The sequence below is a fragment of the Tamandua tetradactyla genome, chromosome 6, assembly GCF_023851605.1.
Source record: "Tamandua tetradactyla isolate mTamTet1 chromosome 6, mTamTet1.pri, whole genome shotgun sequence".
NCBI classification, from domain to species: domain Eukaryota; kingdom Metazoa; phylum Chordata; class Mammalia; order Pilosa; family Myrmecophagidae; genus Tamandua; species Tamandua tetradactyla.
The window spans coordinates 98,627,800-99,204,515 of record NC_135332.1 but is presented as its reverse complement, the minus strand read 5'-3'; the positions used below and the strand labels follow the sequence as shown (position 1 = coordinate 99,204,515).

Sequence of the window (576,716 nt, the reverse complement as noted above, 5' to 3'; positions counted from 1 at the left end):
TAAGTAATCCAGCTCACCAAGGGCAGAAGTAAAAGCCACTGAAATAATAGTGATATCTAATATTCTATGAGCTTAATAAATGCCTGCCACTGTTGTAAGTGGCCATTTTATCTTCATAAAAAAATTTCTATAGGGTGGGTACTAGTGTCCTCATTTTACAAATGAGGAAGTGAGATACTGAGATGTTTTGAAATTTGCCTAATATTACACACTCCTAAATGTCTGCAGTTGATCAAACTTGGCCTTTCTGCCAATGCACTGACCTGCCTGCTGGGTAGAGCTACTAATCTTGTTCAGAAGAAGCTTTATAATTCTTTCCTTGATTTCGTTAATAAGACTATTTCCCAATCTTCTGTAATTTTATTCTTCCTTTAGTCTTTCCTTTCCTTTCCTCTCTTCCCCCTTCCCTTTCTCTTTCCCTCCTCCCTGCCTCCTTCTCTTCTGTCTTTCTCCTCCCTTCCTTCCTTCCATCCTTCTTCCCTTCCTTCCACCCTTCCTTCTTTCCTCTGTCTCTCCCTCTTCTGTATATACCTTATGGATGTTTATGAATATATCATTATACTTAATATAGAATTATAGAAAAAAATTTAATGACTAGATTATTTTACTTCAATCACATTGAAAATATTTGTTGGAAAAAGTAGCACAGGGATAAATCTGGGGGAAATGTTACTGAGATTTCCACCCTGAAGCTAATATTATGTAAAAAACTTTTTAGCACTTTCCTCCATAGCTTAGCTTGAGTGGTCAATTTGATTCCATCCTCTGGCTCTATGTTCTCTAAATACAACCAGTAAGATTGAGGCATGAAGAAGGTAGAATGGGAGATTCTCATTGCTCTTTAAGAATCTTGAAACTAAGCCTTAAGTTCTTTAATATATTTATTTTATTTGTCAATAAATTGTGGCAAAATCAAACTGAATTTATTAGTTCTGTAATCAGGGAAATTGTAAACCATTTCCCTCCAAAATTTTGGCTTGGCAATGACTGTGTGTTAGCTTGAAATAAAATAAACAGTAGATGAAGAAAACAAAGCCTCAAACTGATCTGGCTATGAGGTGTCACATGAAATAGAATTTGGAAGAGGCCATCACTGATTATATTTTAAATCTACTCCTTCCCCTAAACTCAAATATAATAAAATTCTGTATGAAAGGGTCAAAGTTTAAGCATCAAAAATGAGATGGATGGTGCCATGGTGAAAAAAGAAACCTGTTTATGAATTTCATAATGAAATTGAAAAAGCCTAAATGTTATATTGATGATCTGGAGATGTACTTGCCCTAATTTTATAACCCAGGGACAAAATATCCTAAATTTTGCAGACACCTCCTTTATGTGGTCTAATAATGCTTCCTCATTAATACAGTTAATCAGAACCTAAAATTAATTACAGCATCTGACAAATACTTCCTGCTTCCCCAACTCCTTATGGTCTATTATAATTGATGGCCAGTTCATTTATTCATAACTTTATTGGAGCATCCTTTCTGGATGGACTCAGCATGATTTATCTAGAGATATTTAAAACTTTTACAAGAAAAATTATTTTTCTAGATGAATTCTTACCTGGAAGAATGCCTGTGATGTCTTGGTTCAAGTGTCAATTTGGCCAGGTGATGGCACCCACTTGTTTGGTCAGGCAAACATTGGCTTAATGTTACTGCAAGGATATTTCATGACTGGTTAAATCTTTAGTCAGTTGATTGTAACTGTGTATAATTACATCTACAATCAAGCAAGATACATCTTCCACAGGAGATAATCCAATCAGATGGATTTAATCCAATCTGTTGAGGACTCATAAATAATTTTCACTTCTTTTTTAGCCAGCCAGCCTCTCCAGTGGAACTCACTGAGGACCTGCATTGGAGTTGTAAGCCTCACAGCCTGCCCTATGGATTTTGGCCTCTTGCATCTCCATGTTTGTGTGAGACACTGTATAAATCACATATTTACAGATATCTTCTGTTTGTTCTGATTCTCTATGGAACCATGACTAATTCAGCTTGGTACCAGAAATGGGGTTGTTATTGAGGAACATAATCTTAAAAATAGATTTTACAATTGGTTTTCTGCTCTGACTAGATTTAAAGGCACTGATTCTATTTCCAATAAAGATGGCATTGACAGTCCATGGAGTAAACTGGCAATACAGATATGCAAAACATCATCATTTGATTCTCCTAATCATATTCTTATGTTAGGCAAGGTTCTGGGTGGCAATGTTTTTGACACCTTAACAGAATTTTCTGGAGTTAAGAGGTCTAATGATGTCAGCTGATGTTCCTCAATACACTGGATGCTATGAGAGAAAGGGATGAGCTTCAAATTTGCAACTTAAATACTGTATGAAAGATGTAAAAGTTTCTAAGTTTTCAAAAGAAAATCTTACCTGTGGTCACAGACTTGAGTCTCTGAAAACCAGACCCAGAGTCACATTGCGTGAGTAGCAGATTTACAATGTAAACTAAAATCTCAATCTTGCAGGGTGTCTATTGTTAAAGTAAGGGCTTTGATTAAAAAAGAATAGGATCCTGAAACTTGGAATAGAGACATGTGGTTGATAATGGTGGTGATGTGAACATGGAAACCTTGGATTCTGTTGATTCTTTGCGAGATAGACATATAATGGTCTGTCCTGAGGAAACAGCCACCCAATCTTCAGCCTGCCCAGAGGAGAGGGCTACATGACCTCCAGCCTGTCCTTCAAAAAAAGGGTTCCTGACTTCCAGCCTGCCTTGAGGAAACACCTTCCTGGCCTCCAGTCTGCCTTGAGGTGTCTGCCATCCAACCTCCACCTGAAGAGATTAACCCTTCAGTGCCTGCTGAACCTGTAACCACTTCCCCTGGGGAAAGAGTCCCCATTCTTTTATCTGGAAAGATTAATCCTGTTTCCCCAGATGAAACAGCAATGGAATGCCCTGAGGCAACTTGTTTGAGAGTCACTTCTAATTATTTTCATGACCCATCTTCACTAACCCTTTTTTTTTTTTCAAGACCTATAACTAGACTAAATTACCAACAGGCCCCTTAAACATGAGGTACAAAGTGTGACCCATAAGGAGTGATGCTATACTACAAAAGAATTGCAAGAGTTTTCTAGTTTATATAGACAAATCATGGAAATATGTGTAGGAATGGAAATTAAGGGTGGGAAACAATGGTGGAAAGAATACAAAGCTGGATCAGGCTGATTTTGTTGATATGGGCCCACTAAGCAGAGATTCTGCATTCAGTGTAGCTCAAGGGCTTAGAAAGGGTGTTAACAATTTGTTTGGATGGTTGGCTGAAACAGGGATCAAAAGGTGACTGACATTACCTGAGGTCAAAATGCCACAATTGCCTTGGTATAATGTAAATGAGGAGATCAAGGCATAGTGAGATTGGAATGTTAGAATGGATTTATCATGGAAGACCTGTTCAGACACCCCAGGAATGTCCAGAGAACACACCTTTTACCAGAACTCTGAGGAATACATTTGTGAGACTAACTCCATCATCCTTGAATAGCTCTGTAGTCGCCCATCTCTGTAGGTCATATTACTGTGGGACCTGCTGTTGCTGAGCAGAAATTGGCAACAATTAATCATCATAGACAAGGTGGGTGTGGCCACCATAATACACAGCAGACTCAAAGCAGAAGTCAAAATAATCTGACTCATAGTGACTTATGGCATTGGCTAGTAGATCAATGGGTACCTAGAAGTAAAATAAACAGGCAGTCTACCAAATTCTTGTTTTAGCTGTATAAGCAGAAGAGTTCTAGGTCAAATCAACAGAAGTCTAACTTGAATTACAAAAACAGAAATTAATTCTGTTAATTAATTCCCAGGCCTGAGACAGTTTATAGACCCAGAGCCCATTGAATAAGGGAAGGCCAGGTACCCTTGGGCAAGGACGCTTTTACATTGCCCAAAATTTATATTGTTAACCTTCCCCAAAGAGACTGCTGGTTTGAAAGGATGTATGTCCCCTAGAAAAGCCATGTTTTAATCAAAATCCCATTTCATAAAGGCAGAATAATCCCTGTTCAATTCTGTATGTTTTAAACTGTAATCAGATCATCTCCCTGGAGATGTGATTTAATCAAGAGTGATTGTTAAGCTGGGTTAGGTGATGACATGTCTCCACCCACTTGGGTGGGTCTTGATAAGTTTCTGGAGTCCTATAAAAGAGGAAACATTTTGGAGAATGAAGAAGATTCAGAGAGAGCAGAGTAGAATGACATAGCCATGAGAAGCAGAGTCCACTAGCCAGTGACCTTTGGAGATGAAGAAGGAAAATGTCTCCTGGGGGAGCTTCATGAAACTGGAAACTAGGAGAGGAAGCTAGCAGATGATGCCATGTTGGCCACGTGCCCTTCCAGATGAGAGAGAAACTCTGACTGTGTTCATGATGTGCTCTTCCACTTGAGAGAGAAACACTGAACTTCATTGACCTTCTTGAACCGAGGTATCTTTTCCTGGATGACTTTGAATGGACATTTCTATATACTTGTTTTAACTGGGACATTTTCTCAGTCTTAGAACTGTAAACTAGCAACTTATTAAATTACCCTTTTTAAAAGCCATTCTGTTTCTGATACATTGCATTCTGACAGTTAGCAAACTAGAACAGAGACCTATAGCCTTTTACCAGGATAACTGTGCATTGGGGAGAGGAAAATAATAATGTATTTTATAGATTACTAGACACTAGCTCAGATGTGACACTAATTCTACCTAGAGCCAAACCATCACTCTGGTTCACCAGAGTAGAGGCTTATGGAGGTCAGGTGATCAATAGAGTTTTAGCTCATGCCCCTCTCATAGTGATTATTTTCTCAGTTATGGAATGCATAGTTGGAATTGGCATTCTCAGCAACTGGCAGAATCCCTACCTTGACTCCTTGACTCATGGAGTGAGGGCTATTATGGCAGTATTTCAGTTCACTAATGCTGCCGGAATGCAATATGCCAGAAATGGGTTGGCTCTTTTAAAGGGGATTTATTAAGCTACAAATTTACAGTTCTAAGGCCATAAAAATGTCCAAACTAAGGCATCAAGAAAAAGATGACTTGACTCAAGAAAGGCTGATGTCCTTCACATGGGAAGGCACATGGATGGCATCTGCTGGACCTTGCTTCTGGTCCTGTTTTTTCCAGCTCCTGATTCCAGTGGCTTTCTCTGTAAGCATCTATGGACCTTCACTTAGCTTCTCTGGGGAAAAACTTTGGGTTCTGGCTTGCTTAGCATCTCAAGGGAAGGCACATGTTGCTATCTGCTGGGCTCTACATTTCCAAACATCTGTGTCTAGGTGTTTGCTCTCACTTTCTGCACTCCAGTCATCTCCAAATGTCTGTCTATGTCAGCTATGAAGCAACTCCAAAATGTTTCCCGTTTAAAAGGACTCCAGTAAACTAATCAAGACCCATCTTGAATGAGCAAAGTCACATCTCCATCTGATCAAAAGGCCACACCCACAATTTGGTGTGCCACATCTCCATGGGACTAATATAATCAAAGGATCACATCCACAACTGAGTGGATCAATCTCCATGGAAATAATCTGATCAAAGGTTTCCACCCTAAACAATAGGTCTGGTCCCATATGATTGGATCAGGATTGAAAGAAAATGGCTTTTATGGGGTGCATAAAAGTTTCAAACAAGCACAGGTAGGAAAGGCTAAGTGGAAGCCACTAGAACTGCTCCTACCTAGCAAGATAGTAAATCCGAAGCAACACCAGATTCCTAGAGGGTTGCAGAAATTAATGCCATTATTAAAGACTTAAGAGATACAGTGGTGGTGAATCCCACCACATCTCCAACTTTCCTATGCAGAAAATGGGTGGGTCTTAGAGAATGATAGTAAATTATTGTAAACTTAACCAGGTGGTGACTTTAACTGCAGCTGCTTTTCCAGATGTGATATCATTGCTTGAGCAAATAAATTCATCCTCTTGTACCTGGTATGCAACTATTGATCTGGCAAATGCTTTTTTCCTACTAGCTGTTGGCAAGGACCACCAGAAGTTGTTTGCTTTTAAGTGACAAGGCCAGCAATATACCTTCACGATCCTACCTCAGTGGAATGTCATCTCTCCAGCCTGATGTCATAATCTTGTTCACTAGGAACTTGATCTTTTCTGCCTCCCACAAAACCTCACACTGGTTCATTATATTGATATCATGTTGAATGGACTTAGTGAGCAAGAGGTAACAATTCATGTAGACTTATTGGTAAGGCATTTGTGTGTCAGGAGATGGGAGATCCAACAAAATTACAAGGCCTTCGATCTCAGTGAAATTTTTAGGTATCTAGTGGTATGGAGCATGTCAAGATATCCCTTCTAAGGTGAGGAATAAGCTGCTGCATCTGGCCTTTCCTACAACCAAAAACAAAGAAAAAGGGCTTTGGAAACAACATATTCCTCATTTGGGTGTGCTACTCTGAACCTTTTACCATGTGACCAGAAAAGCTGCTAGTTTTAAGTGGGGACCTGAACAAGAGGAGGACCTGTGACAGGCCCAGGCTGCTGTGCAAGCTGCTCTGCCACTTGGACCCCATATGATCCAGCAGAACTAATGGTGCTGAAAGTGTCAGTAGCAAATGAAAATGCTGTCTGGAGCATCAGTGCTCAGTGAAATGGGTCTCCTGATTACTGTCTATTGCATAGGCACTCTGTAGAGGGCACTTACCCTTTCCAGATAGCATATGGTGGATCTTTGGTTAGCTTTACTCACTGGAAAAGGTAACTGAAGTCCTATGACAGTATCTACTACAGTGAATAAATACCTCATGCCTTTTAATGGCAGAAGAGGGCCTGTGTAATCCACTTGCCACTGGGTCACTGACATTTTTGACTGGCCAGTGTATCCCATCAGCTGTGGTTGCTTATGTGGTTGATGCAAGGAGCATGAATGGCACTCTTTCATGGTGTCCACTGTGCTGGCTTGAAAAAATTTATGCACCCTAAAAAGGCAATGTTTTAATCCCAAACAATCTTGTGAGAGCAACGTTTTCTTCTAATTCCGATTCAGTACTACAGGTTGAACTTGATTAGGTTATCTCCATGGAGATGTGACTCAATCAAGTGTGGGTATTAAAGTTGATTAGGTAGAGATGTGTCTTCACCCATTCCAGGTGGGTCTTGATTACTTTACTGGAGTCCTTTAAAAGAGGAAGCACTTTGTAGAAAGCTTCAGAATGCTGCAGAACCACAAAGCACAGAATCCACTAGCCAGCAGACTTTGGAGATTCTGAGAGAGCAGAGAAGAATGACAGAACAACACAGCCATAAAGCAGAGAGTCCACCAGCCAATGACCTTTGGAGAAGAAGAAGGAAAATGCCTCCTGGGAAGCTTCATGAAGCAGGAAGCTGGGAGAAAAAGCTAGCAGACAATGCTGTGTTCATCAAGTGCCTTTCCAGATGAGAGAGAAACCCTGACCATGTTTGCCATGTGCCTTTCCACTTGAGAGAGAAACCCTGAGCTTCATAGGCCCTCTTGAATCAAGGTATCTTTCCCTGGATGCCTTAGATTGTATATTTATATAGATTTGTTCTAATTTGGATAATTTCATGGCTATAGAACTGTAAACTAGCAATTTATTAACTCCCCACCCCACTTTTTTTTTCTCATGGGAAGGCACTGGAAACCAAACCTGGGTCTCAGCATGGCAGGTAAGAATTCTGCCACTGAGCTGCTGTTGCACTACCCTAAATTCCCCCTTTTTAAAAGCCATTCTGTTTCTGATATTTTGCATTCCAGCAGCTAGTAAACTAGAGCATCCACTAATTGCTAATGTGTGAGTGGCAGCTGGAATTGCTGGGCCAGATGCCACAGGGTTTGATATCCTTGGTGTCCACGTTCCTCATGAAGCCATTCTGCTGCTTCCCTGCTTTCAGCAGTGCCACTTTAAACCTATGCAAGTGCATCTGCTTCCACATTTCTGAGTTACATTTTGGGAGTGTGGGCAGGAACATGAAAGATAATTGCTTTTCATCATGAGCAGTCATCCCAGATATCTTTCTACAATTCTTTTCCCCAGAGGGTGTTACCTATGACTGTTGTTCTTGCTTCCAGGTTGCTATCTGGGTTGTAAGACTTTGTAAACAGCCCAACTATCAGTACAGATGGTGTGTATCCTAGTTCATGCACTATTACCACCCATACTGCTTATACCATTAACTGCTTTGCATAGCACCAGTTTTTTACCATATAGTATCAGTACTGGGTTGCACTGCCACAGCTGCTCATGTGGGAGGCTGCCCACTAGTGAATTCATCAATGTACCAAGAAGACTCAGGAATTGTGCCCGTGCTTCCTCTAGTGGGAATATCAAAAAATTTTTCAAGTTCGGCAACTTTAGCTGTTGAATCTTCTATATAGGACACTGGTCTGACACTCTCACACATTTTTGCACTCAGAGGGCCGGTGTTGAAAATGCTGTGCTGTAGCATGTATGTTTTCCATTTCGTCAGTGTGCTAAGTTGGTATTGCCAGAAGGTAGTTTGGAAGCCATGTTGGATATCCACCCCTGAATGGGAATGGCTATTTTCAAGGTGACTGGAGATCTTTGTCAGTCCCTCTACTTGCAAAAAGGCATTATATGCAGCACACAATTACTTTTCAGGGAGCCACATCTAAGTTCTGCCCTTTTCAAAACTGTGACCAAAGTCAAGGGACATTCATTTAGAATGTTGCTACAGATCCCACCCAAAGACTATACAGTGCTGGCTACATCCAACTCACAAGGGGAGGGCTGGATCTATGCCCCCCAATGCTTGTGCCTGTGCTGTTCCCCTTTGTACTTTTCTAAAAGCAGCCTGTTTGGAAGTATTCCATTCCCAGGGATCATTTTTCCTAATCAAAATATACAAAATGCTTAATATTTGGGCTAAGTGAGGAACAAAAGGTCTCTGATTCCCTAACAACACTGAGGAAGCCATTAGTTGTTTTGACATTTATGGCTTGGGGAAACATTATACCTTATCAGCAGAGTCATAGTTTTTGTCTCTCCTGATGATACAACACCCAAGAACTGGGTAGAGCAGCCACAGTGCTGTAGCTTGTCATGATTGACTGCCCATCTCTGACTCTTAAAGTGAGGTAACCATGAGCCTGAGATGTCTTTTAATTCTGAAAGAGAGTTACTGGTTGACATGTAATTATCAATATTGTGAAATAGAGTTATGCTTGTGGGACTTTTCCCTTAGCCAAATCCTTTGCCATGAGACCATAGCATATGGTTGGTCTATGTTAATAGCCTTGCAGAAGCATGGTGAAAAGTCCTTTCTTCTCCTTCCCGGTGAAGGCAAAGGTAGGTTGACTGACCTTATTTAAGGGAATACTGAAGAAAGCATTAATTAAATTTAAAACAAAATGATAATGACATAATTGAGTGTTAATTTCTTGTAATGAAGAGCCAACCTTTGGAACTGTTGCTTACAAAAGTGGTGTTACTTTATCCTTTGCTTCTCAAAACCTTTCTTTTTCCTCTTCACCATCAGATGAAGAATCTATCAGATTTCAAGATTTTGGATCTCATCACAGATTAGTTAGTTGGTCCTGAGGCAACTTACGGCCTCTGACTCGGGCATATATGCATGCCAGTCTCCAACTGATCATCCACTCAGTGCTCCACTCAGAGATCAGTCAGAGAATCCGTCATTTCCACCTGGGCAAGACACATATCTTTTTTTTTAGTTTTAATTTCTCCTTTAAATGATTCTCAGTGACTTTTGAACTTGTTCTTCCTTGATTGCCATCTGCAGGACTTGTAGCATGGGCCGGGCTATGGCCACCACTATTTCTCAGTCCCCTTTCTTCTTACTCAAATTTAATTCTCCTGCTATCTATTGCAAAACAGTTAGCAACCCCACCAGAGTTTTTAGGGCACCCCCATACTCTCATGACAGTCCTCATTCATCCAGGACAGCAGACACCCCTCTCCACATGCACAATATAGGCCAATTTTGAATTTCCTTCATGGATTCTCCCTTTAAGGACACATGCCCACTGCAGCCAGTGATTCTTTGGTCTCCTGGCTGGCTCACCAATTGTTTCAACCTGGTTCTTGAAGAGCACAGGTTGGCACAACCCCAAGACCAAAGAACAGGTTAGGCATGGAGTTAGACATGAATTTTATTAGGACTTGTGAACAGGAGAAGATTCTTCCTGATGGTGGCCATTTGGAAAATGGAAGTCAGTGTTTTGCAAGGAAGGATGTGCAAGGGACAGCTTATAAGAGTTTAGAACAAGGACATTCCATAGGGTATGAGAACAGAATTTCAGCAGGGTGTCATGACACAAGGGTTAGGAGATTTGTTATCAACATATCAGGGAAGAGGAGTTTTTTTTTTAGACTTACTACAAGTATTAGAAAGCTGTAGCAATCGAAATTATCATACAGACATACAAATGGACCAATGGAATAGCACTCAGTGATCAGACATAAGCCCACACATCTATGGCCACTTGATTTTTATTTTTTATTGATATGTATTATATGTTCACATACCATGCGATCATCCAAAGTATACAATCAGTAGTTCACAATATCATCATACAACTGTGCATTTATCATCACAATAAAAAAGTTTTTCTTTTTTGTGAAAAATAACATATACAAAAAAGCAAGAAATTTCAAAGCACATCACAACAAGTAGTTGTAGAACAGATTTAAGAGTTTGGTATGGGTTACAATTCCACAATTTTAGGTTTTCACTTTCAGATGTTCTAAGATACTGGAGACCAAAAGAAATACCAATATAATGATTCAGCAATCATACTCATTTGTTAAACCCTACCTTCTCTGTATAACTCCACCATTACCTTTGAACTTTCTCCCACTCTTTAGGGGTATTTGGACTATGCCCATTCTAACTTTTTCATGTTGGAAGGGACTGTCAATAATAGGGGATAGAGGAATGGAACTAGTTGATGTTCTGGAGAGGCTGGGCTTTCTAGGTCTCAGGACTTATCCAGTCCAGCGACCCAACTGGAGGTTATAGGTTTCTAGAAAGTTCCTCTAGTACATGGAATCTTTGTAGAATCTTATATATTGCTCTAGGCATTCTTTATGTTGGTGGGAATGGTTTTGGTTGGGGTTTGATAAGTTATGATAGGTAGCAATGTCTAACTGAAGCTTGCATAAGAGTAACCTCCAGAATAGCCTCTTGACTCTATTTGAACTCTCAGCCACTGATACCTTATTTGTTACACTTCTTTCCCCTCTTTTGATCAGGATGGCATTGTTGATCCCATGGTGCCAGGACCATGCTCAACCCTGCGAGTCATCTCCCATGCCACCAGGGTGATTTTCAGGGGGGAGGGCAATGGTTTCACTTACAGAGTTGGGCTTAGGGAGAGAGAGAGGCCACATCTGAGCAACAAAAGAGGTCCTTTGGAAGTAACTCTTATGCATATGTATTGGTAGGCTACATAAGCTTCACAAGAACAGGCTTCAAGATCAAGGACTTGGTATGGCCAATTGATTTTTTTAGATAGTTTTTTAAAATACCAAAAAAAAAAAAAAAACACCAAACAAATGCAAACATTCATAACTTTTGATCATTCCGTTCTACATATATAATCAGTAATTCACAATATCATCACATAGTTACATATTCTTCATCATGATCATTTCTTGAAACATTTGCATCAGTTCAGAAAAAGAAATAAAAAAACAACAGAAGAAAATTCATACATACCATACCCCTTACCCCTCTCTTTCATTGATTACTAGCATTTCAATCTACTAAATTTATTATAACATTTCTTCCCCCATTATTCTTTTTTATTCCATATGTTTTACTGATCTGTTGCTAAGGTAGATAAAAGGAGCATCAGACACAAGGTTCTCACAATCAAACAGTCACGTTGTGAAAGCTATATCATTATACAATCATCTTCAAGAAACATGGCTAATGGAACACAGCTCCACACTTTCAGGCAGTTCCCTCCAGCCTCTCCGCTACATCTTGACTAACAAGGTGATATCTATTTAATGCATAAGAATAACCTCCAAGATAACCTCTCAACTCTGTTTGGAATCTCTCACCCATTGACATTTTATTTTTTCTCATTTCACTCTTCCCCCTTTTGGTTGAGAAGGTTTTCTCAATTCCCCTGATGCTGAGTCCATCTCATTCTAGGATTTCTGTCCCATGTTGCCAGGAAGGTCCACACCCCTGGGAGTCATGTCCCACGTAGACAAAGGGAGGGTGGTGAGTGTGCTTGTTGTGTTGGCTGGAGAGAGAGGCCACATCTGAGCAACAAAAGAGGTTCTCTTGGAGGTGACTCTTAAGCCTAATTTTAAGTAGGCTTGACCTATCCTTTGTGGGGTTAAGTTTCATATGAACAAACCCCAAGATTGGGGGCATAGCCTCTAGCTTTGATTGTCTGCACTGCTTGTGAGACTATCAAGAATTCAACTTGGGGAAGTTGAATTTTAGGGGAGAGGAGTTACAAGATAAGTAGTTTTTGATACCATCTATACATTCTTTTCCTCCCTAGAGAGGTCTGTTGAACCTTTAACTTGTATCTGGGTAGTGTAAGTGGCTATATAGAATAACTTACTGCCAATATGGAAGGGGAGCCTGAAACTGTGTCTCCACAACAGTTTTTGTTTCTTTGATTTTGGACAAGAACCAGCCAGAACCAAGTTACATTGACTGATTACAGAACCCAGTTGCTGATTGTATTAGTTAGGGTTCTCTAGAGAAACAGAATCAACAGGAAGCACAAACATAAAATTTATAAAAGTGTCTCACATAACTGTGGGAATGCAGAGTCCAAAATCCTCAGGGCAGGCTGTGAAGTCAATGATTCCAATGGAGGGTGTGGATGAACTCCACAGGAGAAGTTCGCTGGCTGAAGCAGGAAGATAGCCTGTTTCTTCTGAATCCTCCTTAAAAAGCTTCCAGTGATTAAATTAAGTATCACTCATTGCAGAAAACACTCCCCTTGGCTAATTACAAATGGAATCAGCTGTGGATGCAGCTGACATGATCATGATTTAATTCTATGAAATGTCCTCATCACAACAGACAGGCCAGCACTTGCCCAACCAGAAAAACAGGTACCACCACTTGGCCAAGTTGACACGAACCTGACCATGACACTGATGTTTGCATATAGCTTGTAAGCTAATAACATTGTGAGATTCAAAAAGCAGCAGGAAGAACAGTCTACTGAAAGGTTAGATAAATTTAATAAGTTTAACTCATTAAAAAAAGGAATATTCTTTGATTCCCTGCCGCCCCTCTTTTAAAAAGAGGGTATATTTATAGTCATAAGAACTAGTCTCAAAAGTGGTCCTGCTCCAGAGTGTTGTCAGAAGGAAAGTTTAAAATCAGCTATTGTAAAACTTTTTAGGTCACCTTTTTATTGGAAGTGTCCTTCTGAATTTAATTGGCTTGTAGCCAACAATTTTGAAAGATCAACTCAATTAGATACTCAAGAGTCCACTTTCCAACTAATTTTACTCTGGAGGCTTCATCCGAACACTGTTTAAAATTTCATAGGTGCATCCTAGAGATATTTTATGTCTGTGGGGAACAGTTCATAAGTGCTTAAAATGTTCCTCTGCCCCAAGTGGTATCAGTGATACCCTCTGGTGTTGAGTTTTGGGACCCAGGCTTGAAGCAGGCACAGAAATCTGTTTTGAAGCAATGTTGGCCTTAGCTTGGGAGCTTTCCTTATGGTCTATCTCCTATTCTGACATATGTTTGATTATCGTTCTTTAATTTTCATGTGATTCCAATTCATTAAGAATATAGCTGTCTTTTTAACTTGCAACAGAAATATGTGCTTTGGAGTACAGCCAGAAAATATAACCTTGAATATAACTCACCCCTCCCTTTAGCTCCATTTCAGCTCTGAGAGAGACTTTCTAAAGGATGTGCAGATTGCTCACATTTCTAGAGTGTTGTTTCACAGAGTACAGTCTATGAACCATCAGCACAGAACCATTGGGGAGTTAATTAAAAATGCTAAACCTGTGTCTCCACCTTCCATCCTGCCAAACTCTGGCATGAGGCCAAGGAGTCTGAAGTTAAACGAGCAGCCCAGGTAAATTCTGGCATCCTGAAGTTGAGATCCTATGCTCTCAACAGTCTAAATTTTTACTGGAGATCAAGCCAGATTGCAAAAGCATTTTTACTAAACTGTGTTCTGGCATTACACCCTCAGAGACCTTGGGAAAAGCAGTTGTGTCAAGAAAGCATCCAGTCTCTGAGGATCCATGGCTCTTCTGCCCCATCCTGCCCACTGTCATTGCAGACAGAGACAGAAGTAACTGTGAGTCTTAATTCCCCTCTGGCAAGATGCATCTCTCTTCCTTTTCCATTGGGTCTCAGAAGAAGTCTCCAGTTTCTTTTTTATTTCACTCATTTTATTTTAATCATTAGAAATAAATGTAATATTGCTGAGGTTGTAGGGACAGTCTTCTGGATGTTTTGTCCCAGTGTCACCTGGGACAATTTTAATTTGGTCTCACTGCTGCTGACAATGGTAGCCTCTCAAGTAAATAACATCTGTTTCATTTTATAGGCAATGTGAATGTTATAACTAATCATATTTTGGGTTTTGACTTGGTATTAGGTAGCTTATTTGTCTAGTCCACTCCATTCTGTTTCTCTGGAGAATACTGATAAAAATATTCAACAACCCAGCATTGAATGCTTGGTCCACTTTTAATAACTATGTGACTATTATGAAATATTTCTCTATATTCATTTTCTTTGTTTTTATCTCATCATCTCACCTCAATCCTCATTTTGCCAGGATTTTTAAATTGTGGGGATAAAATCTTTAAATTTTCCATTAAATGCTTTTGGCTCTTAGAGTCAATAATAAATAAATAAAAATATCATATAAACATTTTTAACTTTGTTTCTCATTTATATGCTCTACATATAAAAGGTATCCAATAAATATTTGCTAAATGAATGAGTAGTGGAGAATATAAAGTATGAAGAATATAAAGAAAATCTGGACATAACACTATTTTAGCAGAAAATGCACGAATATAACCAATAACAATAATAGTAATAATAACTGACAGCAATTGAGAGCTATGCACTACATACCCAATCTTATTTAGTCCTTGCAACAAATGAATAAGCTAGGTATAACTAATGTTTTGAGTTTACAAATGAAAAGAGGGCAATAGTATCCCCAGGCAGGTCAAATCAGGACATTTTATGTGCTTGTCTTGCAGCTAAGCCTTTGGTTCATGTATTGACAAGAACTCAGTGGCTGCAGGACTTTGTCTTCTTCCTTCGTTGTCCTGGAAGTTAATTCGTCCTGAGTACTACTAGCCATTTGGAATTAGCTATTGTTAGAGATTGAATCATGTCCCCCACAAAAGACATGTTCAAGTCTTAATCCATGTTCCTATGAGTATGAACCCATTAGTAAACAGGACCCTTTGAAGGTATTATTATTATTAGTTAAGGGTGGTCACATTGAACCAGGGTGGGTCTTGATCCATATGATTGGAAGCCTTATAAAGAGAGGAAATTTGGATGCAGTCACAGAAGAATTCAGAAGTCAGAAGAAGCCAGAGAGTAGGAAAAGATAACCATGTGATGGGGGCTGCTACCATCAGAACACTACCGACCCCAACCTTGATTTTGGGCTCATAGCCTTCGAAATGGTGAAACAATAGATATTAGTTGTTGAAGCCAACCCATAGCAACTCTGGCAAACTAAGACAAACCTCAAGACAAGATTAGTACAAATTCCTGTTTCAAACCCTGGAAGAAGTCCAATCTCTTTCACAAGATTTCTGCAGATTCCTGAAAGCTTTTGTTCCCACCATCAGTTCTAGCTCAAATTCCTTGCTTCACTGGGTTTCCTGAACTTTTTCCTGTCTTCCCCCTTCAGTTATACTCTTCTCTCTGCTCTGTGCTGACCAGAAGTGGAACTTGGTTTCTCTCTTCTTCCAACCCAATGGCTACACAACCTACAAAGTTGGGCTAGGAAGACAACAGGTGTTCCAAGCTGTTACAAGAGCATAGATAGTTTTATGGAGGTCAATTTTAAGATCATCAATTTGCAGATCAATTTATCTGCCAGAAAATGTATCCTTTGCATACTGCCCCTTTTCCTGCTCTATAGAAGAAAGGTATACCACTTGCCCATCCCAATTCTGTTATCGTACATTACCCTGGAGTGTTAAAACCGTTGTGCAAAGGGATCATTTGAAATTTTAGTGTGCATCTAGAAAAGCGACAGACCCTAATGGCTGGGTAGAAATTCCTTTCTAAGTCTTGGCTTCCAGTTCTTGGTTTATGACAAAATTGGAGGACCTGATGGTGTACTCAGTTGTTAGAGCATTTGAAAATAAATGCAATTTTAAAATAGATCTCAGGGAGAATTCAGCAGTTGAGTGAAATTTCTATAATGAAATGCTTTCAATTCCTATCTATTTATTTTAAGAGTGAAGTTTTTCAGTATTTTCATCTATAAAAAGGAAAGTTCAGATAGAACTAATGCTGGGCCCTGTGTCATTCTAGTGATGGATTCTTCCTCAATGGAAAATGGAATTGAGCAAAATCTACTAAGATGAACATCTCCAATTTTAAAAAAACTTTTTTTTAATTTAAAAATTAGTTAAATTTATAATATATTTTCATCATTTTCTTCAATGGCATATGATTAATAATTGTAATGCTAGTCAATCCACAAGACTTTTAAAACAAATTTAGAGTCTTATGCTCATAGGAAATAGAAAACCAACTTCCAATTTAAATTTTCATTCATTTAGGGCAATCAATAAAAAAGCTCTCCAACAAAAAAAAATGTGTATAAATTTGAATAAAATTCCTCAGCAGAAGTGGAGTAAAAATCCATGTTTAGGGATAGAAGATGAACATTAGTGAAGGATGAGCCATGCAGAAGAATAAAAAGAATGGAAGTTTTAGTACTTTTCACTTGTACCACAGCAGATCACCTTGCACAGTTCCTAGTGCAAAGGTCTCCAAACATTTTGGAGGGTCCTGTCATCGCAGTTCAGTGGAGATGGCAGCTCTCCTATGAATGGTGGGGAGGGTTGGAGATTACACTCCTGCACAAGGCACTGCCAGGAGTTGGGTTCTCTGATTACATTACCTTGAAGTTATTGCTTATTTTTATTTCCACTGAAAAATGAAAATGCTTTACAAATAGTAACTGATAAAAACAATCTTATCTTTCTCCCCAGCTAATGCAATAAAGACCTAAAAATAATGAAAGAACTTTTCTGAAATATTACAAGTAAGTGGACAGAAGAGGGATATGGCTCTAGATTCCTCATTCTAGTGTCAGTAGATCATAATTTGTGACTTTGATGTGAGAAGAGGGATATAACATGAAGATTTTAACATCATGGTTTTTCATAATTTATTTTTTTAGCCTGCTGTTTTTAGCCCACTGAAAATAAACTTTTTCTTTTGACATTCCCTAGATTTACCTTTCAAAACAGGACTGATAAAATTTTGATGGATTTGATCAATAAAGACTTTCAATAAATTATGATTCAGCAATTCAAAGAATACTATGCAGCCTTAAAAAAGAATGAAGATGATCTAAATATCTCTATGTGCATAAAAAGATATAGAGGCTATATTGTTAAGTAAAAAATGCAAGTTTCAGCACAATATTTATAGTATAATCCTATCTGCGTGTGTCCCTAAGCCTATATATTCACAGAAACTTTTTGGCACATAAGAAACAATCCTTAAGTTGGGATATATGGGGGAGGTGGGAAAAGAAGAACTTTTATTTTTGCTTTTGAATTTTTCCGTACGGTTTGATTTTCTTTTTTACATTATTTTCAAGTGGAAACACCATCTAGGTAAAAAAAATGAACATTATTAAAACATGGTAAAAGGTAACATTTTTGATGGGGCTCAGTTATCTACAGGACAGAATTCAAAAGCCTAATTTGGCAAATATTCTGCATATTCTGTTCAAAATTTACTTTCCACCCCATCACATGGTAAGAGCTGAGCAGGCAGTTGTTGACTGTAGGAGTTAATTAATTCTTCCATACCCTTTTCACCATCCTCCTTCAGCTTTCCTTCCAGCAGCAGTTGATCATTACCAATTTCTTTAACATACCCAGTAGGCTGCATCTTTTTCCCTTTTGGTATCCTCTGAATTTTCTTTTTCTTTTTCTTTTTTTTTTTGTCTTTTAACAATGAGGATTCATTATATTACATTCTTAGTTACAACTCTAAGACCATGAAAATATCCAAATTAAGGCATCAACAAGAGGATACCTTCTCTGGAGAAAGGCTAGTGGCATTGGTGACACATCTGTCACATGGGAAGGCACATGGCCAGTGTCTCCTGGTCCTTCTCTCTGGGATTTTGTTGCATTCAGCTCTGGTTTCAGTGGTTTCCTCTCTCAGCTTCTGTGGGTCCTCTCTTAGAATTTCTGTGCCTTTTTCTCTCTGAGCATTGGACTTTTTATGTCTTCTGTCAGCATAAAGCACTCCAATAAAAGGATTAAGACTCACCTTGAATGGGCTGAGTCACATCTCAATTGAAATAATCCAACTAAAAGACACCACTTACAATAGGTCTGCACCTCCAGGAATGGATTAAAAGAATATGACCACAATGAACATCTAGAAAAAGGAGTCTACAAAAGAGCAAAAGGTGTTCTTGCATTCTCAGTACTTAACATCTGGAACTTAGTTACATCCTCAGAACATTTTACAACTCTAGAACAAAGATAACTGGGATGGGCTGTGAGAATTCAAAATGTCTTCAATCATAGAAAAATATCTGGGGATAACCTTGCAAGAAACATGAAGAATCACTTCTGTTTTTGTGGCAGAATGTTCCAGAACTCTCCTTGGTAATGCAAATAAGACTACATTCACTTTTCATGGCCATGGGTTGCTGGTACAATGGATGTTCAAATCAAATAATCAAAAATGTAATTGCATGCCTGTCATAGTCAGGTACATGGATCAACTTGGCCAAGTGGTGGTACCTGTTTGTCTGTTTGGGCAAGTGCTGGCCTGTCTCTTGTGATGAGGACATTTCATAGAATTAAATCATGATCACATCAGCTGCATCCACAGTGGATTCCATTTGTAATCAGCCAAGGGGAGTGTCTTCTGCAATGAGTGATGCTTAATCTAATCACTGGAAGTCTTTTAAGGAGGATTCAGAAGAGACAGGCTCTTCTTCCTGCTTTGGCTGGCAAGCCTCTCCTGTGGAGTTTGTCTAGAACCTCCATCAGAATCGTCGGACTCACAGCCTGACCATGCGGATTTTGGACTCTGTTCCCACGGTTATGTGAGACACTTTTATAAATTTTATATTTGTGAATGTTTCTTGTTGATTCTGTTTCTCTAGAGAACCCTAACTAATACAATTTGGTACCAGGAGTGGTTCTTAAGAAACAGAATTTAAAATGGGTTTTTATGAATGGTTTTCTACTCTGACTGGACTTGAAGGCATTAAGGACTCTGATTTCCATAATCAGAATGACACTCCCAATCCATGGAGTTAGTTGGCAAAAGAGATGGTCAAAATATCACCATTTGATTCACCTAATGCATTGCTTGTATGAAGCCAGGCTCTGGGGGATAATGTTTTTGACACCTTTACAGAGTTTTGTGGAAATGAGAGGTATAGAGATGTTGGCTGGTTGTTGTTAGATACACTGGATACATTAAGGAGTGAAAGGGATGGGCTTAAGTCTTCAAACGAGAAGCTTAAGCACCATCTGAGAGATGTAGAAGTTTTTGTAAGTATCCTGAAGGAAAATCTTATTTCCTGCAGCCGTACACTTGAGATCTCTGAAAATCAGATTCAGAATATTATTTTTAGAGTAGTAACTTTACAACATAAACTGAAATCTCAGTGTTGCATGGTGTCTGCTGTTAAAGTGAGGGCATTGATTAGAAAGGAGTGGGACCCTGAAAAATGGGATGGTGACATATGGATGGATAATGATGTCAGGGGTGAGGTTGGAACCCTAGGTCATGCTGAGTCTTCTCTAGATAACCCTGTAATAGTCTGCCCATAGGACATAGTCACCCCACCTCCTACCTGCCTTGAGGAGTTGGCCACCCAACCTCCTCATGAAGGGATTAGCCCTGGAGTGATAAATCCTGTTACACCCAGATGAAACTGCAAGTGAAGGCCCTAAAGCAAATGGCTTGGAAGATATTTCTAATTCTTTTCATGATCCACCCCCACCACCTCTCATTTCTTACAGACCTATAACTAAACTAAAGTCCCAACAGGCCCCTAAAGGTGAGGTATAAAGTATCACACATGAGGAAGTACATTATACTCCAAAAGAACTGTGTGAGTTTTCCAATTCATATAGACAGAAATCAGGGGGATATGTGTGGCAATGGATTTTAAGAGTGTGGGATAATGGTGTGAGGAATATAAGGTGGATCAGGCTGAATTTATTGATATGGGCCCACTAAGCAGAGATTCTGCATTCAATGTTATAGCTCAAAGGGCTAGAAAAGGTATTAACAGTTTGTTTGGATGGTTGGTTGAAACATGGATCAAAAGGTGGCCAACATTACCTGAGGTTGAAATGCCAGAACTTCCCTGGTACAATGTAGATGAGGGGATCCAGAGGCTTAGAGAGATTGGAATGTTAGAGTGGATTTATCATGCAAAGTCTGTTCTTACACCCCAGGAATGTCCATAGGATGCACCTTTTACCAGAACAGTGAGAAATAAATTTGTGAGACTAGCACCATCATCCCTGAAGAGCTCTGTAATTGAATTTCTCTGTAGGTCAGATATTACCATAGGAACTTCTTTCACTGAGCTGGAATCCTTAAATACAATGGGGATGACTGGATTTTGAGTTGGCAGAAGTCAATGTTGCAGCACTTAATCACCAAAGACAGGGTAGACGCGGCTATTATAATAGACAGCAAACTCAAAGCAGGAGTTAAAATTATATGACTTGCAGAGATTTGTGGCATTGGCTAGTAAATCATGGGGCACCTAGAAATACAATAGATGGGCAGTCTACTAAATTCTTGATTGAGCTGTGTAAACAAAAGAGGTCTAGGTCAAGTAAGCAGAAATCTAACCTGAATTACAAAAACACAGAATCAAGGCCCCTTAATAAATTTCCAGACTTGAAACAGTTTACAGACCCAGAGCCCCTTGGATGAAGGGGAGGCCAGGTCCCTTTGGGGAGATCCCTATTACACTGCTGCAAATTTATACTGTTAATCTTCCTCCAAGCCTTCCCCAAAGAGATCAATGGCCTTTTACCAGGGTAAATGTGCCCTCAAGAAAAGGAAATGTTCAGATATTTCATGGATTATTAGACACTGGTTCAGAAGTGACATTAATTCCAGGGGACCCAAAACATCACTCTGGTCCATCAGTCAGAGTGGGGGCTTATAGAGGCCAGGTGATCAATGGAATTTTAGCTGAGGTTCATGTCACAGTGGGTCGAGTGGGCCCCTGAGCCCATTCTGTAGTTGTTTCCCCAGTTCCAGAATGTGTAATTGGAATAGACATACTGAGTAACTGGCATTGAGCCATAGACATACTGAGCCTCCTGCATTGGCTCTCTAATTCATGCAGTGAGGGCTATTATGGTGAGAAAGGCCAAGTGGAAGCCACTAGAACTGCCCCTACCTAGCAAAATAGTAAGTCAGAAGCAATAGTGGGTTCCTGGATGGATTGCAGAGATTACTGCCACTCTCAAGGACTTGAAGGATGCAGGGGGGGTGATTTCCACCACATCCCCATTCAACTGTCCTATTTTGCCTATGCAGAAAACAGATGGGTCTTGGAGGAAAACAGTGGATTATCATGAACTCAACCAGGTGGTAACTCCAATTGCAGCTGCTGTTCCAGATGTGGTATCATTGCTTGAGCAAATCAGTACATCCCCTGGTACCTGGTATTCAGCTGTTGATCTGGCAAATGCTTTTTTTCTCAATAGCTGTTGGTAAGGACCATCAGAAACAGTTTGCTTTCAGCTGGCAAGGTCAGCAATATACTTTCACTGTCCTACCTCAGGGGTATATCAACTCTCCAGCCCTATGTCATAATCTTGTCCTCAGGGACCTTGACCATTTCTCCCTCCCACAAGACATCACACTGATCCATTGTATTGATGATATCATGTTGATTGGACCTAGTGAGCAATAAGTAGCAACTATTCTACACATATTGGCATGCTATTTGCATGTCAGAGGATGGGAGATAAATCCAACAAAAATACAGGGGCCTTCCACCTCAGTGAAATTTCTAGTTGTCCAGTGGTGTGGGGCATGTCAAAATATTCCTTCTAAGGTGAAGGATAAGTTGCTGCATCTGGCCCCTCCTACAACCAAAAAAGAGGCACAATGCCTAGTTGGTCTATTTGGATTTTGGTGACAACATATTCCAAAGTGCTACTTTGGCCCATTTATTGAGTGACTGGAAAAGCTGCTAATTTTGAGTGGGGACCTGAACAAGAGGAGGCTCTGCAACAGGTCCAGGCCGCTGTACAAGCTGCTCTGCCACTTGGGCCATATGATCCAGCAAATCCAATAGTGCTGGAAGTGTCAGTGGCAAATAGAGATGCTGTCTGGAGCCTTTGGCAGGCCCCTATAGGAGAATCACAATGCAGACCCTTAGGATTTTGGAACAAAGCCCTACCATCTGCTGCAGATAACTACTCTTCTTTTGAGAAACAGCTTTTGGCCTGCTACTGGGCCTTAGTAGAGATTGAACACCTAACCATGGGCCACCAAGTTACCATGAGACCTGAGTTGCCTATCATGAGCTGGGTGTTGTATGACCCAAAAAGCCATAATGTTGGGCATGTGCAGCAGCACTATATTGTAAAATGGAAATGGTATATACCAGATAGGGCCAGAGCAGATCCTGAAGGCCAAGTAAGTTACATGAGGAAGTGGCCCAAATGCCCATGGTCTCCACTCCTACCACATTATCTTCTCTTTCCCAGACTACAGCTATGGCCTCTTGGGGAATCCCTTACAGTGAAATGACCGAGGAAGAGAAAGCTTGGGCCTAGTTTACACACGGTTCAGCACGATATGCAGATACCACCAGAAGTAGACAGCTGCAGCCCAGCAACCCCTTTCTAGTGTGTCCTTGAAGGACAATGGTGAGAGGAAATCCTCCCAGTGGGCAGAACTTCCAGCAGCATTTCATTTTTAAATAACAAGAAATTCACAGGGAATTCAATGAGTAGTACAGAGAGGGCCAGGTACTCTTCACCCAGCCTCCGGATTGGTATCATCTTAGTTTGGCATCTTAGTTGTAGATCAGTATCAAAGCCAGGGAGTGTGCCTTTTTAAAGCTCCCTAAATTATACAAGATATTCTCATTGGTTGCTCTGGTTACTCCCTTGCCTTCCCTGAGTTCTTTTGTGGGGATCATGTTGATTCTGCAGAGGTGGGTAGTGGGGAAGCTGCAGGGGGTGGTTACAAGAGGGGAGAGAGCTGATGACAGCCCCTGGTCAAGGAGGGTACTATGGTGGGGACATACTTAGCTGATTCAAAGAATGCCTTGAATCCTGTCTAGGCTCCTCATAACACCTCAGAAAACCAGTTACGGCACATTTGGGGGCCAGTAGCTGTCATGTCCAGCAGGTGGTCACATCACATTCAGTGCTGCCACAGCTGAGTAGGTGAGAGGGCTGGAATCAGGGAGTGGGGACTGGAGGTTTGGGCATGTGAGGTCTGCTCTACATGCGTGTTTTTTTAATTGAGGTAAAATTCACATACCATAAGATTCACTGTTTTAAAATATTTTAAACATGAACAATGCTGCAATAAATGTTTGGATAGCAACGTTCTATTTTTTTAAGTGCATGTTATTGAGAGCTCATGTTATTGATAGCACATGTAGAGCTCATGTTATTGATAGCACATGTAGAGCAGACCTCACGTGCCCAAACCTCCACTCCCCACTCCCTGACTCCAGCCCTCTCACCTCACCTACTCAGCTGTGGCAGCACTGAATGTGATGTGACCACCTGCTGGACATGACAGCTGCTGGCCCCCAAATGTGCCGTAACTGGTTTTCTGAGGTGTTATGAGGAGTCTAGACAGGATTCAAGGCATTCTTTGAATCAGCTAAGTATAACTAAGTATAAACTCTAAGTATATATAGAGTTTAGTATATTCAACACTCACCACTATCTAATCAAGAATATTTTCATGACCCCAAAGAAACTCCATGCCTATTAGTAGTCATTCCCCTTTCCCTCTATATCTATCCCCTCCCTCTTACCCCAGCCCTAGGCAACCACTCTTCTACTTCTTATCTCTATGGATTTACATATTCTGGATATTTCATATAAATAGAATCACATATGGCTTTTGGTTTCTGGTTCTTTCACTTAGCATGTTCTCGTGGTTCACCCATATTGTTGCATGTATCAGTACTTCTGTCCCTTCTATGGCTGAATAATAGTCCATTGTGTGGCTAGACCACATTTTGTTTAGTCATTCATCAGCTGAAGGACACTTGGATTGTTTCCACTTGTTGGCTATCATGAATAATGCTGCAATGAATGTTTGGATAGCAACATTCTATTTTTTTAAGCGCATGTTATTAAGAGCTCTTTTTAATTGAGACATGCAGATAGCCTAGTCAAGATTCATTTATGCTAGACCTTAAATTTGTCTGGTTGGTCCAGACACCATCTTGCATTGGTATAAGAGATCAAAGGATCTCTGTTCACTTCATTGTGTTTCAGGGATGTGAAGAGAAAATATTAATTTGCCTATTTCATCTACATGTTTCTAATCACCTTTAGAAATTAAGTTCAAAGGTTTTGTCAGCTGACTATATTTTCATTGTCTTGGCCATATCACAACTGTATTTCAGAAATGTCTCCTGATATATATAGTCTTTTATAGTTTGATTTCAACCTATTTGAATGCCAAGACGACCTCAGGTGCCACATCAGACTCACAAGGCACTGCAGGATATTTTTAAATTTCTAAGAGAAACAGTGATACCAGGCATCTGTCCAACACTATGGGAGCTACTAGCTCAGGGTAGGATACAGTTTCAATATCAGACGATGACACCTTTTGTTGCAATTATGTAGCTGGGATTTGGGTGGTAGTGCCAATGAATGGTATTTATGTGAAAATCACTGTAAAGAAGGATGGTGGTGTCCAATTTGATTACAAGGTTTGAGAAGTTGTTCAGTGCCCAACAGACACAAATAGACTTACCCCCAAAAGAAGTATTTGAAATTATTTAAGAACTAAATAAAAATATTTTTCCTTTTCAAATGGACATTTAGTAATTGGGTCATTAATGTTGTTTGATCCCTCCTACTTAAATGGAACTCTTAGGTGTTTCTTTTAACTTCAGGTACATTGTGAAAAAATTATGGAGAGTCTATGATGCAGGAAACTAAGGGGTTTGGGAATCTTTGCTCTAGGCTCTTTCAAAAAAAATTTCTGGCCTTTTCCATGATGAAAAGTCATTCATTCCAAAATACATCCCACCTTTTCAGGAGTTCATGTCCCTGGCTATGAACTTCTTTTACTCGGGGTTCCCTCATTTTCCCCATCCCTTTTTTCTCTGAAAAACATTATTTACCCTCCAAAATTCTGCTTAAATATTCCTTCCTCTGGGAAGCCTCCCTGGATATAATCCAATGCCATATCTTCAGTGCTCTCACTGAATCACTGTAACTTCAGTGCCTTTCAGTTCAGTTCTCTTTCTAATGCTAGCTGCTCAGGGCTATAGCTTATCAAAATTGCCTCCAATTCCTCTCCCATCCTGAGTTCCTCAACCTCTGAAGTGATGTCTTCATACTTTGATGTCTCCAGCACATTGCCCAGCACATTTTGATCAACTGATTAACTGAATGAATGGACTGAATGATAATAGAAGATATGTACAAGGCTATCGGCTACATTCTCCTCTAGGATTCACATTTTTCCTGAGAAGCAGTTTAATATGGTAATATTGGAAAGTACTGTAAATAATCCTGATCAAAGTGCCAATAAAGCTTTATAATCAGTCAGAGAAACCATTTGGAGACAAATTGTGACCATTTCAAAGGCAATTTCCTGAGCCCCTCAAAGCACACGTCAAACACAAAAGTTGTCATCTAAGATCTCCATTTTAAATGATAGAGTTCACTGCAGGTTCAGCCTGAATTGGGCTTAAATGAAATAAAATGGATAGCAGATGAAAGCTCAACAGGTTCCAGAATAATTATATACTTGTTATGATGTTCTCACTAATTGGAGCACTAGCTCAATGAACCTCTGCTTCTGGAACTGCTACCGGGGTAGCGGGCAGACACATCTGTTTGGTATGAATCTGCATATTTGCTCATTTGCCAAAAATGCAAAGTGGAGCCCTGAATTAGTTTCAGCTCACTTAATCACTTCCAAGCTGAAGAATCAGCTGAATATATTATAATACTCCCCTCTCCCCACAACATGCCAAATTTCATTCCGTAAATGAACATTCAGAAAAGGCAACTTTAAAACAAAATGACTGGAATTGTGATGCACAAAAAACACTGCCATCTTTTTGATGCACTTCTGTTCCTCTCTTTTATCTTAACAAGAGCCAAGTGCTCAGCTGATGAGGGAATCTGATAATAAGAAACTCTTTAGAAGCCCTTATTTTCAAGTTTAGGGTGAAAGTTGTATTTTCCTAAAGGAAAACCCCTATAACTTATATTTCATTTCCTCCAGCAATGTGCACATTAATAGATAAGTATTTGCTTCAGGTTTTTCAAAAGTTGTGCTTCTAATGGAATTAAAGTTTAACCTTCATTAGTCCCAGTTGTATTCTCTCTAAAATAACTTCTGGCACAGTGCTTTAATGTTGTGTTCATTTTATTTTATCACGGTTCTTAAATTATAATAATCCTCCCATCCCCTAGATTCAGTATAAAGCAATTTAGTATTTATGTTGCACTTTTCAGATCAGGTTATCTCCAAACGTTCTATAAAATGTATTTTAAAGAGAGGGCTTCACTTGTTTGTCAAAACATCACTGGACCAATGTTAAATATTGCTCCTCTTGTTAATATATATGTTATTTCTGAATATTAGGAGCAATGAGTGACTGATTTACCCCCTGGAATAGAAAGTCATCTGTGCAACATGTCCTCAGCCTAGGAGACCGGCTCTTTCATGCATGACAGGGGACCTGGAGATCCTTCTCCCCATCTGTCATTCTGTGTCTTTGAACTGTGTTCATTTATCAAATACTGATGGAGTTCCAAGTATGTGCTGGGTACTCTACTAGGTACCAGATTTTTAGCAGTGACCCAGACAACATGTCTGCCCTAATGGAGTTTACATATATGTAAACTATGGGGAGATAAACCAAAAGGACCTTAAGTCAAAATCAAAATCATTATAGCTTGAAATAAGCAACAAACCCTTGCTGTGGTTGCAATAGGAGAGGAATAACTTGCACTAAGTACAATGTGATAGGAATAACTTCTGGATGTAGGGGGATTGAGAGTGGACAGGGAAGGCTTTTCAGAAGAGGATTTCATTTAAGATGATGCCAAGAATGAGAAGGAGTTAGATTTGGGGAGACCCAGGGGAAGAGCACCCAGGCAAAATGAATATCAAGTGCAAGGTTCTCAAGGCCTGAAGGGTGTAAATCTCTGTCTCACCACTCCTAACCTCAACCCTGACTCATCTTTCACAAATGTAAGTTGACCAAGAATTCCAGTTGGTAGACCCCTATCCCCAGCTTCATCAAAGGAACCTCGTGATCTAAAGAGTCACTCATACCTAATACTAAGAAGGCAGAGATCTAGACAAATGACATGAATTGTAGTTGGGTGGATGAAAACTGAAAATGTGCTGCTTTTATCGTAGGTAGATCAGTAGGGGCAGGGTCTGTGTTTTTTCATGAACTCTGTGAAACTTAAGACCTCACAATGCATCCTGTTATAATAGTCTGTGAGGTCTATTTAGCAACCCTAGTGTTTCCACCCATTTAGGCTGGTCTGTGAAATGTTGCTTGCACATGGGTTTGTTATACTTTATAAGGAGCCTTTAAAAAGGGAAGCATGCATGGATTGTTATATGCTTGATGTGTGGCCTGTAAGACGTCCCTAGGGCCATGAGGATCCATAGCCTTTGCTCAGGGAGTCCTCACATCCCGAATCCTTCCTGCTCCAAGAGGATAGTCCCATTGTAAGGAGGTAAAATGAGCACCAAGGATGACAGCACATGGACAATCTGCACCATCTGCCTGGGGTGGGAAATAGGAAGAGACAGAATGAATTTTTCTTGGTGGAGTGGCACCCAGTAAGGTCTGGCAATACCCTCCCTAAGCCTGAAGAATTCTTATCATTGTTCAAGACTCAGCTCAAATGACATGATGATATTTTAAAAACTTACTTATCTTTTTAGAGCAGTTGTAGATTTACTAAAAATCATGCAGAAAGTACGGTTCCCCTTATTATCTGCAGTGATGTTTAGTTTCATGTGTCAACTTGGCCACGTGGTGTTGTCCAGTTCTCTGGTCAAGCCAGCACTGGCCTATCTGTTGCTGTGAGGACATTTCATGGACTTAAATCATTAGCACATTGATTGTATCTATGACTGTTTATATTTGAAGTTGGCCAAGGGGAGTGTCTTCCATAATGAGAGATGTTTAATCTTATCAGCTGGAGGCTTTGAAAGAGGTGGTGATAGCTTTAGCAGTCAGAAGTGAGAACTTTCATTTCTACTTCAGCCAGCCAGCTTTCCTGGGGAATTCATCCAAGACCTTCATTGGAGTGCCAGCTTGTGGCCTACCCTATAGAATCTGGACTTGTGTGTCCCCACAGTTGCATGAGACACTTTAATAAAATCTCATACTATTTACAGCTATCTCTGGTTGGTTCTCTTTCCCTAGAGAACCCTAACTAATAGAGCTTTGGTATCAGGAATCAATCTTAAGAAACAGAATCTTAAAAATAGGTTTTTCTGATTGGTTTTCGACTCTGATTGGATTTAACAGTACTAATGACTCTATTTCCAATAGTCAAGATGGATGGCACTGACAATCCATGGCATGAGTTGACAGTAAAGATATGTAAAATATCATCATTTGATTCTACTAATCATATGCTTATACAAGGCAAAGCTCTAGGTGACAGCGTTTTGTTTTGTTTTTTTGACATGGGCAGGCTCCAGGAATCGAACTTGGGTCTCTGGTGTGGCATGTGAGAACTCTGCCACAAAGCCATTGCTGCCCATCCTGGGTGACAGTGTTTTTGAGATGTTAACATGGCTTTGTGGAGTTAAAAGATATAATAGGGTTGGCTGGTTGCTCCTCAATACTCTGGTGCAGAAAGAGATGAGTTGAAGGCTTCAAATTTGCAGTTTAAGCACCATATAGAAGACGTAAAATTTCTATGTGTACCCTGAAAGAATATCTTATTTCCTGGGTCAGAGACTTAAGATCTCTGAAAATCAGACTCAGAGTTGCAATGTGGAAGTAGCAGATTTACAACATAAACTAAAATCTCTACCTTGCAGGATGTCTGCTGTTAAAGTGAAGGTATTGATTGGAGAGGAGTGGGATCCTGAAAATTTGGATGGGGCCATATGAGTTGATAATGATGGCCATGGGGACTTGGAAACCCTGGATTCTGCTGAGTCTTTGCTAGATAAACCTGTAATGGTCTGCTCTGAGGAAACAGCTGGCCCACCTCCAACCTGTCTTGAGGAGACATCTACCCCAACTCCAGCTTGTCTTGAGCAAACAGGTTCCTGACCAGTCTGCACTGAGAATTCTGCCATTCAACCTCTACCTGAAAAGATTAACACTTCAGTGCCTGCTAAACTTGTAACCACCCCTAGGAAAACAGCCCTTACTCTCCTGTCTGTAGAGATTAATCCTGTTCCACCAGATGAAACTGCAACGGAATGCCCTGAGGTCATTGGCTTGAAAGACACTTCTAATTCTTTTCATGATTCGTTCCCACTATCCTTCTTTTTTTCAAGATTTATAACTAGAATAAAGTCCTAACAGGCCATGAAAGGTCAGTTATGAAATGTGACCAATGAGGAGGTATTCAATACTCCAAAAGAATTGCATAAGTTTTACAATTTATATAGATAGAAATAAGAGGAATGGAAATTAAGGATGTGGGACAATAGTAAAAGGAATACAAAGCTGGATCAGGCTGAATTTATTGATATGGACTCATTAAGCAGAGATTCTACATTTGGTGTTGTAGCTCAAGGGGTTAGAAAGTGTGAGAACAGTTTGGGTGCTTGGCTGAAACATAGATCAAAAGGTGGCCAACATTACCTGAGGTCAAAATGCCAGAACTGCTCTGGTGTAATGTAGATGAGGCAATCCAAAAGCTTATGAGACTGGGCCCAAGTGGGTCTTGCAGGTAAGTTACATGAGGAAGTGGCCCAAATGCCCTTTGCCTCCTTCTTGCCACAAAACCTACTCTTTCCCAGCCCAGAGCTATGGCCTCGTGGGGAGTTCCTTACAATCCGTTGACTGAGGAAGAGAAAACTTGGGCCTGAGTTATGGATCATTCTAATATGCAGGTACTACCTGAAAGTGGACAGCTGTAGCACTACAACCCCTTTCTGGGATGTCCCTGAAGGACAGGGGTGAGGGGAAGTCCTCCCAATGGGTAGAAATTCAAGCAGTGCACCTGGTTTTTCATTTTGCTTCAAAAGGGAACTGACCAGAGGTGCTTTTCTATACTCACTCATGGGCTGCTGCTAATGGTTTGGTTGGATGGTCAGGGACTTAGAAGGAGCATGATTGGAAAATTGGTGACAAAGAGGTCTGGGGAAGAGGTATGTGGAAAGACCTTTTTGAATGGGCAAGAGCATGAGGATACTTGTGTCCCATGGTAATGTTCACCAGAGGGTGACTTGAGCAGAGGAAGGTTTCAATAATAAAGTGGATAAGGTGATCTGTTCTGTAGATACCAATCATCCTCTTTCCCCAGCTACTCCTGTCATTGCTCAATGGACTCATGAACACTCATCATGATGGTGGAGATGGAGGTTATACATGGGTTCAGAAACATGGACTTCCACTCACTCACCAACCTGGCTATGACCAATTGGCCAGCAGCAGAGACCCACACTCAGTCCCTAATATGGCACCATTTCTTAAGGTGATCAGCCTGCTACTTGGTGGTATGTTGATTACATTGGACCATTTCCATCAGGGAAAAGGCAGTGATTTGTTCTAACTGGAATAGACACATGCTCTATATATGGGTTTGCCTTTTATGCATGCAATACTTCCACCAAAACTACCATCCATGGACTTATAGGATGCCTTATCCACTGTCATGGTATTCTACACAGCATTGCTTCTGATCAAGGAACCCACCTCACAGAAAATGAAGTGTGGAAATGAGCACATGCCCATGGAATTCTCTGGTCTTACCATGTTCCCCATCATCCAGAGGCAGTTGGGTTACTAAAATAGTGGAATGGCCTCATGAAGACTCAATTATGGTGCCAACTAAGTGGCAATACTTTGCAGGGCTGGCTCAATGTTCTTCAGAAGACTGTGTATGCTCTGAATCAGTGTCCACTCTATGGTGCTGTTTCTCTCATAGCCAGGATTTAAGAGTCCAGAAATCAAGAGGTAGAAATGGGAGTGGCACCACTCACTGTCACCCCTAGTGATCCATTAGAAAAATATTTTCTTCCTGTCCCTGCAACCTCAATCTCTGCTGTGTACAGATCTTAGTTCCAAAAGGAAGTGTGCTCCTACTAGGGGAAACAACAATAATTCCATTGAACTGGAAGTTAAGACTTCTCCCTGGCCACTTTAGGCATCTCATGCCTCCGAATCAACAGGCAAGGAAGGAGATTACTGTGCTATCTGGGGAGATCGAGCTTAACTCTCAAGAGGAAATAGTACTGCAAGTACATAATGGAGGTAAAAAAGAGTTTGCCTGGAATACAGGCGATCCCTTAGGTTGTCTCTTAGTACTACCATGTCCTGTGATTAAAGTCAATGGAAAACTGTAACAACCCAATCCAGTCAGGACTACCAGTGGCCCAGAAACTTCAGGAATGAAGGTTTGGGTCACCCCAGAGGCAAAGAACCAAAGTTCTTTGAGGTCCTTGCTGAGGGTAAAATGAACATGGACTGGAGAGTGGAAGGAGGTAGTGATAAATATGAACTATGACCATGTGATCAGTTACAGAAATGAGGACTGTAATGGAATGAATATTTTTCTTGTTTTGTTTTGTTATAAGTATGTTTGTATTTGCACATGAAGAAAATATCTTTCTTTTCCTCTCTATCTTATGACTTTTATCATATGACATTAGTTGTATTGTTCATGTTATAGTATTTAAGTCATAGGATATGAAGTTTAAGAGTGAATGTTATCTAAAGACTTGCACCCTATCCTGGAGAGATGTAGTACATTTCTGGTTGAATATTGTTAGGTGAAAATGCCTGTTATTATTTTTTATTTAAAGATTAAACATGGTTTAAGATCACAACTATGGCTGCCAAATTGACAAGAGATAGACTGTGATGGTGAAGTTGATGTGTCAACTTGATTAGGTGATGGTGCTCTGTTCTCTGGTCAAGCTAGCACTGACCCATCTGTTGCTGCCAGGACATTTCCTCAGTACGTTGATGGTATCTATGTCTCATTACATCTGCAGTTGGCTAAGGGGTGTGCCTTCCATAATGAGAGATGTTTAATCTACTCAGCTGAAGACTTTTAAGGGGGCAGTGATAACTTCAGTAGTCAGAAGAGAGAACTTTCATCTCTACTTCAGCCAGCCAGCCTCTCCTGGGGAATGCATCCAAGACCTTCACTGGAGTGCCAGCTTGTGGCCTTCCCTAAGGAATTTGGACTCATGCACCCCCACAGTTGCAGGAGACACTTTTATACAATCTCGTACTATTTACAGATATCTCCTGTTGGTTCTATTTTTCTAGAGAACCTTGACTAATACACCTGTCTACCCTTTTCCCTATTATTAATATTTTGCATTAGTGTGGTACATTGTTACAATTGATAAGCCAATATTACAATCATTATAGTATTAATTAAAGTCCATAGTTTACATTAGGGTTCACTGTTTGTGTTGTACACTTCCATGGGCTTTAGAATAAATTATTGAGGTAACATATATACACTAGGAAATATCTTATTTTAACCAGTGAAAGAATACAATTCAGTGGTGTTCATTGTTTTCACAATGTTGTGCTACCGTGAAAACCAGCCATTAACAAAATGTTTCCTTTTTGGTGGAATTTTGCCCAATCATTCCTATTTCCAACCACAGGGTACCCTTCATTTGTACAGCCTCTGGGCACCCAACATTTTTTGGTACCTGCCTATTACACTGAATTGAGATGTATCCAACTGTAAATCTATATCCCTCTTTGGACTATGAGCTCATCTGTGTTTCACTCATTTAGGTATCTCCAGAATGTCTACTCAAATGAATAAATAAATGAATGATATATGATAAATAAAGCTCTACCAAAGCAATATCTGAACTATTGGCTACAAACCAGCACTAGTAGCAGAGTCCTAACACACTAGTAATTTGAAAAGGAGGAGGGGAGGGGAGACTGCTCAGCTTTGTCCACAATGAAATAAAGACCATCAGCCATAGATTTATTTTGGAAGTCATATTGGGTCAGTCGCCCACTTAGGTTTGCTAACCTTACCCCCATGCACACATTTTAATTGACTCTCTTGGAAAATAATGAGCATAGGAGGAGACTGATACATTTTGATTAACTTACTTCATTGATTAAGATATTGGGCAAAGCACTCTTTTTATTATTGTAACGTCTTTCCAAAATGTGTGCTTCTACTTCCCTGTCTTAGTAACTTAGTAAGTGCAATATTCTGAACAAAACAGAGTCTTTCTCTGAGGATTGAATCTATCATAATGCCTCAAGGCCATCAAAACATCTACTGAAACCCTGTACCTCTGCCCTGGTTTCTTCTGGAAAATGCCTGGAAAATAAGTCAAGTCTGCATGGACTTCAGTGCATAGTCCAGCACAGTAATTTTAAAAAATAAATCTTAAAATAATCTGGTTTTCTTATGACCCTGCTTTCCCTGCAGAGTCATAAGTTAAAAAAAATTCTGATGGGTTTATGGTTCTGGTTAATCAAGCTTTACTGTAGGCTTTAAGCTTAGTGTCAAGTGACATCCAGTAATCATTATTTGTTTGGAACATCACAGCAGTGGAGAAATAAAATTCATCACCCAGAGACAGCTGCACTCACATCCCAGAAGGGAGACAATTCATAAGCTTCTAATCTTTCTGTATTTTTCTTGTACCCCATTAGGGTACAAGAATAGTTAGGGTACAGCCCCAAACTATGAATTAGATGGGGCATGACCTTACACTCTACTGTAATCTTTTCTGTTTTTCCACGTCTTTAGTTCGGGTTCTTAATAAGAAATCCCTGGAAAAGTGGATATGAAAAGAGTGGAATGTATAATGCCAGCCTTCCTAGGATATGTCGCAGTGATAAGTGGGCTATGAATGCTGATGAGTATTGGCTACTTTCTCAATCAAGCTTTATGTTCTGATGTGTGTGTGTGTGTGTGTTTTACAGCTGCCGTCTAGACTATACTTTCTCTTACTGAACCATCAGAATGATCACATTTAATAAAAGAAAACATTGAAATGCCATCTTTAATATTACCAATGAAACTTAATAAGACATTCTGGAACACTTTTTACCTTAATATGTATTAGTGGTAATCACTTCAAAGAGTTTATGAAATTTCACCCTAGCCATTGACATGGATGTGTTTTTTATGAATTGAAATATAATCAAATAATTCTTTTGACTAGAGCACATAGTGGAAATGGGCTTCATTTAATAAACATTATTATTTATATCATCCATATCTAAAGTAAAAAGACCTAGATCAAATACTTGCTGACTGAGTAATTTTGGGTAGGCTATTCACCGTCTGAAACCTACCTCAAAGACTTATTGTGACCATATATTCAGAGAGGAACTTAGCCACAGGGGAAGAGTGCTGGTCCTAGGGTCTCACCACCAGATTTCACCAGTCCTCAATTGAGTACCATTGGATAAATACTCTACCTTTTCTGAGTTCTGTTTTCCTCTTTTATTTAACGTGAATAGTAACATAGTCTTCATAGGATTATTATGAGGAATTAGATGGAGATATTGCAAGGGAGATGATTGGAATATAGTACATACTCAAAGTATGTAAAGGTTTTTTATACTTTCTTCATAAACCTGAAGAACTTCTACTTTATATACAAGACTCAGTTCAAATAATTCAAGTCAAATTGCTCAGCTAAATCCATAAATGAATAAAAAAGACAATGTGAAAATACTTTTTTAATATTAGTTATACTGATAAAAAATTTAACCATCAAAGACTTATTTTCCTACTTCCTTCTATAAAGAACTATAAAAGTGGCCAAAATGCATGAGACAAGCCTTTCTAGGCATTGGAAAACTGGTGGTGCTGCTTTATGTCCAATGTCTTAAAACTATTGCTTCATCCATTTCTTCAGCTTTAAGCTGTTTCAGTGGAGAGATAAATCTGGTCTATGTTACTCCATTATGGCTGGAAGTGGAAATCTGTCAGTAGTCTGTGATGAATTAAAGATGCACCCATTAAAAAATAATAAAAAGTTAGCTAAAAAACAAATACAAGAAGGAGTTTCCTGGGAAGATGGTAGAATAGGATAGATCAAGTTCAACCCTGCTCCAAGGAACAGCTAAGAATGGATAAGAGGGTGACTGACATGGCAATTCCAGGGTATAAGTAAGTGACCTGGGAGAGTCTTCTGTACCATGTAGAGAGGGCCTGGTTGCAAAATGTGAGGAACTAAGAGATAGAGAACTGGAGACCGTCCAGCTGGTGCAAACAGCCTAATGCAGAAGCCTGGAGCCCAGGAGTGTAAGATGGGGAGACAGGGTCTAGGGAGTAATCAAGCCATGTTCTTTGAAAGCACTACCCTCACCAATGCAGCCCTGCAACCCGTGACTCTGCCCACACCCCACGCACTTGAACCCCATCACCTGCAGTCCTGTCCCTGCACTCCAAGCACCCCTGCCCTGTCTCGTGCATATACCCACCTCACAAACCCATCCTAAGTACACACAGTCTTGCCCTGCACCTTCCAAGTTCCGCCTCCCAGTTCCTGCCCCCTGCAAGCCGTTGCCAGTACATAAAGACTGTGGGTGCTTACCTCCATACCCAGGCTATACCTGCCCCCAGCCCATACAGTTGCACAGCCCCACCCACCCCCCTGAGCTTTGTGCACAGGTGCATCAGTTGACTGCTCTCCCAGATCCATGCATGTGCACAGCCCTGAGTCATACCTCTTAGCTATGGGAAAGCACCGACCTGTGCAATTGGGTAACATCCACCTCCAGCCCATGGAGGCACAATGCAGGTCCATTGCCTTAGCTCTCCGCATGCACACAAAGGGCTCTGTGCCCTAGACCAGCACACACTAGACCCAGGCACCTGCACAGCCACATCCTCCTCTGCCACTGGACACATGCTCACAAGTGCCAGTATAACATTGCCAACCTGCACCTATACCTACACTATAACACATCATCATACTGTTATGACCTGCCATGCACCCATCTATCCCCCAAATACAAGGCTTTAGACTACTGAAGAAAATCAATTTTGAAAGTAAAAGAATCAAGATAAATATCTTGCCATGAAGACAGCAGAAGATCAATAAACATTTTGTGTTGCAGACAGATATAGCTCAGCCTAATGACCAAATTAAAACACCAGGGGAGACACAGACATTGGAACAACTAATCAAAGATATTCATATAACTCTACTAAATAAAATAAATGGGATGACTAATGACATAAAGTAGATAAAAAATACACTAGAAGAGCATAAAGAGGAATTTGAAAAAATAAATTAAAAAAATAGCAGATATCACAGAGATGAAAGATTCTGTAGACAAAATGAAAAACATTCTAGAGACACAACAGCAGATTTGAAGAGGCAGAAAAAAGAATAAGTGAACTAGAGGACAGGACAACTGATTTCAAACACTCAAAACAGCAGATGGCAAAAAAGATGGAAAAATTTGAACTGGATCTCAGGGAAATGATAAAACAAAGCACACAAATATAAGAATCATTGGTGTCCCAGGAGAAGAGAAGAGTAAAGGATTAGGAAGATCCTTGCCTACTTGAGGATATAAAGGGGGAAAACTTCCCAATTCTTATAAAAGACATAAATATACAAGTCAAAGAAGCTCAATGAACTCTAAACAGAATAAATCAAAGTAGTCCTTCCCCACAACACATACTAATAAGTCTGTCATATGTCAAAGAGAAACAGAAAATCCTGAAAGTAGCAGGGGAAAAATAATCTACTATGTACAAGGGAAACCACAAAAGACTGAACCCAGACTACTTAACAGGCACTTTGGAGGGAAGAAAGCAGTTGTATGATATATTTAAGGTCCTGAAAGAGAAAGACTTCCAGCCAAGAATTCTATACCCAGCCAAATTGTCCTTCAAAACTGAGGGAAAGAATAAAATTTTCACAGAGAAATAAACCCTGAATGAATCTATCAACAAATGACCAGCCCTACACAAAATACTAAAGGGAGTTCTGCCAGTTGAAAAAAAAAAAGACAGGAGAGGGAGGTCTGGAGGAGGGCACAACTGAAGATACCAGTAAGGGTAACTTAAAGGTTAAAAAGACATAGAGGGAAAATAATATATAGATCTGACAAATAAAATCCAAAAGATAAGATGGTGGATTAAAAAACTGCCTTTTCAGTAATAACTTTGAATGTTAATGAACTAAGCTTACCAATCAAAAGATACAGACTGGCAGAATGGATTAAGAAACATAATCCAGATATATGCTGCTTACAAGAGACTCATCTCAGACACAAGAATACAAATAGATTGAAAATGAAAGGATGAAAAAAGATGTTCCATGCAAGTTGTAACCAAAAGAAAGCAAGAGTAGCTATACTAATATCAGACAAAACAGACTTTAAATGTAAAGATATTATAAGAGACAAAGAAGGACACTATATGTTAATTAAAGGGACAATTCACCAAGAAAATATAACAATCATAAATGTTTATGCTCCCAATCAAGGAGCTCCAATGTACATGAGACAGACATTGGCAAAACTGAAGAGAGCAATGGATCTTTCAATGGTAGTAGTAAGAGACTTCAATACAGCACTCTCTTCTATAGATAGAACAACTAGATAGAAGATCAACAAGGAAATTGAGAAGTTAAACAACTTGATAAATGAATTAGACCTAATAGACATATATAGCTCTTTGCACCCCAAAGCACAAGGATATACGTTCTTCTCTAGTGCTCATGGTACATTCTCCAGGGTAGATCATATGCTGGGGCACAAAACAGGTCTTTATAAGTTTGGCAACATTGAAATTATCCAAAGCACTTACTCTGATCACAATGGAATGAAGCTGGATATCAATAACCACCAAAGCACAACAACTTTCACAGATATATGGAGATTAAATAACACATTCTTAAATAACCAGTGGGTCAAAGAAGAAATTGCTAGAGAAATCAGTAGCAATCTGGAGACGAATGAAAAAGAGACTGCACCATATCAGAACTTATGGGATGTGGCAAAGGCTATGCTGAGAGGGAAATTTTTTTTGCCCTAAATGGCTATGTTAAAAAAGAAGAAAGTGCAAAAATCAAGAATTTAACTGCTCACCTGGAGGAACTTGAGAAAGAACAGCAAACTAATGCCAAAGCAAATAGAAGAAGAAAAATAACAAAGATTAAAGTAGATTTAAATGAATGGGAGAAGAAAAGAATAATAGAAAAAATCAACAAAACCAAAAGTTGGTTCTTTGAGAAAATCAATAAAATTGATGGGCCACTAGCAAGACTGACAAAGAAAAACTAGAGAGGATGCAAATAAACAAAACCAGAAATGAGAAGAGGTGCATTACCACAGACCCTGAAGAAATAAAAGAAATCATAAGACAATACTATGAACAAATTTATGTCAACAAACTGGACAACTTAGATGAAATGGACAAATTCCTGGAATCACACAAACAGGCTACACTGACTCAGGAAGAAATAGAAGATCTCAATAAAACAGTCAAAAGTAAAGAGATTCAATCAGTCATAAAAATCTTCCTACAAAGAAAAACCCAGGGCCAGATGGCTTCATAGGCGAATTTTATCAAACATTCCAAAAAGAACTAACAGCAATCCTGCTCAAAGTTTTCCAAAAACTGAAAAAGGAACACTACCTAACTCATTTTATGAAGCTAATATCATTTTAATACCAAAACCAGTAAAGATGCTGTAATAAAGGAAAATTATAGGCCAATATCCCTAATGAAAATAGATGCAAAAATTCTCAACAAAATACTAGCAAGTGAATCCAACAACACATTAAAAGAATTATACACCATGACCAAGTGGGGTTTATATCAGGAATGCAAAGATGGTTCAAACACAAGAAAATCAATTAATGTAATACAACACATTAACAAATCGAAAGGTAAAAATCACATGATCATTTTTATCAATGCTGAAAAAGCATTCAACAAAATTCAGTATCCTTTTCTGATAAAAACACTCAAAAAAAAGAAATCAAAGGTAACTACCTCAATGTGATAAAGGGATATATGAAAAGAGTGATAACCAGCATCATACTCAATGAGAGAGACTGAAAACTTTCCCCCTAAGGTCAGGAATAAGACAAGGGGGCCCACTGTCACCACTATTATTCAACATTGTACTAGAAGTTCTAGCTAGAACAATCAGATAAGACAAAGAAATAAAAGGCATCCAAATTGAAAAGGAAGAAGTAAGACTCTCATTATTTGCAGATAACATGATACTATACTTGGAAAATCCTGAGAAATCTCCATGAACTTACTGGAGCTAATAAACAAATTCAGCAAGGTGGCAGGATATAAAATTAATATGCAAAAATCAGTAACATTTCTATACACAAACAAACACTGAGGAGTCAGTTAAGGAAAAAATCCCATTCAAAATAGCAACTAAAAGAATCAAGTACTTAGGAATAAACTTAACTAGGGATGTAAAGGACTAGTACACAGAAAACTACATAACATTGCAAAAAGAAATCAGAGAAGATCTAATAAGTAAAAAGACATTCCCCACTCATGGATAGGAAGGTTAAATATAGTTAAGATGTCAATTCTACCTAAATTGATCTACAAATTCAATGCATTATCAATCAAAATTCTAACAACCTCCTTTGAAGACTTGGAAAACTTAGTTGCCAAATTCATCTGGAAGGGTACAAGACCCTGAATAGCTAAAAGCATCCTAAAAAAGAAGAATGAGGTGGGGAGGATTGACATTTCCTGACTTTAAAATTTATTTTAAAGCCACAGTGGCCAAAACAGCATGGTACTGGCACAAAGATAGAAGTATTCACCAATGGAATCAAATTAAGAGTGCAGAAATAGACCAACAAATCTTATTCACCTTCAATATATTAATATTACTTACAGACCCACTAGAGAACTGCCTTCACTCTAATCTATTCCCTTATCTAAGGCCCCCAAATCCACTAAACTGGGACAAAATAGTCTTTTCAATAAATGGGTATTGGAGAACTGGATATCAATAGCCAAAAAATAAAAGAGGATCCTTACCCTACACCCTAATAAAAAACTAACTAAAAATGGGTCAAACACTTATAAAATATAAGAACTAGCAACATAAAGCTCCTAGAAGGAAATGCAGGGAAGCATCTTCAAGACCTAGTAATAGGAGGTAGCTTCTTAAACTTTACACCCAAAACACAAGCAACAAAAGAAAAAATAGATAAATGAAAAATTCTCAAAAGATTTTGTCAAAAAAGATGAAAAGGCAGCCAACTCAATGGGAGAAAATATTTGGAAATCACACATCAGACAAAGGTTTGATATCCTGTATACATAAAGAAATCATACAACTCAACAACAAAAGAAGAAACAACCAAATTATAAAATGGTCTAATGATATGAATAAACATTTTTTTCTGAAAAGCAAATACATTAGCTCAAAAGGACATGAAGAGATGCTCATTTTCATAAACTATAAGCAAAATACAGATCAAGACTACAATGGATACCACCTCACACCTATAAGAAAGGCTGCTATTAAACAAACAGGAAACTATAAATGTTGGAGAGGATGTGGAGAAATTGGGATACTTATGCACTGCTGGTGGGAATGTATAATGGTACAGCTGCTATGGAATACAGTTTGGCAGTTCCTTAGGAAACTAAATATCAAATTGCCATATGACCCAGCAATAGCACTATTTGTTACATACCCAGAAGATCTGAAAGCAGTGACACAAACAGAAATTTGCACACTGATGCTCATAGCAGCATTATTCACAATCACCAAAAAATGGAAACAATCCAAATGCCCATCAAGAGACAAATGGATTAGAAAAATGTGGTATATACATATGATGAAATATTATGCAGCAGTAAAACAAAATGACACCCTAAAGCACATGCAAGATGGCTGAGCCTTGAGGATATAATGCTGAGTGAAATAAGTCTGACATAGAAGGGTAGATATTGTATAAGTCCACTTTTATTAAAGGTAAAATCTGAGGCTTATAATACAGAGTATAGGGGACCTACAGATACATACAAGCTAGAAATGGGTGAATGGTTAACTAATGAGGTTGAACTCCAATGTAAGGGAATAGATAAGAGTGAAGGCAGTTCTCTAGTGGGTCTATAAGTAATATTAATATATTGAAGGTGAATAAGATTGAAAGGGGTTGTATAGACCTATGTCAGTCCCACTGATTAACACTAGAAATATAAATAAATTCTTGCAAGAACTATTTCAAAGGTGTGATTTGTGTACAAAGAGTGTTTAAGCCCAGGGTCCAGGGGGAAAACTGCTATTGCATGTTATGGGCTATGTTAAACAGAAAAATATCAGCAATACCACAGCAACAGCAGGAGTAAATAATGTAGAGAGGGACAAGAGTTAAGGGGTGGTTTAGATTTCCTATTTCGTGAGAATGTGTTTATTGGTTATCTTTCTCTTGGAAACAATGGAATTATCTAAAATTGAGAGTGTTGATGGACTGTGGACATTGGGCATCATACTTATGCCTAATGAATGCAGATGGCTGAAGATGCACTGACTGAGAAGTAGATTGGCAAATGATGGTGTATACATATGGTCAAATATTGTGCCGCTACAACAGAGAATATAGTTGTGAGGCATGCAATGATGTGAATGAACCTGTGAGACATTTGGTGAGGCAAAATAAGCCAGAGATGAAAGAACAATTATTGTATGGTCTCATTTAGAAAATGCTTATAAGAAAACAGGGGTCTAAATTGTAAGCTCTTATAGCAGATACATTTAGTCCAGAGTGGTAATTACTATTTTGGGATTTTCAGAGGCTGTTTTAATATCTGTAACCTGGTATTCAGAGATAAGAATGAAACCAATCAGGTCAGGATAGAATTAATTCAGAACACAGGGGTAAGGAAGACACTGTTTACATTTTAGAACAGCACCTACTCTTTGACACCAAAGGAAGGAAGTTTTATCTTTTTCCAAGCCTAAATTTTCTGTAGCACATAATCTAACTCAACCTGTCTGGATAGGTTATTTGAACAACTGAAACACAGGGAGCCCAGAATAAGAATGAGGGCCTTTAGTACTGTATAGCTTAATGTAATGCCTGGATATGTCCTAGAATATATTAAGCAGATAATTAAAAAGTGTTAGCAAAGTCCCTTGAGGGATGGGAGAAAAAAATATGGAATTATTACACTTTACCATCAGGGAATTCCCTGATACTCTGTCAAACATTGGGGGCACCTAAATCAATAGGTCAAGCCTTTGAACTTGAGGCTTACTCTTGTGATGCTTATGTTGGTAGCAGAGAAGCTAAGCCTGCCTATATGTATGCCTAAGAGTTACATCTGGAGGATCTCTTTTGTTGCTCAGATGTGGCCTCACTCTCTCTAAGCCCAGCTCTGCAAGTGAAATCATTGTCCTACCCACTACATGGGATGTGACATCCAGGGGTGAAAGTCTCCCTGGTAGCATGGGAGATGACTTCCAGGGATGAGTCTGGCCTTGGCACTGTGGGATCAACAATTCCTACCTGACCAAAAGGGGAAAAGAAGTGTAACTAATAAAGTATCAGTGGCTGGGAGAGTTCAAATGGAGTCATGAAGCTACTCTAGAGATCACTCTTATGTGAGCTTCAGTTATACATTGCTACCTATCATAACTTTCCAAACCCCAATCAAAACCATTCCAGTTAATTCTAAAGAACACCTAGGGCAATATACAGGATTCTACAATGGTTCTATGCACTAGGGTAACTTTCCAGAAACCTACAACCTCCAAATGGGTCCCTAGATCAGATAAGTCCTGAAGCCTAGCGGGTCCAGCAACTTCAGAACATTAGCTATCAGTATTTACAAAGTTGCAGAGAACTGCCTTATCCAAAATGGGCAACATCTAATGACTGAATGAGGCTAAGGTATAAAGAAAGGCATGGCCATTTCAGCTCAATGTGGGACAATTCTGATAGGTTTTATGCACTCCTGAGCTCCCTGTGGTGTGGGCTGAGCCTCTGTCAAGTTTGAAGTGTAGTTTGACTCGTCCCTCTGCCCCATCCTACATTCCCTCCCTTCCACAGTTGCCGATTCCTACAAGTACTCTGTACAACAAACTCCAGTTCAGCATTTGGTTTTGGAGAACACAATTTATGATGAAGAGCCAACTATATGATGTCCACAGAAATGGACTTTCAGTGCAAAGACACAGATAGATTGAAAGCAAAAGGATGAGAAAAAATATACTATGCAAACATTAAATTCAATAAAAAGTAGAATTCAAGACAGAGATAAAAAGAACTGTTTTAAATGAAAAAGGGTAAATTCAACAGGAAGTCACAAAATCTTAAATGTGTATGCACTGAATAACACAGTCTCAAAATACACAAAGAAAATTAACAAAAATAAGGGAAGAAATATACACATCTAAAACCACAATTGAAGAGCTTAGCATCTCTTCCCAGAAGGGATAGAAAAAATTTAGCAATAAGTTAAAAGATCTGAGCAAAATTATCAACCTGACCTGAGTATTATATCCAATAGCAGCAAAATACATCTTTTAAAAGTACACATGGAATGTTCATCAAGATATATCATATGCTAAAATATAAAATAGTCTTATAAGATTTATATCTTGCTGTGTGTGTTTTCTGACTACAACAAAATTAAGATACCTAGAAAATCTCCCAAACATTTGGAAATTAAATGACACATTTCTAAATAATTAATGAGTCAAAAAAGAAGTCACAGGAGAAAGTAGAAAATATTTTCAATTAAATAATGATGAAATCACAGCATATCAAATTTTATGATCATGCTTTGGACATATTTATTGAATATAAGAAAGGAGAAAAGGTCTAAAATCAATTATTTAAGTTCCTAGAATTCAAATAAATAGAGAATATTGACAAACCCAAATAATTTCTTTGAACAGGTTAATAAGATTAATAAAATCCAATCAAGATTTATAAAAAGAAGGGAGAAGAACAATATTAGAAATGAAAGAGAAAATATCACTCAGATCCTACAGACATTAATTGGACAATCAGAAAATATTAAGAGCAGCTTTATGCTAGTAAAGTCAATAACATATAAATTGGACAGATTCCTTGAAGGACACAAACTACGAAAGCTCACACAAGAATAAATCGAAAATCTAAAAAGCCCTGTAGTTATTAAATATTCATAACCACTGACCTTCCCACAAAGAAAATTCCAGGCCTAGTGTCTTCACTGGTGAATCCTATGAATTAATAAGGAAGACATAATATTAGTCTTACAATAGAGGAAGAAACATATCCTAACTCATTTTATGAAGCCAGAATAAGGCTAATACCTAAACCTCAAAAACACATCATAGCAAAGACCATTACAAATATCCCCTATGAACTTAGAGTCAAAATTCTTGAGAAAATTTTAGCAAGTCTATTCTAGTAATATGTAAAAATGATAACACATCATGAAATGAGGCATCAATCATGATTCAAACTTCAAAAATATCAACCAACCTAATTCATCATATTAATAGACTAACAGGAAAACAACATGTGATTTTCTCAGTAGGGATGAAAAACACTCAACGAAATTCAACATGCATTCACGTTAAAATTTCTCAGTATAGTAGGAGCAGAAAATATATTCTTCAACTTAATATGGTTAACATCTTTGTTAGTGGTGAAATGTTGAACTTATTCCCTCTAAGACTAGAAGCAAGGCAAAGATGTCCCACTCTCATTACTTCTATTCAATGCTATTTTCTAATCAGTGAAATAAGGCAAGGAAAAAAGACATAGATTGGAAAGGGAAAAGTAAAACTATATTTATAGATGTCAGGGTCATAAACATTGAAAATCCTTAAGAATCTACCAGTAAAAATAAATCCTCCTAAAATTAATAAGGAAACTTAACAAGGTCACAGGATATAAGTCAATAAACAAAAATTAGTTGATGTCTATATATGAGCCACAAATAATTGGAAAATGGATCAGAAAACAACATTTACAATAGCATCAAAACTCTTAAAATACTTAGGAATACACTAATAAAAAAAAATTTTTATCATTTTGGAAATTGATGCTATCCTAGAAGTTATGCAGCAGGAAGGCTCACAGATCAAATTAAAACATTAAATGAAAACTCAAAGAACATTGTTTATTAATTTAATTAACAACACGAAACCAAAGAAAGAGGAGAAAGACATGGGGTAATGTAACACACTTTTTGGATAGAGTGCAAGTGGGTGGAAGGATGATGGTATCTGAATCCTGGGCTACACAGAGTTCCCATGTCTTGTCTCTCACTCTACCTTATCAGCCTTCCATGGTGATGGTGTAGTTGCAAGAAAAAGAGCTGAGTAAGAGGATTTATAGACAGAAAACATCCTGGGCCAATGACATACTTTATCAGAGTGAAGCAGGGATAACAAAATCTGGCCACAGGTGTGCCATTACTTTGTTGAACAACCATGGGTTCTTTAGTGTTTTTTGGGGCCAGAATGAATGTCACCAATGGATGATGAATTAGAACCTCATGTATATCAAGTGACCATTAATATTTAATGTATTCTGGTATTTTGTACCTTTTGTATATTTAGTACTGCTATGTCTCAAACATATTTAAAATAAATGAATATTTAATACCTTTGATATATTTAGTGTACCATGAATATTTAGTAGCCAGGCGTCTCATGAATATCAGGTGTTTCTTGCTCCTTACATTCTTTTCTATCTCTGTTTAACATGTACGCTCTATTTTGTAACTACTTACCTTTACCTAATATATCTTATGAATTGCCTGTTCTAACAAACATTTTTCTTACTAAGTTATCTATACTTAAAAGAGACATGGAAATTTTTTGCTAATGTTTTAGAAACAACAAATATTTTCATCTTTTATAGTCAAATGGAATATTCTCAAAAGTAATTGCACATTATGTAGGTAGAATATTCAGGCTGAAAAATACCAAACATTGTTGGGTGAAATTTAAACATACCTACATAATTGGAGAGACATATCAAGCTCATGTCAAAGTATTTTTGAGATGTCAAATCTCCCCAAATTGACCCATAGGTTCAACACAATCCTGATTTAAGAATCACAATGGCTTGTGTGTGTGTGGAGAGGGGAAGTAAAGTCTACAATCTGATTTTTAAGTCTATATAAAAATGCAAAGGAAAGGCAAAATAATTTTTTAAAAGAACAAAATTGAAGGACCTAAACTGTCTGATTTCAAGATTTAACATAAATCTATAGTATTCAAGACTGATTATGGATGTAAGGAAACACAGAATAAAGTTCAGAAAAAAAGACTCAAATACATGTCATTAAATGATTTTCAAGAACAGCACCAAAGTAATTCAATGTAGGAAACTTTGTCTTTTTGAGAACTGGAGCTGGTTTAACTGGATTAAAAAAAGAATGAACTGCAACCTATACCTCACACTACATACACAAATTAATTTGATGTGTATCATTGCCCTAAATGTAGAAGTTAGAAAAGAGAAAACATAGCAAAAAACTTTATGATTCAGGGGTAGGCAACTATTCCTTAAGACAGAATATTCACTACTACTAATTTTTTTTTTTTTTTTTATGAATTAGGCTCTTTAGAGCACACGATGAAGAAAATGAGAAAAGAAGGAAGTCACACACTAGGAGAAAATATTCACAGTAAAAATATCTGACAAAGGTCTTGAATCCAGTGCTGAATAATAAGAGGACAAATCATTCAATTTAAAAATGGGTGAAAGATTTAAACCGATAAATAAAAAATGAACAATAAGTTCACAAAAAGATGTTCAACATTATTAGCTATCAGGGAAATGCAAATTAAAACCACAAGACAGGGCAGGCCACTGTGGCTCAGTGGCAGAGTTCTTGCCTGCCATGCTGGAGACCCAGGTTCAATTTGTGGTACTTGCCCATGCAAAAACAAAACAAAAAACCGCAAGACAATACTTCAATTAAAAAAGCTGACAATACCAAGTATTGGCGAAGATGTGGAGCAACTAGAACTGCCATATATTGTTGTGGGAAGATACAATCATACCCATACTTTGGAAAACTGAAATCAACTTCTTACAAAATTAAACATATACTTATTTACGACCCAATAATTCTACACCTAAGTATTTACTTAAGGGGAATTAAGATATATGTCCACAACCAGACTTGTGTCTGAGTGTTCATAGCAATATTATTCACGATAACCAAAGCTAGAAACAACCAAATATCTAACAACAGGATAATGTATAAACAATATGCGAAAATGTAAACAATATAGGGGTACATATAGATCCCATCCTAAACCTCTGAATCTTTTCATAACCTTTCTACCCTCATTCTGAAGTGACTTGAGGGCTCTTTTGTTGACCTGCAACTCGAGATGGGCAAAAGAGAGCAGAGCTTCCTGGGGCAGATAGCTGAAATGGAATCCAGAGAAGAGGAAGAAATCTCCTTCTTTCTTTCTTTTCTACCATCCAGAAGGGCTGCCACATCTTTTTGAAAGTAAGGGAATAACATTGTTATAAAAAAAATCAATGGACATAACAACGGAATATCATTCAGCCATAGAATGGTATGAATTGGTGACTCATGCTATAATGTAGATGAATCCTGAAAGTATGACAAGTAAAAGAAGCCAGTCACAAAAGACCACATACTTTATGATTCAATTCCATTTGTATGAAATGTCCAGAATGAGAAAATCTATATAGAATGAAAAAGTAGATTAGTGGTTGCCTGAGGCGAAAGGAGGTGAGTGTCAGGAATGAGTGGTAACAGTGTGTTTCTTTTGGGGGTGTTGAAAGTATTCTGGAATTATATAGTGGTGATGGCTGCACAATCTTGTAAACATGATCAAAACCACTGAACTATACACTTTCATAAGGTGAATTTTCTGGCATGTGAATTATATCTCAGGTAAGAAAAAACACCATAGATACTTTTTAGGCCTTACCTTACCCTACCACTCTGCAGCATTTTTCTTTCTCGGATATGTCTTCTTTCTTCAGACACTATCTGCTATTTTTTATTTTTCAGGTTTTATCTAGATTTCTCAGATTGCTTCTTTTTGATATTTATTGGGTATTCTTATTCTCATATATATCCTTAAGTTAGTACTGATCTCCTCAGAGTGCTACCTCAGTCCTCTTCTCTCTCTGAGCATTCATTTCCCTCACGCTCTATACATAATTGATGGGTATGTCCATATGTCCCATGCATAGCTCTGTCCTGGGCCTATGTCAACATCTCAGGCTTGGCCATCTCACAGGCTCACTCACAATCTCAATATATGCCAAACAATTTACCATTGCCCCAAAACAAGCTTGCTTGTCCTCTTGTTTTTCTTATCTCAGGAAACTAGGGGATCACTCGTAACAAATCTGCTTCATTTTGGATGGTCTTGCAGAGGGGGTACTGGCCTCCAGCTGAACCCCATAAAAACTGGCTATAGTTCTGCTTCCAGCTGTCCATCTTGGCTGGGGTCTAGGTAGCCTGGAAGCTGCTGGTGCGCCATGTCTTAAAACTGCAGCTACAAGCTTGGACCCCATCCCGAAGATCCAAAACAAACTAAAAACCAGCAAAATAATTTAGTTTCAGTAAAAGGCAAATATCTTTTTTTTTTTTAAAGCTCTTTGAAGTTGAGAATAGATAAGAAAGAAAGAAAAAAAATCACCCCAAGACTGGCACTCCTCAAATCTGTTTTCTCTTCTGTTGATCACATGGTTCTCAGATTTCCAAACCAACACAGATAAAAGTAAACCATCTTGTTTAGGGAAATCTCATCTTTCCCTGATCCATTCATCATTTCGGGGGGATAAAACAAAATCACATCTGTCTCAACATAAAAGGAGTTAGAGAAAATGCAACTGTACAAAATAAACTACTAGGATCTGTAACAATGGCATAAAAGGAGCTATAGAAACACATCTGGTCCAGAAGAGAAAGGGAGAACAACTCAGGAGCCACATGGGATGTTAAATATAAAAGAACTATGAGGGAGGAGGCCTGAGACAGTTGCAAAAAGTACTAGGAGAAGAGGGAGAATGAGTTAGAGCTCAAAGAAATTAAAAATGGTTATCGCAAAAACTGTCTCAGTAAGTTTTGAAATCACTGAATACAATGTAATAAAAGATAGCATGTCTTCACCAAAGTTGCTTTCAAGGGTATTTCAGATTACAAAGAAATACTGGAGCAATGAAATGGTTACTTTGCATTTGTTTTAGAAAAGGCAGAGTGGGAGAATTAAGATCTACTTCAGATTAAAAAAGTCGTTTCCAGGAGCTATGGAAACAGGACTAATGGTGCTTAGAGATAACAAAGCAATTGACGCTCAAGGAAATGCATTGTCTTGTTCCATTGTCTTCTGACTGTGGGATTTTAGAGTGAAGCGTTGGTGAATTAGTTCAAGAGAGGACTAAATAGGAAACTAAATATTGGATCATGAATTTTAATCCTGGCCTTGTTAGTGAGGAGGTAATTTTAGTCCTGGCCTTCTTTTTGAAGAGGTACTTGATCTTGACTAAATTATTTCACTGCTCTGTGTCTCATTGTTTGAAATCTACCAAGAGGTCTGCTTGCTTATTCGAGAATCATTTATGCAGTTACCATTGTGCTAGGGTGCTATGACTTGGCATATCTTTAGAACTAGTTTATGTATGTATGTATGTATGTATGTATGTATGTATTTATTAGAGAAGTTGTAGGTTTACAGAAAAATCATACAGAATATACAGAGTTTCCATACACACCTGTATTATTAACTCCTTGCATTAGTGTGAAATCTTTGTTAAAATTCATGAGGGAATATTATCAAAATTGTATTATTAACTATAGTCCCTCCCTGTTTGTGTTGCACAGCCCTGTGTTTTTTATAACAACCTAAGATTTTCCCCTTTTAACCACATTGAAATACATAATTCAATGCTGTTAAATACATTAAAAATGTGCCACCATCCATTCCCAATACTTTTCCATGACCTCAAACAGAAAATCTGCATAGCTATACTTTTAATAATAGATGCACAGTGATATTAGAAGTCATTTTTAGTTCATATCCCTAATTTAAAAGATGGCAAACTGAGTTCTAGAGTGATTAAATTAGCTAAGATCTGTTAGCTGGCTCTAGAGCTAGGACCAGCAGCCAGCTCTCCCCAAGGCCCAGCCTCCTGAGACTGCTTCAGGCAGGAAAGGGAAAGCCAAGTCTGTTATGTTTAGAATGGGGTGAAAGTTACACTTAGTTGAAGTGGAAATCCCTTTACTTCATTCAGAAGAAAAATAATATCAATGTTCAGAAGTTATTTCAGTTTTAAAAATGCCTAATAAACCTCATTGCCTTCTGTTCTCCTGAAATACAAGTCTATTTAAAGAGGTGACAGGCTTTAGAAGGACTAGTTAGTGTTACTCAATACTCATTGTTAGCGTGGGGAACTCTGCGTTTAGCACTGTCTTGTGAGGCCACTATTGGCCCAGTTTACAGATGAGGAAAACAGAGACCCTCGAAGGGAAAGAGACCTAGTGGAACTGTCCCTCGTTTGCTGTGTAACCTACAGCTTTAACCAAGCAAAACGAGTTTCTAGCAGCCTTGAACACACTCTGACCAGAAAGACATAAAACTGGGCAACCATCCATACAGCAACAGTCTAACAGGTGGAATTGGGAAGAAAAGTGTGTGGGAAGGCCTGGGGACCATGGGAAATGATGCCCAAAACACTGGTGGACATTCCACACCATGCCACGGAACTTTCCTACCTTGTACAAAGGACCCTACCTCTCTGCCTGCCACACATACCTCTGGGACTGCTTTATTCCTTCAAAGCTGCCAATTTTACTGTAATTAATATAATTCACAATGCACATAGTAATGTAAAATTCTATGAATGCAGATAATATTTGGAATAGTTAAAAGTATACTCATGGATAACATATATTTGAGTAGTACTGACTGAAAAAATACAATAATAGCCCTCATTTGTTGAATGCTTACATGTTCTAGGTCCTATGTGACACATTTAAAACTCCCTATAAAAATGTAATTTCACTTTAAGAACATGCTGGAGGCTACTGGGTTGGAGCTAGGAAGCCAGGGTTCCACCAAGCCTGTCTGATTCTGAGGCTCCTGGTTCTTAGCTCAGACTCTTCTACATGGTTCAGCATAGTCAGGGAAGGGGGTGGAGGGGGTATCGTGCAGCCCTATTTCAGAGTTGAGTTAATGCTGTGCTGCAAAGAAGTGAGTGCAGAGTAAGCCTGGTAGAGTGACCATGTCCAGGGCCCTCTGCTGTTAGGAGAGAGTCTGCACAAAGTATTGAATGGTTGCTCAGTAGACAGCTGGATGACTGAATGTCCACATAGGAGTGAACCTATGCTACGATGTGGACCAGCCATCCTGGCACTCCCCAAACCACACCTGCTTCTACTACCCCCTCCAGGAGAGTACTTGGCCCTCTAAGCTGACCATTGTCTACCACTGCCCCTTCTCTACTGTTATAGAGGAAAGAAACATGGTGGGATAATTTTTTGAGGGATTATGTCATGTTGCAGGTATTCAGGAGTCTCAGACCACAGTGAGGATTTGCTCTTTGGTGGCTTAGTGTGACCCTGGAAGAGTTAAATAGCCTCTTGGAGTCTCCAGTGCCTCCCCAGCAGGAAGAAGAGCTTGGGTAAGAGGGCCTGGAATGGCCCTTTCAGCTTGGTGAAGTAGAAAGAATGTCACAACTCCTGTGCTGGTTTGAAAGGATGTACGTCCCCTAGAACAGCCATGTTTTAATCTAAATCCCATTTTGTAAAGGCAGAATAATCCCTATTCAATACTGTATGTTTGAAACTGTAATCAGATCATCTCCCTGGAGATGTGATTTAATCAAGAGTGGTTATTAAACTGGATTAGGTGATGACATGTCTCCACCCATTTGGGTGGGTCTTAATAAGTTTCTGGAGTCCTATAAAAGAGAAAACATTTTGGAGAATGAAGGAGATTCGGAGAGAGCAGAGACTGTCGTAGCACCATGAAGCAGACAGTCCACAAGACAGCGACCTTTGGAAGTAAGAAGGAAAATGCCTCCTGGGGAGCTTCATGGAACCAGAAGCCAGGAGAGAAAGCTAGTGTTCGCTGTGTGCCCTTCCAGCTGAGAGAGAAGCTCTGACTATGTTCGCCTTGTGCCCTGAACTTCATCAGCCTTCTTGAATCAAGGTATCTTTTCCTGGATGCCTTAGATTAGACATTTCTATAGACTTGCAATTGGGACATCTTCTCAGCCTTAGAACTGTAAACTTGCAACTTATCAAATTCCCCTTTTTAAAAGCCATTCTGTTTGGTATATTGCATTCCAGCAGCTAGCAAGCTAGAACAATTCCATTGTCACTGGTTTGACTATCTGCTGTATGATACTGGATTTTTAGCTTAAGCTCTCTGAGCCTTGGTTTCCTCACTAGTAAAATGGAGATACATTTCCTACCTCACGGTGTTACTGTGAGGATCAACTGACTCTTCTTCCTCTAGTATTTTCTGTCCCACTGTCCACCTACTTGCTCATGTTAGAGACCTGAACCTTGTCCTGCATTCTTCTCTCTCCTTCATCAAACCCATCCCTATGCTCTTCCATTACACCCACTTCTGCCCAACCCCTGTGCCTTTCTCATCCTTCCAATACACTTTCTACTTTGCAGCCAGAATAATCTTTCTCAAACACAGATTAGATCATGTCCCTTCCCTTTTTATAATGGTTTAATACCCTCCCACTGCTCTGAAGATAGAGGCCAAGACTTCTGAGGCCTTCATGACTGGACTTGCCTACTATGCTAGGCTGTTCTTAATTTTGCGTGTTCTTAAAATTAATATGCATTCCTGTGGGTGTGAACTTATCCTCAATAAGACCTTTGGAGATGTTATTTTTAGTTAAGGTGTGGCCAATTGAATCAGTGTGGATCTTAATCCCATTACTGGAGGCTTCACAAAGAGAAAAAAACAGAAGCCAGGAGTCAGAAAACCACAAGGGGAAGGCAGAAGTCAGTGGAAACCAGAAGAGTGGACCCAAGGAGATACCGCCATATAGTGGAGGTAGAGATACCAGCCAAGGAATCCCAAAGTTGAAGGGAGGCTAGTGCCTGAGTGCTACAGATTTTGGGGAGAAAACATTGCCTTGTGGAAGCCTTGATGTTGGACTGCTCACCTTCTAAACCATAAGCCAATAAATTCCTGTTGTTAAGGCAGCCCATTATGGTGTTTGTCACAGCATCCTGGCAAACTAGGATGCTTTCCCCTCCACCTGCATTTTACCTACTACCCACCCTTACTCACTGCTTTGGACATGCCAGGCTTCTTTGCTTGCTTTGACCACACCCTCTCAGCTGTACTCTCCCCTGGGGAGGCCACCTTATTTCCTTGTTTGTACTGTGCCAGTTCAGCTCTTGGAATGGCTGTTCCTCCTCTCGGGCAGATACGCTGAACCCATGTGTGGGTTGAGGGCTCCCTGTGTATCTCTCTATCAGAACTTGTCACTGCATTGTGGTTGCCTGCCTACTTGTCCACATAAACCATTGAGCTCAGACCTCTATAAAGTCAGGAGCAGGAACAGGGAGAAATTCCCCCTGCACCATCACACCAGCTGGCCCACAAGGAAGACTTAATAAATACTTGTTGAGCACATGATTGAATATGAACACGAAATGCTTGGTACAGTGCCCAGCATAGAATCAGTGCTAAGTAAATGGTGGTCATTATTCTTTATTCTTCCAGCTCTAATATCCTGGAATTACAGAAAACTGATTAATTGCACAGCTGGCATCTGGTTGGCACTGTTCTTGCTGTGATGAGCCTACAAATTCTCATAATCTCGAAGCCAAATATGGACTGCAAGGGCAAAAAATTCCCATTTACAGACGGAGACATGTTAGTGGTGTGCCAAATGGCTGGATGCTTGTGACTCGGTGACAGTTAAACCAGGCAGCTCACCTGCCTCCTGTGGCACTCATTTGGAGATGCAATGTGGTCTCCAGTTGGCTTGCACCTGCCAGTGCTCTCTGGTCCCATTTTCTAATTGTCAATGCCATGCTTTGTGCTCAGGACCTTTCTTGATTTCTCAGCTAGAAGTGAGTTCTCCTTTCCCTCTACCCTCAAAGCCTCTCTCACTGTACACTATCATATTGAGAATGGAACTCCTGCCAGGCATGACACACTGTCATGGGCATCTGAAGCCATGTATGATTGTGTATAAACCCTACAATGAGCTCTGGAGAAAATGTCATTATCATCCCCATTTTAAAGATGGGGAGCCTGAGGCTCAGGCACTTCCTCGGAAGTAGTTGAGCCAGGATTTGAACCTGGTTCTATCTTGAACTGAAGGTCATGAGTTTCAGTTTTAATACAAGAAAAGGTCATTTTTATCTTACTACAGTATAGTAGGATTAGAAGTATCATTTCTTTTTATTCCATATATATATATATATATATATATATATATATATATTTTTTTTTTTTTTTTATATGGGCAGGCACCAGGAAATGAACCCAGGTCTCCAACATGGCAGGTGAGAATTCTGCCAGGGAGCCACCATCGCACTACCCAGAAGTATCATTTGTTTTTAACCTTTTTTCCCATGCAGATATTTTTTAAAATTGTGGTAACATTGGTTTAGTTTGTTAAAGCTGCTGCAGTGCAATGTACCAGAAACAGAATGGCTTTTAAAAAGAGGAATTTATTAAGTTACAAGTTTACAGTTCTGAGGCCATGAGAATGTCCAACTAAGGCATCTAGGGAAAGATACCTTAACTCAAGGAAGGTCAGTGATGTTCAGGGTTTTTTTCTCAATTGAAAAGGCACATGAGGATGTCTGCTAGCTTTCTCCTTAAGCTTCTTCAATGGCTTCCCGGGAACTCTGTCCATTCTGTTGACTCTGTGGCTCCTGTCGCTTCTTTAGGCTCTGTTGTTTCTGAGTCTTCTCCAAAATGTTTTTTCTTTTAAAGGATTCCAGTAATCTAATCAAGACCCACCTGGAATGGGTGGAGTCATATCGCCATCTAAACAATGATTAATACCTTCAGTTGGGTGTATCACATCTCTATGAAAAAATCTAATCAAAAGATTCCAACTTATGTTATTGAATCAGGATTAAAAGAAATGGCTGCCTCCACAAGATTGAATCAGGATTAAAACATGGCTTTTCTGGGGTACATAATATTTCCAAACAAAGGCTAAAAATAAGAAAGAAGAACTTGGAAGGAAACATGAAGAGCTAGAGAGTAATGTACAGTTTTCTAAGAATGCTTAGTTGTCTGAGTTACGATCATAGAGACTAACTTGTTACTTGACTAAGAATCCGAATTTGGGGGGATTTAGGTGACTTAGCTAAGATCTTAAAACTAGTTGGTGGCAAAGTCAGGACTAGAAGACAAGTCTCCTGCTTTGAAATTAGTCTTTACCTCTCTAGAATCATTAGCAGTGGGACTTTGTGTTTGAAACAAAAGTGTTCTTCTTAGTCCCATCCATTTAAATTTAACACAAAAGGCACAAATTGAAAGAACACACACAAGATCTGAAAATTTTGTTAGTTTTTTTCTTCACCAAAAGCCTAATTAGTAAATTGGCATAAAATAGGAACGTTAGAACTTTTTCCTTTACCAAAATTGGTAAAGTAACTCATACATTTTATGTGAATTGTGCATATCTTTCTCTTGCTTTTTGCTTTTTCCATTGATAAAATACCTTAGACCATCTGGAGAGAGCTGGAGCTTGGCTTCATTTCCATGTAGCAGCAATAACACTTTGGGCAGTGAAGGGAAGAGAATGAAAATGTTTCTAGAGCAACAGTTTCCCTATGCAATGATGGCAAGTTCTAGAGATAACTTTATGTTTCTCTGGAATGATGGAACAGAAGTTTTCAAGTAGACTCCTCTGAGAGTTTAGGGAGCAAGGTTTCCCAAATGAATACTCATTTCACAGCAAAAATTTGAAAATTTTGAGACAGCTCAGAGGATACAGATATCTTCTAAATTAAAATTGATGAAGAATAACTGTATGTGTTGGTGGCTCTTCAGAAAGTGGCACTTACCATTATCATATGACCCAACAATCCCACTTTTAGGTAAATAACCCAAAGAATTGAAAGCAGGGATTTGAACAGATATTTGTACACCAAAATTCATAGCAGCATTATTCACAAAAGCCAAAAGGTGGAAACAGCCCAAAGGTCCATCAACAGATGAATGGATAAACAAAATATGGTATATACATACAATGGAATATTATTCAGCTGTAAAAGGGAATGAAGTTCTAATAGATGCTACAACGTGCATGAAACTTGAAGACATCATGTTGAATGAAATAAGCCAGACACAAAAAGATATTGTATGGTCTCACACATATGAAATCAGTAGAATATGCAAATAAATAGAGACAGAAAGTAGATTATGGGATACCAAGGAGAGAGGGAATGGGAAAGGGAACGAGGGTTCATGCTTAAATGGTGCAGAGTTTCTGTCTGAGGTGATGAAAAAGTTTGACTAACGTATGTTGGTGATGGCACAATATTGTGAATAAAATTAGTGTCACTTAATTGTACACTTGAAAGTGATTGAAATGTAAAACTTGAGTTGTATATGTACCACTACAATAAAAGTGTAAAGAAAAAAGGATAACTGAGTGGGAAACTCAGAGTTTATATTTATTCTTCAAAGGGTTGAAGAATAATTATTTTTATTATGCCATGCCTATTACTTGAGTGATATACATCTATGTTATTTTTCTATTTGTGTGAAAATAATTTAAAATGTGCTAAAATATAAAACAGAAACATGCAGTTTTTCTTCGTTTGAGTCAATTTTTTAATGTCCCATTTTCCAAAAATGTAGATCTTTTTTCCAGGATGAAGTAGAGACATGTGGTCAGAGTTAAGTATATTGAATATTAATAGTCTATGAGTCGCATGTGGCTATTTTACAAAATGCTCTATTTTTGCCATCTGTTCTCTACACTCTTTTCTAGTACGCTGTGTCCTCCTTTTCCTAAAATCCTAGCCATGGTTCCTAAATTAATTTCCAAGCCGTTTTGTTTTTTCTTTTAGCTGGGGTTCCTTTTTTGATGTTTGATATCATTTGGAAGTTACCTAGTGAAGTCTCACCCACGTCACCCACCCCCAAAACTGTGTATTTTGTTATTGTCCTTCCTTCTTGTCTTAGTTTTCTGCTATGACAGATATTACATATTTAGGCAAGTTGGCCTAAATAACAAGAGTTTGTCGGGTCGTGTTTGGTGGTTAGAAGGCCCAATTCAGGATGTTGGCAAGGTCAGGCTTTTTCTTGGAGTCAACAGTGTCCTGGTGATGGCCGTCTTCTGTCACATGGTGATGTCCTGGAGCCTTCTCTGGCCTCTGGCTTTCCTGGTTGAGGCCTCCAGTAGTAGGATTCAGATGCACACTGATTCCGTTGGCTCTACCTGGGTAGGATCCTCTTTGCAAATGAGTCCACATCCTGACTCCCCTTGACGAATGCAAGCTACCTTTTATAAATGGGTTCACACCCGTGAATTAAGACTTGAAAGTGCCTTTTATGGGCTGCATGACTGAATTGCTAATACTTCTGCTCAGGGTTCTATGTCATGCAGCCTCTGCTCTTCCCTTCTCACGTAGGCTGTATCTGCCCCAGAGACTAGGGTGCACCAGAGCCACTGAAGGCTGCGAGAGGCTCTCCCAGGGCCGACCAGGACAGCTGTTCTTTCTGTTCTTCTTCCCAGCCCAAGCCCAACTGCTTGTTCCTGGCTGTTGAGGAATTTCTTTCATCAAACCTGAATCCATTTTTAAATCACTTCTTTTAGATCATCATGCTCTCCTTAGAGAAAAGATCTTGACATTCAGGGTTCCCATTTCATGGCTGTAAAAACTGAGAATCAGAGCTGGTAAATGACTTGCAGAAAGGTACATGATTACAGGCAGAGTAAAATAGTTTAATTACATTTTTATCCCATGTTTCTGACAATTTTAAGGCATTAAAGAAGAAAGTAGAAATAATAAATCCTACCAAGTTAGTAATAATAAGGACAGTCTTGAACCTTTATCAATCCTCATGATAACCCCATGAGGTCAGGATTATTAATATTCCCTTTAACTAACAAGGAAAGAAAGACTCAGAGAAGTTATGTAACTTGCCCAAGGTTGCATAGCAAATACCTGTAGAACCAGGATTTGCACATGGGCAACCTGGCCTCAGAAAACCTCCTGAGAATGTTGTCCAGCATTCAGAGCCCTGCTTAGAAAATGTTCTGTAATGACATTATTATAATATTAAGGATCTTCCCCTGAATCCTTGATTTATGCTGCATATGATAATTTATTTCCTATGTCAACTTGGCTAGGTCATGGTGTCTAGTCTTTGACCAAGCAAGCACTGGCCTGATTGTTACTGTGAGGGTATTTCATAGATGGATTGACATCATTAGTCAATTGATTGCATCTATGGCTGATTGCATCTACAATCAACAAAGGAGCCTGCCCACAGCAATAGGGATTTTCTGTATCCAATCATTTGGAGGTCTTAAAGGAAGAGCTGAGGGTTTCAGCAACCAGAAAGAAGCTCCTTTAGTCAGGCAGCTTCTCTGGAGGAATTCAATGTCACCTTTATTGAATTCCCATTTTGCAGCCTGGCCTATGGAATTTGGACTTGTCTCACTGTCATGTGAACCAGTTCTTATAATCTTTTAATATTTGTATCTATCTATCAACTGTCTGTCTCTCTATATCATCTTTATCAATCTATTAATCAATCAATCAATCAATCTATCTATCTATCTCTTTTTCTGTTTTCTTGACTAATATACTGCATGAAGAAGATCTTTGATACAAAGGACAGTTGTTGTTATTGTTTTCATTTTGCCATACTTCTTCCTCATTTCCTTGGTTCTCCTTTGCTGCATGTCAGCAATATCAGGGGTCCATGTACCTGAGGCATGTATAAACAGAGCTCATCATGACTCTCATCAGAGTCATGAACGGGTGGGAAATAGAAAATGTTCAAAGCAGACACACATTTTTCTTTTGGACGGTTACTCCTACATCATCCATAGCTAATTAAATTTGAGATCAAATTTGTGTAAGTCAGCAATTCCAGTGCGAGAATTTTCATTATGCATACTTAACTACACCTTCATTTTATAAAGTCTCCTATAGTCTATTTTCATAAGAGATGGAAATGGCCCTACAGTAGTCCTATAAACAGGAGAAAATGTACCAAGGGATTTTGATAATATGACCAAAAGGGAGTTGAATGCCTATTAAGGAATTATTTCCTGTACTGGAAGTCTATAAATTAATGACTATTCCTGATCATCCTACCATCTAATTCAGCAGTGATTCTGTCAACTCCCTTCTTACTTGCAACTTTAACACATTTAGAGATAAAAATAGCTGTTCTCACTCCCTTAGATCTTCTACAGTAAAAATGACCTGCCCAGGCTCTGCTATTATAAAATTTTCATGAGCCATTTTCAGCCTGATATGCCCTTATAAGACAACCTCAGTGAAACTGCTGTAGAAAGAGTGTTGAGGGGGCCCCTTTTTCTCATCAAAGGAAGGCTCAAAACCTAACCTCTCATTAACACTTTAATTTAAACAAGATGATAAATGCCTATAAATTAGCAGAGCAATAGCAAATTTTTTATAATGCTGAAATAAAGTTAACCTGTTTTTCAGTTATATATTTCAAGTTTCCCAGTGAATAAATAAGAAAATGCATTTATAACTGCATTAAAGATGGAAGCTCTTTGTTTCCCACACTTTAACTCTGAACTGCAATATTACAAAATAAAATGTAAATTTATTTTATGGAAAGGTTGTTGATAACCTTAGAACAGATGCTTAATATTCTCACTAGTCAAATTTCTAATATGCATGTCTCATTAATACAATTTCTAAAATAAAGCATAATATAAATAAGTGAAATCTATTTCTAAATTTTGATGAAAATTTAGAAAAATTGGTTGCTCTCCCTCTCTCTCTTCTTCCTCTCAATAGTTGGCTTCAGATTTCCCTGAATGAAACCTAGCCACCTCTTGACAAACTCTGTCACACGACCTTAAGGACTGTCTGGTCAAACTCCTGATATGTTTATGAGGAAATTCAGATCCTGACAAATATCATCTTTTTCAATCATGCAGCTTTTTCTGTATGCTGGGAGCAGCAAGAAAATCCAGATCTCTGGCCTCCCATTTTGTCATCTATTCACGTCTACTTTTATAAGTGATGCAGGATAACTTTCCCCAGCAAAGAGAACTTCACAGAGTCTCTTAGAAGTGAGGGAAATTATGATTTCTGTACTGTGGACAGTTTTATCTAAGGTAGTGATATCATCTGGGTACTTTAACTAAACTCAAGTATATTTTTCCCTCATTCCTAAAAACGAATTCACTAAGACCAGGTGCAGCTTTTATATGTTGCACAATAATTTCGTGTGGGAAGCAATCTGAAAAAATCTCAGAGACTGCAGGTTTTGCTGCAGCTGCAAACTTGTAAATATAGTGAGTGAATACCTAAAAACAATTGCAGCTGATTAGTGAAAAATGCTAGCACCCTTCTTTCTAAAAAGGATGTGAAGAGCAAACAAATACCTGCCTGTATAGAAACCTCTACAGAAAATGAGAAATACTTATTAAGCTATTAATTAAAATGGTGCCTTCAGAGATAAGATAATCACAGGTGGATTGGGTCTCTGTACAAAGTGAGGTCAGTAATTTTCCCAAAAAATAGCAAGCTCGTGGCATAAAACACTATGACTATGGATGATCTCGGTTGAAATAATAGACTTCTGGTTGGGTTGCAAATCCATTTAGGGCTGCAAAGGTCAGAACCAGCCTCTGGAATTTTCCTCTGCAGCCTGTGTAGAGTGAGATGTTTAGTAAAACGGATGCCTTGTCTGGTTGTCCAGTTCTCCTCAAATATTGTTGAGTGTGCACAGTCTACTTGGAGAGATGGAGCTATAGGCAATTATGTGCCATGATTCATGTCAACAAATTCTTTGGAATTTGAAGGAAAATAAAAAAAATGATTCTATTGGGAAAGTGCTGGGAAAGTATCAATGTTGGGGAAGTAGGAGTTTGAAAGATTGTCCTTAAGGATAAGTGAAATGTTAGAGCAGTGGAAGTGGTAGAAGAGTGGAGAGCTTTCGAGGGAGCAAAGGCATGGCCGTATCCAAGGATATATCCTATTTGGGGACAGGGAAGGTCTGGCAAGGAGAATACAGAATGGGGTGGGGTGTACACCGATAAAAGCCACTTGTGGCAGGTCCTAAACCTTAACATTGCACCCAATGGGGAAGTGTTGGGAGTCTTGTGATTCAGAAATGATGTGCTCAGAAGTGTTTCAAGCCTGATTCTGTGGCATCCACTGCATTTGGTTAACATCTAGTCTTGGTAATCTCTTTCAGGCATGCTCACACTCTGAGATAACTGAAGCATGTATTTTCAAACCCAAACTATGCCACAAGCAGAACACTATTACCAATGTGCTTTCTGTTTGCCCAGGGACTGTTGTGAGTCTTCTGCAGAACGCACTTCCTTTCCAGTTAGATACTGAATGAAGGAGATGATTGTCCTCTAGATCTTGGGTTCCTCTTGCATTCTGGACCTGGAGCCCTCAGTCTGGTATTTACAGGGGACGCTGGAACATTCCCTTTGTGGTTTACACTGATCAGTCCGAATTCCTTTAAAAATTTGGGTGGTCTGTAGAGTAGTTGTATCTATTCTGATATGATGTAACCAGACTGGGTCCTCATTTTCTTTCTGCAAAGAGAGAAGATAAGGTTTCCAGTGTCACTGAAGGACAAGAGAGGAATGGGTGTGCTCCTCTAAAATTTCTCCAGGTTTGAGGACTCTGTGTGTCCATCCTTGCGTATGTGTTCAGTGGGTTGTTCACACCAACACAAAACACATGACAAATATTCCTGAGCCCCAGAGACTGTAGGTTTGAAGGCACATTGGTCCTGTGCCTGAGAGAAGAGCTTTCAAGTCCTATACTTGTGACAGATGGTAAAAAAGTCTTTTCTAGACATAATCTCACCAACTGAGGAAGAGACCTCGGTGGCTAAGGGCATGTCTGGAAAGGAGCCTGGTAGAAAGTGGTGATTACTTTCCCTTTGGCTTTAGGAAATTTTCGCATAATCACTAACATGAGTGCTACCTTATCTCTGTAGAGTTTCTGCAGTTGCATTTTATCCAGATGCCAAATTTCTCTATCTTATGCAGAGGGTGGCTAATTTCCATCCAAGTCTTAACCATGGTATATTTTTGTTTAATTTGTTGCTGCTGTTGAGAATCTACAATTGTCTTCAAAGTTGCCTAGGCTAGGGCAGCAGCTCTGAATGAATTAGGATAAAGGTTTCACAAATTTATTCTCTGCTTAAACTGTTAATCATCGAAGACCATGTGAAATAAAATTTATTTCAGGGACCATGGAAAATGCAAAGGTAAATGGAGAAAGATCTTGTTCTTCAAGTTAGTCTTCAGAAAATGTGGCCTATAAATCAATAATTTTAAAACACATTTTCAAGCGATAAGTCCTTTAAGTGGAATTTTATTTCCAGTAATGATGGGCTAGGGACCAACCCTTCTTCTGAGTATAATGAATTATACAGGATAAAATATTTTAAAAAATTGTACCTTGTAGGAATTGGAGAGGTGACAAAATAAAGGGGACTTTTCAGGCCCTGTCTGAGGAGTAAGTGGAACAGTGAGCACTAAAGCCAGTTGTCCAAATTTCTTCCTGACTCCCAAGCTACATTGATTGGTTCAGAGCAGTTACTCCAATCAGAACCAAGGAGACATATTGGTTTATTGTCGGGACCCTGTTCCTTGGCTTTGTCTTGGAGCCACGAGCTGAGAGCTGTTTAGCAACTGAAAGAGGGAGCATTCCAAATGGGGTGAAAGTAAATAATCATAAGATATGGAGGATATAAGATATGGAGAAAAAGAAATCAAGCCATGGAGACATTTTTAGAGCTCTGGATCAAACTGTGCCTGAAGCATACCCTATTCTGCACAGTTATGGGAGCCTGTAAATCTCCTCTTCTGTTTATATCAAGTTTGGTTGGTTTTAGCTCTCTTTTAATAGGAAAATACAAACTAGGAGTCATTTCTGTGACAGAAATAATTTGGATAGGATTTTGTTTTTCCTTTAAAGGAATAATGCTCAGTGATAGATATCTTGGAAATACCTACATTCGGAGTCTAGGAAGAGAACGAGAAGCTGTTCACAGTGGTATGGCTCTCAGAAGAATCGAATGAGAAGTAGGAGGATCTAGTTTCTCCACATCTAGGGCAGATGGAGGAGATGGCAGCAGTGCCAATCGTGAAGCAATCTGGAGGATTAGCACTGAAGCAGCTGGATTTGGGGACAAGGAGGTCATTGGCGACCTTTGGAAGAGCCTTTTGAGGGGAGTCACAGGGGAAGAAATTGGACAGCAAGGGCTCTAGAATGTATTGGTGGTAAGAAGGGAAAAGAATAAATGGAAACCCTCCTTCCATTGACTGTGAGAGAGAAGGGATGGAGGGGGACAGGCGCTGGCCTGCGACGCAGGGGGTCTGGAGTGGAGGTGGTGATGAGCCTAAGGGGACTTCAGAACAAAGTCCTTTACGTGCAGGGGAAAGGATCAAAGATGCATGAAAGAGTACTTTAATGGAGCATGGTTCTGAAGATAGCAAAAGGAAAGATTAAGAAAAAGGAAGAAAAGAGGGGGAGCTCTTTCTTATTTGGAGCCAGAAGTGAGAGAGGAAAGAGGTGGAGGGGCAGAAGGGTCACCTGCACTCACTGGATTGGGAGAACAATGGGAAGAAATTAATATGATAAATGTATTAATTGAAAGGCTATATCTGTATAATAAATTCTCTGTAAATTGGATATACAATATTTTTTAGAGGAAGCAAAGGAGGAATGAACTGGTGCTAAGTAGCTTGTCCACTGTTCTGCATATTTTTTAACAATGATATAAAGACCTCTTTTGTTGCAGAGCTCTGGATAAGGGAAAGTGTGTTATGTGGATTTCCGCAAGTTTCTGTCACTTGCATAAAAATCCAAGGAGGCAGGCCTGGCAGTGCATTTCCCAAGCTGAGTATTTGTGGGTAAGAACTGTGCCTAACCTTCCAGAAATTGCATATAATTGCATTAGTTTGTCTGAGAGAGGATGCTTAAAGCTTTCAACATTCCTTATAAGTCATTCTAATAGCAGTCACTGGCTGCATTTCTTTTGCATGTTCATTAGAACTCTCAATGCTTCCACCACAAAGCTAACTTAGTTCTGATAGCAAAATCACAAAGGGAAGTCCCATCTCCCTCTACAACATAGTTCCAAGCAGCTGAAGCCAGTCCAACCCTCCCACATCGACGTGCGGGGACAGTAAAGAGGTCATGGTGACCCTAATTATCTGAACATTCAATTCCTACAGCAAAGTAAGAACTCCTCCCTAGAACATAAGATGCACATTTTAAGGGAAGTGCTTTTTGCTGAGACAGGTGACACTACGCCTTCTGTGGCATCTGCTGTTTTTTTTTCAAATGCAAGAGGGTGCAAGCACTATTTCTCTTGAGTTCTAAGGTATCATTAATATTTGCATCTGAGCATCTAGCTGTGCAGGAAACTTTTATTTATATTCGTTGTTTCCATACTGTGCTTGGAGAGACCACTCAGGAGCCTGAGGGGGGCAAGGGTGGGGTACCTGAAAGGAGTGGGGCAGGGGGCCTGTGCTACCCCTTTGTGAGATTTTAACATCTGAATAGATTTTTTTTTTTTTTTAAATATGGGCAGGCACCAAAAACTGAACCCAGGTCTCTGGCATGGCAAGCAAGAATTCTGCCACTGAGCCATCATGGCCCACCCTGAATAGAATTCTATTTTAACAAGAGGTTCTGAATGAAAGAGAAAGAAAACCCCTATTTTGAATCTACCAATGCCTATTGCCATCAAGTCAGCAGAATTTTTTGGAAGGGAAATTATTATCCTGGTTTGCTAGAATAATTTTTTTATTAGAGAAATCGTGAGTTTACAAAACAATGATGCATAAATACAAGATTCCCACACACTGCCCCATCGCCAACACTCAGATTGGTGTGGAAAATTTGTTACATATGATGATAACACTTTTTTTTTAACGATAGTTGTGTTAGTTACAATTGATGAAATATTATTAAAGTTGTACTATGACTATTGTCCATAGTTTATGTTGCGGTATTTTCTCCCATCTTCCTGACTTATTATTATTTTTTTATGCATGTCTTTATTTTATTACTCATCTACCCATATGCTGGATAAAGAGGGTATCAGACACAAGATTTTTATAATCACACAATAAAATCTATATAGTTATACAATCATTATCAAAGATCAAGGCTTTTGGATTACAGTTCAACAGTTTCAGATATTTCCTTCTGAGTATTCTAATATACTACAAACTAAAGAGTAATATCTGTATAATAAATCAGTAGTCATAATCATTTGTTGGATCCTAATTTCTCAGTTACCGCTCTTACCTCTCATTTGATCATTCTCTCAATCTTCAGGGGTATCTGGGCAATGACCATTTTAACTTCTTCATGCTGGAAAGGGGTCTTGACCTTATGGAGTAGAGGAATGAAACTGGCTGATGTTTTTGGAGAAATTGTTACCTCTGGATTTCAGGGCTTGTCTGGCATAGGAACAATCTGGAGACCTTAAGTTTGTGAAAAAATAAACTTTCTAAGTAAAACTTTTATAGTCTTAGATGGAGCCCAGGGTGTTCTTTAGGGTTCTCAAGATTACTGTTGACTGGGGATTGGCACAGTGTGGCAATTTACAAATTGCATACGAGTAGCTTACAGAAAGATCTCTTGACTCTATTTGAAATTTCTAAGCCAATGAAACTTAATTTCATTTCATTGTTTTTCCCCCTTTTGGTTAAGAAGGCATTCTCAATCTTATGATGTCAGGGCCAGGCTCATCCCTGGGAGTGATGTCCCATGATGCCAGGGAGATTTACACCCTTGGGAGTCTTGTCCCATGTAGGGGGGGGCGCGTAGTGAGTTTATCTGCAGAGTTGGCTTAGAGAGAGAGGCCTTGTATGAGCAACAAAAGATATCATGTTTTATAAATATGAAACACTGGCAGCTACCCTAACAATCTCCAGGTTACTAAAAGTAAATTGCTTTTTTACAGTTAAAAACCTTCATGAATCCCTCAAAGTCCTATCTGTTCCATCTGTCAAAATTGTACTCCACTTCTAAAGTTATTTATTATCCTCCAATGCCTTGCACAAACCATACCTCTTCCCATAGCATACTGTAGGCCCCCAGGCATCATTTATTTCTTCTTTCCCTGTCCTTCTATTGCCTTTGTTAATATCCTTCTTATCCTACAGCTCACAGTGAGCTTTGCATTTCCTTGGTTTGTGGGTGTGCTTGTCTTTGTCACATGGCCTCAAGCCTCCATGAAGTTCTCATTCACCTTCATATGTCCAATGGCATATGAAGACATGGTGACCCATTGAGGGTAACCCTAAATAAAGGGTTATTTCTTGAATTATCAGAATGTGGGATTTTCCCAACAAGATAAGGTAGCTGAGCAAATATTAATCATAATGAAAATCAAGCCCACGATAATCAAAAGTATTTGGAAGAATATGTTCACCTATTTGGAGAAGTCAAGACTAACCTTGCTTAGTCTTAAGTCCTCTTGACTATTCTGTTTCTAGAAACTGTAAAAATATTGAATTTAGCAACAAGCAGGATGCCTCAGTATTTGTTTCTTAGGTTGCTCAAGCAAATACCATGAACTGGTTCAGCTTAAACAATGGAAAATTTGTCCACAGTTTTGAGTCTGGAAAGATGTCCAAGTCAAGGGACTATGAAGGCAATGCTTTCTCCCTGAAGACTGTGGCATACTGGGGCTGGTTGCTGGGGATCCTAGGGTCCTTAGCTTGTCACATATTAAGGCACATGGGGGCATCTCCTGGTCTCTCCCTTCTCTTCTGAATTCAACTTCTTGCTGTCTGTAGCTTTGCTGCCATCTGAGTTTCATTCCACTTATAAAAAAATACAGTAATAAGATTAAGACCCATCCTGATTGAAGTGAGTCATGCCTTAACTGAAGTAACCTCACCAAACAGTCCTACTTACAATGGGCCTACACCCACAGGAATGGGTTAGATTTAAGAACATATATTTCTAGAGTACCTACAGCTTCAAACCACCATCTCAGGTACAATTGACCTGTTTGAAAGACTCAGGGGCTTTGGAATGTCTTCATTACTTTGAGTCTTTCTTGACCAGTTACTCTCTCCTATGACTGCACAATTCAGCTTTTCTCTCAAGGTCCCTTCAAATTCTAATTCTAATTAGGGTCTCTCAAGATCCTAATTCTAGGGTCTCCATATCTGAATTCTGTACCTTCAGCATCTTTCTTTGTCGTTAAGAAAAAAGTTTTTGAAATTGTTTGAGTAGCTGTGTGTTCTTAGGGAAGAAAGTGTGGTGGATTTGCATAGAGTTTTCATCCCTTAAACACATTATCACTGATGGGAAATCCTTAAGCTTACTTTATTTCCCTACACTTATGGAGGTGGGTAAAATCATTTACTTAAATTCAGTTGTGCTTACACTGGATTGGCTAAGGAAAGACTCTTGAAAACAATGGTAAGCAGAATAATGTCCCCACCTCCCCCCAAGATATCTACATCTAATCCCCGGAATCTATGAATGTTACTTTCTTGGCAACTGGGAATTTGTAGATGTGATTAAGTTAAGAGATGAGTATGTTATCCTGGATTATCCAGGTGTGGACCCAACATCATTATGAGTGTCCCTGTAAGAGAGAGGCAGGAGGTCAGAGTTGGTAGTAGGAGACGGAACAACAGAAACAAGAGATTGTAGTGAGACAACAAGGAGCCATGAGCCAAGGAATGCGGGTGACTTTAGAAGTTGGAAGAGACAAGGAACGGTTTCTCCCCTGTAGCCTTTAGAAGGAAGAAGCCCTGCCAGAACCTTGATTTTAGCTTTGTAAGACCCATTCTAGACACCTGACTTCTAGAAATGGAAAAAACTAAATTTTGTATGGTTTTAAGCCATTGAGTTTGTAGTCATTTGTTATACTATCTTAGGAAACTAATACAGAAATTATGAATAACCATCACACATTTGAAAGACCACAACGCTGGCATATAGTTCCCCACATATATACCACATTCTCTGTCTACTTTTCCTTGAATTAAATTCATAGGGCAAAGCATAGGAAAGTGGACGCAATTGAATTCAGTGAGTTTAGTTGTTCTTTCACAGACCAGAATAAGAATGACAATGGAACAGGCTGAATTAGAGCAGGAAAGAGCCTTTACATATGTCCCTGTCCGTACTACTTCCTTAAATCAAGCTTATTATATCTCTGATGTGAATGCTTCACCTTCTGTTGGAAAACTGTTTGGGTTAATTAAAAGCCTTTTTCTTGAAATAATTATAAACCTTTTGGAAGAATTGTTGATGTCATCCCAGTGTCAAGAGGAGGCAGTTTGACATTTTTGAAAAGGAGTGTGTTTTATTTAGACAATTTTGGGTTGCAAAGAACACAGATTCAGTCAAATTGGTTTTATATGGAACTGCAAGTTGAACTTAACTGTGGCATGTATGAATTTGCTTCTGAATGCTAGCTTAAATAAACTCAAAAACTAAAACTTAAAAATTTTCCTAATCAAGTAAATTTTGCCTGGTTCCCACTTGCTAGAGCTAATAGGAAATTTGCAATTTGTCATTCTTGGGTTTGAGGGCCCCTCTCCCTCTACCCTGGGGTGCTAAGAGTCTGGGAGGGCTCAAGAAGACAAGCTCCCATGTGCATGAATTTGTTGAGCCTCTGATGTCAGCACAGTAGTACTAATCAATGCTAATCATGAACAAATGTGGTGTTGAGGGGTCGGGGGCTATGCAAGGTCTGAGTTCTGGGAGAGACAAAGTTCACTGGGAACCATAGTGTGCCAATGTCCCACCGATTGACTTAGCTCAGCCATCACAGAAGGTCACTACAGGTTAAATTTCTCAGTCATGCATTTTTTTTTCCATGGGCCAGCACCAGGAATTGAAGCCAGGTCTCTGGCATGGCAGGTGAGAACTCTGCCTGCTGAGCCACTGTCGCACTGCTCTCAGTCATGTATTTTTATAGAGTTTTTGTACTTACTTTTTCCTAGCAATCACCATACTGAATTTTTTGTTTACTTTCTCTGTTCATTAGTCTGTAGCTAGGAACCATGTGGGTCTTGGCCAAAGCTGAATCACATCCAAAAAGCACAGTGTTTGTGTCATTATGGGCAGGATTTAACCTTTTAGACATGTTAGACAACTTTATGCATCACTCGATACCTGTGACAGCACTCTGGTGCCTCCTCAGATGGGAACCAGGTAGTCTATTGTGACATAAACATGCCCAACTAGACCAGCCATAATCCATTTTCCTTTGACGGGATACATCTAGTACATAAAGTTTAGGAAGGAGCCTGGGGGTGCCTGTCTCCATTACCTGAGTGAGCTCAGATTAGGTTATGGGAGCATTAAGTCCCACGTCATCTGTCCATTTCCACAGCCATCCCCTCCTCAAGCAGTTTTTGGACTCTCATTTCATTCCCTGATAGGCTCTGAACTAGAGAGATTTCCCTCTTTGCCCGTTATTTGTCCCTCCCCTCCCCACCCTTCATATAAATCAATGTCAGATGAACTGCTTGATGTAATCAACTCTCCAGTTTTTGATCAATGATGGGAGGAAGGAAGGAATGCTTGAGAGGAAGCAAGGTGGGGTAGACAAGCATAAGCTTTAATGTAAGAGGACGCTGGATTTGAACTTGGAGACTCTGCCTCCTGTCTCACCTGCTAATGTAGGCCAAGTCATTCAACCACTCTGGGTTTCCACTTCCTCATGCACAAAATGGGTATAATATCTTCTCTATAGGATTTAATGAAGACTAAAAAAATAACATAAGCAGAACTATTCCCTTTCCTCTCCTTTTCATCCCTATTCCCTTCAACCTCCACTCCCAGCCCCCATTGGTCACACACAGGCAGGTCTTGAGGACTCCCAATAGGAAAGCAGGGCCAGCACTAAACTGAACTCTCGAGAAGGGAAAATGTGGTATTAAGGTGTGGTGCCTGAGAGGGCAGATTTGGAGACAGTGATTAAAACAGTTTTAATCTTGAGTGCAAGAAATTCTTTTGAGGTCATCTTAAAAGAAAGATGGTAGGAAGAGAAAGAAAGAATTTTCCTTGGGTCACAAAGTTTAAGGAAAAAAGGAATGAAAAATCACCTATTTTCAGTTCTGAATGAAGTACCCAAGCCAAGAACAGAGTTATCAATTTATTCAGTATAGAACTGTTAAATGCAAAAGGAGAACGATGTTTCATCAAAGCTCTTATTTATTGACTTGGGATGATGAAAACACTTAGCTATGTAAGCACTCTGTGCCTTTCTTAAAAGTAGTTGGAAAAATACAGGCAAAAGTTGAAAGAAACCCAAGAATCACTTATGGGAAAGAAATAACTGCTTTTTAGTGTGTAAAACAGCACTATAATTATTTTCAGACTTTACTTCTGTTCATTGAAGAAGAAATTAGGAAGTTTCTGGGCTGCTATTTTTTGAAGTTGATGGTATGGAAATATTGGCTTAGCCATTGTTAATACATACAGTGTTCAAGAGTGCAAATGACAAAAGAGATATGCATTGATACAACTGGTTGCAATTCACTGGGTAATTTTTGAGAAACACATTTTCAATTGAAAATGTGTTTCTCCAACACATTTTGTCAACTCTAAGTTCTTTTTGGTTATATGCTGTGAAAGCAAACCAGGCCAGCTAACAACAGCAAGGAATCATTACAACTGCATTTTAGTTACATAGTTATTTTTATAGACTTTGATGTTTAACTTCACCAAAGATTCTTCAAATGTCCAAGTACAATTTTGTTCACTGGTAGAACACTGATGCTTATTTGCCACTTCAAAAAACTGGTGAACTAGTGAGGCATGATTTACCCTTTTAAGAAATATCATTAATTTTTCCCTGGAAAGATTAAGTCTGTTTCTGTGTTCAGTGATACCATACATTACTAGAGACACAATCCACTTACTAGACATTAAAGTCAAATGAATCATTCGCAGTCATTAGAGCTGCTTCTGAAGTCTTTCTTATGGCTGAGAGTTATGCGGACAAACAGCTAGTTCTCTGTTGCAGGACCTTGAATATTTCTTGAACTTGAGGTCTGCTGGTAACAAATCCTCTTAGATTTGTGATCCTGAAAATGTCTTTACTTCACTTTCATCTTTTTCTTTTAAAAAGCAATGCACTTCTATTTGCTCATCATTCCAAAGGGCACAGTACAAAGTAATAGACATATGCTACACTATTAATTACATCATTAGTTTCTCTGGAACAATGGTGCTTTCTCCTATACATCGTGAAAATTCATTAGAATACATATATATATATATATATATAATATCTTTATATATATATACATTCCTTAGAATATATCTTTAATTAAACTTTTATTTTTTAGAATATTTCTAGATACACAGAAAAATTACAAAGATAGTACAAGAGACTTCCCATGTACCTCACACCCAGTTTTCCCTTTTGTTACCTTGTTATATTATTATGGTACATTTGTTACAAATAATGAGCCAATGTTGATACATTATTGTTAACTCCAGCCCATACTTTCTTCATAGCCCCTTAGTTTTCCTTAATGTTTTTTTCTGCCCCAGGATCCCATCTAGAATCCCACTGGCATTTAATCATCATGTCTCCTTAGGCTCCTTTTGGCTGTGACAGTTTCTCAGTTTTTCCTTGTTTCGGATGACCTTTAATATTTTTGAGGCGTTCTGGTCAGCTGTTTGGAGGATGTCCCTCAATTGGGATTTGTCTGATACTTTTCTCATGAATAGACTGGGGTTATGGGTTTATGACAGGAAGATCACAGAGGTAAAAGTTTTCTTCTCATCACTTTATATTCAGGGTGCCTACTATCAATCTGACTCATCACTGGGGGAGATGTTGAATTGGTGACTTGGCTGAGGTAGTGTTGGCAGGTTTCTCCACTGCAAAGTTATTCCTCCTCTCCCTTTTTGGTATCATTCTCTTTGGGAGGAAGTCAATATACACAGTCCACACTTAAGGAGCGGGGAGTTGTGCTCCAGCTCCTAGAGTGTAGAATACGTACATAAATTTTTTGGAGTTCTTCTGTATGGGATATCTGTCTTTTCTCGCCACCCCTGCCTTTTATTTAGGCATTCAATCATTTATTTATATCACTATGGACACATGGATTTTTATCATCTTCACTTTTTTTTTTTTTGCACTTAGAAAGGGGAGTTTAATAAGTTGCAATTTTACAGTTCTAAGGCCATGAAAATGTTCTAATTAAAGCAAGTCTATAAAAATGTCCAAATGAAGGCACAAGAAGTTGCATTCACTTAAGAAAGACCTATGAAGTTCAGGGTTTCTCTCTCAACTGGAAAGGAACATGGTGAACATGGCAATGCTGCTTACTTTCTCTACAGGCTTCTTGTTTTGCTCTCTTGGGGGCACTTTCCCTTTTCATCTCCAAATGTCTCTGGCTGGTGGTTCTTCTGTGGTTCTGATGCTCTTTCCTTGTTCTCTACGTTCCTCAGAATGCCTCCTCTTTTTTTTTTTTTCTTTTACATTTTTTTATTAATTAAAAAAATTAACTAACACAAGATTTAGAAATCATTCCATTCTACATATGCAATCAGTTATTCTTAATATCATCACATAGATGTATGATCATCATTTCTTAGTACATATGCATCGATTTAGAAAAAGGAATAGCAAGACAACAGAAAAAGAAATAAAATGATAATATAGAGAAAAGATAAAAATAAAAATAAAAAATACAAAAATATATAAGAAAAAAATAAATAAAAAAATAAAAAATAAAAAACAAAAAAAACCAAAAAAAACTATAGCTCAGATGCAGCTTCATTCACTGTTTTAACATAATTACATTACAATTAGGTAGTATTGTGCTACCCATTTTTTTTTTTTTTTTTAGAAATCATACCATTCTACATATGCAATCAGTAATTCTTAACATCATCACATAGATGCATGATCATCGTTTCTTAGTACATTTGCATCGGTTTAGAAGAACTAGCAATACAACCAAAAAAGATATAGAATGTTAATATAGAGAAAAAAATAAAAGTAATAATAGTAAGAACAAAACAAAACAAAACAAAACAAAAACCTATAGCTCGGATGCAGCTTCATTCAGTGTTTTAACATGATTACTTTACAATTAGGTATTATTGTGCTGTCCATTTTGAGTTTTTGTGTCTAGTCCTATTGCACACTCTGTATCCCATCAGCTCCAATTACCCATTTTCTTACCCTGTTTCTAACTCCTGCTGAACTCTGTTACCAATGACATATTCCAAGTTTATTCTCGAATGTCGATTCACATCATTGGGACCATACAGTATTTGTCTTTGTTTTTGGCTAGACTCACTCAGCATAATGTTCTCTAGGTCCATCCATGTTATTACATGCTTCATAAGTTATCCTGCCTTAAAGCTGCATAATATTCCATCGTATGTATATACCACAGTTTGTTTAGCCACTCGTCTGTTGATGGACATTTTGCCTGTTTCCATCTCTTTGCAATTGTAAATAACGCTGCTATAAACATTGGTGTGCAAATGTCCGTTTGAGTTTTTGCCCTTAAGTCCTTTGAGTAGATTCCCAGCAATGGTATTGCTGGGTCGTATGGCAATTCTATATTCAGTTTTTTAAGGAACCGCCAAACTGCCTTCCACAGTGGTTGCACCATTTGACATTCCCACCCACAGCGGATAAGTGTGCCTCTTTCACCGCATCCTCTCCAGCACTTGTCATTTTCTGTTTTGTTGATAATGGCCATTCTGGTGGGTGTGAGATGATATCTCATTGTGGTTTTGATTTGCATTTCTCTAATGGCCAGGGACATTGAGCATCTCTTCATGTGCCTTTTGGCCATTTGTATTTCCTCTTCTGAGAGGTGTCTATTCAAGTCTTTTTCCCATTTTGTAATTGGGTTGGCTGTCTTTTTGTTGTTGAGTTGAACAATCTCTTTATAAATTCTGGATACTAGACCTTCATCTGATATGTCGTTTCCAAATATTGATTCCCACTGTGTAGTCTGTCTTTCTACTTTCTTGATGAAGTTCTTTGATGCACAAAAGTGTTTAATTTTGAGGAGCTCCCATTTATTTATTTCCTTCTTCAGTGTTCTTGCTTTAGGTTTAAGGTCCCTAAAACTGCCTCCAATTGTAAGATTCATAAGATATCTCCCTACATTTTCCTCTAACTGTTTTATGGTCTTAGACCTAATGTTTAGATCTTTGATCCATTTTGAGTTAACTTTTGTGTAGGGTGTGAGAGATGGGTCTTCTTTCATTCTTTTGCATATGGATATCCAGTTCTCTAGGCACCATTTATTGAAGAGACTGTTCTGTCCCAGGTGAGTTGGCTTGACTGCCTTATCAAAGATCAAATGTCCATAGATGAGAGGGTCTATATCTGAGCACTCTATTCGATTCCATTGGTCGATATATCTATCTTTATGCCAATACCATGCTGTTTTGACCACTGTGGCTTCATAATATGCCTTAAAGTCAGGCAGTGCAAGACCTCCAGATTCGTTTTTTTTCCTCAAGATGTTTTTGGCAATTCGGGGCACCCTGCCCTTCCAGATAAATTTGCTTATTGGTTTTTCTATTTCTGAAAAATAAGTTGTTGGGATTTTGATTGGTATTGCATTGAATCTGTAAATCAATTTAGGTAGGATTGACATCTTAACTATATTTAGTCTTCCAATCCATGAACACGGTATGCCCTTCCATCTATTTAGGTCTTCTGTGATTTCTTTTAGCAGTTTTTTGTAGTTTTCTTTATATAGGTTTTTTGTCTCTTTAGTTAAATTTATTCCTAGGTATTTTATTCTTTTAGTTGCAATTGTAAATGGGATTCGTTTCTTGATTTCCCCCTCAGCTTGTTCATTGCTAGTGTATAGAAATGCTGCAGATTTTTGAATGTTGATCTTGTAACCTGCTACTTTGCTGTACTCATTTATTAGCTCTAGTAGTTTTGTTGTGGATTTTTCCGGGTTTTCGACGTATAGTATCATATCATCTGCAAACAGTGATAGTTTTACTTCTTCCTTTCCAATTTTGATGCCTTGTATTTCTTTTTCTTGTCTAATTGCTCTGGCTAGAACCTCCAACACAATGTTGAATAATAGTGGTGATACTGGACATCCTTGTCTTGTTCCTGATCTTAGGGGGAAAGTTTTCCATTTTTCCCCATTGAGGATGATATTAGCTGTGGGTTTTTCATATATTCCCTCTATCATTTTAAGGAAGTTCCCTTGTATTCTGACCCTTTGAAGTGTTTTCAACAGGAAAGGATGTTGAATCTTGTCAAATGCCTTCTCTGCATCAATTGAGATGATCATGTGATTTTTCTGCTTTGATTTGTTGATATGGTGTATTACATTAATTGATTTTCTTATGTTGAACCATCCTTGCATACCTGGGATGAATCCTACTTGGTCATGATGTATAATTCTTTTAATGTGTTGTTGGATACGATTTGCTAGAATTTTATTGAGGATTTTTGCATCTATATTCATTAGAGAGATTGGCCTGTAGTTTTTCTTTTTTTGTAATATCTTTGCCTGGTTTTGGTATGAGGGTGATGTTGGCTTCATAGAATGAATTAGGTAGTTTTCCCTCCGCTTCGATTTTTTTGAAGAGTTTGAAGAGAGTTGGTACTAATTCTTTCTGGAATGTTTGATAGAATTCACATGTGAAGCCGTCTGGTCCTGGACTTTTCTTTTTAGGAAGTTTTTGAATGACTGATTCAATTTCTTTACTTGTGATTGGTTTGTTGAGGTCATCTATGTCTTCTTGAGTCAAAGTTGGTTGTTCATGTCTTTCCAGGAACCTGTCCATTTCCTCTAAATTGTTGTATTTATTAGCGTAAAGTTGTTCATAGTATCCTGTTATTACCTCCTTTATTTCTGTGAGGTCAGTAGTTATGTCTCCTCTTCCATTTCTGATCTTATTTATCTCTCTTCTTCTTTTTGTCAATCTTGCTAAGGGCCCATCAATCTTATTGATTTTCTCATAGAACCAACTTCTGGTCTTATTGATTTTCTCTATTGTTTTTATGTTTTCAATTTCATTTATTTCTGCTCTAATCTTTGTTATTTCTTTCCTTTTGCTTGCTTTGGGATTAGTTTGCTGTTCTTTCTCCAGTTCTTCCAAGTGGACAGTTAATTCCTGCATTTTTGTCTTTTCTTCTTTTCTGATATAGGCATTTAGGGCAATAAATTTCCCTCTTAGCACTGCCTTTGCTGCGTCCCATAAGTTTTGATATGTTGTGTTTTCATTTTCATTCACCTCGAGGTATTTGCTAATTTCTCTAGCAATTTCTTCTTTGACCCACTCGTTGTTTAGGAGTGTGTTGTTGAGCCTCCACATATTTGTGAATTTTCTGGCACTCTGCCTATTATTGATTTCCAACTTCATTGCTTTATGATCCAAGAAAGTGTTGTGTATGATTTCAATCTTTTTAAATTTGTTAAGACTTGCTTTGTGACCTAGCATATGGTCTATCTTTGAGAATGATCCATGAGCACCCAAGAAAAAGGTGTATCCTGCTGTTGTGGGATGTAATGTCCTATAAATGTCTGTTAAGTCTAGCTCATTTATAGTAATATTCAGATTCTCTATTTCTTTATTGATCTTCCATCCAGATGCTCTGCCCATCGACAAGAGTAGTGAACCGAAGCCTCCCACTATTATGGTATATGAGTCTATTTCCCTTTTCAGTGTTTGCAGTGTATTCCTCACGTATTTTGGGGCATTCTGGTTCAGTGCGTAAATATTTATGATTGTTATGTCTTCTTGTTTAATTGTTCCTTTTATTAGTATATAGTGTCCTTCTTTGTCTCTTTTAACTGTTTTACATTTGAAGTCTAATTTGTTGGATATTAGTATAGCCACTCCTGCTCTTTTCTGGTTGTTATTTGCATGAAATATCTTTTTCCAACCTTTCACTTTCAACTAAGATGTGTTTCCTGTAGACAGCATATAGAAGGATCCTGTTTTTTAATCCATTCTGCCAATCTGTGTCTTTTGATTGGGGAATTCAGTCCATTGACATTTAGTGTTATTACTGTTTGGATAATATTTTCCTCTAACATTTTGCCTTTTGTGTTATATATATCATATCTGATTTTCCTTCTTTCTACACTCTTCTCCATACCTCTCTCTTCTGTCTTTTTGTATCTGACTCTAGTGCTCCCTTTAGTATTTCCTGCAGAGCTGGTCTCTTGGTCACAAATTCTCTCAGTGACTTTTTGTCTGAGAATGTTTTAATTTCTCCCTCATTTTTGAAGGATAATTTTGCTGGATATAGGAGTCTTGGTTGGCAGTTTTTCTCTTTTAGTAATTTAAATATATCATCCCACTGTCTTCTAGCTTCCATGGTTTCTGCTGAGAAATCTACACATAGTCTTATTGGGTTTCCCTTGTATGTGATGGATTGTTTTTCTCTTGCTGCTTTCAAGATCCTCTCTTTCTCTTTGACCTCTGACATTCTAACTAGTAAGTGTCTTGGAGACGCCTATTTGGGTCTAATCTCTTTGGGGTGCGCTGCACTTCTTGGATCTGTAATTTTAGGTCTTTCATAAGAGTTGGGAAATTTTCAGTGATAATTTCTTCCATTAGTTTTTCTTCTCCTTTTCCCTTCTCTTCTCCTTCTGGGACACCCACAACACGTATATTTGTGCGGTTCATATTGTCCTTGAGTTCCCTGATACCCTGTTCAATTTTTTCCATTCTTTTCCGGATAGTTTCTGTTTCTTTTTGGAATTCAGATGTTCCATCCTCCAAATCACTAATTCTGTCTTCTGTCTCTTTAAATCTATCATTGTAGGTATCCATTGTTTTTTCCATCTTTTCTACTTTATCCTTCACTTCCATAAATTCTGTGATTTGTTTTTTCAGTTTTTCTATTTCTTCTTTATGTTCGGCCCATGTCCTCTTCATGTCCTCCCTCAATTTATCGATTTCGTTTTTGAAGAGGTTTTCCATTTCTGTTCGAGTATTCAGCATTAGTTGTCTCAGCTCTTGTATCTCATTTGAACTATTGGTTTGTTCCTTTGACTGGGCCATATTCTCAATCTTCTGAGCGTGGACCGTTATCTTCTGCTGCTGGCGTCTGGGCATTTAGTCAGATTTCCCTGGGTGTCGGACCCAACAAGGTTGTAAGATTTTTCTGTGAAATCTCAGGGTTCTGTTTTTCTTATCCTGCCCAGTAGGTGGTGCTCGTGGCACACGTTTGTCTCAAGTGTTTGGAATGGATCCCCCCCGGTCACCGGTCTCCGTGGCCTGGGGATTTCCAATCCAATTCTCTCTGTTGGTTCAGGGGCCGCGTGTGGTGGGGGCGTCAGCCACCGTGGCTTGAGGGGTCCCTGTGGCTGGTCGCCGGCCGCAGCGGGCCTGGGGAATTCGCCACCGGACTAGGAATTCTCCTGCGGGGGAGGGGCGTCGGTCACCGGCCGCTGCGGCCTAGGGAGTTCCCCACCGGACCAGAAAGCCGCCCACGGGGGGGGGACCACCGCGACTTGGATAGCCCTCTGATCCGAGACTCGTAGCCGCGGACTCGAAGCCGAGACTCGAAGCCGCCCGCAAAAGAGGGGCGCTTGCCGCCTCGGCTTGGGAAACTTGCCTCTCCGAGACTCTCAGCCGGCCCGGGAAGGAGGGAGGGAGTAGCTCCGGTGCCGCAGCTGCCGCTGCTCGGGAAATCGTGCACCGCTCGGGGATCTCACCGCAGCCGAGTCTCGCAGTCAGACTAGCCAGTCCAGATTGGGTTACGCTGTGTGTCCATTCCCTGCCGTAGCCCCGGCAGCTGTTCTGTACTGTTTCAGTTCACCTAGTAGTTGCTTTGGAGGAGGAGGAACTAAGACGCACGTACCTTACTAAGCCGCCATCTTGGAACCCCCTCATCTTCACTTTTGAAAAACATCTTTGCTGGATATAAAATTATAGATTGTCAGTTTTCTTCTTTTCATTTTGTACTTTAAAGATATTGTCACGTGGTCTTTTGGGTCACATGATTTCTGATGAGAAGCAGAGAACATTTTTATCTTTCTTCCACTGTCTGTAATGTGGCTTTTTTTTTTCCTGGATGCCTTTAAGGTTTTCTTTATCACTGGTTTTCAGCAGTTTGATTATGATGGGAGTTCGAGTGACTTTGCCTAGAGTTTGCTGAGCTTTTTGGATCTGCTCGAGCCTTTCAAAGTTCATTTATGCTCTTTATTAGGGAGAGTTTAGAGTAGCCACTACAATAGGGCTAGTTTAATCCTACTGTCTACACATGGCCATTCTCAGGACTCTCCTGAACTCCCCAAGTCATCCATAAGATCATTCTACTTTAACTGGAATGGTCTCTCAGCCCTGTGTGAGCACTTGGAATGTTTCCAGCTTGCAGCTCCCCAGTATTTGTGCTTTCCATGGCCATTGGTTACCTGGACTCCTGGACTCCTACTCTGTGCAGGTTCACTTTAGTATTCACCCAAGGACTCATGGGGACCCCCATGCAAGCTGGATATTTTACTTTACCTGGATCCCTCCACTTTGGTACTTAGCCTTGAACATTCAAGCTGCCTTGAACTCCTGTCTCCTTCAACTGGCCAGGTCCCTGTGCTTGGCCTCTTTTCCCTGCACCTGCATCTTGATCTGGAAAGTACTTCCAGGAAGAAAATAGGAGCAATAATAGGCTGGCCTTTTGTGTTTCCCTTATCACTGGGATTGCAGTCCTGAGCAGGCTATTATTCTGAAAACATTTGCTGCACATATTTCCTTCAGCTTTGTGGCTGTTTATGGTGAGAGGCAAGTCCTATACCATTTAGATGGAACATGGTATGGTCCTTTGGAGGGGGAACCTCTCACTCACCCTTTGGCAAGGTGCCCTGCTTCGTCTGTGGGAAACTTGCAATACTGTTGGGGGTCCCCTGTTCACTGTAAGTTGGGATGGTGGCCATGGGAGGCGGGTAGTGCCTGGCTCAAGTCCCCACCTGTAAGACAGTTCCTTGGTCTCTGTGGGAAGGTGGGGGGCACTGATTGCTGAGTCCCAGCTTCGTGGAGATGGAAGGGATGTGTTTCTGTACTTCCCGGGGTCCCAGGGAGCACGACATAAAGTAACAAATAGAAAGATGAAAGGATAAATGCAAAAATGATGTTTTGGTATCAGTGACTATCATTTCAACTCTTGAAATAATATTGTTTCTTGAATGCTTGTTTCTATTTAAGGATGTTATCAATAAATTTTCCTTGAAGAGGGCATAGTGAAGCGTGAGAGTAAAAATTATAAGTGGTTCAGTATGAGTAAACTGGTTTATATTATTTCCAAACACAGTGTACTTGAAATGACTCAAACTGCCCATGAGCAAGAGTTCTCTCTGAATCATTCTTGCAGGTGCTTAAAAAATCCTACAGTCATGAAACTCTGCACCTTGTATTTATTCTACTAAATTGTTGCTACTAATGCTGCTTTAAGAACTCTGGCTGATTATACAGTTTAAACAGTTTCTTCTTCACACTGGGAACTTCACATTTCCGTGGACTACTTTTGATATCACAAATAATTCTCTTAGTTTTTCAAGTTGTAGTGACTCTTAATTAAACAACTGCTATCACTATATAGGTTTAGATTGTGAAGTAATTAAAACTCAAATGAAAGGACAATATTCATTCAAGATATTTTAGGACATTTTGGGGAAGAAACCTATATTGATGTGCATGGAGCCTGTATATTTATTTCTAGTGCATATCATTAGTCTCCTCTTAGAAAACCTCCCTTTTTCGGGACAATTCTTAATATTTTCTAATATAATATATTCATACTAATTATTTCAATTAAATGCATAAACTTTAAAATTAATTTTTAATTTTAAAATTATTTATTTACCTCAATTCTGATTCATGCCTATACAGTTTACTTACTCTCTCAGTCCAGATTCCAGGACTTGCAGGGTTCTAAACTAAAGGAAAGAAAAGTTCCCCCTTTTCAAGTAAGAGCTTGTTAAGCCAACCCTTTGTTGATGTCCCTGATAAAGATCAAGGGAGAGTGGTAGTCAGCGACAGGTTGTCTAGCCAGGTGCAAAGGGGAACAGAGGGATGACACACCAGAGAACATTCAAAACGAGTGGTGACATGGCTAGAGTGAACCTTATCTGAGCAATGATCCAAAAGTAGCGTATCAAAAAACACGATGAAAATTGTTTTTCTTCAAGTTAATGAGCCGTACAATAGTAGTGGTGTTATAGGAGTGGTCATTTCAAGATCTTTCTAGGATTGATGTCATTGTTAATTAATGTCATAATTTTGCAAGCACTTTTTTTTAATGTTGCTATATTTGATACATTGATGAACTTCCAAATGAGAACATCTGTTGTTTTCTTTTTGCAACTTTGGTTGATCTTAAAAATAGAACTATCAAATTTGTTGCACATGACTTATTAATTTTATGAATGCATGGCATTATTTTCACTATCAATCCTTGGGACCCCTGGGATAAAATCAAGGGGGTGGAGAGGTCCTCACTCTTTCTTCGCCTCCTAATCCCCATTGTCTGTCATTATTAGGCCCCACTGCAGGATATTGAGCTCCCATATAAATCTGAGGGGCAATATTGATGCTAACAAGTCTGAAAATCCATCTTAAGAATGGAGACAAGCAATTAGAGCATAGTTATTAAGAAGCCAATAATGCTTTCCTCTTAGACAGAGAACTAGGCAAAACCTGCCCCACAACCCAGCTTATTGCAGAATTTGCCACTTAACATTACAAGTTTGTAAATCATTGATAAATGACTTCAGCCCAATACTTTCCGTTTTGATTCAAGCAGTTATCCCTGATAGGATTACTTATGTGGGAGTCAGAATTTCAATTATGAGTTCCAATAGATGACATTCCAGCAGAATCTATAGTAATGCAAAGGGTGATGCAAGCCCCAAATGTGGGCACCCTCAGGATTTGAGGGTGAAGTGAAAATAAGAAAAGCACCTTCAGAGATAATTTGCAACTCATGAGACTGGGAAGAATGCCTTTTAAATCACATGAAAACACTCTCAAGGAGGTAATATGAATATAAGTTAATAAACTTGGTCAAATTAATGATGACATTTATCATTATCCAGACAGGTGGTTGGTATTCTGTATGGAGATTGGGAAAGAAATAAAGAAGGGTAAGAATTTTTCAATATTGCAGCTCCAGGTTTCTTAGGAAGAAATATTTTCCCCAGAGCAGAGAATAAAGATGTATCAGGAAACCATATATCTTACCAGTTCTATTGCCATTGTAAATGGGTAATTTTGGCCTTTTGGTTTACAAATATGAAGCATGGTATATTAATCGGAATCCTCTTGTGAACAAGTAGCAGAGATCAGCTCAAATCTAGTTTAGGGTGGGGGTGGGAAGAGAGCTTATGGGCTCATTCAGGGCGTGCTTGGCAGGTGTGTGACTTGTGCAAAAGTGCATGTGCTTTTGTGTGTGTGTGTTAGTATGTGTGTGTGTACTTAGTTTTTAATGCTTTCCAGGGACTATTTTGATATTCTTAAAAACTTTGAATTTGTGCTGCGGAAGTGAAGTCTGACAGGATAAGAGCTGTCACCAGAGGCTGGAGCCTCAGCTTTCAGGGGTCCCTGCCTCCCTCAGAGAAGTGTTCGCCATACTCAATTCCCTGACCTGAGTGCTCTGGCCCAGGGTTGCCAGATTTAGTGAAAACAAACAAACAAAAACACAAAGCAAAGCAGGATGCACAGTAAAATTTGAATTTCAGATTAACTATGCATAGTTGTAAAGCGTATGTCTAAAATATTGTGTGGTAGATACTAAAAAATTGTTCCCTGTTTATCTTAAATTCAGGGATGGACAGAGAATACTTAATTGGTATACTTTCTATTTGGGGTGATGGAAAGACTTTGGTAAAGGACCATGGTGATGGTGGAACAACTTTGTGAACATAATTAGCACCACTGAATTATATATTTGAATGTGGTTAGAAGGGGAAATTTGGAATTGTAAGTTATGTTATTGGTGCCTTGAGCTGTTCCTGCCTCCCCAGGCTGGAGACCCGTACCCCTTTGGGCATGGGCGAGCTTCTCTCCTCCACCTCTGCCAGGTACCCCGCGCATCCTCGCGCGGAATTTGCAGTTCGCTTGGGGGTTCCCTGTCCACGGTGACAGGGGGCGACAGTCGTGGGAAGGGGAGGTGCCCGTGGGATATTGCGGGCGGGCAGGGGATGGCGAGCCAGGAGGCCCGGCCTTCAGGAGCATCGACGGGATGCCTTCCCGCGAGTCTTCCCATGCTCCGCCACATTGAGTAGAAAATAAACTTCTAATGACAAGTTCAGAAAGAGAGCGCGGGAAAAAGGGAAAACGCTTTCATCTCTTTAGTTCCTCTAACGGAACGTTTTTCTGGTTTTGGAAGGAGGATCCCTCTTCTCCTACACCGGCCCCCTACCCCCTCACAGATTCATTTTGCACCCTCGCTGTGTAAATTATGCAGCCTCGCCTTGGCTTCGGGAACAAGGTGAGTCTTTTTTTTTTTTAATGTATTTTTTTATTAGAGATCTTGTAAGTTTATAGAAAAATCGTGCAGAAAATAAAGTTCCCTCCTCATATAAAGAGTTTTCCCTATTATAATACTTGACATTAGTGTAGCACCTTTGTTATAATTGATAATTATATCAATTATATATATTATAATTATAATGTTAACTGTAGTCCATAGTTTAGAAGTTTAGTGTTTGTGTTCTATAGTCCTATGTTTTGTTTGTTTTTAAAATTTTATTCCGGTATTATATGTACCACCATTTCCCCTTTTAACCACATTCAAGTATATAATTCAGTGATGTTAATTATGTTAACAATGCGGTGCTACCATAGCCACCGCCCATTACTAAAACCTTTCCATCACCCCAAGTAGAAACTCTATACCAATTAGTATTCTTTACCAATCCCTGGAAACATATGGTCTAGTTTATCTTCCTTTTCTCTTTTATTGGAGAAGTTGCAGGCTTACAGAAAAATTATGCAGGAAATACAGAGTTCCTGTATAGCACCCTATTATTAACATCTTGCATTAGTTTGGTGTATTTATCATTCATGCACGAACAGTTTTATAATTGCACTGTTAACTATAGTCCATTGTTTACAGTAGGGTTCACTGTGTTGTACAGTCTTATGATTTAAAAAATTTTTACTCTACTAACATATATGTAACCTAAAATTTCTCCTTTTAGCCACATTCGAATATATAATTCAGTGCTGTTAATCATATTCACTGTGTTGTGCTATCATCATCATCATCCATTATCAAAATTTTCCCATCACTTGAAACAGAAGCTTTATAAATTTAAGTATTAACTCCCTCTTCCCTACTCGCATCCCAGCCCTGGTAACCTACATTCCAGTTTCTGACTCCATGGATTTGCTTATTCTAATTATTTTAATGAGATTATTTTAATGTCTGGCTTATTTTACTCAACATGATGTCTTCAAAGTTCATTCATGTTGCTGCATGTATCAGAACCTCATTCCATTTTTTACTTCTGAGTAATATCCCATTGTGATATACACCACAATATTAAAAAAAAATTTTTTTGCCATGGGCAGGCACTGGGAATCGAACCCTGGTCTTGGGCATGGCAGGTGAGAACTCTGCCTGCTGAACTACACACCCCATTTTATTTATTCATTCATCAGTTGAGAGACCCTTGGATTGTTTCCATCTCTTGGCAATTGTGCGTAATGCTTCTATGAACATCTGTGTGCTGTTCAAGTCCTTGCTTTCAATCCTTTTGGGTATCTACCTAGAAGTGGAAATGCCAGGTAATTCTATTTTCAACTTACTGAGGAAACATCAAACTTTTCCACAGAGGCTTTTTACATTCCCACCAAAAATGCACAAGTGTCTTATTTCTCCACATCTTCTCCAACAACTTCTTTTCCATTTTTTAAATAGTAACCTTTCTAATGAGTGTGAAATGTTTTCTTATTGTGGTTTGATTCGGATTTCCCTAATAATTATGATTTTTGAACATCTTTTCACATGCTTATTGGCCATTTATGTATATCCTTTGTAGAATTGTGTAAAGTCTTTTACCCATTTTTAAATTGGGTTGTCTTTTTATTGTTGAGTTTTAGATTTTTTTATATACTATAGATATTAAACAATTATGGATATGGGGTTTCCAAATATTTGCTTCTAATTCTGTAGATTATATTTATATTTTCATGATAAAATCTTTTGATGCCTAGAAGTTTTAACTTTGATGAAGTTCCATTTATCTATTATTTCTTTTGTTGTTCATGTTTTGGGTGTAAAGTCTAAGAAACCGACATCTCACATAAGGTCCTGAAGATGCTTCCTATGTTTTCTTCTAAGAATTTTATAGTTTTGGTTCTTGTACTTAGTTCTTTGATCATTTTGAATTAATTTTTGTACATGGTGTTAGGTAGGGGTTAACATTTATTCTTTTGCAAATGGATGCCCAATTTTCCTAGAATCATTTATTGAAGAGATGACTCTTTCCTCCATTGAGTAGACTTGGGACCCTCGTCAGGATTCAATTGGCCATGAATGTGAGGGTGTATTTCTGAACTCTTAATTTGATTCCATTGGTCTGTATGTCTGCCCTTGTGCCAGTACCATGTTATTTTGAATAGTGTAGCTTTGTAATAAGTTTAAAAATCAGAGAATATGAGGCCTCTGGCTCACTCCTTCTTTTTCAAGATGGTTTGGCTACTTGGGGCCCCTTACCCTTCCATATAAATGTGATTATTGGCTTTTCCATTCCTGCAAAGAAGGCTCTTGGAATTTTTATTGGGATTGAGTTGAATCTGGAAATTGCTTTAGGTAGAATTGGCATATAAATATTTAGCCTTCCTTCCATTTGTTTAAGTCTTTGATTTCTTTCAGCAATATTTAAAAATTTTCTTTTACAAGTTCTTTACAACCTTGGTTAGACTTATTCCTAAATATTTGGTTCTTTTAGTAGCTATAGTAAATATAATTTTCCCTCTGATTTTCTCTTCAGATTGTTGATTATTAGTGTAAAAAACACTGCAGATTTTTGTGTGTTGATTTTCTACTGTGACACTTTGCTGAATTTGTTTATTAGCTTCTTGTGGATCTTTCAAGACTTCCTATATTTAAGATCATGTCATCTGCATTTAGGGAAAATTATACTTCCTCCTTTCCAATTTGGATGGCTTTTATTTCTTTTTGTTGCTTAACTGCTCTGGTTAAAACCTCTAGTTCAATGTTGAATAATAATAGTGACAATAGACATTCTTGTCTTATTCCTGATCTTAGAGGGGGAAGCTTTCAGTTTTTCACCATTGTGTATAATGTTAACTGTGAATTTTTCATATATTCAATTTATCATATTGAGGAAGTTTCCTTCTAATCATTAGTTTCTGAGTGTTTTTATCAAAAAAGGGTGCTAGATTTTGTCAAATACCATTTCTGAAGATGATCATATATATTTTCCCCTTTGTTTTATTAATATGATGCATTACAGTAATTGCTTTTCTTATGTTGAACCATCTTTGAATACCTGGGGTAAATCCTACAGTAACTATTTTAGAGTGCTAGTGAATTCTGCCTGCTAGTATTTTGTAGAGGATTTTTGCATCTATATTCATAAGTATTATTGGTCTATAATTTTCTTTTGTTATGGTATCTTTATCTGGCTTTGGTACTAGGGCAATGTAGCCTCAGAGAATGATTAGGAAGAATTCCCTCCTCTTTAAATTTTTGGGAGAGTTTTTTTCCAATACAAATTTTATTGAGATTTATTCATACACCATATGACCTATCCAAAATATACAATTAATGGCTCACGTATAACTATCATCACATAGTTATGCAGTCATCACCACAACCAATTTTAGAACACTTTCATTACTCCAAAAAGAAAAACAGAAGTAGACATAAAAAAGAAAACCCAAAACATCCTATTTAAGTTTGTTAATGCTGCCAGAAATTCAGTATACTAGAAATGGGTTGACTTTTATAAAGGGAACTTAAAGTTACAAGTTTACAGTTCTAAGGCCATAAAAATACCAAAATTAAAGCATCCAGAGAAAGATACCTTGACTCAAGAGAGGGCCGATTATGTTTGGGGCTCCTCTGTCAGCTAGGAAGGCACATTGTGATGTCTCCTAGCTTTTTTCCTGGCTTCTTGTTTCTAACGGCTTCCCTGGGGGCATTTTCTTTCTGTATCTTCAAACGTCTCTGTCTGTATCAGTTCTAAAGTTATTTCCAAAATGGTTCCCTCTTAAAGGACTCCCGTAAGTGACCCACCTTGAATGTCTGGAGACACATATCCATGGAAGCTACCTAATCAAAAGGACCCACCCAATGACATGGAGATTTTCACATCTCTTGGAAACTACTTACTCTGAAGGATGTCACCTAGCAATATTGAATCGATTAACGAAACTGCCTTTTCTGGGGTACAGAAGAGTTTTAAACTGGCACACACCCCATACTCCTTTGTTGACCCCTAGCATTGGTGTGATGCATTTGTTAATTCTTCTTGGAATCTTTGGTAAAATTCACCAGTGAAGAACTCTGGGGTGGGATCCACGGAGGAGGCGCCCATAACTCGTGGAGTACTTGGGCCAGGTGCAGTGTACCAAAAATTGAACCGAGGACTCCAGAATGGCAGACTGATCATACTGTCAACTTCATTAAAGGAGAGTCCTCCATGAAAATGTTACCTTTTCTAGACTGATAAAGAACCTCTGAGTGTGCAATTTGATGAAAGCATCATCATTTTGCTTACCCAGTGCTTATGCTGTTGTGAGTGTAAACCCAGAGGAAGACAATTGACAGCTAGGCTGTTGACCATGCAGCCACTGTTCCTCCTCCAGAGCAACTACTAGGTGAACAGAAACAGTGCAGAACAGCTCCCGGGGCCACGGCAGGGAATGGACACACAGCGTACCCCAGTCTGGACTGGCTAGTCTGACTGTGAGACTCGGCTGCGGTGAGATCCCCGAGCGGCGCGCGACTCCCCGAGCAGCGGCAGCTGTGGCGGCCGGAGCTCCTCCCTCCCTCCTTCCCGGGCCGGCTGAGAGTCTCAGAGAGGCAAGTTTCCCAAGTCGCGGCGACTGGCGCCCCTCTTTTGCGGGCGGCTTCCTGGACCGGCTACGAGTCTTGGATCAGAGGGCTACCCAAGCCATGGTGGCCCTCCCCCATGGGTGGCTTCCTGGTCCGGTGGCGAATTCCCCAGGCCGCGGCGGCCGGCGACCGATGCCCCTCCCCCGCGGGTGGCTTCCTGGTCCGGTGGCAAATTCCCCAGGCTGCGATGGCCTGCGACTGATGCCCCTCCCCCGCGGGCGGCTTCCTGGTCCAGTGGCGAATTCCCCAGGCCCGCTGCGGCCGGCGACCGACACCCCTCCAGGGAGAGGAGGGAATTTCTGACAGTGGCAGGGACTGGGTCCAACCAAACACCAATAGGGAAATTAATAAAGGAGTCACAGGGTCCCCTCAAGCCAAGGCGGCTGACGACCCCACCACGCGTGGCCCCCTGAACCAACTGAGAGAATTGGATGGGAAATCCCCAGGCCGCGGAGAACGGTGACCGGGGGGATCCCTTCCAAACACGTGAGACAAACGTGTGCCACGAGTGCCACCTACTGGGCAGGATAAGAAAAACAGAACCCAGAGATTTCACAGAAAAATCTTACAACCTTGTTGGGTCCGACACACAGGGAAATCTGACTAAATGCCCAGACGCCAGCAGCAGAAGATAATGGTCCATGCTCAGAAGATTGAGAATATGGCCCAGTCAAAGGAACAAACCAATAGTTCAAATGAGATACAAGAGCTGAGACAACTAATGCTGAATATACGAACAGAAATGGAAAACCTCTTCAAAAACGAAATCGATAAATTGAGGGAGGACATGAAGAAGACATGGGCTGAACAAAAAGAAGAAATAGAAAAACTGAAAAAACAAATCACAGAACTTATGGAAGTGAAGGATAAAGTAGAAAAGATGGAAAAAACAGTGGATACCTACAATGATAGATTTAAAGAGACAGAAGATAGAATTAGTGATTTGGAGGATGGAACATCTGAATTCCAAAAAGAAACAGAAACTATCCGGAAAAGAATGGAAAAATTTGAACAGGGTATCAGGGAACTCAAGGACAATATGAACCGCACAAATATACGTGTTGTGGGTGTCCCAAAAGGAGAAGAGAAGGGAAAAGGAGAAGAAAAACTAATGGAAGAAATTATGACTGAAAATTTCCCAACTCTTATGAAAGACCTAAAATTACAGATCCAAGAAGTGCAGCGCACCCCAAAGAGATTAGACCCAAATAGGCGTTCTCCAAGACACTTACTAGTTAGAATGTCAGAGGTCAAAGAGAAAGAGAGGATCTTGAAAGCAGCAAGAGAAAAACAATCCATCACATACAAGGGAAACCCAATAAGACTATGTGTAGATTTCTCAGCAGAAACCATGGAAGCTAGAAGACAGTGGGATGATAAATTTAAATTACTAAAAGAGAAAAACTGCCAACCAAGACTCCTATATCCAGCAAAATTGTCCTTCAAAAATGAGGGAGAAATTAAAACATTCTCAGACAAAAAGTCACTGAGAGAATTTGTGACCAAGAGACCAGCTCTGCAAGAAATACTAAAGGGAGCACTAGAGTCAGATACGAAAAGACAGAAGAGAGAGGTATGGAGAAGAGTGTAGAAAGAAGGAAAATCAGATATGATATATATAATACAAAAGGCAAAATGTTAGAGGAAAATATTATCCAAACAGTAATAACACTAAATGTCAATGGACTGAATTCCCCAATCAAAAGACATAAATTGGCAGAATGGATTAAAAAACAGGATCCTTCTATATGCTGTCTACAGGAAACATATCTTAGACCCAAAGATAAACATAGGTTGAAAGTGAAAGGTTGGGAAAAGATATTTCATGCAAATAACAACCAGAAAAGAGCAGGAGTGGCTATACTAATATCCAACAAATTAGACTTCAAATGTAAAACAGTTAAAAGAGACAAAGAAGGACACTATATACTAATAAAAGGAACAATTAAACAAGGAGACATAACAATCATAAATATTTACGCACTGAACCAGAATGCCCCAAAATACGTGAGGAATACACTGCAACACTGAAAAGGGAAATGGACTCATATACCGTAATAGTGGGAGGCTTCGGTTCACCACTCTTGTCGATGGGCAGAGCATCTGGACGGAAGATCAATAAAGAAATAGAGAATTTGAATATTACTATAAATGAGCTAGACTTAACAGACATTTATAGGGCATTGCATCCCACGTTAGCAGGATACACCTTTTTCTCGGGTGCTCATGGATCATTCTCAAAGATAGACCATGTGCTGGGTCACAAAGCAAGTCTTAACAAATTTAAAAAGATTGAAATCATACACAACACTTTCTCGGATCATAAAGAAATGAAGTTGGAAATCAATAATAGGCGGAGTGCCAGAAAATTCACAAATATGTGGAGGCTCAACAACACACTCCTAAACAACGAGTGGGTCAAAGAAGAAATTGCTAGAGAAATTAGCAAATACCTCGAGGCGAATGAAAATGAAAGCACAACATTTCAAAACTTATGGGACGCAGCAAAGGCAGTGCTAAGAGGGAAATTTATTGCCCTAAATGCCTATATCAGAAAAGAAGAAAAGGCAAAAATGCAGGAATTAACTGTCCACTTGGAAGAACTGGAGAAAGAACAGCAAACTAATCCCAAAGCAAGCCAAAGGAAAGAAATAACAAAGATTAGAGGAGAAATAAATGAAATTGAAAACATGAAAACAATAGAGAAAATCAATAAGACCAGAAGTTGGTTCTATGAGAAAATCAATAAGATTGATGGGCCCTTAGCAAGATTGACAAAAAGAAGAAGAGAGAGGATGCAAATAAATAAGATCAGAAATGGAAGAAGAGACATAACCACTGACCTCACAGAAATAAAGGAGGTAATAACAGGATACTATGAACAACTTTATGCTAATAAATACAACAATGTAGATGAAATGGGCGGGTTCCTGGAAAGACATAAACAACCAACTTTGACTCAAGGAGACATAGATGACCTCAACAAACCAATCACAAGTAAAGAAATTGAATTAGTCATTCAAAAGCTTCCTAAAAAGAAAAGTCCAGGACCAGATGCCTCACATGTGAATTCTATCAAATATTCTAGAAAGAATTAGTACCAACTCTCTTCAAACTCTTCAAAAAAATCGAAGTGGAGGGAAAACTACCTAATTCATTCTATGAAGCCAATATCACCCTCATACCGAAACCAGGCAAAGATATTACAAAAAAAGAAAACTACAGGCCAATCTCTCTAATGAATATAGATGCAAAAATCCTCAATAAAATTCTAGCAAATCGTATCCAACAACACATTAAAAGAATTATACATCATGACCAAGTAGGATTCATCCCAGGTATGCAAGGATGGTTCAACATAAGAAAATCAATTAATGTAATACACCATATCAACAAATCAAAGCAGAAAAATCACATGATCATCTCAATTGATGCAGAGAAGGCATTTGACAAGATTCAGTATCCTTTCCTGTTGAAAATACTTCAAAAGATAGGAACACAAGGGAACTTCCTTAAAATGATAGAGGAAATATATGAAAAACCCACAGCTAATATCATCCTCAATGGGGAAAAATGGAAAACTTTCCCCCTAAGATCAGGAACAAGACAAGGATGTCCACTATCACCACTATTATTCAACATTGTGTTGGAGGTTCTAGCCAGAGCAATTAGACAAGAAAAAGAAATACAAGGCATCAAAATTGGATAGGAAGAAGTAAAACTATCACTGTTTGCATACGATATGATACTATACGTCGAAAACCCGGAAAAATCCACAACAAAACTACTAGAGCAAATAAATGAGTACAGCAAAGTAGCAGGTTACAAGATCAACATTCAAAAATCTGTAGCATTTCTATACACTAGCAATGAACAATCTGAGGGGGAAATCAAGAAACGAATCCCATTTACAATTGCAACTAAAAGAATAAAATACTTAGGAATAAATTTAACTAAAGAGACAAAAAACCTATATAAAGAAAACTACAAAAAACTGCTAAAAGAAATCACAGAAGACCTAAAAAGATGGAAGGGCATGCCGTGTTCATGGATTGGAAGACTAAATATAGTTAAGATGTCAATCCTACCTAAATTGATTTACAGATTCAATGCAATACCAATCAAAATCCCAACAACTTATTTTTCAGAAATAGAAAAACCAATAAGCAAATTTATCTGGAAGGGCAGGGTGCCCCAAATTGCTAAAAACATCTTGAGGAAAAAAAACGAAGCTGGAGGTCTTGCACTGCCTGACTTTAAGGCATATTATGAAGCCACAGTGGTCAAAACAGCATGGTATTGGCATAAAGATAGATATATCAACCAATGGAATCGAATAGAGTGCTCAGATATAGACCCTCTCATCTATGGACATTTGATCTTTGATAAGGCAGTCAAGCCAACTCACCTGGGACAGAACGGTCTCTTCAATAAATGGTGCCTAGAGAACTGGATATCCATATGCAAAAGAATGAAAGAAGACCCATATCTCACACCCTACACAAAAGTTAACTCAAAATGGATCAAAGATCTAAACATTAGGTCTAAGACCATAAAACAGTTAGAGGAAAATATAGGGAGATATCTTATGAATCTTACAATTGGAGACGGTTTTATGGACCTTAAACCTAAAGCAAGAGCACTGAAGAAGGAAATAAATAAATGGGAACTCCTCAAAATTAAACACTTTTGTGCATCAAAGAACTTCATGAAGAAAGTAGAAAGACAGCCTACACAATGGGAGACAATATTTGGAAATGACATATCAGATAAAGGCCTAGTATCCAGAATTTATAAAGAGATTATTCAACTCAACAACAAAAAGACAGCCAACCCAATTACAAAATGGAAAAAAGACTTGAACAGACACCTCTCAGAAGAGGAAATACAAATGGCCAAAAGGCACATGAAGAGATGTTCAATGTCCCTGGCCATTAGAGAAATGCAAATCAAAACCACAATGAGATATCATCTCACACCCACCAGAATGGCCATTATCAACAAAACAGAAAATGACAAGTGCTGGAGAGGATGCGGTGAAAGAGGCACACTTATCCGCTGTGGGTGGGAATGTCAAATGGTGCAACCACTGTGGAAGGCAGTTTGGCGGTTCCTCAAAAAGCTGAATATAGAATTGCCATATGACCCAGCAATACCATTGCTGGGAATCTACTCAAAGGAATTAAGGGCAAAAACTCAAACGGACATTTGCACACCAATGTTTATAGCAGCGTTATTTACAATTGCAAAGAGATGGAAACAGGCAAAATGTCCATCAACAGACGAGTGGGTAAACAAACTGTGGTATATACATACGATGGAATATTATGCAGCTTTAAGACAGGATAAACTTATGAAGCATGTAATAACACGGATGGACCTAGAGAACATTATACTGAGCGAGTCTAGCCAAAAACTAAAAGACAAATACTGTATGGTCCCAATGATGTGAATCGACATTCGAGAATAAACTTGGAATATGTCATTGGTAACAGAGTCCAGCAGGAGTTAGAAACAGGGTAAGATAATGGGTAATTGGAATTGATGGGATACAGACTGTGCAACAGGACTAGATACAAAAACTCAAAAATGGACAGCACAATAATACCTAATTGTAAAGTAATTATGTTAAAACACTGAATGAAGCAGCATCCGAGCTATAGGTTTTTGTTTTGTTTTGTTTTGTTTTTACTATGATTACTTTTATTTTTTTCTCTATATTAACATTCTATATCTTTTTCTGTTGTGTTGCTAGTTCTTTTAAACTGATGCAAATGTACCAAAAAACGATGATCATGCATCTATGTGATGATGTTAAGAATTACTGATTGCATATGTAGAATGGTATGATCTCTAAATGTTGGGTTAATTTCTTTTTTTCCGTTAATTAATAAAAAAAAATGGAAAAAAGAAAAGAACTCTGGGCCTGGGCTTTTCTTTATTGAGAGGTTTTTAATTATTATTTCAATCTTTTTCTCATAGACCTGTTGAGATCTTCAGTTTTTCTGGAGTCAAGGTAGGTAGTTTGTGTGTTTCTAGTAATTTGTCCATTTCATATTGGTTATCTAATTTTTGGTACAGAGTTGTTCATAGCATTCTCTTAAAATCCTTGTTTATTTCTGTGGGATCAGTAATAATGCCCTCCCTCCTTTATTTCTGATTTTACTTATTTGCGTCCTCTCCCTTTTTTTCCTTGTCAGTCTAGTAAAGGTTTGTCAATTTTATTGATCACAAAGAACCAACTTTTCATTTCATTGAATCTCTCCATTGTTTTTTAATTCTCTATTTCATTTATCTTCTGTTCTAATCCTGGCTTTTTTTCCTTTCTTCTAGCTTGGGTTTAGTTTGCTCTTGTTTTTGAAGTTTGTGAAGTTCGGTTTCTGATTAGAGGTCTTTCTTCTTTTTTTTTTTTTTTTTTTTTTTTAAACAGAGAGAAGGAAGGAAGGATAGAAGGAAGGAAGGAAGGAAGAAAGGGAAACATTTTTAAACATTTTCTTGTTTTATTGTATTCTGTTTCTCCGTTTTTGTTACATGGGCTGGGGCCGGGAATCGAACCGAGGTCCTCCGGCATAGCAGGCAAGCACTTTGCCCGCTGAGCCACCGCGGCCCACCCCTCTTTCTTCTTTTTTAATGTAAGCATTTAGAATTCTAAATTCCCCTTGAGCGCTCCCTTTGCTGCATCTCATAAGTTTTGGCAGGTTGTGCTTTTAATTTCATTTGCCACCACTTGTTACCTTTTTATTTATTTGAAAACTTCATATTCCATCATCAGTATTTAGGTTTGTTCTTTTGATCACTCAGTAATACATTAGAAAACACTATTGAAGCCTCAGACTATTCATTGGTATTTGCTTTGCTTTTAGGATCTGGAGAGAAATATTTCATTTGTTTCTTCATTCCTTCTCCTGAAGGAGAAACCAGGTGGAAGGATTATTTAATTTTTAATTAATTTTAATGCAATTTATTTATACATATTAATTTTAATTAATGAAACTTTAATAAAATATTAATGTATTTGTATATCCAATGGAAGGAGCAAAAAAGAGGCAAATATGAAAAATTAAGGTAGAATCCTGAGAATGGGTAGATGAACAAGTACAGAGACTTTTTTGTTGGGGGGGTAGTGCATGATCTGGGAATCAAACCCAGGTCTCCCACATCGAAGGCAAGCATTCTACCACTGAACAAGCGCAGAAACTTTTTGAAGCAGAGAAAAGCAGAGGGAATTCTGATAGATGACCTCCCATCCTCTGCTTGTGGTTTTTATACCTGCAGGGGCCTCTGAATTGTGCCTTTGTAGTGCCAAGCTTGTCTTACGGCAGGCTCTCTGGGGAATAAAAGTGCCCCAACTGTAGTGTTTTCCAAATTCCTTGGTGTAAATGTTTTCACTGTGGTTGATTTCATGCTATCAATAGTTTAGGCATAGCCCTGCAAAATTCCTAGACTTATAATCTGCTTTTGTGAAATGATAGGTGCTGGCTCCAGAATAACCACAGCACCTCATTCTAGAGTGTTAATTTTATTTGAAGGTTTCTCACAGAAAACATTGTTTTTGTGATAAAACAGACACAAGTATATGGAATTGAATGGACAATTTGATAGATACAAAAAAGTATCTTTCTGTTGTTTAATTTGTATGTCTTTGCTTAATGTTGAGCTTCTCATGTTTATCAGTCTCTTCCTTTATGGCTTCTGGGCTTTATCGCAAACCAGAATACAAACTCAATTTATAAACCCAAAGATTATATGAAAGTTCCTCTTATTTTTTTTGTATTTTAAAAAATTGAGGTGAAAGTTACATCACATAAAATTAACCATTTTAAAAGGAACAATTCAGTGATATTTAGTATATTCACAATGTTGTGCAGCCACCACCTCTAATTCCAATACATTTTAATGACTTCAAAATAAAATGCTGTACCTTTTAAGCAGTTACTCGCAGTTTCCGCCAATGCCCCTAGTGGCTGCTAAACAGGGCTGTATGGATTTACCTATTCTGGATATTTCATATAAATAGAATCATACAATATGTGAACTTTTGCACCTGGCTTCTTTCACTAATGACTTCTTTTGTAATATTCTTTCTTTTGTAATGTTTTCGCATAATGGCTTTCATTTACATTTTTACATAATATTTTTACTTAATGGCTTATTTCATAATGTTTTTAAGGTTCATCAACATTGTAGTATGTATCAGTACTTCATTCATTTTTCTGGCTAAATAAAATTCCATTATATGTATATACCACACTTTGTTTATTCATTCATCTGTTGATGGGCATTTGGGTTGTTTCCACCTTCTGGCGATTGTGAACACTGCTGCTATGAACATTAACATAAGGAAAGCATTAACATAAGGATTTGTTTGTGGACCTGCTTTCAGTTCTTTGGGGTATGTATCTGGAAGTGGAATGCTGGGTCATATGTAATTTTATTTTCAACTTTCTGAAGAACTGCAAAGATACTTTCCACAGTGGCTGCCCCATTTTACAATGTACAAGGGTTCCTGTTTCTCTGCATTCTGACAACACATCATTTTCCATTCTTTTAATAATAATCATAATAGTGGAGGTGAAGTGGTATCTTACTGGGTATTGATTCGCATTTCCCTAAAGACTAATGATATTGAACATACCTTCATGGGCATATTGGCCATTTGTATTTCTTCTTTACAGAAATGTCTAGTCTGCTCATTTAAAAAAAATTTTTTTTTAGCCTTTTTGTCATGGAGTTGTAAGAGTTCTTTGTATATTCTAGAGATGTTGAATCCTTGTCAGATATATGGTTTTCAAGTATTTTTCCCATTCCCTATGTTGTTTTTTCACTTTCTTAATAATGTCTTTTGATGCACGAAAGGTTTTTATTTTGGTGAAGTTCAGCTTATCTATTTTTATCTTTGTTACTTATGCTTTTAGGTGTTATATCTAAGCATCCACTGCTAAATTTGAGGTCATGAAGATTTTCCCTTAAGATTTTTCTTCTAAGATTTTCATAGTTTTACCTCTTATTTTTAGGTAATTGATCTGGTATTTTGTTTTTGATATTTAATTCTCTAATCTTCCAAGAAAATATTTTGGGCTGTGATGTGAGGTAGGGATATAATTTTATTTGTTTTCTAAATGGATAGATAACCAATGGTTACCAAATCATGTATTAAATCATAATTTTACTAATTTTAAATTCATATTTAACTTAAAAAATTTCCCATATATACATAAATGTGTTTCTATGTTCCATTTTGCTCTTTGGTAATTTATTTGCCTATTTTATACCAATAGTACACTATTTAAATTGTATTTTGATATCTTATAGGGCAAAAAAGCACTTTGTTTTTATTTTTAAATATTTCCTGACTATCCTCATATTCTTTTTCACATGAAGTTTATAATCAAACTGTCAGTTACTATGCTGGTTTGAAAGAATGTATGCCCCCTACAAAAGCCATGTTTTAATCTAAATTCCATTTTGCAAGGCGAATAATCCCTATTCAGTACTGTATGCTTGGATCTGTAATTAGATCATCTCCCTGGAGTTATAACCCAATCAAGAGTGGTTGTTAAGCTGGATTGGGGGAAATGTGTCACCACCCATTTGGGTGGGTCTTGATTAGTATCTGGAGTCCTATAAAAGAGGGAAAATTTTGGAGAATGAAAGAGATTCAGAGAGCAAGAAGAATGACATAGAAGCAGAGTCCACCAGCCAGTGACCTTTGGAGATGAAGAAGGAAAATGCCTCCCGGAGAGGCTCATGAAACAGGAAACCAGGAGAAGAAGCTAGCAGATGATGCTGTGATCGCCATGTGTCCCTCCAGATGAGAGAGGAACCCTAACTGTGTTTACCATGTGCCCTTCCACTTGAGAGAGAAACCCTGAACTTCATCGGCCTTCTTGAATCAAGGTATCTTTTCCTGGATGCCTTGGATTGGACATTTCTATAGACTTGCTTTAAATGGGACATTTTCTCAGTCTTAGAACTGTAAACTAGCAACTCATTAAATTCCTCTTTTTAACAGCCATTCCATTTCTGGTATATTGCGTTCTGGCAGCTAGCAAACTAGAATAGTTACCATGCTTCATAGCAAATCATTCTATTTTCTATTGCTGAATAACAAATTGCTCTCATATTTAGTGGTGTAAACAGCCATAGCTATTTACGTTTATTCATGATTTTGTGGATCAGGAATCCAGTGATGGCTTGGCTGGGAGTCCTTGCTTGGGGTCTCTCATGTTTTTGCAATTAGATGTTGGCTGGGATTGGAGTCATTTGATGGCTTGACTGGTATGGATGTGTGCAATCACCTACACATGTAACTGACATCCAAAGCTATCTGAAGGCTGGGTGTTTCAATGGTGCTGTTGACCATAGAGAGTTGTCCTCACAAGACAGACTTCTTGAAATGACAGCTGTCCTCCTTTAGTGTGAACGTCCCAAGAAAACTGACTTAACCTCGAAGTCTTGCTATATCACTTCTGAGATTTGAGGATAGGGAAAATAGACTGCTGCCTATTGAGGGAAGGAGTGTCAAATAATTTTTAGGCTTTTTGTTGTGATTGCATTAAATGCATAGATGAGTGTGCTGTTTCGAAACTGTTATTTTCCCCAGAAAAGGCCATATTCTTTCAATCCACTCCTAATGGTGCAGACCTATTGTGGGTGGGACCTTTTGGTTAGGTTGTTTCAACTGACATGTGATTCCTCCAATTCAAGTTGAGCTCTAATCCTTTTTGATCCTTTATGAGATGATAAAGGACAGAAAGAGCTGTGAGTGCTGAGAGAGAGAGAGACTGAGAGAAAGCAGAGAGAAAAGCCCCAGAGTAGCTAAGAGAGGAACCACAGACACTCAGAGAGAAAGCGTCTGGAATCAAAGGCTGAAAGCAATGAAACCTGGGAGTGAAAGAGCAGCAGATGCTAGGCATGTGCCTTTCCATGTGACAGAAGCATCCAGATGACAGTGGTCATTCTTCAGAGTCCAGGTGTCATCCTGTTGATGCCTTAATTTGGACATTTTCATGCCTAAGAACAGTGAGTTGTAAGTTAATAAATTATGATTGTAAAAGCCAATCCATTACTGGTATATTGCATATTGGCAATTTTAGCAAATTGAAACAGATTTTGGTACTGAAAAGTGGAGTGCTATGATTTGCAAATACCAAAAATATTGGAATGACTTTATAAATGGATAAAGGGAATATTCTAGAAGAATTTTGAGGAGCTTGATAGGAAAGGCCTAGTTTGCTTTGAAGAGACTGTTGGTAGAAATATGGATGCTAAAGGTACTTCCAATGAAGCCTTAATCAGAAATGAAGAATACGTCACTGCCAACTGGAAGGAAAGTGATCCTTCTTTTAAAGTGGCAGAGAATTTGGCAAAATTCAGTCATGATGTTGAATGGAAGGGAAAATTAAAAAATGACAAGCTCAGATATTTAGCTGATAATATTTCCAAACTAAATGTGGGAAATGCAGCATGGCTTCCCCTTGCAGCTTATAGCAAAATATGAGAGGAAAAAGATCAGCTGAGAACTGAACTCTTGGGTATAAAGAAACCAGAAATTGATAGTTTGGAAAATTCTGAGTGTTCAGAGAATGAATCCCCAGGGAATAGTGCTCCATGTGAGGATTTAACCAAACATGGAAGCAGCAGACTTTTCAATGTAAGACAGGACTGGAGATGTAGTTATCCAGAAAGGATGTGTGGAAGGTCCTATTGTCTGATGGTTGGGACTCCTGTGTGCTGCAAATGAAACTGACAGGTTTGTTCTGGGATCTGTATAAATGGAACCACTGCCAGTCTGGGCTAAAAGGGACAGAAAAAGAACAGATTGAAGGAAAAATGATCTCAAAGGTAGAACCATGGAAGCTGAGGCTGGAACCAAGAAATCTTGGATCAGGAGAGTGGGCCCACCCATGTACATAGAAAGGGTGGCTTTCCCCTGGAGTTTGCAGAAGGTGGGGCTTCTGCCTTGTTGGCCAGGAAGAGTGTTACTACCCAAGGACTCTCAGATGCCTGGGTAATTAAGGGGAGCTTGGCTGCTCAATTGTTCAGGAGATGTGCTGCCACCCCTGGTGTCTGAGAGGGTGAAGTACGTTCCCCAGTGGTTGGGGAGAGCCTGGTCATAAATTTAGTGTTCCTGGCCATGACCTTAGTGTTCAGAGAGTGGTGAGACTGTGCCACAGAGTTGTCAGATGGTCCAGCTGCCACCCAGATGCTTGAAGAGGCTGGAGCTGAGAACAGGGTGGTCTCCCCAATGCTTGGAGATGTTGGAGCTCTCAACTCACTGTTGAGAGAGAACAGGGCCACTGCACAACCCCTTGGAACTGATGGGACTGCTGCTCTCTCAAGCCCTGAGAATGAAAGGTCATTCTACAGGTGACTTTCAGACCTGGAAACCTAATGAAGTATGCCCTGCAGGTTTTCAGAACTGTTTGCGTACAATTTCGTTTTCGTTCCAATTTCTTCCTATGGAAATGGGAATATTTATCCTATGACTGTCCTTACTTTGCATATTGGAAGCAGATGACTTATTCTAAGTTTCACAGGTCCACAACCGGAGGAGAATTTTGTCTTAGGACTGACCACACCTGTAACTGATTTTGATGAGACTTTATACTAAATATTGTTACTGAGAAGATTTAAGGCTTTTGTGAGATTGTGATGGAATGAAGGTATTTTGCATATGGAAAGAATACGTGTTTTAGGGGCCCAGAGGATGGAGTGTGCTGGTTTGAGGCTGTTATATTCCCTGGAAAAGTCCATGTTCTTTTAATCCATTCCTGTTGGTGCAGATCTATTGTGGGTGGGAACTTTTGGTTAGGTTGTTTCAATTGAGATGTGATGCACCCAATTCAAATTCCCATTTAAATAACAAAAAAATAATTTTGCTCCAAAATATATTATGAGAAGATAAAGGGCAGAAAAGGCTGAGAGAGCTTAGAGAGAAAAATACTGAGAGAAAGCCAAGAGAAAATTCCCAGAGGAGCTAAGAGAAGAACCACAGATGCTCAGAGAAAAAAGCCACTGGAATCAGAAGCTGAAAGCAATGAAAACTGGGACCAAAGGACCAGTAACTGCCGGCCATGTGACTTCCCATATGACAGAGGAGTGCCAGATGCTTCTGGCTTTACTTCAGAGTCCAGGTATCATCCTGTTGATGTTTTAATTGGAACATTTTCATGAACAATAAATTGTAAGTTAATACATTTCCATTAAAAAAGCCAACCCATTACTGGTATATTGCATCCCAGCAGATTTAGCAAACTGAAAAAATTAGTTTGGAGATAATTAATACTTTATAATATTGTCTTCATATCAAGGTACATTTTGGGGTATTTTTTTATGTTCTTTTTGAAAACCTTTATTCATTGTTCTAGTTTGCTAGCTGCCAGAATGCAACACACCAGAGACAGATTGACTTTCAATAAAAGGGAATTTATTTAGTTAATGTATAGTTCTTCAGAGGAAAGGCAGCTCACTTTCAACTGAGGTTCTTTCTTCTTACATGGAAAGTCACAGGGCAATCTCTGCTGGCCTTCTCTCCAGGCCCTGGGTTCCAACATCTTTCCCTGGGGTGAAGTCAGACTTCAGCCACCCTGGGGAGGATAGTGGAGGATCTTTTACATTTGAGAGACTAGGCGGGGTGATAAGTGATACAAGGGTTTGACAGGGTACAAGAGGAAAGCACTTTGAGCCATTGGCCTGGGGGACGGAGGAAGGGAACCCGTTTCGACAGAAGGCCTTGAGCCATTGGCAGAGGGAGGGAGTGGAGATTGGGATGTGGATGGTACAGTCCGTGTTGATATCACCTGGGTGCCCGTGGAAAATGGGTTCTGTTATTTTTGCCCCTTGTTCAGAGTCCAAGCCTATCATTCTAACAGGGATACAATTTGGATTGCCACCAAAATGTGTTTCCTCACATTGCAATTCTAAGTCCCTAAATAAACGCGTCTGTTTCCTGGCATCTCAGTTTGTTATTCTCAGTCGACGGTAGCATTTTCATTCTCTTCCAGGTTTCTTTGACTTTCAGCTTCGGGTGGCTCCTTGTGGCTTCTCTCTCTGTCTTACTTTCACTCTGTTAATGAAGAATCTAGAAATCCAGATTAAAGCCCAACCTGATCCAGCTGGGCCACACCTTAACTGAAGTAGCATTTTGAAGAGATTCTACTTACAGGCAGTCCACACTCACCAGAAAGTGGACCAAGACCAAGAGTGGGTCCAGATAGGGTTCACAATTCAATCTACCGCGAGGGGGAAGGAAAAAAGAAAAAAATCCCCACACTTATAAAGCTTACATTATTTTGGGGGAGATAGACATTAAACAAAGTAAATAAAAAAATAGTACATTAGATGACAAGAAGTACTATAGATTAAAAATAAAGTAGGGAAGGGGGACAGGAAGTAGAAGGTTGTGTGGTTTTTAAAAACTTTCTGATGGAAACACACACTGTATGTATTTGCAAAGTTAAGTGTGTTGTTTTCAAATGCCTTATATTCTTCCTTACTTTAGTTTACTTTAATCTATGGATTTATGTGGGAGTTAGATCTATTATGGATTATTTATTTTCCCTAACATTTTGACACTTTTTTCCTAATTTATTTTGAAGTTTTGTTTGCTAATGCATATATGTCCACAGTTGCTTTATCTTACTGTTGAATTGAACCTTTTTACCAGGATAAAATATCTGCTTATGACCCATATGGTACATTTATTTTATCTGCCCTGGTTCACCTTATCATAAAGCTGCGTCTGATTGAGCCATCTGCTGTTTCCTGAAGGTGCCAACTCTTGTGCCTCAGGGCCTTTGTATATACACTTTCCTCTTCTTTGGGGAGCAATGGAGTGGGCCCATGAGAACTGGTTGAAAACACTCTGTTGGAAAACTATTCAATAAAAGAAATAGAAGACATATACTTTGGCAGGATTTGATTAAACATACAGATGAAGCAGAGTTGGCTGTGTGACTGAAGGATGAGGGAAGAAAAGAGAGGGAGAAGGTTGAATCATGTTGGTTTACTGTGTCTTCTGTGACCCTCCCTTATCCCTAGCACCCTGACTCAGTTGTACCTACCTTCAATTTGTCTAGACCACTCCTCACCTAATCGAGTGCTGTGGTGCCTGGAAAAACTCAGGCATAAAAGTTCCTGTGAGGAATGGAATTTTAGGCTAAGTTTTAGGCATCAAAAGGCCATGTTTGGCCATGCTCAAGATGAAGAAATTTGGTGAGACAGGGTGGAAACTGGCAGGTGCTTTTATTCTGGGAGAGATCAGGTTTAGCAGAGTGAGTCAGTACTGCAAGACTCCTCTCACGAGGTGTTATGAAGGTCTATTTAGAAAATTCTCTCTATACATTTTTTTAAAACTAGGAATCAGCCACATGGAAAGCCACAGTATACTCTGGGTTTCCATCTCCGTGCTGTGGTTCCCCCAATTCACTCAAAATTTGGTTCACATGGAGAATGGCAATCATCAATATTCATCTTCTCTAAATTCACTGAAATATATTTTTCTAAAGGAGAGATGATTTATAAATAGAATGGAAGATCTGTTATTTTCTGTAGTAGTTAGATTCAGGTGTCAGCTTGGCCAGGTGAAGATACCTAGCTGTATTGCTGTGGACAGGAGCCAATGGTATGTGAACTTCAACTGTTGCTGATTACATCTGCAGTCAGCTAGGAGGTGCGCCTGCTGCAATGAATGCTGTTTGATTTAATTGGCTGGTGCTTAAATGAGAGAGCTCAATGTAGCACAGCAAAAGCAGCTCAGCATACCTCATCTCAGCACTCGCGACCCAGCCCAGGCCTTTGGAGATGCAGAAAGAAATCACCCCGAGGAAAGTTGTTGGAACCCAGAGGCCTGGAGAGAAGGCCAGCAGAGATCACCCTGTGCCTTCCTGCTTAAGAAAGAACTGCAGTTGAAAGTTAGCTGCCTTTCCTCTGAAGAACTAATGATATAAATCCCCTTTTATTGAAAGCCAGTCCATCTCTGGTGTGTTGCATTCTGGCAGCTAGCAAACTAGAGCATTTGCCAAGTGTGGTTACATGAAATTGACTTGATACTGAAACACACATTGTGGAAATGCAAAAGAGTAGGGAAAAAACCTTGAAATGCATCTTGTTTGAAACATTCAACTCCTCCGAACTATGGTACCTGTACCTGTTATAATATTTTAAATCAATTGCTGCTTTTTTGCAGTTACTTCACTACTTTCTAGTTGTCCTTAATTTCTTTTCTTGGTAAAGACAAGTTTAACAATCAAATTCATTATCTCAGAAATTAACAATGACTTTAGTTCTTTAGCAACTGTGGAGCTGTGTGTTGCTCCCAAGGAAGTATAAATTCCAAGAAATCATTTGTAGAAATGTTATGTATCTCAGGTGCATGGGTGGTTCAGTGGTAGAATTCTCACCTGGGTTCCATTCCCGGACCATGCACACCGCCCCCAAAATGTTATGTATCTGGGTGCAGGGGTGGTTCAGTGGTAAAACTCTCGCCTTCCATGCGGGGGATCTGGATTTGATTCCCGGACCATACAGCAACCCCCCCTCCCCCAAAAGTTGTATATCTAATTAGGCTCAGTTAAAAGAGGGTAAAATTTCAGATTTGGGGATGCTACAAGTATTCGTACATGATGATCATATTTGTGAGCAGTTTCAGGCGTCCTGAAATTCAGGGTACAGAAAGAATGCAGCCCACCTGAAACAAGACTGTGCTCCTTCTTAGCTCCAATGTTGATCAATCCATCTGTGCTATGATGATCTTATTAACATCCCTTAGACAGAATTGAAATACAAATGTGAATCGACAACCGGTATTGAGCTTTCTTTCTGTTCCATGTACCTGATCCTCTTGTAGGTACTCGCTGTGCGATAATCAGCAAGACTAACATGGTCTTTGCCCTCATTGTGTTTTTCAAGAAAAGACAGTTACAAAGCTGAAGGATGAGGATAGGGTGAGTGGGAGCTTCTGGCAGTGCTCATAGAGGCAGAGGTCTAAAGTATGACCAGGAATGAAGAGGAGAAGCTCCAGGAAGAGTTCCAGGCAGAGAACTGTTTGAGAAACTGAAAGAATTTCTTTGCTGTGGAACATAGAATTGGGCAAGGACATGAGAGGTGGAGTTACCCCATCTACAGCATACAGGGCTCTCTAAACCATACAAGTTTGAAGCTTATCTAAAGGGCAGTGATGAACCACTGATTTTTTAAATGTGCCAACTTGATCATATTTGCATTTTCATGAGATCATTCGGGTTTCCATGTGTTCTAGTTTGCTAGCTGCTAGAATGCAATATACCAGAAACACAATGGCTTTTAAAAATGGGAATTTAATAAGTTGCTAGTTTACAGTTCTAAGGCTGAGAAAATGTCCCAGTTAAAACAAGTCTACAGAAATGTCCAATGAAAGGCATCCATCCAGGGAAAGATACTTTGGTTCAAAAAAGGCTGATGAAGTTCAGGGTTTCTCTCGCAGGTGAGAAGGCACATGGTGAACACAGTCACAGTTGCCCTCTCAGCTGGAAGGGCACATGGCGAGCAAGGCATCATCTGCCAGCTTTCTCTCCTGGCTTCCGGTTTCATGGAGCTCCCTGGGAGGTGTTTTCTTTCTTCATCTCCAAGGTCGCTGGCTCGTGGACTCTCTGCTTCGTGATGCTGCAGCATTTTCTGCTCTTTCCGAATCTCTTCATTCTCCAAAATGTTTCCTCTTTTACAGGACTCCAGAAACTTCTCAAGACCCACCCACATGGGTGGAGATATGCTGTCACCTAATCCAGTTTAACAATCTTTCTTGATTAAATTGCATCTCCAAGGAGATGATCTGATTACAGTTTCGAATTTTCAGTATTGAGTAGGGATTGTTCTACTTTTATGAAATGGTATTTTCATTAAAACATGGCTTTTCTAGGGAACATATATCCCTTCAAACCAGCATATTCTACACTCTGGACCCTAAAAAAGACATATTTCCCCATATACAAAATACATTCATTCCATAACAATATCAGAGAACCTTAAACCATTTCAGTGGCAATATATATGAAATACAAAATTAGAAACGTACAAACTCCTATCAAAGTTAGTTACAGGCATGGTTTGTTCTAAGGCAAAGTTCTCTTCTGGCTCTGGATGTATAAAAACTCATAACAAGTTATTTGCTGCCAACATACAAAGGAGAAACAGTCATGGGATACATATATGCATTTCCATAGGGAGGAAGAAACACAGGGGTTACTGGACCTATACAGTTTTAAAAACCTGCAGGGCAAAGTCCATTAGATTTCATAGTCTGAGAATCATTTGTCTTTGGGGCTTTAGAAAGCAGCAGTCCCACCCTTTCCAAGGGCCTGGGCAGTCGCTTGCTTCTCTCCGAATACAACCTTGGGGACATTGGGGAGACCACCTTTTTCTCGGCTCCACCTTCTCCAAGCATTGGGGCTGCACCTGGGCTCTCTGACATCTCTAGGATACACGCTCAACCCCACTATGTGGTGGCAGTACCAAAGTAGGTGAATCTACTCATAAATACCTCTAAAATCTCCCCAGTTCTTACCCATTGCCATAACCACTATCATCTCTCTCCTTGAGTGTTACAACTTTTCTTGGTGTCAAACCCCAAGGAATGTGCTTCACCCACTCCAAGGCCTGAGGCAGCATGGTTCTTCCACTGCAATGAGGTGGAAGGCCCATCCTCTACCATGTGTGCTGGTTTGAAAGGATGTATGAACTCTAGAAAAGCCATGTTTTAATCAAAATCCCATTTCGTAAAGGCAGAATAATCTCTGTTCAATACTGTATGCTTGAATCTGTAATTAGATCATCTCCCCAGAGATGCAACCCAATCAAGAGTGGTTGTTAAGCTGGATTAGGGGAAATGTGTCTCCACCCATTTGGGTGGGTCTTGATTGGCTTACTGGAATCTTATAAAAGAGGAAATATTTTGGAGAATGGGAGATTCAGAGAGTACAGAGCAGAATGACATAGCCATGAGAAGCAAAGAGTCCGCAAGCTAGTGACCTTTGGAGATGAAGAAGGAAAATGCCTCCGGGGGAGCTTCATGAAACAGGAAGTCAGGAGCAAAAGCTAGCAGATGATGCGATGTTTGCCATGTGCCTTCCAGCTGAGAGAGAAACCCTGACTATGTCCACCATATGCCTTCTCACTTGAGAGAGAAACCCTGAACTGCATCAGCCTTCTTGAACCAAGGTATCTTTCTCTGGATGCCTTTGATTGGACATTTCTATAGACTTGCTTTAATTGGAATGTTTTCTCAGCCTTAGAACTGTAAACTAGCAGCTTATTAAATTCCCCTTTTAAAAAACTTTTCTGTTCCTGGTATATTGCATTCCAGCATCTAGCAAACTAAAACACCATGCGAAACGGATTGGATTAGAACAAGAGAGGAGGCAATGACATCAAGAAAAGTTGTAACACTCAAGGAGAGAGATGATAGTGGTTATGGCAATGGGTAAGTACTGGGGAGATTTTAGAGGTATTTATGAGTAGATTCACCTACTTTGGTAATTGGTTGGATGTTGAGTGGAGCTGAGAGAGAGAAGGAATCAAGGAATTCATCTGTATTTCTGGTTATCACATTCTGATGATGGGTCAAATCAAGTAGAGAAAAAAGTATCCATTGGATTTTTTCATATAAAAGTCTGAGATGACCTTGTTGAGAACAGATCTGGGGGACAGTGGGGCTAAATGCCAGACAGAAGTGGATTGAGAGTTAGTGAGAGGTGAAGAAGTGGAGTTAGCTAGGGAGGACATTCCTTTCTTGCAGTAGTGTACGCTGAAATGCACCATTGTCCATTTTCCATATTATATATAGTTGGGAGAGAATCATGGACCAGGGGTGTATTAGTTTGTTAATGCTGTTGGAAAGCAAAATACCAGAAATGGAATGGCTTTTAAAAAAGGAATTTATCAATAAATGATGCTGCAATGGAAAAACAATGAAATGTGACTCTACCACACAGCATACAAAAAAAAAAAAAAAAAAGGAATTTAATAAGGCTCAAGTTTATAGTTCTAAGGCCATAAATATGTCCTAACTAAGGCATCCAGGGAAAGATAACCTGGCTCAAGGAAGGGTGTTCTGGGAAGGCACATGGCTGGCATCTGCTGGTCCTTGTCCCCAGTTCCTTTTCTTCCAGCTTCTGATGCCAGAGATTTATTCTCTAAGAGTCTGAGCATTCACTTAGCTACTCTGGGACAAAATTCTGGGTTTTACCTCTTAGCATCTGCCAGGGCCCGAGGTTTCTTCTCTTCAGTTTCTGGCTATTTTTGCGAGTCTTTACTAAGCATCTGGGCTATTTCTGTCTCGTTGTCTACATCGGCTCTGTTGCTTCTGTCGGCTTTGCACTCTCTCTAAAATGTTTCCTCTTTTAAAGGACCCCAGTAAATGGATCAAAACTCACCTGGAATGGGTGGAGTCACATCTCCATCTAATCAAAGTCATACCCATAATTGGACATGTCACTTCTCCTTGGAAATAATCTAATCAAAGCTTCCACTCTACAATATTGAATCCTGATTGATAGAGTTGAGACATTTCTGAACTATAATCAATAAGACATGGTGATAGATTGGATATTGGGGAGGCAGGGTGGGAATAGCTAAAGATAATATAGATTTTTTTTTATCTTGATGTGCCATTTACAATGATGCATAATAGATGAATAGAAACTTTGGTCATGCGGGCTGGTAAGCAATCAAAATGATGTGTATGGAGTTAGGAAGACAGGGCTATCATTCTATTTAGCTTTATTTGCTTCCAAATATCAAAATAAGCCAAGTTGAAGCAGTTTTCAAAGATACTGGCATACCACAAGATTTTTTTAAAAAGAACGTAAGATGAAGAATTATCAGGATGGGGCTGGGAGTGGAGAACAGAAATATCTATATTACACACACACACACACACACACTGTTACATTTTGCTAGAGGTAGGGCATTCTGAGCTTCTGTGCTAGTGGTAGGACACTATCAGCCAATATAAAGAGGGAAAAACGTATTTCAGGCATTTGTAAGATAGAAATATCAACAGTCAAAGTAATAAGTATCCTTGGTACTAAGGTCCGAAAGACATTTCTTGTGGGGTTTTCGTAAAGAAGGCATCGGGTCCCTAGAGAATATGAACCTTCATTATGTCCATAGAATGAATCCAATGACAAGAGCACTTGTATTTTTTTTTTAAGTCCTTTAAAACAGACCAGTGGACTAATACCAAAAGGCAGTCTAGTTCACGCAACTTTTTATGGGGAAAATGATGGGATCCAAGTTTACAAGCTATCTGATTTCAACAATACTAAAAAATAAAATCTAGATCCAGGAAGATCACAGATGGTTGCCCATAGACCATATACAGTAGGTAGACCAGTTATCTTTTTAACATGTGGAAATAAAAAAAAAAATTAAATTATTTAAATATGTTGTAAGTTTGGAGTTTTCACATAAAACTGCATGTTTTGCGCTATTTAATCTTTATCATTGTACTCCTTGAACAATTAGGAGACAAGCATTGTGGGTATGGCAGCAGCAGACAGCTCTCTCCCTGGAGAGGGAGTGTGCTTTTGAGCTTGCCATGGCCCCCACTCATTTATAGCACCTGCCTGACCTCTGGAGGGATGAAATTTGTAAACTTCGCTGCAGAGAAAGGCACAGAATGCATGTTATTCAGACCATCTTAATGTGCATTACTTAGGACAACTTCAGATCATTATTTTGTGGTGGGAAATGTGAGGCTATGTATTATGGTAAAAGTCTGGAACACAGGGAGTATATCAGTCAGCATTTTTTAGGGCAAGTCCATACATTTCAACAGCCCATTGTGCTTGAGTTAGGGTTTCATACCTTCACAGGAATTAAAAAAATTGGCTGAATGTAATGTCACTCCCTCTTTGTCCAGAGGCGGAAAGGAAGGAGGCCTGACATTCAAGACAAACCTCAGAAAATATTTTCAGATTCCCACCCAAACATAAAGAATTGTTGATGGAAGTCACAAATGTCTAGATATCATAATTTAGACTTAAATACATTAAACTTGGTGTTTTACTCAAAGAATTGTAATTTTGAGTAGTATCATTTCCTAGTGAATCTTCCAATTTAACAAATTGTTTCCTAGATGATTGGACTAGTGGACTTGTTACATATACCTAAATGTTGCTTAAATTTTAGAGAATATTTATAAATTTTATGATCTAGATGCGTAAATATTACTCTAGTCTTTCCAGCAATAATTAGATAGGAGGATAAGTTGTCTGTCAAGGTACATCTTAGGTCATGGCAATAAAATGTTTTCACTGGCATATTGAATGTTTCTTTCTAACATCCAATTTGAGAAGGAGAAGAGAGGATACAACCAGTTCACTAGAAATGAGTCATTCAGGTGCAAGTTAGAGAGGAGTAATGTCAAAACATACTTCTATCTCACTTCACTGGAAATATTCACGTAGTAATACTTGATGACCTTGACTTTCACAGTAGTTTTGTAGAAGTCTCAATAGTGATGCAGATCGTGGTTTATATTGAGTTTATATAGCCTAGGAAGTCAAAGGACAAGCAAAGGTCAACACTATTGACAATCTGATGCCATTTCTGACACATTTCTCCAGAAGGCAATGAAGAATGGACCAAGATTAGTAGTTTAACAGCGAAAACCCCTCTGTTTCTGTGGAAAATATTATTCTGGAAAATCTATTCTTGGATTATATATTAAAAAAATGGGAACACATTTTGGATAGCATGTCTTATGATTCAGGAGTTCTCAAATCTGGAGGAATAGATATTCTCTTGTTTTCTTTAAATAAGTGTGTATATGTCTGAGTCTAACAAGATAAGATAGTTTTGCCAATCTTCTACGTATAAGATAGAGTTAAAGCCACAGACATGACTTAAGAAAGAAAAGAGGGCTGAGGAAAGAACCTCAAGAATCACCACATTTAAATATGGGAAGAGGAGGATATGCCATTGAGAAACAGAGAAGAAGGAGAGAACAGAAAGGTCGAAGACCTACCTGGGAAATTAGCTTTAAGAAGGAAACACTTAATAAAGTCAAATGCATCAGAGAAAGGACAAGTAGCAGGAAGAACAAGTAGCCATTGAACTTGGAAATCAGCATCTTATTTATAATATTTGCAAGAACTAACTCAGTATCAGTAGCATGTGTTAATATTTCTGCTTACTAAATCCCAGTTTTTGTGCTAGCTGATTTATATACATTACCTCTTTCTTCACATTGAACAACTAGCATCCTTTACATGAGAAAAATGAGGCTTCTAGAATTTAACTAGTTGCCTATGGCAACCTTCATTCTTTCATTTATTCACTCAAATATATATATACATATATGTTCTCTACTTTTGAGGAATTTGCGTGTATCTACTGTTGAATGAATAATCTGAAATTTGTAGATTTTTCATTTAAGAAGCTCCATCGTAAACAAGAGGGAAAGGGGATGGGGAGACAGGGAAGGGAATCAGAGAGAGGGAGGGAAAAAGGGACAAAAATCTAGATCTTTGGTGTGTTTTGGGTGATTTCAGCACTATGATAGAAAGAAAGAAAAGGGCATCAGAAGATATGAAAAACAGAGTACTCTAGGTGGAGTAATGTCCTACAAATAAAGTAAAGAGTAATGAGATTTAAAAAATATGGTTGGGGAGCAGGGAGTTAATGCTTAAATGGTAGAGGTTCTGTTTGGGTTGATGGAAAAGCTTTTGTAATGGATGGTGGTGATGGTAGCACAGCATGTGAATGTAATTGACACCACTGAATTATGTATTTGAATGTGGATGAAAGGGGAAATTTTAGGTTGTATATATATTGCAAGTATGAAATTAAGAAAAGACAACAAAAAACAGGACTTACAACACAAACAGTGAGCCCTATTGTAAATGGACTATAATTAATTGCACAATTATAAAAAATATTCTTTTATGAATGGAAACAAATGTACCAAACTAATGTCAGGTATTAATAAAAGGGTGGTATAGGGGAACTCTGTATTTCATGCATAATTTTTCTGTAAACTCACAACTTTCTAAATAGAAAAAAAACGTGGATGGAAATTTAAGTCTTTGGGGAAAATATAGGAAAGGCTTTGTCTGTAACAGTGACAGAGATGATTGTAAACACAGATTTCGATTTTTAGTTGGAGGGTGAGAATGCCACCGGAGTTCATGTACATTGTGTTGTCTTTGAGACAGAAAGGGGGCAGCATCATCTATTGTGTGAAGAGCTGGGCTGAGGCGAGGCTTTCAGTCCTCTATAGAGAAAGTGAAAGAGAATTGCCTGAAACTGGCTGGGAGGATTTTAAAGACAGGACTGACCATCACATCATTTAGATGATTCTTGCCTTTAAAGTCTCATATTAATTAACCGGAGCCCTCTGGCTTATGGTAAGTCATGTTATTCTTTTGACACCAGTGAATAAACACACATATTTTATTTGCAAGATTCCTTAAACCGTCCTGGTTTCCTGCGTGTGTGACCAAGATGGTATTTCTCATCCCCTCCTCTCTATTGTACGGTAACTTTGATCTTCTGAAAAACTCTGCCTTTTCCTAAGGTCTCTCCTTACCCCTCATTTCTTTTAAACCAATTACTAGGTCTGAATCCTTCAGAGGAGCTTTCAATTGCCCCCCTACATGGTTACCTCTTTTTCAAAAATCTGTCAAATAAATTCAATTCACACCTGGCACTGTGGCCAATTTCATCCTTACTGATCAACTGGTGTGTCAGACAAGACAATTCTCAGATGGCTGCATAGTCAGCTAGAGCCAATTCTCTTTCCTTTCAATATCCTTTGCTCTAATTGATCATTATTTGCCTTGGATGTTACTATTTTCCTATGTTTTTGCTTATAGTTTATTGAAACGTGTTTCTTTGGTTCTTTACTTTCAAAACAGACGTTTTAACAATATTGCTATTTAATTCAATGATACCTTTAAAGTACTACAGTTTATTTAATTTCCTATTTGTTTGTAATTTATTTCCAGTTTTTCTTATTGTACATGTATCTGTATAAACATTTTCAAATATTTGTCCAATCTAGTGAGGTTCAATTTTTTTTCAGTTGTTTTTTGGTCATTTGCAGTTCTTCTTTAAAGTAATTGCTCATGTGCTTAGTAATTTTCATATTGGCTTTAGCACCAAATAATATAAATATTAGTGTATCTGGACTCCTTTCCCTACTAAACTGCATTCTTTAAGAAGAAAACTCTGTTTTATTCATATTTATATCACAAGTGCCATGCATGATTAATGGCTGTGATTTTTAAAAAGTTTTTTAAGTGAGGAGAGTAAAAAAATATAAACAGTTCCAAAATCATCAGAAAGAAGCAAAATGGTGGGTTTCAAGTTATTTTACATTTAGCATGTGTTACTATTATGATCATGAAAAAAAAACCTTAATAAATTGCTCAAAGAAAAAAGAGGTGGATTCTTGAAATTTATTTTCATTTTTTTTAGTTCCTTTTAAATGAGTTTCTTTTACCTGCATCTACTTCCTATCCATAACAGCTTCTACATATGTAGTAAATCAGATCTTAAACCACGGTGCCCTTTAAAAATTTTATGCATAAAGGTTTTCTTTTTAATCAGCAAAATCCTACCAATGTTACAGAAAATGTGAAATTTCTTTAAAGCAAAGTAACTACAATATTTTAGGGAAAACAATGACATAAAATATAAGACCTAATTTTGTAGAAACAACCGGCACTTGGACACATCATCATTTTAAAAAAGACTTTTGTTCATTGACAACTTTTCCTTTTACTACAATTAAAACAATTTATTTGGATGCTTAAGCCTCTTTTTGATCTGAAAAATGTCTTTGATTTCATAGTGTTTCTAGAAAAACATTCCCTAGCACTTCTCAGAAGTAAAATATATGAAAATGAAACATATCCTCAAACTTGATGTCACAATTTTCAATTTATTTCAAATTTGACAGAACTCAATTTCATTTATTTTTAGATTTTCATCACATCATTTTGAGACTATGCCTGTGAATAATGGCCTTCTCTTCCTAACTTCCCATTTTTGGCTTGATGATGTCTTACTCTCCTCCTTGACTTAGAAAGAATCACAAAATGAGACTTCTGTTAAAATGACCACAGTGTACTTTATTTAATGATTTTGGTACCTTGTGTTGCAATAAAATAAAAAAAAAAAGTCTACAAAATCCAAATATATAAAATTTCAAGTTTTCTTTCCTTTTTTTTTTTTTTTTTTTTTTTTTAGTTTTACAAGAAATATCATGTAACCGAGGAAATTTGTTCATAATGAAGCACTACTTTCCACTTCATTTCATCACAAATTGCAACTTACTTAACAGACCAAAAAAACTATGGTACTGTAGAACATCAGATACTCCACACACTGTGCTTTGACCTAGAGCATGTGGGACCCCTGCCTGGGACAGTGGCCGCCAGCCAATAAAGACACTCTTACAATCCTAACGCTAAAGGAATGTTTGGATACATGGAATTTGAATATATATATTTACAGGCAGGAAAGGATTTAATAGCTAGTTTAATTCTTCATTTCAAATAAAATTCCAAATACATTTGTACAGGGTTTACAAAGTAAAAAGCACAGGAACAGCCGAGGTTATCATTCTGGGCCAGGCACTGGGCTCGAACTCAGGGGAATTTCTATACCATTCCCTAAATACACACAGGGGGTCTCCCAGACCTTATTTCTGTGAGAGTCGAAGCACAGTAACGGGCAATTTAGCACAATCAGGATGTAATGCAAACCGTGAAATTATCGGTCCCATTCTCTTCGGTCTGATGTTCATCTGCCACCTGTTACATTTTCTTTTCAGGGATAGATAAAAGAAAAGGGGAGGAGGGGTTGAGTAGGGAAAGGAGCACAAAATGTTTAAGGCAAATTAAGCAAATCTAAAGCAGCTTCTCTTGGCGTTGAGTGGAAATGAGGATGTGACGCCAAACCGAACTTTGAAACAAGCAAAAAAAAAAACCAAAAACAAATGAAGTCCAACCTGCTGAGGTTGGGTGGCTGAATGTCACAGACGAATTGTGGAAAATTGCTTTGCACGAAGTCTCCTTTTGGAATTTTGAACAAGAAACTTGTTGACTACAAAGTGCACGATTTCATGTTTCTAAATAAAACAACAGTAGCTGAGGTAGTTAGATGTGAAACTTATTTACTTAAAAGAACCAGAGAATGAAGAAAAAACACCAGTAGTAAAAAACCCTAGCTATTTGGAATCAGGGCTATGTTGTGCAATGGTTTAATGCTGAGCAAAATGCTTTGATTTTTCTCTTCGATGTTTGAAATCCAACTAGAATATCAATGGTGGTGGTACTGTTTTATGTTTGCTTGGTAGATTTCAGTACAGATGAGCTCTGCATTCCCCAGTGAACTTGTTTGTAACTCCTACTTTCACCATTTCTGCATTGAGGTTATCACACAGAATGGCAGAAATGATCATTACTATAAACTTTCAATGTAAAATGTAAAAAAAAAAAGTAACTGAGAAAACAATCGAAAGCATAAACTCATTTTAACAACATTTTTGTCTTAGCCCTAAATTTAATGTTCTATTTGGTTTCAAAGAGGGGTCGCCTTTGGCTCATAGTTGCCCCCTTTGTTCTGAGAATGGGAAAAACATAATTTGCATCCTTACTCTTGAATATTATCCTGCACCAGAGATACTCTTGGCTACTGAGCTGTCTGGTTACAGAGAAGAAATGCAGAAGCAATTCAGTAGAGGCAAGATTCCTCCATAAGGTAACTATAGTCCTTTTTTTAAAAAAAGACTTCAGTGGGAACTTTCCAGGAGCAGTTAACAAGAGATCCATTCTCTCAGGTATCTCATACCATGTAGATAAGAAAGGAATTTTGTGGTATAATGTGCCAGGGATATGCATGCATATAAATAAGGTGGAGGGCATTCCTTTTGAGAAGAGGATTTTCTTCAATCTGTGTTTCCTGCAATTTGTTTATTGGATAAAATGATAATTGAAAATAGCCATGAAAATGGACAACTTAGCATTGAAAAAAGCATCCCATAGGTAACATTTGCATAATGACTGGTCTACAATGGAATAATCACATATACCTTTACAAAAAACAATTTTTCTAAAACAGTCTTATTTTTGGACGAGTTTGGTCCTCAGGGAGGGCTCAGGAGAACTACAACTGGTCTAGAAAGTTTTGAAATAAAGAGGGATGAAGATCTAGTTGAATGGAGATGGGGGTGGGATTCAAATCTCCTTTCTCTCAGTATTTAGGTGTAAAACTTACAGCAAATAATTTGTTGTCTACTTGCCTTTCCATGTGTTAAATAGAGAATCTGAAATTTTTTACTTCAAAGAATTTTCCATCTCTAACATTTTAAAATTCTATTTTATACCTCTACAACAAAAGCATTTTCTCTACTGACCTCTCATCCTGCCCAATCTATAAGAAAAGCTGCCATACTTTTTATTTCTAGTCATCTGAATCCAGTTCTTAGAGTCAACTTCAGATTTCTTGTGCAAAAACAAAGGAAAGACATGGATATTTCCCTTCAGAGTTATAAGGATATTCTGCCACACTTTTGGTTGAAAAAAGTACTGATGCTAGAAATTGGAAAAATTTAAAAGAGACTTAGAAGTCCAAATTATTTTGTGACTCACTTACTATACTCATATTTTTAGTCTGTAAAATTATACTTAATCTTAATTCTGGTGTGGCAGTGACAATTTTTTTTTATGGATCAGACAATTGCCCAGGTTAAATTTATACTTTCAGAAAGCATAACACCATGCATTAGAAATGAAATGCTTAACAAAAATGAAATCTTAAGGCTTTGATATATCACTGTCAACGTGACTTAAGAAATCAGAAGAGATTATTTTGAATGCGTATAATATGTCAGCTTCAGGCACAACATGATTTTAAACTCACTTATCAATAAACTTTCTGAAGCCCTAGTTCATATTTTTAAGAGCATGCAAATTCCTTGCCAAAGAACATAATTATTAAATATGGGCACAACAAAACATTTACATACAACAACTTAACCTCATAAAATCACATTATTAAAACATTCTCTACATTGGCAGTAGGGTTTCACAGATGTATTCCTGCTTTAGTAATATTGCTCCCACGGCTCAAAAATTGCAGACATTTATGACCTTAAATCATGTTCTTTAGCAATAGCTCTTATCAAGGGATTAAATATTTTACTTTGGGAGTAAGTCGTCAGGATAGTTTATGCAGTTATTTCCTTACTATTTCCTTTATCCTTTATTAGAATGGACATTTGTGCACAGGTAAGTATATCTGTACATCTGTATATAGCAGATGTTTATAGCAGAAGTCCTCTGTAAACACATCTCTGAATATTTAAAATGTATTTATCATATGAAACTTAATACATGCAGGGTTCCAGGCAGAAATAAATCTTTTCAATTCTCTTATTGGATTCTAAAGGGAGAGATGTGTCATCTTAGGGATGAAAAGGAATCTCAATGCAAATAACATCTAATCTAATCTGAATAATATTGTTTAAAAAGATTTTACCCTGATAGTGGATTTCAGACACGCCTTGACAATTATTAGGACTGAACTCAGGTATCATGCATGCATTCTGGAGAACATAGATCGGGATCAGGTATGCAGGTTCCTTAGGCATCAGAGAAGATCAAGTTGTCTGGATACACTTAATAATTGTTTAGTAAATTTCAGTTTGCTAAGAGAAAAATTGTCACTCCTTTCAAAGCTTCTCAGTGTCTATATAAAACAAGTTAATTTTCTCATTAAAAAGCTGGTAATTATGAAAAAATTCTACATAGACCTTGGAAGGAGAAATCCTACATTGATTAAGTGGTCAAGAATAACTGTGTTCTATGTTTGGTGAGTTATTGCTGTCATGTTACTGAGACAACCCCACTCTCCTGCTGTAGCCCATACCCCCATGACACCTGCAGTTCTCACTTGTGTTAATACTAGTTATCACGTGCTTTTTGATGTCAAAGCATTTCATGAACTTTAACTAATCTTCTCCACACCCCTGTGAGGTAGGTAAATAAATCTCTGTTACATATGGGGAAGATGAGGCAGAGGGTAAGCTTCTGACCAGGGATTGGATTCAGGACGCTCAGGCTCCCACTTCCCAAGCTTGGCTCCATGGCTCAAGCCTCCTCAGCCCTTGCAATAAGAAAGGAATATGTTCTATAATGTAAAAGGATATTGTTTCAAAGGATATATTTAATTATATTTAAAACAGTCAGTGTATCCAACACAGGGATTTTTTTTTTATTAAGCCATAAATTCCATTTAATTATTACACAATCAAAGAGAATTAAAAAGGAAATTTCTAATGTCTTAGTAGTTGCCAATTGATTGTCACCTCTTTGTTGCCACTTCAACTAAATATTCAACTAAAAATCTTGTCTGAAATACGGAGGTAAAAAAGATTTAGAAAAGAGTTTAGTGAAGTAAAAATTTCAGGGGAAAAGATAAGCAACACCAAACTGGATTGGTATTCAGACCTGGTGTTGGAGTGCGAGTCAAAGCTCACATATTCTGAAGGCTTTAAAGGTGTGTGAATAGCAACCTGGGCCTGCCCACTGAGCTGGCATTTTCAAAACACAACCAGTACAGAGGAATGCAACTGCAGTTGCTGGGGCCCCTGTGCACAAGGTAGAGCATCCACTTGATTTCAGGGGAACTTTTGCGCCTGGTGGGAAGAGGGGCCCAACAAGAAAATGTTGCCCAAGAAAAGAGATTGCCCACTCTTGAAGTTCTTCTAACCTGGCACTGAATATAGTATTTGACACAATCAAAACAGTACCTAAGTACCTACAAAACATTTAGATTTTCTCTGCAAATCTCCTCATGATCTTTGCATAGCCTGAATACCTTTCAATGCTTTGTATGCCTGCTTATAATAAATGCCCCAAAGAAAATTCTGCAACACAAGAACTCTTAAAGGAAATTGGTCTGAATAGCTTGCCTATATTTTCTCTTTTTTTTTGCCAAGTTTCAGAACAGTAAATGAAGTAAACATACAATTTGAAGAAATGTGTATATTTGCCAATCCAGAGCCACATCAGAACACACAAGATCAATCTCCTAGTGCTACAGGGAGGAAATGCCCCCAAATAATTACAAATAGAAGAATTGGTATGAACATCTCAAACTTCTCTCATGGAAGGTAAATTTTGGCATTATCTTTTTCTTTCTACCTCAGGCATTCTAAAAATGACCGCAAAGAAAGCACTAATACCTCAATCTGTGATAACCAATTAGTGCTTGTCAATCCAGCAACGACATCAACAACTCAAACCAAATAAAAAAATTTTTTTTGTTTAATTTGGGGGAAATGTCTTCACCTCTATTGACACCATAAAATTCATCATGAAATAATTGCATCAAGGAGTCTAAGCCACTTTTGGGATTAAAACATACAATAAGAAATGTTCAAAATGAAGACTTGTATCTGAATAATAAACACTTAACACATTTGTAGTTTTTAAACAATGCAGTCAAGTTGACTTTGTGAATGTTTAGGTTATATGGAGAGCAGAGGGGCAAATATGAAATTATAAAAGATGGCAAAGTGCTGAATGAACAGGTATATCAAGGAAGGGACCAAATGACAGGTTTCTCAGAAACTCACTGGGCGAGAGACCTGTAGTTAGTACAGCCCTGTCCATCCACGACAGCAACCCACACCTCTTCTGTTTATGTATTTGCCAAAAGTAAATAAAAATCAAATAGCATTTGCTCTGCAAGATTATTTCTCTTTGCACGACAAAGATCCCCTAGCAACAAAATACTATCAGCAATACATTACTGCACAAAAAGTGAAATTCCATTACCTACAACACCTGAGCAGTTTCTATATAGACAATGCCAGACAACCAGGTGAAAAACTATGATTCAAACATCTGGGGTTTTTCCAAACATCTAGTTTTTTTGGTATCACAGAAACCAAATTTACAACTTGAGTGATCTATTTTTTCTCTTTTCACTGGGATATTTGCTTCCATGTGGGATAGTCTTCATTTTTTTTAAACAATGCTATAGTGTCTACTTTGGTTTAGTGAAGACAGTTCATCCATCATCTGGAAAATTCAGATGTTGAAAACCCCCAAAAGAAAAGAAATGGAGTCATGAGGAAAAAGATCAAAGCTTTAGCCTATCAATAGTCCAGGTATTTTTGTCTGCATTGAAAACAATGCCTAACTGTCCATTTTTCCCATTATTCTGAAGATCATTCTCACAAGAATTATTTCTCCAACTTGGGGATACATACACAGACGAGGTGATTGGCAGAATCAAGACCCAAAATACATTTAAAAGACTCAGCTAATACTTGTAAACCTGGCTTAGTGAATTTGCACACAAGGGTCATGATATATTTACAATGGGATGATGTGTAAGGCCATGGTAACCCTGAATTTCATTGCTGCTAAAACAAGGGAAAACTAAATATTTCATGTTCTACAAACAAGAGTTACATATAATAACTTAAAATATTTCATCTTATCATCCACCTGGAGCTCTTAGCATGCAGCGCTAGCTAGCAGCATAGGGGCCAATGACCAAGGAGAACTATCATTAGAGTGTGTTCCCTTAAGAACAGAGTTGGTCTCAGACATGAGACCATGGACATCTCCTTTCCATTTTAGTCATATGTTGGTCCCTTGTAAGTAGACATATCTATTGTCCTAGGTGTGGAGTGGCAGTGGCTACCCTGAATCTCTGCTTTGTTAAAGGGCAAATTTCCTGACCAGCCACTAACAGACTTCTTCTCTTGTTCATTGGCCTTATTTAAGAGGACTATTTATTGCTCCTATGACACCACAGTCAACCAACTAACCTTACATTACATAGTATCTTTGTGCCTGTTTTACTTTTGGGGCTCAGGAAATTAAGATTTTCTACAACTTGTTAGCTTCCATTGTCTTGAAATGCAAAATAACTCACGTGGCAGCAGGCCATTTTCCACCACTGGATTTCAGTGCTTATGCCAAGGGCTAGATCTGAACAGTGACTTGGAAGAATAGGGGTTGCAGTGTGATTCTGGGGCCTGTAACTGGGAATATGGTTCAGGAGTGAGGGAGTTCTTGGTACATCTTGGAGATAACCACTGAGACTGCACCGAGATGCAGAAGAAGCATCTTTAAAACATGAAAAATGATACCTGCTTTCTTTTTTCTCTCTTTCTTTTTTTTAGATGGCTCACTGGATAGATTGGACAATATTCATTCATTCGCCTAGGGTTGACTCCTATCATTGTTACACCAGAAGATTACAAAGAAAGCTTTATAAGCACATTTGGATATCTGACTCCTGCATACTCAAATCTGTGATTTGGTGTAGCTCCATTCTTCCCTTATAGCCCAGTCTTTCTTTTTTGGGCAAGTGGGACACAACCGTGATTTTAAATTATGAGACTGTCTACTTTTTAGTAACAATTTCAGCCTTAAGCATGTCAGACTGGTGATGTCAGAGCTCTTATGAGACTGTCTTCTTTTTTGTAACAATTTTGGCCTTAAGAATGTCACAGCTCTTAACTAAGGTTTGGAGGGTCCGAGCAGCAACATGCCAGCTGATTCCACATACAACTGCAGCTCAGTGTGGAACTGGGAATGTCATCACCTAGGAAGTCAAGAATCAAATTATTCAAAAGCTACATCCATGCAGATTTTACCTCCAACATTGAACTATAAATTCAGTTTTTACAAATGGGCAATTACAATGCTGACAATGGTGCCCTGAAGAAATGAAGTAAGGGCAGCAACTACACTCAGACTGGTCGGCCATTAAACAGATGACAGTCTTTACATGTTTTTTTCATTGAAACACATGGATTTGAATCCACTTAAAACAAGTCTCCATGACCCACCACTATCCGTACTCTGTGCTATGCATCCCTCAGGAATCCATCTACTTTTTTTTTTTGTTGTTGTTGTTGTTCCAAAGCAATGCTTACTGGCAAAGCCAAATGAAGCAGGTAAATATTCATAGCATGAGTGATGAGGACCCATGTAGTATGAATTCATTACTCCTGGACTTCCCAGAGGTCTTTTCTCCAGGCCTGGGCACATCAGGGCACTACATCCAACGAGGTGCTCCTTTTTCCACTAATTGATGAATGTTTTCTTGCAGTAGCTTGATTACAATATTACAAGTCATGAATTTGCAAGATCAAAGTGTCTGTTGAATTAATTAACTGCAAATTACCTCCAATAAAGCTTGACAAGTTCCAAGATGTTTCTGTAAGAAAAGAAGGGAATCAATAGCATCAGCAATCAACAGCTCTGTGACAATTGAGGCTGTAATTCTGAGTGTGATGGGCTCGCCACCCTTCCTCTTTGTCCCGGCAGTAGAAGTTTATTGCTTTTCACAGATTACCAAGCCTCTGATTCAGATCAAGGAAAATGTTTCCCACCCAGCCTTTCAAAGCCTACTTCAGAGATCTATTTCTTTTTGTATACACAATATATTAGAAAGATTAATCAGGGAAGCTCTTCCATATTTTAGTTTTTTGGGAAAAAGTATATGAAATGAGAATTCTTTGGCTGAAAGGTCTCCTTTGGCTACATGTCTGTCTGTTGTTGCCCCCAGTTTGAAGAAAATAAGAAATCACAAAGGGCTTGATGGAAAACAACAGGTCAAAGGTTAATTGCTGAGTGAATTCAGCAGCGGCCACCACATTTGGGCAACAGTACCCACTTTTCAGACTCACAAAGGCTTGACATGCCAGTCTTAATTAAGACCTGTTCTACTGGTTCATAATCAAAATAGTTAAGTTAAATGAACTTAAATACAGTCTCTCCACTTGTTGGTATTTGTAGCACTAAATGAAGTAAGATTCTGATGAATTCCATTTTAATGCAAATCAAACCTTACAGAGAGTGAGAGAGGGAGACTAACTTAATTTGGTAGATGGAAGTATAATAAAAACACGAAACCTTATGTTGTCTGCAATTCTAATTACAGAGTAGGTGACAGGCTTCAGTAATAGCACAGGAGACAATTTTTTGTTGGTACCCAGCTGGTAAGATTTGCTTATCAATTTGATCAATTCGTTTTGATGTTGATTTGTTTCATTAACATGATGTTTGCTCTGCAGACATCATGTCAGCAGTTACAAGGCTGCTTCTTGTCTGGTGCAATGGCTAAAACAGCAGCAAATGTGGTCATGAATGTGTTAAAAGTGGGGTAACTCTAGCCAACATTATTAGGTCAACATTTTATTGATGCTTAATGGGGATCACCAAGGAATTCTTGGAATTATTCTGTGCCCATAAAAATTAATATGCTTTCTTCTCTCTTTCCTTTGACTCCATAGAGGACCTAAGGGTTTATAAATTCCCTGATTGGAGTTATTTCACTTAGAGAAAATTAGTTCTATCATGGAATAGTTAGCTATAAAGTGCATGCTCCTTACATCAATGGAAAGATAGTCAATCTGTGCCATGTTGCAGTAAACACTTGAACTGGATATAATATCAGCACAAATCCTCACATTGGGGTAGGTCTAGCTGTCCCAACTCTTGAAACATGTTGCAGCACAGGGCTGCTCTCATGGGCTTTGAAAGCATGGCTTTACATCTGGTCACTCAGGTTGCAAAAACAGAGGTTTACATCTGGAAATGTTACCCCTAAGTAGCTTGTGGGAATGGCGAGACCCTACATACTAATGAAGTATGTCTTCGTGAAGACTGAAGAGTAGGCGATTAGAAAACTCATTAGACATGCTGGAGTCTCCCTTAGTTCATGCTTCTTCTGGAAAAAAAGTTCTTAGGAATATCTGCAAAATGCAATTCAGAGATGCTGAGAGAGTATCTCCATTTTTTTACTGCTTTGTGACCTTGATTCAAAAATATCTAGCATTTGAGGGGCATACAAACAAACGATATTACTTTTTCTTTTCATAAGCAGTCATCTATGGTTGATTACTCTTTATATTTATATCATTACCTTATGTTTGTCATTGGGTGGGGTGATTGTTTATTAAGAGGTTACATAATACATTACTGGAAAAGCTTAGGTTTCTCTACTGCCCTACTATAGCATTAAATATAGACAATGTAAAGAGAAGTTGGGTTGTAGAGTAGAAGTCAGAAGACTCCTATTGGCTACTAATTACACAACTAAGCTGCTTGGATGCAGAATACCTTTTATATATAGTTCTGTATTGCCTGGCAATACTGATTATGGAATAATCACCAGTTAATGTGTATTGAACGAATGACTGGAGGAATAAATAAAAGTATAGCATGGAATCTTGGTTACAAAGATTGCCTGAACTCTTATAAGCTGGTTGTCTTGTAGACCTTCAGAGATGCTACATCTAAGATGAACAGGAGAAGAAAACATCAGTTATTTTATAACTCATTTCAACAAATATTTCCTTATCACTCGGAATCGTCTTTGCATTTAACATTTCAACTTAAGATAAAGCTCTTAGTCTTATACGATGTTTCAAGTCAAGTTTTAATAATCTTCTTAAATGTTACATTTTGTGACCTGCAAGATGTTAAACAAAATTAAGGGGAAAATTAAAGCAATAGAATAGAATTACCTTATAATATGAAAATAATGTCACTTCAAAATTTAAATCTCTATCTCTGTCCTTCCCTTCCTCATTCCCTCCCTCCCTCCCTCCCTTCCTCCTACCCTCCCTCCCTTTTTTTCTTTTTCTTTTCTTTTTTTTTTTTGACTGCTGAAGTCATTAGTAGGATTTAGTTATTTTTCAGTTTTCTTAACTGGATGATAGTAGCATACCTGTGTAGAGTACCAGAGAAGAGCCATCAAGGTTAATTTATATTTAGTACTATATTTAGTGCAAAGTAGGACCTTGGAGAGAGACAGTAAATATTTACCTGCATACTGTGAGTTAAAGCAAAACTCAGTCACAGTTGTTGGAGACTTGCATTTATCATTGACTCTTTCATATTTAACTTTTCTTTGAAAGAAATCTTTGACTTTTAAATGAATTTTCCTTTGAAAAAAATGTCATCATTAGACCATGATTATATTTCTTCTACACCCTTGCCATATCAGAAATAGATTTTGCTGGGAAAATATTCTTCGGTCTTCTAAAAGGAGTTGCAGTTGTTAAAGTTTGTGTTCCTCTTGTTCATAGCTGTGTGTGACTTTTGGCAAATTGCTTAACATCTCTGAGCTTAAGTTTTATCATCTGTAAATTGAACTTAACTCATAGTTGGTTGTGAGGATTAAATGTGAGTTTATAAACATGAAGCTATTTAGCATAGCATGATAAACCATGGTGAGCTTACTAACAATAAGGAAAACTGAACTGCAAAAAAGTGTAAGGAAAAAATAAACAGAGCAAAAATCTGAGTTTGAGTATGTTTGCTTCTGACTTGGGTTATATTAGTATTTTATGAAAACAGTTCTGAAAAATGATCAGATATTTCAGGGACAAAAAGCCGTCCTTTATTTGGCAAAACATAGACCACAAAAGGCTGGCTTAAGTTTTACTTTCCGTGCTAGATCCCCATGCAATATAACATAATTCTGATGTTTTTTCTTCTGAGTGTCTAGAGAAAGAGGTTCAGATGATGCTGGATCAACAATATGCCTCAAATATTCAGGGGAGACTTTCTGAGCCCCTCATTTCTGCAGGGAAAGGGCTGTTTGCCACTTATTCTCGTTGGCTTTCTGCTGGAAGAGCAGGCTGGGCTGGAGCTAGCCTAATTGCTACAATTAGCAAAATTAAATGGCTCATTTTGTTTTTATACAATTCCACCCACATTCTGCCGAATTTTACTTGAGAATGAGTAATTACATGGTTGAGGCTGTTTATCCCATGCACTTACTTAGAGTCTTCCCATGGACCCATTTTTAGGACAGCCATTGGACAAGACCTACATAGCTATAGAGAGTCTTCAGTCCATTACGGGGCGTGGGCTGACTGACTGCCTCACAGGTGCCTAAGAGAGGAGAGTGCAAACAACCCCTAGGTTAAGATCGTTTCACTCCCAACACAGGTTAGGACAAGAGAGGGGAGAGAGTGTGGAGTGAAACAGCCCTTCCCAGTCATTTCAAAATGCTCGAGCTTCAGGTGGTGAGAGAGACATGAACAATGGGATTCTAGGTGTGACAGACTGGCGGAAACATTTTGATGGTTTTTCAAAAATGGCATTGGCCGGCTGATGATACATGGAATATTGATTGATCTGCATCCACCCCCGGAATTATCAAAAACAACAACCTTGGGCTTGCTGTGTTTTGCTCTAAGCACATCTACGTCCTCTAAGCTACATTTCCGAAAGACAGTCTGAGCTATTTTTAAAAAGGCTTTAAGGAATTCTCCTTAGAAACATAAAAATGCAGGAGACTCATCCAGGCTTTATATAGAAACAATAATGGCTCATGGCAAACATGTGTGGAGGATGTGGGGGAGGAGAACACATATTTAGCCTAGAAAATGGTTCATTAGGAAAAAAAATCTCTGGAACCTTGTCTAAACGTTGTGTCAGAACTTGTTTCCACTCAGTGGCATCTGGTACAGTTAAAAGCAAATGTATAACCTTACATAAACCTTAGGACACCAGAAGGTTTTCTTTGCTCAATTCAATCTGTGTAGGGAAAGAAACTTGGATACAACTCAAAATCATCCTATTCAACCGCTTAAAAGGTGAGCTCCTTAAGGAGTGATAGTGCTCATTCTAACTGAGGGGCCCTAAATGATATCTAGGTATTTCCACCTGAAGTCTGCAAGTGTGCTGACGTCTTCTAGACTTAGACTGCAAGTCTGAATTGAAGTTGGAAAAGAAATAGGAATAATCTTTTTATCTAAAATTTCACGAGTCAATAACATACCAATTTAAATGTATTAAAGGACAATATATACTTTATCCCTTTTATCCCTTTCGTATACATATACACAATTTTTTTGAAAACGATCATTGAAATTTCAATTATGCTCATTCACCTCAGTAATTCATAGAGCAAACTAAATTAGACATTTAAAAATCAAGCGTAAATACTTGCATTATACTTTTCTCACTATCTTTGTATTTTATCTTTTGCTACTACTTCTTACTATTCTTAATATATTTGCCATGTCAGTAAGAGAAGTTATTTCATCTGCTGGGCTAACAGCGTTATAAATGAAGAATAACTAAGTGTCTATAAAGCCAGTGGTACTGAACTAGACAGTACATAATTAAGTAGGATGAAGTAAAAAAAAAAAAAAGAATTTAAAGGACACAGTCACTTTGGGAAACCAAATTTTAAACTTATATAGCAATTGTTTTTCTTCAAAATATGTATAGTCTCAGTATGGCTAAGATATACACATTATTTAATCTTTAAATATTATCTCATTTAGAAACACACTTTGAAAATGAAAAATGTTGTAATATTTTGCTTTAGAAAATTTCAGGATCCTATGCAAATTTCAGGATCCTATGCAAATTCTAGGATCCTATGCAAAAGATCCACACTAACTAACAGATCCTACCTCCAGCCTTCAGGAAAGGAATCCAAGTGCTCTTAGGCTACACCCATAAAGAATTCAGCGTTTCCAGTTTGTATGCTAAACAAAGTTCACCCCTTTTTGAGTCTCCACTTATCTCTCTGGGCAGTTTGATGACAGATTGCAAATAAAATCTGATGAAGTATTAAACTATAAGCACAACAATCAAACTTTGTACCTTTGAATGTTGACAATGTCTCTTTAAATCTTCATACTTTAAACTCTCTGTTATCTGCGCATCTAGAAATAATGAAAATTATCCCTGAAGTTGGATGGCAGTTCAGTGCCTTCTGCATCATGCAAGTGAGATTAAATCATGATACTTCTCTTAAGCACATTGTTTTGTTTTCTTAATATTTTGGACGTTTGTGATTTATAACATGGTGGAGATGTCATTTCTAAAACAAAAAGTTTTGATCAACTATAACATCATAGTCTTCAGGTGTGTCTGATAATAGAGTGTTTAAAGTATTTGAGAAGCCACTAAAAAAATTCAAACTTTTTACTCCCTCTTGACTACCATTCTCACCTCCAATACAAAACATGGTATGGCATTTTTCCCTTTACATAGTACTCACTTTGAGTCTTAACATGTAAAGTTTCTGACCTATTGGAGAAATAACTTAGAACTTACACGATTGAAGAACGATGGGGCCTTTGGGGTTTGTTGATACTATTATACCATAATCTGCCATTTGCTCTGGAATCAAAGGTGCGGTTTAATTGAGCAATTCAATTCCAAAGATCATCAGTTAAAAGTTTTCTTGGAAATGACGAAGTTAGTAATTCATGGTTCTGCACACAAGTGAAGAATTTACCAAGACAATCATTTTCTCCTTCTAAAATGGGGGTGGCTGTTTTCATCGTGAACTGAGAAAAAGAGCATCTTCCTGGGCCCTTTACTGGTGACTACATAATCTTTCAATATTCGAATGAATGATTGCTAGTTTTTAGTGGAAATCTTGCTTGGAGCGTCAAATCATGGAGTACCAAGAAAGTAGTCTACTGACAAAAGTTTATTGTTCTAAAATTGCTCTGGGGCTTTGTGCCAAAAAATGTCCTATGCCATGTCCCCATCACTTCCCATGGATGTCATGGGGGACAGCAGTCTCTGCATTTCATGCTCATTACAGGTGGTGATTACAGAATGTGACTACTGTGTAAGCGAACTGGCCAGTCCAAATAACTGAACAATTAAGTTAAACTTACTTTCTAGTTATCTTTCTTTTTTTCTTGGTGACTTGACTAATATCTAACATATTGGTTTGGTTAAAATAAAACCAGGGAAGGAAGTTTAAGACATCTTCCACTGTGGTCAGGTTTGTCATAATGGATGGATGAAAGTAATCATTTACATCTTTGATTTCCTGGGAAACATTGGCCAGTCTTGACGAGCCCTTTTCTAGTTAAGCTGATTCTTTCTTCACCTGATATTCTGATAGCACCCCTGGCCAGGTTCCTGGGTGCACCAACATCGCAAAGTAAAGTGATCCTGCAAGAGACAGTGTTTTCAGTTTGCAGACACAGGCTGATGGAATTTGTGGACCAGTTTCTGACATCCCACGTAATTATGATCTTAAAGTATTTTAAACAATCCCAGGTCTATAAAAAAAGTGATGATGCCTATATGTGTAGCCTATATTTTTTATTACAAAAATATTGAAATAATCCATGAGTTATTCCACTCTGCACCAACTATAAAAAAATACTATCAAAGTTTGACCGGCACTTTTAATGCAACGCAAAGCACCATGACTGGAGGACACCGAGAACAGAAAGGGGGGTGACGTTTACTTGCTGTACGGAGGTATTTAAAACCCAGAAGCTTGTTGTAAGAGCGCAACTTTACAAATGATTCAATTACAAATTTGAGCTGGATTATAATGATAAACTTTCAATCACAGTTCAGAAAAGAATATTTTTCCTCATATCATATTCAATGCATTTGTTTGCTCATACTTACTAAAAAGTGTCCCCAAGCCTCTCTAAGACACATTGCTCTGAACTTGAATGGGTGGAAATCTATGCACACAAATTTTGACTTTTCTTTCTTGCATTTGCTTTTGTGGGACACTTGCCACTCGTCCTCAGTCCCTCAGGCTTCCATCTCAGTCTTGCAGTTGGATAGTGTTTGGCACTAGAAAGGTATGGCATGCCATGTTTTCTGATCACACCTGCCTGCATTCCACAGAGCCACGTAATGTGTGTCCTGAAACAGACCTGTACAAAACCTTCCCCTCACACCATTCTGCCCTTATTCCAATGAGAGCTGCACCTGCTAAATAATCAGACTCCCATCTTGCCTTTTTTCCCCACTTCCTTTTTGTGTGTTTTTATTCAATTCCTGCCACTGAATACTGAATCATGATTGCAGTTTAATTTACATCACTAAGTTCTCGAGCTCCTTGGTATTGTTGAAAGCCGTCCATATGCTGCATAGGATTTCTGTCATAAATGATGTTCTCAGCTGAAAATGGTAAATAAAAAACAAATCCTGAAAGGTGTAGAAAACTAACCATCCCATCAATTTTCAGACGTGAAAACACTTGCATTTGCTGTCCACTGGATAGGTTTTGGACACATGGGGTTGGTTTCCAGATGAGAAAACGTTATATGAATTACTTTCTAAGCAGTACTATTTTTTTTTCTTCTGGAGTCTTGAGGGAAAAATTATCTCTCTTTGTTTTATGTTCCTGTGGGAATCAGACCTTTGCATCCAGAAAAACCACCTAAGCTATTTTGACAGAGGCCTGGTGTTGTTTTTGTGTGTGTACGTGTGTGTATGTGTGTATGTGACTGAATATATTGTTATGCAAAGATCCATTAACTCCATCAGAACACCCTATCTGTTTGAGGCAAAATTTCCATCATGATAATACCCTTTCACGGACGTGTTGAAAGATAGTGTGGGAGGAGTTGGGAGCCACAAGGAGTTCTAAACTGGGGTGGTTTCCTTCGGGTGGAGAAGCCGAGACGCTCGGGGGCTGCGGTTTGCAAGGCAAGGGGCAGCCGTCTTGCAGCTAATCATGATGCTGCTGCGCTGAGAACGTTACAGCTCGTGGCCCTACTCTGAGACAGAGTTTCATTCTCGTCACAGCCCAGCTGTCAACTCTTGGCCCAGACCTTGTGGCTCCCGCAAGTCCCCCTGCTTTATAAAGTGGTTTCATATTCCAACCGCTCCTGAATAAGAGTGTCGTCTTTGTACTGCAGCCTCGGAGGAGACGGGGAACACTCAAAAGCTAAAATGGCCTTTCGTAGGCTTCGGTCCAACACGTGTCTCTCCCACGCTGGGTACCTATTCCTGAACAAGTCGATTTTAATCACGGATTCCTCGATTCGTGGTGGACGAGACGAGGGGGTGGATGGAGCCGTCGGCCTCACCTGAAAGACCGGCACGCACCCATCCCGCTCTGCAAATTTCTGTTCTCGGTCGCTGGCAACGCTGCGGTTGTTCGAGATGGACCGCAGCGTGCTGGTGGCCACTTCTGGAGGCAGAGTGAAGGCAGCTCCGGGGTCCTCACAAGCACAGCTTGGTGACTGCCCAAACCTGGGTCCGTTGGGGTGAAAGAAGGCATAATACATCAGCATGAAAACAATGCCCGTTAAAAAGCTGCTGAACACCACACACAGCGCAGGGATGGCAAACGCGTCCGCGATCTGGGGGGCCTTGTAGAGGTACCAGAGGGCGCTCAAGACCGTGTTTTCCAGAAGGATCACGAAATAGTAAATGAAGAGCCTGCAGCGGGTCCTGCCTTCCTTGACATTGAACCAACTGAAGATGTAGATGATCCCTACCACCATGTCGAACACAATCTCCTCCCATTTGGTGATGCAGAACTCGGTCTCACAGTGGACAATCCAGAAGGTCATGATGCACCAATGAAGGACGATGAAGATCCCAAAGTACAGCTGGAAAACCGAGGCAAAGAGGGCAAAGGTGATGACCCTGGCGGCGATGGTGAAGAAGTGCCAGCAGAACTGGGTGATAACGGCCATGTAGCTGATGGGCTTCTTGTCGTCTCGGGAGTCCCGCAGGGCCTTCTGGTAAGAGGCCAAGGCCCAAGCCAAAGACACGAGGGAAGCCGCTGCTGTGAAACCTACAAAGGCAAACAGGAAGAGGTTCTGTCAAAAGTGAGATGTGGTGACGTCTCCGGGAGATCAAATCAGCTGGTGGAGCTGGGGCCTTGGGATGGCTAGTTTTGGTCTCAGGAGAGGCTCTGAATTTCTTTGATGGTTAGTTGGACTAAACACTCAAATGGGGATGCTGGTATCTATCCACCGTACGGCCCCAACTACAGGTAGAATTCATTCATGAAGCTAATGGGAATGCAACCTGAAACCTGTGTGGGACTTAAAGCTCTGAGCATTTGGTGTAGATGCACTAAGGAGGTGGTTTTGGGAAGTGAGGAAATAACAGTGGTCTGGAAGTTTACTGAACTGGGGTGTTTCAACTTTGCCACTTATCATCTACAAGATCTTGGGCATGTGTTTCTAAACTGGTGTCCTCATTTATGAAGTGGACAACCACTCAGTTGGGGGAGATCAATGTTAGAAAGGGATCAGTGATCATAGAAAACTTGAGGGGCTAGCTGGTTGACCTTGTGGTTTCTAAAAGAGAATAAATGTAATTCATTTACAAAAGGGAGTTTCTTAGAAATGAGGAAAGGAGTCAATCTGACATCCTTGCAAGGTTTCTTGTGATTCCTTGTTTGTCCTAAGGTAGTTTGATGCTTTTCCCACACCTTATGTCTGTCCCAGACTTTCTTTCCCTTAACAGAAAAAATGTGTCTTATCATTTAATAAATTAAAATTTGTCCTGAAATCACTTCTCAGCCAGCTTGTATCTGTATTTTATAAACCCCATTTCGTTGGTACTCCTGGAAAGTATGTTTCCCAAAAGTATGTTTCTTTCCTCTACTCTTTCTCTAACTTCTGTGTCTCAAAGCTCACCTCTGTGGTCAGTACATGGACAGGGATCTGTTAAAAATATCTTGGGCCTCTTCTAGGAGAGAGGTTTTCTTCGGAAATTTCACCTTATTGCTGAAACTTCATGTCACTCTGAATTGCAGTTTGTTTACTTAATGAGTCTTATCAAGACTAAGAATGGTCTCATGTGGTTTGAAATCCAGCTGGCTTTTTTTTTCACCTAATCTATCAGTAATCATAATGAGGACACAATATAATTTTTCTCCCTTTTGTACCTAATAGAAGATGTGTTGATGGTCAAGAGTTTGTGATGGATTGCTACTTTTCTTTTATATTTTGATGGGGAAAAGCTATTGTCTATGCTCCTTGAAAAACTGATTTAAAAAAATGACTTGTGGAAAAGGGTCACACTGACAGACAAAATCATCAACCTTTACACACCCTCCTTGAGTAGCATGAACTCCAAAAAACAATCAGTGATAAAGAAAATACTTTCCAACAGCTACTTCTCATATCTAATCCCAATAAAGTCAGAAGGAAACCTGGATACCTTACACTTGGACTTTCAGTTTTTTTTGGCCAGGACAAGATACTGCATTACTACAAGACACAGGCAGTTATAGCAATATTTCTAGGTCAGCTAGAGAGCTGCAAAGAAATGAATTTTTGATATAATTTCTATGTAGTGGGAAACACCTACGTCAATAATAAAACAAACTCAGGTGTGAAAAGAGAGGGAGGAAGGAAAACTTTAGAAATGAAGACAGAAGAAAGATGGTGGGAGGGTGGGAAATACAAGATCATAAAATAATAACTGAGTGAACAATAGATTTATTGTAAGTTTAGGAACATAAGACTAAAGGATATAGAATGGAAGCCCTTCATTTCCTTGCTCCTTATCAGTATCATCTGCTAATGTGGAGCTGCTTGGATAGCTTCTTTATGCTTTTTAAGCTGTCACCAAGTACTGTTTCTCTCCTGGAATGCCCCTTTTTTCCAACAGGCAAGTATCCTTTGGGACCCTGCTTAATCCCTTCCCTTCAGGAAGATGACTGGATTTTTGATCAGGCTCAATTGGCTTTGGTGTGCCAATTTGAATATGGAAGATTTAATTTAAGATTGTAAAAATATAGTAAATTTTAAGTACAGAGTATCATAAAATTATCTTTTGTCAGGTTTAGAAGAATGAAAAGTGGGCCTTGTCCAAATTCCCCTCTAATCTTCACCCATCTTATTGCATGTCCTAAAAGAGTAATTCAGCCTATAGCTGACACTCCAGGAAATTTTGTGGACAATATTCTGGTAGTGGAAACATGAATTTCTATCAGCTTGGCTTTCCTATATCTTACAATTAAAAATGTTGTTTCCCAAAGGCAAATTTCTTGTCCATGATGACTACTCAATTTATGAATTTTCTGCTTTGGTGACAATTAGAATTCCCTTGTTCCCTTGATTATGGTTTTCTCCTTCTTTGATTTAGCAATTAATTTTATAAGACAAATATATGGCTGAACTGAAAATATGGGGCCATTTTGGAAATTAAATAAGTCCCTCAGCACTTACTACAAATTCGCACCTGCCATGAAATATTTAGCTCTTTTGCTCTTTAAGCAAATAAACTTGGTTATGTTGTTCCAAAGGCCAAGGCAGACTCCGTCAGAAAGGCATGAATTATTATTGGAGTATAAGTGTGGTGGCACAGAGCTGGGACACAGAAACTCTGAACACTCCTTTAGCTAGCAATGTCATTTTTAACTTTTTCTTTAAAATAATTTCAAATGTACAAAACATTCTTCTGGTCTATCATCAATGTTCCCATTTTCTCAGTTGACTTATTGTCCTTTACAGAAATTTTCCTTCCAATATAACATTGAGTCTAAGGTCAAGTATCACCTTTAGTTGTCATAGCTTGTTAGTTTCCTTTTAAACTGGAATATTTCCACATATTTTCTTTTGACTTTTATGACACTGGCATATTTTTGAAGAGACTAGTCCCTTTAAAAAAAGAGGAATGTTTTTTGTTTATGGGTTTTTCATTTTGGGTATGTCTGATATTGCCTCATGGTTAGACTCAAGTTATGCACTCCAGACTGGAATACTATCTAACTGGTATTGAACATATTTTCCCATCCCATTAAAATATAGATATACAGGGATTCTTCAAGTAGTCCCAGGAAACACATAATTTGTCTGCCAGTATTTCCTTTTAAAATAATGAACAGCATATCATTCATGAAAACTTCATTGTAGGGAGGCTTCCAGGGAAGATGGCAGAGTAGGAAGCCCCAGGACTCACTCCTCTCACAAGAGCAGCTTAGTGGAAGGAAGAAACTGTCTGAATCAATGGTTCTGAGGCTCCAGAGACCAGGGTGACATTCCTGGCAAAGCATCCAGGAAAGAGTAGTACAGGGAGACTGAGAAGCTGCAGCAAAAATATTGAATGAATTCACCTAGAGCAGTAGCCGGTACCCATCCCCCATCCTCAAGGCTTGTCTTGGGTATGGTCTGTGGTTGATTATGGCAGACAGAGAGGGATGTGAAGACCTTCCTACCCAGGAACGGAGGTGGGGGTGGGGATAGGGACATGGTTGAGTGGTGAGTATGACTTCTGATGGGTTTGAATTGCTGAGTTCTGGCTCTGAATCCCCTTGGCCATTGTTTCAATGCCACCCCATGAAGATTGTAAAAACACATTCCCTTCTCCTTAGAACTTCAGGAAAGGCTTGCTGAGAAGCTCCATCTGCTGACCAGGCCAGAAGAATGCAGCTCTGGTGAACAGAAAAAGTTAAAAAGGCTTTTTGGCATCTTTTCCGACCTTCTCCCCAAGGCTCTTTGAAACTGGTCTGCACTCCCTTCATGGGTCACAGGCCCTTTTGGATCAGCTAAACACATTCTATTCTAAAGTTGACCACATGTCAAAAAGAGCCTTAACACAAAGCCAAACAAGAGTAAAACCCTAGGCAAGAGAGAGAAACTGACCATCAGAGTAAACACATCAAGATAATCAGATGTCTAAACATGACCAAAAAATTACATGCGTATTAAGAAACTGGAAGATATAGCTCAGTCAAAGGAACAGATTAAAATGTTGGAGGATACATAGAATTTGGAACAACCAATTGGAGATGTTTAAACAATCTTATAAATCAATTCAAGAAGATGAAGGAAAATTGCATAAAGAGATAAAGAATTTTAAGAAGATACTGTGAGCATAAAGAAAATTTGAAAGTATAAAAAGAAACAATAGAAATTATAGGAATGGAAGACAAAATAGAAGGGATTAAAAGTACACTAGAGGTGGGGGTGCAAAGGTAGTTCAGTGGTAGGATTCTTGCCTGCCATGTGGGAGATCCAGGTTTGATTCTCAAACAAGCAAGCAAGCAAACAAATGAAAAGCCAAACAAACAGAAATTCAACAAATGGTGCTGCAATAAAGGGATACTTATATGGAAAAAAGAATGAAATGTGACCCCTACCATACAGAATTAAAAAAAAAGTATACTAGAGGCATATAACAGTTGTTTTGAAGAGGCAGAAGAAAGAATGAGTGAACTAGAAGATAGGACAATCAAAATCTTACAGACAGAAGAACAGATAGAGAAAAGAACGGAAAAAATGAACAGGGTCTCAGGGAATTGAATTACAACATGAAGTACACAAACATACAAGTCATGGGTGTCCCAGAAGGAGAAGAGAAGGGAAAAAGGGCAGAAAGACTATTTGAGGGAATAATGGCTAAATATTTCCTAATTTTTATTAAAGACATAAATGTACTTGTTCAAGATGTGCAACATATTCCAAACAGAAAAATCCTAACAAACCTACTCCAAGATACACACTAATTAGAATGTCAAATGCCAAATATAGAGAATTCTGAAAATAGCAAGAGAAAAGTGATTCATCACATACAAGGGAACCATGATAAGACTTAAGTGCTGACTTCTCATCAGAAACCATGGAGGTGAGAAGATATGATATATTTAAGACACTGAAAGAGAAAAACTGCCAGCCAAGATTTCTTTATCCAGCAAAATCATCCTTGAAAAATGAGGGAGAATTTAAAATATTCACACAAAATCTGAAACTGAGAGAATTTGTGAACAAGAAATACTAAAGGGAGTTCTATAGGCTGAAAAGAAAAGACAGGAAAGAGAGGCTTGGAGGAGAGCGTAGAAGTGACAATTCTCAGTAAGGGTAACGAAAAGGGTAAAAAGAAGGACAAAAAATAAGATACAACATTTAAAAGCCAAAGGATAAAATGGTTTACATCCTGCCTTTACACTAATTACATTGAATGTTAACAGATTAAACTCCCCAATCCAAAGACACAAATTGGCAGAATGGATAAAAAAGTATGATCCATTAATATGCTTTCTACAAGGAATTCATGTTAGACACAAGGATACAAATAGATTGGAAGTGAAAGGCTGAACAGACATTCCATACAAACAGTAACCAAAAAATAAGCTGAGGTAGCTATTTTTTATATTGGACAAATAAACTTTTAATGCAAAACTGTTAAAAGAGACAAAGAAGGACATTATATATTAATAAAACTGGCAATTCACAAAAAATAAATAATAATTAAAAATATTTATCCTCCTAACCAAATGGATAAAATACGTGAGGCAAATACTGGCAAAACTGAAGAGAGAAATAGACATTTCTACAATAATAATTGGAGACTTCAATACACCCCTCTCATCAATAGATAGAACATCTAGACAGAGGAGCTATAAGGAAACAGAGAACTTGAGTAACATGATAAATGAACTAGACTTAATAGACATATACAGAATATTATACCCCAAAATAGCAGAATAAACATTCTTCTCAAGTGATTATGAATCATTCTCCAGGATAGATTATATGTTGAATCACAAAACAGGTTAAAAAAATTTTAAATGATTGAAATTATACAAAGCATTTTCTCTGATCATAATGAAATGAAGCTGGAAATCAATAATATGCAGAGAACTGGAAAATTCACAAATATATGAAGGCTAAAGATCACATTTAAAACAATCAGTGGATCAAAGAGGAATTGCAAGAGAAATCAATAAATATCTTGAGATGAATGAAAACAAGAACACAAAATATCAGAACTTATGGGATGCAGCAAAGGCTGTACTGAGACAGAAATTTATAGCCCTAAACACTGATTTTTCTTTTGGGGGCAATGAAAATGTTCTCAAATTGATTCTGGTGATGAATGCACAATTCTGATTATACTGAGGATCACTGATTGTACACCTCGGATGGACTGTATGGTGTGTTAATAAAAATGCTTAAAAAATTATCACTCTAAAATCAAATAACAAAAACAAATACAGGGACTCAGTGGGATGCTATTATTTCTTAAAATGTTAAAATAAATGATAAGAACTCAGAGATTACAGCAATTTTTTTTTTAGAAAAGAAACTGAGTCTCATTTTGAGAGCTTAAGTGATTTATCTTCTCTGCTTCCTGCCTTCCTTCTGTCTTAGAGTAAGACAGTCCTTCCTCCACTCCAAAGCCAACTTTCCTGTTTCTTTGAGAATGGGCCCTGTCAGTTCCAACCTTCTTTCTACCTTTAAGCTGTTCTCTAATAACTCATTCCCGGGGGGCTTACAGACAGGTAACAAATTTCCTTTAGCCCAGGCAACACCCTTCATTTGGTTTTCTCTCTCCTCTTCTCCTTTATTTATGGGAAGTATCTGTTTCCTGATTTTTCTCCTGTTCTTTTGCTTTTTGGTTTACTATTTTTATCTGCTTGTCCTTGAAATATTGCTATTCCTTGGGCTGCTGCCCCTGGTCCTCTTCCTTCCCAGTCTTTCTCTGAGGGATCCAAATAACTCCCATGGTTTGAACCATCTTCCCAAGTCAGCAATCAACAAGCTCCCAATCCACATTCCCAGACTTTCCTGAGTTCCAAAAGGGTGGGTCTGACCATTTCCCTGAGATCTCACAGATCAAGTACATGTGTGCTTGATATATACATGGTCGAATACATGGAAGAAAGGTTCTAGGGGACCACATTTGCTTTCTCTAAGAAAGAGCACAAATGTGTTTTATCCCGTTAGTGCAATACCCTTCTCAGAGAGAGAAAATGTGAGTTTCCAAATAGGCTGCATAGATTTAGGAAGGCAGTTTTGTGCACAGCTGGTTGAAATGCCATATTGCCAAGCCATCCAAATCCAAGGACAAATGGGGGTGCCATCTGGTGCCTAGGCTCTGCCACTGAAGTGAGTCCAGCTGATGTGTGTGCCTTTGCTCTCTTGTTGCACCAAAGCCCAAGCAATTCATCTGACTTTGAAGAAAACAATTCAATGACAACAGAATTGGTATGATAGATGACAATATATTTCATTATTTTGGGCTGTATATATATATATATGCACCTTTTTCTTTTCTTTGCATAAGGGTCGGTAAGGGCTTTAAAAAAACCCTTGGAAATATAATTCAAGAGGCTGTTTTGATTTTGAAACCTGGGGACTAAGAGGGGCTACTTCTAGTCTCCTAATATAAATGAATTTTCTCTGGGCACATGTTTCCATAGCAAGTACCCTGTCCTTGCTCTTATCACAATTGTAATTACGTTTATCATTATGTTTCATTTGTGCTTGTTTATTTTGTTTGCCAGTATCCCTTGGGGAAGGATAAGTATCTGCCTTGCTTATTTTTCTGCCTCCAGCACCTAGCACAGTGCCTGGCAGATGTTAAAGGATTGTCAGAAAGAAAAAAAAAAAGAAAGGAAGGAGAGAGGGAGGAAGGGAGGGCAGGAAGGAAGAAAAAAGAGATAAAGAAACAAAAAAAGGAAGGTAGGAAGACAAAACCATTTTCCAAATGAAGAGCTACAGCCAAAAGCAGAATTAGATGTTCACAAAATTTGCACATTCCCAAAATTACAAAAAAAAAAAAAAAGGAGCCATCTAAAGAGACAAGGACAATTACAATACATAATTTGGGATGGAACCTAGCAAGGGAGGAGAAAAAGCTGAAAGGGCTACTACTGGGACACATGAAAAAATTGGAATATAAAGTATATGCTTTATATCAATGTTAAATTTCATAAACTTGCTAACTGTACTTAAGATGGTCACATAAGTGAGTATCCGTATTCTTAGGAAATGCACATGGCATTATTAAGTGTTCGAGCAAGGAGCACGAGTATACAACCTACACTTTAAGTATTCAAAAACTGAATAGATAGATGGATGATGGATAGGATGATACAGCAAATATGGCAAAGAGTTAAAATTGGTGGCTCTGGGTATCTAGGATGGGGGTAGGGTTTTGTTGGAGTTCTCTTCATGGGGTTTGTTACTGTCCTATACTTTTGAAAGTATTAAAAAAACTTTGTTTTAAAGATTCGCACAATTCTTCATTGCTGCCCTCTTCTGTTTCTTTGCAATTTCAGTGTGAGCTGAAAATGCCAAAAACACAGTGAAAAAAATCTGTACTCCTGTTATATTGTTTGTGATCTGGGTGCAAACAAGAATTCCTGGAAATCTCTAGGGAATAATTTACAGGATTTGTAGCCTGATTCCCAAGATGTAGGAGGTTCAGGGAATTGAATCATGTGCTCTAATTCTTTGGTTCTTCAACAAACACAATGAGCCTGTCTCCTTCCTCCTCCCTCAGCCCTTCCCCTGCAACAGGAGAGTCAAAGGTTGCTCTCTCTGGTTACTGGTCCAGGCTCACAATCAAACAGTAGCTGGCGAGCTCTTTTTTTTTTTTTTAAATCTAAAAATGTTACGATTATGAACAATTTCAAGCATACACAAACGCAGTACTCCAAAGAATATACTCTTCATGAAGATTCAACCAAAGGGCTCTTACTGAATTCTCAAATTCATCCCAAGGGAAGCCTGACCTTTGGCCAACATGCAGATTCTTCTCGATGGAGTCCTGGACCTGTTCTTTCCAGAATCTTCTCGTCTCTGCTCTTTCCTGAAAGCTCCCTTCCATTTACGATAATGGCAGAACAGATTTGCTGGGAGCTAATTCACTGAATGGTTCCAGGGAAGCACACATCACGCAGCTAGGAACAGGAGGTCTTGGAAAGACTGACCTAGTAGCCTTCATGCTCACCCGACCTCATAGTGGATCTGCCTGCCCTGTGCCACCTGCCACCTCTCCCTTTCTCAAGTGCTAAATAAAATCATGTCCTCTTCCCAGGCACAGGAAATACTGTGCTATCCCTTGAAAAGCCACCTCTCTCTATGCATCTCTCCTTACCCTGTAATTTTCAGTTTAAGCATCATTTCCTTATGTTCCTTAAGCGCCCACAGCAGCCTGCTGTTGATAGCGCATATCAGGGGCTGTTATATACCACGCGGTTGTTGGTGGATGTATCTCCCAGGAGGGCAAGACCTGCATTTTATCAGTCCAACCTGTACCCCAGCGTCTGTCACTCCGCTTGTAATCAATTTCTTGAACTGGTATATTTGCCAGCCAATAGCTGCTCTCGCATCATCTCCCTGTCTTCTCACCATCTTTACTGCAAGCATCTTGACTTCCTATTTTCTCACTTTATTTATCCACTCTCTCTGTGGATTTTAATATTTTCAGAGGAAATTCAAAGTACCTTTTCTCAAAGAGTTTGGGCACAGTTAAGTTCCAAATTAACCTTCTTCAGCTATAGAAGGGAGATTACCATATGACCAGTACAATATAGACATTGTCTCAAGAAAAATAAAATTTTTTCCCCAAAAGTCACTGTACCTAAACATATTGACAAAAACTTTAACTTTTAGATGACAATATAATATTGATTTTATTGTAATAGACAAATTTTGTAGTTTTTCTAAGTGCATTTGTGGCTCCCAACCATGGATTAAAGTAAAAAGAGCAAGTATTTGTTGAACCTTTGCTTTGTGCGTGGTGATGAGCTAGATGCCACAGCCTTTGTTTAATTAAAAACTCAGGATAACATTTTGGGGCAAGTGTTTTTTGCTTTTCTCCTCTTTGTATTTTCTGATTTAACACCCCACCCTCCAAGTCTTCAAACAGCCCTCCTAAACTTGCAAGATTTTCTTCTGAGGAAATATGCCTCCCAATTTGAGTAGGAGCATATGGTCGAAGACTGGCAGGTCACAAAATGAATATCCAGAAAGTTGTTTTGCTTAGAATGCGTTTCCATTTCTTCAGTGTATTTAGAGCTTGTCTCCTAGTTACACATAGAAAAGCAGCAGATCCATTTACATGGAATCATATTTAATTAATGTATTTGAAAGATGACGCTAGTTGAAAAAAATTTTCAAGCTCTCTGTGCTTTTATATTTATAGAGTACAGCGAAGGTAAGGAAAGTAATGCAACCTCCACTAGGCCTAAGATTTTCTAAACCTTCTTGTAGTGAAACCATTTTATTTCTGTGTTAAACCTTGCAATAGCTCTGATTAAAAATATTTAAGTGCCTTAATATGCTTGGTTTTGGTAAGAATATGCCTTCTTTTCAAATCAATTTTGAGGATTTCAACTTCTTCGCAAGGCAAATCTTAAGGCTGCTAAGGAGTTGATAAGGAAACACTGAAGTGAAATTTTAAAAACCTTTGAATATGAAAGCATCATACAAAACTTGTTAGGAGAAGGCAAGAGTCTTTCTTCCTTCTTAAGAAATATACAAAACGATTTCCTTCTGACTGGATTTAAAAAAAAAAAATTTCAGAAGCTCTTATATAGCTCCATCCCATTTTTTTCCACCACTAGAGTATTACTTTTTTCTTGCAGTTTTTGCCCTTTGGGAGGTAGGGGTGAAGTGGGGTGAAGTGAAACGAAATGAAGAGGGAAATTGGGGCACAGACACAAAACTTCTGTTCTTCTTTTGCCTGCAAAAGACAGATGTGGGCAGCCAGTAGCAAGGTTAAAATAAAATAATTTTAAAGCTCCCAATGTGAATTAAAAATTGCTATGTAGCTGTTGTTTTCACATTTATCATCTCATGTATTTCTCATAGCATTACTTCTTTGTTGTAAATATTCTTCCCATTTTACAGATAAGGAAAATGAGGTTTACAGTGGTGAAATGAGCTCACCCTGGGGATGGCAAACTTGCTCTAAAGGGTCATACAGTAAATATTTTATTCTCAGCAAGCCATATGGTCTCTGTCAGGACCATTCAACTTTGCTGTTGAAGTGAAAAGCAACCACAGACAATACCTCGATGGGTGAGAAATCAGGAGGAGGGATGAATTTGGCCCATGAGCCTCAGTTTGCTGAACCATGATTTAACCGGCAAACCCATTTCTAAGAAGTAGCAGATATAAGAGTTTATACCCATTTTTCCTCACTTTCAAAGTCCTTCCACTGAATACACTGAAACATTTGGGGCCAATCATGAAACCTGAGGCCTTTCAGAAGACTTTTTTAGGTGGTGATAGTTTGATGGCTGACTGAATTGGAGCCTGAAGGCCTTGTGATCCATAAAACCAATGCATGGACAAACCAACCAACCCGCGGACCAAACAACCACAGGAAACCTTGCTGGTGTCACTACACAAGACGAAGTTTGGGCATGAATAAAGCACTTAAGATTGACTCTTCAGATCTAAAGTTATCAAATAAGGAGGACAAATGCCACCCCTCAATAAACTTCTTGAGCATATGAAGGAAAGAGGGTAGATATTTGCAGAATAAAAGGGCAAGCTGATCATTCATTCAGGCTGGGCCCTGCATGATTTATCCTGATGCTGGCTGGGGAAAGGCCCACTCCCCCACCTTGCTTGGCCTCTGACCACTCCAGCAGAGGCATCAGAGATGGAATTTGCAGTTGTTCCTCCTTTCTGCATGCTCCCAAGGAGCCTGTGCTCTGCCAAGCCTGTGACTTGATGGTGGAAAATCACCTGCTAGCATCGCCGGTTTTGACAGCTGCCATCCCTGTAGGGGAATCTGTAACGCAGAGTATCAGCAGGAGAGTGGGTCCCTGAGGCTTAAAATCAAGTGGTTAATTCCAGTGAGAAGTACTGTCTAGACACTCATGTGCAGAGTTATTCCTCCTCAGAGAATATGGAATGGGGCCCTGGAGATAGGAAATTGTGACACTAGCCCTGCCTCACAAACTGTGGCCAGAGTAATAAAAGCAAAAGAGAGAAAGGCATCCCTGGGGTGGCAGGTGTGGGGTGGGTGGTACTGCAGATGCCCCAAGGACCTGTCAGATTTAATGATATGTGATGCTTCTGATGCCTCAAGGTGGCATAAATATTTGTATTCATGGTCACCAAAAGCCAAAGCTCTTTTCTGGTAAGAGAGCTGGGAGATTCTGTTTACATAAGAAAGAGGAAGGTAAAACACATTGAACCACTTTGCACCTCATCTGTGAGCCCTCTGTCAAGGACCTGGGGTTTGAATCCAGAAGTCCCAAGCTCAGCTCCTACTTATCCCCTTCTTTCTCTCCATCCCTCCTTCAATTCTAGAAATGCTCATTAAACACTTATTAAGCGGCCAGTGCTGCTGAAACAAAAACAGCTCTCAGAGAGAGGCCCTGGAAATCAGTGTGGGGACAGACAAATTTGTAGTCATGGGGAGTCAAAGAGTTACAACTTTCTGCTAAGTCTCAGGCAGGAGGTAAAGGCAGCCCAGGAGGACAGACTCACCCCTGCAAAAGTTTGTAGGTTTGCCCAACGCTGGAAAGCAGGTGCCTGCGGTGCAGTGGCGGGGGGGGGGGGGGGGGGGGGGGGGGGGGGGGGGGAGAGTTACCCAGAAGGAAGCAAGAGGAGACCAGGGACAAGGTACACCAGACACAGGGACTGGTGACCTCTCACCCTGGAGGCAACGACGCCTACAGCAGCAAGGCGAAAATATTTGTACTGTCTTTGAGGTGACAGGTGAATTAGAACGGGGGTAACACTAGGGGAGTGGGGAGAGGAGGGCTTTGCAGTATAGCAGGGGAGAGGCAGTGAGGATGGAGGGAACAAAGCGTGGAGGAATTCTAAACGACACAGGATTTATACCTATTCCTGTGTGACTCCGGGCTAGCTACTTAATTTTACCTGTTCTTCATGTGTTTTATTGAGAATCAATGAAATCGTTTTCATTAAAATCCTTTTTTTCAGCAGAAAACATCAAGCATCTCACAGAGATAGCCATGTAGAAGCTTCAGGCCAAGCCTTCCCCCCCCCCCCCCCGGCCCCCGCCACCCCAAAGCGGATGAAAAGAACCCACGCAAGTCGGCAAAGCGAGGAAGGGAATGGGGGTGCCGAGGTGGCTGAAGGAACGGCTTCCCGTCTTTGTGCCATTTGTTGAGCCCTTCGATGTCTTCGCGTGGTAAACTCGCCCCTTTTCCTCTGACCCCGCGGGTTTCCACGCCTCGCTCCCCTCGCAGAACCTGCGCCCTGCCCGGAGCTGGAGGGAAACCAGGCGGGGCTCCCCGACCCCAAACTTGCCGCGCATGCGCGGATAGCCTGCGGTGGTGCTGCTGCTGCTCCGCGGCCGCCCAGCTCCCCGCCTTCCTTTAGGACCTCCTTTTCTATCGCCAATCCACAAGATGTTTTTAGAAGGAACGCTGCTCCTCGCAACCAGATCTTCCCGAGACGGGGTCATGGAATCGTCTACCTGCGCTCCTCCTTCTCTTCAAACCATAGAATGATTTCTTCCACGTCCCTTCCTTCCTTCCAGCAGAGAGACTTCGATTGTGTAGGACTTTAATCCAGATAAAATTTTAAGTACATAGCCGGGTAAATAATGCCAGAGATTTTCTCCTCCCGCTTTTAGTGAGTTTTAAAAATATTTTCCTGTCAAAAGACGTTATTTTATATTCGTAATGAGAAAACAATTATTTCTTTACCCTGCAAATTGTACTTTTTATTCTGTTATTTCTCTGCCCCGTTATTTTGTTAATGTCAAGGTCCCCCAATAAAGCTCTTTTCAGTTCCAGGGCCAAGAGAATACTGGGTGGCAGGAGGGATGCAAAATTAAGAGGAAATTTAGGGTTTGGTATGGCTAATTGTATTTATATAGGATATTTTCTGCTGAAAAAAAGGATTTTAATGAAAACGATTTCATTGATTCTCAATAAAACACATGAAGAACAGGTAAAATTAAGTAGCTAGCCCGGAGTCACACAGGAATAGGTATAAATCCTGTGTCGTTTAGAATTCCTCCATGCTTTGTTCCCTCCATCCTCACTGCCTCTCCCCTGCTATACTGCAAAGCCCTCCTCTCCCCACTCCCCTAGTGTTACCCCCGTTCTAATTCACCTGTCACCTCAAGGACAGTACAAATATTGTCGCCTTGCTGCTGTAGGCGTCGTTGCCTCCAGGGTGAGGTCCAGTCCCTGTGTCTGGTGTACCTTGTCCCTGGTCTCCTCTTGCTTCCTTCTGGGTAACTCCCCACCCCCCACCTGCTGTGGACCCCATCTGTACTGCCTTCCAGCAACACCTAGCCTGCACGCTCAGTCTGCCTGCCTCCTCCAAATGTAAAACAAGGGGCAGCGCCTTCTTTTGGTTGCATCCTAGTGTTCCAATGCAATCACAGTAAATAGGTTCAGTTCTTATCACAGAGGATGGTGGTTAGGAGCAGAGGAGAGTGCAGTCTGGAATGGGCTTGCTTTTTTAACTGTAAGGAGTTTCTTTCTTTTCTGGTTTGCTTTTCCCCAATGACCAATAATGTGGAGCATCTCTTCATATGTTTAATTGGTCCTCTGCATATCTTCTTTGAAGAAATTTCTATTTAAGTTTTTTGCTCGTTTTTAAATTGAGTTGTCTTTTTGATGTTGAGTTCTAGTTGTTCTTTACATATTCCAGATATTAAACTGTTATCAGATATATGGTTAGCAATTATTTTCTCCCATTCTGTAGGTTTCTTGATAATGTCTTTTGGCATACAAAAGTTATTAATTTTGGTCAAGTCCATTTTATCTACTTTTTTTTCTTTCATTGATCATGCTTTTAGTGTCATACCTAAGAAATCACTGCCAAATCCAAGGTCATGAAGGATTTCTCCTTCCAAAGTTTTGTGGTTTACCTTGAACCATTTAGAGCTTTTTTTTAAAAAAGGGCATGAAGTAGGGGTCCATTGTCATTCTTCTGTATGTGGATTTCTAGCACCATGTTGAAGAGACTCTTCTATCTTCATTTAATATACATGACACTGTTGTTGAAAATCAGTTTGCCTAGATGTGTGAGTTCATTTTTGGACTCTCAATTCTATTCCATTGGCCTATATGTCTATCTTTTTGCCAGTGCCACTTTTTCCTGTATTTGAACCACAAAATTCTGTTTGAGGAAGACATATTTGCTTGAAATGACTTAAGTCATTGTCAGTTTGCGATGATTATAAAGATTTACTGACCGTACTGGTAAAAATTAATGAATAAATAAAAGAAAGAAGGAAGGAAGGAAAGAAGGAAGAATAGAAGAAAGAAAATGGAGAAAAAAAAAGATGCAAAGAAATGTAAGTTAATTGAGGAATTATCCCTGACAGTATGAGTTCATAATTAAACCTTAGCTCTTACAAAATCAGCCAAAAGCTGATTTGCTCAAAAAGGAGCAACATGGTAAGAGGTTATAAGGATCACAAATAGCAAGTGAGAACCTTTGTCTAGTGATAGAGTCTCTAGCAAAGGCTCATATGCCTATTTAGAATTGTGCTGTATCTTAAACAAGACAGAGAGGGGAGGCAGTGTTCCTGAAGACTGCTAGGTAACTCAGAAGTGGTGTCAAACAGTGATGAAAAAAGTAAAATGTCTAAATCCCTGTATTAACAATCAATATGTTCATGTGACTAGGTTAATGAATTAAATAGTATAAATAGACATTTAGCTATACATTTCATTTATATATCCAAAGTTTATATATTTAAGTTGGCTTCAAAACCATTTGTTGTATTTCCCTCTCATTGGAAAAATGGAGTATTACTTTATCATGAAAATCACCTCAAAATCTGGCCGATACACTAATGCTCTTAGCTAGATAGTCTAGCCCCTTTTGGGTGCACTTTTAGTGACTTGATGGATAAGTGGCAATTACCGCTTCACAGTCACTCTTCATGCTGTCGTGTGTCTTTTTGGCTTCACACTCACTGGTTCCATTCAACCCACCCTTACTGAGAGCCTCGCTTGGATCTGCCACAGGCTTGGAGTCTGGAAACACTCAGTGAGATCAGAGTCCTTCATCTCTTCTGAACCTTTTGGGTTCTCTGAACTGTATCTGGGCTTGGGCCTCAATCATCTTCCCTCCCCTTCCCTTTGGCTCTCCAGGCTGACTACTCTGTGATGCATGCTTGAGCCCTCTCCTTTGGGAAACCTACTTCTTCCTCCCCACTGCTGACTAGAAGCAATTCCCCTCTGCTCCCTTAACACTTCATTTATTCCTTGATTCTAATTGCCCAGCTGTTCATCAGCCTTTCTCATTTTATGGAATCCATGAAGTTAAGGACTGAGTTCTATTCATTGCTCTGTTCCCAGAGACATTTGATAACGGCTTGATAGATTGCATTGAATTGAACTGAACTGAATTTGGAGATGTTCTAAATTGAGGTATTGCTCAGTTCAGTTCTTGCTCATGATAAAGAGATAAAAACGACTTGGGTTTAGGACTGTTTATTAGTGTCCTGGAGGATGCATGGGCCCTCAACGATGGACCATGTAAACACAAATCATCAGGAATCCAATATGCATTCCTTCCCTAACCAACACATGTTCCTAATAAGATAGAAATAAATTAAATGCATGCCTTGAATGCATTTAAATATTTCCAGTTAGGATTCTGTATGCTAGCAAGCAGTAAAGGAAAAGTAATTTCCCAAGATAGAGATTTTTAAATGGAAATGACCAACCCCAGATTCGAGGCTTTCTCCAAATCTTTTAAATTTGATGAGAATAAATTACTTTAAGTTTTCTGAAAACATATGTAGTGTGATTTTGAGAGTATTAAGGGAAACTTATACCTAGATTTTTAATAAAAATCCTAGGGTTTTAGGGTTGACTTGGGTGGGGCATATCAGGTTGCTGGGTGACTTCTACTGTGACCCCTTCAGGCTCACCCATCTGATTATATCTTGAGATGGTTCTGGGTGGTAGAGACCCAGACTCACTCAGGGTCCTTTCTCTGAATCACCCACTTCTCTCAGCCCTGCAAGGATACCTTGTAGGTTGGAAGAAGATACCAGTTGTGTTGCATCTGCACTTGAAGCTTTTATGGGAGTAGGGGCACACAAAATCTCATCCGGACACAGGCTGTATATTGGAAGGGGAACCTTGTTCTGCCCTTCCCCCATCTGAGGGCAATGAATTGGTGGCTATTGGTCTGTTGGAAGAAAAAAAAATCAACTGCAAAATCCATATTATGCAGTGCACAGCTGTGCGGCCAAATATGACAGCCTTGGAAGACATTGTTTCAAATGTTCAAATGTACTTTTTTTTTTTTGCTTTAAGAAGCTTATTTAATGCTGTGGTAGACATGGCTGGAGTTGGAGTAGATTGCTTCAAGTAATCTGGTGTCTGCTTTAACTTTCCTAAAATGTTTTACACGTCAGGGACTATTCCTGGTCAACCTTAGCAGTTGAAGCACGAGTGCTTTAGATTGACTATTTCCTCCAATGAAGCATAAACCCTAGCATTCTCCCTTGTCTGTTTCACTTAATACATTACCTTCCCGAACTCCTCCAGACATCATTTGAGTTTGAAATCCCATAGCCCACTTGCCTTCCACCTAATATTTCTACCTGCTTGCTAACGCATGCCTGTTGGGTGAGCCAGTGTTCTCAGTTACTTGTAGATATGCATGATGTAATAGTCAGAGTTGCATTTTGGATCTAGATTTAGATCTAGGTTTGAATCCTTCCTCTACTCTTATCAGTTTTATGACGCACTGGGCTTCAGTTTTTCTCATTGGTAAAAGAGAGGTAATTAATATGGTAGGTTAAATTATGCACACCAGAAAATAACATGTTTTTAATCTTAATCCTACTATTGTGGTGTAAACTCATTGTAAATAGAACCTTTTGAAGATGTTAAGAAGTGGCCTCCTGGGCGGGCCACAGTGGCTCAGCAGGCAAGAATGCTTGCCTGCCATGCCAGAGGACCTGGGTTCGATTCCTGGTGCCTGCACATGTTAAAAAAAAAAAAAAAAAAGATGTGGCCTCCTGAAGCAGGTAGGTCTTAATCCTATTACTGAAGGCCTTTTAAAGAGAAAGCCACAGGGAGGCATTAGAAGCAGGGACTCAGTGGTAGCGATAGCCTGAAGAGGAAGGAGAGGACATTGCCATGTGAAGGGAATGCCAAGAAATCCAAGGATTACCATCCAGCCAAAGCACAACACATTTTGGCAGCCTCCAAAACCCAGGTGCCAATACATTCCTGTTGTTTAAGTCAATCCATTGTGTGGTATTTGTCATAGCAGCCTGACAGTAATGCCATTAATCTGTCAGGATTTGGGGAGGGTTAAATGAGACTATACATGCAAAAGTATCCGCCAGGTACCTGCCGGACACCAAGTATTCAGCAAATGCTGATTTTTTTCTTCTCTTTGCCCCTATAAGTGATCGGCCTTCCTGGGACAGAGGAAGGTGCCTGTATCATGCGGTTCTCATAGATTAGTGGAGGAGACAAAGGAGGGTGGATTTGTAGTTTATATCAGGTTCTCCTAGACAACAAGTACTCTATCTCAGCTGTTTTTTAAATATAGGTCTACCAGCCTGCTTACTAAATGCTAGCAAAGAACGGTTGAATTTCTGTCACAGGTAAAATAAGCATCAAACTGGTCTTCAAACTAGCTTTGATGACAATCTCAGAAAGGCAAAAATAGGTCATCTGGGCTTAGGGGAAATGGAATGTGGCTTTCAATACTGGTAAAGGTAATATCTTATGCTTGCAGAAATCTAAAGGAAAATTTAAAGCTAGAAAAAGGGTTTATGAGGTTATGACTAATTTCTTCCTTCTTGCTGCAATGTTCTTGTTTCTTTAGGTATTTTGGCCCCATTTGAAGGAGCAAGTGGTTTTCTCACACTCCTGACTCACTCCTAAGCTTGCCCTTTCTCACTGCAGCATTGTAGGGCTCACGTTGTAGACGGTAGCAAGAGGCATATCCTCTCACCTTCTCTTCCAAACTCCTGGGAGGACTAGAAGGCTAAAGGAGCAGAATGGCAGAAATGAAAGAAGAAAATGAGTGCTATACGATTTTTGAATTAGCTGTTATTTTCTTTTCACTCACTTTCAAGAGATATGCCTATTCTGTAGCATAGAGAAGTGAGGAAGGGACACCTAGGGACTGATAAATCTATAAGCTGGAAGAAAATCTCTGGGCACCACCCTGCACTCGTGCTGTAGCCAAAACAAAACAAAATCAGAAAGGAGAACCGTGAGCTAAAGATGGAGCAACAGTTGGGTATTTAGCCCACCGCTGTGTAAAAACATAATTAGAGACAAAATTAGTATTATTAGTCCTTAATGGCTCTCCCTGCCATGCTGCTGCAATCAGTTGCTTTGAAATCTTTCCATCATCTTCGTGAGTTTCAGTTCAGTGGCCAGATAGACCCCAGGGACTCTCTCATAATAAGTCACTGCAGATGGGGAGTGAGCCAGCTCTATCTGCCTGTTAACAAACCATACTTTTCATGTTTCTAACTTGGAAGTTCCAGAAAAAGCCCCAGGAAAGATATTTTATGTCATTATTTTTCCAAAGATAAAGGCTTTTGAAGCTGAATAACTCTGTCCCCAGTGTCCCAAGGAACTAGTGGATGTGTCCTATGCAGCAGGCAGTAAATGCTTTTAAATGACAGTGTGATAAAATGAATCAAGTTCCCCAACAAAAAACCATGTTCTTCATCTTAATCCACATGCCTGTGGGTGTGAACCATTTGTAAAGAGGACCTTCTGAAGATGTTTTTATTAGTTAATGTGTGGCCACATTGCATGAAGATGGATCTTAATCCATCTTACTGGAGGACTTAGAAAGAGAGGAAATTCAAAAGTGGTCAGTCAGTAGAAACCAGAAACAGGAATAAGCCAAACGTTAGCAAAAACCAGAAGAGCAGACAGAAAGAGAGAGAGATGGTCAGGTAATGGAGGCAGAGATTCAGGTCAAAGAACTCGAAAGATGACGACAAGCCAGCACCAGAAGTTTACAGACTTTGGGGAGAAAACATGGCTTTGCTGACACCAGTATTTTCAACTTCTCCCCTCTAAAACTGTGAGATGATGAATTCCTGCTGTTGAAACAACTAATACATGTGCGATTTGTCATAGCAATCCTGGTAAACTAAGAAGTAGGGGGAAGAACAATTTTGACCTAAAAGTTGCATTGATTTAAGGAACATAAAAAGAACCTATTAAAAAAAATAGCCCATTTCTTTAATGGACTTCTGTGTTTCAGACATTTAAAATGATGACAATGGCACCTTGACCTCAAGTATTGTGATATTTTCAAAGTGATTTCCCATACATTATCTTAGTATAGACTGATGGTTTGATATTTTTAATGTTGATTGTCTAAGCTTGGTGCTGATAATTTCCATGAGATTATATCTACAAGTCAGTTAATATACGTTCTGGATTCTGAAAGTGTTTGTTAGTTCCCTTAACTAAACAGGAGAAGATAATAACCTCATTTTAAAAAGACACCATTTCATTTTATGTTTGATGCAAATGCCAGGAGATAAATTTGTAGAGGCTTTACTTATGGCCAGCAAAGATTTTCTTTTTTCTCCAAGCTTGGCCACATGAGAAGATGCTGAGGGAACATTACACTATTAGACAAGTTACTAAATATCTCTGAGTCCTGGTTTCCTCTTCTAAAACATGGAGATTCCAACAGTCAGAAAATTTCTAGGAATCCCCACTCCATGGTAATGCTGCAAGATAGAACATGTCCTTGCTCTGTAGTATATTGGAGTGGGAGAAGAAACAGTAAGCAAGGGTCAAAGTACTATGAAGAAAATTAAACCAGAGAAGGAGGGATAGAGAATGGTGGATGGGGAGCACTGGTTTCTCCAGGGCGCTGGGGAAGCCTCTCTGTGGATGGCATTTGATAGAGGGTTGGGAAGAGTCTGGCTGAGCCACATGGGGAGTGGGGAGAAAGGGGGCTAGCAAGTCCTGCTAAGGGAGCCTGATGGCCTGATAGGGCAAGGAGGCCAGGAGAGCCAGCCCCATCATTTGGGGCCAACTGAGAATATGGGGTTCTGGCCAGGGATGAGACAGGCAGTTTCACCTTCCCCCTGGAGGTCGCTCCAACTCATAGCGCCCCAACTCACAACCAACCCCCAGGGGACTGTAACCTCCCTGCCAGGTTGTGTGGGGTACCTGTATGCAGGTGCGTGTGGGGGTCCAGCCCCGGATGTGTGGGGGTCACGTCCACGTGCCACACAGTTGACCATGACCATTTCAAGATCGCCTCCCTGCAGTGTGACCCAGTGGGTAGGGAGAAGGGGGTGCCGATGGTTTTCACGCATAGAACCCAAATTCAAAGAGGCAGTTTTAAGACTATCAAGAAGGCTACAAGGGAGCATTAATTAACCTTGGAGCCCCGGGCGCTTTGCCCCGACACTACCCTGGGAATCTACTGGGGAGGGGATTGATGCGGTAGAGAAGTGAGTGGAGGGGGGGATAACAGAAAGTGGAGGTGGGGGCCTATCCTGGCCGGGTAAGCTTGTGTGCAGACTTGCACAGGGACTCTGGGCTTCACTCTGAGAGGGAGGGGAAGCGATGACAGTTCTGAGTGGTGAACAGGATCCTATTTGTGTTTTTAAAGAATCCCTTTGGCTGTGGTCCTTAGGCTGCAGGGGACCATCAGGGAGGCCAGGGAAGAGGCAGTGGAGATGTTCAGGCTGCCTGGGATGGAGAAGACAATGCAAACGTATGTATTTCAGATTTGCATTTGACATTCGTGATTTGTTGGTAGATCTGGAGCTGGGATGTTTGTGAGAGAGAAGAATTGAGGATGGTGCTGAAGTTCTTAGACTGCACATTGGTAGAATGGAGTGAACATTTTCTGAGATGGGGAAATCTATGGGAAGAAAATAAAGGTAATAATGGGAACTGCTTCATGGGATTGTTTTGAAGGGTGAAGAGTCAGTGAGGCAAATGTCTAGAACAGGACCATCTAATAATTATTCAATAAATATGTTATTTTTTCCCCAAAGTTATAGCAGAGATAAAAAAAAAACCCTAAAAGAATAAATAAACTACCCTTCTGTTACTATGGTCCATTTAAAAACCTTTTAAAAAGGTTTTTATTAAAAATGAATTAATAAAGAAAGAAAACAAATCATCTCCACCCAGCGCCCCAACCCCATTCCAGCAATTATATAGAGTTTCTACCAGAGCTCTTTTTTCATAGTTATGTTTGGATTTGCACATACAAGTTTATAGCCAGTCTCTTATTTGACTTTCACTGTTCAGATTAAATATTAAAAACAATAGGGAAATGGCAATTTGATAAATGAGCCTCTGGCAAAATCTGTTCAGAATTTAGATTTTAGAGGCCCCCAAATTTTTCACTGATCACTGAAGGGAAGGGAGGCACATTCAGGAAGAACGTTCCTGAATCAATCTCCTTATCCTGATGCATATGGGATGAAAGGTTTCCTTTAAGTTCTGGGGGAAGGTTGGGAAAGCTTCTGGGCTTCATTTTCTTGGTGGAGATGATAACCGAAACGGGAGCCTGAATATTTGACTTAATTTCTTTCCTGTAACGATTCACATCTATTAAATAAATTCCTATCAATCAAAAACTTCTACTTTATTATAATGGGATTATAATTTATGAAAATACTTCAAATATTTGAGTGATCTTGAACGAGGAAAATAATTTGCCACTTCATCCAGACGTGGATATTTAATGTTTTGTTTGAGTGAACTCTTCCAATACATGACAGATAGTCAAGCAAATACAAAATCCCATTCCACAATCAAATAGCTTTCTTTGGATTCTAGCTTCCTGTTGTAGTTTCTTAAGGAGGATGATTAATCAAGAGTAGCCTGTAATTGCAGGTTGGTTTTATGATACGAATATTCATTACTTTTGTGTGAAGCACTTGAATAACCTTGAAATGTTTAATTCATGTCCCTAATTTTTAGATGAGGCCCAGAGAGATTAACCATCTCAGGATCTCACCCACTGTAAGGAATAGAGTCAGAATTTGAACCTAGGTCTCTGGCTGGTATTTAAAAAAAAAATTGAAATATGAACTCTTTTTTTTTTTTTTCTCTCTTTTGCATGGGCAGGTGCCGGGATGCAAATCTGGGTCTCTGGCATGACAGGCGAGAACTCTGCCTGCTGAGCCATCATGGTTCACCCTGATATGAACTGTTTAGGGCTGCTTTTTAAAGAGATATTCACATTATCAGACTCTGGTCCAGGGTACCAGCTGAGATGCTGGTTCTTGGGTATGAAAACGTCTTCATCTTTCTCCTTGAAGCATTAGAAATAGGAAAGATTCTCTTACCCTGCACAGCTCAATTCATTCTGGATACCAAGCCACTATTGCCCTCGTTATTATTATTATTAACATACACAAACATCCACAATGCTCTGGGTTCTATATAAAACACGTTAACAAAGCCCTCTCAGCGCCAGCCAGGCTTCCAGAATGCTGGAGTGGGGGTGGGGGGATGTTCATTGAGCAACTGAATTAATTTCTAAGCATACATTTTGAAGTGTGTATTCTCAAGGTAATTTGACCTTGATGTTATGCCCGAAGCCATTTTTCTAAAATGTTTCTCATATGGTGCGTTTGAGGTGTATGAATGCATGTATTTGGTAAAGAACTTATTTTACTGTGAATGGATGGATAAAAAAATTATCAACTTACACAGTGTTTGGGGACCACAAGCAATTAGCACCATGGTGAGCAGGAAATCAATATAGTCTTTGTTTTATTCCTTCCTAAAATGGAAAAATGAGAACTCTGTGGACTGGTAACACTCTTGGGTAAAGGGTACAGTCACATTTACAGAATGTTTTATATGATCAGTCCAAACATAGGGTGACTTTTCATTCTACTGTTTATTAACTAACAATAACAAACAGCACAACCACAATGATTTATTGAGTGCTATTTATGTGCCAGTCACTTTTCAAAGAGTCTTTACTTCTCACAATAACCTATGAGATTGACAGTCATCATTGCTGTCTTATGCAACAGTGAGAAAATGGACTCATTGAGTATCTTGTCCAACAAACTGTCAAGTGTTGTGTGTTGACACAGCTCCAAACTTGATCTTTCACACGTTCCCCTGTTTCGTCTGTGACTGGAAACCTGCAGGCTGCATTTTCCAGAATCTCTACCCAGCTGGGTTCCAGTTAGGTTGTGGCAATGGGAGATACTCACAACAAATTAAGTGTGGAAGAAGAGAGAAAATATCCTGTTTCTGGCAGTGGCAGGTGATTTCAGACTGCTGTGTTTGCCTCAGCAGTTCTAGTCTCACTGGAGGATGGACATGGCCTCCTTCAGGGGCAATTGCTTGCAAAAACCGGAGGCCTTGGGACCAGCTGCACACTCAACTCAGGGCAAGGAAGTGTGGCCTCAGCGGAGTACTTGCTCCTGCTGGGATGCGAAGGCTGTCTACAGTTCCTGATCTCTGGGTACCACGGACTTTCCCTGTTTTGCTCCTCAGCCCCTAAATTTTGTCTTTTAATTCCCCAATTTAAGTAAATTTGTGTTTGCAATATCTAGAGTGGTTTGTGTTTTACTGAACAAGCCAATATCAGATCCATTTGACCTTGACTATCTTTCTGAGCCCACTGCTCACAGCATAAGTAGTGATAATGATATCTTTGCTCCCCCAGACTCAGAGCCTTTGTTGGCATTTTCACCTCTGTCGTTCTCCTGAGAGTCCCATCTACCTCATTTATTCCATAGCTCCTTAAGGCTGTGCTGGCACAAAGCTCACAGATTTATAGGGCCCATTGCTGGCAGAATGACCTCAGATGTTAGAGTTGGAAGTTTGACAAATCCATGTGAGATATCCAAAATCCAAGCGGACATCAACTTATCATCTTTAAGTCTTGAGACAGAAAAGATGCAGAATCCCACCAAATTTAAAGGTCTTTGAAGTCATAAAGAAAAGATGTGAACATATCTTAGGAACCAAGAATTAGATAGCATGTTTACTTGAGTCCATGGAGGTGGCCCAAGTGGGACTCCTTTTGAGCTATGGAGTGATTGACACAGCAACTATAAACAGGAGCGACAGAGCTGCATTAGGACCACCAGAAAGAATGCAGTCAGAGTCCTGGCCAAAGTGTTTAGTTAACTGGGATGACAACTGTCTACCTTAATGGATGAGAGTCTTTCAACTTCAGTGAGATTCACACTTAAGTGCAAAAATGTTTAAGAGAAGTAAAAACCATGGCATTAGTATTTTGAGGTTAAGAAGGAGTATGTGTATATTTAGCGTTTTTGTATCTGTAATTTTAAAGGAAATTTAGACTATTAGAGTAACAATTTCATAACTCCTATTAAATGTATAAAGTTATGACAGAGTGATTGGTACTGGATTTTTCCTCTCTCCATAAACACCTAGAAAGCTGGACAAAATGTTTGAGATAATGGTTTCAGATACTGGATGATAGGAAGTGCAGGCCTGTATCTCAGACAGAAAGAAAACAGATAGGTGAGAGACCAATAATTATCCTGGATTTTTTGCCTGGAGACACCTTCCAAACTATGGTGCAGGAAGGGATGCTCCAAAGGGAGAGATACCTGTATTCAGGAATACTGGCATGAGATTTGTGGTCAAGAGTCTCGGAGAGGAAGGATCAGGCAGAGTGAGAGCCTGAGAGATATGCACTGGCATCCCCTTGAGATTTTTGCTGAACCTAAACCACACGTGCATAGGCCAGGCACAAATCATATGCTGAAAAATTCCCAAAGAGGACACAGGGCTGGGAGACTATGGATCTGACCAGCTAGAGATGAAGATCTCAAAAAGACCGTGTTTTAAAAAGTAGGTCCAGTTAGCCCCAGAGTAAAAGATACTGCTGGTCTGAGTAAACAATGCTTAAAAATAAGCCCTGAAGCACCAAGCTCATCTGCAGTAAATTGACTGCTTATCAGAACGAAAGTCAGCCCTCTTTAAAAATAAGACAACAAAATTCAGATTTGTAATATCCAGCATACAATAAAACATCTCTAGCCATGTTAAGCAGAAGAAAAAGTGTGGTCCATAACCAGGAAAAATATCAGTCAAGGGAAACAGAACGAAATGCAAAGATGATGGAATTAGCAGGCAAGGACTTTAATGTTTATAAATGTGCTCAAGAATGTACACGAAAATGTGAACATGGTGAGAAGAGAAATGGAAGATACAAAAAGGCCCAAATGAGACTTCTAGAGATAAAATATAATATCAGATATAAAAACTACACTGGGCAGGATTAGCAGAAGGTTTACACCTCGGAAGATAAAAATCAGTGAACCTGCATACATAGCAATAGAAACACTCTAAACTGAAGTAGGGGGGAAAATGGCTAAAAAAATAATAATAAACTGAGTCACAAGGATCTATGAGATAACAGCAAGCTATGTAGTGTTATTGGAGCACCAGAAATGGGAAGGAGAAAAAAATACTGGAAGGGATAATGGCTGAAGAATTTTCAAATTTGATGAAACTGTAAACACACCAATCTCAACAAATCCCAAGCAAGATACACACACACTCACATACACCAAGGCACTACATAATTAAATTGCTAAAAAGCTTTGCTAATGAGAAAATCTTCAAGCAGAGAAAAAAAGACATGTTAAATACATGGGAGCAAAGCCAAGAAAAAAATATTTATATTGAAAAGAACAAAATGCCACAGCATCTTTAAAGTGCTGAAGGAAAAATAAGTCCTTCAAAAATGAAAGCAAAATAAAGGCATTTCATACACCTCAAGGCCGAGAGAATTTGTCACCAGGAGACTGGTGGTATGAGAAATACTAAAGGAAGTTTTCAGGCTGTAGGGAAATGACCCCCGATGGAAAGTTGTATCTACACAAAGAAATGAAGATGGTCAACGTGGGAGTAAATATAAAATGCGTTTTCCTCATTTAACTTTTTAAAAAGATAACTGACTGTTCAGACAAAAATGAATACAATGTGTTGTGGAGTTTATAACATAGAAGTAAATTTAAGAGGATAATAGCACAGAGAATGGGTGAAGATAAGTGAAAGTATACTATTGTAAGGTTTTTATCATAAAATAGTTTAAAGTGATCGGAAGTTACAGTGTGATAAGGTAAAGAGGCATATTTAGTTAAAGATTAAAGATGATAATTTAATGGGTAAGTGATTTTGACTTGATTTTTATATCAAAAACTAAGTTTATGGAGTTTAAAAGATTATTGTTTACCTGGGATCTACAGATTTCTGATAAACTCTTGATTTTACAAATAAAATGGACAGATTAAATTTCAAGACAGTGTGACTACCATTCCTGTTGATATATAAATACAAGACGCTAAACTGAGTAGACATTCTCTGTGCTAGGAAGGGAAGGCAGTGGTACACTCAATAGGAAACAGCAATTAAGATGTATTAATATATATCATGGTCTGTACCACAACATTCTATTTGTGTATAATTATTTTATGTGTGATAAGGAAGTTCAAGAATGCAAATTCTGAAGCAGCCTGTCTTTACCATGCAAGACTCTTGTAGGTGTAGTTTTTTTGTGTTTTAAATTGCATTGTGTTTTGTTGCTATCATAAAGAAGCCAAAACAAACTGGAATGTTTTATGATGTACAGCAGTTGCTTTTTGCCTTTTAAAGTTCTGGGTAAAAAATGTGTTAGATCTGTATAATTAAAGTCTTTTTTTAAAGCACTAAAAAAAAAGATTATTATATTATAAGTGATATATTTATAGGGATTATTTAGTATTTGAGAAATTTTGGGTAAGCTGATTATTGAAATGTTAAAAAATATAATATGCATAGTTCTCATTTAAAATATTTGATGCCTCATCATCCTTTTCTTTTTCTTTTATTTTTCTGCAAAAGTGTTGGACCGAAGTTTGACTCATCTAAAGTAACACAATATGAAGAATCTTATAATCTTTCAATGGTTTTATTTTTAAACATAACTCTCCATGGCTTTTAAAATGCTATTTACTTACATGTTACAAATCATGTTATAGGATTGTATTCCTGAGTCAGTAGATCAGTAACTTCTGTTCCATCTCACGGAGGCAGGATCATTATGGAAGGAATGAGTGAAAATTCAAAGGAAAGGGATGGGCCCAGAGCAGCGAAGTCTGCGTTTAGACTTGGAGAAGCAGGGTGGGGGTGTGGTGTGACAGGGAGGTGTGACGGGCACCTGAAAATACCTCTCTTCTCCGTTTTCGCCTGCTTGGCCCAGATACCTGGGCAGATGGACTTGTGTACAAAATAAAAAGTAGGCCATTTCTTCTTTTCTTCTCTGTAGCTTATCAAGAGCCTTGACCTGTTTTCTAAGCTTGACCACTCCACGGTGAATGGCACCCATTCTTGGCCAGGAGAGCTTCCTTTTGCTTAGCTCCTGCAGCCCCTAGAGGCAGCTGGCCTCTTCCATGTGCCTCAGGGGGTGGCTGGCCATCCAAACAGAGAGAGACTGTGTGAAACATGGAGAACAGCTGTACAACCAATGGGACAAGAAATCTTTTTCAAAGGAGTAACAAATCAATTGTAAATATCCTAGCTCCCTCATCCTACCATACAAAGGCTATCATCCATAGCTATGTATAAGTTGGGTATGTGCAGATATACACTCTATAATGCTGCTATTCTACTAAAGCTTATTAATTGTGCTCAAATAGTCTTGCTGGATGGCAAGCATCTCTGTGCCTCACACACCTGGAAGGATGTACAAGGAGAGTCTTTAGGAGTTTGTTCAAGACTTTCCTCTGGCTCAAAAGATTCTGGAGACCATCAATCCCTTTCCTCTTGAGTATCATTTCTGCTTCATCTAGAGATCCTTCTGAACCCATTTTCTTAATGCTAAGTGAATCATTTGCTTGTTTATGCTAATACTTGTATGAATTCTATCATTTGTGTTTAATGAGCTGGACGAGTGTTCATCATTTGCAGCATCCCTGTCCTATTTCTTATTCCTTGCAGCCACTGCCTGGACCATTCGTGTCCTTTATTAATGTCATACAGTTTTTTCTCTCTTCCTGATTATCCAATTCTACATCTGATCTTCTCTTAACTATTTTCATTTGTCCCATGAACTTCTCCTCCTCTACCCACCAGGGAGGGGAGATTCTATTTTTCTTTACCTTCACTCAGAATTTCCCTACATTTGTTCATTCATTCATTTATTTAACAAGTATTAACTGAACTTCTCATTTATGCAAAGCAGTGTGTTAGAAGCTGACAACAAATAAGAATGCTGTCATTCTTATACTCACAGGGCTTGGCAACTGGTGGGGAAGACCAAGGTGTAATTAATAATGATAATGCAAAGTGCTAATTGCTTCTATAGACAGACGTAGTGTCTCAAGAGCAGATTAGAAGTGACACTGAACTCAAACTGGGCATAATCTAGGAAAGGATTCCTGGAGAAAAAATATGACCAAGTTGATATCTAAAGATGAAAAGGGGAGGCATGGGAAGATGCACCAGGTAAAAGGGACAGCTTGTTGGAAAGTCTGAAGGCAAGAGTGTTTAAGGAACGAAAAGAGTTTCAACTTGGCTGGATTTTAGATGGAAGAAGATGGAGATTGGGAGAGTATAGGCACCAAAATGCAGGGCTTAGTAGACCATGCTCTTTGGACTTTATGTTAGGATCAATGGGGAACTGTTGAAGAGTTGTAACTGGAGAAGTGACAGAATTGGGTTTATGTTTTAGAAAGCTTACTGAGGCTAAGTGATGAAAGGGAAGCAAGAACATTTATGAAGATGATTCAAAAATCCAGGGAAGAGAAGTATAAACTAGGGTACACACTGAAGGATGGAGAGAAGGTGCTGGCTACAGAAATACTTGAGAAGGCACCACTACACTGGGAGAGATATGGGAATCAAACACATTGCCTTTAGTTTTAGTTTGGGCAACTAAGTGGACTATGGTCCATTCACCTGATAGTTTATTGTTGAGGAAGACTCAGTTTTTGGAGATAGATCCGGTTGGGTTTGAACCTCCTTTGGATGTCCATAAGGAGAGGTCTAATAGGCAGTTTGTTCTAGTACACTGAAACTCAAGAGAAAGGTTTTGGCTGATTTCTCACTCTCTCTCCTCTTCTCCCTGCCTTCTCCCCGCCAGCACTCATCTGCCTAAATGGAAACTCTGTCCCCCTAAAGACACTGCAATCCATGTTACTGTCTCCCATGGGCACCTCCTCGTGAGTAAAAAGTAGCAAGGCAGCATTTAGAAACAGGAAAAGCTGCTATTCTCTGTTTTCCTGGAACCAGCTCCCTTCTCTCTACCATTTAGGAAGCAATAGCTATCTATTGGCACTGTTCTCTATGGAGAGACTTGGCTTTAAACTAAGTCATTCTTGGCTCTGAATTCCCAATTATGGAAAATCTGATTTTCAGTTGCAAGGTCTTGGTGCATGAGAGACTTGGTGCATGTCTTACTATGTAGTCCCAAAGAGCTTTGGCTCAGCTGATCCTGTCGAATTGGTCATGAAGTTTAAACCACAAGTAAGGAAGATGAAGGATGTGATAAGGCACCAGTTAGGAGAAAAGACCCTCAGGAAATCCAAAAGGTCTTAGTGCCTTGCTTTCCACCTAAAACTGAGGGAAAAGAGATAGCACTCCAGGCCAGCCGCAGTGAGTACACACGGCCATGGGGTAGGTTAGCCCAGTTTTGTCTTTGGTTCTTCTGCCTCTGGATGGAGAATTTGCCTGACTCTCGGAAGTTTCAGCAGGGGGAGTTGGCCAGGCTCCTGGCTTGAACTCAACTAGTAGCAAATGCTTAGAGATATGGGAGGAGACACTATGATTAACCAGAGTGAACAGATGCCTTATCTCTGATACCTGGACAATATTAGACATTATTCTTAAGAACTTAGGTTACCTCTTAGGAGAAGGTGGACATTGGAGAATTCTGAATTTGGCCTAATATTTATTCAAGCAGTTCAAGACATAACCAGGAGGGACTGAGTTATGAGGAAGGGTTGGGGTTAAGGTTGTTTGTTTTTTTTCTTCATTTTTCTCTTGCCTTCAGTGTAAATGTGTGCTCTTAATCGGGTTAAGATGTGGAACATGAAGTTATGTTTCTGCGAAACTGATCTAGAGTTGAAATTTTATATTTTCTATACAAGTCCCTGGATCATTTCTGGAATATGAAACCATCTCTTTTGTTGGTTCTTGCAGCCCACACTGTCCAATGGTAGCATTTCTGTACCATTGCTATGATAACAGTAGACCTACATCTGCTCATATTTTACCTCTTCACCACACTCTATAATAGCATCTGTAGTCATTTCAATATCCATGTTGACCTTTTATTACTGCCTTTAGCCTTAGGACCCCTTGCTCTCCTAGTCATGAACATCTCCTTCTTCTCCCTTTCAGGAGCCATACAGTACTAACCTCAGTGTTGTGTTGTATTGCTTTGCGTCCAAAAGCTTAAAATTGACATGCCTCTCTTACCTTTGCCCCTCTCTATAAACCCAATTTGGCCTTTAAATTTGGAAATCTACCAGTTTACACAATTCAGGAACCTGCTTCTGGCTTCATTGAATTCCCTGTACAATTTAGATTCCGTGGTCAGCTAGTTTAACTTGTCTTGATTAATACTCAAGGCCCTCTTAGCATCCTGCCATGCCCAATCTTGTATCGTTTCTATATTCATTGTCCATTTCTGCTTCTGGAACACAGATCATGGCAAAGAAAATGCTAAAATGTTACCGACCTCATCTACCCATATTCATGTTAACTTCAACTGTCCAATGTAATTGAAATACCGTGATAATCTGAGACCTGGCATTACCTTCTTAAAAAACCCTCAGATGATGCCTCTTTAACAGGCAGAGAGTTTTCACATTATTCTTTTTCTCCTCGGGCTCATGCTCTATTCTGCTTCCCCTAGATTTTATCCTAATATACTTTTATGTTTAATGTGTTTTATTCACTGCCCTATCAGATTTCTATGCAAGAGTACATACGCATTTTCTTTATGTATTCATTTTTATACTACGTCTACAAGATCCTGTGTTAAAGCCATTTTTTGTTCTGGGCTGGAACAATCACAAACATTATTATAAGTGAGTCACTCATCAAAACATAAATATTTTCAAAACAAGCATTTTCTTGGATAGGCGTTTCTTAAGGGGATGAAATTCCCTTAAGTTCTTTGCTGGGTGCGCTGGGGAGTTTCCATACCCTGGGTGGTTAAGAGCTTTGCTTTCTTTTATGCAAATGAAGGAAGAGAATTTGTGAAAGGGAAGTGAAAAGAGAACAGTAAGATACTGCAGCCCACAGGGGCTTTCTTTGGCCACGTCATATAGTATTTCAACTCTGAATACACGTGGAAGATGAGGATCTGGAAACTGAGTTCCTTAAAACCATGCTACATCCCAGCCTTCCTGGAGTCCTGGTATCCCAGTTTGAAGACCACTGTTCTCATCTCTTCTCCCCTCAAGCCCCAGCCCTTAGCCTTCTTCATCTCCTATCCCTGCCACTGCAAAAGATTTAAACTCCCTCCTTCTCGCTATCCTTTCCCTCTTTTGTTTCTCAGATTAATTTATTCCTCTTTGTGAACACTGTTGTTTTCATATTTTTAGTTGCATCCTCTCTCCTCCAGTCATCTCCAGTTCCTTTCTTTTCAGATGCCTTTTTTCTGCCACATCTTCCTTGCTTGTGTGGGTGCTTTAATTTTTTATTAAAAATTTTTCTTCACTTGATTTTGCCTCCTCACTGCCCGGTGCCATTTCTATTCCCTTTGTAGGTACCCTTCTAGAATCATGTATTCTATGCAAATATGCCTAATTTCTCTTGATATTTAATTCCTAAGCCCCTGCGTTATCCAAACTGGCATTCCCTTAGGGAAATCACTTCCTTCCTGCAGTCATTTACATTGTTGCCCACTCCCCTATATATATATATATATATATATATAGCTTTATGTCATCTAGATTTCCCACTTCTCTGATATCTATTTGTCTCATTTTCTTCTTGCTGCCACAGGAACACTTTATCTCCTAATTTCAACTGTCACCTGAATAGTTCTTCCTGGATGTCCTTCTGGCACCTCAAACCACATGCTCAAAAAGAAACTTTTCCACTTTCTGTCCCCCATCTCCCACACACCCAAGTCCTAATCTCTGCTAGTCCGTAGCCCAGGTTTTGCTCTTCTGTTAATAGGGACAGTTTCATTTTTCCTTTCTGATCGGTATGCCATTTATTTCCTTTTCTTGCCATATAGCACTGGCTAGAACTTCCAGTACTATGTTGAATAACATTGGTTAGCTCCTGACCTTAGAGAAAAAGCATGCATTCTTTCACTAGCAAGTTTAGTGCTTGCTATTGATTTTTTTTTTTTTGCATATTCCTTATCAAGTTTAGGAAGTTCTCTCTAGTTTTCTGACAATTTATACCATGAATGGATGTTGAATTTTGTCAAGTGCTTTTTCTGACTCAGTTGATATGGTCGTATGATTCTTTGTTAGCCTGCTGAGATGGTGGATTACACTGACTGATTTTCAAATATTGAACGAGACTTGCATCCATGGAATAAAACCCACTTGGTCATGATGTATCATTCTTTTTACATATTGCTAAATTCTGTTTGCTAATATTGCATTAAGGATTTTTATATCTATGTTCATAAGGGATATTAGTCCGTAATTTTCTTTTTTGTACTGTCTTTGTAGATTTTGGTATCAGGATAATACTAGCCTTATAAAATGATTGGGAAGTGGTCTCTTCGCTTCTGTTTTTTTTTTTTAAGAGACAATGTAGAAATGGTGTTAATTCTTCTTTAAATACTTGGTAGAATATTACAGTGAAGCATAAGGACCTGGGATTTCTCTCTATATTTTTTGAGCTTTTAAATTGCTAATTGAATTTTCTTCATAGTTATAGGGCTATTCCAATTATCTATTTCATATTGGGTGAATATAGTACTTTGTGCTTTTCAAAAAATTGGTTCACTTCACCTAAATTGTCAAATTTAATGTGTACTTTTTTGCAATATTTCCTTATGATCTTTTTGATACCTACAGGGCCTGTAGTAATAGTCCCAGTTTTTTTCCTGATAGTGAGAATTTGTCATCTCTGTTTCTACTTGGACAGTTTACTAGAGGTTTGTCAATATTAATGATATTTTCAAAGAACCAGCTTTGGTTTCATTGATTCTTTCTGTTGCTTTTCTGTTTTCAATGTTATGGATTCCTGTTCTTATCTTTAACAATTCTTTCTTCTGCTTGTTTTGGGTTTATTTCCAATTTCAAGATTTTGTAGTTGCTTTTCTATTATTGATTGACTGTTTAGTTCCATTATAATCAGAGTACAACCTCAGTCTGAATTCAATTATTTTAAATTCATTGAGGTTTGTTTTATGGACCCAGATAAGGTCTTTCTTGGTATATGTTCTCTGAGTACTTGAACAGGATGTGTAGTCTATTGTTCTATAAATATGTTCTATAAATTTCAATTAAATACCATTGGTTGATGTGATTGTATTCTCCTATATTCTCATTAATTTTCTGTCTAGAATTGTCAATTGTCGACAGAAAGATAGGGGTTGAAATCTCCAACTAAAATTGTAGATTTTTGTATTTCTCCTTTAAACTCTTATCAGTTTTTGCTTTCTTTATTTTGAAGCATTCTGCTCTTCTATGTTTGTAGTAATTTTCTTTTATCTGAAGTCTACTTTTTCTGATATACTGATACTTTTATAGCCACACCTGTGATTCCTTTTCGTTAATCTTTTTCCATCTTTTTGCTTTCAATCTACCTATATCATTATTTTTGAGATGAATTTATTGTAGACACATATAGTTGGGTCACGTTTTTTTAATCCAGTATGCCAATCTTTGTCTCTTAATTTGTGTATTTATACCATTTACATTTAAGATAGTTAATGACATGTTAAAACTTAAATCTGTCATTTTATTTTTTGTTTTCTGTTTGTTCTTTCTGTTCTTTTGGCTCTATGTTCCTGTCTTTCAATTGGTTACTTGAACATTTTTCATAATTTCATTTTGAGGTATCTATAGTGTTTTTGAATGTATCTCTTTGTATAGCTTTTGTAGTGGTGCTGTAGGTATTACATTATATAAACATAACTGTCACAGTCTATTGTTTGTCATCATTTTACCAAGCTGTCTGAAGTATAAAAACCACATGTCCCTTTACATCTCTTTACTTTCCCCTGTTTATAATATAATTATTAAATATTTCTTCCACATATATAGGAAAGACATCACTTGGCACTGCCCTCTTTCTCCATTTTGGGTTTCTGATGACATAAATGTTAGGTATTTTGTTCTTGTTCCACAGGTTCATAAACCTCTGTTCCTTTTTGCTTGTTTGTTTCAGTCTACTTACTCTCTGTTGCTCAGATTGTATAATTTCTATTGTTCTATCTTAAAATTCACTTATTCTTTCCTCTTTCCTCTTTGTTTTCCTCTTGGGCCATCCATTGAGTTTTTATTTCAGTCATTGTATTTAGTTCTAAAAGTCCTATTTCCTTCTTTTTTATGTCTGTAGTTCTTTGTTGAGACTTTTTATTTTTTCATTTGTGTCAAGTATGTTTATTATTTGTTGTTTAAACATTTTATAATGGTTTCTTTAAAACTCCATCAGATAATTTTATCATCTCTACCATCTTGGTTTTGGTATCTATTGATGGCATTTTTTCCATCAAGTTCAGATTTTATTGGTGTTACAAGTGATTTTTATTGAAATTTGGACACTTTTAGTATTATGAGACACTGAGTCTTTTGAAAATTTATTTTAGACATTTTTAGTATTATGTTATAAGACAATAAATCTTTTTTTACTTGATTTTAGCTGTTTCAATATAACACACTAGACAGAGAATGGGCAGGAGGCTACCTTGTTGCTGCCAGGTGGTGGTAGAAGTCCAGGTTTTCCACCTGGCCTTCACTAACAACTGAGGGAGCAGAGGAATCAGCTTCACCTTAAAATCCTACAGTTTAGCTCAGTCTATTTTACAGTGCCATTTCCCATTATTGATTGCAATGGAAACACTATTTCAGGCCAAATTTAATATTCTGTACCCACTCTCTGAATATACCTTGGGCTCCCTGGCTTCACATTTTTGCTTATATTTAGAATTCTTTGATGACCAGGTTGTCTTTTAGTTTACTAAGTAATGGTTGCGATGTTACTTCAAGGTTATAATGTTTGAAAATACAAACTCTGTCTTAGTTTAGAACAAATTTACAGTTTAAGTTATAGAAATATAATGAGGACTGATGATTCTCAGAGAAAAATATGGTATAAGAAAAGCAATCAGATTAGTGAATCTAAATCAGAGTTAGTGAATCAGAATCAGAGTTCGGATTCCTGACTATATACTGATTTTGGCCCCAAACAATACAGACTAGTGCACTCTGAGTGTGTACAATTAATGTTTTCTAGCATATTAATTAATTATTCTGCAATCAATTCCTACACATATTTATTTGCTCTGAGAGTATGAGTAAATTCCTCATGTTTTTGGGTTTCCTTTAAACAGCTCTAATGATTTGTTTGCAAAAGCATAGAGTAAGAAGATATCATATTAGCAAAAATTTTTTATATAATTAATAGCAGCATGATATGAGGTTTCATTGAATATGATTGCAGTATTTAATCTGAGAGAACAAATAATTCTAATTGAGGTCTGCTGAATACTGAGGAATAAAAATTTTTTTGGAAACCCAAAATGAATTCAATGAAAATTATAAGGTAGCAAACTTAATGCAAACAACTCTATTTTATTGTAACCCTTTGAATTTATATTGTACTCCTTTCTAAGTTTAAAGAGATTAATTAAATGATTTTAACAAAACATAACATATAATCACCAGTACAATCTACTGGATAATAAGTGAATCATAGAATAATATTTTTCTGTGCAAGTTTGTGCCTGTGTTCATAATTGCCAACATGAAATGTTAGCAATTAGAATGGTTATCAGGTTCTCTGGGTGTTACTTTGGTATTATGTGGGGTCATTCTAGAATTTCTGTCCCTTTCTATGTAGTGCTTGCTCAGGGTGGTCAAGAAAACTGTGAGCCCTGCTATCACCTTTAGACCACACAGAAGCTGGTTTTGGATTAATGACTCTGGCACTGGAGCTTAAGTTGAGATCCTTGAACCAATCATTGGGACTCTTGGGAGAAATGTCAACTCCTAGTTTCTACCCCATATCCAAAAAATCATATCCTGATATCTGCATTTATCTCTACCAGCACCCTAAGTAAGTCAGAGCTCATTACAATTTATGAAACAGTGGTCTGAAACAAGACAATCCATAGTCAGGCATGGAATTTCACTGTACATAGCATAATTTGGCCTACCTGTCCATGTCCCTGGGGCAACAGATAAATGATGGCTGTAATTCTGTTTAATACTGCTTTTTGTGTCCATGTGCCATTTTACATCACATTTGTATCAGCTGGTGGGGACAGAGGCTACCACTTCATTCTTCATTCTATCAGCAGTTGTCTTCCTTAATGACTGCTTTAATATCTGTGTACCATTTAGTATCGCTGATTAGGCACTGTGTGGTTTTGCATATGTTTATAGGTCTCAGGTTTTTGCCTTTAGTTGGGTTAACGTGTGTGTATATTTTAGACACCTTGAAGATAGAGAGCACAGCTTGTTTCTCTACTGTTCTGGACTGGTGCCTTGTACAGGGCTCCCAGGCCAGCAGGAGTTCATTAAATGTGTTTTAACAGCCTGGCTTTCTGCACACACATATTCACTTGTAAAGAATGGTGTGCCCTGAGAGCACTGCGGCAATGTGGAGACTGGATCCATGTATGATTACTAACGAGGCACACGGGTACAGCAATGGATGTCTGGCTCATTTGGCACCTCACACACATGGAGGAGCCACACAACCTTATTAGCATCCAGTAGGGATTTGTGATTAATTAAAAATATTAGTGATCATCAGTGCCTGAGAGTCAGGGGAGACGGTTGTTCAGCATCTCCTCTAATTATAGCTTAAATGCCCCCAAATTTGCCTATATTCCAGTTGCCACAATGTATATTTATTCCAGGAACAGTGAAGAATAATAGATGACATTTCACTTAAGCCAATTAGTATTTCCTAAAAACCCAAGAATACTTTAGCTTTAAAAAGAGAAGAAGCTTAAACTCTTTTTTATAAATCTTATTAAGATGGCAGAATGTATATCTGTATGTGTGTGCAGGCATGCATGTGTGTGTGTGTGTATCTATAAGTGTGTGAACACACAAAAAGACTGATTTTCAGCTCCATTGAGGAGGGAGTTCTATTATATTTGCTAATTAGTGTGTAGCATTTATCCAAAACTATGAAAGTTGAGATTCAGTCCAAGATGTAAGATTTTATATCTTTGTGGAACTGTCCACCAGTGATTAGTAAATTAGTAGGTGTGCTTGTGTTGGAAGGTCTGTTTTTAACTGAATAATTTAAATGAAACTTTACTAAAGGAAACCACGAGAAGCTGCCATATGAATTGTTTCATGCACTTGTTTATAAAAAAGTCCTCTATTATGGGTTGAATTATGGCCCCTCAAAAGACATGTTCAAGTTCTAATCCCCTTGGAATTAGGGTGCTTGAAATGTTATTGGCTAAGATGAAACCAGACTGGATTAGGGCGGGTCCTAAATCCAACATGATTGGTGTCCCTATAGAAAGGGGAAAATTAGACACAGATGGACAAAGTGGAGAACAACATGTGACACCTGAGACAGAGATTGAAGCCCAAGGATTGTCAGAAAATTACCAGAAGCTATGAAGAGGCAAGAAAGGATTCTGTCCTACATATTTTTGCCTTCTACCTTCCAGAACTGGGACAGTAAATTTCTGTTTTTTTAAGCCACCCAGTTTGTGGCACTTTGGAAATGATTGCCCTAGGAAGCTAAGACATCCTTCATGAGAAGACGTAGATCTGAAGTTTCTTTTAGAACTTGGGGGAATGAGGTATTTTGGTTCCTTGGAGAAACATGTATTTCTTTTTGAAAATAGGGACTACATAATTAACATTGGCTCCTGAAAATCTTAGAGCTAAATTTAAAGTTCAGCTATGCGAGTTATGTAGAGATTTAACAGCTGTATCTTACCAACTATTCTTGACAGTCTGTTCTTACTATTTTTCAGGTTGTCCCCACATGAAATCCTTCATGGGAAAATGTGGAATGAATATATTAATAAAATAGATAAACATGATTGTTGCTTTCTCTGTGTCTTAGTAGGGGTGTAGATAGTAAGCACATCATTGACCCTCAATTTTCATCTGCAAATAAGCGCTGTGATACCTTTCTACCTACCTGATGGGATGATGGTGAGACTAAATTTAGGTCGGATGAATCATAAAGAACTATCAAACGCTGTTCTTATAGAGAAAGCCCCAGCTTTAAAGCTTAAGCTATATCTGCTCTGAGGATTCAGATATGTCTATTAGGGTATATGGGGACAGGTCAAGAAAGATTGTGCAGGATAGAGAATTCTAGAAAATAACCCTACCTAGATGAGCAGAGGGCTAGGGTGAGCTTGGTTGTTTTCTAGGACCAATGGGTTAAAATCAGTGAGGGCAATTTTAGACCCCTCATGCCATATTTATGCCAGGGCCCTTGGAAGAGGACTATCAGAGAAGTTTTTTCACTAAAATCTGTAGGACACTGAGAATGTCAGGCAGCTCTTTTGGAACAAGTAGCAATGCACAAAATACCCTAGCTGCCCTACACCCTCTCATCTTACCTTACCAGGGCTGCTACAATGAACACCACAGACTGGTTGGCATAGACAACAGGAATTTAGTGTCTCACAATTTTGGAGGCCTGAAGTCCAAAATCAGGGACCAGCGGGCCAAGCTTTCTCAGAAGTCTGTCACCTTCTGCTGGTGGCTTTCCGGCAATCCATAATTGAGTTTCTGTATCTGTCACCTGGCCATCTGTCTCCTTGTCAATTACTCCCACTGTGCCCAATTTCTACTCCTTGTAAGGTCCGTGGTCATATTAGATTAAGTCCCATCCTGACTCAGTTTGACCTTACTTTAATAGCTAACATCTTCAAAGAATGGGTTCACATCCACGGGACTGGGATGTGATTCAATCCATAATACCTATTTATTCTTCCAACCACTACAGTCTTCTTCAGATGACCAGTCAAATCATCCCCAGCTTCTCTACAGAAGTGATTCAATGAGTTCAACTATGACTTCCTGAAGGCAAAGTCCAAGGTGGTATCTTACTGGGGTTTTCATGGAGTAAGACAAGAGTCATCGCCTCCTCTACAAGATGCTACTCTCTTGACTTGTGTGATACTCTCTCATCTCTCTGATTTCTTCTCCTCTACTCTTGCTGACTCCTTGCTGCAGCCTAACTTCTGGGGAGAACTGGAGTGGTCCCTTTGACCTGTTGTTTTTTTACTCTATAAATCTTAGTACTGTGATTTACTTCAGTCCAAGTAACAATGTGTGCTAATTTCTTACTTAAAAATATTAAACATGTTCATATCTCTCTGACTGAATTTGCATTTTGAGATGCTTCATTGAACAGGAAATAATGAGGTTGGTTGGAACACTGTGGAGAATTGTACCCAAATCTAAATATGCCCATCAGCACTTACAGACTCATATGTAAATATCATTTATATAGGGAAAAACTTGAAAACTACTCATCCAATCCCCTGCTTGATCTTTATCTAAATTTTGGTGACGCTAATCTTTATTTCCACTCTAGAACTTTTTCCTGATTTTCAGGCTGATACTTTCAATACAATCACTATACTTGAATGGCTCTCAGGAACTCAAACTTTTGAGTTTTTTTGGATTTTTTCCCCCCTGAATAAGCTTCTCCATCTGCATTCACCAATCAACCTACCTAGAGGCATCCTAGATTCTTTCTTGTTCTATTGTCCCACATTTGGCCACCCAATGCTCTATATTTCTTCTCCATATCATGATCTATAAACCTGTCCCTTCCTCCAAATCAATGGTCCTCATACTTCAGTGTGTATCGGAATCCCCTTGAGGGCTTGCTGCAACATGGATTGCTGGGCCCCACCCCCAGAGCTTCTGATTCAGTAGGTCTTAGGTGAGGCTGAGAGTTTGCAGTTCTATCAAGTTCCCAGGTTCTGCACTGAAGGAAATGTTCTTTCTGCCCTGTCCAATGCACTAGTCACATGAGGCTACTGAGCACTTGAAATGTGGCTCCTGCAACTGAGCAACTGATTTTTAAAATTTTCTTAATTAATTATTGCTTACTTTTCAATGTGGTTAGTGGCTACTGTATCGGGCGGCAGAACTTTATATTATTTCCAGATGGATTCTAAGAGAAGAACCCATTCATGTTTCTTCTCTGTATTTAATGTCCTCATAGATCCACACTGCCCACAGCATAAAAATGGATTTTAGTATATCCATCTGTCTTGAGCTCTGAAATCAGGTGGCCCTGAATTTAAATATTGTCAGGTAGTTAATAACTATTTTGCTTTAGGCAAGTGAGTCGTTAATCTCTAATTCTAGGTTTCCTTTTCTATTAATGTAAATCACTTATCTTAGTGACCATAACAACTGGTCAATAAATAGAACAATTTAGTTATTCTGAGAAGCTTATAATCATTAATAGTAATGATAACAGCAAAGATGATTATTATCATTCCAAAATCCTTTATATACAAAGGATATACAAACCCTGTTTATTATTGGGGGCCACCATACCTCACAATTGTAATTTTGATATTCCTTGTCTTGCACCTTATCTTCCAGACTTTGTAAATTGTTTGCATTTCCCCCAAATGCTTTCACCGATTCCAAACATCTGTGCCTTTGGTTGTTTTGGTTCCTCACTGATCTACCCTATGGACATCTACTTGTTTTTAAATATTAAGTCCAAGGTGTCTACCATCCCCTCTCAGATCAGCAATAGCTGACCAGTTTTTCCTTTGTGTCCTTCAAAGAATCATTTCTCTCATAGCACCTATGCAATTTATTACATTTATTTGTTCATATGTATCTCTTCCACTGAGATTGATCCTGGAAAGCAGAGCCATTTTCAATTTTTGTATTCCTGAGACTTAGCACATCACTTGTTGAAGGCCCCAAATACGTATTTGCTGAGTGAATGATTTACTAGGTCCTAATAAAAGACAAATTTGGCAGTTGCTTGAGCTAGAGAAAACTATTCAAATATTTGTTCCAAGCTTTGCTCCTGAGAAGCTGTGTGCCCTTAGGTAAGCCGGTGCACATCTCTGACTTTCCTGAGGGGGAACTGGAGTAGAGGCTCTCAAGGGTCCTCCAGCTCTAACTGGCTCAGCTCTCCAGGTCTACTATACAGACTTCTGTACAGTTGCATTTCACTCATTTGGAACATACCAGTTGGACCCAATAAAAAGAAATGTTGGTGTTATTTTTTTGGATTAAGATAAAGATTTAAAATTATTACTTCTTATCTTTTTTTGTTTAATTAAAGAAGATATCCCAAATATTTACAGACGCTTTCAACACCGAAAATAAGAATTTAACATCCAACTAAAAAAGCAAGGAAATGGCAAAATGTAGGGCATATTCAAGGAAGAGCAAGTGTCCTAATGTGACTCAAGCAGGGAGAAAGCTGGATTGGGACACATTGTAGAGATAGATGCTTCATGGTCAGGCCAGTTAGCTGGCGAGTGGGAGTTGTGGGAACATCAACCCGGCCGTAGTGTTTTGGAATTCATAAAACCAGGAAAGATTAAAAAAAGGCATGGAAAGAATTTTCAGCCTCGAGTTCTGGAGGGACACACTGAGGCCTGAATTAATGTGTTGGTAGGAGCTGGAAGATGGCATTGGGGATTGAATCATATACCCCACAAAAGACAAGTTCAAGTCTTAATCTGCATTCCTGTGAATGCGGAAATCTGTAAGTAGGCTCTTTGGAGATGTTCTTATTAGTTAAGGTGTGGACTCATTGGTGAACTAGGAGCTTTGAAGATCCTTTTTAGATGAGGTTGAATTGAATTAGATGACCTCACTCCTTATGGCTGAAGGCCATGTAAGTAAAGGGAATTTAGATGCAGTCAGTCAGAAGAAGCCAGAAGTCAGCAGAAGCCAGAGAATGAAGCATATTGCTAAATGGAGGCAGAGGTACAAACCAAGGAACCCAAAAGATTGTGGCAAGTTGGCACCAGAATGCTGGAGTCTCCAGGAGAAAGCACGGGCTGTTGGGACCTTGATCTTGGACTTCTAGCCTCCAAAACCATGTGTGCTGGTTTGAAACTGTGTTGGACCCCAGAAAAGGCATGTACTTTAATCTTCATTCTGTACTGCTGGCTGGGAGCTTTTTGATTGTTCCCTTGGAGATGTGACCCACCCAATTGTGAGTATTTACTTTTGACTAGAGGGCCATGTGACTCCATCAATTCCAGGTAGGCCTTGACTGGAATCCTTTAAAAGAGGAAACATTTTTGGAGAGAGTCCCTTTTTAGAGCCCTGAAAATGACCAGAGCCAGAGCCCACGTGGTCAGAGACCATTGGAGATGAAGAAGGAATATGTTCCCAGTGGAGCTTCATGAAACAAGAAGCCTGGAAAGAAAGCTAGCAGATGCGATGCTTGCCATGTGCTTTTCCAGTTAAGAGAGAAACTCTCAACTTCATTAGCCTTTCTTGAGTGAAGGTTAACATTTTCTTGGTGCCTAAATTTGGACATTTTTATAAACTTGCTTTAATTGGGACATTTTCATGGCCTCAGAACTGTAAACTAGCAACTTATTAAATTCCCCTTTTAAAAAATCATTCCGTTTCAGGTATATTGCATTCTGGCAGCTCACAAACTAGAACACCATGAGACAATAAATTTCTTAAATGTTATTTAAGCCAACAGCTTTGGCACACTAAGACAATGGGTGAGAAGACATATTACCGAAAAGAAATATTCTGACCTTAGGCATTTATTAAAAATGGGGAGAAAGAAAGATGATTTCTTATTTCTTGACTGCATTCTAAGAAAGAGAGTTGTAAATATCCCTGAAATATGGAACCAAATGGTTTGAGAGGGTGGCAAGAGTTCAGTTTTGGATACATTGACTTGGAAATGATAATGGGGCATTTGGCCAGACTTCCATTGGAATTTGAAAATTTAAAGAATAAGAATCTGAAGGTGAGATATGGGACTGGGAGTTTAAGAGTGACAAAGAGAGAATGCAAGCAAAAAACCTGAAGTCCAACATCAAGTAGAAGCAGAATATTACATGTGAATAAGGCCTTAGAGATCAGTTAGTTTGACTTTCTCATTTCATCGATGAGGACATTTGATGCTCTGAGACTTCAAGGAAGGCTTAAGAAATTTACTCATATCCTTATATGATAATTTATTCATCTATAAAAGCAGGGAAGATTTTAGTTTACTTTTTAAATATACATTGTGTCATACAGTGATTTCATTCCTGCAAATGAAATATTTTAACATTACTTTTTAATTCAGCAAGGAGAAGTAATCTTGTCTGAAAGACATACTTCCTTGGTTATCTAAAGACTACTGTTTTTTTGATAATCCATGTTTTAGGTCCCAGGTTAAAATGAAAATGCAAAATATAATATGCAAATACTGCTCAGAGACGAGGGTGGAACTCAAGACCAAACCTAAATGCTTCAGAAAAAGTTGATCTGATCTGTCAGTTTATTCTCAAATACTGAGAGCTGTAATTAGATAGCCCAAAGACAAGACATGGAAAAAGTTAGCTAACAACCCCTGTTCTGGACTGTTAACAGAATGATGTGAGTATATTTCCTGGAACTGAGCCATTTGAAAGAATGATGCTTTCATCTCACTGGCAGGACCCCTTATATTAAGAATTAGAAGATTGACAGTTAGTGTGTTGTTGCGAATATCTTTGTACATTATTTTACCAGTCTCTAGACCCTAATTGCCATCTGAGATGGAAACTGGAAATTCCATTTGGTTTCTTTATTTCTCTCTTTTGGGATAAAAACTTAGAAAACAAGTCAAAACATAAAAAGCAAAAAAGGAAAACTGTAAAGGTTAGTAGTTCTGATTATAAAGGTTAACTATTTTTACATGGCACAAGGCACTGTAGCCAAATCCCCTCAGGAGGGAATGCTTACTATATGGACCATAAGTTGTTAATACTCTTAAGTGAAGTGAGTTTACAAAAGAAAATTAGCTCTAGAGGAAAGTTTGAAATAAATTAACAGGTAATTTATAAAAGATAAGTAAAAACTGCCAAAGGCCATAATCATCTTACTTTTATTCAAAGAAATGCAATACTTGCTCTCTCGTTGCTGTGTCCTGCCCAATTTGTCCCAGATCAGCAATATTTGCCTTTTCTTGGAAAAGATTAAGAATAATGATAATTTATAGTGTTGGAGAAATTAGCACCCTACTGGTGGGGGTATAAATGTCCTTCAGAAAAGCAGACATTTGAATCGCAATCTTAAAAAATGTGCAAACTCTTTGTGATTGGCAGAATTCTAAGTGGTTGCCAATGTGCCCACCCCCTGATGTGCAGTCTCTCTATAATCCTCCCTCCTTAATGGGGGAGGGGGTGGAACCTGTGAATAGTATGGGATATCATTCCTCTAATTAGGTTATAACATATGACAAAGGCAAAATGATTTTGCAGATGTAATTAAAATCAGTTGACTTTGAATTAATCAAAAAAGAGGTTATCCTTGGTGGGCCTGATCTAACGAGGTGAGCCCTTTAAAAGAGGGTCTTGAGGTAAAAGACAAGAAGCAGCAATAGATATTCTCTTGTTGACCCTGTACTGTGCAGAGTGCCACATGGAAGAGAAAAGCAAATGGCCTCTAGGGGCTAAGAGACTTAATTCTATAGTAACAGTGAGCTTGGTGAGAGACTAGAAACAACCTAAGGATTGAGCAACAAGGGATCAATTAAACACATGTAGTCTTTTGTTTACCGTGTTGCTGAGGCTCATCCATGTGGTTGCATCTATCAGTAGTTCATTCCTTTTTTATTGCTGAATAGTATTCAGCTATACAAGTATATTGTATTTTGTTTATCTGTTCACCAGTTGATTGCTAATTGGATTGTTTCCACTCTTTGGGTATTATGAATTTTGCTGCTAGGAATATTTGTAGACAGATATCTGTGTGGATATATGCTTTTAGTTCTCTTGGGAAGATATCTGGGAATGGCACTGTTGGTTCACACATTAAGTATATTTAACTTTTTAAGAAATGGCCAAACTGTAAAATGGTCATACTATTTTACATCACCACTAGCAATGTATAAGTTCATTTTATTCCTAGTACATCAAATTTTTTTAAATCATGAATTGCTGTTGGAGGTTTTCAAACAGCTTTTTATTTTTGGAGTAGATTGACTCATAAGATTTGAAAATCGTGTAGAAAATTCCTGTATATACTTCATCATTTACTCCAATCATTATATGTTATAGAACCATAATATATTACCAAACAACTGATGTTGGTACAATGCCATTAATTTAGTTACATAGACTTTACTTGAATTTATATTGAGTTTTATTAGAAGTTTTTCTGCCTATATCAAAATGATGACATGATCAAACTTGATTTCCTGTGATAAAAATGATGGTACATAATCCTTAATTGGTTTGCTATTAGTTTGCTGAGGGGTTTTGCTTTGGTCAGAGTGAGATATTGTTCTATAATTTTCTTCTCATGTCTTTGTCAGGCTTCAATATTGGGTAATACTTTCCTGATAAAATGATGAGTTCATACTCTATCTGCAGTATTTTAAGAGTTTGTGTGGCTTTGGTGTTTTCTTTCTTGAAAGTTTGCTAAAATCCACCAAAGAATTCATTAGGACTGGTATTTTTCACTTGTGTGAAGACTACATATTACTATTTGATTTCTTTATACGATATTGTAGGCTGAATTATAAAATGGCTCCCAAGACTCCTAGCCTGTGATGTGTCATATATAATCCACCACCCCTTGGAGTTGGGGGAGATTTGTGAGTCTGAGTGGATGTCACTCCCCTCAATAGGGGTTTATATGGCAAAAATGAAGGGACTCTGGAGACATAATTAAAGTCCCAAATCAATTGATTTTGAGTTGAAAAAGAGTGGACATGATTTATTCAGGTAAAACCCCTTGAAAATAGAATGGGCTCTTCCTGAAGAGAGAAGGATTCTCTTGCTGGTCTTAGAGAATTCAATTGCTACCTTGTGAGAAAAGCTGTGAAAGGGCCACGTGGCAGGAGACTGTAGGCAGCCTCTGTAGCCCAAGGTTGACTTCCAGTTGACTCTGTCTTCAGCTATACAGTTGGAAAGAAATGAATTCTGCCAACAACCTTAATGAACTTGGGTGCAGATTCTTTCCCAGTTGAGCCTGAAGATGGAAAAAAAAGCCCAACTGCCACCTTAATTGCAACCTTGAGACTCTGAGCAGAGACTCTGAGCTAAACCATTCTTGGACTCTTAACATATAGAAACTGTGACATAATAAATTTGCATTGTTTTAAGATGCCAATTTGTTATCCAGCAATAAAAAAACAATAGACTTGATATAGATCTATTCATATTTTCTATTTATTCTTGAGAGAGATTTGTTAATTTGTGCCTTCTAAGAGTTTGTTCATTTCATTTAAGTTGTCTAATTTTTTGGCACAAAGGTGTTTATAATTGTGATGGTTAAATTTTTGCACCAACTTGGCTAGGGTATAGTGTCCAGTTGTTTGGTCAAACACTGGCCTAGATGTTGCTGTGGAAGATGTAGATGTGTGTGATTAACAGCTATAGTTTGAATACAGTTGAATTTAAGTAAAGGAGATTACCCTTAATAATGTGGGTGGAACTCGTACAATGAATGGGAGGCCTTAAAGAACTGAGACTTCCAAAGAGAAGAAGAAACTCTGCCTCAAGACTACACCCTCTACTCTTCTCTGAGTTTCCAGCTTGCTGGCCTTTCCTACAGTTGGAGTTCAGATCTTAATGTGACTCTTACTGGAATTTCCCTGCCCTACAGAATTTAGCCTGCTCTATGGAATTTGAACTTGCCAGCTCCGAGAGGTGTATGAGCCAATTATTTATAATAAACTTCCTAAGATATATGTATATTGATTCTATTTCTCTGGAGAATTCTGACTGATACAATACTCACTTATAATTTATAATTTCTGCTACCCATGTTCCCTCTTTTAGTCATGATTTTACTGATTTGCATCTTCTGTTTCCTTGGTCTATCAATTTTGTTGATCTTTTAAAGAACCAACTTTTAGTTGTATTGATAATTTTCTATTGTGTTTCTGTTTTCTAGTTCATTTATTTTTTCCCCTTCTGAGATTTATTGTTTCCTTCCTCTTAAAAACTTTGGTTTTGCATGAATTTTCTTTTTCTAGCTTTTTAAGGTAGAGGCTTATATTAATGTATTTAGTTTTTTCTAATATAACTGTTTAAAGCTATACATTTCTCTCTAAGCAATTCTCTGGACACTTCACATAAATTTTGCCATATTGTGTTTTCATTTTCATTCTTCATGACATTTTCATATTTCCCATAGAAAAAAAGTCCTCCCCCCAACCCAAATTTCTTCTTTGACTCATGGGTTATATCAAAGTGTATTATTTAATATTCAAATATTTGGGATTTCCCAAATTTATTCCTATTGTGAATTTCAGATTCAACTATGGTCAAAGAACACACTTTTTATAATTTCAAAACTTTATTTGCTATCTAGTTTTTCTATGAGGTACTGAAAAAAGAGTATTAAAGTCTCCAAGAATAATTGTTGAATTTTATTTATCTTTCAATTCTATCAGTTTTGCTTATATATTTGAAGGCTCCATTGTTAGGTACATGCACATTTATAGTTGTTATATCTTCCTGGTTCACTCCTCATTTTATCATTTTGAAAGGTCCCTCTTAGTTTCTAGTGATACTTCTTTTCATTAAAGATGATTGTGTCTGGTATTAATTTTATCAGTCCAGCTCTCAAGTGGTTACTATGTGTATGCTATATATTTTTCATCCTTTAACATTAGTTCATTTGTCTTAGCATCTAAAATATATCTCTTGTAAACAGATTATAACTGAATCTTGCTCCTTATCCATTCAAACAGTCTCTTTCTTCCCTAGGACTAAAATATTTAATTCATTCACATTTAATGCATTGAATAATGTGGTCAGATTTACACTGGCCATTTTGCTATTTTTTTTCTATGCCTTGTATTTTTAGATTTCTGTTCCTTCTTTACTACATTTTTTTTGTGTTAAATGCTTTTTTAGGGTACCAATTTAATTTTATTTAGTGTAGCAATTTAATTTTAGTTTTTGAATGTTTTGAGTTAGTTTGTTAGTTATTGCTCTAGAAAATGTAATATGCATCCTTAAGTAATTACAATCCAGCTCAGTTAATGTTGATTAAATTCTAGTAGAATATAGCAACTCCTTTGTGCTATTGTAATATATATTATATCTGTGTATATTATAAACTCAACAATACAGTGTTATAATTATTGCTTAAAACATCTAATATTTAATGGAATTTAGAGAATAAAAATATTTTAAATTTACTTACACATTTATCATCTTCAGTGCTTTTCATCTCTCCATATGGGTTTGAGTTTGTCTGGGGACATTTTTTTTTTCAGCCTGAAGGGCTTTTTTATTATTACTTGTAGGTAAGGTCTGTTAGTAATGAATTCTCTCCATTTTTTGTTTACCTGGGAACATGTTCATTTTGTCTTCATTTTTTCAAGGATATTTATGATATATTTAACATTCTTTATTGATTGCTTTTTCTTTTTTAAAACCCAGCAATTGAATATTTCATTCCACTGCTTTCTTTTTGCCATTATTTCTAGTGATAAGACAGTTATTAATCTTGATTAATTTCCTGTATATGATACATCATTTTTCTCTTGCCTTCAAGATTTTCTTTTTGTCTTTTTATTTTAGTGGCTTAACTAGGGAATGTGCTTAGATGTGAATTTCCTTGTGTTTATCCTTCTTGGTTTTTGGAAATTTCTAAAATTTGTGGATTGTTTTTCATTAAATTTGGACATTTTTAAGCTATTGCTTATTTGCGTATTTATTTCTTCCCCTTCTTTTATCTCTTCTCCTTCTGTGACTCTCATTTCACTTATGTTGGTATGTTTGACATTGTTCCACATGTCTCTTAGGCTCTTTATTTTTTTCAATTTTTTAAATTGTGTTTCTCAGGCTGGGATAACTTCTATTGATATCTTTGAATTCACTAATTTTTTTTTCTTTTGAATTTACTAATTCTTGAATCTTCTATTGAAACAATGAATGAGTTTTTCATATTGGATATTGTACTTTCAACTGTAGAATTTCCATTTTTTAAATAGTTTCTGTTTCTCTATTAAGATTCCCTATTTGTTGAGTCATTGTCATCATGTTTTTCTTTATTTCTTTGAACATAGTTCCTTTAACTCTCTGAACATATTTATAATAAATTATCAAATTTCTCTGTTTGCTAAATACATCACCTGAATCTACTCAGTGTCTGATTTAAGTAACTTCTTCTGTTTTCTGAATATAGGTCAAGCTTTTCTGGTTCATGTTTATTAACTTTTTTTGCTTGAAAATGTGAATTTTAGACAATATATTGTAACAGATCTCAACTCTGATTTATTTTTCAGGGGATTTTGTTGTTATTTTTAAAGTCACTTCATGGGTTATGTAATCTGTTATTGAATGTGTTAGTCAGGGTTCTCTAGAGAAATAGGACCAAAAGGAGAGCTTTGTAAATATGAGGTTTATAAAGTGTCTCATGCATTAATGGGAACTGAAGAGTCCAAAATCATAGGGCAGGCTGTGAAGCTGGCAGCTCCAATGAAGGGTCTGGATGAACTCCACAGGAGAGGCTCACTGGCTGAAGAAGCAGTGTAAGAATCTCTCTTCTCCCTTAAAAGATTTCAACTAATTGGATTATCTCATTGGTGAGACACACCTTAGTTGATCACAGATGTAATCAGCCACAAATGTAATCAACTGACTGATGATTTAATACACTGGTCTTCTGATACATCAACCAACCATGAAGTAACATTGTAGCAATGGTCAGGCCAGGGCTTGCCTGACCAGAAAACTGGGCATACTTGTTTGGTCAAGTTGACACCAGAACCTAACTATCACACTGAAGTTGCCCCTATTTCTTCATAGTTTAGTGATCAGCTAGTATTTGGACAGAAATCTCTTAAACACCAAGCCCAAAAGGCTTCTACTCTTGGTTGATCAGTCTTTGAGTAGTTTGGGCAGTGCATTTAGATTTCTGACATTTTAAAGTCTGCCTTGGTTTTAACTTTCCACTAGGCTCTCTTGAGTCCCCCCCTTGCAGATATGTATAGTTTTCTAGTGGACCAGGGATGTATGGAGAACTTATATTGTCCTCCTGTGGTTCTAATCAGGGTCTCTCTGTTAAATTGTTATTTGGCTGCCACTTGTCCTAACTGGGAATGCAACCTGAGGCTGGCAAAGCTACATATTTTTCTTGTTTGTTTCCTACTGAATTTGTCTCCTTTAGTGGACAATGCCCTGGAGTTTTGACTTACTTCCCAATTGAGCCTGCCCTCTTTGGCACAACAGCTGCTGGTTTCTATGATCAACTTCAAACTGGTAAAACTACTTTCTCACTGATAGACCTGAGAGGAATGACAGCAGCAGTCACAGGGAAGAGGGCCACTGCCTTCCACTGTTCTTAATTGAAACTCAAGCAAATTTTCAAGGATAAATGCTTCTCAACTTGGAAATCTCCAGCATCCTAAAGTGTTGTTTTGATAATCTTGTCTAGTTTTATACCTTTTTATCCTGAGAAAACTCTCTGACCTCATAACACTATCATGGCTGAAGTTCAGGTCATCTATTGATCATATAATAAATAATAAGTAGGATTTTAGGGCTCCTAGAGGTGCCTAAATGAAAATCATTGTTTCAGATCAATTAAGTCACTTGATCCTAAAGCCACAAGTAGTTGCATGTTCTTCCTATGCCACCCTCTAATCTTTCTTGATCTTGTACATGGCAGTCTTGGCCGGGTCATCATAGTTCTTTCTAACATGCCTCATTACTGTTCCATGAAGCAAAGCCCCAGCAAAGTAGGCTAACTATTTTGTATTTTGTTTGATTAGTTTGGGTAGGCAAGGTGGGAGATCTTTAGTGGTGGAGATGAACGGTGGGCAAGATACCAGAAAAACAAGGATTATAATCATTTTATGAAAGAGATGAAGCCCAATAAGATAAAAACAAATAAAATGTGCTAGTTAGCAAACCACACCTGGAGCCTATTCCCCAAACCACATTTTCTCCACTGATTAAAAGCATCTCATTTGTTACTTAGATGTTACACCAATGGGTTGATTTCAGTTTAATCAAAATCCAGTAGCATGAGTTTGCCTGGATTCATTTTGATTGTAGACAAATGTTTAGATTTAGAAGAGTAAGTTTCATATTGCACAAAATGTTTTTAATTTCACTGATTTTTCATTGTATATGGATTTTTTTTGTTCTTTGGCCAGAAGTCCAGGTGTATGAGAAGTTGAGCACTTTATTGAGTCACTCTTTTCCAGAACGGTGACTATTTTATATGAACAAAATAAAATTTAATAAATAGTCTGGTAATGCCAGGCTTATGAATAGGAGCATATAAAGCTTAGAAGAGGAAACCAATTTGTGCCAAACTAAAATAAGCAGAAGAAAGAAAGGAACTGCAAAATTATACAAGCTTGGCTTTTCCTACTTTTGCTGTTCTTTTTAGCAAACTTGACAGACAGCTTATGTGCCAGGAAGTCTTTACCCAGGGCTGACTCAGTCTCTGGATTGAAGGTGGAAACTCATTGTCATTCATTCACTCACTGATAACCTAACCATAGTATTTGACAGACAGGTACCATTTACTGTGAAGGGTTAAAGTAACCCTCTTTCAAAATGAATAGTTAATAAACCAAGCATCAAAATGGAGTTAAGGAAGACTCAGATCCCCTGTCTCAGACTCCCAATTCTTTTGCTAGAGAGGAAATACAGATGGAAATGTAAAGAATTTGTTGGCTGTCTCTCTACATTCTACAGGTTAGGAAAGTCAGTGTTCTAAAAATGAAGGATTCAGGGAAAAAATCTTGCCTGCATTTTATTGCAAACTGAAAAATGACTGCTAGTGACTGTGATTTCTTTTCTGTGAAGGGAAGTCTACAGGGCTATCATTTAGATAGTAGAGTACAGATAGCACATTATGGCACTCAAAACATTCAATGAAAGGATTGTGAAAATGGCAGACAGTGACATTAACAGAGGAGTAAAAATTAGTGTCAACAGACTTGTCTGACCTCTGTTACTACCCCAGGGCTTTCTTTTTTACTTGACCAACATCCTTGGTAGATTGGTCTACATTTGCTGTCTCTACTCTGCCCCTGCACCCGCCACCCCCACCCCCACCCCGCCAACTCTGGCTATAAAAGGACACCTGCGATAAGAATGCACCATCTCTCTTACATGCTTGCAACCTTCAAGTGGTGCATGGACTTGCTTTTTACACAAACACTTCTCTGGGTTTGACACCTCCCACTGGGTAACTGATTTTAGTCATATCCTATTTTCACTCCTGTCACATAAAAGTTTCTAATATTTTTCTATGCTCTTCTGACATTTTAAGTACCAGAATAATCCTAGATTTAGCTTTGATTGTTTCCTGACTGGCAAACCACAACAGTCTTGTTTAGGTAAATGACCCATAGTGGTCTGTTTCTGTGCATTTCTAATTGTTAGCTGATTTAATCACCACTCCTAACCTCTGCTTTACCTTTCAACCAGATAGGCTACACAATCACTTAAAAAAATTGGGTATGAGATAAGTCTACATTGCTTTTTCAGGGTTAATGATTATTAGATTTTTTTCCATTGATTTTTCACAGAAGAGAAATGAGGTTTTTGACAATAAATGTGTAAATGGGGGAGCACAGCTTGCTTTTCTCTAGTGTCTGCTCCCTGGAGACTCATTGTCCCTCCTTCCATGGCTGTTGATTGATCTGTGCAAGTGTCCATTTCTTTGGAGAGTTGGAGGATCTCTTTCAGAAGTCAGTGCCTGGCAAAGGGCTTTGCTGTCATTGAATAAGTATTTGTTTCATGATAGTTTTGTGAAGTCATTGTCCTTACAACTTTACTGGGTAAACTCATTACAGTGGAATTACTACTGATCCCCTCTTGAAATTGGCCAGTTAAAGCAGTTTTGTTTCAGTCTAGATTTTTAAAATAATTTCCCAGTGCCAATATTCAGGAAGAATGGCTGGTCCTGCTAAAGTTGAGCTCCACTGAAACACTGCAACATGTGGCTATGAGCTCCAAGGTCAGTTTGTGTAGGGCCAGTGTATCTCCATGTAATAAATGACCTGAATTTCAGCACACCTTTCCTCTGCATTCTTAAGAATCGAGCTATTGCTTCATGACAGAGGCTGAGCCAGGTACTGGGTAGTGGGAATGGGGAGGACAGAGCCCAGCTACAGAGGCTACAGTTCTGGGACCATAACCTGCTCCTTGCTCACTTGGGTCAGGTGGCTTTTCAGACAAACATGATTCAGAGCCCCAAATACACAAGAACAATTTTCCTTGGAAGATTTTTACAAGTGTGCTGTTGGAGGCTTTTTTCTGTTAAGTGGTTTGGGCTAACACTGCTGGCATTGCAGACATTGGATGGCATGGGATTAGCAGAGCTTGATATTGAGCACCTGTGCAAATGGGAAACTGGAATAATGATGTTGTACTCTTTCTGTTATAACAGTTACTCTTATAATTGTTCTTCTCATGCCATCAGAGGCTTTTGGTGTATGTCACAAGAAGGATGAACCATGTCTTCTGAGGTGGGGAATCACATGCAATCAGCCAAGTGGGAGGCATCCTCTGCTCATCTCTCCCCCAGACAGCACATAATTTGAGGAAATACTTTTCATTCATGGTCCTAAAACTCACACTAGAAAATGTAATTTCAGGCCAGAAAATTGAGCCCACGATACTAGGCCTTTTCTCCTATGCAGGAAGTATTTAACAAGCCCACTTTGGTTCTGGGTCATACACTTAATGGGGCAGACATAGTATATAGTTACTGCATATAAAAACATCATAGTCTACGTATCCTTCTGCGATTTTCTCCTTCCTCCCTACTAGACATGTTCTTAAACATTTCCACGTTGATAGAGCTGTGATTTATTCATTTACACTGTAGCACAAGATTTAATGATATAAATATATCCTAGTTTTTATTTTCCAGTTTCCTATCAGTGGGCATTTAGGAGGTTTTTCCATTATTACAGATAATGCTGCTATGGATAATCTTGTAATTATCTTCTGTATATGTGCAAGAATTTCTCCAGTGTATATGCAAAAGTAGAATTGCTGAGCCATAGGACTGTCTGTATCTTCAACTGTAATAGGGAAAGCCAAATTGTGTACCAAGTGGTAGTATAATTTATACTCCCATTGGCAATACATGAGAGTTTCAATTGCTCCATAACCTCACCAATAGTTGGTATCATGTTACTTTAAAATTTTCATCATTTTTGCTGAATATGGTTTTAATTTCCATTTTCATGATTTCTAAAAGTTTGAGCCTCTACTTATTTAGTAATTTGTATTTCCTCTTCTGTGAAGTGCTTATTTATTCCTTTTTGCTTACTTTTTTCCTAATGGTTTTTCTTTGTATTGATTTATAGGCATTCTTTATATATTCTATATACTATTCCTTTGTCAATTACATGTCTTGCAAATACCTACAGCTTCTCTACTTGACTTTTCTTTTTGTGAGGTCTTTTGTTGGAACAGAAGCTCTTCATTTTCATGAAGTTGAATTTTTTCTTTATTTCCTTTATAATCTGCATTTTCTGTGACTTTAAAAGAAATTTGTCCATACCTGGAGTTGTAAAGATGTTTTTTTTACATTTTATTCTAAAAGGCTTTTAGAATTTTGTCTTTCATATTTTAGTTTTCATTCATCTGGGGTTGCTTTTATTTTATGTTTTGAGGTAAGAATCCAGTTTATTTTTTTCTCTATATACATGATTAGTCATCCCCAAATAAAAAAGGGATTCTTCCTTTGCTACTGATGTGTAGTACCAGCTCTGTCATATATCAGGTTTATATACAAGCTCTGACCTATTTCTTGACTGTCTCTTCTGTTTCATTAATCTCTTCATTTTTACCTGCAGTGCTGCCCCATAATTTTAGTTACTAGAGTTTTATATCTGATAGTGACCTGACTATTCTTGAGTCTTTTGTTTTTCTGTGTAAATTTCATAGCTAGCTTGTCATATATACAAAAGCCAGTAGGAAGTTTGGTTGGAATTATATCTATATGTCAATATGGGGATAACTGACTTTTTTATAATGTCAAGTATTTTCATGTGGATTTCTCTTCAACTTATTGTCTTTTAATGTTTCTAACATGAGATTCACCATTTTTTAGATAAAATGCTTATATATCTTTTAGATTTACTTCCAGGCATGGTATACATTTTTGCTGGTTTGAATATATTAATATTGAATATATTTAATAATTATTAAATAATAATAATTCAATAATTATTGAATATATTATTTCTTTTTGAGAACTTCATTTTTTAACTATTCTTGTAGGGTAGAAATGCAATTGAATTTTACATGCAGCACTTATGTTCATCAATCATATTGAAGTAAATTAATTTCCTCACTTATGTTTTGATTTTTAAAAATATAAATAATTACAAATCTTCAAATAGTGTTCCTTTGTCTTCCCACTTGTTACGTCCTTTATTCTTAAGGAAATTTTTAAGCAAATTTTATTTTAAGTTTAAAAAAAATTTGAGATATTCCTTCATTAATCGGTTAATTATAATATTATATTTTCTAATGTAATAACCTGAAACTGGTCCTTAGCCCTGGTGAGTTATCTTATTATACATTATCAGATTCAGTTTACTAATACTTGTTTATGATTTCTGTGTGTATGTTCATGAGAAAATGTGCTGTAATTTTGCTTTCTTGGAATCTCTTTGCTGTTTTAGATGATCTGTTTTATACTTGTGTGGTAAAATGAGTTGCACAGCATTTATTTTTTCACTTCTAAAGAGTTTGATGAAGATTTTAGAATTCACATATAGAACCAAAGGAAACTGGTGTTGACATTGTGGAAATATTTGAATCTAATGACTAATACCTTTCATGGTAATAGAACTGCCCCTGCCCCACCCTTTTACATAATACCCATGACATAAAATTCACCATTTTAAGTGTACAATTCAGTGCCTTTTAGTTTGTTGACAAATTTGTGCAACCATCATTATTATCTGATTCCAGAACATTTTCATTATCACCAAAAAAAATCCTGTACCCATTATGTCTCATTCCCCTCTCTCCAGTCCTGGCAGCCACTAATCTATTTTTTATCTATACGGATTTAACAGTTCTGCATATATTATATAAATAGAATCATAAATAATTTGACCTTTTGTTTTCAAGCTTCATCTATGCTGTAGCATGTATCAGTATTTTATTCCTTTTTATGGCTAAATAGTATCTACTGTATGCTATACCATAATTTGTTTCATCAATTGATGGACATTAGGGTTGTTTTCATTTATGGGCTATTATGAATAATGCATCTATGAAAATTTATGTACAGATTTTTTAGTGTACATATGTTTTCGTTTCTCTTGGGTATATACCTCAGAGAGGAATTGCTGGGTCATGTGATAACTCTATGTTTAATTTATTTGAGGAACTGCCAAATTTTTTTCCAAAGCTGCTGAACTATTTTATGATCTCAGCAGCAATGTATGAGAGCTCCAATTTCCCCACATCCTCATAAACACTTGTTATTGTCTGTCTTTGGGGGTTAGTCATATCAGTAAGTTGGATGTAGTATCTTTTCCTTTTTAAATACATTTTTTGTAACATATATATTTGTAGAATTTAACTATTTCAATCAAGTTTTTATATTTTTAGCTATAAAAAATTCATAGTAACCTTTCCCCTCAGCATATATTTATGCCTCCCCTTTATTCCTGCTTTTATTCGTGATTTCCTCTTTCATTTTTGATCAATAATGCTAGATTTTGTCAATATAATTTTTATAACTTCATAGTGTTGTAGTCAGAGAAATGTCTGTATAGAAACTACTATTTAAGATGATCTCATCAGCAATGTGTAAAAGTTCCAATTTCCGCACATCCTCACCAACAGTTGTTGTTGACTGTCTTTTGGGGGTTAGCCACCCCAGTAAGTGTGAAATAGTATCTATTCCTTTTAAAATCAGTTTTGGTACCATATACATTTGTAGAACCTGCTGTGACCTGCTTTAATATCTAGAATTTGGTCAACTTTCGTAAATGATTCACGCACACTTTAAAGGTATATGCATTCTTGAGTTGAGTTCAATATTCTATATGTGTTCATTGGATCAAGCTTATAAATTGTGCTTTTTCAAATATTCTATATACTTCCTTATTTTTCCAACTTAATCTGTAAACTACTGAGAGCTGTGTGTTAAAATCTTCTTCAATGCTAGATTTATCATTTTTCCTTATATTTCTGACAATCTTTGCTTTTTATATTTTGTTGCTATAATGTTAGATACCTACGTGTTTAGAACTGTTATATTTTCCTGGTAATTTATTTTCATATTTTAAAATAGCAATTTCCTTCTATCTCTGGTAATGCATTTTATTTTAAAGCTTCTATTCCTTGTGTGTGAGAATTGAATAATTATACCAACTATCTTTTGTCTTTCTTTCTTTCCTTTTTGGATCATACTTTTACTCTTTAATATTTTGAGTCCTGAAGTTTTAAGAGTTTTCTTTTTCTTTTTTTTTTTTAGTATGAACTTCAGTCTTTTAACCAGTGATATAATACATTTACAACCATTATTATTTTGGCATATTTATATTTATATCTAGCATATAATTTATGCTTTAGATTTGTGACACTCTTTTAGTGGCTTTATTTTCCTCTTTTCTTGCTATAATTTTTTTTTTTTTTTTGCTTTTTTTAAAAATTTTTTTATTAATCAAAAAAAAGAAAAGAAATTAACACAACATTTAGAAATCATTCCATTCTACAAATGCACTCAGTAATTCTTAGTATCATCACATAGATGTATGATCATCATTTCTTAGTACATTTGCATCGATTTAGGAAAAGAACTAGCAAAACAGCAGAAAAAGATATAGAATGTTAACATAGAGAAGAGAATTAAAATAATAATACTAATAATATATATATATATATAAAGGAAAAAGAAAAAAAACAAAAACAAAAGATACAAACACACAAACAAACAAACAAAAAACCATATTTCAGGTGCAGCTTCATTCAGTGTTCCAACCTAGTTACATTACACTTAGGTATTATTGTGCTGTCCATTTTTGAGTTTTTGTATCTAGTCCTGTTGCACAGTCTGTATCCCTTCAGCTCCAATTACCCATTATCTTACCCTGTTTCTAACTCCTGCTGGTCTCTGTTACCAATGATATATTCCAAGCTGATTCTCGAATGTCGGTTCACATCAGTGGGACCTTACAGTATTTGTCCTTTAGTTTTGGGCTAGACTCACTCAGCATAATGTTCTCTAGGTCCATCCATGTTATTACATGCTTCATAAGTTTAGTCTGTCTTAAAGCTGCATAATATTCCATCATAGGTATACGCCACAGTTTGTTTAGCCACTCGTCTGTTGATGAACATTTTGGCTGTTTCCATCTCTTTGCAATTGTAGATAATGCTGCTATAAACACTGGTGTGCAAATGTCCATCTGTGTCTTTGCCCTTAAGTCCCTTGAGTAGATACCTAGCAGTGGTATTGCTGGGTCGTAATCCATTCTGCCATTCTATGTCTTTTGATTGGGAAATTCAGTCCATTAACTTTTAGTATTATTGCTGTTTGGATAATATTTTCCTCTAACATTTTGGCTTTTGTATTATATATATCATATCTGATTTTCCTTCTTTCTACACTTTACTCCATACCTCTCTCTTCTGTCTTTTCGTATCTGACTCTAGTGCTCCCTTTAGTATTTCTTGCAGAGCTGGTCTCTTGGTCACAAATTCTCTCAGTGACTTTTTGTCTATAAATGTTTTAATTTCTCCTTCATTTTTGAAGGACAATTTTGCTGGATATAGGAGTCTTGGTTGGCAGTTTTTCTCTTTTAGTAATTTAAATATATCATCCCACTGTCTTCTAGCTTCCATGGTTTCTGCTGAGAAATCTACACATAGTCTTATTGGGTTTCCCTTGTATGTGACAGATTGTTTTTCTCTTGCTGCTTTCAAGATCCTCTCTTTCTCTTTGACCTCTGACATTCTAACTAGTAAGTGTCTTGGAGAACGCCTATTTGGGTCTATTCTCTTTGGGGTGCGCTGCACTTCTTGGATCTGCAAATTTAGGTCTTTCATAAGAGTTGGGAAATTTTCAGTGATAATTTCTTCCATTAGTTTTTCTCCTCCTCTTCCCTTCTCTTCTCCTTCTGGGACACCCACAACACGTATATTTGTGCGCTTCATATTGTCATTCAGTTCCCTGATCCCCTGCTCAAGTTTTTCCATTCTTTTCCCTATAGTTTCTGTTTCTTTTTGGAATTCAGATGTTCCATCCTCCAGTTCACTAATTGTAGCTTCTGTCTCTTTAGATCTACCATTGTAGGTATCCATTGTTTTTTCCATTTTTTCTTCTTTGTCCTTCACTCCCATAAGTTCTGTGATTTGTTTTTTCAGATTTTCTATTTCTTCTTTTTGTTCAGCCCATGTCTTCTTCATGTCCTCCCTCAATTTATTGATTTGGTTTTTGAAGAGTTTTTCCATTTCTGTTCGTATATTCAGCATTAGTTGTTTCAGCTCCTGTATCTCATTTGAACTATTGGTTTGTTCCTTTAACTGGGCCATATCTTCAATTTTCCGAGCGTCATCTATTATTTTCTGCTGGTGTCTGGGCATTTGATCAGATTTCCCTGGGTGTGGGACCCAGCTGGTTGAAAGCTTTTTCTGTGAAATCTCTGGGCTCTGTTTTTCTTTTCCTGCCCAGTAGGTGGCGCTCGTGGCGCTCGTCTGTCTGCACGGCAGTCAGCCCGGGAAACCGCGCGTGGAGGCGGGGGTCGCTGGCCACCGCGGCTTGGGAGAGTGCCGGTCCTAATTGCCCAGCTGGCCCGAAACGCCAAGCGTTACGGGAGGGCCCCACTATCCAACGTTCCCAGTCAGACCGGGGAGCCACGTGCGTGGAGGGGACCCCAGTCGCCAGCCGCCCCGGCCGGGAAAACAGGCGCCCCTCGGGTATCTCACCGCAGCAGATTCTCCCTGCCCGTTCAGCTGTTCCAGAATGGGGTACGCTGTCTTTTTGGTCTCTGTTGTGACTCCGGGAGCTGTTTCGTATTGTTTCTGTTTCTTTAGTTGCTTTTCTGGAGGAGGAACTAAGACCCGCGCGTCTTACTAAGCCGCCATCTTCTCCGGAAGCTCTTGCTATAATTTTTATTGATGAAGATTTTACCACCTCATTCTATCTTTCCCCCACTAGTTCAGAAGTTATATACTTTATTTGCATCCTTTTAAAGGTTGTAATATGCATATTTAATGTAAAGTCTAAATCAGTATGTTTTTCCTCCTCCTAAATAATTTACAGATTGTACTTGTTTTTTGTCTGATCAACCTGTCTAGATTTATATGTTATTTATTTTTCAGTATTTTAATTCTATCTCAAAATTTAAATCCCCTAAATGGACATCATTTTTATTATTTTGTTCTTTAATGCCATCATTATTTTCTTAGATTTACCTACACAGTAATTTTCCCCCTAACCATTCCTTCTGGCACCTTACATTGTCTTTATGGATTAATTTTGTTCACCTGAAGTCCACCTTCGTCCTTTCCTTTAGTGAATGACTATTGGTGTTAGATTTTCTCAGTTTCATTTGTATGAAATGTCTTTATATCACCTATGTAATGAAACATATTATCACTGGATATATACTAAATTGAAAGTTTTTTTTCAATCTACACTTTGAAGATATTAGTCTATTAGCTGTGGCTTAGATTTCTGTTTTTAAGAAACTCAGCTGCTAGTCTAACACTTTTTAAAAAATATTGTCTGTTCCCAACCCCTTCCTCACTTTCCACCTCCAATCCAAATTCCTTTATTTATCTTTGGTTCTTTGGTGTCTTACAGCTTCATTATGTTGTGTCTAGTTGGAGATTCATTTTTGTGCTAATTTTGACACAATTTCAAACTTACAAGACAATAATAAAACTCCATACAGACAAATCCATGACATCCAATCTAACAATTTTAACATTTTGCTGCATTGTCCATATAATTATAACTATCCTTCTATCTGTGCGATTATTTCCTGAACCTTGGAGAGTAGAGCATATATGCCATGTCCCTTGAATACTTAATGCTCCCATGTACATTTCCTAAGAACTAGAATATTCACTTATTTGACCATTTAAGCACATTTATCAAATTCTAGAACTTTAACATTGATATAAAGCTTACTGCCTCTATTTCAATTTTCTCAACTGCCTCAGTAATATCCTTAAGGGCATTTTCTCCTCTAATAACTAGATCTAGTCTGGATTCATTCTTTCTATTGGACATTCATTTTATTTATTTTCCTTAAGATTAACTGGGCTTCTTAAATATGAAGATAGGCATCTCGAACAATTCTAGAAATTTCCAGTCATTATTGCTTCAAATATTGATTATCCTCAATTTTTTTTATCCTTCTGGAACTACGATAAAATATGTGTTAACCATTTTTACTCCATCTTCTATGTACTTTAAATTTTTGTTAAAAACACAACTTTCTGTGTTGTGTTTCTTCAGGTTTCTCTTCCACTCCACCGATTACTTTTTTGACTGTATCTAAACTGTTGTTTAATCCATCCATTGGTATTTCATTTTAATTATTAAATGTTTCACTTTGGGAAGTTCTATTTGGTTCTGCTGTATCTGATATCTCTTGTTCCTACTCTATTCTTTTATTTATTTGAAAATATTAAAAATACTTATTTTATGTTTTGAAACTAATCATTCATTTAATTGTTTACTTTCTGGATCTCTTTCTGAGGCTTTCTGACTCTCATTCATGATGGTTTGTTTCCTTGTGTGTTTAGAGATATTTGATTGAAGATCATATTCCTTGGGACTTTATATATGGGCATTATCTGAGACATGTATTTAAAATACAGTCCTCTTGAGAGCATCTGTGTTTGTTTTTGACAGGTTCTTGGGGAAAAAATCATTTCAACACATTTTCAATTGAATTTTTAACTCAAGGATCTTTAAAACCCATGTCCATGCTAGAGTTTGGATGTAGTTATAAGTTCTCATAGCAGACAGTTCAGTTTTATTTGCTTCTCCACCCAGAAGAAGTGAACAATACAAGTTCCCTCACAGGATTTTTTTTCTCCATTCCCCCATCCCCACCTTGTTTCTCCCATCCTTTGGGCCCTAGCTTTATGTGGGGATGTCTGATTGGCATTTCTCCCTACCTGAGCTTATTAAAACTCAGCTTCTTTTTCCCCAGATAGAAGCAGGTACTCTTAAGGTAAAAGCTGATGTCATATTCCCTGCTCTGGATCATGCTTTCCTGTTGTGTATAGTGTCTTTTCTCCCTATATTTATGCCAGCCCAGCTAGGCCTTGATATTTTAAAATGTATTTTATCCAACATTTTATGGGTCTTTGCACCAGAAGGCTTTCTTTATCTATATAGTAAACCACATTGCCAGACATTGAAGACCACTGATTCTTTCTTTTAATTGGTTAGGGCAGGCTAACCATTTCTTGACATATCCTTTACAAACCTCTCTCTCTTCTTTATCCTCTCTTTGTGTTTTGCTGTCCATTTCTATATTTTATTCACCTTCAGGTAGGGGAAGAGCTTGTTCTTAGTCACTACTCATGGAACATACAAAGCTATTTATGTACATTCCCCTAGGTGCTATCCTTTGAACTGAGCTCAGACCTAAGTTAACTTTTTTAATCCCATACATGGTAATATGCCTCCAGTGTTCCACTTGCTGAGTAATTCTGGATCCAGCCTCTTTCATCCTTGGAGCTGCTCCAGCTTTGGAGTCTTCTCTCATTATTACACCCCAGGACCTTTTCAGTGTTAATACATTCATTTCGTTTCTTGCCCTTTCCTAGTTTTTTCTTAAAAGAGGTTTAATGAATTCTTCAAATTTCTGCTTCTTTGCTATTAGTAAATTACTTAACATTCTCCTTTTAAAATTTCTCATTCTTTTTGTTCACATAAGTCACTACTATCAGGCCTGTCTGTAAGCCACATGTGAAGCAATTCACACCCAACCATCAGTGTTAGCATAAGTAGACCCATAATTTTGCTAACAAAATTTCTATGCACCATGTCTTCTTCAAATCACTGCATAGCGTTATCTCATTTAATCCACCCAACTAGCCCAAGAAGCAAGCATTATTTAAAATTGACGTTTTATAATGAGGAAATTGAAGCAAAGACAGATTAATATGTCTACATTCTATTGTTATTGAATAGTGTAGAAGCCTTTGGTCTAAACAGAGTACATATCTTCAGCTGTATGCATCACTGTGTTCCAATAAATAATACAATATATGTAAAGGAACTGGCATGTGAATATCATATAGTAAGCACTCATAAATATTTGTTCCTCCTTATTTCACTCATTGTGCCAGTTTGAAGCTATTGTGTACCCCAGAAAAGCCATTTTTTTTCTCACAAATTCTCATGAATCCTCATTCAGTATTGCTGGTGGGCTCTTTGTCACTGTTTCTGTGGATATGAAACATCTAATTGTGGGTGGTAACTTTTGATTAGATGGTTTCTATGGAGATGTGTCTCCACCCAAAGTGGGGTTGCTTACTGGAGCTCTTTAAGAGGGAACCATTCTGGAAAAAGCTATAGAGACAACAGAGCCCACATTGCCAGAGATCTTTGGAGATGCAAAAGGAAAATGCTCCCGGGGCAGCCTTGTAAAATGAGGAAAGGAGGCTAGCAAATGTCACCATGTCCTCTCCCACCTGAGAGAGAAACCCCAAACTTCATTGGTTCTTTCTTTGAAGTTAAGGTGTCTTTCTCTAGATGCCTTTATTTAGACATTTTAATGGCCTTAGAACTGAAAACTTGCAATTTAATAAATTCCCTTTCTAAAATTCATTCCATTTCTGGTATATTGCATTTGGGCAGCTTACAAACTAAAACACTCATGTTCTCAAATCCATATGGTTTGGGGGGACTCTTGCTGATTTTGGTTATCCATGGTATTTCTTTACCAAAAGGCTCTAAAATTGACCATGTAGGCAGCTGGAAATCTAATTCTGATAAGGGAATTTTTGGGCCAAGTTATAAACCTTCAAGAATAGATCAGAATCCTTAGAATTCCAACTATATTGTTACTTAAACTCTGATCCAAAAGTCATGTGTAAAATTTTAAATTTGATTTGGACTAGAAACTGCCCCCTCTCAACATGGCAAATTGAGTAAGCTGTTTGCTAAAATCATCTGTTGAATCAGTTTGGATGCCAGAATCCTGCTATCAACACGTTTGTGCACTACTTACTTCCTTAAAAAAATAACACTTTATTTTCCACTGGGAAGAATACATATTCTACCTCGTGTTGAATTCTAAATAGGAATGGAAAATCTCATAACTTTCATGATATAGATTTCTTTTCCTTCTCTAGAAAAGTAGGTTTGGCAGAACTAGCAATGAAAGTGATGAAAAAATGCTGTTCACAGATATATGACGGAGAGTTCTCTCACAGTACAGAGATCTTGGATTTGCTGGCTGCTAGTCCATCTGTGGTATTTGGAGCCACTAACTCTTGAAGCCTGAATGATCCAAAAAATTTAATTTTGCCAAGGTAGTAATGGAGACTCAGAGAAGAGAAATGACTTGCTTGGTGGCCCCAGGTGTTGTAGTAGTCAGAGATGGAATTAGACCCCGAATCCTTTGCCGGATGTCAGCAAAGCTCCTCTTTCATAGAAGACAGGGCTGAGCCATTTCTGATTGTGTATGCTTGGCAATAAATTGTCAATGTGGGAGGGTGGATTTCAAAAGAGCATGGGGAGAAAAGTCCTCTTTGAGTTGTAAGGAATAGTGTGGCCCAAAGAAGCCAGAGTTTCTTTCTAAAGTAATGGAAAAAGACATCTGAGGTCAAATCCAAACACATCTCAGGAATGTTCCAGGATAAACGTCAACTTCTGTGCAACACCATTCTAATTTGGTTGTGGTAAATATAGGCTTCTGATCAGCAACTTGTCAGATACATTTATTTTTAAACCCCCTTTACTTCAAAGCACATCTGCGGGCTATTCTTAGCAGAGCTGTAAATTCAGTGACACTCTCATTTCTTAATTGGCTGTGGTAATGCAGGACACACAAGGGTTAAATTTTGATTGGCTAAATATTGTCATTAAAATAGAAGCACTGTAAAGTAAAGCACATAGTCATCCTGTGGAAATTAGGAAACTTTTAATTTGCTTTTACTAAGGAAAAGGTTTCTGATTGAATGTGTATTGTAAGGTTCATTTTAAAACTCAATCCATAAAATGGCTTGTATATTAAAGATTAACATAGGAGTTGAGCGTGCAAAGGCAGTGGTGTATTTCATAAATAGGTAGCATTTGAGGAAAATAGGGTGTATTGAAAAGTGATTTGCAGCAGGGAAGTTTGTTTAGAGCAATTCAGGTGGGTAGAAGAATTTTTTAGAGCACTGTGTCTTTCTGTCTTCAAACAGAACACTAGCAGGCCATTGAGGGTGAGCTGGAAGGTTTCAGGACTGCTATTTTATCCTAAGAATATATTTTGAATAGATGGAAATGTTAGGATGCCAGTTAGGTCTAGCTATAGGCAAAACTGTGATAAGGGAAAAGTTCCTTTTCCATGTACTGCACCAAATGCTCAGGACTATAGGCTCCACCACAGGGTTCTCACTGAGTCCCCCAAATGCCCTGAGCTTCAAATTTGTCTCCAGTCCTCCCCACTCATGGATGCTTTCTTCTGTTGTACTCCATTCCAGTGAAAGCCCTCTTCTTCTCTGGGATGCAATGGGTAATACTGACTCAGTGATTCAAACTACTCCTAGTTAATATGCCATCAAGCTAAGGTTTTCGTGTAAGAATATTTTAACTCGAATAAAATGCACGCATCTTCTGAAAGTTTCCAGTAAATGACTCAATGCTGATATTCACACACTCTGGTAGAAGCCAAGGGGCATGGTTGTAACCAACTTAGATTTCTGGGACCATCATGTATGTGTTTCCCTCTGTTCAAAACCCTGAAAATTCCTTGAACTTTTGAAAGTGCCTGTAAGCATGCCTGGGTGTATGTGTAATGAGTTGTTGTAGGTTTTGTGGGATGGGAAGTTGTAGGATAGATTACAAGATCAAGCCCATACTACATTGCAGGAACAAAGAGCTGTCCAGTGCATATCCTGAGATAATCCATGAAGCCAGGCAAGGAAATTATATATTTGAATATGATTAAAAGCGGGGAATTTTAGGTGGTAAATATGTTACTAGAATAAAAATTTAAAAAGAAACCATTGGACTGTACAACACAAACAGTGATCCCTAATGTAAACTATGAACTATAGGTAGTATTGCAAGTATAACAATATTCCTTCAACAATTATAACAAAGGTACCACACACTAATGCAAGCTGTTAATAATAGGGGGAGTATATGGGAACTCTGTATTTTCTGCATGATTTTTCTGTAAAGCTACAACTTCTCTAATAAGATAAATATTTTTAAAAGGTACATTAGCATCCAGACACCAAACCAAATAATACTGCTCTATCGCCTGAAAACAAAAAAGTGGTGAAGAAAATGCACAAGTGGGTGGAAATCCCAACATTAAGTCCAGCACATACACAGGAGACTCTGTTTGCAAACATTGTATGGGAAATAATAATGCTAAAACTGAAATTTTAGGGTTGTTTATTCTGTGCATGTTAATGAGATGTTACTTTTGTTTCCACATCACTAACTCCATGATGGAATCTCATTTTTGGTCTGGTCTGTCCATCATGATAGGATTTCATCCAGTGAAATAATCTCTAAACAGTTTTGGTTGCCATTTGCTTTAAAAATATATGTTCTTTTACAGACCAAGATTCAGCATCAAGGAAGAACAACCAACATACAGGTTTTCAAATTCACATTAAGTAGGGTGGGCCACAGTGGCTCAGCAGGCAGAGTTCTTGCCTGCCATGCTGGAGACCCAGGTTCAATTCCTGGTGCCTGCCCATGCAAAAAAAAAAAAAATTCACATTAAGTAATTTCATGAATACTTTTCAAGCTGCATTTAATTCTTTTCCGTTGGTAGGTCTGTTCAAATCTACCCAAAATTGTATAAACTAGGAAGACCTCCCTCAGAGATGATTCAAATATGTTATAAGTTTTGGAGGATAAAGAGAAAATAGGCTTTAGATTTATATCATGGTTCACTGTTAAATTTATCTTAATGTATATGTAAGTTCATTATGTCCTATATATATATAAATACACACATATACATATATATATGCACATGTATGAATATATTTTTAAATTAACATTTTTAAAATAAGCAAAGGACATTATATTGAATTAGGTTTTTTCTCTGGCAATAGCTAATTATGTAAAGAACTTGATTCTGGCTTTCTGTTCTTCCTTCCCATTCTTTGTTTAGCAAAATAGTATTGAGTGTCTGCTCAACATCAGACAAGTGCCTTCCTTCTTTCCTCTTCCACTCTTTTGATTAGGCTTGCCTTTCCAACGGGTGCCATTTGTATGTTCCACGTATATTTTCCATCTTGTTGGAGAGATGACAATGTCACTTAGTTTACTGCCAATGCAATTGCACCCCCTCTATTTGTAGTTCTCTAATTGGAGACCTTGCTGGACTGGTGCTTCCAGGATAATACAAGGAGTAGGTGCTTTACAACAGCTCATGGGCAGAAAAGAGATTAGACATGTATAACAGGGGTCAGTGTATTCCAGATATAGTTTTAAGAGAGCTTTACATCAATTTAATTTTCTTAAGAACCCTATGAGGCAGGTATTATTTTTCAGGTGTGGGTACTGAGGGACAAAGAGGTTACAAGAGTTGCCCAAAGCCACACAGTTAATAAAGGGTGGAGCTAGCCCTCCAACCCAGGCAGCCTGGCTCCAGAGTCCTGCTCTGAAACACTACACTTTGTAAAGACAAACCAATCTCCTTTTGGCTCCAGCACCTACCTCAGACACAAGTCAAGATTCCAATGAACCTCCTTCTGTACTAAATTTAGCCCTTATAACCATAGAGGATAGATAGTATTTTAAATAATAGAACAATCTAAATGCTATAACACATAATTTTATGTGGACGTGATTGGATTAACCACCAATGAGTTTGCCTTTCCAGTCGTGAAGAATCAGATACTAGAATAGTTCTATTGCACAACCACAAGAAATGAATCTTATTTGATAATAGTTTTTCCTTGACTAGATTGTCAGTTTTTTTGAGAATACAGTTAAGAAAAAATATTGGAGGCAGAATATGATGACAACAAAATTTAATGCTAAAAGGAACTAATAGGTACAATTTCAGATTAGTGAATGTAGTGACAGTACTCAAACACCTTCAGAGGGTTGAGAAGTTGCATACACAATCAATGCAGGTAGTGGTTGTTTTGATGTTTTTGATAATTGCTAATAAAACTCACATTGGCAGCATGGATGCAGGCAAGTATACTTCATGCTGAAAAGAATAGAAACATGAGAAAGTCTCAAGTTAAGAAAGACCTACATTCTGAAATCTCAACAGACCAACATACTTGATCTTTAATTGTAGTTACTGATATCATTCAACACTGGCATTTAAGGGCATTTTGAACTTTGATTCTGAATTCCTTTTCATTTCAAGTGAATGCGCTTTCTATAAATTTGTGGAGTTACACAGCCTAATGATGCTTTGGGGATTAAAGAAATTCTATCGATTAAAGTCACTGAAAGGCTCTCCCTCTCTAAAGCAAACAGAAACACTTAGATGTTCTTTCTTCTAATATTATTTTACTTTATCTCAGAACAAAGACTAAATTTCACTGTGAACACAACCTTATTTAATCAAGATCCAGCTACTTCCACTACATTTGATTTGTTACTCAACCAAATGCCTTTACCAATACCTTTTTTAAAATTTTGCTTTCTATTTTGAGGAAATTTTAGGTTCACATGTAGTTGCAAGGAATAATACAGAGGGATCAAGGGATCTGGACTCAGTGGTAACATGTTGCAAAACTAGATCCAATATCATAGCCAGGATATTGGCATTTATAAAATCGAGATACAGAATATTTTCATTGTCACAAGTGCCCTCAGGTTTCCCTTTTATAGTCACATCCACTCCCTTCTATCTCCAACCCTTCCTTCACCCCTGAGAACCACATCTATTCTGCATCTCAGAATCTTGTAATTTCAAGAACATTATATAGACAGAATCACATAGTTTGTAACCTTTCAAAATTGGTTTTCTCTCCCTCAGCATAATTTTTTGGAGATTTCATTCAGATTGCTGTGTGTGTCAATAGTTCATTGTATTAATGACTGAGTAGTATTCTACAGTCTGGCAGTAATATAGTTTTTTTTTAACTGTTCAATCATTGAGTACAATCTGAATTGCTTTAAATTTTGATGTACTATGAATAAAGCTGCTATGAACACTTATGGGCAAGCTTTTGTGTCAATCTAAGTTCCCATTTCTCTTGCATAAATATCAAAGAGTGCAACTGCTAGATTATATGGTAGTTGCATGTTCAGATTTTGAGGAAAGTGCCAAGCTGTTTTCCAGAGTGGCTGTGCCATTTCACTTTCCCATCAGCAATGTCTGAGTGATCCAATTTCTATGCATCATTCCCTGAATTTGGTATTGTCACTTTTTTTATTTTAGCCATTCTGACAGATCTTTAGTTATATCTCTGCATTTCTCTGATGGCTAATGATGTAGTATTTCTTTCAACTGAGCTTATTTCCATTTGTATATTTTCTTTGGTGAAAGTTCTCTTCATATTTTTAACTCAAGTTCCAATTGAATTGTGTGTATTTGTTACTGTTGATTTTTAAGAGTTCTCTGTGTGTTCTAAATGCTAGTCCTTTGTCAGATATATGGTTTACAAATATTTTCTCCCAGCCTGTAGTTGTCTTTTTATCCACAAAGCAAGAGTTCTTAATTTTATGCAGTCCAGTTTTTCATTTTTTTCCTTTTTATGAATTTTGCTTTTGGTGCTCAGTCTAAGAACACTTTGTCTAGCTCTAGATCCCCAATATTTTCATTTGTATTTTTTCTAAAGGTTTTGTGATTTTATCTTTTACATTTATACCTGTGATCCATTTTGAATTAATTTTTGTATAATATATGAGACTCAGGTTAAACATCATTATTTTTTCCTTTGCCTTGGGAGGTCCAATTGCTTCAATACCATTTGTCAAAAAGGTTATCTTTTTTTTTTTATTGATAGCTTTTACACCTCTGTCAAAATTCAGTTGGGCATATTTATATATTTATTCTCTGTGGGTTTCCTTGTTTTCTGTGTCTATCCCTCTGACAATACTGCAGTCTTCATTATGGTAGCCATATAATACTCTTGAAATTGGTAGACTGATTCTTTCTACTTCATCCTTTGTTAAAATTGTTTTAGATAAATAAGATTCTTTGCCTTTCCATACAAATTTTAGAATAATTTCACTACAGCAACCCAGAATCTTGCTGGGATCTTGATAGAAATTACATTAAATCCATATCTATTTGTGGAGAATTAACATATTTACGATGTTGAGTCTGCCAATCATAAACATGTTCTGTCTCACCACTTACTAAGGTTTTAAAATTTCTTTCATCAATGGTTTGTAGTTTTCAGCATAGAAGTCTTGGGCAATTTGGTTGGCTTTACACTAAATGGGGATCGAAGTGGATATCCAAGTTCTCTTCGTGGCTTCTTTAATTCTATCCTGATAAGTGTTTTGGGAACCTCATTCATTCCAGCCTGAGAGAGAAATCTAGGCTCCCCACTTAGCCTTCTGGAGTGAGTGAGTTGGGACCAAAGATTTTGTCTGTGGTGTTGGGCTGCAGCAGAGTGGTCATTTTCTAAAAATTTTTTGTCTTTCTGGGCTACCCCTTTCTTTGGCCAGAGACTACAGGCTTGGCATTTGTGGGTTACCAGTTCTTCAGCTCCAATCTGGGATTTAGAAGGCAAAAGGAAAACTCAGAAAACTCACTGCTGCGTTCTTCCTTAGGTATCAAGGTCCTCATCTGTTCTGACTTATTCTTTCTACCTCATACCTCTTCTTATGTTTGCTTTATATTTACTGTCCAGGTTTTGGCCATCCTTAGTGGGCAGGAGAAAGCAAACTCCATCTATTTCACCTTCCCAGAAGCAGAAGCTCTATGAATATTTTTAAGGCACATTAAATTGTATAAGTCATATTCAGTTTCTGCAGACTAAAAAAGAAATCCCACAATACGCTATATATCTCAATAGAATTTAGTTCACACAAATGATAATGTGTCACTGGATTTAAAAAGCTTTTAGAGGCTACCCATAGTATCCTCATTATAGGAACCTGAACTTTAGTCTCTCCATTAGCTCATCTTTGGAAAAGGGGTAATAACTATAAGCTATGCAAGAGTGGGGACCATGCCTATTTTATTTACCATTATGGACTTAGCACATAATAGAACTACCACAGACTAAAGGCTTAATAAACATTTGTTGGATGAGCAAATGAATGATATCTCTGGGTTGATATAACCATTAACTATGTAGAATCTTTTGGAAGTAAGATATTGTTCAAGAACATAATAAAAAGAGTCTACTATCTGGTCAAAGAGAACTAGTCTTTCTAAAATTAAATATGGACAATTGCACAGAACTAATTATATGAAGTATGTATTGCAAACAGGCCATTACAGAGAAATGGTGAGCATTTGCTTTCCTTGTGTTTAAGACATACTTTTTGCCAAATTTTTAACTTATTAAGAATTAATTTTAATTAATGACCTAAAAATAAATCAACTTTGATATACTTGCTCATATCTAAGCATAGATACTTTAAAGTTAACATATTCAATTTTTTTTTGTAACCACTCTGTTAATAATATTCTAATGGATTTTTACTTTGGACACACATCTTCCAGTTATTGGATATCTATTCTATGTACAATGGAGCATCATTTATAAGTGTTTTAAAGATAACTGGTGTTCTAGTTGTAAACTGCCAGAATGTGATATACCAGAAATGAAATAGCTTTTAAAAAGAGAAATTTATTAAGTTCCAAGTTTACATGTTCTAAGGACATGAAAATGTGAAAATTAAAACAAAGCTGTAGAAATGTTCAATTTAAGATATCCAGGGAATAACTTGGTTCAAGAAGGCTGAAGATGTTCAGGTTTTTTCTCTCAACTGGAAAGCCACAAAGTGAACATGGCAACATCTGCTAGCTTTCTCTCCAGGCTTCTTGTTTCATGATGCTCCCCTGGGGATATTTTCCTTTTTCATATGCAAAGGTCTCTGGTTATGTGGGCTCAGTAGCTTTTTCCAAAATGGTTCCCTCTTAAAGCGCTCCAGTAAGCAACCCCACCTGAATAGGTGGAGACATATCTCCATGGAAACCATCTAATCAAAAGTTATCACCCCAATTGGGTGGGCCACTTCTCCATGGTAACAATCAAAAAGCTCCCGCCCAGCAGTATTGAATGAGGATTAAAGCGCATGTTTTTTCTGGGGTCCACAACACATTCAAACTGACATAACCCGTGAACATCAAATTCAATAATGCTGCTCTTATCCAAATATATATTTATATAGGTGCAAAATATAGTACTACAGTAATAACCTAAAAGAGTGCTAAAGACAATTACCCTATTTTATAGGTAGGGCTGAGTTAATTTGCTTTTATTACCTGTAAATTCTTGCAAATAATTTGCTGTGAATGGCAAATATAGCAGTGGTAGGAGATCATTACTCCACAAATGCTATTACATCATCTCTGAATCTACAGAAAATTGGTCAATATTAAAAAATAAATTTATCTTCATGATTGAGGGACATATTTCCTCTGTCTACAAATAATAAGACATTTCGAAAAAAATGCCTTCAACTGTTCAATTTTTTAGCACAATTTGGGCTGGTTTCATGAATGGGGGTGGTAAAATGTCATCTAATTTCAAACTAGTGGTTTGAGATGATTTCAGCTCAAGTTATCTTAACCATCAGACTGTGTTTTTAGTGTCTGATTTGAGTTTATGTGTACGTCACTGTTTGCTTGCTCATTCTTTCATTCATTCATTTAATAGTTTTGAGCTACTCAGTGCTTGGTTTTGATGATCAAAGAAGAATATTTTTATTTGTCTTTGTAGTTTGTATTTATGTTACAATCTTTCCTTTAAGCATGTGCAGGTTTGGTAAAGAAGACATAAATGTGAAAAGATAAGTAAAATAGGATTTTTTAAGTTCCATGATAAATGTGTGAACAGACCCTTATAGAAACATACATTAAGGGGACCAAACACAGTCTGTGTACGTGTGTGTGTGTGTGTGTGTGTGAGAGAGAGAGAGGGAGGGAGGGAGAGAGAGGGAGAAGGGGGTTGGGATGCAATGAATTCCAGAAAAGGCTTCCAAGAAAAGAAAATACCTGAGCAGAATCTTAAATGCTCAGTAGGAATCAGCCAGACAAAGAAAGGGGGTGGGGGGAAAGGAAGTGAATTAGCATTACTGAAGCAAAAATAAGCTCTGTGCAATTGTCCATATTTAAATTTTTAAAAGCCAAGTTCTTTTCCACTAAATAGTAGACTTCCATTGCTATGTTTATGAACAAATATCTTACTTCCAAAAGTTTCCAAACTACTTAATGTTTATATCACCTCACTGATAGTGCTAGATATTCATTTCTTATTTATCCTGGGGATTCAAAGTAGTTTGGTGTTGTTGGAGAACCACAAGAGAAGGACAATAAGGTGGGACTTTAGGGTGGAAAAGGAGTAGAGCACTGAACATTGAGGGCCCCTTTCCAGATTAAAGAAAAAAAAAGCCAGTGATGGGTTCTAAGCAATCGGGTTCTACCCAATTACATTTACCTTTTAGCTTGACCATACTGATGTTTTTATTGGGAATAGCTGTTGGGGATTGAATAAAATTCTTCATAAAAGATAGGCTCAAGGCCTAACCCTTGGCCCTGTGGGTGTGAACTATTTGTAAATAGGACCTTTGAAGATGTTTTCAATTAAGATGTGCCCAAACTGAGTGAAGATGGGCCTGAATCCAATATGGTAGAAGTCATTATAAGCAAAGGAAACTAGACAGTGGAGGAGACACCAGAGGCGAAGATAGAAAGAAGCAGATCACCATGTGTTGGAGGCAGAGATTGAGCCACCACCACTAACACAATAGCCTCTGGGAGGAATTATTGTCTGCCCATATCTTGATGTTTCTTTCTAGCTTAAAAAGTGAGCCAATAAATTCCTGTTGTTTAAGCCAATGGTGGGTGGAATTTGCTAATGTAGCCAAGGCAGAACTGGGCAGTTGTCCTGAAGAAGCCTTGAATGGGAGAATGGTTTTTGCAGAGATTCAGTGAGAGCTGTGAGGCCTAAACAATAGGGTGGCAGATGGAATGGAGAGGAGGTGATGGGCTTGAGAAATATTTAAGAGATAATGTTACCAAGTCTCAGTTTTGAAGGTGATAGGATGAAAGGGGGAATTCATGAACTCCCAGCTTTCTGGTGAAGGTGACTAAGTGGGTACCACCAAAAGTTATAAACTATAAAAGAAAAAGTTAAGGAGGAAATGCACTTTTGGTTTTGAACATGTTGAAACAGAGGTATTCTTGAGATATACAGGCACAGATGTTGAAGGAAATAGCATATGATGGCTTAAAGCTCATGAGAAATGTCAGGTCTGGAGAGAAAAATCTGGTAATCATCAGCCTTAGGGTAACAGTGATGATTGCTCGGGTGAGAGAGGCTAGGAGACAGTGAACATAGATGAAATGAACAGTAGGGCAGGCAAATATGATAAGAAAGACCAAATCCCCAGAGAATGAGGAATCAGTCTCTAGGTCAGATTAATTTGTTCTCTCACTACAACTGGCATTGATGCTACTTTCTGTGACTCTGAGGTCATGGATGACTTAACTCTAGGCTGGAATCTTACTTGCTATAGTTCTGAGCGTGGTTCTATCCCTACAGGGAAAGCATATTACATCAGGGTGGGAGACTGTCTGGATGGGAGACAATGAATGACCACATTATTGACATATTCTATCCTGATTTAAAGACAATAGGGTGTGGTGAGGACTGAGGCAAACTGAAGAGTATGTGCCCATCTAAAGAGGTCACCTCAACTGTGGCCATCACAGAATACAGGCTTAGGTGGTCAGACCTTCCAGTTGTTCACGAGAATTAAGAAATGCAGATTTATATATATAATATCCCACTTTTTCAATCTTGACAACTAATTATAATTTAAAACTCTATAGGGGGAACCAAGAGGGGAAAATGTCTCTGGTCTACCATTTTGTGCTCTCTATAATAGGCCCCATTGGTTGGAGTGATTGAGAATAAAGTATAGGCACTGTGGGGAAGTTCGGTTCTGCTCTGTTTATCAACATACTGATTTTGTTCTTCATATGTGCTAGTTTGAAGGGATGTGTAAAAGAGTAAAAAATCCCCCCAAATGAGTGACACTGTGGTGATTTGGAGCCACGTACCCCAGAAAAATATGTTTTCAAACCTAATCCATTCCTGTGGGTGTAAACTTGTTGGAAGTAGGAAATTTTAATGAGGTTACTTCAGGTACTTCTTAATTCTTTTACTTTAAAATCTTTTTACTTTATAGATGGAATGAAATTCAGACAAAGTCACAGAGGGAGCTGCCAGAAAGTGAACATCAACAAAACCCAGAAGAGAATGGAGAGTCCAGTAGAAGCTGCTGTATGCATTACCACATGAGCGAGAATCCCAGTGCTAAGGCTCACCAGCAGTCAACCCCAGGATGCCATCAGTTTTGGGGGAAAAAAACATTGCTTGATTGTGCCTTGATTTGAGTTTCTTCTAGCCCAAATCAAAACCATGAGCCAATAAATTCCTGTCATTTAAGCCAACTCATTATGGGGTATTTTCTTGAGCAGCCAAGAAAATTAAAACAGACATTTAAGGAAATGTTTTGCATGTTGCTGCTCTCTTTGTGATATTGACATGTATGTGGTGGAGAAAAACTTGAAGGTATATGGTGGGAAAGCCCTCCGGTGCCTGGCCCGGGCGTCAGTGGGTTCATAGTCATCTCTGCCGTTTATTAGGTGCCTTGTGCTTAGTGCTGCAACTATTAGAAACAGACCCTGCCAAAGGTTTGGAGTTTTCTGTGCCTCTGTTTTCTTCCCTGTAAAATGTGGATAATTCCAACTTACAAAATTACTGTGAGAATAAAGTGAGATGATGTCTGTAAAGAGCCCATGTTCTGGGCTCTTTACATATTAAATATGACAAAGGGTAGCTATAATCATTATTAGCTATAATCAGTACTTGGCACCCTGCCTATGCATCTAACCCAAGTGCTGTTATAAGGCTTAGAGGATGTACATGGGACCTCAGCTCATGTAAGTGGGAGCAGCTTGGAGAGGCAAGACAACATTTTTTTGAAAGCCATGCTTTAAGGAAATTGATTCCTAGGGTCAGTGCAATACCCTGAGGTGACCCTAAGCAGGTGCAAACTCAAATTAATTGCCAATCAGTTGCATATGCTAATATAAATAAGCTCTACAGCGATGAGCTCCTGGGAGGGCACAGATGTGGGTTTAGAACCTGCAGGGATGGTGGGGTTGCTACTGAAAACAGAGGTACCTCAGGGAAAGGTACACTGCCATCCCTGCTAAGTGACACTTCTAGACTTTCAAGTGAACCAATTCTTGGAAATGCTGTTTCTGACCCTCTGTGGCCTTAAAGTTCATTCAACCTGTCTCAAGAGACAGACCTGTGAGTCTGAATGGGTCTGACATGAATTATGCATGTAAAAGAGTCTGTCTTGCATAAAATGTTTATTACTTCAGTGAATATTCATTAAGTACTTCCCCCGTGCCCAGCACTGAGCCAGGTGCTGGGAAGACAGTGAGAACAAATTGGGAAAGGTCAAGGCCTTTACAGAGTTTATGGTCGAATGAAGATGTCAGGTTCTTAAGCAAACAATAATAGGAGTTCAGGCTACTAGCAAAGCTCGTGGAAGGACCACTAGGCTTAATCCAAGAGCTGAGCAAAGAAAGTGATGTGAAGACATTTAAAACCAATTAACAGGCTAAGCCAGGCAAGGGAAGAAGAAAGCACTAAGACGAGCTGGAGGAAGTGGTTATTGCCTAATGGGGTAAAATGAAGTGTCTTTTAGCTCACCTGGTCACCTATCCTTTCCTATATGTCAAGGTTTGGTCTTAGGATACTCTTTAAGGAAGAGAGAGTTGTTGACTCAATAGATTATATTATTAAAATTCACACCAATTTGGAACATATAGCATCTTTGACTTATCGGCATTTTTAGATGAGCATATTATTTCATATCTCATAGCATATTTCATAGACCTCAAGGAAATTTGTATCTTTGGTTTTAGAGATAAGTAATCAGTTTCCCATTTATCCCTTCCTCTCCCTTTGCCAGGTCTCCAGTTTAGATCTGCTACCTCTTACTAAGCAGATATAATATCATCTTCATTCATTTCCTTACATCATATTTTTTTCCACTCCAATTTCTTTCATACTTTGCTGAAATATTAGATTTCCTGAAGTGTAACTCTGATTCTCTCATTCCTGTGCTTGAAGGTTTTCATCAGATACCTACAGCCTGAGATGTCAGTAATAAACCATTGGACCTGGCATTAAGTGTGTTCCCAAGACACCAGCTTAGTTGGTCTGGCTCTACTCGACTCCCGGGGAGATGGCGTAGAATAGTGTTCTGCTTTGCTGCTCTGTTAGCTTTTGTTCCTAACAGTCCTTCAGTTTAAAATGCACCTCCCCAGCCTGTATATGTCAAAAAATCCACCTCTCATGGACCAGCTCCAATGTGCTATTGCTTGTGAAGTCCTCTTCCAAGCTCTCTGTGTTGTATTTTCTCCTTCCTTTAAATGCCCACAGTTAATAAGGTCCTTGTATTGCACTTGCAAATATTTTGCCTTTATTAGTGTATAGTCTGTATGTACTTTGGTGCACCAAAGGGATGGGCTATGTGTTCTTCAACTTTTTATCTTTTATAGCTTTTAGCATAGGATTCCTCACATTGCAGATGACTGATGTTCATAGAAGTCTATTAATTCAGCTAATTTTATTTTTTAGCCATAAACTTCTCACTGCTAATTTTATTTGTGAATTAAAAAAGCTTTGGTGTTGCATAATTATATTTGGCATGGTCTCAATTTATGGAATCATTGATTTTTAAAAAAATCTTGTATATGTACAATACATAGTTTATAAACAATTTTGTATTTATTTTATTTTATGCCTTAAGGTTCATGGGGCAGTAATAAATATATCAATATTGCATTTTTCTAGGTGCAAGTGTATGAAGGTGAAATAACTTGCTTGAGCTCATCAAGTTAGCTAAGAGCAGGGCTGAGACTGGGATGGAGTTCTATTGATACTGAATCCTATTATTTACCACTGGCATCCGCTCCTCTGGTGTCTCTTTCTCCCTACTGAAGGCCCTGTTAGATAAAAACACTATTCCTGAAATTGGTGTTTCCTCACAATTCATGGAGGTCAAGATTGAGCATGGTTATTGCAGCAAACTAAGGAGAGGTACTGAGATTTAGCTTGCGGAGTTGGTTGAGTCCTTATCTAAAACCCAGGTGTTCAGTCAAAGTTATCCAGTGTCTATCCTTATAGCTAAATTTGTCAAGTGGTAACCATCACCTACTTTTCAGTGGATGTTGTTGCAAATATACTTGTTGCCTGTTGCCCTGAGCCAGAAAAGAGAGAGCGAGAGAGAGGTGCAAACTACCTGGATTTCTCTGTACCAGCAGATTTTTTTGTTCTTTTTAATGGAGCCTTAGGTTTCAGTGAGAAGTGATCAGAAGTACCAATATTTGCAAGTCATCACTTTGGCCCAAGTTTCATTGTTTATGGCTCTGCCTTTAATAAATATGCTATATGGTAAAGTAGGAAGACTTCTGGATTTTGATTTCCAAGATCTGATTTCTATCTTTCTTCTAGCTCCCTTCTTGATATCTTTGTGAGCTTGGGAAAATTGCTTAAGCTACCTGAGATTTGGTTACCTAATATCTAACCAAGGTTGGTATGGGAATCAAATAGGATAACATATGGGAAAGCACTCTGTAAACATCAGAGCACCTGACTATAGTGAAATATTATTAGTACAAGGGAGAAAAAATGCAAGGCTTTGAATTCAATTCTGTTAAAAAGTCTAAATTAAAAGTATATTAATTAGATAACTGCTACTTTTTGAGGGAAACATGCTACAAAGCCAAGCTAGCACAGAACTTTCTAGATGATTCTGAAGAACTGTTTATAAATACTTCATATTTTTTTTAACTTTATCAATCAGATTTAATAAACCACTGCGAATGAACAGTGACCCTCACAATCTATAATCAAAAGAAAGTTCTGGTTTGGCACATTATTTCTGAGTAACATCAGACATACTTATAAACTGTTCAGATGCTTCAGGACCGTTCTTGCTCTAGAATAGAGATATACTCTGGCTTCCTTTTATGCACAATCTTTTAAAATTGAGAGAAGCCAATTAGCTTTACTGATATTTCATTTTCTTAGAGAGAAAGATTCAATCTATAAAACACAGAAACAATAAACCCAAAGCAAAAATGAAGCCCCACCAAACCCAAACCAAAAAGACTTTCTATATTTGTAATGGCTCTTGACTGAAGATGCCAACACATTTGAAAAGTATTGGAGTGTTCCATATTTCAGAAATCAAGTAGCAAGAATTTCACTCTAACTTCACAAGGTCTTTGTGTTATTATAACAGCTGGATATAGGAGGAAGAAATTGGAAGAAGCAGCTAATGAAAAATAGAGAGAAATAGATTCATTCTACCCATCCAATTCTCCCAAGTACTCCAAACAAAAATCAACAGTAGCAACAAGAACAAAAACACGCTAAAACAAAAAGCTTTGATGGCGCTTTATACGATGAAAAGAATGGTCAACTATTGAAGAGAATGAGAATCTAGACATAATGGAAGAGCAGATCAATCCATTATTAGTTTGCTAAAGAGGAGGGTCCTACCTAGGACACAGGAGATTATTCTATGGGTTCATTATCTACTTAAGAATGTGTCATTTAATTTAAAAGCTGCAGGGAGCTAGCACAATTACATTATGTATTAAAAACATTTGCATGCACTGGTAGTAGTGATAACAAACAGTAAAATGAAATTTTTCAGTATTCTATTAAGTATTTGATCATGGAGTCCAAAACACTCTGTCTTAAAAGATGTGTCCAGTACAACAGAATAGTAATAAGGAGTTGTAACACTAAGGACCTCCGAGTTTTGCATGACAATGACTTCTCCTTGGTTTTCATACTTGTTTATTCAATAGATGTATACCAGGCACTCTCAGAGGTATTTGGGGATAACCAGTGAACACAACAGACAAAAATCCCTGCCCAACTGAATGAGGTTTGCAGAATATTGGGAAGGACAGTCACTGAACATGTGTAACAACAATATGTTTTATGTCTGATGGAAAGAAATGCTAAAGAGAAAAAAGTAGAGTGAAGACTGGAAATGGAAGCATCAGAGGGAAGTGCACCCTTGCTGAGAGGGTGACTTTTGAGTAAATGCCTGAACAAGTATGGGATGTCGGGAAAGGCCTTCCAGGCAAAGGGAACAGCAGCTGCTAAGATCCCGTGGGAGGCAGGGCTGCTTGGATCCCTATCCAAGCAGTTAGGGAGCTGCAAGGCTTCCTGGAAGTCCAGCAGGAAGGGTCTGAATAAAGAGTAGCAGGACCTGTGATTGGAATGGTGACATGGGCTGGGTCAAAGAGAGCCTTGAAAGAATTGAAAGATTTTGAACATAGGATTGAGATGATCTGGTTTTCCATTTTAATAGGATATATTTGACTACTGTGTTGAGAATAGACTGTGGGGGCAAAGACAGAAGAAAGGAGACCAGGTGGCTAAGCTATCAAGCTATTGCAAGAATCCTGGTGAAGTTATTGGATCAGGATGCTGGCAGAGAATGTTGTGAGATGCAGTTGAATTCTGGATATATTTTTCAATTTGCTGATGGTAGAGATGTGCGTGTGAAAAATGCAGTGGAGGCAAAGATAGCAGCAAGGCTCTTAGCTTGAATAACTGGAAAGATGGGTTTGCCATTATCTGAAATGGGGGAGTATGAAAATTAACCGATTTGGGGAGAAATGTCAGGAGTTCATGTCAGGTTTGAAATGCTGCTGCTGCTGGTGGCTCTCAGCTGAATCCCTCTGGGCATTACCCTTGGAGGGCTGCTGCCTTGCAAAGTCATGCTTCCCCTGTGAGCTCAGCCTCTATCCAGTGCAATGATTGCTCCAGGTGGGGACAGGAAGCCCTCACCTCCTTACCTTAAAGAGGGACAACTTAAGAGCCACTCCTTCCTCAGACTACCAGGGACACTATCTTAGGCCTCTGTTGCAGCCAGTCCCCTGTTTCTCCCTTCGCCCAGCCCTGCTTCTCCCACACCCCATCAGCAGTATTTCTGAGATCACTCCCCAACAGACTTCCTGCAGCCAAATCTCAGAGTGTTTCTTGGAGATCCCAACTTAGACATGTTCTTTGGGTTCCTAAAACAGTAATGGTGTCTTTCTTCTTGCTGTAGCTGACATTACCCAGGTGACAAACTGCCTGCTTTGTGTATTAACCATAATGATGACCTCCCCCTACTAGATGCTACTAGATCCTGTACTAAAGCATTTTTTGGTATTATTTGCTCCTAAAGGTATTCAATGAATATCTGTCATGTGACTCAGAGATAGCTATGATGTCATTGGCCAGAAACTAAAAATTAAAACTAACACTTTTAAATCGAATTCAGGTGTGTCTGTTTTCTTCTGTTATTCACATATATCAGGCAAAATCATAATACCCAGTAGTGTTTGCTCTTTAGAAATTTTAGGCACTATACATCTTTTCATTGGATGATCAGTTTGCCAATAAATGGTTTTCTCATTAGGCTTCTAGTCCATTGGGATCTGCATTGCATTTAAAATTTGAAAATGAAAAATTGTGCTGTTTACATAGTACCAGAGAACATCAAACTTGACCATATCTATTTGAATTGGCTGATATCAGAAGTGAATTAACCGATTTATGAAATGTTGGATATTTAGACAGCTCATGAAGAAAATAAGAAACACTTTTCATAAACCCATGTTGCTGGGATATAGTCGGCTGGCAGGCATCATCTAATCCATTCCCAAACTGTCCACAAGGAACAAACTTATGTGACTCCTAAAAATTGATTTAGGGAAAAAGAGAAACTAGAGTTTATGGAGTCCTTTTCATGAACCAGGCACTTTGTGGTTTTTTTCCCATTGAATCCTCACTATTGCCCTCAACAGCAGTGGCTCTCAGTCTTGGCTGCTCACCTGGGGAATTGTCTGGGGAACTTAAAGCCCATGGCAAGAGGGCGGTGCAAGGGAAGCTCAGTGGTAGAATTTTCTCCTGACATTCAGGAGACCTGGATTCGATTCCCGGAGGTTGCACATGCCAAAACAAACAAACAAACAAAAAACAAAAACTATAGCACCTGATCCCACCCCCAGAGATTTTAATTTAATTGGTCCGAGTGATTCTAATCTGCAGACAAGGCTGAGAACTGCTGCTCTATTCGGTAAAGTACATTTCTGGCTAAAAACAGTTGGATGGAAAGCATTTGGCCAGAAACAATAGAGCTAAAAGAAAATTGATGGAAACAAGTTACCAGATGTGATCTGTCCATTGCTCTCTGACATCAGCCTGTTCCTGTTACCTCCTTGTCTGTGACCATGCAACCATACTGGCCTTCTGTAATCAACCTGCCCCAGATGATCTGCCCCATATCACTTTTAGGTCTACCAACTTTCTATCAACCAAACTGATCTCAGCCATATACCTGCCAGTCAGATCCTTCTGGGTCAATTAATGAGATGGGGAAGGGTAGTTCATACCAGTTAATAAATTGCAGAGTTGGTAAGATGTGAGCCTGTAATTTCAACCACAAGCAAAGTGCCTTTGAAAGAGACTCTGAAACTTATGTTAATCCAGCCATTTCTTATATGATACAATCTAAATGAAATGGATAACAACCATCCTTCATATATCCCAAGGAAGAATTCTTCATAGCATTCTCTTTGCCATATACTAGAGTTTCACTTCTTACAGGCCTTTCTCCTTGGCACCATTTCCAGTCTTTTAATCACTTTCAGTGCTTTCCCCCAGAGAGCTCTCCCGCTTGTGTACATTTCATTTAATTTGCAGAGCTCCAGACCAGGACTTTAATTACAAATTCAAAAATTATAGTAGGAACAGAAATAAAACAACCTCATATGGCTTGGAGTGCTGCAATAGCTTGAGTGTTTCCATTTTCCTAAGCAACTGGGTTATCATTACTTTTATCATTGTGATTATTAATTAATAATAATGATAACTTTCATTTTTTATGTGACTGTGATATGCCAGGTACTTTGTTAGAGAATTTTATAGAGTTATTACATTTAATTCTCATAACTCCATGAATTTCTGCCTAAGTTCACAGTTTTTATTGTGTGGACCATTACAAACTCTAGATCTTTTTGATTTCATAATCTATGCTTTTTCCACCACATAATCACCCTGTCAACACAATTTTATACTAAGGTTTTAATTGTTTGAAAATTAAAAAATGAAATGAGGTAGACAAGGAACTATTTTGTAATAGTAGCCTTCTACAGAGTTTAAAGATTTCCAAATACAAAACAGGACACTGGTTTCCTATTCTGTAGATGTATACTAGGATCACACATTACATCAAGATAACTCAGCTGCTAGGCATTGAGATTCTGACATAATCATGACACTTTACAACAGTAGTTTTTTTGACCAATTAATATATTCTTTTTTTACAATCTTCTCCGACACTCAGCCTGGCTTTCCCTTGTCCTACTGCCTCCCTCCTCTCCACCTCCTGCACACACAAGCCTAACAGGATAACCAGAAACAACTTGCCCCTTATCCCTAATCTGAATAATCTGAGATGAAATCATGGCTTTAAAAAAGGCAGTACAGATTGTCTGTACTGGCATTTCTTTGTTAAACTGTCTTCAAGACTTCAATTCTTTCCTCTGTGTGATCACAGACTGTTGTTAGCTATGCAAGACATACTCTGCCTATTTTGACAGGACTACACATACTGTACAAGAAACAAAAAGAATAGAAGCATGAAGTTACCCTGTACACCAAGCCTCTCTGTCCCAGAGTCACTTAAACACCACAGTACACCCAGTACCTACTTGAGATGGCTAGAGACTTCAGATTCCTTAATAATACAAAGATGGTGGAGGAAGAGACATGCAGTATTTTTATCGCCCAGCATTCACTCTGGACTTTCAATTCAAGAGAGGAGCAGAACATTGGCTGGGCAAATCCAGACAAACAGTGAGTCTGTTTCAACATTTAAAGAGAAAAGAGTTTATTTGCAGTAGGGAGCTTCTAGGGTCGTCTGCATTCCATCCCCACCTCCTGTCTTGATTCCCAGTGACCCATAGCCTAGTGTAATGCTCCTTCTTTGGAAGTGCGCTAGACTTAATGGCTAGAATTTAGCAGAAGTTATGGGATTTGATGACTGAGATTAGGTTATAAAATGACTGTGGCTTCTCTTTTGGCTGCTCTCTTAGACTACCTGCCCTGGAGGAAGCCAGCTGCCTTGCCATGCATCAGCCTCCTGGAGAGATTTCATAGGGCCAGGCCTGAGGCTGGCGGTAACCATGCTCACAGGCCTGGAAGCAGATACTCTTTCTGCTCCAGTTTTACTTCAGATGAGACTGACCATGGCTGACAGCTTAACCACAAGTCTCGCAGGGTCTCTGGAGACAGAGGCACCCAACTCAGCCAGGTCCAGATTTCTGTGCAACAGAAACCATGAGATAATAAGTATTTGTTGTTTTTAAATAAGTTTTTGGGTAAATTATTACACAGCAATAGATTATTACTCTAATATTAAAGATGTGAAAGATTTCCCTCTGCTGAACTCCACTTGCATTCCCTGCTCTTAAAATAGTAACACATTTTCTTGTGGCATTCACCACTTCTTTTGTGCATTCATCACTTTTTAATCTGTGTTCTAGATGTTTGTCATTTCTCTGACTACTTTGTAAACTTCTGGAGAACAGGAACCCACTGGTATTAAATCTGAACCCCTCTATGTCCCAAAAATGAGCTTTGCACATGGCAAATGCTCAGTAAGTATCTGATTAGGAAGTATATGAATAGATCTTACCTGTAAGAACCAAGGAAAAACGGGGCACCTTGTCAGACCAGGCTTTTATTTGACCTTATAATCACTCCATTGATTCTTCCTGCATTTTAATATATTACTAAGTGATTTTCAAACATCATCTCAGCTTGAGGTTTTTCTTTCTTAATGGAGGAGACACTATTAGAGCTTGAATAAATGACATGGCTTCATTATTTCTTTATGAGGTAAGACATTTATACTGTGCAATCATAAATCAAAGCATAATCTCTATTTCTGCTATCAAAAGGTCCCAGTCTACATCTAAATGAATGATCATTTGAAAATACATAGAAAATGATGTTATTTTTATCAGCAATGCCCAGAAGTGTTACTATTAAGCAGCAAAGCTGGTCCCATACTAACTTTTTATCATTATATTTTAATATAAAACCTAACTGGTATAGGTATGAGTAGAGTCACTGAGACTTATTTGAAGACGTGGGAACTGCGTTCCTGAGATTCACTGACATCACTCGTGTATCAGAGTGAGTTCCTCCTATTATTCTGGGAACTGAGAGAAATGAGACCGAGTCTTGGAGTACTCAGCAGAACCAGAGTTTCGCGTCTTTTTTTTAAGTGTTCCTATCAAAGGACATTTAAAGGTAGCTCTTTTGCGGCCATCAGGAAAGGAAGTAATAAGAGAATGAAACTAATTAAATGAAGATTGTCACATGAAATGATCAGTATAACAATTTATTTCTTGATCTTCATTTCTGCTCACACAAAGAGAAAACAATCAGTGCGACATTGCCACTTATATATATGATATATATGTATAGGCATATACATTTGACTAAACATCACTAACTAAATGAGCTGGAAATGTCGATAAAATTATCCAGGGCAAACTTTGGTTTCATTTGTCTTTTGATTCCTGCCCTTTAGCATAGATTGCTACCCTCAATGACATTGTTATCTGACTCAAACATGAGGCTAGTTCCGTCAGTGCCTATAATTACTTTCTCATCAAAGCCACATTGGACAGCTTCAGAAATTTCTTCTTTGCCTCCTAGGACACCTTAAAGGACAAATATCGGTCCATCCCTTCCCCCTCAATTGTTCATCAGAAGTGGCAGGAAATCATTGGGCTTAGCCAACTTCAGTCAGGTTCTTCAGGAACTGTGCAGACGCGGCTGAAATGGAAATGTGCGGGCAGCCCCTGAGTCTTTTCACGTCCTAAACTCAACACAGTTGGTTCTACCTGAGCCAAATTTCTCTGATTCAAATCAGGTCGAGTGAAGAGAAGATGCTCAACAACTCTTGCTTTCAAGTATCTCAGATATCTCTGCAAATAGATTTTTGAGGGCTGCAAATGTTCCAGTTTCATCTGTGTCCTAGTGCCTTAGGCAACTGAACAGAGGAGACAGTGTGCATTAAGAATGCCATGGACACCTGTCACCAACACTGTACATAAATGAACGGTGGGTAAGGTATAGGTGTCCTGAATGTTAGTTGTAACTTCAAGGATTTTGCACTTTTTAAAATGAGAGGCCACTATTTTCTTTCTATAATTACCTGAGAACTACGGACTAGGTTCACAGCTTATAGAACCACACCTTTAGTGCTGAGAAGGACATAAGAATCATGTAATTGCTCCCTCCCACTCTAATTTTATAGTAAGATGAATTCCCATTTTCATGGTGGATTAATGAGTCCCATTGCTTGGTAGAGAGCTCGTTGAAGACTAGGTCCACAAACCACCTACCTGTCACTTCTATTTCTTTTCTCCTTCCCGTTGTTGTCTGCTAGAGAGATCGATGCACAACTTCATTGTGAATTCTAAGCTACTTTGCTTCCCCATTCCAATTGCCAACCACAGTTTGGCAAGTTCCCTAAGAGTCTGGTGCCCTACTAAAACTTTCAGCTGCTTTAAAGAGGTTAGGACGTGATATGATATTTCCCTGAGTGCCTCTATGCTTGATTTTTTTGGAGACTAAATGTTAATCTTCTAGGCAAGCACAGGTGCATGTCCATCAGCTGGCAGGGTGCTGTGTCACTGCCCTTCACAGGTGAGTGCAGGTCATGAGCTAGTGAGTGGTTCTGGGCCTGAGGGACCGGGGTTCCCACTGTGATTTCCTATTATCAGCACCTGTGCTATTTTGCCATCTTGTTGCATGGAGGTGGAGATACTCTTGATTCAGTTCTGTGCCCCTCAGCTTGTAGACAGGCACTGATTGTCAGAGGGAGGGGAAAACATGCCAGCAGACCTATTTAATGAGGTTGACCTCATTCCCAGGGAGTCCCACAGGCTTGGGTCTTCAGTAATCACCCTGCTTTTCCACTTTGTTGTTCAGGCATCACTGTTGGGTAAGCCAAGTGGTCAACTGACCAAGAACTAGCAGAAACAGTCAAACTACTCAGCATACTTAGATTCTCTGCATATGACCCCTGAGTCCCTGCATTTAACTGTTTATGTCTTGGAAGAATTCAGTTTTTAAAACTTACTGATGGCCATTGTGCTAAGTGCAAAACTGAGTAAGGGTAACAATAATAATAAAAAACAACAGCTCACAGGTATTGGACATTTGTTATGTACCAGATTCTTATATTGAGCACTTTACATTTATTATGACATTCAATCACTGGAATGTTATGAAGGAGGATCAGTTATTATCCCTGTTCTACATGTCAGGAAAGTAAAGTTAGAGTGAGTGAGTTGCTTGCCCAATAATCCAGAGTTAGTAAGTGATGGAATCTGATTTTGAGTCTAAAAGGTCCATCTCCAGAGCCCACCCTCTTAACCACCACATCACACCCCAAGAAACTGGCAGACTCATTGGGAGTGACACTCAATAAATTTCTGATTTCACTGGCAATGAGAGCACCTGACATTAGTATAAAGCAAAATTAAATATTTGTTATATAGTGGTGAGAGCAATGCAATGTAGGAGAACAAAGGAAGAAAAATTGTTTTTTGCTGGAGATATGTAACAGGATAAAAAGCATTTCTGCTTGAGGAATAGCAAGGATGAACAGCCACATGAAGATATGGAAGTGCCTGCTATGTGTAAGGAACAGCCATTTCTTGGAAGCATGTGCTCTGCAGAGACCTTCCACGGGAGAAAAGCCTGCAATATAGTTTGGAACAAAGCCATGGGTGAGCTTTAGTTCAAAACACTTGAATTTCATTCTGAGGGTAATAAGGACCAATTTTAAATTCTAGAGATGAATCCTGTGAACCACCCTGCATATTTCCCATATAACTTTGAAGTTAGAAGTCAGTGGATGGATTAGAGGCAAGAGACATGAGAGCAGAGAGACTTGTTAAGAGTGCAGGTGAGAGGATCTCAGTAAGGCAAGAGAACAGGTGGGATATCAATACAATGGAATATTATTCAGCCATAAAAAAGGAATGAAGCTCTGATACCTGCAATAACATGGATGAATCGAAGACATCATCTTGCATGAAGTAAGCCAGACACAAAAGGGCAAATATTGTATGATTCCACTGATATGAAGTAACCAGAATATGCAAATTCATAGAATCAGAAATTAGAATACAGGGTACCAGGGGCCAGGGTGAGGGTGGGGAATGGGTAGTTAATGCTTATTTGGTAACAGGGTTTCTGTTGGGGTGGCAGAAATATGTGGGTGACTGATGGTGGTGACGGGAACACAACATTGTGGATATCATTAACACCACTGAATTGTATACTTTCAGGTTGTTAAAATGGGAACTCTTATGTTGTATATATATCATAATAAAAATTTTTTTAAATTAGATATAATTAATTAAAAGAGAAGAAAAAGAGGACAATTGGGGATGGATATAAGAGAAATAGCAGATTTCTGGAACTTGAAGGTCTTGATGACAGCTTAAATGTGGTGGGGAGGAAGAGAAGTGAGTTCAACTAAAGCTCTGGTTACCAGCCTGAGGGTCAGAGATGCTGGTGGAGCCTCTGATCAAGGATGGGAGACCAAGGGCAGAAGAGACTGGGGGAAGGTCTTTGGGGACTATAACCCAGTGATAGCCCAAGTTCTTGCACACGTGTCAGATTCCTCTTATGTGGAAATGTCCAGGGTAGCCCAAATGGGGGATCGGAGCTAGAGTCTGGGGTAGAGATGCCAAGGAATAGGACAGATGGCCAAGGAATAAGGCTGAGGATGAGAGGAGGGGACTGAGGGCAGAATCTCCAGGACTTCCCTGAGGTGGGCAGAAGACCAGGACTTGTGGGACAGTCTGAAAAAATGCAATGAGAAGGAGGGTGAGTAAAACGATGGGAAAGGAGTGCTTCAAGAAAGAGAGAACTTTTACCATCTTCATTTCAAAAGGGCTTTTCTTCATCATTTTTGTTTAAGGGAACTCACAGAGAGGAATCAGCTAGCCGTGGCAAATAGAAATACAGCAATTCTCCATCTTCTCCCTGCTCTAGTCAGGCTGTTTAACACAATTTGTTTCAAACAGATGAAGATGCGTTTCAGAGTAGCTTGGAGCAGTCAATTAAAGAGATTAAAAAGGCAGAAAAGCTACTGCAGCAAAAATATTTAAGTTTTGGTTTCTTCTGTAGCTGTACTTCCCCCACTTTTCAGAAATCAGAATTTTCTTACCCTCTGTTCTTTCTGGCTATTGGAATTGAATGTAAGCCATTTCTCTTTCTCCTACAGGTTTTATTTGTTGGGAGATCCTAGGGTCGTAGATTTTTATTAGTTTCTACATTTACATTATGTCTATCATCTAAGCATAAGAGTGCTTTATTTAGCTTTAATTACTTTAGCATGTGCCAAGAACTCATCCTTCTATCTCCAGTTCATAGATAAGCAAAGCAGAGTTAAAAGTTTTCCTAAAATTAAATACTTACTGTAGATTAGACAACTTAAAAAAAAAAACAATAAACCTTTGTTCCTTTTCCTCTGACCTCTCCAGACATACCCCATATTCTTGTTGCTTTAGGACACATAAACTCAGAGACTTTACAACCAGAAGGTACTGTTGAAACCATTGGGTTCCACTCCCTCCTTTTACATGATGAATGAAGCTCACTTTGCTTAAATGAGCTCCCTGAAATCCTGGGGTCAGAAATATCTGGCTCTCGTCTTTTAAGTGCACAGCTTCACATAGCTAACAGTTCTTTTGACCCTTCCACACGTCCAGTCCCACTCCCTGAGGTGCAACTTGATTTACTAGAGATTTGTGAAATCTAGTGGAAAACCCTAGTGGCCAGGTCACCTGAGCTTGCTGCCAACCCAGCAATGCTTTTCTGACTCAGGTTTTACGAACAGCTTGAGCCTTACACAAGGATTGGGCTCCCTCCACTCCTAGTTTTGGTAACTGAATATCAGCCTTGTTCCCATGCCCCAGTTTCCATCTTGTCCTCTGTCTAGTGTCTTAGTTCTTTTTGGACATTAGAAGATGCTTTAACCCTACCCAGCCTGCACTGGGCACTGCAGCTCTGTCTCTGAGCTCTGATCAATGCCTGGGACCCGACACATCCTGCTAGCCCAGAGCTTGGACTGCACATTCCAGGATGCTGACCTCTGTCCACCTCTCAGGGAACCCCAGGGCTTCTTCAGTATCATGTGTTCACATCTCCTGAGGCTCTCTGCCCCATGCTCTGACCTTCCGGACCCTCTTGCTGTGAGTGCTCCTTCAGGACCTTCCCAAACTTCACTGCAAGGGGCAATGTCTGGGTCCTGCCCCCAAACTTGCAGCAGATCCCTGGACCTGCTGAGATGTTACACATAGTTATTGAGCAGGAGAGCCAGGACCCTTGCTTCAGGGACCAGCGTAATTTCCACTGAGCCTTGCCTTTCACTTTTGTTTTCTGTGTGGCTGGGCCCCCTACTCCTTAGCAGAGGACCTTTGGGCTAATTCTTTTACTTCTCACAGAATAAAAACTTGGGTGGTAATATTAACTGCTGAGGGCTGCTCAGAGGGTAAAAGAGTTTTGTGGCACATATTTAGTCTTCCAAACATGTCTTTCCCTACCTGAAGGCTCTTTTTTTTTCCTATTTATTTCCTGCTAAATTTCTCCCTACTCTAAACGATGTACTGGAGAGTTCACAGGAGGAAGAAATACTGCATTTGGGGAGAGGGATTGGAGCAGAAATATCAGTCAGGCACCCTTGATATCTGAGTGGCTGAGCTTGCTATGGAAGTAACTGCTCACTCTTTATATCTGAGTGTCTGAAGTTGCTATGGAAGTGACTGCTCATTCAGATGCCTTTGTGTGCTAGGCATCACCTGGATAAATGTGGAAATACTTTTTAGGTGCACATGGGCATCAGATAAATATATCACAGAATGGTATGTGCCGGCTCTGGTTTCTAGGTCCCATCAAGGCTTTGCTTAGCTTACGTTTTGTCTTTCATATGAAAGAGTGTAAAAGCAGAAATGAAAACCAAGAAAATACCAAAAAGCTTGTATGAAACAAAATCAAATAAGCTCTCTGTTCTGAAACCTTTAGCAACAAGCCACAGCCTGTGCTGTGCTCATTCTCCTAGGATGTAAGCTGCTTCTTGGGCACCTGCTGGTACCTGGCTCTTTGTGTTTGCTGCCTTACCTTGTCCTCATGATGAACCCAGGAAAGGGGGGAATTTTAAAACTCATTGTGCTAAACGGGAAGCCGAAGCTCAGAGAAACTCAGATACTTCCCCAGGTGACACAGGTAGGAAATGGTGTCAGTTTTTCAGTCTAGGTATATTTGTCCTGAAGTCACATCTGTTCCTCCTCCAGAAGGCTGCTTCTTTGCTCACCAGGCCTGAGAGAAAGCTATGGGGTCTAACACACAGAGGCTCATCCATGCTGGAGATGGGACTTTGAGATGACATTGAAGCTCTTTTAAGTCAGGAATTCCCAAGTGGACTTAATGCCCTTAGGTGCCTAGAGGTCCTTTCCCTTTTTCTTTGGAGCAGGGATTTACTGGGATGCATGTCAAAAGCTCACCTGAGTCCTAATGTTTTTCTCTTTTCACTAGAGTTTCCTCTGCTCCTCACCAATCAGGATAACACGTTTTAAATGCCTAAGTCTGTTCAGCGTGGGACCAACCACAGGTGGTCCTTTCTGATCAGGTGCCTCGTGTGTGTGTGTGTGTGTGTGTGTGTGTGTGTATAGTGCTCTGCAGTGCCTCCCTCAATGTCCCAGGCTCTCTACCACTTGGAGATTCTCCATTCAGGGTTCAGCAGCTGCTTTAGGACCTCATAGGATCTTCGGTGAGTGAAGCCAAAAAAGGTAAGTGGCTTATACTTTGTCAACTTCAGGATTTTGGACAAGGGAAACAAGTACAAAAAGATGTGAAATTTTTTTCTATTAAGAACCCCTCTAAGCTATTTTGATATCTTCAACAATATAAATATTGAATATTTTGGTCAATAATTATTCTGTCTTCCTCCTTGCTTTCTTTATTTACTGACAACTGAAAAAGTAAAAGGAATGAATATTCAAGGCCTCTATCCATCCACCCATCCATCCACCCATCCATCCATCCACCCATCCATCCATCCACCCATCCATCCATCCATCCATCCATCCATCCATCCATCCATCCATCCATCCATCCATCCATCCATCTATCCACCCATCCACCCATCCATCCATCCATCCTCTCATTCATTCCCTCAATAGACACTGACTGATTGTTATGCATTAGATACTATTTTAGGCATACATGATCCCAATTTACCCTGTAAGACAGTAGATAGGTGTTATTGTTCCCAATTTACAGTTGTGGAAAATGAGCTTCAGAAACAGTAACTCACTTGCCCCAAAGCACAGAGCTCATAAGGGATAGGGCTGTGATTAAATGCTTTTGGCCTTTAGGCTGACTTCTACCCAAAGGTTACTTGGCAGGAGACCAGAAAGTATTTGCGATCTTGGTTCTACAGTCAGGCAGAACTGGGTTTCTCTCTAAGTTTGGGTACTTATGAGCTGTGGGACTGTGAGCAAGAAGTCTCACCTTTCTGAAGCTTAGTTTCATCTGTCAAATGGGGTTCTAACAGCACCTGCCTCATGGGGTTGCTGAGAAGATTAAATGAGCTACTTTGTGTGAAGACTCTAGTAGTGTGTCTGAATGAGGCAATGCTCAAGGTGACTATGATTTTAATCATATTTCTGATACTGAATGGAGTGGCTGGAAGAAAAGATGTAATTAAGGAGGCACTTCGGTTTCAATAACCGGCTCTGTAGGTAAATCAAAGTTAAACTTTCCCATTAATATCCCTGATTGTCTTTATTAGAGTTTCAGTTATAACAGTTTAAGAAGTCTTAATACTGTAAAATCACTTTAATCCAAAGGCCATGACTCCAACCAGAAGTCATTCACCCATAGGCTGGGGTGGGGGGGCGGGAAAGACCAGGGTCAACTGTTCAACTGAAAATTGATTAAAACTGGAAAATCCACATGCACTTTAACAATGACTCTGTAACCCTTGGTCTTGATGATACTGACTGCTATGGGATCTAGGTGCTGGCCAGTTGTGCATGCAAACCGGAAGAGCTAACTTACATGGCAGTTACACATAAATCACAAAGACCTATTTTCATTTTACAGGGTCTTTCTGTTAAAAAAAGAGCCTCTGTTAAAAAGGCTCTTTTTTTAACAGAGCCCCTCTGAACACACTGTATAAGTGGCGAGATTGTTACTGTAAACCATACTCTTCTTGGACTACGAGTTTTCTTGGGAACCAACTTCCTTCTCCAGATTCCCTGGAGCTGTAAAGATAGATTGTCACTCTCCCCAGAAATAAAAATACTGTGAAGTTAAAGGTGTTTAGGGATTCTAGAATGTCAATAGAGCGATGTCTGTTGATCCATGGAATTCTTTACTAGCAAATCAAGGAATGCCAAGCCCTTCTCATGGTCAAATCCAATATGCAAGTCATAAGTCATAATATTTTTCTATCATGATTTGTGGCTGTGTACCAGATAGAAGTTTAGAAGCAAAGAGGTGATGAAATGCTGATCTCTATCATGCAAAAAGTGATGGAAATCTCTCAGGTTTTCAGGAAGCAAACAGTAAAAGCCAGCTGCGATGCTTTACTGATGACAGTTGCAATCATCATGGCAATTTAAGCTTTTTCAAGGAGCGAACCTCATTGTGTGTATGACTTTGGTGCTTATTGCTCTATTTTTTTGTTTCTCTTGCCCCTCTCTCAGCTTGCTCATCTAGGCTGGCAGGCTTCATTCTCCAGTACTCTGGCTACTATGACCACATGATATTGATGATTAGACCTCAAAAGAGGAGGAGGAGAGTTCTTCTCTGGTCCAAATAGTCTTAAGAGAACTAGGGCATCATTGGCATTTCAGGCAAACGGCTCTTCATTCTCATAAAGCTGAGAGACACTTTAAAAGAAATGTCTAAATCACCCAGTGTATTAAGGCATCAACCCTTACACAAATTGTAATAGACATTTTTTCGTGGTAGGGAGACAGGGATTTTGTGAAAATGTCAAATCACATACAGCTGCAACACAATGTAGCCTCAAAGATGTAAAATCTGTGCTTGTCACTTTGTGAGGCAGGAAGGCAAGTACACATTAATATACCCAGTGAGTCAAGTCACATCCAAATATAGTTTAAACCTCTTCCGTGATAGGCAGTTGAATGCCTTGGAAAGAATTATTGCACTTCTTTCCGACCCTAGATATCTATTTTTTTTTTTTGTCTTCTACAAAGCAGACAGCAAGACAGGCAGAAATAAGAGTTGTTTGTATTAAGGGCTTTGATCTAACTCAAACTACTGAAAAATGGGGTGTGCTGGGACTGAGCAGATTCAGTGATGTGAAATGTTGAGCTCTTTTTGCATTGATCAGAGAAATTAAAATAACAACAATTAGATTAAGAAGTTAAATGGGCATTAAGGTTTTCTGTAGTTAGCATGGAAATGGACACTCCTTTACTTGATCTTTCCTTAGACTGGAAGCCCTTGTGGAAATGATGTTTCTGCTGCTTTCAAATACACAGGACATATGGAGGTTCACCAAACAGGCACATTCAACAAGGTTTGCTGCTGATTATGGCTACTAAATATGACTTTTTTCAGCAGGTTCAGTTTTCTGGGCCTTAACCACAGAATGAAGGGGATGTGCTCTAGCGATTCCTGTTAAAAAATTTAGTGATTCTACATACCATGTGATTTTTTCTCTCTTATCTGTTTATATCTATCTATCTATCTATCTATCTATCTATCTATCTATCTATCTATCTATCTATCTATCATCTATCAACTATCTATCATTTATCTATCCACTCATCCATCTATATCTATCTACCATTTGATCTATCATCAATCTGTTTTGACGTATCCACCCATCCACTTATTCATCTACCTATCTATTGATCTATCATCAATATATCATCTATCTATTTATCTAACTATCATCTATCTCACACACACATACATTGTTAACTTTCCTAATGATAACATCTACCAATAAAAAAAAAGTGTTAGCATTTTGAAATAATATAAGGATGTTAGAAAACAGAGCTTAAGTTTAAGATGGCCTTGATCAAAATAGATTCCCATGAACTCTTTCAGAAACAGCCCCTGGATTGCTCTCTGTCTCCTTTCTCTTCAAAGCTGCAGTCCTAAGGGGCTGGATGAAGGTGCTAAGCTAGAAAGGTGTAGGCTCCGTGCCCTGGGCAAAGTATGAACTTCTAAGATGAGACACTAGCCAGGTCTTAGCAAGGAACAGCACGAAGATTTTCATTGGGAAAAACCGAACTCATAGTCCTAATTATGTGAAGACACTCAGTACATGGAATGGAAAAGAGGAAGAGAGAAAAAGAAAGCTGCACTGACAGAGCATATTTTTTTTTAGGCCTCAGAAAATGGTAATGTTAAATCATTTCAAAAACAAGTTTGTTGTCCCTGGCCTGGCTTACCCAAGACTTTCAATAAAGACTTGACTGATTAACAGATGCTAATGAGACAAGTGGAATTGCAACCTTTTAATTACTTAATTACTGGACATGAACGTGTGGCTGACTGCCAAAAGACTAATGCATGCCTGCAATCTGATGTTCGTTCTATAGATATGTCTATTTTTTCTTTGTCCTTCACTTGAAAGTATAGTTTGAATAAGATACTTTTAATTTGCTTATCTTACTTAAGTAAGATATATATAGCCCAGCAATAAAGTGAGAAAACATAAAAAGTGAAAAAAAAGAAATTATTGAAAAGCCCAAATAATAGGTGAGAGATCATTTTTGACCCTAAAGACAAAATTTGTGAACTTAACAGAAACTGCAGTTCAAAAAAGATATGTAGAGATATTTTTAAATGCCCAAAAGTGATTGATATTTTTAAATGCTCAAAAGTAAAAGATTATTTAAAAATATCAACAAAATGTAAGTTAACTCAGGGTGGGCAATGGTGGTGCAGTGGCAGAGTTCTCGCCTGCTATGCCAGAGACCCAGGTTTGGTTCCCAGTGCCTGCCCATGTAAAAAAAAAAAAGGTAAGTTAACTCAATAACTTTGAATGAGTACACAATACCTTGTTATGGATCGAATTGTGTCCTCCAAAGACACAGGTTCAAATCTTAACTACCCATCCTGTGAATATATTTAGAATATATTTAGAAATAGGGTGCCTGGGACCTTTGTAGGGATCTGTAAGGTAAAAAACTAATTTCATAATAACACTAAGACATTTTTTAATCTTCTTATGAATTTTCCAGGGGAGTTTTCTGGAGGCTACATGACGACACTGCCAGAAATCGAATACAGGAAGGAGATAGGAGAATCGTCTACTAGCCAGACATCAAAGAAATTTGCCAAAACATGAAACAATGTTGGTCTGCTCATGAATTTTTGTTGTTTTAAACAATAAAATTATTTCCATAAAACAAGGTATTTTTGTTAACATGCACTGGCAACTTTCTTTTATTGTTAATTTCAAATGAATTAACAAATGCATACCTAAATTTTTTTCTTAGTTTTCATTTCTAGTGTGTTGAATATTGATAGGTGTAACTGTGCCAGTTTGAAACCATTATGTACCCCAGAAAAGCCATGTCCTTTAATCCTCATATGATATTGCTGGGCGGGATCTTTTTTATTGTTTCCAGGGAGATGTGACCCATCCAATTGTGAGTGGTAAATTTTGATTAGATGCTTTCCATGGAGATGTGTCTCCACCCATTCAAAGTAGGGTTGTTTACTGAGGCCCTTTAAGAGGGAGTCATTTTGGAAAAAGCTTTAGTACCAACAGAGTTCACATAGGCAGAGAACTTTGGAGATGAAGAAGGAAAATGCCCCTAGGGGAGTGTCATGAAATGAAGCCAGGAGAGAAAGTGGCAGACGTCACCATGTGCCTTTCCAAATGGCAGAGGTGTTCTGGACCATTGGCCGTTCTTGAATCAAGGTATCTTTCCCTGATGCCTTAGTTTGGACATTTTCACGGCCTTAGAACTATAAACTTACAACTTAATAAATTCCCCTTTTTAAATCTATTCCATTTCTAATATATTGCATTCTGGCAAATTTTACAAACTAAAACAGCAACCAACAAAATAAACACCTTCTTAAGAGGTTCTGATAACAAAAAGCTTGGAAACTGTTGCCATAATGGGAGATGTATTAATTCTGTTGTCAGATCCAGGCTTGAGATCTGACATGTCACCTAAATGCTGGGAACTTTGGCAAATTCCCTAACTTTTCTGAGCTTTGGTTTACTCATCCTTGGAATGAGGGTATGTGGTAGACTGAATCATATGCCTTAACAAAATATATATATATTTAATCTTAATCCACATTCCTGTGGGTTTGAACCAATTTGCAAATAGGACTCTTGGAAAACTATTATCCATTAAGGTGTGGCCTCATCTATTTAGATCCTATTTAGGTCTGACCAAGCTGAATCAGGGTGAACTTAATCTGTATTACTAGAGGTCTTTTTAAGAGAGGAAATTTGAGTGCAGCCAAGGAAGTCAGAAGATGTAGAAGCTGGAAGTCATAGAAAGCCAGAGGAGGAGACCAAGGACATGCGCATGGATGGAGGCAGAGCTGCAGGCCAAGGAGCCCCGAGGATTGCAGCCAGTCAGCACCAGAACACTGCAGACTCCAGGGAGAAAGTGTGGCCTTTATGACATTGTGATTTGAGACTTCTGGCCTCTAAAAACCATGAGCCAATAAATTCTTGTTGTTTAATTTGACCTGTTGTGCGCCTTTTGTCATAGCAGCTCTGACACACTAAAACCAGATAGAGCAAATCCCCAAGGCCATCTTGAAGAAAAGTCGAGCTGAGGTTCAGAAAGCAGAGGAAGTGAGCAGGTAGGGAGCGAGGGAGCATCAGTGAAGGTGCAGCCCTCACTGTGCAGACAGCACTCTCTCAGACAGATGGGCCAACCACTGGGCTGTATGGGGGACCCCTGCTCCCTTAGCCTCCAGCACATGTAGCCCAGAGGACGCTGACTTTGATGAACTCTTCCTTTAAGGACAGGTTCACTTATGTGGGCTCTCCCTCCTTTCATATTTATCTATCCCTCCTGAAGATTCCTGATAATTACAATGCCTCCCGCTCACTCTATGCCTTGGGATGCCAGATGGTAGGAAATGGACCATTTCATTCACAAAGGGAGCTGCCCTCAGGATGGCCACCATAGAATGCAAGTTTAACTGTGTTGCTCCTCTCAGGTTACAGGTGGGGCCAGTGAAGCACAAAGTGTTTGACCCAATAGAGAGTCTGTAATCAAATCCACACTTCCTGTGCTGCTGCCCTTGGCTATTCAATCAGGATAGTGCATTTCCTCTGGACGAGAAACCTGAAATTGACTTAACCTGGTACTGGATCTACATGTAAAGGTGGGTATAGCTCTGTGCTTGTCACTTGAGTGCTAGGGCTATAAGTTGCAGTCAGTGCCTCCTCCACCTGTTGTCACACAACAATGCAGCCCAGAAGTAGGTGAACTTGTGAATGCAAAGTCTAACAGGAAACACAAAGCAAGGTGACTCTATTTCAAAAGCAATTTGTAAATAGGTCAAAGTCTATGTCGTTAAGCAGACCATTGTTCATCCAGCTTCTAGATCTCTAGATCATCTAACTCACTGTGGGAGTGGAGACTTCTCAGGATTTGGTTAAGACCTATGCATTTGGAAACACGGGAACCAATCAGACCTAGCTGATGTTTTAGTTTCTTTGATTGCTCAAGTAAATACCATGCAACTGGTTGGCTTAAACATTGGGAATGTATTGGCTCATGGTTTTGAGGCTAGGAGAAGACCAAATCAAAGTGTCATCAAGGCAATACGTTCTTCCTGAAGACTGGATTCTGGGGCTGGCTTCAGGTGATCCTTGGTCCTGGGCCCCTCTGTCACTGTCACATGGCAATGTACATGGTGTCCTCTCCAGGGCTCTTCTTTCTCTTCCACGTTCTACTGACTGTCAGCTCATGCTTCTTGTGGCTTTCTCGTTGTATAAATTTCATGCTGCTTATAAAGAATTTCAGTAAGGATGAAAAAACATCCTTACTGAATGAAGTGAATTGCAATTTAGTTATGGACAGACCACAGGAAACTAGAATTGGTGGGACAGAAGAATCAAAGTTTGAACTAGATTTTGGAATTTCTGAGGGAGAGACAATATTTAAGCAGAAGCTTCTTTGGCATGGGAAATCAGATGGTGCCATTATATCATGTGGCTTTGAGGCATGCAAAGAAATTTAGAACTAGTCTGTAACAGGCCAGAAAATTTTAGGTCAGGTAGGGTTTGTTGCAACACTGTGAGTTTCCTCAGAATCTGAAACCTGTAATTTGGAAAGCTGCCTTACATTTTGGCTACCTTTTCTGAAATTATTTCCTCTTCCCCTTCCTTCAATGTTTATAGGTGTTTTGAGAACTCTAGCCTGACTGAACTGTGCTAAGAAGGATAAAAGGAACAGATGAATTTTAATCTGTCCTTAGATACAAGTGTTTGTGGAAAAGCAGCATATACTTAACATCTTAGGGGCTAAAGGAAACTCCAAGGGGTAGCAACAAAACAGAAACAGGAACTTGCAGCTGTTCCCTGCATCTCTGCATTACACTCATGTACCCACCATTGACCCTTTTCTCCTTCTCTTCTGTTCTTGCTCTCACCCTGCTCCCCTAGCCCTCCTACCCAGAAAGAAGGTTGGATCCTTCTGCTCATTTTCAGCTCTGCATCAGCCAAGCTTTGTCCCACTCCACTTTTACCCCCATGGCTTGAATGGCCACCCACATTAGAGCAGGTTGTGAACAGTTTTGTCAAAGGCAATGGGATTATATATTTGTATTTTGGTCTTTGCTTTTATTCAAAGACCTCAAGGTCTCTTAGTGCATTTCTACGTGTTTTGTGGTTGATAATGGAAACAGGAAGTTGTTTTTTAAATCACATAAAAAATAAGAGATGCTTCAAAAAATCAGGATTCCTGGGACTCTACCATTCACATTCTGAACACATAACTATGAACTGTCATTGGGAAGATATTAACTCATAAATCTATTGTTAGCTACTGCCCTGCTCGAGAAAAAATAGCTGTAAGTGCACTTTGTTCTTCAGACTGTACTGTATCTTTTCCTTTGGTTCCTTCTGCCTCCTTCCATTCCAGGCTTCTATGTTCTATACACATGAACAATAATGGGCGTAGAAAATGCTAAGTCTGAAGAGAATGAAGTGGCTATGCTACATGGCTCTACCAGGACAAACACACTGGGAAGTGTGAACTGCCTGCTGGGAAATCAGTAGCAGAAACCAGATTCCAATCCCACTTCAAACAAATCTCTTTCTTGAGGTAAACTAAAAACAAAGCAAACCAAAACAAACAAAAAACAGCAACAACCAACCAAACAAAGCTCTCTGTTGGTGGTAGATAGAAGAATAGGACAACCAGTGTTTTTGTGTACTAAAATATTGCCATGACGAATAATAAAATTTTGAAATATTATAAAACTCATCAGGCACAGGAACATTTGTAGGAGACAGTGTCTATAAAGCCCCCAAAGCATGTTCCCTCCCAAATCATAATATTTGAAGGCAACAAAGAATCTAAAAGACCCACCAGTGAAACGGACTGGCCCAGCACGGGGAAGCATTTGTCTAAGGCCACAGAGCCAACTGAAGCCCAAGCGGAGATTAACACCCTTCTCCCCTCCATTCTACATTTTTCCACCACGTGATGCTGTCTCCCAAAATGTTTTTATTCCAACCAACAAAAAACAAATATATTCTGAGGTATTTTTAAATAGCGTGCTATTTTAGACAGATATGGAAATTGACTTATTTAAAGACATAAAATGGCATCGTGGAGTAACAGAGCTGAGCCAATCCCTCAACTATCTTTAGACAAGGACCTTTAGCTATTGATAAGCTTTCACTGGCTCCCTCATTGGGTGGGCTGGGGCAGGGTGAGAGTGCAGCTGACCCCTGAGCATCGTCACCGACCTTACCACATCACCTTTGACATGAGCCTGCGTGGAGGTTGGCCAGGTCTGTGAGCAGGGATGGGGTTGGGGTTACTTCTAGGGACCCTTTAAGCTCTTTAGTACATTTGGAAGGGTGGGTAAGCTTTTGAGAAAGGAGAGGAAAGTTCATCCCTCCTATCCTTTCAAGGTGTCCATATACCTGGTGAGGAAGCTGAGGATCTTTTCTATATATAAAAACGAATTTTTTATCTGCTCTCACATCACTTGAAAAAGACTAGTTGGGTTTTCACCAAAATTGGGTCACAGTTTGGGTTGGCCTGATTTCACATAACAATGTAGCGCATGCTTGGGGTTCCCCAAAGAGGAACTCTTCCTGCTTAAGCAGCATTATTGGAGCTCATCTGAGTGGGGCAACCCCCAGGGTGGTACATATAGAATGGGTAGCCTCAGCATTCTCATTTCTCTTGAGCAAATGCCAGAGGCCCACTAACCCTACAGAGACACAGCTAGCTAACAGTGCCAGAGGGCTCAAGGCTGGGCCTCTGCTAAAGACAGGTGGCAAAGGCTGGGAAGCGCTGGGCTAATCCTCCGGGCATACAGGGGCTCCATGGAATACTAGCTGATGGTGACAGTGGGACTGAGAATACACATCTGAACTTGAGAGTGGTTTGTACTAGGGCATGTCATGTATACGTGTATGAGCACGTGTCTCTATGCATCACGTGTGTATGCCTGTGTACATGGATGCACGTGTGCATGTGAGTGTGCGTGCATGAGCATGCCTCTGTTGGGGAGTGGAGAGGCAGGAAGAGGTCTGTGAAGAAGGTAACAATCACACTCCATTAACTGCACAGCTCTGATGGTGGCACAATCACACTGCTTTAATTGCGTGATATTGATCACTCATTGCCAGCTCTTCTTCTATATCACCTGCTTCTAAACCCAGACTTGCCCACCTCCAACAGCTGAGGGCTTTACCTCTGAACACAGCTATAAGAGGGTTCTTGCTTTCCTCTGGCATTGTTTTCTGAAAACCCTTCCTTTAATAAATTCCTTTAGTAATTCTAAAGCAAGAATTACTGCTACAAAAGAAAGTTCAAATAAGACTAATTAATATTATGGCAAAAATGCAATGTCTGGTGATGAATTCAAGTATATGTCCAAACAACTCACCTCCTAAATTTTTTTCCCTTGAAGTAAAGAAAATAATTGAGGCAAATTTTAATTTTGTTCTGCGTCATCTAGAATTTGCCTTTTTTTCTGACTTTATATGTGCAATATAGAAGTAGGTGAGCCAATTGCAGGAAAATGATGGAGAAATATCAGTCCTTGAGCAAAAGGATAGAATTAGAAAATTAACTTAAACTTCCTTTATCTTCTACCATATTATGGGTGGCAATGTAGCAACTAATGCCCTGAAAATGAAAGGGTGACGATGGTTATAATTAGATATTGGAAAATACATTCAGAGAGATTTCTCAGTAGATTTTATGCCTCACTTATAAATGACATAAATATCATTTCAGTCCATTAGAACAGTTGGAAAATTCAAAAGTGTGTATAAATAAATTAGTTGATGTAAGGTTTCAGTTATTGAACTGATACAGTTAAACATCACTAATAATTTTAAAAAGCTGGCTGGAATGGGTATAAGGACACATATTTTTCCCCAAATAAATAAAAATATTTTCAGCTCTGTTTTACTTTCCTATCCTAAAGTCAATATCCAAGAGTGAGGAATGGAAGGAAATAGAATGTAGAAATGTTGACCTTAAGTTCAACTGTAAAATAGGTGAAACTTTTCTTCAGGGCCCTTCTTCTCCACTGTCCTTATTCTCTTCCCATGACACTGGGACACTGGGTGACATTACTCTCTTTCCTTCAAGCAACCAAGGTTCTAAAATTAACTCCAATTTCCACTAGATTGATTTCATCCCTTCCAATAGACCTTACCCTCCCATGCCCTTCATCCCATCCAAACTTTTGTTGGTACTTGCCTAGTACAAGTGATCACACCAATGAAAAGACGGTATAGATTTGCTGCTGCTAATTTTGCCCAGCCAAAGAGGACTTGGGTCCTTAGGGATTGGCTATTATAAACATTTTCAGCCTTATATCAGCACCCATGGAAAAATATTTTGTGCTAAGGCAGTTTACTTCACTCTTTTTAAATTGTTCCTTCTAGACGATTTCTTCATGCTTTCCACTTAGACACAAGGTAGGCAGGAAGGATACAATCTATTCAAAACCCTCCTAATTTGGTCTTCTGTCCATCCATCCTGCACATGAGTCCCTACTACCCAGCAGATGGCACAATTTTGCATGAAGGAGGAACTTATGCTTGGGACCATGTTTGACCACATAGCCGACGAGGATTACTCAGGTGAGGTTCATAGCCATAATCTCAACTTTTGGGAAAAAGAGAATATTATAGCTTTCATTTATTTAACCAGAAAAAAGGAGGCATCTACATTTTAGTGGTACTGCTTTAAGATGGTTCAATCTCTTTAAAAGGGAACTTTATCCTTACCAACCTAACTTCTATGCTTTGAAGATTCAACTGAACTAATGACCAACTAGCTGGTTTCCAATCATACTTGTCCTGCTAGTGTCATCTACAACTGGTTTGGTTGTGGGGACAGAAGAGCAGGCTTCAAGCCTTCTATACACCATAGAGCAAAATATTTTCTTTATTTTTTTAATTAACAAAATTTTCAAGCAAAACAAAAGTGGAAAGACTAGAATAACAGGCCTCTATATGCCATCACTCAGATTCAAAAATTATTTGTATATTTTTTGCCACATTAGATTTTTCCCACCCTTCCTTCCTTTCATCTCTTTTCTTTTTTATCTTATCTTTCTTTCCTTCCTTCCTTCTTTCCTTCCTTCCCTTCCTCCTTCTTTCTTTCCATTCTTTTTTCTTCCTGAAGAAGTATATTCCAATATATATTACTTCATCTTTATATACTTTATAACAGAAGCAGACCCAGTGATTCTTCAGAAGTCCTGTGATTCAGAATTGTCTGCTTGATCCCTTGTGGTGTTTTTTTAACTTGACTTTATTACTTCTTTTCTGGGGAAGGGGTAGTGAGGTACCCTTCCTAGTACATCATTTTGGGAGGTACACAGTGCTTTGTTTTCCCACTTTTCAGGATGGTAGGGTTGATCCAGTGGAAGCAGTCTGAATTCTCCTTTCTGAAGTCTACTATCAACTTTTCATCAAAGGGCATCATCGATTAATGATCCTTGCTGAACTTATTATTTCCTTTAATTTCCAAACAGTGATTTTTAATTCTATCATTCTTTCCACAAATTCTTTTGCAAATAAGAACTTTCTCTCATCACCTAGGGCTATTTGGTTATCCTGAAATGCAGTTCTTACAGGAAAGGCAAGATAAATGCTTAGTTTTTTATTTTAATTGCTAAGTTTCAGAGCAAGAAGTTGGCATTCTAGTTATTTTAATAAGGTTTGTGTTCTAGCTTGCTAGCTGCTGGAATGCAATATACTGGAAACGGAATGGCTTTTAAAAAGGGGAATTTAATAAGTTGCTAGTTTACAGTTTTAAGGCTGAGATAATGTCCCAATTAAAACAAGTCTATAGAAATGTCCAATCTAAGGCATCCAGGGAAAGATACCATGGTTCAAGAAGGTCGATGAAGTTCTGGGTTTCTCTCTCAAGTGAGATGGCACATGGTGAACATGGTCAGTGTTTCTCTCTCATCTGGAAAGGCACATGGAGAACATAGCATCATCTTCTAGCTTTCTCTCTTGGCTTCCTGTTTCATGAAGCTCCCTGGGAGACACTTTCCTTCTTCATCTCCAAAGGTTGCTGATTGGTGGACTCTGCTTCATGCGGCTATATTGTTCTGCTCTGCTCTCTCTGAATCTCCCAGTCTCCAAAATGTTTCCTCTTTTATAGGACTTCAGAAACTAATCAAGACCCACCCAAATGGGTGGAGACATGTCATCACCTAATCCAGTTTAACAACCACTCTCAATCACACCACATGTCCAGGGAGATGATCTAATTACAGTTTCAAACACACAATGCTGAATAGGGATTAGAAGAAATGGCTGCTTTTACAAAATGAGATTAGGATTAAAACATGGCTTTTCTAGGGTACATACATCATTTCAAACCAGCACAGTTTGCTTTTCCCCATTAGATTTTTTTCTCCTTATTTTCTTTGACTAGTAATTGAAACATTTTCCAATCAATTGTATTAATTATTCTTTTAATTATATTATGTTTCATATTTTACCAGTGGAAACCTTTTCATGTTGATTTTAGTTTCCTTTTGATATGAGCCATGAACCTTGGTAGCTTCTTAGCTTTCTGGGACAACAAGAAGTTCCAAGCTCATCTTGCATATTTCCTCCCCTGGAGTGATTATCAGCCATTCCTTCAAGGACTGCTTTTATAGCAGAGAATGATATTTAGTGATGACAGGTTTTCTTAGCATGTTCACTGCACTCGGTTGTAATTTTTTAAATTCCATTTTAGTGGACATATAATGAAATACATATATTTGAAAAAAATCATGAGTCAAATACTGATGTGCTGATTTTGAACTGTATGTAAATAAATTTTTACTTATTTTTCATTTGATACTCATAATTATTTTCTTGTACACTGAAAGCCTTATTCATAACAACATTAATATAATTACTTATTTTCATCATTCTACACTGTATATAGTTTTCAAAATACTAATATTGTGTAATATTAATATTACAACTATGTATTTGACTGCAGAAGTTTAAGATTTCTTTGCATCTCTACTTTTCTTTTCTTCAAAATGTATTTTCTCTAAGCTAGTATAACCAAAATACTGTTTAAAGACATTTGCAATAAACATTTTGCATGTTTATTTTTATTTCTAGGGGTATATATTTCATTTTTTGCATATATAAAACATATATTTCCAAAGCAAAATCTATATGACAATATTTATTTAAAGTAGAATAGCTTCCATCCTTGCCTCCGTTCACCCCTGTTCTTTCCCATTTTCATCAATTTTATTTTGCTCTTCTAGTTTTCCTTTTGTAAAATTAAGAATGTTTGTGTGTTTTCCTTATGCACAAGGCTGCAGTCAGACTTCTTTCAATATGCAGTGTGTAGTACTATCTCCTGGAAATCGCTCCAATTAGAACATTGATTTCTTCTTTTCAAAGCTGTATTATAGTCTATTGTGTGGTTATACCGTAATTTATTCAACCAGTTCCCTACTGATGGACATTTGGACTAATTTCAACTTTTGTGAATATAAATACTGTGCAATGAATTAAATTATATAAATATTGCTTCATATTTTGGAGCTATGTCTTTAGGACAGATTCTCAGAAGTGGAGTTGTTGGATTAAAGGATATATGCATATGCAACTTTGTTAAATCCTGCTCCATAGGGTTGTGTAATTATATATTTCATCAGTGCATGAAGGTTTCTGTCCATAGCCTCCTCAACATAGAACTTTGCCAAACTTTTGTATTTTTCAATGTGGTGGGTGAAAAATGCTGTCTCAGTGTGGTTTTAATTTGCTTTTCTCTTATAAGGGAGGCAAACCACCTTTTCATATATCTCATATGCCAACAGACAATATGGTTGGTCAAACTTTTTGGATTTCTTAAGGTAAAGCATTTAGTCAAACTCACCAGGTAACTTACTTATTTTTAGACTTGAAAATTGAGTAGCAGTGGGAAGACAAGATGAGGATACTTTTGAATTTCTCTTTTCTTCAATTATATTGGGGGTCTCCCCCAGATAACCGAATCTCTCAATGTACTTAGCAATGCACGACAAAAATACTCATTGTCATGGCCACTGCTTGTCCTGGGAATAAATCAGCTGCAGGTGGATCAGGGCCAGAAACAGGTGAAAGGAGAACACAACAGGGAGAATGTGAAAAAAAAACATAACTCATGTTTTGATGGCAAATAGAAATATGAGAAAGTGATTCAAACACTAACACCCTGGTGCATAGGACAGAGCTTTAGTGGAATGGAATCCTAGCTTCCATCCCCACAAATTAAACCAATTTAAGTGCAATGGCGAGACAAAGTTCCAACACAATTTCACTGGTGTTTGGAAAAACAAGGTCTCCTCTACGTTAAGAAAAAAATCAATTTGATGCAAACCATAATGTATGCTGATGGAACAAATAGCTTACTTTATAAAAATTTTTTTTCAGAATTCTCCAATTTGAGAGCAAATTATGCAGAGCCAAGACTATCATTTCCTTTTGTTATTAAAATTGTATTCATTATTAAGGCTTTACATTGCTAATCATAAACGTTAAATTGAAAGTGACAAATTATATTGTTAGCCTACCTAGGTTCCTTAGTTTTTCAGTATGATTCACAAAGACATCACTGGAGCCTAAGGCCAAGAAGTTAATTAGAGGAAGAATGTGTTTTATTTCTGTTTTTAAATATACCCCAGCCAGAAGCTTCCACATGCTCACAATTGAGTTGCTCAATTTATTTCTCAACCTTACAAGCAACTTTACTAAAAATCGAGATTACCACAAGCCAGCTTCCACTTGTCAAAATTTGGTTCTTTCCCTTAGCATTGTTCCCTGGGATCAAGGAGCACTTCAGAGGCCCCTGTAAAACTTGTCCATAGCAGTTAGACCACAGAAGCCAGCCCTGGGCAATGTCTTTGACCATGAAAAGTGGGTCAGAGAGAGGGAAAGGGAAATCTTAGATATATGGATTCCAGTCATCAGTAGGAACCTGAGGACATGGACATGTTTCTAAGAAACTGGAAATAGTAGTAACTAGGAATAGGTGAGAGCAGATTGCCAAGGATTTAAAGATAGGTCTACAATTTCAATGTATTTCAGCAGATATTTAATAAGCACTGGAACTAGAAGAGTCTGGCAAACTAGAGGCACTCAATAAATATTTGTTACATGAATAAATGATTGTGAAACCCTGGAGAAGGTGCTATAAGAGACAAAATCGGAATTTAGTTTTTCTCACATGTGCAGTATATTCATATTTCTTCTTTACTATAAGTTTGTAAAGAAGGATTTTATAAAACTTAACAATAGCTAACTTTTCTTATGTAAAGAAGGATTTTATAAAACTTAACAGTAGCTAACTTTTCTTATGTAAAGAAGGATTTTATAAAACTTAACAGTAGCTAACTTTTCTTGCCTAATTTAGCTATTTACATGTATTTTAGCTTCTGAATGATAGAAATATCTAGCAAAAGCATTTGTGTCATTTTATATTCACTGCTATGCATTTGGTGTGAGTTAAGGATTGTAAAGGAAATAGTTATGGGCCCCATCAGGCTAAGAAAAACAACTCGGGACCTTCCGGGGCGGTTATCTGCCTCTCGCAACCCCCATGACTCCTTGCACCAGAAATGCTTGTTGTGAAAATGATCGTTATCTGCTTCTTGCATGAAGCAACACCTGTGACCCATGCTCGACCCCCACCCCCCTCCTCCTCCCCCTTAAAAGCTTCCCCAAACCTAGGCTCGGGGCTCTCTGTTCCTGCGTGTTCAGTGAGCCTCACGCAGGTGTGGTAAATAAACCCCTTGCGTGTTGCATGAGAGAACGTCTCTTGGAGTCCTCCTTTGCGTGGCAAAACTCTCAAATTCTTACAAGTTGATTTATTTACATTTTCATTTGAAATTTCATATTAAAATGGACTTTTTGCTCAGCAGGCGGAGTTCTCACCTGCCATGCCAGAGACCCAGGTTTGATTCCCATTGCCTGCCCATGCAAAAAATAAAAGGAATTCTTTCAATACATATGTTGATAAATTCTATGAGACAAACAGTATTTATTAGTCAATATGTAGTCTTCATCTTACATTGCTTTTTATTTAAAAAGGTTAAATTTATAACAATAGTAAATCTTCCAAACATTATAGAAATTCTGAATAGATTACAGTGACTTGGAGTGACACACTAGCTAGCCAATAAAAACTATTATAGAAGAAACCTTTCAAGAGTGCTCCAAAAAGAATAAGAGATCTATATTGTCCTTAAAGAATCTTATCTTATTGGGATACTTGAACATATGTATTAGAATTTACAAAGCAACATATTGGTTAGTATTAAATATTACTCTTCTGAACCTAAATGAAAACAAGATAAATATTTGGGATGCCAGATATTTTAAGTGCTTATTGTAAGCACTTAAATGTAAGGAGATTGATATATCAACTGGTAGAGTTGGGAGCTTGGTGGACCCTCTTTCAGGAAAAAAGCCACATAACTGCTGAAAATTATAAAAAGAAGCCCAATCATCTAAACTATGAAAATTTTCCTAAGGGCACACAGCAAATATAGAAGAATTATTTTAAGAAATACTACTAAATGTCTGTAAGAATAGCAAGGCCTTCTGACATTTGAGTCACGACTCAGACACATTATTCTCTCCATCTCTCCCCAGCTCAATGTGATGGAAGCTCTACTCTGGAGGGGTGTGACCAAGAATATGATCGTCCATCTCTCCTAGCTCTCAATCTAGAACTACAGTTTCACCCTGAGAGGGACAAGCCACCACTGCTGGCATTTGTTATTTCCCCATAGCTTAGTGCTTTAGAAGCTCTATCTAGGTGGGTGCAGCCACGAAGATGGAACTCCCTTCTATGACCAAACTCCAACTTGTAGAGTGGAAGTGCTAATCTAGATATGGCAGGATGGGAACACTGGGTTCTGGTTGTTCCTGCCCCAGCTCACTCATATGGCAGAGATTCCATGTTGGGAGGAGACTATCAAGAAAACCAGGAATTACCATACCCATGCACAATCCCAACAGTAGAGTAGAGATATCATTCTGGGAGAATCAGGTTGCTGACCTTGGGTCCAGCTCCAGTTTCCTTGATACTGAGGTTATGCCAGGGAAGAGGCAGGCCTTAAGAGCAGAGAATTCTGCAACTATGCCTAAAGTGGATTAACTTTATTTGAAACAGAGTATGTGGAAGTTCACGCCTAAGGATATTGTCACAAGAGGAATTTCGGTGGTGATCCATTAAGAATGTACTCCATGATACTTATAGCAACAAGCAAAATGGTAGATTGGCTAGCATTTTAGCAGAGATCAACAGGGAAAGAGATGACTGAGAGAGAGACCCTACTTAGAATCTGAGTAGCCTAAAAACTGGCATCACCCTGACCCTGCAAGGGGGCACAAATTTAATTGGATAAGATTGTGGGGACAATTTATGCTCCAGGATGTTGTCAAAACAATAGAGCAATCAGCTATAATTAGTGGAGGGTAACACCTAAGTGTGATAATAATAGATACAGACAAGCCTAGAGTTTAATAGGGATATCTAGGAAAATGACAAAGAGAGCCCAGTTAAAGCCACATATATCTCAGATAGACTTCATTGAATTAGTACAGCTAACTCATTAAACATTTAAATGAGAAACCAACAAGCCCTGGGGATGGGGGGTAAGATAAGTATCTACAATTATTGCAATATGTTATCTAAAATGTCCAATTTTCAACCAAAAAAACTTTAGTCATGCAAAGAAACAGTAAAGTAGGCAATAGAAATTGCCTTTGAAAGGGCCCAGGTACTGGACTTGGCAGACATTGATTTCTAAGTAGCTATTATAAATATGTTCAAAGAACTAAGGGTACAATGTTAAAAGAATTAAAGGAAGATATGATAACAATGTTTCATAAAATGGGAAATTTGAAGAAGAGGTAGAAATCCTTAAGAAGAACCAAATGGAAATTCTGGGGATGAAAAATAAGATAACCATACAGCAAAATTCACTAGAGAGGTTCAGCAATAGTTTAAACTGGAAAGTGAAATAATTTGTTAACTTGAAGATAGACAAACAGATATTATGCAATATGAAGAACACAGAGGAAAAGGAATGAAGGGCAATGAACAGAACTTCATAGAAATGTGGAACACCAGTAAGTGCACTAACATATGCATAATAGGGTGATCAGAAAGAGAGGAGAAAGAGAAAGAAGCAGAAAAAATATTTGAAGAAATAATGGCTTCCAAAAATTGATGAAAAACATTAATTTACACAATAAAGAATTCCAAGTAGGATGACTGCATAGAGAGCCACATCAAGACAGATACATCATAGTAAAAATATCAAAAGATAAATGAAAAATTTTGAAAGCAGCAACAGAAAAACAACTCATCATATACAAAGAAGCTGAAATAAGATTAACACTGACTGGCCTTCATGAACAATGGAAGTTAGAAGGCAGTGGGATAACATATTAAAAGTATTAAAAGGAAAGTAATGATAAAAGATAACATCATTAGATATTTCTTCTCCTTTCGTCTATTAACTGATTTCAAAGTAGGGAGAGTAAACAGACATTTAATAAGTACCTTTATAAACAATATTCTATTTAACATGGAAAATATAAAATTCAGTGTCAGGATGAAAACATTTCTCATTTATATTTGGATAGAGTGGAGTATATATTTTCTCATTTGAATTTACAAACACAGAAGGTCATGGTAATTTGATACCAGGGAGTTCAGGCAGTCCTTATATCCTACTCTGCTTGTGTGCACACTTCAAACATGAGTTAAAGGAAGTGAGATACAGAAAGAAGCTGAAGGATTTTGAGGAAAGTCTTGTATTATAGAAAAGAGCACTGTATACTGCCAAATTAAGACCAGGATATGAAGTTTCTGTGATATCATATGGTATTTTATAAAACCAATGTTAATAACTGCACGAGCTGTAGGTAATTGTCATATGATACCCTGTGTTATATTTGGATTTTTTAAGAGACAGGGACTAGGATATACAGTACATACACATTAAAGAGAAGTTTCTTCCTAGAAAACAGTAATTTATTGAAAAGCAAAATAAAATAAGTATGTGAGATGAGAGAAGCCTATCAACTTAAAACTAGATGCTTTAATTCCGTTGTTTTGTACTTCCACTTCTCTTTATGCAATACAGGAATTCAGAGATTTTCCTATTTATCCAGTTGCATACTTATCTCTTCTTTGCTACTATATTCCATGATACATTAAAACAAAATTGCCATGGAGGCATCATGAGAGGAACTAACTTCGTTTTCATTTCAGCAGTAATGGGCCAGAATTTAATAGGACAGAAACTTTGCATTGTTTCAGAAATTAGGAAAGTGGGAATGCAGATTGCAAAGATGTCAATCTTCCTGCTCATTATGTGAATGAATGCTTTTTTGGTTCAGCTATATCCAGACCATTAGATAGGAATTTTATCAAAAGGCTTTAATCAGTGCTTTGTGAAGTGTGCTAATTGGCTACTGGAGACAAGAGGCACGATGAAAAATCACAGCCAGAAGTCCCTTTGCAGGGCCTGTCAATCATCCTTGCCATGTTTGTATGCCACCCATGGATTCAGGCACTCCAGCAGGCTTAGCAGACTGCACGATGAAGGGTGATGTGTTTCCTGGTCCCAGTAAGGAGTCCCTATAGATTTGATCATTGTTATGTTTGACATGATAGAGATTTTGGCTCATGTTGATGATTATTTGCTCTTCCCTTGTCCTGTAAAATGGATAAGTGTTTGGATGTCTTGACATTTCATTAGCCATGGTGTATTCCACTTCAAACAGCAGCTGCTCTGTTTTCAGAGTCTCTTTAAATATACTTTGGATAAAATGGGTTGAAAATAATTTTTTTTAATTATGCATATGAAATATCTATGCAATTAACAGAGAAAACAATGAAGGCAGTATAAAGAACTTGAAGTATAAAATATATTTTTTGCTTCTAACACATTTACTTCTAGTTTTTTAGTGGTTGTTTTGATGATATAAAAGAAGGACTATCCTCTTCATTCTTTCTAATAGTTTAAGCACAATGTGCACATATGCATGCAGTCATGTACCTTTTAAAAGGTGAGACTCTAAAGTTTCACACATCAAAACTGGTGCCATTGATTTTTCAAAGCAATTTTCTTAAATGGCTAGTGTTCTATTACTTTCTTCTGTGGTGCTACTTTGATTGAAATTCTCTGGAATCTGTTTATTTTCATTCACTTATGCAGCAAATATTTACTGAGTCCTTACTATGTTCTAAGCGTTCTGTAGAAGTGAGAGATAGAAAGATGAATAAAACATGGTCTTTGTCTTCAAGACATGTACAGCTTAGAGAAGCAGTTAGAAGCAAGGCCTATGCTAGTGGGTGTGAGCTACAAGTTCTATTGGGGTCCAAGAAGGAATCACAGCAAGGAACTATTGTCTTAACAACCCCCTAAAGAGGATTTTGTGAAAATCAAACACCCAAGTAGGGAGAGGGAGTCAGGGTGAAGACCTCCTGCACGATAAGTGAAAAACCTGCACAGACCTGGAGTTGGGAGGCCTATTGGCTGGCCTGCTAGTGGTGCTTTTATGTTTCTCTAGTATGATGTGATGGGGAATGCAAAAAGATGTAGTCAGAGGGATGGAGCTTTGGATAGAAGGGCTAACACCTATCTCTCTAGCATCACAATTTCTAATTGACCCCAGAGCTTATTGCCAGGTTAGAGCATCCTTCCATTACCAGACTTAATCCTCTGTTATTTTTGATGAAGTCCAAATATCAATTTACTCTCAAATGTATTAAGGACATTCAAAAAGAATGGTCACCAGGAGTGATGGCAAGTTCTTAAAGAAGAATCCCTTACGTATTTTTAGCAGTAATAAGAACTCACTGAAGTCGCCCTTGGAATCAGTGTTGGAGGTGATGAAAATCATGTGGAATTTATAAGTTGGATATATTTGCTAAAGAATCAGACTTGCTACCTTATAAACACAGTGTAGGTATGCTGATACATGCCTTCAGAGACACCTTGCAGTCGCTTTGATTTGTTTCCTTGACAGCCTATATTTACTGTCATTATGCCCTAATTCCCTGTTTACTAATTTCAAGCTGGATGTCTCAGAGGTGTTTTGCAGTCTCACTGTTTTCAGGAATCTTTCTCCTTCTGGCAGAATAAACTTAACTCCCTTAGTCATTCTATCCAATGGTTCAGTTAAAAACAAACAAAACATAAAGCACGGATCCTTACCTGGGATTGCCATTTCTTATCCTATCTTTTAGCTATTATTTTCTCCCTTGATAAAAATATTTCAGTAGTTCAAATAGTAAGTTACAGCGCTACTATTTCAGAATTTTCTGTTCAGACACTGCAGTTATTCTTACTCTAACCATGTGTTTCATTTTGCTAATGCTGCCAAATGCAACATACCAGAAATGGATTGGCTTTACAAAAAGAATTTATTAGGTCATGAATTCACAGCTCTAAGGCCATGAAACTGTCCAAATGAAGGAATCAACAAGATACCTTCACTCAAGAAAGGTCAAGCATGTCCAGGGTTTCCCTGTCACATGGGAAGGAAACTGGTGATGTCTGCCATCCTCTCCAGGCTTCTTGTTTCAAATGGCTATCTTAGCATCTCCAAGCATCTGTGTCTGAGCTTTCTCCAAAATGCTCTCCTCTTAAAGAACTCCAATAAGCTAATTAAGACCCACCTTGAATGGATGGCGCCACATTCCATAGCAACAATGAAACATAAACAATAGGTCTTTCCCCACAAAATTGGATTGGGATTAAAACAACATGGCTTTTCTGGGGTACACAACAGTTTCAAACCAGCACACCATGATATGACAAGGTTAACATGCTCAATAAAATAAAGACAAGATAAATTACACACTTGATGTCTTGCATCTTTTTCCCAGTGTACATTTACTTTTCCTTCAGAAAAGTGGAAAAAAATGTTTTCCCTCAGTGGGTTTTGCTCATGATGTTTTCTGCCTGAAAGACTGACCTTGACTCACTCTTTGAAATGGATCCCACAATCTCCTATCAAGAACCCACTCACCTTCACCAGGTACATGGAAGAATTTGCCATTCCTGAGACATGCCCTGTGCTTTGACGTTGCTGTTTCATTCCTGTTGGCAAGCTCTTCCCTCCAATATTATCACACCGTCTGCATTCACATTCAGCATGCCCGAAAATAAGGCCAGGCCAAGGATTACTTGGAATGCACTTGGGGATTCAGCCTCAGAATTCCCACCTGACTCCTCCTTTCACTAATTACATATAAAAAATATAAAGAAATTTTGTAACAGAACCTGCAATATGGTGAACAGGTTACATATGCTGTCTCTGGAGCCAGTTGCTTGGATTTGAATCCTGTTTGTGTCCTTTTCTGCTCATGTGTTCTTAGGCAAGTTATTATCCTGGCTGTACCTCTGTTTCCTCATAAGTGAAACTGGGATAGTAAAGTACCCAACAAATGTCCTCACCAGACGTGTATGTAAAAAATTTGTAAAATAGGAAAAATAATAGATCTTCAAAGGCCATTAGGAGAATTGAATGAAATTAGCATATTGATACCTTGAACAGTGCTTAGCACATGGAACTCATTTGAAACGTGTTAACTATTTAATACCTGTCACCTTAACAAATTCCAAATTATAGTGCCATTTTTCTTAAAAATCAGTCATATACAAAGAAAAAAAAAAACCAAACCAAAACTCTTTCTCTTCCAGATGCTTGGAATGCTAAACTAGTAATGTCCCAGCAACCATCCTTTGCACGTGACTGTAAAATTCACACTCCTGCTCCTTGTCCCTCTTCCAGGCCCTTCCGTAGCTCCTATAGCTATTTGCACTGAGGATCAAACAATGTGCTCGAGACCGGAGATATGTGAAAAACCTTTTCAGGTGGGAGTTATAATCAGATATATCAAATGCTGGGTGAAACAATTGTTCTTTCCTCCTGCTTCTGCTTGTACATTTATTTACTCACTCAGCATTTGCTTTGGTCTGAGGTTGATACATCTAAACATTTGACTTCTCCCCAAGATCTGGCCTATCCGCCAGAATATTTGGGGAATTAATGAGACCATGTACTAATTCTCCAGAGTATAAGCTGATAAAGCTTAGTATTCATTGGGCACCCACCTAATCTTCTGTAATGAGGCAATCTTTCTTTGCAAACTCATTTTTCACCTTTAGGATGGTTTATGTGTCAGTGGAATCAATATCTCATTGAAATCTTCTGGAATCAGAGCTCTGACCTTCCAAATGCCCTGACTTTCCCCTTCCTTTAAGGGCCCCACTGCAGCACTTTTGGCCAAATCAAGATTCGCCTGATTGCCTTCATTGCTATCAACTCTAAAACAAACCACTTCAACCACATCGGCCTAAATAGATCAGCTCTGACCAACTCAGCATTATATTTTTATTTGTCTTCTTAAGCCCTAGCAGCTAGCATTTTATTCTTTGGAATACATTCGCAACAACTTTTAAAAAGTTGCTATTTGAAAATAAACACTACTGCTTTGTGAAACTGTGTCACGTTCAAAGGAATCCAGGTCAATGACCACTTTCCTTCATTACTTCAGATTCCTATTGGCTGAGTTAAGGATGAGTCATAGTTTTAATTCTTCTATGGAAATATCAAACCTCAGCATTGGACAAGTAATTATTGTCTTTCTTTGCCAATTAGGGTGAGAAAAGTTGACAAAAGCATCTTGCAATTATAAAGTCATAAATATTTAAAGAATAACATTTCTTTTTCATAGTAGTTTTTACATTGTGTTTAATCAAAATTTGTGTTTACTATAGATAGTGTTTAATATTCTTCATAATAGAAACATGATATGACTGGGAGATGAAACACAGGTCTTTTTTCCCAACTCTATCTCTGATTTGACCTTTCCCCTTAGACCTGAGGATGAATTTTCTAACTTTCAGTTCCCAGATTGGAAAATGGAAATAAAAATATACATTCTACTTGTGGGGATAGAAAGAGGTGTAACAATGGTGGAAGTGTTTATATGGTATATATATATATATATATATATCTCACTGGAAGTGCTACTTAATTAAAAAATCTATTAAGCACCCACCAAAGAAGTCATGAATAGACACCCTATTCTTCACTCCAAATTATTTTCCATCACCTTGGCAAGAAAAAACAGAATAATTCCCAGTTTAGAGAAAAAAGCAAGGGAAAGAATTTGGAATCAATAATAAAGTACTAAAATGTGAAAGCTGAGATCTGAAATACCTCATATTCTGAGAAATTTTAATATTTCCTCTTGTAATGAAAATCATCACTTCTTTTCAATGTTTCTGATGAATTTGGATTTTTAAACACCTGTCTTTTTTGCTATTTATACTATATATATTGCAAAAGCTCCTGTATTTGATGCATTTGATTGTGCTGTATTGAACGACACATTAGCATTAATTTATTTTTCAATGTAAAATGGTTTTCAAGGATTATCACTACCTTAATTTTAGATCCCCCCAAAAGGATGAACACAGTATTAGTAAAATATTTTATAGACTGAAAGAAACATAGATTTATTTATTTTGGATCTCAGATTTAGAGATGACCTAGTTTGATTCATTCATCAAATGCATGAAGCCCCCTTTGATACTGTGTGGAAGGTCTCCTATGTGAATAAATAGTAGGCATTTAACACAGAGCAGCTGATAGGGGTCCCAAAGACATAACCAAGAAATCAGTAACAGAATGGTCTAGAAGCATAACTAGATTCTCCTGATGGTGACGCAATGAACAAATCTGTTTCTTTGTCTGTATGCAGGTTTAAACCCATATGAAATTCCGTAAGAAATCACTTGCTAGTTCTCTGCATAAATTGAATTACATTTAAAAATACTGGAAATGAATGAAACCAGAAAAATACAGCAGCTGAAAGTTCAAATAAATTGTATGGTTTTTGTTGCTCTCTGGATGTTTGCCCAAACAATATGTCAGTCATGGAACTCAGACATAATTTCCTGAGGAGTTTTCTTCTTCTTTCAACATTTAGAATGAGCACATTTTTTTCTTGGTAATTTTGATTATTCTAGAAATGGCTTGAACTCTTTTACATGTGTGATGATTAATTTCACGTGTCAGCTTGACTGGGTCATGGTGTGCAGTTGTTTGGTCAAGCAAGCAATTTCTTAGAAATCATCTAAGAAAATGACTTCATAGATCTAAATCATTAATCAGTTGATTGCATCTATGGCTGATTGCATCTACAATCAACAAAGGAGAATGTCTTCAAGAATGAGAGATGCCTTATCCCATCAGGTGAAGGCCTTGAAGGGAGAACTGATAATTTCAGTGGGCAGAAAGAAAAATTTCTTTCCCTACTTTAGCCAGCCAGCTTCTTCTGGGGAATTCAACCTTTATTGGTGTTTCTATCCTGCAGCCTACCCTATGGAATTCAGACTTGTCAACCCCCATGGGTGTATGAGCCAATTCCTATAATAAATCCCTTAATATTTACACACACACACACACACACATATATCTGTACATGTGTGTGTTTGCATGTGTGTGTGTATACTATACATCCTGTCAGTTCTATTTCTCTGGAGTACCCCTAGTCCAACATGTTAGCACAGATATTTCGTAGAATTTTCTTATTCATCTTTACATTAAACTCCTATTGAAACAAGGAGTAAGGAAGGGGAAGGGACAAAATCGCCTTCAACATGAGCCTCTTGATGACACAAATCTCTTGATTTTATTTCCCAGGAATGCCACAACACACTCGGTGCCCCATGCTGGCCCTGTAATTCAGGTATGTGCATAAAACTGAGTATTCCTCAAGGAGGCCCGGACAGGTGTGGGAGATACAGCTGCTGCCACATTTCCTTGGCCTGGCTCTCAGGAGAACCAGAGAACAGTAAGCTGGGAAGGAGTTCTGAGGGCAGAGGCTTTCCCTGGGAATCAGGGAACTCTATTAATTATGACAATAATAGGAACCACAAGAATGTTTTCTGAGTCCACATTAAGGGCTGAGCCTTCAGCTCAGTATCTGACAAGCAGCACTCCATAATAAATGTTCCAAATGATGCTAGCAGTAGATTCCACTTTGGAGGTAAATGTATGGAGCCTTCAAGAAGTGAAGAAATCAGCCCCCATTTCTAGAGCTCGGCACTCACTTGCCTCACTTCAGAGCCCTAGATGGGTTCTCCTGCAAACTTGCCAGGTACCCATGGTGGAGACCCCACAGAGGGCACAAGAGACCTGTACCCTGGATGGAGGCCCAGGAGCTTGTCAGGGCAAACCACAGCGAATTCCAACACGGCCAACTCGGCTGTCTGAAACAAACTGAGAAGAGGCACACAGTGGCCAATAGCCACTGAATCAATCTCATCTGACACATGAAATCAAACAAGTGCACAGAAACACTAGTGCCTGAGAATTTGCTACCCTACCCCAGAACACATTTATAACCATCACTTCCCATATCCGTGCTCTGAGAACTAAGTAAGGACCGGCAGCTAGCATGGGACATGCTGCAGTAGGTACACCATAAATACTGAATGAATAGAGATGGAGAAAGTTTCTGGCTTCTGGCTTCTGAAAGTGAAAAGGGGGCACTTCCTTAACATCTGATTGGTGTGATGATTAGCCTGGTCATGAAAAGTGCAGTTATTTAATTTTGCTTTACTGGTAATATCAGAAGGGGGGAGCTATGAAGTACCTGACAGCATTTAATGAACATGAAACAATGAGATGCCTCCAAGATCATTAAATTGCTATTTTACATTCAGAGAAGCTAAAGAGATGAGTTGCCAGAGAAAGGTATGTGTGTGGGGTGGGTGGGTCAGTGTGAAATATGGTCACTGACTCACAAACTGTGATCCCAATATTGCAAGTGTCACCAACTTCCTGATATTTTGCTTAACAAAGAATCACCACAACTCCGCTCACAGAATAGCAGGGTTATTTATAGAGGTTCACCTGGGGTAAGAGATTTACTTATCCTGCTAGTCAAACTAGGGTGGATGATTACATAGTATGTAGAATTATTATTTTTTTAATTTTGCATAAGGATATTATTTCCTCAGTATGATGCATTCAGCAACATTGAATTTCATGTGATATTCATAAAGTTGTATAATTTTCAAGTTAGAAGGGAATGTAGCTGCATTTGCTTAATGTCTTTAATAGATAAGGGAATTTGGTCTGAGGGAAGGTAAGTGACACCCACACAGCTGATTAGTAGTAGAATCCACCAACCTCTGTCCATTTTCTTTCTCTCGCTCTCTCATCTCTTTAAAATAAAATTTTATTGTAAACTATATCACATATAAATGAGTGTACACAATGTCTATGAAGAATTTGAAGAGAAATAATTAAGGATGCTTCAACTTAATCAATCCAACTTGCCCCATTTCGAGGAAATCCCTTTTTCCCTCCACTCCATCCCACTGGCAACTGCTTTCCTGAATTTCCTGTTAATCTTTCTCTTGTTTTTCTCAATAAGAGGCTACCTCTCTTGATTTGCAATATTTCTTTTATTATGAGCACCAAATGCACAGATGTTCCCCGAAGCACAATGGATATTTTATAGCTTTAATATAAGATCAGAAATTTAAAGCCATAAAAATAGCCAATTAGGTTTTCAGATCATTCTTATGCTTGCACCCCATTAGGCAAAAATGAACTCTATTTGACTCTGAGCTGACACCACCACTTCTGACCATTAAGAATTTGCTTTTTGACATTTACTCATTTTTGGATAAGAATAATGAGCTCCTTTGGGGGATTCTTTGTTTTTCTAAATTCATTGCACTTTTTCCTTTCATACTTATTTTAATGTAATATTGTTTTAAAACCAGAAGAACAAAGCGCAACAATTACAAAACACACACACATACACACACACAAACAGCAGCCCTCTTTCCTTTCCAAGGGTTAACACTGCTTACAGGGACAAGTACAAACATTTATACTCAAACATTGTCAGTTTTAATTTCTGTTCCCTCATGAAGACAAAAATCTGATGGGTACCATGGCAACATGTTGCCTGGAGCATGGACTAGGTATTACCCGTACACAATCTCCCTCACAAATTCTCTTTATAAATGTTAGGAGAGGTGTGATTGTCTGCTGGAACACACTAAATTTTAAAAAAGCTGAAGAAAATCTAATTAGTGTTTCCAGAAGTGCCTTTCTGGTGTCTGATAACATCAGATTACAGTTTCATATTATTTTCCTGTATCCATGAGGTGATGGAGCAGCATGTAGATGTCCCGACAAGTGTCAAATAAGTGGAGAGTCACGGCAGCATCAGGGGATGCAGATGACCAACTCACCGGGTTGTGGTTTTCATCTTGACTTTTAATACCTTGGGTGTTGACTTCCTCCCTCCTTTCTCTTCCCTCCCCTCTCCACCCCTCCCTTCCCTCCCCTTCCCTTCCTCTCCTCTGCTCTCTCTCTCTCTCTCCCTTCTCTTTTCTTTGGTGAAAAAAGAGTGATATATGTCTAATTAATTTCCCGTTTATTTGACAGTGCAGTCTTGATGATAAGGTTGATGCTTTAGTTTATAAATGGTCCATTTCTTTTATAATCTGCACTAACACATAAGAGCTAAATATTCCCCAAGGAAGAAGGGAACCCTTCCTGAATATCTGCCATATACCAGGTATAACATAGTGTATCGATTTCTTACATCGTCCCAGCAAATGCCCCCATAGAGTCTCTATGTGATAGAGTTCACCCTCCACACTTGTAGGGTGAAAAAATAGATTTGGAAAGGTGGAGAAATTTGCCATAGGTCAAAATTATTAACTGATGGAGCTAAGATTCATAGCTGATTCCTTGTTACTCTGAATTTTCTTCTCCAGGAGGCAGACTCCATGACTATCTCATTCTTTAAAGGGTGGGCAAGTGCCATTTTCCATATGCCATTACCATTATGATTTGCAAATATCATATCATATTATAGTTTTGAGAGATAATCCATGCCTGTAACCCTAAATATTTGTGTAAGTGAGAGGTAAAGGTAGAGAAAGAGAGAAAGAATGGGGGGGCAGGTTGGGGGATAGAGAGAGGCAGAGAGAGAGAAGGGTAGGAGATGAGGAAATGGAAAGACCTATTATCACTTTTGATGAAGCAATGTTGTATTAATGCTATGCACTGAACCTGAACTATCTCTAATAAGAAAGATATGGTTAGTTTCAATTTTAGAAATCCTTTACTTTCCTAAGGCTGTACCAAATATCTCAGTGCTTACAGAATGAATGCTAATGAACTTGTGAGTAAAAGGTAAGTTTCAATACATAACGGTGTGGAGGTGATGTGCAAAGAAACTTTAAGGAAAATGCACATTTTTTTGAGGCTTCAAAACCCTCTGGGGCAACTTTGGGTTTGCGAGGAACAAGAACACAACAAATGCTGTCAGCATTGGCCATGGGTCATGAGTATCCTAGGGCAGATGGAGAATTCTCAGAGGACAGAGAGGTAATATTTGACCTCATGGTTGGGTGAAATGAGTTTAAATTTGCACATGTCTATTTAAGAGAGAAAGTAAAATGTGGATTACTAAACCTCATTTCTTAGTATATTTGGAAATATGCTGAGTGTGTGCGTCTTCTCATCTTTTGGAGACTGGAAAAAAGGAAGGGAGAGAAAGACAGAGCTTAGATTCTTTACCTTGTTTTGTCTTATTTAATTCTAACACAACACTGTGATTTAAAGAATTGTTTTAGAGACAAGAAAACTAAGGCTCAGTATGGTTAAGTAGTACACTCAAGGCTACAGCATATGAAGACAGACAAGATCATTCATGATGGGATTTCTTCACATGGTGGTTTCTACCTGGTAGAACAGAGTTCAGGACTCTGGGTGGTGGCTACTGCCTCAGCTCTTACTGGTTTGGGTGACTTTGGTTACTCTCCTTGGACCAGAGTATCAGAACAGGAACAGGTAGGAGAAAGGCCTTGTGTTTGCTGTACTTCCCACTTTTACCCCTTTAAAGGGTTCCTTAACCATAATCTATACACTTATTTATATCTTTATTCTACAGCTTTCAACTACTTCACTTCACTCTTTCTCCTGTCCTTTTAGTCTAGAGATTCTACCCTGGCTGCCACTATTTCTTTTCTAACTTGCAGTCTTCACTTCGTTTCACTCCAGTTGCCTCTTTCCTAAACTTTGCTCTGGTATGTTCTAGTATAGGCTACCAGTCATCTTATCATTGTCAGGTACGACAGACTAATCTCAGATCCCATCTTCACTGGTCCTCAATAGGCATTTCTTTCAAAAACCCCTTGCCGTGGCCACCACATCACTGTGCTGTCCTGACATGTTCTCCTCTCTCTGATTTTCTTCACCCTTTCCTTCACTGCTCTTCAACTCCAAACCCATAAATGGTTGCGTCCCCAGTCTTCTGCCCTTGCTCTTCTCCTCCAAGAAATTCTCCCCAGATGATCTTTTCTAGGACTATCATCTTAACATAAGCTAGAAGGCTTCACAGAGCCTTTCCCGTCTCCTCCAGGTGGGACTGTTGCTTCCTTCTTTGTGAGTCCATCGAACTCTGGGTCTGCTCTTATCACAGCCTCCGTGACAACCATGGCACTAACTTGTGCAAATGTCGCTCACCACCACTAGGCTGCACACTGTTTAGGAATGAATGGTATTAAGCATCATCGCATTTCTAATGTCCGAATTATGCCTGCCACAGTATAAATAAATGTTTATTGAGTAAATGAATGCAGTAATTAATGAAGAATTCCTTCAGGTCCTAATGAAGACACTGGAATCTATGGGAGACGTGTTGCTGGCTCTTAAGAACAAAGAGTGATTTTTCAAGACTCTTGAGCTCCAGGATCAAGTTCCCCTTTCTTATTCTGGTCTTTGGAGGACCTCTGTGATCACTTCTTAGCCATCTTTTCCAGCATTTCCCCTCCTGTCAGGTTGGCAATGCTAAACTACGCATTCAAGTGAGATGTCGCCACTTCCCTGCATCCCCGAATTTGCCCATCTGCTCTTCCTTTCACGTTTCTATATTTGAAGTAATTTTACCCATTCTTCAAGGTCCAGCACTCTCTCTTCCATGAAATCCCCTGCTGTCCTTGAACTTGAAATGCATCTCTCCTTCTGTGTTCACAAAACACTTAAAAAAGGGAATTTACTTCAAATGGTTTTTGTAACATCTCAGTTTTCTATGTCAATTTTTAAAAATCTGTGAAATGGTGTTTTTCATTCATTTATTCAGTTGTTTATTCCAAAGGTCTTTGTTAAAAATATCAAATAATAAAATAAAAATATCCTATTTGCATTCTAGGCGATTATTTTGAAATATTAAAAAAAAGATTTTACGCAGTGTTTTAGCTAATGAAAATGTAGAAGTACCTGCCCGCCAGCAAAACCTACAAATGGAAACTTCCATTTTTCAACCACACACTTGAGTATACTTCCTACTGTCCTTTCAAATTGTCTAAGTGTTTGATTTGATAATATTACGGCTATTTTAAAAGTTTAGGAGAATTGGAGCCTCTTTAATCTCACGGACTACAGACCTTCCTACAGTTGAGTTACAAGTGTTGGAAATACACTCACAATGAAAGTGCTGACAAAAACCATAGGCAGGCGCGCTCCCCAGGCCTGTCCCTCAGCAATCAGGGATCATTGTGAGTTTGGAGGAGTGAATCTCTCTGTGATTTTTTACTAACTAACGTTTACATACCAATTGAGTCAGTTACTTCCTTTTTTTTTCTTCCTGCTTCCATCTGGCTCTGAGCGTCTGCAAAACTCTCTATCGCACATTATATATGTGCCTACATTTGAGCAGTACATTTTTGAAAAATCCGTTCTTGAATAATTCAACAGGAAATGAACCCAATTCTTTATTCTTGCTGAGTCACCAAGAAAATATTTAGCTTACATATCTTAGGAATGCTTTAAATCTCGGCCTAACTCCAATCTGCCAAATAAAATGCAAACTTTATTTCTATACTGGAGGGCACATTTTAGGGTGATAAAAGTTAATCTATAGAGGGCAGGTTTCAAAGTGCAAATTATTTAAGTGGTGTTGGGAGCTTCCCTCATCCAACCACGCAAACAGAATTGAGACAGAGAACCCTCATGAAATAATTGTTCGTGGCTTCTAAGATAAAAACTCTACGAGAAAATAATCACAGTAAGCCACTTTTGAATTTTTTATTAAGTTGACCTCAACTGTCTTCCCTTTTATCCTCTTCAGCAAACATCTTGATTACTCTCCACATTAGTTATTTTTAGTGTTTAGAAATAATAATTACTATGTTCAGGTAAAGTGAACATCAGCTCTAAGTTTGGAGACTGGCTAAGGTTAGTAAATAGAACTATATTTGGGCTTCTATTTCCTGGAAGGTAAGAAGTATTGAGACTCTTCTGAGATTCAGACGTTGGGAGCTGTGGATCAGGCAAGCCAAGAAGCCAGGAGAGAAGTAAAAGAGCAGGCAGTGTTTGGGGCACGAGTCATTGCAGATAGTGTTCACTTCTTTAGTCCCAAGAAGGCAGTACCAAACATTCCAGGACCTGCCCTGGGTCTCTTCTCTACACACGCATTGCACACCCTGTTAATCACATTACCTATTCACTCACATGCATGACCCAGTGAATCACCCCATGTCCAAATCTGCATGTATATTCACTCACATCTCAGAGGGAATGGGGAAGAGAGAGAAGGAGAGAGGAGAGGGAGGGGAAAGAGACAGAGAGGGAGGAGAAAGAGAGAGAGAGAGAGGGAAATACTGAGTGGAAAAATACTCAGATTTGTGCTTGATTATTGGAGATAATTAAGTAGAACCTAAAAATAGTGAGGTTTCTTATTTTATATTATGTTCAAAATGATTCAAATTCAAACTATTCACAGCTGTGCTGGAGGCTGAATAACATAGAGAGTTGATTTCAAGCACTGGAATCAATGTTAAGCAAATGAAGCATCTCTCTTTTCTTCTAAGTATAACTGGGGGTGGAACCCTGGCTTGGAGACTACTGAATGTAGAGAAAGAAATCAATAATATCATTACCACCAAAGACACCCATTGTTTATTCTGGCAATACTTTTAAATAGAATGTAACAGTATGGCCAACACCCATGTAAGCCTTGTAATTCTCTCCTTCCAAATTGTTGGTGAAGAGTCTTTAAAATATGCATTGTCCAAGCAGACTAGAAGTTTACTACTTTACTGATGATTGCAAGCACTTACCCCTGCAAAAATACAGGCTTAAAAATAAGAAACACAGGAAAACAGGTTGTGGTACTTTAAAAACGTATATGTAAGAATTTGTGCTAGGAATACAGCTAATTAGGTGCTGTAAATAACATCAGTACTCCTATTGCTTTGAGTTGATGGTCTTCAGCCACCACTGCTGGACAGTCCCAAACATGGACCAAACCAAGGGTCAGCCCCTCTGGTTTTGGCTATGTCACTATCTTTCCTTTACAGAATGTTCTTCATCCTGTCATGTCATATGATAAAACATTAGGTGTTATTTGTGATGCAGCTCAAAGACCCCTCTTTCCATGAAGACTTTACTGATTCCTACAAAGTTCCTTCATGTCCCCTCCTCAGAATACCAGTGGCACTGCTGTCCTACTTCCCGGGGACTACATTCCAGGAAATCAAACTGACACCTTAAATGACAGCCAGAAGGACATGGCACATTGAGTATGATACCTTTCTGTGTTTTCTCTTTCCCTTAGATTGAATTCTTTGAGAACGGGGACTGTGCCATTTGTTTTCTGTGTCAGTCATGCCTAGCGCAGGGCTTGTCACACAGCAGACACCCGGTCTTCCTTATTTCAACAAATATCCACCATTGCCACTAAGTGCCAAGTATGACAGTTCAATGCCATGTGAGGAATAACATGAATGTGATTTTTGAGCGCTCGCTAGCATCATCTCACCCTCATAGCCTCTACTGAATTCATAAGCACCTGGGAGGAGAGATCATGCCATCCTTATCTTCTGTCCCTTTTACTGTGTAACACTAAATGAGACTGGATGCATTTAATGTGTTTAGAAAGTCAAAAGAGATCACATCTCAAGCCCTAACTTCCCATTATCCCCGCTCCATCCCCTGGTAACCTATACTCTAGATTCTGACCTTACGAGCTTGCTTACTTCAGTTATTTCAAATCAGTGAGATCATACAATATTTGTCCTTTGGTATCTGGGTTATTTTACTCAACATGATGTTTTCAAGGTTCATCCACGTTGTCACATGTATCAGGACCTCATTCCTTTTTTAAGGCTGAATAATGTTTTATAATGGATGATGGCATTGGTAGCACGTGAATGTAATTAAAAGTACTGGAATATATATCTGAATATGATTAAAAGAGGAAATCTTAGATTGTGTGTATAGTAACAGAATAAAATTTTAAAGAATCCACGGAGGGTGCACGGGTGGTTCGGTGGTAGAATGCTCGCCTTCCATGGGGAGACCCAGGTTTGATTCTGGGACCATGCACCCCCCCCCAAAAAAAATCCATGGAACTGCACAGTGAACCCTAAGTTGAACCTGTTACCATAGGTAACAGTACAATTATAAAAATGTGCTATTGTAGTGTTAGCACTTTAAATGTAACCTTGAAACATTAAGCAAGCTGCGTATTTATGTGTTCGTCTCACAGAGGAACAATACGTACAACATGCTTCCAGGCATGAATAGAGACCGATTAAGCTGTACATTAATCACTATTTTTATATAGCTCGGAAAAGGCACAGTAAATATGATCTCATCTATTGCCCCAGCCTTGGAGGCACCATGTACCGTGTATCCTAAAGGATGTAATACAAAAGGATGTAGTAAATGACTGATATAAGGAGCTAATGAAGCTCTCCAGACCTCTGTGACATGTTACCCAAGATGATTAACTTCTTTGTCTCTATCATGTACTAAAGTCACATGAAAAATCACTACCGGGAAGTAGATTCGGGAAGTTTCCCCTGTCCTTCTGATGGCATAAACAAACCTTCTTTTCCTCCGCAACCTGTTCAGTGCGTCTGTGTATTAAGCTGTGCTGAGCAATGAATCAGATCGGCTGGGGGAAGCTCATATTCACTGTCATCAATTGTAACAAATGGTGTGCGCCCCTGCGAGGTGTCGGTAATAGGGTGGTGTAAGGGGATCCCGTATTTCATGCTTGATTGTTCTGTAAAACCTCACCTACTCTCTTAATGAAAAACAAAATCACAACTGTCCAGTGTATTGACCCCTGTTTCGTAATTGTTATATGGTCTGGCTGTTTACAGCTTTTCTTTGGTCAGATTTTTGTTAAGTATCTTGAAGAACTTATGTCTTCTTTCTTCACAAATTTGGCTCAAATCAAAAGTCTCTGATGAAGCTGTTCTTAACATTTTGTTTCTTCAGCACTGAAATAACACTGCTTTCTAGAATAGATTTAATTAAGTTCGTAAAGGTGGACATAATGCAGTAACAAGGAATGAAATCAGGAAACTTCAGGGAGGTTTGCCCTTCCTACTCCAATGGGACACAGTTAAGAACTCTTTCCAAAATCCCACGAGATGTGCCTGATTCTTTTTGTTAGGGAAATAAAAGACACCTGGTAAGTGCATTGTCCAGACCTCATCTGCCTCCACCACCTTCTCTGGGGAAGTCACAAACACATGCCAAGAGCCATCCTCCAATTCTCTGTCACACCTGCCTCAGTTTCAAGTGTGTGCCATTTCACAACCTGGGGGAGATGTCAAGTCTCCCGAAAAGGCCCAGCCAGACTTTCAGCCTGGAAACAGGGAACGAACAACCCCAGATGCTTATCAAAACAGGGATTTTCTGTGACAGGGCCCCTAACCCCGAAGCAGTGAACACCACTCAGAATAGATTTGTCTCTCTTCTCCAGCATGTGGAGCTGCCATTCCTAGACCTCTACCTGGAACAGCCTTTGGCCACCCCTGGAGTCCGACTGTGATGGGACTCCTTCCCTTGCTCTTTTGGACTCTTTGGGTAAGTGACAAGGAGAGCACTTGCCCTTTCTGGACTCTTTCTGCTGTACAATTAATGAAGGGATCACATGCTGACAGTTCTGGTTTACTTGAAAATGTGCATAGTTATAGCAACTCGCCCTACTCTCTGTCCTTGTCAATTTGCTGCACTCCCTGATTTCCTGTGCATTTTGATCATAAACTTGAAACATTGCAGACTTCTTCTCAGGAAGCATACTTTAAATTACTCTTTGACACTATGTATCAAAAGCCTTCAAATTCTGTCCATGGATCCAGTGAATTGACTTTTAGGTATTTATTTCTGAGAAATAATGAAGGTCCTCTGCAATGAGTTAGCTCTTAATGTGTTTATCATAGTATTAATTATTATAGTCAATATAAGCAAAAACTCATTATTTAAAAAAAAGAGAATTAATTGAAAAAAAGGATAATTCTTAGCTGGTATATTATGTAGTCATTAAAAATTATGTAGATTGAGTGAAATAATCCTGACACAAAAGGACAAATACTGTATGATTCCGCTTATGTAAAATACCTAGAATAAGCAAATTCTTGGAGACAGAAAATATATTAGCAGCTACCAGGGGCTGAGGGGAGTGAAGAATGTGGAGTTATACCTTATGAGGTGCAGAGCGTCTCTTTTGGGATGATGAAAAAATTTGGTAATCAATGGTGATGATGAAGGCATAGCATTATAAATTTAATTAATGGCAATGAATTGCACAACTAAAAATGGTGAAAATGGCACATTTCTTATTATATACATGTTACCACAATAAAAATTAAATTAAAGAAGACACTGAAAATGATGTGGAATTATATATACTGCCATGGACATATGTTCACGAGGTATTGTAAAAAAGAAGGAGGTTACAAAATAGTATCTATGAGTATTTTTAATAAGTGTATTAAGATAAGCAACAAAACATAAGCATTAATTATTTCTGAGTGGCTAAGTGATTTTTATTTTCTCCCTTTGTGTATACTGTGTTTTCTACTTTATCCTTAGTAGCATGTGGAGTACAGAAGAAAATATTAATTTTTTTTTAATTCAAAATAAGTAATAGTTTGAAAGTTTCAATCTTGTGGGGGAAGTTTATTTGCTTTTCCTCTAAATAAAATGACACTATGATTTTGCAGACAGGCTTATTTAGCCGTCGGTACTATGCCGTCTAGTAGAGAAACCAATAGCTTCTGAGCATGCTAAATAAATGCCACAGTTCTTTAACCAATTTTTTTTTTACATGGGCAGGCACCAGGAATCGAACCCAGGTCCTCTGGCATGGCAGGAGAGCATTCTTGCCTGCTGAGCCACCGTGGCCCGCCCTGATCAAATATTTTTTGAGTGCCTTCTATGTTGCAGGCTCTTTTCTGTGTTCCTTGCTTTTATCCAGATTGGCCTTTAATATGGGTGACAGAGAAAAAGAATTAAACATATGCGTAAGTAAAATTTCAAATAGCTATGGAGAAAATAGAGCAGGGAGAGTCTAGCGGTGCAGGAACGTGTTGCGTGCTTTAGATGTGATCTTTGAGAGTGGTACTGAATGAAGAGAAATCACCACATGATGACTTGGGGGCTTGGTAAAGCAACAGACCATCAAATGCAATGCCCTTAATGTGAAAACAAACATGGCATGCTGCAAAAAGGGCAAACAACCAGTGCTGCAGGGCTATCAGTGGCAGAGTTAGAAAGGTGTGAACCAGACCAGAATCTTTGTTGAACGTCATTCTAACTAGTTTGTACTTTATTTTAAGTGCAATGGGGAGTCATCAAAGAATTTTAGAGTGAGAAGTAAAGTGGTATGATATTGTTTAAAATATTTATATGGCTGTCGTATGGTGACTAGAGCATACAGAAAACAAGTGAAAAGCAAGGGTCCTAGCTCATTGGATACGTTCAGCTGAGCCATGACGCAGAGTAGGACATAATCAATGGAGGTAGTGAAGGGTGTTCAGATTGGGGATGTATTTTGAAGATGAAGCACACAGGACTTACTGATGGACTGGCTAAGAGGATCAGGAAGAAGAGAAGAATCAATCACATTTAAGATTTTTAGCTTGAACTGGGTAAATGGTGGGGCCAATAAGAGATTTAAAAGACTGAGGAGAAGTAGGTTTGTGGAGGAGTGAAATCAAGTTCTCTGTTTTGAGCATATTAAGTTGTGATGTCCATTAGTTATTCAACTGGGGTTCAAGAGAGGGCTTGGGCCCAGAGGTGGAAATATGTGAATCATACACTGACTGGAGTTTAAAATCATGAGATCAGATGTCTTCACTAGAGAGGGTGCGTTGATAGGGAAGTGTCTCGACCACTGTGTCTTGTAGAGAATTCTATCATTCAAGATATGTTAGATTGTGCTGCAGTTACAACTCCCCTGCAAATTTCAGTGGCTTAATATGACAAAGATTTACTTCTCTCTCAGGCTTATACCCACCGTAGATCAGCAGAGTAAGCTGTGCAATGATGTCACTTTGGATAATGGGAACTCCTTGATCACCAGGGAAGGAGAAGTGGATGCAGTGAATCACTCTCTGCTTCTTAAATCTTCTTCTACTGGAAGTGACATGTGCTGCTTCCACCCACATTTCCTTGGGCAAAGCAAGTCATTTGGTCATTCTGCACTTCAAAGGAGACAGGAAAGTTCAATCCTGCCATGAGTTGAGTAGACAAAGAGAACCAGGATGTTTGTGAAAAGCCTTAACAGCTACCACAGACCTATGAGGAGGGTGACTGAGAAGGAGGGGCCAGTAAGGCAAGCCCCTAGAGACTGTGGTATCCAAGGAGCTAACAAAGAAAAGTGTTTTCAAAAGGCTGGAGGAGCGGATGCACTCAGGCTGAAGAGTTCACCTAAGATGAGGAGAGGGGCTGACTACTGCATTTCACAAGAGACAGATCATTGGTTGAGAGGAAGAAGTGTTGAATGCCTAGCTGGAGTGACTAAAAAAGAGAATGGAAGTCTTCCATTTCTAGAAATAACACTTGCAATTGAGATCAATCCTTCAACTAACAACAACTAGAAAAACTTGACAAAATTGTAAGATAATTATTTAAAGTCAGTAGATGACTAACAAGACAGTGAAGGGATATGTAATAAAAGTGAAAGAGATAAAGGAAATCTAGATTTCCTTCTAGACAGGGCCATGTTTCTCCTGGGTAGCCACTAATTCTGGTAAAAGCACCTCACACAGAGAAACTGGGCAGCTGTGACAGCTAGGGGAACACATTCTAGAGTTAAGGTCCTACCAAGGAGAAAAGTCCCATTAAACCTTTAGCATTTAGGTGAGGTCCCCAAAACTATAAGAGTAAGAAATACTGACCCTTTAGAATCTGAAACACAGTTTTAAATAACCTCAATTCTTTATATGATTAGAGTGATTTGGATACACTTAACCCCTCCCCAAAGGAAATTAAATCCTTGCTGAAGGAAAAATAAATTCATACCAGGTCTCAAATTAGTTCCACAGTAATAAAAAATACCCAGGCACAAGATAAGACACCTTGATATATACTAAGACAGACTCACAGGGAAACCAGCTATTAGAATGATCACATGCAAACTTTAAAATAACTATGGTTATTATGCTCAAGAAAATGAAAGACAAGTCAAAATTTCAACAGGGAACAGAAAACTCTGAAAATCCTAAACCTGGAAGATGCTATAGGAAAACATCTTCATGACATTGAGGTTAGAAAAACATTACTAAGCAGGACATAAAAATGCTAGCCATAAAGGAAAAGATTAATAAACTGGTTTAATTAAAACTATGCAATACACAGAGAGTGCATACAAACTGCACACACACACAGCACACATATGTCCACACACAGCATACAGCACACAAGCACAGCACACAGAAAACACACAGCACATACAGCACATACACAGCACACACATGCACACACATAGCACACAGAGAGTACCTAGGACAAACACACAGCACACTTTGGGAGGAGTTATTGGGTGGAGGGAGGAACCTCAGGAGAGAGGCCGGGTAGCCAGCATGTGCCCTTATGCACCACTGCACTCCGGGGCAGTCCAGAACCCCGGAACCAGACCAGTGGCCACGGGAAAGAGAGCCTGATGCTTTCTGCTACGTGGTTAGAAAAGGCCGGCTCTGTCCTGGTGGGCTCAGGGACTAGGCTGAGGGCACAGTCCTGGACAATTAGCCCTTACCTTCCAACAAGCCAGCAAATGCTCAGAGAGCTACCAGGAGGTGTGGGAGTAAGAGAAGAAGTCACCAAAGATGATTAGTTTATATTTGATAACATTATTTAAGAAGTCATGGGAATGCAACTTTTTGTAAGAGTTCCATTAAAAATGGTTAATTAAAAAAAAATAGGCTGCAACACTTTCCTGCAGAAATCACATCCATAAAACACTATCTAAGATTTCTACTTCCAGCTTCCTTAACGAGGAAAGAGGAGTGTTTGAAGCTTTCTGAATGTAGAATTCTGGATGATTGTAATTGTCCATCAGTCTCTCACAGTTGCACCACCCAAAACTAACACAAGGGCCAATATTTTAGGGACTTGTTTTCATCAGCTGTTTTCTAAAATGTCTCTTAGCATCGTTTTCAGAGAAACAACTCTCTTCTAGCACTCCTATTTCATTAGTTTATATGATATCTAATTAAATTAAGTAGTTACAATAACAAGAAATTAAAATAAACAGCTTCAGAAACCCAGGTTGACTCTTATTAAGTCTTCAGCTCAACCTGAGGAAGAGAACTGTGCAGGAGGACTAAAGAGGAACCCATTTGGTGAGAAGAGGCAATATGTTAAGGGCACCAGAGAGAACAGTCTACAGAGGGAATGGAGAATTGTTTAGCTGGCATTGGCAAGAGCCCTGAAGTATCATAGAAAGTATCCTTTGGTGTTACGGTTTCCTTTGGTATTATAGTAAGGCTATCATAAGCAATGGCAGATTTGAGTAGAGACTCATGCGTCAGAGAGAAGGATGAGCCTGATGTCCTCTAAGTCTCCCTCCAACTCCAAGTTTGGGATTCAGTGAATCAGACTATCCCACAATGAATCACTGGCTGTTCCAGCAGAGGCAGTGTGGTCCATTAGGGAGGGAGGTTGAGCTAGATGGAATCTGAGGGCTCGTCTCATTTTATATTATCCCATCTAGGAAACGGAACAGCTTACTCTGGAATGCACCCAGATAAATTGGGTGTTGTTCAGTAGATTTTGTGATATCGTTTATAATGGTGCATTATAACTATTAGTAAAAAGTGAACTTCTTAGGACACATTTTTGCACAGAGCTTCATTCAACATAGTGCACATAATAGACATTCAATAAATTTGCTAATTAACTAAAACAGCCCCTGCAAAGTCAATGGATCTAAAGGGGCATGGTACATGCAACATATTCCTGTCACAGACTGGCACTCTTGCCTAGGCTTTTTTCTCCCCTGAAAAGCAGAGGTGGCCCAGGCACAGTCAGAGGAAAGAGGCATTGGGCTGAGGAGGAAAGACTTGGCATCGGGATACCGGGTCCCTTTCCTAATTCAAGCCAGGTAGAGGTAGCTGGGCATGTCTCTATCTCCTTTACCCCAAAGTGGAGCAACTGGAAATCCTACTGTTTAGGCCTTGAGACTCCGTGTCAGGATACAAGAGATGAGGATGCTTTCACGATTCGGGAGTTTCTTTGTGACTCTCCTGAGCTAGTGACAATGTTTTCTGAATGTGTGAGGACAATTAGAAATTTCCCGCAGCCCCTTTTCCTTCCTTCCTTTCACAAAGCATTCAGGATAAACTGTTGGCAATGGGGGCAGCACACAGGGATTTTTGGACTATGAAGAAATGAAAATACAAAGAGGTGTTTTTTCCTGTTCAGAAAAGCTTTCCTGTGGATATGGCCTGGGGGAAGGCATTCATTTGTAACTCACTCTGCACAACAAGGCTAAATATCCTTCGAGTGTAGAATGAGAGTTTCCAATCATGCCAATAAAGCTGGAAATTGGAAATGAAGAAGAACTAATGCCATGTGGAAAAAGTGGAAATGTTGGGATTGGTGGATGGGGACTCATGGCATCTGATGAAGACTTGAGTTGTTTTGTTTTTGTATCTAGATGTTTCCTCTGCAAGGAAGCACTGTCTGTGCATGGTGGCTCCCCTGCACAGGCATTCACAATTGACCGTGACAGCCAGGTGGTTGGGTGGCTTGCTGTCTGGCTGTGAATTACAAATACTCATGACCCTACATAGCCCCTGGGAGACTCCGTAGAACACGCTCTTGGACCACGTAGTCCGAAACTGCCAGCTAGCTGGGGAAGACCAATGGTTATCTGCAAATGAATTCATATCTTCTCTACCAACTACGTGAGGCTGGTTCCATGCAACCCAAACCCAGTATTGTAAGAATCACAATACCACAACTAAAAACCACTTTAGAGACTGTCTAGCCCAACCTGCTCATTTTACAGGTGTTTGGGATGATCCAAAGCCCAGGTGGGATCACTCAGACAGTTCACCTACCTTTGCTGGCATCATTCAGGTAGAATCAGAGTTTCTAAATTCTTCGGTGATATGCCCTAAGTGCTGTTTGTTTTGGGCAGTCTAAGGACTTTTTAACTTGGCTGTTCTCCACCATTTCAGACTCAAAATAGCTGAAATTTTTCCCTCCCCCAAAGGGCTTCTCTTCCTCCTGCTCTCCCAGCTTTCATTTTCACTGCATATCTTCACTGTCAGATAGGCTCAAGCCAAATGTTTCTTTCTTTTAGTCCACAACTTGTCTGCAAAAAGGTCTGGCAAGTCTCTCTTTACAATGCTCCTTGCATTTCCTTTCTAACACAGACCCCTCAGTTGAGGATTTTATGATGTCACATTGGGATTCTTTTTCCTGCTTTCAGAGGTCTTCCAAAAATTCCACATTATTTCCTTGCTCTAAAAATAAGGACCCCTGCAACTTACTGAGTCAGAAATGCACTTTTTTGTAAGATCCCTATTTGCACTTTAAAGTGTGAGAAGTCCTATGCCATGTACCAAAGTTTTTTGCCAAATATCTCACATGTATGATCTCATTTAAGCCCCACAATCCTATGAACCCAGCAGAGATGAACAGTTTGAGACTTAGCGAAGAGCAAGAAGGTTACCTGAGTTCACAGGCAAAGGTTCAGGATGCTGTGAGGAATATTAATGAGGGAGCAAAGAATTAGAATGGGGGTATAGTATGGTCAGGACAAGCTTCCGGAGGAAGATAAGCTGGATTCTGGAAGATGAGTGAGAATCAGGCAAGCAAAGGGGTGTGGAGACAGAGTGATGAGCTTGGGGGTGGTTGAGATGGGAAAGGTTATGTCGTACAGACGTTTCCACATTTAAAAGGTAAAAAGAACAACTAAAGAAACAATGATAATTAAATACATACATGATTCTGGCAGGATCTCATAATGGAAGAGAAAAAGCTCAAAAGGACGTTATTGGGACACAAGAGTAGATGTATAGACTGTAAACTTGACGTCAATTTTAAATTTGCTGAGCGTGTGTCATATTATGTTTGAGGCAAAAGTGTGGAGTAAAAAGAACCGGATGTTCAGGTTTAAGGATCAGGTCTGGCCTGATTCTTGGTCTCAAAACAAGAGCTGTACTCTCCTTGCTGGGACAATTCAACCCAGGAAAATTTAAGCTTTACCTAAACAGCTTTCAACTCAGCACAACGGGCTGTCACTGACTTATTTATTCAATAACTAAGCAGAGCTGAGAGAGGATTTTCACAACCATTGGTGTTTTAGACTTGCACCAACTTCCATAAAGAGAGTATAATGTTTAGTATCAGGTTTTAAAGGTCATAGTTCTTGCTTAATTTTCATGCATTTTTAAGGGGGTGTGTTTCAGAGAGTGGTATATGGTTGTAACTGTATTTTAAAAAAGAAATTTTCTTACTGTTCTGAAAAATAATAATTCTAGACATGATCACAGGTGGATATGCCTTGCAGACTTAGGATGAATCTCTACTTGTTCAATAAGAACATTTTAGAGATTTTTAATTAAAAGCTATTTGCAAATACTTCACAGGTTTCATGCCTGTTGGTTATTTGCATTCATAGCAGAGGGTTGTGTATTTACATTTAAATCCCAAGAATCTTTTACTATTAAAGATGTATGCAAATGCATGTCAGCCTAGACTCTTTTATCACGTTTACCAGAAGGGAAAAGCTCCATTCTTGTAACTCACATCGATTTAACTTATAAGCTGTTTCATTTGTAAGTGGGATCATCTATCAGCATAGAGCTGTATTTAGAAACTCTCTCCACGAAGACTCCTTTCTCTAGAAAATGCAGAAGAAATCAGAGTTTTGCCTGAGCTGGTCTTCATTTGCTTGAAAGTTGTTTGAGGATGTTTGTCTGTTTGCTGTCAGGTATTTTGACTCTTCGGTCTTTTAACACAACCTTCTGTTTGCTACCCCTGCTAAAAAGCAGTGGCAGTCAGATTAGCTAGAGGGCTTATTCCTCATTTTGTTTCAAGGACCTGCACTGATCCCTGTGACCTTTGGATCAACCTGTCTTTTGTCCGCCTTGAACAATGCAGAATATATGTTCCCTACTGCCTTCTGCAATTTGACAGCAAGGCTGGCCTTAGCCAAAGATGTGAACTGACATGTAAATTTTGTAGTGTGCTTGGAATAAACATGTGGAGCTTTGGAGAAAAGCTGAAGTGACTAGCTGTTAAGAAAGAAGCACAACCTTAAGAACCACAAATTTTGATTTCCTATCATTAGGACATATAATCAGATAAAGACTAAGGATTGCCTTTTCTTCATTTTTCTGCCTATGTAACTTTACGTGAAGTTTTCAAATTGAAGTGATCTTAATTTCATAGACCTTCTCTCTTGCCTTTCCTCCTTCATTTCTACTATCTTCAGGGTAAAAAGTTCTCTTGATTTTCTAAATTTTTTAGGAAACTGGTAGAGACACTCAGTGACCCAGGGTCAGAAGAAGGTGGCTTGCAATCTTCCACAGCTTTGCTTAGTTTTTCCTCCTTGAGAGACCTTTAAATTCTATAACTTTACCAAGGATTTGGCAAGTTGTTTTGGAGATGAGCAATGGATTCTTTGATGGAGATCTAACTTGACAATGCCTTTCAATTTCACTCGTGTCCTTATTTACAGATGATTTTCTAAAGCCTATGTTTGGCCTTACATACTTCCTGGACACTCATGGATTCAGAGATGGACCAGATTGAGCAAGGCATTGGAGACCACCCAAGTTAAATTGTGGCCTTTCCACTTGGGAAACCTGGTCCCAAGAGAGATCAAGTTGCTTTGCACAGTGAGGCAGGAATATGACCAGAGACAGTCTCCATGTATCCTGCTCGTGGTCCACCTCAACTAATTTTATAGTCTTCCCCTGTCCCTCTGATCCACACGTTTCTATCCTGTTTCTGTGCAAACACCTCACTTTTTCTTCCTTCTGATTTAATTTCTAGATTTTGAGAACCACACTTCAAGGTTCTCTTTGACACTGTTCTCAAACTTCTTGGACTGAAGCTACTGATTGGTGCAGGAATCTCTGAATAAATGGTAATTGGCTCCTAGTAAACCCTCCTTCTTTTATGCAGAAAATACAATGAAAGCCCTTAGTCTAGGCTACTGTGCTCCTTGCATAAAAGGTTAAGACAATATTGCAGAGATGTCCCAGCCTAACCAGATCAAGTATCAAATGAGAGCATGACTGGGGTTATAGCAACATGTGTGAATAGAAGGAAGCCCAGCAACATTCGGCTGAGAATTAAACAGACACGCAAACGCAATATAATACATTAACTGCTTATCAACATCTATATGCTTTTGAGATTAACAAGTTGCCAGGAAACAGTTATACAGAAAATGGCAGCCTAGCCCATCACCCATCCACTCATCCATTTACCTCTCCACTCAATCTGTCTCAGGTTCTTCCTGCCTTATTCCAGAAAGGCCCCAAGGCAACATCAGGGCAGCTCTGTTATAAATGGAATAGCCTTAATGATGAGGTTATTGAGCAAAACAACAAGACACAAAAATATTAATCTGATAGGAACATCAATCTTATAAAACTTGGATGGACATAAACCATATATTATTAAATATAGACATTTTTCTCCATATGACCTTCTTTCTTTAAATATGTTACTCCCTACCATTTCCTTTCAATATAGATAGCTTTCCCTCTCTCTGTTTTCCTCCATCTCTCTATAAAAATATATATGTATATGCACATTAAATCTACATCTCTCTCTATCCATCTCTCTGTCTGTCTGTCTATCTATCTATCTATTTTGCTCTCTTTGTAACTTTTGGAAATTATTCCATCATTAGAGCCAGAAAACCTCTGATGACTATTTTCCCATATTGACAAAATGTACGGTCATAAAGACTATTTTCTAAGAGGCAGCTAGAGGGCTATAAGTAAGCCATGACAAGTTATGGCAAAGAAAATATCATGTATCATTCACAAATTCAGGTGTAAAACAGCAGGTATTTTACACCGTGGCCCATGTATCAAAGGGCATTAGTACAGTTCCATGGGTGTTGATAAAGTAGCCAGAGAAACATTTCCCATAATACAGAAACCAAATTGTAAGCAAGCCCTTACCTTGGAGGGCCTGTAAGCTATGAGTCTGTACGATAATGCAGAGCTGCAGGACCAGCTGGGGTGCGCTTTCCAGAAAGGTGGCTAGCAAATGCAGCATACTCACATCTGCATACTCATACACCATTTTCCAGTAAAACCTCCATCTGTCATTCTCCCCACTCTGTCGGCTTCGAATACCTAAGTATATTGTGTGGAAATATCTGGAAAGAAAACATGGAGAATAAGAGAGAGATGAGTGATAATTGTATCACTCAAGCACCAGGTTGTTGTTTTTCCTTTTCCATGCAAGTCATCATATGCAAGCACCTTGGTGGCTTATAACCTAAGGCCCAGAGCCAACAGTTTAGTAATATCCTTATTCATAAATGCTGAGTGCGATGTTAGTTCTTATGAAATGCATTCCATTGAATTGTAGTATGAAGAAGAGTAGGGTGAAATGTAAGTGGAAATTCAGGTAGAGCAGGAACTTGCTGCTTAAAAAAATCTACACATGTCCTTTCTGGTTAGTTCATCTATATGCTCAACAGTTTGCATGAAATGAATTTCTTCCAGGATATAGAAAGTCTGACAAAATAAAACATATGTGCTGGTAAAGCATTATGATGTCTTTAAAAATTATCATAGAAAATTTCAAAAATGTACAAAAGAGGAAAAACTAAATAATAAATCCATTATAAAGCAATCAATAAGATTAAGTAATTATCAATATGGTGTTGGTCTTTTTTCATTTATACCTCCATTTACTCTGGGCCACCAGATTAGTTTGAAGCAAATCCTAGAGCTCTTATTTAATCTGTAAATATTGAAACATTAAAATAAAACATTAAAATGTTTTCAAAATAGACACTTTAAGACCATAATCATGATCATATTTGCAAATAATAACAATAATTCTTTGATGTGATCCAATGCTGTGATCATATTTTTCTGGCCACAGCCTTAGAAAAGTGCTTCTGCTCTCTGGATGGGCATTCCCACCTCAGCACCCTGCTTTTATGGTTCCCATGCCTTGAAATGACGCCCCACACCCTTTATCAACCTGGAATTTCTATTCTTTTATAAGACACAATGAATCCTCTATGAATCCTCTCCTGTACCCTCTTCCCACCCAGAGAAAAATAGTCATTCCAATCCCCAGCATGAACTATCATGATTCACCAACTTTTTTTTTTTTTTTTTTTTGCATTGATTCATTTGTGAGCTCATCTCTCATCCCAGAACATAAACTTCTGGAGAGAAAAGAATGTCATTTGTCTTTGTACCTCATGTCTATCTCAGTTTCCGAGGAATAGGCACTCGATTAATTCATTTCCTTTTATTCATTCAATGAGTATTCAGTGTGAGCACATGTGATATTTGCAATTTAAAATTTTTCTATAAGGGAGATGGAAAGTCACTGGAGAATTTGAGCAAAAGAATGAGGTATCTGACCTGTGTTTTAGCAGGATAAACATGGCCATTGATTGTGTGGAAAACAGAGTGAAGTAAGGCAAGGAAGATGGAGGAGTCCACTAATGTGATAATGCAGGTGAGATGAAATGTTGCTTCATATTGGTGATGAGAAGGCGGCAAGGTTGGAAGGTATTATGAGAAGAGGACACTGACATGTTTGCATATAAAGTGGACAAATTAATACATGCTCAACTTTCTTGTGGTTATCATAGAAGTTTTAAATCCAAGAGCTCAATGGTATTAATGAAGACTGTGGCACTTCCACAAAGGCCTCCCTGAGCTGTTTTATTTCTGTTTTCACCAGGGGAGGAGATTATGCATGCTCTCAGCTCCCTGCTGCCACTGGCTAAAATGCTACAAATGGTTCTCCCAGGTCTGTGGCTGGTACAATGAAACACCTGCTTTCGTAGTGACTTGAGGTCACAGTTAACCTGGTACTGGCATGCTTCTTCCCTGGGACCAAAACAAATCTGACCTCATGGAGTTCCACATAATAAGCCACACAATGAAGCCTTCCAATAGTGCACATGCAGAGTTCCAACACCTGCCAGCCATGGATGGCCAGAAAAGCAATTACGGGCCCTGGATGGGTAGTTTTAAATTGCCTGAAGTTTTACTTAGGAAGAAAGTTCCCATCTAAATCCGGAGGGCATCACCACAGGATTCTATGTCTTATGGTGAAGATTCAGTAAAATACCTTTAAAGCAAATACTGGAATCCATCCCTAGAATTCCCAGCTCTTATCTTAAACTATAAAATTACAATGTAAAATGGAAGGGATTTAAAGGTCAGTTGTGGGAGTTTATGTAGTTGGGAAAAGGCAGGGCTGGACCGAGATCCCAGACCTTCTATTGCCATGGTCTCCCATTGCACTCATCCAAGTCTAATTGTCCTGAACTCGCCATATGCAAAAAATACTCAGACAAAATTTCTGACTATGGCTATGTTTCTTCTGAGTCTTGTTTGTGTTTCCTGCTGAGAGACAACAGGTGTGGAGGTTAAGAGCTCTAGTTTTGGAGGCAGAACAGAAATCCCAATCATGGCTCTGCCAGTTTCATAACTCTGGGGACTTATATTCTCTAAGCTCTAGGTTTTCCTTCTACATAAAAAAGAAGATGATGAGGTAATTAGAAATATGATGAGGCAATGTACATAAATTGCCTAGTAAGCAGTCAATAAGTGCTAAGTGTCTTCAGAAATAAGCTTTTCTGTTTTTTCAGAAGTAAAGTGGAGAATAACAATGGTCCCCTAATCTTTGGGTTTTCCTTTCAGCTGCCTGGCATCTAAATAACCTTTAGGCTGAAGGAGATGTGAGGGTCACGATATCTCAAGGAGCTCAGACTCTATGGCACTCATTCCCTATATCCTATCTTCTCTCTCTCTCTCTGTCTCTCCCTTTTCCTCTATCCCCCTACCTATCTGTCCATCCATCTTTCTCCATCATCTATTTGTCTTTCTATATTATTTCTCTGTCTCATCTATCATCCATACATTTACTCAACTATCCATCTATATATCCTTCTTTGTTAGTCTTTCTAGAAAGAAACTAAACTAAAATAACTCCAGTGCTCAAAGAAATATTCTTGATACGTACCAACAAAGGCGATAATATTAATCAAATGTTATATATTGTGGGAAGTTGAATTATGTACCCCAACACATACATGTTCTGAATCGTTTTTAAAAAAGAAATGTTACTGAGATATAGTCACACAGCATACAATCCATCCAAAGGATACAATCAAAGGCTCACATAGCTCATCACCACATTCACTTTTTTATTACCACATAGTTGTGCATTCATCACCATGAACATTTGTGTCACTCTGGAAAAAGAAATACAAAGAAAACTCCATACATTCCATACCCCTTACCCCCTCTCACATTGACCACTAGTATTACCATCTACCCATTTTTTAATGTTTACCCCTAATACCCCACTATTATTTAATTATTTTTGTCCTTATTTTTTTACTCGTCTGTCCATATCCTGGATAAAGAGAGCATCAGCCCCCAGGTTTTCACAATCACACCTTCACATTGTAAAAGCTATATAGAGTGAAAGCTACTGGAATACAGTTCACATGTTCTGAACCTTAATTTACATCCCTGTGGGTATGATCCTATTGTAACAGGACATGAAGGAGATGTTTTTTTCACTTAAGATGTGGCCAGCTGAATGAGAGTGGGTCCCAACCTAAATTATTGGAAGCTTTTAAAAGAGAAGACCACAGGGAAAAGCAGTAGTCTAGGCACCAGAAGAGCAAACAGAGAGAGGACATTGCCTTGTAGTGATGGAAAGCAGAGATAAAAGTCAAGCAGCCCCATGGAACCCTAGCAGCCAGCACCAGAATGCTACGATCTTTGGGGAGAAAGCAAACTTTGTCGAATCTGGATTTTGGGTTTCTCTTAGCCTCAAAACCTCATAAATTTCCATTGTATGTTTCTGGTGACAGCAGCTCAGGCAAACTAATATGCATGTTAACATTCAAAATGTGTTTAAAACAGTATGCAGATGAGAACTTGCTTGTTAAATGTTTCTTATTTTGTATGAAAAGTGGTACCTCTGAGTGGACATTTCATTTAGTTCCACCAAGCTTGTGTTTGTTTTCTGTCACAATTTCTAGCATCATGAAAAAGAAGCCAAATCATTCCACACAGGGACAAAGACAAGAGGAGATAGATACTGCAAAATAATTAAAGTAACACAAGTTGTTGATTTAATGAACACTCTGCTTTCTTGTTCCTTGAATCATATAATGTCTCTTATTTATTGATATAAATTAGTTCTCAAAATCTGATCCTTGAATATAGGGCCGGCTCTGACAGAGTGAAAGTCTTCCCACAGCATTTATTCTTGGCTTTTGCTTCATTCCCTTAGGGCCACATCATGATTAATTGCATGCTTCAGCTTGACTAGGTTATGGTATCTAACATTTGGTCAAACACTGGCCAACTTGCTACTGTGAAAGATTTGCATCTACAATCAGTTAATTGCATTTACAGTTGATTGCATATATGATCAACAAAAGAAATTTCCTTCATCAATGAAGATAATCTCCTCATCCAATCAATTGGATGTCTTAAAAGCCAGAACTGAGGGTTTCAGAGGCCAGAAGATGAATTTCAGCATTGGCTCTTGGAATTTCCAGCCAGCCAGCTTTCCCTGGGGAATTCAGACTAAATATTTCAACATTACCTTTTATAGTATCCAGCCATGCCTGCCCTGTGGAATTCAAACTTGCTAGCCACTGAAGCTATAATCAGACTTGCTGGCCACCAAAGTTATAACAAATCTCTTAATACATTCTCTCTCTCTCTCTCTCTCAAATACACATACACACACACATTTTGTGGTCCCCTTTCTTTGGAGAATCCTGACTTATATAGACCAAATTCAATTAATCTTTTCTACTACAACTTTTCAAATATGAAAATGTCTTTAAGTCTTAGATAGGTTCCTTTTTATTCCCATCCCTGCTTTAAGTACCATTCCTCCTGTGACAATCCAACCTCACAACGACTTAAATTTCTTTTCCAGAAGGCTTATAAATTTAATTACCTTAAGAATTCACATAAATATCTGTTATATTTTCCCTCATTGTGAAGCCAAAACTTTGCTCTGCTTTAATGGTCTTAGATTGAATCTCTTTAACACAGATCAACATTTCTAAGTTGTTTGGCCATTTATATAAAACTTATTTCTATATTTTCCCTTGAGCTCCTTTCATTCATTTACTTGATGAATAGCACTTGCATATCCAATTCTGGAACAGATATAAAGGGTGATATTTTTTCCCATTACCAATCAAGGCCCCCAGCAGTGGCAGTGGGGAGGGAAAAAGGTACTACTGGTGAGGGTTGTGTATGTTCAATGCCTGGAAGTTACTAAATCTCAAGATTTCCTTCTTTCTTGAGGAAAATTGACCAGAAGATTGAAGCCTTTGGAATAATTTTATCTGACTGTTTACATATTTTAAACTTACCCATATATATAAATGTGTGTACACACGTGTGTGTATATGTATGTGTGTGTGTTTTGAACATATGAGAGTATATGATATATGCAGAACACGTGCCAAAGGCAATAAAATTAGTGATACAAAATACAGTGGGTATGATCTGAAACATTTTTCAAAAAGCAACTTTCCTTTAGATAAGCTTCATGTTAGGGCATAAAAATAAATCAACGTTTCTCAATTTCAAGTTATCTCATGAAGAATTCAGTCAAATGCCTGATAAATTTTCTGATGAACAAGTCCAGTTCTAAAGAGTAATTGCAGCACTGGAAATGTATACATGGTTAGTTAACTCTATGGTATTATTCTTATCCTCTTTTAACTACTGTGTGGACCTGAAGAAAAGATCAGACTGGAAGCAAAACCAAAGCTGGCAGAAATGTGGCTGGAAAGGGATCAAGGAAACATCTGTCAACTGGATTAAGACCAGTTTCTCCAGAAAAGCTGCTTTAGTGATAAATATTTCTGGGCTTTTGTGTTGATCACTCATTGTGATAGGATTCTCCAGATTTCTTTGCATGATCTTCATGGTTCATTATCACCCAAACCCTTTGTACCTCTCCAGCCTCAGGCCCCTGCACACTTCATGAAGCAGTAAAATTGTCATACTTTCTTTAGGACATGGCTTTTTGCCCCCATCTTTGTGCCTTTTCATGTGTACTTTCACTGGTCTGAAATGGCCTTTGCACACTTATGTTACCTTTTCTTAGAATGGCCTTCTCTCTTTTCTCCATTTATATTTGTGCTTTGAAGCCTTGCAGACATTCATAAACTCTTAAGACCTTCCTTGATGCTGGGATGGAAGAATCACTACCTGCACTTGGCTTTGTTTCTACTTCTGATACTATAGGTCCCTCACTATATTGGAATTTTTTGCTTATATGTTGATTTCCATAATGAACCCTTCCTAGAGTAATGAAAGTGTATTGAATTTGACTGAACTGTTAAAAAAAATCCTAGATTTTATTTCTTTAGAATTAATTATTTTCATGAGATAAGTAGCCTACATCATATCAATTTTTGCTTCGAGTCAGACACAATGGTTTATGATGTGTAACTAACATTTGTATTAGCATGAATATCATGCAATGTCAGGAGTTTTCTACTTTTTCTCAATCAGCAATTGTGGACATCAGAAGTCATGTCCACATTTAGTCATGAGGAAATGTCAGCTTGGGCTTTTCTCAAGTTTGTGTTATGAAAAACAGTGAGAATCAATAACCCATGCAATCACATTGGGTTTTCTTTTGTCTCTTCAATATGTAAATAATGAAAGGAAGGGTGAAATAGAGAATGAGTATTAGCATATACATGTACTATGTACCACACATGTTCCCATTTATTCCTCATAACATGGCAAGATGAATCTACCTCAGTTAAGTGGGGGTAAAAACACACATTTATATTATTTCAACCTCATGCTCTTTCTGTTCTGCCATCGCAACTCCATCTGCAGACTGAGCTGACACCTACCTACCAGTTTAAAAGCAAGCCCTGAAGAGAAACCTTCAGGTCTTTGGTTTTTGTTAAAAATGTTGACCCCTGCCATACAGTTCCCAAATCTACTTCCACAGAGGGTATGGAAAGATGTTTGATTTTAGGTAGACCTGGTTTCATAATAAATTACTTATCAGGACAGGAAATTTTATCTTTGTTGACAAAGAGCCCAAAGTGGCTCTTTCCAAACTAGTAATATCTCCTGTTCTAGAGACAAACTTATCAATGCAGAAGCAAAAGAGGATGATTTGCAATATTTGTTACCAAATTCTGATAAATGGGGGAAAATTGTTAAAGTGCTTAAGGAAGAAGCTAGACTAGCCTTCATTATATTTTGTATCTAACAAATTGCACAGGAGTTACAGAAGTAAATGTAGAGTAAGAGACATGAATTCCTTTTCTAAAATGTCTAGAATGACATAAAAAAGGGTTGTTTTCCAGAGAAGAATCAGCAATATTATTGAAGCTGAAGCACAGTTGTTGAGTTTACCCTCCCATGGAGGTGTTTTTGTTTGTTTAAGTTTAAAATAGTACCAGGTCAAAAGCATTGGAGTTAAGCACTTGCAGGCTTAATCTGAGTTTCAAAAAGAGATTTGAAAGTGATATATCTTCTGTAAAGAATTGCAGCCCTTTTTTCACCCTCATAAGACCATATTTGGTAAGGACTGACAACATGCCAGCTGGGAGACCTGATATCTGGGACTCTGAACCACATGGTACAGAGAACCTCACTGACCAAGGACAGCAATGCAGCAGTGCTTGGAATTGTACGGACAGAAGGAATTTGAGAGGAGCTGAATCCAGCCTGTTGATTGTAGGCAAGTACAATGCCAACATTAGTTTTCACTGTATCCTCTCCTATTAAAGAACCTCATTCTGAATGCATATATAATACATTCAATCAACTAATTTCTCTGCACTTTGTCACATTAATCTCTGAAGGCTGGGAACTCAGAATGCTTGACAGAGATGCAGCATTGGGCCAGCCAGTGGATGATCCATTCAGGGTATCATTTAAGAAGAGAAAAAAAAGTTTCAAAGTTTTGCCATCACGGATGGAATATGTGCTGGGTGTGAGAGCCCAGTGAATTAAATACACAGCTCTCATTAGTGCTAATAGGACGTGGCCTCAATAAGAGTCCACTCGGAAACCTCAATGGGTTCTGCCGCCTTATGAAAGTAAATACATTCAGAAGACATTTGGCCTCCTTATAGAATGGTTGATTCATTTTCTGATAGGGTTATTAATATTGATTGCCTTGGAAATCATGCCAATGGAACATAAAGTTTTACTCCCACGACAAAAAGTCACCAGGCACACTTCTGCATTAACTTTATCAACATAATCTCAAGGCAACAGCATCTTGACCTTGCAATTTTCTCAGTATTTTTGAAGATACATATACACATGTAGATAATTTCTCACCATGCCCACACACAGACAACCATACATAACCCACCCCACATCCCAAGAAGAGGCTCCTAATCATGTCCAGTGATTTCCTCAAGGTTTAAATTGCTGTAAATTCTAAGTTTCTTTTCATCAATATTTTCTAAGTGCAAAAAGTAACTTGGACCAAAGATACAGCCTTCATTGTTACCACCTTCAGACTTAACATAATATGGCAGAAGCTGGAACCTCAGGAATAAAACCCCAAACTTCAGGTATGTCAAGTATTACATAGTTATTATGTGTTTAATCTGAGAGTTGATGTGATGAAGTGATCATTACATACTTGGGAGGAAATGGGACATGTCTGATTCAAGTTTTCAGGTAGTCCATATTTATAACAAATACTTCAATACTTAAATCATATTTGGTCAAATGTATTAACTACTTATATATCTATGGTTGAATCAGAAACCATTAATACTTATGGTGATAGTATGCATATATATTCTCAGTATTCAATTTACATTAAACAATTTAGCTGTTAACAGCCGTAATTCTTACTACCTAAAAAATGCAGAGCAAAATCTGTACAGCAGAGCTTTAAAAAAACAACATTAATAAACAGTGATTCCAGCAAATGGTGTTTTCTTCTGTAACCTGGATACAAGCAAAAGCTATTTGACGCAAAGGAATGAATATATAAATCAATAACAGAGGGAGAAAGGGAAAATTCACAAATATGTGGAAATTAAACAACATATTTTTAAACAAGCAGTGGGTTAAAGAGGAAATCAGGGTCTTATTGTAAAGGGTCCTAGATTGTAAGGTCTTACAGCAGTCATATATATTTAGGAGGTGTAATTGTTATTTCTAAATTCTGAGATACTGAGCTCTTTATGTATAACTGGTTGTTACTTGAAACTTCGGGTATATATGTGACACCTGAGACTCAGAGTTAGAGCACTGAAGCTATGAAAGGCAGCAGAACCCCAGATAGGAACTGTTAAATAGTTGAAAAAATGATCAGACTTCGAGTAGCAATATGAATGAAGGTGATTTTGATAGGACTAAGGTTTATCAGAAAACAGGGTAAAGGGTGATATTGTCCATATTTTAAAACTTTAATTTCTGGTGAGACTAAAGGGAGAGATATTTATTTGGTGCAAGATTTGTATTTTGGGTAGTGCATTTCCTAATTTAACTTGTATGGTCAGTTTAGTTGAACACCATAAGTACATAGAATCCTCAATAGGATGTAAGATTTTGTTGGTTTGTCCAGGTTAGTGTGATGCCCTGATATATCCCAGAGTAATTTGGGCAGTGAATAAAGAAGTACTTGCAATGTCCCCTGGGGAGACTGGGGAGAAAGGAGGAAATATTCAACTTCCCCATTTGAAGAATTTCTGATATTCTTTCAAGCAGTAGGGACAACCAAATCAACAGGCCGAGCCCTTTATCTTGGGGTTTGCCCCTATGAAACTTATTACTACAAAGGATAGGCTAGGTCTACTTAAAATTATGCCTCAGAGTCATCCCCAGAGAACTTTTTTTGTTGCTCAGCTGTGGCCTCTCTCTCTAAGCCAATTTGGCAGGTGAACTCATTGCCCTCCCCACTACATGGGACCTGACTCCCAGGGGTGTAAATCTACCTGGCAATGAGGGCCAGAAATCCTGGGATGAGCTGGGACCCAGCATCAAAAGATTGAGAAAGCCTTCTTAAGAGACAAAAGGGGGAAGAGAGAAATGAGACAAAATAAAGTTTCAGTGGCTGAGAGATTTGATGCAGAGTCAAGAGGTTATCCTGGAGGTTATTCTTATGCATTATATAGTTATCCCTTTTTAGTTTATGATATATTGGAGTGGCTAGAGGGAAGTATCTGAAGCTGTTGAGCTGTGTTCTAGTAGCCTTAATTCTTGAAGATGATTGTATAAAGATAATGTGATCATGTGATTGTGAAAACCTTGTGCTTGGTGTTCCTTGGACAGATGAGTAAAAATATATAGGTAAAAGAAATAAATAATGGGGGGACAAGGGTGAAATAAATTTGGTAGGTGGAAATACTAATGGTCAAGGAGAAGGAGGGGTAAGAGGTATCGTATGTATGAGTTTCTACTTTTTATTTCTTTTTCTGGAGTGATGCAAATGTCCTAAAAATGATTATGGTGATGAATACACAACTATGTGATGATATTGTGAGCCATTGATTGTATACCATGTATGGAATGTATATGTGTGAAGATTTCTCAATAAAAATATTTAAAAAAAAAGCCATTTGATGCAAGCATGTGTGTGTGTATATATACATATGTATATATGTATATGCGCATGTGCGCATATTTAAACCTCAACAGTTGGTATTGTTTCATCAGAAAATTGTATGATCTGTCGCTTTAAGAAGTTCTTTACTGGATATGTTAAACATTGACAATCACAACAATGCATCCTTTTAATACCAGAATGTCAGGTTTCTGCCATCTCCATTTTATGCTGAATAATAGGAAAATGACTTCAGCTTTTACCCTATGTTTTTATGGTGAAAAACTTTTCTGGTTGTTCTTGTTTTAAGATTAGATTGTAGCTCTCACAAATCTTCTAAAGAGGGGACCAGATGTGTATTAAAAGAGAGGGAATGAAATTTGATGACCTTGCATTGGACAAGACCGCCAGGGGCCACAGTCATCAACAAAATGCCTGAGCTGTTCCCCACCCCAGAGGCCAGGGGCTGGGTGCCCCACCTCATACCTGCTGTGCTCGCCCTCCACAGGGCACTAGGTGTGCCTGGCTCACCTGAGGCACAAAGGTTCTATGTTCAAGGACCACCCTCCCAGATGCATTATGGATGTTGGGAATGAGAAAAAAAGCTAGGATTTCCCCAAGAAATCCTAGGATCAGGTAAGACCCAAAACCCATTTTCCTTATTGACCACACTTTTATTCCATCTCCCATTCCCAGGTCAATGCTGCCTCTCAAACTAAGGAACCATGAACTGTATTTCCCTCACCTCTTCTCCTGCCCAAATAAAAAACAACTACAGTTAATGTGGGCCATCACAGAAAAATATATTTTAGTAGCTCACTATCATTGTATATAGCATTGTAAACTATATAAAGTCAACTGATCCTTACTTTGCATCTTGTGTTTGATAATTTCATACTGATTTTTTCATTTTTGTATGAAAAGAAAATTATCTAATAAAAATATCTGTTTATATTTGGTTTGTTTAATTTTCATCTTTAGCTTTCCTAAAGATATTTTATTTGCAGTTACTCTTCACGATTTCCTCCAATCTAGAGGACACCAACAATCTTTTCTCCATCGAATAATTTCCCATTTTTGGCAGTGTGGCCAGGATATTTGGGAATCTTGGAGAAACAGGTAGGAAAGGAAAGCAATCATGGAAGGACTCTTAGAATTTCTAGAAACTCTTCCCTAGCCTTCAAAGAAACCTAAAGAAGCATTTCCTCCATATTACTCTTTTCTTTTCAGCTCCTCTATACCAAGATTTTAATAGTAAAATGTGAATTAAACTGGGGGAAATGGCTTGGAGCAAAATCAGCAGTGATTACTATTTGATATGGTAACTTTAATTCAAGCTTTTCAAATGATGAAGAGACCATGGGCAGAAATTATTCACTTTAAAGAACAAAAAACAGGGATAACAGACTCTTTGTTCTTATTACTGAAGAAATAGTAATTGTGACAGAATCAAAATCTTCATCTTCACTCTGTTTGACATGTTTGATAACAAATAAGGACAATCCCAAGTGTGTGTGCCAGTGTGTGTTTTTTGTATAGTGTTTTATTCTTCTTAAAGACAAGATGTTGCTTTGCAGCTTTTAAATATTTGACCTTAGCAGACTTTCAAACAAAAAACATAACATTTATAGTTAAAAAAATTTAACCACCCATAACTACTAGGATGGCTGTAATTTAGTGAACAGAAAATAGCAATTATTGGTGAGGGTGCAGAGAAATTGGATCCCTTATCCTTTGTAGGTGGAAATGTAAAAGGAGCAGTCACTGCTGTGGAAAATGGTTTGGCGGTTCCTCAAAAAATTAAACATAGAATTACCATAAGATCCGGCAATTCCACTTCTAGGTATACAGCCAAAAGAACTGAAAACAGGAACTCAAGCAGATACTTGTGTACCAGTGTTCATAGTAGCATTATTCACATTTGCCAAAGGATGGAAACAACCCAAGTGTCTAACGACTGATGAATGCAGGAGCAAAATGTGTTATAGCTACACAGTGGAATATCATTGTGCTATAGAAAGGAATGAAGTTCTGATATATACAAGGACATGGATGAACCTTGAAATTATTATGTAGCATGAGGTAAGTCAGACACAAAAGACAAATATCGTATAATTCTACTTCTATGAAACAGCTAGCATAAGTAAATTCAGAGACAGAAAGTAGATTTCAGGTTCCAGGGACTGGAGCGAGGAGGTAATGGGAGCTATTAGGTAACAGGTATTGAGTTTCTGTTTGGGGTCATGAAAAAGTCTTGGCAATGGCTGGTGAAGGTAGAACAACATTGTAAATGTGATGAAAATCAGTGAAGATTACACTTAGAAATGGTTAAAGATGGGAATTTTTTGTTGTATGTCTGTTGCCACAATTGAAAAAAAATCTGAAATCCAGCCAACTCACCACATCCACTGGGGGGCCAAGTTGAGAGGTAGAGGAAGGAGAATGGACCACGAACACTTTATTGTGAGATGCTGGATGGCTCCTGGGTCCTGTCTGAAGAATTCCTGGCCAAAGCACATTACAGGGAATGCTTTCCCAGCACCATTCAATGTTTAGAGCTGTTTAGGTCCAAATGCAGTCATTCAGCTTTCTTTGCCAGACACTTTATCACCATCCATATTATCACCTTATTATAATTTTATTGTTTAATCATTCATTCATCCCTTCTAGGCGAGAGGGTTTCAAGCTACATCTCTCCAGAATTTTGGCAGAATGAGACAGTACATGGTACACTACTGTGGAAAGATGGGTACAGAAGAACCCAAGGGCAGGTTGGATGGGGTCAAACGTGTTTGGGGGTTTGTGAATCTGAGGCTTTATTTGTGAGCAGCTGCTCCCTTTCCGCTTGAATCCTTGGAGCCTGTGGGTCTTTCTTCCTCTGAGATCATCACTTGCACCCTGTGGGGCAAGATTCTGAGATGAGAATAGTAAATGTTTTCCTGCTCCAAGCTCACACTGGTCTGGGATCTATGGCATTTTTCCTCTGCGCACCTACTTCCTGATAGAGGAGAGACAGAAGGCTCCCTAGCTGCAGTTTTAGAGGTTACATTTTCAGTTCAGCAAGAGGAGAGCATGCAAGTTTCTGCAGGCAGTTGTGCTTGCTCCAACGAGAGAAGTAGCATCTCCTGGGGAGTGGCTCCCTAATGATACAGGATAGAGAGGTCCCTGGGGATGACTCTAGGATAGGCGGAAAGACTTTTCCACATCATTATAGAAATAATTATTTCCTCTGTCCTGTTTGTTCATACTCCAGGGAAAACTATCATATCACAATTGTATAAGAATTTGCTGAATAGGATGTGAAAAAAAAAATGTGCTAGTCATGGCAGAGCATCCCCCATCCAAACAGTCGTGCAACGGACAGAGTCCTTTTTAGAAAACTGGAATCATAGCTTGCAGGATCACCTACCAAGCTAGTTACTGTGTTTTCCCCCTGGGAATTGTGCCTAGGAACAAAAGTTCAGACTTTCCAGAAAGAAAGTCCCCTCTGACTAAAACAATGAGTTCATTCACTCATTCATTCATTCATCAAATATTATTGAAACACCTATTCAGAGAGAGTAGTTCCTCTCCACTCTGGGAACATGGCAGTGACTGAAATACACATATATACCAGTGAAGGAGAAAGGTGATAAACAAGATGAACAAGCACACGATAAAATATTTTAACTCATGGTAAGTATCAAGGGAAAAATTTAGCAAGGAAGAAATATGAAGAGTGTTGGAGCTTGCCAACTTGGATATGTGGCCAGGGAAATTCCCCTAAGAGATGAAATCAGGATCAAAATCCAAAGGAGGGAAAGGAAGCAAGCAAGCCCTTTTTGCTGAAAATCTGAGGGAAGAACAGTTCAGGTGAGAGGACAGGAGGTAGGAGGCTCTAGAATATTCCAGGAGCAACAGGTGGTGGGGTTGGTCCCAGCAGAGCAGTGGGAGGTAAGTTCAGAGAGGAGCTGAGGGGTCCAATCTTCTACTCTGAGTGAGAGAGGAAGCAATGTGAGGGCTTTGACATTTCACAAGGACCCTTCCCAGCTGCGGTGCTGAGGACAGAGTGAAGGGGGGCACGTGTAGAGCCTACTGGGGAGCCTACTGCAATCACTTTAACAAGTGATGATGACTGGATTTGGGTGGCAGCAGTGGAGGATGAGGCAGATTCTGGGAATATATTTTGAAGTTGGAGCCAACAGGATTTGAGGCTGAGTCAGATGTGAGGGTTAAGAGAAAGAGGAGTCAAGGCTGATTCCAAGATTTGTACTCTGAGCCTTTGAGAAATTGAAAAACTCAGATGAGCAGATGAGCTGGTGATGATGAGCTTTGGACCTGCTAAATTTGTAGTGCTTCTTAAATATTCCAGCAGAGGACTTGAGTAGGCAGTTGGGTGGAGGAGGCTGGAATCTGGGTCTAGCCTGAGGGATTATGTGGGCATCATTGCAGTATTTGAAGCTATAAGATGAGATGAGGTCATCCTCAAATACAGTGAAACTGCCAACTTGGCCTGTCTCCTTACTGGGAGTGGGTTTGATGCCCACCAAGAGAGATGGTTTTACTTCCAAAGGCACAGTGCCTGAATACACTAGATCTTCTATGGGCAGGTGGTCCAGCTTCTCCTGGACAAGTATGTATACTCAGAGGTCTCTCGCTTCCCAAAGCCCTGTGTGAGGCATAAGGGCCAGTTGTCTGCCTAAGGGAGCACAGGGTTATTTCAAACAGGTAGGAGCAAGGCGAACAGTGTGGGCATGAAACTAACATGATAATAAGGCTCCCAGAGTGTCACCTTTTCTTAGTGACTGTGTTGGTAATAAAGACACAGTCAATTTCAGAAATTTCTTCCTCGTAAAGTAGCCAGAAATGTCTGGGCTGCCCCTTAACTGGACAGGGAAGAGATGAATCTCAGAAGATCCAAGCCTTTGCCCTGACAAGTGTGGGCTAGGATGCTGAAATGTCCCTGGTCCCCTCGCACTCCCTGCCCCGGTACACACTGAGGGTTTTCTCTCAGCCCACATGTGGGGCTGACTGGAAGGCCTGGGTGCTATTGCCCTGGGCACAGCTCTCCACCCCAACCAGTGGAAATGAGAGGATCAAGACCCTAGTTTCCTCACCCATCAGGTGACGTAAAGCTGAAGTGCCGCCTCGCAGCTTCCCAGCAGGGTGTAGTCCCAGCTGCCTTGAATGGTAGCTACTCATCTACACACACTCCTGTGGCTGCCTTCCCCTCTCTATCTCGTTTCTCCACTCCCCTATCAGTGCTTCCCGGCATCACCTTCAAATAACCCACTTACCCAGAAATCTTTATCTTAGTTATAATACAGGTTCACAGCCGCACTTCTCAACAATGTATAGAAACCCTGGCAAACAAATCCTCCCCAAACACCGCACCACATTTGGTAACCCTAAAATGGCTCCTGCTTATTCCCCCATGCCTCTATTCCTCTGCTGAGCTCTCCAGATGGTCCCTGGTCAGGTCCCATTGTGTGGCAATGCAATGCGTGATCCAAGCCCCCAGGCCCCTTTCCCTTCCTTTCTTGGCACCTGCTCACATTAGTCAGTCCCACACGAAATTCTCAACCAAATCCAAATGCCGTTCCTTCAGGCTCAGCTCAGGCTGCCCCAACCATCACTCTTATCCCCTGAGACTCTACTGAACTTATTCAACAACAAAAATCTAAATGCCCAGTGATTCTAGAATACATTAATGAAAAGTCAGTTCATCTTGCTTGTAATTCTAATTCATGGGAGGTAACTATTGATGAGGTTTGTGAGCTGGACCTTGAGTTTCTGGTATCAATTAGTGGCATCTGACATTTGATGAGAAGGAGCAGATGGGGCAGGAATATGCTTGAATTGTTTCATGCGTCTTGACTCTCTCAGTAGATTATAAACTCCTGAAGGTGGTTATTCTATGGTACATATCTTCCTTCTCCTTTGTGTCTACCCGACTCATCAAGCTAAGCATACATTCCTAAATCCAAACTTAAAGCTGAATTCATAGAGCCATAGGGTGTGTCAGGAAGCCACACCAGTACCACATACATGCCTCTCGTTTTCAGCTCAAAGTGTGGCTCTGTCAGCTGGCAGCTCACAGTTAGTTATGTACACAGTTGAATGCAGAGCACTTTAAACTATCTTTTTTTTTGTTCTGGTCTTTTGCCATGGCATATTTTATCACCAACTAGTACTTCCTAACCAATTTTCTTTTAGATCACAAAATAAATCAAGAGAAAATGAGCAAATGCATTCATTCTTTCGGGATATAATTTAGCTGCTCTAGTAATTTATGAACTGAAATTTGTACAATGTGCTTTGGACTCAATTCAGAAAATGTCAGCAGTCAATGATACTTGATTGTGTTTTTCACATCACTGAAGAAAATCCGACTGATTTCATGCTTTATTTAGAGGACAGCTTAGTTAAGGAAAATTACCAATAGTAAATATCCAACACATTCTTGTATTTTCTTGAACTTCTATTGTGGCTTGTGAAAATGTAATTCATGATGATGTATTAAATGTTAAAAACAATATAAGATTTAATTTAAATTAATTTACAATGGAATGATTTCTTTTACTGATAACTTTTAACTTTCTGCATAAATAACAAAAGATTGCCACATCCTTCCATTGTTTTATCGTAACAGCATTAAAATGAAACTTGCCAATCTTAAAAGAACAGGAGCTTTCAACTCAGTTTCGAATGGCAGCTGACAGGGCAGGCAGTCAGTGGAACTAGTCTGAGAAGTGACTAGAACGTGAAAAGTTTCAAGTTTTGCTTCTGCCTTTCAGCCTTCTGGGATGAATATACATGACCACGTGAAGGGAATTGACAAAAATCTTTCTGCCTAAATACACAGGTCCTGGGTAAAATGCATTCTGTACATTTTCTTAGTTGATCTTCTTAGGAGCTTTATGGTGTTATTTTCTCCCTTTGACCCATGAAGAATCTTCCCCATCAGAGGGTGTTGGGGATTGAATTATGCCCCCTACAAAAGACATTATTCAAATCTTAATCCACATTCCTGCAGATGTGACCTCATTTGCAAATTGGACCTTTTGAAGATGTTATTAAAAGTGTGGCCAAATCGACGCAAGGTGGATCTTAATCCATACGACTGGAAAGTTTGCACAGAGCTGCAGACTGCCTCTCACTCTTTGACCAAAGACTTCTCAGAAACAAGTTGGAAATGCATGGAGAGGGTCTTAGTCACTGGATAAACACTTCCCCTGGGAAGTTCGATAATGCACCCAAGCCTGGCTTTCCCTCTTCTTGTCTTCACCCCTGTTCTCTGGAATCACTTTCCAAAATAAACTGCAGGTACCCAAGCTCATCTCAGACTCTGCTTTCTGGGGATGCCAGGTAAAGACATTTACTATGAGTGAATTTCCAATTTTATTTTTTTTCAACCAGGACTGTGAGGGAATGGGGCCATGAACGTGACAGTTGTCCAGATTAAAGATGTAATTTTTAAAACAAAATTTGGGAAGGTAATTAGCATTTTGAAAAAAAAAGACCCTTTTTAGCAGATCTCTCTCAAATCCATATGACTTTTCATTTTCACAACTGCTGACAAAATTTTCATATTTTTAACTTATTGCTCAATTAACTTTGTCATACAGGGCATGCCAAACCAGCCTGATTATTTTTGTAATCGGTCTTCGTTTCCAGACAGCTTAAGCAAGAGACAATACAGACAACATGCTTTTCAGTTCAAAATGAAGACATTTCTTGTTGAATGTGGCAGTAGGATAATCAAATGTTAAATGTTTGACTTTCTTATAATACAGTGAGGAAAATACCCAGCCTTTCCTGTCAAGAATAAGAAAATTACTTATCTTATTCTCAGAGGGACCACAGAAATCAGAGCTGAGAAAAGCTAGCAAAGGTTCTTCCTTTAGAAAACCTTAATCCAAGGTATTTCAATGATGTTTTCAGGTCCTGTGAACTTTTGAAGCCTCCCCCTTCATATCTACCTATTTATTAAGATACCTGTCCATTTCACCTTTGTCTCCTCCCTGACAAATGTTCTCTCTCATTCACTCTTTTCTGCTCTCTCTCCCTTTCACTAGCTTCTGTTTTTTCACTTCCTCAATTTTTCACATGATCTGCTGCTCCTTAGATGTCTTCACTCTTCTCAGGCATACAGTGGCGATAAAGAGTAAGAAAATACTCATAATCTGGTGCGTATTTAAAGACTATGATCACTAGTTGATAAACATGGCCTTGATTCAGAAAATATCATAAAACAATTTAACATAAAACAATGTAAAATTACATGCGAGCCCTCTTAAGGTGAAAGGGAAGCATGAGGAACATAAAAAGACTGGAGGATACAAAAAACATGATTTGGTTAATGAGATGTTCTAATCCAAGAGTTCATCTTGGGTCTCAGAAACTCCCATAGTTGGCATCCCTGGAGGTTATGATTTCCGTTCTGATGAAAGGCAAGTGTTGGTGGTAGAAACCATTAATATCTTTCTCAATGATGAGAACAAATTGGCTACCCATCTGCTAATTCCCACTGAATTCCTGAATATATCGATATCAATCATATCTACTTGTCAAGAGCTTGTCCTGATGTAACTACATCATGAAGAAATGTTTTAGATCTAAATAGAGAACATAATATTTCTAATGTGGTTAAGAAAATGGCAAGACTTAATCCAAAAAGATATGTTCAAATTGGAGAGTGCAGCTCAGAAATAGGTATGTTCATTAGCCTGTTTTTCTAATGATAAGAATGAATGCTCATTGTGTATGTATATATATATACACCTCCATGCTAATCAATGTGAAACCCAAAAATGACCCAATGGTGTTTATTATCTAATAAGAGAGAACTGTAGTGTATGCAAAAATAATTACTAATCAAGGATTCAGGTATACTCTGGAATGTCTTTCTTCTTTGCTCTTCATTTCCTTCTTCCCTATGGACAACCTTTAAAAAGTGTTAATACACATTCTTCTAGTTGGAATTTGTTATTCTAAAAAACTTTAATGTAGAAATAATTTTAGATTCACACAGAAATTGCAAAAATAATACACAGAGTTTCCATGTGATCGTCGCCCAGCTTCTCTCAGTGTTAACAGCTTGCATAATCATCGTACAATTCTCAAAACCAGGAAAACGACATCAAAATTGATATAATACTATTGACTAAACTACAGACCTTGTCTTGCAGTCACCATTTCTATAAGCACTCTCTATCTCTCTTTTTTTGGTATATCATTCTATGAAATGCTGCCACACATACAAGTTCATGTGGCCATCATCACAATCAAGATATAGACCCTCCCCCAAAAGCTCCTTTGTGCTACCCCTTTACAGTTACACTTTGTCTAAACCGAACCCCTGCAACCACTGATCTGTTCTCCCTCACTATAATTCAGACACGTCTAGAAGGTTGTATGAATGGATTCATTCAGTGTGAAATTGTTTGAGATTGGATTTTGTCACTCAACATAATGCCCTTGAGATCCATCCAAATTGTTGTAGGTATCAATAGTTAATTTCTTGTGGTTGCTGGATAGTATCCCATTGTATAGATGTACCACAGCTGTTTTTAAAATCCATTCATCCTTTGAAGGACACTTGGGTTGTTTCTAGGTTTTGTTTGCTTATGAATATCATGGATATAAACATTCAAGTACAGGATTTTGTGTGAACATAAATTTTCATTTCTCTGGAATAAGGACCTAGAAATGGGATTGCTGGTTCATATAGTAAGTGAATGTTTGACACTCTACGAAACTTGACATTGGTTCTTGTGTTTCTGTTTACATGCATTTGATTTAAATGACATTGTGTTGACAAATATCATTTTTTTCCTGATTTTGTCCACTCAGCACCATGTTTTTAAGATACATAGGTATTGTATCTATATGTTTATCTACTTCATATATGGGTTGCTGCTTTAAACTGCCTTATAGTACTACAAGAAGATGTTCTACTTCAAAGAACCTTATAAAAAGTCATTTTGTAAAGAAAATGATTCTTTTGAAATGTATACACGCCACAAATTATTTGTTGAGTGAATTTAGAATTCTACCGATTATATTTTCATAATATAATGTGTATCTTTACTGCCTCTGGATTTGCTTCATGGTTTTACATTTTAGTGAAATTTTTCCAGGAAATAAAAGCAACTGAAACATTTCCAGGAAAAACAAAGCAACTATCTAAATTTATACTCAGGCCATGCACACCATAATATCCCTATGTTTCCTGGGAACTTTCTGGAGTTTGTAGCAGCCAGCCTGACCACACCATACATGGAAGAGCTTCACAGAGTGGTCAAGCTCAGAGCAGTACATCCAGAAACAGCATGATGTCACCAAGGGGCAGTTTCATTACTAGCAAACAGCCTGGGAGAATTACCTACAGGCCTCAAGTACATGGCTTTCACATAGAACTATAGGTCACATATTCTCATCCTTCAACACGAATGTGAGGGAAACTTCATGTTTTGGAGTAATCTTCTTATATGGAAAAGAGTAATTTTAGGAAGGACCCACAGGTTTTCCATATAGCTATATGCACACGTATCTGAGGTAATCAGGACATTAGGCCTTTATTCAAAATTCTTGAAAATTCTGGAAGGCACATGGAAAGTTGGCATTTATGGTGACAGCAGGGAGCTGGGAGAGCAGAGAGGGATCTAGGACTATTGTTTCAATAGATCAACCTTGGATGTACACCAGATTCATGTGGAGGGCTTGATAAAACAAAGTGCTGGGCCCTATCTCCCGAAGTTTCTGCTACAGTGGGTCAGGGATAGGGAACAAGAATTTGCTGATTCTGCTGGTCCTGGACCACATCTTAGGAACCACTGCTATAGACATAGTGGAACCAGGACCCAGCCTTGAGTTCCAGTTAAGCCTGATTAATATGTGCATTTGTGCCAATACTTCTGATTTGATTTGCATCCTCTAGACCCACAAAAGCTCTACACAATGTATTTGCAAAGTAATTTTCCTCATATTTAGCTTATGGTGGCAGACACTTCCATTCCTCATGCATAGTCACTTGTGATTATCAAACACTTGAGCTTAACAATTCTGGGCCATTAACTCCTCTCAGCCAATCAGCTGTCCTCAAGTAATCCCCTCCATGACTATTTGTAAGATTTAAGTAGGCGCTGTTCTTTTCTCTTATCCGTTAAAAAGATTGTATAACAAGCAATTGATCTCCATGGACAGTGCTCAGAACCCGTGGAAAATGCAAACCTCTCCAGTAAGTCCCTTATGAGCCAACTTTGCAGTCCTTACCATACCCCTCCCACTGCTCTGGTGGGAAGGGTTGATGCAATGTGTTGAAGGAAAGAGCCTTTATGATGAGGACATTCATGCCCCCCTGGTGGGAAATCAATGAGCCCAGCTGCGGATGCTAGTGGAAGGAGTTTGGAAATGGATGACTCAGGGATATTGAGGTAATGATTTTTTAAAGTTTAGGATCTCTGGGGGAAGATCTTAGAGTGGGCATAACTTTGTTCCTCCTGAACTCAGTCACTTTGAGTAGAAGAAGCAACTTTCCGAGTTTATTACATTAAGAGGATTTAAATGTGACTTAATTTACCCTGGACCGCAATTTTTTATAGGACCAGCATGTTTTTCCCAATGTTTTACTCTGTAGTAACACAAATGATAATTGTTGGCTATAGGCCAAGTATAATATTAAACCCTTCTAGGCATATCCTCATTTAATCCTCATTTCATGCCTCTGAGAAAGAGTCAATTAATTCCCTCAGTTTTCAGGTGGGAAATTGGGCAGCTGTTCAAGTGAGATGGAACTGGAGAGAAGTCACACAGCTAGTAGGAGTCATAGCTGGGTGTTAGACTTAAGTCTGTTTGATTACAATGGCTGTACTCTTAGCCTCGTTTATTTTTGTGACTGGTTCCTGGATAATTGAAATATTATATGTCAATAAAAACATCATTAACGTCTTACCTAACTCAAAAATGACAATTGTTGTGGTGGTGGTGATGATGATGATGATGATGGTGATTATGATGATGTGATGGTAATTATGATGATGATGATGATGGTGAAGATGATGATGATGGTGATGATGATGGGAATGGGGATGTTGATTATGATGGTGATGGTGCTAGTGGAGATGCTGATGGTGATTCCTTCTGTTTAAAACCATGTCCAATTCATAAAGCCCTTTCACATATGTTCTGTCCCTCAATCCTGGAATTAACCCTGAGAAGTAGTTATTATTCTCATTTTAGAGACAGATCATGAATTTTGGAGATGTGAAACGAAAACCAGAAGGCAGTAGATTTCATATTTAAACCAAACATCATACTTTACGCCTAAGATCTTCCCTTACGTCATGTTGCCTCATATGTTGAAGTAAATATTCTTCTGATGGTTGAAAATGTGCCCAGACTTGGAAGTAGTATAGCAATACTACCTGTATAATTTTTGATGATAAAACAATAGGAGTTATTTTGTGAGAAAGCTTTATCATTTTATAGTCACCTCCTGTATGTAACTATGGACAACCTTAATGCATCTTACAGAAAGAGCAAGGGAAGGAGATTCTGCTGTCTAGGGATCATAATATGGTCAACAGAGGAAATGTCTAGTACCCCTAAGTACCCTTTTATTTAGTGTACCACTTTTATTGCATATTATTTAGTCAGTGTAGAATATTTACATAGACTCTATAGGCTAATTTGAGACTATAGAATCCCCCTTCTCCTTAGCAATTTCTCTACTCTATTTTTCCCATAGATTTTAAATACATCACCTGTGAGTTCTACCGTCCTTAAGTAATGGCAAAGTGAGGTTTAGGAAACCAATTTTCATGGAAATACCATAATATTAAATCAGACTTGTTATGAAGTTTCATCACATATGCACGGAGGCCCTACATTTTGCCAGACTCTGATGTGGGTCCTGGGAGACAGCTGTGAACAAGAGGGTCAGGGCCTCCTTGTCTAAGGGTATTTATGAATTGGTGGAGGAGAAACCATGGACAAATACATGAACAAGATAGTTTCAGAGAATAGTAATTTCTATGAATAAAAAAAATAGAGTGAGTATGTGTGCTGATGGTGGTTGTAAGGTAGATTTGATAGAGTGCTTAGGATGGGATCTTTAAGGATTTAAGGAGAGGAAAGTGGATCTGAGATCTGAATGAAATGGCATCTAGTTCCATGAAGACTCAGGAGTGGGGCCTTCAGGTGGGAGGAAAGAAAATGAAAAGGCCCTAAGGTAGCTATGAACTTGGCAAGTTCAAAGAAAAGAAAGAAGGCCACATAGTTATCATCATGAATGACCCATGATGGGGCAGGAGAGAGAGGTGGGGGCCAGGCCAGGCAGGACCAAGTAGTCCTAGTAAGTGGCTCCTGCTCTCCATGCAGAACCTATCTGGAAAATAGATTGTGGGAACACAGGTGGAGGTTGTTGAGCTTTTCAGGGAAGAGATGATGATGATGATAATGAGGTTAAAAGGAAGTTGACAGGTTGGAGAACTATTCTAGAGGTCAAGTGGATGACACTGACTAGATTTGGGGGATAAGGAAATGTATTCCAAGACAATTTAGAAAATCTGAGACATTATTCATATGTTATTTGTCACCAATAAAGTGACATTCTTTGGGGCATTGATACATCTCAAAGAGAGTAGTCTGCCCCCAAACAGGGATTATTGCTTCCTTATTCACCATGAACTGTTCCATTAACATTGGGGGTCTTTAACTTGAAGCCTAAATAAGAAAAATTCAATGATAGAAATTGGAATGTGACCTTTTCTATGATTTAGCTGATACCATCCCGTCTATATATTAGCATTTTCTTTGCAAATCTGTAATTCATTTTAGGCTGCTAGAGTTAACCATTTGGACTTGGCAATTGGCACCTTATTTGTTCTGGCTAAAAGGTCAGGCAGACTTATTTTTCTCCATTTAAAATGTCACAAAAGTCGAAGTCATTATAGGGAACATTTGTTTTTGCCTATATATTTTGCTAATTCCTATGTCAAATATGGCTCTTTGGACTAAAGAATGTTAATTAAGAGTGTGGTAGTCATTGAAAAGATATTATGCTACATTTATACTTATTAAAGGACACAAATAATATTTGATTGCAAGGTCTTATTCAAGAATAGTTTCCGTAAAGTACAACCTTGAAACAATTTAAACCTATAATGACCTTAATTATCATGCAGTGGAGTAGCTTATTTTAACACCAGTCTGACCCCTGTGCATCTCCAGCGATGAATAAATAATACTGTTTGTCAGAAATTGAAGGGGAAATTGCCTTAAACATAGTACTTGGGTAGTTTATGCACTTTATGGGTACTTATTGTCCTTCACCCTCTTCATATGGGGCCGGTATAATGAGGCCTTCAAAGAAGAAATGGATTTTGAACATCTATTGCAAACATTTTATTTTCCAAATGGGGAAAAATAATCTAGCTATTTTAGCATAAGGATCCTTAAAGGCCAGGTGTACCCAAAGTCTTGACGTAAGCCAGAATTATTGGTTCTGCTCACTTAGGGTCCATTGAACTTACATTCTGGTTTCTGCACCAGCTGGTCAAGACCTGTTGGGCAGAAATGACTTGACATATTGGGATAAAGTTAAGTGGTTAAGTTTCATTGCCCCCAGAGTACTGACATCCCAGGTACATTAGTCAGGGTTCTCTAGAGAAACAGAACCAACAGGAGATATCTGTAAACATGAGATTTATAAAAGAGTCTCAAGCACCATGGTAATGCAAGGGTCCAAATCGTAGGGCAGACTGTGTAGCATACTAACAAAGAGGCTTGATGAACTCTGCAAGAGAGGCTCACTGGCTGAAGAAATGAAAATTTTTCTTCTCCCTTAAAAGTCTTCAATCAATTTGATCAAATCCAGCTGATTGGATTATTCCATTCTTGGGAAATACTCTCTTAGTTGATAATAGATGTAATCTGCCACAGTTGCAATCAACTGGCTGATGATTTAATAAACCAGCCTTCTAGTTTATCAGCCAGCCATGAAATATTCTGGCAGTAATGGTTAGGCCAGTGCTTGCCTGACTAGACAACTGGGCACCATCACCTGACCAAGTTGACACCAGAATCTAACCATCATGCCAGGTTTCTCTCTTGTACAGTGATTTCATACATCAAGAAGCAAGTGAGATGAGCTTTCTCATTGCTTCTGGCAACCATCTTGTAAGTTCCACAGTGCCTGTTTTGCCATATTCATTTTCTGGGCTCTTTAGGTATTTTTCTTTCTTTTTTTTTTCTGCATGGGCAGGCACTGGGAACCAAACCCGTTGTTTAGGTTTTTGATAATTTCAACCAATTGGGCTTAGAAGGTCAAATATAATTTTTCAGTCTATGTCCATAACCTATAAATACACCTAATTTCATAATATTCAAAACTAGTTGAGGGGAATACTGAAGTTGAAGGAAATACTGAATAGTATATCTTAAGGCCCAGATAGACAAATCATAATCTCATTAAACAAACAATATGATCACCATGAAAACTGTTATTCACCTACAAAATGCAGACAATAATGCAGTTCTTTCTTGGTTATGGTGAGAAGTGGAAATTATATATGTTAAGACCTATGTCAGAGCCTGGCAGGGCAGGCATTAAACAAATGGGGTCACTTCACATAAGTATTCCTAGTCAGGTGAAAATACCTTCCTGCCTGCATGAAGGCAGTGTTCTCCTATCAGGTCTGCATGTCTCCAGCTTTCTTTCCTCTGCTTTTATCTTCCTAAATTCCACTCACTTCAGCTCATTCCCTAACTCAGGAGTCTTCAGTGGTTTCTGTCATCTACAGGATCAAGCCCAAACTGCTTTTTTAGATTGAAGGCCATGTGCGACATGATTTGGCTCAACCCATATTTCACTCTTATCTCAACTCTCAGTTCCACTCATGTTTGTCTTCCTGATTTGACACTTATACCATTCTACCTTGTATAATCAGTTTTTTTTTTTTGTTTGGGTTTGGTTTTTTTCACCTTATAAACAGGACTTATCTCCCCAACTAAATACACATTTTTTTTGGAGGGAAATTGCCATGCCTTGTTCTTTCGTAAAAATATCCTCCATAGAATCTATTTGTGTAGTGTCTTGTATGTAGAAGATTTCTTAAAAAATGCTTCTTGACAACAATAAAATTCTGAGTCAGGGAGACAGGTAATTACATGTAGCAATGAAGGGGGAGAAGGAGCAATATTTTAGTAACTAGTGCTTTTGTATCCTGTCACCTTTTCTTAAATCCTTTTGAAGTTAACTAGGAGAGAAAAAAATAATACTTAAAGTTGACATAAAGCTTTTTTAACAAAATCTTTGAAACTCTTTGTGTATAACACATTTTATTTATATTCCAATTCAAAAGGGAAATTTAAGAGTTGTTTTCCTTCTTCTCCTTCAAAATCAAGCTGAAGGCCACACAGTAGAATTTTGATTTATGCTTACAGGTCAAACCATGGAAGATTGGGATTAGAATTCAGATCTTTCAACCCCACTGTCTGGGTACTCAAAAGGATTAATGAGTGGTTCTTGTGTTAGGAAGACTTGAAGGCCAATTCAAGACTAGTCCAGTGTGTAGAGTTAAACCTAATCCATAAAACTCAAACTAAGTATATTGACAAAGGTTTGAATTTAAACATTTTATGCTCAATTTTCACACAGTAAAACAGATGTTTCCCAACTGGACTAGTCTTTGTGGCTGCTAGCCAAAATACAACTAACATTATGCCTTATGATTTTCCCTTTGGCCATGGTTTCATTTATTTTTTTCAGATCTCTTTAATATGCATTTATTTGGCATCTATTTTGTGATATGTAAGCTTTGTGGTACATATTTTGAGTGGTACATAGAAGAAATAAAGACTGTTTTGGTTCTCAAGAATCTTCAATTCTCATTGGAGAAATATGGCATACATAAATAGTGAAAGACTATGTAAGTATGTGCTCATATATGTAATAAAATATTTGTTTAGGAGGTGAGTTAAAGGCCTTCAAAGTTTGATATGGTAAGGGAAGGCTTCATGAGGTGAGAGGTAATGGAAAAATAACAGACTTTTGTATTGGACCCTGCTGGGTCTGGTGCTGACTTTTACTAGTTTTACAGTCTTGGAAAAGTTATTTTCTGCACCCTACTCTCAGCCACCTCCTATGTAAATCAGGCATAAACATCTGTATTCTAACATGATATCTAATGCATACCAGGAACTCAATACATGATAATTCCCTCCCATGCTGTGTTAAGCATAATAAAATATGACTAAGTGGAGATGAAAAGGGTGGCTTTACAGGTCAGTAGAGCACTGAGCAAAACTTCAGGGTTAGAGGCAAATGGAATGTCTGACTAACAATGGACAACTGACTATGGCTGTTTCATCTGCAGAGTCATTGACAATAAAGATGGGTAGATAAGGTGTGGGGTCACTTAGAGCCAGCTGGGGAATTCGGAGTTGTAAGAACTAGGAGAGTCATTAGGTTATTCAATAAGATCTGAGCTCTTAAGAGACAGACTTCATACACGAAAGTATAACTAAAAGCTCTTATTCTTGGCTTTCATATTTTGTCTCAGGTTGAGCCTCATTTGTTCTTCCTATAGCTGCTTAAATTCTGAAATGTGCAAGAAGAGGAGGAGGTTTGCTGCAGAATGGAAAATAGTTTTGGCAGGGCAAATTCTGGGGCAAACGCAAGGATGGAGAGAGACAAGTCAATACTTTAAAGCATTAGATGGAAGAGGTAAGGGTAACATGGAATAAACTAGTAAGGTCGATAATGAGTGATGAAAATGGATTTAAGAGATGTTTAAATATTGTCATGTCTAAGTGGTGATTTGGGTATGCAGGAGGATGTTCGATAGAGAGAAGGAGGAATCCAGAGTGACTCCAGGGTGTCTGCAGAATGGGAGGGCTGGTGCTGCCTTTCACCTAGAGAAAGAATTCTAGAGGGGAAACAAGTTAGCAAGGTTTGTGGCACTGCAGACGAAGACTTGAGTTTTAGACTTTGAAACTGAGGTGCCTTTGAGCCATTCACACGGAGAAAGCTGTTGGGTAAGCAGGTAAGTATTTGTTTCTGGACTTAGAGCAGTGGTTCTCCATAAGGGATGATTTTGTGCTTCCTCCCCACTCCCTCGCCTCACCCCTGGAGACATCTGTCAATGTCTGGAGACACTTGATTTCACAATTACGGGAAGTAGCCCTACTGGTATCTAGTGGGTAGAAACCAGGGATGCTGCTAAACATTTTGCTATGCACAGGACAAACCTTTCCCCCAACAAAGAAGTATCTGGCTCAGAATGTTAACAGTACTGAGGTTGTTGGTTCTTTGAAAAAAACAAGGGAGGAGAACCGTTAATTCTAAATGTGAACCCACTCATATATCAGGCTGCCTTCTGAACTCTGTAGACATGGAGCAGATTCAAAGCAGAATGGTGAAGGTTTCTAAGGAAGGAACTCATATTTAAGCCACCTCCAAGTCTGACTAACCCCTGAGTGGAGCATGCACAGCATAGACGCAAAGCACCAAAAAAAAAAAAAAAAAAGCCTTTGAAAGCTGGACTATGATTAGAATACTACCACCTAAAGAAGTTGAGATATAAATTGTGGTCTGAATTGAATTGACTTTTTTTCTTCTTTAAGACACAAACAAACAAAATTAACAAATTTCAGAAGGTTATAATGGGACTCAGACTGCACGCGATATAAAAATTTACTGCATCTAGGGCATGATCCGAAATTGCATGGCATACAAGAATGAAGAAAATGTGGCCAATTCTTAAGGGCAAACACTATCAACAAATGCCAACCCAAAGATGATCCAGTTCTTGGAATTATCAAAAACATTAGACAGATATTATAATCATGCTTTATAAGATAAAGGCAAATGTATTTAAATGAATGGAAAGGTCGAGACTTTTAGCAGAGATAGGAGACTGGAAATACAATTGCATGAAATATAATGACTTAAAATATAATATTTGAAATTTTAAATAAAATAATTGTCTAGATTTAACAATGGACTGGTGATAACAGAGGAAAAAGTCAGTGAACTTGATGGTCAATAACTAGAAATGATCCCATTTTAAAGAGACAAAAAAGACTGAAAAAAATTTGAAATGCATTGCAGATGTGCAACTATGCCTAACAGTCTAATACTGTCCCAGCAATTCCATTCAGTTTACACAAAAGCCTGCGTATGAACATTTCTGGAGGCTTTATTCACAGGCACTGAAACTTGGAAATAGCCTAAATGTCCTTCATCCTGTGGATGGAGAGACAAATGGTACATCCAAACAGTGGAATATCACTCAGGAATAAAACCACTCATAAACACAACAGCATGGATGAATCTCTAATGCGTTTTGTAAGTAAAGAGAAGGAAGCCTGTTTCAAATGCTACATTACTGTATGACTCCACTTATCTGGCATTCTGGAAAAGGTAAAGTTATAGAAACAAAAAAGCACATCAGTGAATGCCCAGGGCATGGGTTAGGGTTGGGTTGACCAAAAGTGCAGCATTAGTGAATTTGGGGCATGATTGAATTCTAGTTTATCATGATTGTGATCATGAGTATAGGACTGCATATGCTTGTCAAAGCTCCTGTACACCAAAAATGTGAAGCTTATTTTCTTATGTGAATAAAAGAATAATGAGAATCCACAATGTTAAAAAAATCAAAGAAACAAGATTATATTATCATCTCAACAGACACAGAAAAATCACTTGTTATAATACAGTATCCATTCATTATTTAATTTAAGATAATTTAGAAAACGAGGAATATAAGATGCATTTCTTTCCCTAATATAGGATAGGTACCAAATCCTTAAAAAAACACCATACCAAATGGTGAAATATTGAAATATTTCTTTTAAGATAAAAAAGACAAGGCTGACTTATTTCATCAATTTTATTCAGTATTATGCAGGAGGTCCTAGCCAGAGCAACAAGGCAAAGAAAAAAAGAAAGAAAGAAATGTAAGATACAGAGATCGGATATGAAGAACGCGCTGTCATTTTTGGCAGATGGTGTGATTGTTCTTATACTCTACCAAGGAGAATGCAAGATAAATTATTAGTGTTAGCAAGCTTGCATTGTACAAAACCAGTGTGTAAAAACCAAATACAAACGTCATTTAAAAAGGATATCCTGTACTATGGCAGGGAAGTGCAAATTAAGACCTCAGTGAGATACTATTCTCCACCCATCTGACCTGCAAAATTTAGAAAGTCTGAACATATATCTGAATGTTATGGAGTGAAGGGAGTTCTTATTGTATAATCATAGGGACATGGATTGTTAAAATCCTTGCAAAAAATTTGATAGTATCAGGTTAATTTAAAATGCTCAAACCCTATGGCCTTGCCATTAATAGGCAAAAGTACAATATCCTAGATAAACCTTTGCACATACCTAAAAGATGACATGTCTAGGAATGTCATAGCTGCTCTCTTTTTTACTGGAAAAATGACTTGAAACAACAAAGCTTTCATCAACAGAATTGATAAATGATGATATATACATCGTATACATGTGTTTCACTGTCCATAGATGTAAAATGGAATTATAGCTATAAGGAAGAACATGGATGAGACTTAGAAACATATCATTGAGTGAAAAAAAATCATATTAAGAAAGAATACTTGTAAAATGATTCCATTTATACAAAATTCAGAAAACATGCAAAATTAAGCAATCAATTGCTTAGGATTAAAAAATATATGATAAAGAGGAGTATAAGAATAAAGAACATAAAATTTATAAATGTAGTTATCACTGAGGAGGGAGAGGCAGGATGGAATCGGGGAAAGTTAAGTAGGAATTTTCAAAGATTATGAGAAAATAATGCATGCACTTTTAACAGGTGCTGGGTTCATATGTGTATGTTGAATCATTATGCCGTTTGCCTTTCATCTATTTTATAAATAGTCTTTTTTTACTGATACTTAATAAAAAGCAGGATAAAATATTTAGCAACTAGGTAGGAAAGATGAATCTCAAAGAAGACAGAGAATAACAGGGGGAGAAAAAACAAGACTGTCTGGTGTCAAAGAGGCCAAGGTCAGTGTTAACAGCCTCAAATGCAGCATACAGGCCAAGAAAATGGAGACAAAAATTGAATTCATGGTCATGAAACTCACTTATGACTTCAATAAGAAATGTTTCAATGAGGCAGGTGATGGGTGGAGTGGGTCAAGTAGAAAGTCAAGGTTAGGAAATGGAACCAAAGGTACAGACAATACTTTCACCAAGTTATATTGTGAAGAGGACCAGAGAGATAGGTGAGCAACTGGAGATGATTGTCAAAAGAAAGATTTGCCTTTTTTTTTTTATTTTAATGAGAGAGAGAAGAATGGGTTTAAAACTAAATGAGAAAGAAAGAGAGAACTTAAAATTGGTAAAAAAGAAAAGGAAAGAGTAATCAGTGGTTTAGTGGGCGGGCCGCGGTGGCTCAGCGGGCAAAGTGCTTGCCTGCTATGCCGGAGGACCTTGGTTCGATTCCCGGCCCCAGCCCATGTAACAAAAACGGAGAAACAGAATACAATAAAACAAGAAAATGTTTAAAAATGTTTCCCTTTCTTCCTTCCTTCCTTCCTTCTCTCTGTCTTTCCTTTAAAAAAAAAAAAGAAAAAAAAAAAAAAAAAGAGTAATCAGTGGTTTAGGTTCCATGAAAAAGTAGGAAGAAGCAATGACGTGATTGAAAATAAATCACAGACCTACAGAGAAGGAAAGTTATGTCTTCTATTACACGAGGGAGAAAATGTAGGTTACATGGTGAGAAAGTGAGAGTTTCCAGGGTGAAGACATTCCTTTTCTCTGTAAAGAAGGATGTTTGAAGGAGGTAAGGAGGTGAATGTCTCAGATTTGAAAAATGTGGAGAGGGTCTGAAATAGTCCTTGTGCACACAGGGAGTGAACTGATCAAAAAGACTAGGATGATGAAGTAAGCTGGAGACACGTAGAGACAGGTGAACAAGAATTTCTGATGGATTTAATCTGTCTTGTTAGAACAATCCTGGCAGTGCTTACCTGGATTCATGCAGGAGAGGGATTTTGCCAGATTTTTCCAGATGGATGTAAACAGAGAGAGAGTACGTTTCTTGGGAGTTTAGGATCCTGGAAAGAGTATTACTTTGTAGTGAAGAAAGGAGAGAATTTATTCATAGGCTTTCATTCAGGGAGATAATGACTGCCGTAAATTTAGAAAGAGACACAGGTGGCAAAATTAAGATAGAAGTTTGGTCTGAAAGATGTGAGTAGGGCATGTCCACTTCTACCAGGGGGCTTCACATTTGACTTTACAGAATGGGTTACCATCGATCATCTCAAACAGTCTTTGCTGTTATAGGCAAAAGTACAATATCCTAGATAAACCTTTGCACATACCTAAAAGATGACATGTCTAGGAATGTCATAGCTGCTCTCTTTTTTACTGGAAAAATGACTTGAAACAACAAAGCTTTCAAGATGGATGTAAACAGAGAGGGAGTACGTTTCTTGGGAGTTTAGGATCCTGGAAAGAGTATTACTTTGTAGTGAAGAAAGGAGAGAATTTATTCATAGGTCTTTCATTCAGGGAGATAATGACTGCCATAAATTTAGAAAGAGACACAGGTCTCTTTCTAAAGAACAACTATAAGATCACCAGAATCAGGCATGAGGGAATCAGACAAACTTCAACAAAGATAGAAAAAGGATCTGTTCCCCCAAAATGAAATTGGGATTTTAAGCAGGCATAGTGAGGGGTGCTCAAGGTAAAGTCCAGATGAAACATTCTCACTCCTATGAAAAGAAGCGCAATCACTGTAAGTTTTTAAAGTATTTGTGCAAAAAGCAGAATGCTCCTCCTTTCTCTACCCATCTGACCTGCAAAATTTAGAAAGTCTGAACATACAATATCTGAATGTTACGGAGTGAAGGGAGTTCTTATTGTATAATCATAGGGACATGGATTGTTAAAATCCTTTCCAAAACAATCAACTTCTACTACTTAGGGCTCCTGATCCCAAATTTGCACACTGGGTCAGTACCAGGTGGCTGTTTTTGGATGACATGGTTGAGTGACCTAATTTGAATTGGACTCAAGTCTCTTCCATCATTCCAGATGGAAGTAAAGGACTAGATGAGTACATTAAGTTCTGCATATTATCAGGACCACTGCTGAGCCCAAGGAGTGAAGTACTGATGCTGTTTGGAACAGTTAAATACATGGTTTAACGTTTTTCCCTCTCTCACTGAAAACATCTATTGTTTGAACCAACAGTTATGTCCATTGTTTTGCATTGTTAAAGCTCTACTTTTCAACAACTGTTGTTCACATCAATATATAATAAGGCTTTCCAGCTTGCCTAGCCTGATACAATCCATTGCAGTGTGCAGGCTTCTGGGTTCTTAAGCCCTAGTGTTCTGCCAGAGATGGCAGAAGATTCAGTACCAAAATGAAAGAGTACAGAGGGAGAAGTCAGCTTCACCTTTCTAGTAAGAAACCCCCAAAGGGGGTTGGATGAGTGGGTGTCATAATGACTGATTTAAGTTATGGTTAAAGTTCAAGTTTAAGTTAAAGTTAAGACTCAACTTCATTATACTTCCTCAATTAATGCCACCATCTCTTGACCACACTACTTTGTGGAAGGTATAGACTGTGGGCTGTGCAATCGGAGACCCACAAATTTCATTTCAACCACTTCCCAGATGGGAAAACTAGGGAAAATTATTTTCTCTCTCCAAGTAAATTTTCTTCATATCTAAAATAAAATACAATAACTTACTTCCTAAGACTGTAAAGATAAACGAAAACAGCTTAATCACAACAAAAGCTCTTAATAATTTGTTATATTATGTGCATATCTTATAGTACTTACCATGCTTTGCCCTGAATTTCATAGTTGAGTGTGTTCATATACCTTCCCCAGAAAATTCTAAACTCCTTAATGGAATATAGCATGACTTATTCATTTTTGTTGTTTGGTTGTTCAAATGACAGTTTCTTCACGAATTAATGTAAATTGGAAAATTATTATTTTTTTCATATTTCTATTCTTAGAAAGAATGGCCTTTAAGAAAATGACAAATGACTTCAGATTGCTAATTTTTTGGGGTCCCACAATGCATGCATCAAAAAAGAGACATATTTGACATGTGGAATAAATGAAGATGCTTGTATTCATGGTGTATTAATAAGAACAAGAAAAATGATTTTTATTTTCTATAGTGAAACCATTTAAAATTCACCAAAGAGTCACAAGATGCTTTACTTCTCAGTATCAAATCAAAACTTTTAAGTGTGGGGTTTTCTTTTATTTTGAATGTTTCTTAGAAAAATATCAGAAAAAAAAAAACTGAAGCGAGAATACCTTTATCTGACTTGTATATAAAATTTTCCAAATGTCTTTCTCTCTTGTCTCCTTTACTTTGTGGTACAGGATGTCACAGTGACCTTAATAGGTTTTCATTGAAAAAATTAGTTGCAGAGAGAGCATGCTGCCACAAAGAGGAATAAAAAGAACAAAAGTAAGATAATTTGCAATTTCTTGGGAAGAACTGCTTGTTTCCTGCTTTAGCAATATGTACTGCGCTAGAATATATCTACCCTATAATTTCAATACTGAAGCTAAATTTTATTATCCCCAAGTATTCTTTCTTGTTGTGGATCTATATTGCCCCATTTGTTAATTTGCCATATCTGGTTATAAGGAAAGTTGTAGCTACTCTTCCTGTAGAGTGGGGAGCACTCTCTTGGTTAAAATACTGGTGTCAAGGTTATGTGCCTTATGGAAGTAGGATATGAGAGCCAACCTTCCCACAATCAATCCCAAGGAAATGGTCTTGTTCATGTGCTCTCCCTTATGAACTATAAGCTATTTGAAGTCAGTATCGTCAGTACTCATCTTTGCACCCCAAGAGTACAGTACAATACCTGGCACATAATAGATGCTCAAAAAATGTTTCCAGATACCAAGTAGAAGTCACACATTTCTAAGATTTCTAATTTGATTAAAAAGTGAAAGCCCATGGCAAAGTGGCACCTCACCTACTGCCTGGCTTGGGGCTATGCAGTGGAGTATTCCTTGGTTTCTGGTTGAATTTGGAACAAAACTGATAAGATGAATGGAGCAGGGGCAATGAGGTAGAATTGTTTTTGTAGACTCTATCAGAGCTTCCTACATTTTTCCAGTTTATAGTAGATATTCAATAAATTTTTGTTGACTTGAGTAGAAAACCTTCATTGCATTTTTGTATAATAAAAAAAGCCTTTATTAATGATTAATGTATTTATGAGGTTGTTTTTGGCTTCACTGGTCTTAGGGGAGTCTGGGGTTTTTTTGTCAGGATTCAAATAAGATGGCAGAAATGGATCAATGATTCAGGTCAGTCAAGTTAATTTTTTAGGAAGAAGTTTGCAAACTAGAGGTTATACTGCCTGTCCCCCAGCTCCCAAACTAAAATTATTCAGAGACATAAACCCAAACTAAGAGCTGAGACAGCTTAGCATCAAGCCAGCCTTGCATTTGGTTTGGTCTGACCTTAAACACTGGTTCTACTAAACTGGGTTATTACTTGGTCATTATGAATAAATGACAGCCTGGTACTCCATTTCAGGAAATGGGACTATCTGTTTTGTTTATTTCTGGGCTCCCCAGTAGCTCCAGGACTTCAATTGCTTTGAGACTGAAGCCATCTTTCTTATAGCAGAGTCCTGTTCTTGGATCTCAGCACCTGTGGCTGGGAGCCCGCTACTTTCTACAGACCTGTTTTGTTTTGTTTGCCATCAATCAATTCTTTACACACTTGGGTGATTTCCACAATATTTTCCAGGCATCATGCTTTTCCTTATGACTCTCTGTTCAAACCGTTCACAGCAGTCTTTTTCTCTCATTGGAGGTAGTGGAGTAACCTCCAGAAACTGAGCCTTCCACTGCTTCCTGGACCCAGCAGGAACTGAGATTAAGGTCTAACAGGATTGCCAGTGGAATGGCTTGGGCTGACTCTCAACAAACACTCAGCTGAAAAATGCAAGTACAATCTCTTATACATAAAAGTATCAAGCAAGCTTCGTAGTTATCATGGAAACTACATCTTATGAATCCTGTTTTTCCAGATACGTATGAATTATTTTTCTAAGGTTTGAAAGGATAGGGGTGATATTTTAATCTATGAAAACCTTTCTTGAAGAACAGTCTCAAAGAGATTCAATAAATCTAAGGTTAAAAAAGTGATGACTAGTTGGGTGGGGGGTGGGTTTTCTATTTGTTTGTCTGTGACCAATAATTTCTGAGACATTTAGAGGCAAAAATCAGCTTAACTGAATCCCACCTTAAATTTAAGTAATTGTTTCAACCATTCATTACTTATGATAGGAAACCAAGTGATTCAGGTAACTATTTGAAACAAGTGACTATAAAATCTGTCAGAAATGAGCAGGCTAAAGATAATCTCAATTTTGGATTTTCCCATTTGTAGCATTCCAGAGAAGATGCCTACATATACTGCAGCACAAAAGAGATTTTTATTATTTTAGATGGCAATGGAGGTGGTAGTAATGGTGGAGCTCCAATGGAGTATGGGGATGGGAATAAGTGTGAAAGAAGATAAAACTGAATAACAATTTTTCGAACGACAATAAACTTAGTTGCATTTATTCTCTTTAGGAATTGGTACCATTCTTCTCTGAAAAATACAGACACAATAAGTGAATAAAGACCTGGAACAGCTGGGACACAGAGAGTTTTCAAAGGATGGCCTTAGCGAGTCCATTCAGGCAACTTCCTTGCTTTGTACATGAGAAGACTGAGGCCCAATAAGATAATGAGTGTGAGACAAATCAGCATAAAATCCAGATCTCTGGACCTTCACAGCAATATTCTCCCCACCAAGCTAGTCTGCTGAAGGTATTTAGACATTCACACTTATATAATTTAGACCCCTTTCTCTTTTGGGGACTATGTCAAGGCTTGTTGACAAAATACTGCTCCTCTGGTAAAACAAATGTTCACTGTCCTGTACTCTTTGGAGGATGAGAACACTGGTTGTCTCAGCGAAATTTCAAGGACATTTTGTCTTATGGAAAAGTGACCTCCCCAAAAGAAAGAAAATAAAAAGGGGAGGGGAAATAAGTCAGGTGATATGACCAAGAATAGCATGTAAGTGATGAAGTTGAAAATGTAAAACGCAAACGCAGGTGCTGAAAACAAACACGATTCTGGAGAAAGCCAATGAATTATGCGTGGAACACCAGCGACCACTAATTCAAGTCTTCCTGAAACAATCCTTTCATCTGAGATACAGGTTACAGATTTATTTGACCAAATGCCACTCACATTTCAGAAGAGGAAAATAAGTCTTTAACCATTGTGGGCAGGATTAATCAACGTCAAGCTGTTTTTAACAAAGGCTACTACATCCCCTTGCTCTGGAGTCATAAAAAAAAAGAAGTCACACATGTTTATTAAAAGCTTTCCAGCCTACTACTCCTTTCAATTAGCAGTCCCCTTATGATCTGACATTCTTTTGTTATTCCCTTATGAACCATTTTAGCTGCAATCTACACTTACTGTTGAATTTGCAGGGAAAAAAGCTCATTAGATACAAAGAGTATGAGACTTCCCTTATACTGCCATTCTTTTAATTCAGTCCAAACCGCTAACTCTGAGTCATATCACTTTGCTTGGGGGCTGAAGTAGAGGATGGATGTGGTGGAGAAGACAGGGAAGGGAAAAAAGGAAAAGAAGGAGGACCTGGGAATTCAGAGAAGGTTAGATACAATATAGGGTCTCAGAACCCTGTTGAGTTTCATGAACCATCTTTCTAATCCAAAACCAATTTGGTTTTCTTTCAAAGCCATTTATATATATAATATATTCTCTTGAATAGAGTTTTATATAGATTTGTGCTATAATTAACTCTGAATTGATGGTTTATATAGAATGTCATGACTTTAATCTGGAATCAAAGGTATATATCACATTCTAGATACCAATAAATGTCAGGAACAGTGAGAACCAGCGATTATGGGATTGAGCTGGGAGAGTCTGAATTTCTGGTGTGAATTCTCCCTTCTTCACAACCTGAGAGCTAGAAATGGGAAGATTCAGTGTTTGGGTGAGGACATTCCCTCCAAAGACTTTTATAAAGAATAGGAAATGTGTAGAAAAGTGTTTTAGAAATTGTATGAGCTATCCCTGTTATTTTGGAGAGGGGGGTCTAAATAAAATGTGTTTCATATGAAATCGGTAAATTGTTGACACTCCATTAACTCCAGATAATCAGCTTTGATGGCTTCTTTGCTTTCCATGAGATGGTTCTGGCTTTGTATAGCTGTGAGCTAAGTCTAAGATCCTAAGATAGCAGGGGCTGCAAGAGGCTCATCCATGAGACTTCTTTGCATTTGGGTCAAATCACACTTAAACTATGAGGATCCATCCAACTCTTAGGATTTTCGGAGAGCTGCCTTTGTGTTCCCATGTTAATATCGTCACTCAATGATGAGTACTGAAAATATAAAATGTGCACTAAAAACCTCAGCATTCTTCAAGTTTCTAAAATAATGGATAGGCACTTTATCCTTACCACAGAATGCATCAGTTAAAAATGTATTAGGAGTTTTCTAGATGGAAAAGGTATTTTAAGGCGGTTTTGTAGAATAAAAAGTTTTTCCCAATCCATTCCCACTGGAGTGGAAGCTGAGTTTCCCTGGGAATAGCATAGCCTGAGAGTGTGGTCACTGGTAGCAGCTCTCTCCAAGTTTCCTTCAGAAAACTGTTTCGGTACCACTGCAAAACTTTATTTATTCTACAGCACTGTCCTCACCAGCACCAATCACGGCTGGACAGGAAAACCAATAATTTATTAATTTACTCAAAAATTCCATTGGGGTCATTGAACTGTGAACTCCTGAAAGTTAGCACCTGTGCTTACTCATCTCCATGTCCACAGAGCCCCACACAGTGCTAGAAACACAATAGCTGCTCATGCATGAAGGTGAAAGCTGATTGCCACTGAAATTAATACCTATCATTTAAATAGGTCTTTCTGTCCCTTCCTTTCCATTTAAGGTATAAGGTTGACACATTGCTCAGACTGGAGCTGCTCTTTCATTAGAACACTCAGGAAATCTATTTGTAGTCTTAAAAATTATTAGCAATAGAAATGGCCCCATGAAACCACCTAATTAAGGAGTAGTAAATGCATGGCAGTTTTGCTTTCCTTCTTCTCTCCCATAACCACAATAAATACTGCTGGCCCATCAGGCTATTCTTTCCAGTTGGTCCTCTTAGACCACAGACTCCTTCTCTACATAGAGCTTGCATGGCAGAAGAAACTTGCTTTCCCTTCTTGATTTAGTTTATCTTCATTATTTTATGGGTAGGAAAACTGAGGTTCAGAGACTTAAATGTCTCTCCCAACAGTTAGTTGGAGAATGGATTATATCCTAAACATGGTAAGTTGTTACCCATTGCTCACTCTCTCTTTCTCCCTTCTTTCTCTCTTTGTGCTGGCTCTCTCCTGCTTCTCTCTGTGTCTCAATTACCCAAGCTTCTTTTCCTATTGTTACCATTTTGGGGAAAGTGTAGGTACATAGGGATTAAACAAGAGAAGTAAACTTTACAAAGTACATATTTTCTTATTTATTTTATTCTATTATTATGAGCAAAATGAGGGCAAATTGACTTAAAAACTCTCAATAGTTAAAAAAAAAAACCCAGAACCTTGAGATGATTTAACTTTTAACTATGCCTTAATGTTACTTCATAAATACCATCCCAGCTACATACTTGTTGTCATATAAAAATGCCTTTCTTTGATGTATTAATGCAGAGGGATGTGCTTACATATGAATTTCTTTCCATGCACATAGCATCTAAACAAGATTAATTATTTAGTTATAGTAGTAGTGCTTTAAAGGCAGAATACTTAATACTAAAAATTAAATATTGTGCTCCAAAAAATTCTACTCTTGAAAGTACAACCTTTTCAATTTGAGATTTTACCTGAAATACTAACCAACCCTCAAGTGATCTAGTTTGTAATACAAGTACCAAACGCCCATTTGACCATCAAAGGCATTCCTCTCAAAATGGCAATTTCCAGGAAGTTGAATGTCAGAAAAAACGATCTCCCTCTCCTAGAGGTCACTGCCCTGAAGGTGTGGGCTTGGGGAGGGGAGCAGGACTTGCAAGAGTTTCTCAGGGAGGATTCCATGGTCCAAACCCACATTCCTGGACTGGGATGTAACCCAATTACCCTCAAGTACAGGGAACAGTATCCCTGGCCTAGATTCAAGGTGTCTGTCTGCCAGCTTTTGGCACAAGATGGGACCATACTTTGACTCACATTTTAAAATCTTAATTGCTGTAATATCTGGGTCTGCCAAATTCACCAGTTTGCTAAGGTCTTAGAAGAATTTTAACCAAAGAATGGAACTTCCATCTGGTGTTGCCTGCCTGAATTTGCTGCTGCAACTGCTAATGGTGCATTCATGTAAGGAATGACTGAATTTGGACCTCACCTATAAATTAAAAGTTATCATCACTATCACTGGCTGTGACTGACAAGGATTAACTTATTCACTGGAAAGGTAGAAAATGGCATATATCTGGGGTTTAAATGACTAGCTCAGAATCACTCAGTAACTTTGGAAAAAGCTCTGAGCACAAAACTTCACTTCTATTTCATTGGTCATTCAGTCTGCAATTTATTGTTTTCCCAGAGAAATGTCATTCTCAAAACAGGAGCTCCAAAGACCCCAGTATGTGAAAATCAAAATGGCCATCCTTCCCTGGTGAAGTTGGTGGAGGCAGCAGGAGGCTACAGCTGACTGGGTTACTTGTGATATTTAGCCCACTTTCCCTTCTGTAGAGGAATGGCATTGAGGAGTATGGAATTTGCCCTTGCTATCCCTGTATTTCATTCATGCCAGCTGGCTTCTGGGGTGTTTGACCCAGTTGAATAAGTAGACACCCCCATCTAGTGGCTTCCATGGTACCCTGTTTTCTGCATATTGGGTGTCTTTATGCTGCTGCTATGTAGCACATTTGCTTAGTTCTACCGGAGCCAAAGAATGTGTCAGGAAACTGCCAAGGGACTTGCTTCCAAAGCCCTAAAGCCGCTTTGATCTTCTCCTGAAGTAAATTTTAGCAAATTAGCACTCCCTTCATTTCCCCCATTACTCTAAAAGAATCTTCAGACTGGGTTGGACATGATGCTTGTACAAATTAGTGTTATAGCTTCTTGACAATTATTGTTTATCCTACGCTAAAGTATTCCTCCTACTCATGATGGCAATGTTGTAGAAAGAATGCAATGCATATAGCAATTTTATTTTGAAGAGTGAATTAGGAAATCCATCAAAGCACTAACAGACTGGGAAATGCATAATAATAACACTTTTTACTTCTATGGGTTCTATCCACCAAAGGGATTATGAATGCTTTATATAAAACATAGGATTAAGACAGCAATTAAAATGCTATAAACCCATAGAAAGAAAAGCGAATAATGTAATCAAACAACTGTGACATATGAAGTTCTTCAAGAGAAAACTAATCAAATGCTCTGTCTTGTTTAAAGAGTCCAAATGAGGAATGATCCTGAGAGAGGAGACAAAAAGACTTGCAAGTCTTAGAATCACAAAAATCTGTATCTCATCTCTTTCTCACATCACCTGTGAGTACAAGGTAGCTGGTAGGGGCTCGGAATGCAGCTGGCTCTTGGATTGTAGAGATGAGAGCTTTAACAGAAAGAAACTAAGCACAAAAGAGGAAGAGCATTCTTTATCTTGATTATAAAAGAAGATACTCATGGAATGTGAAATGTTCTAACTAAGAGCCTGTGGGGTATCAATTACATTGACGATGGAATATCATTCTACAAATATTCCAACATAAGGCACATTGGAGTCTACACTAAAATTCCATTAATCACAATAGCTATTTAGTGAGTTACGGTCCAAATCTCACTGAAAGTGCTGAAATTGTCACCCTGGGATGAGGATTTCTGAGAGGGCAGAAATAATCACATTTTGAGGTTTTATATCAACTTGTTAAACGTTGTCTTGCCATTGTAATTGTATAAATAAATGAAACTAATAAGTTTACAACTTAAAAGTCTCAAATAATACACCTTTAAAAAGATGAAGAACTTTTTTATAGGTTGAGAAGGTCTGAGTTATTGGTGTTTCCTTTAATTAACTTGAGATAATAATAGTTTAGTAGGATATATCAACAGAAATATCCTTTGGTGATCTGTTCTTTTCAGAAGTCTCTATTTTCCCTATTGAAAACAAAACAAAACAAAACAAAACTGAGTCACAGTGGGTATGGGCAAAAACTTGATTGCATTCACACTTAAAAACCACAGAACAGGTTTTGGAGTGGTCATATTCGCGACTGAAAATCACAAGAGGCTCATGGCCAAGAGCTTTTGGGAATAATTATCTTCATTTGACCATGAAATTAAATTGTGCCAGAACAGGCTGTTTCAGAGAAAATCTAAACCAGAATCTACAGATTTAATTCAGGAGATGGTGGACACTTTGGCTGCAGTATGAGGGAAATCCAGAACATTATTAATGCAATCAGCTGTGGAAGCTCATCTTGTGTTTAATTCCTTTTTTTTTCTTTAGCTAAATTGCAGAAACATTTTTAGTTATTTTAGTCTCTCTATTTTTTTTCTTAACTTTCCAGCATATAAGGAAAATGAAAAGAATTTTAACCACCTAACTTCAATCCTTTAAAAATAGGTGTGTGTTGCTAATGAGTCATTTCTCTATAACCCTAAAAATGATAATGGATATTAAAGGGGAAATAGGATCTAGTCTAATAGGATATCATCCTACAGTAAATGAAGACATTTGGATTCTCTTCTTAGCTACGATACTTGTCTCTACCCAAATTGCATATGACCCTAAGGCCCCAAAATTGAACTCCTGTGATTCACTTCAATATCCGGCTTCTCCTCCCCTTCCTATCTTCATGTCCAGCTAGACAGAGTTTATTTTAATAACTTGGATGTCATATTCTCTTTGTCTGGCTGAACCACTCTTTCCCCCCTCTCCACCTCCCTACTTTGCTTGGCAAACTCTTTATCTTCTTTTATTGCCTTTAAAAGACCCTCTCTTGTTCCCTTTCCACCATCACGGAGACCGAATTAAAGCCATCTCCTTCAGGTTCTTTAGCACCTTCTGTGCAATGACCCATCTTCCAATGATGTGGTTATTTGTCCATATTCCCGTCAGATTGTGAGTGCATGAAGCAAGGCGGGGTTTGTCTTGCAGATGCTGTCAGAGCTCTGTCCTTTCTCCCTTGAGTTCTTTCCCACTTTCTTGCAGCTCAGCCCCCTGTAGATTCTCAATTCCAAAGGCCAAAACTTCACCCCTTTGTCAGAGGGTAGCCTTCAGGCAGCTGGAATTTGCTGACCAGCTCACTCACAGAGCAGACAATGCCTGGGTAGTCACAGAGTTTATAACCTTTCTTTTCATCATCTTCACATGAGCGTGCATAGAGCAAAGATTTTTCATTTTGATGAAATCCATCTTATTAGTTTTTTTCTTTTATGGATTGCACTTTGACTTGTTCTGCACACCAAAGATTTTTTTTTTCCCTAAAAATTTTATAGTGTTAGGTTTTACATTCAAGTACATTTTGAGTTAATCTATATATATGGTGTGAGGTTAAGGTTGGGGTTCATTTTCTTGCCTGTGGATGTCCAACTGCTCCAACACTATTTGTTGAACAGGCTATCTTTTCTTGATAGGATTTCCTTTGCTCCTGTGTCAAAAATCAGCTGGGTGTATTTATGTGGGTTGACCATGTTTTGTACCATGTGATTTTTTCTTGCAAGCCACCCTTCATTGCTTTAGGAGCTGGTTTTCTCAGTCTTAGAATTTGGTCTTCCTCACTGTGTCTCTATGCTTGAAGGTTGAACAGCTACCTACAGGCTTGCAGAACAGCAGTATAATAAGGCTTCAGTAAGTATTTCTTTAAATGAAATCAGCTGAACACCCTTTCAAATGTTTAGAAATCATGTAAAATCTATCTGCCCACATTCACAACTTTCTGCAAAAAAATGCATCAGCTTTTCTTTGTCTCTTCTCAGGGACAGGTAAATATGCTCTACCATAAACAAAACTGTAGAGACAGCTGAAGTTTGCCTTCTCTAAACATCATTCAGAGCTCACCTTCCTTTACCCAAATCCCTCCAACCTCTTTGGCTTGTTCTTTCTCATCAAAAGGGAAAGAACAGGACCACTTATTTATATTTCTTTATTGTTTGAAATACTTAAAAACTCATTTATGCTTAATTGGTCTATCTGCCATTCATTTATACTTTAAAGGCTTTTGATATCTAATTGGGGTAGGAAGTAGTTTTATTTTTACTGGAAGGAAGATGGGAAAGACATTTTGGGTTTCCATAAACAAGTCAGAATGTTTTTTCCTCCAGTGATTCTAAAGGGCATATTGAGTTTGGCAGAATGCGAAGAGGAATTGCTGGAACCCTGTAAGGTTTATTTCTCTGACATTACTAGTATTATTATTCATGTTTACATAATGCTGTGTTTCTTAATTTAATATCTAACTTTATACAATGTTTTACTTAGGTAAAGTAAACGGGAGATGTTGCATGACATATTCATGGCATATAAAAACTTAGCTGACATCTTCTCACTTGCAAGTCATACATTCACTTCACTATGCAAGCAAGAAGGTTTGATCTTTTGGGTTAAACTGGAAGTAAGAGATCAGAAAGACTGGTGCCTCCTGCCTCCGCTCTCTTCCAGAATCCCTACCACAATTCATCTCCAAGAATCTTCACCCTGTAAACCCTGAAACCCACCTCATCAGTGCTCAGGATTATTCTAGACTAGTGCTGTCAGATCTTTCTGCAATGGCAGAGATATTCTGTATCTGTCTATATTTGTGCTCTCCAATGTGGTAGTTACTAGCCACATATGGCTATTGAATATTTGAAATGTGGCTCGTGCAGCTAAGAAACTTAATTTTTTTTTTTTTTTTTGCATGGGCAGGCATTGGGGTCTCCACTATGGCATGCAAGAACTCTGTCTGCTGAGCCACTGTGACCCACCCGGAACTTAATTTTAAAGACAATTAATTTAAATTTAATTAGCCCTGTGTGACCAGTGGCTACTGTATTGGATATTGAAAGGTGAGTTTTAGACCTTTCCTTTATCATTCCTGAGCACATTTTGGTTGCCTCTTCCATTCACACCAGTCTGATCTTAACGTGCTCTCCGGCCTTACCAAAAAGACAAATAAGTACTTTTAAATTTAGTTATTTCATATAAGCATTTAATAATCTTGTTTTTATTGTAGCCCTTTTCTGATATTAGGAAGCTTATAATTCTCTCTCTGATAATAAAGTTTCTGATAAGAAAGGTGGGAAGCATCCTTGTACCTCACTTCATTATGATTATTCTTACCCTAAGATATAAACCTTCTTTACTCTCATTCTCATAATGTGCAGGCTTTCCCTCCTTCCCTTACAAACACACTGCCTTCTGGAATCCCCCTTCCCCAGAATGTTACTTCTCCGGGTGTGTCTTCATCTTTGTTCTTGCTGCCTTCTTGCCTTACGGAAACACCTCTGCCTTACAGCCTCTCAAGTGGAAGCATCTTCTTACCCCCATTTACACAGCCATGGATGAGGCACCAGCATCCTTTCCCCTTCTTCCTGCTACTTCCCCATAAATAATTACTGCTCTTTCTTGTAATACCCTTCTTTGTCTCCTCTCATCTCTGTTCTTCCCTGAAGTCCTTGGTATCTTGTCCATAGACTTATTCCTTATTTCACGACCCTTCAGCATCAGACACTTTCAACACCCTGAGGACAACATTCCCAATACTTGATTGCCTTTCTTACTTGAGCTGTTTAATCTCAGGACTTCCTCTTTCACTCTACCTCAGCTACATGTGTCAGCTAACCTTGACCTGTTATCACTCAAAAAAACTTTGAAATCTCAAACATTCCAACTGTTGATTTCAACCTCCTGCATTCCTTTCTTTTTCACTCAGATACAGCTACTGTGTCTACAGTTTGACCTATAGAGAACTTCTGGGCCCTGGAACTCGTCCTTTAGCCTCCATTTATCTTTCCATCCTTCAATATGTTGCTCACTTCTCATCTCAATGATTCATTTGCCAATAATTCCAACTCCCTCTATTTATTATTCTCTATCATGGTTACCTGGCTAAACTCCAACCCTAGTTCAAATGAACTACCTACTTCACCTTTCAGATACCTGAGCTAGAAAGTACTGCTGGCAAAAGACATCTTACTGGTTTCTACAGATTCGTGGTTTCCCAACCGCAGCAGGATCACTGATACTGCTTGCTGCTCCTACTCTGTTTTCCTGTTCTCCAGCCAGACTCACTCTCCTGTGGGGTCTCCTCCAGCCCATAGATTCAATGACTGCCCGTGAGCTGAAAACTTCTAAATCTCTATCTCCAACACGAATCTCTCTCCTAGGTTATTGGAGGACAGATTTCCTTGGATGTCCCACAGTCATCCTCAAACCCACTGAGTCTAAAACAGTATCCAGCCTCTTCTTCCACACACTGTCCCCTCCAACTTTCCCAATTTTAGTGAATTATAGCATCTGACATTCAGCACACACAGAATTCTAGTTGTCTCACTGAACGTCTCAATTCTTCACTCTTAACCTCAAATCACACAAGTTCGTTAGGTTTTATTTAGTACACTTCTCTCAATATGTGAAATCTTGAAAAATTCCCACGTTTACTGTAATCCAGATTACAGTAATTTTAACAGAACGCTAACCCCCCTCTGCTGAGTTCTAAATTTGATGCAGTCACCAAACTATCTCAAAGGCATGATCTTTCTAAACATTAAAAATACGACCCTGTGCTAACTGTTGTCCTTTAATGGTTTCCCCATCACCCCCAGAATCAAGTTCACATTTGAAAGTTTATCTCTCACATATCATCATTCTTTTCTCCCTTCACCCTTTAATTCCAATAATTATAATCAGGTCATGCTGAATTTCTTTAATTTCCTCATCTGTGTCAGGTTCTCTTGTTCTCTCTACTGAAGCTTTGCACACTGCCAGGAATTTTTCACCCATCCTTTTGTCCTGCTAGCTCCCACTTATTAAAATTAACAGGCCAGACAACCCATTTTGAGAGTGATTCTATAAAACAACTGACCTGAATTATCCAACATCTCAAGTAATGAAAGGAGAGAAAAAAACCTATTCCAGATTAAAGAAAAGTAGAGAGATGGGACCAATAAATGCAGCACATGGTCCCGGACTGTATCCTTGGTTAGAGGAGAAAAGATGTTATAAAGGAAGTGACCGGGCCTTTGCAAAAGTAGAATATGGGATGAATATTAGATAAACTTTTTCTATCATTGTTAATTTCCTGAGTTTGAAAACTGTCCAGTGGTTATGTAACAGAATATCCTTATTCTTAGGAAATAAACAGTGAAATATTAAGGACTAAAGGGACATGATATATGCAACCTAGCCCCAAATAATTCAGAAAAATAAATTATATTGGCACATACTATGTGTGTGCATGGCATATATCTATAGTGATATCTGCATATATGTATAGATACATATATTTTATATATTATATATTATACATACACATGTGCAGAGAGAGAAAGGAGAGAGAGGAGAAAATGATAAAAATATTGCAAAATATTAAAAATTTATCAATTTTGAGGTAAAGGGTAATTTGATCTGTGCATTATTTTTGCAACTTTTCTGTAAGTTTAAATTACTTTTTAATAAAAAGTTAAAAAAAGGAAGTTCTAGGATTATTTGATTCACAGTTTTGTGATTGTTGTCAAGAAAACGTGCTAAATCTTATTCTCATTGTTTTTTTGTGTTTTTTTGTGTGTATGGTAAGAAGTAAAGTCAAAAGTTGTTATAGAAATTCTTACAATATAAAATATTTCAAATAAAAAATTTCTGGTTAGCATGGGCATTATATTTCAATAAAGATGGCAATAAATGCAAACAAAAATGCTGGGTAAAATCTGAAGATAGAGTCTCAATGTGACAAATCATATGCAATGTTTAGAAAAATGTTGGATATACATAAAAAATATGATTAGCCACGTGAAGGGGAAGCCAAGAAATACAAGAAGTGCCAGGCATCCAGAGTGCTCCAGACCCCGGAAGAAAACAAGCCTTCCAGACTCCTAAATCGCAAATCACATAGTTAAAAAGATAAAGCGAGACAATGGTGGAGTAGGGGGCTCCAGGACTCATTCCTCCTCCAAAACATCTCATGGACAGGCAAGCACTACACGAAAAAACTGCTCTGGGGCTCCAGAGGCCAGGAGAGCACTGTATAGCATCCAGGGGAGAGCAGGAGGAAGAAGCTGAGAAACTGGTAAGAAGACTGTGAATAGCTCACTCTGCAGCGCTGCTGGTGCCCATCCCCCACTCCTGGGGCGGGGGGGTGGGGGTGGGGGGCTGCCTTGTGTCCAGTCCCTGGCTGGCTGCTCTCAGTGGAAAGGGATGTGGAAGCCCTATTCTCCCAAAACAGAGTGGAGCATGGCTGAGCACTAACCACGGCTTTTGATCAGCAAATTTAGATCTCTGGGTCCCTGCTCTGAACTGCTGCATTAGCCTGCCCAGACAGAGGTAGACTTGGCTATTGTTTCAATCCAACTCCTCAAGAGGGGCAAAGACCAAGGGGGTTTAAAAATGCAGTGCCTCCTTAGGGCTGTGAGGAACAGTTTGCTGAAGGGCGCCATCTTCTGGGCATTACAGGAAAGCCCTGCTACCTGGAACTGTTAAAAAGGTTTCTAAAGTCTTTCCTGACCCTCTCTCCAGGTCTCTTTGGAATTGCACCGCTCCTACATTGAGGCTCTGTTTTGCCTAAGAAAGGACAGTCTTCCCAGGTGATCCTCCTTCTCAAATTCGCCCTGCAGGCAAAAGCAGCCAGAGGCAATGAAAAGAGCTTAAAAAAAAAAAGACTTAAAGAAGTAAAAAAAAAAAAAAAAAAAAGAAACAGAACAGATCAAGATTCCTAGAGAAGGAACAGAGAAAAGGAAGTTTTCTTCTGTGGGTGAAACAATTGCACAAAGGAAACTACTCTTATGCAAGCTTCAGTGAGATAGCGCTAAAAGCCATGGTCTGCTAAATTCCAACCAACATCATTCCTGTTGACAGTTAAGAACATCTAGGGCTCAAACTGAGACTCTATAAACATTTCATGCACTAGGTTTGTCTTCGTGGAATCTGTAATTCCCAGAGGTTCCCTAGGTCAGATAAATTCTGAAACTCAGAAGGATCAGCATCTTCAAGATTATCAATTAATTTCATACCCCTATCCTTCAGTGTTGACACCTACTTTAGTTTGCTAAAGCTACCAGCATGCAACACACCAAAGATAGATTGGCTTTTAACAAGGTGATTTATTTAGTTATAAATTTATAGTTCGCCAGAGGAAAGGTAGCTAGCTTTCATCTGTGTTTCTCTGTCAAGGGGAAGGTACACGGAAACATCTGCTGACCTTCTGTTCTGACTTCTGGGTTCCAACAGCTTTCCCTGGGGTGATTTCCTTTTTGCATCTCCAAATGTCTGGGTTGAGCTGCAAGTGCTGAGATGGGGTATGCTGAGCTGCTTGGGCAGTGCTGTGCTGAGCTCCCTTCTGAACTCTCTCTTTTAAGCCTCCAGCTAATTAAATTAAATGTCACATATTGCAGAAGGCACTCCCCTTAGCTGACTGCAGATGTAATCAACCATAGATGAATTTCACAGTCTGATGACTTAAGTCCACAGCAACAAAACAACAGGGCATTATCACCTAGCCAAGTTGACACCTGAACCTAACTACCACAACACCCCTTCTCAACATGAAAAAGTTATAAAGGACATTGTCCTAAGATCCTCATTGATTGGGAGAAGGAGGTGGTATATCAGAGAATATAGGATTTAACAAATGAATATGCCTGCTGAATCACTATATTGATATTTCTTCCAGCCTCCAATGTTTTTGACCAGCTGGAAGGAAAAATTTAAGATGGTGGAATGATAACCCATAATAAATTCTGTGATCTATTCTGTAATTACTTGTTGAAGTGTGCTTTGAAAATTATTGCTTTTTTCTTTCTTTGCTTTGTATATATGTTCTATTTTATAATAAAAAAGTTTATATAAAAAAGTATTCTAGATATCCAGACAAGAATCAGATGAGGAAGAGCTAGAAAAATCAGATCAGTTAAACATGGGTAATTCTAAAGGTCTAGAATAAGATGAACCATGTGTCAAAGAAGAGCCTTAACACAAAGCTAACTGACAAGAAAACCTTAGGCAATAGAAACTGACCTTCAGAGTAAACTCATCAAGATAATCAGATATCTAGACATCAGCAAAAAATTGCAAGCCATATTAAGAAATAGGAAGATATGGCATAGTCAAAGGAACAAATTAAAATTTTGGAAGAGACACAGAATTTGAGACAACTAATTAATAATGTTCAAACAAATCTCCTAAATCAATTCAAGGAGAGGAAGGAAAATATGAGTAAACAGTAAAGGATATTAAGAAGATACTGGGTAAGCATAAAGAAGAATTTGAAAGTGTAAAAAGAGACATATCACAAATTATGTGAAGCAAAAGCACAATAGAAGAGATTAAAGTACACTGGAAGCATACAACAGCAGATTTGAACAGGCAAAAGAAAGAATCAGAAAACTAGAAGACAGTACAATTGAAGTCTTCCAGACAGAAGAAAAGATAGAGAAAAGAATAGAAAAAGTTTAACAGGGTCTCAGGGATTTGAATGACAGCACAAAGCATACAAATATATGCATCATGTGTGTCCCAGAAGAAGATAAAAGAAAAGGAGCAGAAAGAAGATTTGAGGAAATAAAATTTCTCAACTATTATGAAAGGCATAAATACATGTCCAAGAAGTGCAACATTCTCCAAAGAAAATATCTCCTAGTAGACCTACTAGGAGAGACATACTAATCAGAATGTCAAATGACAAAGTAAAAGAGAAAATCTTGAAAGCAGCAAGAAAAAACTCTTCACCTAAATGATTGTGCCAGTTTGAAACAGTCGTGTACCCCAGAAAAGCCGTGTTCTTTAATTCTGATTCAATATCATTGGGTGGGATTTTTTTATTAAGTTGTTTCCTTGGTGATGTAACCCACCCAGCTATAGATGGGACCTTCTGATTAGGTGGTTTCCATGGAGATGTGTTTCCAGTCATTCAAGATGGGTTACTTACTGGAGTCGTTTAAGAGGGAAACATTCTGGAAAAAGCTTCAGAGTCAACACAGACAGAAACTTTTGGAGATGCAGAAAGAAAATGCCTTTGGGGAAGCTGTTTGAAACCAGAAGCCAAAGGACCAGCAGACACTAGCCACATACCTTTCCAGATCAATCTATCTTTAGTCAAGGTATCTTCTCCAGATGGCTTAGTTTGGACATAGCTTTAGAACTGTAAATGTGTACCTTAATAAATTCTCCTTATAAAAGTCAACCCATTTCTGGTATATTGCACTTCTGGCAGCATTATAAAACTAAAACAGTGAGAAACACAATAAGACCAAGTGCAGAAGACTTTTAAACCTTGAAGGAGAGTTTAAAATATTCATGGATAAACATAAACTGAGAGAGTTTGTCAACCAAAGGAATATTAAAGGGAGTTTTGCAGGATGAAAGAAAATGAAAGGAGAAAGAGATTTGGAGTAGAGTATAGAAATGTTGATTATCAATAAGGATAACTAAAAGGATAAAAAGAGAGACAAAAATAACATATGACATAAGTGCTGGTTTAAAAGGATTTATGTACCCTAGAAAATCTACATTTTAATCTAATCCATTTTGTGGGAGCAACCATTTCTTTTAATCCCTATTCAACAATGTAGGTTGGAAACTTAATTAGGTTGTCTTCACGGAGATGTGACTCACCCAATTGTGGGTATTAACCTTTCATTAGAGGGAAATGTGACTATATCCATTCCAGGTGGGTTTTGTTTAGTTTACTAGAATCCTTTGGAATAAGAAAGCATTTTTGAAAGAGAGACCATGCTGCCAGACACCTTTGGGAATGAAGAAGGAATATGTCCCTGGGAGGGCTTCATGAAAAAAGAAGCCTGGAAAGAAAGCTAACAGACATTGCCATCTTTGCCATGTGCCTTTCCAGTTGAGATAGAAACCCTAAACTTCATCGACCTTTCTTGAGTGAAGGTTACCCTTGTTGGAGTCTTAATTTGGAAATTTTTATAGACTTACTTTAATTTGGACATTTTCACAGCTTTAGAACTATAAACTTGCAACTCAATAAATTCCCCTGTTTAAAAGCCATTCCATTTTTGGTATATCGCATTCTGGCAGCTGGCGAACTATAACAGACACATAAAAACAAAAGAATGAAATGACTGAATTAAGTACTGCCTTTACAGTAATAACATTGAGTTTTAATTGATAAAATTCCCCAAGCAAAATCTACATATTGGCAGAATAGCTAATAAAGAATGATCCAACTGTATGCTGTCTACAAAATACTCAACAAAGACCCAGATAGATTGAAAGTAAAGAGCTGAAAAAAGATATTCCACTCAAACAGTAACTAAAAAAGAGCTGGGGTAGCCTATACTGATATTAAACAAAATAGACCTTAAGTGCAAAACTATTATAAGGGAAAAAGAAGGACACTATATATTAATAAAAGGGGCAACCTACCAAGAAGAAACAGCAATTATAAACATTAATGCACCTAACCGTGGTGCCCCAAATATGTGAAGAAAACACTGGCAAAATTGAAGGGAAAAACAGACATCTCAACGGTAATAGTTGGAGACTTCAATACAGCATTCTTACCAATGGATAGAACATCTAGACAGAGGATAAATAAGGACACAGAGAATTCGAATAATATGATAAATGAGCTAGACTTCACAGACATATACAGAATTTTGCACCCCCAAACAGCAAGACATACATTCTTCCCAAGTGTTCATGGGTCATTCTCCAGGATAGATCACATGATGGGTCACAAAACAAATCTCAATAAATTTTAAAAATTGAAATTACACAAACCTCTTTCTCTGACTGTAATGGAATGAAACTGGAAATAAATAACCAGTGGATAATTGGAAAATTCACAACTATATGGAATTAAACAGTCTTAATCAACCAGTGTGTTAAAGAAGAAATTGCAAGTGAATTCAGTAAATATCTTGAGACAAATAAAAATGAGAACACAACACATCAAAACTTATGGACTGCAGTGAAGGTAGTGCTGAGAGGGGAATTTATAGCCTATACACCTGCACTACAAAAGAAGAGAGAGCTAAAATTAAAGACTTAACTACACCTGGAAGAATCAGAAAAACAAACAAACAGTAAACTAACCCCAAAGCAAGCAGAAGAAAAGAAATAATAAAAATAAGAGAAGAGATAAATGAAATAGAGAATAACAAATGGTAAAGAGAATTAGCAAAACCAAGAATCCATTCTTTCAGAAGAGCAATAAAACTGACAATCCCTTAGCTACACTGACAAAGGATAAAAGAGAGACAATACATATAAAAAAAAATTAGGGAACATAACTCCTGACCCCACAGAAATAAAGTGGATCATAAGAGGATACTATGAACAACTGTATGTGTGCTGGTTTGAAAGGATGTATGTCCTCTAGAAAAGCCATGTTTTAATCCTAATCCCATTTTGTAAAGGCAGCCATTTCTTCTAATCCCTATTCAGTATTGTATGTTTGAAACTGTAATTAGATCATCTCCCTGAAGATGTGATTTAATCAAGAGTGGTTGTTAAATTGGATTAGGTAGAGGTGTGTCCCCACCCATTTGGATAGGTCTTGATCAGTTTCTGAAGTCCTATAAAAGAGAAAACATTTTGAAGAATGAGAGAGATTCAGAGACAGCAGAGCAGAACCAAATAGCCATGAGAGGCAGAGTCCACCAGCCAGTGACCTTTGGAGATGAAGAAGGAAAATGCCTCTTGGGGAGCTTCATGAAACAGGAAGCCTGGAAAAGAGGCTAGCAGATGATGCCATGTTTGCCATATGCCTTTCCAGATGAGAGAGGAACCCTGGCCATATTCACCATGTGCCTTTCCAGATGAGAGAGAAACTCTGGCTGTGTTTCCCATATGCCCTTCCACTTGAGAAAGAAACCCAGAACATCATCAGCCTAATTGAACCAAGGTATCTTTCCCTGGATGCCTTTGATTAGACATTTCTATTGACTTGTTTTAACTGGGACATTTTCTCGGCCTTGGAACTGTAAACTAGCAATTTATTAAATTCTGATTTTTTAAAAGCCATTTTATTTCTGGTATATTGCATTCCTGGCAGCTAGCAAACTAGAATGGTATGTCAACAAATTAGACAATTTAGGTGAAATGGATAAATCCTAGAAACTCATGAATAACCTACACTGACTGTGGAAGAAATACAAGACCTCAACAAACCAATTACAAGTAAAAACATTGAGCCAATTATCAAGAGCCTCCCAACAAAGAAGAACTAATGCCAGTCCTGCTTAAACTCTTTCAAAAAATTTGAGGAGAAAACACTACCAAACTCATCCTCTGAAACCAGCATTAATCTGTTACCAAAGCCAGATAAAGATACAAGAACAGAAAAACACAAATTCTTTAATGACTATAGATGCAAAAATCCTTAACAAAATACTTGCAAATCAAATCCAGTAGCACATTAAAATAATGATATACCATGAGAAAGTGAGTTTCATTCTAGGTATGCAAGGGTGATTCAATATACAAAAAATCAACTAATGTCATACACCACATTAGCAAATCAAAGGAGATAAAAACATATGATTATCTCAATGCATAAAAGGTATTTGACAAAGTCCGGCATCCTTTCTTGATAAAAATGTTTCAAAAGAGGAATAGAAGGAAACTTCCTAAACATGACAAAGGGCGTATATGAAAAACTTGCAGCTAACAGCCTACTCGATGATGAAAGGACTGAAAGCTTTCCCTCTAAGATTGGGAACAAGGCAAGTATGCCCGCTGTCACCACTATTATTCAACACTGTGCTGGAAGTTCTAGCTAGAGCAGTCAGGCAAGAAAAAGAAATCAGAAAGGAAGAAATAAAACTTTCACTACTTGCAGATGACATGATCTTATATACAGAAAATCTCAAAAACTGCAAAAGGCTATTTAAGCTAATAAATGAGTTCAGCAAAATGGTGGGATATAAGATCAACATGCAAAATTCAGTTATGTTTCTATATATCAGTAATGAGCAATTGGAGGAAGAAATTAAAAAAAAATTCCATTTACAATAACAACAGAAAGGATCAAATATCTAGGAATAAATTTAACCAAGGATGCAAATGACCTGTGCACAGAAAACTACTAAAATTGGTTAAAGATATCAAAGAAGATCTAAATAAATGGAAGGAGATTCCATGTTTCTGCATTAAAAGGAAAGGAGGAAGGAAAAGGAAAGAAAGGGGAAAAGGAAGGAGAAAGGGAAGGGAAAAAGAAGGGAAGGGAGGGTGTGCTGGTTTGAATCAATTATTTACCCCCAGAAAGGCTATGTTTTAATCTTGATCCAGTCTTGTGGGAGCTGCCGTTTCTTTTAATCTTTTTTTTTTTTTTTTTTTTTTTTTTTTTTTTTTTTTTAAATGTTGCATAATATTATTTAACATAAATGTTATAAACAAAATATGAGAAACTATTAAATTTTACATAATATGTATGTAACATAAATGTTAGATTGAAGGATAGATGAGTAGACAGAGAGACAAACAGGATAACAAAAAAAATACTTTAAAAACATTTATATTGACCTATCACATATAGTGTTACCGTCTAAACTTTTTTTTTTTTTTTTTTTTTTTTTTTTATTAACGGAAAGAAAAAAAAGAAATTAACACAACGTTTAGAAATCATACCATTCTACATATGCACTCAGTAATTCTTAACATCATCACATAGTTGCATGATCATTGTTTCTTAGTACATTTGCATCAGTTTAGAGGAACTAGCAACACAACAGAAAAAGATATAAAATGTTAATATAAAGAAAAGAAATAAAAGTAGTAGTAATAGTAAAAAACAACAACAACAAACAAACCAACAAGCAAACAAAAACAAAAAAAAAACCCTATAGCTCAGATGCAGCTTCATTCAGTATTTTAACATGATTACTTTACAATTAGGTATTATTGTGCTGTCCATTTTTGAGTTTTTGTATCTAGTCCTGTTGCACAATCTGTATCCCTTCAGCTTCAATTACCCATTGTCTTACCCTGTTTCTAACTCCTGCTGAACTCTGTTACCAATGACATATTTCAAGTTTATTCTCGAATGTCCATTCACAACAGTGGGACCATACAGTATTTGTCCTTTAGTTTTTGGCTGGATTCACTCAGCATAATATTCTCTAGGTCCATCCATGTTATTACATGGTTCACAAGTTTATCTTGTCTTAAAGCTGCATAATATTCCATCGTATGTATATACCACAGTTTGTTTAGCCACTCTTCTGTTGATGGAGATTTTGGCTGTTTCCATCTCTTTGCAATTGTAAATAACGCTGCTATAAACATTGGTGTGCAAATGTCCGTTTGTGTCTTTGCCCTTAAGTCCTTTGAGTAGATACCTAGCAGTGGTATTGCTGGGTCGTATGGCAATTCTATATTCAGCTTTTTGAGGATCTTTTAATCTTGATTCAATAATGAAGGTTGGAAACTTTTTATTAGATTTAGAGATGTGACATGCCCAATGTGGGTGTGACCTTTTGATTAGTTGGAGATATGACTCCACCCATTCCAGGTGGGTCTTGATTGGTTTACTAAAGTCTTTAAAAGGGGAAACATTTTGGAGAAATCTCAGAAATGACAGAGCTGACAGAAACTGCAGGGCAGAGTTGACATAGATGCCGACATTTGGAGAACAGAGATACAGATGTTTGGAGATGATTGGAGCCCAGCTGATGTCACCATGAGATACTAAACAAGCCAGAATCTGGAGAGAGCCAAGGGAAGAAAAAAGATGAAGGCCAGCCCTGGAGAAGCGAAGTGAGGAACCCCCATAGGAACAGAGGCTGAAAACAAAGGAACCCAGGAGTAAGGAACCAGCATGCCTTCCCAGATGACAGAGGTGTCCCAAACTCATTGGTCTTTCTTGAATTAAGGTGTCTTTCACTGGATGCCTTTGTTTGGACATTATCATAGGCTTAGAACTGTGATCTTGCAACTTAATAAATTCCCCTCTTTAAAAGCTGTTCCAGTTCTGGTATATTGCTTTCTGGCAAGCTTGCAAACTAACACAGAAGGGAAAGGAAATGGTGAAGTACATTCAGACACAGGCATCTTGAGGGGATTCTTAGATTATTTGATTATCCACATTCCTAAAGAGTCTCATTATATCTTTATTAGAGAAGAATTATTCACAAACTATTTTTGTAGGTTTAAAGATTATGACAATTTTCCAAGTATATTTTCATTATTTTTGTTACCTTCTCCAATAAAAACTGCAATCATGCCCTTTGCTCCTTAATCTGGATTGTATATGCCAACATTGTGGGTTGCAGGCTTGCTGCAGGGGTCCTGCCAGTCTAATTCTTCATTGGATCACCATCTTCTAGCAGAGGACCTGGCACATAACGATGTTTATCAAATATTTTATGTAGAAACTGAAACTCATCTTGCCTTAATTGAAAATTTTCTGCCTGTCTAATTGGAGTATCAATTTAAATTTAGTGTTGAACCTTTGTTAATAAAATTAAAGCTCAGTACTACTCCGTCATCAAATCTGAGTTTCCGTTCTTCATTTGGAGCCCCTTCTAGGTGTGCTCCCCAAGCATCTGATACCTGGTCCTACTATTGCCTTTATCGGTCTGTACAACCCCAGATCCCATCCCATGAGACCTTAAATTTCTGAGGCATTGATTGACATCTAGAATGTTGTCTGGCACAGACTAAGCTGCCAATGAGTATTTTCTGCTGTTACTTGTGTTCAAGGTCACATGACTAATAACCTCAAGACAGAAATTAAAACACAGACTTTTTAATTACTAGCCATTGCTCTTTCTGTTCTTCGTTTTGAACATCTAAGTTCAGAAGCATATATATGTAATTTACTTGGTCTCCCCCAAAAGCTGTAGTTTGCGTGAACATTGTTGGTTGAATCTCAGCACTCCTGATTGACTGTCCCAACTTGAGTGTCCTCTGATCCTAATTAGTCTTAGGCAATTTATTTATATTTAAAACTATTATTTCTACCTTTTGATTTCAACAGGACCTCAACAATTGGAAATACCAGAAGGAAATCCATCATTGGAACACATCGGGAAATCCATCATTAGAATTGGGTCCCAATGATGGGTTTTCCTGTGGTATCTCCAATTAATATTTTCTGCAAGAAAAAAATAGTAATGACGTATTAGGTGGATTGAAAAAAAGAGGGAAAAGGCCCCCAACAATCAAATAACTTGTTTATAATTTTAAAAGATGATGGAAACCATTAGCTGTTACCTACTCTCCAATCCATGTTTTTCATTTAAAAGCAGGACCCCACATTTTAGCTGATCATCACGTTATTCAACCTGACTATTTTCCAGCCTGCCTAGCAGCTGGGGGTGGCTATGTGACTAACAATGGAATGCAAATGGAAGCGATGTGTGCAATATCTGGTTCCTTCCCTCAAAGGGAAATATTATTCTATTCTGCCTTCTCCTCCTTCCCCTCCCACTGGTTGGAAGCCTGGTATGTTGGTGGTAAATGGAGCAGTATTTTTGAACATGAGACAGAGGATGTATGACGAAGATATCAGAGCAACAACATACTAGGAACCTGGAGCACTGGTGATTACAGAGCCCCAATCCAGCTCTGGACCATTTATCCCAACTTTTGTATGAGAAAGAAATAAATGTCTCTTCTATCTATGTCACCATTATTTTTAATTTCTCTGTTACAGCAGGCAAACTGATAGTCCATGAAATACAATCTTCATTTAATGCTCCTTAATCAAAGTCTTAATAGATTTGCAGAATGAGAAATAATAAAAACAGAAAAAAAGATTAACTAAAACACTGAAACATAAAGTGAAAGCACATGATCAATAAATCCAACCCATCTATAAACTAGCCAGGAGTGGACAGGTAATTAGTATTTATGCTCTGCTTGAGCATTTGAATTCTCTTTTCCAGAATAAGCTTAGATAGCAAAATTCTAACCAAGGAGAAGGTTGAAATCTAGTGAATGCTAAAAACACACCCTTCAAAGGGTCAAATCAGTAAGTACCTAATTCTTATCTTAATGATCCTATTTTACATGTACCCATTTTTAGTTCTTATTTCCTATCATTCCTTCACACAACCAATTGTTTCATCCAACCTGAATTATTTACAATTTGATGCAGAAATTACTTAATATATTTTCTCTGTTGTTGCCCATACCATGACAGTAGCACATTATAGATACTCAATTAATATATGTAGAAGGAATGATTAAACATTTCTTCACTGCAGAATACTCATCTTCCATCACTAAATGTTTCCATTTTATCATTCCTAAAGTACAAACATCAAAAGCCATCTCCTCCAAGAAGTATTCTCTGATACCATCAGATGGAAAAGAGCTCCTCTTTCTCTTACTTATCATAATACCATTATGTGTCTCTCTCATGTCATGTAAACCAAATGTCAAAGAAATTCATATTTATCTCCTCTTTGCTCCTGTTTGGAACTTTGAAAGCAATGTAAGGAGGGAACCCATGCTAGAATAACCTCTTTATTCCTTGTATAGCTAGCATAGTTCTTATATATAGTATTAGTAGTATTGACACATTTTAATACAGAGTATTAAATTCCTATTTTTGTAGATCTATTTTGTTCATGAATTACCTCAATTGATTTTGTTGATTAGGCATGGAGAAAGAACCATAATCAGAAAGAAAATTTGAGAGATCTATTCACTTAAAACTCTTATCCTCTTAAGAAGCAAAGGAATAGCCAGGATTAAATAAGGTTAATTATGGAAACGTGGTTGGATAATATCTCTAACTGGTTTTATTTGAATTTTCTCTCTTGTTCCCTGAGGGCTTCATTTTTCTCCCTCAGCATTAAGACAGACTTGAATCATTTACTGCAGAACCAGAAACAAAGGCTACAAATACTCAGCTATTAAGCAACAAAAGCAGGAGGTCCAAGCAATAGAAACATGTTAATGAATACTAGCAGAATAAATTTTTCAAATCCTAAAATACTAGATAAAAGATTGGACAGAGTTGGTGACAAGGAGGGAGCAAGAAAGCAGGCATAAACCATACCAGGAAGTTAAAGGGGAGAAGTCAGCATTGAATCAATTGCCTTTCTTGATGCCATTTATTGAAGGTTACCCATCACCAGCTGCTGTTCTCCATCAATTTTCCAGTTAGGGAGATGTTCATTTGAGTCCCAGGGCTCTTCTCAGTGTCTGCTTCCCCCCCCCCACCCTTTTACTAGTCCAGGGGAGACCATAATTCATCTTATCAGCCAAGATAGAAGAGATGAGTATGTTGACTAGGGAGGTGGTGGCGACTTAGATATCTTGAGGACTGACAACGGCATGAAGGAAGAACATTGTGATAGGAATAGCTCATTTGAAATTTACCAGTAAGGTAGCACTTCAAGGGAATACATTGCCCTGCTACTGTTCAAGAAGTTCTTAGAGAAGATGAATTTTAAATGAAGTCTTCATGAAGATGGTAGAGAAGGCCTGGAAGGAAATTCTAAGAATGAGAAGTGAAAGCAAACTAGCAAGAATGGGCAAATCATGAGGCAGGTGATCATGGACTCTTGTCCTTGGTTGTAAACAAGTGATGGTGGAGGATAATAAGAAATGAAGTTGAAGATATAGCATGGTAAGTTGACAGAAGGCTTTGGACAGATGCCATATGGACCCACGTGTTAATATGACAATTTCTGGTGTCTTGGGGTATGGGCTATTTTAACAAGTTAGTGTTTTGAGAATTCAAAACTGAATGTTGAAGGAACATTCAAGAAGTTAATTGGATGATGACTGGAAATGGACAGCTTTAATTCCAATATAAACAATTTGAGAATGGATTGATATTTTCTCCTAATATTAGCCCAGATTTGGCATATCAAGTTAAGTATGATAGAATAAGTCAAATCAATATCCTAGGCCCAAATTTCTCATTCAGTCCAGTTTGTGCACATATAGACAAATAAAGAAAACTAGTACACATTTAGTATATAAAAGGTCTCCTAAAAAAATGGCTTAGGGCAGGCCATGGTGGCTCAGCAGGCAGTGTTCTCGCCTGCCATGCTGGGCACCTGGGTTCAATTCCCAGTGCCTGCCAACTCCAAAAAAAAAAAAGGCTTAAAATATGATACTCTTCTAAAATTGTGAAAAGCTTTTCAAATTAGCTTTATAACAAATAAATTCTTGTATTGTTATGAAAATACTGTATTTTCAAATAAACAAAAGAACATAAAAATTGTTTCTCAGGTTTTAAGCAGGTAGTAGGATAAAGTTTATGTGTCTTGATATGCAGTTTTCCCCCCAAATGCAGCCAATAATCATATTAAAAGAAGAAAACTCATTGTAGTAAAATTTATCATAACTACTAAGAAAGTCGCTACAGGTAAATATTTATAATTTCATATTTGTTCCTTCCTCTTACAAAAAAGCTTATCTTAAACTTTTTTTTTTTTTTTTGCATGGGCAGGCATCAGGAATAGAACCCAGGTCTCTGGCATGGCAGGCTAGAACTACGCCTGCTGAGCCACTGTGGCCTGCCCATCTGAAACTATTTTTATTTCAAAACACAATAGGAAAAATTGACAGTTGAAGGAGACAAAATGTGTTCTCTGCCCACAGAGCAATCAAAGTAGAAATCAAAAGCAAGAAGATAACAGGAAAATCTCCAAACATTTAAAAACTGAACTAAACATACATCTAAACTGAACTAAACATAAATCTTTGCCTTGGGTCAAAGATTAAATCTTAAGGGGAAGCAAAAAATATATGTACAGGATTGAATGAAAATGAAAATATACCAAATTTGGGAAACTTAGGTAAGGTAGTGCTGAGTGGGAAACCTATAGCATATATTAGAAAAGAAAAAAGTCTCAATCAATAATCTATGCTCTCATCTCAAGAATCCATAACAAGAAGACCAAAATAAAACTAAAGCAAGAAGAAGGAAGGAAATAATAAAAATTAGAGTAGAAATTGATGAAATTGAAAACAGAAAAACAATAGAGAAAATCAATGAAATGAAGTGCTGGTTCTTTGAAAAGGTCAATAGACTTGATAAAGTTCTAGTTAGACTCAAGAAAGAAAATGAGAGAAAACACAAATTATTAATATTAAGAATAAAACAGGGCATATGACTATTGACTCTGCAGACATCAAACGAATGCTACAAATAACTCCATATACATAAATCTGACAACTTAGATGAGACAGACCACTTTTTTTGGAAACCACAAACTAATATAACTCTTCCAATATGAAAAATAATTTAAATAGCTTATAACCATGGAGGAAATTGAATTCACAATATAAAACCTCCCTAAAATGAAATATCCAAGCCCAGAGATGATTTCATTGGAAACTTCTACCAAACACTGAAAGAACATCAATTATACACAATCTCTTTCATAATGCAGAGGAAAGAATATATTTAAATTCAATTTATTAGGTTAGCATTACCTTGATAATAAGACCAGACAAAAATACAAAAACAGGAAATTACAAGCTAATATCCGTCATAAATATAGACTAAAAAATCCTTTAATATATTAGCAAATATAATATAGCATTACAAAAAATTATACACCATGACCAAATAGATTTTACTTTAGAGATATAAAATTGGTTTAATATTTGAAAACCAATCAATGTACTCTATCATACCAAAAGGCTAAAGCAAAAAAAACACATGATAAAATCATTTGATTAAAAAAATGGATTTGAAAAAATTCAACATCCATATATGATAAAATCTCTCAGAAAAACAGAAATAGAGAATAACTTCCTTAATTTGATAAACAACATCTACAAAAATTCTACAGCTAATGGTATAAGACTGGGATTAGGAACAAGGCAAGGATGCTCACTCTCATCACACTTACTCAACATATTGCTGAGTTCTAGCCAGTGCAATAAAGCAAGAAAAGGAATTAAAAGGCATAAAGACTAGAAAGGAAGAAAAAAAATTATCCCTATTTATAGATGACATCCTTTTGTTCATAGAAAAATCCCTCAAAATCTACAATAACCTCCAAGAACTAATAAATGAATGAATTGTATTTCTATATACTAGCATTGAACATGTGGACAATGAAATCAACAATACATTAAAAGTTATAATGACTAAATATTAAATACTTATGTGTAACTCTATCAAAACATGCAGAAATTGTATGCTGAAAACCACTGTTGAAAAAAATCAAAATCTAAATAAATGGGGAGACAATTGTGTTGTTGGATTGGAAGTCTCAACATAATAAAGATGTCAATTATTCCCAAATTGATATTTAGGTTTACCAAAATTCCTATCAAAGTCCGAGCAAGATTGATTGCAGATATTAAACAAGGTTACTATAAAATTTCTATTAAATAGCAAAGGAACTAGAATAGCTAGTACAATTTTTTTTGTATATTATATGGCAGGGTTCACATTTCATTCTTTTTACGTGTGAGTATCCCGTTATTGCAACACCATTTGTTGAATTTTTTGTTTGTTTGGTTTTTGTTCATTTGTTTTGCTTGTTTGTTTGCTTTTAGGGGAAGTGCATGGGCCTAGAATGAGCCCAGGTCTCCTGTATGGCAGGCAATTAACACAATTTTGAAAAAAAAAAGAATGAAGTGAGAGGAATTGGTTCAACTGATTACAAGACTCATATAGCTATAGTTGTCATAATCTTGCCTGGAAGTAGACCCACATAAATATGCCCAACCAATTTTTGACAAAGGTACAAAAAAAAAAATTCAATGGGAAAAAGTCTTTCAACAAATGTTGCTGGAACAATTGAACATCCAAATGTTAAAAAAAACAAAAAACAAAAAACTTTTAACCTGTCTAACATCTTATACATGAATTAACTCATCATGGATACCAGTCTTCCCTAAAATGATAATGCTTTAAGGAAAAAACACAGAACAAGATCTAAGGCTAGGTAGAGTTCTTAGATTAATTAACTAAAGGCACAATCCACAGAGGAAAAATTGAAAAATTGGATTTTGGTGAAATTAAAAACTTTGTTCAGTGAAAACACTGACAAGAGGATGAAAGACAACCCCCAGACTTAGAGAAAATATTTTCAAACCATGTGTTCAACAAAGGACAAGTATCTAGAATACATAAAGAACTCTCAAAACTCAACAATAGGCCAGATACCGGTTTCATGCCTCCACAGTGCTTGAACAGAGCCCTGAACTTGCCCCCTGAACCAGCCACTCCAAGCCAGTCCTCCTCCACCACCTCATCCTAACCCCCTCACCACTGCCACCTCTCCTCACTCACCACCAGGACAGCCATGTCCCCATCCAGGGGTGCCAGAATAGCCATCAGGTTTCAAAGCCGCCATCAACTGTCAAATCACCTGCAGCTCTATGCTTCTTATGTCTACTTGTCCATATCATATTACTTTGACCATGATGCTGTGGCTTGAAGAACGTTGCCAAATCTTTTCTTCACCAGTCTCATGAGGATTAGGTACATGCTGGGAAACATATGAAGCTGCACAACCAAAGAGGTGGGGGACTCTTCCTACAGGATATCAAGAAACCAGATTGGAATAACTGGGAGAGTGGGTTGAACAGAATGGAAAGAGTTTTACACTTGGGAAAAAGGGTCAGTTAGCTACCACTGGAACTGTACAGACTGGCCACTGACAAACATGGCCCCCATTGTGTGACTTCATTGAGACCCATTACCTGAATAAGCAGGTGAAGTCCATCAAAAACCTGGCTGATGAGATCACCAACTTGTACAAGATGAGGACCCCCACCATCTGCCTTGGCAGATTGTCTTTTTGGCAGACACACTCCAAGAAGCAGTGATAGGGAGAGCCGATCCTTAGACTGGCTTCCCCAGAGCCACCCAGGACACCTCCTGGGTCACCATGGCAGTGCAGGTGCATTGATTTACTTTGACCTTTTCTATAAGTTATGTCAACATTCTCTAAGTTTTTTCTTGGTACCATTCGTTCAAATAAAGTAATTAGCACTCCACCCCCACTGCAAACAACATAAACAAAAAACAAACTCAATAGTAACTAAACAAATAATCCAATTAGAGCATGGGCAAAATACTTAAGGGACCTTTCACCAAAGAAGATATACACATGTCAAGTAAGTAAATGAAAAGATGTTAAACATCATTAGTCATCAGAAAAATGCAAATTAAAACCACACAGATATCACTGCACATCTATGCACCTATCATAATGACTAAAATTAAAAAAAAAATAGTGATGACACCAAATGCTAGTGAAGATGTGGAGAAACTGGACTACTCATACATCCCTGGGGGACTGTAAAATGACACAGCCACCAGGAAAATGGCTTGACTGTTTCTTATACAACTAAACATGCAACTACTGCATGACCCAGAGAAATTATCTCAAAGAAATGAAAACTAATATTCACATGAATGCATACAGATGTTTATAGCAGTTTTATTCATAGCGGCAAAATCTGGAAACCACCCTGATGTCCTTTAGTGAATATTGGTTAAATGAACTGTACAGCATTTCTACTGTGGAATACTACTGAGTAACAAAATTGGACAAACTATTGCTATCCCAACAACCTTGGATGAATCTCCAGAAAAATATGATCAGTGGGAAAGAAAAGTCAATCCCCAAGCCTGTATACCATATGGCCTCATTTATATAGCAGTTTTGAAATGACAAATAGAAATGGAGAGCACATTGGTGGTTGCCAAGGGTTAAGCTGGGTGTAGGGTTGGGAGGAAGTAGACATGGCTGTAAAAAGGGCACCACGAGGAATACTTGTGGTGATGGAAATATCTTGTATGTATCATGACTATATCAATGTCAATATCTTGACTGGGATATTGGACTAGAAGTTTTGCAAGATGTTTCCCTGGGGACAAACTGGGTAGAGGATACAAAAGAGCTCTCTGTACTAGTTTTTACAATTGCATGTGAATCTATAATTTTCAAAAATTAAAATTTTAATTAAAAATACAATACAAAAATTAAATGGCCATTGAAGAAACTAATGGGCATCTGTTTTTAGAAAAATTGCTCTGCATTGAGCTTAAGTATTCTCTAAGTAAAAAATTCATAATTATTTGGCATACTTGGAAGATGAGACTTAATCTTTTTTTTTTTTTTTAACATGGGCAGGCATCGGGAATCTAACCCGGGTCTCCGGCAAGGCAGGTGGAAACTCTGCCACTGTGTCACCATTGCCCGCCCATATAACTGAATTAAAATACATGATTTCATTCTAGAAAGGACCTCTGATCTGTTGTAGAAGTAACTAGTTTGAAAAATTTGGGCATACAATTCTGAACTCAATTAAATGGATTCTATATTTCTTAATTTTCTTGGCAACACTTTTGACTATTATTTTCTAATTACAGAGAAACAACACAGCCTAAAATTAAGTAACTAGATATTGTAGTCTTCATAAACAATACAACACTTTTCCTGAGTCTTTCAAAGCTGAATTGCAGTTCTTTTGGTTCAACCAAATAGGCTTGGTGGGAACATACTAGACCTGGAAACAGACAGAATTCCTCCTTAGTCTTCTTAAATCTAGAGAAAGAAAGGAAGGGGCTATGTCTTATGTAAAGTAAATTCAGCCATGCTCTAACAATATGTTAAGAGTTACTTTTTTCCTCCTAACTTACGCAGGTTTAGCAGTTCTCAGAGAAAGCCTGTTTCTTGTTTTAGCTTAGCAGGTCTTTGGTGAATAGCACACATCTTTCGGCAGCTCCACTTAATTCCCAAAGCAAAGCCCAAAAAGAAAGCAACTCTGTCTAACAGAAGACTCTTGGGGAGAAAAGGGACATGGAAGGGAGGAGGAAAAAGAAGGAGGAGAGTTTGTTCTCCTTCCCCAAAGTGAGAGCTACCTTCCAAGTCCAATAACAAAAGCCCTCAAGTGTTGGACTCGGCCTGGCTTTGTTAGTATAGCAAGATCTGGTGGGCACCAAACACACTTCAGCATGTATTTCCAAGACCCTTTTTCTTTCATTAGGTTGCAGATTTTCATTGCAGAAACCCTGGGGTTTCTGGCAGGAATCAGAAGATGATGCGTCTTGGATACTGAGAATGAGTATTTTGGGATTCCTGAGGCCTATATCACCAGCGCTTCAGGCTTAGTTAGATGCACCTGAAGCCTCTAATATGCAAATGTGCTTAGAGCTAAATTGCTTTTCTAAATATGGCTTTCAATGTAATAGCCCAACACAAGGTTGCCCTTTGAAAATTCTCCTGTGACCACTGTCTGATTGCTAAGGATACAGATTGTTCTTCAACCGCTGGCACTTCTAATCTGCCTACTGTTTTTATATTTTCATTATTTCGGTGGTTGCAAGTGTTGAGGAGCTTTGTTCTTGTAAGCTTTGTTTACAATGGAAAATTCTTCTTAGGTTATTTGAGTTATTTTTTTTTTCAAGAAACTTCTGAAATGTGTCATTTTGACAATTAAATTTCCAACCTCAAAGTATAACTTTTTCTTCTGTAATTTCATTGGTCTCTAAAAATCTAAAAAGAGAGAGATTCTAAATCAATCATGATTTTAACTGCCTCGTTTTCACATTTTTATACCTATAGAATGACTGGAATAATCTACTTAAAAAGGAATCTGTAAAGCATGGGGAGAAAAGCAGGAACACTGAAATATGAAAAGCAGTGTAATTCAGGAAGGGTTACAGAGCTCTGCTGTGCTTGGGGCACTGTGGTGTGTTGAATCATGTGCCTAGATTTAGAAAGGTTCTTGGTCTTGATCTGTGGGTATGGAATGGTTGTAGATAGGATCTCTTCAAGAGGTTCTTTTAATTAAGGTGCAGCCCATCTGCATAAGTGTGGCTTTAAGGTACGGCTTTAATCCAGAGGACTAGAATCCTTTATAGGAGAAGAAATTCAGAAATGGAGAAAGTTACAGAGAGGAGCTGGAAGCAAGAAATCAATGGAACTGAAAGAGAAAAGAAAGGACATTGCCATGTTGAAGGGGAAGCCAAGAAACCCAAGAACGGGGGGCCAGTGAGAATGCTGCAGACCTCAGGATGAAGCAAGACTTCCAGTTTCTGAAATGGTGAGCTGATAATTCCCAGTGTTGAAACCCAAACCAATTTGTGGTATTTGGGACAGCAGCTGGGAAAGTAGCACAGGAGGCAAATAGCTTCCAGGACTAAAGACCTTTGTTGACTAAAACATAATTTAAGGACAGATTTTCTGGAAGGCATTAATCTGGACCCAAGAAAATACTTGTGTCCATTCACACATCTCTCCTTAGAACAGGGACTCTTTCAATATCTGGCTCTCAATTTTTAAAATCTTGATATTTTGAAGATGGTTCTCCATTTGATGGGAGATGGGTGCCGATCATATCTAAGGAAGTTCCCCGAAATGTGCATTTACTGAAGCAATGATCACAAAGGTTCTGTAATTCTGTGAAAGGCATAGACAGGCTGTCCCCAGCATGTCATCAGATATTGGCTAATGGCACATGTGACTCTAGCTTTCCACAACACTGGCTGTCTGTCTCCCTGAGACCAACTGCCTCAGGCCCAGAGGTCTGTGCAAGCCATGCTATCAGAGGGCTCCCCCTCTCCAAAGATGTGTGGGCTTGTCAATTTGAGAAACCATCCTGCAGCCTCCCCACTGCCCCCAAACCAAAGATGCTGCCACTTGATACAATGCTTCCCAAAGCTGTCTGTCCTTTGGGTTCACAATATGGAAATGGGAGAAGAGAAGTTGCTTAATGTCTAACAATAGCCCCAAAGACTAATTTCCCAGGGTTGCCTTCTCCCTCTTCCTGCTCTCATAAACCTCGGGCTTCCCTTCATGACCCAACTCCTGACCTTCACAGAAAAGTTTTTGGCAGTGTGAATCCTTTCTCTTTTTCTGTAATCTTTATTTTCAGAGCCACTCATTTGACCAGTGTCATCGTGAGATAAGATACCCTTGGAAAAATCCTCTTTGTTTTGTGTTGGGGGCTCTTTGACAATATATATGGCAATTATTTCTTTTCATGGGCTATCAATGTGACTGCTGTTCCTAAACCATGTACCTAGGGACCCAAGAATCCTTCCCAGAGGATAGCAATGGGCAAATGCACTCAAGCATGCAATGGGTGAAGATGTAACAATGTGGGATGCTGTGAACCCCTTCTCCCCATTACGCTTGTCAGTGTTCTTAAAAAGGTCATGTCACCACTGAACTGCCTTGACTAAGGAAAGAGGTATGAGGGGGTGACATCAGGAAAGCTGTTTTGGGAGAGGAGCACAGAGGTGTAGCAGAGGATGGTGATGAAAAGGTCAGAAACGGTTGCCCATGTGCGCCCATAAGCCAAAGCTGAGCTGGGCAGAGCCTTCTGCAAACATTCTCAAGACCAAGTAAACTGTGCCAGCCTGGAAATTCTGGACAGAGAGGAAGGAGCAATGAGTGTATGTGGGAATAAGCAACACACAATAAAAGACAGAAAACCCTTTGTGTGATTTGTCTTCCTATATTATTTAAGTTTAAAGGAATCAGTAAGCCCAGTCCTAAATACATCATTTATCTATATAATCCTTCCCTCTTCCCTCCCTCCTTCTCTTATTTCCTTTTCTTTCCCTTCCTTCCTATCATTTTCCTTTTCTTCCTCCCTCCTTTCTTTTTCCTTTCCTTTCCTTTTCCATTTCCTTCCTTCCTTCCTTTCTCCTTACCTCCCTTACTTCCTTTCCTTCATTTCTCCCTTCCTACCTAATCTTTTCTCTTCTCCCTCTCTCCTTTCTTTCTTTTTGTTCTCCTTCCTTCCTTCCAACTCTTTTTTTTCTCTCTCTCTCTCACACACACACTTTCATACACACCCCTGAGTAGATTAATTCAATTTTTCATTCATTCACCGAGTAACTGAATTCTGAATAATCCTCTATAGACAAAGTAGGCTCCCTACTTGGGAGAGGAACATGATTAGTAAGACATGGTTCTTGTCCTCAAGGAACTAATAGTCTAGTAAGCTAGAGAAGTATCTCGCTCATAGGGTGGTTGAGAAAAATTTGCAAGACAATGCATAGAAAATGTTCAGCAAAATATCTGGCATGTAGTAAAACCTCATAGTAAATATTATTATTATCACCTGGAACATAGTCATATTAGGATAAATTTTAATAATGTAAAACAGGAGAATATAGGTTTATTGCACATTTGCTATATCAGCACATCCTGCCTAGTGAATAGCCAGGCTGCTGTTTAAAGTCTTTTCTGGGAGGCAGCCCTGGATCACTCTAAGTCCTAGAGTTTCTAGACTGACCTGAATACTTGCTACAAAGCATTATAACACATAACCTTCTCCTTTGGAAAACAGAAAGTTTCCAAATACACACCTATACCAATCTCTATTTGTAAATACTGATTCAATTATGCATTTACTCATCAGAGGTTAAAATCAAATGAATGGCCAAGGAGATAATAAGCAGAGTAATAGCTGCAGGTAAATGGAAAGCAGGTGCTCCATCTAATATGAGCATTCACTTGTCAGCACTGATAAAAATGGCAACGCCAGATCTTTTGTTTTTTCAAAAGAAGCCTAAACGTCATTAAATACTTGATAACTAAGTGAAATACTTTGAACAATCAATTCCATTCCAGGAGGCCAAACTAGTCGCAATTGCTGGTTTAAAGGTAGTATCTCTGAGAATTAATGTAAAAGCTGTGTGGTATGTCTGTGCTTGTATTTCATCTCCAAACATCCAGAGTTACCACTGGAAGATGGAAGAGTTTAAATACGTGTGCTTCAACCCTTGGCGTGGGATCCTTCACCATCTACCTTCCATCTCTCAGCCTACCGCCGACCCACTCATTGCTCACTCAAGGTTCTAGTGGCCAGCTCTGATCTTCTTGAGAAGCCTTTCCCCAGCTTTCTCCAGAATAAATGACTTGCACTGAGAGAACTGTACTGTTGGAAGAGGGGGGAGAAGCCTAGAAGCAATCATAACAATAGTCATAGCTACAACTAAGTTACATTGAGAGCCAGGCACTGTGCATTCTTTCCTTTTCTTTTCTCTTGGATCAATGAATATTTTTGGAGTGACTATGCTGTGCTAGAACTCTAAGTATCTATGATGGGTTAGGTACTGGGGATAAATCAGATAAAAAACAAAAATGCCTGCTTTTCTGGAATTTATATTCATGGGGAGGTTGATGTAAGTAAAATGCATAAGTGTAATATTTGTTATGCTAGATGGCGATGTGCACTCTGGAGAAAAATAAGGTGGAAATGGTTTCAGAAGGTGCCAAGGCAAGGGAGGGATTGACTTGAAATAGATTGTGGGAAGGCCTTACCAAGAAGATAATACTTGAGCAAAGACTTGGGGGGAGCTGAAAGAAGAGTGTTAAGACAGAGGAAAAAGTAAGTGCAAAGACCCTGCAGTAGAAGCACAACTAGTGTGCTCAGGGAACACCAGTGAGGCCGGTGTGGTGGGTGGGAAGCAGAGAGGTGGGGAGAAGTTGAGATATGTTCACTGATGCAGCTTGGGGCCATGGGCATTACAGGTCACTGTAAGAACATGTACTCCTCTCAAAAGGTGGAGCCTAGTTCCCTCCTCTTGAGTGTGGACTGGACTTGGTGACAGGCTTCTGAAGAACAGAATGGGTGGAAGTGATGATATGTGACTCACAAGACCAGGATAAAAAGGCATCATGGTTTCCTTTCTGCTCTGTTTTCTCATTGTTCTCTCTCTGTGGGGAAGCCAGTGGCCCTGCAGAGAGGCCCTGTGTGGAGAGAGGCCCTGTGTGGAGAGAGGCTGAGCCGCCTGCCACCAGCCCCTCTGAATGGGCCACCCTGGAAGTGGGCTCTTCATCTCCAGTGAAGCCTTTGGGCAACCTCAACCCTGGATGAAGTCGGCTCAGTAACCCCATAGGAGACTCCAAGCCAGAACTGCTCAGCTAAGCGGTCCCTGAATTTTGATCCATGGAAATTAGGAAATAATAAGCATTTATTGTTTTTTTAAAAAACAAACAAGTGAATCATTCACATTTAATAAAATAGCGTTTAAAAATATTCATGAGGGTTAGAATGATATAATCCAGGTAGTTTCTTGATCTAATGCCTGCATGTTTTTCACATAATAGAGAGAATATTATATACAAAGAAACCTGACCCCTTGGCTATCATCTTGACCTAACTGAAGCATCACTATCTTCCTTTATTATTAGAGAAACAAATGATAAATAGGACGCTAGACAGTTGTATAAAGAGGAAAGGAGCAGGTATAAACTATTTTGCCCAAGAGTTATAATTTGACTGCCACAACATAACTGTCACAAAGGAGTTGTGGCAAGGACGGTAGGGTGGGGGGATGGCTCCGTAGGATGACCGCCACTGGATACCCAGTATTAAAAATTATCGACAGGTTAATTCCCTCCTTTGTCCTCTTCCTATTTCCTGGTAATTTCCCAAAGGAATCAGCTTTCAAATGGGCTAGCCTTACATTAGATGCAAGACAAGTGGGTGGGAGCTGTAGACAGACCAAGAAAGCATCTAATGAAACTAGTGTCCTCTGCCCTGATAGAGAAATACATGTTTGGATGCATAAGAATGAATATTTCATTAATTATCATTTTATTGGAGCTGATTTATTAAAATGAGGTTCTAGAATGCTTTTTCACCCTGAGAAAGCGATCACCAGCATTCTCCCCCAGAAAATTACACTTAGTTCTCACGATGGGATTTTTCTCTTTTAAAGGTCACTCGCTGAAGAACCAGAAACAATGTAACAGCCGACATGTGAATAGCACATTAGAGTTTATAAAGCCCTTTCACACATACTACGGAATTTGTTGCCTTCATCACAGGCCTCTGACAGGCATGCTGATCTTAAGTATAAAATTGATAGACCAGAGTCTGAGTAGCAGAGAACTTTGGAATTGCTGTGGGCCCCATACATTTGTCGGCAGAACTGACATTCAAAAGCAGGTCTTCTAACTCTGTGTCCATCATCACACAATCACCTCTCTCAAGTCATCAAGTTGCCATTAAAAATAAAGCTCTTAGTACCTTGTTGGGCATATAATAATAGCATAATAAATTATTACCATCATTCAAAGGAATGTCCTGTTCTGTGAAGAATCGCAGAAGCTTTCACTAGAGTGAATTTCAGATCAGGATCCCTCCAAGTCACCTCATAAGAGAACCCCCCTTGGGCGCCCAATTGCTCCACTGAGCTGGCTTGGGGATGTCCCTGGTAAAAAGCATATGATGGATGTGAGCTTTGTCCACCCTGTCACACAAGGAAGATACTGAATGAGTCCTATTGTGACTTTGCCAACTTGCTGTGGGAATAAAGTGAACTTCACCCAGAAGTGGCAGACTCAGGCCTGCTGGTCAATATATAGTCATACTTGGTATTTATAATACCAATTATAATAGTCATACTTGGTATTTGGGGGTATAGTTTTGAAAGAAGACAATCTTTTCCCACACTTGGGGAGAAAAATCATAGCAAGGAGTTCATGTGAAGATTTCTTGAAAGAGCATGCCAAGGCTCCAGAATATAAGCAGTGAGAGAAGCAACTTGAAACAATTAAGGTTTAAATAAAACTCCTCTCTCATTGTCACTGGCTCCTCTCACACACTAAAACTTCTATAATGAAAAGTTTTACTCTTATGTCTCTATTTCCTCCTTTCTTCCTGGTTCATGAAATCCAGCATTGGCTGTAACGTTTATGAGACAATGTGCATGGTGGGCGTGTTTCCATAGTTTTCATATGAGATAAATATTGTTCTCCCATTGTTCTAATTTTCTGGTTTTAATATTAAGGACTTTCTGCCTACTTTCTTAAATCTCAAGAGTTCTTCATCCTCTCAAGATTCCTACTCTCACACATTCCTTTCTGAAATGGTAAGTATTGTCCATTTTCCTGAACAATCAATTATCTTGTAGAATAAGAAAATCAACCTCACTTAATGGGTATGTATACCTATGTTATGTACCACTGAACCTTGGTGGGCCAAACCAGCTGAGACAGAGGATACTTATTTAGAGTTCACAAGTATCCCTATGAACCTATTCACTTTTTTCAATATTATGTAAGATTATTTTAAAATTTCTCTTAGGGCAGTCTTCACTCAGCTCCTACAAGGAGAAAAGCAAAGATCCAAAGATGTTCTAGGATTTCCCCTGAAGGCCAATCAGGATTTTACTTTTCCATATAATATATTACGAAAAAATATAAAGTACCATACAATATTGGTACTTATTGTTCTGAGAAATCTTAACTACCATGAAAGACCTGTCTTCTTTCCTGGAGACAAAACAGAAAGCTGTAGAACATGTAGTTTTTAGTATAACACATTTTTTTTTTTTTTATTAACGGAAATAAAAAAAAAAAGAAATTATCACAACATTTAGAAATCATACCATTCTACATATGCACTCAGTAATTCTTAACATCATCACATAGATGCATGATCATTGTTTCTTAGTACATTTGCATCGGTTTAGAGGAACTAGCAACACAACAGAAAAAGATATAAAATGTTAATATAAAGAAAAGAAATAAAAGTAGTAGTAATAGTAAAAAACAACAACAAACAAACCAACAAGCAAACAAAAACAAAAAAAACCCTGTAGCTCAGATGCAGCTTCCTTCAGTATTTTAACATGATTACTTTACAATTAGGTATTATTGTGCTGTCCATTTTTGAGTTTTTGTATCTAGTCCTGTTGCACAGTCTGTATCCCTTCAGCTTCAATTACCCATTGTCTTACCCTGTTTCTAACTCCTGCTGAACTCTGTTACCAATGACATATTTCAAGTTTATTCTCGAATGTCCGTTCACATCAGTGGGACCATACAGTATTTGTCCTTTAGTTTTTGGCTGGATTCACTCAGCATAATATTCTCTAGGTCCATCCATGTTATTACATGGTTCATAAGTTTATCTTGTCTTAAAGCTGCATAATATTCCATCGTATGTATATACCACAGTTTGTTTAGCCACTCTTCTGTTGATGGAGATTTTGGCTGTTTCCATCTCTTTGCAATTGTAAATAACGCTGCTATAAACATTGGTGTGCAAATGTCCGTTTGTGTCTTTGCCCTTAAGTCCTTTGAGTAGATACCTAGCAATGGTATTGCTGGGTCGTATGGCACTTCTATATTCAGCTTTTTGAGGAACCGCCAAACTGCCTTCCACAGTGGTTGCACCCTTTGACATTCCCACCAACAGTGAATAACTGTGCCTCTTTCTCCGCATCCTCTCCAGCACTTGTCATTTTCTGTTTTGTTGATAATGGCCATTCTGGTGGGTGTGAGATGATATCTCATTGTGGTTTTGATTTGCATTTCTCTAATGGCCAGGGACATTGAGCATCTCTTCATGTGCCTCTTGGCCATCCGTATTTCTTCTTCTGGTAGGTGTCTGTTTAAGTCTTTTTCCCATTTTGTAATTGGGTTGGCTGTCTTTTTGTTGTTGAGTTGAATAATCTCTTTATAAATTCTGGATACTAGACCTTTATCTGATATGTCGTTTCCAAATATTGTCTCCCATTGTGTAGGCTGTCTTTCTACTTTCTTGATGAAGTTCTCTGATGCACAAAAGTGTTTAATTTTGAGGAGCTCCCATTTATTTATTTCCTTCTTCAGTGTTCTTGCCTTAGGTTTAAGGTCCATAAAACCACCTCCAGTTGTAAGATCCATAAGATATCTCCCAACATTTTCCTCTAACTGTTTTATGGTCTTAGACCTAATGTTTAGATCTTTGATCCATTTTGAGTTAACTTTTGTATAGGGTGTGAGAGATGGGTCTTCTTTCCTTCTTTTGCATATGGATATCCAGTTCTCTAGGCACCATTTATTGAAGAGACTGTTCTGTCCCAGGTGAGTTGGCTTGACTGCCTTATCAAAGATCAAATGTCCATAGATGAGAGGGTCTATATCTGAGCACTCTATTCGATTCCATTGGTCGATATATCTATCTTTATGCCAATACCATGCTGTTTTGACCACTGTGGCTTCATAATATGCCTTAAAGTCAGGCAGCGCGAGACCTCCAGCTTCGTTTTTTTTCCTCAAGATGTTTTTAGCAATTCGGGGTACCCTGCCCTTCCAGATAAATTTGCTTATTGGTTTTTCTATTTCTGAAAAATAAGTTGTTGGGATTTTGATTGGTATTGCATTGAATCTGTAAATCAATTTAGGTAGGATTGACATCTTAACTATATTTAGTCTTCCAATCCATGAACACGGTATGCCCTTCCATCTATTTAGGTCTTCTGTGATTTCTTTTAACAGCTTTTTGTAGTTTTCTTTATATAGGTTTTTTGTCTCTTTAGTTAAATTTATTCCTAGGTATTTTATTCTTTTAGTTGCGATTGTAAATGGGATTCGTTTCTTGATTTCCGCCTCAGCTTGTTCATTACTAGTGTATAGAAAAGCTACAGATTTTTGAATGTTGATCTTGTAGCCTGCTACTTTGCTGTACTCATTTATTAGCTCTAGTAATTTTGTTGTGGATTTTTCTGGGTTTTCTACATATAGTATCATATCGTCTGCAAACAGTGATAGTTTTACTTCTTCCTTTCCAATTTTGATGCCTTGTATTTCTTTTTCTTGCCTAATTGCTCTGGCTAGAACTTCCAACACAATGTTGAATAATAGTGGTGATAGTGGACATCCTTGTCTTGTTCCTGATCTTAGGGGGAAAGTTTTCAATTTTTCCCCATTGAGGATGATATTAGCTGTGGGTTTTTCATATATTCCCTCTATCATTTTAAGGAAGTTCCCTTGTATTCCTATCTTTTGAAGTGTTTTCAGCAGGAAAGGATGTTGAATCTTGTCAAATGCCTTCTCTGCATCAATTGAGATGATCATGTGATTTTTCTGCTTTGATTTGTTGATATGGTGTATTACATTAATTGATTTTCTTATGTTGAACCATCCTTGCATACCTGGGATGAATCCTACTTGGTCATGATGTATAATTCTTTTAATGTGTTGTTGGATACGATTTGCTAGAATTTTATTGAGGATTTTTGCATCTGTATTCATTAGAGAGATTGGTCTGTAGTTTTCTTTTTTTGTAATATCTTTGCCTGGTTTTGGTATGAGGGTGATGTTGGCTTCATAGAATGAATTAGGTAGTTTTCCCTCCACTTCGATTATGTTGAAGAGTTTGAGGAGAGTAGGTACTAATTCTTTCTGGAATGTTTGATAGAATTCACATGTGAAGCCGTCTGGTCCTGGACTTTTCTTTTTAGGGAGCTTTTGAATAACTAATTCAATCTCTTTACTTGTGATTGGTTTGTTGAGGTCGTCTATTTCTTCTTGAGTCAAAGTTGGTTGTTCATGTCTTTCCAGGAACCTGTCCATTTCTTCTAAATTGTTGTATTTATTAGCGTAAAGTTGTTCATAGTATCCTGTTATTACCTCCTTTATTTCTGTGAGGTCAGTAGTTATGTCTCCTCTTTCATTTCTAATCTTATTTATTTGCATCCTCTCTCTTCTTTTTTTTGTCAATCTTGCTAAGGGCCCATCAATCTTGTTGATTTTCTCATAGAACCAACTTCTGGTCTTATTGATTTTCTCTATTGTTTTCATGTTTTCAATTTCATTTATTTCTGCTCTAATCTTTGTTATTTCTTTCCTTTTGCTTGCTTTGGGATTAGTTTGCTGTTCTTTCTCCAGTTCTTCCAAGTGGACAGTTAATTCTTGCATTTTTGCCTTTTCTTCTTTTCTGATAAAGGCATTTAGGGCAATAAATTTCCCTCTTAGCACTGCCTTTGCTGCGTCCCATAAGTTTTGATATGTTGTGTCTTCATTTTCATTTGCCTCTAGGTATTTACTAATTTCTCTTGCAATTTCTTCTTTGACCCACTTGTTGTTTAAGAGTGTGTTGTTGAGCCTCCATGTATTTATGAATTTTCTGGCACTCCGCCTATTATTGATTTCCAACTTCATTCCTTTATGATCCGAGAAAGTGTTGTGTATGATTTCAATATTTTTAGATTTGTTAAGACTTGCTTTGTGACCCAGCATATGGTCTATCTTTGAGAATGATCCATGAGCACTTGAAAAAAAGGTGTATCCTGCTGTTGTGGGATGTAATGTCCTATAAATGTCTGTTAACTCAAGTTCATTTATAGTAATATTCAGGTTCTCTATTTCTTTATTGATCCTCTGTGTAGATGTTCTGTCCATTGATGAGAGTGGTGAATTGAAGTCTCCAACTATTATGGTATATGTGTCTATTTCCCTTTTCAGTGTTTGCAGTGTATTCCTCACGTATTTTGGGGCATTCTGGTTAGGTGCGTAAATATTTATGATTGTTATGTCTTCTTGTTTAATTGTTCCTTTTATTAGTATATAGTGTCCTTCTTTGTCTCTTTTAACTGTTTTACATTTGAAGTCTAATTTGTTGGATATTAGTATAGCCACTCCTGCTCTTTTCTGGTTGTTATTTGCATGAAATATCTTTTCCCAACCTTTCACTTTCAACCTATGTTTATCTTTGGGTCTAAGATGTGTTTCCTGTAGACAGCATATAGAAGGATCCTGTTCTTTAATCCATTCTGCCAGTCTATGTCTTTTAATTGGGGAATTCAGTCCATTGACATTTAGAGTTATTACTGTTTGGATAATATTTTCCTCTACCATTTTGCCTTTTGTATTATATATATCATATCTGACTTTCCTTCTTTCTACACTTTTCTCCATGTCTCTCTCTTCTGTCTTTTTGTATCTGACTCTAGTGCTTCCTTTAGTATTTCTTGCAGAGCTGGTCTCTTGGTCACAAATTCTCTTAGTGACTTTTTGTCTGAGAATGTTTTAATTTCTCCCTCATTTTTGAAGGACAATTTTGCTGGATATAGGAGTCTTGGCTGGCAGTTTTTCTTTTTTAGTAACTTAAATATATCATCCCACTGTCTTCTAGCTTCCATGGTTTCTGCTGAGAAATCTACACATAGTCTTATTGGGTTTCCCTTGTATGTGACGGATTGTTTTTCTCTCGCTGCCTTCAAGATCCTCTCTTTCTCTTTGACCTCTGACATTCTAACTAGTAAGTGTCTTGGGGAACGCCTATTTGTGTCTAATCTCTTTGGGGTGTGCTGCACTTCTTGGATCTGTAATTTTAGGTCTTTCATAAGAGTTGGGAAATTTTCAGTGATAATTTCTTCCATTAGTTTTTCTCCTCCTTTTCCCTTCTCTTCTCCTTCTGGGATACCCACTACACGTATATTTGTACGGTTCACATTGTCCTTGAGTTCCCTGATACCTTGTTCAAATTTTTCCATTCTTTTCCGGATAGTTTCTGTTTCTTTTTGGAATTCAGATGTTTCATCCTCCAAATCACTAATTCTATCTTCTGTTTCTTTAAATCTGTCATTGTAGGTATCCATTGTTTTTTCCATCTTTTCTACTTTATCTTTCACTTCCATAAGTTCTGTGATTTGTTTTTTCAGTTTTTCTATTTCTTCTTTATGTTCAGCCCATGTCTTCTTCATGTCCTCCCTCAATTTATCGATTTCGTTTTTGAAGAGGTTTTCCATTTCTGTTCGTATATTCAGCATTAGTTGTTTCAGCTCCTGTATCTCATTTGAACTATTGGTTTCTTCGTTTGACTGGGCCATATGTTCAATTTTCTGAGCGTGATCCGTTATCTTCTGCTGGCGTCTGGGCATTTAGTCAGATTTCCCTGGGTGTTCGACCCCACAGGTTGAAAGATTTTTCTGTGCAATCTCTTGGTTCTGTTTTTCTTATCCTGCCCAGTAGGTGGCGCTCGTGGCACACGTTTGTCTGTGGGTTCCACCAGTGAAAGTTGCTGTAGGTCCTTTAACTCTGGAAAATTCTCGCCGTAGGGGAGGTTCGGCAGCCGAAGCGTCTTGGAAGAATGCCAGCCGGCCTGGGGTTCCGAATGCGGGGAGGGTCGCCGGCCGTCGCAGCACAGGAGAGCGTCCGGCCAAATTAGCTAGTCGGCCCAGGGCACCAAGCGTGGCGGGAGGGCGCCAGCTGTCGCAGCCCGGGAGAGTGCACTGTTCCCAGCCGATGGGGGAGTCACGTGTTTGGAAGGGATCCCCCGGTCACTGTTCTCCGCAGTCTGGGGATTTCCGACCCAACTATCTCAGTTGTTCCGGGGGGCCTCGTGTGGTGGGGGCACCAGCCGCCGTGGCCTAAGGGGACCGCCTGTCCAATTCTACTAGCTGGCCTGGGAAGGTGGAAGGGAGGGACTCCGGTCGCTTGCCGTCCCACCCAGGAAAGCCCGTGCCCCTTGGTGATCTCACCGGAGCTGGTTCTCCCAGATAGTCAGCCGTTCCAGGATGGGGTACGCTGTCCCTTTGATCTCCCTCGTGGCTCCAGGAGCTGCTCTGTATTATCTCCACTCCCCCAGTAGCTGTTCTGGAGGAGGAAAGGTGAGGGCGGCAAGGCTGTCGAGGCTGGTGGCGGAGGAGCACGGTGAAGGCGGGGGAAGAGGGCACCGTGTTGGTTGGAGAGCAGCCGGAGCAGGAGGGGGAGGAGAGGGGGGAAGGAGGTCGGGCGGCTCGGCTGCCGCGGGGCGTGGGCGCCGCGCGGCGGGCCGGCGGAGAAAGAGAGGGGGGAAGGAGGTCGGGCGGCTCGGCTGCCGCGGGGCGTGGGCGCCGCGTGGCGGGCCGGCGGAGAAAGAGAGGGGGGAAGGAGGTCGGAGTATAACACATTTTAACAAAAATTTTGGTTCAAATGAAGAATAAAACATTTTTAGGCCAACCTAGAAGTGTTCATTGGAAGATAGTTTTGCTCAAATTTTCAACTGAAAATGGATGCATTTTTTAGGGCCATGTTTTAGAGTTTTCAAATCTATCTGCATTTTAATATTTTAACTTACAGAATGATTATTATTATTTAATATTTTAACCTACAGAATGGTTGCTATGTTTTGTTTCCCAGATTTTCATTATTTAAATAAAGCCATAGACACCTCATATAATTGTTAAATGATTTTAAAATGGTTTCTGAATAATTTTTATTTTCATATTTAAGGTCAAATACTTTTCAAAATATTTCATAAGAAAGGAAAGACTTAATCTATGTACACTTATTGAAAAATATTATAAATAATCAAGCAAACAGTAGGCTTAAGATACACTTCTCATTTACATGGGCTCATTCTTGGTGACATGGAAAGGTCAGAGGACTAGAAAGTACAGAGGTCCAAGGGGCTGTGGAAGAAAACTCCTCTGGAATAATACGTTTACTTGATAGTTGTTGAACAGCAGCAGGACATTCCCACCCCAAAGGACATAATGATTCAGAAGATTTGCTCACACTCTGAGCAGGTGGAAAGGAGCAACTTACCCCAGCCCACCACACACGCTCACTCAGTGTAGAGATGGGCCAGTCAGGAAGGAGAGCAGCTTTTAACCAATGAAACATTAAAGTTGGGCTGAAATTAGATTTGGTCTACTAAACTGTATAATTTCCTATTCTTAACATTACCTATAAAAATACAGGAGGGAGGATAACAGATTCTCCTGAACAACAGCTAGCTCATTTAAAAGTGAGCCAAAGAGCTCATCGACATTCCAACAATTCAAGGGAGATTTGACGCATGGCGCGTAGTGCCATTGAAAATGTTCCTCTACAGCACTCATGTGGAAATTTACAGACCGGTTCAGAGTGCGAGACCAATGGTGTAGAGTCAGTAACTTAAGACCCCTGGATGAGGGACAACAAGCTTGCCTTGTGTGCCACATCTTGTGGTTAACACTTTTTATGCTTTAGGGAAATACTACTTCGATCCTTTGCCTGGGTTCTCTAAACAAAAGGAGGCCACAGAGGAATAACATGGAGTTTTGTGCTATTTTGCTGCTGAAGGTGGATGTTCTCTGACATGTGGGGAAAATCTTAGCAATGGAATCACTTGGGTAAGAGCTAAAAACCAATGAATTGATCTTCAGATCCTTTCTCCTAGAAGGCATGGACATGATAGATTTTTGCTAAGAGAGTATCATTTCCAAATAACTGCTGAGAAGCTCTTGCCTTTTTGTGTTTCTCTTCATTTTCCAATTTGAGCTTCCTGAGGTTCTCAGGGATCTGCACAGTATCTCAGAAGTTGCCCATGGAGGAGGAAGAACATTCTGAAAAACTAAACCATTCATTATGTGACTAAATTTGCACATGCATGGGGGTAGACATTTAATGGACACAGTTCCTTATCAATTTTTTACTGAACTACATAGATCCAACTATTGTTTTCAGAAGTGTGAAAATTACATTTTGTGAGGGTGATTTATGTAAAGAAATTTAAATATTTTGTAATATTTTCTGGCTTATTTTCATCATGTAAAATCTGAATCCAACATTAGTTTCTTACATCTTCCACATCTTTCACAAGTGTCTCCAACAGAATTTTTATGCCACAGCTTAAGTTAAATAAAAGTGAAATATTAATGAAAATAGATTTAAGGGAAAGTGTGCAACTATTTTGTTTTCCACCATTTAATTTCTTGAGAGTAGATGCTTCTGTGGGTCTTGATTTAGCAGCAACTACTCTTTGTTTACATAGATTCATGGCTTTATTTGTGGTTTTGCTCAGTGTTAGAAACATAAATAAAGTTTTCTACATTATTTTCAGTCAGGATTGTGGTATAGTTTCTTTGTGTTTGTAGCAACATGGACATTGTCCATCTAAGATTTGTTTCCTCATCATGGGGAAAAGAGAACTTCTGACTCTTTTCAGCATGAGAATAATTTGTAAGGGTGTGTATACTCAGGAGCCATTGGGTCTAAAGAAGTATGTAAATGCTATCCAAATACATAAGGTGCCAGTTATTCCTTCTCAGAGTCACAAAAGCTCTCCCCCACCACTGAACTATATTCTCTCAAGAGACTCAATGAAGTCTAAACCAATCAGATGCATGAGTACGCAGTTGTCCCATCAATTGGCACTTGTAAATAGCCAATGCCAAACCCATAAGGTTACCAGTGTAGACCAAGCCCTGAAGAAACTTCTGGCTTGAACTTTCTAGCGGGTTGAAAGTGGCTGAAACGGCCATAAGTGCCTGAATGGGTCTCCAGGCCAACATACACACCATCACAGTAGGAAAGATGGAGATGGTATAACTAGTCATGCACATGATGAAGAGAGTCATGGGAATCTGTTTGAGAGGATCCAAGGCAATGTCCCAGCAGCACTTCTCCATCAGGATCCAGTCTGTGCCTTGCGTTCTGGTATCAGGCACCTACTTGTCCAAATAACCAACTGAATACAAGGAATCTCCCTGACCACTGCCCCGGTCACTTTGGCCCCTGCTGCCTCCTCCAGAACCACTCAGCTCAATGACCTACTTGAAGCACTGGCCTTGGCTGCCCATAAGGCCCCCTTGGGCTATCATGGCAATGGTCACCTCCAAAAGCTGTGAAACCTCTTACTCCAAAACGACTGCCAAATTGCAACACCCCTGGCATCCCCCACTTCTTCTCACTGTTCAAGTCCATTCCCCAAAATACATGAGAATTTACCACCTGTGACCCGTTATAATATTTGAATACATACATGATATCTGATTTGAAGTATTGCTTAAATTTCTTCTGCTTTTTCAATTCCAGTCGGCACTTCCTTAGTAGAGTGAAGTTTTTCCCAATGGAAATTCATGAAATTGGTGACTCAAGAAAACTTGCTAATTTAACATTACTATCCTTAGAACAAAAATTAAGTGATGTTTTGGATTATAACAACATATTTAATGATTCTGCTGAAATAAAGTTAGGAAAAATAATATTTTGAAATAATATATAATGCTGTGAATAATGCATGCTTTATTTTATGACTTAACATATGCAGCTGAGCCATTAGCCTCATGGTTAGACTTGTGCATTAATTCAGCTCAGTCATCATTGATATTTTGCTGACTTTCAGTCACATATAACAATATAAAGAACTTCTACATGTTTTTTTATTTTGTCAGTCTGAAGGGATATTAGCCAAGGATACCCACAATAGAATGTATTTCATTTAATAATTTGTAATACTAATTTATGACTTTTAAAGTTTTAAAAATACAGGTGGATCTCCATCTATATACTTGGCCATAGCCTAGAAATGTTTGGCTGTGCATGTGCATGTAAGTATGGATATACACTTATAAAAGACCTTTGCCTGTTACCAAACAGCATGCTATTCTTTTCCCTTAATTATTTATTCTGCATTTTTATTAGTAGCATCTTAGCATCACAGATTTGTAAATGACATGTCATAAACAAATTATGGTATCTGAGAGATGCACATAATTAAACAATAGCCATTTAGAGGATCATATGTCCATAAATCATATAGACTTCAGTGGAAGCTTAATGGATATTCTCAAGGGCTGGATCTGGAACAAAAGTCCTAGGAGACAGTCACTCTACCAGCATTGACCAGTGGTCCAAGTTGGCTTCTAACTCGCCTCTTCCATGTGTTGTCAGACTCAGCCACACACAAAGGAGTCTGATAAAATCTAGTCCTTCTAGGTTTAAATCCTCCATAATTAAAAAGCTACAAAAAATGAGTGTCCCATGTCAATAACATAATTTGTAAGTCTTGGTCTAAAATATCATTTAATTTTGTATGGTCTAATTGGAGTCATTTTGTCCTTTCCATTTCAAGAACTGGATTTTAATGCACCTCTGGAGTTTGTGAAAGAAACAAAATAAAATTGCTTTCCATTTTGCAGAATGGAATAACTGTCAATTATTTGTTTCTGTCTTGACATTTCAAAAACAGCAGAGTGTCCAGTATTTACTGAAGTAGCATAAATCACATTTATCTGTAATTGCTTATTTAGAAAACTAATAAAAATGGTTGACTATTTCACAGCAGGACTTTCAGAAACTGTGGAGTGCTAGAGAATGAATAGGAGATAGAAATAACTTTAGGTTTCATCTCTGCATCTTGACTAAAAATTAATGTGAAGAGTTATACTCCGGTTTCTTAGTTTTCAAGCTATCTTCTGAAAAGAACAGAAGATGAGATGTGATTGATTTCTAATGAGGTTTTTATTCATTTATTGGTTAGCATCATACTTATATTTGCTACCTACACTCTGAATACTTGAGCAAGGAGAATAAGAAAGTGAAGGAATATTCTTGTGCCTTGGTCAGATCACTGGAATGAATTTTGGCCCAAATCTGCTTTCTCTTTGGCTGTATGGTTTAGTACTGAGATGCTTGATTTCTCCAGGTAGACTTTCCACAGCTCATGACCAAACCAATGTCTTCCAAAAACTAAGTGTTGAGGGTATGCTGTGACATAAAATTCCGAGAGAGCCAGGAAAATATTGGCATTATAAATGCTGTAAGAAGTGAAGTTCCGTTTTTTAGGGATGAACTATGTGGAATAATTATTGTCTATTTGGTAGAGGACCAATTTGCAAGAAGCCTTAGAAACTCCACTATTGGAAGCATTTCTAGGGAGGCTTGGAAGAGTTAATATGGAAGTGAGGCAACAGAGTAAAGGGAATGACCTTTAGCTCAAGTTTCATCTGAAATCAAGAATGTCTAGAAAAGTTGATCCTGTTGAGATGACTCTAGTAAAATTGCTTCCAATGAGGAAGCGGTATTTTGAGCAGAATCGGGCAAAGGAAAAGCACTTCCAATTTCACTTAAGATCAATCCTATATGCCAGGTGATATAGACTCACTGATATAAACTAGGTAAACTTGGTATAAACCCAATAAAGAGATGGACTCTTTTGAAAGCTCTCAGCTCAGCAAAATGTTAAAGGAGAAATTAAAGAGGAAAATGAAGAATACCCATTGAAATACCAAAAAGAATTCTATGACAAAATAGCAATGCAACAGATCTAGAGTCTGCAATGGGGGATGTATTTCATCTCATGTTGACACAGTTATAAAAAAAAAGATCATAGGGTCTACCAGTAGTGAAATGCTTCTCTGACATTTTCACATTCTCTAACTTAATTTCACCCAAACCAATGATGCTGTTTATATCGTTCTGCCCAGAATGAACATATGTATGATATCTTGAGGGAGTCAAAGATATCCATGTGATTTAAATTTTCTCTCCCTGCACAATTGAAAATCAGATTTCATTATCAGGCTCTCCTTTTCAAATATTTAAGGAGAATTAATCTTTAAACCCATTACTATAAAATCTATTCACATTTTCCCTCTATCATAGTAGTTTGTGAGATAGCCTTTATGGCAATATTATACTTTAAAATCATATTCTTTAAAATATTAGATATTTTAGTTTTGTTAAATAACTATCAAAAGACATTTGAAACAATATTTTATTTATTTTCAATAATATTTTCTTTAAAATTAAACCATCATTTATTTTTCAAATATTTTGTAGAGATATTTCTTTCATAAGGAAGAGTTTCTTCAAAATGCATGAACTTCTTGTTAAATTTAAAATAAAGTTTTAAAGCTCAACTTTAAAAATATTTCCCTAAGAAACAAGATGTAATTCCAGATTCAGATTAATTTTAATACAGAAGTTCTTTAGTTTCTGTATTAAATAAAGGAACCTGTTTTTACTGCAATGGGTACTAGACATTGATATTATTTTGCTTGACATATTTCAGGAGTCATGATTACTAGAATTTTCATCTTTAACTTGCTTCAGGTCTTGAATGCCATCTTTTAAGTTTGCTGAAATTCTTATGCATGTCCATAAGTGAGAGAAAAGACTGACAAAACAAGCCTTAATTCCTTTAGTCTTCATCAATAAGGGCAAGAATTCAGAATTAATGAGCATCAGATCTACTCTCTTTTTAGCTTCAGTACATGGTACTGACTCTTGACAAATCTATTGAAAATGGCATGTTTGTGAGTGAAGGAGTGGAAACACATATGCACACACATGCATACACATAAATATATGCACACACATGTGCATATACATAGGCACATTGCACAAACATCTGTACCACATGCCTGCATAGTCACATGCATGTACACATAAACACATGTACAACCACACACATATGCACACATAACCAGGCACACACATATACACACCCAAACATAAGTACACATAGCCATACACACACATGCATGTGGGCAAATCATGCACACATTTGCACACATACACACACATGCACACATATACACACTACATATACATCTCTTTTCCCAATCCTACTCTGCCTTCATTCCATGCTATTCCCATTGTGCTTGTGGGGAAAAATAAACCAACCAGATGCTATGATGTTTTCTCCCATTGACTGGCATCGCATCACCACACCACGACCCTTAGAGACAAACTGACTCATTCTAGGCATTTTTTGTTGAAATTTAAGTAATTGCCCCAAAGACGATAGTGGTGTTTATCAGAGGAGTTTATGGCCAAGTTTCAATATCTCCAGACATGATTAATTAATAGAGGAAACTAAGTCAAATATTCTGTTAATTAAACTTTTACTCTAAAATGTAATTCTTGGAATTCTTCTTTAAAGGGCACAAAAGATTAGCTGTTCATTTTAATGATAGCTAAACAAAGAGATGCCATCTGCAGCCAATTTTAAGAGACTGAGAATATTTAGGATAAAGCAGCACTTTCTGTATTTTCTGGTTTAGCATGATTGCAATTAGGAGAGGCAGAAACTAAGGGAGAGATAGGTCAAAACCAGATCATGCCAGCAGGGGAGACAGGTTTGATCCAAGAAACTGGGGCAGACCTGGGGGCTGGCAGGATAGACAATTAGTAGAAATCTGGCAGGAAATTCCAAGACCCTATCAAAAAAGTCCCAAGGCAATAATCTAGGAAACACACTTAGAGTTAAAACCAGAGATTGCCAAGAGCTCTGTAGCAAACAGGGGGCCTCATATATTCTGTTGACTGCCATCTGTTTGGTCCATTGCTGGTTACTGGGCTATCTCATCACACAGTGGCTTTACCTTGAATGATCTTTAAGGCACCACTAGGACAGTTCTAGACTGTACGAGCTAATTGCTCATAAATCTTGGGTTAGTGACTCATTCTGATTTTTCAAAGGTAAAAACTCTCCAATTTGTTTCTTGTTCTGATAGTAGTGGTACTTTGGAGCAACTCTTTTCTTGTGTGAAAATGCCCCTTTCTACTTTAGTAGCTCAGTGGCATAATTTTTGTCTTTTTGGTTTCTTAACAATTGTTTCTCTTCTTCCTTTCCCCACCTAAACACCTCTGTACCTAATCCCCTCTCCCTCACCACCATCAGACTGAAACACAAGATGGCAAAGTCTTAGTTCACTTCTCTCTTTTGCCTCACTACCTTACTTTTTGGAGCCCTCAAAACAAAAATAAACAGCCAAAGATACATGCACTTAGTCTTGCCTTCCAAGACTTTATTTCCCCACAGGATCAAAATATGCTTTGTTAATAACTGTTGGAATCATTTGCTTTCCAACATTCTCATTCCCTTAGCTTTCTATTAGGTGAAGATTAACTTTATGGTAGTAGGGTCTCTTGAACCAGGAAGGAAGCAGTGCAGAAAGTAAAAAGGAGACCTCACAGGACAAGAAGGTAGAACCTGTTGACATTCTGGAGGGCGTGAGAAAGAAGAGTTCAAAGTATAAGATGAGTGTGATATTTTGAAGCTGTGGGATGGAAAATATGGTTATGATTTTTTTTTTAGGTGCATGGTCCAGGAATCGAACCCAGATCTCCCACATGGTTATGATTTTAAAAGAAATGTGGCGGGCCGCGGTGGCTCAGCGGGCAAAGTGCTTGCCTGCCATGCCGGAGGACCTCGGTTCGATTCCCGGCCCCAGCCCATGTAAAAAACAAACAAACAAACAAACAAAATACAATAAAACAAGAAAACGTTTAAAGATGTTTCCCTTTCTTCCTTCCTTCCTTCCATCCTTCCTTCCTTCTCTCTGTCTTTCCTTCCCTTCCTCCCTCTCTCTTTAAAAAAAAAAAAAAAAAAAAAAAAAAAAAAAGAAATGTGGGAGTTCAGAGGAAGGATTTTGCAGCAGAGAACGCTTACTGTCCACCAAAATGCATTCTCTCCATTCCACTTGAACATACAAGAAGAAATCACATCCCAGTTTCCCTGTTTTTTAGGGATGGTTAAGGTGACCCTATCTTTGGAATTAAACAGAAGTGTTATGTGCAGCTTTGGGCCAGAGCCGTTAAGGCAGATACCTGTACCCCCTTCTCCTGGCTGCCTTGGTTATGAGCTGAGTGAAGATGGAAGAAAACTCCAACCAGATGTGCTATCTGAGAACAGAAAGTCCACACTTCCCAACTTCCTATTACAGCAGTTTAGCCTGCATTAACTAATGTAGGTTCGTGTGCATCATATCTTCTTGGTGGAGAACAACTACATCCAAACAATATTTCTTGCATGTTTGCAATGTTCCAGATATAAGGCTAGGGATCTCAGCATGGGTGACACATGTTGCCACTTTCAAGAAGCTCACAGCGGGAATGAGCAATGGTATGTACCGCATTAGTGCCGGGTTTAAAGCATCGAGGCAGGTCACGGGAGGGGACCTTGACTCCCAGTGGAGTGGGGAGGGCTTCAGAGACAGGAGACATAGGACTTGACACTTGAAGGTGATTAGAAGCTCGCCAAGTGGCCAAAATCTGGTCAGAGGCAGAAATGGGGGTGGTGTGCGGCATTAAGGTAAAGGGAACGAAAGATGAGCCAATGGCAGCATTATGGGCACAGAGCAGGGACCTGTACTAACGCCAGGCAGCCTTGGGAGCTGGTTTAATCAAACATTTTGTGATGCATCGCCCTTTCTATGGCACCCTAGACATGTGGGCATCTGTCCTGGAGGAACAACCAAAGGGCAGGGAGCTCACGGCTACCTGAAAGTGTCCATTCTTTTTGGAGCTTTTCAGTCTATACCAAGTTAGAGCAAAGAGCTACTGAGAGATGATTAATGCAAGTCTAGCCTATTGTTAAAAATAACATGTAAAGCTAATGAAAGCATTGCTGATAGTCCCAAAATAACACTTCAGAAAATACAGCACAATTGTGTCCTCAACAGACCATGGTTAACCTCTTTACAGGCCTGTTTGTTTGTCAGAAGATATTGTCTATAGGTGGGGTCTCTAGGTTTGCTTACTGGTGAGCTTATATGGGGGCCCTGAACACAATTATTTCATGAGCAGATGCAAAAGAAATAACATAGTGGACAAAGCATCCATTTCCATATTTCAGGATTCCTTTGAGATTTTATCAATTTGGTCAGTTCTTTGGGGCTGTGGAAAGGAGTGGATGCATAATTGATTCCTGAAAGCTCCCTTGCCAAGGATTGCCAGCTTCTCTGCACCTGGCCCCAAAGCCTGGCAGTTATTGACCCATGGCATGACAATGTGTGGTTCCAGCTGTTCTCCTAATAGCTCCACTCCCTGTCCTTTCTCCTTTCACCAAAGTATGCAGCATTCTGGGAAGGAAGAAGTTTAATCCCCTTTAACAACTTTGGTAACAGCATGTACAAACAGAGATACATTTTTGTCTTGGAAACCAAAGGGAAGACTTTCAGAACTACAGTAACAATTTCAAGTTAAATAATCTATAAATTATGCTTTGGGCTTAGTTGTCCTAAACAAACCACCGAATGTAATAAATATTCTGTCTTGGAGTATATATGCAATGTTATCATCTCTTTTATGCTACAACCTAACTACTCAATTATTCAAAATGCAACTTAGACCTGAGAGAGAGAACACTCCAAAACAAACAAACAAACAAACAAAGAAAAACACACCCATAATAAATCAGGTTACCAGAGGGAGAGGAGGAGGGAGCTACTACTTAATGTGTACAGAATTTCTGTTTAAGATGATGAAAAAGTTGGGGTAATGGGTATAGGTAATGGTGGTACAATATCGTGAATGTAATTAATGCCACTGAATTTCTACACTTGAAATTGGTTAAAAGGGGAAATTTCGAGTTGTATATTTGTTATTACAGTTAAAAGTGTAAAAAATGTATTACTTTGTTCACTGTTTAGAGAAACCCAACTAGGGCTTCATTCAGAGATAATTTACTTTTACTTTACATATATTTCTATTTTGGTGTCTGACAGTTTGAGCCCACTCATATTAGGGGCTGTAGCTCATACACCAGCAAATCAAAATGAAATGAGTCCTCTGAAACTCACCACAAATACCTTCAGTTAACCAGGAGAGATTTTCGGAAAACTATTTAAGGTGGAACTTGTGCTGCACACTTTAGTGCAATTTGCATCTAAAGTGATTAAAACAAAAGTAGGGCCTTCCGATATTTCCTCAAATGTTTATGTTAAGAACTTATTTTCTGATGGAGCTGAATACATCCTCTGAGCCTCCATTTCCCCATGTATGAAACAGGAATAGAAATAAGACACTTTCAGGGTGATTGTGGGAGGAGAGCAAATGATTTAAGGCTGGCAAAAGCAATGAGCACAAAGTCTGATCCATTGTAAGTGCTAACAAATGGTGTTGCAGTTATTGATCGGTTCCCTTAGATAATCTGTCTTATTACAAGTAGGGATCACACAGTAAAATTCTTATTTCCTGTACCACTTAGGAAAGAGCTTTTGGTGGGGATGTAGTGAATATCTGCTCAAATGAAAACATTTGATTCTCCACTCCAGCAATTTTACACACTGCATACTAAGGTAGGTGTAACAGCACAATACAAAGTTAGCATCAGTTGCAAACTGTCTTTCCTTTGTGGTGCTAAATATATTCAACATTCTACCATAATGCTACTAACCTCGCTATCATTGTACCTGTTTACTGTTAAAATAAAAATAAATTTATTGTAAAGCTCTTATCTGCTAGTTTTAATTAAAATGCTAAAAATCTGGCAGGCTTTCCTTGCTCAAAATGAAAAAATGAATTCTAATTTATGGAAAATCTTATTACTCCCTCCATTCATTTTAATCTCACAAAGGTGAGAGTATAAAGTGCTCATGATGGCTCAATCAATAGAATTGTGTGCTGTTTTGACTGTGTTGTTTGATAATTATATACCATCCATTTGTTTATGTAGTAAACATCCAACAAGGGACAGAGCCAAACTCCGTGGCTTTTTTTTCTCCAATTAATCTGTCATTGGTGAGCCAGGAATTTTTTTTTCTAAATTAACACCATTTGAAAGAGAAATAAGATTGTCAAGGCTTATACAAAACTAAAAATTATTCAGGGGGTCAATAAACATTTCATTAGTCTTTTTCCTGCACAGCATATTTTACAAGAAATTATGCAGCATGAAACACAAGGAGAAGATAAATTCTTAAATTATATGGTGCTCCCAAACACAGAGAATGATAAAAGCATTTCCTGGAAGATTACAAACTTTTTGTAATTATAAAATTATTATAGTCATTGTGAAAATCAAACTATACTACAAAAACATAAAAAAATAGGCAAAAGAAATAAAAGTCAGTGGTCCATCAAGCTAACACATTGCCGACACATTAATGGCTGTAGCCACATAGTTATACTACATCTTATTTTATTTCTTATACCCAACAGACACCTGGTGCCGGTTATATACTAACTCTCATGTTTTCTGTTCTCTAGTTTGAGTAACCACAATTATTTTAACACTTTCTTTTTAGTATATGAGCCTAAATTTGCCCTACTGATTCTTGGCTTATCTACGATACCCATTTGGCATCTTCATGCTCTGATGACACAAAATCTGCAAAACTAATTCCTTTCCCAGCCCCATCTAAGTTCTCCATCTTTGTTTGCTGAAGTATTAAAAATACCACTTCTCCCTGCCTAGCTGGAGAAGAGGTAGCAAATTCAGCTTGGCAGTCTTTGTTAACGCATGCAACTCTCGACGTTACTTTCCCTGCCACTACCTTGCACATAGTAAGCTGTTTATCCCACAGGCATGGGATTTAATATTCATGGATGGCATTAAAGTTTTAACTGAGTTTTCTATCTCTGAATTGGAAAACACTCAGGGAAGAAGGTCGTGTCTCTTTAAGAGGATCTGACCTGCATGGGAAACAGGAGCGAAGATGGATGGCTCTTCTGCTGATTGCTCTACTGAGTATCTCAGTTTTCTGATCCTTTAATAGCAGTACATGGCTATATCATCCAGAAAGTCAGAAAGCCTTTCATTTCTGAGCTTGTATTTGAGAAAATTGCTTTTCCCTCTGTCAGTACACCTTGTACTTGATACTGGTTGAAATTGACCCTCATCTTCAACTCTTTCAAGGGTGTACTGAATTTCTATCATCTTTTGAAAGGGCCATACCCTCCTACTTTCTCAGTGTGCTATCATTAGGAAATGCCGTGGTCATCATCCTGGCTGCTCCATCATCCCAATCATGGCTGAAACCTGTGTCTACCCTGACTGTTGACCTTTACTTTGGGTCTGCCCAGTGCTGCGTGGCTCACCAGGGGACACAGAGGAGTCCCAAGTGAGGTAGGCAGCTTGAAATCCTAGTTTGCCTCTGCCCTCCTCACCAACCTCACACCCCCTTACACTTATCTCATGCATCCTCTAACTCCTGGTCAACTTTGTTCAGTTCTGCTCCTACATTTTCCCCACTGTACCAGATCATCATTCTTGCAATTTTCCAGTTCTTATTCAGCACTTGAACATAGTTTTCTTATCCTTTGTAGCTCTTTTCCTTCTTTTCTTTTCTAATTCATCCCATCCTTTGAACCGAGCTTTGGCCATCCAGATCTTACTTCAGTACTAATTTCCTGGATGTGTGTGCCTTCAGGTCAGCTCTGGAGACTAGTGTGAGGAGTTGGATTTTCTGGAATAATCCAGTGCTACCTACAAATTGCATATAGGCAAATTGAATTAGACTCTGCAATAGTCTATATCTAATGCATATATTGAAGCAATCGTGACTTCATATTAGACATATTTGCTGCTAACATATCCTCGTAAGTTGTAAAACACTCAGCAGAAGTGAAGATCTGCAGTGATCCTTATGATGAACAGTCCTTATCATATTTAGTATCCTTTTCTATATAAGTCACAGTATGGACAGGACCACCAGGAGTGAGATTCTGGAATAAACCCACCTGCCATTACGGAGATCCCACTTCCTCTAAATCCACTCTGCTTCATTGGACAAGGGTAAAAACTGGCTGTGAACAGGATAGACAAACAGATGTCTTATGGTGCCTGCAAACAGTGTAGCCAAAAGAAGTGCTTCCAAGTCATAATTTAAGACAATGAAGATGGTCTGTGGAATTCTGGGAAACAGCTGCAGCAGACAGACCATCTGGCATCTGGCATTTGGACGAAAATGGTTTTTGGAAAGAGTTTGGGATTCTTCACATCTATCACCAAGTCTTAAAATTCTATCTCCTGAAGCAAATAAAAACCATGAACGTTATATATGGGCACAGAGAGAGACAATAGTCCACATCCATATACCCAAGAGGGAGCAGTGACAGACACACAATGACATTTATGCACTACAGTTCAGGTTTGTCTTCTCTTCTGCATGCTATTTAGTGTTATGTGGGGTCTCCTGCCTTGATGACAACTTATAGACCATGAAAATATCTTCCTTTTACATGGTTTAGCCATCAAAATTACAAACCTCATGGAAATTCAAACACAGTTCCAGATACTGAGGTACTAATTTTGGCTGAAACCTTAACAGTTTACCTTGAGAACAATTAAATACATTGTTTGAATTACAATAAAGACACTAGCCAAGGGCCAGTTGTTCATTCATTTATTTATTCACTCATCAAACATTTATTGAGGCCTATATGTATTATATCTTGCTGTAGGCACCAAGGGATATAAGAGTGAGCAAAATAGACAAAATCCTTGCTCTCACGGACTTTGCATTCTGTAAGGGGAGAAGAAAAATAAACAGCCAGGTGCTGATCAATGTAAAGGAGAAATATAAAGCTAGGTGAAGGGAATCAAGGATAATGGTAGCGATATTGCTGTAGACCCAAATGAAGTGAGGGGCAGAGCTGGGATGACATATGGGGCAAGAGCACATCCAAAGGTCCTGAGGCCCAAGAACACCAGGGATGTTCTTGCAATAGTGGGACTGAGGTGAGAGTGAGGTGAGAGGTGGGAATGAGGTGAGCAAGGGATAGAGGGATAAGTGATGAGCAGGAGAGATCAGGAGGCAGATCATAAGAATGTAAGATGACCACACTTAGGCTGTAGTCTCTGTTCTGGGTGGCAAGGACTAGTGTGCTTTTACTAACAACTCAAGCATGGAAGCTTCTCTGTTCTTTCTCTGATCTTCAATACATTGCCAGTTGTTACCATTCTAATTTCAGTCCAGAAGATAAGTGGCCTGATGGGCTACACACTGGAGTCTTGTTGGTCAGTTGCTGGTCCTCTGGCCTATGTTGCAGGTAAGCACTGAATTTCTGTCTGAGTTACATAATGTCTTGAGAGGTACTGATTCCCAAATGTGGTACAGCCTATGTGAAATACCTAAACAGATTATCCAGGGATGGTTTGGAAGGTGAAAGGGAAGAAGAAAGTCATGCTTCAAAACAGCATTTATAGTACAATTTAATCCAGAGCTGCAAGGATTAAGGGGAGAATATTTGTAAACTACTTAGCCATCTTTGGGTGTGAAGGTATTATATAAATAGCATTACTGTGATTATTTTAAATATGCATTATTTACACTTGCATATAATTTCAATTTCAAAAGCTTAGTGATCTATTTTTGTCTCTATTTCTGCTTTTATCCCTTGAAATGAATGTCTGCTTGTTGGTTGTGGCTGAAGAGAAGGGGAGAGCTGGGGAGGAAAGAAGAATGGCATAGGTCATGCAAAGGAAATACAGCCATGGGTACCACGGTATTTCCTGAAGCCAAGGGTGGGTACAGAGCATAGGACCCCGTGTCCCCTGTGACACATCACATTTTCCAACAATAACCTCAACATCATTGTTCCACATGCTCCTCTAACCGAGTGGCACTAACCCTCCTCCGTTGAGTGGTGGGGTCTATGCCCCTCTCCTTGAAATAGGAAAGTAACAAATAATTTTTATGCTTGAAGAGATCTTTCTAGAGTTAATATGGGCTGAAAAAGCAAGACTGAAGACAGGAAGACCAGTGAGGAGAGAAGATGCTAAACCAAAGCAGTAACAGCAGAGGTAGTCAGGAGGGAGGGATTTGAAATAAGGTAAGTTAGTACAGGATTTTCTGATTGATTTTCCTTGTGAAAACATTTGAGAAAGGCAAAAGCATAGGAAGATTTTTCTTACTGTCTGGATTTCTACTTTTGTGGGAAAGGAGTTAATTTCCTTTATGCCATGGCCTCTTGGACCACAGAGAGCCAAAATCCTTTGACCCACCTCTGTGTACATCCATCCATGCATCCATGCATCTATTCATCCATCCATCCATCCACCCATCCATCCACCCACCCACCCATCCATCCATCCATCCACCTGATGCTATGTCACTTTGCCCATGATACCTTCCTTAATCCCACATCCATATTAGCATGGACTTTGAAATCTAATGTCAGCACTATCATTTATTAGGTATTTGGTCTTAGGCAAGTTACTGAACCTGTCTGAGCCTGCTCCCTTATGAATTTGAAGGGAAAGTAGTATCTTACTTGCATATTTGTTGCATGGATTAATTTTGGTAATTTATGTATAGAACTTGTTCAGAGAAGGTACTTAATAAATGTCAGTGCCATTCTACTTAACATGATTCATTAATGAATTTATTTATTGACATACCTCCTACTTATTAACAGCCATAAAATATTTACATGCATACTCTCTGTTGCCATTAGGCAAACTCAAACTCATTTTAAAATTATGTAAGGAAGTTTTGGTGAATGTTGATCTTGACCTTGTTCATCAAAATTGCCCAACTTAGTACTCTCATGATGTCTTGTTTTATTAGGATTAATGATTCTTTGTCTTTTCAGGTCATGGATAAAGATACTGACTACAACCTAATGGGACATATCTCATATGAATATACTTCTTTTAAGCCAAGTTTTCTTTTCCATAGTGAAGAGAATATATTATTGCCTGCAATGCCAGAGGTGATGGAAGAGTAAAATTTGGATCAATGGATGACCGAGAGCTATTTTGGAATTCCTTGCATTTCCCATCCTCTACGGAGAGTCAATGTGATATTTAGCAAAGAAAATCTGCTCAGTTGCCTGCTTCCAAATCCCCGTTAATTTCAAGCCAATTTTATTTACTTGAAGTTTTATTTTGCATGTTTTGCATGAGCCTCAAGAACACATTTAAAAGGTTGTCAAAGGCCATCTTCCATAAATTTTGAAACCTCTGACAGTTTTATTTCTATTACTCTTCAGAAAATGAGGGATTGGCTTAGGTGCAAAAGAACTGAAAATAGATCTTTAAAACAAGCATTCTTGGATCAATACTTATACCTATCAAAGGGAGACAATTTCTTTAATATCATAGAAGAAAGCAAAACCTGAAATTAGGAAACATATTTTAAGTTATTTTGAATTAATATATTTTAAGTTATGTTGGAGCTGGTGGAGACCTCTGTAGACCTTTGAGGCTATCTGGTCTAATGCAGTGGCTTTCCAGGGGAGCAAACTTTGTTCTGGAAAATTTCAGTGCTTTCCAAAGTCACACTGTCAGTGATTGCCAGAATTAGAGCCCAGGTACCCTGCCTCCTAGTCAGTACCTGGGCTCCTAGTCTGCTATTCTTTTTGTTACATTTCTCTTTTCCTTTTCCCTCTTTATTATAATATGGTTTCCCTGAAGTATAACCTCTCCAAGTAAAATGATAGAAGTATTTCCATACCTTTCAGAGAAATAAATGCAAGTGTTCTAAGACAAAACTGATCCATATTATTTATGTACTGATTTAATTAAGGTTACAGTAGTGATGGCATAAAAATGAAGCACCATGAAGAATTGGAGGAGCAAATTGTAAAAGAGGGGAGGTAGTGAGTGGTGGCTCAGTTAGCTGGAAAAGTTTAGATCTGTGGAATATTCAGGCTGAAATGAGAATGAGCATAGGGAAGACGATCAAGATTGAGTCAATTAATCATTCATTCAACAAGTATTCATTGTGGACCAACCACGCCAGGCACTGCTTTAGGTTGTGGTAGGTTAATTTACAAATTTCTGGAGACCTTATAAAGAAACATGGTCCACAGGAGGCTAAGTAAACGATTGCTATATGATCCTGCAACCCCTTATCAGGTATATACTTGGAAGAACTGAAAGCAGGAACATGAATGGACATTTGCACACTGCTTACGGTGTGTGTATTCACAATTTGCAGTGAATGGAGGTGGTCTAAGGGTACATCGACTGAGGAATGGAAGGGGGGACTGTGGTGTATAAATACGGTGGAATATTAAGCGTGAACAAGAAGGAATGAAGTTGTGAGTCAGGCAACTAGGTGAATGGACCTTGAAGAGAGTATGTTGAATGAAATAAACCAGAAAAGAAAAGACAAACATTATAATGCCTCACTAATACTGACTAACTATAATTTGAAAACTCTGAGAGTTGAATCTGAGAGCACTGGTTATCAGGATAAGGCTTATTATAAAGATTCTTAGATTATAAGCTCTTACAGCAGGCACATCTATTCCTGAGTTGTAATGGTTATTTCTAAATTCTGTGATGCTGAGCTCATTGTATTTAATCTGTTTGGTTCCTGGAACTTTGGGTATCTGTGCCAGCAGCTCTGAAAATCAGTATTACTCTATACAGCAACCGTTAAACTGTTGAAAATGAGATCAGACTTCAATTAGAGATAAGAGTGAAGCAGATCTTGTTAGGACTAAGGTAAATCAGACTAAAGGGTAAAGGATGATACTGACTGTGTTTTAAAGCTTCAACTGCTGCATGAGACCAAAGGAAGAGATGTTTATTTGGCATAAAATTTACATTTTCTGTAATCCATTTTCTAATTTATCTTGTATGGTCAATTTATTTGAACACCATAATTACATGGAAACTTGAATAGGGAGTGAGATCTTATTGGCTTGGACAGGTTAATGTAATGCCCTGATACATTGCAGAATCATCTGGGCAGAGAATAAAATCTTATTTGAAAAGCCCTCTTGAGAGACTTGGGGAAATTGTGGAAACATTAAACTTCCCCACCAGGGAAATTCCTGATATTCTTGCAAGCATTGGGGATTACCAATTCAATAGGCTGAGCCCTCAATCTTGGGGCTTGCCCTTATGGAATTTTCCTGCAAAGGAAAAGCTAAGCCTACTTATAATTATGTCTTAGAGTCAAACCCAGACAGCTTCTTTTGCTGCTCAGATGTGGCCTCTCTCTCTCTCTTTAAGCCAACTCTGCAGGTAAACTCACTGCCCTCCCTCTTTACATGGGACATATCTCTCAGGGGTATAAATTTCCCTTGCAACATGGGACCTGACTACTGGGGATAAGCCTGGACCTGGCATCATGAGATTGAGAAAGACTTCTTGACTAGAAGGGGAAGAGAAATGAAGCAGAATAAAGTTTTCCTTCTGAATAATTTCAAATAGAGTCAAGAGGTCATTCTGGAGGCTATTCTTACACATTATATAGAGATCCCTTTTTAATTTCTAGTAGATTAGAAAAGCTAGAAGGAAATAAAAGAAAGAACATGGAAGTCAGAGTCAGCCAACACCATATAGCAAGAAGCCAAAAGTTGGCTAAAACGAAAAAAGCAGAAACAAGAGACAAAGGTCACCAGGTGATGGAAGGCAGAGATACAAGCCAAGGAAATAGAAGGACTGTGGCAAGCCAACACCAGATTGCTACAATCTTTGGATTTTGTACTTTTAGCATCTGAAACCAGGAATCAATAAACACTTATTGTTTAAGCCAACCCATTGTATGTGGCATTTGTCTATGGGAGATCTAGCAAACTAAGATGAATGTTAATACAACAAGTCAAGAAATGAAAATTCCAGCCCTCACAGAATGCACTCCAATAAGAGAGGGAAAGAACAAATGAGATACATAAGCAAATATGTAGAATGCTAGATAGTGATGGGTGTTAAGAAGGACGCAAAGAAAGGGAGAAATATAGCAATGTCAGCTGGGGTGCTTGCGAGTGGGTGGTGTGAAATTTTAGATAGCATGACTAGGTAGGCTCACTGGGATGCTATTTGAATAAAGGACAAAGGGGAATTAGGTTCAAATAAGTGTAATGAGAATTTCCTTTTTCTAAAAGTGTAACAACATTTGGTAGACTTCAAAACCATTAATGGTATATAAACCTTCAAGTTCTATACTAAAAAGCATGCTTAAAAATGAATGTTTAGGTAGATCAATAGGACTAATAATTTATGTTATTATAGGGCAAAATCCCTGCAAGAGATAAATCACTTCCCTCTACTCTCTGCAGATGCTCTGCTCTCATGCGATTGAGGCTGGTTATGCTTTCATCTGTGCTCTAAGAAAGGCACTCAGGAAAATCAGGAGCAAAAGAGTCTGGGGTCAGATGAACTAAGAAGCCTCCCACTGCTTCTTCCACTGCTTCTTCGATAGCCCTGGAATGTTGGGCAGCTTTCATTAACTCTTTGTACTTCAGTGTCCTCATCCAGAATGAAGCCTCATAAGGCTGTAAGGACTAACATAATATAATATAGGTTGCTGCCATTTATGTAGTGTTTATTAAATGCCAGGCAAGGCACTAAACTTTTTACATACACTACCTAATTCAAACCTCAGTTAAACTAGGTGTTCTAACCACCAGTTTAACAACACAGGGGCCACGGGTCAGAATGGTATGGTTGGTTAAAATACGTACCCCAACAAACACAAGTTCTTAATATTAATGTGCATTCCTGTTGGTGTGAACCCATTGCAAATAAGATCCCTTGAAGATGTTACTTTTAGTTAGGGTATGGCCCAAATGAGTTACAGTGGTTCTTAATCTCCATTATTGGAGGCTTTATAAAAAACTGGAAGTCACAGAAGTGAGAAAGGAAAGGACATTACCAGGTGATGGTAGTCAGAAACACAAGCCAAGGGACTCCAAGGATATCCAGTAGCCAGCACCAAAATGCTACAGATCTTTGGGATAAAAGCAAGCCTTGCTGATATCTTGATTTCGGACTTCTAGTCTCAGAATCATGAGCCAATAAATGCCAGTTGTTAAGCCAAAACAAGATTGTGAAACTTGTCATTGCAGATCCAGCAAACTAAGGCAACAGTCAAATAATATTCTTGAGAAGGATTTGAGCCCCAAATAATGGATCCAAAGTCCTGAATTTCACCTCTAGGCTGCATTCCCCACCTGGGTATTCCTTCTAAGGATGTAAAGGCTCAAAAGGTCTGGGGTTTAGACATTGCTGGGTCTCCAGTAACTGCATCATCTCCCACCTGCATGCTGCATTGGAAGATAGTGGATTAGAGATCCTCAGACATTTTCAAATCCTGACAGTGCTCAACATGCTTAGCAGACTACAACATGCTTATTGAAACAAACCCTTCCTGGAGGCCGAATTCCATAACTAAAAAACTGCCTGTTTATTACCACTTATCTGAATGAGACCTCTCCATTGACAGCCAAATGTTTCACACCAATAAAATGATATTTGGGTTTAATCAAGAAATCTATGTTGTCTTTGTTCAATATTTTTGACAGTCTCTGTAATCTAAAAAAAAATAATAGGGGTAAATAAAGACTGGAAGAGTCCGTTGACCACAAACTTGCCTGCCATCCTGAAGCCACTCTAAAAACCAGCTAATAGCCAACATTTTGATGAGGGAAACTTAAATGTAAGAGCAGAGGGAGGTTGTGAGGTGCTCAAGCAGGACAAAAGGGAAAAGAGTGGAAAGAAGTGAGAAAGGGGAAGAAAAAAGATGGAGAATGGGATACAAAGAGGCTGAATGGGCCTGGCAAGTTTAGCCAGAACCATCCACTCCTGTTCCCCAATGCCTATACACTCCTGCTAGGGAAGAATCCCTAGTGAAATCTTCAAATGGAGCCCGAAGCTGGGCCTACTCAAGAAAATCCCTTGCTGCCCCCAGGAATCCTTTTAAAAAGATTCTATTGGTTTTAAGCAAGGCCTAACCACAGCCCAAAGCCATGAGATAGCCACACACCCATACTGAGGGAGAAGGGCTGACATACCCAAACCCTCTATGTGAGGCCTCCTTCAGGAAAGGTTAGTTCTTTATGTCTCCCTAAATAGATTGGGGAGAAGCCAAAGAGAGCTGTAAGGGGATTTCTTCATGGGCAAAACCATTATTTGATTTTATCATGAATGGGTAATCTTGACCCAGGATGAGTTAAAAATGGGAATGAGAGCCCCGGTGGCCACAGAAGCCCAGTTGTAAAGTCAAACCTCTTGTGGGCAGCCCCTTCCTGGGGAGCATATCAGAAACAGGGCCAACTGTAAGACTTGCACTCTTTCCAAATCTTGAAATTGCAGTCTCATTGTGACAAAACAATTCAAATCACCACCTGGCCAATAGGAGGCATTCTTACATTTGGATAGATCCTGACACGTTTACTCTGCAGGCCAGCCTGGGTCCTGAAAGTTTTTTTCTTGTGTATGGGCAGGCACTGGGAATCGAACACTGGGTCTCTGGCATGGCAGAACTCTGCCTGCTGAGCCAGCATGGCCTACCTGCCCTGAAGGTTTTGAATTTGGGCTTTCCAGGGGACAGAAAGGAAGAAAGGAGAAATCTAGAGGCCTAATCCTTTGTTTCCCATAGAAGTGCAGATTTGATCATTAAAATAAAAATACTATGAATTATCATGAACAATTAAACTATTAAGGCTGTTATTAATTAATTGATTTTGTTTAAATTGTAATAATAATGATTGCTCAGTATAGAGTTTGTCTTGTGCAAAGACATTGTGTGAAGTGCTTTGTGCGCAGCATTCTTATCTCACCGACCACAACCCTGAGTCAGCTTTGCCTTAGATGTGACGTAACTGAGACTTGCCTTGATTCATCACTTTGGGACCTGGCACTGGGATTTGAACTAGGCATGTTGAATCCAGCGCTCACAGCTTGGACCATCTTATTATAGTGCTCCTTCTCCTGAGGTTCCTGCTCAGGATCCACTGGGGGCAGGAAAAAGCCGAGCAGTCAATGGAAGGTCCACATTGGAGGAGAGAAGAGGGCGTTTGTGTATGAAGAAAACAAGTAAGAATCAGATAAATTTTTAAGACAAAGAGGCCCAAAGAAAGAATCAGAATACAAAAAGCAATAGTTTCCCTCTTTCTAAGCCCTGGAAATGTCCTTTCACTTGAGGGTAAATAGCCTGTATCAATTCAATATTATTAAAGTGTCATATAATTGAAAAATATCCTTAAAAATTTTAAATGGAAAACCAGAGGTATTGGGTGTACACATGACTTTGACTTTACACTCCACCCCACCGAGTTCTCCCAAAGCGTCATCTCATCTGCCTTCCTCTCTCTTCCAGCCTTCTCTGGAATTCATGGTGAAATATTTCAGCCACTACTAGAGGCCTGTGGGAAGATGGCAGAGTAGGAGCTCCAGGAAGCAGTCCTCCACCAGAACAAACATTAAACAGGCAGTAACTGTCTGAACCAACTTATTTCAAAACTCTGGAGTTTAGCAGAACACGTATAGCATCCAGAGAGGAGCAGAAGGAAGAGGCTGGTAAATTGTGGTAAACATCAGTCAATTGCTCTCCCCATAGTGATTATTGCCCATCTCCCAACATCTTGGTAGCAGTAAGGTACAAGCACAGCTTGCTAGTGCCGGAAAGGGACATAAAAACTCAGTTCCCCACTGCCCAAGTGCTTATCACTGCCTTAGATTAGCTACTTCAGATTGCAGGGGGCTCAGCTCTAAGGACTGTCATCATTCTAATCTGCCCAGACAAAGGCAGTAGAGAAAATTTAAGGGCACTGCTTCCTCAGAACTGTGGAGGACAGTTGAAGGGATCTATCTGTTGGGCCAGTCAAGAAAGAATAGGCTTCAGAAGCTGTGGAAGAAGCTCTTGGCACCCTCATGCATCCCCCCTCCAGGGCAGTTTGGAGCTAGCCTGTGCTTCCTTTGTGGATCATGGGCCTTGTTCCAGCTGGGAAAGACTCACTTGGGAAACTCCTCTCTGCATGCCTCCAGGAAAAAGCAGAATGAAGCAATGAATGAAAGCAGAGTCAGAAACAACTGAGGTGGGCAACCTGGGACAAAAGCTTCCCTGCTTTAAGCCTCGCAGTAGAACACCTGGGAGAGGAACAGGGTCTGTTTCCTGGGGAATAGAGGCAACATTCAAATGCTATTAAGCAGGATAACTCTTAAGGCCACCAGCAAGCACAACCCCATGACAAGACATAGGCCCAGAAAAGAAACCAAAAGGAGGACCCTGAAATTTGCACTTGCCTTGGGCTATCCTTCCTGATAGGGGGACTGAACTCTGAAGACCATCAGCCAACACAAAGCCAGTTTGCAAAAACTGTGAAAAGGTTTTTTTTTTTGTCTAGGTTTGCTTGGTTTTGTTAGTTCCTGACACTCAAGAAAATCCCCATCGTATCACCAGCTGGATACAAATGTAAGAAGCAGACATCTCAGGTAATAAATCCCAGAGTTTAAAATATTAAAATATACAGTATGCAATGAAACATTGCAAGACAAAAAAGAAGCAGGGAATGGTGGCCCATCCAAAGGAAGAGGATAAAAATACAGAGAACATCAATGAGGAAAACCAGACTGTGGATAAACCGGAAAAAAACTTAAAAAAAAAATGATCTTCAATATGCTCAAGGAAATGGAAGAAGGAAAATATAAAGAAATAACTAAAGGATATCAGGAAAGCAATGCATGAACAACATGAGAATCTCAATAAAGAGAACTTTTAAAAAGAACCAGACAGAGCCACTGGAGTTGAAGACCACAATAACTAAAATGAAAAATCCCCAGGAAGGTTTCAGCAGCAGATTGTAGCTGGCAGAAGAAAGAATCAGTGAACTCCAAGAGAAGACAATTGATTCTATTTATATAAAGTTTAAATTTTTCCCACTTGAAACATAATAGAAAGAGACTGCTCCAGGGCAGATGAGCAGCCAGGATCCTCTTGGAATTCTTATGAACAAGAATTCTTTCTCCTTCCATGAGACCTGCTCTCTCCCTTATTTGTTTTCCACTTTATGCTTCTTGTTCTCTCCCTCTCTCTTCCTCCCACTTTGTCCTCTCTCTTCCATGTTTTTTCAATCCACCCCTCTTTTTATCTTTAGAAATACTTATTCTTTACATACTAAATTGCGAGTGTGTATTCACTGAATGAACTTTTCTGATGTTTTGTTCTTTATTTTAAAATTTATGAGTTGTTTGCTTCCTCTAATTTTTCAAAGAAGCCCCAGGATACTTAAAGGACTTGTATATAGGCTTTAATCCCCCTGGTTCTCTATTGGAGCAGTTTCCTAATTGCATTATGTAACCATGTCAACCCAGACACTGTTTATTCCAGAGAACAATCTCAGAAGTAAAATTACTATCCTTAGTACAGATGACTTCATTTATTGAGTCTACATCCCTCCTCTGAGGTTTAAACTCAACTGCCCTTCGTGTCCGATGAGCATCTTAGACTCACCTCATCACCTCTGCTTCTGAAAACCCATTGCTGTTTTCACGTTCTCTCTCTCAGTGGATAAAATCATCTTACATCTAGCCATGTATACAAACAGCATGGAGTCATCCCAGACTCCTCCCTTCAACTCAACTCCAGAATCTGATCAATCACCAATGTCTGCTATCATTCCTTAAATGTTTATCAAATTACTACCTCCTCTCCTTCCCAACACTGGTAGCCTGATTTTCAGCTTCCCAGACTGATTGATTGCACACACAGCCCTGTATGGTTGCCCCAACCCAATCCTGGCTTCCTTAAATCCATTCTCCACAGTAGCATTAGGAGGATCCTCCAAAATAAGATCTGACCATGCCACTCCTTGCCTAAAAGATTTTCAGCGTGCCAATTATCTACAGAATGAAGTTCAAGCTCTATAATAAGACACGTAAGACCCAATTCTTCAGGGTCAACTTCCCACATCCTCAGCTTCATCCTTTACCCTCTAGGAACATAAGGTTCTATGAAATCTCCAACTAATTTTGTCAAATATCCTTTTCTTAGAATAGTTTTACCCTGCCTTCCCTAGCCCCCACATCATCCTCCAAGCTCCCTGGACTACTAATCCCTTAAGACTCTGCCTAGCCCATCCCCTTCCAGGAAACCCTGCTTTTATCAATCCCCACTCTCATGAAAATCCTCCCCTGCCTCCCAACTCTATGCCTGGTGGCATCCAGGGCATATCTCCATTATTGCACTCTCCTGTCTACTGTAATTATCAGTCTTTCTTACCACTCACCTGTAAACTCCTTAAGAGCAAGAAATATACCCTTCATGCACTTTCCATCTCCTGTACCTAGAACTCTACCTGCGATGTATTGGATGCTCATTTCATCTCTCTGGCTCCAACTATAGATAATTTGGCTATCACAGCACATGTGATTCATGACTTCACAAACTTAAAAATAGAGCCCCTTCTTGATCTCTGAAGGTATAATATCTCTTATTTGTGCAGTCCTTGTCAAGAGGTTTGCTTTTATGCTTGACCACGAACTTTGTACAAATATATTAATTAACATGAGCCTTTAAATTAGTCATTCACTCACAAACTATTTATCGATTGCTTTCTTTCCACCTAAGCACCACTGCAAATGATGAGAATACAAACACAAGAGAACCCAATCTATGCCCTCATAAAGTTTACAATAAAATGTTTACTGCATTGGGTGGGTCATGGTGGCTCAGTGGCAGAGTTCTCACCTGCCATGCCGGAGACCTGGATTTGATACCTGGTGCCTGCCCATGTAAAAATAAAAAAGAAAGGAAAAAAAGTTCATTACATTAATTTGGCAATTTGATGAAATTTATCATCTATTGTCGTGTATATTGGAAAATGTGGAGGAAATGAAGACCCTTAACTCTCCGGAGCCAGGAAGAACCCATGCAGTGCTTCCTGCACAGCTCATGACTGTGATCACAGAGACACACAGGCATCAAAAGGAAATTTTTCACTTAGACTCAAGAAGGTTGCACAGAGTACTTAAACATCTATTATTTTTGTTTGCTTTTAGCTTAAATTCCACAAATAGAGTTGGGCAATACCAGTGTTCTCATGGCTTTCAGAAGCTCCACTTGAGAGTCAGGTATGGCATTGAGAAATAGAAGAAGTTTGTCATTACAAGTATTTCAGAATACCATTTCTTGAGGAATAAGATCTTTCAACCTTGTAGGATCTGGAGGTAAAAGTAGTAAGAAGAGCCCTTGCCGGTCAGGAGGCCAGCAACCAGAAAATAAAGTGATTGATATTTGTGGGAAACCTGTGTGAGCCTCACCCCCATTCCCTGGACAAGGTCATCAAATTGGGGATTGAGGGAGGAATCTGCCAGAAGGGCGAGAGACTTACTGATTCTCGGTGGCTTGCGATTCTCTGGGCTCTCCGGAACAGTTTGATGACCTCCCACCCTTATCTATCCCTCCTCCTCCACGGTCTAGCCTAAGCCCCTGACCAACTGCCTTTCCAGTGCTAGGGATGAGACTAGAGAATTGTTGCTGAGAGGTAGTTCTGGTATCGATGCATTATGGAAGAGTGAATATTCCCTTCTATTTTAAATGCATCACTTGTTCCATGAAATTCTTTGGCAAGGCTTTGACAATGGGCCATTTGTAGATTTTGCCTGGAAAAAGAAAAGCACTTAAAATTTGAACTTTATCCTGCTCTCTTTGAAATGCAAGAAGCCCAATCTGTGATAAATGTGCATAAAGAAAGCGTGCATACCAGTTGTGACAGAATTATATACACTGATTATTTTGTTGAAACAAGCAGTTCCAGTGTGTTCAAAATTTGTTCAGGCTTATCCTTACAGGCACTATATGAATAAATAAAAATTTCTCATATTTGGAAAGGAAAAGAAGGACCTTGAGAGCAGAAAGAGCACACATTATTTTGAGACATATTCAAGCCTTAATCTGCATCCTGGTGAGTGTGAACCCATTTGTCAATGGGAAGTTTGGTGATGTTATTATTAGTTAAGGTGTGTCTAAATTTCATGGGGTGGGTCTTAATCTGTATGACTGGAGATCTTATAAAGAGAGGAGATTCCAAACTGATCAATCAGAAGTAGAAGAAACTAGAAATCAGATGAAGCCAGAAGTTAGAAGAAACCATAGAAGAGATGGAAATGGCCATGTGAAGGGGGACTGCTAGAATACCATAGCCTTTGGAGAAAGCATGACCTTGACCACCTCTTAATTATGGACTTCTAGCCTTCAAACCCGCGAGTCAATATATTCTTGTATTTAACCCAACTTATTATATGGTATTCTTCACAGCATCTACGGCAAACTAAGACACCTTAATCTCAATCTCTCTCTTTTTCTCTTTCTCTTCCTCTTCCTTTGGCACAGCAAAGGGGGAAGGAAGAAAGAGTCAACTAAACAAATAATCTATATTGTTTTAGCAACTGCACTACAGGAAGGGCTCATACTTATTGAAGAGAAAGATACGACCAAGCAGAAGGAATAGAGGAAAGACAAAGTGTACAAGAAAATGTGAGCCAACCTTTGAGAGTCACTCACCTGACATGATGTTAGATTACAAAGAAAATAATTCCCCTCCCCTTATGGCTTTGATGCTTTCTGTATAAAAAGTGACTGTCAGCCTGTGTTAAGGTTCATTGTAAATCCTTGAGATAAGGATCTTGGAACAAGATGTAATCTATGCAGTGCTTGAAAACAAATTTTATGGACCTGTGCTGGCTTTTTATTTTTCATAATGGCTAGTCTGAAAAAAATAGGGGATTGGATGCTATTCTATTGGGACTTTAATTGTAGCTATAAAAATAAGCCCAGTGAAAACTGTAAAGGAAAGATGCTGAGAAAGTGTGTTTTTCCTACCATCTGCATGATAGGTTGTATTAAATTCATTGTCTTTGGAAAGAAACATCAGAAAAAATAGTGGTGTCTTGCCATGGCTTCAACTTTTTAGTACCATGGGGTTGAGGAATAAACAGAATATTTAATAGAAAGGGGAAAAAAATCACAACATAGCAATGAAATTTTCAGTTCACCTGGATATTCCATTTTCTGCAAATAGCTTTTGTGTCAAAAACCCTTCAACAAAGTAGCTAGTAGGTAAAATCAAGAAAGTGCATTAGATTTGTGTTTTGTTCTTTATATTCTTGCACTCCTCTCTGGATTCTCATGTCATAGTCCACTCATTCTGATTTTAGGAGAACTGGAGGCCAGGATGATATTTGCTGTCTCCTTTGTCTCCTGCATCTGCACATCTGAGCATAGTGCAAGGCTGGATGGACTTGAGGCAAAGAGATCCAGAAATAGCTGATACACATTTCATTTGGCCTCTGCTCTTTCTGATCTGGAGCCACACTCATTCTGTACCATGTCTTCTGCTTCAGACCCTCTAGCTATATGGAGAAATGAGCTGAGTCCCAGTCCCTCACCACTGATATCACCCCCAGAGGTTGTGAGGGGGTCTCTCTCTTCCCGCAGGGCTCTCCCATGGGCCAGGAAGCAGATCAGCCGTCAGGAACCAACACCCTATCTGGTGTAAACTCATGCATGGCCCTCTAGGGAATGGCTTGGGTGAGTCAGCACAAAATCTCGGCAGTTTACGTATATAAGAATGTGTGGGGGTGGGCCACAGTGGCTCTGCAGGCAGAGTTCTTGCCTCCTATGCTGAAGACCTGGGTTCAATTCCTGGTGCCTGTCTCTATATATATATTTAAAAAAAGGAGGAATGTGGACTGGAAAATACTACAAACTTCAGGTCAGTATTAGCAATCACCCCTGATTTTCCATCTGTGGCAAATGAGTCCATGCCATGCAGCCTCTCACTCTGTAGCTGTCTTCCCTGCTCACCTACTCACCTACTTAGATAACCTGTAAATGTCTGCTTTCTTCCAGGTCCTGTGCTTAAGCAACCAAACTGCAACAATTAAACAAAAAATAGTCACTGCCTCTTTAGGCGTATGTCTGGCATCCTTCGGTTTGGGGAAATATAGGAAAATCTTCAGGTAGATAGCTTACATATTTTTCCACCTGTTTTCTTGAATATGAACTTTCACCAGACTTCCCTAACTTGACGTCAAGAATCTGAGACAAAGATTCTTTGAGCAAATTCCCTTTTCTGATTCTCAGTGTGCAGACGCTGCCACCTGGAAAAAACTCACTTTCTTAAACCTTTGGGACATGCTGAATTTGGTTGTCGAAATTCTTTACAAATGCACACGATTTAAATCTGTTGGAAGGGAAATGACATTTTTACCAAGTTTTATCCATTCCAATCCAATGTGGGATAAATATAGACTTTCAATCTGGGACTAAACTGATGTTTCTGCAGAAACACAAAGCCTCTTGTACTCATAGGACTCCTAGTCGGTGGAATATGTTGTGAAAAAAAATGACTGTCCCAACCAACAGTGACAAATGGAACAAGCACCTGACATAAAAATTGATCGGATGTTGGAGCATGGAGGCCTGGGAATGAAAAGGCTAATAATATATCGGTTTCAGAGACTAATAAACTCTGCCGGCATGTTTTCTTATGGTGGCTCAAGCTGAATGTGGGTAATGTCCCTGAAGGTAAAAAGAGTGCTGCCATCATTACGGTACCTGGGAAGAGGTATAAGGAGAATATTCTGAGAACAAGGTGTTTAGGCCAGTTCTGATCCTCCTAGGATCCTGTATTAAAATCAAATTAGGATGGTGAGCTTCCTAAATAGAGATTTAGAGTCTTGTGTGTTTTTTGTTTTGTTTTGTTTTTTTAGTTTTATGGATTCTTACTAATAAAGCCATTAAGTTATTTAAAAGGAACAGTCACTCACTATCTCTCAAAGTTACATGGGCCTACAGGACCCATTCTTTCGCATCTCCATAGCTAATGATCTCATTCAATGTTATTTATGTTATAAGAAGTTAATAAGCTGACAGCAGCATCAGAGAGAAAATTCCACAGAAACTTTGCAGAAGACCCAGCTGCCGCTGACGTGCAATTTGAAATTCAATATCCCCTTTAGGATTCAGCAGCTGAAAGCTGCCTCTAACTCCATTCATCCTGATCTTAAATGAATTTGGGCTATTTTCAAAGGTCTGGATGACTCCAGGAAGGCAGTAACATTGGTCATAGAATGGGACCATATATTAAAAGCTTTCTGAAGGCAGAGAATATATCTGGCTCACTGCTAGATCCCTAGCACCAGCCTCAGTGGGCTCACTAAATTGAATAGATGGCTCTCCCATAAATAAGAATGAATTAAGATCAGCACCGAAGGTGCCCAAAAACCAAGTTGCCATCCAAACAGGATTTACAATTGTAAGGTAAGATCACTTATTTCAATTATTCAAAATGTATGGATAGATTGCTTAGTATGTACTACCTTCATTCCTATTTAAATTAAACATTATAAAATTGATATTCACAGTTGAAATCACATTTTTTTCATTTCAAACAAGATGATCACCAGCCAAAGAAGGCTTTAGATATCAGAAAATGCAAATGGTAAATTACATTTATTAAAAATCTTTTCATTCAGAAAGTCCATAGCCAGCTGGGCAGATGCGATATACCATATGACCTGAAATAATACACGTAGGCCAGGCTCATGCAATGTGATTCTGGATAGCCTCTAGGAGTTAGGGAACTTATGCATTGCTCTTTGAGAAAAGTCTCTTATGAATCTCTAAATCAGACATCCAAAGGTCAACAGTGCATCCAGAGTCAGAATGTGAAAAATTGAAATAAGAGTCGGATGACCTGTTTTTGTAGACATTCCCCCAGATCTATGGGTTTCTATACAATAAACTTGAATCAGTCTGTCAAATTACTGTTGGAAAAAAGATAAATTCAATTTTATGTTGGGAACCTGACCTGCCGTGTCCTTTCTGAAAAGAAAAGTGTTCCTTGATCCATATGTAGCTATCTTTAGCTGTCTTTAAAGATAATAGTTCTTATATACCTATAATAACTTTCTAGTCAAACCAACATGAACCTAAAACACTTTCTCTGAAAGAGTTATTAAATTTAAAAATGTCCTTGAAAAATGTATATTAATGTAAATGCCACTTAAATTTTAGTGAAAGAGCAAAACGTCATGCAATTTGCTAATGCTGGGAAAAATAACATATACTACCTTTGCAGATAATTTTCCTGCTTCAGGGGACATATAAAATCTTTAATAAGTAGATCCTTGATTATTGAAGCATTCAGTTTTCCAATCACAGTCTTACATGTTAGAATACCTCAAATCACGTACTATTTAATAATGTGTAATTCCATATACAAATGAAAGTAAGCAATATGGATATAAAAAAAATCACATGAGTTGACACTGATGTACTGAGTTAGTTGATTGTGGCTACCTCATTGGCTGAATGTAAACAAAGTCTTTCTATCTGGGCTTTTGATAGGTCTTTCCTGGCATTCTTTGGTGCATCTTCAACTAACATTTACTATGAGGAAGTTGCCAGACAGCTGGAAAAAAAAACTTATTATAATAGAATCCTCAAAGTTTAAAACTTGAGGACCGAAGGAAATAGTCCATAATGCAGGTAAGCAGCACCATAGGTTTGACAAAAAGAGGTTCCTGGCAAAGGAACAAACTGTTGCTTGGGGTACTACATGAAGACAAGCCTAGGTGGACATTTTTGAGTGTGTAGAATTGAAATAGATAAAGCCAGTAGACAGAGAGGAGAAAGGCATGGTCATGCAGTAAAAAAAATTTATACAAAATCCCAGGCAACCCCAACAAAGGGGGCAAAGGGATTGAGAGAGAGTCATTGCCTTGTTTCAATTGTTTCTAAATTTTAGGTTTTAGCTTTCCATGAGTTCTGATTCTAGCATATCCTTGAATAGCATGAGATACCTTTTTCAACAGTTTTCTCTTCTTGCTTGGGTGCGTCTCATTTTGCATTAACCAAACAATCCTCAGTTAAGACATAAGCTCCAGAAAAACAGGAACGTTGCCTGTTTTGACCATGATTTATCTCCAGTACTAATAACCGAATTTTGTAATCAACAGAGATTGTTGAATGAAGTTACTACATAGAGGGAGATGTGAATTTTGTTGAGGCATCAGAAAAAGTTACCCAGGAAAGGCAGAAGTAAAGCAAACCCCTGAACATGGGCGGAACTTAAATGAGATGGAGAGAGGAAGGAGGGTGTTCTATGCAGGATGAGACTTCAACAATGTTTCAGATTTGAATCTAACATTTACTTTCTGCCTGTATTCCAAGAATAGTGCTAAGTGGTTTCAAGTCACATTTATCTAAGTAAACCCCTTGGCTGCTAAGCCTCCATGCCTTAACTGCACCTTACAAATCCCATCTTCCTTTGCCAACTCCAGGTTCCAGAAGACATTTGATGCCTCCACTGAGACAGAGCAGGGAAAGAGAATACAGAAGCCAGAGTGAGACCACAGTGGTCCAGGCCACCAACTTTGGTAACCGTAGAACTCTCTATGTATTTTGAATTAATAGGGGTATAGGAGACTCTGGGAAAAGTAGAGGAAAATGGAAATAAAAAGTTGAACTCCTGTGAAAGAATGTTGAGTTTGAAAATATGCTGATACATATATCTTTTGTATATGAACCTTTAAATTATTGATGTGCAGTAGGTCCTATGAAACATGCAAACAACCTCTAAGGATAAATGAGATAGAGCGACTAGATGCACACTTTGAGAAGTAGAAAGACTCTCTATAAACACTGGGCACTGTTACTGTTATGCATTATTTTGGTTTACAATAAAATATTCATCACTGATTAAGGGACATGGAGGGAAAAGCTGTGTGTAATCCAATTTGTTTTCCAGTGGGTTGACATGTCTGCTAAGTCTGAGCTACAATTCTAGAAGAAGTGATCACAAGTGTGCATGAATGTCAAATGACAAAAATCAAATTACAGGAGAGAGGATGAATGCTTTTTTATGGGGATGAATCAGCTGCTTGGAAGGAATATACAATGCTACATGTCTATGGAAAATGAAAGATTAAATACACTCATGGAAAATGGACTCCATGTGAAGGGTGATAAATGCATCAAGCTTGCTCCATTGGATTTTTGGTTGAGTGAAAAATAACAAGAAATAAAGCATTTTATGTAGTTTCATTCTGGTTTCTCAAAGCATGGGTGAGTAGAGCTCTCTGTGGTCTGTAAAAGAAAGGGAAAGCAGAGTGCTTACAATTGTGAGTTCCAGAAGAATAGGATGGGTCAAGGAGAATGGGGTAGACTAGATCTTTGGCCTGATTAAAAAATAATAATAAAAGCGGGGATTGAAGCATGAAGATAACCAGGAAGTTCCAGCACCTTCCCCAAATGTTTGGTAACATTTGTGTGCCATTAAGAAAAATGGGATTTGTAGTTGGAAGACCCAGGTTTCCATCTGACTGTACCACTTTTTGGCCACGTGAGTTCGTGCAAGTCATTTAATCTCCTTGAGACTCGGTTTCTCTATCTGTAAAATAGTGGTAATAACTGCTTTTGTTTAAACTAGGTAGTGCTGAAAATTACCAAAAAACTAATGTTTACAGAAGTAATTTAGAAATTGGTGTTCTATAAAATACATTGCTGACATTTTCATTGAGGAGTCCTAGGGCAAAGCTAGGGCCAGGTGTCATGAGAATCAGTCAAAGTGACAGGAAAAAGTGTCACTTTCCAAAGGATTCTAAGTAAATGACTACCTTGTAGATCCTTAATCGTCCCACCTACACTTACCACATGGGCATCAGGTTTCTTCGGCCATTTGGTAGTACATTTTCACATTCAGAATATCCCTTGCTATTCATATTGACTGAGTTTTCTTCTTTGGCTTAAAAATGTTGCGGGGGGTGAGGAAGGAAAGGAAGCAGTACTTGGGATGGTTTTCCTTAGTCCTGATCTCTTGAGGGGATGCCATGCCTTACACTACTTTCCTTGGCTCAGGTTGTCCAGGACTCTTCTCCAGATACTCAGATGTCTTATCTCCTTACCTGCAGGTCTGCACTCAACCCACCCCTAAGAAGGCTCCTCCAAGAAATTCACAGTGAATGGAGAGGAACCTCTAGGACCTCTGGCAGCTCTCATCATTCTCCTGTTACGGGGAGGAAGATCGAGGGCTAAAAGGTTGAGCGATTTACTCAAAGAACTACTCAAGCCAGTGATGAAGAAGGAAATGGAATTCATTTCTCTTCAACCTGAATTCAGTATTCAGTGAGCTTTGCTTGAGACCCACACGTGTCCCAGACCATCTCTTGGTTTTTGCAAGAATTTGCTTTACACGCTTCAGATTAAAGAACAAAAGGGAAAATTTACATATCCAATATTAATTATATACTCGGTGGGTAGAAGAAACCCTTTTTAGGAGTTAGCATGAGGCAAGTTTCTGTTCCTTAAGACACCAGTTTAACTGAGCAAATCAGTCTATCTGGTTTGTCTACAGTGCCATGATCAGAAGGTACCAGCATATGTGTCCACTAAACCCTCTCCCTAAATTATGTTCTGGCTGTGGACAAGCTGGCAGAACTGTGGCATTATCTTCTCCTGTTCCTCCTCACACACCGTGCTGGTCCCTCATGCCCAGTCTCAGAGTCAGTGTCCACTGCTACAGAAGGTTCTCACCTACACCAGACTTGCTGATTCTTCTTTCAGACACTCCTTCATTTAATTCAGCACTACATGCCAGGGACTGTGTGAGGTGCTAGGGATACAACAGTAAACAAGGTAAACACAATCCCTGCTCTCCCCAATAAAATATGAAAGGCAAAGGTCATGAAAGGGAGGAAAAGGAGCAGGGATGGAAAAGTTGGTTTTGTCTCTATGCATGGGCACAGGCCTGCACAGTTTCAGACAAGGTGGTCAGAGGAGATGAGATTTGAGGATACCCCAAGAGAAAGAGAAAGGGTAAGCCATGTGGGCAGCTGGCATAGTGGGCAACTGGCATAGGCATGCTCAGGTACAAGATGTAGCAAGTGCAAAATACCTGAGTTCCAAGCACACCTGTCATGCTAGGGAAGAGTCAGAAGGGCACCGTGGCTGGGACACTGTGAGTGAGGACTGCAGAGGTAACAAAGTCCCAGGAGGGGTTGCAGGGAGTGGATGAACAGATGATGGAAGGCCTTAGAAGCCCATATACAGACTGAATTTCATTTGGGAAATTCAGGTTTCAGATTGGAGGTCTCTGGAATGCTGTTGTCTCCCTGACCAACACCACCCCGCAACCTGCCGAAGAATATTTTGAGCAAAGGAATGCAATGATGGGACTTTACAAGAACGCTTTTGCTACAGGGTGGAGAAAACACTGTGGATATACAGGGATGCCAGTCTTACTGCTAAGAACTCACGTGCAAGATGGCAATGCATTGAACTGGGGTGGATGGAGTAAGGATGACAAAAAGAGGTTGGGTTGGGTACATTTCCAAGTAGAGTTAACTGGATTTGATCATGGGCTGGGGGTAGGGTGAGAATAGGAGAGAGGAGTCAAGGAGGACAGCAAGGCTTTTGGCTGATCCTGGCAGAGGGGAGTATTTCCCATAGATAGGCAGACTCTGGAGGGGCACGATTCTGCAGAAAATTCAAGAGATCTGTTTGAATTTGGTAAGTGTGATGTACCTGAAGGATATCCAAGAAGAGATGTCACACGGGCAGCAGCAGGACAAGTGGGACCAGCAAAGAAGACTGAGAAGGAGCATCCAGTAAGTTAAGAACATGCCAGGGCAGGCACTGATCAGCTGGAAAGCATGTGGGCCATTTCTGTTAAGTTGCTGTATCACACTGTAGGATATATAGATATGTACAGATTTTTTTTTAAAATTCAAGTGCCTTTTAGGACAAATATAAAATGCCCAAAGAAGAAAATTAAGAATGAGAATAACATTCAGTTTCATATTCATTGCCCCTTGTTCTTCTTAAATGAGTACACTTTCACATATATATAAAATAATTATGATTGTAATATTTATTGAGTGTTTATTTTGGGTGTGACAAGCATTGTGCATGCACTTACGTGCACTGTCTGATTACATGCACTGTCCCTCTGTCCTGTCAGGGAGGCCTGAAACCACTTAACTTCCTCTGATAGCTGAAGAACTGTGGCTAGAACTCAGGAGTTTTAACTCCAGAACCAGCACTTTGTGTAATCCACTCTCATGCTTCAGAGAATTGCAATGGAAATATGCTTGTCGTTTTATATGTCGCTTTTCCACCAGGGCATTAAATCATTTTCTGAAACCTGATTTTGGTGATTTCATAGTTTACATCGCCCGGATGCACCATTATTTACTTAATCAAGTTCTTGTTTTTGAACTTTTGATCTTCTCATGATAATTTTCCTTAAGTCATGGATACCTTTATATAAAAATCTGTAGACTCGTTTCTGATCATTTGCATAGAATAAATCCCTAGAGCTACCCTGGTGGGATCCAAGACAAGAATCCAGGACAAGACAAGTGTGCCTGTTAGGATTCCACATGAGACAGTGAGCCAAAGATTAAAAGATTTATTGAAGGAATAAAGTATGGAGGAAGCAGGCGGGAGAGTGAAAAGAAGAAAACAAGTAGGAGCCTGAAATTGGCTACTGCCTGGAGAGTCAGCTAGAAGAAAAAGAAAATGGCTCCAGGTCTTTTGTTGTGGGAGCTGTGTTTCAAAGGTACAGTGACTCTGGGAGGTGGCGTGTCATCCCTTGATTGGATGGGGGCTTGTTGACTTAGGGTATGAGAGATTGCTGAGGTATTCTTTAATGTGCAGGTGCATGTATCAGGCAGGATGAGATGCTGGTAGGGGAGAGTGTTATCAGCAGCACCGTGTGGAGGATACAATACCAGCTGGTATAACAACTGATTCATATCTGGGTCCTTGGACCTGCCAAGGATGCTGAGAAGGGGGCTGAGGGTGCTCTGCTTCAAAAGACCCTTTTGCTCTTAGTCTGAAATCCAACAGTGCTTCCTGTGCTGCTTGCTGCCAGCTGCCCTCCAGAGCCAGGGGCTGGTTCAGAGTCCCACTGCAGTGCTCCATGCTCACCAACATTCTGGATTGTGTCTTTTTAATTGTTTCCATTTAGAATGTGTTAATGGCATCTCACTGATTATTCAATTTTCCTTTCCTTGGCTATTAGTGAATATTTTGAAATACGCCTATTTGCTCTAAACACCATTCCTTTTCAAACTGTTCAAGTGACTCCACATCTTTACAGCACTTTCTTCTCATCCTGTCTTGTTTCTCCCTCTCTTTTTCTTTCTCACTGGCGAACCACGATGTCCTGAGGTCCAGCCAGTCTCCCTCAGAGACTGACTATTTGTGCCCATGTGGCAGGAGTGAAACCTGGGTAAGGCTGTGGTAGCCTGGTGTCTCCCAGACCCTCTACACTTGTGATCTTCAACCACCCCAACAGAGAGAAGGACATAGGGGGACACTGATGTAGACCTCCATACCAGGTAGTGTCTGAAAAAATGAATATAAATTACAAATGCAATACAAAATACAAGCACATTTATAGACAAAATTTATCATTATTATTATCATCGATGTTGTTAGCATAGCTGGGGTCATGTTTAGGGTTTACTCTACATAATAATCATAAATTATAATGGCTATCATTTATTGAGCATCTACTATGTGTCAGATGTTAAATACTGTAGAAACACTATCTCATTTTATTAAAATCCAGCTCTGGAATACTGAAATATCAAGTTAGGCAAGAAGGCAAGGTATTTGCATCAAGTTTCTTTGCCATAGGTGAGAAATAGGCTGAACAGTCAGAATCATGGAATTCTCTTATTAAGAATTTGAAAAGTAGAAGAGAAAAAGCCAACCCACTTCTGAGAAGGCCACAAATTTCCCTTTAGGCAGGAAACAAAATATGGATTCAGGGACACTGGCTTGTTATCACAGATAAATATCTCTAAGCAGGTCCCTCAGGGAGCCAGTTCTTTTCCTTGGCTGGAGAGGAGAGGATGCAGTGAAGTGAAAAGAAAGTCTAGTTTCAGGGGCTTAAAAGAAAGAACTCTATCACTCATGTTCACAGTGCTCATCTAATCTTGAGAGAAGTGAGAACAACAGCAATGCAAGGACAATGAAGGCTACTGACAGACATAAAAAAGAGTCCTGAGTGGAAGGCTCAAGAAGCACCAAACTTGCAGGAAGAGAAGGGCTGGCATGTAAATCCCCTGAGGGTAGGCATATATCAGGGAATACATAAAGGACTACACAAGGGGATATGCAAAGGAATACACTAGGGGATATACAAAAAATATAGGAAGGATATGCAAAGAAATGTACTTGGGACATACAAAGAATATGCAAAGGAGTACACAAGGGAGTATACAAAGGAAAATACATGGGGATATACAAAGAAATATACAAGGGAATATATAAAGCACCCAGTAAGAATGAATGATTGAATAAAGAAATTAATGGACTGGGAGTTTCAATAACAAAAATGTGATGTACTAAGAACCCAAATCCATTGTGATTGACAGTCAAGCAAGCCATTGATGGATTAGCCTAGCTAAACATAAACGTCCAAGATTAAACCAAGTCAAACACAATGGTTTTGAATAAATTCCTTTTGCATAAGTGGATGTAAGCACAGAAAATTTTAAGTCTTTATCTGTAAAGCAGATTGGATGCTAGGCCCTGCTGGCTAAAAACAATCTTATTAGCATATAAAACCACCTTTTACAAGAGAGAGTGAAGTGGCTCTCTTGAGGTGGGTTTCTAAAGAATGGCTATGCCTCTCCTATAAACCAGAGTACAACATGGGAAAAAGGAAATTCTATCAAATTGGTCTTGATTTCCACACCATGTGTAATTGAATCATTTGTTCATTTTTGAGCCATGTGAGTCTTGAGAAAATAATGGCCATCAACTAAAATTAATTTTGTCCTGGAAAATGATGATTCATTTGGAACACAAACCTTTTGGCAGCACACTTCTAGAGACTTCAAGCTCTATCTTTGTCTCTTTGCCCTGGAAACCTGTTAATCTTCCTTATGAGTTCAGCTCCCTTCTGGCGAAATGAAGAGCTTATTTTCCTTCTATCGTCCTTTGAGGATGATGAGGCCTCTCAACACTTAAAGTTTGAGTCTTCCATTTCACCCAAACATTTTTCTTGCCTTTTTAAGTCCCTTATTTTTCATTTTCCCTTGCATGTGGTTTATACTTTCCAGTTTCTAACTCCCAATGTGAGTCACCTTCACCCACTGGGGATTTCCTACCTCTCTGACAAGCCAGCTCAGATCCTGCTTCAGACATGCCCAACTGGCCCAAGAGCTAATAAAGCTCTTCAGCACTAATCTGCATCTGCATGTTTTAAAAGATATAGATTATAGATCTATACAGTGTAAATTGCTTAGAACTGGAATAGTCTTTTCATGTCCAATAATTTTTATTTAGCATCATAAGGGTTTGAGCTGAGTTTTTGTATGTATTTTTAAATCCTCATGATCTTTATTTTTTGGGGGGTGTTTAGCACATGGGGTTTTATTGGGTGAGCCTGAGAAATCACTGGAAGAAAAGGATCCATTTAATTCAGCTCAAAGTTACCCATACATTGACTATGTACCAGGAACATGACCTTGTCTTAAGTATAGAGATGAAATAGAAGCATATGTAAGTTCATTAAGATGTTCTAAGTGCAATGATAGAGCTATGAACAAGATGTGTGAGCTTGCAGAACAGGGTACTTTGTTCAACCTGGTGGAGTTAGAAGTACTGACAGCTGGGCAATAACGGTAGGTCAAGTGTGAGTAGGAAGCACTTTGGAGAAATGGCTGCAAGCCATCATTGTTCTTGGCAACTGACTTCTAAGTGCCAACTACAATGCAAAGTGTGTGTAGGAGGCCACTTCTGAAAAATGTGGGATGGGATGGGAACTTGGGTAGAGGAATTTGAGAAGGCATATTAGGAGATTATTTCAAAATGCTAGGAGTCATGGATGGATGTATAAATTCAGCAGATCTTCCAAATTATTGAAGAAATGGGAATGGATGGGATCTAAAAACAGAACATTTGAAGCAAGAAGAGTTCCAAAAGCAGGATCTTAAAGGAATGTCCATACATAAAGGCCAATGAGGGATGAGATGCGAAAATCAATTACACAGAAAACAGGAGGGAAATGGAGAGGGGTACTGCTGAAGCCAAGGACAGGATAATAGGTTAAGTGGACAGAGTCATGGACCAATTCTCAAGTGCCAGAAGTCAGCATAAAACGCTACTTGATTTTAGATGAGTGTGAGGTATTTCTAAATTGTTCTGTACTGCAGGCAGTATGTCTTTTGTATATAAAAAAGCATCATACGGTAGAGCAGAGAGTTTATTTATATTGATCTGTTGTCTTCCTTTTCTATCTGAACACAATTTGAGTTATCACCCATGACCAAACAACCAGATACTTCATGTATAAACTGACACAAATTTATGACATCTCTACCTAATACTGAGCAGCAAGGCTAATGATATTTTTCAAGCTCCAAGATCCTAGAAATTTGTTGATATTTCAAGCATCACTGTAACCAAAAATTATGTAATTGTAAAGAAAGAAGAACATTAGACCAGAGTCCAACTTATAACATTTTATATATGGGTTCACAGGAAAAATTAAAACCCTCTAGTTAACCAAGGAAACTGAAAGATGATCTTAAAATTTATTCACTGAAATGCATCAATAATAGCAGAGTAGAGGAAAAATGTGTAAGTTTGGAATCAGACAGCTTTGGGTTGAGTCCTAACTCCACCATTTACTTTTTTTTTTGCATGGGCAGGCACTGGGAAATGAACCTGGGTCTCTGGCATGGCAGATGAGAACTTTGCCACTGAACCACCATAGCCTGCCCCACCATTTACTTTTTACCACCTTCTTACCTATATGAACCTAGATAAATTATTTATGTTTTCCAAATCTCATTTATTCATCCTTAAGATAGTGTGATGGTTAGGTTCATGTGTCAACTTGGCCAGGTGATGGTGCCCAGTTGTCTGGTCAAGCAATCACCAGCCCAACCATTACTGTGAAGACATTTCATGGTCCTAAATCTTCAGCAGGTTACTGCATCTATGGATTAGATGATCTAAGGGGAGTATCTTCCACAATAAGACATGTCTAATCCAATCGGTTGAAGGCTTTTAAGGGAAACATGATGACTTCAGCAGTCAGAAGAGAGAACTTTTGTTTCTATTGCAGCCAGCCAGCCTCTTCTGGGGAATTTATGGAAGACCTTCATTGGAGTTGCCAGCTTGCAGCCTATCCTATGGAATTTGGACTTGTGCATCTCCACAGTTAAGACACTTTTATAAAATCTCATACTATTTACAGATATCTTCTGTTGGGTCTGTTTCCCTAGAGAATCCTGCTTAATGCAGATAGAATCCGATATTTGGGGTATTATTTATTTTTTATTTCTCCTGGTATGTGGCAGAGTGCTAACTGTGCCCCTGTATTAATTCTTTAATTATGTCCTTCTTTCTTTTAATACTAGAACTCTCCCTTCCACCCAGATTATAGCTGGGTTTATGACAGTCAGCTTCTGACTACATATCCCAGCCTCCTTTGTGGCTAGTTCTGGCCATATTTAAATTCAGGGCAAAGAGAAGGGAGTGAAAGTAGTATATGCACTTTCGTTTCATCACCTTATACCCACTTGTTCTGAATTCTGTTTCCCTTCTCTTGCTGGATGGAAGATGGTGAGGCTGAGCCTGCAGGCAGCCAGCCTTGGGCCCAGAGATGGGAACCACATTTTGAGGATGGTACCCTTGGCTTCTTGATGCATAGCTATACATCAAGTTGAGTGACCTGTTTAGTTTGGAATATTTTATAAGCAAAAGATAAACATTTAAGACACTTCATTTTGGGGTTGAGAGTTTCCAGTAGGTTGCCCACCAGTCAATTTTTATTTTCACTTTTATGATGGTTAAGTTCATGTGTCAACTTGGCCAGGTGATGGTGTTCAGTTGTTTGGTCAAGCAAACACTGACCTGATTGTTTCTGTGAGGATATTTTGTGGACTTAAATCACCAGGAATTTGATTCGTGTATAGCTAATTATGTCTGCACTCAACTGAGGAGAATGCCTTCAACAATGAGAGAAGTTTCACCCAATTAGTTGAAGCCCTTAAAAGGAGAAGTGGTGATTTCAGCAGTCAGAAGGGAGAATTTCTATCATCACCTCAGTCAGCCAGCTTCTCCTGGGAAATTCATTGAAAACTTTCACTGGAGTTCCCAGCTTGCAGCATGTCTTATGGAATCTGTACTTGTCCATCCCTTCAATCAGGTGAGACAATGCTTATAAAAATCTCATAATATTTATAGACATCTCATGTCGGCTTTGTTTCTCTAGAGAAGCCTGAATAATGCAACCTCCCACCCCTAATCACACAAATAGCTAGTTCTTTACATCATTGCCTCAGAGAAAATTGGTGACCAAGTGTTTTTGTTTATTTTGTTTCCCCAAAGTGTAAATACTTAGAAGAAGAACATAGAGAATTTTTAGAGGAGGTAAAAATAATGAAAAAAATTGGTGAAAGAAAATGGCAGTGAGAAAGTAGCAAGAGAGGAGGTTCTTCAAACTCCCTCTGCCCACTGTCAACCAAGGCTAGAAAAATATTTCTCCTAGGCTCAGAGGAAGAGAAGGAGAGTTCTATCAGCCAAGAACCATCAGCTTCATTTGATCCCCAAAGAACTCAGCTTAGTGAAGGAGAGTAAGGTGGGTACGAATTTTTCTATAAAAGGCTGCAGACTCAGCAAAGGAAGATAAAACACCAAACTATTTCTGCCTTGCAGACTTGGAGGAAGATTTGAAATCGGAGTGGAAGCTGAACTAGACCTTGTAGCAGAAGGACAACTAGAAGGGGAGCAAGGCGAGTATGGGCCCCCCACCCCCATTCGTGTTTAAACTTTTCAACCAATAAATAATAGACTACTATAGAGAACTATAAGACCATAACCAGTAAAAGAAACAGAGTAGCAAAGTGATTGAAAACATGACTGGAAAGAGGGTAAGACCTGTGGACGGTACTCAAAGGGTGACTACCAACCTTTCCCTTGTGCATTCTGCAAGGTATTAAAACCTAGCCTGGCTTCTGCTTTAAAAGTAAATAGAAAATTCCAGGTGAGAAGTGGGGAAGGACAGATGCAGAGATATGGTAGTGCAAAGGGCCTGGTGTTTAAGGTGTGAGCCGCTGTAGGTGTGGAACAGCTGAGGAAAGAGCATAGAGCAGGAGGCTAAGGGAAGGTGAGAATCACTGATTCATCAGATGCACTGCATTTAATTTTACAATCAGGGCCAGTCATCTACAGTTCGAGGACAAGATTTGTTAGTCAAGCCACTTGTGTTGCCATAGGGTACACCAAGAACAGCTCTGGCATGGTGTCACCCACTTGGTTACCTTCTTTCTTCTGGATAAGCAGGCTCAGGTGATAAGCTCAGCTGACTCCCTTCACATTGTGTTTGGAAGGTTTCCAGTCTGGTCTGGATTGTATTTGGATCAGACTGAAAAAAATAAATCTCTGTGGAGAAAAGTGCTCATTAATGCAAATGTGGAAATGTTGATTATTTCCTCTTGGACACCCATGAGGCCAGAAACCCCTAGAAATCTGGGCTGGTGGTGGACTGTGGACGGCTTCATAGAACCTTACTTTAATAACATTTTCCACAAATTTAAGGAGAAGGTTGGGAAAAACAACCACACGTCATGTCTACTTCTCCCCATCTGACTTGTCTAGTTAACTTGGCTAGTTATCTATGTGTACTTATGTCCCTCCACACATCCCAACTCACAGAGGTTGTGTTTTACAAAGTCCATTCTGGGCCTGACACTTAGTAGCACATATACACATTAGTGATTAGTATAACCCAGCTGTGATGAATCCATTGGCCACAGTGGTCTTCAATAAGGACAAGTTTGATATTTGAAATATGGTCAGATGACCCCAACTCTGAATGCTGAGACTGGAGCCAGCTCACAACAGAACCAAAATCAGTATGAAAAAATCATAGCCCAGAGTACAATCAGAATCAATTTAATTAAATTGATTAAACTTAGGTCCCAAAAGACTGGCCAGTATGTAGCTTGGTAAACAGCTGCCATTTTCTTTTTTGACAGATTCTTTGCCCTATTTCATTCAGGATCCGGTTATGTGTTGGTTTGGCTTACTTCTCCTTTTCTATTGCTGTGGCAACATTTCATGCCAAAGTTTGCCTTCAGGTTCTTTGTTTTTATTTTATTATTTACTTATTTACTTTTTATTGCAGTAACATATATGCAACTCAAAATTTCCCTTTTTAACCACTTTCAAGTGTACAATTCAATAGTATTAGCTACATTGTGCTATCGTCACAAATATCCCTTACCCCAACTTTTTTCTCATCTCAAACAGAAACTTTGTACCCATTAAGAAATAACTTCCTCTTCCCATTTTAGGCTCTTTTATTTTTGTCATTTTATTTTTTAATATGCACAGTTTGAAGGTGGAAGAGAGGAGAAGTAGGGAGGTAGGGAGATAGGTGGGGTTGCAGAAGAAAGTGATATTCTTGTAAATGCACTTGCAAGTGATTCTCGGTCAAAAATAAAAACTTATGCTTAATTTTTAAGTGCAGACTTTTGACTTTCTACTATGACTAAGAGCAAAAACACATTTAGTGTAAAATACAAATAGTAGCTAAATGTTGAAATTAATAATTAAACTTGGTACCAAGTTATGCTCTCAGCATTTTATCTATGTTAACTGATGTGCTAACACAACTTTCTGAGGCAAATGACGCATCTACATTTTACAGGTGAGACAGCTGTGGAGTTTGTCTGAGGACACACAGATAGTAAGTGCAACTTTGAAAAGTCTGGCTCCCAAAACCATATTCCCAATAACCTTGCTATCCCAGCCAAAAAGTCTACACTCTGTCTTATGAGGTTTCCCCAGAGTCACCATAATTGGTTTTCACCATATATTTCTAATGCATTTGATTATTGCATTCTTGGGGATAAGCCATTCAATAGCTACATTTGCTACAATATCCCTGTATTGCTTCACTGACTGCCAAATTACAAAGTCTGTTAAAATAAATATGCTTCAATTACCTTAAAATCATTCAACACCACCAGTGTTCCTACTGACATAAAACTACTGGAGTGATACAAATTTTAACAAGAGTTTGCATTTAGAGGTAATAAGGTTTTGTGGTCGGTGTAATGCAGAGTGATCTCAGTAGAAGACATTTGGTACTGTCTGATTCACACTGAAAAAACATTGAAGTTCAGAGGCAATGCTCAGGCTCTGCCCAAACAGTACTTTAATGGAGACCGAAAAACCTATTCATCTTCTATTTTTATTTTAATTCACAATTCATGTTTATTTTTAATGGAAAGCATTTTCAAGGTAGCTATAAATGGACAAGATGGAAAACAAAGTATTTTTCTAGAAATCTGATTTTGCACTGCTTTAAATACAATGGGAATAATTTGGGGGGGGATGGGGAAATTATTCATATCTGTAGGCTGGGTACAGATGAGGCAGCTGAGGACCTTGCCCAAAGACACACAGGTAGCAAGAGCAGCTTTGACAGCATGTTGAGGTCTGAGTGACTCGTACCCGTTAAAACTGCACCAGTGTCAAACTGATGTCTATGTTATGTGGGTAATGATGGCTCCTCCTCTTGGTCCATGGGCACTGCATTTTGCTAATATCCATCTTGACCAAGTTTCCTTGATCTCGTGTCATATTAATTTGGACTTCAGGGGATCGATGATGGTGTCGACTTTGGTACTCACCTATAAGACCCTCTGCCTTTGACATGCTTTCTGGGTTTCTCACATAGGACAATTTTTAATTACTTGATTTTGTTCCTTCATCTCTAACTCCACAAAAGTAATAATCACAACCTCTGAAAATACAGTCTTGTTTATTTTCATAGTTTCTGCAGTGCATTGAAAACAAGTATATGCTTGTGTTTTCTCAACCCAATACATGAAGAGGGTGTTTCAATGGGTTAAGGAGGCAGAAAGCTAAAGCAAATGGGGAGAAAGCCCGTGAAAATATGTTGGATGGATGATTTTATAGGTTTTCCTTAAAGTCGAAGTTCAGGTATTCATACCCGTGGGGACATTTTCCCCCACACATGAGCTCAATGGCTGGACATTCAGGCCCACCACCTCCCTGGGCCAGTCACCGTGGCAATTAACCTCGCAGATGGATGTGCAATGCATATGACAGGCCATACTTCTAAGGGTTGACTTCCTTTTGGAAGCATGTGCAGTGAGTGCAGGCCTGAGGCCCTTCACCCAGCACAGCTAGCTGGACCAAGCACTGTGACTTTGGCTTAATGACAACAGTGTGGATTCAAGCAGATCCTCCTACTGGGAATTTGAAATGGGATAGGAAACAGGTAGCAGGGCAGAAATACAGAGACATAAAGGAATATAGATTCATCTCATTAATGATGGAACACAGAGAGAAACTCCTCAAACTGCTGCTGCTGAGATCACCGCACATAACCACTCCCGGCCCCTTCTGAGGCCAGGTTGGGTGGATTTCAGTGATTTCTGTGCAGCATCACTACATTCTTATAATGAATTTCCCCCTTTGAGATTGAGCTCCTTCGATTTACAATCAATTGCCAGGATCAAAACATAGAGTGTAAAGTGGTCCCAGGAGCAGAGTCTTTCTCAAATGAGTTTGCCCAGTACATATATATATATATATATATATATATATATACACTTCCTTGCTTACAAATACACTGTCCCTCCTTGTCTCTATTTCCTGCTCAGACTGGCCAGGAAAGATGGAAGTGAATACAGCCTGGAAAGAACCAGGATTAGAGAAGTCTGCAAGAGACAAAGGACCATACAGAGCCAAAACAGAGAGAGAGAGAGAGACAGACAGACAGACAGATAGAGAGAGAGAGAGAAAGAGGGAAAGAGAGAGAGAGAAACAAGAAGAAAAAAAAACATTGACCAGGCTGTGGACAGCACATAAACACACGTTAGCTAATCTCTGATCTTCTTGTTGGAAATGCCTGGGCCAGTCATGTGGAAGATGTGGAGGACAAACTGATAATTTCTTAGGAATAAGGAAAGCAGTCATCGTAAGAGTTCCATACATTGTCCTTTTTGTGACTTCGTTTATTTAGCTCATGAGTAATTTTTGAACTATGTGGTTTGTATTTAACAAGATCCTATTATGGGAAAAATTCAGCCAACTTCCAAGTTGCTCCTACACAATTCTCTATATGTTCATAAAGACTAAAAGATCATTCAGCTGATGTTTCCATATACACCAAATGTACTCATATATGCCAAATGTCTATGGGGGATGGTGACCACAATGTTCAGTTTTCTTCAGTCTGTTTGCTATTTTAGGATAAATTATCATTGTGAATGTGGAATGTGATACATCTGTGTGTGCTTTCCAACCTATCTGCAGGGTACTGAGAAACACACACTTTGTAGGCTGCAAACACAGAGCATTGCCACGTTCCAGCCCTGACTGGGTAGTTGAGTGCTGATGGCCTCTTCTTAGCAGTACGCCAGGTCCTGGTTTCTTGGTCAAGCTTCACTAATCATTGGCAAGTTGTCTGCCCACACCAAAAGTGAGAACTCCACTTTCCTATTTGAAGACCGCTGTACAGGGATCCCTCTCCTTAGCCACAATAAACAGGGCACTTGGATGCCAACTTTGGAGAGGCAAGATTTGACAGTGGTCAGGAAGGACAAGACTAAGACTGGATTCAAATCACAGAGACCTAAAATGTGTTCTTTTTACTAGTCCATCCATCAGTTTGTTCTTGATGTCCATATCAAAGAAGTTAGCTGTAACTTTCAACTAATGGGGTCTGAAATGATAACCCTCACCTTGGGTTGGAAATGTGCATATGAATACATTGCATTTAAGTCAACAAGAACTCTCAAATCTCTGTTTCTTGTGTACAATGGAGTGGGAGGTAATCTCTCAAGTCTGATAAATTGGGGTGGAATTTATAGGGTTCAGAAGAGCTTCTACTCTGCAGGTGGGACTCCCCACTGCAGACGCTGTGACTGTATCATTTATTTTTTTTCAAATGAAAGGCCTCACATATTTATTACTGAGCCAACTTATTTATGTGGAAGCATAATAACAAAGAAAACCCAGGTTTTCCTCATATAAAATAAGTCCAGTTGCTTGGAAAGGGTGATTTTTTTAGCTTGAAATTGCTAGTGAACTTGGTACAGCATCAACATGTATGCCATCATGTACGATGCCTTACAGACCCTGCATGGTTCTTCTCCAATGTCTTCTCTTGGAGTTGTACTGGATTTTATTGCCAGTTTTCATTCAAACATTGAGGGATGGGATGATTTTGTTTTGGTTTCTTGGCCAGGAATCACTTGATTCTAAAAGTCTTATGAGAAAACATGGCAAAGCTGACAGTCAAACGTGCACACAGTGACGGCGGACAAAGAGAAACAGTGTTGCACTCATTTTTCATTTGGCTCTTTCCTGACAGCCCTGGAAGTCTACAAAATAGAGTTAGGCCACACACCTCTGCAGAGATTAGGACTCACAGCCTGGTAATTTCTTTGCCAATAAAATGAATTTACATTGATCAATGGGTTCCTCCCCATTTTTTTTTTTCTGGGATATCTCAATTTCAACTCCACCTTCATAGGATGGGAAGGGTAGGCATGCATTGGAAGTAAATTAAGCAAAATCAAAAAGATTATAAACAACACTGTACATTTAATATATGATTCCTTCGTCGCTATATGAAATTGAATGGCAGATATACTCTCATGATATCAATGATGGTTTTACTTTTCTTCCTCACATGAAAATGATGGATATAAAATGAATATTTTCATCATCTTGTACCATTTTACTCATGCTATTTCCTGCCTTTCCAATTTACAGACTGTGGTCAAGTGAGAATAAAGAAGGGACTCAATTGCAAACTTTGATTTGTTCCTAATGATCTAATGGCAAAATCCTTGTCTATAATTCTTAATATTTTGATTTTAGCTCATGGAATAGGACAACAGATTTGAGTGGACATAGTTACCACCTCTGATGATGCCAGTCCTTAATCAGTAACATAGACTTAGGACAGGAGGAAAGTTGGTGATCTTCGACTTCAAAACTGTCCCAGACCTGGTAAGTAAAATCGCCAGAACTGGGGCATGATCAGCCTGGGGCCCAGAAGGCAGAGGAGAGATGAGTTAGGGAAGGGACCGAGAGCTTGGTGAGGTCTTGGCCTTCCCGTGAGTGGATGGTTAGCAGCTCTAGACTGGGACGCTGCCCATCTGTTACCAGACCAAGTAATAAGGCGATGGAGGTAACCAATGGCTTGAGCTTCTCATGAAATCATCATTTTCAATTTAAAAGATGCTCCTCTATTCTCAATTTGTCATTACTATCTTTTAGTAACACAATGTCTTTTCCTTATGAAGTAATGGTTACCACAGGTGGCGATATTTCAAATGGCTTTACTAGGAGAAATAAAAGAAATTATTTATGTGCCTTATTATTTTTTAGTTTTGATTTTTTTCTAATTGTATTATTTACTGCTCTGTCATATCTAAAATTTTGGGAAACCACTGCCTTAAGCCATAATGAGTCACTGGAGATTTTTAAATCAGACAGTAACAGGAGCAGAGAAGTAATTTAGGAAAATTAATTATTCTTTAGTGAGTAGTATCAACGTTAGTAGGAAGAAAATGGAGTCAGGGAGCCTGCTTAGAGGTTTCAATGGTTATACAACCAGCATAGTGAGAAGAATGAGCTAGCAGGGTGGAAGTGAGGTCTGAAACAAAGAGAAGGAGGCAAGTGACACCAAAGAGAAAGAAACAGCAGTATCACAAGTTATAAGAATGGATGAAGTACAGGCAGGAGTCAAGGATGACTCCAAGTTTCCAGCTGAGGTACCTAAAAGCTGATAGTTCATAGAGGGATCAGAAAAGCCCAGATAAGAAGTTAGGGGAAAGTGGATAATTAGTCAATAGCTGTGTTTGCTTTGAGGATATGGTGAAAGCACAGGTTAGAATGTCCAATTGGACACTAATCCTCCCCAGGGAGTCAAGATGATCTAGAGGCAAGCCACAGAGATACAGCCATCAGAAGAGTGGGGAGGAGAGAGACATAGAGAAGCAAAGGCAGAGAAAGGACTCTGTCCTGTACAAGAGAAAGGGAGGAGGTAGAGATAATGTGGTAGAGGATGGTCCCAGGGAAGCCTGCTGCCTCTCCCTGGGACCCACAAATAAACCCTTGACTAAGGAGCGCATAAGTTAGCCTGGTTCCTGGGATGGACAAGGGCTGCCTCCCTTCTTTGGAGTGCCTTGCAGTAAAACCCATGCCTTAGCAGATAGCTGTCTGCAGCACGTTCCCTCCCCTTCCTCTTCCAGCAGATGGAACTATCCTCTGGAGAGAGTATACTTAAAGCATGGATGTTTTATGGTACTTGACCCACCCCTGTTTCTCTGTCTGTTCGTGGCTGGGAGGGAGGGATCCATTCAGCTATTTATTGAGCACATCCTGTGTCCAGCCCTGAGTTTGACTCCCAAAAGACAAGTGCTGCAGGCTAGATATGGAGAAGGATGAAAGTACTTAAGGGAATGGTCAACTTCCCAGGAAAGGTACAGTGCAAGGCAAGGGATTTGCCTTGTTCCATCAGCTTAGCCTGTCCCAGATTCCTCTCCCTTTTGCTATGCTTTTTTGTTTAGCAACATTTGGTTCTGCGTAGAAGCACAAGGCTGTGTTCTGAAGAGAAATTTACAAATGTGGACAGCGAATGCTAAACTGTCACCAGCTTCACCCAGAGCGCAGGGCACATGCCTTTCACTGTCTGTGTTACAATGCAACAGTCTTAGGAAGGACTCACGTTTGCACATGGCCATGGGAGCAAATTCCCCCCAAGGGCAAGTAAGTTGGTTTTGGCACCTTGCTGCAGCCATCCTACTGTCGGATGTTAGTCGGAATGCAGCTGCTGTTCCACTCCTTGGCAAAGCCTCTTTTCAGTCCTTTAGAAACAGAAATGCTTTCATGGAAAGATAGAGAAGTTTCTGTTTAAAGTGTAGTGAGTGAAATGGTTGGTAGCCCCATGAAATAAGGCTGTGTGCAGAGACTTTTAACAAATTCATAAGTCCAGAATCACAGTTTAGAGACTGGAATAGAAATGTGTGTGTGTGTGTGCATGCATGTTTGTGTGTACTCATACCCATATTTCAAAACAAATGTTGAGTGAAACACACACATATGCACACACATAAAGAAAACAAACAAAATAACTACTACTGGGGTTAGCTCTGAAAAATATAAATATGGTGCTTCCTTACAGGGATAACAAGAGAGACCTTACTTTAGGTTTATTTTCAGTCTTATTAAATTCTTTCAGTTGTTACCATGTTTTCCAGAATTTCTTCAATTAAATTGCAAACAACAATGTCATAGTGATTCTCTGTCTCTTTTGTGGGAATTTTAACTACTGGATTTAATATAGCTGTTCTGTTTGTATTTCATACATGGGCCCAAGGGCTTCTGAGAAATGAGAGCACTTTATTATCAAACAAATAATACATAATAATTAAAAGACATCATCAAATGACTTTAGGTTAAAATTTCACTTTCCTTACAAGTTACGATTCCCTGCAGGTTTATGCTGTTTAGGTAAAGAGCAGTTATGTTCTTGAGCCGTTCCTTTTGTTGTCTAATATTTGCAGGCAAATGCAACATAAGGACTGCTGTGAAGTTTACCACATTCAAAGCTAAATGTGCCTTCACTCTTTTTTCCTTGCTATCTTGATCCCCACAGAATGAGCCTTTTAAAAACACCAGTGGTGTTGCATGTTATAAACAGAAGGTACAGAAGTATGATGTAAGGTGCAGTCTGAGCTGCCCTGGGGGGCCCTGGTCCACATATACCTTGGAGGAGTCACTGGAGCTGAGGAGCTGGGGTACAGACTGCCCTTAGCAGTCATAAAATCATCCCATCCCCTTCCTCCTACTTTCTGCCCATCTCTCTCCATCCCACAAGGTCTCAGACCATTTCTGCACAAGTGCCACTGAGCTGTCTATGGTAACCAGGAGTCTGGCAGCTTAGGTAGGGTGCTTTCAAGGCTTCTAAGTTGAAGCAAATACTTTCATTTCAAGAGACTTGCTTACCCTTGATTACAAGTGGAAACAGCACAGGTCTGTACTCAGGCAGACCCAGTTTATGCACTGACCATGTGACCTTGGGCTGGACAGGCTTGGAAAGGGACTTTGTGAGGTTCATTGAGCAGATGTAGGCAATGCCCTTACTCCTGGGCTGGCCTTAGGCTCTCCAGAGCTACTTATTGAATGAAGCCACCATGAAGGAATTGTGTATGTTAGATAATTGGCACAATGGAGTGGACTATTACACCATTAGTTTAAAATTAAAATAATATCAATAATGCATTAGGGCCTACTGCATGGCTGAGTTTTTCATGGTCCAGGAAGGACAACAAGAGAAAATAGTCCTGCTTCCACGTGACAGATGTTACGAAAATGTTATGCCCAGGGAGCTTGGGCAGAAGGTGGAGGGCTCCAGCCACACACCAGGAATGAGGATGGTACTGAGGTATTCCAGAAAGGCCTCTTGAATGAGATGAGAGCTGAGAATACTCAGAGGTAAGTAAGCCCGGGCCTGGCAAAGAAGGGGAACTCTAAATAGTTCGGATGATTGAAATTCAGGAGGCATTTTATGAAGCAGCCAGATAGGAAGGGTGAGATAATAAAAATCTTCATGTCTCTTGCTGAGGTTTTGATTTTTATCCTGAAGGTGATGGAGAGCCAGGAAAGGATTTTGGGTTACAGAATGAGAATGACCAAATCATGTTTTTGAAGGATGACTCTGTCAGCGGTAGGGGTCTTCTAAGAAGACGTATTGATGGAGAAGTAGGAGGGCAATTCACTAAGAGCCATTTCAGAGTCCAAGCAAGAATGATGTGGGAGTATCCAAACTAAGGCAGTGACATGGGGAGGGAAAGAGGAGGCCGATTTGGAAGATATTTAGGACGTGGAAAGGTAACACTTGATGGCTTATTGGACAGCGAAGGTTCTAAGAAAGAGGAAGGAATCCAGGAGGGTTCTTTTAAAAATCGACTCCAGGAGACATAGTTTTCACTCAGTTGGATGCATCTTTCATATCCCTCTCTCCAGCACTGCTGCCAATTCTCTGGAGATGTGGAGTAAAAACATTTCATTCTGTGACTGACCATTTCATAGGTCACAGGCCAGGAGAAAGCCTTCCTTTATCATTCTTTTAATTTCACACCTAACAAAATTTCTCCTTCTGTCTAATTTATATGTTCAATTACCCTACGTGGTGTGAATGTTATTTCTTCCATGATTCCTGTAGATTTAAGAGAAGATTTATACTCTTGCCTTAATTTTAAAGTTCCTTAAAACACATTTCCTCTCTTCCTTGTCTCCTTTTACTCATTAACCCTTGAATAAATTCCATTTTGCTAATCTCTATATATAAAGACGACATTATGAAGCCACCCTCCCCAGGAGATGGGCTCTGAGATTTCCGGCTTTATTATGACGGGCTTTTTTATTTAATTGCATAGTATAACTTATATACAAAGCAGAGAAATAAAAAAGCAATAGTTTTCAAAGCACTCTTCAAAAAGTGGTTATAGGATAGATCCCAGAGTTTGTCATGGGCTACCATACAATCCTTTCGTATTTTTCCTTCTAGCTGCTCCAGAATATAGGAGGCCAGAAGGCTTCAATACTTTTTTATCATCACAATCGGCTTTTTTTTCCTTCTGTTTTTGTGAACAATAACATAGATACAAAAAATCTGTAATTTTCAAAGCACAGCACCACAATTAGTTGTAGAACATAGTTCAGACTTTGACATGGGTTACAAGTCCACAATCTTAGATTTTTACTTCCAGCTGCTCTGAAATACTGGAAACTAAAAGAGATATCAATTTAATGATTCAGCATTCGTACTCATTTATTAAGTCCTATGTTCTATGTATAATTCCACCATCATCTTGATCTTTCCATACCTCTCTTTGGAATTGTTTGGGCTACGGCAATTATGATGGCTTTTAAAAATGAGTTCATCTACTGTTTGGGTCCAGGCACATGTGTGACCATGGCCTTCGGACACTGGTCACTGATGCATGCAGAGTCGGCCGCCGCAGTGAAGGGCAGAGCTGACGATTTCTATGGAAACGCAGGTCCTAAGACTTGGCCTTCCTGCCAACTTTGGTGCCTTCCATACTCCTTCACAGCTTACAAAACAAACAAACTTCCTTACTTTGAAACAGCAAATACACCAAAAACTGGAGACATTTTAACAATCTATTGGAACTGCAGTACCCAGTTTCACTTACTGGTTGGTGCCAGTTTCTAACATTTTCTAAAGGACAGTAAAAGCAATTGACAGCACCATAGAATGCAATGTCATTTATTAAAAAAAGCAACCAGTCACTGTGCCCAAGAGAGCTAGACGTGCATATGTCCAAATGGACATTTTCTAGGATTTGTTGGTTCAATGCACAGTTCAGCCTTTGGCTCTGGAAGAATCTGACTGAAATGAAAATGTAAGATTCTGAGCTAGCATTGTAGGTCATTGCTAAATTTACCATCTGTCTCCATAGGAAGCGAATTGTCCCGTAACCCTTTTTAGGCATGGAATATCATTAGTCTGACCATTTGTCACACAGCACCATGATGGGGTCAGCCACAGCAACAATCCTATTACACGGCCCATTTAGACACATCCTCCTGTGATAGGCAATGCAAAAAGGCCACCAGGCAATGCACACCATAGAGTTCATGCTATAAGCCATCCCACCTACAGTGCAGTTTCTAAAAATTCCAATTATGCCATAAAGTGCTTACCCATAAGTAGCTGTTTAACTTGTGGTATTAGTTATCATCTCATAGAAATATGCATTGTGAGTTGAAACATTATACTTTACTCAAATAAAAAATGGACAAATTAGGAGGTAAAAGTTACAAGCTTCTACACTCTGAAATATGCATGATCACACAGAGTGAGCTTGTATTGCAGCAACAATCAATGAGACATATTCAGATTAATAGATTAAGGTACATACACAGAATGCTCAATAATGAAGGCAAAGAATACAGCAAATTTTATACCATGTCCTATTCTAAGCATTTACAAAGGTACTAATGAGCTTTAAAATTGATTTAATTCAATAATGTGATACCATATACCAAAATCTAGATGTGCATTGATGTTAATATTGTGATAGTTAATATCAGAAACACCAAATTCTTTTCTTTTTAAAAGTGCATTCATAGCTATCTTTAGTGCTAATGAAATCATACACAGTTAATGCCATTACTTAAAAAGAATGTTTCTATGGAAGGAGAAAGGACAGAGAGCAATATTTAGATCAACTAATCTAACATTTTCCTAAGTGTTTTTCATGGATAATAAGCCTTTGGGGTTCTCTATAGATAAAAGGGATATGTAGCTAATCAGCTATCCTAGTGATTTACAATGCATTTCAGCCTATGAAAAGTTCTGCAAGTCTTACCTAGCAGATGTGAAATTGCCTTAGTTTGTTTAACTCATATTTCCTTACCCCACTTATTTTCTCTCCAGTACTGTACATTACATTCTCATGAAACTAAAGTTGCATATATCACATTTTGGGAAGAGCTCTTTTTAAAGGATTTTAAAATAAATCATGGAGACTTGAGAATGAATAACAATAAATGACATGGCCAGAAAGTCATATGCAAAATAATTAACTCTGTTCCTTAGAGTACACAAGAGCTGCATATTGTTTCTTCTAATTTTCAATCTCAATAGATTATTAGACATATCAATTTGCTAATTCTAGAATTGATACTATGATATTTTTATAGAAAAGTAAACTTCCCTTCAAGATAAAATATAACTATCCATATTCTTTTATTTGAATATTGGACTTCAGGTTTGGTAAACTTGACTCACTTAACAGGAACTAGGTTAATCACAAAATGAAAAGAAATAGAATACCCAGTACCTGAGAGAAAAAGAGAAGAACATTCCCAAAGGAGAAGAGGGAAAACAAGAGGATGGAAAAATAAAATTTAGAAGGAGTAAATATAAGAATCTCCATCTCACTTTATGCAATATAATTAGGTTTAAAATATACTTTTTATTGAAAATTCATAATTATTTTTAGAGTTTTTGACTCTCTTCTTTGATTTTCCCTTTTCCCTGCTGGGAAACGAGGACATATTGTACAAGGAATAAAGAGATGCTTTATAGCCACAGTAAACAAAAGAGCGTGGTACTGACACAAAGACAGACAGACCAATGGAATAGAATTGAGAGCTCAAAAATGAACCCTCAGAGATATGGCCAAACTAACTTTTGACAAGGAAGTGAAGACCACCAATTGGAAAAGAACAGTCTCTTCCATAAATGCTGCTGGGAAAACTGGATCTCCATTTGTAAAAATAAGAAGGAAGACCCCATACCTCATACCATATACAAAAATCAATTCAAATTGGATCAAAGGCCTTAGTATAAGAGCTAGAACTATCAAACTCCTATAAGAAAACATAGGGAAGTATCCTTAGTACCTTGTGTTAGGCAGTGGTTTCTTAGAGTTTACACCCGCAGCACTAACAACAAAAGAAAAAATAGATAAATGGGATCACATAAAAATTAAAAACATTTGTTCTTCAAAGGACTTTATCACAAAAATAAAATGACAACCTACACAATGGGAGAAAATATTTGGAAACCACATACCCAGTAAAGGATTAATATCCAGACTTTATAAAGAAATCCTTCAACTTTACAACAAAAAGATTAACAACCTAATTAAAAACTGGGCAAAAGAGTTGAATAGCCATCTCTTCAAAGAGGATATGCAAATCGCCAGAAAACACATAAAAAGATGCTCATCATAATTAGCCAAACAGGAACATGAAAATCAAAACCACATTTGGCTGCCATTTTACACCCATTAGAATGGCTGCTATTTAAAAAAAAAAAAAACCCAGAAAATAACAAGTGTTGAGAGGAGTGGTGAAATAGGAATGCTCATTCATTGCTAGTGGCAATGGTGTAGTCATTGTGGAAAACAGTTTAGCATTTCCTCAGAAAGTTAAGTATAGACTACCATATGACCTGGCAATCCCATTTCTATGTATAGACCCAAAATAATTGAAAGCAGTGACTTGAACAGATATTTGCACCCTGATGTCAATAGTGGCATTATTCACAATTACCCAAAGATGTAAGCAGCCCAAATGTCTATCAACCAACGAATTGATAAGTAAAATGTGGTATATGCATGCAATGGAATATTATTTGGCCATAAAAAGGAAGTCCTGATACATGAGACAACATGGATGAACCTGGAAGACATCCCATTGAATGAAATAAACCAGCCACAAAAAGACAAATATTGTGTGATCTCACCGATTTGAAAAAATTAGAATAACTGAACTTATGGAACTAGAAACTAGAATATAGGTTATTAGAGGATGGGGTAGGGATAGGAAATGGGAAGCTAAGTCTCAATATATTCAGAGTTTCCATTTGGAATGATGGGAAAGTTTCAGTAATGGCAATTAAAAGCAGTGAAATATATATATGTATGTGATTAAAGGGGGAAATATTAGAATGTATATATGGTAACAGTATAAATTTTTAAAAATCCATGCAACTATACTACATAAACAATGAACTTTAGTTAAAGCATGGACTTTAATTAATAGTAAAACTATTAAAATGGGCTAAAAATGTGCTAACATCAATTGTAACAAATGTCCACATCAAGGCAACTTCTTGTTGGTGGGGTAGATTATGGGAATCCTATATTTTATGCATGATTGTTCTGTAAAACCACAACTTCTCTAACCAAGAACCAAAAAAAAGGGCAGAAGCTTCATGTAAGATCAAAAAGCTTAAACTCACCATGTCCAAAACTCAACTTACCCTCTTCCCTCCGACCTCGATGAAAAGGTAACCATGTTTGCCAAAGTGCCCAAGCCAACAGTCAAAATGTCTTCTTGTCCCACATCCCCATATTAAATCATGTAGCAACTACCAGTTGTTCATGAGGTTTGGAGTGAATGTCATCAACTATATTTTTAATTCTTACTACTCTAATGAATTTGGAGTAATTTCACCTAATTTCTAGGAATATAAAATGAAGAGATGCAACAACTTACTCTACAAAAAATGTTGATACTATCCTATGTTATGTCATTTTTCTTAAAGTGTTGAATGTCTTAACTCCCGCTTGGAACACAAAGTACTTATGGGGAGTACTATGTCTCATTTCGTCTTACAACTTTCCACAATACCTCATATATTACGGAACACAAAATGGCAGTTCAGATCAATTTTTTTAGAGTGATAGTAATACTAACACAAAGTCAGAGTAAAACAGACGTCCTTCATGAAAAACATTTTAGCTATCTGTAGGTCTGGAGAGCTTCAGGGTTTACAAAGACAGAAATATTATCTCAGTTACTCAGCAAAAATCGTACCCTGGCTCTCACTGCTAACTTCTATAAAAATGGTAGGCATAAAAGCATTTGTGCAGAATAGATTCATTTGTTTTTTTTACTGCCCAGCTCTACTGTGAGCTGTTCCTTTGCAAAATCACCTATCTTTCTCCATTGCATGGTGTCTCACTCTCAGGAAAGTGCTTTGTCCTGTCTTACAGAACTATGTGAGATTCAAGTTCAGCCAATCACTGCTCTTTACTGGGAATTTGAACATTGAGTGGAAGTGATTCAACCTTATGATGCTGCCCCCAAAAAGAGACAGTTCACTCTACCTACTGCCTGGGTCTCTGAAGCTGCTTGTTACCTGTCTTTTCTGTGGCACAAATTAACTCCAAAACAATCCCCTCATTCTTTTGGTTAAACTAGCCAGAGAATCAAAATGTCCCCAGAGAAACTTCCTTACATATACACAGGAATTAAACATTTCATTAATCCATTAAGAAATCCCACTAACATGTGCCAGAGCCTATATTAGGGATACATGGGGGGTTAAGACAACACTCTGCTTTTGTGCACCCTTTCTTTTGAGGGGACAAAAATAAGAATACAAACAAGTGAATACAATACATCCATTTTTCCATTAATGCTATGCAGGAAATTAAGAGTTCTGTGACAAAATTACTTCTTTCTGCTCTGAGAAATTAGAGAAAAATCAGTGAGGTGGGTCAAAATGTGCTCACTGAAGAGACATAGCATGTCATGGCAGAATGTGAGATTCTTTCCACAAATAAGGCCATAATGCCATATTTTATTTCAAACCATGTGATGTGATATATTCATGGGTTAAAAAAAATCAGTTGAGTGGGTTGTGACCAGTATTTTGTAAAGGTGGGGTAGAATGGAATGGAATGAATGGAATAGAAAATATCAAAGGGCAGCACGTATAGCTGTGGGTCTTTGTTAAAATAATTCTGAAAAACATGATCTGAAAGAAATTCTGAGAAGACTATGATCATAAATACTGCAACTAGCAGTGCCAGGACAAAACCCAAAAGAAAGAATTGTTGATGAAACGAATTCATTCACTTCACATTCAACAAATACAAAGAAGAAAATCTACTTTGTGTAGACCTCCATGTCGACTGATATAAGAGAGAGTGAAGACAAAGACAGATACTGGGTGTGTTGCTTTGAAACCATTATGTATCCCCAGAAAAGCCATGTTCTTAATCCTAATCCAATCTTGCAGCGGCAGACCTATGGTTTGGATGGGCTCTTTTTCATTAAGTTGTTTCTGTGGAGATGTGACCCACCCAATTGTGGGTGAGACTTTTGTTTCTATAGAGATGTGTCCCCACCCGTTCCAGGTGGGTCTTAATCCACTTACTGGAGTCCTTTAAGAAGTAACCATTTTGGAAAAAGCTTCAGAGCCAACACAGACCAAGATGTTTGAAGATGCAGAAAGAAAATGTCCTTGGAGAAGCTGTTTGAAACCAGAAGCTGAAGGACCAGCAGACACCAGCCACATGCCTTCCCAGCTAACAGAGGTGTTCTGGATGCCATCAACCTTCCTTAAGTCAAGGTATTTTTCTCTGGCTGCCTCGGTTTGGATATTTTTATGGTGGCCTTAAACTGTAAACTTGCAATTTAATAAATTATCTTTATAAAAGCTAACTCATTTCTGGTATATTGCATCTAGCAGCTTTAACAAACTAAAACACTGTGGTTATGCTGCCACAAGCCAAGGAAGGTGGAAGGCCCACTGGAAGCCAGAAGAGAAGCATGGAACACATTCTTTCTTAGAGACTTTAGAGGGAGCATGGCCATACCAACATTTCTGTTACTTAAAACCGCTTGGTTTGAGGTACTTTGTTACAGCAGCCTTGGAAACTAAGACAGTTTTATACTAGTTTTTGGTATTAATACAGATGTATCATCATGGAGATGATGGCTGAAGTTGGTAACTGGAGTGGGGTGGTTATTACCATCGATGTCACCCCAAATCCCAGCTGAAAGATCTCCCAGAGAAGGGGCTATACAAGATGGTGACACAGTGACACTAGCACACTCTAAGAAAGTAGTCTTCTCTCCCTTCTTCACTCCTCTATTATGGGAACCTGGTAAAAAAGAACTAGGGTGGGCCACGGTGGCTCAGCCTGCAAGGATGCTTGCCTGCCATGCCAGAGGACCCGGGTTCGATTCCCGGTGCGTGCCCATGTAAAAAATAAAGATTGGTTATAAATAAAAAAAAAAAAAAAAAAAAAGAACTAATGGCTGGTGGGAGAAAGAAGTTCCTGGGCTCATCCAATGAATGCGAATGACAGTGGAAAGAAGATCACCAGAGAGCAAGGGTGGATACTGCAAAGCCAGGAAAACCATTTTCCTACAGGAAATGGGAATCCTGGAACAATGTCCCCTTGGTTGTGACCATCCTGAGCAGCAGGGCAAACACCTGGTCTGTTATATATGGAGGAGAGATATAACCACACCCTGTTACCAGGAGATTGAGTGGCTGCCAAAGAAAGGGAAGGAGCTCTGCTCAGATCTCACTGGGTAAAATACAGACTTAGGAAAAGGGTTTCTTTGGCTTCTTGAAAGCCAAAGTAATTACTGTCATTTAATTCCTTTTGTATTTTGCTACACTTCCATAGAGGTTAGATTGACATAATTCAACTGTGACCCAGATTCATAAAACTCATTGTCTGCTTATCTGGAATAATTTTTTTGTGATTTTTTTACTCATGGGTGGACAAGCAAGGAAAATAAGATAAAACATGAAGACCATTTTCAGTTAATGGGGTTGGGTTCCAAGTTGGTTGGCCAGCTGCAGAAATCTTAATACTTAAAGGCAAGCTCAAATTTAATCTTCGCCAGCAATAATGGCCAAAACATCTGATCCAGTGAGAGAGTAGGGAGGTACAACAGGTTTCTCTTGGACCATAGGTAATGAGAAGTCTGTCCATGGTGGACTTTTAGCAATAATAGCATTTACCATTGACTTAGAGTTTACTCTCTGCAGGCACTGTCTTAAGTACTCTACATTTAATCCTCTTAAGAGTCCTCTAAAATATGACCCTTATTTTAAAGATTATGATTAATGATTAAAGGTGAGATTAAGTAATCAGATCAAGATCACCCAGTTACTAAAGCTGGAATCAGGATCTGTAGTAGAGAATGGAGGCCACAGAATAAAGATGGCGAAACATAGAAGGTGGTTAGAGCCCAAAATGAAGCTGGCTGAGGTTTAGGAGAGAAAACATGTAGGGTTCAGTGGGAAAGGCCCGTGGAACTCATCCTAGTCACATGGGAACCATCCACACTGATAACACAAAGCCGGGTTTGACTGGCATGGCTCAGGAATGATAAATTTGGGACATAAAACCAGTTGGTGCTGAAGCAAATAGACACCGGCTGATACATTCATCTAAGCTTCTTCTTCTTTTTTTTTGTTGTTAACAAAATTAAAGATTTATGATTACTTTCATTAGCTCTGAAGTATTTGCATAGGATATTTAATGTCTAAAAAAGACTCATGTGCATCCTTTCCCCTGTGGTATATAACTGAGCATTTTCTGATCCTGTCTTTACTGCATTTAATCAATTGTTTATTCTATTCATTTGATTACACAAGCCAAGATTTGAAATTGTTAGTCTCCCATGTGGTTATAAATTTTGATCTAACAAATTAAGAACCCAGTCATCTGGAGGGAAAGATAGACGTCAAATTAGATGCACATACTGTGAACAGATTCTAGGACTTGCTATTTAGGAACTGGATTTGCCATGGGCACATAAAACTAAAGCATTTTATGGGAGGATATTGTTTTAGTCAGCCAGGAATGCTATAACAAACACTACACATTGGTTGGCTTGGGTACAGGAATTTATTTGCTCATAGTCTTGGGAGCCAGGAGTCCAAAATTAAGGGGGTTGTAAAGCATGGTTTCTCCAAAACCTGTAGCATTCTATAAAACCTCTATCATGTGGCACTCTTTCTTTCTCTTTGTGTCTGCTCTTCTGGTTTCCACTGGCTTGTGACTTCTACTTCCATGTCCTATTTCCTTTGCTTATAAAGGCTTCAGCCATATTGGATTAAGACTCACCGTCATTCAGTTTGTCCACGCTTTAATGAATAACAGTGTCTTCAAAGACCATGCTTACAAATGGCTTCAAAGCCACAGGACCAGGGCTTGGGATCTAAGCCTGCCTTTTGTGGTAGACAACTCAATATCCAGCAGATATGGTCTCATTCATATTAGGAAAATTCCTAATTTTAGCAATGCTTATCTGTTGCTTGCACATTAATGTCAAGATTTGAATTTCTGTAATTATCAGGAATGTTATAAGATTGCAATGAAATAAATTAATTCATTAAACTATTCATTCAAAACACATTGTGCTAGGCATGGGACAATGTAATGAGAATAAAAAGTAGAAAATGTGATCTCAGTCTTGGAGAGCTCAGGGCCCTATGAAGATTTAAGGGGGATGTGTAAGAAAAAATTCAGAGGAGTAACCGAAAGGGAGCTTCCAATGCTTCACTTTCTTAAAGTTTCCACAGACAAAAAGATATAAAAAGATCTAGCTCTATTTCTATTAATAGAGTGAGGAAATAAGGATATAAGGAAGCAAAAGTTTATAGAACAGCTTACATTCCTATAAGCCTTGGGTTTGGCTTTTGAAAAGTAATATTTATTCTAGCTGGCGTTAGTACTCAGGTGTTTGACTCTGAGAAAGGGTTGTTGTTTGGCCAAGACTGGGGTCCTGGCATTTCCTTGATTCATCAGAAACTGACTGAAGAGAGGGCATCATTCATTATGCAGAGATACAACATACACATTTTCAAAGTCTGCCACAAGAGTTGAAGCATTTTAGTTCTCAGAGCCCCTTGGTAAGCAGATCAAACTGAGAAAGTTTGAACAGATGGAAGACAAACAGCATCCACTTCCAGCAGTCCGCTTTGGCCTGACATGCTCCTGTACAGGGCAGAGTTATAGAGGACTGCATAATCCAAGGCATCAGGGAGCATTTGCCAGGAATGAGGCACTCTCAGCCTGAGCTGCAAGATCCAGAGTGAAGTGGGAAGAGCAGATGCTGAATGGGAAAGGGAACAAAGATGCACGGCAGGACCATGAAGGAATCAGCCATCATTTACTATTTAAGGGTCCGCCAAGCAACTGTGATTTTGTCAGGTACCTTTGCTTTTAGTGCCATTTCCCATAATTACTTAGAGATGATGGGAACTGACCACCTGATTGCTTGGGGAATGGTTCACGGAAGTCCACATTCTACCAAGGCATACATGACTCTCCTTTGTAGGTTTCATGCCGAAATTCTAAAGAAGAAAAAAAAATTCCTTCCAGAATTTGGCAGGTGGATCTAAAATTTTGCTGGCTGGATCTAACAATCTTTAACATGGGCAGGCACCAGGAATCGAACCCAGGTCCTCTGGCATGGCAGGCACGCATTCTTGCCTGCTGAGCCACCATGGCCCACCTTGGATCTAACAATCTTTAAAGCTATTAAATCTCTTTCTGAACCTGGAGGGTTTGCATTGTCTGTTCTAGTGTGTATGTCCCAGATGTTAGAACAATTTCTACTGAACAAGAACAGCTCCTCAATAAACCAAATAATGATTCTGAGAAGATGAGAAGGATTTATCTTTTTTGCAGAAAGGTAACATCTCAAAAATTGCAAAATCATTATCTATTGTTTGTTCAAATTTATATCTACTTCAAAGGATTCTATAACTGTGTGATAAAGGTACTGAGTGACTAGAAATTGAAATGTTCTGCATAAAGGTTTATATCATGAAGAAAAACAAGATCTAGGGGACTTTCAGTAAAGGAATGATTTTGATATCAGTTTTCAAGAAATGATAAAACTTCCTATAATTATAACTTGAAAGGGATTGGTTACAATGGTTTTGATGCTTGTTTTTACCATTTTAGTTTAATTATGATAGTGATTTTCTTTTCATTTTTATCACTCAAGATCTGTACAGAACAAACATATATGTCTTCTGATACATGGATAACATCCATCTAAATTTTGGTTCATGTCACATTACACCATGTTTAATAAGGTATTTCATTTCTGAATGAAAGCAAATTGAAAGTCTTCCTCTTCTTAGGGAAAAATGTCCTTTACTTTTAAAGTATGATAATGTTTACCACATAACATTTAATTATTAATTATTACTATTAATTACTATTCATCACTTGTTACAAAAAATAGATTTTTGGGCAAAATGTATAAAAATTCTTCTAAGGTCTGAGAGACCACCTGCTGTAGTGTAAAAGCCCAATAGATCTGAGCTCAAGTCTTACTTTACCATTTTAGAGCTATGTGACATGGTACAGATAATTAAAACTTTCTTTGCTTCAGTTTTCTCATTTCTAAAATAAGGAAAATAGTACAAAATTTACTGGTTCTTGTGAGGAGTAAATAAATTAATATCTTTCCAATGCCGATCCACAGTTCCCCCTTTCCAGCTCCTATTACCTTTAGTGAGAAAAAGCTTTGAATACATCTGGTGAAGAATGAAGGGATAGCAGCATGGGAAAGAATTGGAAAAGATCATCTATTATGATTTTTGTGTTTTGCTTTTTTATTACTCAAGATCTAAATCGAACATAGTCTTCTTGCATGTTTATCTCTGCTCCTATCACTTTGCCTCCCACCAGAGGTAATTACTCTCCTAAAATTTGTGTTTATTGTTTCCTGTTTTTTAAAAACACTCTTTGTCTCTCTCTTTTATGCAGCTTGGAAGCTGTTATGTGCCCCATAAAAGGCCATGTTTTCTTAATCCACACTGTAGGGGCAGATCTATTGTGGGGGGTGGGGGGGTGGACCTTTTGGTTGGATTGTTTCCATGGAGATGTAACCCAGCTCATTCAAAGTGGGTCTCAATTCCTTCGCCGGAGTCCTTTATGAGAGGATAAAAGTCAGATAAAACTAAGAGAGTGCTCAGAGAAGCTAAGGCAGAAACACCCCAGGAGAAACAAGCAGGGACTCACAGAAGCCAAGAGACATTTTGGAGAGAAGAACTAGCAGATGCTGCCGTGTGATTTCCCGTGTGACAGAGAAACCCTGGATGCCAGCAGCCTTTCCTAAGAGAAGGTATCTTCCTCCTCATGCCTTAATTTGGACATTTTCATGTCTGTAGAACTGTAAATTTTTAACCTAATAAATTTCCATTGAAAAAGTTAACCCATTTCTGGTATATTGCATTCTGGAAGCTTTAGTGAACAAACACCATCTATTATTCATCTGATATCTCTCTAGTCATCTCATCTCTTTTATCTATCTATCTATCTATCTATCTATCTATCTATCTATCTATCTATCTATCTATCTATCTACCTATCTATCCATCCACCTTATATAGTTTTGCCCTGTGTACTTTTTTTTGAAGAAAATGTTTTTATTAATCACAACATGAAATTGACATGACATTCCATTAGAATTGAACAAGGATAAATAATGCTATTACAGTTCTCCTATCCTCTTCAGAGGAAAATATTACATGTTAGAGCTCTTACTGACTTTATGGACTGATTTCAGTAAAACCATTTTTTTTTAAGCATAGAGCAATTAACATATATCTTCAAACTGTGCTAAGTAGTTAGAAAGGTAACTACAAAATCTTTAATAACTGTAGGATTAGCACTGTTTTGTTAAACATTAACAAATATTAGCAGTTATATCAATGCACCTTTTTCACTGGTAAAGCAACTGCTTGCTGTGGGTGCCATGATGAATAGTAAGTATCTCCTTAAGTAACAAATACTTGATTGATCAAGATTGAAGTGAGTTTTTGTTCCCAATTTTGCTATCTTTTGGAGCAGAAGCAAATATCTTTGTCTTGTGAACACAGAGAGGCAAATATTGTAAAATACAGCTCTTGTAATCTTCAGACAACTAGGTCAACAATTAAATGGGGCAATAGATTATTTTTAGGAATAATTCTTTGAATTTTTAAAATAACAAGGCTTCTGAGTAACTTCTCAAAATTAGCTTTCCATTTTGGTACATGACCTGATAAACTTAACACATTTGGTCTGTATTTTTTTTATCTGTGTTTTAGTAATTTCTTCTATCCACTACACTTTGACTTTAATAAGGGTTAGAGTTGTGGTTTCAAACAATTTCTACATATAATACATCTTTAAATAAGCTTTCATTTCAATGAATTGAGGTCTTTTTCACTGACATGGAAGGTATTCTGAGCATACACATACATAATGTGTGTCTATATATGTATTTTTTTTTAAGTTTTTAAGTTTCGTTTACCATTAAAATAAAACCAGACTATAGGGACAACTCTGTAAACAGTGAGAAACCTTCTCTAGGTTGAGGAAGGCAGGTACAGTTCATTGAAGGATGTGATGAGGCTGTAGTGTCTTTTCATCATCGGTTAATCCTGCGTTGCCAGGTCTCACCACTACAGCTACATGCACGTCCGCTTTCTCAGCAGCACTGGCCTCTAGAATAACGTCTGTCAGAAACAGGATGTTGTTGGTTGAACACCCAATACTGTCTGCAATCTTTCGGTAACTCTCACTCTCTACTTTTTGTCCAATCTTGGTATCAAAGTGACCATCAACAAGTCTGCTTTCATGCGTCCAGCTATGAATGCTGCCCTCCACATGTGGCCCTGAAGCTGCTTCAATGCTGCAGTCTTTCGGTCCTGAGACATCTGCCAGCATATCTACCACAGCTTGGATCATCTGTTGCAGGTCATCCACTCCATTTCCAGAAACTTCAGCCTGTTTCCTCAAAAGATTGACGTCCTGCTGGCACTCCTCTTCTTCCCAATGTGTTTGCAGATACTCTTTAACATTTTCTTGGATATAAGGAAATAAAATATCCTTCGATATCTAACAGGATCGCAGTGACTTCGGCGGGCACCGAAAGCACGACCATTTCCCTGCCGGATGCTACTACGGTTTCGGCCTAGCGATAGGGAGGGCGAAAGGTGGCGGTGGTGGTAGCGGCGGCTGCTCCCCCAAAACCGACCCGGGCTTCCGACAGTCCAGCAAGCACCCCGAAGCCTGCAACTGCGCGTGGAGAAGAGGCCACCTCCTCGGACCTGGAAGTGGGGAACGAACTGCACAGAATTCCCAACTCGCGGGCTGTTCAGGGAAGGAGGCCGAGAACCTGCCCTGTGTACTTTTAATTCTATAAGGCTATCACACTTATAGAGACATCTGAAACTGACTTGTATCTACAATGCATTACATTGTGTATAGTTATAGATGATATATTTTTACCACTGAGTAACATCCCATTATTGGAATATACTACAAAGGTGCAAGAACATCTCTGGATTATATACTTCAGAATGGAATGGCTAGGTCCATGTGTTCACTTTTATAAGATAATGACAACTTATTTTCTTCTAATCTATTGGCACAATTTTCCTCCCCACTTGCAGTAAGTAGGAGATCCTATGGCATCAAATATCCTCCAATGTCCTGTATTAACAGCCTTCTTAATTTTTGCCAATCTGGAGTGAAACGGTAGCACTTGGTAGTTTTAATCTAAATTTCCTAGATTACTAATACTGTTTAGCATACTTTCATATATGTATTAATTATTTATTTACCCGATCAGTGAAAGGACTGTTCATGTTTTTTGTGCATGTTCCTTTGGGATATTTTGTCAAAGGCATTTATTTCTTTGCAGTTCTACTATTTTATTGTTTATATACATTGCAAATATCTTATTTCAAATCAGGGCTTACTTTTCTTTTTCCTTTTCCTTTATGGTGATTTTGATGAACAGAACTTCTTAATTTTAATGTTGTTGAACTCATAAATCTTTTACAGCTATTGCATTTTATTGCTTTGTTTTAAAAAAAATATTTCCCTGCCCTGAGTTCATAAAGCATTTCCAGATGCTTGTGGTGGCTTGAAGCTATGAACTCCAGAAAAACATGTTCTTAATCTTAACCCATTCCTGTGCGTGTGAACCCATTGTAAACAGGACCTTCAGATGAGGTTACTTCAGCTAAGGTGTGGCCAAGTGAATCAGAATGGGTATTAATCTTATTACTGGAGTCCTTTATAAGTAGAATGAAATTTAAACACATAGAGGGAAAATCACAGGAAAAAGCTGGAAGTCCATGGAACCCAAGTGTGCTGGTAGAAAAGGATTCTGTACCCTAGAAAGCCATATTTTAATATTGATCCAATCTTGTGGGAGCAACTGTTTCTTTTAATCCCTATTCAATAATGTAGATTGGAAAGTTTTGATTAGATTATTGCCACAGAGTTGTGACACACCCAATTGAGGGTATTAACTTTTTGATTAGATGGAGATGTGACTCCACCCATTCCAGGTGGGTCTTGATTAGTTTACTAGAATCCTTTAAAAGAGGAAACATATTGGAGCATCATGACAGCATGATGAGATGCCATGAGAACCACAGAGCCCAGGCGGCCGGAGAGCTTTGGAGTTGAAGAAGGAATATGCCCCTGGGGAGCTTCATGAAACAAGTCCGGAGAGAAAGCTAGCTGATGTTATCATGTTCACCATGTGCCTTCCCAGTTGAGAGAGAAACCCTGAACTTCATCGGCCTTCTTGAACCAAGGTATCTTTCCCTGGATGCCTTAGATTGGACATTTCTATAGCTTTTCTTTAATTGGGGCATTTTTACAGCCTTAGAACTGTAAACTTGCAACTTAATAAATTCTCCTTTTGTAAAAGCTGTTCCATTTCTGGTATATCGCATTCTGGCAGCTAGCAAGCTACAACATCAGGGGAGCCAGTAGAGGCTGCCATGAACACTGCCACATAAAAAGCTAAGGATCACCAGTAGCCAGCCCCAGGGCACCAGTCTTTTGGGCAAAAGCATCGACTTGATGATGTGTTTTAGACTTCTCCTAGCCTCAAGACCATGAATTAATAAATTCCCATTCTTTTTAAGCCAACCCACTGTTTGGTATTTGTTTAGGAAACTGAAAACAATGCCTACAATTTTTGCCTTTAATATTTAAGCCTTTAATCCAAGTGGAATTTATATGTGTGTATAGAAGGAGGTAGGATAGGGTTTCATGTTTTCATATTCATAAGCAATTGACCCAGAATGATTATTGAAGTTAATCCCATCCAGTTATTTATAACACCCCTGAATCATAATCAAGCAACCAGAAATATGTAGGTATGATTCTAAGCATTCAATTGTATTAGGCTGGTCAATTTTTTGGTCTCTACACCAACACTACACTTCCTTGATTAGTATGCCTGTGTTATAGGTCTTGATATCATGTCTTTGTCACTTAATTTACTTCTTTAGGAGACTTTTGGCTATACTTTCTCCTTTACCCTTCCATACATTGCAATGCCCTTCATATACTTTAGAATCACTTTGTCAATTTTTTGTGAAAATACTCTATGTATTTTTTTGGTATGTTGTATGGTGGGGGTCACATTTCATTCTTTTTTCATGTGAGTGTCCCATTATTGCATCTCCATTTATTGAATTTCTGTTTGATTGGATTTTTGTTTGTTTGCTTGCCTCTTTGTTTGTTTTGGGGAAGTGCATGGGCTGGGAATGAAACTTTGGTCTCCCACATGGCAGGTGAGAATTCTTCCACTGAACTATCTGTGTATCCCCTCTACGTATTTTTATTTTACTTTCCTTGATCACTTTGTAGAGATTAATACTTAGAGAATTGGTAATGCATGATTTGTAAACTTTTTATCCATGAACATGGTATATCTCTCCACTTAATAGTTCCCCTTCAGAAACTTTTCTGACACTTGTAAACTCTTTCCATGTAGGTCTTTCTCATTTTTGTCATATGTGTTTTCTTTGGTAATTTTTATGTTTATGTTCTACTGTAAATAGTTTCTATTTCTTTTTTGGACTTTCCAATGAGGACAATCATGCCACTTATAAGAAAACAGTTTAGTTTCTTCCTTTTCAAGCCTCATAATTATTTTTGGTGTTTTACTGCATTAGTCAGTGACTCAAAAGCAATGCTAAATGAAGTTGGCAAAAGTGTGCATTTTTCACTTGCTTTTGATTTTAAAGGGAATCCTTGTAATATGTTACTACTAAGAATAATGTGTGCTAAGGTCTTTTGGTAGATAGACTTCATCAGTTAAAAGAAATATGTACTTGTTCTCATTGTCCATGACTTTTTTTTTTAATCACAATTGTTGAATGTTATCGATGATGACTATGTTGTTTTTAATAAACTTATTATTGTTTCTTGTTCTCATTGTCCATGACTTTTTTTTTAAAAAATCATAATTGTTGAATGTTATCAATGATGACTATGTTGTTTTTAACTCTTTTAATTTATTTTTATGGTGAATTACATTTGTAAGGTATTTAACGTTATGCCATCCTGTACTCTTGAAAAATCTCATTTGATCACTATTGGACTCAGTTCACTAGTATTTTGCGTGGTAATTTTACTTCTGCACTTCTGAGTGGGATTGGGCTCTAATTTTTCTTTCTTAGACTGATCTTGTCTAGTTTCAGTATCATATTGGTGGGAGTTTTATATTTTGGAAAAGTTTTTTCAGGTTGAAATAATTCTGAACTGCTTAATCTGGAAAGAAAAATACTTTATTATATTATGTATAGCTGAGGACTTAGTTGGAGCAGATTAAATCATGTGGTTCGTATTAGAACAAGTTAAGGCTTCAATAATGAGTTCTAAATATTTTGCCCTAATGTAGTAGGAGATGAATGAGGAGCTCAGATCTATCCCCTGTGATACTTCTCACCAGCTGACTGAAGGGTATGAAAAAAACAAACTTGGCCTGAGTTTAGGAACTGTTTTTATAGCATACTGTAAATCTAAGTCAGTTTAACAGGTGTACTATAAACATGTTTTAGGATGCACAATACAGAAGATATTAACTGACAGTAGAATTTCAATTTATTGTTTATGTTGCTAAAGAAATATAGCCTGGGGAAATAATTCTGGTCTATTTTTTCTTTTATGTAGAGATTTAAAATATGTACATTTCATAAATCAAAATTTCCTCTGACATCAATTTAGAATCCTTATTCAATAAATGTTTTACTTTGTTTTGTTCTGTTTTGCTGCTGGTGCCTTGGATGAACCCTTTTACAAAGTTAAATGCAAAAATAGTTCCTCTCACTGTCCCTTCTCCCTTCAATTATCTGCAGATAAGTAAGGAACTCAGAGCCCTGCCACTCTGTCCACCCCATCCTCTGACTAGAAAATTACCCTGCAGACTACCACAGTCATCAAAATTGAGCAGGCTATGCATCAGGCATGGCTATACACTGTATTATTTCATCTCAGTGGTCAAAGAAGCACAAACTCTGGTGAAGGAGGCAAAATGATGTTCAAGTCCTTTCACAGGGAATTTTCCGATATACCTGTCTTACTGGTAATTATTAAAAGATGGAGAGGCTTAGCTTAATAATTGAAATATAAAATCATTTAGTAAAGAGCTAAATTGGGCAGTGAGCCTAGATGGAAACATTAGTTCTCTCTTCCTCCCCTAGAATACTTTTAGTATATGCCTTTCAGGAGTGGGGTGAAAGCACATCTTGTCTGCACAATATTCATTTTGACTCAATATTTGGTTTAATGGACCTAATGAACCACTCTCCAAACCTAAAGGGATGCGAAATCTCAAGTTCGAAGAGATGGAAGAGCTTGCCTAAATGACCCTATGGTGTTTTAAAAGAAAAGCCACCACAACTCAATATTTTGGTGATGACTGTATGGTCCAGGTAAAGTAACAAACCAAATAATGATCAGGCATACATGACCCATGACAGCTGAGTATTTGAGACAAATTCACTTTTTCATTCATCTATTTATTCTTCATCAGCATTCAATAAATACTGCGGTTAGGGTCTTGACTTGGGCATTAGGAAACATTAACAAAATAGTCCATTAAATCAGCATCTACTAAGTATCTATTAAATACAAAGTACTATATTAAATACTGTGAAATATGTGAAGTGAGGCAGCATCACTGCCTTGCTTGGGCTTAGAAACAGTATTGCCCTCAAGATGTTTACAATGTAACATTTTTGTTTACCATACACATATGAAAACTTTAAAAATTAATTGAATCATGTCTTTCATTACCTAAATGTCTGAGCAGATTCCATATTAATAAACTTTTATTAACACAACTCTGTTCACCGACTCAGCAAATACATGTAGAACATTCTCTTGCACAAAAGAAACCCTGTAGCCAAGGAAAATGTATGACAGTGCTACATGGGGTGTCTTCCCAAGGCGTGATTTCACTACTGAGTGAAAGGCAGGGAGGTTCTGGATGGATGAGCTATTTATCAGCTCAGACCTCAGTGAGGCAGTGACTCCACCAAGTGATGTTTAAAATGCTCCTTCACTGACACATCCCATAGATCGCACTCTGTCCGAAAAGACAGTGCAGCAAAGGATATGGCAGACTGGTGCACCAGAAGAGAACTTGGATTAGTGAAAGCTGCCAGGCCAAGCACACAGCCTGCTGTGAGCATGCAGCAGTCATTCCAGTGTGGGATGTGGGGGCAGGCAGCCAGCATCGAGCAAAATAATGTGGAAGAAGCAAATGCCCACAGGGAGCATTTGACAAGGACTACCTCAAAGAAGCAAAGATAAAGAACTATCTCCTAATAGCAACCAAGACTCTGGTTCAAGAAAATGAAAAATCCCAACTCAGACTACGGCGACAAGAATACAGTTGGATACTCAGAAAAGAATCAGGAAAACTTGGACAGAAGTTATCAATTTCTACTGAGAAAGAACTAGACATTTTCTATCCAAACTCTATTGGATATTCTTTCACGTTCTGTATGTATTTTTACTCTTAATTAACAATGTATAATAAATCGTGAACAAGTCTCAGCCTGCAGTATGCAATTATTTTGAAAAATTATTTTTTGATTTTCTAAAATTCTTTAATGAAGGACCTGTTTAAAGTATTGTTATAAGCTGATGGAAGACGCGGTTAAGCACTACCAGAAAATTTGGTCAAGAATCTGGTGCTGAGAATGGAGAAAAACCAGTAAAGTGTCGCTCCTCATTGACTGTAACTTTCATAAAATTTACCTCCTATTTCGTGAATTGGGTTTATATTAGCCTCTGGATTATTAAGGTAAACAGCAAGGTAATGAAGAATCCTTATGGGAAACTCTCTTTTCTCGAATATAACTGAAACCAATGGCTTATTTAATGGAGCAAGATATGCTTCAGGCATGGCTACGCACAGTATTATTTCATCTCAGTGGTCAAAGAAGCACAAACTCTTGTGATAGAGGCAAAATGACGTTCAAATTCTTTCACAGGGAATTTTCTAATATACCTGTCTTACTGGTAATTACTAAAAGATGGAGAGGCTTAGCTTAATAATTGAAATATAAAATCATTTAGTAAAGCACTAACTTGGGCAGTGAGCCTAGATGGAAACATTAGTTCTCTCTTCCTCCCCTAGAATACTTTTAGTATACGCCTTTCAGGAGTGGGGTGAAAGCACATCTGTCTGCACAATATTCATTTTGACACAATACTTGGTTTAATTAACCTAATGAACCACTCTCCAAACCCAATCTAGGGTAAGAAAATCTCAACTTTTTCTCTTTGAAATAGATACATAAAGAACAAGATGGTAATGCCTAAAGCTTCAGCATGATTAAACATAAGCATACTGTGAATAATGTTATATGTTTTAGGGCCTGCTAATTAAGTTGTCTCTAACTAATTAATAATTTAAGAACCCATACGATGTCCTCAAAAATCTCCAGCTTTACTTCCTCTTATTAATTATTTATAAACCCACCATTTTATGTGTGGAAGAGAGACAAAAAACATGCAAAAGCTCTGACGATTGTCATAGACAGTGATTAAATTCATATTAATTCTTTGATAAATTCAAGCTTATCAAAAAAGGAGAAATGCCTAATAAAAGACCATAAGAAAATATCAGAGGGTGTGAAAAGTAAGACTCTAGAAGGTATGGAATCGAAGCTTCTTGGTCTGAGCTCCTTTGGGTGAATCACTAGATCTTTCCATAATTAGATTTGAAAAAAAATGTTCTCAAAGATCCTGTATTCACATCCAAAATATTTGGGACTTGTGTCTGGGAAAAGAAATAAAGGCTCAAAATCAGAAAAATATGCATGGACTTGGTACTGCCCTGACATTTAACTCTTGCTCAGCAGATCTGTAGGGACCTAAGGTACTCCTGGCCCTCTGGCTGGGAAAAGGCCCTCTTGGGCTGGTGGATGCAGCCCAGGTGTATGTGTGTGAAGAGAGGAAGGAGGCACCCTACAGCTTGCCAGAGCAGACTTGTCCAGCAACACGCAGTGGTTGTCACAGCCTGTCTCCTTCACAAGCCACACTCCTGCTTCCTCAAACCCTTGGGACTCTAGGCTATATGACAGCCTCCTGAGATAAACCGAGCTCCCCACAGCCTGTGTGTCTGCTGAGCTCTGAAAGAACTCTGGAAACCCTACGTTTATTTTTGCTGTCACCCTGTACCTATCTTCCCCAAAAAGCACCTAAAAAAAGATATTTGAACAGGACAGGGATGGAGGCAGCAGAGGGTAGTTTCTTGAGCTAGAGCACTTGGGTTCCAATCCCAGATCCACCCCTAACTACTGTGAGATCCTAAATAACTAGCAGATTCACTGATCTTTCTCTGCCAAGTCTTCTGCTCATCTGCAAAATAAAAATGACGACAGCAACGCTTTGCAGGGTGTTCATGGGGATTAAAAGTGTTCATTGCGTGAAGCAGTGGGAGCAGAGCCTCTCATCTGGGGAGGAAAAGGGAGAAAGACAATAATTTATATTGACCTGTTTTATCTCTTTTCTCACCACTTTCTCCCCCAAACTGAACTCCTCCCCCAAACTGAAAATGCCTTAAGTGGGAAGGAGCTGTCCTGACAAGGGTTCTTTATAATCAGGACTCTGGCCTGCAAAGCTCTCTTCTTGGGCAAGGTCAGAATTTATTGACTTGGATTGACCTTCCCGAGGTTACAAAGCTGATTACTGCAAAGCCACATCTAGAAACCTGGTTGCCTATAAGCAAAGGAGGATCTCTTAGAAGATATTACCTTGAAACACGAGAGGAGGGAAAAAAACAAGAAAGTCAATAACAGCAGACTGCAGACTATATGGCAAAAATTCTCTCATCCCTTCATCCTCTACTTTCAGTCTGTGGTAAATCCACCAGAAGGATCATGTTACTTATGGACGAGCAGCTTGCTTATCCACATATATCAATACAGGCTAGAATTTGGGGAGGAGGAAAGAAGGGTTTCCTACATGATGTGGTTTTAATATTACTTTTACAAGAGAAAATACACAATAGCAACATGCATCATTGCTTATCTAAAATAGCATACTTAGAAATTCTCTCCTCTAGCTTAAAGGTGTCTTCTTGAGTGCTAAGAGGTATACTGGGGAAAATACCAAATAGGAGGAGTTTCAATCATAGCTCTGCAACTGTGTGTGTCATAGAACAAGCTGATCTGTTTCCATGGGCTCAAGATTCCTCAAACTCAAAAACAGCAGCATTAGATCAGAAAGATGCCTAAAGACCACAGACTTCCAGAACTCTGCTGAAATAAAAAGGCAGCATGAAGTTCACAGGGAAAACTATGGATCAAAACTGTGTGATGTCTTTTCCCAAACGGAGGTTTGACAGGGAAAGTGAGGAAGAAGAGAGAGCCAGAGGAACTTGGGGTCAGAGCCACAGGGGATGGGTCTAGATACTGTAGGATAAACCTCACTGGTTTCCTTAGGTCTAACCACACTGCTAATGTGAATTTGGTTTGTTTTCCCCTCCTGTCTTTCTCCTTCTAGCTAGTTTTCTTTTCTTATGTGGCCTGACCCACTTTATGAGGAGTGAGCGGGATCGACGTTGCACTCAGTAGGGACAGAAGATATTGTATATGTGTGCATGGGAGGGAGGGGGATTTGTGTTTTGCACGAGCATGGAAGAAGCAAAAGAAGGAAGTGTAAGGACAAGGATGATGATGGCCCATGGTGATAACTGCCACGGCAGAATCGAAATCTAACAGGGCTAACGAGAATGTCATGCAAACCTCCATGCATTCACCATCCCCAGAGAACAGAGTTAATGGGATAATTAGTGCTGGGATATTAAGGAGGAAACGTTTGGGGATGGAGAACGTGAGGTTTGCACAGCAGCCTCAAGGAGAGAAGGGTCAGGTCAGAGAAAGGGAGGGACAGGACAGTCTACATTTGTGGGAGAGGGTCTGTGCTCAACTCAGTGGAAGCGAACAAGGTACAATAGGCAAGCCCATTTTTGGAGGTCAACTTGGCCACCGGCCCTCCAACCCTGACCCCCAGGACCTGTGCATGCAAGATGTGAAATAATAACTACCAAACTTGGAGGCTGCACAGAAACTGTGTCCTTAATAAGTTAGTGAAGGCTGAACATGTGGGACTGTACCCCGCCACTAATAGCTTGGTCTCCCTTTTCCTACTCAGAACCCCTTTCAAAAAAGAATGGCAAACTTCAAATGGTATTGAAATGTTGGTAGCATGAGAGTTTTCTTCCAAGACTCTATTCCTAGTTGAAATGTGATTTGTAGGACTCATATATCTGAACATTTCCTGATTAAGCAGGTCATTTATCGGGACTAGATGCGTTTAAAAAGTTTCCATTATTCTGTTGAACCAGGCTGTCCCCAAATTCTTTCCTGCAAGTAGGGTCTGTAATCCTAAGCCTCGGTTTCTTTGCTATAATTTATGTTTTTCCTAAACTAGCTATATGGAATTTCTTTCACTACTGCAAATCTAAATCTTTATGACTGGCCATGAAAAGACTGTCTCTAAGCTTGCATTTTTTCACCAAAAACCCAACTTGACCTTTCTCCAAAATCATAAATAATTTGAAATCAAAAGTCTAATATGTGAACAATCCCACTGTTTCGTGACAATATTTACTTAGCCAGTAAATATTCTTCAGAGGTTGCAATTTTCTTTGTCATCCTTAAAGGCTTGTTGTCTAGTGCATACCAGACACTCAATAAATGCATGTGTACAAAAAAGTAAATAAGTGGTCTTTTTGTATGGTGGGCAAGGGAAAGTTTACACATTCCATATACTTTTTTATATGTCAAAAGAAGACATGCCACATAAGTTTTGTGTGGTGAGATTCTCCAGAGACAAATCACTTTACTTGAACTTCCACATCTGACAGTTTATCAAAGATAGAAATGTGATTATGGACTTACTCCTTCTTTAAAATTATTGAATAAGCCATATTACAGAAGAATCAAATGTAACCAGGTTAATTTGCTTATTTATTTTCAAAAGAAGCTGGAGAGCCACTTTTTGCCCAACATCCCCAATGATACAGCTCTGTGCTTTTTTTGTGTGTGTGTGTGTGTGTTTGATATTTTCAGTTTGTTGTGCCCTGAAGGGCATTTGTTGGCTTATTTTACAAATATTCGTTGAGAACTTCAGCATGGAAGTGGAATAAAATGGTACATTTCCTGCTTCTGAATTTGGGTTTAATTGTATAACAATGAATGCACATCAAACAATTTAAGTACTAAACAAAATAAAATGTCTGAAATTATGATATATATGTTGTATAAGACATGAGAGTTGAAAAAAAAACCAACTGGCAGTAAAATTTTTTATATTTTAAAAAATAACACTAAACTAAAAACCTGGGTTAACAGTTTTTTACTTTATTCTAAATCTAAGAAAGGGTTTTTTGTTGTTGTTGTTTGTTTTTCTTTTGTTGTTTTTGTTTTTGCTGTTGATGCTTTAGTAAATATAAAAAGAACTTAGAAATAAATGAGTGTTCTTCAATTTTTCCAGTCACATTAGCCTTGACCAGGACACTTCTAGAAAGACTTTCGGCTGTCTTCAAAGCCTGTCAGGGTGCTGATAGGAAAGTGAGTTATACCAACCCTCATGAGCCCAGGAAATACTTAACTAGGTCCACAGTTATCCACCAACCAGCTTCACATTCCATCTCCAACTCCAGCATTGGGCATGCATGTGTCTGGAATTCTTAGTTTACTTTTTAAATATTCAGATGAATCGCTGATATCTTCTCTTTTTTGTCACCTATATAATTATTAGAAACTAAGAAGTATGTGAAAAAAAAAAAAGGCATTTTTATGTTCCAGGGATGAGAAGTTACGCACATGAAATCCCAGCTCAAAAAATACTTTCCAGGAATCATCCCTTCTTTACCCCATATTATTTTCTGATCTTTCTCTACTTTCTGTGCTCTCAAGACTTACATTATTCAGCTTTTAATACCACTTCACATTGTGATTTGGTGCTTGGAACTGTGAAGTCATTTCCTGTACATCACTCTTCCAGTGAATCAAGGATTCCTGAAAAGCACGGGTTGTTTTTGTAACTTTAAAGAGGCCGTGTATCTTCAAAGCACCTAGCAAAGTACTCGTACCCAAATGTCAAATGAGTGCTTGTTAGTACATAGTTTTCAGATGGTTTAGGAAACCCTTTATGAGCCATTCCCTCTATTCCATGATTCTTAATCTTGGACATACGTTGAAATTACCTGAGGAGTTTGAAAAATAGGCATGCCTGGGTCTCATCACAAAAGATGGTGATTTAATTAGTCTGGGGATGACCTGAACACTTGGATTTTAAACATTTTCTTAGGTGTTTCTCAGTCCAGCCAAGGTTGACATACTCATCCTCAAATTTTCTTCAGAATAACAATCTGGAAGCATATTAAATAAACAGCAAATCTAGCCTAGAAATTTTCATTCAGTGGATCTGAGATGGGGTCTCCCCATGTGACCATGTGTGATTTTAACCACCAGCAATTTAGGAAAGCACAGAAGATGGTACACCCTTCTCTTGAAAGTCAACAGTTGCAGTATAACCAGCTAACACCCCTCAGTCATGTTATTCTCATCAAGACTTTGAAGAACCTTTTCCCCAAAGAAATGAAGATGCAAGGCTTGCTCAGATGCAATTGGCGGGGCAAGGAAGGCAGGGAAGGTGAAGATGACATGGAATCACAGCAACAACTTGAAAACCAAGTTACAACTTTTAGAAGCAGGGGCAACAGGTGACATGCTTTGTTACTATAGACCATGAACTACAGCATAATTAGACCATATAATCCCTCATTTTATCAACCCCCCGGGGAGCAGCTCTGCTCCACACTCCTTCCCCCCACTTTTTGCTAAGCCTAAAATTGTTTGAACTTAGTTACACATCAAACAAGCACTAGGTGAAGGAGTTTCACCAGTTGCCTCAAATACCTGTAATTTCTGGATGATCCTCCAGCTCTGGCAGGATTCAATGCATCTACCTAAAGGTGGATGGCAGATGGCTGCTGTACAGACTAGCACTGATTCTGTAAATCACCATCTCTACTGGCTGCACCATTGGAGCTGGAGAAAAAACAGTGTTTGCATGTGTATTTGGAAACAGCCTCATTTCTTTTTTCAGCTCTTCATGAATAATGATGCACTTCAGCCTGACTGTCCTTTGCATAGAAGCAAAATTAAACTCTACCTAAACTGAGGCACTGTTGCATGTGGAAAGGGTTCCAGGCAGGCTGAGATCACGGGCAGAGCCTTGGAGCTACAGGAGACTCCAGTGCCCTCTAGCCACCTTGTGCCACGAGGTGAAAATGTTGGGAAGCATCACCCAATGAGCCTTCTTATGTGTAAAATGCTGATTAAACAACCTGCGTGCGAAGCATGAAAATTGTATCACTGGTAAATAGTGACATGGTTGTTGTTAGTTTAGAATCTCTTGGAAGGCATGGAAGATGAATTCTGTGTGTGAAGGGGGTTAGAGAGGTGATGATTTCAAAGCAAGAAGTGTTTCTTATAACCCTCCTAAGACCACCTCCAATCTCCCTTGGGAAGCTTCCCGTTCCTGTTCTATAAGTCATTGTGCTTCTCCTAAGGCTGCAAGTCAGATGGCTTTAAGAACTTATCGAACCTTGGCTCTCATGGCCCAGCTGATTATATACTCACTAGCTTCTACAAGGTAATTCCAAACTATTGAGAGCCCTTCACATTTGGAACTGCTTCCCTTGTTAGGAATACTTCCCAATTAGAATCTAAATAGCTGCTGGTCCCAGTTCTTTCCTCTTCACACTATTTGCCTAAATGCGGGAGAGGGTAGAGGGAAAACTTACTCTTCTTTAATGGAGACAATATTGAGCAAAACTAGTATCAAAGCCTTTATTTTGCATATAAAGAAACCATGTCTCAGTTTCAGTAACCAATGGGTGATGTACTGCTCTAGAGAGGACAACTGATTTACTAACCCATCTCTCGAATGGTGTAGATAGAGACGCAATTAGGATAAGATATTGATTGGAAATCTTCTCCTGCTGTCAGTGTTGTATGGCAACAAAATACCATACAAGCTCAGTAAGGATCCACCAGCAATTTCAGATCTCTCTAGAGCCACGAGAAGGTTGGATTTCAATTTTGCCATGCAGTTGTCCCTCATTTCACACAGTGGAAAATTACAGAAACAGATTTAAAGCTTGTTCCTTAAATCTTATAATTTTCATGAGCCCAAATAATGCCCATGGAAATAGCAAGTTCCACTACAGACAGTATCAAAGGTGAGGCTGTAGAGAGGGCTGCTGCCTACTGCATAGAACCTATGTACTCCTGGTTGAATTGCAAAGCTTTTCTTGGGCTCAATCTCACCAGCAAAGCTATGAGAAAAATGACATATTTTTAATTATCCTAGAGTCAAGAGAAGACAGGCTATATAAATGTAATATACTATTCTTTTTTAATGTTAGGGTTAAACTAAGCTTGCATTAAAACGGCATGGGCTCTGTCACCATGCCAAGTGCTGGCGTAGAAATGTCCCAATTATGTGACAATTTTTCAGATACTTTGTCTGCTCAATTCAACTTTAGCCACAAATATTTTTGAGATCCTCTTTCTTTGTCTGCACTGTTCTGGGCTCTGCAGATAAATATTGAACAAGTAAAGAAAGTATTGATTAATCTTGATCTCTTCAAGACTTTCAACTAGGAGATATAAAGTCAACTTTGCCAACTTGATTTACTTCTCAATTCACATTTGCTTCAGTACCTCCAAGGGAGCCAAAGTATAACCTTCAAAAAAAGACAGAGTAACAGGACAAACTATAATATACAAACTTGGAGAACTGAAATTGAGAGCATGGGTTATCAGGTTGGGACCTATTGTAAAGATTCCTAGAATGTAAGCTCTTATAGAGGTCATGTTTATTCCAGAATTATAACTATTATTTCTAAATTCTGAGATGCTGAGCTATTTGTGTATAACCTGGTCATTCCCTGGAACTTTGGGTATTTGTGGGACACCTGAGAGTCAGGGCTAGGGACTTGAAGTCATGATAGCATTATACCATACAGCAACTGTTAAAAAAGCTGAAAATGTGATCAGACTTCAACTGGAGATATGAATGAAGCTGATCTGGATAGGACTAAGGTATATCAGAATACTGGGTAAAGGATGATATGGCTATATTTTAAAACTTAAACTTCTGTGTGAGACCAAAGGAAGAAATGTTTATTTGGTGCAAAATTTATATTTTTGGTAATGCATTATCTAATTTAACTTGTATCTAATTTAACTTGTATGTTTATCCGAACATGATAATTACATGGAATCTTGAATAGAGCGTGAGATCTTGCTGGTTTGTACAAGTTAATGTGATGCCCTGACACATTCCAGAGTAATTTGGCCAGAGAATGAAAAAGTATTTGCAAAGTCTTCTTGGGGGACTGGGGAGAAAGGAAGAAATATTCAACTTCCCTATCTGGGGAATTCCTGCAATTCTCACAAGTAGTGGGGACAACCAATTCAATAGATTGAGCCCTTGATCTTGGGGCTCACCCCTATGAAGCTTATTCCTGCAAAGAAGAAACTAAACCTACTTATGATTATACCTAAGAGTCACCCCCAGAGAACATCTTTTTTTCCTCAGATGTGGCCTCTCTGTCTAAGCCAACTCTGCATATGAACTCACTGCCCTCCTCCCTATGTAGGACATGACTTTCTGGGGTGTAAATCTCCCTGGCAACATGGGACATGACTCCCAGGGATGAGCCAGGACCCAGCATCAAGGGAGTGAGAAAGCCTTCTTGACCTAAAAAGAGAAGAGAGAAATGAAACAAAATAAAGTTTCAGTAGTGGAGAAATTTCAAACAGAGTTAAGAGGTTGTCCTGGAGGTTACTGTTACACATTTTATATATATATATATATATATATATATATATATATATATATATATATATATATATATATATTCCGTTTTAACTTGTGGTGTGTTGGGGTGGCTAGAGGGAAGTACCTGAAACTGTTGTATTCTAGTCGCCTTGATTTTTGAAGATGATTGTATAACTATACAGCTTTTATAGCCTCATTGTGAAAACCTTGCAGTTCACACTCCCTTTATCCAGGGTATGAACATATGAATATGAATACTAAAAAAGTAAGGAGAAAATGAATAAATAAATAAATAATGATGGGAGAATAAGAGGTAAAAAAAAATAATTCGGTAGATTGCAATACTAGTGGTGAAGGAGTAAAAGAGGAGGAGTAAGGAGTATCAGATATATGGGTTTTTTTTGTCTTTTTATTTCTTTTAATGGAGGGATGTAAATGTTCTAAAAATCATCACACTGATGAACACACATCTATGTGATGATGTTGTGAGCCCCTGATTATATACTTTAGAAGGACTGTATGGTGCATAAAGATATCTCAATACAAATATTTTAAAAACAACAACTGTAACAATAGCAATGAAAAACAAAGATTCATTATTATTTTTCTGCTGAAAAAAGTTTCTTAAATTAGTAGTACCTACTTATTAGGTAATATAAACTAAAAGACTATTTCTGTCAGATTCGAAACTGGTCTACTGGGAACTATGACTCAATACTGGCATAGCTTAGAGCAACAGTTTATAAGCATTTAGTTCCATCTTAGTTTGTTACTTTGTATTTATTGTGAAAATCCTTGTTAAAAACACGCTTGTTGCCAATGACCTCTGTAGATGTCCAGGTGAGACATTGTCTGCTACACAGCCAAGGATCGGTCAGCAGCTTCTCTCCTTTATACTTTCATATACTGAGTCTCCCTTTTTCAGTATTATAAATACACACAAAATCATACAACTGTGTTAAAGCACATTATTGTAAATAATTTACTGGATAAATAAAATTATTTTTAATTCGCACTTCTAAAATGCTTGGAAACAAAACCATTACTTCTATCTCAATACATACTTTACTGATACCATGTTTACATTGAACTTTCTTGGCAAATAGATCAACCACAGACTTTAAGAATGCCTTAAATATACACCCAACATTTTGAACATTTAACAGTATTCTAGTAATTTTTCTGGCTATTATCTACCCTCACCATCTCTTATTGGAACTGTAAATGGGATAGAGATTTACCCACACAGTACAAACTGGCGTGAAGTAATAAAGGTTTAGGGCTCTGGAATCAGAATCTTGATACAAGATTCCAGAACCTGCCAGCGCTGAGGCAACTGGCAAATAACTTAGCATTTCTAAGCCTCAATTTCTTCATCTAAAAACAGGGAAAATAACAGCTCCTACCTTAAAAGGTTATTGAGAGGATTAAATCCAACGAATTAAAGAACTTAGTGTAGCACCTGTCACACAAGAGGCCTTCCCTGAAGCTTGGCTGTTATTATCTCACAGCTCTTTTAGAGTCTGGCACTACTACACCCAGCTAGAGGTGTTTTGCTTCATTGTTTACTTATTAGTCTACTGTCTCCAATGACAGGCGTACATAGCTATGATCAAGAGACTTGGCACATTGTAGGGACCATCAAGTTTAGGGTCCAAAGACTTTGTGTCCTGATCCTGTCACTTATGAACTCTGAAATGGCAAAAATCACTAATGTCCTAGAGCCTTGGTTTCCTTATCTGCCTAATGGAAACAGCACCTACAGACAGGTCCGTGGTGAAGATGAAAGAAAATAATCATGGATAAAGGTATTTTGGGCATTCTCCAGTATTCACAAGATCTAAGTTATTATTAATGGGCATTTTAAATAAAAGGGAATGATGATGAAAATGAATATTTATTAAGTGTTTATTATGAGCCAGACACTGTACTGAGCACTTTAGATGCATTATCTCTTATCCCTAAATGTAATGTAATCTGAGATCGTATAAAGGAAATTGTGCAGCTTTACAATCTGCAAAAAGATGACCTGCTGGTTTTAAGCTCTCTTCCTTTATCTTTTTTTTTTTTTTTTTTTTTACTACACTGTAGTTTGGGGAAATGCCTTTGACCTTCTATGATTAGGCTGCTACATCGAGTTCCATAATGGACATTTTATAGTACTACATTAATATGTACGAAGGGGTACTACAAATGCATTTGTTGCCTTAATCTCGTTGCCTACATGGAGATAAGTTTTTAATAGCTTTTTTATACGTGAGCTGAATGTTTTCTTCACTTTTACCTAATTGCTTTATATCCCCTTTCCAACTCCTGGAAGCTGGAGTGTTCATAGCTGATTCAAAGACTAGACTAGCAATTTGCTAAACTTAAGGTCAAATGATATTTTCTATAAACACCAAGATACATAGTATTTCTCACCTTAATACAGAAGGGTAAGCGTGTGTTTGTTATTTTTATCCTAATGTTATGAAAGGACTCAGGGCTGCCACCTATGTTTGTGAAGGTTGAGTATTATCCAAATGTAGGATGGTATTTGCTTTGTAATGGTTATTTATTATGATGTATATTTGGAAGATATAAGGAATGTCTACTTTTTTCTAACAAACTATTTTGCTACAATATTCTAATAGATGATTGTAAAGTGTACCACAAGTGGGACTTATTATTTTTTTTAATTTACAGGAAGGTATTCATATGGGTATGGTGTTGATTCTCCTATATTTGTAACTTTTTTGAAACAGACCCTCAATAGTTTAATCCCTATTATCAGGTTTAAGTTGTCCTTTAGCCATTTTTAATCATTTTCCTTCATGTATATCAAATTCCATTAAAAGGTTATTGAAGTTCAGGAAGCTGTGTTGTAGATTTGGCATCAAATTACAAGTTATTCAGGCAGAGTAAATGGGAGTTTACATGATTCTCATGATCAATCACTGCTTTGATGAAATCATTGCCAGGACAACCAGCTATTATATTGCTTGGACTCAGTCCATGAAGATAATTTTTCTTCTTTTTGGCTGTTACATTGAAATCAATGCAGCCATGATAGATGTGTTCTAATGCTTCACAAAAAGTATGAGTAATAGGGCCTGATATTGCCAATTAAGCAAGACCTTTGATTTTCATACACATGTTTTATTTGGCCAATATGGATAATTTAAAGTTGGACCTTTATTTTTTTTTTCAGTCACAGGAATCTCAGGGCCACTGTAAAACTAGACTTAGCTCCAGTTAAATAATTTTACTTTAGTTTTAATCAGGAATTTTAGAATAAAAGCTTGTTTTGAAAATTTAGCTGTAGCCAGTCTTTTGGTGTGGGGCAAATACCATTTTAAAGTTTAGAATATAAAGCTCTTAAGAAACTGCTTTTACCCATTCAGTTAGTCACATTAAAGCTATCAAAAAGTGCATAATTTTTTTTGTCCTTAAAGTAACAAAAGTCAACTTTTAGCAAGAAGCTCATAAGCACTTGCTGTAGTCAAAGACATCTTATACTTGCAATGTATTACCTAATATGGAGCTTTATGGATGCATCCCACTAAAGGAGTCACAAAGCAAAAAAAAAAAAAAAATCAGATTGTAAAAAAAATGAGGATGTTGGAGTCAATGAATGAACTGAATCAAGGACTGTCAAAGCCTGAAACTTTATTGCCCCAAAATATCAGTGACATTATCACAGGACCTAAATCTGCATTGTAAGCCATCAGGTCTAGGGTTTCTCCTGTGACACCCATAATTAACAGAGGATTAAAAGGAAATGCAAACTGTCTTCCCTACATAGATCTCTCTCACAACAGAGTTGTGTTAGTAGCTGCTTCTTTTACGTCAGTCAAACATGTCATGCAAAGTTCTAGACTTTGCCCAGAAATCTTCTGTCTGACTCTACTCCAGAAATGCTCTCCCACTACCTCTTCTCCTGGTTCCCAGCCTTAGAGCATCCATGTCAGCAAGCACAGTCAGACCCTGAAGAAGCACTGAAGAAATAGAAGCCACCCTTCTTTGCTTCTATTTTATACTGTCCTAACAGAATCTAACTCATTTTTCCTCTTTCTAATTCATTCTTTTCCTTTTAATAAAAGTCTAGATATTAGCAACATTGCTTTAGCTCATGCTTTCTTTTGTCAATTAATTTAGTTGTTTCCCCAATTTTCCAGCATGAAATATAATTAAGTAAACATGTCTTGATTCCTATATGACATTTGTTCTTGCAAACCCATAATCTGGAGGAACTTTTTAAAATTTGTAAGAAAATAATGCAATATTTTTAAGATGCACAATGATGAACTTTCGAAAGAGAGATTCAAAATCCTTAGTGAAAGAACAATCACACCCTGATGTGGGGGTTATTGCATTTACTATGAAGGAGTAAGTGGAAACTGCCTCTTGATAAGACATCATGTCTCGGGTACTCTACTATCATCTGCAGCCTAACAAAAACATCTGTTGCCCAGAGAGGGTAAATGCTATGCTTCAGGCCACTTGAACAGCAAGTGGTAGAGCCCGAGGCAAGCACTGGTCCGTCTAACCCTAGTGGCTGTTCGCTCTACCTGACCCTGTTGCTCCTTGATGTCCAGATAGCAGCCCGAGGGCCCCACCCACATATCCAAGCCCAAGAGGATCACATCTCTGTACAGCGTCCAACCAGCTCATGCTGGGTCCCGCTGGGCCCACAAAGTAGTGGTGGTGAACCACCTGCAGGGCGACTCACCTGCAGAGATTTATGAAATGACAGATTCCTAAGCCACGTGGCAAGAGGTTCTGCCTCTTGAGAGTGGCCTGAGCTTTGGTGCTGGTAAAATGTAATTGTATCTCTAGGTGTTTCTGACATGCAGCCGACTTAAGAAACCATGGTCACTGCCTTAAATAGTACCTTCAAACATTTGTTTTCATAACCTCAAAAGAATTTTTGAAAACTAGATAAGTTATCTGACATTTCTAAGTGGTCAATTAAAAATTTTTACTGCAAGTTTTAAAAATCGCAAAGGATATATGTCATATAATAATGTTACATCATTCTGTTAAATGTTTGCAGTGGAATCAAGATACCTTAGCAATTTCATAGTCCAAATTGTCCATTTAAAAAATATGTAACCATTATTTTTAAACCATAGATATTTTATATCATTCCTTCTATTGTTTGAGTTTTTATTTCCACCACATGTCCCCAAATAGGCTAATATGTGCGTAGTTTCAAAATTTAATTGATCATGCTATTACAGTTCTCTAAAACAAAATATGCATATAAAGTGAAAAAATAATTTGCTATGATCATAGTTCTCTAACATTAAAAAATTTCCTTTTGTGTTTGTTTTGATTGCATTATTTTTAGTATACAAGTGATCAAAACCAAATATCTTACAGTTTTGATAATAAATATTGACATTAAGAGTAAAATTTGTTGTTAATGCGTTTAGTAATGAGATGGACAGGGTTTTATTTTCCAATTAGTTCATGTACTTGTGCATGAGAGTTATTTATTGCTGGAAGAGGCAGCAATTCAGTATTAATTCTGCAATTCTGTTCCTTTTTTCCCCTTATTTAGAGTGAAGAACAAAACATCTTGTTCACATGAGTGAATGGAAAGAGTATTGCTGTGTCACCTACTCAACTCTTGTATTTCTCTCAAGTTGTATGTTCCAAATCACATAGTCATCTAGCAAGAAAAATAATTTTTTGATCATCTATCATTTGACATCTTGATTAGGTACTCCGATTTTTTTTTGAAAGGGAAGAATGTGGAAACCACCCAACTTTTAAAAGGATTTGTTAGCCAATAATAGTGACTCATTCATAAGCATCGTTGATTTCTTTCAACAACCATATTTGAGTTATTCTTTTGTTTGACACCTGATGCACCTTTCTCTCATTAAGTGGGAGAAGACAGACTGTGAAAGGGGCAGGAGAAACAAGAGCTGTGGAGGTTACTTTTAGGATAATATATATGGAAGTAGATAATCTGAAAATGGATTTCCTTAAGGCTCTCAGGGCTCATGGATCCTGCTGAAAATCATCATGCTTCCCCAAAGGTATGCTTATACCTGTTTGAAGGCAGCTGCCTGGAAAGATGCTGAGGATCTCTTCCTATAACTGACCCATGCCCATAGGCTAATAAGGAAATAAGGATGGCAGATAATCAAGTCAGATAGGCCACAAGGCACCATTAGCCCTAAGGCATCCCATAATCTCAAACCTGACTCCCCACTGGGGAGAACAGGGAGCTGCTGAGAATCTACATGGTCAACAGGATTTATGAGGAGCCAACTGAAAATATTCCACATGGTTCCAAACTTCTGCACAGTGGAATGACATGTTATCTCAGCAGCTGATGGCGGCAGGCATCAAACTGTCATTTTGCAGGACAGCAAGACCATTGAATGGGGATTAAGGCACCTTCTTCCCTGCAAGGTCAGAGAAATCCAAATTCCATCTGGCATTAGTTTCTGTTACTTGATCAGGTCAGCTCCCTGATGGGGCAAGCCTAAACCCGAGCCAGTGCTGTCCAGGTGTCTAGGAGCAAAGACTGGGCAGGTAGACAAGGGGGGCAGGGGCAGTGGGAGCTCTGAGTCCAGGGCAGAATGCTAAGGAAGAAGCTGGAACGGCTCAAGGGACAGCCAGAGAGGAGCTGCCTGGAGAAAGCCTCCTGAGTTCTCTGCTTCTGTAAATGGCAGCAGCTGTCTTGGACTCCTGTTTCAGTTTGGAGGGTAGAATGGCCCTGTTTATGGTTGGCATTCTGAAAGAAAGCTTGACGTTTGTCCCTCAGCTATCTTGCACTGAAGGACAGTGCTCAGGCAGCCTGAGAGGGTCCTGCTGCCTGAGGGGATCTATTAAAATTGCAGAGAATGTTGGGGGCATCTTTCCCTCCCAAGTTCCTGGGTCTGAATTGCTTCAGGTCATTTCTAGCATGGGGACAACTCCTTTCCACACACAAGCAGCATTTATTAATCACTGCTAAGGGTGAGAAAGAGCTCATTGTGCTCCTGAAAGGCACAGTTAGGGAGGGGACATGGGGGTCCAGGTCCCCTGGCCCTCTGTGCCAGATAAGGGCAGCTGAGAAAGTCCCCTGCAGAACCTGGCCACCCCAGGACAGGAGCAATAAGAGAACAATGATTCACATGAGGTAGAGGGAAAGACATGAAGAAGTAACAGACATGGAAAATGTACTAGCAGTTTTGCAAATAGGAAGAGAGGGAAAAATATATGCAGTGTGGTGGGAGAAATATTTGGGGCAGGAAAAAGGAAGGAGGATAAGTTAAAAATAAGAAAACAGAGAGAAGAGGAGAAAAGGGGACCAAGAAGTGTAGACATTTAAAAAGTATTCATAAGATTTACCATCATAGAATGCTTCTAATTAAAAAAGGGAAAAAGAGAAGCATAAAGAAATAAAGTATTTGCCTCAGGCAACACAGTTTGATCATTTATGGGCAGGAAAACTAGAATTACAGTTCTAAGCCAGAATAATGATATTCCAATCTTTTTCATCCTAGGATCCCTCAAAAGTATCCTAGGGATGGTGGAGTGAGATGCTTCGGGGCTCCATTTCCTGAAAGAAGCTTTGAACAACCAGCAAAACTGGCAGAAACATCTTTCTCAAAGCTCCAGAAAACAGTTAAAGGACTGCAGTAATAGGGTGTGCACTGAATCAAGAAGAAAACTTAAAAGCAGTAGGATCTTCTCTCATTCATTGACCTGGCTGCAGTTCTGGAAGGAGCATTGTAAATCTTATGCACATATTGAAGTATCTGGCCCAATCTCTCTTGTGTTGGCCTGAGAGACTAAACAAGGATTCTTATTGCAGGCTTGTCATCCCAAAACTTGCTCTGTGTATAGAAGGCAGCTCACAGAGCAGTCCTACAGAATTCTGTGGGAGTACAGTAAAGTTTTGGCTGCCTGGGGCAGGATACTCCTGGCTGTAGGACATATAGTGCATTGTCTGGGACCATGAAGAAATGGTTTGCTAAGGAAGAGGAGGAATTCATAAGCAAGAGAATTCCTAGGGATACATGCACAAGCCCAAAATAAGAAATATGCATAAAAATCATCAGGGAGACCCTTACAATTTGCCCTAAAGCTATTCTCTAAACTCATTATATAGATAAGCCCTGAAGGAGCACACTTACAGGTCAATCTTCAAAGACTGGGAAAGGTGTTTTCTCCTCCCCTCTCCCTTTTTTTGCAAGCTCCTGATGGTCAAAGAAAGCTTTGTCATCACACCAACTTGATATAAGCTTAAAGAACAGAAGCCTCATAGTCTGAAATTCCAGAAATAACATAACACATAAAAATATCAAAATGTATAGATTTCAACAAAAAATTTAAAAAAGTACAAAGAAATAGGAGTGATGACTCAGGCAAAGTAAAAGATTAAAGTGTTAGAAACCATCAATGAGGAAGACCATACCTAAGTTATATCAGATAAACACTTTTTTAAAATTTAATGTTTTAAAAGTTTTATTGATAAACAACATACAAACACAAACATTCTTAACATACAAATATTCCATACATGGTGTACAATCAATGGTTCACAATATCATCACATAGTCAGCCAAAGACTTTTCATTTTTTATTATTATGGTTATTTTTTCATGGTCAGGCACCAGGAATTGAACCCAGGTCTCTGTCATGGCAGGTGAGAACTCTGCCTGCTGAGCCACCGTGGCCCACCCCAGACAAAGGCTTTTTAAAAATGGTCTCACATATATTCAAAGAACTGAAAGAAAACATGAATGAAAAACTAAAAGAAATCAGGAACACAACAGATGAACATAAGAATAATATATCAATAAAGAGATGGAAATTTATGAAAAGGAGCCAAACAGAGCAGAAGACCATAATAACATAAATTAAAAGTCTTCAAGAGGGATTCAACCACAGATTGGAGATAACAGAATAAAGAATCTGTGAACTTGAAGATAAGATAATTGAAAGAAGAAAGGATAAAGAAAAGTGAACAAAGCCTGAGAAACCTGTGGGACACCATCAAGTGTACCAATATATGCATTGTGGGAGTCCCAAAAGGAGCAAACAAAAAAAAAAAAAAAAAAGAAAAAGAAAAAGGCAAAGAAAGTATTCAAAGAAATAATGGCTGAAAACTTCCCCAAGTCAACAAGAGATGTAAGTATACACTTGTAAGATGCTCAATGAACTCCAAACAGGATAAACCCAAGTAGATCCACATCATTACATATTATAATCAAGCTGCCAAATGCCTAAAATAGAGACTTTTGAAAGCCACAGAGAAAACTAATGCATCATATACAAGGGAGCCTCAATGAGATTAAGTGATGATTTTTCCTCAGAAGCTATGGAGGTGAAAGGCAGTGAGATAGCATATTTGAAGTGCAGAAAGCAAAAAATTGCCCACCAATAATTCTAAAACTGGCAAAACTGCCTTTCAAAAATGAGAGAGAGATTAAGACACTCCCAGATAAAGTTGAGGCAGTTCATCACCACTAGATCAGCCCTAAAAGGGAAGCCAGAAGGAATTCAGAAAGGACAATAAATAACACATCAAAGCCTCACGAAGAAATAAAGACTTCTGGTGAGGGTAACAACATGGGTCAGTTTGCAAAGCCAGTACTCATGAATGTTTTGTATGTAAATGCTTTGCACTTTCTACAGGATCTAAAAGACAAACACATAAAATATAATGATGAACCCTTGGTTTGGGACTCATAATATATAAATGTGTAATTTGCAACAAAATCTACATAAAGGTGGAGACATGGAGAGGTGTAGGAACATAGTTTTGTACACTACTGAAGTTGATTTGTGTCAAAGAAAATGAGATTGTTAGAGATTTAGGATATTAAATTTAAGCCCTATGGTAACCACAAACAAAATACCATAGAATAATCAAGCTCATAGGGACTGAAAGTAGAATACAGGCTGCCAGGGGCAGGGACAGGAGGAGTGGGTAGTTAATGCATAATGGGTATAAATAAGGCTTCTGTTGGGAAATGGGAATGTTTTAGTAATGGAAGGTGGTGAGGTTACTGCAACATTAAAAGTGTGATTAATACCTTTGAATAGTGTGCTTGTGAGGGGTTGAAATGGGAAAGTTTATACTGTATATATGTTTCCACAATTTTAAAAAAGAGAAGAGCACCTAAAGAAACAATGGCAATTAAATGTAATACATTATCCTGGATGGGATCTAGCAAGGTAGGAGAAAAGGTTCAAAAGGACATTACTGGGACATATGTAATATTGGAGTATAGACTGTAAGCTTTATACTGATGTTAAATTTCTTGAAAACTGAACTTAAGGTGGTTACATACAAATATACTTGTTTTTAGAAATGTATAAAGTGATAGTAGGTGTTCAAGAAGCATAAGTATACTCAAGTGTTCAGAAAATGGACTCATAAATAGTTAGATTGAAAGATAAGTGGATAAATGCATGGATTGATAGACAGATGGATAAAAGAATACAGCAAATGTAGTCAAATATTAAAATTGGTGAAACTGGGTATGGGTGGTGGGAGGTGGGTGGATAAGGGAATGATGAAGCTATCTATATGGGATTTATATTATTTTTGTAATTGTCCTGTAAGTTTGAAAGTATTTCAAAATAGGAGTTTAAAAATTAAAAAATGTTTTAATCCATTTTTAAAATGTAAAATTTTAAAATATTTGACATATTTTTAAAATGTAGGATCCTACCACTTGCATCTCTGTTTCATCCTCTATTGTAGAAAAGGGAAAGGAGAGAAGATATGTAACGAGGAGAAACGGAGAAAAGCCTCCTCAGTGTCAATGGCCAGGTGGATGTTTGCATGCTCTGAGTCCCAGACCCCTCAACCCCTAAGCCTCCAACCAACCCCCCACACCCACCCAGGCTCTTTCTTGGCCACACAGCACCTCTAGGCACACTCTCAGTCTTGACACATAATTTGGGGTCTAGACCTAACAGCAGGGGATCTGGAATTCCTAAGCACCATCCTATAGTCTTCCTGCAACTCTACAAACCTTCCTTAATGGCCGCAACCCCATTTTAGAATGAGTTTTCCTCTATCAAGTAAAATGTCTACAAATGGAAGCGTCTTAGTTTTCATTTTTTCTTGACCTCATTTGCTGTCACAAATCTAGCTAGAATAAGGACTCCACAATCAAAGATTAGTAGAGCAATTCCTCTGTTCTTTTACATATGTACAACTTAAATGTACAGCATGACAACATAACTGATAACAGAAAAATCTAGAATTCTCCCCCATATCTGTCACAGTAACCCAAGAGTCTTCAATTTCTCACATGACACTATATTTCAGATTAATTTTGATCCTGTGTGGAAAAAGCTGGATTTTCCTTTCAATTCACTGTTTTGTTTTTGTTGCCTAAATGAAAAAAAAAAACTATGTAAAAAGCAGATAAAACATATGCATTTACTTTAAATAATTGGTGAAACTCCAAATCATTCAAAATTGCCCCAAATTTTGGTATATAAATGTCCAAGTCACTGTTTAAAAAATATTTTAAAGAAAAAAAATTTTAAACCCTCACCTAACTTAACCATGAAGGTGTACTTAGTGGATAACTATTACAAATAGCTTGTGACTATGATTCTTTGTTGAATGGATAGCCCAGGGTTAGAACAAAGAAGACATCGCAGGATTTGCAAAAATGGTATTTTAATAAGAGAGAAAGAAACTGGAAAATGGAGGCATGGCCTGATCCTAAGTAACCACAGTGTGTATCTACAAAATGTTGGAATGCTTTATTCATAACTATTTACCAAGACTTTAAAGCCATACCCATCAGTATCTTTAAATGAGCATCTATGAAAACAATGGGCCAGATCCCTAAAGAGCAAGTGGCTCCTTGCCCCTAGTAAAAGTCAAGTGTTGAGAACTAAGAGACTCCAGTGGCCTAAATGGATAAATGAATATTTAAAGGTCCAGCTGGAGAGATCTGCTTTCATATAAGTTAAACAAACAGTATAAACATCAAAAAGTTGGCCACCATACAATCCCTTCTAGAGCCTGCCAGGTAGGTCCAGGATGGTCACAGGATCTGGGATGTGGGAAGGAAAGGTTCAGGCAGATGGCAAAGCTCAAAGGGTGCAGCGTGGCTAGAGAAAGGGGTGGAGAGTCTTCATGAAACCTTTAATGCATGGAAGATTCTGGAACTCATGAATTGGTGTGTAGAGGGAGCCCTCAAACTCTATTTGCCTGAGGCTCTGTTAATTTTCCACAGACCAATAACTGAGCCAATACCATTATTAAATCTTAGGAATAATATGAGAAAACCCTGTCAACCCAAGCCACCTCACCTCATTTTAGTTCTATGCAGCTAGTTGGTTAAGGAGCAGATATTTAAATAACAGCTGATTTTGCTCTACAGTCCTTATTTCCCCAGTTTCAATAAACAAGGGGAGCATGTTGCTGACAGATAAAATGGCTGATATTATCAGTAGGGCTAATCATTCTAAGATGAAGATTTCATAGAACGAGAGAGAGGGAAAGGTTAGTCCTTATTTTGAAGTTTGAAAAACCCCTATTTTCAATATCTTCAACATTAACAGTCCTCAGATGTATTGACTGCTCCTCTCACATGTGTTTTTATAAAGGGAAGTAGCTCTGGATTCTGTGCTCAGCCCTTTGTTACAGTGAAGAACACAATCTACTTTTTAAAACACTCCAAGTTCCTTATCCTCTGAAGCTTATCACTATTATTATAATCACCAATTATTATTATTACTATAATCATTTTATTTTCAATACTGTTTTTGGATAAAGCATTTTTTAAGAGAAGTTACAGGTTTACAGAAAAATCTTACAGAAAATACAGAGTTCCTGTACACTCCCCCAACACACATTTTTCCCCCTTTTATTAACACTTTGTAATACTGTGGTACTTTTGTTGCAATTAATGAAATGATATTATTATAATTGTACTGTTAACTACAGTCCATAGTTACAATGGTTTCACAGTTTGTGTTGTAAAATCTTATGGATTTCTAATAATTTATTCTAGTAACATACAGACAATCTAAGATCAATACTTTTTTTATCCTCTTAGCAGTATTTAAACCATGTTTCTGAAACTTAACTCATCATAGGAATCAGTTGAGTTCTTCTTGAAAATATATGCCCTGAAGGCTATCTTCTGGAAACCTAATTCACTAGGTTATGAGTAGACCCAGGAAGCCGGATTCGAAAAAAATTCCTACTTGAATCAAGGGAAAGTTTTGGAACCACCGTGACAAAGAATTATCAAATTAAACAAGCGTTGCTTTTTCTAGCTCATACTCTTTTTTTAGGTGCATGGTCTGGGAATCAAACCCAGGTCTCCTGTATGAAAGTCAAGCGTTCTACCACTGAACTACTTATGCATCCTAGCTCATACTTTTGAAAAGAAATATCTCTTTTCCTTACCATATACCTAGGGCTACTAGGAAAGAATTGTCCTTCTCTTACTCTAAGTTATGCAGGCTAAGTCATCATCAGGCTGAAATCCCCGGGCACAGGAAAGTGTATTCGGTGAGCACAGTGCTTGTGGTGTTTCTCCCCCAGAGCCCAGTGCTTCTGGACTCCCGCTCCTGCTCCTACTTCCATTGGAGAGGGAAGATGCAGGAGCAGCCGCTCAGCGCCAGCCTGCCCAGGCTCCTTGCAAAAACACATCCCCGCAACAGAGTCATTTCAAAAGCTTTCAGATATAGACGCAGGTTAAAACAAATCTGTTTTGTGTAGATTTGGCATTTACCAGATCTAGTGATAGCTACCTCTTGGTTTGCCTCTGGATAAGCAAATTGGTGATTCTTTTTAAAGTTGAAATTTTGGTCTTGGTTCATGAATACCTTCCTGATGAACAAATCCAAAGTTCACTGAGGAATAAGGAATATGGTTTTAATCATTTGAAATATGACATTAATGTCTGCTATGTCGATTCTCAAGCTTTGTGGACACCCATTTTTAATTCCCAATCCTTTTCCTAATATGAGATGTAAACTAATGAAACTCAGCATAGATCATAATGCATTCACATAGTGGAAGAATAGAGTGTTTATAAGGAACAGAAAATAAAAATGATGAAAAATACAAATACTCCTACATCAGCTATACTTTAGCAAACATCTTTTAAGAATATCTGCATCTTTGAAAAGAAGGCAAAATAAGACTGCCAGCTAACAGGCAAAGCTCATGTTTTTCAGATTATGATTCTTCTTTAACTAGGTATATACACAGATATGTTCATTCTTAGGAAGGAGATGTGATAAACTAAAGTAAGTTTAACAGGGGTCACAATTCCATCAAAATCATAATTAACTTGTTTACTTGGAAATCAGGGGAGCCCAGAGAGAGGCATAGAGTAATTCAAGATTCCAATCTGATATATTTAAACTTGTATCTAGAATTATAATTCTGAATTTATGTTTCTCCTTCCCAATTAAGATAATAGAAGAGATTTGTGTATCTTATCACTTTAGCACAGTACTTATATTCCATATGCTTTGTCAAATAAATAATAACTAAAATTAATTGAATATTTGCTATAAGCTTCTCAAGGACTTTAACCCCCACCGGCTCTATAAGTAGTGCTATTATTATTACTGCAATTTTAGAGATGAGAAAAAGGGAGTTGCAACGTTAAATAACTTGTCCAACTTCACACATGATTAAGAATTGTCATTTACTTATCACCTCTGTAGAAAGGGGTGGAACCAGGATTTAAACCCTATTAATTTTGTCCTAGATCCAAAAACCCTTGAGTATTCTTTTTACTCTTTTATAGATACCAATTCACTTGGGCAATATCAAACATTCAGTGTCTGCATGTTCAAGGGAGATGCATCAGAAAAGCACTCCCCTCTTTAACCTTAGAAGATTAGTGAAGCAGGTATTGGCCCACTTGACTATGTTTGAAAATGATGCCCTCTCAGTTTGAGGTCTCATTCTTACTAGTCGGCATTTTCTAATCACTAGGTTTGCTTTGGACAAACTGGGGACTATTAGAAGATTTCAAAGGGTTGTGAAGTCACTATTTTTTTTCAAGGGAAATGAGGAATTACTTCAAGGAGACATTCAATTACTGCCATAATAAAGTAAAATTAGAATAAATCAAACAAAACTGATTTCATGTTCAGGTTAAAAGAGTAAGACAATACATGTGAGCATTTTGCTGGAAGCACCACTAAATTTTAAAAAGAGGTTAGTTGCAAGAAATGTTCCACAGATTTCATTCTAGTTGCAACTTATATTCAGTCTCCTAAGTCCCTATGAATCCAGTCTAAGTATCTATTTAAATATCTGCATTTTTGAACCGAAATTAGCAACATCCCTTTAATAGATTATTTCTACACTTTTTAGAGACTAACACCAGCAACAGGAAAAAGTTGTGATTTTTCTTTTGGTCTCATTGGAAAAGGCAAAAACAGATATACACAGAGAAGAAAGTCCTTGAACTTTCAATAGATGGAGAAAATCCAAACTTTAAGTGTTTGGGAGATAGTTTATATAATTAATTTGAATTTATAAAGCAAATAGGTTTGACAAAATAAATAGATATGCCTGCTGGATATGGTTCCTAAGACCTTCTTGCAACTTCTGATCCACCGTATTATTTTTGACAACTGATGATTGATCTTCCTTATCTGCACCTCTCTGTGTCTGCACTTCTTTGTGTCTCACTTGCTGTCTCTAAATGCACAGTGGATTAGCACACATAGTGACCAATGACCCAAGAAAACACAGACAGATAGGAAACTGTGACAACTTCGAAGTCTAACTGGAATGTAGATATTATTTGCTGAGTAGAAATTTTTATTTTATTTTATTATTTCTAACGTAAAGTTCTGTCTCACCGTGCTAATTAAAACAAAACCTTCCTGGCACAGATTGTTAGATTCCCGAGGAGGGACTACTGCTTAACTTGATCACATGTATAACAAGTTCACTACTGGCCCTTAAAATTCAGAGGTGCTAACTGTTCAGTAAATGGATTGACGGATAGACAGACAGAAATAGACAGATAGATGGATATAGATAGATAGGTAGGTAGGTAAGTAACTAGGTAGATAGGTAGACAGAAATAGAATGATATGGCAAATGTGGCAAAATGTTAATACTGGTGATCTGGGTATCTGGGTGGATAGATGTATTTTAGAGTTTTCTGCACTGGGCTTGTATTATTTTTGTAATTGCTTTGTAAGTTTGAAAATATTTCAAAGCAAAAAGTCACAACAACTTAGAGATACATGCTCTGAGAACTTTAAGAATTTCCAAATTTGCTAAAATAACTGTAATATATAATTTCCCCCATTGTTCAGTTTTTCCACAAGTGTATTATATTTTCTTAGTTCCATCTAAGGAACTAACTACTGACAGGTAATTTTTTTCCTGGATGCAGAGTTTCTCCCACTAGCACAGAGTCTCTGCTCTCTGACTCGAGTAGAGAACACTCGTGACGTTGAGTCGTGATTCCCAGTGATCTAGGGTCCTGTGGCAATGGCTCAAATTTGAGCCTCAGAAAAGTTACTGTCAACTGTAACCCTTCAAAACACCAGTCTCCAGTTTTGTAACTGAGAACGCCGAGTTGGTGAATGTATTAAATTGTGCATGACAGATCCACATTCTCTAAGACATAAACAAACATTCTCTATGGATTAGGGACTGTTATATAAATGCTGGTCTTTTTTTCTTTTAAAAGGCGCAACTAAGAGGGGTTATCTTTAATTATAATTACTTCTTCAGTAATCATAGCTCAAATAATTGCTTGTTCCCTAGATACTGACCATTTATTTGGTAACTACATCATCACTGATTACAAATATAACAAGCTATTTTTTTCATTATTATTATTATCTTAATCTAGAGAACATATTTTCCTTCAAGAAAAGCAGAATATATTATGAAAAATGTCTGAGGGTGGAAAAAAAAAGAGTATATTTAGTTTAAAAGATTTCACACTTTTTTACCTCCGATCATCCTTATTAGAATTTTTGTAGGGAAATCTTGATACTGTCTCTTTGGCCTAATGAAGTACTTTGTTCGTATAAATGGGACGTAGTTGCAGGAATTGGAATAAAAAACCTTCTAAACTGAAACTATTATTTCTTTCCTCTCAGGAAAATCACCAATTAGCAATTTCACTGCAAGTGTCTAATTTGTGTTTATACTGGTCTTTTGCATTATGTTAAGAGGCGAAACTGTGCATTTTGAGTTAGGGCAGAAAAAGCAGATAATCAAGTTTGCAGTTTGCCTTTATCACATTCTTTGGGGTACACTGAATGTCTAGAACTTTGGAGAGACCCTTATTTGGATGTCAATATGAAGCAATTCCCAGGGAGAAATACAGATCTTTTAGGAATTACCAATCAATATTCTGAGGATCAATTTCAGGCTCTGGTTCTATGAACAACTTTCACTGGTTATTAAACTTAAGAACCCACAGGAATTTGACAGCTACGTTCAGACTGAGGAGGTGGCAAAGATGGCAGGGTAGTTATGAGTCAGTTAGCCACATCAGATGGAATCCAACTCTTTTATACTCTCTTCTAGGAAATTTTCCCTGCCCGTTAACAAGCAAATAACCTATAATTTCAACTATAGCCATGAGGCATGCAATTCTCATCACAAAACTACCTTTTATTTGTCTGGGCAGGCACCAGGAATCGAACCTGGGTCTCCACCATGGTGAGAACTCTGCCTGCTGAGCCACCAAGGCCACCCCAAACTACATATTTTAATCATATCTAAACACAGCAAATGGGTAGCAAATACTTAACAACTCATACATTCCTGAATTACAAATAACTCTCAAATATTTTGCAGCTGCTTTTCATTGTTTCTTTAGTTCCATTCCTATTTCTCTAAATCTTTTTTAAAAATATTTTTATTGATAAATCTAACACATATTTTATTGTAATGGATTGAAGGTGTATGTACTCCAGAAAAGATCATGTTTAGAAAAAATCAGCTAATCCATTCCTGTGGGTGTAGACAGAACCTCTTGATCACATTATTGCAATTGAGATGTAATCCACTTCATTCAAGGTGGGTTTTAATCTTACTCTTTAATCTTACGCTTACTGGAGTCATTTTTAAGAGAGAAGAGAGAGACCAGCAGACATCACCACGTGCCTTTTGGTAGCTTGTCTTCAGAGAGAAAGTATTGCTTGGTGATACCTTGAGTTGGTCGTTTTCATGCCTAAGAACTGTTGGTTTGTAAGTCAATAAATCCCCATTATAAAAGTCAACCCATTTCTAGTATATTGCATTTTTGTCAGCTTTAGCAAATTAAAACAATTATACAAATGTCCATGCTAGGAAAAAAAATAATTCATTTTCTCTTTGTGTCCATCCAAAAACCCAATAGATATGAAAAACAGCTTCATGAAAGAGAGTGCATGTGCACTGGATGTATAAAGAATCTAAAGGAAGAAATAAAGCAATAGAAAGCAAACTTTCGATAGGAATTATTGCCTCTGTACCACTAGGGACAAGTGGGTTTTCTAAACTCAAACGTATCAATACTGAAAAAATTACTCAAGATCATTTACACAGTGATAGATGGGCTCTGGTTTGAAATGATTTTGGAAATTAGATTGCCTCAAATAGTAAAATCAGGATCCCCATATTTCTCTGTCCCCTTTTCATCAAGCCAAGCTGTTAAAAATTAAATTTGCTTTGTATCACTGCCTGACAAAGCAATGTCTCAGACCAGCTTATATGCAAAACTGGTTTTTGGCTGTTATTTTTTTCTTTTTAAATATATTTTTAAATGAACCCTAAAATGTATGTGATTAGGTGAACTGTAATTAGCAATTGATATGCATTACTGAGCATATTCATTACTGAATGTCAAGAATTGGTATTCATTCTTTTCTGGAACTGAATAATATTTCAGTTACATATGCTATGCTGTGGCAAATAATTACTTAACCCTAAAAATGAAAACGTAGAAATACTCCTGAGAGGAATGGCTTCTATTACCTACACACGACATACATCCTGATTAGAAGACAGAAAAGCTGAGGGAGAAATATTGCTTTTGAGGTTGTATAAATGACTGATGTTTACTACAGTTATCATCAAGATCATCACCACCCTTATTTAACATGTACTGAACAAAGGAGCCCCCCAGGGCACAGAGATTTATATGTAGTTTCCTTCTGAGGAAGCAAATACATAATTATACAGACCAATGGAACACAGATACACTTTAATACTAAATGTGGAAGAGAACAGCAGAAAAATAAACAGTTTCCATTGTGAAAAGTCAATGGCTGGAAATGTTCAGAAAGATGCAGTGTTCTGCCAGTGGATCGCTTTAGGTGACTATGATTCCTGCGAACAAGGGAAGTCAAAGGGCAAAACAACACAAGCTGCAATCTTCTGTTACATGAAGGCAAAATCCCAAACAGATATTTTCAACTCTCAAGAATGCTTGTAAGACGGTTAGTTTCAGGTTGGAGATGGAGAGCATCACTCCCATGCTCATTACAAAGAAAATGCTGAACAAATTGCAAATTGACAGTGTTTCTTAAACCTATGTGAAAAATAAGGTCGGAGATCAACCAACTATGATAAAATTGGGGGAAAGAAAGGTGCCTACAGGAGAGGCTGGACTCCAGTGTTTGCTGACCTCTAGAAGACACATGGCATACACTATAAGCTTGCAAGATTTCTAACAAATTGCTAAAGGTTAAATAGGCAATTGCTCACACTTATCCACTGTTGGTGGGAATGTCAAAGGGTGCAACCACTGTGGAAGGCAGTTTGGCGGTTCCTCAAAAAGCTGAATATAGAATTGCCATACGACCCAGCAATACCATTGCTAGGTATCTACTCAAAGGACTTAAGGGCAAAGACACAAACGGACATTTGCACACCAATGTTTATAGCAGCATTATTTACAATTGCAAAGAGATGGAAACAGCCAAAATCTCCATCAACAGAAGAGTGGCTAAACAAACTGTGGTATATACATACGATGGAATATTATGCAGCTTTAAGACAAGATAAACTTATGAACCATGTAATAACATGGATGGACCTAGAGAATATTATGCTGAGTGAATCCAGCCAAAAACTAAAGGACAAATACTGTATGGTCCCACTGATGTGAACGGACATTCGAGAATAAACTTGAAATATGTCATTGGTAACAGAGTTCAGCAGGAGTTAGAAACAGGGTAAGACAATGAGTAATTGAAGCTGAAGGGATACAGACTGTGCAACAGGACTAGATACAAAAACTCAAAAATGGACAGCACAATAATACCTAATTGTAAAGTAATCATGTTAAAACACTGAATGAAGCTGCATCTGAGCTATAGGTTTTTGTTTTGTTTTGTTTTGATTTTGCTATTATTACTTTTATTTTTTTCTCTATATTAACATGCTATATCTTTTTCAGTTATGTTGCTAGTTCTTCTAAACCAATGCAAATGTACTAAGAAATGATGATCATGCATCTATGTGATGATGTTAAGAATTAATGATTGCATGTGTAGAATGGTATGATCTCTAAATGTTGGGTTAATTTCTTTTTTTCCGTTAATTAAAAAAAAAAAAAAAGAGAAGGGATAATTGGAGCTGAAGGGATACAGACTGTGCAACGGGACTGGATATAAAAACTCAGAAATGGACAGCACAATACTACCCAATTGTAATGCAATTATGTTAAAACACTGAATGAAGCTGCATGTGAGGTATAGGTTTTTTGTTTTTGTTTTTTTTTTGTTTTTTTTTCTTTCTATTATTGTTTTAATTCTTATTCTGTTGTCTTTTTATTTCTTTTTCTAAATCGATGCAAATGTACTAAGAAATGATGAATATGCAACTATGTGATGTTATTAAGAATTACTGATTGTACATGTAGATTGGAATGATTTCTAATTGTTTTGTTAATTCTTTTTTTAATTAATAAAAAAAAAAAATAGGCAATTGCTAAAGGGCAATGAAGTAAGGTGAAATCCCTGGCGATGCAAAATAGAAGGTACCAGACACTCATAGAGAAGATCACTGAAGATCCTGAGAAAGTTTCCTTCATGGTGCTGGCTGGGGAGAGGAACAGCAGTTCTAAATCTGTATGTACCAAACAGATTTGAATTACAAGAGGCAAAACTAAGAGAACTGAAAGGGAAAACAGATCCACAAACTAATTGGAGAGGTCAATAGCTCTCTCTCAGTAATTGATAGAACAATAGGCTAAAGTAGGGATAGAGAGGTCCTGAATAATTCTTTGCCAGCTTGACCTAATTGACAATTATAGAACATTCTATCCAAAGACAGCAGAATACACGTTTCTCAAGTGTGTATGAAATATTCACTAAAATAGATCATATTTCTCAGCCATAAAACAAACGTGAACAAATTTTAAAGAATAGAAATCATACAAATTATATTTGTAGATCATACTGGATTTAAACTGAAATATCACAAACATATATGGATAAAGAGAGGGATAGAAAGATCACAGATTGGTGGAGTTATACAGAGAAGATAGGATTCAACAAATGAATATGATTGCTGGATCATTAAATTGAAATATCTTTTAGTCTCCAGTATCTTAGAGTAGCTAGAAGTAAAAACCTAGAATTGCGGAATTGTAACTCATGCCAAACTCTGAAATATTTTCTACAACTAATTGTGGTGCTGTGCTTTGAAATTTGTTGCTTTTTATGTATATATATGTTACATTTCACAAAAAAGAAAAACGTTGATTGTGATGATAAAAAAATATTTTCTTTCTAGCCTCCTACATTTTGGAGCAGCTAGAAGGAAAAATCTGAGAGGATCATATGGTAGCCCATGACAAACTTTGGGATCTGTCCTAATAACACTTGTTGAAGAGTGCTTTGAAAACTATTGCTTTTTTTCTTTCTTTGCTTTGTATGTATGTTACATTATACAATAAAAAAGTTTTTTAAAAAGTGTACAGTGGGCAAAAAAAGATTACAAGACAAACAAATAAAAAATAATGGCCTCCAAGGAATAAGATAAAGATACAGAAACAAAAAAAGTATGTGGAAAATCCCCACATATTTGAAAATTAAGCAACATACCTCTAAAGAACCCATGGATCAAAGAGGAAGTCTCAAGGAAACATTTTAAAAGATTCTGAACTGAACGGATATGAAAATACAACATATTAAAATTTGTGTTATGCCACTTAAAGCAACATTTTAAAGACAAGTTAATAGCATTAATGCATATATCGAAAAAAGAAGAAAGTTATCAAATCTTTAAGCAGAGCTTCTACCATAAGAAATCAGAGAAAGGAGAATAATTTAAACCAAAAACAAGCAGAAGAAAGGTAATAACGATTCTAGAGCAGAAATCAGGAGGTGCAGGGTGGTTCAGTGATAGAATTCTCACCTGCCATTTGGAAGACCTGGGTTTGATTCCCAGTCCATGCACTTCCTCCCAACACAAGCAAAAAAACAAAACAAAAAAATCAACAAATGATGTTGCTATAACAGGATACTCACATGGAAAAAATAATGAAATGTGACTCCATCATACAGCATACAAAAAAATAATAAAAATATTAGAGCAGCAATCAATGAAATTGAAAAATAATAGTGAAAGTTCTATGAAACCAAAACCTGGATCTTAGAAAAGACCAATAAAATTGATAAAACTCAAGACAGACTGAACAAGAAAAGAAAAGAGAAAATAGAAATTACTAATATTGAGAATGGAAAAGAAAAATCAGCATTAATCTCACAGATATTAAATATATAATGAGGAAATGATGTGGACAACTCTGCCCTCAAAAATTTGACTACCTGGCTAAAATGGCAATTACTGAATGACAAAAAACACGAAAGTCATAAAAAAAGAGTAGAGAACATGAATAGTCCTGTATCTATTAAAGGGATTGAATTTCTAGTTAAAAATCTCCTCCCAAATAGGAAACACCAGTCCCAGATGACTTTGCAGGTAAATTCTACCAAATGTTTAAGGAGGAAATAACAACATTCTATATGATCTTTTCCAGAAAATATAAGAAAAGTGAACACTTCCCAGCTCTCATCTTCTAAGACCAGCATTACCCTAATACCCAACCAAGACAGAAACATTGTAAGAAAAATAAACCATAGAACAATTTCTCCCATGAACATAGATGCAAATGTCTTCAACATAATGTCAGCAGACAAATCCAGCAACAAGTAAAAAGACTAATACACCATGACGAATTGTAGTTCACTCTTGAAGAGCAGGGCTATAAATGTACTTCACCAAATTAACAGATTAAAGGAAAACTATATGAACATCTCAATAGATATGGAAAAAGTGTGTGACAAAATTAAACTTCCATTCATAATAAAAATTCTAAGGAAACTAAGAGCAGAACTAAATTTATTTGATAACTAAATCCATATGTGACATCATACTTAGTAGAGGGAGACTGAATTATTTTCAAGAAAAATGGAAAGCAAGAAACAAAATAGTCTATTTGCAGACAATGTGATTGTTTACGAAGAAACCTCAAGGGAATATACAAATATGCTCCTAGTGCTAGTGAATGAGTTTAGCAAAGTCACAAGATATTAGGTCAATATACTAAAGTAAGTCCAAAAGTAGTAAGTCATCTTTCTAAATGCCAGCAATGAACAATTGGAATTTGGGGGGGAGGGGGGGTGGAAGGGAAGGGGGGAAACAAACTACCATTCACAATAGCAAAAAAGAGTGAGAATGGGGAACAACAAAGAGTGGAAAGTACTCTATAGGTATAAATCTAACAAAATATGTGCAGGCTACATGCTAAAAACTACAAAAATTTTCCTTTAAAATTTTAAAAGACAACGAAATAGAAATACCATGTTCATGGATTGGGGAATTCAATATTATTACGATCTCAATTTTTCCCAAACTGATCTATAGTTTCTACACAATCCCAATAAAAATCCCAGCAAGTCTTTTTTGTAGATATTGATAAGTTGATTCTAAAATGTATAGGGACAGGGAAAAAATCTAAAATAGTCAAAACAATACTTAAAAAAAAAAAGAATAAACTTGTTCAACTCCCATCACAGAATTTCAAATCCTACAATAAATCTACAGCAATCTGTAGACTGTTGAGATTAGTAAAAGTATAGACATATACATTTATGGAAGTGACTACAGACTGCAGAAATAGATGCATACAAATACAGTCAATTTATTTTTGACAAAGATGCAAAGGTAATTCAATGGAGAAATCAAAGTCTTTTATAGAAAAATTAATCCATATGCAAAAAATAAAACAACACATATTTCACACCTTATACAGAACCAACTCTCAATATGGATTACAGACCTAAATATAAAACATAAAACTACAAAATATCTAGAAGTAAATACAGGAGAAAAATCTGTGTAGCCTTTATTTTTGTAAAGTCTTTAGAAAGGCACCAAAAGCATTATCCACAAAATAAAAATGTACAAGTTGGGTTTTATTCAAATTAAAGTCTCTGGACTCTCTTGGCTTTTACTGTGTTTTTAATCTCTCACAAAGGTTGTTAAAAGAGAGAAAGAAAATGGCCCAGGAAAAGCCAGAAGGACTAACAGGAGCTGAGAGAGTCATTTTGAACCGTAACTCAGAGAGAAAAAGAATCAGCAGGTGTCAGCATGTGTCTTCCTGTGTGACAGAGGAACCCCAGATGCCAGTAGCCTTTCCTCAATGAAGGTAGCCTTTTGTTGATGCCTTAATTTGAACATTTCCATGACCTTAGAATAGTAACTTGTAACTTAACAAATCCCCCTTGTAAAAGCCAATCCATCTTTAGTATATTGCATCCCTGCAGCTTTAGTAAATCAAAAAGGAAACAAATACACACAAAGACATGGGGATAACTATAACTCATATATTAGTGGCAGGGAACACAAAATGGAATAGCCATGTTGGGAAACAGTTTGGGGTCTCGGATAAAGTTAAACATGCACCTGCCCTATCATCAATACCATTCCTAGGTATTTATCCAAGTGAATTGGGTACATGTGTCTATGAAAAAAATTATTAGCTGCTTTATTCATAATTTCCATGTTATTTATAATTTCTAAACACTGGAAACAACCCTAATGTTCTTCTTTAGGTGAATGGATAAACAAACTATGGTATGTCCATATATGCAATGGAACTCTACTTACATAAAAAGGAATGAGCTACTGATTCCTGGACCAAGGATGAATCTTAAATGTATTTGGCAAAGTGAAAACAGCTAGACTCAAATGGCTACATTTTATGTGATGCCATTTATATTAAATTGTGGAAAAGACAAAACTATAAGGACAGATCAGTGGTTACCAGGGTTGGGAGTGAGTTGAAAGTTGATTACTAAGAAGCAGCATGAGGACTCTTTGCGTGGATGAGATGGTCCTGTGTAATACGAAAGGGTGGATACACAATTCTATCCATTTGTTAAAACCCAAAGAAGTACAGATTGCAAAGTATTCATTTTACTGTATCTGAAAAAGAGGTTGACCAGGATGTGAAGGAAATTCAAGATGGAATGCAGACTGTGAGAAATGAATCTAATTGTATTACAAGTGTATACATAACCAAAATGAAGGGTTGGGGAAGAAAGTTGCTGACCTAAGAAACTTTGACAGGCAGAGTTTCGACTAGATATTGTAAGGCTAACGGAAAAAGAACTGCACATGAACACTTATTCTACCTTGTGGATTTTTTTCTCATCGGGTCTGGGTTAGCATCTCTGAAACAACTTTACGTGTATACTAGGGATGAACAGCCAAGTAAGTATTTTATATATCATGAAAATCAGGTTTCTCAATGTTGGAGAATGAAATTACAAATAAACAAAGGGAGAATGCCAAAATCAACCTTGTAGCACTTGCTTGGAGTCAGAGGTATCAGTGTGAACTCAGGCTTACTTTAACATATATACATATAGATAGATTCAGAAATATAGGTTAAGTATATGTGCATGCATAGAATAACTACATATACTTGCTAATTGTTCTAAAACTTAAAACGATAACACGCCCATAGCAACCAGCACACTCAGTGCCCAAATCTTTGATTTTAAATAACCTTCTCCAGTAAAAAGAATCAGGGCTTCTTGGATAAATGGCTGATTACAGGATTGGGACTGGGAAAAATTAAACTGAGCCTGGTGCATCAACTATGTCAAAACATAAGACAACACTTAAACCCACCTACCCCCCAGAAATACAAAACTATGGATTGTGGGAAATGGACAAAGGGACCAATCCAAAATAGCTCCCAAAGCTGGAGCAATTTTAATAAGAAAATGATAAATCATAAAAATGTAGCACTGGATTCTAACACAAACAATAACATATATATACATGAGTCCATGAAGATATAAATAAGTGCTTGAATAAATGAGTAAATACTTTTCCTTCCAATTAATAAATGTGGAAGAAATGAGAGAAATAGAAAATCACCACTAAAACATTCCCCTGATAAATGCTGCACAGCATCAAAATACTTCCTCCAAAATATTTATTAAATACTGTGCTTGATCTCTGTTCATAAAGTTTTAGATACTTTTCCCTCCTACAATATATTTATTAAATACTGTGCTTAATCTCCGTTAATAAAGTTTTTGATACTCTTCCCTGTAGAAATGAAAATTTAATTCTCCTCCCCTTGAGTATGGGCTGGAGTCAGTGATTGACTTACAAAGAAGAGAGCAGATAAAGGCAAAAATAGTAAATTTCCACTGGAGAAGCCTGGCACGTTCTACCTTAATCAAGTGATCATGGTTACGATCCCAGTGATAAGATACTGGCATCATGTATCCATGGTATGATGTGATGAAAACGGTGTATCACCTCTGTGATATTCTTCTCCCAAATCCATAACCTCAAGCTAATCATGAGAAAAGATCAGACAAACCCAAATTAAGGGATATTCTACAGTATCCCTGATCAGTACTCTTCAAATGGTCAAAATATCTGACCAGTACTCTTCAAATATATCAAGGTCATGAAAGAAAAAGACAGGGGAACTTTCACAGATTGAAGAAGACTAAGAAGAAATGAAAGCAGTTTGTGATATCCTAGATTGGATACTGAAACAGAGAAAGGACTTTTGTGGAAAAACTGAAAATTGGAATAAAGTGTGCAGTTTATTTAATAATATTTATATTGGTTAATAATATATTATATTAAATCAATTAATTGCATTACATTAATGCTTTAGTTTTGATGAGTGTACAATAGGTATAAATGATGTTAACAGTAGGAGATTCTCAAAGAGGGGTATACCAGAACTCTCTCTACTATCTTTGCAACTCTTCTGCATATCCACACGATTTTTGAAATAAAAAGTCAAAAATATATTTATGAGTTACTCAAGGTATTCTGACCCACATTTTTCAGTAGCCTGACTAATTCATTGAAGTGGAGAAGTATGCCTTTAGATGTAAGGAATGTAAGAGGAGTAAATTATTTGCAACATTGACTTGGAGCTGACTTCAACAGGGAACCAAAAAGGACTCACAAACTGCAAGCCATTAAGCTATATGCTGAGGGTACAATGCTGAAAGGTGTATGGCTTCGAACTTGAGGAGGTCAAATCTTTAGACGTTTAAAATCAAGAAAAACAAATCAATTCAATTCAAAATAGTTGGAAATCAAGAGAAGAGAGCAATTCCATCTGGGGGAATTCAAAAAAGGCTTCATGAAGGAAAGGACTTTTAATCTCTTTGAGTCATAAATTATCCAATGCAGAAATTCTCACCACCTCTCGGACCCCGTTGCTTTAATGTACACCCCCCTCCCCCCGCCCAACAAATCAATCCCCATGTCCTCTTCATTTTTGCCATTCTATTTCCTTCTCTTCATCTTTTTCCTTCCGTCTTTCTTGCCTCTGCCCTCATCATCTCCTATCTGCCCAAGAACTGGCTCCTACTAGATCCACCTGTCCTTTAAGCTCTCTGTTTGCTTAATACATTTCACTAAAGATCTTCAATAAATGTTTTTGGAAGGATGAAAGGGAAGAGGGCAGAAACAAAAGGGGGGAGGGAGGGAAGAGGGAAGGGAGGAGTAGACAAATGAGGGAAGGTGGTATAGAGATTTGTGAAACAGTTACTCAGTGTGACCCGTGCGTAGGGTGCATGTGGGGTGGAAAGTAGCAGAGAGGGGCAGGAAATGAAGCTGCTGGGAAAATTTGGGGATGGAATGAGACATAGAGAGAGAAAGAAACAATGATTTTAAACCCAAATAATCAATCTTTACAAGGGAAGTTCTGCATGGTACATATGCTCAAGTGACAATCACATCTAATTACTAGAAAAACAACATCAGAAGCCAGAGTAAGGATGACACAAAAGGCATTGGTCCATCTCTTTGGAATTGCAAATTTACCATCTCGAGACATAGTAAGAACTTGGATCTATTTACGGAAGTTCAAATTTATGTTAAGACTTTTAGTCAATAGGCTTATCAATCAATTTGCATTGATACCATCAGACGTAGGCATCATTCATCAATATTACTCTTCCGAAAGCTTGTTATGATCTGTGTCAGATAGCTTCCCATTATTCAAGAGCAAAATGAATCTTTTTTTAGATAAGAACACCTGGAGAGGGAGAAATAATTATACAAAACTCCATGACATTTTGGCACAAAAATCATGTATTACTATACTCGGTCATGCTGAAAAATGACTCCCAAGTTTCTTTGGCCACCTTGAGTCTCCTGAGCCATAACAGTACAATGCATAGGGAATGAGTTCTCTCTTAAACCTTCCTCAGAGCAATTACATTTGCATATTCATTTTCCTTGTCAGAGACTCGGATTTACACAGCTGCGAAACCATCCAAATTCATACTGGCTCAGACACAGGTGTAGGTGCGTCACCTCCACGGAGAATCACTATATGGATAATCTCCAATGGTAACAGTCCACAAATGCTGAAATGTGTGATGCAGCCCATGGTCTCTATAAAGCACCTCTGATTCATGGATTTTTTTTCCACATCCAATCTCAGTGGATTCTTTCATTTGAACTAGTACTTAGTTAAAATAGAAAAATTTGCAATCTTAGGCACCAATATCAAGATAAAGTTCAGTAAGTGCAATAATCCATTCTGTACTATGGCCATGTACCCAGAAAACCAAAGCAAAGCTGTGTCATTTCTTAGGCAATGAAAATAGACTAGCATACTTCCTCAGTGAAAAAATCAGAGAACAAATACACTGCCTTAAGCCAACTGTAAAGATCTGAATGTAAAGCTGAAACTTACTAAACTTACTTTAGTACTAAAAGGAATTTTGAGAACCCTTGCACATCATTACTGGCATACAGTAGGCACTAACTCATTGTGACTTGAGTAATGAATAAATAAATGGGTTGTCTTTCTGTCTTCATGCTTCTGTAATTAAACAGTTATACTTAAACAGCAAACTTAATCTACTTTATTTCAAGGTTTCTAAGGTAGTTTCCAAATATTTGGGGGGAATTTAATTTGCAGTTATTGTTATTAGCAGGATTTGTTTCTACAAACAAACTCTAATATTCTATTACTCTATATACCATTTCTGAGTCCATGATTTTTAGCTCACCTTGCTCCATTTAAGTTCCATTCCTCTTGTCTAACTTTTAAAGAAATACAAGAACAGCTTTACCTTCTCATATTTCCCCCGTGTTTGCAAAATTCACTTTCTCCTCTCACTCCACTATACAAAAAAGACAAAAAAGTGAACACTCTGAATTCTGCTACTGAGAGGAATAGGACTGGATTAGTCTTTGGGTGAAGCCAAGGCAGGTGGGGGCCAAAGTAAAAATCAGGAGGATGGAACAAGACAAGGCATAGAAGAGTGGCTATTTTCATATGCTCGACCCAGAACTGTTAAAACACGGGAGAGTTTGTAAAACTTTTTCTAAGTGCTGATCTTCAGGTTAAAGGTGAAGAAATGTAGACCCTGAGATGTCGGGTTGATTTCCTAAAGTCAGCTGACTAGTTCCTGGCAAGCTGGGTCCAGAACTCAAGTTTTCTTACTGTCAACTCAGGACTCTTTCCTCTATAGCTGTACACTCACCCTATGTAAGATATTTTCCCAGGTGGAAGCATGATGGCATGACAAGGAGACTTCTGCTGGCTGGGGGTCAGGACACCTGTTTCAGTAATAATAGTAAAATAATTATTTCAGGGATTGCTGTTTAAAACATGACAATGTAGTCTTAGACTAAAGCACATTATATGACCATCATATAATGTTCATATTATATGAACACATAGTACAGTGTACGAAGTGCTTGATGTTAAATATCTGTTTTTAAAAATCTGCGCAAAGATTCAATAAAGCAGGTGATATTATCGTATCCGTTTTACAGATAAGGAAATAGAGGCACAGAACATTTATGTTATTAGCCCAAGGATACCTTGTAGCATAGCTGGTCCTTGAAACTGATGAGTCCGATGCCAATGAGGTTTCTTAACATTTTCAGCTGTGACTTAATGAGGACAAACTTTATGACTTCTATAGACCCATCATTTGTGAAATAAACATAACAAATTGCATTCTCTGCTTTGTGGCAATTTTCTAGATGACTTTTGCCTCCGTGTCCATTTGCACTAACACAAACACAAGGATCTAGTGCAAAACTAGAGGGCAGGGCAAAAATTGCTGACAGTGGTTTCTCTCTCTGAGGGAGCCAAAGCTGGTCCTGGCTGGGCTTTCATCCTTGGCTGCCAAAGTAGCTCTAGCCTGTGAGATTCGAGGGGTAGTGTGAGAACTGAGAAAGGAAGCTGTGGATGGCACAGTCCCCCCAAAATACCTGCTTTCAAGAGATAAAGAACAATAATGAGGAATGGAAAACACCTCACAGTCTGCAATAGCCATGCTGAAACCGGCAAGCCAAATCCTCTGGGAACGAAGCGACATGACATTTATAATGTCAGAACAATAACACCTACTCGGTTGGTGTCCTTAAACACCATCTATAAAGAATGACACGGACAAAATGTCTCTTCCCAGCAGGAAGGAGTTGTCCACAGATCAAGGGACTGTTCATTCTATGACCCAGAGGACTAACTCACAATGGGGAAAACTCCTCTCAAAGCCAATAGGAGATCCAGGCATAAGTAACTCTATATGGAGAGTACCTGGTAGGAGAGAGGTTCAAAGGTGGGCACAAGATCTTCCTGCTCTTCTTATGTTCTGACATTCTCAGGTTCTGCCTGCAAAATCTACCATGCTTGAGATCACCCCTGGGTTGGAGCCCAATACTTAATTGTGCTATTAGGTGTCCTTAGAAATGTGAGAGTTGATGAAGGAGCAGTAGGTTGTCTTGTAGTTAAAAAGGGTAGCCTAATTGTCATTTAGGGATTTAACATTTCTGCTTGTGCTTATTTGAAGATTATTAGGCAATTATTTTTGGTATTTTGTAATTTGACTGAGCACAAATTTGCCTTGTGCACACTGAGATAGATGTTGGTGGTTGTTCTAGTTTGCTAGCTGCCAGAACGCAATATACCAGAAACAGGATGGCTTTTAAAAGGGGACTTTAATAAGTTCCTAGTTTACAGTTCTAAGGCCGAGAAAATGTCCCAATTAAACAAGTCTATAGAAATGTCCAATCTAAGGCATCCAGGGAAAGATCCCTTGGTTCAAGAAGGCTGATGAAGTTCATGGTGAACACAGTCACAGTTTCTCTCTCAGTTGGAAGGGCACATGGCGAGCAAGGCATCATCTGCTAACTTCCTCTCCTGGCTTCCTGTTTCGTGAAGCTCCCTGGGAAACATTTTCCTTCTTCTTCTCCAAAGGTCATTGGTTTGTGGGCTCTCTGCTTCTTGTGGCCATGCTGTTCTCTGCTCTTTCTGAATCTCTCACTTTCTCCAAAATATTTCCTCTTTTATAGGATTCCAATAAACTAATCAAGACCCACCCAAATGGGTGGAGACACTTCTCTACCTAATCCAGTTTAACAACCACTCTTGATCACTCATGATCACATCAAGATCACATCAAGATCACATCTCCAAGGGGATGATCTAATATGGTTTCAAACATACAGGACTGAATATGGACTAGAAGAAATGGCTGCCTTTACAAAATGGGATTAGGATTAAAGCATGGCTTTTCTAGGGTACTTACATCCTTTCAAACCAGCACAGCGGTTGACCAGCACTTCTACAGCTAAACCCATTACCATTGTTCTTTGCTCAGGATTTGCACAAAATCATCAGAACCTTTATTTCTTTGTGAAAGAAAAATTGGTCAGCAAATGGAAAAAATTTTCAATAAATTTGAAGAGCATGCCAAATTGTGCCCTGAGGCTTATGAACAGGAAACACTTGATTCTCCACAGAAATAAGATAACGTTAAAAGTCAGACGCCTATCTGTTTTTGAGAATTTGAAGATCTGCAAAAGTCTGGAGATAGTCCTTGTGAATGTCAAGTGCCTACTGGAAATCAAATAGATTTCTTTCAGAAAGAATGGTTTCATGCAGTGCCTCCCAAACATGATTGATGATCAGTATTTACTAGGAGGCTTTCCCACATTCACAGATACACAGACACAGACATGCACACTCCTGAACACACATCAATCCCCATTTACATTTAATAGTGTCTCCTCCTAGAGGCAGTGGTTATGTGACTACACAACAGAAAGTGAAGCTGGCAGAGCTGGTTCTATTTTGAATGCTTTTTGAGATGAAGGGACTTAATTTGTCTACGTTGCAGTGCTAATACCACAGCTCAAGATGCTGTATTTATAGAATATATACCCCTAAGGCCCTTGAAAAATGATGTGGCTGTGAACTATTTCTTATTTCATTCTGACAGTATAGTCCTCCATTTTGTCACAGTCCACCTGCATATCTGTGGGTTTATTTTATTAGGTAAGTTAAAAAAGAGAACATGGGCTTATCTCAAGCTTTAGAAGGAAGTCTCAACTTCACATCTGCTAAGCACAGAGAGAAAAATTCTCACATTTTTATGGCCGTTGAGAATTTCATTCTATAGAGTGTGAAGTGACTATTAAGTAACTTATTTCTCCAATTATAGTAAATGGTAAGAAGGAATCCTATGCCCCGAACACTGAAATGTGAACTTTCCCTAAACCTTTATCTACCAACCACCTTCACCACTCACATACTTGTTATATGCTTAATTTATTAATAACTATTTATTTTAAATATCTTTCCATGATGGCAGGGTTTTTTGTTATGTAAGGGTGACTCAAAAGCAGATCTTTTTTTAAATAAACAGAACCTAAAAGAGAGCTTAATGAAGGATAATACTTTATTTCTACTTTGATAGTGTTAAAAGTCTTTGGCACCTCTACTTTCATGCCATCATTCTAGCCATTAGGAAGGTACAGTATAGCTGAAATTATGAACGTAGCTACCTGGCACAATCCCACTGCAGTGAGTGCCTAAAAAAGACTTATTGAATCATCACATGACCAAACATTAATGTTGATTATCTCAGCAGGACATTTTAATTACAAAGCTGGACACTTTAAAAATAGTCAACATTCATTTATCTAGTATGGTTCTAGGTCTTTAGAAGTTAGAGTTTATAAAATTCTTATATTATTCATAATCTTCATAAATTGATTCCATAGCAACCAAAACACTAGATAGAAAACTGTTTTCTGAGAAAACCAATTTCTAGCAAACTTTCAGTTACGAAACTGAAATCTTATCATTAAAATGTCTTTAAAAGCTTCCTCAGATGAAAATTTTGTTCTACATCTCTAATAATTCACAGTAGACAACCATCTCCTGGATTTCCCAACAAAGCTCAGATAGATGATAGCAATGTTCAAAGTGTTATCTTTGAGTATGGTCTGAGCCAAATGCAACAGCATTTTATTTATTGTTTTAAATTAAATAATTTAACATTAATGTGTTTATATAAAATTCTGAAGTCTACTAATGCAATTACTCTCTTACAGAATACCAATGGAAGACACATTATTTTGGTCTCATTTCTCTTTAACTGTCTTCTCATCAAAAGAGGAACTTAAGACTTGTAGCAAGGTCCTGGAGAACAACCTGAGATGAACAGGGATTGTGGGACTGTGAGCGGAGACAATAATGCCGGGTCATATACTACTCTGTGAAATGTTGCTGGTACTATTGGATCAGTCCCATCTTAAGCCTGATAAACCATTCTTGAATTATCTTTAACTCATGTAGGATTATCCTGTCAACTGGTAGAGACTGGTGACAAAGAGTTACCAGCAACTTCAACCACATGATAAATAAGGTTGAAAAAGCTCAGAGACCTGCTAGTCTTCACCTACATAATATCTAACACTCTTTGACAAGGAACCATTTGCTTACAGATGAAGGGTAAAAGGAGTTAACCTAAAGTCACAGGACTTGTTGCTTTACTGTTTTTGATGACAATGTCCACTTAGATATCCAACAAGCATTATTGAATGTCTACGTCAGGTATAGTGGGAAGCAGACATTCAAAGATGAAGTGGTTTCTATATTTCTGTGCTAGTACAAACAAACTTCTTTTGTTCTTTGGAAGTTGTTTGATGTAGAATGCAAAGAAAGCTGTTTTACTCTGTTTTTGAATGTATGCAAAATTCATTTGTACAAGTACTTTAATTCTAAATAAAAACTGATGCATAAAATCAGGTGTCTTGATGTCTTAAGATAATAGGCTTACACAAGACATCTAGAAGAATTTTTTCCATGTTCCCATTATTGTAGACACATTATCTAACATGAAAAATGAAACTTGTCATTGGATTAAACATCTGCATTCTTAATTAGCTGGCCGTGTTTAGAAATAGGTATTGTCTCTAATTCTGTAAAATGACCATGTGCTACTTCAACAGACACATTTTTACAATATGCCTGGCACTGTGCTGCATATTGGGATTGAGAAATGAGGGAAATGCCCTAAGAATAAAAGTCAGCTCCTCCTTAAGTGGCCCAGAAAAAGCACTGGAGAAACATGCAGAAGGGTCTTCCAAGAAGAAGGAATAGCACATTCAGTGGCAGAAAGCATGAAAAATGCCACATGTGCTTTAAAGTTAGACAGGAGAAAAGTGAATATTTAGAAACTAGGTTGGAGAAGTAGGGAAGATCAAAGTCATACATAGATAATAACACAATGACAGCAACAAACATTACTGAACCCACAGGACATACCAGAAGGTATTCCATTCTGTATACATTAACTCATTTAATGCATATGGTAGGAGGACCAATCTGAGAGGATGGTCAGTGTAAATGTGAAGAAGAAGAGCTTGACAGCTGCAGGAGGAGAGCACTAGCCCTCATTCAATGACCAGAGTCTAGGAAAGGTTTTGAAGCAAGTATTCCCGGGAACACAAGTAACATTAACATAAGTATTTGCTTTCTAGGCACAAAATTGTGTAGAAGTGATAGATTATGGGAAGATGGAAGAGTAGGGAGTCCAGGACTCAGTCTTTCCACCAGAACAACTATTAAGCAGGCTAGAACAGTCTGAAATAACTATCTGGAACTGTGGAGGCCAGAAGAGCACTGTACAACCTCCAAGGAAGACCAGGAGGAAGTGCTGATAAATTACAGCACTTAGATTGCTCTCTCCATAGGGCAGCTTCCAGTGACCATCTCCCACTCTTATGGCAGGTCCCTATGGGGTCCAGTCCCTGACTAGCTCACTAGTAACAGAAAGAGATATAAAATTCTCTTCCCCAAGACCAGAGGTGTGGGCTGATCACAGATCATGGTTTTTTGATTAGTGAATTTGGATCACAGGGGCAGCCATTGTTTCAATCCACCCTGGACAGAGGCCACAGTGGAAGAGAGTTAAATGTGCTGTACTTCCTCAGGGCTGCAGGGAGCAGTTAGCTGAAGGGCTGCATTTGCTGGTCAGAATCATACTGTAAAATTCCAGCTTTGTGGAGCTGTGGAGGAAGCTCTTGGTAACTGTCCTGAACCCTCCCCAGGGCACTCTGGAGCTGGTCTGCATCCCCTTTGTGGGTCCCTGGCCTTATTTTGGCTGGGAAAGACTAACCCGGGAAAGTACTTCTCAGCATGCCCCTGCTCCCAGAATTTGCCCTCCAGGCAAAAGCAGCTATGAGACATTAAAAGAGTGTAAAAAGATATAGAGATGAAGGGTCTGGGATAAAGGCCTGCCAGCTTCAAACACCCAGAAAAGGGAGTTTCTGTCACCTGTAAATCAGAGGGGACAGCCAAACTCCAGTAAACAGGGAAACTCCAAAACAACTAACAAGCAAAAGCCCAGGACAAGGCAGAGGCCAGAAAGACACGGAAAACCCTGCACACTGCATTTACCCTGGGAAGACCTTCCTCACAGGAGGGTTGAGTCTCAAGAAAATCTCTGCCTTATCACCAGCTAGTTAGAAAATTCCACAATTAGCATTTTGAAATATTAAAATACTCAGCATTCAACAAAAGGGCCCAAGACAAAGAAAGACAACATGATGGCCCATCCAAAGGAAGAAAATAACAATCCGGAAAACACCAACAAAGAAAACCAGAATGTGGACATGCCAAACAAAACCTTTTGAAAAATTGATCTTAAAAATGTTAAAGGAGATTAAGGAAAATGCAGAAAATGTACTAAAGGATATCAGGAAAAAGATGAATGAGCAATATGAGAATCTTAGTAAAGATTTAGAAATTTTAAAAAGGAACCGAACAGAACTATTGGGGTTGAAAACCACAATAACTGGAATAAAACATTCCCAGGAGAGTTTCAAGAGCAGATTGGAGCTGGCAGAAGAAAGAATCAATGAACTCAAAGATAAGACATTTGAAATGAATCAGGCTGAGGAACAGAAAGGGAAAAAATAATTATAAAAAGCAAAAATAGTGTAAGAAACCTCTGGGGCACCATCAAGCTCACCAATATACTCATTATGGGAGACCCAGAAGGAGAATAAAGAAGAGGAAAGGAAGAAGGAAGGAAGGAAGGAAGGAAGGAAGGAAGGAAGGAAGGAAGGAAGGAAGGAAGGAAGGAGGGAGGGAAGGAGGGAGGGACGGAGGGAAGGAGGGAAAGAAAGTAAGAAGAGAAAGAGCAGAAAGAATATTCAAAGAAATAACAACAGGGAACTTCCCAACCTTAGCAAAAGATGTGAATATGCACATCCAAGTAATCCAGAGACCACTAACAGGATAAGCATGAAGAAGCATGTACCACATCATATATTGATCACAATGTCAAATACAAAGGGTGAGGAGAGAGTTCTGAAAGCTACAATAGAAAAGCAACGTGTTACGCACAAGGGAGCCCGGTTTAGATTGAGTGCTAACTTCCCATTACAAACCATGGATGCAAGAAGGCAGTGGGTTGAAATACTGAAAGTGCTGAAAGAAAACAACTGCCAGCTAAGAATCTAATATCTAGTGAGACTTTCAAAAAATGAGGGGCAGCCTCCATACAGAACTGATGTGGCTTCAAATTTCACTAAATTTGACTAAAAGCAATCCCTTTAGCTTCAGGCTGTAATTCCTTTCTCTTAAAGGGAAAATGGGCACTAGGAAAACTACTTCCTCAGATAACCAACTTTTGGTGTAAACTTATTAAACTCTGTGCTTAGTACTTTATATTTATCATCTTATTTGATTCTTATTATAACTTATAAAGTGTACACTATATTTATCCTCATGTTGCAAGTAAGAACATTGGTGTTTAAGATAACGTTCCTTGCCCCAAAACACACACAATTGATAAATGGTGGGTAGACCTGGATTCTGAACCAGCCAGAGCTTCCTGCCACTTGTACTTCCTATACAAATACTTATGCAAATTAAATATTGCAGTAGACAATGGTGTTGGGTTGTACTGTTATCTGTCCACCTCTGAAGCACAGGCATTTAACTTGATCTTTCCAGCTAGGTAGTGAGGGCTGTACTGTAAATTTGTATATTCTTCCTCAAACTAGCATAGTGCTTTTAAATTAGAAAGTTCAGTAATAGTGATGGGACAATCAGTGATTGGTTAGGATATAATACATGAAGCATTCCTTAAACATTATAGCTTTATAGTTTGAGCTTCCAAATTACGTGATACATAGCATGGATAGAATCTGACAGTGCCAGTAGAGTTATTCTAATATAATCATTAAAACTGACAGGTATTGTCCCAAAGTGGTCTTCTATTGGTAGAGCTATGTAGAACAGCCTGGAAAATCCACTGAGATCAAAATTTTGACTATACCAATATAGCCACTAAGCATAGGAAGAACCATTGCAGTTATGAATATTTAACCATGTTTTCTTGGAAATGAATCCCACACTTTCTTAAAAATATTACATGCACCTTCTGATATGTATAGCATGATGCTGTTTTTGAGAGCCTTAAAAGTTATCAAGGCTACCATATTTTATTGCTTCCGAATATGGTTCTTATGGAGTGAAGAACTGTAATTGTGATTTACCTAAACTTCTCTAATACCTATCGTTTTTTACAAAGGCTGGTGCTATTTATCTTGTATTGAATTTTATTAGTGACTTCAACTACTGTAAGGATGAGCTGACAGAATGTATTAATTGATCGAGTGACCAATCTATTAAGCTCCAGAGAATTGTTGGCACTTTAGAGTAGAAACAATATACTCATGTTACTTTATTCATTATACAAAAATGGAAATTATTACGTGCATAAAATAAATTTGTAACATTTTTCATTACAAAATGAGGGACAGATTAATACTATCTGAGGTAAACAAGACCTGACGTACAAGCAATGTTAAAGTGAATTCCTCAGACCAAAAGGAAAGGCATTAGACAGTGGTTCAAAACAGCATAAAGAAGTAAAAACCTGCAGTAGGTAACCATTTGGGTAATTATAAAAGTCAGTATTATTTTAGTGTTTTATATAGTATATAAGTCCACACCTTCCTGAGATGCCAAAATGCCAATGCATAAAAGATAATGAAAAATCTATGTTTATGGATACACAATGTACAAAGATATAAGTGGGATTAAGTAAAAAAAAAAAAGGTTGGGAGACAGAGAGGTATAGGAAAAATACATGTGCATGCTTTTGAAGTTAAGTTGTTATATATTTGGCATGTTAAATTTTAACCCTATGGCAACCATAAAGAAAACAGATGAAAAACACATCCAGAAATGGAAGACACTCAATATGGTACAACACAAGAAAATCGAATAAATATAAAAGTAGGCATTAATGATGGAATTGAGGGACAAATAAGGTGTAATCCCTATGAATGGTATGTTTGAAAGAGGTTGTGATGTGAAGATTTATGCTGTGTATAAGTTTCCTCAATTAAAAAAAAAGAGAAACTAAAGAGAAAAGACAATTAAAGGTAATACATAATACTGGGTGAGATCTAAGAATGGAGAAGAAAAGGTCCAAATGACATTTTTGGGACCTAACAAAAAACTGGAATGAAGAATGTAAGCTTTATATCAACATTACATTTCTTGAACTTGATAACTGCACTTAAGGTGATCATATAAGCAAATATCTTTATTCATAGGAAATAAACGTGAAAGTTGTGATGGTTGGGTTCATGTGTCAGCATGGCCAGGTGATGGCATGTAGTTGGTTGGTCAAGCAATCACTGGCCTGCCTGTTGCTGCCAGGACATTTCATGGACTTGAATCATCAGTAAATTGATTGCATCTACAATCAACTGAGAGGAGTGTTTTCAGCAATTAGATGTTTAATCAGTTGAAGGCTTTTAAGGGAGAAATAATGACTTCAGCAGTCAGAAGAAAGAATTTTCATCTCTACTTCAGCCAACTACCTCTCCTGGAGAACTCATCAAAACCACTCAGCAGAGTTGCCAGCTTGCAGCCTGCCCTATGGAATGCGGACTCATGCATCCCTACAGTTGCATGAGACACTTTTATAAAATCTCATACTATTTACAGATATCTCCATTGGTTCTGTCTCCTTAGAGGACACTGACTAATACAGCTTTGGTACTGGGAGTGGTTCTTGAGAAAACCCTTAAAAATGGGTTTTTGTAGTTTTTTTTCTACTCTGATTAGATTCAAAGAATCTATTGTACTCTATTTCCAGTAATCAAGATGGCGCTGATGGTCCATAGTGTGAGTTGGCAATAGAGATATGAAAATATCACAATTTGATTCTGCTGGTTAACTGCGCATGTGAAGCCAAACTCTGGGTAAGAATGTTTTTGACACCTTAACAGAGTTTTGTGGAGTTAAAAGTTAGAAGGATGTTGGCTAGTTGTCCCAGGGTATATAGGATACAGTTATGAAAGAAAGGGATGAGCAGAAGACAAAATTTGCAATTTAAGGGCTGTATGAAAGATGTGAAATTTCTCTGTGTGTCCTGAAAGAAAATCTTATTTCCTGTGGCCACAGACTTGAGATCTCTGAAAACTGAATCTCATTCTGCAAGTCGCCGATCTAAAATGTAAACTAAATTCTCAACCTTTCAGGGTGTCTGCTGTTAAAGTGAGGGCTAGTACAGTAAGAAAGATTAAGTGGAAGTCACTAGAACTGCTCCAACCTAGCAAAATAGTAACTCAGAAGCAATACTGGATTCCTGGAGGAATTTCAGGGATTAGTGCCACTCTTATGGACATGAAGGATGCAGGAATGGTGATTCCTACCACATCCCTATTCAACTCTCCTATTTGCCCTGTGCAGAAAACAGATGGGTGTCGGAACATGACAGTGGATTATCATAAACTTAACCAGGTGGTGACTTCAATTGCAGCTGCTGTTCCAGATGTGGCATCATTGTTTGAGCAAATCAGTACATCCCCTGGTATCTGATATGCAACTATTGACCTGGCAAATGCTGTTTTTCCCAATAGCTGTCAGTAAGGACCACCAGAAACAGTTTGCATTCAGTTGATAAAGCCATCAATATACCTTCACTGGCCTACCTCAAGTATATATCAACTCTCCAACCACATGATGTCATAATCTTGTCCTCAGGGACCTTGATCCTTTCTCCCTTCCACAAGACATCACATTGGTCTGTTGTATTGATGATATCATGTTGATTGGTCCTAGTGAGCAAGAAGTAGCAACTACTCTAGAATTATTGGTATGCCATTTGCATGTCAGAGGATGGGAGATAAATCCAACAAAAACACAGGGGCCTTGCACCTCAGTGAAATTTCTAGGTGTCCAGTAGTGTGGAGCATGTCAAGATATCCCTTCTAAGGTGAAGGATAAGTTGTTGCATCTGGCCCGTTCTATGACCAAAAAAGAGGCATAATGCCTAGTTGGCCTCTTTGGATTTTGGAGACAATATATTCCTCATTTGGGTGTGTTACTCAGGCACATTTACCAAGCGATCAGAAAAGCTGCTAATTTTGAATGGGGGCCAGAAAAAGAGGAGGCTCCCTGCAAGTCAAGGTTCTTATGCAAGTTGCTATGCCACTTGGGTCATATGAACCAGCAGATCCAATGGTGCTGGAAGTGTCTGTGGCAAATAAAGAGGCTTTCTGGAACCATGGAAGTTCCCTATAGGAGAATCACAATGCAGGCCCATGGGATTTTGGAGTTAAAAACTTGCCACCCTCTGCAGATAATTACTCTCTTTTTGAGAAACAGCTTTTGGCCTGCTACTGGCTTTAGTAAAGACCAAGCATTTAACCATGTGCCACCAAATCACCATGAAATCTGAGTTGCCTATCATGATGTGAATGCTGTCTGACCCACCAAGCCATAGAGTTGGGCATGCACAACAGCACTCCAACATAAGACGGAAATGGTATATAAGATATAGTGCTTGAGCAGGTCCTGAAGGCACAATTACTTACTTGAGGAAGTAGCCCAAATGCCTATGCCCCCCACTACTGCCACATTACCTTCTCTTTCTCAGCCCAGAGCTATGGCCTCTTGGGGAATTCCTTAAAATCAGTTGACTGAGGAAGAAAAAACTCAGGCCTTGTTTATAGATGATTCTGCACCATATGTAGGTACCACCAAAAGTGAACAACTGCAGCATTGCAGACTCTTTCTGGGATGTCCCTAAATGACAGTGGTGAGAGAAAATCATCCCAGTTGGAGGAACTTCAAGCAGTGCACCCGGTTGTTCATTTTGTTTGGAAGGAGAAATGCCCTGAGATGCCTTTGTATACTGATTCATGGGTAGTTGCTAATGGTTTGGCTGGATAATAAGGGACTTGAAAGGAACATGATTAGAAAATTGGCACCAAAAATGTCTGGAGAAGAGGTATATGGATAAAACTTTCTGAGTGGGTAAAAAACATGAAGATATTTGTGTCCCATGTGAATACTCACCAGCAGGTACTTCAGCAGAGGAAGGTTTTAACATTCAAGTAGATAAGATGATGTATCTACAGAAGAGGCTGGTCATCCTCTTTCCCCAGCCACCCCTGGCATTGTCCAATAGGCTCTTGAACAAAGTGATCATGGTGGTAGGGATGGAGGTTATGTATGGACTCACCAACATAGACTTCTACTCACCAAGGCTGACCTGGTTACAGCCACTGCTGAGGGCCAATCTGCCAGCAGCAGAGACCCACACACAGTCCCCAATATGGCGCCATTCCCCAGGGTGACCAGCATGCAACCTAATGGCAGGGTTATTTCATTGGACTGCTTCCATCATGGAATGAGCAGCAATTTGTTCTAACTGGAATAGATGGATACTTCTGATATAGGTTTGCCTTCCCTGTAAGCAATGCTTCTGCCAAAACTACCACCCATGAACTTACAGAATGAATGACTTAACCACCATCATGATATTCCACACAGCATTGCTTCTGATCAAGGTACACACTTAACAGCAAATGAAGGACAAGAATGGGCACATGCTCATGGAATTCTCTGGTCTAATTATGTTCCCCATCATCCTGAATCATCTGGATTGATAGAACGTGGAATGCTATTTTGAAGATTCAATTATGGCACCAACTAGGTGGTAATGCCTTGCAGGGCTGGGCAGTGCTCTCCAGGAGGTTGTATATACTCTGAACCAGCCTCCACTCTGTGTTGCTGTTTTTCTCATAGCCAGGATTCATGGGTCCAGTAATTAAGGATTGGAAATGGGAGTGGCACCATTCACTATTACCCCTAGTGATCCACCGGGAGAAGTTTTGCTTCCTGTCCCTGCACCTGAACCTCTGCTGGTCTGGAGGTCTTATTTCCAAAAGGAGGATTGTTTTCACCAGGAAACATGAAAATTATTCCACTGAACTGGAAATCAAGACTACTACCTGGCCACTTGGGTCTACTCATACTTCTGAGTTAACAGACAAAGAAGGGGATTACTGTACTGGCTGCGGTGATTATCCTATCAATGGAAAACAGGCCTACAACTACACAATGGAGGTAAAAAAAAGAATGTGCTGGAATATAGGCCATCACCTAGGGTGTCTCTTAGTACTACCATGCCCTGTGATTAAAGTCGATGGAAAACAGCCATAACTACCAATCCAAGGAGAGCTACCAATGGCCCAGTAACTTCAGGAATGAAGTTTTGGGTTACCCACTTGGCAAAGAACCATGGCCAGCTGAGATGCTCGCTGAAGGTAAAGGAAACATGGAATGGGTAACAGAAGAAGTGATAAATATAAACTCCAACCACATAATTAGTTACAGAGATGAGGACTGTGATGTTATGAATATTTCTTCCTTTCATTGTTATGAGCAGGTTTATAAATTTGTTCATAAAGTAAATATCTTTGTTTTCTTTTCTATATTATCCCCTTATTATATGATATAAGTTCTGTTGTTTATGCCGAAGTATTTAAGTTACACGATTTCAAGTTTAAGAGTGACTATTACCCAAGGACTTGCACCTTATTTTGGAGAGATTTAGTGCGTATCTGGTTGTACACAAGACAATCGGGTATTGTTAGGCAAAAATATGTCTGTCATTGTTTTCTATTTTGAGAGTGAATATGTTCTAAGGATGTGTATAGCTGCCAAGTTGACAAGGAGTGGACTGTGATATTGGGTTCAGGTGTCAACTTGGCCAGGTGATGGTGCCCAGTTGTGTGGTCAAGCAAGGACTGGCCTTATGGTTACTTCAAGGACACTTTATGAACTTAAACATTAATTAGTTGATTGTATTGGCTGATTACATCTATGATCAACTAAGAGGTGTGTCTTCTGCAATGAGAGACATTTAGTCCAATCAGTTGAAGGCCTTTAAGGGACAGGTAACAGCATCAGCAGTCAGAAGAAAGTTCATCTCTACTTCAGCCAGCCACCCTCTCCTGGGGAATTCATCTAAAACCTTCATCAGAGTTTCTAGCTTGCGGCATGCCCTGTGGAATTTGGACTCATGCATCTCCACACTTGTGTGAAGGACTTTTATAAAATCTCATACTATTTACAGATCTTCCCTGTCAATTCTGCTTCCCTAGAGAACTCTGACTAATATAGAAGTAATATGTTTGTAAGGAGTATGATGTTTGAACCTGCTCTCTAATGTCCAGAAGAGGGTAGAAAGATAGACAGATAGATGATAGATAGATAGACAGACAGAGAGATAGATAGATGATAGATAAAAGAAAGTATGATATTGTAAGATGGCAAAATGATAAAATTGGTGAATCTGGGTATTTGGGGTGGGTGTAAATTAGAGCTCTTTGTATGGGGTTTAAATTATTTTTGCTTCTGTGCTGCAAGTTTCAAAGTTTTTCACAATTAAAAAAAAGTGTGTAGAAGTGATACACATTTCTTTTTGTAGCCATTCTGAATAAGGATATTTCCTAATCAAAGGAAAACCCCCCCCACACATTATAACCTAAAACCAAAAGCAAATAAACAAAACCCATAACAGCACCTTGTTCTAGTTCTCAAAATAAATGAAACCTTGAATTTTTCCCATAAATTCCTGATATTCCAACACAAAGCTTTATTCCAGACTTTTCCATCATTAATGCCTGAAGCTATGTTACGGCCTTTGTAGATATGATATTCACATGAGAAAAATGCTGTTTTTCTAGATGAACAGACTAACTGTAAACTTCACAAGCTTTCTGAAAATATTGTGTGTGCATTTAAAAACCTGCACAATTTTAAATTTGGCTAGTTCCCTTGTGCTCTTTAATAGATTTCTTTGCTTTCCTAATTCTTTTATGCTGAGTGTTTTTCTTAGTATAAAAAGGAGAATAAAAATATATGTACATTTAAGCACATAAATATGTGTCTATGAATACATTTTAATTGCATAAAGAAACTCTGAAAGAATGCACAAGGAAATATAAAAATTGTTACCAATTTGGAGCAGGGAAGCACCTGGATGGATGGGATGGGTATGGGACCGAAATTTTTCACACTGATTTTTGAACTATGGGAATGTATTGCCCATTTAAAAATAAAGTAACTTTTGAAAATCTTAAAAGGTGCACACTGTTATTATTTACAATTTGGAAATGAGGAAGCTGAGGTAGAGAGAAGGTGAGCAACTTCCTATGGTCCTTACTCTGTACATGACAGGAACCCCTTTAGTCTGTAAGTGAAGAGAACCATTGCAGAATGTTAACGACCAGACAGGTTTAGGTGAGAAAGATTGCTAAGGTGCAGAGAGAAGAAGGAATTGGGAAGGCTGGAAATGGAGGTAGATTGTCCACCCCTGGAGCAGTGGCAGGAACTCCGGGGAGAGGAAGCGAACATCCGAGCTTAGGAGACACAGAAAAGGAAGACAGAAGGGCGCTCAGGGATCCTGGGTGGCAATAGAAATTGGATTACTGCCCCACAGACCAGTGGAGGGAAGGAAACATGTAGGGTAATTCCTGGTTTTCTGTCTGACAGTGACCCCAACAGAGAAGGGAACCTTGTGGAAGAACAGGTAAAGAGTTTCACTTTGGAAATGTGTTTTAAATGCCTGCAGAACATTTAGCTGAAGAAGTGCAGTCTTGAGAGACCACTATACAAAGGCACAAATCAGGGCTAGAAATAAAGAGACACAGGGTGATGACCAGCTATGAAGAGGAATACAAGTGAGTGGGTAAAAGGACAAAAGTGACCCTTCAAACTGAGAACTAAGTTATTCATTCTGTGGGTGGACAAACATCGCCTCTGAGCTGCTGAGAGCCTTTCAAAGGTCTACGGTTAAGTGTTGGAGGCAGGATTCAAACCCAGGCATGCCTGGACCTGGACCCATTCTCTTCCCCATTTCTGCCTCCCATGGGAGGTTATAAATGTTGACAAGGAATAAATTTTTTTCAACTTACAAAAGGCAAGGCCAACCTGACCATCCCAGAAACATCCGTTAATTATTCAGAAATGCATTTTTATTTTGTCTGTCATAACCCTCTGAAAATTATCTTTACTACTTCCTGAGCTATTTTTTTCTCTGTGGGGTGCATATATCTGGGTATTTTGATCCATTTTCTGCCCTCATCTGAAGGAAGCAATATAATCTATGAGTGACTATCTTAGCTGTTCTCAGAAAATATTAATTTCCAGAAGGCATGTAATAATCTGATACCAAAAATACCACTGAAGAACTTACGGAAAGTTATTAAGTAATAGTGATAGGAAGTGGAAAGGTTTCCTGCTAAAGAAAGAGGGTTTGAGAAACTCGGACCTTCCGAGGTTTGAAATTATGAGATGCGGGTCTAGTTTCTGCCACTCAGCCCTTGCCAGTTAAAGCACTCAAAGCTGCCCCACATGTCCTTTCCTTGCTTACTGCCTAGACTTTCCCACAGTGTGTTGTCATGGTCTTCATGATACACATGTGCCGTGAGTATTTCCATTAGTTTCCCATTGGTGCCACAAAAAATTGCCACACACTTAGTGACAACACAAATCTATCATCTTATAGTTCTGTAGGTCTGTCTGGCACAGATTCCACTGGGCTAAACCCAAGGTATTGGCAACGCTGCATCCTTCTGGTGGCTCTAGGGTGAACTCTGTTTCCATCCCTTTTCCAACACGTAGTGGCTGCCTGTATTCCTTCACCCCTGGCCTCTTCCTCTTTCTTAAAAAGCCCAGCAGTGCTGCATCTCTCTGACCTTCCTCTTCCATAGCCATATCTCCCTCTGACTCTCCCCTTCCGCTTCCTTCTCCCACTTCTAGGACTCTTGCGATTACCTTGGGTGTGCCTGGATGATCCAAGATACTCTTCCACTTTAAGCTGAGCTGGTTACAATGGTAAGTACATCTGCAACCCTAATCTCCTCTGTCGTGGAACCCCACAGATCTACAGGTTCCAAGGACATCTCAAGGGGCACCATTATCCTACCTACCAGTGTACCTCCCAGACTTGGCCAGTCCCTCATGCATAATCCAAGAGCAGTCCATCTGGATGCTGCTGCCAATGTTTGGCTGAATGAGATGAAGATGAATATGAACATGGATTTCAAGGAGAAGGACAATTGTTGCCTATCTGGGGGAATGCAAGAAAACAAGTTATTTCATAATTCAAGATATACCCAACATTATAAAAACACAGATTCATAAAAATTAAAGTAGGATCAAGAGGATGCTGCTTCAGTCTGATTTGTCTGTCACAAATCAAAATTGGTTAGGATTAGAGGGAGAAATTGTGAGATTTCTTAGATCCATAAATAGCCTTATTTAAGGTCCAAATTTTAATTTCTGAGTCACAGATATTGTCATTGTGTGTTCTACAATTTAAAGTTTTTATTTAATTGAAGAAACAGCATAGTGCCATTTTATCTAGCTGAATGGAACTCAGAAGAAAATGAATTATTTTTACACACCCATGAAGAATGGGGGATTGTCCTGCCCCTGGGTGCCCAATCAGTCAGCAGGGTTTTTTCAAAGGAAAAACTGACCCTAATGTTGGATTCATATCTACCTGGTATTATGTTGGAAATGGGATATCACGTATAGAGGACCTTAAAAAAAGTAACCAGTCTGTGGCCTTTGGTACCCCTGAATTGATGACTTTCATACTGGCTTTGGCATTTACTGTTTAAATTCAATCTTTGCAAAGATTGAAACTACTGAAGGACATGACTGCCTTTTCACCTGCCCTTCCCACCTCGATCCCAGCTGCGGTCAGTCAAAATTGGCTAATTGGAGACTGCCACTGGCAGAAAGGCTTGGAGAACTGTACAGCCCTCCCCAGCACAGAGGTAATGGGAGATAAGATGAGTTTTTATTTTAAACTATATATAAGCATTAGCAAATAACACCAGGTATAAGAACTTTCTTTACATCTTGTCAATACTTCAAAGAACACATGTCAAAAACCTGAGTGCTTAATCTTTCAGAAGTTAGTGTGTAGCAGGTTTCTAGAAAGAATAAAAACTGGTTCAACGAACATTTTTAAAGGGATAAGATTTGAAAAGCTCACTTATTTCTGAAATGCTCACTAAGAAGTGGGTCTGTCAAATTTGGATGGATTTTCTTGATGGTCTGCAGTTTTCTGGGACTTTTCCAAGGGACTTCAGTCAATCAGTTAATTGGTTATAGACAGACCGATAGATTCTGAGTTTCAGGATTTCAGAGTTAATTGTGATGTTCTTGTTTGAAAATTAAAGATAAAGCACCATAGAACTTCCTGCTTAGATGGAGGAAGAGAGTATGACCAGCAACGAAAACATGAGAAGTTAATTTGAAAGTCTCCAAAAGCATAATGGTGATCCAAAATATCTTTTATCACAATTTTGATAGGAAAAGATACATTGGCTAGGCTTACAATTAAAAAACAAAAAACAAAAAACAACCAAAAAACCAAGTAAACAAAAACTAAACAAACGAGGTGACACAGGGTGAGTAGAAGACAGGACATTAGTTTCTCCCGAGGTGAGGATTTGGCACCACTCATTTTAACTGTCTCACAGCTACAATGACTGTAAAAAAGATAAAACACAAGAAAGGAGGAAAGTATACAGAAATGGAAAAAATAACTCATTTAAAAATTATTATAAAGTAATAACCAATCAGCAGCTCATGTAATGTAGAATGCAGCAAACCAGGATGAAGCATTCTGGTGAAAAAGAGCAGCACAAACAAAACAAAAAAGCAATGAAAATGAAAACAACGCCTCTGCTTAAGGTCTCACTTGCTTAGAAATCAAGGGAAAAGAATGAGTTTGACCCTAGAAGAGTTTCAGATTCACATAGTGAATGGAAGATGAGTACTATTTCACTAGGTTATCATTTAGAACAAAAGACTTTTGATATCATTCTGCTCTTCTTAAACAGTGGTATTTTTAAAGAGTGGAAAGTTTTTAATGTTCACAGTTTTACTATGATCTCCTATAAGTTATCTTCTCCCCCAAATGACCAATTCCCTATCTTACACCAATTCCTTTTCATACTTGACCCATCAGCTTCACTTTAAAGTTGAATCGCTCTCCCTTTCTTGAAATTGGTGCTTTGAGTTGTTTCCTAGATATGGCACTCCCTTGACTATTCTACTCTCCTGGCCACACCTTCTTTGATTTCTATGCTAGTTCACTGATCTCTGAATGTTGATGTCCCCAAAGTTCAGTCACCAGACCTCTTCTTTATTCAACCCATGTTCATTCCTTGATGACCACATCCACTCTCATGGCTTTAAAACCACCTATAAACTGGTGGTCCAATTTCTATACTGTACTAGTGAGTAGAACAACAATCCCAAACCTCAGTGACTTAGTACAACAAAGGTTTATTTCTTACACCTCAAGGTCTAAAATAATTGTTACTTATTGGCAGGTGGCTTGGATCTTGTTACTTGGAGACCCAGGCTCTCTCCATCGTATGACACTGCCTTTTCTTATTTTAGAGCACTGAGTCCCCAAGGGATGATGAAAGAGGCTGGTGCTGTTTTCCACAGGTTTTGCCTGGGAATGGTATTTATCTCTCCTGCTCAGAACTCAGCCATGCTACCAGATTAACCACAAGGAGTCCAGGAGATGTAGTCCTGCTGGATGTCCAAGAAGAATGACAAGTCTAATAGATATCTCAGCCCTTGCCACCCCAAAACCTAACTCCTAATATCCCTCCTTGCTACCATCCTCTCTCACTTAAATTAATGCAAAAGCTTTGGTCTCCCCACTTTTGTCCTTGCCTTCTTGCAATCTATTTTCAACCTTTAACTCTAAGGCATCCTTTCTGGTTTTGCTAGGTTGAATTACAATCCCCAACAAAGACGTATTCTTAATCTTAGTCCACACTCCTGTGGGCATGAATTTATTTACAAATAGGACCTTTTGAAGATGTTATTTTTAGTTAGGGTTTGGTCCATTTGAATCACGGTAGGTCTTAATCCATATTATTGGAAGTCTATAAGGTGGAAGCCACTGGAAGGAGCCAGAATCTGGAAGTCAGCAGAAGCCAGAAGAGCAGAGAAAAGGAGAGTGAAAGCACAATGTAACAAGAGGCAGAGATACAAGCCAAGGAACCCTAAAGATTATGCAAGCCAAGGAACCCCAAACACTGTGATGAGCCAACACCAGAACTTACAGACCACAGGAGAAAGTGTAGCTTTGACAATGTCTTGATTTGGGGCTTTTAGCTTCTAAAATCATGAGACAATAAATTCCTGTTGTTAAACCAACCAGGATGTGGTATTTGTCACAGCAGCCCTGGTAAGCAGACGTGGGCCAAGAGTCCTCTGCTCACATCCTCCCATGGCTTCACGTCCCACTCAAAGCCAAGATAGTCTTTGCTTAGGTCTGCCAGTCTGTCCCAAATTTGGTCCCCATCCTCTTCTCTTATTCTTCTTCCCTTCATTCTCCCCTTCAGACACTCCGGCCTTTTCCTGACCTTGTAACAAACTGTACAAGATCCGCGTTAGATCCTATGTCTGCCACAAGGCAATCCCTTACCTAAATACCTCCTTCTCAAGGAGACTGAAAATCATTCCCCACTCCAACCCAGCCTACCCTCCCTGTGCCATTCTCTGCTTTATTTTTCTCCAGAGCATTTATCATTATCCTGCACACTGTGTGCTTTTCTTATTAAGATTTTTTTGTTCTCTACTTCCTTCCATTAGAATGTGAGCTCCAATAAGACAGAGATTTTTGCCTGAATTTTTTTTTTTTTCTTGCTGCTGTGTCTGCAGGGCTAGAATAGTGTCTGGCACATGGTGGGTACTTAATACATGGTTCAAAAATAAATTAATGAAGTATTTCTCTTCAAAGACTCAGGTTGGATGCAGGCTTCCAACCTGGTGTGGGTTTTTGCTCCCACCAGTGAATTCTCCATCAGCAGAATGACAGAGTAGATTCGGGGTCCAATGAACTCTCCCCATTACCGCAGCTACCATGTGCCATGGCAAAATAAAAGAGAAGCTCTTCTATGGCCAAACATGACATGCACAGCGGGATTGAGAGATTGTTTATTGTTGATATCATGTTTATGATTTGGGCAACCCCAGTACTATTCCTTACTTCCTTTCCTAACTCATTTGCTTCATAGAGGGAGCCAGATACACTGACTTTGCTTCATGTACATATTTCCCCAGCTCCTGATTAATTTTATTCAAAATAACATCAAAAGTCATTTCTGGGGTGGTGTAATGGTGGCTCAGTGGCAAAATTCTCTCCTGTCATGCCAGAGACCCAGGTTTGATTCCCAGTGACTGCCCATGCCAAAAAAAAAAAAAAAAAAGTCATTTCTGAACCTTGTGTCTGATGCTCCTTTTTTTCCAGGGTATGGACAGATGAGTTAAAAAGAAAAGAGGAAAAAACTCATACATCCCATACTCCTTACCCATCCCTCTCATTGACCACCAGTATTTCAATCTACCTCATTTTTTTACCCCTTGCCCCCTCTATTATTTATTGATTTATTTTTCCTTATTTTTAAACTGATTTCTGTTTTTTAAACTTATTTCTTTTTGAACTTATTTCTTTTTCTGGAGTGACACAAATGTTTTAAAGTGATCATGGTGATGAATACAAAACTATGTGATGATATTGTGAGCCATTGATTGTACTCTATGAATGGACTGTATGTGAGTGAAGATTTCTCCAAAAAATATTTTTTAAAAATTCATTTCTGAATGCAATACCCTTGACCCTGAATGAGAAAAATAAATAAAGAATAAGGTAGAAAATAGCCCAGTTCATTTTGTGTGAAATTAAGTAGTCACTTTCTCTCAAAATCTACAGGCATTGAAATCCTGTTTTTCTACAAACTTCTTTTACTCTCAGCTCTCATCTTTTATGAGCTTTTAGATGAAGACGTAGAGTTAGAGGTCACCAAGTTTTGAAATGCCTCTTTGCTGATATTGATTATAACACCAAAATTAATTGTCAAAATTTAGAATTTAGTGAATGTTTCACAGATTATTTTTAGTTTTTTAAAAACATATTTCATAATATTTGCAAACAATATTATCAAAATTTATATAAACTACTCAGGCAAAAATATTGTATTTGCTAGTCCTGATGGTTAATGGTTTATAACATTGAGAATTATATATACTAGTCACAAATACTAATGGTGCACAATATATATGGAGGTCATTACACGGTCAAGGAAAGATCTTAAAATAGCTGACATTTTGATTAGCCCTAATTCCTCTCTTGTGTTCCTTTGCATGGATTCATTAATACACCTCTAACACACCATTAGTCTTGCATTGAGAGGTTCTTACAAATAAGCACTATAATTTCAAATAAAGACCATTGAAGCAGCTTTATCTCTTCATCCAAAAAGGACTATTGGGAAAAATAAGGATACTGAATTTTCATTGTCTTATCTTCTATGGAACCTGACCATCTTACTTCCCAGGACAGCCTACTTTCTCTCTGCCTCTGGGCCATAATTTCACAGATTTTGCTTTTTGATCAGAAATGACCACCTTGGCTCCATGTGACTTACAAACGCCATACCTGAAGGACACGGGGACAAGAAGGGTGAGTCAAGGAATTGTCTCTGGGGAACTTGAAAGTAAAACACACCATTTTTGGGGTATGAAAAATGGTATTTATTTTCACCCAAACACTTTGAAACATATATCAACTTTTATTAAGACAACCTGGAATAAAATGCAGAATAGTTTTGGTAATGGCATATTTTTACACATGGATCCAACTTGACTGGTTCTCATACTCTTGCTCTCCCTTCCTTTGTGCCCTTTAAACAGAAACACATCTGTAGAAAAGTTACCCACTTGCTTCTTTTCCTTTTCTGGGTTGATCCAGTGGCTTTTGGATTGCCCAACTTCATGCTAAAATCCACGCCCAACGTTTTGTGAGCACTAATATATAATAGATATTCTTCTAGCCACTGTGGAGAATAACCAGATAAAAAAGTTTAATCTCTGTCCTCAAAGTACTGATACTTTACCTTTTTTTTAGGACATGTTAGCTTGTTAGAGGCTGGATCTCAGAATATATGAGAGTTACTTCTATTTGGGTGACATTTCCTCCACAAAGCAGAATGGCTGGCCATGCTCAGCCCACTGGGAGATGAAGAAGGGTCAGGGGAAGTGAGATGGGAGGGGGACGGGTCCCAATGCCTGGGGACCCCAAGGATTGCTGGGGGTGGGGGCTGGAGCCTGAGTCAGAACATGGATCTCTAAGAAGGTTCTCTCTAGGCTGATCCAGAGCTGCAGCCTGGATGGAAAAGAGGAAGGAGGTCTCACAGCGGGTCACAGAGAAAGTGAAGGAGCCCTTCTGGAATGTGTGTGTGTGTGTGCCAGGTGTGCATGCACATATCCACACACACACCTGCACACACACATGAACACATGAAGTGGACACTTACATCTGCTTTCTCACTCTGTTTTAAAGAGCAGAGCTGTATTAACTAATTGTTTAACAGGGTTACCTGAGTGATAGAATTGAATTACAGAATGCACAGGGATAAATTAGGAATGTCTGGGAGGTTAGGTCATGAAGTGAAAATATATTTGGAACCAGGGAGGGGACCTCAAAGACCCAAACTACCCCCTTTGCTATTTACTGGCTCTTGGACTTTCTCTCAGGCCCACAGGTTTTCAACACCCCTTCCTGCATCACCTCTGGAATCACAACCCATTTTAGTAGCAGGATCTTAAAGTCACATCCACTTACACACAGATGTGTAATGATAAATAAAAATCTCCTCTTCTCAGGGATGTCTGAAGTTTCAAGAAATTAAGCTTCTGATGCTCCAGCAGGGATCTGTGCATATGGGATTTCTTTTGGGATGCGGCAGGAGGCACTATCATTGAAGGTATAACTTAAGTACTCTTGGCTAGTGATGGAAAAGGACAGAACCATTCATGCATATAAATTTCAGTCCTTTTCTACACCATGTCATTAGTGGAAAACAGAAAGCATTGTACACCATCATATCATTATATATTTCATAACATTTTGGGTTATTACATATTTTTAATTGTGTTCATAGATACATTTTCATGTTCATAGATACATACAATTAAGTCCAGATATTCCATGTACAATTTAAGCCAGAAGTACCATTTCATATGGACAGATGCAGTAACCTTATTAGAAAAAAATGTAGTGTGGATTTTGGACTTCTCTGACTAAGTAGTTTAAATATTAAAGAGTACAAATAACCCAACTTTGCAAAGTAATACCTTGACTTGTACTCGTCAGACACATTCATTACTGAAGCTTTTATGGGCTTCAGTAATGAATATACTTTCTGTTAAATGAATGTTCTTTCTGTGTATCTAGCTTGCTTTCAACAAGGGATTTTCAAGTAGTAGTAGAAACAACCACCACTCTGAAAGCAGACCTGGGTCTGAATCCTCAATTTAAAAATAATGGTCATGACAAGAATAGCATGTATTTCATGTTTACTTTGCACTAAGCATGGTGCAAAGCATTTAAATACATTGTCATTTAATCTTTACAACACTTCTATAAAGAAAGTATTATCCACATTTTGCAGTTGAAGAAATTGTGGATTTAAGAACTTGAAAAACATAAGCCCACTCAGGTATATGGTGTTGACATTTAGATCCACCTGATGCCAATGATGATGGACTTCTTTCGAAAAGCATTTACTATTTAAACAATCTAAACACAGGGAGCCCACAATAAGATGAGGGCCTTTAAGTCTGTATAGCTTAATGTACAGCCTACATATATCCCAGAGTATGTTAAGCAGGTCATCAAAAAGTATTGGAAAGTCCCTTGAGGGATGGGAGAAAAAATATGGAACTATTAAACTTTACCATCAGGGAATCCCCTGATACAGTGTCAAACAATATGGACACCCAAATCAATAGACCAAGCTCTTGATCTTGAGGTTTACTCTGGGGAAGCTTATGTATGTAGCAGAGAAGTTTAGCCTACCTATAGGTATGCCTAAGAGTTACTTCTGGAGGACCTGTTTTGTTGCTCATATGTGGCCTCACTCTTTCTAAGCCCAAGTCTACAAGTGAAACCATTTGCCCTCCTCCTTACATGGGACATGACATCCAGGGGTGAAAGTCTCCCTGGTGGTATGAGAGATGATACCCAGGGATGAGTCTGGCCCTGGCACCATAGGATCAACAATGCCATCCTGACCAAAAGGGGGAAAAGAAGTATAAGAAATAAGGTATCAGTTGCTGAGAGATTTCAGATAGAGTCGAGAAGATATTCTAGAAGCCACTCTTACACAAGCTTCCGTTAGACATTGCTACCTATCATAATTTGCCAACCCCCAACCAAAACCACTCTTGCCAATCCTAAAGAACACTTAGGGCATTATATAAGATTCTACAAAGCTTCCATGCACTAGAGTAACTTTCCAAAAACCTACAACCTCCAGATGGGTTCCTGGACCAGCTAAGTCCTGAAAGGTAGAGGAGCCAGCATCCCCAGAACATCAACTAATTCCATCCCCCATCCCATAATATTGACAGCCTCTTCCAACATAAACAAATCAGAAAGAGCATAGCCCAAATACCCCTAAAGAGTGGAAGAAAGATCAAAGGTGATGGTGAAATTACAGAGAAGGTAGGGTTTAACAAATCAGTATGACTGATGAATCATTACATTGATATTTCTTTTAGTCTCCAGTACCTTAGAGCAGCTAGAAGTAAAAACCTGAAATTGTGGAATTGTATCCCAAACTAAACTCTGAAATCTGTTCTACAACTAATTGTTGCAAAGTGCTTTGAAATTTTAAAAAACAAAACAAAACATAAATGGTTTATTTGTGGACATGGAAACTTCCGTTTTGAATAATATTCTTGGTTCCATAAATAATCTCTTATTTATTTTTCAGCATTTGAAAGTGTAAAGGACATTCTTAGTTTGCAGGCTGCACAAAACCGGACACCAAGGCAAATTTAGCCCATGGGCAAAAGTTGGCCAACCCCTAGTTTCTAATATTGTCTCATATATAGTAAGGGATATCTATGTTTGCTATTATTATAACTAGGCAGAATTAACAATCGCTAATTTAAAATAATACTTATTTCCCAAAAAAGGCATATGTCTTTATATATTTTTCAACACTGCATTCATATGGCATAGATTTCTTAATAATGGGTTTAATATAGATTGTTAAAATTGTTTACCATTTATTGCAATAAATATACCAGAAGTGTTTCCATGGAAAAAAAAAAAGCATTCACTGCTTCCTATCACTGCACCAGGTATAGCACTGAGTGCTGAGGTTACATAGCAAAATAAGACATGCTTGGACCCTAAAAGCCCTCATGGCTAGTCAAGGCTTCGGTGTGTCCTTCCATGACACATACTAGCAAGACTAAGTCAGGAAGGATGGGTGCTCAGAGGAGAAGACTCTCAATCTGACTTTGAGTTAGGTGGTGGAGGGCTTTCTGGAGGAGATGGTACTCACAATGAGCTTTGAACAACAAACAGGAATTATTTAGACAGGGAAGGCAACTAGATGTGGGGAAAGCATGTGAAACCATCAATCTACAGCCTTGAAACAATATGACAGAGCCGAGTCCTCTGACAGATCCTGATAAAGGACTAAGTTGGGTGGAAGAATCAGAAGGTGAGACCAGAATGGTAAGAGAGGTCAAATCAGCAAGAATGTGTCTGAAAAGTATAGGAAGCACAGTGGGAGGTTAGAGAGGGGCTAGCAAGAACAGCTGGCTCTTAACATCTTTGTATTAGTGCTCGAAAATTTAATTTGGCTGAGTTGGGTTCTGTCACCTGTAAATGGAGATGAGAACTTAGTGCTGATTAAATGAATTAACACATGCAGAGTATCTAGCAACCTGTTCAGTGACAAGAAAGAGGCACCAGGACCTGGTGTGAACTCACCAGATCTGCTCTTAGGAAGTGGATGCTAGCATTTATCCACATTGAACAAGCAAAGACCATGAGGCCAGGAAAGGTGAGCAACTTGCCAAAGACCAGGCAGATAGTGGAAGCAAGGTGGGTTTTGAACCCGGGTGAAGCAAGTCTTGTCCTGCCTGTCCTACCTCTCCAGAGCATGGTCCTTGGCAAATGCTGAGAGCCTTAGGTCCCCCTCAGCAGGCCGGGAGTTATATGACATCAAGAAGGAACAAACCAACTCAAATGGAAAATACCATTTACACATTGGAATAATTCTAAGCCTGTAACATGTTTTCCAAGATCTGCATCTGCAAATAGAATGAATGTGCTTGTAAAAGCAAAAAGGAGTGTTTCCAGTTCTATTATATTTGAATGATTCCTACAAATGTGTAAAAAAGATGTTACCAGTCCCGGGTTTGCATGATGTGTTCTAAGGTGTGATCCCCTATCCTACGTGCCCAGCCAATGTAAGCAACACTAACAGCAACAGATTCAGGCACCGGCGGGATCCTGCAGCAGAGTCACTGCTGGCCTGAAACTTCGGAACCTAGGTCCTGCTTTATTAGGGAAGCTATCACTGGCTTGCTGGTTGCTATCATCTGTCCAAAAAGCACACTCGCCTTTCTATTAAATCTCCTCTTGTGCTGCTGACACACTCCATCCCTTGGAACATATTATATGTTCACTACAAACCAGCATAAACAGGCCTTATTTATGGAATTTGTTTATGGATTTATTTAGAAAGCATTTAATGAATGCCAATTGTGTGAGAGACACAGAGATAAGTGCCAGAAATATAAATATGGCTCTGTCCTTGCCCTCAAGAAGCTGAAACTAGTACAAATATGAGGTTGAACCATTTGAAATATCCCTTTATACAGGTAAAAACAGTCAAATAGCAATTTCATATGGTTGTAGCTAATATATAGTAATGACTATAATAATAATACGTTTCATGCACATCCACAAGGAATTATGGAAGCACAGAATGTGGCCCATGAAGCTCGCAGAGAGGGGTATGAAAGGCTTTGCCAAGAGCTATCTTTTGCAAGATCAACGCATCCTCTAAAATGTCTGCAAGGAGTACCCATCTGTGTCTCCATCCCAGGCGTCCCATTGAACACCATCTCTTTCCTCCCAGTTCATTATCTCAAGAATTCCAACTCCATTCCTAGTGGAACCTCCAATCCACTGATCCTACCACCTCCTCATTGTCCTTTATCCTTTCTCCCATCTTTTTCCCAGTCTATATCGCATGTCAGCTTATTTAACCTCTCTTTAGTATATATATTGCTTCATTGTTCTCACTTGGAAAGAGCCACATCCTGATTAAATCCAGCTTTTCACCTGCACCCAAGAGTTGACTATACTTGTTGTGAAAACATAACCCTTTGGGTGGTCTGGTTTACATTCATAACTATGCCCTCATGTCGGCCCTTAATGCTTCTAGACAATCACACCATCCTTACCCAGTCCCATCCATTCTCTACGTTCCTAGGTATACCTCCTTCTCTGTGCTTAAATCCACACAGCTTACACCCCATCCTTACTCTTAGCCAATGATCTCCATAAAAACTATCTCTATTCCCAGATGACATGGTGCTTTCTATAGAGAATCCCAGCATTCACAAGAAAACTAACAGAGCTAATGAATGCATTCAGCAAAGTTTCAGGCTACAAGAGTACCACCCCAAAACCAGTTATGTTTCTATGCACCAACCAATAATGAACAATCTGACATCGAAATTTTTAAAAAATTCATTTACAATGACATCTAAAATATATTTATATACATATATAGGAATAAATTTGATCCAGGAGGTGAGGGACTGGTATGTTCAAATGGGCAAAACACTACTGAAAGAAATCAAAGAAGTCTTAAATAAATAGCAAAATATCTGTGTTCATGGATTTGAAGACTTAATACTGCTTAGATGTCAATACTATCCAAATCAATCTATAGCGTTAATGCAGATCTGATCTAAATCTCAGCAGCATTTTTTTCAAGAAAAAGACAACCGTTTGAGGAACTGTGACTTAAATTTATTATATATCATACCTCCGATTTTCATTTTATTTTCTGTATAAAATTGTAATTACATGTTCTTTTGTTTGCTTTTAAGTTTTAGCAGACTGTTTCTTGAATGCAATTTCTTGGTCCCTGTATAAAAGTACAAAGAGATCCAACCATAGCTCTACAGGGCATATTTGGAGAAAATTAATTGTATCAAATGGTATATTTGGATGCTATTACTTTTTAAATATTTTTTCTGTATTCTGGTAATATATATTCAACTGAAAATTTCCTGTTTTAGTCACTTTCAAATATGCAATTCAGTAATATCAATTACATTCACAATGTTGCTCTACCATTACCACCATCCACTACCAAAACCGTTCCGACCCCCAAAACAGAAACTCTATACTCACTAAGCATTAATTCCCCCATTCCCCACTGCCACCCCAGCCCCTGGTAACCTGTATGCTAACTTCTGGCTCCATGAATTTGCATATTCTAATTATTGCATATAAGTGAGATCATACAATATCCATTTTTTCTGTCTGGCTTATTTCACTCAACATGATGTTTTCAAGGATCATCTAGGTTGTAGCATGCATAAAAACTTCATTTCTTTGTATGGTCAAATAATACTCCATTGTATGTGAGCTGGTTTGAAGCTATCGTGTGCCCAGAAAAGTCATGTTCTTTAAACCTCATTCAATATTGCTGGGTGGGATCTCTAAATGAATCAAGGACCTACACCTGAAAGCTGAAGCTATAAAACTCTTATAAGAAAACATTGGAAAACCATCATGACCTTGAATTTGGCAGTGATTTCTTAGCTATGACACCAAAGCATGAGCAACAGAAGAAAGAATAGGTAATTGGACTCCTTTAAAATTAAAGACTTTTGTAGGTCAAAGAACATTAACAATAAAGTGAAAACAAAACATGCAGAATGGTATAAAATAGTTGCTAACTGCATATCTAATAAGTGGATTAATATTCAGAATTTATAAAGAACTTGCAACTCAACAAATAAAAGACAAAGAACCCAAATAAAAATGAGCCAAGAATTTGAGTAAACATTACTCTAAAGAAGATATAAAAAATGACCAATAAGCACACGAGAAGATTCTCAACATCACTGGTCATTACAGAAATACAAATCCAACCACAATGAGATACTACAAAGATAACTATTATAAACAAACAACAACAAAAACAGGAAATAATAAGTGTCACAAGGATGTGGAAAAACTGAAACCCTTGTATATTGCTGGTAAGATTGTAAAATGATGCAGCCACTTTGGAAAACAGTTTGTGTTTCCTCCGAAAGTTGAATGTAGAATTGTCATATGACCTAGCAATCCCACCTTTAGGTATATACCCCAAAGAATTGAAAGCAGGGACTCAAATGCACATTTGTACACCAATGTTCATCAAAGTATTAATCACAGTGATCAAAAGGTAGTAGCAACCCAGGTGTCTATCAACAAATAAATAGACAACCAAAACATGGTCTATAAATACGATGGAAATACTACTCTGCAATAAAAGGGAATAAAGTTCTGAAGTTCTGATACCTGCAACAACAGGGATGAGCCTTGGCAATGCCATGTTGAGTGAAATAAGCCAGATACAAATGGCTGGGGTGGGGGCATGAGGATGGAGGAATGGGAGTTATTGCCTAATGTTTGGGATGATGGACAAGTTTGTGTAGTGAATGGGATCATGGCTAACGCAACACTGTGAATGTAATTAATACCACTGAATTGTAGACTTGGAGGGGGTTAAAATGGAAAATTTTGAGTTGCATATATGGACAAAACTAAAAGGTTTTATCTAAAAAGGAATTAGGCAAGAACCACATCCACCCAGAGGAACCCCTATCTCTTCCTCTCCCTTTTCTGTTTTTATAGCATTCATTGTTTTGCAACATCTACACATAAATATTCATTCTCAATGTACACACACACACACACACACACACACACACAGAGTTACTTATTGTTATCTGTCTCCCCCACTAGAATTTCAGCTTCATGAGGGCAGGGATATTGCATTTTCACTGACATTTGCCAGGTGCTTAGAAATGTATGGCATACAGTAAACAGTCAATAAATGTGGATTAAAAGAGTACTTCTAAAAATGGTTTAAGGTATAGATGTCTCTTCATATTTTAAGGAGGGTGTTCTAGTTTGTTAGCTGCCAGAATGCAACACACCAGAGACGGATTGGCTTTTAATAAAAGGGGATTTATTTTGTTAGTTCTTCAGAGGAAAGGCAGCTAACTTTCCACTGAGGTTCTTTCTTACATGGAAGGCACAGGATGGTCTCTGCTGGTCTTCTCTCCAGGCCCCTGGGTTCCAACAACTTTCCCTGGGGTGACTTCTTTCTACATCTCCAAAGGCCTGGGCTGAGCTGCAAGTGCTGAGATGAGGAATGCCGAGCTGCTTAGGCTGTGCTACCTTGTGCTCTCTCATTTAAGCACCAGCCAGTTAAGTCAAACGTCACTCATTGCAGCAGACACGCCTCCTAGCCAACTGCAGTTGTAAATCAGCAACAGATGAGGTTCACGCACCATTAGCTCATGTCCACAGCAACAGAACTAGGTACGTTCACCTGGCCAAGTTGACAACTGAATCGAACTACCACAGAGGGTAAGTATAATATTAAGTGTTGAAAGGTTCTACATTACAAATCAGACCATATCTCACTCTTTTTTCTAAATGACACTGAGTCCCTTTAATATTATTCCTTTACTTCTAAAGAGAGAAAAAAAGATTCCTTTGATGCCAGAAGCTTCACTACTCAAGCTATATAATAAGTAATTAGGCATGTAACTAACAAAGTGGGCCCCCATGCCCTATTCAGAGATAAAAAATCCCAAGAAGTGATTTCAGAACTATAAAAACCAAGTCAGGTAACTAAATTATAAGGGTTAGTTTAAACATTATAAACCAATATATTCTCTAGTCACCAGAGTAAACAAAGTTAAAGCAAAGTCTTCCATTTGAATGGCTATATAAGTTGTAATACTGCCATACAACTGCAGACATTGAAAATATTTACTAAAGAGATAATAAAAAAGAGGGAAATAGCTATTCATTGTGAAAACATAAAAGCAAGGAGCTATGTACATGGAATGATCATAATAATTTAAGAAATGCAAAAAAGTAGTTTGACTTTAGGTGACACAACTGTAGATGGGTGCTTAAAATTTATTTTTACTTTCCTTAACTTTAAACACTGCTTAGAGTGAATATACAATAATTTTAAACTGGAAAAGAGATACCTTCTAATTTTTTTATTTCTCCAAATGCCATTTGACTTACATGCAATTTTACAGGCAATTTGACAATTCCCCTTCCACTTAGGCTTCCAACAGCTATTCCAGCAGTCTTTCATATATGCACCTACAAGAGTAATCTGAAGGTTCACCTCTGAGGACAGGGTTGCTTGCTCTCTGTCAAGTAAGAAATAGTTACAGAAAGCTTTGGGTTGGATTAGTACAGTTTTATCTATACTCTGCAGTATATGAAGGTCTTCTCCCCTGACCACTTTACTGAAATTTGCTCAAACAATGCTCCCATGCCCCTCCAAGAAGGAAAGAAAAGGAAGGACTCTTAAATATATATGCGAGTTCGATTTCAGGTGCCTGTCCATGTAAAAAATAATAATAGTAAATTAAATATATATATGTATATATATATATATATATGAAGTAGGCAGGATCTGGGCACATCAGCATAAATCTTTATATTATCAATAAAGAGTAGCTAGTACAATGTCAAAGGGAATAAGAGCATTAAAGAGTAAGAGTCAACTGGTACTTGGTGAATGAAGCAGTAGATTATCTTCATTTTACGTGTCTTCAGTTCCCTGAAAATTTGGCAGAAGCCACACCCTGGGTGATATAAATCTGAAGGCTTACCAAGGAAAGACCACTGGAAAGGGCTGATTGAGCTGTGATAAAAGAAATTACGAAGTGGATATTGCACCATATTCTGACATGCAGAAAAGCCAGCGAAGAACCTAAAATCTTCCATTTTGAGGTCCTTGCACCATCCAACAGGTCACTTTGGCTAAATGGTAGAGAGATATTTGATTTTTCAGTTCCCAATGCAGTAGACTTCTGAGTTAAGATGACAGAGCAATGAATTATTGCAAGAGTGGTATGCACCTTCAAATGCAATGAACATATGATTATATAGATTCCCTGAGCACCAATTTAGAAGATGATAGGATGTTCTCCCTGTGAAAACCTGCTCTCCTGCTCTATCTTTTAAGGTATGATACTGCTTTGGAAATTCTGGGTATCAGTTCAGCTCCATTGTTAACGATCTTCTTAAAGACTGATTTACCTGGAAAATGTATGGACACACACTGTTAGCTTGTCCTCCCTGCCATGTATGGGCCACCTGTGAATGAGCCACATAGCCCACTCCTGGAGAACAGAACAAGGTTTTGACTCCCTCAACTCTAACAGAGCATATTCTTTTCCTTTTTCTTCATTTCATTAAGAATTTTTTAACTTTTGTTAAAGGGGTACACATGTATCGTTATAAAAATCAAATAGCATCAAAGAGATGTACAATGGGGAAGAAAAATGAGCAAGCCCATGCTCCATTCTCTCCCAGCTTGGATACCTAAAGCCACACCCAGCAACAACCACTTTCAACTCTTTTATATGTTTTTAGATATTTATCTCCAGTCTCTCTATGTTTCTGTTTGCTGCCTTGTGGGTTTTAGAAATGATCTATCAGCTATCTATCACAGAAGGTAAAGATGGAACTCTGGTACCCCAACCCATTCACACCTATGCCTTCCTTATGTCTCATATCGAGACTACGTCAGCATTGTCTATTCTTCTATATACTGTGAGAGCATGAAACTTTACATATTTATTTGGGTTTAAAATTGTCTCAGTTTTTTTCATTTGCTCATTTTCTTATATGCCTATTGCTAATTATTTTCTTCCAGTGTTCCAAAATATCTGCCAAATGCTTCCCCCACGGGGGTTCCCTTCCTCAGTTACGTATTCCTCTACAGCTCCAATCTCGGCTGGCTACCAGGAAGGATACTCTTTGCTGCTAGAAGCTCCAGGTCTTGTATCTCGAGTCTTACTCATTCTTGGTTGAATTCTTCATCTAGTTGAATCACATCCTCCAGTAGTGTGTTAGTTAGATTCAGTTGTCAACTTGGCCAGGTGAGCATACCTAGTCTTGTTGCTGCGGACATAAGCCAATGGTATGTGAACCTCATCTGTTGCCAATTACATCTGCAGTCAGCTAGGAGGCGTGTCTGCTGCAATGAGTGATGTTTGACTTAATTGGCTGGTGCTTAAATGAGAGATTGCAACGTAGCACTGCTAAGCAGCTCAGCATTCCTCATCTCAACACTAGCAGCTCAGCCCAGGCCTTGGGAGATGCAGAAAGAAGTCACCCCGGGGAAAGTTGTTGGAACCCAGGGGCCTGGAGAGAAGACCAGCAGAGACCATCTTGTGCCTTCCACGTAAGAAAGAACCTCAGTGGAAAGTTAGCTGCCTTTCCTCTGAAGAACCAACAAAATAAATCCCCTTTTATTAAAAGCCAATCCATCTCTGGTGTGTTGCATTCCAGCAGCTAGCAAACTAGAACAAGTAGCTTCCTTTTTTTTTTTTTTTTTAACATGGGCAGGCACCCGGGTCCTCTGGCATGGCAGGCAAGCATTCTTGCCTACTGAGCCACCGTGGCCTGCCCCTCCAGTAGCTTCTTAAGGTAGATAGAGGTAATTAAAAGAAATTTTTTTTTAGTTCTTCCATGTCTGACAGCACCTTTATTCTGCCCTTAACTGGATTGATAATTTGGCTCAAGAGAGAAGTTTACAATGGAAATAATTTTCTCCCAGATTTTAAGGCTATATCTCCTCTGTTTCCTATTTACTAATGTTGATATGAGGCTTGATTGCTACTCCCCATGGGTGCCCCATTTTTTTCTTTTGAATAGTTTTAAGATTCACCATTCATCTCTGTTATGCAATCATAAGCTTGCTAATTTGTGTGCTTTCTTTGTTCATGAGGCTGGATGCTTGACAGTCACTTTTAATTTAGAGCTTTGTGCTATGCACAATTTTTTTTTTTTTATTTTGCATGGGTAGGCACCAGGAACCAAACCGGGGTCTCCAACATGGCTGGTGCAAACTCTCTGCAGAGCCACTGTGGCCCTTCTGCACAATTTTTGTACTATTTTTTTTAATAATATAATATTGTTCTATATGTTTTTCTATATTTTTTTGGTGGAACTTCAATTAGGAACATGCTTAACTTTTTTGGAATGATCATCTAATTTTCTTAATTTTCTTTCTTAAGATCTTTGTCTTTGTTTTACTTTCTAGGAGATTTATTGATTTCTTCCAGACTTCCAATTTTTTCTTTTTATTTTACTTCAAATTTCCAAGGGCTCCTTATTGTTTTCTGATGTTCCTTTTATTACAACACCCTGTAGTTTTTTATTGGATATAATACCTTGCCTTTTTAAAACTATATTTATAGTGTATATAGGTATTTTGAATTTTTTCTTCTCTTCATATTTCTTCTGAAAATTCTTCTTTTTCATTTATTTCAATATCAGTTTTTCACATTGGGTAGATTCTGCAAATGCCTTGTGACCCTTATCTGTCTGTTCACACTTGAGAGTGTCTGTGACTTTGTGCTTTTTCTGGGTGGTTTACTGTCTACTGGGAAGAAATTAAAGAATATATGGCTGGCAGATTTTCTCTCATAGCAGATTGGGGAAGGAGAGTACAAATCTTGGGTGGCATTATATTTCATCTTTCTGTCTTCAGTTTTACATCTCAAACCTTACTCTTCTGTGGACCCACTGACCTCAAGTTAAAAGCCTCTCTTGACCAATTCCCCTAGAGAATCAATTCCTGGTCTGCATAAAGGGTGAGTAAGGGGAGAGATTTGTCTACATGGGATGAAGGAAGGAGCTTCTTGAACCCATATGTTCAATCTTCCATGTTTAAACAGAAGTCTTCCTGCTTAGTTCTCACATTGTACACCAATGACTTTTTCTGGGCTGTGTGAATACATATTTTATAGTGATCTTGTATAGTCCATGCACACCCCCAAATCTCCTTTTAATTGGCCTATCTCTCTCTCCTCAAAAAGCAAGCTGCTTTTAATTAATTATAACCCCTTTCAACTAAAGCATTTTAAGTGAGTTTAGGTTGTTTGCAACTGCTAATGACCTAATGATGAGAATAAATTACTGTATCTCTACTAAAGTGTGGTGTCCTGAGGAATAAGCCTTTGGCCCCAGTATATTCTGGGGAAAGCTTTTAGAAGGGTTCTGCCTAATATCATTTATATGCAAATGGTACTGGGACGTCTGAGGCCCAAGGCACATTAACCATTTCCTATCTGACATCCAAAATTTTAGAAAGCTTGGTGGAAACTAGTATCTGATGTGACTGGTACTGTATTTTCCTCTGGAATCTTTTATGTTTTAAAATATGAAAATTTCCTCAAATGTTTAGAAATATCAACTTTTGCTGGATTTTAACTTTACAATACAGATGACAGATATTATACATAGAAAACATACAACTTTCTCAAAATTTCATGTGTACAGAGACTCAAAAACCACAATTTGAATTGTCAAATTTAAAAGAATGCTACAATTTTTTTTAAGAATTACGATTAAATATATCTCTTGAAATAATTACTGAACTAGTTGTCATGGTTAGGGACAGGTGTCAACTTGGCCAAGTTATGGTACCTGTTTATCTGATTGGGCAAGAGCTGGCCTGTCTGTTGCAATGAGGACATTTCATAGGATTAGGTCATAATCACGTTAGCTACATCCACAGCTGAATCCATTTGTCATCAGCCAAAGGGGAGTGTCTTCTGCAATTAGTGATGCTAAATGTAATCATGGGAAGTCTTTTAAGGAGGACTCAGAGGAGACAGGTTCCATTCTTGCTTTGGCTGGTGAGCCTCTCCTGTGGAGTTCATCCAGGCCATCTATCGGAGTTGTCGGCTTCGCAGCCTGCCCTGTGGATTTTGGACTCTGCGTTCCTGTGGTCACGTGAGACACTTTTATAAATTTTGTAATTGCAAGTGTTCCCTGTTGATTCTGTTTCTCTAGAGAACATAGAATCTGAAAATAGATTCACAAATCCAAGAATTTGCTGAGACCAGAACAAAAATGCTACTAGCTTTTCCTGTGTATATAGGTTGAGGAATTCAATCTACTTTCATTTATCAAGAGCCCTAAAGGCAATCGATGGGCCATATCCTCTCTAATCTGTGCTAGGAGCTGTAAGAAATGTCAATAGAAACTGTGGTAGGAGATCAAGGGCAAAGACTTTATCAATGTGTTTACCTTTCCTGGGAATGCAGTCTCATCAAAAGTGTTCTCTAAACCAAGATGCTTTGTCAGTCCCCTGATACCACTGATTTGTCTGTATGTCTAATATCTCCATGCATTAACAAGACTGGCTTTCTTTTTCCAAAGGGATTTGCACAGAATCAAGAAAGCCCCAAATCTAGAAAAAGTTCTCTGGTCTCCACACTCACAAGGATAACAGAGTTGGGCACTTAACAGTTTAGATTTGGCTTCAAAATAAGCCTTTCAAAGAGGGAGGAAATCTTCTCAATCCAAGTATGTTGCTTTTGTGTACTATAAACATGTGTACTATAAAGTATGAAGAGACAAATGACTCAACTTGACCCACATCTCCTATATTTTCTTTTTATCATAATGGTGGACACATATCCTTAAAAGTAGTTCCAACAGAAACAGCGATTTTAGTTCCCTTCTGTTCTTTCTGTTAGGTGAAATGTTGGAGTATATGTTTTGAAATGTCCACAGGCCATGGGATATTTTTTGAATATTCTCTCCCATTAAGGGTCCAATACTTTGAGAAATAACTGGCCCTATTCTCTTCTATCTTCCTTTGTGGGAAGTAGTAGAAGTGGGAAGTACTGAAAATGTCAATTTTGTGATATTTATGCCAGTGAAAGTTTTTTTTTTCTGGAATACACATAGACCAGGAATGAAATTTAAACTGAGGAAATAGAAATAACCAATCCCATTTTAAAAGGGGAAGATTCTTGAAAGGCCAATTTGACGCTAGAGTTTATGAGACAATTAAGGCAACTGAAGTCAGCTACAGTTAAACCTTGAGTCTTGATTCTTCCCAATTAAAGGAGCACACTAAACTCATGCCAGCATAGTCCCAAATCCTCCCAGCGAAGGTTCCAGAAGGTTTCCGATCTAAAGACGTTCCCTGGCATAGGAACTGCCACTTCTAGTTCTTCCCCCTTTTCAGTCCCCAAATCTTGGGTTCTTACAGAAAGAAGAAACACCATATTTCAAGTTAGGCCTGTCAGGAATACCTCGTCATTTAATCGTCACACTTTAGAGGTGAGTAAGTAAGGCTTTGTAAGTGTGAAGCAACTTGCTCAAGGTTAAATCTATTAAGGGGTACAGCTAGAATCTCACCTCCTTGTTTCAGTTCACAACATTGTGTAATCTACTCAGATCTCTGAAAAGTACCAGTTCTCATACTGATCCAGCTATAGAATTGACCCAAGTGAGTTGACTTTTCCCCTTCTCTTATCAATTATCGGCATTTGAAATTTTCACTATTCCTTTTTTTTTTTTTTTTACTTTTTGTTTGGATGTGTGCCAATGCTAGATTCAATATATAATTTAAATCACATGAAAGTTACAAATATCAATTAAAAAGTGCTCTGCACTTCATAAATATTAAGGATATAGATTTCTAAATACATGGCCATTCATTTATCATATCTTGATGACAAAATTGAATTTTCACAGTTTATGTATTATTTTCATAATTTTTACCTCATTAAAGGTTCTCTATAAAGCCTGCCATTTTTCTGTGAAGTTAAATGGTACATAATGAGTGTCTCATCGAATTTCAAATCAAGCTTAAACTCTCTGGAGAGCCTTTAACATTGCACAATATCTATCCTCTAGCTTCAAACAGAGTATGGAAATGTAAAAGATAACAAAACTCTCAAAGCTACTACCTCATTAACCTGTGATTCTGAGATCTAAAGTCCTCTTTCAAAAATATAGCTTAAAATAAAAACACCTTATTCTGCTTTTATTACCTTTTTCAGAAAACTTTCCAGTTAGATTAATTTCAAAACAACATTTTTTCTACTGTAAGGGTAGGGATATTTTAAGTAAACATTGCTTCTACGAGCAGACAATGAGACAAGATCCTTGTGCAATTTGATGTCATGCGTCAGGACCCTTAAAAATCTCCAAGTACCTAACAATTACATTTCTGGGAATTTAATTTAAATGAATAATCAATGATATGCCCAAAGAATTACTCAGAAGATTCTTCATTGTACTTTGAGAGTAAAATAAGTGGAGATGTTAGAAAAATGGTTAAAATAAATTATGGCATGTTCATTCATTTGAATGTTAATAAGACATTAAATCATGGTTTTGAGGAATAGTTAATGATATGAGGAAATGTTCATAATTAAGTGTTATATGAAAAAGATAGGATACAAAACCTTTACAGTTTGATTCCAATTCTATCTCTATCTCATATCTCAGTGTCTATCATTTATTTATTTTCACATAGCAATAAAATAAACAAAAATATAGTGCATGGAGGGCATAGAGTGACTTAAATTTCTTTTCTATACCTTTCTAAATTTTATGAGAAATATGTATCATATTTATAGTTATGAAAAAAATCTATTTCTTTAATGTAATCTGTAATTATCTATTTGTTGTTGTTATTTAGTTAGAATGACAGCAGCATGCCTGAATTTTTATGTGTGGCTTATTTGCTGATCATTTTCCAGTTACATCATGTATTAGACAACAAAAAGAGACAGAAGTTTGTGATACAACTGGCAGCATGTCTTTTTCTTCAGAGATAGTTGATGATAGAAATTCACCTTTTATTCATATTGTCTTTTCCTCAGCCTCAGCTTCTTTTAATGTCACAGTTTGTATTAGACCAGATATTTTCTAAGGTCAGACAGTGAATTTTCAATGCATTTCTTGAAATTACATTGCAAATCAGAAACTGAGGTATAAATTCTAGATACAACAATATAATGCTAGTTTTTAAGTTCTTTAAATAACAAAGGCAAGTTTGCCAATTATTAAATTTGACAGCAAATAATAATTTCCAATCAATTATACCTTGACTAAAGCATTTGTTCCTTAAAGAGCTGAAATGGAATGGGTATTGATAGAAATGTTAGCTATCTCACTTACTGTCACAAATGCAAACAAATGCATTCATTCATTCCTCACTCGTCCATTTCTTCATCTTTCAAGCAATGCTTTTGATACCTACTATGCACTGGGAATTGAGGAGACCTTTAAGAAGATACCATCCTCTTTCCACAGAGCTCAACATTTATTAGAGTATAAAAACACACATGCAATGGTGGCATGTGACAAATATTATATGAAGACTCATAAGAGATGCTTACAAAGGATTGTCCAATCCCAGATGAAAAAAACAAAGCAGTTCATTGCTGGGAACACTGAACTGAGCTTTCCAAGACAGCAGTAGAGAGTGCATCCTACACGGAGTCCATCAAGCTCAGGGCTGAGTGGTGTGAAGATATGCAGCATACTGATGGAGTGATGGTTCTCAGTACGGCTATGTGGCAGGGATGTTGGCAGGACAGGGTGAGTCAGGCTGTGCAATGAAGGAAGGTAATTAAAGGGAATGTTATAAAGGATCATGCATGACTTAAAATATGAGTGGTGGTTTTGCAAAGATAAGTCCATAATTGTTGGATGCCCAAATTGGGTCTTATCTAAATAGTTGGAACAACTAAATCTAACCCTCTATAACAGCTTTCTTCCTCCTACTTCCTTCTTCAGCAACCCATACAGTATACTAAAAACACACCAGCATCAGCCTGCAATAAATCTGCTGTGTGTTTCTTATAAGGACAGATTTGAATGTAAATGGAACCAAAACAGGAAGAGAAAGAAATGGCAGAGAAATGCAGATACAGTTATCCAGCATCATTTGATGCTTAAATTACTACTCTGATGATTTTCAAACTTCAGTTAGACAGACCAGCAATATTTTTGTAAGGAACCCATGAAATGACATTTATGTCATCTTAGAGCTGTAAGACACAATTGAGGTCATATTGTCCCACAATTTACAGATTAAAGTATTGATGTTGTATGCAGACTTGTCCAGATTCTACAGCTGGTGGTGAAAGGGCCAAGAATTGTACCTAAATCTCCAGATTTGCAGAGCAGACTCTTCCTCCAGCACTGTAGAACGCCTTGGAAAGGTAGTTCTTCCAAATTAAATTACATGTCAACATGTTCCCCCCTTGTATGGAATTGATCATAATGAATAGCTAGGGGCATTATCACAAACAAGGTTCCCAGTGTGTGTTTGATCAAGCAACACACACCTCTATGAAAGGGGCTCATGTATTACACTTTGCTGCATTAGGTAGTGAAGAAATAGGCTCAAAGAGAACGGCTCATTCCTTCCAAGTTCCAGTCCACTGGTGACTGCTGATGGTCTCAGCCAAGTAATAAATACAAAAGGGCACAGCTGATGGCATCTTCTGAAAAGCTCTTCCCAATGGACAACCATGGTGATAATGAGCAACCTGTTACCAAAAACCATTCCTATGTTGCTGAGAATCCCTGGTGAACATTACATAATGTCTAAATTTAAACTTTTTCTCAATTCCTCAAGATACCCATCACTCCATCCTGACCCACTTACTTTCTTCCGTTTCTCCCACTTTCCTATGTGTGTGTGTTCAGCCTTTCACATGCATCATCTCTGTGCTCCTGCCTCCCCCTGCTGCCTTCCTGCCTCTCCTCCTACTCCTCATGCTCATAACAGTACTTTCTGACAATATTACAATTTTCCCCCCTCACTAGTGCCTGAAAGAAGGCAGCCCAATTGATAGAGAGCTAGGACTAAGGTAAGTGATTGAAAAATTTAGATGATTCAATTAGAAAATCCAGTAGGGTGTTAGAATATATTAGAAGTTATAGGCATTTGAAAGGTTTTGGAACAGGTAAGAAAACTCTGCTTGCTTGGGGTCCAGGGCAAGGCTGTCCGCTATCCAAATAAATTCATCATGAAGGTGTTTCTAGGCCAAAAATCCATAAAGCACTATGTGTTAGAAGTCAGACAAAGGTTAATGTGCTTCCTGGAACAGTATTCCTGGAGTGTCATCTCATTAGCCCACCAGGAGAACTTGGCTTATGTTGTACTGTGTCTTCAATACAAATTTCATTCTCAAGAATTTAAGGGTTAATAGTAGGGAAGCAAATCATTAGGAAAGAAAACCCATTTCCTACTAAGGTCTCTGTCTGGGACAGAGCCAAGGAAATCTATAACTCAGCTTTGAGAAATAAAGCTGCACCAGCTTTAATGTACCTGCACCTAATTTTAATTTCTACTTAGGCTAATTAACTACTTCATGAACCTAGGTTTGGGTATTAATTGTGAAAGGAAATTAAAGAAAAAAATCTTTAATTATTTCAGAGGTAAATCATAAATTATAATCCTCTAAATAATTAAATTGGATAGAATTCAACATGATATATTGTCAAGGGGAGACCAGAGTTTAAAGGTATTGCACTTTGCCAGTATTTTACATTACTCGCTGTGATTATTTAACAATGAATAAGGAAGAGAAGACTCCGCATTCCACTCCAGGTCTGCACACAAGATAAACTTCTCATCCAGAAGATGATGGTCATCAGCTCTTGTTAAGTTAAGCTGTGGTGATTCTTAAGTAAAGGAAGTTTATTCCTCTGTGAACCGTTTTCCTCCTGAAACCAGCTATCAGAAATGTAGTACTTGTGGAGCCACTTAAACATTTGATGGCCATGCATTCATGTTGCAACGTGGGCCACTGTGCCTGCAGAATAGGTTAGAGAAATGAGGAACAAAGGTCCAGAGCCATCAGAAGTCACAATCCTTCCCACCAAAAGTCCACCTTGAGCCCTTGGGGCATCTCCTACTCCTTCAGGCCTTAAGGCTTGGCTCAGAAGTGAGGTGGCCTCAACTTTCCTGATTCGTGTCATTTGGTTACATTTTTCTCTTTGGGCACAATTTCATATTAGTGACAGGAAATTATAATATATACAAAGTTAGGAGTCCAGCATGTGGCCAAAAACCAGTGTGTGATTTTTCAGGTCTGAATGTAGGTGAGTACAAGGGCTTTACCTGGTAGGTCCCATGGGGAAAGCTGCCCTCCCACCGTGTACTGCAGTGTTGGGGGTGTGGAATTACAGACAAATAAACAGGTCTCCTGCCCATATCTGCATGGTAGTCCACAGCTTCCACTCGGAAGAGTTCTTCTTACCAGGAATCCTTGCCAACGCCTTTTCTAGACACTCTGCTGAGGTCCCTGTACTGGGGAAAAGGAAGGCCTCAAAGGCACTTTACTCTACTCTGACTCAGTACCCAGTACTTTTTCACTCCTTGCCCTCCCCCCTCAACTCCTGCCTCCCCCAGGTCCCATAAAAGCAGGAGCTTTTTGTTTAGGGGCTCCCTTGGCAGTGGAATGGTCCCCACATTTGCCCTGGTCCACCAGATCCTTGCCCAGGGGAAAAATGGAGCAGTGGGGGAGTTAGCATTTCCCTGTATTTAGCCTCTTGCTTATACTTGAACAATAAGTGATCAAAGCTTGACTGTTACTTGCATTTTGGCTTGTTGTCTTAATCAGTTTTTGAGACCCAGCATCTCAGCTCAATTCTCTCTGCTCTGCTAAGCTCTTTTTTTTTTTTTTAAAGGAAGGAAAGACAGAGAAAGAAGGAAGGATGGAAGGAAGGAAGGGAGGAAGAAAGGGAAACATTTTTAAACATTTTCTTGTTTTATTATATTTTGTTTGTTTGTTTGTTTTTTACATGGGCTGGGGCCGGGAATCGAACCGGGGTCCTCCGGCACGGCAGGCAAGCACTCTTGCCCGCTGAGCCACCGCGGCCCGCCTCTGCTAAGCTCTTGACACAAAATAAGACTAAAGTGTCAAAAGTCTGTAGGAATCGAGGCTTCATATCTAGTCTGCATTTAGTAGTTTACTGACCTGTCATTATGTGTATCTGTTCACAGATTCTTCCAAAATCTGGATGTCAGTGCACTACAAAAACATGGCATTTCAAGCCAAACATACACATGTAGAGGGCTGGGAAAGGGACAGTGAGTTGGAGAATTCCCACTCCCACCCCCCCTCCATCCTGGACACAGCTGCACAGCATTGAGCCAAGTTCTCCCAACTTGCATCACAACATACACAACTTGAGTAAGCCACAAATGCAGGTCCCTGTGTACTAGAAATAATTCAGTTTGTCATTTAAAAGTTTGAAGAATCTGAAAGACATGCCATTTAGATTCTGAATCATGAGGTTCAGCATGAAAAAAGGATGCTTCTCATTATTAAAAGACATATAATTACCGAAGGAGATTATTACATGCTCTCTACAGGTCTTTAAAAATAGGGATTTTCCTCTCTCAGTGTAATGTCAGGGTCCTCGACTCCATTCTTGGAGGTTGACTAGCTAACTTCTCACGGGTCTTATATCTTTTACTTATAAGCTATTGCCCTATTTGACAGAGTTGCTTTATCTTGGTATTTTATGAACAGTGGGTTTTCTCCCTTTAAATAAAGCTTTACTTTTTTGTGTTTAAATCAAAGCAGAGGTTACTGAAGCTTGATTTTCTTCATACCTGTTTCTCACATTTCCTGTGACGCATGCACTGAAAATTAGACGATTTGATTTTCACAATTTATTTTAATAATATGCAGAAATAACTTTAATACTGACACCTATAAAATCCTATTATCATTGACCTTATTAAAGTGCCCAAGTTATTTTCAAGAAACATTTTGCTGTACTGGATTATGATATAGTTTCTCCATCTATGGAAGGATTACCTCTAAATGCCGTCCCCCACTGTCATGAGCACATTATCTGCTGCAAAGTGTCTTCCCCAAAGGGAGTTTCTGCTCAGTCAGGAGCTGCTATCTTGACTTCTTGCAAAATGCAATCATATCAGAGGGACAGCAGTTTTGGGTATTTTCTCCCCTGCTCAACGTCAGCCCTGCCTTTCAATCCCAGTGCCTATACCTTCCTCTCCCCAAAGACTTTTCACCTTGAGAAATTAAAAAGCAAATACTTCTATTGGAAATATTTGGAGTATTTTACCCAGTCAGAAAAGCTAAAATCTTTTTTAGCTCTCTTAAAAGAAATGAAAGAGATTCATTTTCCTCCAGAACTGCACTGTCTAATGCAGTAGCCACTAGCCACATTTAAGTTCATTACAATTAAAGGAAATTAAAAATTAAATTTCTCAATCATAATTGCAACGTTAGCCACATTTCAAGGGCTCCACAATCACACGTTGGCGGCACTGACAGAGAACATTTACATCATTGCAGAAAACTCTTCAAGGTTCAGCACTGCTCTAGAAAATATGGTCTTTGGTAAGGGGGTGGTATTTGTTATACTGGAAATTAAATGCACCTCATTGTAATTATTATCTGCATTTAATAGTCTTTTGGAAAGACTCCATTACCTTCCTTCAAGCCAGAGGTGTCCATTCCTTGTCCCCAACTCCAAGCTGCCCTTCCTGCCAGCCTTCCCTGCAAAACTTAGAGCTGTTGCCGGGGAAGGCTTCAAGGGAAACTCTTCACTTTTCCTTGGGAATTTCAATCCTGTTTTTGGTTGCATGCATATTGCAGACTTCCTAGAACCCTAGTAGAGGAGTCATTTTACAGAGCATAAGTGCTTTAATAAAAACAGTGCAACCTTAGATCACATTTCATGCACTGCAGAGACTCCAGTTACAATATCATGTCATAGTTCACATTTTCAAAGCAGAGGCTGCCTGTCACAACTTACCCAATCAATAAAAATATATCTTAGATAAAATTTACATTACTAAGTGAGCCTGAAACATTGTTACCGAAATCTAGATGAGTGGTAACATCTTTGCCTCATAAATAGAATTGCTTCCAATAATGAAATATTCAAATCCCTTCATGGGACTACTGAAGTGAACTGGCCAACCCACATGTATCTGTTTTGCACTGTGTACACCAAAATGTATGTGATGGAAAGATACAAATAAATAATCCTTGTCTTTAAGGACTCTCACAAGAGCAATAAACCTTCATGCTTACACATGTAATTACAGATCATTTATATTGGCTTCAGGTTCTTAATTGGCAAATAAAATATTTTAAGTTAAAGTATATATGCATTGCAACTAACTGAGAGTTGCTGAAATATTTGGATTGTTTCAGTGGTCTTTAGATGTCATCTCACATGTATTATATGGATCTAAAAAATGAAGAACAGACAATCCTGTTGGAGAATTTTTTTAATTAATTATGGTGTCAGTGATTATAACTATAGAATAAATTTCTGTTCAGAAAAATAAGAAATCAATGTATCCTAGTGCAAGGAGTGGATTTGTGGATGAAGCAGGATTTGGGTTGAGCATTAAAGGAGAAAAGACATGGGAAAGATGATGAGGCTGAGAGCATGAGTGGATTAAAATTTGAAACTGACCAAAGAATGGACAAAAGAGAGAATAGGCCTGTGCTGTGAAGAAGGCAGAGGGTAGCATTTGAAGCTAAGAGCAAGGGTTGGGGAAAATGGGAAATATGTATTAATAGTAAGATGGTTTACCTATCAAGGGTCATAAATGGCCACATGACTTAAAAGCACTTTCTGTATTTGATGCAGTAATGGAACTCACATATATGCAGTTCAGGGACCACAGCTCACACAGACAACCTCTTTTTTTCTGTTCTAGTCTTGTTTTGTTTGTTTTACTTACAAGTCTTTCCCACCCCCACCCCCCAAAAAAAGAATTAGGAAACCAAGATTTAAATATAGGTATTTTCTGGTGGAAAAATATGGCTTTCCAAATTCTTTTGAAAACTCGACAGATGGAAAACACTAGACCAAAAACTATCATGGCACCAGCTGACCAGAACTGAACAGGTAGGGAGAGCATTCTCTAAATGGTGGTCACCTGAGTTTCCATCATCATTTCTAAATGAGCTCATGCTGTGGGGTAAAAAGGAAATAAATTCTTCTTTTTGACATAGTTGTCATCAAAATCAGAAAAATCAAATCTAGATCAAATGGTCCTTGGGTTTCGAGGAAAATGGAAGTGTGGGAAGGATGGTCCAAGTGCAACTTGTCCCCTTTCCTGTGACCCACAGACGAACCCTGTGCCAGGGACTGTGCGAACCCAGCTCCTAGGAGAGAGAAGAATGTGGGCTGACTCCCTTCTCCAAGTCTAGGGATCAGCCACAGCCCCAAGTAGGTGGGGATGTGCTGCCATAGCCCTCTTCTATTGCCCCTCAGCATATGCGAACATTCACTGGAGTCAAGTGGGTGTGTTTTATGACATTTAGCACCCTATCACCTCTGCTGGTGTATCTGCTCCTTATTCTTTCATTAAGATCGATCTGATCAGTAGTATGCTGACTTGTACTGGACATGACAAGAAGATGCAGTTGAGGAAACCAGCCAAGAGGTCATTATGGTAATTCAGGCCTGCAGTGAGGAGGCTCTGAATTGAGTGACAAGTAATGAGAAAGGAAAGAAAGGACCAATTTGGTGTAATTGACAGATTAGTCACTAGTCATAAAAATCAGAAAAGAGCCAAAGATCACTCCAGCAAAGAAACTGCAAGGACTTGGTTTTCCAAGAATGCACGTTTCCACCCACAATGTTCGTGTCTGTCTTTGCTATGTGTTTCCATGTTGTTTAACAGGCTGATCTGCCAACAGGAGGACCTCACACTTGTCTGTACAATTGAATCACAATAAAAGAATACGGTCATGTAATTAAGAGACCCAGATGCAAGTTCTGCCCTGCCGCTCCTTCAGGGTGTAATTGTGTGCCAATCAGCACACCCAGGGGAAGTGTGTCTCACATCTGAGAGACTACCGCTGGACTGGATGACCTCCACAGCCACTTCTTTAGACAGTGGTCATTTGGACAATGATTCCTCCTCTTTCAGACCTGAACAAAATGCAGTTATTACATCACAAAGATGATAATTCTTTTAGGAGAGATTCAAATTGTATCACATGTTAAAAAAAAAACACTTTTATTATAATTTTAAACCATCATCAAGAGGTAAAACAACTTCGGAGAACAATCTGGCAGCATCCAATGAAGCTAGCACATGCGTGTTTATGACCCATAATTCTGCCCCTAGTTACATATTCAAGAGAAAAAAGTGCAATGGGCTCACCAAAAGACACATGCAAGGATGATCATAGCCTTCCTTGTTCTTCCTTTAAGTTCCTAGTTTTGTTAAGTAGATGAATCAATCTTCCTGAACTTTGAAGTTGAAAGTCTTGGGCTCACTTTTTCATTTTTGTTTTGTTTTGTAAGCTTTTGTCATTCATACACAAGTAAGTGTACGTTCAATGAATATTTACAGAATGAGCTGACCCACCTACAACCAGCACCTGAATGAAGAAGCAGAACCCAGGAACCCATTCATGAGCACCCTCCCTTTTACTGTGTTGCTCTGGCTCATTATTTTCATTGCGGGACAATATTCCATTTTATGAAGTCACCATGCCATTCTATCATTGCTGGGTGTTTGGAAGTTCATTGCCAATTTGGGCCATTCTGAGAAATAATATTTTTTCTAATTTAGTAAACAAAATAGCACATGATTGTGGGCTATTGATTGTGTACTTTGGATGGACTGTATGGTGAATGAAAATATCTCAATAAAAATATTTTAAAAAAATAGCATGTGAACTTCACTAAGATTTCCCAATTTCTGACAGCTTAAAAATTCACTGTTAGCTAATTGAAGTGGTAAAGAATCAATGATTTGTAAATACATTAAGTTTAATTGCACATAATTTGGTAAATTAAAGACACATGCTTAGTACTGTACACATTCAGTTAAGGAAAAAGGTTTTTATCATTGTTTCTTATTGATGCAGATGATAGAACAGTGAAATCTTACTGAGTATTTTCTCACTGCCAGGCACATTTTAAATACATCAGCTCATGAAATGCTCATGCAAACCTTTTGAGGGAGCAACTATTATTAATCTCATTGTGAAAATAAGGAATTGGATTTGTCAGGAGTTTAGGATTTTGCAAGAGAAAATAATTGTACTAAAAGACTAGTCTCCTTAATATTAAATTTCTGTTTTTTTTGTAAAAGTTTCATTTTGAAAATACAGCATTGCCCTCAAATATGTTTTCCTGAGTGATCTGTTTAAGCACAATCCTATTTCAGTTAAGTCTCAGATGTGGTTAAATAGCACTTCTAACTTGTCTTGACTGTGAGTCCTTTCTCATTGCATTCTGGACCCTTCTTTTCACAGAAGAGAGAACAGAGTTTAAAGTCAGATGGTTATGTGGGGATCAAATTTTGGGTTTCCAGAATCCTGCCCCATAACTAAACAACAAAACAATCACCTCCCTCATTTCCACATCCCTGTCTAGAAACTTTCCTATTGCCTTCCTCTCTTAGCTAGTCTTTAACAAAAAAACAAGAAAAAGAAAAAAGCATGCCTGCCCATTAGCTCTTCAAACCATCAGAAACCAACTCCTTCTCAAACTGTACCCCAGAAATTCATATCATGAGTCATCCCCTTATTCCCCAACAGACTGTTCAGAGTTCAACTTATGGTGCCTCTCTGCATCGTTCTTCTTTCTTGAAACTCTCTGTCATCTGTGCCATCAACAAATATTTATTCAATGATCACATGCCAGGCAACATTTCATTTGCTAATGGCACATCCATGAGTGAGTTGGAGTCTGCGGTCTCCTCCATCTAACTGCCATCCCTTGCCATTTTCATCTACTCTCGTGGTTTTAACTATTGCCTTAGGCATTTGGTCTTAAATCCCTGGCTCCAGATCAGACCTCTCTGCACCGCAGCCTGTAATCACCAGTTGTCTTTTGAATGTCTTCACCTGGAGGTTCTATGGAAACTTGACAGTCCACTTGGCCATACTGAACTCATCATTTTCCCTCCCAAACTTGCTCCTTCCCCTGTACTTCCTATCTTGGTTAGTGGTCATACCTTCTGAAGGCTTAAAACCTTATTGTGGCTACTGATCTCAATAAAGGTATTCTGAGATGTGAGATAAACAAGGAGAACCATTTATCTCATTGAACAAGGAGCAAGCACAGACAGACAGAATAGTGATTAATAGTTTAGATTTTAGTCAGATCTTGGACAAGTTACTTAATCTCTTTAAGCTTCAGTTTTGTTATTGTAAAGTAAGGTGTTACGAGTTCTGATGTACAGTAATCATTGTATTTGCTTCTGGTACTGTGAAGAACTCATTCATGATTGTGACTCAGACTGCTAAAACATTTTGGAGATAAGGACACAAGAACTGAAGTGTTCAGTTTGAACAAGGGCTTAGCGCAGCACCCAGCACATGGTACACACTCAGTTAACTACTTGTTGAGTAAAGGAATCAGCTTAATAGAAGTCTCACTTTACAAGGAAAAACCCAAATGGGAAGTTTTCTTTATTTAGATCCATGTCCTTTGCTTCGGCAGCATTTAGCATCAATTCCTAGACATCATATTTTAGAAATATCTAAGCAGTCTTTAGTTATCATAGTTATCTTAATATATTTCTAGAACATCTATGAAAGAAAACTTCACTTTTTTATCATATATTTTTTCTAGACAATCCTCTGAATATTCTCTTGTGAATCATCATTAAAAATGTTTCTCATCTCTCCATATTGTCCAGCCTTCTTCCCTCTCTCTCATCCTCCTCCCCCAGCACACTTCTGGTTACCCACTAGAGGAGGGCAAGAACAGAAGGGATTCTGAAATTTAGAGCTGGTCTAAAAGTCTTTTTGCATCCGTCAATTTCAACCTCCTCCCCACCCAAGATACCTATTTAGTTAACCTACCAATAGCCAGTAAACTTGCTTATGTGAGCTAAAAGTCAATAAAGGAATAACTGCCAAGACAGCCTTAAAACAGACAAACAAAAATGGAGCATCTTTCGGAATGAGGGTCCATTTAGGGCACCAACATAATGGCAAACTTTAAAAACAAAATGAGCCAGTCCCTTCCTAGCACCCTTTCAAAGACAGAAAGCAATGTATTGCCCCACCCCCAAAAAAGCCACTCCTTGGCTTAAAGGCACTGCCCCTGTATTAGAACTTCCTCCATGATGACAGATGATTACAAATAAGACGCAAAAATAGTCACCTTTTCAGGATCCCAGGACCTACTTCTCAATTCAAATACCATTTGTGTACCCTCTGCATAAGATATTATTAATACCCTATCCAAATTATGCTCTTATTCCGAGGTTGGTTCTCTCTTCTCCACTTTATGGGAGTCATCTATGCCTCTTCTCAGTTTTTTAGCTTTGCATTATCAGTTATATTTTCAGGTATCTTTATATTTTACCCCTCCAACTGTAGAATAGGCTCTAAGGTCTTGAAAACCCTACCTCGTCTTTATACACCTCCTTAACTAAATGCCCTGAATAGAGTAGGCACTCAAATATATTAATTGAATGGATTATAGTAAGGAGCTGAAGTAATCACCTTAAAGTTACATTTGAAGACCTCCAACAGAGATCAAGAGGCCTGGAAAGAATATCAGATTCTTTTGTCCATCCCCATCCGCACTCCCACTCTCCATCCCTGCCGTGGTCCCTCCCTCCCTTCCTTTTGACTTTATATAAAACTTCTGACATTATTTCTAACAGGTTCTCTGGTTATCCTCCCTTGAGCTGACATGGAAGTTCTAGTAGTAAAGACTACTAAACAAAAGTTCTCACCCCATAACTTTAGAACCAGGACCTAAAAACTGGGTTTTTTCCCCCACAGAAATTTCTGGTATTATCATTACTTTTGTGGCTAAGGCCAGTGACTCCCGTTCCAACCCCATTAGAGACATCAGACATGTTTTTACATGACAGTGTAATGCACTTTGTATTCCCCAAAGATGGGTACCTTTTTATTTTATTTTTTATTTTTTTAAATTTTTTTTTGCATGGGCAGGCACCGGGAAATGGGTACCTTTTTAATACTTTCTTCTTTTATGCATTCTTTCCTGGATATGCCAATTGTTATGAATTTAAAACTGGCACACATAGTGAAACCCCAATGATCTTTTTAAGCTATTTGGAGATCTAACTGCATGATGTAATAGGTTTCCTCATTTCTTTCTATAGCTACAATTTTAAAGACTCCACCACTAACTAAAGCAGCATAACCAATTTGTCAGAACACAAAATTTATACCCAAAGGAGAACCTGCAATTCATTTGTAAGCAGGGAACAAAACTGTCAATTCCTATAGATTTGTTTTACTATGCTAATTATTGTTGGATTAGTGACCAACCTTTCTAATAATACAATCAGCAAAAGCATGTCTATTCCTAGAGGCATGCATATTATATTAAAAATATTATCACCCAACACACTACAACTTACCCTTAGCCCTCATGGGCATAATGTTTTGCTGGTGTAAGAAAGAAAATTAAAGGATCCAACTTTTGCTCTAAATGGGCATATTTACAGAAAGAGCTACAAAAGCATGTGTTAAACTGAGGAAATACTTGAAGGATAATCCATTCTGCTCTGATTCATAAGGAATCAGCAAATGAAAACTTGGAAGCTGTGGATTGTTCTCTCTGAAAGAAGGAAGATGCATCTGCTGCTCCCCAAATAATTCCCTGCTCACCCTGGGCAAACTCAATGCTATATATCTCAATTATAAAAACTCAATACTATATATCCCAACTATAAAAGCTCAATACTAAATACCACAGCCATAAAATAATAGGCATTATATTGTGATTTGTTTGCAGTGCAAGCAAACTCTTGAGATTGTTGAAATAAAATTTAGAAGAAAACTTAAGAGCAGAGGCTGTGTACTTCATCTCTTTTTGAGAAAGCTATCCCACTTCCTAAGACAGGTGAGAATCAGGAGCAAACCAGCAGGAAGTAAATAAGTAGACATGCTTAACTGATGTTACTGGGCATAATGGGAATAAATGAGGAATATGCCTCAGCTTTAACTTTGTACTCCCTATTCTTTGAACATTCCTCTATCCAGGTTGATATATTTTCCCTCTACTTCCCCTCATCAGACCACTTACACTGCATAGCCCACAAAAAAATAGTGGCATCACTAGACTGTGCTAGTTGTTCTAAATTGAGGGAAAAGACTTAACATTAGAGATGATGAAGATTGAAGCTCTTGGTTCAGATAAAATTTCTTGAGGGTCTACAGATTTTGTTAGCCCTGTTCCTCATCATACAACATTCAGAAAATAGTTGATGCAGACCTACTATGTGCAAGAGCTGCTATCAAATTGAAATGTATTGTAAGGAGTGCAGGCTTTTGACTACTGTTTTTTAAATCATGCACATAACCTCTTAGTAGTATGCATAATCAACTCAGTATATTATTACCAAATATAGAAAAATAAATGGTATAGAATAGAATATACTCTATTCCATATATACATATACATAATATACATACACAGATGGGTTTGCATCCCAGAAAGCAAGCATGAGAATTGTTTCATGAAATTTCTGTTTCAGTTTCACATGCATACTGTTTTAGTTTCCCGACTTTTAGTTACCACACTCATGGCCTTCTGCGCTGGTCTGGAAGAGCTGGCCAAGCATATACTCTTTTCCTCACCACCCACAGTGCAGCCATGGCCCAAGCGCCCCCCACCCAGCTCGAGAATGACCCCCTGCCACCCATGTAGTCAGACTCCTCCAGAAAAGATGAAAAAAATGACATGCGCACTCTGCCCTGAAAACCTGGAGTGCAGTGTACTGTACTTTGCAGAAAAAAGGAATGTAGTTGCTCACGAAAGTTGTTTGAACCTTTTGAAAGCAAGTTGGGACATAGTGAATCATCATCCCTAAGAATTTTAGCATATACTTCCTACAAACAAGAACATAATCACATCCTGACCATCAAAATCAGGAAAATCTCACCGATACAATGCTACCATCTAATCGTCAAGCCAGTCACTTCTCCTGTTATCTGAAAAATATTCTTTATAATGAAAGGTTCCAGTTTTCATGCTGCATTTGCTTTTCATGTCTTGAGAGTTCTCCTTTTAATCTTTTTTTTTACTTCTTTATTGTATAGTATAACATATATACAAAGCAAAGAAATAAAAAAGCAATAGTTTTCAAAGCACTCTTCAACAAGTGGCTACAGGAAAGATCCCAGAGTTTGTCATGGGCTACCATTCAATCCTCTCAAGTTTTTCCTACTAGCTGCTCCAGGATATAAGAGGCTAGAAGGCTTAAATATTTTTTTATCACCACAATCAACTTTTCTTTCTTTCTTTTTTTGTGAAAAATAACATATATACAAAAAACCAATAAATGTCAAAGTGCATCACCACCTACCCACAAACACACGCACACACACACACACACACACACACACATACACACAAATACCACAGAGTGAATGGGCATAACAATAAGAATTTATCAGTTGGAAGACTTTCTTCCTCCCAGCATCGTTATCCTCTGACTGCCAGCAATCTTTGGGGCTCCTCGGCTTTTCCATCACATGGCAATGCATATGGTGGCAACTTCTCCTTTTCTCTTCTGTGTCTCATTGACTTCCAGTGACGGCTCACATGACCTCTCCTTCTGTGTCCAATTTCCTTTGCTTATAAGAACTTCAGCCATGGTGTATTAAGGCCCACCTTTGTTCAGTTTGGACACATCTTGACTAATAGTATCTTCAAAGGTTCTATTTACAAATGGTTCTTACTCACAGGACCAGGGATTAAGATTAAGAACGTATTTTTCTGGAGTACATAATTCTATTCCTAACATGTGGCTACCTACTATATACAGGTATATACAAAGTCAAACATACATATGCATATATGTATGAGTTTATCATATCTGTACTAATTAGCAATGTAAAACATAGTTCTTGTTAAGTGTGTTGCCAAAAAAAAAAAACAAAAACAGAAAAAAGCATAACCACACTGCTCTCTATCTCTGGCACTGGTTCAATCCATCTCTGTGCCTCATTTTCTTCACCTGGTAATTAGGGCTTGGACTGTGAGGATTTAATGAGATAATGTACGTGAAGCCCTAATGTAGTACATAGCATGTAGATGCCATTTTAACAAAAGACATGCGCTAAATTCACAACATTGGCTTCATAGCTAAACTAAATTGATACCCACTATGGCCAGCAGAGCACCCTAGTTGTAAATGAGGAAGCTATAGCTCAGAGAGCTTGCACTTTCCTCAAAGTCAAGCAGCAGGTGGATGGCAGTGACAAGGCTGGAAACTGGGTCTGCAGTACCCCATTAGACCTATCTGCCTCTCTTTGCCAATCATATGGGAGATGGCCATGAAAATGAGGCACACTGCCATCCATGCTGGGGAGGATGGACATTGAATGAATAAATGGATGAAGCCAATGAACTTCAACACCCCCCTTCTCTCCCTGACCTTTTGCCTTTTCCTAGGTTTCACATGAAAGCAACACTTCTTTTCTTTTAAATTTTATTTTCCTTACCTCCATAAAGTACAGGCTACCATCTAAATGAACATACCTCAACAGCTTTCCTAATCCCAGAGTTTGTTTTCATAAATCTAGCTAATTTTCTTAAAAAGAAAGAGATACTGCCGTTCCAAACAGCATCCACCGTTCTAATCTTCATCTACTCTCTCCTCCTGACTTTCGATAAGCTCCACTGACCTGGGCAGCTCCCATTTAGGAGCAAGTCTTAATATACAGTGATATTGGTATATTTTAGCACTGTGGGCAAAGTATTTTTTCTCTACTCAACTGTCGTAAGCAGTGTTTCACTTTCCTTTCAAATTCAGTAATTGAAGAAACTTATAAATTGATATCAGGGAAAAAATTCTGTCAGGAGGAAAACTTTTTTCCAAAACTGCTAAAAAATGAAATGTGTTTAGCTACTGGTGACTTTCTCACTTTCTGAGTAGTCCATAACTGAAAAGCCTCTGACAATATTAACTCTACTGTCTTATCCAGAATGTCAAAATATCTCTTACAGATCTTTATTTCCATCATTTGTGATTAAATATTCAGACAAAATTAAGTGCAACATGATTCTCCCTATCCATCTCTTCCTTTTAATTGATGACAGTAAGTGAGGGAGCAAACAGTATCCATTATGTATTAGAGTACCTTATTCAACACTTTGACAACTTTGGATAGGAAGTACGTTCTCAGATTTCCTATGCAAAGTGTGGCTGCCGTGTTGATTAAAACTATTTATATTCCCCAGGTCCTGGAGTGTTTAACTTGCTCTTCAGTAACCTTCAGTATCAACCTTCACAAGAAGCAGACACTGTCTGCTGATGGGCGGACACGAAACACCTCAGCACGAGTCCTATCCACGAACAATCATTTCACCCTACTCTGTTACAGCAGCCAATGGACTGTCACCCAGATAACGAGTATATTCCCAATAGAATTGGATTTGTCGAATCTGGTGGAAACTGCTTGTGTGTGACTTGGGCAGCCTTGCATGCCTAATGCATTCAGCCTTTTTCTATCCGTGCTCCTGTGCAAAAAGAAAAGCACTGCTCTTGTTTTCAGGTCATAGGGATTGGTTAGCACAGTTTAATAATCGATGTTTTTGCACAGGCGCCAACCCGTCCTTGCAGGGTTTTTTTTCTTAATGATCTCTTTCATATACCATTATCTCCTTTTCCATACATTTGTGGCAGCGTTCCATTAATTTTCCTATTTTTATGAAGATGTATTTGGGGAAATGGAAGGAGCGAAGCAGATGGTACATTTTTGTTTAAGAATTTTTCCTATGTTCACTCTCCAAAGTGTCCAACCTTATTATCTTTCAGGGGCCAGTCTGGTCACCTAGTCACTTCTGGTAGCATATATATATATATGTGTGTATATATATATACAACCTAAAATTTCTCATTTTAATCATTTTCACGTATACAATTCTGTAGTGCTCATTACATCCACAATGCTGTGCTATCATTACCACCATCTGTTACCAAAACGTTTCCGTCACTCCAAACAGAAACTCTGTACCAAGTAAGTTCTAACTTCCCATTCCCCATTCCTGCCCCTGCCCTTTTTAATCATTATTCTAATTTCTGACTTTATGGATTTGTGCATTTTAATTATTTCATATCAATGACACTATATAATATTTGTTCTTTCATGTCTGTTTTTTTTTTCGCTCAACATTTCAAGGTTTATCCATGTTATTGCATATATCAGAAGTCCCTTCCCTTTTTAGGGCTGAATACTATTCCATCATATGTATATACCATATTTTGCTTATCCCTTCATCCATTTATGGACATTTTTGTTGTTTCCCCTTCTTGGTAATTTGTGAATAATGCTGCCATGAACATTAGTATGCACACTTAGTCATTTCTCATCCACAGACCCAAATCCAGACCAGTCAAGACAAGCTTGACTGATTATCATATGCTTATATCTCCACTGGCAGCCCAGCACGGAGAGGGGGTCCAGCTGGATATCCATCTTGTTTCTGGCCTCAATCTCTTCCCTGATCCTTTAATACAATTCTATCCAGGTAAGACCATAGATACGACACTCTCACCTTACACTTGAGTTTTCCTACTAAGGATTCTTCTGTAGTTCTTCACCTTTACATGACCAGTAACTGCACCTCCTTGATATTAAAGGTCTGAGGACCAACCTCGGCAAGTGGTCCTAGTGTGCAGGTTGACAATATGTCCCTGGAGTCTGGTACTTCTGAATATGAATATTAACTTTGGCTCTTAATTACATGATCTTGAGCAAGCCAGGTAACATTTTTCTCAGCTCTTTGTAAAATGGGGTAGATACTGTGTATACTGTAAGGGTTAAGAAAGGTAAAGGAGACGACTTAGGCAAAGCCGAGTGCCTGGTGTACAGTACAGGCTCTTTAAATTGGTGCCACCTTTATCCATCCCATCTGCTCCACACTCTGCTCATCTGTGAGGCTCTCCAGTTGCTAGACGTTTCTCTTGCCCAGCCAATGACATGATGATCCTATAGTCCTCAGACCCTGGGTTCATCTACCAAAATAAAATGCTCTACTAGTGCAGAAAGAAATCATTTTACCCCCAGAATGATTTTCCTGAAGATTATGCACAAAGCCAAGCAACAACAGAAAATATCAGGAAGACACTGGAAAGTCCTAATGAATGGCCTTTTGAAAAGTGTACTAGCCATGTAGAATGAGTTAAACTCAACTAAGTTCAGGGGAAGCTGAAGTGAGACATTTGCTTTAACTGAAGTGATCCAAGCTTTAAGGCCAGAGGACTCTTACCTAGAAAGACAAGAGGATTTGGATCCCAAAAGGATAGATAAGATGGAAAAAGGGATGATTTTTCCATCACACCAGTAATTAGATAACCTATGCTCTGTTTTGTAGCAAAGTAATTATACAAATGTTTCTACTTTGTTCAAAGAAAGAGAAGGGCCTATAAGAAAGCACTTAAAAAGGAGCTCCCCTAAATGATCTTAAATAAAGAAAATAAAATCCCTCCAAATTTCTTTGAGGACCCCTAAAGCAGTGTTTCTCAAACATTAATGCACATGCAAAACTTGGGGATCTTGTTATATGCAAATTATGATTCTGATACTGCAGAGGTGTGACCCAAGAGTCTGCATTTCTAACAAGTTCTCAGGGGAGAACTGTACTTTGCTTAGCCAGACCCTGAGCTTTGGGCAGTGGTAATTGGAAATAAATGACAGGCTAAATAGTTATATCCAATTATATCCAGATTCAATTTGCCCATTATGAAAGAGACTTGTGGTACGTCTCCCCCAACTCACAGATGCATGCCCACACATACCCAACTGCAAAATACATAATGGGAACTCTCTCATAGATAATGGAAACCTGGTTATCTGGTCACCCAAACCTACAGGTTTGGGGTCTGGAAACACTGTCCAGGGCAAAGCAAGAAGCAAGGTGTACAGATATACCAAACAGACTCAATCCAAAGGACTGGTGTGAAACAACTAGAGAGAAACTGGGGCACCCCTGATAACTCAACTTTGATGTGAGAAAGCATTCTGGTCTCCCAATTACATGGCCCCCCCATATCAGTGCCATTATGTTTCTTTTTCCCCACTCACAGAACCTAGCAGAGTGCCTGGTACACAGCTAATACTCAAAAGTTTAATCTACCTCTTAAATCAGTTTTTAAATGTGACTTTCTCTTCCTATAACCTCCTGTCTTTTCAGTTGTTTCCTCAAATACCTTCAATGCATCTGCCCCTTAAAGTCATGAGGTGTAATAGTCCAATAACCACATCACTCTTTCCCAGTTAGTTCCCCCTCTTTTCAGTGTATTCCCTAACCAGATTTGACTCTAGCACTCTCTTATGAATGACCTCAACTCTCGCCTTTCTGCCCTCTACTCAACACCTCTGGAAAAACCCTAACAAAAGTGAACTCCATCATCAACCTTTTCAAGTTCAGCCAAATTAAATCCAAAGTCCTTACAAGAACCCATGAGATGTGGCCTCCTGTTCTCTGTCCCTCTTCATCTTCTACCACTGGCTCCCTATGCTCCAGCCACACCAGCCTCCTTTTCTTTTGTCAATACCCAGGAGCATTCCTGCCATCACAAAAGCTCCTCTCTCAGATATCTGCACAACTGACTCCCTCACTTTCTTCAGTTCTCTGAGCAAATATCACCTTATCATTTAGGAAATTATTTCCTTGACCACCATACATAAGATAGAACCTCTCTCCCTGATCAGTCTCTTTTTAATTAGCTTTATTTCTCCTCACAGCAGGTATTACATATTTATTAGTTTTTTGTGTGAGTATTGTCTACATTTCCACTCTGGAATGTAACTTGTTGTATCTTTGGTGTCAATACTTGTACTGATATATAATAAGAGCTCAGTAAACGTTGATAAATATCTAAATGAATGCACTTGAGAATATGAATGCTGCAGGAAAAATAATCACAAATTCAGGTAGATTGATAATGTTGCAAAGTCACCTGGGGGCCCCAACCCCTGAAGCTCAACAAATTTTCCTAGTCGGCTTATTCTTCCATAGTCTTAAGTGACTATCTAACCATCATTTCTTCATACTCATAATCCCACTTTACACCTTGGTCTTGCTTTTGAATTCAAAGAGAGAATAGAAGGTGCTAGATGACAAACAGCCACTTGAATGAATCTGCACCAGTCCTCTCTTCTTCCTTCCTCTGCTTTGGAAAGACCATTCCCTTCATCTATTTTCTGCCTCCCTTCTCTCTTTCTTAGAGCATGGGATCACATGGAATCAAACTCAGTCTTGAGTGTCATCAATCTGCTTCTCTCTCTCTCTCTCTTGCTCTCTCTTTCTCTCCCACCTTTCTCAACCATACTCAAATATGTCCATGACTCTCTCATTTAAAATATAACAACAAGGCATAAAAGAAAAGAAGAGAAGAAAAGGGAAAACTAAAGGCTCCAGTTTTCCTGGACCCATCATCTTCTCCACCCTCTCTTGCAGCCCTCATGGTCAAACTTTCTTGTGTTTCTCAACATTCACATTTGCCCACTTCCTCAGCTTTAATCCAACCCACAGAAACCTGGCTTCTACCCATCTCTCTTCAGCAAAACCATTCTGGTTTGGGTCACCAGTGATCAGTCAACATGCTACTAAACCCCATGATCATTTTGCCATCAAGTAAGGAGTTAATTGTATGGCACATTTGCACCCCCATAGTTGAGATCACTCTATTATGGGTGAGTAAAACTGAACTATTACTTTAGCCCCACCTTCCTTCTTATACCTGGAGGTACAGCTCCAGGAACAGGCATAGAGCTCAAAGCTGTTCTGCCTCCAGGCACCAAACTTTCCCCACAGGGAAGAAGTCCCTTGAGGGTATCACTTTTTTTATGTCAGAATATTATTTTCTTGATTCAGAATATAGGCTCTCAGAATAATGTGTGGAAACCAGCCTTATAACCACCAAGAAAAAATATATATATTTTCTTTTAAATCTGAGATCTTTGGGTTATCTCTGCATTTTCAAAACTCAGTAAGTGTTCATTCCTTCTCAGGGTTTTGTTGCAAATGTTTTTGCTTGTTTCTTCTTTTGGTTGTGAAGTAAATGGCTCCCTGTTCTGATTCAAAATCCCCCAAGTTGGGCTGGGATTTAAGAACAGTTGTGAAAGCCTCCCTTTCTCTTAGGGTTGTACTGATGCAGATGAAAGTTCAGAATCTATTATCACTGGTGAGACAGTTCTATGAATAAATTTTTGGTGTACATTCCCCCCAAATTGTAGTTCTGCATCCACACTCTGAACCAAGCACTTGCTTTACAATATCATGAACAGGTGTTGCTGCATGAGTAACATGTGTTGCCATTTGCATTTTGATTACAAACGTCAATCATATCTTTAGATAAAATTTTTCCACAAGCTCTCCCAAGAAAGAGGAATCAGGAATCTACATGTTGCACAAGATCAATATTAAGAATTTAAATTTCAGGGAGTGCTGTATGTTTGGTCAGCCAGAGGAAGCCGCCAGCACCATATCACTAGTTTTGATTTTTTGTTTTGCTTGTTTTTTCTAATTTAACAAGTTTAAAGTGAACTTAAAGTGTGCACAGTTGCCCGAGACAGACTCACTCATCTTCTCCTTTTACTTCGTAAAATTAAGTACCTTAATACTGACTGCTAAGTCTCACCTCTAAAACAGACTTGACTAAGCCACTCGTGCATTCACTTATCTTTGTCCAGAGATGCATATATGGATTGTCTTGGCTGAGCAACTTGTAAAAGCTGGCTCTGCAGCGTAGTAATGTCTTCAGTTACCACCAAGAACTGCAAAGGCTCATACTGCCACATGCATGAGAACTATAATTAACGCAAGTCCCAGGAGAACACTGACCCTGGATTGATGGATCAGGACCTAAGCTTAAATTATGAGCATCAATATGTAATACTTCTTCCAGGGCATTCTGGCTGCCTCCTACAAAAATGGACTGGAAATTTCCCTCAGTTATCCAGGTATAGACAGCTCTTCTGAAGCTCAACACATCCTCTGACGCTATAAAATTTGTTAGCTAATCAGTTTCTCGCATGCCTCTGTGTTCATGTAGTAGTCCCTGTGATCCACCCATGGAGGACTTAGCAGGTGAGGTTCTTACAGCTGGTTCAAAGGGATTGCAATTAAGATTCTTTGATAATAGAAGTCAATTAATGGGTTTATAAATTTTAAGGAAAAGACATATAAATCAATGTATGCCTGAATTCTGTCAATGTGATTAATTTGACTATTGGTATATATTCTTCATCTAAATGACTGAGTGGATGACAAAAAAATAACATTTTATGAGATTTCAATGGGGAGATCCAAAAGTAAACTTAGCTCTAATCTAAAACAGTGCTTTATATTAGCATTGAAGTAGCTAGAAATGAAAATCTAATGGGAATTTTTGATGGAACTGCTCTCATTTTTGACTGCTTTATTTGGTTATACGCACCTGCTCTCCCATCTACCTTTTACCATAACACAGTTTTCCTCTGGAAATGTATCTGTTAAACATTGAGTACACTACAGCTGGTTTAAGCAGAGAAAGACTACAAGGCATTGGTTCACTTGAAGAATTTCTGGAGTTCTCAGGGAACCACGCCCATGTCTGTATGGTAAGATGCCCTACCTCACGGTGGGCTTCTCTTCCAGCAACTCCACTGTGTCCCCCATGTGTGGCTCAGCACTTAGGACAACACGTCTGGACACAAGCATCTTCACCACAACTTCCCCATAAGGACAAAACATTTCCCAACAAACAGCTTTCACCTGAAGTTGCTCACTTCAGCATTTTAAATGATCACAAATGTAAGTTTTTGGCAGAATCTGTATGTCTAGCTGCATAGAAAGCTTGAAATTCCTTCCTTCCTTCTTTCCTTCCTTGCTCTCCCCCTCCCCGTTCTTTCCTTCCACTTCTCCTTCCCTCCCTCCCTTTCTTCCATCCTTCCTTTCCTCCCTCCTTCCTACCACCCTCCTCCTTCCCTTTCTTTACTTCTTCCCTCCCTTCCTTCCCACCCTTTCCTCCCTCTCTCCTTTTCCTTTCTTCCTCCCTCTCTCCTTTCTCTCTTTCTTTCCTCCCTCTCTCTTTTCTCTCTTTCGCTTTTCCCTCTCCTCTCCCCCTCCCCCACCCCTTCTCTTTTTTTATTGTTTTAGTTTTCCATTTCCATCATATAAGACACTAGAAGGGAGGTCGGATTGGGCAGTCAGTGAATGATCTATAGTATCTGCTACATAAACAAAGGAATGGCAACTCTCAACCTCGATGGGTAAAGACTTCAGACCAGGATAGTTTGAAGTGAGCTATGCAGTCCACAGAACCCCATATATAAAAGGGCCTTGAAACTAGTTTTTAAAGACACAGGCAGAATTTATATATCGAGCAACTACAAACAGGGGCTTAAAAGCATGGTACAAGTGGTAGTGTTGATCTTTCTAAATGTTAAAAGAAAATTTGTTTTCTGGGAACTATCAATGCATATTCTTTGCTCATTTTTAAAATTGTTTATTGACCATTTTTGTAATTGTCAGTAAAGATTTTTATGTTAGGGAAAATATCTCCTTGCTTGTATAGGTGTTGCAAAGATATTTTTCCAGTTTGTCATATGTCTTTTGACTGTTTATGACTTTTTTTCCTGGGAAAAGGGTCTTACCATGTTAATGGGCAACTGAACACATTTATTAAGAAATGAAAGGTCGACACATTAATAATTAGTAGGCAAATAGAATGTCTTACAATTTTCACACACAATCTGTAGTTATCTGAAGAACACATAAAGTTAGTCTTCTTTATAGGATGATATCTGGTGTATTTATTTCTCATTTTCCAGGAAAATGGCTTCTTGTTAAAATTTATAATTCAAGGATAAAAAATATATTCATAAGATTAACAAGAGGCTCAGTGCTGCCAAGGATTGGCTGTTTGGAATTTGGTAGGACCTTAATAAATACTTTGATGAGTTATGAATATAATATTTAAGCAGCAATAGATTAACTATTATTGGAGAAACCTCAATCTCACTTTCAAGTTTAAAAGGAGGACAACAAAAATAGTTTGGATATTATCTATGTCTCAGAGTAGAAAACAGTAAAACAGCATTTGCGTTTCCAAAAGTTAGAGAGCGCTTCTGAAGCTCAATATGTACTCTGATGCTATGTAAAAAAAAAAAAGGAGTAATAAAAGTACATTTTACTTTAGAAGTTTGTGAGAAGGCTTTGAAAAAGATAAAAGCTAAGCCAAACCAAGACAAGTACACCATGTTATTATTACTAATACCATTAGCAGTAATTAGCTTTAAATCATGTATCAGTCCTAGTATTCAAAGACAAACTGCAAAACAAAATAACAAAAAGAAAAAGAACAAACAAACTGCAGAGACCATTAATGACAGGCCAATTAGCCCACCTATTGCTAGGCCTTCAAGGAGAGAGGCAGTCTGTCCTGCAGCAGCTCCTAGAGGCTGGGGAGGGGACACAGTACCCTACCACCTGCTCTCTAGGAAGACAGGTTGCAGGAAGGCTGGGAAGAGAATGCAGTGATGGGAGGAGCAGAAGACAAGCCAGGAATAAAAGTACAACTAGCCTGAGGGTGCTGGAGAAGGGACCACATTTATACAACAGCATTCTTGCCTGTTTGGGAAGCGTGGAGCCAGCAATCCAAATCAGACAGGGAAAGCATCTCTGAACTGCATACATTTAAGATAATAACATTGGGGGAAGAGACATGATTAAACATGAGAATTTAATTTGCTTCACAGGTAGCAGTACCAAAAGGGTAGACTTTGAGGGGCTTCTATTAGTCAATAGATGTCACAATGACACAAGAGTAAGTCAAAATGATGCTATGATTACTTTTGCTATTTGGTCTTTGTTCAATCAGAATTGTTCAGTGTAAAATGTAGCTTTAGAGCCTGAGAAAATGGCACAAATGTCATTGGTTTCTCACTCTCTCGGGACGCAAGACAAAACAAGGATGAGTCACTTGGAAGCTGGGTGCCTTCCCTGGAGGCACACACTGCAGGAGTCTATGATGTAAGGATGGGTTTCCCACACTGCTTCTGGGGAAGGGCAGGACAACTGACCGGACCAAGGCTTCTCCTTGTTAAGGGCCAGGCACGTCCTGGTCTGCCATGGAAGGTACAGTTTCCTCAGTGTCCAGCTTCCACGAAGACTTTCTCAGAAGGAACTGTCATAGCCAGAGACTTCTGTACTCCCACAGGTAGGGAATACAATCCACTGACAGCTTGAAGCAATTATGGAAGACGGTACCGTTGGCCTAAATTCCCTGAAGATTAAGGGGAGTTAGAGGTCTATGAGAGGGAAATGTTTCAGGGTAAGAATTAGGGTGGTGTCTGGCTAAGCAAAGGGCGAATGCCAAAAAGCAGGTCAGGCCTCAAGGAGAAAGACATCTCTTAGAATAGCAACAAGCAGCACGTGGGGGGCAAAGGGATCCCACCTGAATGAGTCATCTGTGGAGACAGGTGAAACCAACTGACCCACCCAAATACACCGTCTACTACCACACACTGCCCTGTGGAGAAGGGGGTGAGGAGGAAGAGCCCTGAGCAAGGAAGGGGAAGAGGAAGCAAGTGAAGACGATCTATAAAAGCAAATGGCCCCGCATTGCCAGGGCCTCTCACCTTTGTCTCTGAACGTGTGCCCATATAGCTTGTCACATGTTTTCTCAATAAGTTGTCTGCCTGCTTAGTCTAAAAGAAAGAAAGAAAGAAACTGCAGGGAAACTACCTGTGCAGGGACCTTGCAGGCAGCCCCATCTGGCTCTGAGGCTGCTCTGAGGCTGTTCTCTGGGGTCAAGGCAAATCCTCACTCCATGGGATCCACTCCGTCCATTCCCCGGCCTGATTCCAGCTTTGAAACTCAACAGGAAGGGCATCTGGGTGCCACCAGGGCTGTCCTGGGCATCATACCCTTTTTTATTTCCATGGATTAAAATAAAACTCATAGAAATCAGAAAATTACCCAAGCATCTAATCAGACTGAAAATACAGGTATCTAATAATATGCCGATTTGCATCTCATTCAATCAAGAAATAGGTCCTAAATGACAACAACATGCCAGACACTGTATCATGTATTTTGGAAATTTCAGGGAACAAACCAAAGTTTCTGCTCTTCTGGAGCACAAATTCCAGAGAGAGAGGCAGAATTTAGAAGCGAAACTTACCGGTGTGAGGTATTAACGCTGGGAAAAGCAAGAGTCAATCTGAATCAATAACTTATGTACCAAAATAAATAAGAGACCATTGTTGAAGACATGTAAGTCAATAAATCAATACTGGGTGCAAGTGACTTTATAAAGTAATTTGTACATATACACCCTTTAAACTTGATTCACAGCCTTCCTTTCCTCTCTGCTCCCATCCTTCTCGTGGCTTTCCCTCTTATTTCCCTAGGAGATTCACAGTAAAATCCTTGGTGGATATGGGTTTAATTGTTTCTTACATAGAAAAAAAAAAGACAGACAAGCATTTTGCTGTAAGCTATGGCATTCAAACTTGAGTTACATGAAACACTTTTCCTTCTCCATTGTTACTATATCAGAAACATCCCAACACACATACCTAACTCTGTTCTTAGTTTTATGGATTTCCAAGTTTTTACATCTAAATCAGGTAAAACTTTTTTCTGAAACCCACGATAAGCTAGCTCTTTAGCATTTCCCTACTAATTCCAAAAAAAGTCCCCACATACTACCCATTCACAAATCATACTATTCTAATCTAATACTTATAATCATATACTTATATTCTCTTTAGCATGGCAAACATCTCAATCCGTTTCAAAGCTCAGTATCTTCAACGAGATAGAACAGCTGCTTCTGTTTCATGAATTTAATATTTTAGTGTGCTCTAAGCCATTCAGCCTTACTAGAACTATCATTAATACATCAGGTACAATTTTGAGTTTCACAAGTATTCGTATACAATTTTAAAACCAAACTTGTTGGAGATTTGGAAACAAATTTGATAACATGGATGAAAATAAATATTTATCCATAATGCAAAATCATTTGACAGCGTTACCAAAGTTGTTTCTATACAGAACAAAGTATACATGAAAATTATGTGATGATATAATTATGTGATGATATAATTTAAGCTAAAAACGATTAATGTGATCATCTTATTTGCTGCTTTAGTTGAACAGTTAAAAGCAAAATTTTCAATTAATTATCTGCTTTTAAAAACTATTCAGATATAAAAATTAACGGCACTCAAACCTTGCCAAAACTATTTCAATTCAAATAAAGGCACTGACAGAGCCTTCTAAAAATTAAGGAAACCAATCTCTCCACCATTCATATGTATGCAGTTTCCCTTCAAGTCCCTTAGAAGCAATATCCAAGCTGAATTAGGGAAAGCAAATCTGGATGCTACTACTCCAGGACAATCGTTCAAGAATTCCCAAGTATGAACGAATTCCCAAGTATTTCAAAGGCGTGTGTGTGTGTGTGTGTGTGTGTGTGTATTCATATGCACTGTGCATTCTTTTCTAAAAAATAAAAAAGGCAATAGGCATTTACCTCAGGGTTCTTTAAAAAGAAATAAATTACTGAGCAAGCTGTGGGTGGTGTCTTAAAGCTGTGTGTACCCCGGAAAAGCAGGTTCTTAAATCGAATCCCTGTCTGTGGGTGTGAACCCACTGTCAAGTAGGAACTTTTGATGAGGCTACTTCAGTTAAGGTGTGATCCACCTCATTCAGGATGAGTTTGATCCTATTACTGGAGTCCTTTAAAAAGGAAAGCAAGAGAGAGAGAAAAAAAAGTCGAAGAAACACAGAAGAGAAGAGAGAGAACAGCAAACTGTTAGGCAGAACTCCTTCCCCCATGAATGACCATCCGCTAGCAAATATTCCATGACGCTTCCCCCACCCATGATTTCCAGGAAACCTGCCAGCCCACACCTTCTTGCCCTCCAGGAACTGTAAACTTGCAGCTCCCCTTACTCAACGTCTGCTCTCTGGCAGCTGCCATTTACTCACTCATTCCTTATTCTTCCACGCGTGCCCCACATCAACCTTAGAAAGGGATGTCCTAGCTAGGTTAAAAGCCCAAATACTCATTCCTTGTCCACAAACCGCATCAGACATCTTCCTTCTGTCTTTCGTCAATACAACATCCTCTACAGACCCTACTAACCCCTTTCTCTGACTTTCTCTTCCTCTCTTGTCAACCCTGAAGTATGGAACACAGAAACTCCCATTGTCATGGCCCATCATGAACCAATCACTATTTGTCTTAGGGACTCTACCTCCTTTCCTGCTCCTTCCAAATACCCAATACCTCCTAAAGCTCCCCGAAGGATCAAACCCATTGTTAAATACCTCCTAATTCTCCTTACAACACCCTCATTCTTCCTGTTAAAAAGCCAAATGCGGGGTGGGCCACGGTGGCTCAGCAGGCAAGAACGCTTGCCTGCCATACTGGAGGACCCGGGTTTGATTTCTGGTGCCTGCCCATGTAAAAAAAAAAAAAAAAACAAAAAACCAAATGGGTCCTACTGGTTAATGCAAATAGGTCATAACCCAATTTTCATTCCCCTTCACTGTATTGAATGGCACCTTCTAAAGCTCAAATTACCTTACAAAAGTTTTTCTACCTTGGGTTTATCCTCACCCCAGGTGAGTGCTGTTTGTCACCTGAGAAAATCTAGGCTCTACTCTCAGTACCACCCACTGAGATGTAAACCCAAACCAAAACATATAAAGTAAGCATTAAAAGGCAGCAAAGGAAATAGCAAATAGCAACATTCTCACTGTTTCAAAACGCATTAAACATATTCTGACAAGTTTTATTTTGATGGTAATTATATGTTATGAGCTGTTTGCTTGGAAACAGTTTCCAAAATTATTTTAATAACATAAGTATGAGAGATATAAAGAATGCACTTTTTTATTAAAAAGGAAAAAGTATAGTTTTGTCCTAAGATAAAATGAATGTTTGTTACAGAATGAAAAAAAGCAAAACCTAAATGGATATGAGAACTTGCAGAAAGTTCACAGATAGAGAAATGTGGTCAAGGTTAAGAAAAGTTTGATGGATATATAATATGCTGATACAAACTAAAACTTAGTTTTCTGTTAAAATAACAAAATTTTCTTGAATTATTATTCCATCTTCAGTACAGAATTTTGCTTAAGTAATAGTGTAAAAGCAAAAAGTTTATAGTTTGGCAAAATAACTTTTTGTGTCTGTGTTAAAATAACCCTTAGATGTTCAAAACAAAACTTCTAAGTCTTTTCCTCATCTTTAAATTAAAAAAAAATTGTTTCAAAACCTCTAACTTATGCTTTTTTAAAGTCAAACCCCAAAATATCTTTTTATTCCAAACAGCTGCAAAAATTTATTCTTTCACTTTATAAAAATTGAGCTAAAATAGCTAAATTCATTTAATATATTATAAGTTGAATAAAAAATGTTCAGTGTTATAATTAAATTTCCTTGTACACTACTTTGTTTCACTCTGATGCTTCTCTTTAAAAGTGTTTGCAGTAAGCTACAAATCAAAAATTCATCTTCATCCCCTACGTGGGACATGACATCCAGGGGTGAAATGACATGGCATAGGAGATGACATGACATGGGAGATGACTCCCAGGAATGAACCCAAACCTGGCACCGTGGGATCAACAATTCCATCCTGACTAAAAGGGGGAAAAGAAGTGTAATTAGTAAAGTATCAGTGGCAGAGAGAGTTCAAATAGAGTCGAGAGGCTACTCTGGAGGTTGCTCTTACACAAGCTTCAGTCAGACCTTGCTACCTATCATAACCTGCCAATCCCCAAGCAGGACCATTCCAGCCAATCCTGAAGAACACCTAGGACAAAATATAAGATTCCACAAGGGTTCCAGGCACCAGAGTAACTTTCCAGAAACCTACAACGTCCAGATGGGTCCCTGGTCCAGATAAGTCCTGAAACCTAGCCCAGCCTCTCCAGAACATCAGATAGTTTCATCTCCCTACCCCATAATAGTGACACACCATTCCAATATCAAAAATTTAGAATTACCAAAGCCCAAACAACCCTAAAGAGAGGTATGGAAGGATCAAAGGTGATGGTGGAGTTATACAGGGAAGATAGGATTTAACAAATGACTATGAATGCTGAATCATTAAATTGATATCTCTTTTCATCTCCAGCATTTTAGAGCAGCTAGAAGCAAAAACCTAAAATTGTAAAATTGTAACCCATGTCAAACTCTGATATATGTTCTACAGTAATTGTGGTGCTCTGCTTTAAAATTTATAGCTTTCTTGAATATATTTTATTTTTCACAAAAAAAAGAAGGAAAAAAAGTTGATTGCAATGATAAAAAAGTATTTAAGCCCTCAGCCTCCTATATTCTAGAGCAGGTAGAAGGAAAAACATGAGAGGATTGTATGGTAGCCCATGACAAACTCTGGGATCTGTCCTGTAACCACTTGTTGACGAGTGCATTGAAAACCATTGCCTTTTATTTCTTTGCTTTGTACACGTTATACTATAGAATAAAAAAATTTAAAAAAACAGAAGAGGAAAAAATTCATCTTCAACAAAAGACTTTTAAAAGAAGCAAGACAAGTATATAAATTATGCTCTGTTAACTAACCAAACGTTAGTTATGCCAGAAAGAAACAAAAACTAAACCTCTGTTTTAACCTAAAAATCCTAAAAGATACATAGAAATAATAAAGAAAGCACAAGAAAATGTCACATATAACAACTCATCATGGCTAGGGTCTATTCTATCCTATTTCTCCTCTCCTCTGAAGACAACTTTATTTCCACTTCCTCATAATTCTACTACTCCTCATTTTAGACCTTGTCTTTTACAACTCTTAACCAGCTTTATTCACAGAACTGTCCAATTACTACAAATCAGGCTGGCAGCGACATGCCACTCCTCCAGCAAAAACACCAGTACCAGACACTGTTCCTGTGACAAAACATAGGGATAGCTCTACGCCCCCCACCAGCTGGAAGCAGATTCAGAAAACAGACCTTCACCCTTCAGCATCCCAAGAACATTAAAAGGAAAAGCCTAGAATGATAGGCAGAACCTCTTCCCCCATGATGTGACCAACCCCTAGCAAATATTCTAAGAAGCTTCCTTCACCCACGATTTTCAGGAAACCCACCAAGCCCACCCCAGCCCACACCCTCTTGCCCTCCAGCAGCTGTAATCTTGAGATAAGCTCCCCTTACCCAAAATCTGCTCTCTGGCAGTTGCAACCCTGCATGACTACAGCAGCATTTAAATTTTAAAACTTGCCAATGAAAAGCTGCCAGCTCCCCACTTAGCCTTCTGCTTCTAAACAACCAATAAGAATGTGCCGATTAGACACTAAAAATCCACCACCTCCCTTTCCCTATTTCCCACCATCCATCCTATCTAACCTGTAACCCCTTCCCTGCACAGAGCTACTGCCGTCGTAGGCTCCACTCACCTGCACGCAGCCTCACAATGAAGATCCTTTGATGGAGTTTTGGTCTCTTCTCCTCCCTCCCAGTCAGAAACCCTATCACGGACACCATCATTTTGCTTTCTCATGTGAAAGAGGAGCCAAGGGCCACCAGCAACTGGTCTTGGGAAGAAAGCACCAGCTTGATGATGACCCGATTAGGACATGTTCTTGGCCACAAACTGTAAGCTAACAAATTCCCATTATTGAAGCTGACATATTTCATGGTGTGGGTTGCTTGAAGCAGCCTAGTGAGACAGGCTAGAGCAGGGAGAGAGAGGAGAGAGAAAACCATGAAGGAGCCCTTGAACAAAGATGGTAATCAAGGCCCTGGGCTTGGCACAGACACCCTACCCTGTAGCCACCCACTTGGAGGAAACACCCAGAAGCAGCTGATCCTTCTGGAACCAAAGACCCCCACCTGAGTGACTCATCCATGGAGAAGGCTGGAACCAACTGGCCCACCCAAATAGACTATCTACCACCCGGCACTGCTCTGGAGAAAAAGACGGGGGTAGGGAAATAAGTTAAGCAAAGAAAAAGAGCAGACAGTCCTAATGTTAGGGGCCTCTCACCCTCCATCTTTCTTTACATGAGAGAGTGCCCACAGGCCCCTTTCTCTGCATGTGTACTTAATAAATTTCTTACCTACTTGCTCTATCTGTACTGTGCCTCTGAATTCTTTCTTATGGTGCACCCAAGAATGTAGGAAACTGAAACCCGGCAATACCAGGAAACTAAAACACTTAGAAACCCATGAAAATCACTAATCTCAAGGGTAGATTAAAGTAAAAAGACAAATGCTGTTCCAGTAGCTTTTTCTTTTCACCTATATGAAACTAGAAGGCTGGACCAGAACTCAATGTCTAAATGTCTAACAGAATAACTCCTTATAATTAAACGCATTATGGGAATAATTGTTATATTTTAATGTAATTTAAATTAATCTATTTATTGTTTTTGCCCATTTCTCACCTACAAATGATTATGTGATCTGTACTATAAAGTATAGATTCTAATCAGCAAACTGTTCCCACACATTAGTATGTCTGTAACACACAAGTCCCTGGTATCTAAACTCTTCCTAGGAGAACATTTTGTGCCTTGGCCCACTAAATTTAGGCCCCATAACAGGGGCATTTGACATATGGCAGGTGTTCAAAAGTTGTTAAGTGAAGAAATACTGAAATAAGAGGGAGTCATTTGGGTCTCCAAAGTGCCTTCCTCTGAAAAATACTTTATTTGCTGAGCTGATTCTATCCATGACCCCAAAAGTATCAAAAAATCTAGCATTTACCACATACTAGTAATGGTGAATGGCCCTGACCTCCCTCACCTCAGAAGTCTTTTCCAGCTTGGAGCTCACCTACCTACAGAGAAAACAGAAGCTCATTCCCTAAAGTAAGAAAGGTCAATCCCTTTGAAAACTGCAATACCTTCTATGGTCAAGGGAAAGGAATTTACAATCCAACTTCACTTAGGCTCCATAAGAAATCCACGAATGAAAGGCAGTCAGTGACCTCAGGGGGTTAATCAGCAGGCTCTACCACTGGGAATCCCTAATTAACTTCCAGCCCAAACTTCACTTCTTGATTGCATACGCAAACCCGCCTTCTGACTCGCACATATGTTAATGCATTATTATAAAAGTTCAGGGTAGTTATTACTGAGTTGTCACAGACCCATTAATTATCCACTATACTGTATTTAGCTTTACTCTGGTAAATCTTTTTTAATTGCTCAGCCTGCATTTACAGAGCTTCTTTATTTAATGTGCTCCCCATTCGTTTATGTTTATGCCTTTTCCAATAAACTCATTAAATAGAGTTCTTAACCAGTACTATCAGAACCTTTAGTGAGAGCCCAACCAAGTCAACTTCAGTATTTTCATCTCACTCACTTATTATAGAGAACTTTAAGTTCAGATCATTTTCAAGCCCAGCTCCTACCACCCACATTTCCTTTTCCTTGCCTCGGAAAAGGGTAGGAGACTTCCTTCTCCAATATTTCCAACCTGCATGTTAATCTTTCCATTGCAGAAAGGTAATTGATTGAAGGTACAGATCTGCCCGTGTCACTTGAGCCTCCTGTAACAACCAGTGGTTCTCCTTCCACCTACAGAATAGAGCTCAGACTCCCCAGGAAAGCCCTGAATGCTAACTTCTAAGTCCTCTTCTGACATTCTTTCCCTCATACCTTCCATTTCAGCCCTTTATGAAACACAGCATACAGAACTTTTGCCCTTTCTCTTCTTTCTGTTTGGAATTCTCTTCCCCCTCCCCACTCCCATCTTTCTGCATGGAAAACTATTTGGTCCCACTCAAGTTACTCCCTCTGAGAAACCTTCCAGAAGAAGCACTCAATCCTTCCCTATTTTCCCACACAATTCTATTCTTGCCATTATTGATAGTACGTGACGCAATATCTGAGGTGTTTGCAGTTGTGAATGAAAGACTCTTTCAGGACAGTGAACTCCTTAAAGTCAGGGTTGCATGTTGTTCATTGGTACCCGGAGCCTGGCACACAGTGAATGCTCAATAAATATTCGCTAAGTAAACAAATGAAGTTCAGGGGTCTCTACAGTCAATTAAATTATTTCTGTTCTGTACAAAATATCCTATCTTACCTAATTACACAATTGGGTGTATACATAAAAGAAAAACATTAAAAAATAACAATGGTATAAAATACACGTTTCTTAGAATATATGACGAGATAGAAAAAAATCCAACTAAATAAAAGCCATATTATGCCATGAACACTAAAAACATATTTAGAAATCACCCAGTCCCTCAGCAGAACTGACAAATTGCAAAGATGCCATTTAACTGAAAGGAAAATTTTGAATGGAATGCACAATTTGCAAGGAACCCTACAAAAGAAATAAATACATACTAAGGACCAGACTTCAGTTGGTAAGCTCCGTCAAAGGAAGACATATTTACTTTTGGGGAGTATTTCTTAAATAGGACCAGGATAATTCCTTTGCTTTTTAAAAATGACTTGGAATTGCTTTTACAAAGACAAGCTATACTTGATTGAATTGCATCATGACTGTGAGAACAAATCTAGCTCTCACGTGTATGGGACTATTACAGAGTTGGTCCTCTACAATAGGTCTTTGGAGGTGAATTTTAAGCTTTATCACACAGATGTCAATTCTGCTGGTCTCAGTGAGAGAGACATGAATGACAGAGGTGCTCTGCGCGTTTGTAGTTGAATTCATAATTCATGAACATATGTGGGGTAGAAATGACTATGCAAAATGAGAACATAAATATGGGTTAATTGTATGCTATTCACATGGGAAGGGAGCCTCCTTAGCATTCTGTAGTGCAGTGCATTTCCCCATGGAAATAGCATGTATTTTACCTCTAAATACCAAACAAGTGGCAAGCTCTGGATAAAATTGATCCATAGTCTGTCTGTCTGAAACATAGTGTAAAATATCAATCCCAGAGGTAGTTTATCAGAAATCTAGACCAGATCAATAAAATACTGTTCCCCAAGAAGAGATCCAAATAAAGCATATAAAAAAAGGCCAATCTTCTACTAGGTCCCAGGTTTCACAGTATTACAGAACTGCAATGCATTTCAGAAATAATCTGATTTAACCCCATCGCCCTCCTCCCCAATTTAAGGTTGAGAAGGTAACAGAAAAGCCAAGACTTGAATCTGACCCTACTTCTTTAGTTATGTCTCTCCCCATCCTGGTGGTCATAAGAAAATCCTATAATTGATCTTAAATCATTCTAATTGATGTGACAGTAAAACTAAACTCACTGCAGTTTTGTGCTGTTAGAGTTGTCATGTGAAAGGTCAGGAAATACTTCTCCAAGTGATTCTCTGGGATTAATCTAGGAGGTGTAGGAAATAGTGGGAAAAGCACAAGATTTGGAAGCAAAAGTCATGGATGTGAGCCCAGATATTACCTACTTGGTGGTGGCATGAGCTCGGGCAAGTCTAATTTCTCTGAATCTCATTGTGTTCACTTCCAACATGGGAATAAGAATAATATCTATTCTGAGAGATGGAGGAGAGAAGGTGGATGACAATATGAGTGAATGTGCTTGAGAAGCTCCAATGACACATAGAAAGAGTTAGGGATTATCACTATTAAATACTATTTCTCAACCCCCCAGATAGCACAGCCTATTGCTAGGCTCTTAAGCAAGGTAGGAAACAGGAGGCAGTGAGCTTTACTCACTTTAGTGGTTTGACAGCAGGTAACCATATTCGTAAAATTCAATGAGTCAACTGACCTCAGTTTTGGAACAGCTCATCTGATGATTCTAATCTTCATATTTTGAAACATTTTCCTTCTGCTTTCTTTCTATTCTGTCCTCAAGAACTGAGCTCTGATCTCACATATATCCTCACCAATGGAAATATAATGCAAGACATATATGTAATTTTGATTTTGTGGTAGATGTATTTAAGGAGTAAAAAACAACAGATGAAATTAACTTGGATACTATCTTTTATTTACCCCAATGCATCCAAAATATCATCAGTTCAACATGTAATCAGTATAAAAATGATTAATGAGCTAACAATTATCCATTTTTCCATACTGTCTTCTAAGTCTGCAGTGTATTTGACACAAAACATCTCAATTTAGACCACGCACATTTCAAGTTACATTGGCCACATGGAGCTGGAAGCCACTAGTCTGAAAATCCAGCTCTGTAGGCAGATTCAGAGCTTTGGGGGTGACCACACCTACTGAAAACACTGACCTGGAGAAATTAACTTAGTAACTCTCCATCGAACCCTAGCAACAAAAGTGAAAGCATAGCAATGCCAGCTGTTGTACAAAAGGGAAATTAGAAGACTACTGCAGCCATACCTTATTTTATTGCACTTTGCAGATATTGCATTTTTTATAAATTGAAGGGCTGAGGCAACCCTGCATCAAATAAGTCTTTGGTTGCCATTTTTCCAACAGCATGTGCTCACTTCATGTCTCTGTGTCACAGTTTGATACTTCTCACAATATTTCAAACTTTTTCATTATTATTATATCTGCTATGGTATCTGTGATCTTTGCTATTATTATTGTCATTGTTTTGGGGTTCCACGAATTGCACTCTTATAAGATGGGAAAACTGTGTGTCTTCTGGCTGCTCCACCAATCAGCCATCCCCCACTTCTCTTCCCCTCCTCAGGCTTCCCAATTCCCCAAGACACAATAACATTGAAATTAGGCCAATTAATAACCCTAAAATGGCCTCTAAGTGTTCAAGTGAAAGAAAGAGTCATGTCTCTGACTGTAAATCAAAAGCTAGAAATTATTGAACTTATGGAGGAAGGCATGTCGAAAGCTGAGATAGGCTGACAACTATGCCTCTTGCACCACTCAGCCAAATTGTGAATGCAAAGGAAAAGTTCCTGAGGGAAATTCAAAGTGCTCCTTCAGGGACCACAGGAATGCTTAAAAACAAAACAAAACATCAACCAAAAAAACCAATCCACTTTGCCTATACAGAGACAGTTTCAGTGGTCTGGAAAGAAGCCAAAACCTAATCCAGAGTGAGGTCTAACTCTTAGATTCTATGAAGGCTGAGAGATGTGTGGAAGTTGCAAAAGAAAAGTTTAAAGTTAGCAGAGGTTGGTTCATGAGGCTTAAGGAGAGAAACCATCTCCGTAACAAAAAAGTGCAAAGATGAAGAAGCGAATGATGATGTAGAAATTATCCAGTAGATCTAGCTAAGTTCATTGACAAAGGAGGCTATATTAAACAGCAGATTTTCAACTTAGATGAAACAGCCTACTATTGGAAGATGCCATCTAGGGTTTTCATAGCTAGAGAGGAGAAGTCAATGTCTGGCTTTAAAGCCTAAGAGGACAGGTTAACTGTCTTGTGAGTAGCTAATGCAGCTGGTAATTTTAGGTTGAAGCTAGTGCTCATTTACTAGATCCAAAGATCCTGGAGCCCTTTAAAATTATGCTTAATCTACTCTACATATGCTGTATGAATGGAATGCAAAGTCAGGATGACAGCATATCTATTTACAACATAGTTTACTGAATATTCTAAGCCCACTGTTGAAATTTACTGCTCAGACAACAAAGATTCTTTTCAAAATATGACTGCTCATTGACAACGCAACTGGTCGCCCAAGAGCTGTGATGGAGATGTACAGTGAGATGAATGTTTTCATGCCTGCTAACACAATATCCATCCATTCTGCAGTCCATGGATGGAGGAGTGATTTTGACTTTCAAGTCTTTTTATTTAAGGAATACGTTTTGCACAACTATAGCTGCTGTAGGTAGTGGTTCCTCTGATGGATCTGGGCAACTTAAATTGAAAACCTAGAAAGGACTTGCCATTCTAGACTATTAAGAATAGTTGTGATTTATTGGAAGAAGCCAAAATATCAATATGAACAGGGTGTGGAAAACGTTGATTCCAATCTTCCTGGGTGACCGTAAGGGGTTCAAGACTTCATTGGAGAAAATAACTGTAGGTGAGGTGGAAATAGCAAGAGAACTAGCGTTAGAAGTGGAGCCTGAAAATGGGACTGAATTGCCGCAATCTCATGATAAAACTTTAACAGATGAGGAGTTGTACTTAAGGATGAGCGAAGAAGGAAGTTGTTCCTCATGAAGATGCTGTGAACATTGTTGAAATTACAAAAAAAAGATTTATAAAATTCCATAAACTTAGTTGATAAAGCAGTGGCAGGATGTATGACGACTGACTCCAATTTGGAAAGAAGTTCTACTGTGGGTAAAATGCTGTCAAATAGCATTGCAGGCTACAGAGAAATCTTTCGTGCAAGGAATAGTCAATCAATGTGGCAAACTTCATTGTTGTCTTATTTTAAGAAATTGCCACAGCCATATGAACTGCCAGCAGCCACTACCCTGATCAGTCAGAAGCCATCAACACTGAGGCAAAAAACCTCCACCAGCAAAAAGATTACAACTCACAGAAGGCTCAGATGATGGTTAGTGTTTTTTTAACAATAAATTATTTTTAATTAATGTATGTACATTGTTTCTTTAGACATAATGTTATTGGATACTTAACAGACTACAAGTGTAGAGTAAACATAACTTTTATCTGCACTGGGAAACCAAAAAATTTGTGTGACTTGCTTTGTTACGATATTCTTTTTACTGCAGATATCTCCAAGGTATGCTTGTACTTTGAAAAGAGGCATTTTGAGAAGGCCATCCTTTTCTATTGGGTTTAATGTAAAAAAGGGAAATAGATACTACAGTTACATAAATATTGATTTTATGAGGAGTCATTTTCATTATCTCTTTATCCTAAAGCACAGACACTGACATATTTTGTCACAATGTTAAATGTTGTATTTTCTTCCTAAGGAAAATCCAGGATAAAGCTCTAAGTCAGACTGAACCACTGCGTTTCTTCTTAAGGTACAACTGTGTGTTGTGGTCCTTAAGGCAACTATGAGGAGGTAAACTGCATGGAACAAGCTGCTCATCAGAAATCTTAAAACATACTCAGCTCACTCCTACTTAGGGTTTAGCTGTTTAGACCTGGTTCTTGTTCCTTTCTTCTACTTCTACCTCTATTCCTCTGTCCCCATGCAGAATATGGAGGCTACATGGTCCATCAACTAATAGGTGACATCCCGCTCCATCCCCCTCTGCACCCAATGAGCATGCATGTCCCGTGCTCACCTACACTGCTGCTTCTTTTGCAGAAAAAATTATGAAGAGGAATGGCACAGCCAGGCCAGTTCAACTTCTCTGAGCAAAGCCAACAATCATTGAGTCTTAGATATGAGCTGCCATTCCTACATTCTCTCTTTGTCTCTCCAACTTCAGTGTCTGGTTACTTTTAATCTAAAGCTTTGTACAGTATATACTCTTCCATGAGAAGGCTTGGCTACACTCACCACTCCACATCCACTCTGATGGCTCCAAATCTGGTGATTAAATTACTTCAGGTCAGAGTCCAGTATAAAAATGGGAGAAGTGGAGAGAAAGCATTACTTTTCTGGACATGAGATTTGAAAAATAAAAGCATAAAGTAATGGATTTTTAATATTGATTTTGCTATATTCTTTCACCAATGGAAGATTTCACATTTTTGCTTAAAGTGCAATCTATAAGGAGATTCCTCTGTGTGTGTGTGTGTGTGTGTGTGTGTGTGTGTGTGTGTGTGTTGGCATGCTCCTCTCACTGTTACTTTCTTAGCTACGACACTCGCTGGAATGCTGTGTGAGCTTCTTTTGTTGAGTTCAGCAGTTACAAAGCCCGGATCATCCATACTTTTCTTGAATGTCCAGCCTGGCTGCCACTTTCCCTACTTTTCCTAGTCATGTTAGATGAAAAGGGTTTAGAATCAATTCACTTCACTCACCTGGAGATCTTGCTCAAACGCAGACATTAATTTGGTTGGTTTGGGGGGGGCCTGTGAGTAAGTATTTCTCAGGAGTTCCCAGAAATGCGGATGATCCACTGAACTTGGTTTGCAGAATCCGTGGGAGTAGCCAGGACCTTGGCTCACCCAACTTAGCATATCATCACAGACACATTTCCAGGAGGTATGCACACGATTTGTCTGCTTTCCTAAACAGTAGACTTTCAAGAGCGTATTCCTTTTAACACATTCTTCTTACTATGATTTTAAACAGTATTTATGGAATCCATGAATAAAGGGTTACTACGGTTCACTATTTTTGTGGTTCTATTCCCAGCAATTGATTACATTGACCAATAGCAATTTATTGATTGGCTGCTAATGCCTGTGCACGAATTGGGACCCTCATGGTTGAGTGAGAACTGTCTGCACTCCTAGCTCCCTGTCCCACCCATCAGTGGGATTAAAAGTCAGCTCTGGGCTTAGTCCTGCTCTCAAAGTCTGACCAGGCACAAGTCATATATTGAGAAGATCAATCAAACAGATTTGCCTTTGGCTTTACAGTTTGAAGCAATGGTGTCATGATTTGCTTTCTTGATGCCCTTGATTTCAGATTCTCGCCTATCTGTACCATTAATAGATGGGTTTCTGGCCTTGGCTTGGACTTCCCAGGTTTCCAATAGGTTTGTGATAGCATGCCCTGACCTTGCCTCTCTGGAAGCTGACCTCTTGCCTACCTCTCATCTGCATAACACTGAATCTGCACCCTGACTCCAAATCCCTCTGGCACCCTCAAGAAGAAGTTGTCCTTATAGACCTCCTGATTACCACAACTTGGGTTTTGCCTCTTGGCTCCTAGAATAAACTCGTTTAAATGAAACTTGATCTGGTTGCTGAAAGTGCTTATTTACGCTCTACTGTGATTTGTTTTCTGATAGGTGACAGCACAGTTTTTTCACTCCCATTTCCAAAGTTCTCTCTCTGGTTATGTAATAAAATTCCCTGTTTTTATTCATTTCTCTCGTGACTACATTTTTCTTCCTCAAACTAATAGATGACTGTCTTATCTGCAGCATTCTAATCTCTCATTAGCAGATCTTAGAATGTGATTCAATGATAGTTCCCAGGGTTACTGGGATAAAAAGTTCAGATTTCCTCTTCCTGACATTTGATTAGTCTTATTTTTAAGTAGGTAGATATTGTATCCTTAAGTAACCATCACTTTTGATTACTTTTCAGAAGTAACAACCAAACTAATATTTATACAACATTTTCATTAGGGTGGTGTCAGGTCACCTGCTCCTGTCTAGAACTCCGTTTTATAAATGATCCCATCACCAGACCAGCACAAATACCACAGGCTATGTATGTCTCCTAGTGCATGTAAGAGTAGTGTGCCCCTTGGAAATGCTGAACCCCATGGGCCATACTTCCTAACTTATGTTACAAAGCAAGCTCAAATATTATGAATTGTTTTGAAGAATCTTCTAGAATTGACCTACATTTAAAAATGTATCATTAATTTTACTTTTGCAAAACAAATTAATTAAATAGCTTTAAGTCTACTGGAACAAAAGAAGCCATATACAAAGCCTTTCCTCTGCCTCCTACAAGGATTATTTTCTCATTGTAGCTGTCCCAGTGATACTGGGACTAGGTTATAAACAAAGGGTAGAAATTGGGAAATCATGTTGTTTTTGTTTCTGGTACAATTGCTAACTTTGTTTTGATTAAATCTCTGCTACCAAAAAAAAAAAGAAAACCTGAAAAGAAAAAAATGTATCCAAAAACCTGAGATTTTTATTGGTGACCATTATATGGGCTGCAGACAAAGAAAGTTAGACTGCTTTTTCCACGAATGAATTCTCTGAGATAGTGGTTTGGACAGGCAACTTTGCCCCTCCTAAATAGAATGGAAAAAAGTCATCTTCAGTCTTTTTAGACTGTCATTCATGGGAGATTCCACTTTTTCTATATGTGCATGATTTTCTGTTGAGTAATCCTCACCCACCCCACACACTGCTCACTGTTCTGTTTACATGAAAGGATTCCCCTGATAAGAAAACATGCCTTGTGTATAGATTAAACAAAAGAAGTTAAATTGATTCCACCAGCCTTCTGATGAATCATGAAGATGAGAGAACAGTTCCAAACACTTAATCCAGATAATTTTTGAAGAGATGCTTAATTTTTTTTTAATTTAAAAAATATGAAATATTGGTATGGGGTTAAAAATTGTTTAGCTTCTCAGCAGATCACAAACATTCTAGAAACCCAAGCAACTCTTATCCAAGAAAGGTTAATGCACTGCTTTTTTTTCTAGCAGAATATAATACATCCCTATTCTTTAGCAAGTACAAGTCTGAATACAGTATGTTTATAGAGAGTCTAAATTCAATTTCTAGCATATTAAATCAGTGATAGAATACCCCAGGACAGGCTTAAAAGCCTGTTAATGAGAAGGCTGTGGTCAGAGCTTGATTTACTCTGACCACAGCCTTCTCATTAACATAATGGCTAGTTGTTTTTGAGCTTGTGAAGCACTGTTTCTATTTGCCCTGTGCATACCTCATTACATGAAATTTAGAGGACCATTTCCCAAATCTATATATGGTGTGTATCTTAGATTCAGCGATACGGAACATTTTAAACATCTCAAATATTTATGTATGTGCTTTAATGAAAATGGTCTTAATTATGATTAAAATTTGAAGTGTCACAAAATAAGTTGCATCATACAACTAAGCTGAAACTTTCCTCTTTATGTACTCATACCAGTTCCAATGGTTCCCACACTAATATTATCGGTTCTGAAAAGTCTTTTGTAGATTCTCGTTGGCTCACTTAAACAAAGAAAAGCTGTAAGTGGCCTTAGAAGAACATTATTTATGCACATAAGCTGGGTACTATGCAAGTAACAAAATTTATAACAAAAGTGAAAGCATAATTTTAGAGGAAGGAAGAACCTTGGATACTATTTTTTTAACCAATCACATTATACTAACAGGAAACTAAGATGCAGGACAAGAAAGCCAAAGAAAGATCTAATCTTCCCGGGGTCCTAGGAGCGTGTGTTGCGTCATCTACGTGTGCTGATACACACAGAGCTCAGAGCAGAGAGCCTGCCCATGGTCATCCCACAGAACAGTGGGTAAATCATCTCTCCTGAATACCAGCTTAATCCTATTCCAAATGGAGAGCTACCTTTCTAAATAAGACCTTCTCACATGACTCTCTCTCTCCAACTTTGGGATAGAAGAGACCTAACAATGTCACTCAGTCCTCTTGCCTCTAAGAAAATGCTAGACTAATTTATTTCCATTTTACTCCTTCTTTAGCTTCTCTTGCAAGCCATCTATGTTAGTTCTGTACAAGTACTAGACAGGGAATTAATGTTTTGTGAGGATAAGGATGATGGTGGTAGGAGTAATAGTGGAAGATACAAACTTTCAGCACCAAAGATACCTGAATTCATTCTGGATATGCATATGTGCTCAGGCAGTCAAGGATAGATAAGAACTAAGTGAAAAACATCTATACCCACCAACAAGAGCAGAAATGCAAAGGAGGATTTCTAGATGCATCTTCCTCTGACGTTGGCTAGTACTTTGTAAAATCTAGCTTCACTTCCAGAACACTGTAACAAAAAGCAGAGTTGTAGTGATTTTTCTTATCCTTTCTACAAGTTATTGCCCCTTTTTTGATTCACTGTGCCATTAGAAACCCAAAGATGCAATCAAGCAGCAAGTTCAGCTTCAGACTCATAAAGAAGAAAGAGTAATGCCTGAACACCAATTGCAAATCAGAAAAAAATTCACTGAATATGCATCCTTAAAAACACAAGTTTCATCCTCTTTAAACACAGACCAAAAATAAAATAAAAATGGGACAGCAAACGTTCCAGAAGAATGGAACCAGTCATTCACGTATTCAACATTTAACAGACATTAGCACCCAGTGTGTTTAAGGCAACTGGTGGAAAGAGAGGCGCTATCTCAAGGAGCTAAATCACATGAGAAGAAAGGAATTCATTCACAACTGAGAAAAAAAACTGCTCGGAGGGGTCAAAGGGATTTTCAGGTCCACAGGTTGCTTTGCAGGGAATGCTAGGTCTTGGAATGACACGGCAGTCTTAGAGATGGAGAAGGAGACATTTAAAATGACCTCAATGGGGAGTGCAAATTAGTACGACCACCTTGGAAAACTGTTTGGCAGTATCTACTAGAACTAAACATACATATACACCATAACCTGGCAATTCCATTCCTAGGTATATTCCAAAGAGAAACACATCTGTTCACTAAACAACATGTGCTAGAATGTTCAAGGTAGTGCTATTCATAATAAGGAAAAAAGGACATGTGCTAGAATGTTCAAGGCAGTGCTATTCATAGTAAGGAAAAAAGAAAACCACAAAACCAGAAACAACCTACTACTATCAACAGTAGAATGGCTGAATCAATTGCAGCATAGCTATAGCAATGTGAACGAATGGTCTACACTATACATGATGATATGGGTGAACCTCACAAATACATTGGTGAACGAAGGAAGTCAGACATCAAAAAGTACATACTGCACAATTCCACTTACATAAAGTAAAAAAAGCAGGCAACACTAATATATATTGTATAAATCAAGGTGGTAGCTATGGTAAAAAAAAAAAACACACACAAGTTTCATAGCTTGTGTAAGCTTAGGAGAACTTTGCAAAGAATCGAGCCGGATCTTCTTTCCCAATCTGTCATGCCATTGGTTACCAACAACACCATCACGTGTTTGAATGGGGCTGCATGGTGTGATTGTCAGAATTACGTAATGTCATATTCAAGAGACTATTTCCTTTTGAGTATTATTGAATGGGATTTTTCTGGGAATCCATCAAAAAACTTAAATATTTTACAAGATCATGTATGCTTCTGGAATGGCAAAGATCTATCTGATTACCAAAGAAGTCTATTAATAATGACACCTGCAGACAGTCTCTTTCTTCCTGCCAAACATACTTAAGGAGAAAAGACAGCCCCATCCTAGGACATTTGATGAACACTTTTGTATGGTTAGCACCATTCTTCTTACATTTGATAATGCATAAGAATAATAAATTCAATTCTAATTCCCACTCTTGCTTTCATATACATAGTTAGTATGTCTTTCTCTATTCACATTTCAAAGGCAAGTCAAAGAAATGTGTTAATCAAATTAGTCAGGAGTCCATACAAAGGGGAATCATTTAGTACAGGTACTATTCAAAACTGATAATGTGCATTTTTATAGGTCCTACATTTAACTGCTTTGTGAAGGCAGTCTGCAATTCTGTTGGGCAGTAATAAGTCTAGCAAAATTTTCATCCCTGTGAAGAAAACAGTGCATAGTTCAAGTGAATGGAAGCACACTTTACAATCCTTGCCTTAGTTATTGCAAAGATACTGAAATAGGTACAACCACCACATAGATTTATGCAGACATTATTTCAACTCATACAGAGACCCAAGTAAATGTGCAGGGAACTGTCTGATTGCATGTGGATTTATGTCTGTCAGCAAACTCAGAGATCAAAGTTCCACGCCCAGTACTCAGGGAGTTGCATGGATTTGTGGTGCTCTTGGGAAGATTCTGGGTCCATAAACCAAGGAACAGATTTTAAAGTGACACAACCACAGCACTGTAAACAAACTCTCTACTTCCTTCAAGCACAAAAAAGCAGCTTAGACCACTATGTTTGGAGTAGCATATTATGATGGAAATTGTCTTAAAATTTTTGAGACTGGAAGGTGAACTTCTAGCTCAACCATCTAAAAGATAAAGTCTCATTACCAAATCGCTGCCTGCAGTTTTCTAAACTATGCTTAAACACCTCCAGCGATTCAGAACTCACAGCTTCATCTTTGGATATCTCTGCCTACTTAACAGTTTCTGCCGTATGTTCAATCAAAGTCTCTTCTTGTTATCCCCGTATGCTTTGTCCCAGGAAATCTACAGAAGAGCTCAATACCTTGTTCACCTGATGTGTATTTTATTTATTTCAGAGTAATTAGGGACAGGATTGTGCCTCACATATAGTAGGTGCTCAATGTATGTCAAATGAACAAATTAATTAATATGCAGCAAGAAAGAACACAAATACACAAAAATGATCATCCAATAAACTCAACAAAAGATGTTAGGCTTGCCTAACCTATACCAGAATTGAAGACTGCCTCAAGATCAATAAAGTACTTTTTCAGAGCTGAAGGTATATTCTATATGCTCTCTATTTTCCCATCTATTCCTATTTCCCAGAACCTCTTTATCATTCACTTTTCACATCTATCTCATGTATTACCTCATTTAATATTTATACCATGACAACTTTTTATGACAACGTCAGCTGGGATTTAAAGCAACAACATCAGTATGGACAAATGGTATAGTATGAGGAGCACTGGTCTTAGAGGCAGACTCTTTGTGCCCAAGACCCTGTTCTATCATTTAACTACTGGTGGATGATTGGAAAAGTCCTATATCCTGTCCAATCTGAAGCTCCCTTTCCCACTTTTTCATCCCCAGTAAAGTGAAATTGTCATTTTGATACATAGTTGTCATTACTATACAAGCTGGCATTTGGAGGTAGCCAATTGACCCAGAAGGCACTGACTTTAGAGTATGACAGGACTGATTTTGAACCCTAGCTACATCACATAATAGTTGAGTCACCTTGGGACAATTAACCTGTGAGTCAATGTTCTGAGACATAGAGACACTGATAATAATTTCTTCTTAGGTTATCATAAAAATTAGATTAGCTAAGGAGTATCAAAACATTTACAGATTTTAAAACGCTGTACCAAATTTTTGTTATTATTATTTTTCTTGGCTGGGTTTAAGAATGGCATATAACAATGTTTCTCAAAGCATTTTATATGTCACATTGTTACAAGTGTATTTAATTGATGCTCCTTTAAAAACTTATTGACAATTGCACATTAACTTATTAAAGGTTCTTAGACACCCAGCTGTCAGGAGATCTTCTTAACGTTGTTTGAACTGTCATTTTTTTTCTGATCTGTTTGAACATGGAGCACACTTTAACACCTTGTGGATTACATGTTCTTTCCTGTACTAGATCACCTGATCACAGTCTGGCCTGAGGACAGCAGAATGAAAATGACTCTCATGATAGAGACCCAGGAAAAAAAACCCAACTTGATAAAAATAATACATACTCTACCATCCACGGACATACTGTTTGCAATGTGCCCATGTGGTAGAAAACAAATAAATATGTGCATACATACAGAAGAGAAATTCAGCCGGAATTCCAAGTGTAAATTTTACAAATTTTGAAGGAAACAGCATCTAGATATATCTAGATTGGTCAGCGCCATGAAATTAAAATCTGTTCTTGTTGGGTATTTGTGTTTCACTGGCTAAACCGCACTCAGTAATTTTTGGAATCACATGAAAAGAAGAAGAAAAAAAAGTACCTTCCTCATTCACCCACAGGTGCAGTTCCTTTAAAATCATAATTGCTCTTTTTATATGATAGCAAAAGTTCACTTCATTATTTCAAGTGACACTTTCCCAGCATCACCTTCTGAAACTTTAAAAGCTGTCTTTAATTTCCCATTAGTAGATTTTTAATTAGTATGAATACATATCATTGCTTTCAGCAGTTGCATTTGTAATAAATATATTACTACAAGAAAATCTTGTTCACAATGTTTCAAATGGCTCATTCCAAACAAGCACTTTGATATTATTTCAAAGGATTTTATCTACATAAAGCTTTTAGAATCTGGCCCTTGCCTAAAATAACCAGAATTTCATGGAACTACAATGAACAGTTACCAACCTTGCTAAGATCTATTTTATTGAAAATAAAAGCTAGAAAAAGCAGAAGGATGCTTCTAATTTAAGGAATCATAGTGGTCTAAGATAATGGCCTAATACAATAATCTAAGATAAATTGCATCACCAATCTCTTATGCTTTTATCCACAAAGGTCCATTCATACTTTCTACACTTAGAGAAATTGGAGCAGTTTAGAATGCATGTAAGTGTTAAATGCCATGAGCTCTCTGATCCCTTTCCAATTTCCCACATCAGGGCAAATTTAAAGAAAATCTATTTTATCAAAAGAAAATGAGGTTGATTAGTCTTAGATAATGCTTCCTCCAAATAACCACCCTGTCCCCCAAATATAATATACAAAATCCAAGAGCGGTTAGATTAGAGGATAATTCAGATTTGTACACCAAACACATATTCTGAAAATGTAGGCACACACTTGAAAATTTTCCCAGCAATAATGCACTCTCCAAAATCATCATGCATTATTCAAATAAACTTCAAAGCCTCTAGGGAAAACATTGTAGAAATGTTTAAAAAAAAGAGCAATATGCCACCATCGTTTTTCCAAGGGTTGGGTCAGTTAATGCATTAGCTTCACAGCCTGTGATTTTTCTTCTACATGCTGTGCTTACTCTTCCATCTCTTCTCCTCTTTGCTAGCTTTTCTGTATAGCCAGTTGACTCAGTGGCTGTGGTCTCATTGAGATGTTTTTAGGCCCTTTTATTTTCCTAATTGTTTCTCACTTTCTGCATTTTCTTTCCTAAGAATTTTTTTTTTTTTTTTTTTTTTTTTTTTAGGAAAGACAGAGAGAAGGAAGGAAGGATAGAAGGAAGGAAGAAAGGGAAACATTTTTAAACATTTTCTTGTTTTATTGTATTTTGTTTTTCCGTTTTTTGTTACATGGGCTGGGGCCGGGAATCGAACCGAGGTCCTCCGGCATAGCAGGCAAGCACTTTGCCCGCTGAGCCACCGCGGCCCACCCTTTCCTAAGAATTTTAAACATAGTTTTTCAATTGGGAAAATGTTTGGTTTAGAATATCTACAAAACACAACTATAATCAAAATTACTTTTTCAGTTCACAGACTTTGATAATAAATTTTTCATAAAATACCAACCTGTAGGAGAAATGGGTAGTTTTTCAGTCAATAGAAATGAGAAGTATTTGCATTATTGGCATAAATCTAGAAACTTTAAAGGTGATTATGAATCAGTGATTTCCAAATCCTGTGAAAACTTTTTCAGAAGTTAACAAAAGTAATGTTAAGCTTCATTTACCACATTCTCAGATTAAAACCACTAACATACACATCTAATCACTAAATAAAATCAGTAATTTAAACAAACATTCTGTTCGTCATCAAACTTGAAGAACACCATCAAGTCTTAGCATTTCTAACACTAATCTATGGGATACACAAGCTATCACGTTTAACTGACATTTCAAAGGGCCTCTGAATCCAAAATATGGAAGTCTCTAAGCATCAATTTATCTGCTGGCTTATCAGATATTACTTTTCCAGAAACTATCTGCTGGAAAAAAAGTTTTACAATTTGAAAGACCGACGTCTATGACCTACTCAATGGAAAACACTCTTGCTCACTATAAGCAAAAGGATGTTTTGGTTGTTATTCTACAAATTCCCTGAGTTGTTTCCACATATACATAGTGGAATAGTCAATAAAGTAGAATTTTGCTTATCACAAAATAGCTACAAATTGCATTAAAAAAGAATGCTGGCATCATAGAATGTAGTTCCATGACTACTTTACCAGTGTACTTTCTAGGAGGTTTCCTCATTTTACTTATAGTACGTATTTAATAAGAAACATTAAAACCAAATAAGCTTTGGGATATTAGCATACAGACACATACACTCCATGCAAATAATTTTTGTAGGTTCGTTATGAAAACCTAATTTAAAAACATACAAAAGCCAAAAGAAAATATTCTAGGACATACAATTTAATTATATTTCAAAATCATCAACTGACTGTTTGAGCAATGGTTTTCCTCTGCCAAACAAGTTTAGCCTTCTATTTCAATGTATAAGTGGAGGTGATATCTGTGTCAAAAGGTGTGGTAGATCAAATGACTAGCAACAAAGCAGCCAATGAAGATACCAAGTACTACTGGAGTTTACACTATGAACCACTCCTTTTTCAAGAGTTTTTAGTTATATGAGAAATCAGATATGGTGATAATGCAAGATAATCAGAAGGAACACTATAAAAGTAAGCTTGAGTCCCATAAAGTGTGCTTATCTATGCTTTCTCAAAGAAGGCATACCAAGTCTCCGCTAAGCTTTTACTTTGAACACTGTACTTTTATAGCAGTGATAACTAAAATGTGGGTACTTTAGAGCAGTGATAATTTCAATCTAACTAGAAAAGGCAGTTTTTCTCAAGGAATGAAAGAAGCCATCCAAACTGCAACATACACCTCAAAATCAATCTATTTTTTTAAAAACAGGATTTTTAGAAGATATGACAGAAATCTTCTCCTACTCACTGAAAAAATTTCACTAAAACTGGGAGGGAGGGAGTTTTACAGCATATAAAGGGAGAAGAGTGAAGCAGAGTGGGAAAGCAGAAGGGGTGAGGTGATTAAAAGCACTTTCTGCCTTTCCCTTGTTTCTCACTCCCTTCACATTCCAGGTTGTGAGTTCAAATTTTTTTTTTTAAATGTAAACCCAGATTTTTTTCTCCCGGTAACACTAAAAAAGTGTGGCTAGGTTACTAACCCAGCAATAACCTAAAGGATATTCGTGCAAAAGTAAAGCAGTGGGGCTGTAGAAGCGCCAGCACATCTCCCTCTTCCCCAGCCCTGGTACCGTACCTCCAGATTTGCCCGAGCTGCAAGATGTGGATGAGTGACTGCAGGAGCCAGATGCAGAAGGAGCAGGATGCAGACCTAGGTTTGCTGCTGGCCCGGGTGGCCCCGCTGCTGTTGCCGCTGTTGGTGGCGGTGATGTTGCTCTTGCTGGCGTTGGATGCTTGCCTTTGCGGCGTGGAGGGACGAGCCTCGCATTCCCCGGTGGCAGCTCCGCCGCTCACCACCGGCTTGCAATCGCCTCCCTGCTGCTGACAGCCGGAGGCGGCTGCAGCGGCGGCGGCGGCTGCAGCGGCCGTGGCGCTGTCCTCGGTGCTGAAATCGTGCACGAACCAGCGGAAGCTGAACACTTGCACCGAGAGCGAGCCCAACACCACGAAGAAGAGCGTGAGTCCGAACCACCAGCGCTGGCCGCGCAGGTAGTAGTCCACAGCGAGCCAGATGTCCGTGCCCACGTCCGCGAAGTACACGGCCACGGCGGCCAGGATCCATAGGCAGTCCCACAGCGAGTAGCGCCGCTGCTCCCTGCCCAGGCGCAGGCACAGCGCCGCCGAGCCCCCCCCGCCACCCGAGCCGCCGCCGGAGCCGCCCGAGCCCCCAGAGCCGCTGCTTCCAGCGCAGCAGCAGCAGCAGCAGCAGCGCGAGCAGCCGCTGCCGCCGCCGTCCGGGCAGCAGCCGCCCCCGGCAGCCTCCTCGTCCTCGGCTCCTGAGCTCGACGGCACGCCCGGAGCCAAGCCCTGCACCGAGCCCGAGTGGTCCGAGTTCTGCAGCGGGGTGAACGCCACGTCGCTGCTCTTCTTCATTTTCAGCCGCCCGTCCGACTTAGCGGCCATGATGCCTCCGCACCGGAGGAGAGCCCTCCTTTATCTGACACCTTTCCCCGCTGTCTCCTCCTCCCGCCACCTCCTCGCCGCGCGCCCGGCGTCCCCTCCCTCGACGCGCGGTTCCCCTCCTCCTCTTGTTGCTGCTGCGCCCGGCTCGCCCGCCGCCGCCGGCCGGGCAACGAGCTGGGGAGCTGGCAGCCAGGAGCTGGGCCGGACTAGCCGCGCGCGAGGGGCCCGCAGGAGCGCCGCCTGGCTGTGTGCGCCAAGTCCAGCTGCTCGCGGCGCCCCGCGCGGGGCTCGGCCCGCCGCCCGCTCTCCTCGCCACCCCGGCCCGGCGGCTGCCGCGGGAGCCACCGCCGCCGCCAGCAGCACGAGCAGCAGCGGCCGCCGCGGCGCTCCTCGGACCTGCACATTCCTCTCCTCCCCTCGCGCGCGCTCCCTCCTCCCGCTTTCTATCCTCCACCAGCTGACTCCGAGGGAGAGGATGACCTCATCCCTTCTCTTCCAGCTGCTGCCGCTCCCAACCCGACTCGGGAGGGGCGAGCGAGGAGGAGGCACCCTGGAGGAAGGGAGGGCAGCTGCTGAACGGGGGTGGGGACGCGTACGGTTGGTCCCCGGGGGGCCGCGGCGAGGGCACAAGAGGTGGGAACGAGACAGTCGAGGACCCCTCCGCAAAGGACTGAGCAGGCAACAGCGATGGAGGCACCGACCCTGGGAAAAGGGCAGGAGAGACCAGGGAGGAGGGGTCCCCGCGACACTCCCAAGCGAGAACCAAGAAGAGGGATGGGCGGGCGTGGCGGCGTCAGGGGCCGGGGAGACGCTCGGCCTCTTTGTATTTCTTTCTGCACTTAACAGCTACCTGGCCGTGGGGTGGGTGAGCGCGCTCGGGGTCGGAGTGGTTTGGGAGACCGGGGTTTAACTGGGATACCTGGCCTGGAGGACGGACAGCGGGAGTGGGCGTGCGCCCAGCTCTTGGGAGGGCGTTGGAGAGAGAGGGCTAGCAGGACCCGGGAGCGGCACAACCGCCAAGAACCAAGCCCCGACCGCGAACCAAGCCCCGGCTGCACCAGCAAGCGGGAGTCGGGCGGGGGCCACTGGGAGCCCCGATCCCGGGAGCCAGAGCTGTCCGGGACTCTCGCGGTAGTCCTGGGAGCCCGGCTAAGCGAGGCAGGGAGGCGGCGTCGCGGAAGACTGCAGGTGGAAGGAGCGCGGTTCGGCAGCCTTCCTCTGCCTCAGGCTCATCCGGTTTGCGTGCTCTCTGCGCCGGGACTCTGCTGGGAGAAGCCGCGAGCAAGGCTGGCCCGGCAGGGCCCCTTGGACGCTTCCTCCCGCAAGCGAAAGGCTCTGCACCCAGCAGGGCGTCTCCGCCCGCGGGTGCGGAGGGGCGGGGCTCGCAGCCGCGGGAAACTGAGTACCGGCCCCGCCCACGGATCTTTGGCTGCTGGTGGCTGAGCCCGAGAGCCGGCGCCACCTCCCTAGGCCAGGCAAGAATTATCTTTTCTTAAAGCAATAGAGGTTGCAGAATTGATGTTTTGGTACCACAACCCCACAATAACTCGAATAAATTAAATCTGTGTTCGGAGTGGTTCGTCAAATTAGATACAAAAAGATTTTAAACTATTTTGTGGTTTGAAACGATTCGCAAAAACAAGAAAATATAGGCTGTTGGCTACTATTTTTTTTTTAAATAAGAAAACTTAGTCCTTGGTTTTGTCCAACTTAACTTTTGCAAATGTGAAAGTCAGGCAGTGTAATTCTGAAATTAAACTGTGACTCACGTATTTTAAAAGCAGAGAGGGAAATGAAGCACAAAGTTCTCCAGTTGCAGTGCTCTAAATCTGGAGACAAAGTGTGGCACACACACACACATACACACACGCTCCCTTGTGGTAAGCACCAGGCTGAGTTCAAACTTGTACCATTGTTAATTAGTAACCTTATGAGATGGAAGTGCACGCATTTCTCTGCCTATAGAAATATCCTCTGTAGACACCTTGCACTTGAATACCATCAGCTGAGTGAGCACCAACCTGGATAAAATGGATTCTGTCCCAACCCCTGGTTACCTCGTCTTTTGTTCTCTTAGGCTGGTGCCCAGGACCCTGCCTTAGCGTCATTCTGCTGGGAGGATGTTGTGCTAAAAAAACCCCATAAATAATTAAATGGCATGTACAAATGCAATTTTGCTAGCAAAAGATAGGGCCCAAACAGGGACTGAGGAGCGAGGCAGTACCATACAAGCCAGTTGCAGTGCCAGACGGAAAGATGTAATTTTGTATCTAACTTTAAAACAGGACCCTCTTGGGGCAGAAACTACCCTCCCCCCCCCCCCCCATTTTAACACCCTGACTCTTTTTCTCCAGGGTCCAAATTGAAGAGTCCATCTCCAGGGAATCGCTGTGATCTTACTCTGTCAAACCATTAGGGAGAGGAATGATCTCTTAGGTAACTGAAACCTAAGGGAGAGAGTGTATTCTAGGTCAAATACAATGTCTTAAATTGTACCAGGGTGTGAAAAGGCCAAGGAGCAGAATATTTGTGGTTCTGAAGATCTGGAGCCAACTGACAGGTGCTTTAGAACAGAGATGCTCCTTGTCCAATTGTGTCCTCTGCTCCTAGCACAGTGCCTGCACAGACTATTTGCTCAATAAATACCAGTTGAATGAGTGCATGAATTTACAGAAATACCATTCCACAAGAGAAAGCTGCCACATTCTGAGCTAACTAATGTTGCTATGGAAACAAGAATTATGAGACTTAACCTGTTAGTTTCTAAGAAGGAAATAAGTAGTAATGGTTTCCATATTAATACGTTTACTTTCAAGTTCCTGCCTGAACCTGCTGTTTGGAAATTAGTGGTGATGTGTAGTAGGAGTAAGTAAGTAGAACGGCACAGTACCAGTCTTCACATTCGGGCTCTGCTACTTAATGGACACATGATTTTGGTAAATTACTTAATACATGGGATTGATATGAGGATTAGATGAGATAATATATATGACTGGGTTTGGTATACAAAATTGTGTTTTTTCAAGAGTCTAATTCCATAAATCTATTCCGTACCTCTCCAGATACAGATTTTAAAATTATCTGCTCTATCATAATCACTGCACCTATTAAGACAGACAAACATGGATAAGAGCTCAGAGTTTGGAACCTGGCAGAGGGACCCTTGGGTGTGTAATCTAACCTCCCAGATCCTCATGTCCGTCATTTATATAATAGGGATAATAAGAATGTCCAGAATTCAGTATTGTTGTAAGGAATAAAATGACTCATACAAAATGCACAACACCTAACCCAGTGCACTCAATGCAAAATGTTATATGTTAATATGATGCAATACACAACATCATATGTTAATTTGTTAATCTCATGTTTCTTCTAGCCCCTCAGGTCTACTGGGTTATCACTAAATCCTTATGCTTAGCTAGCTAACACTTCTGAAATAAGAACCCCTCAAAACAAAGTCTTTGGACTACCTGCATCAGAATCATCAATTTTGGAGTGACTTTCCTAATTCTGATTGCTGGTCTATCAGTGTCTTCCAACTATCTCAGAGCTTCAACCCCATTATCATAACCTAAATCTACCTGTATCAGTTAGGGTTCTCTAGAGAAACAGAATCAACAGGGAACACTCGCAAATACAAAATTTATAAAATGTCTCATGTGACCGCGGGAACGCAGAGTCCAAAATTCACAGGGTAGGCTTTGAAGCCAACAACTCCAATGGAGTGTCTGGACGAACTCCACAAGAGAGGCTTTCCAGCCGAAGCAGGAATAGAATCTGTCTCTTCTGAATCCTCCTTAAAAGGTTTCCTGTGATTAGATTAAGCATCACTCATTGCAGAAAACACTCCCCTTTGGCTGATTACAAATGGAATCAGCTGTGGATGCAGCTGACATGCTCATGATCTAATTCCATGACATGTCCTCATTTCAACAGACAGGCCATCACTTGCCCAACCAGATAAACAGGTACCACCACTTGGCCAAGTTGACACATGAACCTGACCATGACACTACCTGTTACTGCAAGAACTTCACAATCTCAATTTAAGCCCCACTCTCTGATCACCTCTCTAAAATTTTTAGCCCACTCCCTCAAGTTCTCCAAACCTAACAGACTTCAGACCTTTCTAAGAACACCAATTCACTGATTCTACCATATTTTCATGTCCTTTGATCCTTTCATGCCCCTGTTTTTATCCTCACACAGTTTAAATTCCACCACAATCAATTACTATAACTGCTCCCTCACACACATCGCCATCTCTGTTGCCCTGCTGACGTGACAAAACATCAACCTTGGTTGAACCGTAATTCCATATACCTCATGCCTGCAGATGGCATCTGTGCAACTGATTGTGGCTGCACGAAAGGGCAGGCCATGCTGACTGAGCTTATTTTAAATCCCTGATTGTAAATCTGAGAAACCACACCATATCTTCCTGGTCCATTTGCATTTCTACTCTTTTCAATTATTTCCCTTCTTATTCTCGCTTCTCAAACTTTTAACACCTCCTTCCCCATCCTTACTCCTGCTTGTTCACTCTGCTTTCTATTTCACTAAAAAGAATGAAACAATTGAAAGAGAACCCACAGAAGCTATCAGCACATCGTCTGCCCACCACCCAGCCACTGTACTTGTATCCTTGCGTCCTGCTACTTCTCCACTTGCTCACAGCTCCCATCTTGCTCAAGAACACAATTCTACACTAGTTTCCACAATCATCAATTTCCCTCTACCAGATTATTCTGATCAGCCTACAAACAAGCTCCTATTTATCCACAAGTTACAAAAACAAAACAGACCAAAAAAACCTTTCATTCCAATCACCTCTCCAGCTACCAGTGCATTTTTCTGAGCCCTTTTACAGCAAAATTCCTCTAGAGAGTTGCCTAACCCCACTTTCTCCAATTTCTGTTCTCCTATTCTCTCTGGAACACACTCACCTAAGCTAACAACCACTACACTGAACCTGCTGTTACCAAGCCATCGATAACCTCTCTCCATTTTACAACATCTCAATCCCCTTACTTGAACCATTAGTAGCATTTGACACAGTAGACCACGCCCTTCTCAGTGAAATATTTTCTTCATGTTGCTTTCACTACCCCCCACACTCTTGCTTTTTTTCCCTGATTGAAAGGCTGTTCCTTCTCATGGCCCTGTGCAATTCTTCCTCATTTCCTCTATCTATAAATAGGCTTAGCTCTTTGGCCTCCTCTACCTACACTTTCTTCCTGGATCATTCTGTGACATCTCATGTTTTAAGATACACTCTATATGCTGAAGGCACTACATTCATTTTTCCACGTTGGCTATGTCCCCTGAACCCCAGAACACCACTAACTTCTTTCTCAACATCTCTTCTTGGATGACTGAGGGACATCTCAAACTTAAACTGTCTGCAACTGAATGTGAGATCCTCCCCCTCTAAAATCTGCTCCTTCCCTAGCATTCTTCATTTCGGTTAATGACAATTCCATCCTTTTAGCTTCTCAGGTCAAAACATGTGGAGACATCCTTGACACCTTCTTACTCCAAGACCCCACATCCAATCTGTCAGAAATTACCTTCTGGTGTCAATTCAAAATATATTTGCACTTGAGCATTTTTTACCATTGTTCCCATGACTATCCTGTGATTGGATTCACAATGATCTCCTTCCTGGATTCTTGCAATAGCCTCTTTTCTGGTCTCTCTGCTTTGACCTTTGTCCTCTAAGAGTCAACAGAGCTTACTGAAAAAGTAAGCCAGATCATCCTATTCACCCACTCACATCAGACTGCATAATTTGGGGGCCTAGGGCAAAATGAAACCACAAGATCCCAGCAGGAAACAAGGAAATCCATTTCCCCTTTTGCTGGACCTCTGCCCCAAAGCACAGTAGACAAACAATCCCCAAGAGACTTCCCCCTGAGACACACTCAGTACCTGGTCCATAGATGGCACGAGGTCCCTGCTGAGTCTCCGGTTGGTTATGCCCTGTTGGCTATGGACCACCTTGCCTCTCTCTGAAATACTGTGGGGCATGCACCGACCCAACGCTTCCCACCTCTGTGCCGGCTCCTCACTAGGCACAGAGAACAGCAGTGATGTGGGGCCTTGTGGGAATAGGAAACCCAGAGGTGGGGAGCCGGCATCTGAGACTCAGCTTGGGGAAGGTAAGGAGGCGAGACGTGGAAGCCAAGGCGTCAAGCCCCTGAGCATGGCAGAGGCCCTCTGAGTACTGCACCCTGTGCACAGCACTGGCTACAGGCCAGTGAAGTAAGCCCTGTCTCACATTTATCCATATCTTCTTTTCTTGTGCCATATACAAAGGAATACTTTCATATCAACATGCAAGTCCCTACATAATTCGACTCCTCTGCAGCCAGTTTCAGTCTGACATCATTTTCCGCTGCTCACCGAGACTCTCCCTTACACAAACTCAACGGGACTGCTACTGCCCCCTGGCCTTTGCAGGTGCCACTTTTGGCCCTTGCAAGGCCTATCTCTAGGTATCTGCCTGACTTGCTTCTTTCCAAGGCCCTCCTTTTCCTCTTAGTCATCCTTGTTGTAAGCAGATGTCCATTCTTCCCCTCAGTCAGACACCTAGTTTCAGCATCTCAGCCAAGAGAAGGAGGCCAGGCCTTTCGTTTGCCTACCTAGGACCCTTACTCTTTTTTTTCAGGCCCAGTGTTTTTTTATATAAAATTGTTTACAACAGTAAGGTTTAAACAAAAATACAAACAAAAGATACAAGTTGACTGCATAAAAGCTTTGAAAGCAGGGTTTTGTCCTTCTACATTCCAGTCAAATTTCTTTCATTCAATAATTATTTTCTGTGCCTTCTACAGGCAAAACATTGCACAAGTGCCTTCTTTCCCACAGCTTACATTCTAGTAGGGGGAAGACAAAAACCAAACCAGACAAAATAAATAGAGATATGTAGGGCCTTTACTCTTAATTCTGATTTCCCTGCCACGGTTCTACCAGGTTTTGCGGTGATTGACAAGGGCATGCATGGAAAAACCTCCCACTCTGCAGAGAGCTGCAACACCTTTTGACCTTATCATGAGTAGGCTCCATCATAAAAAATGCATCAAAATATGCATTAAAGTTAATACTCTCCCGAGAGATACATACAAGCTGAGATTGGAGGCTGGGAAGCCCAGTTTTTTAGGCCCATCCAGGGTAGGTTTATTCTCTTCTTCTTTTTTTTTTTCCAATCTTCTTTTACAGAAGGAAAATATTGGACATAATGACAAAAAGACTTGTGGACTTAGGGGTGAGGTAGGGAGTAAACAGAATCAAGACAAAACGTTTTGATGCAGTTCACTTGACCCTGAAAGGTTGAAAGTGAAATAAAAGAGTAGATCCCGGTGTCCTCTAGTTAACAGCTGAGAAAATCAGTGTAGACAAGTTAAGGAGTCCATTTGTGAAGGTTAGTCATGTTTTTACTTCATTTAATTTTGGTTCACTAATAAAATAAAATAAAAGTTTCTTTTGACCCAAAAAACATGCTAACTTTATATTGCTCAAGTAAAAGAATGTTGCTGAAATAGGTGTAAATAAATAAGCCAATTGCATGGCATATTTCCAGTAACCTTTTCTCTGAAGTCTATCCCAAAAGCTACCACATCTCATATTTTTCACTTGAAGTATTGGCCATAATTCTGAGAAATTTTGGCCTTCAGATCCAGACATTTCAAATTAGTGCAGAGTCACCATTTGGGTCCTTTCAGAGACCTGGTAGGAACCATCGTGTTGGAGCTGTTGGCTCCACTTACTGGGCAGTCATCTCCTCTTAATTCACCCTCCGCTGCAGGACCCAGATAGAGGGAGCTCTCTTCCCTTTTCCACCATGTGTACACCCCCACTTCATCTCACCCCAAAGTCCATTTCATAACCAATTCCCACCCATTTTTCAGGCTTCAATTTAAATGAAGAGAATAATACATGCCTTCATAACGTACAGTTGTGAAATAAAGTGTTTTCAACCATAAGGGAATAAAAGTATTTCTGTCTTATGTTTTTCAAAACACAATTGCTTCATTAAAGTCCCATGACACATGGTGAAAGACAGACAGGCATCTTGCCATCACGAAAAAAACTAATAAAAGAACCAATGGAAATTCAAAGTTTAAAAGATTACCCAATACCACAATTTTTATGGAATAAAGTAAGATGTAAAGTATTCCCCCAAACAATAGAGAACACATGAAGCATTTAAAATAAAGAGTAATATAAGAAGTTTTGCATTTTAGATCACTCATTCTGGTAGCAGAAAGGAGCACCAAAGACCATGGGTAAGTTCCTTTATGATTTATGATGTTCCACTAACCCTCCATGTATAGTCTGAGCCCAGAACCTAACACAGTATCTGAAAATATTAATAGGCATTTGATAAATATTCTGGGAAAAAGTTTTTCAGACAAATTGTCTGCAGCTCTTCTGAGGACTGTTAGAACCATACCTGTGGCTTCTGAAAGGCTAAAATTCAGAAAGCATTGAGGTGACTGAGATACCAAAAAAATAAACAAAAATGGCCTTTAAATGAAAATTAGAATGGTAAGAAGGAGCTTAAAGTTTAGGAGTAAGTTGGGATAGGAGTATATTATCACTAGGGGATACGAGTACCAAAATTAGTCACTTAGAGGAATTTAGAGAGTTGAAACGCTCCAATACTTTAATTTCCAATTGGCATTGCTACATGGACTAAGTCAAGTAGAAGAACATGGGATGTAGTTCAGGGCCCAAAGTGAAGCATCTCAAAAACTGAGGATCAAGTTTCAATTTGATGCAGAAAAAAAGAGCCCCTGGGTTTCTTTCTATGCTACATAATAGCCTCCAACTGACAAGAATGTTTTGTTTCTGAATTAAGTTATTAAATGAGTCACTTAGGTCTTAAAATGCATTTTCCCATAGGACCAAAATAATAAATAGTGATTAAGTCCTCAAGTCAGACAATAAAAAACTGTTTAATTCTTGAGAAAGCAGAAATGTACATTTGTGATACAAAAGCTGAAAGCACACCATTTCCATACAAACACTTAGACAAATTACAAAATATATAACAGTATTGAACAAGAGTCATATTTATAGTAGATGTTTATAGTTAAGAGAAAAGAAGATATGACTTAGAGGAGAATTAAAAAGTACATGAGCCCCTCCAGAAGGCCTGGCTTAATCCCTTCCCTGTCCAAATTCCCACTCTGAGGGTGGCCTGCCCTTGGTGATTTCCTGCCAAAGAGTATGGGAAGTGCCAGATGAATTTAGAAAAGAGAAACTGATTTTTTTTTGTTTTTAATCAAAAGGAGACAAATGTGCAAATTGAGGGATATTTTGTATGGAGACAAAAGTTCTCATTTTTCTCTTGGGAAAGAGACCGCTTATATAGTAAATACAATGATATATAGGCATACATATATAGAGATAGATAAAAAGATAGATAGATAATATGATTGGCTAAACAAAAGAAATAAGTAAAGCAAGTGTTATAAGGGGATGGAACACTAGCAAAACTTATCTACCCCCAGCAACAACCTGGTTTGGGAAAAGCAAGCCCCAGGTTCAAAGAATGTCAGAATGTCCTAGCAGTTATACCAGCAAGGGAGGGTTTCAGGTAACTTGTCTCACAGGACTTGGCTTAGGCATGTGGGGGTGATTTCAATATGTACAGACAAGTTAGCTTTGACTTTAGTCATGTATAGATAAGTTGACCTTTACTTTAGACACAATAAGACAAATTACATCCAGGTCCTTACCAATTCCTTTAGCAGAAGGGAGGGGGGAGAATAATTTTCAGTGGAGAAACCTGGTGTGGTGCTTGGAGCTATGTACCCCTTAGTTTAAATTAAATTCTTAATCTCAATCCATTCCCATGGGTATGAGCCCATTGTAGGTTACTTCAACTAAAGTGTGGTCTAGCTGAATCAGGATGGGCTGTAAAACTACTACTGGAGTCCTTCATAAGCAGAATGAAATTCAGAAATGTGAGAAAACCATGGATAAAAGCTGGGAGTTAAAAGAGCACAGAGAAGCCAGGAGATGCGGGGCATGTGCATTGTCACGTGACAGAAAAGCCAAGCACCAAAGATGCACCAGCGACCAACCCCAGAGCACCATAGTCTTCTGGGAGAGAGCATCACCTTGATGACACTTTGATTTTAGATTTCTCCTGGCCTCAAAACAGTAAGCCAATAAATCCCTGTTGTTGAACCAAACCATTGCATGGTATTTATTTTAACAGCCAAGAAACTAAAACACCTAGTGAACACTTCCTTAGCCAGGTGATCAAGGTTACTATCTGCGGTGATAAGCCCTGGTGACAGCACGTACGTCTGATAAGATGGGGTAAGGACACTTCACCTCTGTGGTCTTCTTCCCACAAATCTGCCACTCTACCCTAAACACAAGAAAAACATCAGAAAAACCCAAACTGGGAGATGTTCAAAAAAACACCTGACATTGTTCCTCAAAACTATCAAGGTTATCAAAACCAAAGGGTCTGAGAACCTGTCCTAGAAGCATGACAACTGACTGATATCTTAGAAGGGGTCTCAGAACAGACACTAGTGGATAAACCAGTGTAATCCAAATAAAGTCTAATGCTTAGTTAATAGTAATGTGCCAATGTTGGATTCTTAGTTGTGGCAATTGTACTACACTAGTGGAATATGTTAGCCATAGGGGAAAGTGAGTGAGGGGTATACAAGAAATCTTTGTACTCACTTCGAAACTTTTCTGGGAACCTAAAACTATTTTAAAATTAAAAGCTTGTTAAAAGTGAAAAAAATGGTACATTTGGAAGATTCATAAAATTGATAAAGCTAAAAGCAAAACTGGTCCAGAGAAAGAGTAAACAAAAAGTACAAATATCAAATATGAAAGAAGAATATCACTTTAAATTCTTTTGACAAGCAAAGGATGATAAGAGATGCAATTACCATATGACCCAGCAACTGTGGTGATATTTACTTCAGAGAACCAAAAATTTATGTTCACAGCAAAACAAATGTTCATAGCAGCTTTATTCGTGATTGCAAAAAACTGGAAGCAACCCAGATGTCTTTCAGTGGGTAAGTGTATAAACAAACTATGGTCCATCCATACCATGGGATACTATTCATCGATAAAAAGGAATGAACTATCGATCCACACAACAGCTCAGATGAATCGCCACAAAATTATACTGCGTGAAAAGACCAATCCAAAGAAATTACATACTGGATTATACCCTCTATGTAGCATTCTTCAAACAATATAAATAGAGGAAAGGTGAACAGATAAATAGAGGAAAGGGCTATAAAAGGTCAGCATGACGGGGGCTTGATGTGATGGAAATATTCAGCATCCTGACAACAGCGGTGGATACATGGACCTATACATAGGATAAATCATATAGACCTAAACATGTACACACATGGATAACAAGGGCAGATTGTGAACAACATAATAGCAATAAATTTCAGCAACTTAGAAACAAATGTATATGAGATTTATAATGATATTTGAGGAGACCTTCTTACTTTCAAAAGCATTAGAAGCTTCTGGTAAGGATTCTTTGCTTGAAGTTTACTTCAAAACTTATAGCCTTCCTTGATCTGTATGCTTGATGATATATCACTAGTCTTTGACTTAGGGCTTTATGGATGTGGAAAACTAAACAAATAAAATTCACACAGTCCAGGGAGAGGAAGAAATGAAGGGGTGAGGAAAGCTTTTTGTGAAAGATTGGTCAGAATTTGGAAGGGGGCTGGTAGGAGGACTGGAAAAAGCAGGGTGTGTTCTAATAAGCAAGGAGTAGAATGGCCATCCCAGTGGTCAGGATGGAGTGGGGGGCGGCAAGAACTGCCAACCCCAAGCAGTGGCTTTACCATCAGCCCATACACACTTCTCTGTAAGATGCGAAAATGTAAAAGGTGTGCACTTGTGCCTGTGAGGGCAGAGCAAAGTTGGTGATGGGAGAAGACACAGGGAAGGCAGGGTATCAGGTGGCTGGGCGTTAGGTGCAGGTTTGCTAGCAGGAAGGAATGGCTGAGGAAGGAAGACGGGACAGTAAGATCTAGGGCCAAAAGCAAGGTAGTGAGCACCATGCTACTTGGATGAACAGGATCCAGCAAAGGGGCACTATTTCAGTTTACTGAAGCTGCTGGAAAGCAATATTCAAGAAATGGCTTGGCTTTTACAATGGATTTATTAACTTAACATTTACAGGTCTAAGGCCATGAAAATTTCCCAATTAAGGTATCAACAGGATGATACCTGGACCCCGAAGGCAGGCTGTGGGCATCTGGGACACCTCTGTCACATGGTAAAGCACGTGGCTGGTGTCTGCTGGTCCTTCTTTCCTGGGTTTCATTGCTTTTGGCTTCTGGCTTCCGTAGTGCTCTCTCAGCTCCTCTTGGGGTTTTTCTGTAAGCTCTCTTGGCTTTTTCTGTCCTTTAACCTCTCCGAAAAGACTCTAGGGAAAGGATTAAGACCCACCTTGAATGAGGTGGGTCACATCTCAATTGAAATAGTATAAGCAAAAGGTCCTACCTGCAATAGGCCTAAACCCAAAAGAATGGGTTAAAAGAATATGGTCTTTTCTGAGGAACATGACAGCTTCAAACCAGCACAAGCACATTTAGAGATAATTTGTTTCCTCACTATGTCATGGGGTGTATAATTTACCCTCACCACAAATTTATAGTTCGCCTGAAACCTTCTAATGTGACCTTACTTCAAAATATTACCTCCAGAGATGTAACTAAGGTAAACCTCTAGCGGAGATCCTACTGAATTAGGGTGAACCCTAGACTAAATGAGAGAGTCCTTGTAAGAGATACATGCAGGATGCAGAAACACAGGGAGAAGATGAAGGCAGAGATTGGAGTGATGAGGCCACAGGCCAAAGAACACCAGGAGCCACCCAGGAGCTGGAAGAGGTGAGTAAAGATGTTTCTACAGAGCATTTTCAGGCTGCATGGCTTGCCAACATATTTCTGGTCTTCAGAACTGGAAAGAGCACATTTCTGCTGTTTTCAGCCACCCAGGTTGCAGTAATTTGTTACAACAACCCTGGGGAACCAGTACACATATCTACCAAAAACACCCAGGGAAGAGGTCAATGATTTAATTATAATACTGTCTGTTCTTTTGAACTTGTCATGGATTTGCCTTCATTCTATGGTTTTGCTAATGTTCCAGAACCTGGAATTAATTCTTTTTTTAACCAATTGTACTCTTTGGCCTATACACTTGTCTCATCAATGTATATTTTGATCACACAGATTTTGCAAAGGGAAAGAAAAGACAAGTTGGAAAATATGAGAAGGAATGCAATAAAGATCAAAAAGAAAAGTATTAATTAAATAAAAGGAAGTGTGTGCATGCACTCACACACACATTGAATTTTCATGGCGCTGTACTCAAATCATAAATCATACAAACAAATTGGAAATAAAGTAACTACCCTAGTTAGATGGATTTCTATGTGGGAAATACACTTTCAGTATCCATATTACCGGATACAGTGTCTTTATTTTATTCGGTGAGAAACTTTTTGCAATCTATTTTCTAGAAATTTTCAGGTTCGAAAAATGTTTCTACATGAAATAATTTCTACTTATTGTTTATAAAATGGTAAGATATGGTGTCCTTCAGATAATTTTGTATGAAAAAGTAACATTTATGACAGAGTTTAATGATTATGGTGGCATGTACCCCCCAAAAATATGTTCTTAAATTTAATTCATTCCTGTGGGTATGAACACATTGTAAGTAGGACCTTTTGATAAGGTCTCTTCATTTAAGGTGTGGCGCAGGTTGGGTCTTAATTGTATTATTGGAGTCCTTTATAAGATAATGAAGTTGAGACACAGAGAGAGAAAGCCACAGGGAGCATCCAGAAGCAGAAATCAACATAACCTGGAAGAGGTGGGAGACCCAGAAGAGGCTACCATGTGCCTTGCTATATGACAAACTAAGAACCAGGATCTCCAGCTACCAGACTCAGACTGCCACAGTTTTCAGGGAGAAAGCATCGCCTTGATGGTACCTTGTTTAGGACTTTTTTTGCAGCCTCAAAACATAAGATAATAAATCTCTATTGTTATAATCCGACACATTTCATGGTATTTGCTTGAGCAACCAAGGAAACTAAAACAGTGATCAATTAAAGAGAATATTATGATCCCTTTTCAATACACTTAAAAGACTTTGCTCAAATGTTTTTAGCCTCCTTGTGCCTCTCCTTTTTTCCTTCTGTCTGGGTCTCTCTTCCTCTCTGTCTCAATTTTTCTCTCTTTCTGTCTCTCTTGGTTTCATTCTCTTTTTTGCACCTTCAAATAATCTAGTGAAGTTATTTGTAATGTTGTGTTTACCTGGCTCAATGAAAGTCATAATTTGTTTTGAAACTTTATCTTCTAATTGTTCTGGGTGCCAAATAAATTATCTCTGAACTCCAGTAGTATTTTACTTTCTAAAAAAGTTATTAAAGTTAGAAAATAAGAAATAGAAATTTAATAACACTACTGTTAAAATAAATGATAGACCATTTAAAATCAAAACACTAAAGTGAACTGTTAATAAAGAAGCAACATCAATGGTTTTTAAAGAGAATACTGACTTTGAAATAAGCCACTAGGTTGACTCTAACTCAGATTCATGGTTAAATAAAAATACAGATCAACTGAATATAGAACAAGATCAATCTTCTTAAAATTCTCTTTCTGATTTCTAAGGTGCGTTGGTATTCTGGCATTGTTCTGGAAATATAGAAGCTTACATTTTATAATCAAGAGTTAAGATATCGAGAAAGAAGGACAACTGGACGGGGAGACAGGAAACTTGGGCTCTAACTGCTATTATATCAGGGTTCTCTTTGGGGTATTTGGGGTCCCCAGTTAATAAAGAAAGAAATGGATGCAAATGCTGCATCACAGTCATAGGAGATTTTCATGGTAATACTTTTCTATCCAGCATCATGGGAACAAGGTTTGATTGTCTTCAGCCTCCTTCAAAGCATACGTTGGCCCATGCTTATATGCCAGAAATACCTTCTCCTGGGGTACTCTTTCCTAACCCCTTTTAGATTTAATCCTCCTTTGCCTTCATTGCAGTGGCCTCCAATTACTACAACAACCCACCTCCATAACAAGCAGCCATAGCACTCTTTGGAGAAACTAGAAGTGGAAACTATACTGTGAATTCTACTTTGGAAGTCTCATCCCAATTCTTCTTGTGAGTTCTTATCACATGCCCAGAGCACAGAGATTTTTTACCAATGGCTCTGAGATTTATTTACCATCTTGGACCCACAAGAGGTTGCACTCAATGTTTATCCCTTTACCCCCACCCCCATGGGTAAAGCCTCAGAGAGTCTTACACAAAGTCTAAAAATCATGTAAAGGTGAAGGTAAAATGACTTAAAACATAAATTTATGTTTTTACTAGTGTATTTCCTGATATAACTTATATGGACAGATTAATTGAACACCATATAGAAGTGAAACTTAAGGTAGAGCATGAGATTTTGTAGGTCTGTCCAGAGTGATGCCTTGATAAATCTCAGAAGGAGTTGAACAGTGAATAAAGTCCCCTTGGAGGAATGGTGAGAAAGGGGGAAAATTCAACTTTCCCAAGTGGAGAATTCTTGATATTCTCACAAGCAGTGGGGACAAACAAAGCAATAAGCTGAACCCTCAATCTTGTGGTTTGCTCTTATGAAACAACCCCCTAAATAGGCTAAGGCTACTTAAAATTAGGCCTAAGAGTCACCCCCAAGAGAACTTCTTTTGTTTCTCAGATGTGGCCTCTCTCTCTCTCTCAGCCAACACACAAGCAAACTCACTGCCCTCCCCCTCTCTATGTGAGACATGACTTCCTGTGTTGTGGACCTTCCTGGCAATATGGGACATCAAGGGATTGAGAAAACCTTCTCAACCAAAAGCGGTAAGAGAGAAATGAGACAAAATAAAGTGTCAATGGCTGAGAGATTCCAAACAGAGTTGAGAGGTTATCCTGGAGGTTATTCTTATGCATTAAATAGATATCACCTTTTTAGTTAAGGCATCACAGAGAGGCTGGAGGGAACTGCCTGAAAATGTGTTCCAGTAGCCATGTTTCTTAAAGATGATTGTACAATGATATAGCTCTCACAATGTGACTGTGTGATTGTGAAAACCTTGTATTTTATGCTTCTTTTATCTACCTTATGGACAGATGAGTAAAACATATGGATTAAAAATAAATAATAATGGGGGAACAAATGTTAAAATAAATTTAGTAGATTGGAATGCTAGTGATCAATGAAATGGAGGGGTAAGGGGTGTGGTATGTATGAATGTTTTACTGTTTTCTTTTTATTTCTTTTCCTGAATTGATGCAAATGTTCTAAGAAATTATCATGATGATGATTATACAACTATGTGATAAAAAATAATATTCATATTGTATGTTGATTGGTTTTATTAATAAAAATTTAAAAATAAAAAAATGATTTAAAACAATAAAGGATTACAGTGACCAACAGTTGGTCCTGTTTAAAAAAGAAGGAAATGTGGAGAAATGAAAGGCTAAATTGTGTTCATCAATAGAGAACAGAGGGCATAAAAATGAACCAAGGCATTTTCACTCCATGTCATACCACAAAGTCCAGACCTTTGCCAATCCTGGTTTCAGCATCCTCTTTACTTGTCCCCTTCCACCTATTAGCTGTGTTCACGTGAGACGGTCATCTAATCTCTTGGGGCCATCCTTTGCTTATGTGAATTTAAGGTTGCTGCACTCAGTGTTTGATGGATTTCAGGATTCACACCCATGCCACATCTACTCTGAGGTGGGAAAGTGAGGGAGGGATCTGGGAAATCAGAGAAGCTGCGGTAGCTCTATATTCTGGGGTCTGTCATTTCAACAGACTGCAGATCTCCAGCACTAAGAATTAATAATTCAATAAACATTTGTCAAATTTTCACAGTGCCTGGAACTTGTCCAGAATAGGAAACCATGCCCTAAATGAGCCTGGGTTTGGGGGTCCCATGAACCAAGATTTCAATTATGGACTGCAATTCTCAGTACTTACCCTTGGGAATGTTGCTTCTCTGAGCTGTATTCTCTGAACCTCAGTTTCTTCACCTGAAACTTAGAAATATAATATTTTCTTTGCATGATAGCTATAGAACTACTACAAAAATTAGAGACAATATTACAAATTATAAACAGTGACTGACACCTAGGGGGAGAGCATAGAAAGTCACAAAGTCAAGAGTCATTCATTCGTTCAAAGGCTATTCGTCCAGTACAACAAACAGATACAAATACTTGTAATATAGTATGAAAAGTACAACAGTAGTGCATATAAGATATTATAAGAATTGTCAAAAGTAGTGTATAATAAGCCTACAGGATGAGAGATGGCTTTGTAGAGGTGATGTTTAAGAAAGTTTTCCACAGAATTAGTAAGAATTCATCAAGTGAGAAGAGGGGAAAAGTTCAATTCCACGCAGAGCACGTAGAATTTCTATGAATCAAGAGAAGGGAAACAACATGGCATGTTTGCTGAACCACATGCAATTAAAATTCACAGGATGCTAAGCACATAGAGGTGAGAATTTTTAAAACCATGAATCTAAACGGGATGGACTCAAGGTTGACTTTTCTTTTATAGATGACTAGTGAAAAGTGGGTACATAGAAAATCCGAATCATTGTAAGATAAATGTTTCTGTGAGCAAATCCTGTTTCCCATTATTGGATCCCTACTACCCTCAATCCTCTCTATTTGACCCCTTGAGAGAAGAGATCCCCTGGTGCCTGAGACCCCAGTATTCACCTCCCATTTCCTCCTGCATCAGGTCTGCAGCAGGAGCTGCCTTTGAAGTCTAAGAGAGAACTGGGCCCCATTCCAGCAGCTGCTGAACTACTTATTCCTAATTAAGCTTCCCAGTTCCTTGAGAAAGAGTATTATTGC

The 576,716-nt window shown here is 38.5% G+C and overlaps 1 protein-coding gene, 2 long non-coding RNA genes and 2 pseudogenes across 6 annotated transcripts; 1 reads left to right on the top strand and 4 right to left on the bottom strand.

The window, feature by feature from the left end:
* Positions 1-122,255: 122,255 nt before the first annotated feature.
* On the bottom strand, positions 122,256-558,880 carry XKR4 (XK related 4). Its single transcript, XM_077163198.1, has 4 exons — positions 557,953-558,880; positions 273,234-273,433; positions 128,893-132,355; positions 122,256-123,019 (listed from the first exon to the last, which is right to left on the bottom strand). Exons 1-3 carry the CDS (start codon positions 558,777-558,779, stop codon positions 131,409-131,411), a joined length of 1,974 nt encoding a protein of 657 aa, XP_077019313.1. The 5' UTR covers positions 558,780-558,880; the 3' UTR covers positions 122,256-123,019; positions 128,893-131,408.
* On the bottom strand, positions 356,832-357,092 carry LOC143686247 (ER membrane protein complex subunit 4 pseudogene; annotated as a pseudogene).
* Positions 371,691-376,204, bottom strand: LOC143686246 (uncharacterized). The gene is made up of 2 exons (XR_013176987.1): positions 375,940-376,204; positions 371,691-371,842 (listed from the first exon to the last, which is right to left on the bottom strand). It is a non-coding gene; the product is annotated as an uncharacterized LOC143686246 (long non-coding RNA).
* Positions 376,735-389,138, top strand: LOC143688634 (uncharacterized). Of its 4 annotated transcripts, none has more exons than XR_013178192.1 (6): positions 376,735-376,963; positions 377,247-377,456; positions 383,778-383,887; positions 386,280-386,420; positions 387,215-387,310; positions 388,844-389,138. It is a non-coding gene; the product is annotated as an uncharacterized LOC143688634 (long non-coding RNA). The 4 variants fall into 4 exon arrangements; XR_013178194.1 differs by lacking the exon at positions 388,844-389,138 and adding an exon at positions 387,682-387,954 and having other exon boundaries at positions 377,247-377,446; XR_013178191.1 differs by lacking the exon at positions 388,844-389,138 and adding an exon at positions 387,682-387,954.
* LOC143686245 (enolase-phosphatase E1 pseudogene) lies at positions 420,946-422,292 on the bottom strand (annotated as a pseudogene).
* Positions 558,881-576,716: the final 17,836 nt, after the last annotated feature.

Coding starts and splice junctions, on each gene's coding strand:
- XKR4 (XM_077163198.1), bottom strand. CDS start 558,779: ATGGCCGCTAAGTCGGACGGGCGGCTGAAAATGAAGAAGAGCAGCGAC. Junction 273,434..557,952: donor CAGCTCGGGCAAATCTGGAG/GTACGGTACCAG, acceptor TTTTCTTTCCAG/ATATTTCCACACAATATACT. Junction 132,356..273,233: donor TAGCTTACAGGCCCTCCAAG/GTAAGGGCTTGC, acceptor TTGCCTTTGTAG/GTTTCACAGCAGCGGCTTCC.